Genomic DNA, 551,994 nt, shown 5'->3' on the forward strand with positions numbered 1-551,994 from the left:
GATTTTTCTCAAAAAACCCCACCAAACTTCAGAGCCATAAGCAGAAGTGAGAATCAATGCAGAAACACTGAACGTCCTCAAGTTACGCTCAGGCCCTAACCGAACATCTTTAGTAGGAATATAAGCCTTTTCTCTCTAGCTGAATTTTTCAAATTCTTTCCCAGATCACCTGCCCCCACTGACACTGCCAGTTCCACCTGGAATCCTGAAAATTCCTTTCCCATCATGAGGCTACTATACCTTCTCTTTCTCTTACTTGTATGTCTTATCCAGACAACATCAGGTAAGCTGTGGATCCAACTGGTGGGATGATATATGGTGGATGACCTCGGAGCCTGGAGTAGGGAAGGTCAAGTTGATTCGTCATCCAGGAATGCGCTGATCTATGTAGCCACTGGATAATATCATACCTGAAAGAAGCATAGCATAGACAACATGCTCTATTTTACAAATAAGGAAAGAGAAGCTTAAAGAAATGCAAAATATTCTCCTGTGATTGCCCTTAATTAGTTGGTAGCGAACCTATAAGTAGTCATGGTGATAGACAACAGTCTCAGGGGACTTTACAGCTTACAAATCATTTCCACGTGAATAACTAATAGCAAATACGATTGACCACTTCCTCTTTATCAACACAAAACTTTTCATGTGTTGCCCCAAATGTATTCCTCATAACAATATTTATGGGGTAGGTATTTTTAGCCCCATTCTACCGATGAGATTAAGAAATGAAGTAACTTGTTCAAAGTCGTGCAGGTTGTATGTAAGGAAGACCTTAACTCAAGCCCGAGTGGGTTTGATTCCAAAGCCCATGTTTTTATTAAATATTCAACAATCCCAGAAAACAGATTTACTTACTGGATTATATATAAACAACAACTGTTTTTAGCTTGAGTATGATCCATGCAGCACGTGGGTCATACTTAGACTAAAAGATTAATTGTTGTTCATCTGAAATTCACATTAAACTGAGTGTCCTGCGTCTTACCTGGCAAACCTACGCATGTCAGCACGTGCCAGGCTATGCTGTGGTGACAGCAGCCTCCAAATCTTAGCATCTTGAAGGAGCAGAAGTTTAATTCTCGCTCAAATGATACCAACCCGTGACGGCCACGGGGTGCTCTACTCACCGTAGCCGCTCCGACCCTCCTGACGGAGCAGCTCCCATCATCAAGGCTGCTGGTCTCTGCGTCAAAGGAAAGAGCTCTGAGGACTCTCATGATGGCAATTGAGGGCTCCCGCCCTGTAGGGAAACATCAGTTCTGTTCAAAATTCATTAACCAAGCAAGTCCTAGACCCCCTTAATCACATAAAAGGTGAATCCCACTTTGTGCCAAGAAAAGAGAGACTCAGACCTAGTTGGTGAATAGCGTAATGAAGTTAAACAACAGAGAGATACAGATGTGGATGTGCGTGTGCTTATGGATATAAATATAGATATAGATGAAGATGGAGATGTCGGTATTGACATGATATATTCATATTTATATAATATGAATAATAAGGTTAAATATATGGATATAACATATTCATTCATTCATATTTACAATAGGAATATAAATCTATATGAATTACATTTATAATAGCATTTATATCATTATTTTTACCTTGCCTTCTTAAGAAAAATTAGGAGAATCTGCAGCTCCTGAAAGAAAACTCTCGTTACTTGTGGTGAAGCAGGACTCAGAGGCCAGGTCTCCCAGTTCCTGGTTGCGGACGCTTTTCCCATCACAACATAGTTCCCCTAAAATCTATAACCTCGGATGGAAACTCTTCTTATTCATTGTTTCCTCATGACTCTCTGTCGTTTGCTCTCTTGACTTAAGACATTATTTAGGTTCTCTCTCCTCTCGCCCTGCTTTCTGCTCACTACACGCCACGGCGGCAACATTTACAATATCCGTGCAGCCCTCATTGCAGCGACATAGGAGGCACAGTATTTAGGAGTGAGAATTCTCACCACAACACTTATTGTCTAATTTGTGCTGTGTGCTTGTAAGATTTTGCCCTTTTGGGAAAGAGGAAGGCCCTTGAGGAAACTTTTATGAAGGACATGTGAAATGAAGTATGTCCCTAATTTGTGGCCCAATTAAGTTACTTGCTTTCTCTGACCTAAAGTTTCTTCATCTAAAGAGGAAAGACACTATACCACAGAGGTCAATACGTTTTTTCTGTAAAGGGCGGGGCAGGTAATACATATCTTAGGCTCGGTGGACTATGAGGTCTCTGTCATGAGGATTCATCTCTGTTGCAGAGTGAAAGTGACCACAGACACATAAGACCTCAGAACGGTCTTATGGCCCCTTCTGAGATTTTTTTCCACAATTAAAGAAAAAGTAAAAAACACTCTAAGCTTGTAAGTCACACCAAAACAAGGAGAGGGCCAGTTGTGTCCCTGTGGACTGCAGTTTGGAGTTCCTTGCTATATAAGATGAATTTTGGTAGCTTTGGTTAAACATGCCTTTATTTCTTTGTTTTGTTTTGTTTTGTTTTTTCACCTCCACTTCCTTTTCAGGGAATGAAAAAAAGATGAAAAACTCTGAATGTGGAAAAATGGGTGGTGTCTGCAAACATCAAACAACCCACGGGTGCACCATCCTGCCTGCAGAATGCAGAAGTCGGAAGAAACACTGCTGCAGAGCCTAGTTTCAGCACCCAAGCATCCCCAGAGCAGCACGAGACGCTCACCGCCACTGATTTCTGCTTAATAAAAGCATCACCACTCCCATGGACCCTGCGTGGGTGTTTCTGTGGGCACGGGAGGTCCTGAATCGGATGGGAGAGATTTAAGTTCTAAGTCTGGTCACACCACTCATTAGCTGATTAACATTAGACAGGCCTTTCCTTTTCTAGGTCTCAGTCTCTGCACCTGTAACTACTGAAATGGATGTTCTCCAAGCCACCTATAACCTGTTAATATATGTCTATAAATGTATGGATTGGGGATAGGAGCTTTGAGTGTGTGTGTGAGTGTGTGTGTGTGTGTGTGTGTGTGTGTGTGAGATTATAGTATGAAAAGTCACTGAGGCTTTGTTCTCACTTCGTTCTCATTTTCATACCCTTAATGACTCTTGGGTATCAAGCAATGGCTCCCAATTGATTACTGAAGAGCCAGGACATAAGTTGATCCGAAGGGCTTGAAGGTGCAGAAAGATTTAAGCTGGTACTTAGGCAACAACCCGTAGAACTGGAACTCAGACAACAGAAACCAACCCACTGTTTTTTCAGAAAACCAAGATTTAGTGAGGTAATGGCTATTTTCTTCTCTCCAAAGGTGCCTTTCCAAATAGTGAGATTCCTTTAGAACCACTTTCTTAGAACACAAGGGATTGTCTTCAGAACAGATAAGACTTGAGTTGTATAGCAGAAGCCTGCCGATTAGGCTGGGAAATTCAATCTTCAGCAATAATTTAGTATCTCCTGTTCTGAAACAGTCAGGATACAATTTCTTGGTCATCTTTTTTCTTATCAACCTTTTTTTTTTTGGAAACAAATCCAACTTTCATACACTGCCGCTGGGGATGCAAAATGCTAAGGCTCCTTTGGAAAATCGTTCGGCTGTCTCTTGTAAAGTTAAGCGTGTGCTTACCATATGACTTGAGAGAAGAAAAATGTATGTTCCTGTCAAAACCCTGTATGCGCATGTGTATAGCAGCTTAATTTATAATTGCCCCAAATGGTAAACACAGAGGTCCTTCAACGAGTGAGTTAATTTTGATACATCAGACCATAGAATATTATGTAGCCATAAAGAAATGACTGACTCATGAATATCATGTAGCCATAAAGAAATGACTGACTCATGAATATCACAGAGGGATCTTAAAGGCCTTCTGCTGAGCTAAAGAAGCCAGATGGACGGCTACAGATTGTTTGATTCCTTTTACACGACCCCCTTGAAGAGCAAACCTGTAGAGTTAGAAGCCAGACCAGTGGCTGCTCAGGGTTAGGGGGTCCCAGGAGGGGTGGTCTGTGAAGAGTAACCTGTAGAGAAGTATGGTAGTGCGTACACAGCTCTCTGCATTTGCAAATACCTGAGAACTCTACACCACAAAATTTGAATTTGACTATATGTAAATCAAAAAAAAAAAAAAAAGAATCAACTCGATGTGGACAGAAAAACAGAATGCAGACCGTGACAAACATACTTATAACCCTGGTCTAATCATGAGAAAAATATCAAACACAAACTGAGGGGTATTCTACAAAGTATCCCAATGGTACTCCTCAAAACTGCCAAAGTCATCCAAAAAATTGTCTGAGAAATTGTCACAGCCCAGAAACTATGGAAAGATGGTAACTGAATGTGGTATCCTGGATGGGATCTTGGAACAGAAATAGAGATTCAAGTTACACATGATTGTTGAAATAGGCAATTAGGGTCGGAGCTGTAATCAGAATGGTTTTTACCCCAGAGATCATTGGCAATTTTGAATTGCTCACCGTGATGCCAGATGGGAAACAGAAGGGCCATTTACCGGCATGGCTGCAGTTGAAGCTGCCACAGGTCACATCTCAACCTGCCTGCTCCTTCGGTACCTCCAGCTTCTGCTTCTCAGCTCTATTACTCTCAGTCTCTGCTGGACACCTGGCCTGTGAGGTTTCATTTATCACCCGGAAGAATCCTCATGTCTCAGAAATCATTATCTCCATTCTCCTTCTTATTTATTTATTTAGTTAGTTAGTTAGTTATTGCGGCATGCGGGCTTCTCTCTAGTTGTGGCTCCGGAGTGCATGGGCTCAGTAGTTACGGCGCGCAGGCTTATTAAGTTGCCCTGTGGCGTGCGGGATCTTAGTTCCCCGACCAGGGATTGAACCCAACTCCCCTGGATTGGAAGGCAGATTCTTAACCACTGGACCACCAGGGAAGTCCCCATTATCTCCAGTCTTGATCCCTCCTTTAAACTCTAGGCTAGGGACTCAACTCCTGGAAACTCCATCCCCCAGCGAGCCAGACTTAACAGAAATCGTCTTTCTCACTTCCCGCCCTCAATGACCAAACCCTCATGCTTCTACTCCCCAGGTACCTTTTAAATAACCAACCTTCAATGCCGGTCTCTGTGGAAACGTCTTAATTCACATCCTTTAACCTCAAACATTTACACTTCAGTCACTGCATCATACCCTAACTGGCCTCTGGGTTTCCATCTCTCCAGCTTCCAACCCCTCCTCACCTCCATGTAAAATTCTTCAATGTTTCCCTGTAGCTTAAAGGGATGAAGCAAAATTTCTCTAGTGTCTCAAGTCCTCCATCCTTTGGCCATACTTCCTCTAGTTTCATCTCTTACCACATCCCGATTCTCAAACTAACCCCTAACATAATGGCAGTCATGTTTCTGGCATATTTTGTTCTCCTCACATTGGAACACACTTAGCCCACTTTCCCTCAACTTTCTCTGCCTAATTCTTACTCATTTTTTAAGGACTCAACTCATACATGGCCTTCACTGGGAAGACATCCTTGATTCACCCAACTTGGATAAGAGAAGAAGTATTGAATCCATATCCTTAGCTACCAGTACAGTTCCTAGCACACAGTAGGTGTTCAATAGATGTTGACAAAATAAATGAGTGAGTGAAAAAAGAAAACGATATGAGGTCTCAGCTTTCCAATTTAATTCAGGGCTGATCCCTTAAACGTGAATTCTTCAGTTCACTTCATTCTTACAACAGAAGCTCCTACCAGGGCACATCCCTGGCATGGGAAGAATACGATTTCTTTTCCTCTTCAGGCATACACTTGTACGTGTCACATAAATTAAGCATTTTACTGTGTCCACAACCCGTAGAAAGAACAAAAATATCTGTTTTTGGAAGAAAGTCTTGAGATCGCTCTACAGGGGAAGGAATAATACAGTCCAACCAGGAACCTCCAAAATGTACTGGTCAGGAAAGTATTCTGTCTCACGCACCTCCTTGTCCTCACGTCGTCCCTCCTACTTGCTTGTTGACAGGACAAGGCCAGTCTTCAAGAGCTTGTCATGAACCGAAATTTTATGCTGTAATTTGGAAGCTGGGATCAGAGACTTTAAACACTTCTCTTGGGTTGACACATACAGCCTCACGACAGTGAGAGGCCCGCGTACTGCAAACAAAAAAACAAAAAAAAAACAAGTTCTCTTCTCAAGTCAGGCCCTGTCTTGAGGCAGGGGCTTCAGTGCCCCTGTTGGAGGCTGAAAGGAATGAAATTTGCCCACCAAACTGAAAAGGCATCTTGAGACCAAAACACGAGGCAGGCCGCTCGGTATAATCAGTGGATCACTTTGTTGCGGAGGGTACCTTACTTACAGGGTGAGATCCTGGAGTTTTCACAGCTCACTCCGCCCTCCAAGGGGCCATGGACCAACTTATAGCTAACCTGGAATATGCGGGTCGGTGGTTGGAAATAGGATGTGCTTTCCCAAGTTAAGATTTGTGAAAGGGTAGCTAGTCTCATGGGAATACGTCAGGGAAGGTTTTCACCATTGTTTGGGGGCTCCCACAGCATAGAGGCTACCTGGTCCTAATGATTATTAACAATATCTATTAACTACAAGGCCCTTGACGACAGAGAAGTGATTCACTGCACAGTCCGGTCCTGGGTAGGATCGGCAGAAGGACAGGAGGAGCTGTTCGGGCCCAAGATGGCGTGAGTGATGCTAACGGCCATGCAGCTGCCCACGCCTTAGTTTTCCTTAACCTGTTGTTTCTTGCCTCTGTCACAGGGCTTTGGCTGCGCCGACCCTCACATAGAATCCCAGGAGCTGGGCTGAGATTTCCATTTTTTTCTCACCCAGAAAATCTTGGGCCCCTCATAAAATATGATCCCCCTTATTCTGGGTTTTGTTTTTTAACTGGAGTATAATTGCTTTACACGATTGTGTTAGTCTCTGCTGTACAGTGAAGTGAATCAGTTATATGTACACATATATCGCCTCCCTCTTGAACCTCCCTCCCCACACCCATCCCACCCATCCGGGTCACCACAGAGCGCCGAGCTGAGCTCCCTGTGCTATACAGCAGGTTCCCATTCGCTATAGCTATTTTGCATATGGTGGTGTATTTATATCAGACCTAATCTCCATTTTCTGTGAAGTCAAGTGTCTTCAGAGTGACCGGCTCAAGGAGTTTTGTGCTTCCCCTCTTATCCCAAGATGATGACTGATGACTCATCCCACATTTATGTAATCCAGCCAAGAGGAACGTGTTGAAGGTGATTACGACAGGCTTCCTACAAGCAAAAGAAAACCAGCCTTACCTTATGCAGGTACTAATATTATCCCTAAAGGCATGCATGAGGAAAAATAAGACTAGAGGTATTCAGCATGGTGATAAAGTTTGTATGTGGTAAGATAAAAATTGGAATCAGGAATCTGATTCCAGATCCTGAATTCTTTACTACTGCAGGATGTTCGTTTTTTTAAAAAAATAATTTAATAAACTTTATTCTGGTCAGGGGAAGAGGGAGGGGAAAAAAGCCGCCTATTCCACTCCTCTCAGTAAATTAAATAACATGGCCGATTCCCATGCCCTCAGCAAACTTTGGGCACTTGAGCCAGTCCTGCTGTTCCCTTACGGCCCAGTCTGCTTCCCCTTCACAGAAGGGAGTGTTTCCTACCGCCGCCGGGTTATGTCACGCTCACGGGCCACATCTCCTCCGTGGTGAGGGTCTGGAGAGGATGCAGGCTGCAGCAGCAGTGACCAGGGAAGGAGGAAGGGGATCCTCTCCCTCGAAGCTTGGGGCAGGGAGGCTAGGCCTGGAAGACAGCTGTGGCTCACCCTTCCTCAGCTGTCCCCAGATGTGGGTGCTGGAAGAATAGGACGGGAAGGCTTCCTCCTCTGGGAGAGTCAAGAGCCCAAAGGACCCCTGGAGCTAATGAAGCCCCCAAGGCCCCGAGTCAAAGGCAACAGGCCGCGGGGGCTGGAGACGGTGTCCCCGGGTGGGGAGGGAAACCTCAGCAGCCTTGGCCCACCCAGGACCTCCAACCCGACCCACAGGCGCCCCTGGGAAGCCAGCAGCTACCTGCCTTCTCTCAGCCTCCCTGGGCCTCTGTGGAACATATGGTGCCGCCCAACTGCTCTTTTGGGGCTAGTAAGGAGTGTCCTGGTGCCTCTCCCGACCCCCGGAATGTTGAGAACCAAGGACCCCGGGCTCTACGGTGCTCAGGAAATGGAAGCTCTTTGATCAGTCCCAGCATCAGAGGCTGGTCCCCCGGAGGGACCACTGCAGGGTGTTCTACTGGTCTCCTTCCATAAGGACTGGCTATTAGAATCAAGTGAAAGTTACTATAGCATCTTAAAAGAATGATAAATTGGCTCATAACTTTCCATAGACTAGTGACAATTTAGAAATTAGGATGTAAAACTAAAGATTTTTTACATTAACCAGCTGATTTTAAAATTCACTGTAAAGGGAAAACGTGCAGGAATAAACAAGGTTATTTTCATAAAGAGCAACATGGTGCCTTTCACTACCAGTTATAATTTATGATGATGCTGCGGCTTGAAATATGTGGCATTGACCAAAGAACAAAAACAATCCGAGACAAAACACAGAAGCCACCGACAGACCACGCAGACGCTGACAGCTAGTTATTGATAAAAGCAGCCTTTACACGAGTGGGGAGGCAGCGAGGTGGACTATTTCTTTAATAAATCATGCAGAGTTGATTGATTATCCATCTGGAGAAAAACTAATTTATATTCTAAAGGAAGCATGAAATGGATTATAATGGGTTTTTTTCTACATAATTTTTAGATTCTTGATGTTTTGCAAAAGGCCAGTATCATTACTTGTGTAATGGAAAAATTAAAAGACCATTCCACTCATGGACAGATAAACTATTCTGACGGGGCACACTGCGGACTTACGTTGCAGACACCAGGAATATTCAAAGTCCTACGACGATCCCTGTAGGCAGAACATACAGGAAATCAGTGCCGAGTAAGAACAAGTGCAGAAACTACATTAGGAACTGTATCTGGATATCTTTACAGACGCTGACGTACACTGATCCTAGCCCACTGTTCAGCTGTAAACCTGCTCTGAATTTTCTTTAATTATTCATTGATTGGGACCCAACTATAGTGTTGGTCTTCCTTGTTACATCACCACAATGCCGAGCACACGCTTTTCTTTCCCATGTGATTGTTTAGGTTTTGGAAGAACGTTAGTGTATCTTGTCGTTCTTCCTTTTGTCCTCCAAGTTCCTGGGCACTTGGCACTATTCCTGCTCTCCTCTCCTTTCCTAGATGTGCTTTGTAAACTGCAGAAAGCCCGTCGTGTCAAGGCTTGTTCCCTCACCAGAGGGAGGGACAGTGACACCTGTAGTGGAGAGGCGACCTACTCAGCAAAGTACAGCGGACGCCATGCCCTAGACAAGAAAGGTGAACAAGCAAGACACAAAGTTATCACCCCTCCCTGAGGACTCCAGCCTTGGGCAGAAGCCTTCTGACCTGCCATTGCAAATCCCGGCTTCCAGCAGGCTTCTTCGCGCATCTCCACGCGGACTGATGCTTCTGGGTAGTCTCTGTACCCACGTGCTTCCAGCCTGCACGTCCCCAATGCCACAACGCCCCTTAGCACGTGCCCCTTCCCACCCTGCACTCTACTCAGTATAGCCGGGGGTGGGAGTGTCCCAGGACCAAGACCCGACCCCTCCCCGCCTCCCCTTACGCCACCGTAGTGATTCTCTCATATCCAGCCTCCCTGAGATTGTTAAGGAAACCATAACTCCCCTCTCCTGTCCAACAGACTCCTGTCCGACAGCCAAAAGAAAACTCTCAGATTATGTTCCTTCCTTTGTTGTCCTCTTGGGTGAGTTATTTATTAACCATTCCAAGCTTCGTTTTCTGCATCGGTGAAATGGGATTGGTAAACCGAAACGGGATTGGTAAACCGAAACGGGATTGGTAAACCGAAACGGGATTGGTAAACCGAAATGGTTGAAGGATTACATATGTTATGAGAACGCTTGGCAAAATTTAAAGCATAATGTAAATTTAATTCTTATAATTGTCTCCCTCCCACTGCCTACCCTTCCATGGGAAACCGCGGTGCCTTTAGTCGATCCTAATGATAAAATAGTCGATTGTGCGCCTTGAGAATCGTTCGCTCTTATTTGGACCCAAGGAGCCTTGCTTCGGCTCTCTTGCCGGGATTCCTTTTCCCCCCATGTCTCTTCACGCTCTTGTTCCGACGTAAGATGGGAATGACTGGGCCTTAACCGCGGGGTCAGTGACCACGCCCACTGTGCCTCACTGATCACCCCACCTCCTCGCCATACAAAACCCCGCCAGCTCTCACAGGCTCATCAGACAGAACCCTCGCCCAGCGAGACTCAAGGTCACCACCGTGGCATGCGTGGCAAGAGGTCTCCAGTCTAGGCCGGAATAAAGGGACTTTGGCTCCACACTGGGTTGTACCAACCAAGTGATTCAACTGATTTGGTTCTCAAATCCCCCAGGTCATTGGAAGGAAAGGGGAGTGGGCAGAAGTTTACCATCAAACAAGACTCTTAACGTCATGAAGACACAACAACCGGTTTATTCTCTAATTTTTCAATAGCTGATTTTGGGCGTGGAGGTGACCTATGAGTAGCTCCCTAATGCTTTACTTTCTGACGATGGTTGACTTAGGGAAGGAAAAAACAAAATAATGATAAGACAAGGCATCGTCGTGGTTGGTATTTACCTGGAAGATGACCAAGAAGGTGGCAAGGAGGGCGTGGAGAAGCCTCACTGTTCTGGAGCTGAGGTCCCGGAAGGCCGGGAAGAATCAGGAGGTCGAAGCCAGAAGCCCGAGGAACTCGTGGCATCCCGGGATTCGTGCAGAGACGCACTCCTCAACCCCCGGGGCCCCGCGCTCCCCTCGGCAGGAGCCGCCACTGCACTGCGTTTTCTTGCTCCCTGAGTCCCAGCTGTCGCTCGCCTTGTGTTCCTTTCAAATCCGGGGCTGAGGCGCTCCTGTGACCAGGAGACGGTGTCCAGGTGAGGCAGGGGCCGGAGCCTCCAAGGCGAGCGGCAGGGCCGGGAGTCACGCTGCTGCCAACAGAGAATGAGGACGGTCGCTCACGGGGGAGGAAGTTCATTAGAAAAGACCTTGTGGCAGGTTGATCGGATCTTCCAGGGCTCCTTGAAAGGAAGATCCAGAATAGCGGTGGGGGGCTTCCCTGGTGGCGCAGTGGTTGAGAGTCCGCCTGCCGTTGCAGGGGACGCAGGTTCGTGCCCCGGTCCGGGAAGATCCCACATGCCGCGAAGCGGCTGGGCCCGTGAGCCATGGCCACTGAGCCTGCGCGTCCGGAGCCTGTGCTCCGCAACGGGAGAGGCCACAACAGTGAGAGGCCCGCGTACCGCAAAAAATAAAACAAAACAAAATAATGTCATGGGGTAATCCTGTGGTGGATGTCTTCTATTTTGCAAACTCTTTCTCAGTTACCACAATGCAAAAATTAGCTTATTTCTACTCATTTCCCCTGTTTTCTCCATTCTCATTTCTCTTATTCCTCCTTTCTCATGCCACAGATCAACTTCCTCAATATCTAAAAATGAAACAAGGTTTTTCAAAAATAGTTTTTAAAGAAAGTTTTTTCTGTTTTGTTTGTTTTTTTAAATAGATGCTTCCATCTTTTTTCTTTCCATGTGATTTCTTCCGTAAAAACCTTTGCTTTTTCTCCCAGGACTTGATTAGAAATTTCATCTCACGCATTAAGCACAAGTTGTAGTTTCAGCCCAGATGTCCTTGGGGGTCAGAAACGAGTCTGTGTCCAGTGAAGGAATTGAGGGAGTTTTTATGACAACACCAACACCCAGTGCTTCTATGATGCTGGGATTGAGTCTACCACTCTTGTGGGATCCAAAATTGAGATGATTTAGTTCATGTCAAGATTTCTCTTTGACAAGTTAGAGCAAGAGAAAACCCACTTCGGGTCTAGGAATGTGGGCTACCACCGCTGTTTATGAGTCCTGAGAGAAATCTCTGGAGGATGTAGGGGAAGTGAGGAAAATCGTCCAGGGCAAGGATAGTTAACATTTTTAAGGAGAGAAAATAGGAATGAAAGGAGGGAGGGAAGCAGGGGAAGAAAAGGAGAAAAAGAGGCAGATGGAGAGGTCCCAAGAGTCTCTTGTAAAATCCTCCTCCAGCTTTGGAGCCATAAAGCCCCCAGTCTGCTCCCCGGCGGGGCACCCTAACGCAGGGCGGGCCACGAAGCAGATGGCCCTGGGATGGCACGTCTATTCTCTTTGATGAGAAAACCAGATGCTGGCAGCTCCGTTCTCACCGGCTCTGATCTGACGCGTTTACTAACTCCATCCTGACAGGACAGGTCTGCCCGACTGAACTCTTGTTCTCTCACCAGAAAGACAGAATGATGTCCTTGCTGTTCCGGACCAGCTGGATGTCTGGTTACCTGTTGACCCAGATTTCACCCACGAGGTCTTGAAACCCCAAGACTGGGTCTGTTTACTCTCCGTCTCCTCAGGCCCTTAGGAGCCCTGAGATGTGAACCAGATAGAGAGTAACTCAAGCCTAGAAACAGGAAACGCTTTGACAGAACCGGAGGAAGGTGGAATTCCTCTCCCTTGTCTCTGCTGCCCCTTCTCGCCTCTGAAGACCTCGAGGGTGCTCCCCGGGCCTTCCCCGCTCTGCTCCGAGCAGCCTCAGGACATCGATCCTGACGCGGGGCCTCGGCACCCCCTCCGGCCTGGTTGCCGGCCTGGCGGGGAGGAGAAAGTGGTACCCTGTCTCCACCCGATGGGCAGATGTAGCCAGAGGTGACGACAGCCCGGATGGAGCAGGAAGCAGGTGCAGGAGCCCCAGCAGGGAGGTTTCCCAGCCTTCTCCTGAGCCAGACGCACCTGATAAACAGAGCCCTGCACTCTCCCCAGGGTGCCTTCTCGCCAAGACTCAGCCTCTTGTCCGCCGATGCTTTCGTGTGCCTGGACCGGGCAGTGAGCAAACAGAGGAGACCGTCTCCAAGGAAGGGGGGGGTGACTGCAATACTATAGGTCGCAATCTAACATACGGCTTAAAAGCGCTCTCCTACGTACTCCCTCATTTCCTTCTCTACACAAACCCGCGAGAGGAACATAACGATTCCTGGTCCACAGAGGAGGCTTGTGAAACTGAAATGCTTTCCTGATGTGACAAAGCCTCCGAGTATGAAATAGGTGTCCGGACTCAAGACCAGAGCCTCCAGGACTGCCCCAGGGCATGGCCAACATTTCTGAGGGGCCTCAAATGCCATCCGACTCAAAGCTTCTGACAGCTGGAAACCCACACCGTAAGGAAGAGGGAGACCGATGACAGAGAACGGCACCCCTGAGAAACTCCCTGCAACGGTCTGTTTTATGTGTCCACTTGGCTGGGCCCTGCTGGCCCAGGCGTCTGGCCAAACGTTATTCTGGATGTACCTATGAGGGTGTTTGGGGATAAGATTTACATTTAAATGGGTGGACTTTGATAAAGCAGGTTATTATTACTCCTTCCTGACGTGGGTGGGCCTCATCCAATCAGTTGAAGTCCCGGACAGAACAGAGACGGACCTCCCCCCAGAAAGAAGGAATTCTGCCCGCGGCCGGCCTTTAGCCTTGAACTCCAGCGTCGGCTCTTCCCTGGGTCCTGCTGGTCTACCCCACTGGATGTCTTTTGTGATGGCGAGGGACTTGCCAAACCTCCATGATGGCGCGAGCCAATTCTGTAAACTAAAGAAATGGGCTGTTTCTCTGGAGAACCTGACGGAGGCACATCCAAGTCCAAACGAGTGATGGGGAAGAAGCTGGGAGGCACCCCCAGAGAGCCCCACAGGGAGGGGCTGTGGTTGTCGAGGCCCTGGAGTAACTTTACCTGGGTTCCAGAACCTTCTGGAACCTTCCCGCCCCCCCCCACACATGAGACAGTCCTGGAAAATTTCTAAGCCTCCTCCCCGAAATGTGGCCCCAGGCTGCAGCTGAGGTTGGGTGAGCGTGAAGTGGACCACAGGGGCCTGCAGCCCCGCGTGAAACTGACTAAACCACAGAGACAAGCCGCTCAGAGAAACGTGCAGAAGAAGCTCGGAAAGCGCACAGCGAGAAGGGTGACCCAGAAGTCGAGGCCGGGGAAGCTGGGGTGCCTAGGGAGTGAGCAGAGGAGCTGGGGAAGCTCGGGGAGCAGCCACTCCTGGGAACGGCAGGGAGTCGGGAAGAGCTTCTGCGGAGCCGGTGGGTGACGGGTGTCAGGGTCCCTCTGAAGCCACAGCACGGGACGCGTGGTCTCCATTACTTCCCTCCCTCTCAGGGTCCACGGGAAGAAACCCCACCTCCGGAGCCCACCCGAGCAGAGTGGACACACCGCCCATCGCTAAGCTCTTACCGCAGACCCGAGGCTGTACGGGTGAAATAAACGACTTAACACAGCTAACTCGCCGGGAAGCAGCGTCCACGCATGCTGGGGGCTGGGTTTCCACTCCTATTAGCGGTTTTCCCTCCGCAAGACAAGACAGGCTAAGGATATAGGAAGAGAGGTGAGAAGGGGGAGGGAGGGAAGCCAAAGGAGCCAGAGCGATGGAAACCTGTTTCACAGAACCTCCATCACCGTCCCTAAAACATGCAATTTAAAGTAATAGGAAAACTTGAAGGAATGGGGATGTTCAGCACGACCTGAAGCATGGCTCGTCATTCAGGAATGTGTGGCCCTGTAAGAGATGAGAATCTTGCCGAGGTGAGGCTGTTTATGTAAGTATATTCAAGGTTACAGTATTATCTTTAATTGATATATGGGGGGAACCTTTAATTTTTTTTACAAGCTTCAAGAAAGATGGGATCAAACCTTAGCTGACGAAGACATGCAGCAAGTTGAGTGAATTCCAGGCAGGCATCCCTAAGAATCTCTGGGACAAGAAGGGAGGATGTAAGTGTAGGGTTTTCATGTTAATCCAAAGAGACGGGAGTTTATCCTCTTCGATTTCTTCAGTGATCTCTTGGTTATTTAGTAGTGTGTTGTTTAGCCTCCATGTTTGTGGGTTTTTTTTACCGATTTTTTCCTGTAATTGATCTCTAGTCTCATAGCGTTGTGGTTGGAAAAGATACTTGATACAATTTCAATTTTCTTAAATTTACCAAGGCTTGATTTGTGACCCAAGATACGATCTATCCTGGAGAATGTTCCATGAGCACTTGAGAAGAATGTGTATTCTGTTGTTTTTGGATGGAATGTCCTATAAATATCAATTAAGTCCATCTTGTTTAATGTATCATTTAAAGCTTGTGTTTCCTTATTTATTTTCATTTTGGATGATCTGTCCATACAATGGAATATTACTCAGCCATAAAAAGAAACAAAATTGAGTTATTTGTAGTGAGGTGGATGGACCTAGAGTGGGTCATACAGAGTGAAGTAAGTCACAAAGAGAAAAACAAATACCATATGGTAACACATATATATGGAATCTAAAAAAAAAAAAAAAAAGAATTGGTTCTGAAGAACCTAGGGGCAGGACAGGAATAAAGACACAGACATAGAGAATGGACTTGAGGACACAGGGAGGGGGAACAGTAAGCTGGGATGAAGTGAGAGAGTGGCATGGACATACATACACTACCAAATGTAAAATAGATGGCTAGTGGGAAGCAGCCACATAGCACAGGGAGATCAGCTCGGTGCTTTGTGACCACCTAGGCGGGTGGGATAGGGAGGGTGGGAGGGAGACGCAAAAGGGAGGGGATATGGGGATATATGTATATGTATAGGTGATTCACTTTGTTATACAGCAGAAACTAATACACCATTGTAAAGCAATTATACTCCAATAAAGATGTTAAAAAAAAAAAAAAAGGGACAGGAGTTTTTTTAAGGCTCCAGAGTACAAGAGAGCGGAAGGCGATCCCCAGGAGGTGGAGTGTGTGCAGGTCTCCGTCCGACCACTAGAGGGCGACAGCATGCCCCATCCTGCGCCAGGACCGTCAGCCAGCGCAGCTTGTTTGCTTGTGGAAATGGTCCTTCTAGGCACCCCGCCAGGGATTCCAGGTTTCTACCACCACAACCTTTTTAAAGAGAAAGCAATTTCAGAGAAAACAAAGAAATCCAAATCCCAGAAAGAAAGCTAAGTTGGCCAAAATGTGCCCACGGAGCTGGCAGCCCCGCTCCATCTGCCTAGCCATCAGAACCCGGGTTCTGCCCATCACCTCCCCTCCGGATCATCACATCCTTAAGAGCTGTGCTTCCCAAACGCTCCCTGGAGAAAACTTCTATTGTTTGTGTATGTCGACTGTCATTTTTTAAAAGGCGTACAAATAATTAGTCTTATTTTTATTGTTCGATTCAACAAACATAAAATTGCATTCCAATAAGGATAATCAGAACAAACATCACCCAGAAAAAAAGGAAAATGATCTCCGCACGCATTGTCCATTGGAAGTGTGCCTACAGGCACTGAACACAGACAGTCACTGTTCTGTTTGTGTGTTCTGTCCTTCCTTAATTGAGATTCAACAAAAATTACGTGTGAAATGCTGATTACCCATAGTGAAGGCCTATGAACATTCTGAAAGAACACTGTCTCCCTCCAGGGTTAAAGTCTGCTTTGTGCTTGTTAGTGTATCCAAGTCAGGGTGAGGACTGTGCTACCTGCAGGGAATACTAGGTACTTAAACTATGTCTGTGCTTTGCTTCGAGAACACCTATAAGGCAACACAGTCTCACCAGGATATCCACAGAAATGAAAGAAGAAAGGTTACAAACAAACTCGTCAACAAACTCAGAATCTTCTTTTTTAGCTTTTATACAAAATGAAGAAAGTAACTCTATATTTTTAGATTTTGTCTTCATCACTTCCTCAGTTCCATCAAGCAGTGGTTTCATGGGAATTACCCTTCCATGAAAGAAACAGACTCTGGATCTGCATTTCCTATGCACGGATTGTATTTGAAGGAATTTAAAATTCGAACAGTCTACCCACGACAGAAGCTGTTCAGTGATCACTTTTTGCTGCTGTGCAGTTAATTTAGGAAACATGCTGTCAGGGTCTGCAGAACTCTGTCTTCCAAGTGTTTAACTGCCCTTTGTTCTCATGACTGTATCGCCGGAAAGTATGAAGATCATTAAGAACATGGCCTGTAGCAGGAATAAGCAGTTCTGGCTGGTCAGTGGCAGTTTTAGAATACTGTGACTAACCTTGTTTTTTAACTTACAGAAAAGTGAAGCGTTTTGTTGGTTAAACATTTTTGACAGAACTTTTCCTGTGGTTCACATGCAGTGACAGCTGTTTATGATCTTTGAGATTCTCACATTGTAAAAATAACCATTTCAAATTTACCTCATTAGTCTTGACATAGCTGCATCTCTAGTGAAATAATGTAAATTTTCCTGAAGGGAGAGGGGATTCCACTTCCCTTCAGAGAGGCGGAACGAACAGGTCCTTCTGCCGCTTCAGATGGGACAGCATCACGTCCCAGGGAATGGAAAGAGAGACTGTGACTCAGGTCCATTGAGAAAAAAAAGAACCGTTAATTTTTTTTTTTTTTTTTTTTTTGCGGTAAGCGGGCCTCTCACCGCTGTGGCCTCTCCCTTTGCGGAGCACAGGCTCCGGACGGGCAGGCTCAGCAGCCACGGCTGACGGGCCCAGCTGCTCCGCGGCATGTGGGATCTTCCCAGACCGGGGCACGAACCCGTGTCCCCTGCATCGGCAGGCGGACTCTCAACCACCGCGTCACCAGGGAAGCCCAAGAATCGTTAATTTAATGCAAGAAAAATGACATTATTAACTTTGGAAAGTGACGTCAGGTTGACTTGCTTCTCTGATTGGACTGATATGAGAACGATACACAAAAACAAACACACACGATTCCAGAGCACGAGGCAGATTTCTTCACTAAATAACCTTTCTTGGAAGTTTCTAGGCTCTGTCTTTTTTCGTTCTTTAACAAGAAAATTTTAAACTATATCATCATTTTGCTTTTGCACCAGCCTGCATAAGATCCATAAGACGGGTCTTTTGTTTGTTTGCTAAGCAAAGTTTTCTCAATCACTGAGTTTATTTGACCTTGATGTGGCCTTTAAGCCATCGGCGAGTCTGAAGTCTGCTGGAAAGTCCTTCACATGTTGAAGGTGAAGAAGGTGGCAGAGTTGCTTCTGAAACCGTGTCCCTGCCCCGAGACACCTACGCTCTGTGACCAACTCTCAGGCGTGTCATAGGAGTTTAGAAAACACCATTCAACGTCTACCAGAGGGCTTCCCTGGTGGCTCAGTGGTTAAGAATCCGCCTGCCGATGCAGGGGACACGGGTTCGAGCCCCGGTCCGGGAAGATCCCACATGCCACAGAGCAACTAAGCCCGTGCGCCACAACTACTGAGCCTACGCTCTAGAGCCCGCGAGCCACAACTACTGAGCCCACGTGCCACAACTACTGAGCTCTCGTGCCATAACTACTGAAGCCTGTGCACCTAGAGCCCGTGCTCTGCTACAAGAGAAGCCATTGCAATGAGAAGCCCGTGCACCACAACGAAGAGTAGCCCCGCTCGCCGCAACTAGAGAAAGCCCGCGCACAGCAATGAAGACACAACACAGCCAAAAATAAATTAATTAATTAATTAAAAAACAAAAAAACAAAGTCTACCAGAAATATTCACATAGTAACAGTCTTGACAATTTTATTTCTACCTGTCATGAAATCGTATGTATGTGTGGTATATGTCTGTGTGGCGTGCACACGTGTGCACATGCATGTAGCTGTGTGCACACAGGAGCAGGTTTGGGAAGCAGCAGTGAGACGACTCTCGCTCCAAAGCCCGCACAGAGCTCGCGCCCTCGTCCTGTCCACAACTCAGCTCACAGGCTCCCTCCTCAGAGATGCTTGCCCTGACCCACCCTCGAAACTACCTCCGTCATGCTTTCTGCTGCCTCGGTTTTCTCACACACTGATTCTTTCCTACACACGCGCACACACACACACACACACACACACACACACACACACACAGGTGTGCACCATTTGTGTCTGCTGTCCATCTCTCCCTCTAGGTTAATCTCATCCACTACAGTAAATGTTCCAGTATCAAGGGGCCCTGGTTGTCCTCGAATTGTCTGAGTCGGATCAGAGACAGAGCCACCACTTGTCCAAACAGGGGGGCCCTGCAGGAGTATCGCCGGCTGGGCTGCAGCCCTTGACCACAGCCTCGTGCCCCCTGCAGCCTGGACCCCGGGGGAGCAGTGAGAGGCCTCGCTCGTGGGCGTCTGAGAAACCTCTCCAGTCTCGCCAGTCACGGCCTCCAGACCGAGGATCCCGAATCTCACAGCAGTTCCCCATGTTGGCAAATGGACCCAGGCCCACGCGTGAAGCGGACGGCGTGATGGTGCCCGGGCAGCCCCGCACCCCTGCTCGTGACCGACCCTGGGGCAAGCAGGGTCCCAGACACACAGCATATGGTCAACGGACGTCGTGGGATGAATGGACCAACCAGTGATACTTCGATTCAAAGGAAATGGTTGACGTCCAAGAACGAAAAATTGTATTGGCTGTTTAAGAGTAATTCACGCACATTTATTCGATCAGAAAGGCTCCTTGTTAATGCTGTTTGTGCCCCCCGCCCTGGTTTCCGTAGCTGTGACCCACCCCCAGGATTGTTTGTAAAGCCCGGTGATGGCTCAGAACCTCAGAGCAGGGCGGGGACATCTCCCACCTCACCTCCCCGGCCCTTATGTCACACGCTCCTGCCCAGCCCCTGTTTCCTGTGCCCGCTGCCCGCGGGTCCCGGCTGGTGAGAGGGCAGGCCTGGGCCACAGCACGGCCGCCGTGGGCTAGGAGCTCCGCAGCTGTTTGCCCGTGAGTAAAGGGAAACAGATCCGTGCGTGGCTGGCTCTCCTGCTAATTATCTTGGATAAGATCAAGCCCACAACATCCAGGTTGTTTCCACTGACCTCACAATGAATCCTCGTTCCTGGAACCCAGGCACGCCGTGGCACCGTGGCAGGCGACATGGGCACAGCATGAATCGGAACAGGATAATAAGAGGTAGAGCTGAAAGATGTGACCTGTCTTTCACCTGGGGCTTCTCAACCTCAGCACTGTTGTCACTCTGAGCAGATGGTCCTTGGTCCCGAGGGCTGTTCCCTGCACCGTACGATGCTTAGACGCTTAACAGTATCCTCGGCCTCGTGCACCAGATGCTACTAACACCTCCCCCTGGGTTATGACAAAAATGTCTCCAGAAATTTCCAAATGTCCCCTGGGAGGCGAAGTCAGCCCGCGTTGAAAACTCCTCTTCTAACTCAGTCTTAGAAGTAAGGGTTAATGTATTAAAAATGGGAAATTTGCATTATTTCACTAGAGGTGCAGCTCTACAAAGACTAATGAGGTACATTTGAGATGATGATTTTTACCATCCGAGAACCTCGGCGATCGTAAACAACTGTCACTGCACGTGAATCACACTGTCATCAAGAGGAAAAGTTCCGTCAAAAACAAACTACTGCGCCGCCATTCGGCCCGTCTTTCCACTGCTCCACGGGCCACGGGGGAGGATGGGCACATCCAGAAAAACCGAGGTCCGCGTTCTGACTAGGTGTCCAACAGCTGTTGACGACTAATAATGTATTTTCACACCTTGACCCGAAACAGGACCCGTTGCTTCTTCTGCCAACACGTGCTGCACCCACTTCGCGATGCACAACGGTGGTTGTGAGCGCTAGGGGCCTCCTGCCTCAGTTACCCGGACAGCATATGTCTTGAAGCTCCTTCTAGCCCAGGGCCCTTGAGGAACGCTTTCTTTTCCAGAGCCTGAGTGCCACACAGATGGCCCAGAACCAATGTATACTGTCATCTCTGAGACGTCACTTCTCAGAAAACACCCTCCCTCCCTAACCGCTAGTAAAGTCTTGGGTTTCTTAGAGGCTGACAAAGGTCTTTCCTTCAGAACAAAGGAGCAAGAAAGATCTGGACCAAGGGGAAACAAGGGAACAAAACAAAGCCCATTTTAGATAAGGGGACAGATAGCCTTCAAGCTTTGGCTTGAATACCTCCTCGAAAGGAGGTCTCACTACCCTCTGAATGGCCACCCGAGTGTTGAAACATTTTACTTACTAGAGCTTATGTCTCACTAAAATCTGCCCCTTGCTTCAAGTCTGGCCACCCACAATAGTAAGGAACGCGTTCCATTTACCTTCTGATAATAATGGTGACTTACATGCGTGGAGCAGTGCCATAGCATCTCATTTATCCTACACTATCCTGTGAGCTGGACTTTGTCACTCTCCACAGCCTTGAACGGTGGGAAACTGAGGCTCAGAACATTTGAATGACCGCCTTGTCCAGGATCTCACAGCTGGTGGGCGGCCAGGCAAGGACTTAAACCCAATCCTAGACTTTACTGAGGACACCACGCAGCCTCCTTCACTCAGCAAACCCTCCCAGCACTGGACGGATGTCTGCGTGCACCTCCTGAGCAGCTGCTCCCCTGGGACAAGCACCCCCCAACCCAGGAACTTCAGATCCTCCTGCGAGCTGCGGTCTCAACCAGGAGAGATTCTGTCTTTCACTCCCCCTGTCTCTGAAGACATCGAACAACGTCTGGAGACATTTTCGACTTCCACGATGGAGGGTGCGACCGGCAACCAGGGGGTCGGGGCCAGACGTGCCCTGAACACCTCCTGCTACAAGGCACAGGGCATCTCCCGCAGCAAAGAACTACCCAGTCCATCTAGCTTTTTCTGGAAGCAGAAACGCTGAGGGCAAAGAAGAAACATGAGGGCTGCCTGGAGAAAAGCCACAGCACACTCAGCCTGCCTTAATCTGGGGGAAAACGCCGGGGCTTCTCCCAGGGGAAGGCTGAATAGTGGCTCTCCACGCGCATGGCTGTCCCTCCAGCCCTCCACACTCTCGTTCAGAAAGTGGATTTTGTACGAGACTGCGTCCTTTCTGCGGCACAGGTACGGCAGTCGATCTAGAAGGCCCTTGGAACATTGCGACGAGCTCTGTAAGCTTATGAGCACACCTGCCTTTCCAGCCCCTCCCAAACCCTGCCACAGCCAATTCCCTCCAGAGACCCGGGTCCTTCCTGTGCCGCCGTGGGCTGGGTCAGGGGCCGTAGAGACGCTTATTACCACCATTTTACAAATGGGGAAACGGAGGCATGGAAAGTTACTTGCCCGAGGCCACCTGGTTCCTCTGGGAGGATAACCAGGACAGCAGGTCCACCATGCTATACCGGACTGCCTGGTCCCGTAACCCAGCCTGGATGCAACGAAGGCTTCCTCGGCGCATAAACTCCACGCGAAGGAGAGGCTTCATCCCACGTTACAGACGAAAACGCAAAAAGATAAAGGACCTTAGAGATTGTATGGGCCAAACTCATTCTTTAAAAAAAAAATTTTTTTATTGAAGTATAGTTGATTTAACATGTTGTGTTAGTTTCAGGTGTACAGCAAAGTGATTCAGTTATATATGTATGTATATATATTCTTTTTCAGATTCTTTTCCATTATAGATTATTACAAGATACTGAATAGTTCCCTGTGCTATACAAAAGGTCCTTGTTGTTTATCTATTTTATAAACTCTTTTTTTTTTTTTTGGCAGTACGTGGGGCTCTCACTGTTGTGGCCTCTCCCGTTGCGGAGCACAGGCTCCGGACGCGCAGGCTCAGCGGCCATGGCTCACGGGCCCAGCCGCTCTGCGGCATGTGGGATCTTCCCGGACCGGGACACGAACCCGCGTCCCCTGCATCGGCAGGCGGACTCTCAACCACTGCGCCACCAGGGAAGCCCTATAAACTCATTAAAAAAAATTTTTTTTAATTGAAATATAGCTGATTTACAATGTTGTGTTAGTTTCAGGTGTATGGTAAAGTGATTCTGTTATATATACATATATATATTCTTTTTTTACATTCTCTTCCATTATAGGTTATTACAAGATATTGAGTATAGTTCCCTGTGCTATACAGTAGGTCCTCGTTGGTTATCTATTTTATATATAGTAGTTTGTATACATTAATCCCCAAATCCTACTTTATTCCTCCCCCACTCCCCTTTGGTAACCATAAGTTTGTTTTCTGTTTTGTAAACTCATTCCTTATTTTTTAATAAATTTATTTATTTATTCATTCATTTTTGGCTGCATTGGGTCTTCGTTGCTGCGCGTGGGCTTTCTCCAGTTGCGGCGAGCGGGGGCTACTCTTCGTTGCGGTGCGCGGGCTTCTCACTGCGGTGGCTTCTCTTGTTGCGGAGCACGGGCTCTACGCACGCAGCCTTCAGAAGTTGTGGCACGCGGGCTCAGTAGTTGTGTCTCACGGGCTCTAGAGCGCAGGCTCAGTAGTTGTGGCGCACGGGCTTAGTTGCCCTGCGGCATGCGGGATCTTCCCGGACCAGGGCTCGAACCCGAGTGCCCTGCATCGGCAGGCAGATTCTTAACCCCTGCGCCACCAGGGAAGCCCTATAAACTCATTCTTAATAAGCAGGAAACCAGGGCCCAGGGAGGGACTTGCTGAGGATTCTGGTTGCACCCTTGTTGGAGAATCTGGCTTGGTTTTCTACGATGTGAGTAAGCGCCCAGCAGCACCTGTCTGGAGACAGTACAAGCAGTTTCCCACGATGAGAAAGCCTGGCTCGTGGATAACAAGCAGGTGGTGTGCAAGGGGTTTGGAAAAATAGATCCAAATGGCAAGAATTGTGTAGTTTTTCCAGCTCTGCCTACAAATGACCAACACGTAACATGATCGCTGTTAGGAGTGTTCCCAGAAAGGTGTTGTTTATTCTCAGACATAATGTCTGGCACAAATATTTGTCTGCGATAAATATTTGTTAAATAACAAGAAAAAAAAAAACAAAAAACAACCCAAAGTCTGGCTCAGAGCCAGTGTGTTTACTGCAGGCATGTAATAATTTACTGGGGACCCAGCACCCAGCATTCAGCACTGGCCAGGGTCACCAAGGGGACGCTTCACCAAGGGGACGCAGCTCTGGGGGGAGGAGGGGAAGGCAGGGGTGCCGGGTAGGCAGCGCCTCCCCTTTTGTCCTGCTAAGAAGCTGCTCCAGGACTGTTCGGACACACTCCGCTCTCAACACTGTTAAAAAATCATACCTGCTTTAGTGCCGGACACGTTGCAAGGAAGTTGGATTTTCAAGTCCACAGGTGGTGGCGGAGTGGGACTGTGTAGACCCGGGCCAGGACGACCTGTCTCCTGCCTGGTCCTGATGCCCAGCACAGGGGGGCTCACCTGCCCAGTAGCCAACCTGCGGCGCTCTGAGCTCCATGGCTTGAGAGCAAATGCCGCCTTCACCTTGCCAGCCTGGTGGGAACTCCAGAAGCCACGTGGCCTGCGGGGAGATCTTGGATTCTTTCTTCTCTCCCCAGTGTTCCCGGACACCTCTTTCAGACTGCCATGTCCTGGCCCTGCCCTACTTAGGCCTTCACCTTGTCCTCCTATCCTTCCTGCCCTCGTGGGACTATACCTGGAGCAAATACCAGAAGAGGTCAGCACCCTTCCGACCGAGGAACCGTGAGGTCTGACAGCTCATCGGAAGCATTACACACCATGCAAACGTGCCAGCCGTTAAGCGGCACCCAGAAGAAACAAGTGGCTATTTGATGGGACATTTCTTCCAAGCCAGAGTCAGTGAAATATCGTATTCATTGTTGTAACGTTACCCCTAGCATGAGACCTTGCACAGACCCTAACAATCAGGTACTGGATGGATGAGTGCACACACAAGCCCGAGACCAGTTAAGGATGGATGCGTTTCAAGCAGCCGCTGAGCCTCCGTTATGTGCCAGCTATCGTCACGGGCTCAGCGTGTAGGACATTCAAAGACTCACTGTTCTAATACGAAGGTGGTAAACAGACAGATGACGCTCGCTCAAGGCAGACAAACATAAAACCCTGAGAGTAGTATGAAATACAGTAAAGACCCCGAAGGAGGAAAATGTCACAGCTATTAGGAGATCAAGAAAGGGTCACGGGCCTTGACGGATGGACAGAATTTCAACTGTGTGTGTCCCGAGAAAAGGGTCTCCCAGGCCCAAGTAAGTAGCCCAAAGGTCTAAAAAGCAGGAAAAGCAGGATCCAGAGGGGGTCAGTGAGACTAGAGCAGAGAAATAATGGGATTCGGGGGAGAAATGGAATATAAACCAGGAAATTTGATTACATCAAGGAATGGGTGTCTCTGAATATCAGGTTAGATTTACTTCCAAGACAGGAGAGAATATTGGGGGTTCCTGCAGGCAGCGGCCTACTCCACTGATTCCTTTTGCAGGAGAAGCAAGTGGTCCCTTATGGCTTAAAGTCATGATTCCTGCCCAAACATACCTTACGGCCGCCTGGAACAAACGTTGTCTCTCCTGCTTGGGCAAGTCATTGGCCGCTGAGACTTAGGTATCATCCTCTCTTCAATGGGACTAACGGTACCCAGATCACAGAGTTGTTTTGGAAGTTAACTGTGACTATAGCTAGGCACGTACTTGGCTTTTTGCAGAAGCATCTTTTCGTCCAAGGGAGCACAACAACCTTCTCTGGTAGGGACCTCTTTGTAATACAAACACACCAGCAGTGAGGAATGCATTCCAGAATTTTCTAGCTGGCGAAGCCTCCATCTCACAGGTAAGAACTCTGCAGGTGGAGAGCAGTGGCATGCCAAGGTCGCACGGCCAGTAACCCCCAGAGCTCAGACCAAAGCCCGGTCTCCTTTCTCCTCCACTGGCTTCCCAGAAACCAAACACCAGAGATATTTGTCTGCAGCAGAAGAGGCTGGCCCTCTATGTTCACTCCCAATCCCCCATCCCTTTAAAGACCCGAGTACAGGTGTTGAGAACGACACTCGCCAACTCCTCAAGATGCCTCTTTTGTTGTCTTGCTATGGATCGGGGAAAGGGGGGAGTCAGCCACCAGGTCAAGGTCACCTGCTGCTCCTGGGACCCTGCCTCAGCTTGGGAGGTAGCGACATCCCCTCAACCAACCTCCGGTAGGTAGGGTCCCTACCACCCCGGAGTGCACGGCTGTAATGAGTTGTTGGGAGTCTTTTGAGCATCCACTACTCACCATTTTGCAGATTCAGAAATAAAGGCTCAGAGAGGTTGAACAACTAGACCAAGGACACACAGCTGGTAACCTCCCTTGTATCAGTGTCCTTGGTTTCTCCATCCACCCCTGTCTGGTGTGTGTCGTAAGTTGCCTTCACCCACGTAACCAATTACTTCTGTGCTGCTGAAATCAATGGACATGTCTGGTCTTCCCTTAACTAACTTCCTTCTTCCTGGAAGCCCTTCTTCTTCCCCGGCTTTCATGACAGCACCCTCCTCTGGTTCTGTACCCTCTGAATGTTCTAGCTCACCATTCTTGGTCAGATGGTCCAACTCAACTAGACCTTAAACGTCACAGTCGCCCAGGGATATCCCCCTGGACCTCTCTGCTTTCACTCTGCGCCCTCGCCCTGGGGAATGACATGCACCCCTCGGCTTCGATGGCTACTTTGACTGTGATCTCGACTGCTGACGACTTTCCCATCTGAGCCTCCCGCTTAGACTGAACTCCAGATCTATAAATCCGCGCTCGGGTGGCCCCGTGCTTCCGAAACGCCACGTACCCACAGCTCAACCCCTCACCTGCACCTCCTCCTTGAAAATGGCAGCCCCGTCCCCTAGGGGTAATACGCGCTTGACTCTCCCTCGCTCCCCACACCCAAATAAACCTTTTGATGAATCTTCTGATTCCCCCTCCTAGCTGGGAGACCTAAATGGGACTGTTACTTTCTGCCTTAAAACCTTGTAATAGGTGTCCACCAACCAATGACTGGATAAGCAAAATGTGGTCTATACATGTGATGGAATGCTGTGAAGGCTTAAAGAGGAAGGAAACTCTGATGACGCTACGATACGGATGAACCTGCCAACACTGTGCTCTGTGAAATAAGCCGGACACAATAGGGCGACTGCTGTGTGACGCCTCTTACAGGAAGGACCTGAGGCAGTCAAATTCATGGAGGCAGGTCACAGGGCCGGGAAGGGGGAGGTTGGGGCGTCACTGTTTAATTTCACTTCGGGACGATGACGTTCTGGAGATGGAGGGCGGTGATGGCCGCACAACGGTATGGATGTACCTAAAGCCACTGAACTGTGCACTTAAACATGGTTAAAATGCTGACATTTATGTGACGTATATTTTACCACAGTAAGTACTTTTAAAAGACACAAACCTTTCGCTGGTTTCCCATTGTCCTGGAGGGAGGTCCCAAATTCTCAGCAGGCCTCTAAGCCCTTCCCCCTGCCGCCCTCACCCCTTCCCGTCACCCTGTCACCTCCCAGCTCTTGCTGTAAGGCACCTCTGTCGCCTCCTAAATGCAATAATGCCGGTCTGTCCCGTTCCCTATTCCCGCTCTTCCCCTCTCTCTCCCTGTACCACTCCTTCTGCCTGGACAACCTCTGCTCATCTTTTCAATCTCAGCCTCAAAATCCCAAGCTCTAAAGGGACTAACCTCACACCCAAATGAGGCCCGAGACCCTGATCTCCCATGGATGCTACAATATGTTCCTCTTGCAGAGAATTTAATACGTGCAAAATTATTTAATATTTGTGTGTCAGGCTAAGAAAGAAGGCTCGTGTCTGTCTTGTCCATCTTTTTTTTTTTTTTTTTGGTGCTGGGCTCCACATTGATAAAAAAGCCTTCCAAGCATTTGTTGGATGAATAAAGTGGTAACATGCAGATTATAACCAGAGTCCAAGCTCTTTCCTCCACATGGCGTTGACTCTGATAAGTCCCTTGGGTGCGTGAGGGCCGTAGAGCGAAAGTGGGAAGGAGGGGAAGTGGGTCCACTACTAACCCCCAGGTCAGAGCTAATCACTCTTTCCCCACGGCTCCCATGGGCCCTTCTGGCGCCGCTATTTGAACCAGCCATGGGTACAGCTATGTCCCCACGAGCCTCTGAGCTCCTTGAGATGGAAACCAGTTCCTTGTTCATCTCTGCACCCCCAAACCTAACCCAGCACCTCTCATGGGGAAGATGCTTATTATTAATACTGACTGAATCAATACATCAATATCCTGCCCAACCTACTCGAGTCTGCTTCTACTGGGAAGAGGGGATAAATACTTCCCCAACACCTGCTTTGTAAGGTTGCTGTAAACATAGAAATGAGATGAGGTGGTGTTGCCTTAATTTAGAAATACCACTGAATGCAACATTCACAATTCTTTAACCACTTTTTTTTGATGGGGGGAGGGAAGAGTCATTACATTCATTGCTATCATTATTATATTATAATTTATTATATTTATGTTGTTATTAATTATCAATTGTAAGATTCACCCCAACTTCAAAATGTTAAATGGAAAACTGTGCATTGGTGAGTCTAAGGACTATGGCAGGTGTGTGAGAGCACAGAGCACGTGGTATTGCCTGAGCCTCGGTTATCTGGGGAGCGTGTTAAAAAGATAGACTCTAGAGTCTCACTGTGGGCAATTCTCATTCAGGAGCTATTTTGTGAAGGTGTCCCAGGTGATTCTGATGGGCTGCCTAGTTTGGAAACTGGTCCCTAAAAAAAAAACCCCATATAATTCACCCTCTTCTTTTACCAGATGGGAAACCGAGGATGGCGGATGGCCTGTAACATATGAGATCCTCCACGCCCAGATGTACCTGAGCCCTGATTCAGGAGGGTCCCCGCCTCTTCATCCAGGGGGGCCTCCCCCCAGAACACCCTGCCTCCTTACGGCTCCAGCACAGGCTTTCCCAGATCCTGATGACTTTGGCAGCTCCAGATTTCTGACGTCATTAAGCATTCTTATGTCTGGAAGGTCAGCGCACCAATTACCCGTGGGAAGAGCTGGTTACAGCAGGAAATGATTTGGGGGGAACGTCTGATGGGAATGGATAGTTGCACACACAAAACTGGTTCTACTTCATTTATGGTCTGGCAGGTCTTTTCCTCCACACCCAGAATAAACTGGATGGACCAATCAGCCCCCGCAGTTTCTGGGATGTTTCCAACAGCCTTTGTTCTCAACAATGGTAACGCTAAAAATCAACCTGGCAGGTGTTCGGCAACCGGCAGGTATTGTTCGCTGTCGTGTGAAACAAAAGCAGGTCCCATAAATCAAGGACCTTGGCGAGCCCTGTGGGCTCACCTTCAAGGGTGAAAAGACTGTATGGCCTCCCTGGGCAGCACGGCCCTCCCTAGCTAGACCGGAGAGCCAGACCCGAGTGCCAGGCGGACACACACATGGTCAGCGAAACCCTCCTACCCCCCAAAAATCCCCATTTCCACGGGATGCAGAAATTCTCCAGAGTCAGCGCTGGAGTCCCTTCCAGCTCAGGTATCGGGAGGCTACAGCTGTAACTGGTAGCAAGCGGCCGTTCCGGGCTTCCTCGTGGAAAGGTGATACCTGTGACTGACCAGCAGGCTCTGCCCTCAGTCCCACGTGTCAGAGCACGTCTGCCCCTGCCTGAGGGGAGCACGAGGGTTATGACCTTAAATGGTACCTTTATCGTGTTTATATCCAGTGAGGGACACTGTCCGACACTCAATTCTGGAAAAGAAGCCAGAGGCATTGTAGCACATCCCAGGAGGATTACTAGGCAGGTGGGGTGGGAGTCAAGAGCATCTATTCACGACACCGCCATCTCTGAGGTTTGCCCTACTCAGTAGAGGAAGAGGGTGTGAGTGCAGAAAAGACAGGAGGCCGTTTACTAGAGATTTTTCTGGATTGTAGCATCACTCCCAGGGAACTCTACTCAATATCCTACGATAAACCATAAAGGAAAAGACTATTTTAAAAAAAGAACGTATATATGTACAACTGAGTCACCTTGCTGCACAGCAGTCATTAAAACAACATTGTAAATCAACTCTACTGCAATTTTTAAAAATGCCTTAAACAAAAAAGAATTACTACCCGTCTTGTGTTTCTTCAAAGTGCTCCGAAATATTATTCAGCCTTCAAAAGGGGGGAAATTATGACACATGCTACAACGCGAGTGAACCTTGAAGAATTACGTTAAGTGAAATAAGCCAGTTGCAAAAGGACAACTACTGTACGATTCCACCTACATGAAGTCACTCATAGGAAGTACTTAGAGTCCTCACAGAGTAACCAGATTCACAGAGACGGAAAGTGGAAGGGTGGTTACCCGAGGCGAAGGGCAAGGAGGAGGCGGCGTTCCTGTTTCCTGGGCACAGAGTTTCCCTTTGGAGGGATGAGCCGTTCTGGAGATGGACTGTGGGGACGTTTGCACTACAGTGTGGATGTACTTAAGGGCCCTGAGCTGGGCACTTAAAAACGGCTACATCGGTCAACTTTATCTTATGTATGTCTTACCAGAACTTTCAAACGTAAGTCAATTTTCCAGAAGTATTCCACTGTCCGTGGAATTCACACATATTGTACATGTGTTATAAAAATGAAGTTGATCCAATGATATAGAAAGAGGTCCAAATGAAAAGTGGGAATCAAGCATGCTGCAGACCTGGGTTACAGTATGTTCCCTTTAAGATATATACGTATGCATAGAGGCCTGGTGGAGAGGTACCTCCGTGTGTACACAGGACACTGGCATGGACTGAGAGAAACCAAATTGTTAGCCATCCTTCCTTCTGAGGGAGGTAGAATTCCAGGCCACTTTCAGTTTCTGTTGATACGCGTCAGTGTTGTTTTAGCTTTTTGCCACGTGTGTATTGTTTTTGTAAATAAAACCAACATCGGGGATGACCTCCAAGAAAACACTCTCAGCTTCTGCCTGGGGCCTGAGTTCAGTCAGGACGGCTGTGCTACACCGATGCTCTGGGTTCGATCCAGGACCTACTGCCCATGAGCTGTTTCTTACTCTCTGCCCGTCCAGGTGTGTCATCCAGGCAAGTGGGGATAACGATGCTTCATTATGTTAGAAAGAACAGAAACAGGAGCTGTAAGAACAGCACTTACTAAACCCTCCCGCCTGTCAACTACTTTCCAGGCACAAACGTGTTAAAGCCACACAGCCCTCTGGTCTATCTTTCCTGCGGCGCAGAAGGGCAGCTAAATGCCATGTCCGGTTGGCCCGGCCTCTAGGTGGAGGTACAGAACTGAAATCCAGTCCGTCTGACTCGGGGTCTGATCCAGCTCCCCTCCAGACCCCTCGTGGTTCGCTGCAGGCGCAAGGGTGGGGGGCCCCGCGGCGAACCTGGCCTGGGGTCGGGGGCTCCGTCCGGCTCTGCCCATCAGGCTAGCCAGCTCTAGCATCCACAGCTGAGACCGACTCCAGAAGGGTCCCCAAGGTGGGCCTGAAACGACCTCAGCCCCACGGAGTCGGGTTCGATCTTCAGCAGGTAGGGCCCAAGGCAGGTGCTACCATCAGGCCCCTGTCCCACCGCCCCCCGACCAGGTCTCATGCTCCGAAGGTGTGGTCAACACCTGACACAGGCAGCTCCTGCCTCTGGGGAGCGGCGGGCCACGCAGCCTGCGAGGAGACGTGTCCTAGAGACCAGCCAGCCAAGGACGACGACCCCGCCAGCTGTCATCAAGGTCAGGTGACAGCTAGAGAACAGGGGCAAGTGCTGGAAATTCTGGGCCACATGCAGCCTCAAAGCAAAACGTGACATCCATCAGTGGAGTAATCGGAATGGAAATGTACAGCGGGAATACAGGCAGGAACCCCCTTTCCTTTCCCAGAAGCAAATACTGGTAACGTTTGGTGATTTTCTTCTTAGGCTCTGGACTTTTCTCCCTGCATTTACAACTGCGAACGTGCACACACACACACATAGCGTTTCTTTTTCTTTTACCCCACACAAATGTGCTTAAATCTCAAGTTTCTCCCTGAAAAGAGCCTGACACGTGCCTTTTATGGTAAAGTGTGTTGATGATCGCCTTGCCCCAGAAGCAGTAAGGAACGCAGGCCCTTCAGAGGTGGCCTCAAACTGGAAACAGAGAACTTGAGTCTGTTTTCAGACACAGGAGAACAGTATGAAAATAGCTATCACGGACCCACAAAAAGAGGTGAACCAAGGCAAGCTCAAAACTGTCAAAAAGGTGAGTTTATTCGGGAATAGCAGAGGAATTGCAATTCAGGACACGTGAACTGTAGCGAGCCATAAGCGAGTCCATTAAGGCTGTGGAGCAGGCTGTATTTACGGGCAGGAAACGTAAACAGGGGAGAGTCCAGTTAGCGTCTATTAAAATAAAAACAATTTTTAAAAAAGGGACCAGTCCTGAAAGTCCCCTGAGCAGACCAAACCAGTCCAGGCAGGCAAAGCTCAGTTCGGCCCAACCCAGGTCATTTCTTTTCCAGACCTCCGGAAATCATAAGCAAACTTTCCAAGGCTGATATGAGGCAGCCCTTGACCAAGTCCCTGCTCCAATACTGTCGCTTTTCTGTAAACGGGGCATTTACGGGAGCTCTGTTTCTCAGTCCTTCAGTTTTCTTTTTCTGAGGACACATGCGTGAGCTTTTCCGTTTTATATCCTCTGGTTCCATCTTAGATTGAAATCCTGGCACGCTATTAGGATGCAAACAAATGCGGGCTGTGACGTTTAGAGAGGGAACATCATCTGGGTGCCGGGACGTTGGGGTGCTGCCAGGAGTGAGGTCCTAGGAAACGAAGGGTTAACCAAAGTGCGGACACTTGTATCAGTCAGCTATGGCTGCTGTAACAAAACACACAGGCTGGGTGCTCGAACAACAGAAGCTTATGCCTCACAGTTCTGGAGGCGGCCTTCTCCCCGTGCGCTCATGTGGCAGAGAGACGTGGTGCTCTTCCCTTCTTGCAAGACCACCCATCCGACGGGATCAGGCCTTGTGACTTCATTTAACCGTAATTTCCCCCTTAAAGGCCCCGTCTCCAAAGACAGGGCCTGAGCACAGGAATTCTGGGGGACACCTCTCAGTCCACAGCAGCACTCGTTTCATTCATTTCCTCTGGCGACTGGTTATCTATGCCGGACACCAGAGCCTGGGGGGTGGAGATGATGGGGATCCCCACTCAGCCCCTCCCTCAAACCTCACAGCAAGCATGCAGAGGACATGACAGTCACTGTGACAGGGAAGGAAGGTGAGATGGGGCAGCTCGGAAGTACCAGGCGCTTCTAGGACAAGGGGTGGAGGTCAGGGAGGGCTTCTCAGAGGAGGTGGCAGGGGACAAGGGCATGGCTCACCCACAGGAGCGACCAGCCCCCCAAGAGCAAAGCACGTTCTTCACTCCTGCTGTGCTCAGGAGTTGTTGTTGTGATGTCATAAATATTGTTGAAATGCAATCAAGTGTGACTCTGATAAGGAGTGATCCAGGTTGAATATTCATGCAGGGCATGTGGGCTGGCCTGGCTCCCGTGAGCCGTCAGAATGCACCTGTTTTTATTCTCACGAGCTCAACGCAACGCAAGGTCACTGCCAGTCCCTCCAGCGATCTGTGCAAACACCACAAACGCCAGCTGCTCCGACCTGGGGGGCGCTGTCTGAATCTCCCTACTTCACAAATGGGGCAACTCGAGCCAAGAGGTTGTCCCGGCCTGTGTGGGCCAGGCCCAGCCGGCTCTGAACGGAGAACAGCAGGGAGGGAAACGAGGAGGGCCGGGCCTCCCCAGGAACCGTGATCTCGAACGTGGAAGCCTGGAGCTTCCTGATGCTGATGAGAACAGGGAGACCGAAGGTTAGAGGCTCGCGTGCAAACACAGACTCTGTGCCGTAATCCCTTTAATCCAGCCTCCTACACCCCCATTCGACCACACGCTCCGCCCCCAGCACACCCCCAAATACACAGCCAAGGGCCCAGGTTTCCGCCGTATTCTGCGGCTGAGACGTCTCATCCCCTTCAAATACATGGAACGGTCACTTTTCTTGTGGCTCCTTTGCAGCCTAGGCAGAGGGCCGGCGCTGGGCGGCCCCTCCCCTGACCTCAGGCTCCCTGGAGCGGCGTCCCCTCATCACATCCACTTTGGACCCGGCCGCCGGAGCTTCCGGCCGCTGCTGGACGCGGGGACACGGCCACGCAGACCTGCCACCCAGACACACCGTCCTAACCGCATAGAAGGACTGCGGAAAATACCGAAAGCAAATGTTACGACAGGACCAAGAGTGAAAGAGTGGAGATGAAGTCCTCCGGTGTCAGCAGTAAAGGACAAACCCAGAGCTGGAGTGGAAACAGAGAAGCAGGCGCTTTTTTGCATGAGAAGTTTTCTGCCTCTGACAGAGGTTGCCCCTCCCTCCTCTAAAGATGTTCCCTCCCCTGACTGCTACCCCCTCGTCCATGGTTTTCTCCCCTCCTTCCTCGAAAGTCAGTGTTCTCTGGGATTTTTAAACAACTTTATTTTCCTAAGGATTTCATTCACTACCAGGGCTTCAAGTGACCCACAGAAGCTGATAAGTTCGGAACCAGGTGTACCTTCCGACTCTGTCGGCAGAGAGCCAAGCCCATAGGTGTGATGCCAGCAAGACCCCCATGCGGATACCCACGCATCTCGTAGCAACAGACCCTTCTGGGGCTCCCGTTCCCCCCAAACTCCACGCAAATCACTGCCTTCCAAAAGCCAGCCCCTGCCTCTTGGCCCCAGGCAGCTCGCCCCTTATCCTTCTGAATGTTGGGGCCACGACGCCTAGGAATTAGCATCCCGCTAAGAGCAGTTTTAACCACGGAGTAAGAGGCATTGGGGGTACAAAGCTCCTGTGGTCAACGGTGGCCTTAATAACACACTTCTATCTGCTTCCTCTTCTTCACACCGACTCTCCCCTCACCTTATTCTTTACGTCTCCCAAGTCCCCATGTTCACTCAAATTCTCGGTTCACACTCTTCTAGGGGAGCCCAACGTGAGGCACTCTTTCCGTGCAAACGTATATGCAACTCACCATCATTTCCCTGAATCACCTCCTCTTCCTGTTTATCCTGCCTCAGTCCGTGACACCACCTTTTACCTACACCGGGCCAGAACTCGCTCATTCTGTCTCCTTCCGTGTCTGCTGGACTTTTGCTTCTTAACGTCCCCTGAATCCACGTGTCCTTTCATCTCCCCTTCACGACCTTAGCTAAGACCCCGCACCAGCTCTTCCCTTGCCTTGCAGAGTCCAATCCTGCCCCTCTCCATCCACTTCCACACTTCCCTGAGACGCTTTCTAAACCAGCAACTGCTTCATGTGTTTCCTCTGATTCAGGTCGTCCGTGGCCTCCCTACTGCTTAAGGAGAAAACCAAAACTGTTCAGATGACACTGAAAGCCTCAACTCACATACACTGCCTCAGATACTGGCCTTGGCCCGTGGTCCCCACAGGCCACCCATCAGAGCACCTAGCAAGCGTCATGGCAACCGTCTGTCCCCTCATCTGTCTCCCCAACTAGACTTTTGCAGGAAACCACTAGAAAGCTTGTTCCTCACTGCACCCCAAGCCCCTAAAGATCGCCTGGTACGTAATGGGAACCGAATACATACACTTGAATCAGTGAGTGAAAGAATGAATGAGTTTGAGTGTGATGAACGCTTGCATTTCTTTTGTCCACGTGACTGCTTCACCCCTTTGAGTGTTTGGGGAATTCTTCACTGTCGGAGCTTAGCGGGAGGCTGAAAGGACCCTCCGAAGATGCTGAACATGCCACATTCTTGCCTTCCCAGGCTCTCCTGCCTGGTCCTATGACCAAGGTTCTGCCAACCAGACCCGGCAAGTGGGGTTCAGACCCAGGCAGGTGGTACAGTGGCGTCAAAGGTGGGGCTCAAGGTGAAAAGGGCGGGGAAGAGACCTGATCCTGCGCTTCCTTCTCTCTGTCTCTGTACGTGTGCTTCTCTATTTCTTTATTTCTCTCATTTTATTTCTCTGCCTCTGTCTTTGTTATCTCTTGTTATTTCTCTCTCTTTTTAGTTCCCTCTAACTTTCTCCATTTCTCTCTGCCTTGATCTCTCTTTTTCTCTTTCCTTTTCTTTCTTTCTCTATCTCTCTCTGTTTCTCTCCCCCCAGCCTCCCTCCCTCCCTCCGTCTCTGTCTCTCACTGGTAGGGGTGCAGTGGAAGTGTCCGCAAGGTGCGTGGCGTTGTGGTACAGATGGCGCTCTGCTCGCGGCAGCAGCAGCTGCAAAGTCAAGCTCCTCTGTCTCACGCGCAGTGGCTGCAGCACAGTGTCCTCCTCGGACCAGTCCCTTGCAGGAGGTTGGACACTGTTTCTGGAAGCAGAGCTTATAAGCCAGGTTCTTCAGGCACCCAGTGATTCTGTGAGCCACCCCATACCCTCTTTTTTTTTTTTTTTTGTGGTACGCGGGCCTCTCACTGTTGTGGCCTCTCCCGTTGCGGAGCACAGGTTCCGGACGTGCAGGCTCAGTGGCCATGGCTCACGGGCCCAGCCACTCCGCGGCATGTGAGATCTTCCCGGACCGGGCACGAACCCGTGTCCCCTGCATCGGCAGGCGGACTCTCAACCACTGCGCCACCAGGGAAGCCCTACCCCACATCCTCTTAACAAACTCCTCTCTTGCTCAGTCAGCCAGAGCTGCTTCTCATGCCTGCAAATAAGAACCCTGACAGAGACATCAGGAAAGTTGCCGACAGAATTACAATGAAAATTAACGATAAAGAAAATATTTTTTAAATCTTTAGAATTGATGAGAACTTGAGAGCTGCTTAGAGATTAGCTAACACAACATCCCAGTTTGACAGTTGAAAGAATAAGTTTCAATCCAGGCAGCTCAGGAAGACTCAGCCCAGTCTGGACCCCGGACCTCCTGACTCCAAGGGGCCACATTAGGGATTCGCCTTCTGGGAGAAGCCACAGTTGGAAGCTTCCTGGAAACACATTTCTTGGGAGAAAGAAAGGCTGGATATGAAAAGATGCTCCGTTTCATATGTCATCAGGGAAATGCAGATTAGAACAATGAGATACCACTACACATGTTTCTGAATGGCCAAGGTACAGACCACAGACAACACCAAATGCCAGTGAGGGGCTTCCCTGGTGGCGCAGTGGTTGAGAGTCCGCCTGCCGATGCAGGGGACGCGGGTTCGTGCCCCGGTCTGGGAAGATCCCACATGCCGCGGAGCGGCTGGGCCCGTGAGCCATGGCCGCTGAGCCTGCGCGTCCGGAGCCTGTGCTCCGCAACGGGAGAGGCCACAACAGTGAGAGGCCCGCGTACCGCGAAAAAAAAAAAAAAAAAATGCCAGTGAGGATGTCGAACAACAGGAACTCTCGTCACTGCCGCTGAGAATGCAAAATGGTGCAGCCACTTCGAAAGACAGACAGTTTCTTACAAAACTAAACATACCCTTACCATACGATCTAGCCATCGCACTCCTTGGTAGTTATCCAAAGGAACCGAAAACTTATGCCCAGACAAAAACTTGCACACAAATGTTTATAGCAGCTGGATTCATAACTGCCCAAACTTGGAAGCCACCAAGATGTCCCTATGTAGGTGACTTGATAAATAAACTATATTACATCTACAATGGAATAGTAAAAGACATGAGTTATCGAGCCATGAAAAGACCTCGAGGAAATGTAAATGCATGTTTATGTGAAGGAGGCCAATCTGAAAAGGCTACATGCTGTGTGCTTCCAACTATATGACGCTCTGGAAAAGGCAAAACAGGAGAGACAGTAAAAGGATCAGTGGTTGTCAGCAGTTGAGCACACACGGGAGGAATGAAGGACAGCACGGAGGGTGTTTAGGCCAGCGGAGCTATTCTGTAGGAAGCTATAATGATGGCTACCTGTCACTGTCCATTTGTCCAAACCCACAGGATGTATAACACCAAGAGTGAACCCGAATGTCAACTCCAGACTTCGGGTGACAATGACGGGTCAGCGGAGGTTCGTTACTGTAATACACATACCATCTGGTGAGGGCTGTAGCTAGCGGGGGAGTCTGTGCATGGGCAGGGCTGGGGGTTTATGGAACCTCTCTGTACCTTCCCCTCAATTTTGCTGTGCACTTAAAACTGCTCTAAAAAAATTGTCTTGATAAAAAAAAAATAAATTTCAGTGATATAAGAGGCCCATAGATTAAAAAGGATTTCAGAGATATCTTAATTTTAAAAACAACAGAAGCTCAAAAGGCTAGTATTAGTCAACCTTGGGCCTGAGGAAAATTCCATCCCTAAAGGTTAAAAGGACGGGCTCGGCTTTTATAAGGGAAGAGGGTGAAGTCTGGGGTCTCATCAGCTAAAGGGCCTGACACCGGATGGCAGCCGGGCAGCCACCAGGCTCAGTGCCTCCCCGGGGCCGCCTCTCGGGGCTCCCTGAGCCATCCCAGAGACAGGGGTTCTAGCAGGAGCTCCTGTTCTGGGAACGGCAGCTGAACTGCCCAGCTGAGACTCAAAACAGAACCGGAGGACTGCCTCCACGCCTGCAGGCCGAGAGCTGGGTCCAGCTGCAGCCAGACAGAGAAAAGTGTGTCCACGTGACTCCCGGCTGACTCAGGGCTTGCCGTGAAGGGTTATTTCTTAGCGTTTCACTCTAAGGATTGCGACGCCACCCTTCATCAGTATGTGCGATTGTGCAATCCTCTAGCCCTATAAATACAGTGACACTGCAGCCGCTGGAAGCCTCTGAGAGCTCAGCCTCCAAGAAGCCTCTGCCCTCCCCGGGGATCCGGGCCACCTGCCACCACCATGAGGGTCCTCTACCTGCTGCTGCTGACTCTCGGCCTCCTCTTTTCACAGCTGGCCACAGGTGAGCTGGGGACCTGCTGCAGCGCCCGCCCCGGGGCTGGGACTTGGGGCTGAGTCTAAGAACAGCGGCCTCTGTGTCCCCAGGACAGATCAGCAGGAAGGCATCCTCGAGGCTGAGCGGCCTGCTGGGGGCAGAAGGCCGTGGGCAGAAGCCTACCCAGCCTGCAGGGTCTGGGCCATCCCGGCCGCTAGGGGCAAGCGCGCCTGCCTGGAGCATCCCCAGGCCGATTCTCCCCGGTGCCTGAGGGCAGCCGAGCTGCAGGAGGGCCAGACTCCCGTCTCTCTGTCTGTCCCTTAGGGCTCCCTTCCCTCTGCACTTGGCAAGGATGTGAGGCCCACGCCAGGCAGCTCCCAGCACCTCCCAGCCCTGTCTTTGTCTCGGGCATCCTGAAAGTATCCTATGGGGAAGGGGATCACCTATTCCCTCTGCAGAACGTCTCCTCACCCTGAGAGGTCAGGGTCCGAGGCAGCCGAGAGGTGCAGGCTGCCACGCCATCTCTCTCCAGGTCCCGGGGTGGGCTCTCCCAGGTGGCCTGCTGCAAGCAGATGCTTCCCGCCCCGCCCACAAGACCAGCTCAGCTGGAATCCTTGACTCACCTGTGTGCAGGCAGTCAGATCCACCTTCCTTGAGAAATCGGTTCACATCCTCCAGGGTGGGCCATTCCCCAGTGCAGAGCAGGGGAGCTCTGTGGCAGGCCCAGCTCCCCTGGGTCAAGGCAGCAGTGCCCCTGACGTAAGAGAAGGTGAGACTCTTCTGGCAGAATCGGGATACACTTTACCCCAGCCCCGTCGCTCACTCACTAAGTGATCTTGAGCGAGTCTCACATTCTGGGTTTTAGTTTCCGCATCTGCGAGTTGAGCGCGCTGTGGCAGGTGGCTCTAAAAGTGTTAGAGCTCTGGAATTCTCTGAAAGACCCACTTGTGCTTTTCTCCAGGCCATCATTTTAGTGTGCAGACGTGCCTAATTTGCTCCAGGGGTGCCTCAGTGTTCCCCTCGGACAACTGGGTTCAGAGGTATTCCAATGCAGAGTTTTAAGGTTTCCAGGTGGAATGCATAAGAGAGGTGGAGAAATTAATTTAGTGAGTTGCAACCTTGTTTTCTCAAAAGAATAGAAAATACCAGTGCACGCCACGCAGTCAGCGTCTCCTCTGTTTTATCACACTCATCTCATTGCATGTGTGTTCGTACTGAGTAGCCGTGCAAAATCTCTTACTGCAGCTCAGGTACACTCAAAATGTTTGAAAGTCACTCTGTTAACGTGAAGAGCTCTTTTCAGTCTATGACATGTAAATATGATTATGAGCATCTCATGCAGAGTTCAGAAAATGAAAGTGTCCCCAAGGGTATGTGCAGGAGCAGATAAACTTACTAATCACTCCTGAATCATCAGCTAACATCGTGCAGCACTCAGTGCACGCGGGATCAGCTCAGACGCTGTCCTCCGACGCCAGGCAGGCCCTGTCTGGACAGAACTATCAGTGAATGGATTCCCAGGATGGGGACCGGGGCCCTCAGGACCAGTTGCTGACCCCAGCTCGTCTTCTAGAAAGGCAAGATTAGCACCCACCCTCCACCTCCCAGCTCATGCTGGGAGGCTGCGAGCGGCCGAGGTCCTTGCACGGCAAGCACCACCTCTGCAGTGCCTCTACTGTCCCAAGACGTTTGCATCTTAAAAGAGGGCCACAGGCAAGGGCAAACTCGACACGAGTGTTTTCTGGGGGATGTCGTGCTGTCTGGATGCTGTTATCTGGGTGGAAAGAGCCCCAGGTGTCTTCCGCGTTGGAACACACAGGTGCCCCCAGCCTGAGTCCCCCGGGGCCACAGCGCAGGTCTCTGCTTTACCCTCAGGCACCGGTTGCGCTTCTGGTCATTGCGTCCTCACTGCTGTGCAGGGGTTGTCGCAGCTGCTGCAGCTGCCCCTACCATACCCACCCTGCCCGTGGGCCGCACAGTTGCGGGGTCACTGCAGGGAGGGAGCGGGGGCTGCTCAGCAACGCTGAGCCCCCGCGCGGGTCAGTTCACTCCTTTTCTGGAAGAGCCCTTAGACCTGGTCATTTCACAGGTGGGGAAATCGAGGCCCACGTGACCCGGGGGAACCAGTGTTCTGTGGTCACTACAGGAGATCCTAAGACTTGACGTTCCCTTTAGCAGTTTTCATCTCTGTCAGAAAAAAAAAAAAAAAATACGGGTTGCCCACTTGTATCTTATTCAAATGGTCTTTCTGTGAATGCAGAATGATGTCACAATGACAAGGCGACCCAGGTCCCTGCATCTACTGGATGGGACCCCAGCCGAGGTGTTGAGAAATCAAGACAGGTTGACGTTGTTCCCTCACTGATTCAAGGAGTGTTTGGTTAAGAGCTGCTGTGGGCAGGTGTTGCCCAGGAACAGGGGATGCGCCAGGAAACACAGCCCTGGGTCTCATCTCTACACATTCCAGAAACAGAGTGGGACGAGAAAACCGATTACATAATTACTTAACTAATGGCAACCATGTTGTGAAATGCTGTTAAGTGCAGGACGCTAGGAGAACACATGACAGTGAGAGCTGACCTGGCCTTGAGGAAGCTAAGGGACGGAAAATTGTAAGTCATTTTGGTGTTCATGATACTTTCAAAGAAATATTTCTTTTAATTTCCTCCCAACATTTAAAAGTCAGGATATGCCACCAAAAAAAAAAAACAAAAAAGAAAAGAAAATCTGATTTTTATCTTCTCTTTTTTAAAATTTAGAAAAGTTTTAAAACTTTTAATTTTATATTGGAATATAGTTGATTAACAATGTTGTGTTAGTTTCAGGTGTACAGCAAGGTGATTCAGTTATACATATACATGTATCTATTCTTTTTCAAATTCTTTTCCCATTTAGGTTGTTACATAATATTGAGCAGAGTTCCCTGTACTACAGAGTAGGTCCTTGTTGGTTACCCAGTTTAAATACAGAACCGTGTAAATGTTATCTTCTCTTAAAAACACAAAAGATGTGGCAACATTCCTACATGGCAACAGTGAGCTGCAACTAAACAGCGGCTGTGCCTCCAGACGGGACTCCCTCCCCATGTCACTGCAGACCCCACCGGTCCCTAATGCCTCACCTCAGCCCACGTCACAGATCTGTGTTACCCGCCTGGCTGCAGTGGGCAGCTGGATTTGCAGCCCTGAATTAACTAAACCAGTGAAAGGAGAGAAGTCAAGGCCAAAGCAGACGGAAAGGATAGCTGGTGTGAAAGCCTAGAGATGAAGAGAAATAGAAAACCATAGCTCTCGCTTTTAGTTTAGTCCTCCCAGTGGCCCCGTGGGGGAGGAAGAATCATTATTCCCATTTTCTGGGTAAATAACAATAATGAAGTCACATGACTGGTAGCAGAGCAGGGACTCCCAGGCCCTCAGCTGCAACACTGCAGGCCGCTCAAGGCACAGAGCGTGCCAGGGAGCAGAGAGGAGCCAGGATGGTGATGCGGGGGCAGATCCAGTGAGGGCTGAGGCAGCAGGAAACGCATCTGGGTGCAAGTGAGCCCCAGGGGGTTTTAAACCCACGAGTGACAGAATCAGAAACGGCTTTTTTAAGAGACCGGTTTGCTGGGCTTCCCTGGTGGTTAAGAATCCGCCTGCCAATGCAGGGGATACGGGTTTGAGCCCTGGTCCGGGAAGATCCCACATGTCACAGAGCAACTAAGCCTGTGCGCCACAACTACTGAGCCTGTGCTCCAGAGCCTGTGAGCCACAACTACTGAGCCTAAACTCTAGAACCCGCAAGCCACAGCTACTGAGCCTGCGCTCTAGAGCCTGCGAGCCACAGCTACTGGGCCTGTGCTCTAGAGCCCACGAGCCACAACTACTGAGCCTGTGTTCCAGAGCCTGAGCTCTACAGCCCGTGCACCACAACTACTGAGCCTGCACTCTAGAGCCCACGAGCCACAACTACTGAGCCTGCATGCCACAGCTACTGAGCCTGTGCACCTACAGCCCGTGCTCCACAAGAAGAGAAGCCACCACAGTAAGAAGCCCACGCACCGCAATGAAGAGTAGCTCCGCTCGCCGCAACTAGAGAAAGCCCGCGCACAGCAACGAAGACCCAACGCAGCCGAAAATAAATAAATAATTTAAAAAAAAAAGAGACTGGTTTGCTGTCGTGTGGAGGTTGATCAGAGGAGAGGACAGTAGATACAGGGGGACAGTGAGGACGGTCTTCCTGTAAACAGGGCCCACGGCTGCGCTTTTGCCAGGTGATCAGCAAGTTAACCAAAATTAATGCCACTGATAGAGTCATGGCCCAATCCTCAGTTCTCTTCTTTCCTTTCCCTCTGGACACGGATACCATGTGCATTCCCGGGAGTCTGGGCCTCCGTTTCCTCACCTTTAAAGTGACGGATGAGGCAAAACAAGTCCCAGCCCAACGTCCTGTGACCCTGGATCTCCACCTGGCCCTGCTCACACCTGAGTGTCGCAGAGTGTGTCACTCTGACCTGCTGGCCCGAATTCCTTCCACCTCGCAGAACTCTGGCAACAGCACCAGGAATGTGCCTGCTACGGCCTCGGATCCCGTCCGGAAAAACACGCTCCCCGGTGCCTCAGACACAAGCCCCGATTCCTACGAAGCAGACCCGACAGAGGCACCCCATTAGCAATGCAGGGGAAACAGAGTCATCCTCAGAAACGCCGGTCACACGGCACCGGCTGTGGTACTTCATAGTGCCACGAGCAACTCCGAAAACATCTCACTAAGTGTCCCCAGCATCTGCATCCGTCATGCAGGGACGACTCTCCCCACGTTAGAGATGGTTTTTGCAGGGAATCTCAGAGAGGCTGACTTTTCAAATACTCAGCCCGCGAATACCAAGGACTTGAATCCAGCTCTGACTCGAACTCCTATATTCTTTTCCCACACCTCCCAGAGACCTCTGGATATGTCACCAGCAAATCAATTTATCCTAAGGATAATCTAGATGGAAGTGACTTAAAGCTTTCATGACCTTAATAGGAGGCACTGCTGGTTATCAGTGGCCGGCAAGCGTTTCTAGGAACAGGGACGTCATGGCTGACCCGTCTGTGGAAGAGGGGCCCTGAGTTTTCACTTGGTTTGGAGTTCTGTTATTTGTTTTGCAGGAGTGCCTTGTATATATTTGATTTCTTCCCCAGATATCTTGAAAAGATCCACAGAGGTGAAGTCCGACCCCCTCTGGCCTCCACTGACCGCCTGAGCCACCAGCACGTCTCCTAAGTGGACAAGCGACCTCTATTGTGATGTCCGCAATGGGAGGGAACCCACTCACTCGTGGGCAACCCTTCCCCTGGCCCACTGCCAACCAGCCACCTTGTCCTGACTGGGGAAAGAGCCCAGCTGACTGGCCCAGGCCCACATTCCGAGACGACCAGTCTCACGTCGCTTCCCACGGACAAGTCCCTGTATGCGTCACCACAGGTGTGGGACCCCACGGCCAGCGCTGGCAAATCTTCATTGCACCCTACGGATTCTCAGACCTGTGTCTGTGTCTGCTCCTCTCACATCTCAGATCCATGGGTGCCGCCAACCCTGTTCTGGCTCCTGACTTTCTCCACGCCTGTGCGTTTCTGCTGCTTATGCGGTGCAGTCCTCCAGGGCAGGGGGTAGGGGTCCCGGCAGGGGTAGAGCTCAGGCCTCTTCTTCTCCAAAACCCTTGTCATTTCGGCACCTCACTCCGCTTTAGCCTGGTGGTCTTTTAGGACAAGAAATTTATATTTTAGTCAAAAGCTCCCCAATTTTCCCTTCTGACATTGTTCCAAAACTTCACTTGCACCTCCAACTGTATACTGTCAATCCAACTTCAGAGGAGAGTGCCGGGGAACAGGGTCCGCTGCCCGTGGCCTGAGGACCACACGCCCAATCTCAGAGCTCCCCGCTCCTGTCTCTCTGAAAGGCTCTTTAAGAAATTTTATTTTCGTGGCTCTTTTATATAAAGTCCAAAGATCCCCCCATGTTTCCAATGTATCTTCTTCTCTGTAGACTTTTTCACCTGCCCTTTTCCTTGAACCTCCACCATCTGACCTGCACAGGCTGTGTCCCGTCTCCGCAGCACTGACAGCTGTCCATGCCCCTCAGGCAGATATATTTCCTGATGACTCTGTAACAGTCAAGCCTCTGCTGTGTTCACTGCCGTGAACATTCTTCCTCTCATTTTCTTCTGGGACTGACCCACTGGTACTTATTTTCTAGTTAATTTCCTGCTACTTAATCACAACAGCCCTTCATTCAGCCAACACCTATTATTACAGTTGACTTAAAAAACAGCTGGTGTTGTAGTTGCACTTGGGTGGGATTATTAAGAGTCCAGCTATAATTGGCCTAATAACTGTGTAGTATTTGAGAGTCTCTCTTTTCACGGCAAGCATAGAAGCTGGTACAAGCCTGCTTTCCTAACAGGCCTGCTCCCTTCACCCCTCCTCATCCTTCATTCTTACCTATAAGCGCGCTCCCTCTTTTCCATGTTCCTCTGGTTCACGGCGCTCCAGAGGCCGCCACATGATGTGTTGGACTGTATTTCTCAGACCAGCTGAATAAGGACCAAGATAAGAATGAGCGCAAGTCTAGAGACGTACTATCATTCTTGGGAAAGGGGAGGAGAAGAGCGGGGCTGTGAGTTATCCAAGGAGCTTGCATGCCCGGGGAGTGGACGGAAACGGACCAAGGCATGATGGGAGAGGGTGTACACAGCACATAGCCCAGGAGGCCCACAGTGCTAGGAATACACGGAAGACCTTTTCAAAAGCAACTCTTATTGTTTTAATTTTTAATTGTAAAATATAACATGTATCCAGAAAAGTACCTAAAACTCGAATGTATAATTTAATGAATTATTATAAAACAAGCACTCCTGTAACCACAGTGTGAGCCAAGAACTAGAACTTGGCCAGCACCTAAGAGGCTCTCCTCCAGGCTTCTCAGTAACAAATCCCTCCTTCCCCCAAAAGCAACCATCACTTGACTTTTATGGTCATAACTTCCCATATTTCTTATAGTTTTACCATGTTAACATTCATGCTGAATAATATAGCTTGGTTTGTGTATACATTTCAACTGACTACGTGTCAAGAGGTGGTGGCATTGCTGGGTCGTAGCATGTGCTTATACTACTGAATTTTAATGAATAATGCCAAACTGTTCTCCAAAAGCATATATATCAACTTACGCTCCTACAACCAATGAATGAAAGTGCCTGTTCTTCCATATCTATGTCAATGCTTGATAATGTCAATCACTTTAAAATTTTAGCCATCTGGTGAGGGGAGTGGCATAGCATTGGCGATTTAATTTGCATTTCCCTGATAAATAATAAGTTGAGTACTTTTGTGTATAATTACTGGCCACTTGGATATCTTTTGTGAAGTACCTGTTTGTCTTCTGCCCATATGTTCTATCAGATTATCTGTCTTTTCTTAATGATTTGTAGTAGCTCTTTATATATTCTGCACAGAAGCTCTTTGTTGGTTGTAAGTATTAGAAATATCTTCTCCTACCTTGTGCCTTAATTTTTCACTCTCTGAATGGAAACTTTCCTTAAGCAGAGGTTTTCCACATTATTTTAATGTGGTTAAACGTGTCATATCTTTTCCTTTAGGGTTAGCGTTTTTGTACCTTAAGAAATCTTTTTTTACCCCAAAGGCACAAAGAAAGTGTTCAGTGGCGTTTTCTGGGGGCTTTTACTGTTTTTCCTTTTACATTTAGGCTTATAACCATCTGGCAGTGGTTTTTAGTGTGCACGTATGGTCCGAGCTAAGAGTAAAGGGTTTTTTTTTCCACTATGAATATCCAATTGTCCCAGAACCACCCACTGAGAAGACCATTTTTCTCCACTGTTCTGCGGAGCCACTGTTGTTCTACTTCAACTCTCCACATATGCATGTATCTCCTTCTGCTGTCCTGCTTCTGTATTTGTCTGCCCTCGTATCCTCACCACACTGTCCAATTACAGTGGCTCTGTAATTAGTCTCAAAATCCAGTAAAGCAAATTCTCCCGCCTTCTCTTCTATGAGCGTCTTGGCTATTCTTGGTCCTTGGAATTTCCATATATGTTTTAGAATCAGCTCATCAAGTTTCACTGAAAGAAATCTCTTGGGATTTTATGGTATTGGGTTAAATCTGCAGCTTACTTTGGGGAAAATTAACATTTTAAAAATAATTAATCCTCCAATGCTTAAACATAGTATTTCTACTTATTTAGGGCCTCTTTAAATTCAAAAAATACTGTATTCTTTATAGATAGAGGTATTGCACATAATTTCTTAGATTTATAACTAGGCATATTTTATGCTCTTCTATATGGTGTTTTTATTTTATCTCCTTTTTTCTGTTGGTTGCTAATATACAGAAGTAAAATTCATTTTTTTCTTTTTTGTATGTTGATCTCAGCAAATTTGCTAAATGTGCCTGTTCATTCCTTTTGGATTGCCTACATATAATCATAATGTCTGCAAATAGAGACAATTTTATTTCTTCCTTTCCAACCCTTGTACCTTTTTTTTTTTTTTTTCTCTTATCCCCCTGGCCAGTACTTCAAGTACAATGTGGAATGGTAATGACAATAGCAGTTATGCTGGTCTGATTGCCAATCTCATGGAATGTTTTCAATACTTGACCATTAAGTGTACTATATGTTGTAGGCTTCTGTAGGTACTCTTTATCAGATTAGGGAAGTTTCCTCCAGTTTCTTATTTGCTAGCAGCTTTTTTTTTTTTATCATGAATCAATGTTGATTTTTTTTCCAATATCTCTCTGCATCTATTAAGATAATATAATCATTGGCTGATTAGATTATGGGAACATTGAATCTCCCTGGGCCTCAGTTTCCCTGTCTGTAAGTTAGGAAAAAGTGATACATTCCTTGGAGGATTAAATGCAACCATAAACGTGTTAGTTCCCCACCAAAGGAAAGATGACCAGCTTCAGAATCTTAGAAATGGATGAGATCACATAATCTAGTCTCCTCAATTTTAAATTTGAGAAGCTGGGGCTCAGAAAGTTTGAGTGCTTTGCTAAAAATCACACAAATTCATTCTAGAACAAGGAATGTAACCAAAGTACCCTGACATGAAATATGTTGTTATTTCTTTGGGGTCCAATAATGTACTAGATCCTGAAAGATAACGCCAGAAATGAGTTCCCGCTGAGCGCGGTGGCACCACAATTCACTAGCAGAGAGGTGGCGTAAGAACTGGTGGGGGTCATGGGAGCTACCTCTGGTCCTGGCTCCGCCTGTGGCCAACTGCATGCCCTGGGGGGCATAGCCAGACCTCAGCGTCTTCATCTAGGGAGAGAGTCACAGAGAGGTGGAAGTAGTTGAGCTCTGAGGTCCATCTGGGCTCTAAAAAGCCACAGTTGGTTGTATTTGGGTCTCCTCTGTTTACCCAACAAAAGGAAGGGTAAATATAACATTAAATATACATATATTTAAATGTTGGTATAAATACACACACACACACACACACATACCAACAACAACAAGAAAAAGAAAGTGCAGACCTTCTGATTTCAAAGGGCTTTCACATTCATTAGCTTGATCCATCTTCCTAATAACGATCACTTGGAGGACGTACTGAAGGAAGGATTCAATCTTGCAGCAGGGGTTGGACTGAGTATCTTTCCAGCTCTGACATCTTCCAATGAAGAGCAACAAAAGCTGGAACTGGAGATTGAGAGAGTCTAGTTGACTATGATCTTACTGGAGGTCGATATTGTGGTGAGGCTTTTAAAACCTGGAACAATCTTGAACAGCCTTGGCGGGAACCAATACAATGTACAGAAAGAATACAGGCTGGAGGTCAGGAGACTGTGTTTTGTGTGAGCAACTGTGTGGCCTTGGCCTAAGATGCTTCCCTCGGACGGTGGGACCAGCGTGTCTCTCAGTGCCCTTCCATCTCCATGGCAACACAGTCCAATGAGATGTTCTGTGATGATGGAAATATTCTACCACTGCATGGCCCAGTGCAGTAACCACTAGCCACACGTGGCCATCAAGCACTTGCAGTGTGGGTGATGTAGTTTCAATTAATTAAAATATGTGACCGCACGTAGCTGGTGGCCACCACATTGCACAGCACAGCTCTGTAGTGAAGAAAATGAGATGAAGCCTCTTTTTGCTCTTGGTAGACGGGACACGTCTAAAGTATTTTGTGTTTATTCCAGGCCTCAAACTTAAGGAAGTCTATCCATGAACTGAACACATCCAGAGGAGAATGAACAGGGTTGTGAAGTGTCTGGAAACTAGACACTGAGAAAAATGAGAAAAAGAAGACTTTTAAGGCAGCAGAATGACTGAAAATGGGACAGCCTTCTGAAAGAGTGCTTAGACTTGTCTGTATAAAGCAGGAAAAGCGCCACTAGCTGGAAGTTACTGAGAGGACAGTTTCCATCAGTATGAAAACCAAGTGTCCGGCAGGCAGAGATTAGAAGCCTGTCTCCCAGGGTGTCTGCTCCAGGGTGGGCGGCGTAAACAACAGACGCTCGCTTCTCGTAGTTCTGGGCGGTAAAAGTTCAAGATCAAGGTGTTGGTTTGGTTTCTCCTGACGCCTCCCTCCTCGGCTGACAGAGGGCCGCCTTCTGTCCTCACACGGCCTTTCCTCTTTGTGCTGACACATCACTTGTGTCCCTTTGTGTGTCCAAATTTCCTCGTCTTACAAGGACACTATTGATTAGTGATCACCCATATACCTCCTTTAACCGCAATCAGTTCTTTGAAGGCCCCATCTCCAAATACAGTCACATTCTGAGGTCCTCGGGGGCTTAGGGCTTCAACTATGAATGGGGGGGGGAACATTGTGGGGGGGTTTCAGGCCATAACACCTGGCAACAGAGAGACACAAAATAATGGCTAGATAGCTGCTTGCCAGGGGTATTAGAGGGCAGCTTTTTCTGCTGGATACAGTGGAAGACGAGTCTAGAGGTCTTCAAATTATGAGATTCTGTGACGGGGAGGAAGACAAAATAAATTCCAACTGGGAAAATGATGAAAGCTTTATAGAGTAGCTATAATTTTAACCTGACATTAAAGGATCATAGATTGCAGCAGACACGGTGATGGGGGTGGGGGTGGGGGGTGGGCAGGGATTCAAGCTGGAGGGAATGATGTAACTAAACAGCACAGGAGTAAAAGGAAAGTTCAGGAATGCTCCTGGAATTCGAAAGATGCTTCTGCATTTCTGAAACAGAGGATGGCAACAGTACAAAGTGGTCGAATACCTATCTGGGGACTAACGTGAATTCCCTGTACACCAAAGCTCCCTGGGCAGGAGAAAGCCCGCTCAGAACCCTGCTGTTCATCTCTGGCTGCCCACTGTTTGGCCACAGCTGGCACAGACCTCGGACGGAGGGGTCTCTTTAGATGCCTTATTTCATGAGCAGCCTCACAGATCAACTGAGTGCAAAGCTCTTGGAAGGGAAACCCCTGTGACGTGCTCTGCAAAGGGTTGTCTGTTCTGCTTTCACCGAGTGTTCTGAAGTCCCTGTGGCTGCAAGCCCGGAGTCTGAAGTGCTCTCTTTCCCTTCTCATAGGTGTTAACCTGCTTACGGGTTTCGGCCAGAGGTCCGACCACTACATATGTGTCAAGAAAGGGGGGACCTGCAACTTCTCCTCCTGCCCGCTCTTCCAAAAGATTGAAGGCACCTGTTACGGCAAAAAAGCCAAGTGCTGCATCCGTTGACTTTGGGCTGGAGCATGGGCAGAGGGGACCCAGAAGCCAAGTGAAGTACTTGTAACTGTTGATTGAATAAAAGAAGGTTTTTTCGAGGCGTACGTCCTTCAGACCAATATGAGTCTTGTGTCTCCTTTTAGAAGAAGTTCAGAAAGTATGAAGGTCAGAAGGGCAGACAGGCTGAGCCACAAAGCCTGTCCAGGATGGGACTGGGGGATGCTGACTAGGCTGTGACCTGTTTCACTGCCACTTTGTTTCATCAGCAGATCTACACAGGAGGGATGCAGGGGGTCCACGTGAGACTAAGGACACCTGATGACGAGATGACACAGCTTCAGGCCTCCCTCTGTCCCAGCAGAAGTTCACCCCTGATTCAGCGGTCTCAGCTGCCTGCCCATCTGCAGAGGCCAGAACCGCTGCCCTTTCTCCTCCCTGGGCCGGGGGCAGTGGGTTGTGGGTTGGATAACCTCAGCATTTGAGAACCTTCGCTGGGACCATAAAGCTATTCCTATTTCACTCTGTAGGCCTAATAGTAGGGCTCCCGGGTGTCCATTCTTCACTCCAGCACAATCACGTGGTCTATTTACATGTCACTTAGAAAAGCATCCTCTACGACCACTGCCCCGCCTTTCATCATTTCTGCACCTTTAGGCCTGTAGACACCCACTGATGGGGAAGAGGGAGCTGCCTTCCCTTTTTTCCAATAAATTTCTTACAACTCCTGATGATCCGTGTGCTTCTGTCCTCTCCTTCATCAGGCAACAGCAATTCCACATTCCACTTCGATAAATTGCAAGCACAAATAAAAATCAAACATTAGAAAAACTTTGGGGGAATTCCCTGGCGGTCCAGTGGTTAGGACTCCTCGTTTTCACTGCCCCGGACCCAGGTTCAATCCCTGGTTAAGGAACTAAGATCCTGCAAGCCACGTGGCACAGCCCCCCCCCAAAAAAATTTGCCCCCATCCCCCAGTGATGGATTTAGACGCCACACCCCTCTTTTGTGAGGGAAAGGCAGAGGAGATGCCATTATGCTGTGCACACTAACCGCTACTCGGGCGTTCTCTGTAACAGGAACATGGCAAGTGTTCATTACACTGCGTCCAGGCCTCCCCCGACTCCTGAAAGGCTAAGAAATCATCTGTTGACTTAAAAAAATATTCACACCCTAAAAGTTGAGAGTTATGTTTTGTTTGGCGGGAAAGTTTAGGACTTCAAGCCCGGGAGGCAGCATCTCAGGTAACCCTGAGAGAACTTCTCCCAGGAAGCGAGGGGGGAGCCAGGTTATACAGAAGTTTTGCAACAAAGGGCAGGTAGTCAGGAACGTCAAAAGATTATTGTTAATTAAAGAAAACCAGATATCCCAAGTTAAGGAATTTAACTTAGCTCTTTTCTGTGTATGGGAAGATGCAAGAGTCTGGGCTCCCTGAAATCATTCCTTTGATATGCACCTCAGCTATCTGGGGCCAGTATCCTGTGTGTTCCCATCCTGAGTTTCCTCAGGGCTCATGGTAGGGAGTGGCAGCAGTCTGATGGCGGCTAGATGGCAGGCATTCTTTCCTTCCTGAGTTCCCTCAGGGCTCAGCAGCTCCCCCGTTGGCTGTGGTTGCAATCGCTGATGACTGTGACATCCTTTGTTTACTGACATGGTAGGCGATATTCCACTTATCCCCAGCCACAAAGAGGTCACTGACCATCTCGGGAAGGTGGCGGCGTCACATCAATAGCCCTGTTGCCAGAGACTACAGGCTCAGACCAGAATGACGAGCAGGGTTCTTACAGCCCTTCCCAGCCCAACAGCATTTGGCCCCAGGACTTACATTCCTCAGGGGGTAGCAAGTTTTAAAGGAGATGTCCCATCTCCTCTCCGCCTTCTCTCCTCCACCCAAATCTCCTCGGACCTTTTGCATTCACCTACACCTGTGTGCCAGTGTCACCCTCCTTTGGTGAAACTGGAACGCAAAAGATATCGCCTGAACCAGCCTGGAGGGAAGATGGCTTTGAAGTTAAGCGGGGGGGGGGGGGGGGGGGGGGGGGGGGGGGGGGGGGTGGGGGTGGGGGGGGGAGGCGGGGGCGGTGCATGGGGCTGCCTACGAGGCACCTCACTCCCGAATGACTGAAAGGCCCAATTTCATGGTTCCTATTACAGCATCTGTCTAGATGAAGGGCAAGTATGGATTTGAGTAAGCTGTACACACAGACCCAGATCCAACCCTTTATCACCGTGGCTGTCATTAAGGAATTGCTGAATCACGTACCTTCACAGTCATTAAACACGCTGACAGCTCTGAGTGGGAAAAGTGTCCACTGGAGGAGACCGGTGTTGCCTGAATGCGTTTGAAGGACGCCCTCCCCTCTTAACTACTGTTGCCTTTTAGCGTGCTATGGTGGATGGAAGCCTAGTTTACATTAGTGAGCGAGTCCGCACTTGCCTATCATGAGCGATACGCTGGGTACTCCGGTCAAGAATTACTTGAATGCCAACATAAATTGATTAGTGAGGACCTCTCCCATCACTGCAGTTGTGTCAGCAAAGCTGGACATGGCCGCCCAGATCTCTGGGAAAGGATGCAACGCATAATCACCGCTAAGGCACACTATCTACCTGCACAGACAGGCACGGGAGCTGCAGAGTCATCCTGCCAATCCCCACCTCAGTCACCGAGGTACTTCCCAGGAAGGCGGCGTCACGCACAAGGCAAAACGCACCCTCGCTTTGCTTCAAACCAGCGTTTGATAGTGAATTCGTCTAGCTCCACATTGGGAACAATGTGGCATCCTGGCTTCCATGGCTCGTGGGCCTATAAGGCACGTCACCCAATCAAGCAGAGAGACCTGCCATGGCATTCCACGCGTTCTTGTTTTCACGGGCACTAGCGAGTCTCAGCCATTCAAGGTTTCGTCACAAGTTTCCCCAAAAGGGGGAACTTTCTCCGATAAAAAAGAATGAACAAGGGGAGAACTGGAGCTACTCACATACATGTTAGCCTTCAGAGTAGAGGCATCTGTGTTAGTCAGGGTTCTCTGCAGAAGCAGAACCAACAGGATGTGTGTGTATACACAGAAGGAGATTTACTTTAAGGAATTGACTCATAGGACTGTGGAGACTTAGTGAGCCCAGAATCTAATGGGGAGGCCTACAGGCTAGAGATACAGAAAAGAGCTGCAGTTTGAGTCCAAAGGCAGGCTGCTGGAAGAACTCCTTTCTTCTTGGGGGAGGTCCGTCTTTCTTCTATCAAGGGCTTCCACTAATCAGATGAGGCCCACCCACATTACGGAGGGCAGTCTGCTGCACTCAGAGTCCCCTGATTTCAAGGTTGTGTTGTATACATTTTATTTTCTGTATATTATGATGGTTTGGTATCTTTTTAAAAAAGCAACAAACAAACAAAAAACCCAAAACAAAAAAACACCTTTTCTGGCTGGGAAGAAACTGGATTTCCTGGTGCTAATCGATGCTTAGAGCAAAGGGTCCAGCTGGGAGCATGCGTTTGCTATGCCAGCTACGCAGTCCGGAGCCAGGCCCCCTCTATGTGGCTCCCACTTTACAGGAGATGACATTCTTCTGCCTGCATCATGCCAGGGCAACTAGAGAAAGCTAGTTGCCTGTGACTTAAAGCTCACCAAAATTATTCACACTAGCCGATCCTCACCTAATTCCCTATCCTGCCTTGTTTTCCCATGGAAACCCTAATAAAGGTTCTGGACTCTGTCTCCTGCCCACACTACTGTTTCCCCATGTGGCCCTGCGGAGTGTGCTCTCCTCCCATCTCTAGGACCTGTGAGGATAATAAACTTTTTCTTCCTGAGCCTCTCCTCTGGCTCCTCTTGTGGCCTCACCTGACTGACCATCTCATAAAAGAACACAAAACAAATGTTAATCTCACCCCGAAATCACCTTCATGGAAGCACTCCCATTAATGTTCAACCAAATACCTGGGCACCGTGTTCCAGCCCAGTTGGCACAGAAAATCAAACATCAAGGCATCTTTTTTTTTTTTTTTTTTTTTGCGGTACGCGGGCCTCTCACTGTTGTGGCCTCTCCCGTTGTGGAGCACAGGCTCCGGACGCGCAGGCTCAGCGGCCATGGCTCATGGGCCCAGCTGCTCCGCGGCATGTGGGATCTTCCCGGACCGCGGCACAAACCCGTGTCCCCTGCATCAGCAGGCGGACTCTCAACCACTGCGCCGCCAGGGAAGCCCAAGGCATCTTTAATGGCACCTTAGAGGAGTTCTCATTCTGCTGGGCAGACATCCCATATTTGTGCTTGAAAACAAAGATCTCTTATCAGCATGACCTATCCATGTCAAGGTTCCCACTTGGTTTTGTCTGTCAAAGAAAAAGCTTATGAGGAAACAGGTCTTCCAACAGAATACCTTAGGAAATACACCCTTCCTACCTAGAACACAACGCAGATCTTTATCCTTAACTGGGAACACACAACCAAGAAAAAAGAAGACAGGTGAGGCCAACCACAGGCACGATGGAGAAAGCCACCTTAAACAAATGCAAATTGCCTCTGAGAAAGTACTGTTAGTCCTGGAACAAAAGAGAACTTGTAAAAATTGTTATTAGTATCATCAAATGGATGAAAGGAGATATTGTAGTCATACAGTGCTAATAAAATGCCCTGGGGAAACCTCAGAGAATGCAAAGAAGACAGCCACTTATGGATTGTTGACAAGATAAAGTTGTTTGGTTCAGTGCAATATTTAATAAAGCGGAGAAATGCTGTGATGTCTTTAAGAAACATTTCCATCCCAAATGGTCAACAACAAAAAAGAAAATTTGACATGTAGATGAAGGTCCCCTAAGTTCCCTGCTGTGATGCCTTTAAGAAACATTTCCATCCCAAATGGTTAACAACAAAAAAGAAAATCTGACATGTAGATGAAGGTCCCCTAAGTTCCCCAAGTTCCCAGAGACCACAGGAGCTGGTGGAGCCACCAGAGGGACAAAAAGTCCTAAATGGTGACGTGGAGAAAGTCCCCTCCGAAGCAGGAACAGCCACGGTATGTTCTCACATGCGCCAGGAAAGCACTTCTAGGGTGTTAAGTCACTAAACTTTGAAAGTTTATGTGTTATTGGAGCCAAAGTGGCCCCGACTATTAGACACGGGTCCATACACAGCCTCTAACCCAAGGCTGATGGAAAGTGAAATCCCCAGGCGGTAACTCCACGGACCTAAGGACCAAGCAGGACAACCTGAGAAAGGAGATTTGAGTTCTAGGATGCTGTGGGTGGAAGGGACGCCATGTATCGGATTGTAGGCTAAACAGCTGAGTAAATTTCACAAGATAATAATGTAATACACACACATACGCACAATATTTAATAGCTTCTGGAAAACATCTCCGTGACATAACTGTGGTCCAAATATACAATTATTTCTTCCTTTTCAACCCTTAGAATCAACTACGGACAATGCGGCAAAGATTTCTTTAAGGTTACAGGTTAGAATACAGTTGGTAACGACATGGCTGCATCAATGGATAACTGAGAGCAGTTGGAAGGTAGATGGGGAAGGAGAGACAGGGAGAGGCGTCTTGTTGTACATGGTGGGTAATCAGGGACGTTGTCTAAAGTTGTTGCATGAGAAATAGATGTAGAAGTGCTATGTCCTCCCCAAATGTACACGTGGAAGCCTAATCCCCAATGTAGTAGAACTCGGAGGTGAGGGCTTTAAGAAGGGATTAGATCACGAGGTAGAGCCTCATGAATGGAATTCTCATAAGAAGGGACAGGAGAGATGGTCTCTTTCTCTCTGCCCTCGAAGGGAACAAGGAGAAGGCAGCTGCCCACAGGCCAGGAAGCAGCTCTCGCCGGAACCTAAGCATGCTGGCACCCTGATCTCCAACTTCCAGCCTCCGGAACTGTGAGAAATAAATGTTTCTTGTCTAAGTCACCCAGCCTACGGTATCTTGCTATAGCAACCCAGACTATGACAATGAGCATGTTATATAAAGGCATAAACTAAACCAATAAAATAACTAGAAATAATAACATGCGCTCTTATTTGGACGTAAGAGGGGGAGGGGGTTGGGTAGTATCAACTAAATCCTCGTGGTTTATGGGATAACAGACGGTGTTTAAAGTTAATAAGTGAAAACAAGAGGTGCGAGCATGTCGTTCGGAAAAGGAGCAGAGCTGAACGTGAAAAACGGTGAAAGGTCGTTGCTTCCTGTGGTACTTTTTAAGAACTTAGTTTTCATAAAATACATGTACAATTTCTGTAAAATGTATGCAGAGTGTCAAATGTCTATTTTGAAGATGGAAGACATTATTGTTGTCCAATGGAAAAACCAAAGCCGTGTGAACCCGCGCCCCTCCTCAGAGCAACTTCTACAAGAACTGCGTCAGTGTTGGTTTCCCGCATTGCCATTCTGTGGAAGAATGGCGGCTCCTAGGAGGTATGTGCTGAAGTATTTAGGGCTGAAATGTCACGGTGCTGGCAACTTCCTCTGTAATAGCTCAAAGCCAATACAAGTTGCAACGCGATTACAGCTGGTGGATCCAGAGGGAGGGTGTACCGGTACGCTCTGTACTATGCTTGCCTGTGTGTGTCCGTCTGAAGCTTTTCAAAACGAAAGTTGGGGGGGATGAAAAAAATCAGAACCAAGATTTTCGATGTAAGAGAAGATTCATATAAAGTTAAAAGGTTATATTAAAATCCCGTAGTCTTAAATTCGAATTGGGATTATCACTCTAAAACCCTGGCTTTTTTCCCTCTTAACAGAAGTGTGTATTTCTCAGCCCCTGCACCTAAAAGTGCAGTGACAATGAGTACCCCGAGCACACAGGCCATGGGTCACTACTCTTTCCCACGAGGAAGAACCAGGATGTCTTACAGAAACAGAAGAGTCCAGGTCTGGAGCAGAAGATGTACAAGATGAGCCAGGGGTATGTTGTTGTGCTCGAAAGTAGGGAAGCTACAAAGGCTGATGGGTCGCGGCCGTAGAACACTGGCTGCAAATTGACGGGGGCTCACTGGGCAAAAGGATGGAACATTTTTCATCACAGCAGAGAATCATGACTACAATTGATTAAGTATTTAAAATATATAAACACATTAAATATATAAAAGTATAATATTAAATTATATTTTAAACACATCAAATACATGAGGTCAGAATGATACTTAAGAAACAATATTATTTATAATTGGAGTTTGTTAAGGTGCCAACTTCACTCTGGAAATTGGTACATAGGAGAGAAGATCAAGCATTTTTTCTGCCCTTCCAGTACAAACTGCATTTTAGGATAAGCAAGAATTATATGAAGGAAATATCTTATTTATAGAAAATTTCCAGCTAATAAATGAAGAAGGGATTGAGCAATGGAATATTTCCTGCCGTATCAGTAAACAAAGGATGTCACAGTCATCAGCTATTGCAGCCCTCCAACGTGAGCCCGGAGGAAACTCAGGAAGGAAAGAATGCCTGCCATCTAGCCGCCATCAGACTGCAGCCACTCCCTACCATGAGCCCTGAGGAAACTCAGGATGTAAAAACACAGGATACTGGCCCCAGATAGCTGAGGTGCATATCAAAGGAATGATTTCAGGGGGCCCAGATTCCTGTATTTTCCCATACATAGAAAAGCGCTAAATTCCTTAACTGGAGATATCTGGTTTTCCTTAATTAACAATAATTCTTTGACATTCAGACTACCTGCCTTTCGTTGCAAAGCTCCTATATAACCTGGCTCCCCGCCCTGGCCTCCTCTGAGCAGTTCTCTCAGGGTTACTTGAGATGCTCCCTCCCGGGCTTGAAGTCCTAAAAATTTCTGCCAAATAAAACACAGCTCTCCATTTTTAGGTTGTGCGTATTTTTTTTAAGTCGACAGGATGGTAGAATTGGAAAATCACTGTTTTGCACCCCTGAATGAAATCATAGATCTAAAACAATTGTCAATGGATGGCTTTAAAACCATTTGTTGGAAAGCTTGGTGGGGAATTTGATAACAGAGGGTTCAGGCTAACTCAACTAAACTCAATGACTCACCTGGTCCCCTCACTAAAAGTGGCAGGACCAGAGGTTCAGGGACCTCCTGTTGTGATGTAAAGGAAGCACACACCACCACCTGTGAAATATTCTGGCCAAAAGCATGAAAAAAAAGGCACAACCTAAAAGTTGAGTGTTATGTTTTATTCGGCAGACGTTCTTAGGACTTCAAGCCCGGGAGGCAGCCTCTCAGTTTCTCTGAGAAAACTGTTCCAAAGAGGAAATGGGGAACCCAGGATATATGCCAGGATATATAGGAGTTTTTAATAGGACCAGGTAATCAGAACAAAAAGCTACTGATAATAAAAAGAAACTAGACATCTGAAGTTAAGTGCTTTTCTATGTATGGGAAGACACAAGAGTCGGGGCTCCCTTCTGAAATCGTTCCCTTGCTACGCACCTCAGCTGTCTGGGGCCAGTACCCCATGTTTTCTCATCCTGAGCTTTCTCAGGGCTCACCGTCAGGGGTGGCTGCAGTCACTGATGACTGCAGGCAATATTTTATTTCTCAAGCAGCTGAACCTACAACTAATCAACTTGCCACATATAACCAATAATTCACAGGAAATACAAAAGTTAGAGAAACGAGTAAAACGACAGCTCGGGGGAACAATCAGTCAAACCCAGAGCATGAGACGTTATACGGGAAAAGCGACCTGGTTTCTCCAACAAACTCAAAGGCATGAGGAAAAATAAGAATTACCATTACAGAAAAAGAGAGGAAAGAAGCAACCAATGGGTGGGCCTTGTTTGGATCCTGTATTGAACAGACCAATCGCAAGAAAACATTTCTGAGCTGGTCAGGTAAATTTGAATATGGCCTGGGTAATATCAAAGGCTTCTTATGGATTTAATTAGGGGCGGCAGTTATGTTGGAAGAGAAAGGGCCTCATCAGTTAAAGATGCTGACTGAAGTACTGATAGGTGAAATGACATGATATCTTGGATTTGCTTTAAAACACTCCAGCAAAAAGAAATGAAATAAAGAAATGAAGACATGAAAAGTATGGACCTGAAAAAGGATCTGGAAAATGTTGAGAAATACTGAAGCTAGGAAGTAAGAATATTGGGATTCATTATATATTTGATATGTCGTAAGTGAGAATTTTAAAAAGAAAGAAAGGAAGAAGAAAGAGAAAGAAAGAAAGGAAGGGAGGGAGGGAGGGAGGGAGGGAGAGAGAGAAAGAAAGAAAGAAAAAGAAAGAAAGAAAAAAGAAAAAGAAAGAAAGAAAGGGAGGGAGGGAGGGAGAGAGAGAGAGGGAGAAAGAAAGAAAGAAAGAAAGAAAGGAAGGAAGGAAGGAAGGAAGGAACGGGAAGGGAGGGAGGGAGGCAGGGAAGAAAGAGCAGGGAGAAAGGAAATGTCAGGGCTTATCATTATAACTGCCCCTCTCCCATTTTGGCCAGCACCGTTTTTCTCTCTTGAAGCCTTGGTTTGAAAGTCATCAAAATGGTTATTGTTGGTTTTTACATTTAGTTTGTTAAGTGAAAAGAAAGGATGAGAGTGGAGGTATAATGTAATATGATGGGGGGAAAGTACGCTTTGTCTTAGTAAGAATTTCTTTTGCTGGAACTTGCAGGGAGTTAGACTCTGGTGAACTGGACTGTCCGTGGGCACAGCCCTCCCACTGCAGCTCTGTTAAAGAATGTTTCCACAAACATAAGTCCCAGACCTTCTGCATCAGTGGACCCTGGTGACACTTCTATTCAATGACTCGCCGGTTGTCACCATGTAGGATTAGATCGTGATGTCAGTGGTTTAGCACATGGGTCTGCAAACATTTTCTCTAAAGGGACAGATAATAAATATCTTCAATTTTGCCAGTCATGTGGTAACTGTCACCACAGAACTCTGCCACTGTAAAGAGAAAGCCATGGATAATACATAAACAAATGGGAGTGGCTGTGTTTCAATAAAACTTTATTTACAAAAACAGACAGCATGGCAGATTCGGTCCAAGGGCCATAGTTTTCCAACCTCTGGTGTAGGAGACTATGCTGATTCTGTCCAATGTTTAGACTGAGAACTACTATGGAAATGGGTGTTTCTAACAAATATATATCTATTATTACATATGTATATAAATTTACATATATATATGCTTTTTCAATGAATACTTTAGAAGTACTTCCCAAAATATAGAAGTATCCAAAAATATTGAAAAATAATAATTTGTAAAATCATAGTATTATGAAGGCTTAGGAGAAATACCTAACTCCCCAGCTTTTATTTCCTCTGATAGATCACAGGCTAAACACAACTTACAGACAAAAGCCACCTAAGGTCTTTATTACTGTAAGTCCCAAAGCTTGGACAACAACAGGTCTTGATGGGAATTAGGTCCCCTTTCAGTGGGGGGCACGACCGTCCTGCTTGGGCAGGTCTGAGAAAGCGCGCTCTCCACTGACGAAGTTCTTGTACCATTACTATTTTGATCAAGGCTGTCTTACCCCAACCAAACCCTGAAAATTCACAAACATGAGTAGAAAAATATTTTCCTGTCACAATCAAACAAATTACAAAACAGTAATGAGAAAAAAAATTGCTTAAAATACCACTCTTCCAATCAAATCTGCTGTTGACCTATCTTTCCCTCATACTTCTCCAGTCTTGGATGGCCCGTGTACTTTATTTCAGAATCGCACTCATGGCATATGTGCCATTCTGACTCCCGAGTACAGTTTAGGTCCACAGCCCACCTGCCTCACCCCTGTGGCCTCATCAGAACCACCATTCTACCCCTCCTCAGTGAGTACAGAACACCCCCAATCATCCTGGGGGCAGATTTACATCCTCTCCCTCTCCTTAGATTAAGGAGCAACATATCCCCCCTCCTAAGGGAGAGAAGGGAGGGGTCCTTTAAGATCCAGAGAGGGGGTTTCTTGGAGTAACTTTAGGAGATGCTGGGCTCAGAGGTGACCTGTCTAAGGAAAGGCTGCTGAGTTCTGCAGATGCTTGAGGGATGTAAAGGGAAATGTTTTCATCTAGAGCAGCCCTTGCCTGGAGCACACCCAACCTGAAGGCTGATTGCAATCCAGCTATTTCTAACCAACCAGAACTGATCAATGACTAAGAACCGGGAGTGACCCAGTGTGACAGCACCTCACACACCTAAATTCAGACTCTTCTGACCGATGAACAGTGTGGCTTGTTTCAACCAACCGAGTGCAGACTGACAGCCTCATGGCGCCGGTCCAGAGTGCAGACCTCAATCACTCATTAGCAGAGTCTCTGCGAGCTCACACCTGCCTTTGGACATATTAGACCTCCAAATCTTCCCTCTTTCAACATCCCAGGGACCTGATTCATTGGTGTGAATTCCCTTATCGACAAGCAAACAGACTCGGGGGCCCCTGCAGTGGTCACTGTGTACAGGAACTCAAAGAAGAGAAGGAGATTCCAGGACAGGACAGGAGACAGGCTCTCCTCGAGAGGCAGAGCACCATGGTTCCGTCCAGAGCTCACCAGCTGCGGATGGGACCAGATGGGACCACAGACCCACCACAGGGCTGGGAAGTTGCCCCCTCACTGTCAGCCTCCCTCCCGGGTTCGCCCATCACTCCCTGGCCCTGGGGGCAGCCGAACAGACCATGACAGGATGGCTGTGGGGGCGGCAGGAGCTACCCGTGCAGTCCACTCGAGATGTCGTGTTTTTGTCACTTGTCAGAGAAAGAGCCGTCGGGTCAGACATGTGCGCCCTGGAAGCAGAGCGAGCGCCTCCCCTCCAGCCCTGCGGGCTCACCTGGTGGCCCCGTGGGTGGTGAGAGGGGCAGGCTGCCCGGTCCCACGCCTGCATCACCAAAGTTGGTGCAGAGCAGAATGTGGGCTTTGGGGCTTTAGTACCGGCCCAGTGACTCTGCCTATGGAAACCGGGGTACAGTGTGGTTAGAGACTCCCTGTCACCCAGGACATTGGTGATCCATCCTGGGACAGCACTCATGCAGTGGCCGCCGCACCACCACATTCACCCTTCACCCCCGAAGTATTCCTGCCTCTGCCTTACCCGGAGTTTGGGTTCCATTTGTCCTCTGTGCCCAGGTCGGTTTCTTTCACCGTCTCCTTACACTTTGCACTTGCTGAGTCCATCTCCCTTAGATGCACTGGGGAACGCCTGGCCCCAGCATCCAGGACCCACCACCAAAGTAGTTCACACAGAAATCCAGGTGGTGTTAGAACCACACGCTGATTTCCAAGTCGCAGAGACCTGGGTCTCTGGACAAGCAACGTCCCTGATGCTTGGCTTTCTTGAGAATATAAAAAGGACCAGGATAGATTTACCCGCAGGGTTGATGTGAGGACTCGGTGGGCTACCTCACGTGTAGACTGGTATAGCCCAATCCCTGACACACAGGGACTCCCGGGACTCGCTGGTGCAGCTCTCTGCCCTGTGCGAGGCCTTATTCTTGGAGGTGTAGCAGTTGCAGGGAGATGTGTCATCCTCTTGTCCAGCAGGTCAGAGCTAAGGAGCCCGGCCAGCCCAGCTTCTCACGGCTCCTCCTGTCACTAACAAACCGGTTCTTCCGCTTCTGTGGGTTGAAGAGCTTCCCTCCGTGGCACAGTCTGACTCAGGGCTGAATCAGAATGCGTGTGCAATCAGAGACTCAGAAGATCTCAGAGCTACAGAAAGCCATTGTACAGTTCACGCTGAGAAAAACCTCAGAAACCATTCACGGTGCAGGACGGGGAGGGCACCTGGGCTAAACCCCTCGTCCACCACCTCCCAGCCGTGCCTCCTTGGAGAGAAAGAAGGAAGGAGGGGAGGGAGGAAGGAAAGAAAGAAAGGAGAGAGGGAGGGAGGGAGGGAAGGAAGGAACAGAAAGAAAGGAAGGAAGCAAGAAAGAGAAAGGGAGAAAGAGAAAGAGAGAAATAAAGGAAAAGCGGGGGGAGAGAGAGAAAAGGCATGAGTTTTAGTCTTGTTGCAATGATTATTCTTTTCTCTTTTTTTATAAGCAACGTCTTGGCTGGCCATTTGCCATAACAAAGGACACAGTCACAGAGGACTTTCCACGTCCCTTAATCTACGGGGTCACTTACACTCCTACAAGCCCCGTCCCTCAGGAGCTGTCCTGCTTCACCCTCCCAGGTCCAGATCCGGGTCCAGGTCCGGGCGCGCTGGCATTTCACGCGAGCGAGTGCACGTCTGCACGTGGTGGCACTGGCCTCTCCTGCTGTCATCGGAATGGCCGCTTTGACTTGGGCTCTTACAATATTTGCACTTGAACCTGCCCCACAGGATCGAACTGTCCCCCTGTGTTTTGGTATGAACCTCTCAGGGTCCTCTCCCGCTCTCTACACTTGCCAGTGAACAGCCCTGGTAGCTGCCATTGGACCAAGGGAAGAAGCAGAAGCTGAACACTCTGCAAGGAGCCGGGGGTTTCTGAACTGCCCTCGGTGGCTGTCCCTCTCCATGGCTCTGCGTCCACACCGCCCACCAGGCCCTTCCTATGTCAGTGTTGACAGTAACGGCCCACTCGCAATTCTTTTTCACGGCACGTTTTTTTTTTTTTTTAAAGGAGGAGCCACAGGTCTGAAATTCTGCCTGTTACTAACTCTGCAGTTTCGAGCGAGCACCTGGGTTTCACTGGCTCACGGGTCCGTCTGTCCAGGCTCTTTGCAGAGGCTCAGAGTCCATTTCCACCTGGTCCCAAGGGCAAGTGGTCCAGGCTTTCCCTTCTCTGGCGCCATCTAGAGACAAATAAGTGTAACCTGGGTGCCACCTGCCAACAGCACCCTTTGGCTTTCTCAGTAAGCTGAAAGGCAAAGAGCTCTGAACGATCAAGTCTCCATCTTCTAATTTTCTAAAACCAACTCCCTGCTGCTTCCAGTTCAGGACCTTGAGGAAGACATATTTCAGACCACTGAGGGACTTGATGGATTCCCAGCAGTCAAGTCGGAATAGCTTTGTCTGAAGAACACACGGTGGTTCTGCAGCCAGGAAGGTCTTGCCGGCTCCCTCCAGCTCCAGTGCCTCGATGGGGCTGGCCGTGCGGAACTCTCTGGAGTTCCGTGGGCTCCCCTCGTGGTCTCCCCCCAGGGGCCGCTGCCTTGGAACAAGAGCTCAGGGCTGGAGCTGCTTTGGGTGCCAGTGCCCTGCCTCTCTGCTATCTGGGTCGAGTCCAGAGATTAGATAAACCATGAGAAACGCAGTGGCACTGCATGGGGACAGTCAGAAACACGTCCTTCTCCGGCCCTTGGCAGCTGGCCGCAGGGAGAAGCAGAGAGATGCTGTAGGAGAAGCAACGAGGGCCCTGAGATTCAGAGCCTCACGAAACGCCCATGATTTTACGAGAGCTGCATCCCAGCATCGATGCGGGCCGGAAGCCTAGTCCTGACCCAGCTGGAGGTGGGTCACTTTCCCTGGAGGCAACCCAGTGCCGCCCAAATATTCCTGGGCTCTGGGAGGAGCCCACACAGAGGCTCATGTGACAAGTGACTCACAGTTAACGTTTATAAATCAGATTGCTGAATAAGTTCCTACCTCCTACCCCTCCCACGGAACAGATACACGTCCACAGCAACCTGGCCGGCCAGGTGAAACCAGGATCCTCGGACTCCTGAAAGCCCTCAGGATGAGCCGGGGGCCTTGGCCAGCAGCCCCTCCCTTTCTTCCTACACTCCAGACCACCCCTCACCCCAGGGGTCTCCTGCGCTCCCACAAGGAGGCGGCGTGCTCTCCTGCTGGCAGTCAGTAATTCTGGGGTCACCAGAACCCAGAGGATGATTTACAGGGGAGAAGGGACATGAGAGGAGAGGAGAGGAGAGGAGACCCCCTTAAAGCCGAGCCCCGGGGAGGAACCCCCTTGCCTGGGTCTTCTGCTGGTACTGAGACGGGCAAGCCCGAAGGAGAGAGTTTCCAGTTGGCCCTAAAGGTTGTGTCCTGAAAGCTCCCCAGGTGGAGAGGTGGGCAAGGAACTGGACCAACTCTAATCCAGCTGGGTTGAAACAGACTCCCGTGAGCGATGCCTCGGCCCTGCTACTGTAAACAGAAAAATCTAAGCTCAGGGCGTGTGCACGTGTACGTGAGTGTGTGTGCGTGTCCGCGCACGCGCGCGCGTGTGATTTCCCCCTCCCAACACCAGGCTTGTGTTAGCAGCTAGACTCTGAGCTCTGCGGCCCAGGGGACGCTCAGCGCTGACCTCTGCGTGGGCCTGCAGGCTGGCTCTGCGTGTGGCCTTCATCAAGGCCACCTGCAGACTCTCAGAGGGGGAGGTTGACAGACACTTCGGCCTATTTTCTGGACGCTGCTGCCTGCGGTCTCTAAAGCAGGTTGAAAAGCCTGTTAAACTGGACCCGTGGGCCTCCCGCCGCAGAATTCCATTTTCCTGGGTCCCTTTCTTCCTATAGAAGCACTTTATAAGGATTTTTCACCCCTCGCATTTGCTGGTTTAATTTCCAAACCACGCTCTGATATAAACCTCGTGTCCAGCTGCTTTGGCCAGACGTGGGAGCGGAGGCCTCGGAGCTCGGAGCTTTGGGACAGGTCTGGGGGCCGTCCCAGCCCCCCTGCAGCCACGCCCTGCTGTGTGCCTCTCCTCGGGCAGACATTAGCACCCGATCAGAGACACGCTGTGCTGCTTAGAGGAAAATTATCTACAGGCTCACCACGGGACTTTCTAGAAGATACCAGACCTGCCCAGACTTCTCCCTCCTGCAGTGACGCTTCACCCTCATACAGGCGACTCGTTCCTCTCCGGGTCTAGGAGCACCTGCTTCCCCCACACGTCGAGATACGTCACCTGAGCCAGGTGAGGACGCACGGACACGCCGGCAGGAAGTGTCTCCGGCACCTTGCCTGCTGCAGCAGATTTGAGCGCTCTCTTGGTGGGGAAAAGTGGGCCCATTCTTGCCGTGGTGGAAGACTTTGGAGCAGAAACCCCAGCAGTGAGGATGACTGTCATTCCACTCAGCAAACCTGCGGCACGGCTTTACCGTAGGAAACGTGAGATTGTAAAGAAAGTAAAGCACAGCCCTTGCCTTTGGTGACCTTGCTCTGCCCTTGATGATATCATCCTCCTCTGTGTGCCTGGACTGAGAACGCCGCTTTTCACTTCACTTTAAAACTCGTGCAACCATAATCACCCATCCAAGAAACAGACCTCTCATTCACACATGGTAAAAGGGGGAAGAAATAGAGCTCCTGGCGTTCCTGGGGGCTTCTTAACAATGAAAGGAATAGAAGGCTCGCCTTCCTCCAGCTCTCTGGAACTAATAGATCTATCTGGCCGTTTGACCGTGGGATCAGCCGACTGCCGGCTCGAACACCACGATAAACGTCAGTCACATTCTCCTCTGCCAGCCATTGCTTGTGCAGCCTTGGGAAGTGTGTTCTCCTGGGAAGGAGAGTCCAGTGAGAGCCAGAGCATTCAAAGCAGGGCCCAGTCTCCCAGTTTGAGCTTCAAAATCGAAGCGGACCCTCCGCTTCCTGATGCTTTCCCTGGAGTCACCAAGCAAGAGGCCATGGTGTCCCGGCCGGGGGTTTGTATTCTCCAGAGCTCCCACCTTCCCGGCCTGGGGCAAGAGGCAGCTCCAGAGGCTTCTCTGGGTGTAGCTGCCGCTCTGGTGGGTGATACTTTGCTGCTACCGCCTGGGGCAGATGCACCGCTGTGACCACCAAGCCTTGCTTCCCGGACTCCTTTGCCAACAGAACGGCCATTATCTGAAAGTCTGTGGAGCAGGCTAAGAGCCACCCACGGTGCCAGGCCCTAACCTCTGGGTCCTGCGAGTGTGACCTTATTTGGAAAAAGCATCTTCGCAGATGTGATTCAGGTAAGGATCTTGAGATGGGGAGATGATCCTGGATTCTCTCTGGTTGTGCCCTGAATGCCAGTGCATTTGGCATAAGAACGTGGCATAGCAGGTGAGACCCACGCGAGAGGAGGGGCAACGGGACCACGGCGGCCAGGATGGGAGCGACGCGGCCACACGTGACGGATGCCAACGGCCTCCAGAAGATGGAAGCAGTGAAGAAAGATCCTCCCCTAGAGCCTCTGGGGGCAGCGTGGCCCCGCCCACACCTTGATTTCAGCCCCAAGCTGATGGCAGATTTCTGGCCTCCTGGGCTCTGAGAGAATAAATTCCTGTGGTTTTAAACCACCAAGTTTGAGGGGAGTTATTTACCTCACCATCAGGAGATGAAGACAGCCTCCAAACCCAGAAAGAAGTGACTTCACATCCTGGTTCAGAAGGATCCCATCTTGTCCCGACTGGCTTATCAGAGCAACTGGTAACAAGGAAGGCATGCATCCACTTTCTAGAGACCACCGTTACATGACAAACCTGCTTATACTCCAGACTGGAAAGACAGAGGCACCTCACATAAATGTGCAAGAGAATATGCAGCTGGGATACCTTCCCCAAGCATTTCCAGGGTCCCCCCAATTTCCAAAGGGAATCTAGAACACACACACCAGCCCCGTTGCAAATGCTGAAAGTGTTACTACAGCTATCGGTACAAAAGCAAGCTCTATCCCCAGGGGCCTCAACAACCCTCCCAGTGCCCCCATCGTGGCCAGGCCGCACCGGGGCATGGAGACGGCGCCCTGGCTTGGAGCCCCAGATCACGCACTGTGCCAGCCAACACGCCTGCAGTTGCAAACAACCGGAAACTCGGTTCAGATTGGATTAACCAAACAAGGGCTGCTGTCTGAAAGATCCAGAGTAGGAAGGCCAGGCTCCAGGGTCTCTGGATCCAGTGCAGACCCAGTGTCACCAGGAACCTAGTGTATTTTCACCAGGGTCTGATTTATTCTCAGACCCACTTCCTTACAGTAGCGAGATGGCAGCTAAAATCCTGGGTGACATTGGTTTTATTTGTATCCTTGCAGAGAAAAAGAGCTTTTCCTTCTCCACCAACTGAACAAACACAACGGACTTCACGGTAATGGATGTCTCCACCGCAGCCCATGCCCAGTAATCATTGTGACCCAGGGAATGTGCTGTCCAGTTTGCTGAGACCTAGGTTAGGGGTCCAGTCTGGAACACCTCTGCAGTCAGGTGGGTGTGTCGAGCATCCAGCCTTGGAGCAGGGAGGGAGACTCTGCCCACCTGTCCCACCCAGTGTGGGACATGGCGCAGGAGTGGGGCAGCTCCGTTGGCATGCGTCTCATGGACAGACAGGGATCCTTCTGATATAATTAGGATCATCACGTTTCTGGACCACGTGCCTCTTGCGCAAGCGCCTGGAGACCCGCAAACAGAGGCTGCTCCGGCCCCGGTAGCTCGTGGACCTCGGCCGCCGGCTCCCCCTCTTTCTTCCTCACCACCCAGGACCCTCCGCGAGGCGCCTCTGCTTTCTGCTGCTGGCCTCCTGCACCCCCTTCGCTCAGTCTGCCTCAGGTAAGCCCTGGAGCCAGGCTTACGGGGGCCATGGGGGTCTCATGCCCAGGGAATAGGGACCAAGCTGTACTGGGGAGTGGGTCAGGGTCTAGAAACAAGAAATAAATCTGGACGTCAGCCAAAGAGAATGTCTCGGGGGAAACGCTCATCGCTTTCTTAACTGCCTGGCACACCGCCCCTCAGCATCTCCACAGACTGAGAGGGAGGGTCGTTTCCCGGGAACGACGGGTGGCAGGGAGAGAGTGAACTGAGTGTCCCTGCCGTGCTCTCGGGACAGCAGACGTGGTTGGAGCTGGAGCGGGCCTTGGGGAGAAGCCCCAGGTCGGAGGGCGTCCCTGGGGCTCCTGGGCTGTCTGCCGCGCCCGGAGCGAGGCCGGGTGTGGGAGGAAGCTGGACCGAGCAGACACCAGCGTCCTCCCCGGCCCCACGCCTCCTGGCAATGTGCCTTCAGGTGGGCGTCCTAACACTCAGTCGTGTCCCCTGCAGAGCCCGGAGGGGCCCAGAGGCTCTGCTGAGGACCAGTGAGGTGAAGCAGCCCAGACATTTAGGGGGTGGTTGCTGCCTCTTATTTCTGCCCTTTTTCATCCCTTGTGTCCTCTGACTCCCCACCACGCCAGCCCTTCCTGAGCCCCCGGATGCAGGGGCGAGGGCCCCTGACCCCGCTGCTTCTTCTGCCCAGCGCCTCTGGCCACACGTCCCCGCGCTTTCGTGTCCGGGGGCGTGCAGTGCACAGCGTGCTGAGCTTCTCATCAGACGGCCCGAGGTTGCAGATCCCCCTGTGCCCCTCGAGCAAGGTGGACCCAGGCCGGGGCGCTCAGCATCCGCGTTCGGGGCAGACACTTCAGTATCTGGCCTTTTTGGAGTCAAGCCTGTCCTGCCAGCCAGGAGGCACGGGCAGCAGAGGCAGAAGGGAACACGGGTTCCGAGAGAGCCACCTGCAGAAGGGGCCACCTGGCCGGCCGCTCAGGGCACATACGTGGCCCAGCCTTCACAGGGAACATTCTTCCCTACTGAGCAGCTGACGTATATTTTCCTCTCCACAGCCTATGTCCAGGCCAGACAGAAAATCTCTTAATGCTTCCAGAATGGGGCCCATGTTATTGCGCGATACACCGGACACCCGCCAGTTCCTGTTTCGGTGGAAGAAAGAAATGCTGCAAGGGCCGATGAGGGCCCGGAGGACAGGGGCCCGGAGAATGAAATAGGGCAACTACTTTAACTCTGTGAGTTCTATTGTATAATTTCCTGAAAATAAAGAAATGACCTGGTGCTGTATATACAAATGGTAATTACTGTGCATAAGAATATTTGGGAGAGACGTGCGTGTTGAAGCCGAGACGGAACGATGTGTGCACAGCCGGGCGTGTGTGTCGGGCGCGGGCCTGGTGCACCTGAAATGGGGGATGCCTTTATGTCGAAATGGCAGGGTTTCCGTTATGTGCTATAAGAGAGGTTTCTATGAACATAATGCTGGGGAAGGTAGTTTTATGTGGCCTGTGGTGTGCTTATACCAGGCAGACGTGTGTGCAGGGGAGAAAGCCAGGATATTTAATTAGGAATTTACCTTGTTCTGTTTTCCATATATGCTGAGCCATTTTCTGGGTCATTTAAAAGTTTATCAGTTGACTCTGTAAGACCCCATCCCCCAAAACTTAATGGTTTAATACAACCACCACCTGCTTAGCTCATGATGCCAGATTGGCAAGTGGGCTGAGCTCAGCTGACAGATTCTTCTGGTCTTATCTGGCTGCCGCAATCACTTTCCATTCCCTCCATGTAGGACTCCCCAGGTGCCCTGGAGGTGACTGTGCACCTGACGAGGGGGAGTCACAAAGACCAGCTGTTCCTGGAGAAGCAGCGATTCCGCACCCCTGCTGGGTGAACGGTGCTGGAAACCCAGACAAGCCTCAGCGACACACACGTGCACGCACTGCACCTTCTCCTGATGGAACTACAGCCACCTGTCAAACGGTGCTTATCACGCTGGAATGGCGAGTCGTTTGTCAGTCTGAATCTATTTTAAGTACCTGAGGCAAATTCCAGGAGTAACTTTTAACTATTGTGTAAATAGGAAGCTGTGGTAGTAATCTGCATTTGGTGCAAATGTCTGAACTTTTGGAACCTGGCTAAAGGGCCCAACGCTGTGCTTTGCAGAAGGTTAGCAGTGCCCTGTCCTGAGATGAGACTCGTGGACTCTGTGGAGTCTTTCACTGTAAATCACGGTGGGGACACTCCCACGGCTCTGCTTCTTATGTTTCATTAAATGTTACTATAAAGCTTTGTTTTCAAATTTTCTTTCAATTTTAATAAAGTTCTACCGTATAAGACATGCTGTACGTGGTTTTTATCTCTAAGCCTTGAAGATCATCTTAACGTTTATTTTTACTGATCAAAGCTCATGTAACTGAGAAGAAAGAGAAGCTTGGGGGGAACCTAAGACTTATTAAAAATATAGCATCTCAGGCCCTCACAGGTCCACTGATCAATAGATACACATCGCGCCTTCAACCAGCTGCTCTTTGCCCTTGAGGTACACAGTTCTGCAGTCTCTCACTTTGCTTCTTGAGCACAGGTCTGATTGGATTAGGGACCCACCCTAAAGGGCTCACCTTAATCTCATCACAGTTTTAACTCTGTGTCCATATACATTCACGTTCTGATGAATTAAATGTTAGAGCTTCAACATATGAACTTGGGGGAAGGGAACAAAATTCAGTTTATACAAGTTGGTTCATTCTGTTTGTATTTTTATGTTGTAAAAAACTTACTTTTTTTTAACATCTTTATTGGAGTATAATTGCTTTACAATGGTGTGTCAGTTTCTGCTTTATAACAAAGTGAATTAGTTATACATATACATATATCCCCATATCCCCTCCCTCTTGCATCTCCCTCCCTCCCACCCTCCCTATCCCACCCTTCTAGGTAGTCACAAAACACGGAGCTGTGCTATGTGGCTGCTTCCCACTAGCCATCTATTTTACGTTTGGTAGTGTATATATGTCCATGCCACTCTCTCACTTTGTCCCAGCTTACCCTTCCCCCTCCCCGTATCCTCAAGTCCATTCTCTAATAGGTCTGCATCTTTATTCCCGTCTTGCCCCTACGTTCTTCTGACCATTTTCTTTATTATTTTTTTGGAAAAAACTTACTTTTTTTTAAATAAAAGAATAATATCCATGAATTAATGGAGACAAAAAATAAGATTGTTTGAGGTGAGGAGAAATGTAAATTGATGGACTCTGCCCTCAAATTGGATTTTAAAAGTGAGAGGGCAGCTATTGGGAATAAAAGGACTTCAAAATTTTACCTTTTTTTTTTAAATTCAAATTTAAGGTTGAGTGATACCACAGCATATTTAAATGGTAAGACGAGGGTTCAAAGAGAGGGAGTGGTTTAAAATAAGGTGTACATGTTGTTTTACAGCTCATACAACTCAGTATCAAAAAAACGAACAGCCCAACCGAAAAGTGGGCACAGGACCTGAACAGATATTTTCACAAAGAAGAAATTCACATGGCCACACGCACATGAAAAGATGCTCAACATCGTTAATCATTAGAGACATGCATATCAAACCCACAGTGAGCTATGACCTCACACTTGTCTGAATGCCCTCATAAAAAATTCTTCAGCCAGAAAAGGTTGTCCAGGATACGGAGCAAAGGGAATCCTAGGACACTGTTGGTGGGAATACAAATTGGCCTAGTACTATGGAAAAGAGTATGGAGGTTCCTAAAAGAACTAAAAAATAGAACTACTATATGATCCAACAATTCCATTCCCGGGTATACATCTCAAGAAAACGAAAACACTATTTTGAAAAGATATATACACCCCAATGTTCACAGCTGCATTATTTACAATAGCTAAGATATGGAAACAACTTGCGTGTCCATCAGCAGATGAATGGATAAATAACAAGTGTTGTATATATACAAAGGAATATTACCCTACCATAAAAAGAATGAAATTTTGCCATTTGTGACAACATGGATGGACTTGGAGGGTCTTATGATTAGAAAAATACGACAAACAAAAAAAGACAAATACTGCACGTTATCACTTGTATGTGAAATCTGAAAAACAAAATGAAATAAGAAACCAGAGACAGACTCACAGATATAGAGAACAAACTAGTGTTTACCAAAGGGGAGAGGGAAGGGGGAGAGGAAATTAAAAACATGAGATTAAGGGATACTAACTACTATGTATAAAAATAAAAAAAACATAGCTACAAAAATAAATTGTACCACACGGGAAATATTTCATTATAACTTTAAATGAAGTATATATGTCATGAAGTATAATGTTTAAAATAATTAAGTCACTATGTTGTACACCTGAAACTGTAAGGCCAATTGGCCCGAGGCAGGGGAACACAATCAGATTCACAGGTTGCATCAGACCGAAATTCTCCGGACCACCCAGTTCCAGGAACTGCCCTGGAGACATTCCGGACCACCCAGTTCCGGAAACTGACCTGGGGACTTTGAACCCAGCCCAGCCTTCCCGCCTTTCGAGGGGCGGGACTAACGTCCCCCACGATACCCGAAAAGATCACCAAATAAGGAATACCCTGCGCCCTCCCAGATTCACCACACCCCTTTCCCGTCTTCCCCTATAAAATCTTGCCCAACCCTCGCCCGGGTGCGACTTCTCTGACCCCTTTCTCTCGGGCCAGTGAACCTCGCCCGTTTCGCGATCCGGCAGAAAACGGGGTAAGTCCCCTCCCTTGTTCCCTCCGACCCTCAGAGTCCCTGCCCACCGGACTCCCTGTCCTTAATCGCGGCCGCGTCAGGGACTCCTCCGTCCTCTCTCCGGGCCTCCGGCAACTGTGGAGACGTCCCAACCGCCTGACCGCCCTCCGACCTGCCGTGAATTGGAGACTGAGACCAGGGACGCCTCTCTCCCTCTCCATTCACTCAGGGACAGACTGGGGTCATGGGAACCTCACAATCGAAACCAGATTCTAAGATGCCCCTGGGGTGCCTCCTAGCCAATTTTACAGCCCTCGGCTTCTCCCAAGATCTCCGTCGCCGACGGCTTCTTTTCTATTCCACTGTGGCCTGGCCACAATATCCTCTAGACAATCAATCCAAATGGCCTCCTGAAGGGACTTTCGATTTTAACATCCTCCGTGATCTAGATAATTACTGCCGCAGGACGGGCAAATGGTCTGAGGTCCCCTATGTTCAGGCCTTCTGGTATTTGCGCTCCCGCCCTTCCCTCGGCGTCGATTGTTCCACTTCCCAGATCCTTCTTGCCAAACAGACATCTCCTACATTCAAGCCCTTAATTTACTTTGACGATGACCCCTCTCCACTAGCCGACCCACCCGAATCTCTCGCCTCTCCCCGCTCCAGAGCTCCTCTCCAACCTCCACCCTACCCTGAAGCGGTCTCTCCTCCTCCCGAACGTGCTCCGGCCCCTCCAACCGCTCCCCCGCCTCCCTCAACGGTTTCTCCTCCCACGCCCCTTGCTTCGCCAATTAGTGAACATACAGGCTCTCACGACTCCCAAGATTCAAATCTTTTCTGCCCTCTGACGGAGGTAGCAGGAGCGGAAGGATTAGTTAGAGTTCATGTTCCCTTTTCTCTCCAAGATCTCTCTGATAGAAAAGCGATTAGGCTCCTTTTCTGCCGACTCTTCCCGCTACATCAAAGAATTTCGCTATCTCTCTCAAGCTTACGATCTAACCTGGCACGATATCTTTGTGATCCTATCTTCTACTCTGACCCCTGACGAGAGGGAAAGAATTCAAACTGCTGCCCGAAACCATGCAGATCAGGTTCACCTTCCCGACAACTCCATGCCTGTCGGAGCGACTGCCGTACCTGGCACCGATCCAGGCTGGACTTCTCAGGATGGCCAAGATGGCCACCGTAAACGCGACCTCATGATCCAATGCCTCCTGGCTGGCATGCAGGCTGCCGCTCATAAGGTAGTCAATTTTGAAAAAACTAAAAGAGATAGCCCAAGAACCTAATGAAAATCTAGCTATCTTTCTCAATCGCCTTACAGAGGCCTTAACTCTCTACACCCGGCTGGATCCCGACACCCCGGCAGGGGCAGCGGTCCTGGCCACCCATTTCATCACCCAATCAGCCCCGGACATCCAAAAGAAATTAAAACGGGCAGAAGACGGCCCTCAAACCCCTATTTGAGATCTGGTAAAGATGGCCTTTAAAGTCTATAATGGCCGTGAGGATTTGGCAGAATCCAGCCGACAGGCTCGGATGCACCAGAAGGTGGCCCTCCAAACCCAAGCTCTTGTAGCCGCCCTAAGGCCGGCCATCTCCCATGGATCACAGCATCCACGGGGTCCGCAAAAGGCAACCCCGCCAGGGGCCTGCTTCAAATGCGGAAAAGAAGGCCACTGGGCTCGCCAATGTCCCAATCCCCGACCTCCTTCTAAGCCCTGTCCCAGCTGCGGGCTAATGGGCCACTGGAAGAGTGACTGCCCTACGACTGGCCCTCCCTCAGCGTCTCCACACGGGGGGCAGGCCGACCCACTCGAACTGCTGGGATTGGCTGACGACTGACGGCGCCCAGACTCGAAGACCCCCATCACCCTCGCCGAGCCCAGGGTAACGCTACAGGTAGCGGGTAAGTCCATCTCATTTCTGGTGGACACGGGGGCTACCTATTCGGTCCTGCCTACTTATTCCGGGCCAGTTTCTCCTTCCCAGATCTCGGTCATGGGTATTGATGGCAAACCATCCTTGCCGCTCCAGACCGGTCCACTCCCATGTCATATTGAAGGACTTCCTTTTACTCATTCCTTCTTAGTCATACCATCCTGCCCAGTTCCCTTGCTAGGCCGAGATGTCCTTTTCCACTTAGGGGCCTCCCTCCAGCTGGTTAAACTTGACCCTAAGGTCCCCTTCTCCCAACTCCTGCTTCCTCTCCTCGGCCTGTCTCTAGAACCCTCCCCCTCCTATCCCCCTCTTCCAATCACACCGAACCCAATCAATCCCCAAGTCTGGGATACTTCTAAGCCCATAATAGCAACACACCATTTTCCCGCCCTCATCCACCTAAAGGACCCCTCCAAATTTCCATCAAGGCCCCAATTTCCCATCTCTGAGACTCACCTTAGGGGCCTACAACCTATTATCACCAGACTCCTAAACCAGGGACTCCTTATCCCCACTGACTCTCTCTGCAACACCCCCATCCTGCCTGCCCGCAAGGCCTCTGGGGATTATCGCCTGGTCCAGACCTCCGACTAATCAATGAGGCCATAATTCCTCTCCACCCAGTAGTACCAAACCCATACCCCTTGCTCTCCCATATCCCCCCATCCACAACCCACTTTACGGTTCTGGATCTCAAAGATGCCTTTTTCACTATCCCCCTACATCCCGACTCCTATTTCCTCTTCGCCTTTACCTGGACGGATCCGGATACTCATACTTCCAGTCAGCTCACCTGGACAGTTCTTCCCCAGGGCTTCCGCGACAGTCCTCACCTCTTCGGTCAGGCGCTGGCATGGGACCTCACTTCCTGCTCCCTTACCCCCAGCACACTCCTTCAATATGTAGATGACCTCCTCCTTCGTAGCCCATCTCTCAGCCTCTCAAGACAACACACTGCAGGTCTCCTCAATTACCTTGGCTCTCGTGGTTATCGGGTCTCCCCAGCCAAGGCTCAGTTATCTGTATCTTCTGTAACCTACCTGGGGCTCCACCTTACCCCTACCACAAAAGGTCTAACAGCCGATCGCACCTGGATTATCCATGAACTCCAGCCTTCGGAAACAGCGGAACAAATTCTCTCCTTTTTGGGCCTTATAGGATTTTTCCGACACTGGATCCCTAACTTTGCTCTCCTCACTAAACCCTTATATCTAGCCGCTAAAGAAACCCCTCAAGGACCCCTCACCTCTCCTTCCGCCGTTCGACAGGCCTTTCTCACCCTCCGTAACGCTCTGATATCTTCTCCTCCCCTTTCTCTGCCCAACCCAAACCGACCTTTTCACCTTTTTGTGGATGAACGGGCCGGAATAGCCACTGGGCTCCTTGCCCAGCCTGTAGGGCCTTCCTACCGCCCCGTGGCATACCTCTCCAAACAGCTAGACCCAACCATTCGGGGATGGCAGCCATGCCTTTGGGCCCTAGCAGCGGCAGCCGAACTGACCAAACACTCAAACTGACCCTGGCCCACCCACTAACCGTGTTTTCCTCCCACCGGCTGGTCAACCTCCTAGGCCACAAGTCTCTCTCCCTCCTGGGCCCCTCCCGCATCCAGGAGTTCCACCTACTGTTCATTGAAAACCCTGCTATCTCCCTCGACCTCTCCCCTGGCCTAAACCCGGCCTCCCTCTTGCCTATCTCTGGCACCGGTGGTTTTCCATCCCATTCCTGCCCTCATGTCATAGAAGCCTTCAAACCAAGAGAGGGACTCTCTGACACCCCTCTTTCAAATCCGGACCGCACTCTCTTTGTGGACGGTAGTTCGATACTCGGTCCTGACGGGCGCCGACGGGCAGCCTACGCGGTGGTAACTATCTCAACTATTATCGAGGCTAACAGCCTCCCAGAAGGAACGACCTCCCAAAAGGCTGAACTAATCGCACTTACACGAGCCCTTAACCTTTCCAAAGACCAAAGGGTTAACATCTACACAGACTCTAAATATGCCTTTGTCATTGCACACAGCCACTCAGCACTATGGAGGGAACGCGGATTTCTGACCACTAAGGGATCCCCAGTGGTCAACGCTTCCCTCATTGCAAAACTCCTGGAGGCCCTCCAGCTTCCTAAAGAAGTAGCAATTATCCATTGCAGGGGTCATCAACTCCCATCCAACCCAATAGCACAAGGTAACTCGAAGGCCGATTCCGTGGCCCGAGAGCTTACAAAAGGGGATCCTCCAGCTCACTCCTATTTTTTACTAGTCCTACCCAACCCACATATACCCCGCACGAGGAACTGCCTTACTATCCAAAGGGGGACACAAAGACAACAAAGGATGGATTTTTATAGACAACAAAATTGCCCTACCTCTGGCCCAAGCAGCCAGCCTCCTATCAGACAACCATAAATCCTTACACATTGGTCCAAAAGCAATGTTCCTTTTTTTGGACCCCCTCTTTCATCTGCCAGGACTTAGAGAGGCCATCTCAAAGACTCACATGGCCTGCCAAACCTGTGCATCCGTCTCCCCACAAGGAGGCCTACGGCCCCGAATTCCTACACACCAGATGCGTGGACATAGGCCTGGTGAAGACTGGCAGATCGACTTTACCCATATGCCCCGCTGCAAACGCTTCCGATATCTGCTCACTCTCATTGACACCTTTTCAGGTTGGATCGAGGATCGAGAAACGTCAGACACAGTCGCCACCATCCTGTTTCAACACATCATCCCCCGATTTGGTCTGCCGGTCTCCATTCAGTAGGAAAACGGACCCGCCTTTGTCTCTCAGGTGGTTCAACAGGTATCAGAGGCTCTCCAGATCACCTGGAAACTCCACATCCCCTACCATCTCCAATCATCTGGTAAGGTTGAACGCGCCAATGGGATCTTAAAAGACCACCTCACCAAACTGTCCCTTGAGGTCCGTGTCTCATGGCCCGACCTGCTTCCTCTAGCCCTTACCCGAATCCGAGCCTCACCTCGGACTCCTACTGGCCTCAGTCCATTTGAACTACTTTACGGCTGCCCTTTCCTCCTTCACGACCTACCAACCCAGAGTCCACCCCTAGCCTCCTACCTTCCCTACCTCTCCCTGCTTCGCCGTCTTCTCCGCGAACACGCTGACCGTCATCTATTGACAGTGACTGTCTCTGAAACTTCCTCTCTCCCTCTACAACCTGGCGATAGCATCCTCCTCAAAGAATTACACCCTCAATCTCTCAAGCCACGGTGGACAGGCCCACATACGGTGATCCTCACCACTCCCACGGCCGCTAAACTCTTGGGACACCCCTCCTGGCACCATGTTTCCCGCCTTAAAATGGCCCCAACTCCAGAGACTTGGACGGCCCTACCTATTCGGTCCTGCCTACTTATTCCGGGCCAGTTTCTCCTTCCCAGATCTCGGTCATGGGTATTGATGGCAAACCATCCTTCCCACTCCAGACCGGAGTCTACAAGACTACGGCTTGTCCGTCACCCTGTCTCTCCTCCTGCTGCTCCTCCTGCCACCCAGGACTCATCAGATGTCCCTATGGTGCTTCCATGTCCACGGGACATGGCAAGCTAAAGGTCGGACCCACACCCGAGTCCTGGGCACGGGAGACTGCCAACCAGAAGGGTGCCAGGCCTTGGTAACAGTCCAGATCCCCATCTCTAACACAGAAGGTGTTCCCCTGGGATGGTCCACCCCCGCTGTCTGCTTCACTTACGATCAGACCCGAGACTACTGTCAATGGTGGAATAAGACCTATGGGGGGTGCCCCTATCACTCATGTAACATCCATGTGGCAAAACTAGGTACCAGGAGCTCGCTCCGACAATCCCACCTGCTCACCACAAATGGCAAGGGTCAATTATTCATCAACATCAAAGATCCCTGGGACACAAGGTGGGTAAAAGGGGTACAAGGAAAAATCTACCGATGGGCAACTGATGCCTACCCCGTGGGCTCTATCGGGGTCTTTCGCTCATATATCAGTTTGATTCCCAAAGTTATCCAACAGTTGAGCGAACAAGCCACTGCCATCCAGGAAACAGAACAAGCCCTAAGACACCAACTACCTCACCCCGAACACAAAGAGGATCCTTTTTCTTTGTTGACCCTCGTCCGTCAAGCAGTACAGATACTCAACCACACAGGAATAGGTAACATCTCCGACTGCTTTCTATGTGCCTCGCTTGGCCGGCCACCCTTGGCTGCTGTCCCACTCGACCAGCCCTTCAATTCTACTTCCCACACCTCCCCAAACCCACCTTTTTCCCCGTTAAAAGTCCCCATATTCCTTGATTCAAAAAATCTCACCATCTGTTACGGCAGCCGCCCAAATCTAGCTGATACTGGGTTTCTTTGCAACTCATCCCTCACGGTAAGCACATCAATTGAAGCACCACCAGGCATGTTTTTGTGGTGCAATGGTTCCCTCACAAAAGAGATCAATTCTTCCTCCCCCTTCCCATGTATCCCCGTTACTCTCGTCCCACAACTCGCACTGTATAGCCAAGCCGAATTTTCCTCGCTAATCACGCCGCCCTTTACCCGACGGAAAAGAGCTATCTTTCTTCCTCTGGTCGCAGGCATCTCTCTCGCCTCCTCCCTGGTCGCTGCAGGCCTCGGGGGCGGGGTGGGGGGAAGCTCTAACACATAGTGTTTCAACATCCCACAACTTAGAACATAAACTCCAGCTAGCCATTGAAGCCTCCGCCGGCTCCATCTCCTCTCTCCAGCACCAAATCACCTCCATAGCCCAAGTCGCTCTCCAGAATCGACGACGCCTGGATCTCCTGACGGCCGACAAAGGAGGTACCTGCCTCTTCCTACAGGAGTAATGCTGCTATTACATCAATGAAACAGGACTCATCGAAACGTAAAAGCCCTCCATCGCTTAAGAGAAGAACTCCAACGCAAACACCAACAGTCCGCCTCCCCAATTCCCGACTGGTGGCGATCCACCCTCTATACCTGGCTAACACCAATCTTAGGCCCCTTAATTCTCATCTGTATCTTGTTCATGCTTGCTCCCTGTTTTCTTAGGTTCCTTCGCAGGCGCATGGAGGAAGTCTCTCGGGTGGCCACAACCCAAATGCTCCTCGGTCCTTACACCTTGCTTCCTACAGAACCCCCCACTGGTCGCCCCTAAGCCTCGGACCTCTGGTCGCCCGACTCCCCTTTTGATGCCCCCATTGAGCATGAAGTAGCCAGAGATCAGAACGCCGCCCCATTACACCAAAGATGTCGGGATGTAAGGCCAACTGGCCCGAGGAAGGGGAACACAATCAGATTCACAGGTTGTAACAGACCGAATTCTCCAGACCACCCAGTTCCAGGAACTGACCTGGGGACTTTGAACCCAGCCCAGCCTTCCCGCCTTTCGAGGGGCAGGGCTAACGGTCCCCCAGGATACCCGAAAAGACCACCAAATAAGGAATACCCTCCGCCCTCCCAGATTCACCACACCCCTTTCCCGTCTTCCCCTATAAAATCTTGCCCAACCCTCGCCCGGGTGCGACTTCTCTGGCCCCCTTTCTCTCGGACCAGTGAACCTCGCCCGGGAGCGCTCCCTAATAAAGCTCACTTGAAGCTTTCCTCTGTTTCGCGGTGCCGTTTGTTAAGATCCGACCTTACAGAAACTATTATAATATTTTAAATCAACCAATGTGAAAAATAAAGTGAATTCAATTTAAATTATAACATACATTCTGACGTGGCAGGAGAGAATAGGAAAGAACACGAAGGTAGAAGTAAATTTCCGAGCTGAGAGGAAAGGCAATTCCCTTCCTTTTAGGTGGAAGATGGCGTAAGTAGTGAATGACAGTAACAGAGTACTTTAAATCTTGTGGTGGACAGTATCTACATCCAAAATATCAGTTTCATTTGGGAAATAGGTTACACATAATCTGATGACTGTAAGAGAAAAGGATGAGTCCTTGGAGATTGAGGGGTAATGGCGAAGGTTTAAAATATTTTTTTTTAAAAAATTGAAGTATAGTTCATTTACCTTAATATATTTGTTTCAGGTGAAATACTCTTTAATGTGTATGGGAGATGGAATTGAAATACATGAGATAATAGGATTGCCAGGCATTGTATGATACAAGCAAAATGTCCTCGGATACAATGAAATACTCACCATGTCCCCTGGTTTAATTTTTCCATTTAGGAACCAGGAATTTTAAGCTTAAACAGCCATCTCCACAACCGTAAGATTTCCACTAAAATGTATAAATAGATTCCGAATGACATGGAAGGAAAATTATTTACAGTAGTTTACTATGCAGGAACATTTGTATGGATTTCCCCACTAACCAAGAACTAAAGTATAAGATTGTCTTCCCTTTTTCTTTGCATAGTTAATAGATTCTTAACATGTTCTTCAAAGTACTATGTGGCCAGTGCCTTAAGAGTCATGTTCTGCATCCCAGCAATGTATCTTATTTTGCCACCTCATTATTTCACGTTTTCACAGTTCCTCATCTTGCATTTTATTTTTAATTCCAGATTTCTCCCAGGGAATCCCAGCTTCATTTCCACAGATTCCCAGTGTGTCTGATGCCCCGTTATTTTGAAGACATAGAATGGTTCCCAGTATAGAGAATGCACTCGACAGTGTTTACGGATGAAGAAGGGAATGAATGGATCTTCTCACTATCCCTGGACATGACCTTACATCTTTGCTCTCCAACACTGTGTGAGGATTACAATTTCCGATTAGTCTGGAAAATCCAATCAAATTGAACAGGGTGTGGCTCACAGACTGAAACCTATTAGGGTCGGTAACCTTCTGAGAGGGTGGATCCTGGAATGTAGCCCAGATTGGGTTATAAACTGTTATCCAGGTATAAAGGAAAGTCAGACAGGCAAAGGGATGCATTTGTCCAGAGAAGAAGAAGCTGGACAGTTTGGGGCTTTGGAGGAAGAGAAATTGGCTGCTTGCTGTGGAACTTAGCTCAGAATCTATCTGGCTTCACCAGCTCCTGCAACTGGGGTTTTGGTGAGTCCTACAAACTGTGAGATGTGAGTTTGTTTCATCCCATGAAAACGTTGTTAAGTCCTATCTGTCTCTAGACAATTGTCCTATCAAAGTAGCTTCTTGTAGTCTCTGAATCATATTGTGTCAACATGTATTTTGCCACCATCATTTCCTACTCTTGACTGTACATGTCCCTTTTTCCCACTCCAACACAGTTGTCTTGAATCTATTTAGTTATTTCATCTGCCTAACCTAAGATCCTAAACTTGTGCTCTCCCAATACAGTGACGACCAGCTGCATGAACATTTAAATTAATGAAATTAAATAGCTAAACTTCATATCCTTGGTAGTGCCAGCCAGATTTCCAAGTGTTCTGTCACCACATGTGTGTGGCAGTTTCTGTATCATACATTGCATATGTAGAGCATGTTCTTCATCTTGGAAAGTTCTATTGGCTGTTGATCTACATCTGATATTTTTACTAATTTGTTTCTAAATACTTCATTTTCTGCTTCTCTGGATTAATTTCCTTTTATGGGTTTCATCAAGTGATTTTCATTTCATTTCTTATGTGTCTTGGGATAGATTTTTATGTTGAAATAATTATCTCAAGGTAAAATAAATCTCTTGAGATATTTAATTCTTCCCCTAAATTAACAGATGTTAACCTCCTTTGATTCCTATAACTTGTAATCTGGACATGGCCAGGGTCGCCTAGGTTCCACCTTCTAGATGCAAGGCGGCTCTTTTGCATATGCCTGGGGTTTCCCTGGATATCATAGGGATTTACGTATTCCTATTATCAATAGAAGAAATATTCTAAGAGTGAAAGAGAAAGTTTCATTTCCCTCTGAAATTTGTCTTGAAGTCAAAACCAAAGGTATAACCCATGGCCAAGTCTTGATTGGTTTTCCTAGATAGTCCCTCCCGCCTTGCATTTTCCTAGGTGCTGTGGATAATACAATCACTAAACGCTTTTTCTTGAGTGTGTTTATCCACAGTTAGCAGATGCTGGCATTAATCCAGGGCTTCTCTTTTTTTCGATAGAAAAATGCACTTTCACTTTGATTGTGGAGGGAGGACAGGAGAGAAGGAACTTGAGAGCAAATATCTTTAGAAGAGATTTCTGTTTCAAGATAGGATGTAATGAGGGGATTGAGTGTGGCTATATGGAGAGGTTTCCCCTATATCTGGGTGATAAACATGAAGAGAGAAATAACAGGGAGCTTCTTCTGATAACTAATATTAGAGGTCGTATTACAGGTAAAATCTAGGTGATCTTTGTTACCCTAAAGGAATTTGAGCACAGGACACAGGCTGAGCAAAATTAAATGACAGCTGATCCTTCTTCTAGATGTGTAACTCTGTCATATACTCAAGTTTTTGGAACCTTTGTGTGTCACTTGTAAATTGGTAAATAAACCAATTTCCTCCAAAACCTCAGTCATTTTATATTTCTGAGCAACCTTGACACAGAGGGTTGAGACAGTCCACGACCGGAACACTATGACTCGTGTACCCCTGCTTCCTTCTGGAGCAGCGGATGTTAAGGACGAGACCGGAAGGGTGGGTGCCACGGTTCCTCCAAGTGGAATAAGCCCTTGGTTTAACCGCATCCTGAAATAGGTCCTCGGCTGATTAATATCCACGTAGATGGGGGACAGAACTAAAAGTCAGGGTTGAGGGAGAGCTGGAAGGCAGTGAGGTTCCAGCGGGCTGCCAGGGGTGTTGGAGGACCACTGTGGGTGCATAAGGGAAAAGAATGATCTGGGGATTTCCAGTGTTTCCTACAGGAGGAAACCAAACTGTACTCCGGCATGAGTCAGGGTTCCCGAGGGTTTGAATCAAGGAGGACACTGAATGCTTCTGGATGCCCTAGGCTGCTGAACACACAAAGTCAATGCTTAGCACATTCTTATTTGCAAACTCTCTGAACTTTGACTTTCTGTCTTAGCAACCACAGCTCTAGCTTCTTACATGGGATCTGGGAGAGAAGAGACTGCACCGTGTTCTTAGGATGCACCACTGGTTTCCGTTTGCTGGGCTGGGGTCACAGCCAGGTGGAGGTGCAGGGCTCCATTTCAGGTGGGTCTGGAAGTTGTGCACAGGACTGGAGTCTCATGGCTTCTTCTCCATCCTCAGATTTGCGTGTTCAGTGCTTGGATTGGCTGTGAGTGAAATTCCGAGAAAGACTCCTGGCGACTGAGTTGTTGACAATGGAGCCTCTGGTGAGTAGCGACGCCTCCTTCTCCTGAAGCTACACCCCAAGTGCCATTAGCAATCGTTCCCTCATTCACACCTTCCACCTCTTAGTAATTAAGCTTTTATTCATATTCGATAACTGGGAGGAATGTGTAGGGAGGAGTATTTTCTTAACTGTGCTGCACAGAAAGGAGAAACAGTACAGTAGGTAGAATAAAATTAGGTTCTCTAATAGATTTTTGAAAAATTGGAGAAAAACCAATCACTAGGCTTCTTTCATCCCTCAGCATGGAGATGAGACTAGATTACAAGAGAAACAGTGATAACTAAGGTCAAGGTCCCTGAGAAGATCAAGAATGGGAATCCTTATGCTGTGCAGTGATGGTCAGGCTAGGTCTGTCCTTCACTCCAGCCACCTGAGTCCCCGGCTTATGCTTCTGAACCATCTGACCTCAGAGTTTGTTATGAACACCTGCGACCTGTAGTGTTGAGAAAGAGAGCACGTACTGGTACCAAGTTCTGTATGAATGTTGTTCAGTTCTGAGGAACATGAAGGATCCCTTCATGGTTCTGTGACATTGGCATGATTAGCAGAATAATGTTTTGTATTTAACCCAGGTTTGCTAGACAGCAAACCCCTCATACAATAATATATTGGATGATTCAACACTCATAAGAAGTAATGAAAGCAGTTTCTATCTGGAGAGTCAAAGGTTCCTCTAGTGACATAATTTAAACCAATAGTCATGTTTTCAAGGTAGCCCATCATGGTTATTGTTTGTCTTGTCATGAATCTGTAGAGTTCCTTGAAATTAATAGGGAAGAGAGATTGAGTTATGAATACGCAAGTGAATATTTCACTATCAACTGTATGGAAGTCCTAATTTCCAGGTTATTGAAAAACTTCACTGTTGTATTATAACACACTTCAAGTGATATTTCTGTGAAATAAAGCTTCATGATGTCAGAGTGTGTAGGTTTCTGTGAATGTACCTGAAAGGCAGACACCAGCTCAGCGCTGGCAGAGAACCAAGGGGAACCCCACACAGAGCGTGATCCTTTATCCACCCAGACCCCATCACCTCCTCATCTCAACCCTCCCACCCTGGACAGTGGTAGGGACTGCTCTGTCTAAACCAGAACATCCCTGATGTTTTAGGAATCAGTGACGTTTGAAGATGTAGCGATCAACTTCACCCAGGAAGAGTGGGCCCTGCTGGACACATCCCAGAAAACCCTGTTCAGAAACGTGATGCTGGAAAATATCACCCACCTGGTCTCCGTAGGTGAGTCTGTCAACACGGATGTACGTGCACGTGTGTTCACTGCATTCATTCACTCACCGAACAGGCATTTAGATCAGCTTCCCCGTGTCCCACTCCAAGTCCTTCCTGCTTCTTTGATAGTCCTCATAACTACTTAAAACGAAGACGTTTCTTTTCACGGCACTTTTCATTACTGCACTGGAAAGTAATCTTGGCCACATTTCATATCTCTGTGGCTACTCAGTGTTTACACTCAGAACAGAACTGGGGATTCAATGGATATTTTAATGCATAAGTAAATGGATCAAATATTTTTAAAATGATTCTTCTGTTCTAGTCACTCCATGAAGGCTTGAGACCAGAGTCATGTATATGACATAATTTTGATGATTCCTGTAAGGCGTATCCTTACTGGCTACTGTTTGAAAGTAATATTCAGCCCACTGTAGAGTCCTTCAATCTTTCCCATTTGGAAAACACTGAGGATTCTGTAATCTCTCTTTGAACTTGTGCACAGGCATCAGACACTAGAGGGTCTCACTGTGTTTGCTGCTGCTCTGGATTTCCTCCTGGTCTGCTGAAGGACCTTCACTGTTTTGTCTGTTGAAGACGTTGTTGCCTGCACTGACCTTCAATTATCTCTGTATTTTCCTCTTTCCCTTACCCTGGACTTGAGCACAGCAAAGGGTAATTAGCCCAGACTCAAAATCCAACACTTTTTTTCTTTTTCGTATCAAACAGGGTATCAGATCAGCAAATCAGATGTGATTTCCCAGCTCGAACAAGGAAAAGAGCTGTGGAGTGAAGCAACAGGATGCCTCCAAGGCCAGAGTCCAGGTAAGAATCAGGGGCCTGTGCTTCACTGAAAAAGAGTTTCAGTCAGTGTGTTAAGTCCTTGGAAACACCAAATGAAAGTTTTATGAAGTGAGCAATATGTTCTAAACTGGAAGTGAGGACATTGGGCTGAAATTCTTCATGTTGTTATCATTCTTTGCATCTACCAATCACAATTCATATTACTTCCTGCCATTTTCAATTCTTTAGGGAAAAGTGTGCTTGTGGACTCACTGCAGTTAAACTTTCACATAGTGATTCTTGTCCTGATCGCCCCATTTAATGTGTTTACCATCATTTGCTGACCCAATGTCTTTCCACCACATTACATTTTTACATTTTAATCGTGTTTTTTTCTAATAGACAATGACTTTTAAAATATTTCTACTACCTTGAGTACTTCTTTATTATACATTGTTTCTCCAACTAAGTGCCAACTTTTGAAAGATACTCACATGGACCTTGATGTTTGTTTACATTTCTATTTCCCTAATGCCATTCTAAAATCTATATTTTTTCCATTTCTTTAGATGGTGAAAGTCCGCTTAGACAACAAGAAATGATATTCACGCAAAGTGTCTACAGGAAGCACATATCTGCCACCATGCCAATGGTAAGTTTCATGGGTGGAACACCAGTCATCCAAATGAAGGACCTGGCAGTGAGGTAAGTTGGTAATTGAGCACAATTGCTGGTATGTAATTAAGCTGAATTGAGTTCTTTCTGGGAAAATTTTTGGATAGGCTAAAATCAGTTAAGAAATTAATATGAGCTCAAAACCGCAGCATGAAACCTAAGAAAAAAAGTCAGTTGCACTAACATTGCTCATCTCATAGTCTCTAAAACACACTGAAATCTTCCAAATTAATCTGATATCTGGGTTGGAAAACAATAAAAGAGAATGTTTGTGCCTGCAGGGGAGTAACACAACATTTGTATGCAACTGACACTGGAAACATTTTAACAGGAGACTATTAACAACTGATGCTCTAGGGTGTAAATATAGAGGCATGAGTGTCTGCATGGATGTGGGTGAACCAGTAACAGCCTCATATCTCCTTCCCATAACAGGTTTCTCACACGCAATGGGATCCTGTTGGATGGACTGATTTGAGTGATGAATTTACTCCTAGATCTTCACCTAAACATTTATCAATTCACTTAAGAAGGAAACGTAATGTCAGCAAACAGTGTGGAAATTCACTTAGTCAAGGGTCATTCCTTGACGGACAGGGTCACATTCACACTAGAGGTAAATCATGTGAATGTCCTTTCTGTGGGAAAGCCTTTAGTAATTCCTCTAGCCTCAGACGACACAAGATGATTCATACTGGAGAGAAACCATATAAATGTCATCTCTGTGGAAGTGGCTTTTTTCAAAGTTCTAACCTTAGAAATCACAAGCGGATCCACACTGGAGAGAAACCATATAAATGTCATGTGTGTGGGAAAGTCTTCAGTCAAAGTTCCTACCTGAAAGAACATGAGAAAATTCACACAGGAGAGAAGCCATATAAATGCCATCTATGTGAGAAAACTTTTAATCAAATCTCTTACCTTAGAAAACATAAGAAAATCCATTCCAGAGAGAAGCACTATGAATGTCATCAGTGTGGGAAAGCCTTTAGTCAGAGCTCTGGACTTAGTCAGCACAAGAGAATCCACACTGGAGAGAAACCACACATATGTCTTCTGTGTGGGAAGGCCTTCAGTCACAGTTCTGAATTGACTCGGCACAAAAGGACCCACACAGGAGAGAAACCCTATAAATGTCAGCAGTGTGGGAATGCTTTCAGTCAATGTACAAACCTGAGAAGACATGAGAGAACCCACACTGGAGAGCAGCCCCATGAATGTCAGTGGTGTGGGAAATGCTTCAGTCACGACTCTTCCCTTAGACGACATGAGGGAACTCAGCACTGGAGAGAAAGTCAGGAGGGCTCTCAGTAGACGTTCTGACCTGAGATGACATGGTGTCATACATGTGAGGAATGTGGGTGGAACACCAGCATAGCTTTAGCATTTAACCACACCAAGGTTCACACCCAGTAAAGAAACTCTGTCTGTAATCAATATGGACACTTGTTCAGGCATCACACTCCTCAGTCCAGACAGGCATCACCTGTGGATGTGGATCCATATGTGCCCTGTCTCCGTGGCAAAGCCTTTAGTCATTGGCCTGACCTCAGGTAACTTAGCAGAACTCACTCTGTAAATACAATATGGGTATTTTTAGCAACAGCTCCCAACTCTAAAGACCCTAGAGCAGTGGTCCCCAGCCTTTCTGGCACCAGGAACCACTTTTGTGGAAGACAATTTTTCCACGGATGGGGGGCCACGGGGATGGTTCAGGTGGTGATGCAAGCTATGGGGGGCAGCAGATGAACCTTTGCTTGCTTGCCCGCTGCTCACCTCCTGCTGTGCGGCCTAGTTCCTAACAGGCCACAGACCAGTACTGGTCCATGGTCTGGGGGTTGGGGACCCCTGTCCCAGAGGGCTTGAGCAGAGGATAACCAACCCCTAGTTCTTCTTTGATAATTATGGTCAACATGAGCCAACTCCCAGTGGAGAACCACTAAGACTATAATAACTGTAAATAAACATTCAGCCAAGCACCAGGTTTGATGTGCACAAGAAACTCAGTGAAAGAATAAACACTAAATCAAGAACAAAGATGAAGACTCTTGAGAAATACGAAAGTTTCCTGAGCAACACCAGAGCATACTTATAAATAATTCATACTGGAGAAGTTATTCAAAGTAAGGTCATGAGAAATTCTTTATTCATAGAGCAACCTCTCTGGTACATGTTTGCTCAGACTGTACATCACACCTTCAGTGTTCTGAAGGAAGGGAAATTTTCAGTGGTCACTTATTTCTTAGTCAACATTAAATTCTCACATTGAGGATGCAGCAATCCTAAAAATCAAAATGGAGCTATAGCTAGATTTTACATCAGAAAAAAAATGACTTGAGTATGTGGAAGAAGGAGCCTCTAAAAGAATCCTTTAACACACATTCAGGCAAATTGTGATTTGGTGAAATACCTCTTCATGAAAATGTGGCATAAAAAGGAGAGTAAAGTGATCTAGCAATATAGAATGTAGACTTTGGAAGAAATTAAAATTTGTGTATAGAATAATAGTTGCAACTATTCAAACAATAAAGTCTGTGGCTAAAGGAGCTAAGTGTTGGTGTCTGGTCTTCTTTATGCCCCTGTAAACACAGGGATTCAGGTCTGCACCCTCGGAAAGTGGGCAGAGACTCAGCCCCACTCTCTGAGTGTCCCCTTTCTCCACAGCTCTTTCCACACAACTCAGCTCCACTTCTTCCAACGTCCCTCAACCCCATCTACCCTTTCAGGCCCTGGTGGTGACACAGCTCTGATCTTCAGCTCCACTGGTCATGTTTCCCAGAATGTCACGACCCTGGTCAGGCAAGGTCATGGGGAAGTCTCAAAGATATCTATCTAGTCCTACACTTTTGAGGCCCCTCAACCTATGTCTGCAGATGGAAACCACCTGGGGCTAGAGAGACAGGCATGTCTGCCCTCCCAGACCTCAGAAATCTCTTTGTTATTTTGTCCCAAAACCTCTGAATTGATCTAAGTGGATGAAGAGTTCCTTCCACGATCATACTCTCTATCTTATTTCACCGAGCTGTGTAAAGAGGGCTTCCCGGGAAGAGGAAACCATGTTCCACACAGAACAACTGTTTGGGGAGAGCATCTTCACTCCGCAGAAGCCTGTACGTCAAGGGCAGCTGCTGGTTGAAGGCACAAGGTTGTTAAAATATCGGGAAAGCAGAGCCGGCACACTCGGGGCCGTGCCCACACCTACGGGAACTTCTGGAATGACCCTTCTCTTTGTGATCCGGGTCTGACCTTATTCCTTATATTCCCTTATCTCATGACCTCAGTCCTGTCCCAGCACTTCCTTACAGATTCTCACAAAACAAAACACCACTGATCCTTACTTCTGGCATTTCAAAGCGTCTGAATAGGCCCTGACACATGTTCTATTTTATGGAATCCTCTGATCACAGGATTAAAGAAGAGGAGTCTGTCATCGTAGCCATCTGGGATTGGAATTGTTAGGGATGGGCTCGGTTTTCTTGGACCTGAAAATACAGGGGACAGGGTTTCAGGACACAGGATGGGTTTAGTGAGACAACATTGATCTGGGGCTCAATAGAAACACGTGCTGTCACTTTTGAGATGGTGGGGTACCTTCCATCTACCCAGGTGATGCCACACAGCTCATTATCCATACTCGACCCCAAATATTCAGAGTAAGTATGTCCACACCACCAGACTTCTTTTGACAACTGCCAAGTATGTGCAACACCGAATCCCCTAGAAAAATTGGCGCTAATACCATTCTCCATCTCTGACTAATGCACTCCAAGTGCAATACTGGAAAGTCATTCAACTGATTCATAAGAATTCCATAGTGCAAAAATTCAGACATCCTGCACCCCGTCAACAAATGAGTCTTCAAACGCAGAACAAGTGGAAAGTCCTCAGACCCAGTAATCAACCCCACCTGCTCCAGTAGCTTTGCGGCGTACACCACACTCCTGAGAAGGAGGCACAAGTTGCCACTGAATATCGCATCCTGTGAACACTGCAGACACGCAGTCCTTTCACGAGACTAGATTATTCACACCTGCAACACGATTTCCTATACACGACTGGGTTTGTGTGTGTGTGACTGTGGGTGTTGGGCGTGTGTGTTTGCAGATGTGCAGCAGAGCTTACTGCAGTGCATCCAGAGACCTCAGCTTCTTCTCGTTCTTCTTCTTGGAAGTCCTTCCCTCTGAGACAAGGGATGTGGCCGATGTTTACTGGTCCCTGAGGCGGGGTGCCTCTGGTTGGATTGTTGAGCCGGCAGTTTTCCTGTTCAGGAAGTTTCATTTTCATCCCATCTCCATATTTCGACGGGTGAATCACGACAGCGTGGGCAGGCAGGGGAGACTCGATCTTCCTGAGGTTGGGTTCAGGCTGAGGTCGGTTGTGTTTTCGGCGGCATCTCCACTGCTCTAAGGTGATTTCTTGAACATCTGTTTCCTCCAGGTGTTCCCAGGAACTCTGACGCTGGCGTCTCTTCCAGGTTCCCCGTGGGCTGCATCCATGCCTGCGGGGTCAGCCCCAGGGATGTCAGTGCCCCTCCCGGCGACGGTCCCCCACCGTCTCCTTCCAATGAGGTCTTCTGGACGTAAAAGAGGACATAGGCACTTTGGCTCAGGGCAGAAGCCACGTCACAGGCGGTGACCTTGGTATCGTCCATTTTATACCGCTGGCCGTCCCCAGCTTTGACGTAACAGAAGTAGGGTTGTCGGTGATAACTGCCCCCAGAGGGCACCAGCACCGCATAGAACACATAATGCAGTGGTCCTGCCTTCTGCTCCGACATGTATGGTTGCAAGTCGAAGCACCCGGGATACAGAACTTCATTATCCATTTTGTCACCTGTGAAATCCGAAGAACTGCTTCAGCACAAGGATCAGGACCTTGGGGTGCTGTGCAAAGTCAACCTCTTGGTGGCGGGCACCTTCTTGAGACAAACACTACAATGATGGGCATCTTCCCCATCTAGCTTTTTGGGCTTCTCCAACTCTCTCAAAGCGTGGTTCACACTCTGAGCTGCCATGATATCCAGGGTGCTGTCCAGATAAGGGTCAGAAGGGTCTATTTGTAGACGACCTAAAATATGTTTACTTGTCAGCATCATGCATAAATATGCTGAGAGAGGAAAACAGCGTTCGGGTAATGAGGATACATTTTGCTTAGCCCCTCCAAAAGAAATAAAAGGAAGACCGTGGGAATAAGTGGGGTGTGTGTGTGTGTGTGTATTTATAAGTACCTTTAGGCATGCACATTTTCAAAGTACTAATATTCTTAATGTATTATGGTTTGTACTTAACAAAGAGATTTCTGCCATTTGGGACACTTCTTAAATGAAAAGCAAACTTCTGATCACTTTCTTAATTCCCTGAATATCCTTGGCAATCTTTCCCAACAGATTCCCTTGATGGTTTAGAATTCAGAAGGAAGTCGTTCATGAATGTATCCACCTTGCAATGGAGTGAATTAACAGTGAATTAATAGTGTCATTTACCTGAATTAACAGTGAATTAACAGTGTCATTTACATTAAGTTTTCCATTATGTGGAAGAAAATTTTCTGTACAACGCTCACACTTTATGTAGACAGAACTCCCTTCTCAAATGCCAGTATTTACGAAGGGCCCAAAAATACTGAACAAAAAGATTATCATCCTGTGGTTTTGTTTCTACACTTTTGCTCCTCCTCTATTTTAACTCATCAATATAATGATCACGAGGGTAATTAGAAATACATTAGTCTACCTATGTTGGTCACTTAAACTGTGACAATGTAAATCCTTGTCAATCACTTGGGGGAATCTGTTTCCTAATCTCCATTTCCTTAAGTTGATTATTATTATTATTAACAGCCATCGTAGCATTAATATCATTAACATCATCATCACTATCATCATTATCATTATTTTTATTATTACACTACTTATTATAGAGGACTTTTGCATACTGCTCTATTCAAAAGTGTTTTGGATTTGCTGAAGATGATTCCTGAAGTTTCTCCCCACAGACACACACACAGCAGCCCTTTGTCAACAGCTTTATTGCCGGCACCTGTTGGCTGGACGAGGCTCATGAAATCCTGCACGTTCCCCTCAGGGAACAGTGAGCAGCCCAGGCTGGAAGGGGAGCTTCGAAGAGCATGTCCATGGGCCACCTGAGCCTATAGGACAAATGACGAGTCCTCTTGAGGGCCCAGAAACAGCTGTGTCTCCCAGGAAGTCAGAGAGGGTATGCTTGCCCACCATAGCCGCATTGTCAAGGTTACTCTGGGGGCCCAGGAACCACTCTTGCCCTCCTTGAGAGGCTGGAGGTGGCATCCCTGCCCCCAGCATCTTCAGAATTTTCTTCTCAGATCAGGAACCCAGGAACCACCATAGCTGGAAACGGAGGTGCACAGAGGTCATCTTATCCCCCCCCGAGTCTCTAGATTGTTCTCAGTTCCCACGGGTGCCCAGGAAAGGCCGATGCCAACACTGAAGGCATGGAGAATGTGGTTCGCTCACCCAAGCAACTGCAGAAAGTTTTCAGTCCACCTGGCAACTGGGAAACTGGTGCTGCCAGTCCCTTTTGCCCTTGCTGGCCAGGAAGCATATAGATGATGACCTTGGACAGTGTAGGTGCAAATGGAGGGGCCTGGACTTCAAGGTGCCCAGAATGAGAAGGACTGACAGCAGGCGAGGTCTGGGCGGTGCCGGGGGCTTCATGTCTGATGGCTGAACGCTGACTGTGGATGTGCATTCTTGTCTTCTTTGCCTGGAGAAGCTGAAAAAAGTTCTGGAGACGAATGGTGGTGATGGTTGCACAACAATGTAAATGTACCTGATGTCTCTGAACTGTATGACCATAAATGATTAAAATGGTAAGTTTATGTACATTTTACCATGATGAAAAATCATAACTCCAAAGAGATGGACAGTAGAACACACATTGCCTTAAGGGGATGAGGAAATACAGATGGCATAGTACGGAGAAGAAAGTGTAATCTGCTGTTTTCTGATGGAATGTCCTATAAATATCAATTAAATCTATCTGGTCTATTGCGTCATTTAAAGCTTGTGTTTCCTTATTAGTTTTCTGTCTGGATGATCTGTCCGTTGGTATAAGTGAGGTGTTAAAGTCCCCCACTACTATTGTGTTACTGTCGATTTCCTCTTTTATAGCTGTTAGCAGTCTCCTTGGATTGATCCCTTGATCATTATGTAGTGTCCTTCCCTGTCTCTTGCAACAGTCCTTATTTTAAAGTCTATTTTATCTGATATGAGTGTTGAACCTCCAGCTTTCTTCTGATTTCCATTTGCATGGAATATCTTTTTCCATCCCCTCACTTTCAGTCTGTATGTGTCCCTAGATCTGAAGTGGGTCTCTTGTACACAGCATATATATGGGTCTTGTTTTTGTATCTGTTCGGTGAGCCTGTGACTTTTGGCTGGAGCATTTAATCCATTCATGTTTAAGGTAACTATTGGTACGTATGTTCCTATGACCATTTTCTTAATTGTTTTGGGTTTGTTTTTGTGGGCCCTTTTCTCCTCTTGTGTTTCCCACTTAGAGAAGGTCCTGTAGCATCAGTTGTAGAGCTGGTTTGGTGATGCTGAATTCTCTTAGCTTTTGCTTGTCTGTAAAGCTTTTGATTTCTCCGTCAATTCTGAATGAGATCCTTGCGGGGTAGAGAAATCTTGGTTGTAGGTTCTTCCCTTTCATCACTTTAAGTATATCATGCCACTCCCTTCTGGACTGTAGAGTTTCTGCTGAGAAATCAGCTGTTAACCTTATGGGAGTTCCCTTGTATGTTATCTGTTGTTTTTCCCTTGTTGCTTTTAATAATTTTTCTTTGTCTTTAATTTCTGTCAGTTTGATTTCTGTCAGTGTGTTTCTCCTTGGGTTTATCCTGCCTGAGACTCTCTGTGCTTCCTGGACTTGGGTGGCTACTTCCCTTCCCATGTTAGGGAATTTTTCGACTATAATTTTGTCAAATATTTTCTCGGGTCCTTTCTTTCTTCTCCTTCTGGGACCCCTATAATGTGAATGTTGGTGTGTTTAATGTTGTCCCAGAAGTCTCTTAGGCTGTCTTCATTTCTTTTCATTCTTTTTTCTTTATTCTGTTCTGTGGCAGTGAATTCCACCATTCTGTCTTCCAAGTCACTTATCCGTTCTTCTGCCTCAGTTATTCCGCTATTGATTCCTTCTTGTATATTTTTCATTCCAGTTATTGTATTGTTCATCTCTGTTTGTTTGTTCTTTAATTCTTCTAGGTCTTTGTTAATCATTTCTTGCATCTTCTCGATCTTTGCCTCCATTCTTTTTCCAAGGTCCAGGATCATCTTCACCATCATTATTCTGAATTCTTTTTCTGGAATGTTGCCTATCTCCACTTCATTTAGTTGTTTTTCTGGGGTTTTATCTTGTTCCTTCATCTGGTACATAGTCCTCTGACTTTTCATTTTGTCTGTCTTTCTATGAATGTGGTTTTTGTTCCACAGGCTGCTGGATGGTAGTTCTTCTTGCTTCTGCTGTCTGCCCTCTGGTGGATGAGGCTATCTAAGAGGCTTGTGCAAGCTTCCTGATGGGAGGGACTAGTGGTGGGTAGAGCTGGGTGTTGCTCTGGTGGGTGGAGCTCAGTAAAACTTTAATCTGCTTGTCTGCTGATGGGTGGGGCTGAGTTCCCTCCCTGTTGGTTGTTTGGCCTGAGGCGACCCAGCACTGGAGACTACAGGTTCTTTGGTGCAGCTAATGGCGAACTCCGGGAGGGCTCACACCAAGGAGTACTTCCCAGAACTTCTGCTGCCAGTGTCCTTGTCCCTTGGTGAGCCACAGCTGCCCCCTGCCTCTGCAGGAGACCCTCCAACACTAGCAGGTAGGTCTGGTTCAGTTTCCTATGGGGTCACTGCTCCTTTCCCTGGGTCCCGATGCACACACTACTTTGTGTGTGCCCTCCAAGAGTGGAGTCTCTGTTTCCCCCAGTCCTGTCGAAGTCCTGCAATCAAATCCCACTAGCCTTCAAAGTCTAATTCTCTAGGAATTCCTCCTCCCGTTGCCAGACCCCCAGGTTGGGAAGCCTGACATGGGGCTCACTTCAGTGGACTTCACTCCAGTGGGTGGACTTCTGTGGTATAAGTGTTCTCCAGTTTGTGAGTCACCCACCCAGCAGTTATGGGATTTGATTTTACTGTGAGTGTGCCCCTCTACTGTCTCATTGTGGCTTCTCCTTTGTCTTTGGATGTGGGGTATCATTTTTGGTGAGTTCCAGTGTCTTCCTGTTGATGATTGTTCAGCAGGTAGTTGTGATTCTGGTGCTCTTGCACGAGGGAGTGAGAGCACATCCTTCTACTCCGCCATCTTGAACTAATCCTCTATACATTTTTTCTAAGTCCACTAGGGGGCAATACTGCTCTTGGCTTTCTAGAAAGTGTCACCACCTGTCCCTGCAGGTATTTTCTATCCCAGCTCAGAACCAGAAAGCCAACACTGCCAAAAATTGAGGTGCAGTTAGGGCACTCTAGGACCACCTGCGCCTCTGGAAACATTCTCAGTCCCCTCATTGGCCCCAGAAATTCTGTTACTAAACTGGACGGCACAGAGGTGCCGACATGCCTGTCCACCACCCGCGGATTTGTCTAAGTGCTGCAAGAAGCCCTCATATTCTATAAATCGACCACAAAATCATCCATAATAAGAAAAAAAAAATGAATAATGTTACTAACAAATACTAATAAAATAATGATGAATGTTACTAATAAAATACTAATAAATAATGACTAACAATGACAATAAAAATTGAGGGCCATCATAAAGATAATAATAATACCACCACTATTAATGAGAATCAAAATAAACCTTAAGGTAATGGGAGATTAGAGTACAGACTCTCCTGTATGACTGACCAGGTACTAATTTCTGGCCTCATGGGATATTTTGGCTTCAGAGTCCAAGGTCTGCACAAAGAGAAAAGAAAGTAAGGCAGAATGTAGCAGGAAAAGAGAATACAAAAACAAGGACGAGGAGGACACAGGTGACCTTGGGAACTCTGGCACAAACCTCAGAGGACAAATCTACAGGGATGTCCTAAGGGACAGAGATAGAGGGACTTCGGTCCTGAGCCTGCCCACCCCTCCACACCCATTGATTTCAGAAGTTCTACCCCGGCAACTGCAGGCGAGGAACGCAGGACCACAGACCCACAGTCGGAGCGCAAGTCCCAGCTACACCCACCGGAAGCCCCAGCCTCGCCTCAGCCCTCACACCTGCATGCCCTCTGCCAGCTCTTCCTCCAGAACCCTGGGGTCCAGACAGCTGGCTGCCGTGTATCTCAGAGGCGGGGTATAGGACGGTGTCAGTGACAGCTGTTTCTGGACCAGCAGGGGGCAGCATAGGCCAACAAGTGGTTCTAGAACTCCCGGAGCAGCTGGCTTGCTCAGGCTGAGGGTCACCACCCGCCGCGCCTCTCAGTCCAGCACCATTTCCAGGTAAGTGCTGTTACCATTTACTTAGGCACTCAGGTTAAACTTACTGGATGACTCACATGTGCCCACTTTCATTAGAAACGTCATCATGGCCCTACACTTCGTCTCTCAAACATTCTCCATCCTCTCTCTGTACACTCACATTGTCTGGAGCCTCATCTAGGGTCTATTACCGCAACAGCCTTCTTCCAGGTAGATTGCTCTGTCAATTTAGTTACTCTTCCTGGCCAATTCCGGAGTTGTTTTTATAAAATTGGAATCTAATTTTGCACAGATTAAGGTGTGTGCTTCACCTTTCTGTGCTGCACACAGGCAGGTGTGCGCGTGCGCACACACACAAAATGTTGTTGTCAGTGATAAAAGCCAAGCCTGAGTTTTATTCTAAGACAAGAACACTTAGGATACTCTAATATAAGAGCTAGAAAGAAGCTGAGAGGTGATCTAAGTTGATATTTTCCACTGAGTATTCCAGAATCCATTTCAGAATTGGTTCCTGGGAAATTCGTTAAAAATGCAGACTTCTAGGCATTAGAAGGTGTACCTAGCCTTGTAGGCACCCTACCAAACTAACATTGCCTGGAGTGGGTAGACGTGTCCGCATTTTGAAGCAATTTTCCCAGTTGTTTTTATGCGTAATGATTGAGAGTCTCCTGATTGCGACCCAACAGATCTAGGTCTGAACGGGCGCTACTGAGATTCAAGGGGAACGGCCCTCCTGCCGATGTCTGGACCTCCGGGGAGAAGCAGGCCTAGAGACCCCCTGCCTTCATGTTCAGAGGCATCTGACTGCCCTGCCAGTGTTGTATGCACTTGATGCGCTATTGAGAGTAAATGACCACCGGATTCAACTTCCTCCTCAGCCCTGAGGGGCGATGTCTGGTCTTAACAACAGGGAGCTCACGCCTTATTGGGAGGTAAGCATCTGTTAAGCAAACTAACATACGTGTGGTCAGTATATCCTGAGCAGAGCACTGTGGGCTTTCGGACCAGGAGTGAGTGGGGCGATTAATCACGGGGAGGGCTAGCAAAGCCTGGGAAGTGCTCACTAACACAATGTCTAGTCACTAACTAAACCAGCAGGTGTCTGTACACAGCCTGACTCCTTGTAACTGAATATAGATAGCTCTTCGCTCGCACACCTTACCTGGAGCCAAAGTGTCTGTAGCTTATGTTCCCATTTAACAGGGTTTTCTGGTCAAAAGTGTGCGCCCACATCTCCCTAATGAACTGAGCGTCCAACAAAACAAGGATTCTCAGCCTTCTTGCAAAGGCCATTCTGTGCGCATAGAACGCTTCTGTCCACAAGTACCCTAATGAGGTACAGGAGGGCACTTGATATCCGGCCAAAGACATTCCGCTGGTGCCAGGGAGCCGCAGACGGAAGTTTTCTCTGCCTCTTGGAAATGAAGCCAAGCTTTCTCCTCTCTGCAGCCATGAGGACTGCGGTTCCCCGGCTTACCATTCTCTTCTTTATGGGCCAAGTCCCACCAGGTAACAAACTCTGCTGAAGCTCTGGTAAGAGTAGGGTGCCTGAGGCCTTACAGGGGTCCAGTGTTCGCAGCAACATCTGCATCACCTCTGCCCTGAGCAGGGGTCTCGTGGGAAACCTGAGAAGTCCTGCAGCCACCGACTCAGTAGTTCTCCACAGCAGCTCTCAGCTAGATGACATGAAGCCAAGAGCATTTCAAGCGCTTGAAACCCTCTTTGTTCCAGCACTGAAGATGAATTATTTAGGCAAATTTACTAGCAGTTTCTAGATCTAGGTAACAAAAAAATGAGGCATTTTTCTACTAAAACTTGGTCTCCAAAACTCCTCTACTTTCAGCAAAAATTAGCATCCTAAGATACTGATATAAGAGCTATGCCAAAGTTATAGGGGCAGAGGGATTGGTCGGGGTGGGGGGGTCTCCTTGAAAGGCTTGCCCTGAGTCCGAGAGACCTCCAACCCGCTGCCCCGCCCAGCCTTGATGATGCCCCTGAAGGCTCCATGCCAACCTCGGGCTATCCTCTTCCTTTTCAACATCTGTTCTCCTAAAGTAGAACTTTAAACACAGGGGTCAAGTTGGCACTGCAGTGAGTGCACCCCCTGCATTCTGCATGCGAACGTGGGTCACAGGTACAGGCACAGACGTCTATCTCCGGGACATGTAGATCTAAAGAGGGATGAGCAACTTACTGCTCTACATCAAGAGGATTGTCTTACCTTTTCCTGAGAATTCAGGGTCTCAAGGGTTGGAAAGGAGCAGGAAAGTAGACAGATGCGTGATTGGGGACAGTCCTCATATAAGGAGCGGTAGTCTACTTAATTCCAGCCCTGTTATTCCTCTCAAATTCCTTGCGGAGTGTGGGATAGTGGATATATTTCACTATATTCTGCGCTCACACACTCAGAATATTACTATTCTGGTTACAGGTAAAAACGCAGATGAAAACCTTGAATAGACAGCCTCAAACACTTAGGACTAATGTGATCCCATGATTTTCCTTCCAAAGCCTGCTCTGACCATCAGATCCTTCAAGGCTTAGTTAGTGCCTTAAGCTTTCAAGCCCTGCGATACTTCTTTTGTCTTTCTTTCAGTCGTGCTTTCTCTCTGGCTCTCACTTACGAAGCCTCTCCCTCATCCTTGTGCCAGTACTCTATTTTGAGGGCTAGTTGACTCTTCCCCGGACTATCTAGCAGCCAAGGTTACTGGCCTATGATGTCTCGGAAGTCGAAGGCCATCGTATCTTTTTTTCTTTGTATGCCTGCTTCCCAGTAAGGGCCTCACATTCAGTGGATGCTTAACAAATATCCATTAATGATTGCCTTGTGAACAGTAAAGAGTTAAATTCAAGTTAATGCATTTGATTTTCGGCTGAATTCAATGGACTTTTGTTGAATGTCCATGAATGCCCTATACTGATTTGAAGCTATTCAAGAATTGGCTTTTATGTTCCAGAATAGGAAAATCTAGAAGTGTTGGTTTGGAGACCTCTCTTAATGTCAGCAAAGAGCTTAAGAAGCTGTCAGGGAAAAGGTGCACTTTGTAACATACAGGGATGGCTCAGAATCAAGCCACTTTCGAAACTGAGCCCCTCATTGTGTATGACCCCACCCCTGAACACTAATACATTAGGAAAGAAGTCAAATACTAGTCAATGCTTTTAACAAGGATGCTTGTTTAGCCTTTAAGAATCTTAATGTATGCAGTGATTCCTGCAGCAGATTGCAACCTCAAAGACCAGAGCCAGGGAGAGAGGCAGTGAGCGCAGCTCCAGGATGCAAGAGATACTGACATGGGCACTGTTTGCATGTTACATATGTAGGAATATTGTTCCCTTCCCCCGGAAACATATCCTCTCTAATAATTTCCTTGATGTATATTATCCTTTGGATCTGTATTTCAGTTCCGCTTTTGAAAGACACACACATACACACACACATATAGAAAGAGAGATATCTCTAAAAAGTTTCTTCTACTCTAGGAAAACCAGCAGTAGAAGACTAATATTAAATAAAAACTGACCTCTGTCATCGGTGTTAGCAGATAATAAGGATCGAGAAAGACCCAGAAGAGCTGGGGTGTGTGTGCCCTGGCGTGGGGGCAGGGCTGCCCACGGCTAGCCTTTCGTTACTCAGATGCACTCAATATTGTCCGATTTTACAGCAATGCCCCAAATCCAAATTTTTGTGTGAAAGCAGATTTTTAAGAAATCAAGTAACAATGAAAAATCCACACAAGACTGTTTGCAGATACTCCCTCCTCCCATGTAATTCAATAAAAATCCAGGGACACCAGGAAATAGCTACCACAACTCTCTTCTCTGTGCAGGCAGGGCCGGTTTCAAGGAAGTCTGTGAGCGTTCCAAACGGCTCCTGCCAGGAATTCTGCATCGACTCAGAAATCCAGGCTGGGAGGTGTGTGGACGGCCGACCATGCCGTCTGCCCACGGTGCACGTGCCTGAAGTCGACCCTGCTATACCCAGGGAGCACTGACGCCCTTCTCAAGCTGTTTGTTTGTTTGGATGTTTTATCCTCACTCCCTCGCTCGCTTTTGCTCTCGCCTCTCTTTCTGTCTTTGTTCTCACAGGGATTCTTAGTGAGTTCTCAATAAATAAAAAAACAAAACTTGCAAACACAAAACCTAGTTTAGGAATTCGTACGATGTATTTTCACTTGGTCGTGGTTTGGTCTCCATCTCTCTATATGGCCTGGATGAGCTCCAGGTTGGGTGGGGGGCCTTTTTTCTTACCTACGGTTTTTGCCTGGCCCGGGCAGCCCTCCACCCTTCATCTGGGGACACTACTCTCCTTCCCCACTTGGAAAATGCATGACTTCATTCCATGCAGGCTTGTGGGGTCTCCCTCCCTCTCAAAAGGGCCGATCACAGGAAACCTGCATAATCGGATTTCCCAGATTTCGCCAGCAAGCTGAGTGTGGACAGAGCAACACCCCGATAAAAGACAATTCTCACACCCTTTTCAAAGTCAGTCCTCCGGGTTCCCTTTTTTCCACATTCTCACCAACACTTCTTCTCTTTTATCTTTTGACAACAGCCATCCTAACAGGTGTGGGATGGTATCTCACTGTGGTTTTGACTTGCATTTCCCTGATGAATAGTAATGTTGAGCAATTTTTCACATACGGATTAGCCTTTTGTATGACTTCTTTGGAAAAACGTCTATTCTGGTCCTTTGCCCGATTTTTTAATATACATATTTATCACAAAATGGTTACCACAATAAAGTTATCTAACACTTCCATCACCTCAGATAGTTAGAATTTTTGTGTGTGTGGTGCAAACTTTTTTTTTTTTTTGCGGTACGTGGGCCTCTCACTGCTGTGGCCTCTCCCATTGCGGAGCACAGGCTCCGGACGCACAGGCTCAGCGGCCATGGCTCACAGGCCCAGCCACTCCGCGGCATGTGGGATCTTCCCGGACTGGGGCACGAACCCATGTCCCCTGCATCGGCAGGCGGACTCTCAACCACTGAGCCACCAGGGAAGCCTGGTGCAAACTTTTAAGATCTACTCTCTTATCAACTTTCAGTTACACAATAAATTACTTACTGTTAACTATATATACCAGGCTGTATATTAGATCTCCAGAACTTATTCATCTTACAGCTGGAAGCTTGTACCTTTTGACCACCTTCACCCATTCACCCCAACCTCACTCCCTGCAACCACCAATCTACCTGCGGTTTCTACGAGTTTGGATTTTTTTTAGATTCCACATATAAATGAGATCATATGGTATTTGTCTTTCTCTGTCTGACTTACTTCAGTTAGCATATGTTCTCAAAGTTCGTCTACGTTGCTGCAAATGATAGGATTTCCTTCTTTTTTTCATAACTGAACAATATTCCATTCTGTGTGTATGTATATGCCCAATGCATGTTTCCCAACACCATTTATTAAAGAGACTACCATTTCCCCATTGAGGAGTCTTGACTCTCTTGTCAAATATTAGTTGACCATATATATGCGGGTTCATTTCTAGGCTCTTGATTCTATTCTATCGGTCTACGTGTTTGTTTTATGCCAATAACATGCTGTTTTGATTAATATAGCTTTGTAATACAGTTTAAAATTAGGAAGTTGTGATGCTCCAGCTTTGTTCTTCTAGCTGATGGCTTTGGCTATTCAGGTTCTGCTGTGGTTCTATATGAACTTTAGAATTTGTTTTTTCTTTTTCTGTGAAAAATGCCATTGGAATTTTGACGGGAATTGCACAAAATTTGTAGATTGCTTTCAGTAGCATGGATATTTTAAGAATATTAATTATTCTGGGACATCTTTTCATTTATTTGTATCTTCTTCAATTTCTTTCATTGTTGTCTTATATTTTCAGTGTATAGGTGTTTCAATTCTTTGGTTAAATTTACTTATAAGTCTTTTATTGTTTTTGATGTTATCACAAATAAAATTGTTTTCTTAATTTTTCAGATAGTTCATTTTTAACATATAGAAATGCAACTAAGTTTTGTATGTTGATTTTGTATCCTGAAACTTTACTTAATTCATTTATTAGTTCTAACATTTATTCATGGAGTCTTTTAGGGTTTTCTATATATAAGGTTATTTCATGTGCAAAGACTATTTTAAAAATAAAACTACCATATGATACAATAATTCTGCTTCTGGGGTTTATTTTAAGGAAACAGAAACACTAACTCAGAAATATATTTGTTGTGACAGCCTGGAGGGGTGGGATAGGGAGGGTGGGAGGGAGGGAGACGCAAGAGGGAAGACATATGGGAACATATGTTTATGTATGACTGATTCACTTTGTTATAAAGCAGAAACTAACACACCATTGTAAAGCAATTATACCCCAATAAAGATGTTAAAAAAAAAAAAGAAATATATTTGCACCCCCATGTTCATTGCATTATTCACAATAATCAAGACATGGAAAAAACCTTTGTCCACTTATAGATGAATGAATAAGGAAAATGTGATACACATTATATATGATGAAATATTATTAAGCCATAGAAAAGAATGAAATCCTGCCATTTGTGGCAACATGGATGGACCTTGATGGCATTATGCTACGTGCAATAAGTTAAATACTGTATGATCTCATTTATATGTGGAATCCAAAAGAAAAATCAAACCAAAAAAACAACAAACTCATAGATACAAAGAACAGACTGGTTGTCACTAGAGTCAAGGGGTTGGGGGTGGGTAAAAAGGGTGAAACGGTCAAAAGATACAAACTTCCAGTTATAAAATAAATAAGTCCTAGGGCTTCCCTGGTGGCGCAGTGGTTGAGAGTCCGCCTGCCGATGCAGGGGACATGGGTTCGTGCCCCGGTCCGGGAGGATCCCACATGCCGCGGAGCGGCTGGGCCCGCGGGCCATGGCCCCTGAGCCTGTGCCTCCAGAGCCTGTGCTCTGCAACGGGAGAGGCCACAACAGTGAGAGGCCTGCGTAACGCAAAAATAAATAAATAAATAAGTCCTAGGGACGTAACGTACAGCATGGGTGACTATAGCTAATAATACTGTACTGCATGCTTGATAAGAGAGTAGATAAGTTGATAAGAGAGTAGATCTTAAAGTTCTCATCACAAGGAAAAAGTTTGTAGCCATGCACTGTGATGGATGTTAATTAGACTTATTGTGGTGATCACTTCCCAATATATACTTCCCAATATATACAACATATATTGAATCATTATGTTGTATACCTGAAATATAATGTTGTATGTCACTTACATCTCAATAAAAATCATTTCTTTTTCAGTAATCAATAAAATAAGAGGACAAAAATTCAGTAAGTATATAAAAGACCTGGACAATACTAACAACAAACAATCTAATTAATATTGTTTAAAAACTTCCCACAACAACAGCAGAATAAACATTCTTTCTAAGTGTGCACTTACCAATATAAACTGTATTCTGGGCCACAAAACAAGTCTTGATAGACATAAAATTATCCAAATCATATAAAATATGCTCTGTGACCTTATTAGAATTAAACCAGAAATCAACACTCAGTACCTAGAAAATTCCCATATATTTGGAAATTAAACAACACACTTCTGGATAAAAATGAATAAGCATTTGAATTGAGTAAAAATACAACATAACAAACTGTGTGGAATAAAGCTCCAGTAGCATTTTGAAATAAATGTATAGTATCCAAATGCTTATATCATTAAAGAAGAGCAAATTAGATCTAAAACAAGAAAAGGAGATTAATGTAAATAATAAAAGAAGTTAAACAGAAAATCAATAGAGAACAAAAAAGAAATCAAAAATCGGTTCTTTGAAAAGATGAATAAAATTTATAAATGTCTTACCATTCTGATCTGAGAGAGATAGACAAAAAGAAAACAGATTACCAATGCCAGCCATGAAAGAAAGGACATCATATCCTACAGATATAAGATGAATAACCAGGCATTATTAGGCATAACCATATGTCCATAAATCCAACAAGATCAATGAAAATAGGCAAATTCTTTTAAAGAAACAAACTAACAAAACTCACTTAAGAAGAAATAAATAAGAAAGAAGAAAAGACAAACTACAGGGACAGAAAGATAAGACATTGTCAGGGGCTAGGAACAGGAGACGTTGACCACAAAAGGATGTGAGGGGAATTTTGTAGGTAATAGAACTGTTCTATGTATTGACTGTGGTGTTGGTTATACAACTATATGGATTTTTTTAAATCTCATAGAATTGAGCTAATTTTTAAGGAATAAAATTCAGATGTCTGTTGTGTGAGACATCTCAATAAATCTGACTTAAAAGACAGTACAAATATCAATTCTGTTCCTGTCTTCTGCTTTTATTGCTCCCTTTATCTGACTTCTAATAGCTTGTGTCTTCTTTTCGTTAAGCTTGAATGTCAGGATAGAGTTCACTTACAAGAACCTGCTATATTTCTCCACCCAGAACACGGCCTTCCAGAGTAACCACAGCTTCCACCCCCATACCTTTCCTGTACCTTTGAGGCCTGGCACCACTACAGGGACAGGTAAAAATCTGGAGGAGGTCCAGTCATGCAGAAAAGCCTACATCACCCTCTCTTATAGTTCAAAGTATAAAACAGTGGGCACTGATACTGGGCGATGGAAAAAAATCCCCTCTGGCTCTGCTCCTGATGTATTCACATAACCCAAACTGTTTCCTGGGTTCATTCAATGTCAGCTACCACCTGATGACCCTACAGCCAAAACTTAGCCCTAAGGATTGGTCCAAATGGCTAGAAGAAAAACAAACCCTGCATGAGGATACAGATGCTATAAGCCAGAGTTCTCAACTGGAGATGCTTTTGCCCCCGGCACATAATTGGCAATGTCTAGAGATACTTTCAGTTGTGACAACCAGAAATATGCTACTGGCACCTAGTGGATAGAGACCAAGGATGTTACTAAACATCCTACAATGACAGAAATGACCTTCAAGACAAAGAATTATCTGACCCAAAATGTCAGTAGTGCTGAGATTGAAAAAACTCTGCTATAGGCTTTGACAAAATGGTAAGAACCAAAACCCAGAAGAGGGTAAATATCTTGTCTCAAGAGCATGTTGTAGCATTCCTAGGAAAGCCCTAAATAGGTGTGAGGCATCCACCCACTCCCATAACTATCCTTCAGAATGGTGTGCGTTTAATTCATGGACATGCAGCATGTGAAAGTAATTCTCAGACACTCCAGCATAATTGGTGATATTTTTCATTCTTACATATTGTTTCTCTCCTGTTTTTGCTTCTCCATCTTTTTCAGTGCCTAACCACCTTCTCACCCAATTAGCATCAGATCCCATTGCCTGAACGAATCTGACTTAATTCATCCCCAGTTCCATACTTCTCTTTGTATTTTGCCCTAGAACATTGTTTTCCTAGACGACTTAAAATCTGTTGAGGAGGGACTTCCCTGGTGGGGAGGTGGATAAGACTCCTGCAGTGGATAAGACTCTGCACTCCCAATGCAGGGGGCCAGGGTTCGATCCCTGGTCAGGGAACTAGAACCCACATGCATGCCACAACTAAGAGTTTGCATGCTACAACTAAGGAGTCTGCATGCCACAACTAAGGAGCCTGGCTGCTACAACTAAGGAGCCCGCCTGCTGCAACTAAGGAGCATGCCTGCTGCAACTAAAAACAAGTGCAACCAAATAAATAAATAAATATTTTAAAAGTAGGAATCTAAACTATGTATACTTCAAAAAAAATCTGTCAAGGAAATTACAAATGCGTTTACAACATAATCACTTGAAATATCTGCACATCAAAGAAAATCTGACTGCTCAACCTTTATAACATTGCACCCACTGTGGCATCACTTCCCTCAATGTCTCTTTGTTCCAATTTCCTTGATACTATGCTCTCCAGTGATGCTGGGACCAGGACTGTGCAAATCACATTTCCCAGACTCCTTTGCCAATTGGCTTCAATGACAGGCACTACAGGGGGATGTAGAGCTTGGAGAAGGGGGAGGGACTTCCTTCCTCATTTTTGTTCCTGTCACTGCTGCTACGGCAATGACAGGTTGCATCCAGGAGAAACGGTCGGCCCCAGGGCCCACCTTCTCATGGCACTCCAGGACCAATTTCATCATGTCCTCAAACAGATGCCAGCAACAGCTAGTTGATGCCCCTTCCTCATAGATCTGAGGGCTGACCCTGAAAAGCCTCCCCTTAGAGCTGCAGAGGCACCAGGCACAGCTGCACAGCATGCCCCTCCTCCGAGGCCTGACGGTCACAGGACTCCTTCCCAGGCTCCTGGTTGCTTCCGTTTTGTTGTCCCACTGAGTGGTGTTATCTACTTCCTGCAGTTATTTCTGGGTTCCCTCAGCATTCTCTTTGAACAAATCCTGACATAAATCCCCTTTTTCCAAAATACTAGCATATTCTAATTGACTGGATCCTGACTGATAGAACTGCTACTACTATTGTTTCTCCTGTCATTGCTACGGTTACTGCTGCTATTATCATCCTAGATAACACATCTAGGTAACACGTCTAGTTACCCAACCATAAATTGACAAAGAGTAATACAGACGACATCTGCTCACTCACAATTGACAGATCAAGCAGTAAAAATACAGTAAGACTATAGCGCACCTAAAACAGCAATTTTTAAGGTAAAATCTACAAACGCTTAATTTATGACTGTAATTTAATAACAAATGAAAATTGAAATAAGCATAAAGTAATTCAAAAACATTTTAATAACTAGAAAGGAAATAATGAAAATACTCCTTATACTGGTTTACTGATCAGATAAGCTAACATTACTCTTATATAACGTGGAATTATTATGTAAGACAATGTAAAATGTAAAAATGTTTTTCCCAAATAAAAATAGATAATTCTTTTCTTATATCTTAAAGTTAAAAGAGTAGCAAATGATAGGGAAAAGTTCTGTATTACTTAATATTATGGCTAATTACAGACATGAATTTTAGAGCCATTTCTATCAAGTCTTTAGATTTTGACAGCATATTTATATATTTTATTTCAAGTTACGTTGTTCTTAAAACTGTAATAGTACTTGCCCTCCAGTTTTTTTTTTTTCAACATCTTTATTGGAGTAAAATTGCTTTACAGTGTTGTGTTAGTTTCTGCTGTATAACAAAGTGAATCAGCTATACGTATACATATATCCCCATATCTCTTCCCTCTTGCGTGTCCCTCCCACCCTCCCTATCCCACCCCTCTAGGTGGTCACAAAGCACCAGGCTGATCTCCCTGTGCTATGCGGCTGCTTCCCACTAGCTATCTATTTTATGTTTGGGAGTGTATGTATGTCCATGCCACTCTCTCACTTCGTCCCAGCTTACCCTTCCCCCTCCCCGTGTCCTAACCTCTTTCTCAGAGCTCCTCCCTGGTCAGGGGGCATGGAGACGCCCACATAGGTCTGACTTGTTAATGGCCCGTTCTGTCAAGAGGAAATGAATCCACGCCACTTGAGTCAGTCTGTCCTTAGAGTGCAAGTAAATTGAGTAGAGGTTAAAGAATACCAGCATGTGAACAACATAAAGGTTAGCATTGGAAGCACCATTCAAGCAGGAGAGTTTTCTCTGTTCTAGTCATAGTCTTCATTGAAATCATACGATAGCCGATAGGAAATTTAGAGCAGAGCCTGACAGTTAGTATACTCTAAACAAATTCCTCTTTAATGAAAAAAGAAGTGCAGAGATCACTGTGTCCAATATGTGTCTTCTTAATATGTTTGCTCCCACTGCTATCAGCTAGTCTTACATGACCTACAAACTATTTAAACTCTTTCTACAGAATTGACTATCAACCTCCTCAACCGTGACATATTGTTTTCAGATGCAGGTATGAATACTTAAATTATAGATTGTGAAGTACTTCTGTGGACCTCAGTCATCTTATCTAAAACTGACGAGTTTGAGCCTGATAGCTTTTAATTGACAGTCTTAGCCCTAAGCGTCCATGATCACAGAGTATCCCATTTTGTGTTGCTGTCTCCATTTCCCAGCCCAGTCATTTTCTTCCTACAGAACTCATGCGTCAGTATTCCAAAATGTGTTTTCCTCCTTCTTGCCTCCTTTTGCGAGGCTAGATTTATGTTGGGGTACCTATGCCGTGCGACTGCTATTTAACGTGAGAATCCCTTCCTAGACTGTGGACCAGCACTTGATCTCCTTGGTAACCCCTCCCTGGGAACCGTAATCCTCTTTCTGAAACCCCATTCTGGGTCTGTGCCATTTACATAGAGTGCCCCAGTGGCCAGTTTAGATGAGACAGTTCTGGTTTATGCCTTAGTTCTGATACAGTTATAAGACTGCTTCTTTGGGCTTCCCTGGTGGCGCAGTGGTTGAGTCTGCCTGCCGATGCAGGGGACACAGGTTGGTGCCCCGGTCCGGAAGGATCCCACATGCCGTGGAGCGGCTGGGCCCGTGAGCCATGGCCGCTGGGCCTGTGCATCCGGAGCCTGTGCTCCGCAGCAGGAGAGGCCACAACAGTGAGAGGCCCGCGTACCGCAAAAACAACAACAACAAAAAAGACTGCTTCTTTCACTTTCCAAAAGTGTCTAGTTTGGATTTTTAAAATGCTCACCCTACTCCTACAGTTATGGACATGCCTCTCCCATAGAGAGAGTTGTACTCGTTATGCTGATGTCTCCATTCCTTAAGGAGACAAACACCTACAGGACAGAGTTCCCCAGGACACCCCTTAGCACTAACCCCTGTTGATAAGACTCTGTCCATCTCTTTTTCCGACCCACTGAATAGATAAAATGATAGATGCTGATGAAATCCAATCCTTTCAGATCTACCTGCCTACAAATAAATTGCTGTGCCTCACATAGGCACCCCAAGACACAAAGTAAGGATAAAGCGGAATGTGACCTCATCAGGCAATTTGGTTAATGGCAAAGGAAAGGTCTCTTTCCTATCCTCCCCCATTGTAATCCCAGGGAAGCTGTTGATACTAGGTTTACGAATCTGTAAGACTGATTCCAGGGTCTTGTCTGACCTGCCCAATAGCCTTCTAAACTGCAGACCTAGGTAATCAGCCACCACCTTACCTGGGGATAAGAGAGTCAAAAAGAGGAGCATGGAGAGAAGCACATGGAGTCTCATGGATGAACGGCAGCTGAAGGGAAGCGTCATCAACATGGTCGGGGCCTGGGGTCACTGAGCATAGCAGGTCCATGGCCTTTTATGATGCTCCCTGGACCTGTGGTTTGTTCATGATTAGTGGAGCCTAACAGAAAGAGAATAACTCAGTCTTCCACAGGAAATCTCCAGGGACAAAAGTATGCAATGTGGTGGTAACTCAATGGATGAGAAAGCAGGAGTTAGTGTTATACGTTTCCCACAGATTTAGGATATCCGCATGGTCTGCTGGGTTCCTTTATGGGAAGACCCATGTGGCAGGGGACTGACGACGTTAGCAATTGGCCAGTGAAGACGTGAAGCCTGTGAACAACTGCATGAGTGAGTGAGTGAGCTTGGAAGCAGATTCCTTTGCACCCCAGCCTTCAGGATGAACCTCCAGTCAGGCCCCCAATTTTACAGCAACCTTGTAAGAGCTCTCGAGCCAGAGACACTTATCTGTTTCACCATATAAATTACATTAGTAACTGCTTACTGTTTTAAGCTACTGACTCTTGGTAATACACTATATAGCAACAGATAGCGAATAATACAAGTATGCATCTGTCCTCTAGCAAACATGCTTTAATAGGGCACAAGTTCAGGTGGGAGGATCATGAGGGTGTTACAATTGTATTTCAGGTCTTTTCCAGCCATATGTTAAAAAGATAAATGTATAACAACATTTAAAGTAGCCGTGGAAGTGACCCTATCTACCTTGCATACAATTATGTGTGCGAGTTTGTGTGTGTGTAAGAGAGAGAGATGGGGTTGGGAGACCGGGGGAGGGGATGGGCGGGAGAGAGAATGAATGAGAGAACAGAATGGGAGAATGAGGGAAAGAGAAAGAATAAAGAAATAAGAAGCAATCATTAGTTCAAGAGTATTCCCTGTGATAAACAAACACATGATGGTTCTTTTTCAACTTTATGCTGATTGTTGGAAGAAGGAAAAACAATGAATACTCCATGAGAAATGTCTCTGTAAGAGACATTTCAGTTCCTATATATCTGTATCTATCTATCTGTATCCACCTATCTATCTATATCTATCATTTATCTATCTATTATTTATTATCTATTGTATCTATCAATCATCTATAATCTATCTATATCTATTGAGCTCTGAGACTCAAGCAGTCCAGAGGCGACCTTCTTCCTCCTTCTCTTCTGCTGGTTCCAGCCCATGGCCCACCTATTCCTTTTCTTTGCTTATATGTCTTCATCTTTTACTTTGATCCCTCCTTCTGAGTCCTCTGTGGAAGAGATTCCCAATTTGCAGTTTCACCTCTAACTTTTCAACTCCAAATGGTCATTTGAAAATATCTGCTTATTCAGTTTTCAATAAAGTTATTTGTCAGTCATCTTATATCTGAATATACTATCTTCCAGTCACTTTTCTGAGTTTCAGGTCTAAAACACACATAAGCCACATAACTACTCACAAGGATCTTAAAGTTTTATGGGAAGAGACAAACATAGGAAAAATGATTATACCAAAATAAGTGAAAAGTTAAAGCATGACTATTTGGAAACATGGGGTTACAGAGAAAGAGGACTAATTCTTTTTGTGAAATTAGTCAAAGTATAAACAAAAAACCCACAACATAACACCAACTTTACAAAAGAAATCATGATTGTATATATTTATAAATGAAAAATGATTTGTGAGGTGAATCTGAGGACTAGAGTGGAGGGGAATTCAGACAAATGAAATAACATGAGGAAAGACGCCAAGATGTGATGACCACGGTATACTGATGGTGGTGGGTTAAAGCACAGTGATGTTAGCTGAAGCGATCACGCCCGCAGTCTGGTGAGGAGAATCAGAGGCGCCCATGAGTGCCCTGACGGCACATGCTAAGGTAGGAGGGGCTGTATGCACTGGCTTGTCCTCATAATGGAATGGACAAACTCGTCTGAGTTTAGACACCTGTCTTTGGGCAACGAAGAAGACAGACAGGAAGGGGCGGCCTGGAAGGGAATGATCACTGGGACTGAGCTGAGACAGAACAACTGGACGGCAAACTCTGGGTTAAGAGAAGGTGACAAGTGAAAGGAATATGGAAGAGCTATAACTGACTATACTTAATGAACAAATGGATGCACTGGGTTCCTGAATAAAGTAAAAGGGCATTCACCAAGAAAGGAAACACAGTGATGAGAATGTTTGGTTTTGTGTTTCTTTGTTTGAGATTTGGACAGGAACAAAATGAGGTCCCCTTTCAACATCGTAATGTTGTGACTAAAATCAGGTCATAAGGTTTTTTGCATTTTTTTTAACAAGTTTTTTCCAGCCTTATTGTCAAATAAACTTTGTATGTATTTAGGGTGTACAACATGATGATTTGATATACATATATATTTGCAACAAGGTGGATGAACGTGGAGACATTATGCTAAGTGAAATGAGAAAGATAAATACTGCATGATTTCACTTACATGTGGACTCTAAAACAGTTAAACTCAATAGAAATATTGAGTAGAATCATGGTGACCAAGAGCTGAGGAGTGAAGGAAATGGGAGATATACATATATGTGTGTGTGTGTGTGTGTGTGCGCGTGTGTGTGTGTGTGTAAATACACCTCCATGGAAACTTTACTGCATTTACCATTTTCACTGCCTACAATCATCAGTCCCCTATGTGTGATAGTATGCTGGAGTGACCCCAAATCATTATTTTGAAGGTCAAGTTTATTGGCGAGAAAATGAATCCTTATCTGGAAGAAAACGTGGTTCACACTAGCAGGCAATGCTTCCATCTCCGATCCAGTGACACAGTGTCTGGTCAAGTGTATATATGCTAAGTATTTGTAGCAAGCAAGAGTGCAAATGGCTCTTTTTTTCCATTTGTGTTATTTCACGTGAGGACAATATGAGCTGTGACTCGTTTTGTCATTTTCCAGAATCCTTTAGAGAGAAGAGTCTGTGAAACTTCAGAAGAAGTTGAAGATAGTCTGGAAACGGAAGCTAGCATGTTCTAAGAATAAAGATAAGACCTTTGAGAGGTGCCCGAAAGACATACACCGTTCCCTTTGTGATGTCACGCCCCCTCCATTTTAGTAGGACCTTATGACTTTGGATTTTAGTTAACTAGCTTTCTTTGAGAACCCAGATCTCTGAGGGGCTCTTAAAAACTGTGATCTACAAATTACCCAGCTTGCTCTCTTTGTCAGGGCAGGAACATAATTCTTTGCTCACATGGGCGACTCCAATAGTCCCTGAGGATCCAAGTATGTTATTTATTCCATTAACTTGTACTCAACGGTGTCTGGCCTTCCTGATCTTCTTTCATAATGAATTCATTGCTTATACTCAGCCTGCCATTTTCTTACAGTCTCATTTGACAATGTGTCTCTGCTACCAACCAAAGCTACTGCTCTGAAACCTCTTCCCTTTTTGTCTCAGTTCCTGGGTTCCAGTCTTAACCAACTGGTAATGTGGCAAGCCCGAGTCAGTCTCCCATTAGGACGGGTGACGATAGCACTGACCTTCCGGAAAGCCCTGCACTCACCAAGCTGACCAATACAGAGGGCCTACTGCTCAAGCTTCAGTTCACAGACTTTTCTCCTTGAAGAAGGGAGTATTTCAGGAAATTGCCCTACCATTTTCAAGAACAGAAAAATTTCAAAGATATTCTCTAGGGTCTATTTTTTCTATAACAGCAGTCATTTGAGAGCATTGAACCTGTAATCTTGGCAAAGTTTAAATCTTTCTTTCAACCTGATCATGTTTAGTTTGCACCTTTCAGTTATTTCTCAGTTTCTGATGCATTGATGGTACCCGGGGATTTCTGGCACCCCTATAGATTCTCTCAAAATGCTACCTACACCATTCCAATGGCGTCTGGGGAGTTACAGAAGGAGAGGAAACACAGCAGGCTCAAGCCCTCACTGACTTTCCTCCTTATGACTTTTGGCGTGGTTCAAACATGTCAGAGCTATGTTCATGTAGTGCCGACCGTGGACGTTCTTCTTTTCTTTCTGACCTTCGTGAGATCGAGGTTGATATTGTACTACGAGACACTACATGGATTTTGTGTTCAGACAAACTTTAACTTGGTTAAGGCAATACCGTTCTCTTCCTAGTTAAAAAATAATGTTTCTCAGGTGTCAATGTTGATTTTCTTTTCCATTCTCCCCTTCAGATACACATTTAAGTTACTTGATTAAGTGGGTATATTGTCTACGTCATTCTGTCACAGTGAACAGGAACATCATCACCAAATTTTAATCTAAAAATATTGACTTATTATTCTTAGCTAGGAATGGCCTCGATAGGCAAATATAAATAAAACTAATGTGATGACACCAAAAATTATCTTATTTAATAGACCCCATAATTATTAAATGGACCTTGAGTTATTTCTTGAGTGGTAAAACCTTGACACTATGCAAATTCTCAACACACGGATGAGTCCAAAGTGAAGCTATTAACTGTCTGTTTCCTAACTCTTGTTTTAGGCGGATTTTCTACTGGAAGGCCAGTTTATGTTGAGGACTGTGGCATCAGCTCTACCACTAGAGAGTTATTTATTAAATTAGCTTTTCTACCATACAAGTCATCTGGAGGATAAAATGGTCTGGACACAATGACCAATTTTCAGCTTTCTAATACCCTTTACTTTTTAGATACAATTGAAAGGATTATTTAGAATGTCCACAAACTTACTTTTCCTCTGATACACTCCATGATGAAAACTTCTCCGTCCTTTGAGTTAGGTAGATCACATCTACATTTGGAAAGGAAAAATAACTTCTTCTTTCTGAGCTCATTGAAGCATGAAGAGATTGAGAGGTTTTCTATTTGTTTAGAATAAACCTGTACCACGACTGAGTACCCACAGGCTCTTTTTTCCTGAAACCCTCCCCTACCCCTTATCTAAAGGAAAGAGGAGGTGAAATGTTAAACTTTTCTCTTTTTTTTAAAGATTTATTATTTATTTATTTTTGGCTGCATCAGGTCTTAGTTGTGCAGGCGGGATCTTCGTTGAGGCAGGCGGGATCTTTTGTTGAGGCACGTGGGCTTCTCTCTCGTTGTCGCGTGCAGGTTTTCTCTTCTCTAGTTGTGGCACGCAGGATCCAGGGCGCGTGGGCTCTGTAGTTGTGGCGCATGGGCTCAGCTGCCCCACGGCATGTGGGATCTTCGTTCTCTGACCAGGGATCGAACCCGCGTCCCCTGCATTGGAAGGCATATTCTTTACCACTGGACCACCAGGGAAGTCCGGAAATGCTAAACATTTTAAGAAAAGAATGAGCACATAGAAGCTGACGGAAGGCAGCTACAATGATAGCTGTATGGATCTGCAAGCTTCCTGTGACCTACAAGTGCAAAATGATCTTGATCCTGTTTAACCAAAGTCACCTCATTTCTCATCAAACTTATTTTTTTCCCAATATGCTCCATCCACACAGGTCTTTCTGTCCTTCAAGTAAACTAAGCAAGGGACCTTGCTCCTGCTATTCTACATGCCTGTCATACCCTCACGTGGGTATTTGCTTGTCTATCTCATTTTCAGCATTCACATCTCAGCTCAAATGCTGTACCCTCAGAAAGCCTTTCTCGGTCCATTTTATCAACTCCACCCTCCAGACTATATCTGGCCCATTATTGTATTATTGTGTTCTGACCACTTATTACTTTCTGCAATTACCTTATCATTCTATTTTTGTATGGTCAGATTTTCCTCACTGAATATAAGTGCTGTGAGAATATTTCTGCCATTTCCGCTGTTCTATTGCTAGTACAAAGAAAAATGCCTGGTGAATAGAAGACATCTGGCAAATATTGGTTGAAGATCCATATAAAGGATTAAAATAATAAAGACACTGGTGTATTTAGAACATATATTTTGTCCATCCCCTCGTTGTTTCACTTTGACATTTACCAAAGTTATGTTTGAAGACTAAATTAACAAAATGCCAAAAACATATAAGAAAAGGAGGGAGGGGTTTGTTAATATTTTGGCTGTTGGGTAAAAAGGAGTCAGTGAATGTGACGAAGCAACTGAATGGACCCTTTGTCCAGCTTCTTTTCTCCACGTAGAAATGCTCTTCCTAGAACTCTTCTACTCTCATGCTTAAGTTTACAGGTTTATATTCCATTCATGGACTAATGATCTCACTGACTCTTCTTCTGCAGTAAGAAGTGGTTTGGCTTCTGCTGAAAACCACTGTTTCAATCTCTCTGGCCTTTGCAGAAGAGACACCTGCAAGATAACAGGATATAATTGGTGCCTACCGAAGACGGTGGAAATGCTGTCGCCAGTGGTGGATTCTTCTGCCAATTCCAACGTCCATTATCTATTCAGATTATCAACCACCCATTAAGCATAAATTGAAATGAAACTTGGAAAAACATCAAAAGGGAACGTCTTTGTATCTAAAAATTTAAAATACACATATTAAACACTGCTAGCTTTATTATCAACTTCTATTATCCCTTGTCAAGAAAAATAAATAAATACATATTGATTTAAAATCTACCCAGACACTACTTCTTTGTGACTCATTTTCAGATCCAAACAATCTCTTTAGAGGTAAGAAAGCCCATTTATTTGACAAATTTTTAAAAAATTTGTCACAGAAAGATCAAAAGATTAACCAAGTTGCAAAGATGAAAATATAGTTATATGCAACATAATTAAATAGACATACAGAGAGTACAAAGGAAATGCAAAGGTCAAATATAGAAGAAATCTAGAAAATATCAGGGAGGGGAGGAGATGTAAACAGGGAAAGGGGAGAAAATTGGAATCAGGCAAGAGGAAATAATCTGGGATGATATGTAAGGATTGTAACTGCATGGCAGATAACTGGAAAGAGATGAAAACAAGGAGAATGAAAGGTTGAAGACCAACAGAAGTAAGTACCCTAACAAATAAAACCTCAATTAACAACAACAACAAAAAAGATTTTGATATTCTACTGCTATGAGGAAACATTGTGATCATTTAGAGATTCTCAATATTTTACTCCTCAACACAAATAATTCCCTTTTATAGAACCTAAACATTTTACTGTAAAAAACATAGTAACCTCTTCCAAGGGTACGCTGTCAATACCCCTTTTAAATAGATTTTTGATACTTCACAACTTCCGCTACAACTTCATCTTCCTCCCTAGTGTCATAAGGTCTCACTTTCCTTTCCTGAATGTCCTTAGGACTTGAGTAAACTATATACCTCAAAGCAGTTCTTAGAAGGAGTCTTACTTTTCAGTCATATATAAAACCTCGATGATTAAGGAAATGTGCTCTGGTAGTGAAGACTCCCTTTCTCTCTTCCTATAATGCAGTATTTATGAAGTCTTTATGGTTTTTTTTTTAATTCTCAGAGTATGGACATTTCCCATAATAATTTGGTATAATCTTTACTCAATTTAGGGCAAAATTGACCTTAAAACAGCAGAGGTATACTGTAGGTAAGGAACTAAGTGTGTAAGTGGTGAGACAGCTTGATGGTTTGCTTTCATTTCTCCCTCCCTACCTCATCTCCACCATCTGGCGAGAATATGGATATAAGCACCTCACCTGAGTTGCGTTTAGTTTACAAAGACTATGTCCTTTTTGGATACAGGTGGGAAACCGGGACTCTCTACCAAGTCAATCTCACCCCTATATTACTGATCTATACCTGGACTCCGCAGAATTGGGCGCCTCAGCTTAGACTAGCTGCCTGTGAGCGCTCGTGAGTCTCAGAGCTCAGAAGAGGTCCTCCATCTGGCTTTAGCTCATTTAAAACACCATGGCACCTGTTATCTAGAATTCGGAATTTGCTGGCAAGTCCGCTTGTTTTCCTGATTTATCATGGAAACATGATGTCTTAAATAACTAAGGAAAAAATACCTGAAAGACTGTTATCCTAATGAGATGCAATCACAGTTCTGGGGTGCGGATGGGGGATTATAAGAGAATAGCAAAACCCTTACAGGTACGTAGGAAAGATTTCAAAACCTTGAAAGAACAGCAGGCTTCGACTACATTACAAGTGCTATCAAAACAGGATGAGCAGACTCTCTAGTCCCTAGAAGAAGCAACCTCATGGTGTGTTCCAAAAGACTCTGGAAACACTGATGTATTCATCATAGTTTTTCTCTTGCCAAATATAGAATAATCTCCTGACTTGTGTCTGTCTCCCTACAAATACCTTTTAGTTAGTCATGTACAGTAATAAAGTCTTGTCTCTGGCATTTTTTTATCCTTTTTAATAAAAATATCCTTCTTATACTTAATTTACATCAGTCCTTAGCATCCTGTCTAAATCCTTTTGATGGTTGGACATGCCACACTTGCTTTAATAATTCAACATGTTGGCTAACTTCTGTGGGAGACACTGTGTGTGTGTGTGTGTGTGTGTGTGTGTGTGTGTGTGTGTGTGTTTCACACTTCCAATTCTTTTGTTCAGACTTTAAACACTAGAATAGGAATATCTGAATAGAGAGGATCGTCATAAATATTCCAGGAAGCAAACCTGCAGAACAGCAGGTCCCAGACCCCCTCTTCTCACACAAAGGCTAATTTAACAACTATACACGGATGGAAAGACCTTTATGAGAGTCTGGAGTCCAGTCAAGAGATCCAGGCGTAGGTCCCATTCTCCAGACACTCCTGGGCAGGGCTGGGGCCTCCGAGGCTCCAAGCAGCCCCGCCCCCACAGCTCCCTGCATTGAGGGGTACACGGGCCGCTCTCCTGAGCTATAATTGCATGCCTGGAGTTTGGGGGAACCATGCGCATATGGCTCCACTGGGCTTTGCCCTAAAGGGGGGCTGTCAGTGGTGATCACACCTCAGCAGCAGTTCTCTGCCTGGGACCCACAGCTCTCTAGAGCATCTTCTGAAATCTAGGCAGAGGCAGCCATGCACCCACAGCTTTGCTGTGCACAGCACACACCACATCAAGGACTTCTGGAGCTGTACCTGGGGCTGCTGAGGACCACAGCTGCAGGGAGAGAGTCCGTAATGTGAGGTGGCACCAGGCAGCAGGTGGCCCCTCTTTTGAAATCATTCTAACCCCCAGACCTTTGTACTCTGGGATGCAAAGCGATTGGAGGGGCAGCCTATGGTCTCTGAAAGTAATTTTTCCATTAGACAGTAGGTCCTGCCTTCTGACATCAGTATCCTATTTTTGGTTATTGAGATGGTTATATAAGTCGTTCCTGACTTCAGTCTCCCTCACAAGAAGACAAACTAGCAAATATCCACAGATTAGACACCACTGTGAAAATCCCAGAACAGGGGGTGAGTCTGAAGAAATTCTTTGGACCGTGAACACTGAGAAGGATGGTATTAGAAGGTAAATGGATCGCTACACTCTAACCTCATCACCCCTCCCCAAGGCTGGCACAGAACCAGACCAAGAAAGCCCCCGTGGACCTGTGATTCTCCAGTGGGAAAAAGAGAGCCTGATGTGGACATCTAGCTTCCCAAGCATCATGGCCACTTCCCAGGAGGCCCTCAACAGAAGGGCAGAATTCTCAACAGAAACTTTTCAGACCAGGAGAGGATGAAATGATATATTTACCCCACTCTCAACAATGGATAGATAGGTGCACATGTAGCATTTTCTCAACTAGATAACATGTTAGGCCACACAACAAGTCTTGGCAAATTCAAGAAGACTGAAGTCCTACGTATATTCTCTGACCACAGTGGTATGAAAGTAGAAATCAGTAACAGGAGGAAAACTGGAAAATTCATGAATACATGAAAATTAAACAATACTCTCCTGAACCACCAATGTATCAAAGAAGAAATTAAAGGGGAAATTATACATATATCTTGAGAGAAAAAAATGGAAACACAATATACGAAAACTTATTGGATGCGGCAAAAGCTGTTCTAAGAGGGAAGTTCATAGCAGTAAATGCCTGTATTAAGAAACAAGAAAAAAGCTCGAATAAACAACCTAACTCCATGCTTCAAGGAACTAGGAAAAGAAGAATAAACCAAGACCAAAGTTAGCAGAAGGAAGGAAATAATAAAGACTAAGGCAGAAATAAATGAAATAGAGAACAGGAACATAACAGAAATGATTAACAAAACTAAGAGTTGGTTCTTTGAAAAGATAAACAAAACTGGCAAACCTTTAGCTAGGCTAAACAAGGAAAAAAAGAGAGAGGATCCATATCAACAAAATTATGAATGAAAAGTAAACATTACAACCAAGACCACCAAAATCCAAAGGATCATAAGAGGCTACTATGATAACTCTATGCCAAGAAACTAGACCTAGAAGAAATGGATAAATTCTTAGAAATATACAACCTACCAAGACTGAATGAAGAAGAAATAGAAAATCTTAACAGACCAATTACTAGAAGGGATATTAATTCAGTAATCAAAAACCAGATGGCTTCACTGGTGAATTTTACCAAACATTTAAGGAAGAATTAATGCCAGTCCTTTTCAAACTCCTCCCCAAAACTGAAGAGGTGAAAACACTCCCAAACTCATTTTATGAGGTCAGCATTATCCTCATACCAAAGCCAGAAAAGGACACTAGAAGAAAACTACAGACAAATCTACCTAAAGATACAAAAATCCCAATAAAATACTAGTACTAAATTGAATTCAGCAGCACATTAAAAGAATCATTCACCATGATCACATGGGATTTATCATTGGGATGCAAAGATGGTTAATAACATGCAAATCAATAAATGTGATACATCAAGTTAATAGAATGAAAGATAAAAATCATGCAATCATCTAAATAGATGCAGAAAAAGCATTTGACAAAATTTAACATTCATTCATGATAAAATCTTGTAACACCTTAGGTATAGATGGAAAGTATTTCAATATAATAAAGGCCATATATGACAAACCCACAGCCAAAATCATACTCAATGGTGAAAGGTTACAAGTTTTCACTCTAAGATCAGGCACAAGACAAGGGTGCCCACTCTCACCACTCTTATTCAACATAGTACTGGAATTCCTAACCAGAGAAATCAAGCAAGAAAAAGAAATTAAAAGCTTTTAGAATTGGAAACCAACAAGTAAAATTGTCTCTATTTTCAGATGACATTTTATATATAGGAAATCCTAAAGAGTCCACCAAAAAACTGTAAGACCTACTCAATGAATTCAGTAAAGTTGCAGGATACAAAATCAACATGTGAAAATCAGTAGTGTTTCTATACACTAACAAATAAATATCTGAAAAGAAAATATAAAAAGAAATTCTACTTAAAATAGCATCAAAAATTAAAATAATAAAATGCTTTTGGCATAGAAACAGATGCAGAGACCAAAGGAAGAGAATAGAGAGTCCAAAAATAAATCTCTGCATATACAGTCAACTAATGCTTGACGAGGGAGCCAAGAATACTCAGTAAGGAAATGACAGTCTCTCCAGCAAGTGGTATTGGGAAAACTGGATAATCACATGCAGAACACTGAAATTGTGCCCCTACCTTACACCACTCACAAAAAATTAACTTGAAATGAATTAAAGACTTAAACATAAGGCCTTATACCATAAAACTCCTAGAAGAAAACAGGGAAAAATCTCCTTGACATTTTCTTGGCAACGATTTTTTGGATATGACACCAAAAACACAATCAACAAAAGCAAAAATTAACAAGCAGGATTACATCAAACTAAAAAGCTCTGCACAGCAAAAGAAACACTCTACAAAAATGAAAAGGCAATCTACACAATGGGAGAAAATATTTGCAAATGATATATCAGATAAGGGTTAATATTTATAAATATATAAAGAACTCATACAACTCAATAACAAAATCCAAATAACCCCGTTTTAAAAAAATGAACAGAGGAACTAAACAGAGATTTTCCCAAACATACAAATGACCAACAGGTACATGAAAAGAGTCTCAGCATCACTAATCATCAGGAAATGCAGATCAAAACCACAGTGAAAGATTACTTCACACCTATTACAATGGCTGTCATCAAGAAGACAAGAAATAACAAGTGCTGGTGAGGATGTGGAGAAAAGAGAACCTTTGTGCACTGTTGGTGGGATGTGAAATGGTGCAGCCACTATGGAAAAGCGTGGAGGTTCCTCAAAAAAGTAAAAATAGTGTTACCCTATGATCCAGCAATCCCACTTTGCAGCATATATACAAAGGAAATGAAATCAGGATCTTGAAGAATTATCTGCATTCCCGTGATCTTTCCAGCATTATTCACAATAGCCAAGATATGACAACAACCCAAGTGTCCATCAGCAGATGAAGAAGTGTGTGTGTGTGTGTGTGTGTGTGTGTGTATATACACAATGAAATATTATTCACCCATGAGAAAAAAAATGAAATCCTGCCATTTGCAACAGCATGGAAGTACCTGGAGGGCATTATGCTAAGTGAGATGAGTCTGACAGAGAAAGACAAATAGTGTGTGATCTCACTTTGATGTGGAATCTAAAAAGCCAAACTCATCACAACAGAGGGTAGAATGGTGGCTACCAGGGGCCAGGAGTGGGGGAATTGGGGAGATGCTGTTTCAGGGTACAAACTTACAACCAGTAGATAAGTAAGTTCTGGAGATCTAATGGGCAACATAGTGATTATAGTCAACAACACTGTACGATAAACCTCAAAGTCATAGGAAACCACATCTTAATTGTTCTCGTTACACAGAAGAAATGATAATTATGTGACCTAATAGAGGTGTCAGCTAACACTGTGGTGGCAATCACACCGCAATACATAAATGTATCACATCAAAATGTCGTACACCTTAAAGTTACACAATGTTATATGTCAACTGTATCTCAAGTTTTCAAAATAGATAAACTCATTAGTTAATAAACATGTAAGTGATCAAAAGTAGTCATAATAGAAGACATAAAAGTATATAAAATTTTTCTGTAAAAAGCTGATATCACATATAAAAGTTTATAAATGAAAAAATAAGTAAATTTAGATAAATGTGTCATTAAGCCATTGATCATAGGTCAATTAACTTTAGATAAACTGGTTTTAGGTCAATTGGTTATTGGCCAAAGGCATATACTTAGGCTTTCTATACTTTGTTTCTATATGGTAGGGTAGGGGGAAAGGTTAGGGATCTCTTTAAGCTTTTGTTTTTTTCCCCCAAAATTTATTCTCTTATTTATTTAAAAAAAAATTTTTTTTGGTCATACCATGCATGTGGGATCTTAGTTTCCTGACCAAGGATTGAACCCACACCCTCTGCATTGGAAGCACGGAGTCTTAACCACTGGACCACCAGGGAAGTCCCTCTTTAAGCTTTCGGCATATAGTGTTTAGACAATACACAGCTATTGAGGAAATACTGTGCTCTTTATTTGACTCTCCTGATCTCATCAATCTTGTCATATGGGACAGTTATACAAAGGATTAATAACAAGTGAGAAAATTTTAGTTTTCAATGTGAACTAAGTGTATTTACCTTTCAGATGCTACTAAGAACATAGTACATATGTGATACCGGCCTCTCTTTTAAAGGAATACCTTAAAAATATCGCTTCTTTTTTTTTCAGAAATGGTCCATAGGCAATTATTTTATCCGTCTTGTGGAAAAGAGTTTGCTGCGGAAGAGCTCCCTTGCAATTCAGAGGACTTTGGTGACAAGGACTATTACACTCAGTGACCCTTTAAAAGATGACTGGCCAAAGATACTGACCTCTGAGAAACTTGAGAGCCCCTAGAAAAAGTAAAGGATTAGCCATCTGGTCTCCAGCAGTTAGGTTAATTTGTCACCAAATTAGGGAGTTCAGGGCTTGGAAATATTCCAGCGGAAGCTGTTTTATTTTCTTACTTGTTAGGCTTCACTGACTAAAAGGAACCTCAGTCTCCAGAAGTAAATAAAAGGCCCTGAATCCCGCTATTCCTGATTATTCACTTCTCTACCGGGCATTCAACCATGAGACTCCATTTACTGCTTTCTGTTCTCCTCCTCTCTTTGACTATAATACCAAAAGGTAAGACGGTGAATAACTGTAGAGACAGATTTCTTAGGAGACCTACTCGGATGCGTCATTATACTGTGGCCATGTCAGACCCTAATGCACAGTCTTAGGGATGCGAAAGTCCAACATGATCATCTTCCTTAGAACTGATGAGGCCAAAACTGTGAAGCGGGACAAGGATTTCCACCAACAGAAAATGAGTTCCAAGCTCCATGACTAGAAAAGGGGGCTCAAAGCGATGTGGAAGCGGAGCAGCTCTGACATGTGACAGCAGGCTCAGCATACAAATCGAGCAGCTTTTACAAGGGCCCCCACCTCCAAAAAGGGGAGTGAAAATGGCGGCTACTGGGTCAGACTTGGTTAGTGAATGGAAGTGATGCAGTCTGTTGGTGAGGGAACATTTGTGAATGGTAGAAATTAGGCGCATAATACAGAGCTCAACAAAAGAGAATTATATCAAGTTATTAATAGGGAGCAGAGGAATTTGGAAAAAGCATGGATTTGGGACGGCGCGTCAATGGCAAAATTTTAAGCAGAACGCAAAACAGGAAGGGAGCATTTTAACAACCTGAGTTACATCCTTGGTGCTCATGATGGAGAAGTTGGAATATTAAAGTGTAGACTTACAGGGAAAAGGGAACATGGCCATTTTCAGGCTGATTCATTCAGATCCTTGTAAAAACTAAGATTGCTTTCTCCACTGTTGATGTCAGGATGTTCACATCCCTCAAAATAACATCTGTGTTCACTGAACATAGATTAAGTCTGGGTAACTCTCCCTCTTCCTTGATTCATCTATAAGATTCTTTCAAATACAATCAAAGATATTTATGTATGTTGGAATGTTTGATCTTTGCCTAATCTATGAATATCTTGGGATCTATCTGATGTATAGCTGCCCCCTCTTAAAGGAGTTCACGTACTTCTCACCTGGCTCTCAATTCTGTCAGAAGAAGACACACTTGTAGCGACAGCTAATATAAAAGTATATGATGTTAATGACTTAAAATTAGAAGGCAATTTAATGGTTAATTCTTTAGTTTTACAGATAAGGGAATCCATGTCCACATAAAGAATATGATTTCACTAAGGTCACATAGGTAGTGGCAACACTGCAGCTGGAACCAAGTATTTTTAATCTGGGTCATCATTGTTTCCAACGATCTAAGGGTGTAGGTATGCCCATAAAGTGGTAACCCTAATTTCTGTCAGGCTGTTTACCTCAAAGTCCCCTAATTAGACATTGAAGACCCTAAGGAGATTTTCAAGTTCCCTCTTTGGGAAGCTACAATGTCTTTGAAACATGTTACTTCACTTACCTCTAAATCCTTTTTCTTCAGTGTCTGTGGTAGGCATGTTGAACCGGCTTAACATTCTGGCATTATTATTGGGATGACTTACACTAGTCTTTAGATTTTCCTGATCTTTGTTCTTAAAATCATATAATGGTGATAATCAGACTGCTGAAAGCACTTGCTTCAAGATAATTATGTGTGCATGGTTGTTGAGTGAATTTTTTTTTTTGCTCATGCTTGCTTTCCACCACCTAAGCTAAATTCAACTCAACATAAATGACTGTCTCCATCCAGAGTCATGCACCATGTTATGGGCCTTTTTTTTTCAAGGTTAAGGAGGGATACTTCTGGAAGTAAAGATCAAGCCAAAAGTCACCATTATAGTGAGAAAGTGATATGGCAGTGGTTCATTCTCAGAGTGGAAAACAATTCAAGAAAAAGGTTGTCCTAGAGCAAAGGCCAGAAATAACTGACAGGAAAACAGGACTCCAAGAAATCTAGGCCTAAGGTTTAGAGAAGTTCCTATGGTAATAACAAGACTGGACACCCATAAATACAATTGTACATCCAGGAGTGGGTGGCCAAATAGTTAAAAATAGGCTGGAGCCAAGAAGTTCTAGAAGGAATAAGAGACAGAAAATGTGCGTGCGGTCAAAGAATACTTAACTGCATTCAATGGTAAGAACTGTGTACTGAGCATCTGCCACTTTCCATGGGCTACGTGAGATACCCAAGATACAATGGGAAATGAAAGGAAGACTGTCTTCCCTCAGTAGAGAAGACAGACATTAGGCAAATGATTACAAATGCGTCTATAAGTTATACATTTTAATAAGTACAATGAAAAGGAACAGAGTATTCTGAGTGCCTGAAACATGCGGTCATCGTCAATCTGCAACATCCGGGAAAAGTTCATTGAGGTGTGCCTTTTGAGCTGAAAACGGGAAGATAAGTGTTCATTGATGAACGCCTTGCAAGGAGACCTCAACACTCCTGGCAGAGGAAGAAGCCGGTGCAATGCCCCTGATGCAGAAGAAACCACAGTGTGTTTAAGGAACTGCAAGAAGGCCGCGGCAGGAGAGCACTAGTTCATACCAGAAAATGTGCCCAGCATCCCATGGAATTAGGCCACAGTGAGAGCTGCATGGCACCAAGGCTCAATCTGCAGGGACACTTCGGGAACAGCGAGGGCAAGGCTACCAGCTTTGCGCCGGGAGTGGTGACCACGAGTACCTCCATCACCAGGGCTGGGTCTCGGTTTATGCCTAAAGTAGGAACATCTACGGGTTCTAGGCAGCCTACGAGCCCGATAGGTCTTTCCTTTTGTTTCACTACCTCCACTATTCTTTCTTCAGAGTTTCTCTTCCTCGTTCTGCCACAGAAGGAGCTTCAAGTTCAGAGGAGCTTCCTTCTTTTCTAATCTTGAGACAATCACTATTTGAGGTACACACATAGAATGAAGCCTGGGAAACCACCAGCAACTGTGTGGAAACAGATAAACGGTATCAGTAACAATCATGAGAAATTAGGAAATCAAAATTCCTAACCTTTCAATCTGATCATTTCTGTGGTCCAAAGGTAAGTAAGTCTGATCTATCTAGGTGGATTCTCTAAGTCATGATCATGTTTAGACTTGAAAATATGCACTGGCTGAAATCTCTGTCGTCCTTTGGATGAGGTCCCTTCTTCAGTATTCCAAAGGAAGTTCCTACCCTCTAGGCACCATGATTCATACTCCATTAAAGTAGGATACCAAAGTATAACACAAAACCAGCAAAGGTGGTGAGGAAAGTGCATCACTGATGGTATGAAGGACTCACAATTCACAGGCAAAACCCGCCAGGGTCCAGGATGATAGATGTGGGGCAGGTAGACAAGGAGGCACAACAAACTCTACTTCAAGACTAATCTGGAAGGTGAATCTGGAGGACATGATGCTAAGTGAAATAAGCCAGTCCAAGAAGATAAAGACTGCATGATTGCCCTTACCTGAGGCATCTAAAAATAGTCAGACTCGTAGAAACCTGGAACAGAACAGCAGTTTCCAGGGGCTGGGGGAGGGGAGAAATGGGGAGTTGTCGTCTGATGGGCTTAAAGTTTCACTTCTACAAGATGAAGGAATTCTCGAGATCTGCTGGGCAGACTTGTGCCTCTGGATAATGGTACCATGCTGTGTACTTAGAAATGTCAGAGTGGAGATCTCACGTTTAGTGTTCTTACCACAGTTAAAAAAAAAAAGAAAGAAAGAAAGAACAAGTGAAGAGCAGGAGGTTACTGGGGCTGGTAACAGCGTCGGGCTCCCCACGAGTCTGACAAGAACGCTTTGGAGGCGTCATGCCGACCCCTTCCTCCAGATCAGTCCTCCTTGGTTTCTCCCAAATCAGTTATGCCAAGAAGATGGATTAAACAAAGATCCTATAATCTTTCACAGGAGGGAAGAACTCTCAATGGCCAGGTGTTTTCGGAAGAGAATATATTGCAGCCACATGGAAAGGTCACGATACCTTACTTTGGCATGTGGAGATGCACCGCGTGGGACGCCTCTATGTTTATACCCAGATGCGTCCTTGAAACATACTCTGCCTCTCACTCTGCCTTGCCCGATATTAAAAACCCTTGATTTTAGCTTCGTTAGAAAACCTGAAAGTCTCACCAAATGTTACACGAAGTGCGTGGCTGAGGTTATCGGGGGAGAGACCGACAGCTGGTAAGAGGACTGCTGCACTGCTGGGTACGGAGCCTGCACTCTGTGTAGACAGGCGTGGGGTGGGGTCACCCTCGGCTCCCTCCCCGAGAGCAGTGAGACCCTCAGCCCTGTCCCCGAGAGCGGCGGGACCCTCGGCGCTCTCCCTGAAAGACAGACGCTCCAGCCTCCAGAGCCGGCAGAGCAGAGGCGGCACCACAGGATGCTAACCAACTCCCCATCATGCCATTCTCTTGCCGCACGAGGCTCCGAGCCCACGGACGGCTAGCCTGAGAGTCAGATCCTGCAGCAGGCGGAGAACACAGACTCGCACAGGTTCTGAAAATTCAGTTACAAGAGGCTGCATTGGTGTATATGGCTGCGGGTATTTTTCTACGGGACGGTGAGATAACAATGAGGGCCTGGTTTAAATACCGCCCCCCCCCAAACAAAGATTCAGAGCCCCAGAGCGCTCAAACTCTCAGTTACGCGGTAGAAGTTAGGGACCAAAGAAGCCAGCCAGTCAGGGTTAGTACATTATTGGACAGTAAAGACAAAACGGGACACAGGTGAGTTAACAGGACGGTTCAGGAGCCAGCTAATCCCCGTTGCTGGCCGCAAACAGAAGTGTCCTGTTACGTATCAGCCACCATGACCCACGGGGAAAAGGACCCTTGGCTGCGCTGGCAACGCTAGAGGAGGGATGCTGGGGTGCGAGGGAACGGTGCTGAGGCACACCTCAGTTACGTGCTTTTCAGCAGCCCAATGCATGGGGAAAACATATGGGAGTGTTTAAGGAAAAGCACCTTTCAGCTCTGAGAGAAAATCTCTCCATGCATCTGCATATACCGGGCACTGAAGAACACAGAAAATCCGGTTCCTGCACAGTCCTGACATGGGGCGATTAGGCAAGGTGAAAGCTGGAGCACGGCTAGACTTTCCACAAGAGGAGATGAGATGAGGACAGGTGCCATACGATAAGGATGCTGTAAATGGGGATGCGGAGGTTAGCACGGGCGAGGCGGTAGAGGGTGGATACTTCGCCTGAAGTAGTCTGTCTCAGAGCAGGTGTTACTGGCATTTGGAGCAGGACAGCTCACTAGGAGGGAAATCTACCAACCCTGAGCCTTACCCACCAACGCCAAGGACATCTCCCCAGTCATGGTGACAACAAAGCACCCCACACGGTTCAACCTGTACCGCCCTTGATAAGGACAACTCTCTAAAAGCTTCTAGAAACCAGCCTGCCCCCTCCAAGGTGTGTATAGTCCCACGCTCTTAGCACCCCTCCTCCAAAAAGCCACTTCTTTTGCCTAAGGGATTTTTTCATATAGGTAATATCATGTATTCTATCTCAAAGCCATTCTTCTCTAGATGTATTGCTTTACATACATTACCGATAATTTGATGGTGAATTAACGAGGCTGTTAAATCTCTTTCTGTGCAGCAAGTACTGGCCTTATTCCAGGACAGAAACAATGCATTCTTCTGCGAGGGGTGTGCAAGGATGGAGGATGCACCAGCACGGATGATACCATTGGTATATGTAATGATCAAAAAAAATGTTGTAGAAGGTGGTGGGTACTTCTTCCCTATCCAACGCCAGTTCCCAAATCAAAATCTCCTTGATGACAGCAAACTGAGCCCTTCGAACTCTAGAACACATGGATGAACTTCACAGACTCCTGTTTGACTCAGAACTCCAGAACCCGAGGATAAATCATACAGACTCCTCTTAAACTTGCTTTTCTCCCTTGACTGGAAATAAATGTCCTAATTCTACACATACTCATCCCTGGGGAACTTCTTCTTGATGCACGTGCAAACCTCTTAAGAACTACAAGACTAAACTAAATAACAGAGGCACCTCACACCTTAAAGATGTTTAAACAGAATACGACTTTCTTAAAAAAGAAAAAGATAAAATTTTAAAATGTGAAAAAAAAATCATAAGGGTATGAAATAGCAGTAGGTAGTGTTTGATTATCTAAAGGGGGATATCAACCTTTTTCCTCATCTGACTCTGACCAAAAATTATTTCTGTTATTAAGAGAGACCTACTTGGGTGGCGTGAGTCAAGGTCTGTTCATCACATGGTCCTGCTATGTGACCTCAGCAGTAGGCTGGCTGCCAACCCAGTCCTGCCAGCACTGGCTGAGGCTGGTCTCCCCCACCCACTTCACCCGGGCCCTGGGGGGATGAAATGCAAGAATTGCTCCCTGCAAGGAGGCCCACAGGGAGACAACAGAGCGCTGAGGACTCAGCGTGCCCTGCTAGTTCTTTCCAAATTCGCCACGAGATAATTCCACTTTCTGGCTGGAATCATTTCCACCAGAATAATAATTCTGGATCATCTGTACTTTATGGCTAAGAAAATGAAAGGGCAAGAAAGAGGGCAAGAACATTACAGGACACGAGTTTCACAAGGATGGAAAAAATCTTTTGAATGAGGCCAAATGACTCCACAAACAAAGTTCGAGGCTTTTTGTTTCCTCAACCGTAAAGCTGGTCTTCTGTGGTCCATCAGAAGAAGGTGGGTTATCTCACCTTCTAATAGTCTTAGGATTTATGTTTCTATTTTTTACGTGGCTATCAGGTGTCCACAAGACCATAAGTTTCTTGAGTACAAAATCCGCCTTTATTCACAGCCGCGTGTTCCATGCACCACACGGTCTCACAGAACACACAGTGTTGACGTGTGCAGTTCTTGATGAAACGGTAGTTGCTTTGCTTACCAGTCATGTGACTTTGAACTATTTATTTACCTTCATTTTCCTTAAAATTCTTCTCCAATAAATGAGTGAAATAAGTCTAACTACTGGGCTTGTTGTAAGGATGAAATGAGATCATGTACACAAAGCGCTTGGTATACACATGGCGAAACCCAGAAAAGCTTGCCGCTAATATTATTACTGTTCTCTTGTTGCTAAAATACCTTAAGGAAATAAATCATGGTACTTAGATAGGCCTGTTATTATACGATGCATAGATTACCAGTTTAAAATAAATAAAATGGAACTAAATAGATTTCATATTGAAAGAATATATGGATAAACAACTATTTCTTGGTATTTCAGAAGAAACCACAGCAAACTGTTAAAATTTTACAGTTTCTATGATAAATACCATTGTTTTCTGATATTTAAAGCTTCATTTCTTTAATTAATATGTCTCGTGACCTCCTATGAAAACTGAAATTAAAAAAGCATGTTAGGAAAAATATTAAAGGAGATTTTCATCAGGATTGATAATGAAGCTTAAATACTGACATTTCATTAGCATTAGACAATCCTTTCTAATGACATAATTGATTAAAATAAGTAACAATATCAAGGGAAGGACTTTTTTTAGATGACAAAGGGCGTTAGAATTGTTATTTTATTAATGGTGTGATGGATGGCTAGCATCTCTGAGAAACAACTTCTCCCAAAGCCTCAGATCTCTACTCTTTCTGACCTAGAGATTGTATAAAGATTTTAAAGGTTTCCTTTAGGCTTTTTATTTATTATTACTTAAAATGTTGCTAGACATATACTCACCGAATGCACATAAGAACTGTTGGTTTCACACCTAGAAACACTTAGAAAATACAATTCGAAGTTATTAACCATAGAAAAATATAACTGCAGTGAAGCAAGCCATAATTGAAGCGAGTGTGCTTTCTCAACAAGATATTAGCTGGAACATTAATAATACTTCAAGGCGTCTCTTCTCTTTCAATTTAAAGGCGCTAATCTGAAGGCATATGTCCTTGTCTAGGTGAGACCTAGACATGGGCCATCATTTGAAATGTCAGATTGCTCAAATGAGCAATAACGTAACATCACAACTTGATCCCACTTACAGGCCTAGCCAGGTGCACAACCAGAGTAGGAAGCAATCCCTGTTAGTTATTTTATGGGTAAGATGTTAACATTTTTATCATAATTCAAATATGTTTTCTGGAAGAGGTAACATAATAGGTCATTATCCTTCACTAATATGTTCCTATATTTTAAGCTATTATTTAACACGCGTTGGAGGGAGTATTAAAGAAAAACAGTCAATTTAAACCCAAAGATCTGAAATGTGGCTAGTGTGCCTGAGAAAATGACGCCTTATTTTATTTTAATTAATTTTAATTTAAATAGCCACATGTGACTAGTGACTTATACAGCACAGCATAGCTTCAGAGCTCTGGGCCGGCGCAGGGTGACACAGCGATGAAGCACGTGGCCTTCAGGCCGGGCAGCTTGTGTGCAAATCTCAACTCCATGGCCTGCCAGTTCCGGAAAATGAGGATAACCATACTCACTTCATTGATTATTATGAGGATTAAATGAATTTGCATATAGAAATCCCTTACGGCGGTATCTGCCCTTATCATGAGAGCAAAGCTCGGCCATCCTGGGTTCTTGGGAGTGATGAGGAAAGAGGGAGAGAGCATCGTGAGAACACTGGGTAAGGAGCTCTAGCCACTTTCTAGATTCATCCTAGACTAGCTTTTCCATCCCTAATGCCATCACTTTGTTCTTCTTGCGAGTATAAAGAGCTCTCTCAGAACAGGCACTGAGAATCGCAATTTAGGACACGGTTTTCCACAACTAAACTTATGCTGGATAAATGTGTCGTCACACGATGAGGAAAAGTTTAAGAGTTAAAAGAATCACAAGCCAAACGCTGTCAGCTCTCTGGTGAATCCTCTGGAGACGTTTTATTCCTAGGCTGGCGAGGGAAGGTACAAAAGAAAAGGGTCCTGTGTTGGCTACAAGGATACAATCTCTGGGGTAGCTTCAGCCCTCCATCCGACAAAAACAAACCCCTCCTCTCAGCAGGGTTTTCTCCACGGAGAATGCAATACCACAGATTAGAAATTCAGTTGTGTTGACATGAGTCCTGTTTCCGAATTTGACTAGCCTTGGAGGATAGGAGGGTGCCTTTAAATAACTCCTCTTTTGCTGTGAATCAGTTTTATGACATCGTTTTCTCCTCAGCCCTACCCGTGATCAAGCTACCAGGAAGAGGGAGGTGTTGTGGGCACCGGAGAAGAGACTGAGAAATCGTTTGGCCGGGGGTGTCTTTCAGGCAGGGGAGACACCTGCCTGTCTTAGTGTTGGTGTGTGGAGCTGTGAGACCTCTGAAATAAGGCGGGATGGTGACTTTGGAAAGAGAGAGTCACACTTGGAAATGAAGCGTCATATCTGGAGAACAACCAAGCGAGAAGATGTTGCTCTGGTAAAGCCCACTAAAGGCTGAGAGAACAGTTTAGTGAAATGTTGGAATGACTGGCAGTAACAACATCATGAATTGCCTTTTCTTATCACCCCCTAACTTTTCACCTGGTAAAATCCCACACGTGCCTCAAGGGATCGTTCAATCGTCATGCCCCTGCTTAGCCTCCCCCAGATGCCCTCCAAACCCATCTCACGAGGCAAATCAATCTCTCCCTCCTTTGTGTTCTCCGCACATGAACATACCTCTGTGGACGTCTTCACTCATTTTAACTTAGTTCCAGAAGTGTCTCAATTCATGGAACTCTTAATGCCTCATAATTATTTCTAGGGAACCCTGGACCAAAAGAAATGCCTAATAGTTTCGGTTATTAGGTCTTAATAACTTAAGTTATCTCTGCCCTAACAACATAGTAACCATGTGAAAAATAACACGCACAAATCGAAAGAAAAAGTAATACTTTTTAACTTTTAAATAACCCAATTACTGACTAATGGTAGGTATGTGCCCACTGGGCACTGAACAACTTCTCAAATCTTGGAATCAGATGGGACACAGCCACCCTCGCTTTCTGCTCCACAGCGATTCCCTGTGTGGCGCTTGACGTCGCAGCTGAGCAAGGTCTGACGTCACTGGGAGGAACGTAGCAGGTCTAATGCTGAAGGTGAGAAGTACTTAGAGGTAGCAGTTTCGGCAGAGTCCAAAAAAAAAAGTTCAGCATCTGCCTTTCCCTTGAATTTTTAAAATATTTCATGGTGCCCTTGGAACTGGCCGAGGAGCGCAGGGGTGCCTGGTCGCACAGCTGCAGACCTGAACTTCAGGCACTTATAGGAATGTCTTCCGTTCACCGTAGATTGTGAGCCTCCTGAGGACACCACTGTGTCTGGCTGGCGCTTGTAGTTGCAGCTCACCACCTCATGAGTTATGGAAGACTGTTGAATCTATGGGTGAGATGAGCAGAAACCGGCCATGATTTTCGGGTTTTATTGCTGCGATCGATGCTCCGTGAGAACTTATCTATTGCACTTCGCCGATGACGCAGAGAAGGCTGTTACTGCTTTGGTGCGGAGAGGCTGGAAGCTAACACAGCAGGAATGTGGCCCAAGGGAGCAGAGGGGGCTTCCGAGTGACCAGCCTGGGAAGAAACACAGACCACCGGAGACTGAGTATTACGGTCACTTCCTACCAGGTTTGGCCTGGACAGACAGGGTACTTCCTCTGACGCTGTAAGGATTGTGCCCTCAGTGGCAGAAAATATTTCACAAGCGACACCATGTGTTTTGCACAGAGTGATGTTCCCAGCTGAACGCTGAGTGCGGGACGGCCGGGAGCCTTCGGCCCAGGGGCCCAGCCTGACCCTCACCAGTAGGTTTCTTGCTAGCTGCTGGAAGATGGCGACTTATCTTCATGGTGATCACTTGCAGTCTATTGCTTACATTCCTGATTCACACTTTAAACAGCATTTTCTAAGTTTCTTCTAGAAATATTATGTTCTAGGAGAAGTTAATAAGCATGCCACGAAACATAGATTAATACATTTGAGAACCTCGTGGTACCAAAATCCACAATAAAAATCAGCCTATTAAAAGCTTGGAATTGAATTAATTCAGGATTTCTCAAAGCTTCTGATATATTTTAATGTATATAAAATATATAATAAATATAATAATTATTATTATAAATGATTATTGAATGCTCAGTAGGTGTTGGGCTTGGAAATACTTTTTTCTGTAAAAGGTCAGATGACAAATATTTTAGGCTTTGTCAGTCACATACACCCTCTGTCATGAATCCTGAATCTTGTTTTTGTTTGCTTGTTTGTTTGACACAACACTAAAAAATGTAAAATCCATTTTTAACTCTTAGGTTTGAAACAGTTTGTTGTCCCCTGAGAAATTTCAAACACCACCAATTTGTGGTTTCAATTTATAATATACTTTGAAGCTGGAGGAATGAAATCTTCCAATGAACTGGAAGTAAATTGTAAGAGAAAGGGAGGCCTCGAGGATGCCTCTCAAGTGTGTTGGCCTGAGCAATCCAGCGGCGGGATGGAGGGGACCGAAACTGAAACTGGTTTGCGGGTCAGAACTCCATGTCAGGTGAGTTAAGCTTGAGACACCCAGTGACAGGCAAGTGGAAAGATGAGGTGGGTCAATATACACACAAGTTTGGAACTGGGGTGACGTCAGCACTGAGATATATATTTGGGAGGGAGCAGGTATTCAAAGATATGGCACTGAGTGAGTTTACTTAGAGGGCAAGGATAGACACACCAGAAGCCTGCGGAATGAATCCTGGGACACCACCCTGTTTAAGGGTAAGGAAGAGAGAGGATTCAGCAACTGGTGACTGGGGAAAAGGAAACCCAGAGAGGGTGAGAAACCAAGAAAGATGTTTCAGGAAAAAGGCAGTGACTCTAGAATTTTTTTTACAAATTCCTCCGTGAAACACCTATTAACACCTAGTTACTAGTTGTATTCATTTGCTAGGGCTGCAGTAACCGAATATCACAAGCTGGGTGGCCTAAACAACAGACATTTATTGTCTCACGGTTCTGGAGAATAGAGGTCTGAGATCAGGGTGTCAGCAGGGTTGCTTCCGTCCGGGGCGTGAGGGAGAATCTGTTCCGGGCCTCTCTCCCTGCTTCCACTGGTTTGCTGGCCATCTTTGCCATTCCTTGGCTTGCAGAAGCAGCACCCCGGTCTCTGTCTTCCTGTTCACGCGGCGTTATCCCTGTGTGTGTGTCTGTGTCCAAATTTCCCCCATGTACAAGTATGCCAATCATACCAGAATGGGGGTCTACCCTACTCCAGTATGCTCTCTTCTCAACTGATTACATCTGCAATGACCCTATTTCCAAATAAAGCCACGTTCTGAAGGACTGGAGGTTAGGACTTCAGCATATGAACTTTGGAGAGATGCTACTTAACCCATAACACTACGTTTGCGTGAAACACCATTTGGGAATAGATGGTTTGGACATATTTAATAAAGCCAACACTTGGCAAATGTAGGAGTAAAAAAATGTTTGCCGGGATATTATAATTTATATATAACTTTATAAATAGAATCTACTTAGATATCAATGTTCTATTTTCTTTGTTAATTGAGGATACTAACAAGCTGACTCGGCATTTTAACTGAATGCCCAACCTTGTTTAGCTTTAGATTAAGTCAAGTTTGGTTTAATTCGGTTACACTGAAATTTCCTGAGATAACAAAACTATCAGATGTTGATATTTTAATAATAAATTATCTAGAACGTTCTGGATTTTTTTTCCTTATGAGGATAAATGTTTTGATAAAACTCTGATTACCCATAATTGTTAAGATATCCTTTGTAACTGAAGAGTTCTATAACTGTAATGCTGTCTGTTCTAGGAGGACTAGAGATAAATGTCAAAGGTTGAAAAGACAAATTGGTTTTTATACAGATCTCTAGAATGGCATTTTGAAATAAATCCTTCATTTCTATCTAGTTTATTACCATCTCTCTTTCCCTTACAAGTCTAATGCACTCAAAATAAAACAATTCATTAAAGAATCAATTTGGTTACTGAAGTTCCTATTAGATTTGAATAATTCAAACGGATACGTTCCTTTTAAGTTATATTTAATGAACACTTTGTCAGTTTATTACATTTTTAAAAACCTAAAAGATTAAAAAAAACTTTTCAATATGACACAGTTTGCTGTAGGAGATACTGTATTATTTTACACTCGTACGCCCAATAAACCGAGAACTGGCATACACCGTGGGAAACTGTACCTGATACAGAATAGGAGGCGATAAGACTGAAGGAATAAAGTAGCGGGGCTCAGCCAGGCGGACTCCGCCTCCTAACCCTATGTGCCTCGACAGAACTCAAGAAAAGGCAAACTATGACATCTTGTGGTTAAAAGCCTTTTTCCATTTTTGACAATTTTCAGTTTCCAAGACAGCTAAGAAGCTGCAGCTTTTCTAGCAGAGTACAGAGCATTAGGTAAAAGAACTGGAAATACATAATAAAATTGAAAATACAGGCTCAGCTTGCATGCTAATGGAAGTGAGAGATTTTAAAATAAGACTCATTAAGATGATTCTGGTTCCCTTTTTCTAGAAACCTAACATTTAACGTGATTCAAAATTGACCACCTAAAGTAAAATAACGAAAATAAATTGAAAATGGGTAGTTTAAGTGATGCACATGTAATCTAATATATTTATATGTGGTAAACCGACAGCCCCAGGCGCCTCCCACAGCTTCATGATTCAGCTAATAGAAATCATTAGCACAACGCCCACATGCGAAGCAGCCAAAAAAAGCCATTTCTAAGCCGCAGTTCTTTGGCTAAGATTCAAAACAACAAAAGAAGAGGAAAATTGTCATTGCTAACTCCACCTAAAACAGCTGTGCCATTCTGTCATAAATACATATAAGCCCATCACATTTACTCAAAATACTAAAGAAACAGAAAGGCTTACATTTGCCCCATCCCCTCATGAATTTCTCAGCCTGGATTAAAGCACTTTTATATTCCAAATCATTATTTAGGAGAACTACTAAAGACCATCATTTTCTTATAGGAGGAATGAAACCCTCCCTCCGGGTGGTGGGAGGGATAAATTGGGAGATTGGGATTGACACAGACACACTACTATGCATAAAAGAGATAACTAATAAGGACCTGCTGTATAGCACAGGGAACTCTATTCAATGCTCTGTAATGGCCTATATGGGAAAAGAATCTGAAAAAAGAGTGGATATAGGTATATGAAGAACTGATTCACTTTGCTGTACACCTGCAACTAACACAACATTGTAAATCAACTACACTGCAATAAAAATTAAAAAAAGAGGAAGTAGGAAGTTCCAAAAAATATTTATTGTATTTTGTAGATAGAAGAAATTGAGGAATCAATGAGAATCATGTAATTTTTCTCATGCTTACCTAGATCCAATTTTAGTCTTCTGAGAAATGCTTCCAATTTAAATCACATGAAGTCCTCCTGGGACCCCCTGACTTTAAAAAGGATCCCCTCACCCTTATTCTATTTGAACTGTTTCTTAGTCCAGCACATCTGTGAACTTACTGAAAACCCCCTCAAATCACTGGTGGAGCAAACAGGTTAGGGGGAAAAACATAATGAACAAATGGTAGCATGAGTAATTACAAGTTTTCCTTGTGGAAAACTTACTGCATGGAAGGCACTGTTCCAAGTACTTTATATGATTTTAACTTTTTGCTTTTTCCTTCAAAAGACTATATGTGGTAGATACTACCCTTGTAGAACAATATATTGTTCTACAATATATGTAGAGACAAATACCATAAGGTATCCCTTATACATGGAATCTAAAATATGACACAAATGAACCTGTCTACAAAACAGAAACAGAATCACAGACACAGAGAACAGACTGGTGGTTGCCAAGGGGTGGGGTGGGCGAGGGATGGAGTGGGAGGTTGGGATTAGCAGATGCAAACTCATATATATAGGATGGATAAACAACAAGGTCCTACTGTATAGCACAGAGAACTACATTCAATATCCTGTGATAAACCATAAAGGAAAAGAATATAAAAAGAAGAATGTATACGTATGTATAACTGAATCACTTTGCTGTACAGCAGTAATTAACACAACACTGTAAATCAACTATACTTCAATAAAATTTTAAAAAAACAAATTTAACAAAAAATAGTAATAATTAGTATCAAGGCTGCAAAGAACGAGTTTATTTGGGGTCTTAGGAAGTGCAATTTGGGAGACAGATTCAGGTAAAACAGAGTGCTCTGGGGAAGAGGAAGAGGCAGGGGCTCACAAAGGCAAGAGCACAAGGTTGTTAACGTTGTTGGGTAAGAATTATGATTGAGTCTGACGCAAGAGAGGGAGCATCTGTCCTTAAGGGGTGAGGCTGACATGAGTCCTTTTAGGGTGGAGGTCTGATGAGCATCTTGAGGCTCTGGGACTTTGGGCAGATTGGTTCTGTGTTAAGACAGCACGTGGTCGGAGGTCAGATCCCATCTGGGCCGACACATGCGTAAGTCACACGTTCTCCACGGCCTCCAGCTCCGGCTCAGAGAGCTCTCTCAGCCACACCGGCTCCATCTTGATTTTCCTTTCACACCCTCATTTCACAGATGAGAAAACGGAGGCACAGAGTAAGCATCTCCACCACGGTTGCAGGGCTACTAAGTGGCGGTGCTGGGATTCAAATCGAGCCAGTTTTCTAAAGACGGCTACCCTGACTCAATAGTAGAGGGAAATACCAGTGGTTTTGAAACCACGCAGGAGCGTGTGGGGCTTGTGAGCACAGAAACCTTGCAAACAGCTGCTACTCAGGGAAGGGAGGGGATGCAGAGACGAGGGGGGCGCATCCAGGAGACACCAGTGCAGCCCGGGGCAGGGCCCTGCTCCGCCCAAAGGGATACACGTGAAGGTATCTTTGAGCTCCTTACAGAACTAAAACCCCCGCCCCGTGGAAGATGTCAGCATCCTTCATTCCAGAGAAGACCACCTGAGGCCAGACTAAAGGAACCAGAGAAGCTCATCGAGATATCACCTGAGGTCAGATTAAAGCAGTGCAGGCCCTGCACACACCCTAATCTTATCAGCAACCCCGCCCTTGAACCACGGCTATAAAACTCACCAGATCCTCCTGGGTTGGGACACATAGTTTTTCAGGGCCAGAGCCCACTGTGTCCCTCTTTGCCTGCCTGGCAAAGCAATAAAGCTATTCTTTTCTACTTCACCCAAAACTCTGTCTCTGAGACTCGATCTGGCACCAGTGCACAGAGGCTGAGTTTTCAGCATCAGTTTCCCAACCTGGAGACAGTTCAGAGACAGACAGCAGTCGTAGCTCAAAGAGGAAACCACAGACCAGCTCTCAGTCCCTTCACGTCCCCACAGGCTTCATGTGGCATTCAGTATGTACCTCAAGTATCCTGGAGATTCGATGAGCTCTTTCTCTTAAAGTATTTGCCTGAAGACCACCACCCCATTGCTAATAAAATGTCTGGTGAGATAAAGTAAAATTAAATTGCATCAGTCCCAATATTTCACTTGAAACCCTGAAGTTTTTAAGGAACAACCATGTTTGATGGTTTGTTTTCCCAAACATTGTGATCATTTAACAAATAAACTATGACCTCTGAGAAAGATGAAACAGAAAGTCACATCTTACGTTTTTGTTTTTGTTTTTGTTTTTGTTTTAGCATGCCAGGATGTCTTTTACTGTTCCAAGGCCTGTCACTCAATGCCCAAAATATCCTTTAAGGAACTTTCATTTCAATTGATTGATTTTTTTTAAAAAACAAATGTAAGTTTGTTGTTGTTGTTTTGCGGTATGCGGGCCTCTCACTGTTGTGGCCTCTCCCGTTGCGGAGCACAGGCTCCGGACGCGCAGGCTCAGCGGCCATGGCTCACGGGCCCAGCCGCTCCACGGCATGTGGGATCTTCCTGGACCGGGGCACGAACCCGCGTCCCCTGCATCGGCAGGCAGACTCTCAACCACTGTGCCACCAGGGAAGCCCCAAATGTAAGTTTTGAAGGAGTCACAGATCCCACAGATTAGTGTGTTTACTCTATGGAGTCTGAGGAATTTAGGGTTAACTGAGCAGTCTGCAGTTTTCGGGCGGAGGTGGTAGGCGGGTGGGGAGACTGTGAAACTAAAAATGAAATGCTTCAACGTGTTTTCCAAAGTTCTTCAGCATAAGGATGCAGGATTTAGTACTTTAACTAATGGGATTAAATGGCTCAGCTTGGAAATGGGCAAACTGGAATTTTTCACAGCAAAGCAGACAATTCAGATTCCACTTTCCTTCAGGGTAGAAAAGTTACATGAACTCATCCCTATGTCCAGCAATGACACAAAGTGGATTTTGTTTACAGTAATTAGAATGGAGAGAAATAATTTTCAAAGACTGGGCAGGGATCAAGTGGCAATCAAAATCACCAATGCTTGAAACACTCAAGTGCTACCAGGGGAAGTGCCTTTTAATTTCCAGCTTAAATGGGAAAACTGCCTAAGGGAGAACAGATGACATTCTTGTCAGGGCCAGAAAGGAGCTTCATTGTGAAGCAAGTCAAGCCCTTCCTCTCTGGCTGTCATCTGTACCCCTTCTTGTGCCGAAGTCCTCAGTCTCACCCTTAGAAACCCTCCCCCACCACTCCTCACCCACCTGGACCCCACCCCAGACCCTGCTGTTCTTTCCCAAAGTTTCTCGCAGTTACTCTCAGAAAAACCTGGCCTCCAGGCCTGCAGAATTAGACGTCCAATCATTTTACTAGTCCAAGTTCATGTTCTGAGGGGACTGAGTAGTTGCCTCCCACTGATGCTTCTCTGCTTGAATGTTACACGTGCCAGTAACCCAAAGCGGCATCCTGGGTTCTGGAGTCCAGGGTGGCCTTTGGGAGCGGGGAAGGGGTGGGGACTGTCAGATCCAGCAGATACAAATACAGGATGCCCCAGGTAGGCTGGATATTAGATAAACAATAAGCAATCTTTTAATATAAGAATGTCCCATGCATACGTATGCCCCATGCAATATTTAGGACACAGTTATACTAAAAAAATTATTCATTGTTTATCTGAAATTCAAATTTAACTGTGCATCCTGCCACAGTTTTGTTTGGCAAGGTGGTGGGGGGGTGTCCTTCAGGGCTCTTCAATTCCCCAAACAGACAAAACTACTGTACTTGTTCTGCCAGCTCTTGTTGCTAGAGGTGCAAGTCAGTGAAGTGGTTTCGTTACAAAAGTTCATGGCACGCAGAACTCAGAATGCACACTTCTTTCCAAGTAAAGATGGAACATCACGCTCATCAACAGAAGAGGCCCCTGTTCCAAGTGATTTACTTAGCGCTACAGTAAATTTGCATTCATTCAAGTACATGTTCCCACTGGGCTCCATTTAGAACGTATGACAGGCATTTGCAGCTCAGTTACCAAATTCCGAAGTCATAAGACGTAAGTGTGCTTAGAATTTGAGGTTTCTGAGTACTATCAGTTAAGAGCTGTGTTAGTTTCGTGGTGGTCCTGTACCGAGTTACCACCGACCCCGTAGCTTACAACAGCAAAGTGTATTGTCATAGAGTCCTGTTGAAGTCCAAAATGAGTCTGGCCAGGCTAAACTCAAGGTTGTCGCCAAGGCTGCATCCCTTCTGGAGGCTCCTCGCTCTGTCTGGCTTCTAGATGCCCCGCACGCCTTCTCACGCTGCATCATCTGAACTCTGTCCATAGTTTCATCTCCCTCCGGCTCTCTTCTGCTTCCATATCCCATTTCCCACTTAAAAGGACCCTTGTCATCACACTGGACCCATCAGGATAATCTATTTTAAGGTCATCTGGTTAGTACCCTTAATTTCATCTGCAACCTTAATTCCTCTTTCCATGAAACCTAACATATTCACCGTTTCCAGAGACAGGGACATGGGCATCTCTGATGGGCCGCTCTTCTGCCTCATCAGAGCTTTGACTTACGCCTCACTCTACAGAGACAAGGAAGTCCAGTGTGGTGGTACACTCTTATCACACATGTAGTTAACATAAAGGCCTTTAATCGCTGCCTCATTACTGAGCGTATCTTTATTGGCAATCAATGGTAGGTGCTGTCAGAATATAAAACCCTTGAACAGATCACAGTCCCTGACCTCAGAGGGCTTACAAGCTATGTGTTCATCATGCATGGACCCGGTATATGAGGGAAGAGCTTCAAAGCCAAACAAGAATATTTCTCAAACCTTTAGTTGGCAACCCAGCAGGAGACAATAAAATGTAATAATTACCACTGTAATACAAGACAATAAGAGCAAACCAGCAAATCATGACTGTATAAATAAAGCACAATCATGTATTTTGGAGGCATGATTATACAGCTATTAAGAGAAAGGTGTTTAGGCTTCAGGTAGAGCTGGTTTCAAATCCTGACTAGCAGTCTGGAATCAAGTAGTTATAAAATCAAGTGGTATAAAAGTCTCAGTTTCCTCTTCAATGAGATGTGAACAGTACCTACTACGATGAGGTTTGCATGAAGAATATGTATAGAGCTTAGAGCGTAATGTGGCTCCTAGAAAGTGTTCAATAATTACAGTAATTATAATCAATAAAAGCTGAAATTAAATGAAGATTATACACCACAGAAACTTATCACTGAACTTGTAGCATAAAAAGAAAATGTAATAAAGGAATGAATCATTTTTAAAATGTCTCAAGAACCTAAACTCACCAACCTAAAGAGAACCCAGCTGAAAACTGAATTGCCTGATATTTACATCGATTGCATTAAAGACCGTGGGAATAAAAGGGAACTTCTTTTTCCCCCACTGTCTACAAAAGAAAACGATAAAAATGATTTTATCAAGCAGAAGCAGATCTTTCCAGGCACTGATGGAGTACATCCTGGCATATACAGAGTGGCCTTAGCTGGTAAATCATATTAATATAAGAGTCCTAAGAATGGAAGTTCTCCAAGTAATTTCCCATTCAAACTTGTAAACTCGTATCTGACCCAAGAGAGTGTGTGTATGTGTGTGTGTCTATCAAGAAACAAAGTTTCGTGATAAGTAATAATAGAAAATTAGGATTTTTGTCCCCACTGTCACCTTGTTCTAATTCTTTCTTCATAAAAGGTTCATATCTGTAAAACTGTTGCTTACATTTTATATGCCCATCCTCATGAAATTATGCAATGCAAGGATTCCACAGTACATGGTTAAGAAAATGATGTTTAGAGAATAAACAAAGTCGTTTGGTGTTGGCAGTTGGAGCTTTTCCCCGCTGACATTTTTGTACTGTGTTGCACTGCTTTCTTCTAAACACGCTCGAGTAGAATGTCTGATCTCTCCGACAAGCACAGTCTGCTTTCTTTGCATCCTATAGAAAATGAATCTAACTAGCCAATTAAAAGCGTAGAATGTCTGACTTACTTCTGCAGAATCCAGAAAAAAAATGATGCAAGTAAACTTATTTACAGAACAGAAACAGACTCACAGACTTAGAGAATGAACTTACAGTTACCAGGGGGAAGGGTGGGGAAGGGATAGTTAGGGAGTTTGGGATTGACATGTACACACCACTGTATTTAACATGGGTAACCAACAAGGACCGACTGTAGAGCACAGGGAACTCTGCTCAGCGTTATGTAACAACCTAAATGGGAAAAGAATTTGAAAAAGAGAAGATACATGTGTATGTATAATTGAATCACTTTGTTACACACCTGAAACTAACACAACACTGTTCATCAACTGTACTCCAATATAAAATAAAAAGTTAAAAAAAAATAAAGATGTGCTTTTGGGCACCAAAACAAACAAACAAACAAACAAGAGTAGAATGTCAGGCCACTCGAGATAAGGCAGCTTTAAAATTACTGTCTCAGTCAACGCAGATATGCCTTAAAGACTGTGGTAGGCGGGTCAGGAGAAGAGAGTGCAAGGGAAATGGGCGTGTGGAAGACGGTCAGACCCACCCGATGCGAAAAGGACGTGGCCCGTCACGCTCCGTCCAGGAGGCAGAGAAAGGGAGCCTCAAGCCAAGGAGCACGGGGGACTCTAGAAACGGAAAAGGGAAGGAGGTGGATTTTCTGCCAGAGTTTCCAGAAGGAACGCAGCCCAGGCGATACCTTGATTTTAGCCCAGTGGGACCCACGTTGGACTTCTAACCTACAGAACGCTTAGATAACAAATGTGTGTGGCTGTTAAGCCCCTAAATTTGCGGTCATTTGGGACGGCAGCAATAGAAAACCAAAACGAATATTGACTGAGAGACTTTAATATACTGAGGTGAACCCTAGAGACAGGAAGGTTCAATCCAGTTTATCCAAGCCTCTCGGTGAAGATTCATTTCTAGTGAGGGCTGCCAGATAAAATACACGACTTGCAGTTAAATATAAAGTTCAGGTAACCAATGAATATTTTTTAGCATGAGAATATGCAATATTTGGCCCACTTTTACAATAAATTTTCCATTGTATCTGAAATTCAAATTTAACTGTGTCCTGTTTTTTTACTTGTTAAATCTGGCAACCTTATTTTTAATACACATATGTGGGACATTCCAGGGATTACCTCTGCTCAACAGAACTGCTTCCTGCCAACCATGCTGAAACCCGCTTAACGATTCTCCCCCTGTATTTTGGGTCTAATTTATCATGCACAGACTGTCTTTCTCCATGATGAGACAGTTGCCTGGTTTCCATCTCTACTCGTGGTATTACTGTCATAAATTGCAAATGAAGGTCAGTGGATTTTTGCTAAATGTGACAGTCCTAGAATCATCGGGAGCCTCAAACGCTTTGTCCTCCTTGGATTTCACCCAATTTGCATTTCTCCTCTGCCAAAATACATCAGAACTATCTGAGCACTACTCAGAGAGCAATATTCAGGCTCCGAACCTGGGCATAAATATGCTCCCTCTGCTTGTTTGAAATAATCTCATTCCCACAGCAGCTGTTGATTCTGCTTTGCGGAACTGATCAGCAGGTTGTGTGGCAATGCCGTAAATTTGAACAAACTAGCCTGCCTTTTCCCACAGCACTTTCCTCTGCCTGTTAACTTACACTTAAGAAAATCATGATTCATGCATAACTGTACATGTAATAGTTTAATATTTTCCAAAAGAATTACACAGTTCCTTTCAGTGGGTTCTTATATGGCCAAGGAGTGGGTGAGGATAGAACTTCTGTTTCTGTTGTCAGAAAGTATAACGTGGTACATGCCCACTTATTACAAATTGACAAGCTTCTATTCTCATAGTATAGAGGCTATTGGTGGAAATAATTTGTTCCTCTTTCAGCAGGATATAAAGAGGAAGGTAGGATGTTAGTTCTAGACAAGACTTAGGGGTATAATAGTAAATTTATGTTAGAGTTACATCTTTCCATTAATACACTTGGGGTTTATTCCAAGAAGTATGGGGTTTTTTTTAATGATATGAGATTTTTAATACAGATTCTTCAGGTAGCCTTATCATTTGTAATGAAATAATTTTTTTAAATACATGAATAATGTCCATTTCTGTTCACTGAGTTTTTGAATGATACCAGTGTTGTTGCCTCTTTAGAGTTTTGGGAGAGATTCTAAACCATACTAGATAAAATTTTCATTCAACACAGTATAATTTTTTTACTATATTGCATATGTGAGAAATACCATAGGCAGCATAATTATAATCCTTACTATATTATTATCTTTTCCTTTTGAACAATACTAAGGTAGATGGTGGCAGTTCTGATATTACCGTAAAAGATAAATCTCTTGCAAACATAAAACGTTCTAAATGTCATTTTTACAAGTGAAAAAAAAAAGATCCTAAGAAGATAAAGATCTTGCCTAAGGATTTATGGTGGGTGATAAGGTTAAGGTTTTATTATAGATAATAAGGATTTAAGGTGTATGATAAAATACAAAATAAAAATAGAAAGAGTGCAGATTGTACAGCAAGAGAAGAATCATAAAAGGTTGAGAACTGAGGGTAAAGACTTCAATACTGTAAAGATAAGTATCTTGTTTGAAGTGGTCCACAGCTTTGGCATTATGCTTTCTAGAAGCCAAATAACAAAGTGAAATATTGCCACTTGCACTTTTTAAAGAATCAACTGAACCGCTTGCTTAGGAGAAGCACAGATATTACTGGTACTAATACGAGACACGAATTCCTGCTTGGGTTCTCTTCATAAAGGGAACACCATGTAACATATAAGCCAAACATCTTAGAAACTCCAGACAAGAACCGAGTCCAAAACCCAGATCTATAGATTTTCAACCTCATTATGCAGAGATGTTGCTTTACGATTCTTCTCAGCAAGACTGTAGATTCCCCATTATGTCATGAGTTTCTTCCACCCTTCAATCAAGATGATATATATGGTTTTTCTAAGGATGACAATTCTCTCTGATCATAACTCAAGGAAACTTTTTATTATCTGTCTTAAATTTGTTTAATGTTCATCTAGACTGAAAGCTCCCAAATGATGAGTCCCAAGCCTGGACTATAATACAGACAGAGGGCAGACACTTTTGAGTGATGAATTACAGACTACTGTCTTAGCTTTAGTATAAATGGGAAGATCTATACTGAGATGCGGGTCTCAGCGTTTTGCCCAGATACATACAAAAAGCCGCTGCCATTTGGCAGGTGTGCGCATTAAGTTTTGGTAAGCATTGAATTTTTAGGGAAAAGTGAAGCTGGACCGGTAGTAGCGGGTAACCTTCTGTGAACCAGCTTTCCTCGGCGTCCTCAAAGCTGCCTTGAACGGAGTCCTGCAGCTCTGCACCAGCAGCCTGGTTATCGATCTACCGCACATCCAGGTTAGCGCTGAATACAGTAGGAAGACACTTCACTCCAAAATTTAGATAAAGTGCTTATTATCTTGATCCCATTCAAGTCATTTTAAACGCAAAAATTAAATACTTGAAGAAACAGGATTCCTTCCAAGGCCAAGTTACTGGTTGAAATAAAAATCCAGTGTCTCGCATTAACCTAGGGTTTTCCTCTGCTGTTCCACATAATTTTTCTGCTTTGTACCAAGTAGAAGTTAACCTACATTCACGCACAGAGTTAAAATTGGGTTCACGCTCTGAGGTATGAAGCTGCCGAACAAGGATAAGACTAAATCTTACATTCGCAAGAACATCTCTTGTATTCACCCTGTCAGAAGGAAGGGGATATATTTTAATATCTACAGCCTTTTATTATTGTTTTTCATTTTGAAAAGCATCACATCTCCACGAAACTATGGGGAATAGTACAATGAAACTCCACGCATCCCTCATCAAGTGACAGCCGTCAGCAACCTGTGGCCACGTTTGTCTCGGCTAAGTCTTCACCTGCTCTCTTTCCTCCACACAATTATTGTGAAGCAAATCTCAGAGATTATGTTATTCCACTGATAAACATTTCAGTATATTTTCTCTAAAAGGTAAGCACTCTTTCATTAAACACCACCACAATCAATCCTGTTATCACACTAAAACACTTCACAGTGATTCCTTATACCATCAGATACCCTGTCGGACGCCAACCATCACACCACTAGATGATCTCATTAACGATTTTCTACACGTGCTTTGTTTCAGGGCTTTTGACAAATATTTACTGCAAGCCAGTTTGGTTCCAGGTGGTGTGCAGCACATCTGACATATTTTATTCATTCATTCAATGTAATGATCTAACAAGTGCCTAATATATGTCCTTGGAATACATCCGTGAATAAAATAGACAAAGTCCCCGCCTTCTTGGAGCTCATACTGTAGGAGGGTGAGATAGGAAATAATGAATAAAAATAATAAAAGTAAATGTGCCCATTTGTTATAAGGTGACAAGTGCTTTTGGGAAAAAATAATATTACAGCTGTCTAAGGGTTATTTGGACATCGTGGGCAGGGATACAATTTTAAAAAGGTAATCGGAGGAGGCCTGATTGCAAAGGTGTTATTTGAGCAAAGACTTAGAGGAGGAAAGAAAATTAACCCTGCAGATACCTGGAGGAAAAGTGTCTAAATCAGAGGCCAGCTCAAAATCTCTAAGACAAGATACGATTGGCACGTTCCAGAAACAACAAGAAGGCTAAAATCTGTGATATCATTTAATAAAAATAAGTGAAAACTTGAGGAAAAGGAAACAGCCACAGGAAAGCATAAGTAGAATAAATGACCCAGTCTGCTCAGTGACCATGACGAGCTATATTTAGGAAAACAGAAAAAGTATCATATTACCTTTTATAGAAAGGTTGAATTATGGACATTTTGAGATGTTTAACCTGTTGGGTGTTAAACACCCAATGTTTAACCTGTTCAATCTATCAAATCTCTAAAAATGTCTAGAGTTATTTAAAAAAAAGAGTGGTCTCAATTTTATATATATTTATAATTTATATCACCATATTTATTGCTGCCTATGTGGCATTTTCCTGAACAATCGCATTCGCTTGGATGGCTTCACCTACTTTTTACACGCAGTGACCACCAAACGTCTATTTTCAGAAGCCCAGACCTCACTGTGCTGTTCGCTCACGTGCACACCATGTACTGAATATCTCCCTTTGCACATATTTCATATCAGTGAATGTCAACATGACCTTCCCCAATATCAAAGGCAGAAACCTGGCCTTCACCCGGTTTCCTTCCTTTCAGCCTCTCCCCAAGTCCAGGCGGTCCTCAAACCCTGGCGACTCCAAGTCCACACTCTTCCAGGATACTTGAATCACCATTTCCGATGGCACTCCCTCATCATCTCTCTCACCCGGACCACGGAAACGGCCGAAGCGCCCTGCCTAGCTGCGCACTTGACCACTGCAGTTCCTCCACCTTCCTCAGAATGGCCATCCACCCCTACAAAGAGAGATCCCAGAACCACAGCCTCATTTGGGCGGGAAGAGAGAGGAGGGATCCTAGCGGTCACAGATAATCATGATGGGCCCGTTCCCCCATGCCCGTCCCACTAGGCATGGGGCGGTCACACAGTCCAACCAGTGAGACCCATGGGGAAGCACAGTAAGGACTTCTAATGATGGCTTCCTTCAACGACGAAAGGACACATATGGTAAACATTCTGATTATGCTATTCCTTATTGAAATATCAAAAGGTGGACCTCCTCATACATTGCTGGTAGAAGTCTAAATTGTTTCAATTTTGCCAAAAGAAAATTAAGTGATACCACTAAAAGAATACTAATAAGAATTTTCATCGTAAATACTATAATACTTAGAGGTAAATTTCATCTCTTCCAATATATCAGGCCCTATGCAATGTGCCTTACATTCATTGTCTCATTTAGTCTTTAACCCGACGAGTGAGATATTATTGTCCTGCGAAATGAGGAAACTGTGTCTTAAGGTAATTAACGCTTTCCTCAATTTCACATAGTGCGCTAGAAGACATTTTGAAATTCATAATAATTATTCTAATGAAATGATAAAAATAGACATAAAGGAATGTGCACAAAGCTATTTGCCAATTGTTTGTTATCATGTGGAATTTTGAGAGAAGAAAATTTAAACCCAACAGCATTGAGGAACTATTTAACTAAATCAGGTCACAGCTGAATAGAGGGCTAGCTGTAGACTTAAAGATACCAGAGCAAAATTATGTTCAGGGAAAAGATACCTGGGTGATGTCTTCTTTTTTTCTTCTCTCCTCCTTTCTCTCTTTTTCCCCAGTCCTCTCAGACCAGGCGTCCATCACTCAGATGGCGGCTGTCATGGCAACGGGCCCCAGGTGAGTCGGGGCTGGAGCAGGGCTCACCATCCCCGCTCCTTTCCGCCACCTGCGGGCCACAGCATCCAGGCCGGGGCAATCCGCCCCGTGGTTTCCAGGAGGAAGGTCGGCCTGCACCTCTCCTCTCCACCACTGGGAGCAGCACTGAGCCCCCAGCCTGAGACTCTTCAGAGCGCACTGCCCTCTCTTAACATGGGGGGATGGATATTTCATGGCTGACCACGAGGAGGTAGGTTGGCCAAAGACCTCACTAGAGTGGAGCGAGAGACCCCGGGGGAGCAGACAGGACAGCTAGTCCCAGAGCTCTCCCCGCACGGGGCAGACACATGAGCACCCAGGCGGGGGGCTCGGGCCAACGAAGCTTTCGTGGGAGCCCTCTCCACGCCCGGCGCACGGAGGCTGGGGGCACACTCCAGATGACATGCCAGCCTACACCATGCTCAGACGCCCAGTTGAGAAGAGCAGAGGCCAGCAGTGAGGAAGGAAGAGAGTGTGTCAAACATCTGCCGGCTGCCTGGGGTCCTTCCACACGCTGGACCCAGGTTTCTGGTGGGAAGCGGGTGAGTAGGTAGAAACCCCATGAGATTCCCAGCCTTAAGTCAGAGATCTGCTTGACAATGATGGCCCATCTTTCTGCTTTAAACGTCGGGGCTTGGGCTTCCCTGGTGGCTCAGTGGTTGAGAGTCCGCCTGCCGGTGCAGGGGACACGGCTTCGAGCCCTGGTCTGGGACGATCCCACATGCCGCGGAGCAACTGGGCCCGTGCGCCACAACTACTGAGCCTGCGCGTCTGGAGCGTGTGCTCCGCAACAAGAGAGGCCACGATAGTGAGAGGCCAGCGCACCGCGATAAAGAGTGGTCCCCGCTTGCCACAACTGGAGAAAGCCCTCACACAGAAACAAAGACCCAACACAGCCAATCAATCAATCAATCAATAGAAATGCTGTAGAATTATTAAACACAAAAAAACAAAAAACCTCGGGGGTTAGTTCTGTGAAACACTTCATAAAATTATGTCACACATGACCCGTATGATCAATTATGTATGTGTAATATATAATTGTATTTAAATATATAAACACAAATATATAAATGTAATACATGTATATTTGTATGTAATAATATATTAAATATATTATAGAAAGTATAAAATTATAAAAATGCACATATGAAATTTATATAGGTATATATACATAATATATGTGATAATATATAGATGATATATAAATATCTATATAAATTATACGTATGGTGATGATGTTAATTAGACTGATATTAAATCGAAAACACATTGATGTATAATATATACACATCATACCAAACTTATATAATTTAATTTACATACAATTTAGTGATACTTATGTAGTATGTATATAGATAATTACATATTATAAAATGTTAGATGTGTGTATATATTTATATTATTATATAATGTATTACTATGTTGAATATTTATAGATAATATATGTATAAAAATGCTTATATGAGGTACGCACATGCTGTAAGTGTATATATGCAGTATTTCATATATTGTGCCCAAATATATCAGCATCAGGAAGGCTGCCCCACGTGTGTAACAGCACGTGCTGCACACTCACACTGAATATGCCTCTGGACCGCTCGCGGACGAGGCGCTTCCCGCTGTGAGGTCGGTCAAAGGCCCTGGTGGGCCCTGCCCAGTGCCGGGCGGCGCACCGCTCACCTGCACGTGCCGGGCACACCTGCTCACCTGGGACGCCGCAGGCCCGGATGCTGACCCCGGGCCCGTCTACCTGACGCCCACCTGCCCTCTGCTTCCGCGTCCCCAGCCCGCCCGGCTCTGAGGACACTTTAACCCAGGTCCCCAGAAGTGAGTGGCTGCCGCAGCGGGTCCCCTCATCCTCGAGGGCTGCCAGGCGACCTGCGCAAGGACGGGTGCCGAGGCAGAGGCTGCGGGGACCTGTCTGGAGCTGCGACCCATGCCCGGGGCCGGGGGACGGCGAAGGGCCTACCTGGAGAGCCGGGCCGGCTCCGCGGACGCGTCTCCGCCGTGTCCTCCTCCGGGGGCGGCCGGGGGCCCATAGCGCGGGAGGAGCTGGGCGCCGACCTGGGCCGACTGGGCCGGCCTTGGGCCCGGCTGGCTGCGCTGGACCGGTCCCCGGCCTGTGGAGGCCGCACTGCCCCTCGACGGATGGAGCGAGACCACTCTGAGGCCCGAGGAAGGGGCCTCCCGGGCCCAGCGGAGGGCTGCTCCTGGAGGCCCCGGGAACCACTGACGCCCCAGGCGCCCGACTGGGCCTGCGCATCCCCATCGCCGAGCGGCCTGTGCCGCGGCGCCACCTCGCGGCCGATCCCGGGGCTGCACCTTCAGCACCTGGCGTTAGGGCCCTCTGGCCAGAACCCACGCCCTGCCCCTTCCCCTTCGTCCCGCGGTAACTGTAGCAACTAAAATGATATCCCTTGTCCGAAAAAGAAAAAGGAAAAAAAAAAAAAAAGACTGGGTGGCTTCAAACAACACAACATACATTTATTTCTCACAGTTCTGGAAGCTGGGAAACCTAAGATCAAGGCGCAGGCAGATCCTGTGTCTGGTGAGAGCCCACTTCCTGGTTTGTAGAGGGCCATCTTCTCCGCGTACCCTCACCTGGTGGAGACGGAGTGCGCTGGCTCTCTGCGGATTCCTAGCAGGCTCCATCCTCATGAAAGAATCACCTCCCCAAAGCCCCACCTCCAAATGCCATTACATTAGGGATTAGGTTTCAACATAGGAACTTTGGGGGCGCACAAACTTTCAGCCCATAACCATACGGAAGGAAGAATAATACTGTGAAATGTCCGTATTTAGGCACTGAGGGGAAGAAGGAAAACGTCAGAGAAGTTGTAGCACACGCCATTAATTTGGTGGACCACGGTGGACCAGGCGAGGAGTGGTGACAATGAGTTGGACAAAACAAGCAAGTTTATCGAGTCAAGGAGGACAGACTTACCACTGCCTTTGAAAAGTAGGAGACCGTGAAGAGGTCTTTAAGAATGAAGAGTTCAGTTAGTTTCCAAAGGCAGATTTCAAGATGTAATCAAAGGAAGTTGAAGCTAGCATTTCAAGACATTTTGTGGTAAGTAAATGCAAGACAGAAAATGATAGTTTGACCCCTGACTCTACGAATATCTACAGAGATGCTAAGGCACTGTGGCTGCAGTCCCAGATGAGACTTGAACCAAGTGTGCTTTCCAAGCGTTGCCTCCGTCTGCGTCCTCCTCTCTTGAAATCTGGCTTTTGCCTTCACCACACGAATGAAATTGTTCTGGAAAAGATGACTCTTGATTTCTGTGCCGGAGCACTGTTCAATCTTTTGGGCTATCTTTGTATGCCAGATATGAGTGAAAACTGTAGGTATCAAAAATTGAAAGCATAACTAAGACGTTCCACCATTTTTATGTAAACTTTGTGTCTCTAAATAGATGCGTGCACAGGGAACTCTGCTCAATATTATGTAACAACCTAAACGGGAAAAGAATTTGAAAAAGAATAGATATATGTATAACTGAATCTCTTTGCTATCACAACATTGTTAATCAACTATACTCCAATATAGAATACAAAGTTAAAAAATATATATAGGCACATACATAATCTGGCTAACAAATTCCACAGAAAGAAGCTTAAATGTATTATACAGATGATTACTTAGTGATGATGGGTATGATCTTACGGATTCTTTAGGAGATCTGTGATACTCATATCTGACAGATTTTTGATAAGGAAAAAAACTATTTACTAAATAATACATTTGCTTGCCTGACGTGTTTGAGGAGCACACCTTTCATTACATAAGTATATATCTTTATCTTAACACCAATTATGACTTACTAGTTTTGACAGAAATTAAGCATCTAACTAGGAAATACTGTCACTCCTAGTGATGTCACCTTGAGCTCCAGCTCTCTAAGTCAGCCATGCATTTAAAAAGCAAAATAAGTAAGACTAAATAACACTCTGGCTTCTGTGCATGAAAATCAGGCAAATCTTCCAAGCAATGTTTACTGGTATCCCATTTAACTAAGCCACTTCTATCACTCACAGCAGAGTAATTATTTTCAACATTTTAAATCTGAGAACTGAAGCTGTTATTAGGTGCATGAACATTTCGGGATGCTGTGTCTTCCTACTGAATCGATCATTTTACTATTATAAAACATCCTTGTTTTCCCTGAATAAAACTGTTTGCCTTAAAATCTACTTTGTCTGATATTTAAATAATCATGACAGCCTTCTTTTGTTTAGGTTTCTGTGGCATATCTTGTTTGATCATTTTGCTTTTGATTTATCTGTGGCCATATGTGTGTGTCTTCAAAAATAGTCTATGGTTGTGTCTTGCTGTTCTTTTATTTTTTTAATCCACCCTGAGAACTGTATTCTTTTATTCAGTATCTATTCTATGTATATTCAATTCAATTGCTGATGTGATTTGGATTTAACCAACCATCTTCCTCTTTGTTCTCTATTTGTTTCATCTATTCTTTGTTCTTTAATTCCCTTTTCTTGCTTTCTTTTGGATTAGTCCATTTTTTTTTTTTGCTATTCCATTTAATATGTTCTTTTAGATCTTTTATTTTAACTTTTATATTATTATTTTAGTGATTATGCATCCATGACTTATAAGAGTACCTTAAATTAGAATTTTATCACTTTCCATAAAATACAAAATCTTACCACAGTTTAACTATATTTACTCCCCTGCCTTTTCTTTTATTGTTCTTATATAGTTAACTCTATATCTTGTAAAACTACAAGCATAGTTTTAAACATAGCAATTATTGTTACTTTAAGTGGTTACTACTTTTTTCATATTTTCCCACATAGTTTCCCTTTCCAGTATTCTTTATCTCTGCCTGTAGTTTTGTACTTCTACTTGGAATCATTTAAGTTCTACCTAAATCATTTAATGTTTCATACAGTGCAGTTCTAATGGAAACAAATTCTCTCAGCTTGTGGCTATCTAGAAGAATAATCTTCATTTTGCCCTCATTTTTGAAAGATATATTGCTGAGTTAAAATTCTAGGTTGACCCGTTTTCTAAGACTAGTAAACTGCTGTATCCTAGTTTCCATTTTTAGTGCAAAGGCAGCTGGAAATCTTACTGTTGGTCCCTTATTAGGCCTCTGCACCCCAACCCTTGGTTTTAAAGTTTACTCTTTGTTTCGGGTTTTCAGCAGTTTGGCTATATGCCTAGATGTGGGGTTCTTTTTGTTGTTTGTTTTTATCCTACCAACAGGGTGCCGGAGTCCTTCAATCTATGTGTTGTTATCTCTCATCATTTTGGAGAAATTCATGCTGTCTATCTTTTCAATATTGTTTCTGTCCCTTTTTCTCTCTTCTTTCCTGCTGTCCCTCCAGTTACACCAAATTAGGCAGTGTGGCTGTCCTACATGTTTTCTACATTCTGCAATACTTTAGAAAGAAGCAAATAACTGCTACCAGTTTTGATCCGTAGCTAAAATAAGTAATCCTCCTTTACCCTGTGTGGTATCTTACAACACAGCATAGATTAGAAGACACTTTTTGTAAATGCAGAAATAACATTTGAAAGTGTCATGTATTTTCAACATTTCAATCCAAGGCAAAACGTTTAGAGACACAATCTTGCTGTACAATTCCTTTATAGACAGCTATAAAGTGGATGTTTTTATTTTCTAATAGTGTTATACCTAATGTTAAATGCATATTAAGGGACCAGTAGGCCGTAGTACCATAGACTGCGGTTGACTTTATGTGGAATAGCTAGCTCTCTGGGTGTGTTTTTTCTCCATCCCACAAGCCCAACCTCGGATCAGGGACAATTTTACTCTCAAGTTTTGAAGTCATGAGAGGAGGCCGCCCACATCTGTAACTCTATAGAGGATTCATTATCTAACGCTCCTGAATCCCCATTTCTGTAACTTCTTTCTTTCCTAGTCCTGTATCCAAGTTACAGTGCCCTCAGAATCCTTATTCCTTCCTTCCTTTATCAAAGCCCAGAGAGAGGAAAATCATAAACGCTCCCTGACTCTAGTAGAAATCTGCAGTTCTCAAACATTTTGGTCTTGGAAACTCACGGCACTCCTAAAAATTATTGGGGACCCCAAAGAGCTTTTGTTTGTGTGGGTTAAATATATTGATACTTACCATATCAGAAATTTAAGCTGAGAGATTTGTTTAAAGTCTTTATTTCACAGTTAATTTAAAACACCAGGGGGGGAAAGCGAGGGGCTGGAGTGGTGGGATGAATCAGGAGATTGGGATTGACATGTATACACTAATATGTATAAAATAGATAACTAATAAGAAGCTGCTGTATAAAAATAAAATCATATAAATTTTAAAAATTTTTAAATAAAACAGTAATGATAAACTATTGCATGTTAACATAAGTAACACTTTTATGAAGAATAATTGAATTTTCTAAAGTTAGAAAAAAGTGACAAGAGTGACACCGTTGTCCATTTTTAGCAAATCTCTTTAATGTCTGGCTTAATAGAAGAGAGCGGTATTTTTAGATCTGTGTCTACATTCAGTCTCTTGTGAGTTTACATCTTGTTACCTCTGGCAGACTCCTCTCAGAGAATGGGAATCTTAAAAGGCAAATAATATCTTGGTATTATTATGAAAATTGTTTTGACCTTATAGACCTCTGAAAGGGCGTCATCAACCCTTCAAAGGTCCCTAGTCCATGGTTTGAAAACTGCTGATGTAGATATTAAGATTTGTATGGCCAGAAGAATTTAACTCACAAGAGGCTTATTTCAGATTACAGAAGGTCTAAACCAGGGGGTAACAAGAAACCATTTATAAAGAGGTTCTCCTACATAATAAATAATGTAGTAAAGGAAAAGGGGAGCTTTCTTCAGCTTTAGGCAGAATGTGGAGTAAAACTGATCCCAAAATGTCTGTTTCGCTTCAGTTTTTCATTCTGTCTAAATATCATCAGAAGTTTAACATATAAAGGACCACGATAGGTCATCAAAATAAAATACATCCATGGGTCACAGGTGTGCATTTTAACTTGGAGGCACAGGGCATGTAAATGGAAAGTAATGTACTATTGTTGAACGTGTTCTATCGCGATGGTGCTGAGAGCCACCAGGTGTCAGCCTCTGATAATTCTCTGAAAGAGGCTCACGCTGCGAGCGACTTTCTGTTCAGCCATTTTCTCCATCCATAGAAAGAGTGAATGAGAAACCGTATGCCATTTAAAATAATACATATAAAAACGTAAGAAGATCAGCAATTCATTGGAAATGACTACTTTTCCAATCACAAGTTTTATGATATGTTAAGCAGAGGTCTTAATAAAAATATCAGCGTGCGCACGCGCGAGCGTGTATGTAATACACATTGCCATGGTATGAGAAGGAATCGCGTCAAACATATTCTTAACCCCTTAAGCTCTTAACAAGTGTTCCCCATCCGCTGGATCATGGGAAAAATGCAGATGTCTGATGATTTCTTTCCTGTTTTTACTCTATTGTAAATTTAGCCCTTTCAACATTTTGTGAGTCTTTTTGGATCTCTCAACACTTCTGCGGGACTATTACTGCCTTGAGGGCTAGAAGAGTCTCTTGTCCATTACGTGTGCAAGGTAAAATCAGTGAATTTGTGAGTGAATCAATGTACGGATTAATTAATTCATCATAGGGAAATAATTTCAAGAGTAAGTCATGTCTCTTTAGCCAGATCATGCATTTTGAAGAAGGTGTGTTGGAGAATACATATCATTAAATTTCCTTCGACTACAGATATTACGAATCTGCAGCTAACAACTAAGGAATTACGGTTTGCCTTTTCCCTTAGGTCACTTTCTCTCAACACCTGACTCTGGAGAGAGGAGAGCCAGAGAGGATTTTCTGTCTTTCCCAACTGTGAACAACACAATCAAGTGAGACCTACCAAAGTCCTCTCCTTACAGCTGACAAAGGAATATTATACAAACTCTGTGTATGTGTAGGCAGCAGTTTGGGGGAAAAGGGCACGGAACTGGGGAATTTTGACACTTACAAAGGTCTTAAAGATTAGTTATGCAGTGATTTCCTGTTGTGAACGGGCTACAGTTTGGGTGTATTTATCCTTCAGTTCACTGGGTGAGATCACTCTTTCAATCCCAATTCTAAAACAAGGTCTCCCCTTTTCTCTGAGAAACTGTAGCTACAGACTGAGATTGTAGAATCTATTCATTTAGCAAATGTCTATTCAGCCCAGCTCTCTGTGAAGCACTGTGCTAGGTTCCATGGGGGGATACAAAGATGTATTCAAAACGGTCCCTGTTCCAAGAAGCTTAAAATGAATCATCTAACTAAACTACAACATATTACAGTCTTAATGTTCCAGAATTCATTAATACTTGAAACTCACATAGCACAATTAGGCAGAGGATATTGACTCATCTTGCAAAAAATTCTCTACATTTAACATATAGAGAAATCAAATCTTACCAGCTGACTTTTTTAGATAAGGTAATTGAAACTTTTAGAAGAAAATGGCTTGCTTCAGGCTATGGAATAAGCTGAGGTTATATGACTGTTCTCACTAGCAGGCTGCTGGCACTCTGTTCTAACTCATAAAATCCTGATTGAAAACAATTTGTAAAGCAACAGGTACAACAGAAAATGCAAATTCTTTGGTGTGTCTACATTCAGTATGACTGTTAATATAATAATTCTGTAGTTGGGCTCCTGGGCACTAAATATTTGGTGGTGGCGAATTTATTTCAGCTTATCTCAGAAGGATATGTAGGATTTACGTCTCCTTTTACTTCAAATCTATGAAACTGGAGCATTTCCCCACTGTTAGCTGTTTCCTCACTTAATCTATTCGCTTTTTAGTAAATACACTAAAGGATGGTGCGGAAAGAGCTCAGGTGTGTCCGTGTGCACCTGGAAATATTTTCTCCCTCTTGCTGGTGAACGGAGGGCTGGCGGGAACAGACCTGTCACTCAGACAAGAGAACAGATTCCACAGCCATTTAGTTTTCAATCCGCCTTCACATCATGTTTATGATTTCGTGAAAAAGTATCTAGTTTCTTTAACTGACGGTTGAATTGAATTACCTCACAAACTTTCATCCTAATCAGCCGATAACTCTTCGTGTACCACAAGGAAACAAAAATCACAGATTCACAGGGCTTGTATGTGAAAGCCTTGAGTAGGCTTGTAGCTTGTCGTTTATTCTTTATTTGTGAACATTTTTGAACATGATATTGACAAGATGTTGGATAAGACTCATTAATGCTAGTATATGACAAGTGTATGTGTGCGTGTGCATGTGTGTGCATCCATTACTTAATAAAATAGAGATGAAAGACTGGTGAAAATAAGCAAAAGAAAATGTTTGGAAAAATAACCAGCTATCAGTTTGCAGATAAGTAACTAACCAATTAGTTACTGAGCCTGGAAAACCAACCATATTGAGCAAAGGATTCATCTGAAAGTGGTCAAGCTTGTGACACTATTCATTTTATCTATGCGCTTCAAATATTCTCAGACATTTGAAAAAAAGTATCTAAAGGAAGCACTGATAATTTTATTTGTAGAGGAAATGCTTTGAGATGTAGAAATAATATTTTTTTAAGTTGATTATTCAATGAAAGTAAAAAACCTTTCACACACCAGTTTAACTAACTCACGGACATCCAGTTTTATAGCTCCTGTAGGGCCCCCGCAGAACCAGGCCAGGACAATTCAAAGGAATAAGCCCACCAAATTTCTGTACTTTCCTCTCAATTTCACTGTGAACCTGAACTGCCCTAAAAAAATAAAGTAAGGTACATTGGGTGGGACTTCTACTAAAATGTTGAAGAGAAATGGTAATAAAGACATTCTAGCTTTTTCCTGATCTTTGTGCAAAACATTTATCTGTCACTATGGTGTGATCACTGTTATGGATTTTTGTAAATCCTCCTTACCAACTTTTATTCCTTTTTATATATTGCTGGATTCATTTTTGCTAAAATTGTGTTAAGTATTTTTTCATCTATATTTCATGAGAAATGTTTGTCTTTTTTTGTTTTGCTCTGTTCTGTTTCGTTTTCTAACTGACTGTGGTATCAGAACAATGCTGGCCTCTTCTTCTATCAGCTGGAAAAGTTTGCTCAAAATTGGCATTACTTCTTTTTTAAAACAACTGCAGTCTTCCATTTTCTTTGTGGGACAGTTTTTAACCACAAATTTAATTGCCTCAATTGACATAGGACTATTTAGGTTACCCGTTTCTTCCTAAGTAGTTTCTCAGTAGCTTCTTAGTACCTGTGTCTTTCAAGGAATTTGTACATTTCATGTTAATTATCAAATTTATTGATACGTAGTTTTAAAAAATATTATCATTTTAACTAGAGGATCTATTGCATTGTCCTCATTTTCTTTCCTGATATTGGTAATTTATACCCTTTTGGGGGGGGATTTCCGGATAATATTTATCAATTTTGTTGATCTACTCAAAGAACCAACGTTTGAGCTCATTGACTTTTCTCTATTTCTACTGTTCTCTACTTCATTGATTTTTGTTTTATCATTATTGCTTCCTTTTGCTTACTCAAGGTTTGATTTGTTCTTACCTTTATAGTTTCTCAACACAGAAGATTAGAGCTTTAAGACCTTTCATGTCTTCTAATATGAAGATTTAATGCTATAAGCTCTGTTTCACCTGAATTCCACAAGTTTTGATATGCTGTATCTTCATTTGCATTCAGTGCAAAATATGTTCAAAGTTCTGTTTTGATTTTTCTTTGACCTATAAATTATATAATAGTATGCTATTTTATTTCCGAATTTTGAAATACTTTGTCAGATACCTTTCTATTATTGACTTCTAGGTCAATTTGTTGTGGTTACAGATCACATTCTGATTGATTTCACTGCTTTTAAATTTATGGCAATGTGTTCTACCGCCCAGTATATAGTTTATCCTTTTGAATGATCTGCATGATCTTGATAAGATTCGTGTATTCTGTTGCTGACTCAGGCTTGCTTTTAAGCTTTGTTCAGGGTCGATTCAAAGCAGCCCTTGGTCCAGGGCTAGTTGATGCCCACTATGGAGCTGGTGCTTTTCTAAGGACTGCACCCAATGTTTGTTTATTATAAAGTCTTCTATTTTGGCAGGTGGAAACACAAATGGTTCTAAGGTCTGCACTGCATGTGCCTCAGGCAATGTTTGTCCCATTGCTTTCTGGTGTTTCCCCATCTTCAGGTGATGCCTTCGTACACGTTTGCGGATCAGTAGTTGAAGACTTAACGTGCATCCCTCTGCTGAGGGATGAAGCTTTTCTTTTGTGAAGCTCGCTCCTCTCAGATAACCTGCCTCACAAATTAAAGCCATGTTGGTTGACTCAAATACCAGTCTCTGTCTCCTCAACCGATAACTACTGCTTGGCTTTCCCAAACCTGTGCAATGGCTTCCAGATAGTCAGCTGAGGCCTCATCTGCTTCCTTTATGTCAGGGATCACAGCACTCTGCTGCCTGTGGTCCAGTGTTGGAAAACTATTGTTTCATGTTTTGTCTAGTTTTCTAGTTGTTAATGGCAGGACAAAAACCCCCGTCCCGTGTACTCCATCATGGTGCTCAATCTATTTGCAACCTTGTGTTTTTGAATTACATTTGTTTTGAATTCACATTTCTCAGTTACACCTCGGTTTTGAAAGAATGACTATTAATTTTCCTTTTTACAGAAGAGAAAATAAAGTTTAGAGAGATCAATAAATGGGCCAGGGAAGATCCCACATGCTGCGGAGCGGCTGGGCCCGTGAGCCATGGCCGCTGAGCCTGCGCGTCCAGAGCCTGTGCTCCGCAACGGGAGAGGCCACAACAGTGAGAGGCCCGTGTACCGCTAAAAAAAAAAAAAAAAAAAAAAGAGTAAAAATAAATAAATAAATAAATAAATGGGCCAGAGCATAATATTTTCTTTCTCTTAGGCTGTACCCCACACTTTAGCGTTCCACTGATTCTCTTCAACCAGTGTTCTTACTAGGAATTTGGAATCACGTATTTGTGGTTTTGAATACAGTACCATCATTTAACAGGACCTGGAACAAGTTAATATCTCTAAGTCTGTTTTCTCATATGCAAAATGGAAATAATAACGAAATAAAATCTCAGCAGTGCCTTGTAATAGTAAGCATCAATATATAGAGCTACAATTTGGATGATAAAGATGACTAAAGTATCAGTGCTCCCATAACTGGCCCTCATATCAACACTTTGTACTTATTCTGTATTTGTCCTCTCACAGTATTAAAATTAGTTGTAAGGAAAGGGTTGAACTCTTACGTCCTCGTTGCTCATTTAAGGCTCAATTTAATACATACCTCATTTTTTTTTTTTTTTTTTTTTTTTTGCAGTACGTGGGCCTCTCACTGCTGCGACCTCGTCCTGTTGCGGGGCACAGGCTCCGGGCGCGCAGGCTCAGCGGCCATGACTCACGGGCCCAGCCGCTTCGCGGCATGTGGGATCTTCCCGGACCGGGGCACGAACCCGCGTCCCCTGCATCAGCAGGCAGACTCTCAACCACTGCGCCACCAGGGAAGCCCTCATTTTATGTTTTATCACCAATTTCATGAGCTGTCCAATCTATCACATGAGTGTGTGGTAACGACTTTCGTCTACCATTAATGAACATTACCATCAATTTTGATATTCTTGCTTATTCACCTTAAAGTATCGTCGGCTTTAAATTAGCTCTTGCTTGTAGCTAGAGGATAATCATTTTAGGATTATACACTTCGACAAAGCCTGATGTAGTCACCATCATCGTTTTCTGTTCATTAAAGGGGATCTTATCCTTTCACAACTAAACTATACAGCAGTTTTGACATAACGTCATTTAAGATAAGAAAACAAGCCCAGATGCCTGTGTGGATGTGGAGCGTTTAGCTTTTGCACATACATCACCCAGAGCCAAAACCAAGATTTTCATGTTTTTAAAAAGGCTTGAACAATCTGTTGGTAAACATTTTGTGCCTATTCAATCCTCGTGTAATCCTCGTATAATCCAATTTCTTGAGTTAATTTGTTCGTTTATAATGTTTCAACAGCCTTTCAAATGAATATCGCCAAATAAATATAGTTCTAAAATAAAAACTGCATCCTTCATAAATGTAAAATGAATTTTTGGTGAACGTATATTTATATATTGCGTTTCAAGATTTTTCTGGTTTTAACGTAAGCAGGCAGCATTCCAAACTACCTACACGGAACTGGGACCGGCTGAGACCTGAGTCCGTCCCATAGTGAGTTTTGGAGTCTCTGGTGATTCATCATAAATCTCTTTACGGTGAGACCCACAGGTGTGCACCTCGGGAGGAGCCTAGAAGCTCACGACGACTTCATAGGTCACTTTCCCCACACACCCCCCTTCTCTTTCTCTACACAGTACTCACCAGTTTCCCCAGGGCTCTCCTTGGTCCTCCAGCCAGAAGCTGGGGATTCTGCTACCTCGTTCTGTCCGACACGTTTCTGTCACTGCACCTGCATCTGAGGCCAAGCGGCAGGAGAACAGGAAGTTGTTAAAAGTGCAAAGACGATCACACCATCCTCTAGAGACAACAGTTCCTTCACTCTGAAAAAGGGACGCTGCTGTCATGGCTGTCACTGTCTCTATCCTAGGCTTGCTAGGGAGCTGGGGCATGAGAAAGCAGAGAAAATGAAAACAAATGGGATATTTCCCCCACCCTCTCTGAATGTTAGAGACCCATTTCATGCTCCTCAAACCAGAGTTGGAGGGCTCCTCCTGGAGCTTTTTCTCGGTCCACACTGATGCTATTTCCTAACATGGGGCTGCCTTGAGCCAAGGCCGAGGGTAATGAATGGAAAAAAATTAGGTAAAACTACCACTAATTTAGGAGTACTTCAACGTCTAGTTACTTCTCTAATCAGCTTATTACTGTTTACTTTTTTTTTTTTTACTATTTACTTTTAAAAAAATAGGCTTTATTTTTTACAGTAGTTTTGGCTTCACAGCAGTATTGTTTCTCATATACCCCCCAACACACACACACAGTCTCCTCCATTATGGACAGTCCCACCAGATGCCACATTTGTTCCAGCTGATGAACATACGCTGACACATTATTATCACCCAAACTCTACAGTTCATGGTAAGGTTCACTTTCAGTGTTGTACATTCCGTGGGTTTGGATAAATTGATAGTGATATGCATCTTCCATTTTAATAGCATATGGAGTAGTTTTACTGCCCTAAAAATCCTCTCCGTTTAGTCACCCCACCCCACCCCCCACTAACCACTGGTCACCACTGATACTGTTACTCTCTCTCTCTCTGTATTGGGTTGGCCAAAAGGTTGGTTTGGAACCTTTGGCCAATCCAATATGTATATGCCTGCACCAGAGGACCCTCTCCCCTTCACAAAGATTTTCATTAACATAATGAGAGCTGAAAGTTGTCACTGAATTCTTCCAGTTCGAAATGTTTTTCCAAAGTTATAAAGCAAAAATCGAGACGTATACAAACCGAACAACAGTTTTTATAGAACTTACCTCTTATTAAACCAGCAAACTGTTAACGTGTTTTAGAGCAAAATAGGGAAAAGCCAACACATTTTCAGAAAAAGCTAGTGGACAAATACTCCCTCGTGGCATGTTGTTCTCGGCCAAAACAAAACTCTACCAAATAGCAGACGCAGTCAAATATCTCTGTTATAGGCGACTTATTTACCGTCCCAGGGATCAATACTTCATATCAGAGGGTGAGCTTACCCTGACAGCATGACATTAGCGTTGGTTCTCATTCTTCAAATGCTATCAAGTACACTAAAGAAAATTAACAAGCCACAGTAAGCATTCTCTCAAGCACAATTTTAACTGAATATGATGAGACAAAAATAGAAATATAATAAAACGGTATATGAACTTGGTACCCCAGGTTTGCATTCCCAAATCAGTTACAAAACTATGCTAAGGCAGGTCATTTAAAGTCAGTTTCCTAGGTATGAATTCTACAAAATAATGATTCCACAGAAAAGTGATGAAAAATGCCTAAGTACCTTTAAACTGAAAAGCGTTCTAAAAGTGATAGATTTGATGACAATACAGAAACACACATATATTATTGATCACAGAGGTTGAGCCACTGTAATAAAATGACCAGGAGAGAGCATGAGTTTATTTCAAAATACAGGAGAGTCACAGACCTACTCTGCTTATCGAGTTCTGACAGTGATTCTATAGTGCCATTTTAAAGTATGAGAATAAAAAAGGTTAAAAAAATAAGCTTCCATTCAAAAGTAGCTTACATGGACATCATCTTCATATTTTAATTCACTCATCACTGGAAATCTTTGTTTTGAGGTTTAAACTATTTCTTTATCACGAAAAATCTGAGATTATGAGACCACTAAGTACACAAGGGTTTTCAATCCGAGACATGCGATTTTCCCAATGCCTTCGTAATGTTTTTGAAACTAAGGGCTAAAATACAAGATACTATTTATGCAAAACAAAAATGAAGACATACCCTTTGGTATATGCAGTCACGTGTACATTGATCAACTACAATTGATTATAATCATTTGTAAACCCCTTCGCAGAATATTATTGTTGAAAGGACCACATGGTGAGGGAATTCTTTCCTTCAAAAACTAATATTTTATTTTTTTATGTAAAATAATTTCCATTTCGAATATGACTAATTTCTAAACTCTGATTTTACAAAAAAGACGGCAACGGAAGGCCAACTCTTTTGCCTTTTATCGTAAATTCCCCTTTTTTTTCATGAACAAGATGGGAAAATGGTAAATTGCTAAAATAGTCACTTGGGCAGATGTCCGTGAAATAGTTGTAATAAGAAACAAGCTGTCATCAGTTTAATATAGTTGGTTATATTGTTCCTTTAACTTTTTTACAGACGGCTACATATTCACTGTGAAACACTCAGCCCAAGGTCCTGTCGAAGTCAAAGAAGCAAAGAAAAGACAGTATGATGTTACCCACTCCAGTTATTCCTCAACTCATGTGAATCATAAGGACAGAAAACCCGAGATACAACACAAGGTTGTTTAATAAATTATTGTATATTCTTGGGCAATTCTCTTAATGTCTCTGAGTTTACTTATAAATGAGAAATTAAAAAATGACCTCTAAAGTCCTTTTCAACCCCCAAATCCAATGATCATAGTGACATAATTAACTGTTTAAGACAAATATAATGATCTCATCATCTATCAGCTACTTCACACAAATTATTTTGCAAAACTTTCTGAAGTAGGTATATTTTATTCTGATTTCAGTTTCACAGATATGGACACTGAGACAAAAAGAGACGAATACCTTCTCCAAGATCACAAGGGCAGAAACAAGATATGAACCCAGAGAGACGTCCTCAAAGGTCTGCATTTTCCTTCTTACTTTTCATTCGGCTTAATTTGATTTTTAATGGAAGGAAGTCATCATGCATCATGTACATGAAATGAAGTTCATAGATTTCAGTGTAGAGGTTCATTACTTTGGACAAACCCAAATAACCCCCATCCCAGTAAAGATCTGGGATACTTCCATCACCTCAGGAAGTTCCCTCAATAGCTTTAGAAGGAAGTGAGGTGTCAGAGCACAGCCCACAAAGAACTGAATCCTGACAACAACGCTGTCAGTGAGAGAGAGAGAAAGCTACGAAGGAGCTCCATCCCAGGTGAGGCTTGAGATGAGTGTGGTGTTCTAAGAGGATCCAGAACCACATAATCTAGATAAGCTAGACAAACCGTGCCTGGATTGCTGACCCACAGAAACACAATAATGTTGCTTTAAGCCACTACATTTGGGATAATTTGTTGGGCAGCAATAGAGAACGACACAGCGACAACAGGCTTGTAGTAGGATTTGCATTGCATTGGGAGATTCAGTGCAGTGTTCAAAGATGCATCCTCCGGATTGGAGGCTGTCAGAAAGTGAGGACAATTCTATGATTGGGCGTCTTAATAATTTTTATCTAAAAGGCAGGAAGAACATGGTGACCTTAGAGGTCAGGTGGTAAAGGAACAGCAGTCATTTGCATTAGCAATGCGAGGGAGAAGTAGACTTTTGGTGAGGTTGGTCTGGACAGTTTTTGTTTCGTATTTTGCCCAAATAATTCTGGAATGGTCTTGGTTTTGTCTTGCTCCTTCATGGTCATTGATTGTTTTTGATTTGCTGTTTTTTAAAATTGTGTATGTTCATCTAGAGAAAATCTCTAAGACCCAGACCAGCTACCTCCCAGTTGATAGCAGTCAGGGTTTTTTTCTCTTTTTCTCAAGGTACCTGATGATCAAGGTACCTGATGATTCTTGAATATTAGGTAGTGAAAATTAAGAAATCGGGGAAAAAATCTTAAAATTAATTGTGTTGACTTATATACACACCATCACTATATGTTCAAAATGTGATTTTTACATCGTTTGCATTGATTACATTGTTATCTCTAATCTACTATGTGTACTTCCTACTAGGTACAATCTAGGAGGGTTGGAAAGTACAATTAGTTTAAAACCATGAAGGTATCATTCAGGAAAATTATTATCTTGTAAGCTTCACTCACATGTCAAGAACACTCAATTCTCATTCTGCATGTTGTATTTTCTAAGACCTGATCCCATGCTCAGAAATAAAGTAGTAAGAAAGACGACAAACACAATAATCATTGTGAACACTGCATACACAGAGAAAAGCAAATGTAGTTTCTAACCTCAAAGGCTGGAGAACTTGGCCTTGTATTGCTGGTTCAGGGTGGAGGTGAATGGCAAGCTGAGAAGGAGGTGGTATTTCCAGCTTGTGTTAATCTGCTGAGCTATTCAAGTTTTCCTTTAAATGACGTCAATATCCTTAAAATCCACTTCTCGTTTCTGGAAATCCTCTCCCTTTGTATATGGAAGGGCTAGGTTGGCATCGTATCTTTCTCAATATAGCAACTAGATTACACTATATATATGCTATATAAGATTTCAAGTACAGATTAACAGATTTCATACAGAGATTAATTGATGCCAGAGATAAAAAATAAAAAAGATCCAAAAAACGAGAAATATGCTCATTCCAAATGCTCATTTATTAGAAAGCACAAAGTTACGTCACATGTATTTTTGTTGGATCATATGGGTGAAACCTCACTGGCATGTCCACTAACACATGAATCAGTCAAAAGGGGAATGTTAATATTTAAACAACTTGCGTTAACCTTTTTAAGAAAAAAGTATCAGTACCTTCTGGACATACCAAAAAAATTAATAAAACAAAATCTGGTGTTTACATACACTTAATCAGTATCCTAAATAACGCACACAGCAGCACCTCTGCTCCGTCTTTCAGTGCGTTCCTTTGATTACTGCTCCTTTTCAATCTACATGATATGGTTCGGAGGGGCTGACTCATGGAGTTGAATCTGTGGTGGGAAAAACCACATTCCCATCAAGGTGGCCCCAAGAGACAAAAACAGTTGCTCAATCAAATAAAAAAAGCAAATAGATCGCAACACCACTCTAAAAGTCAAAACATGTTCCCATTTTCTGGTCGGCAGCAATGCTGGGGAACTAAATGGAATCAGCTCCTCTACTGTCCTGTCCCCAACTCTTACGGGATGAGAGTGTTCTATTCTGCACAACCCGGGGTTGTGCACAACCCTGGGTTGTGCAGAATTCAAGTACCTTGAATAGAGGGCAATAAATGCTGAAGAAAATAACACCTGTGGTCTCAATTGTTTTTTACAGTTTTTTTTTTTTTTTCATTTTGTAGGCTGTTATTTCTTGGTCTAAGTTTTGATTTTTGTATTTTGACTTTCTTTTTAAAATGATCTCCCCATGCAATAGATATCTTCCAATAACACGCTCTTTTCTTTCTCCTTCTTATTGAAAGAATAATAGCAGAATTACTTGGATCTCTTCTCTTTCCTATTTTTCATTCCTGCATTGTTTGTTTATCTGTTTTATTTTGTTTGGTGTTTCCACTTTTAAGAGTTTCCGCAGGTTAGAAATAGTCAAGAAAATTTCGATTTCATTTTAATATTATTTCACTTATTATTTTATTTATTTCACTAATTCACTTATTAATGAATTAAATAATAGAACTTATTTCATTTTCTAAGTTCTTTTCAGTTTCCAAGCATGATGGATTTTTATGGAAAAGAGCAAAAGAACCTAAAATGATCAAACAGGCAAAATTCACTTTTGAGAGAAGAAAACTCAAGGTCCCGGGCTTATTTAAGCTAGGCGAAAGGTGTTTACATTTGAGCTAGCAGCATTTTATACAGACTTGCCTCCACTGAATTCATATGATCTGTCATCTAAAAACCTTGCAGAAAATGCAATAGAATGTTTCTTCAAGGTATGATAGTTTAATTCAAATTTTATCCTGTCCAGCATATCTCAGCTATCAGGTAGCTTAAATGAAATATACTTTAAAATGATTGTTTCTGTTTTGTCTAAAAGGCAAAAATAAGACAAATAAAACAAAAAGTCAAGTTTACTTGATCTTTGAGTGACTAAATCAGAATCTGTTAATACCTAAGTTTTAACATGAAGAAGTAAACTGACTAACCCCAAGTTGCGGCGGGCCAAGACACGTTTATGCTCAAAATGAGTAATTTCCTTAGCTTCAACATCAGCTTTACAATTCTCAAAAGGATTATATGTCAATTATATCCCAATAAAGCTAGGGGGAAAAGAGTTCCCAAAAGGAAATTACTCACTTTAAAGATAAATGTGTATTTTTACAAAGAGAAATGGATTTCTAAGTTGTCAAAGATTACAGTTATCTTATGATGATCAGTTTTGGAAAAGCACATATTCTGAAATTCTTGTTCATGTTGATATTCTTTAACATATCATTCTTTATTCTCTCGTTGCTATGCTAAGAATTTCATAAACACTGGAAGGAATAAGAATTATCATTTCATAAGATTTGGCTAGGGGTAATTTTTGTGTCGTCTTCAAAGTGACTTTTTAAAACATAAGACATTTTCCTCAGATCTACTTATAATTATTGTAGATATCAGCAACCTAAGTCTATGAAATTTCCAAGTCGTCATTTATAATAATACAAAAATAACTGAAGGCTAATATAATTCCTTAGGCCTTATAAAAATTAAGTTTTTTTAGATAATTATTTTATTATTTTAAAATTGCCATTACTTCTGGTTTGGCCAGAAGGAATTACATCCAAAACAAACAAAAACTCTGGAAAAAAAATTTTTTTTTCATTCCATTGCTCTCACCTTGAAATTTTGAAGCCAACCAAGAATCATTTTTCTTTCTGAATTGCACTAGTCTTTTTAGTTTCTCTGTTAGTTTACGAAGCACTAAAGAAAACACAAAACAGTAAACATTAGGCAAGGAAATAGCATAAACTGGGAATCGTTACCATCTGCTAAATGAAATGACCTCCACAGTCTCCATTCCACCCTCTCCCCACTCAGCATCCCCATGGTATGGTCCATGCACAGAATTTTCATTGCATTTTGAAGTATCAGGTCAGCTCAACCGAGGCAATAAGCATCTGAAAGAAATAGCGTCTACTGCATTGGAAAGAATGCACACACATAAGAAAGAGGAATAAACAAAACAAGAAAGAAAAAAAACAAAAAAGAAACACTGCAGAAACTAATAATAAGTACACAAAGTACACAAGTGTATTTATTACATTTTGCAAGCACTTTGTTCTACATTTCAAAAACGCCACCATCAAGCTGTTGGCACATTTATGTACAAAACAGATTAATTGTAATGCCTGCTACAAAGCACTCTTTGTGAAAATACAAACTCTAATACCAGAAAAAAAAAAAGCGCCAAAAACATCAACATCATTACATAAGTTTAAAAGACAGTTTTAAAAATCATCACAAACTATTAAGACACAGAACCGAAACACTACAATATAGAATTTAAAGAAGCCCATTAATACTTTTGCTGAATATCTGTAATACTGCATGTATCAGAAAAATGTTGAACCAGTAAGATAATCTAAGTGTAAAAAAAAAAAGAAGCAAAACCCCAAATTAATTAAATAATACTACAGAATGCATAATCATGCCACAGATAAGCTAGTAATACCCCCCTTCCTACTACAAGAACTTGTAAAATTATGGATGATGCATGACTAGTCATTGTACAAAGATTGTTTCACTCAATAAATTTTATTAGAAATGCACTTACACTGAGAAAAGATTTCACAATGGTCAAATCAGTGCACAATACTACCTAGTTTTTACACTGACAGCAAAGTCTCGTCAGGCTATATCATTTTAAAAGACACTTTACAGCATTCTTGTAGCATTAGAAATAACCGAAAGAAGAGTTAAGGTTAAAACAAACACCAAATTTGGTCCAATAATACTGATTGCTTTTTTTTTATTCTTTTGATATAGGTACGTCTTATAAATGAATACGAATGAACATTTGGTTAAAATGACTTACTGGAAATAAAAACACAAATATATCACTACACTTCAAAAGGATACATTGTATAGTGGCCTCTGACCACACTTTAAAAAACACTACAGGTAAACCGACATAGATTGGAAGGCTGCAAGCAAAGCTACTGTATTAATGGAAACCTTTTCAAATATATCATACACAATTTGAGGGATAGTTTACAGAGGTGCAATCCATTAAAATTTTTTAAAGTAGGTAAAACAACTTCAGAGGGGTTAGTGTGCTTATTTTTAATACACCATCTTCATAAAGGTAATTAATGTCCCACATTAACATATTAAAAGTTCCAATCCAGCCACTGCTTAAATCACAAAGAGATCATTTGCCAATAGTCCACAGTAGTTATTTCTGTTAAAACAGTCTCTATACTAAACTTTAAAAGGTAAGCCTGGTGTCACAATCTTAAAAAGGTAAGTAGCCATGCATAAGCATCATTGTTTCTACATGCTCACGACAGAAACATGAGTCATCAGAGAGTAATGCCTTTTAAGTACATCAAGAAAAAATACAATGTTAACAAAGATAAGAAGCACTTTTTTTTTTAAACCTACTCTTACAAATTTAGAAATTGCACCTTAGATTGATGAAAACATTAACCAGGGCCTATAGCAACGTGGCCACTGATCTTCAGACAAGATTTGCATGTTTCGGGTCATCATGATATCATCTCTGTCTATCGTTCATAATGTACAATGGTCCCTTTGAAGGTTACCTGTAGTTAAACTAGTTACCGAAATCAAAACTAAAAAGTATAAAAAGCTATTTTTCTTTTCAAAACATAAGAAATAATGCAAAAGGTATAATGTATAACACATGGAAGTGGTTAAAAATCAAAGAAATCTCTGCATTTGACAATGTTAGTCTCTTTGATCTTACAGAATTATTAAATGAGTTTGAGAAATTTAAAAAAGAAAAAAAAAGGCTGGATAGGAGCTTGTAGGAGAGCTCTGATTACACCAATTTAACAAATTAGGAAATTAAGTGCTAAACAACAAAGAACTGTATTCAGGTGATTCATAAGTCACCCTCCATATCATTGATGAGAAGCACTTTCATTTTCTTTTTCAAAAGGTTGGATGGTTGGATGGCCCTTAGATAATCACCAATGCATTTGAATGGTGGAAAGGAGGGGAAGGCGCTGTTTATGTGTATGCGTTGAGCCGCTCTTTGGAGCGAGTAGAGTGGATGTCATGAAGTTCCTGTTCCTCCTTCGACTTGATGTCCTCATACTTCTGCATCCGGCAGGCATCTTTCACATAAGCCCAGTTGGCAGACAGAACCATAAGGTAGTGGACCTAATCAAAGACAAAGATAATTTATACTGAAGTCTGTTCTGTGTCTTCATTACACCTTGCTATCAGGAAAGAAATATTCTAATTATATACTTATATAGAATATGTTCATTAACAAAATGGAATGAAGATTTCTGCTGTAACACAAAGAATATAAATACAATATATTCCTTCCTCAATCCTCCAACTATGACACTGTCTTCTCAGCTCCCTTTTTTCAGTATCTTTCTTCTCTTTCAACTCCGAAGTACCCAAGGGTCTTAATTCAATATTTTTAATCTTTATGTGATGTTTCCTGTCCTTCTGTCCTCATTTACTCAAACCCAGACTATACATTTCATGTTTATGTATTTATGTTTTCTAATCCACTGTGGGAAACAGTCTCACATACAGTGGAGTCCAGTGAACTTGAATTAATGAGATGATATATTGCCCACAGTGCAACGGGAAGAGGGCTCATGGAAACCCCAAAATAAACCTGTAGATTTAATTAACAAGTTACTTTTCCATACAGTGAATTTTGCACAATGAATTTTATGTTGCCAACTGCAAGAAAGCAAGCACTGTGTCATACGAATCATGAATATTTATACACGTTCATAATAGCTAGAATAGTGCCCTGTTCAAAAAGGAAGCTCCTGATTTTTCCTGAATAGACTGACCAATGAGATCACTTATTTGTTTTTCTTTCTTTCCCTTCCTCGTAGTCTATGAGAGAGAAAAAGTAGTTTTCGAAATGGTGAATTTTGATGGACGAATAGGAAAAAGAAACTAAGTTGTCAGGTATATACTTTCTCTGAGCTTTAAAGGGTACGCTTTTTTTTTTTTTTTCGGTACACGGGCCTCTCACGGTTGTGGCCTCTCCCATTGCGGAGCACAGGCTCCGGACGCGCAGGCTCAATGGCCATGGCTCACGGGCCCAGCCATTCCGCGGCATGTGGGATCTTCCTGGACCGGGGCATGAACCCGTGTCCCCTGCATCATCGGCAGGCGGACTCTCAACCACTGCACCACCAGGGAAACCCCTAAAGGGTAGGCATTATTTTTATCCATAATTTAGTAAAATAGAACACTAAAATTTTTTATGGAAGTATACTTCATATTCTATATTATGTACAGTATAGTGATCCACAATTGTTAAAGGTTTTATTCCATTTATAGTTATTATAAATTTGGCTATATTCCCTGTGTTATACAATATATCCTTGTAGCTTATTTTATACATAATAGTTTGTACCTCTATTTTTTTTTTTTTTTTTTGCGGTATGCGGGCCTCTCACTGTTGTGGCCTCTCCCGTTGCAGAGCACAGGCTCCAGACGCGCAGGCTCAGCGGCTATGGCTCACGGGCCCAGCCACTCCGCGGCATGTGGGATCTTCCTGGACCGGGGCACGAACGGGTGTCCCCTGCATCGGCAGGCGGACTCTCAACCACTGCGCCACCAGGGAAGCCCAGTTTGTACCTCTTAATCTCCTACCCCTATGTTTCCCCTCCTCCCTTCCCTCTCCCCACTGGTAACTGCTGGTTTGTTTTCTATATCTGTGAGTCTGTTTCTTTTTTGCTATATTCACTAGTTTGTTGTACTTTTTAGATTCCACATATAAGTGATATCATTCAGTGGTTGTCTTTCTCTGACTGACTTATTTCACTTAGCATAATGCCCTTCAGGTCCATCCATGTTGCTGCAAATGGCAAGATTTCCTTCTTTTTCATGGCTGAGTAGTATTCCATTATATATATATATGTATCACATCTTCTTTAACCACTCATCTGTTGATGGACCCTTAGGTTTCTTCCATGTCTTGGCAATTGTAAATAATTCTTCTATGAACACTGGGGTATGTATCTTTTTGAACTAGTGTTGTTTTTTTTTCTGGATATATACCCAGGAGTAGAGCTCCGGGGTCATATGGTAGTTCTATTTTTGAAGAACGTTAAAGTTTTGATTAGTCAAAACAGGAGGTAGGCTGGTTCTAGAAAAGTAGGGATGGACATAAAGAATCCAAGGTCAATTCTAAATGGTGACTACTGTAGTATGTTAAGGCAGTCAATGGACAGCAGAAAGAAATTAACAAAACAATTTTGACACAATGATACAGGAAAGAGATGTATACCAATAAGAAAATGAATAAGAATTAACTCATCATTTTTGCGTATTGAACTGGCTATACCATGGGTGAGTTTACTGGGCACCTTCTAGAGCTCTATGCTACTTATATTCTAGGACACAAGGACTGAGGACCTGGGCTGCAAAAGCTCTGACTGATGTGCAGAGTACATTGTTCATTGTTGCCACTTGGCATTCCCTTGAACAAACCGGAATTCACGGTGAGTTACAAAGAAGGGACGGTGTCTAGCACATTGTAGGTCCTCAAAACTCAGTAAAAGCCTGACTTTCAGGACTCGTTCTTAATATTTCTGAAGAAAGTTAGATACAGAAGACACGACACGAGACTACCAAGGTTTATGTGGGGAGAAATAAATGAATCCTTTTTTCCTAAGTGACTCAGTGTGGCTTTTATATGTTCTGATTTAAGGAGGAAAAAAGGATAATATAAGTCAAGGAATTGATTAAATTACTTGACTATCCCACTGATACATACTTATATGCTAAAGAAATGATTTTTTATGTTAATAGTAGACTCGTATCTAAAATGCTACTTATTTTGGTTAGTGTTACCAATATTATGGAGTGTCTGAATTCTTCAACTGATTACCAAATATTAGCTCTATTGTAATGATAGTCCTTCTTTAGGTTAAGCCTTGTTTTTCACTTATTTATTTGCCCATTCTCCTCCACCCTTTTTTTTACTTATATTAAAATACATATGATTTGTATAGACTTCAGACATTAGAGGTAAATTATCGTCTCTACAGGCAAAGTGCAACACCAAGCTTGAGGTCTTACCATAGCGATGACTGCAGCCCCAGCTCCGGCAAGGGCCACGATGAACAAGTGGAAGGTCATGTTCAGCTGCAAAGGAAACCACAGAGAAACAGAATGAACATCAGGGTTACAACAGAAGAGAGATAAGGATGCCTGCTGCCTTACAAATAAGAACTCTGTTCACCTTTAACAGAAGTGCACCTGTGACAAATCACTTCACCAAAAACATTATTACAGTATCTTTTCTCCTGCAAGTTATTTAAATCTTTGCAACTGCACCATTTTAATGTAATTTCATTTTAAAGATGAAATCATGATTAATAATGATGGTTTCCAGTAACAGTATAACCACAGAAGGCTATGTTATATCCTTTAAAATATAACTTTATGATTTTTCAACTTTCATTAAAATGACAGTTTCTAGAAAAAAAATTATAATTTTTATCGAAATATGCAGAGTATCTCATATTTATTTTCTAGTCCCTCTGCACAATATCACTGGATGTGACCTTGCCTCTGAAAGAAAGAGGGGGAAACTCAATGTCGATTTAATTATATATTCCTCAAATAACGAAATGAACCTCAAATTCTGACAAAATTAAAGGCTGTGAAAACACTCACCTCAGTGGATTCACACATCCTCAGGAAATTCTCCGAGACAGTGCAAATTTTCTTTTCCTCTCCAATTGTCACAATCCCTGCAACATGGAGAAAATTACAGTTTAACATTATAAATGTCTTCAAGATCCCAGAGAGAGAAAAAGAAACTTGAGCTGATAAAATCTAAGCAAGTTTCATTTTGTTATATTGTAACAAAAATTGTTACAAGCTTTCATTGCTTGACAATAATTATGAAAAAACTGAATGAAAGATCAAGACTATTTAGGCCTCAAGCAATTAAAAACATTTTCAATCTGAATTCAATGGAATCTAGCCACCAGAATCTTCATATTCAATTGTAGCTACTTCATTGGTTTGGTCCATTAATGTCATGGTGTAGGCATCAGGGCTTCCCTGGTGGCGCAGTGGCAGGGAGTCAGCCTGCCGATGCAGGGGACATGGGTTCGTGCCCCCGTCCGGGAGGACCCCACATGCCGCGGAGCGGCTGGGCCCGTGAGCCATGGCCGCTGAGCCTGCGCGTCCGGAGCCTGTGCTCCGCAACGGGAGAGGCCACAACAGTGAGAGGCCCGCGTACCGCAAATAAATAAATAAAAGTGTTCTGCTGGTACAAAGCCTCTGTTAGTCTATAAAACGTATTGCCCAAAGGAGCAGTTTTTCTCTGCTAATTCTGAAAACAGCGCTATTAGTAAGGGGACATAAAAAGCTGCCATTTCACTACTATTTACCCTTGCTCCAGTTGGTTTATGGACCGACTGCATCAGCATCTCCTGGGGAGCGATCACAGATCTGTATCTCTGGACTCCACCACAGGACTGTTAAATCAGAATCTGTGACTGTTTGCCAGGAGTACTGCATTTTTAACAAGCACACAGGTGATACGCTGCCACAGTCCTCATGTTAGAGAAGGGATCAAGTTCATCCTAAAATGGGTCTTTGATTTTGTTTGGAGAACTACTGAAGTGTTAAACACAGATATACATGAGCAGAAAAATTCACCAGTTCTGGGCAAACTAATACCTAAGCGTTGAGCACTTGCTGCATAATAATATATGCACATATTATTGAGTTTTAATATGTACGTATATACACACCTTCTTAGCTTTGAGGTGCACCATCCCCTGTCCATCTCTGTGGAGCTGCTACCGTCCTGCTTTGCCAAGAGTTTGGGCAATTATTTCACTTAAAAAAAAACCTACCTGCAGTACCTCGAATGTAGAGATCCCTCTCTGCGACCTTCCCTTTTTGCCAAGACAGCTCTAAGAGGGGGTAAAAAAGAACCTCCAGAAGATGTGACTAGTGAACCATCATTAGTGAGAAAGCTTCCCAGGAAAGGCCATCTTCCTCCATGTTGATCTATTACAGATTTCATTCATTCACGTGGAATACCTTGGCTGCGCGTACATTTCCTCACCCGTTTCTTTATTCACATTCACAGCAAAACTTCCAGGAAGTGTTGCCTTTGCTCAGTCTGCAATTTCTTTCTTTCCATTTCTGCTTAAACCCTTTCTAGTCAAATTCACCCCAATCCTCCATGGAAATTTTTCTTATAGAGCTCACCCATACCCTCCAAATGGTGAAAGCGGAAGACGAATTCTCGGTTCTCCTTGTACTTGCCAGTCCGCAGAACTGGAGGCAGGTGATGACTTCCGCGTCCTTCATGGTGTCTTCTCTTGGGTTCAAACTCTACAGTCTCTTGTTTTTGCCTTTCTGCTCTCATCGGCTTCTCCCTCTCAGCATCTCTGTCTGGTTCCTCCTCTCCGCTAGGACCCCTTTCATTGGTGCTTCCCAGTGTTCAGTCCTCAGTCATCTGTCTCCTTTGCTGATCTCATCCTGTCTCAGAGCTTTTAAAGACTTCAAACATTATCAAGACTCCTAAATCCATATAGCCAGGCCCATACTACTCTCCTGAAATTGACACCCATATATCCAATTTCCTACTTGACAACTCTGTTGAGATGTCTAATAAGCATCTAAAAATTAACATTGTCAAAACTGAACTTTTGATCTTCTCCCTCACCTGCCCCACTCCTGAGTAAGCTCTTCTGGTTGGCTTTCCCATCTCATCTCATAGCTAATCCATCTTGCCAGTTGCTCAATCAAAAAATGAATTCTTTCTTGAATCTTCTTTTTCTCTCAACCCCACATACAATCTATCAGGACATTCTGTTGTCTCTGTCTGTACCCATCATAATCCACATTTTGGGGAGTGAACGTTCTTTTCTATTCTGATGCCCCTTGTTTATAACTTGATTGTATATGAACATTCAGCATTCCTGTTAAGGACCTATTATCTGGAGGGTAAATAAGTGCTATCCAGGCGGTAGATTCTGTGTTAAGAGCAAACAGAAAGCCTTTAAGGCTGATGTAAAAGGTTTCATGACATCTGAAAAGTGCCTTCCCTTCCATGTCACAAAGAAAAGCTAAACTTGCGTAAATCCTGGTAACTGTGTTGTAAACAGTGCTAAGGTTCAAAGAGCAGCTTTAATCATAGTCATGCTTTACACTTACTGGAATTAGGTCCCGTATAATATCTGAGACATACTGGACTAAAAAAAATATTGCTTGTTTATTTCAAACTCAAACTTAACTGGGAGTCCTGTAATCTACCTGGCAACCCTCTCTGTGACACTAGTCACATCTTTTCCAATCTTAAGTTTTCAGATCAGCAGAATTAAAGGAAGACATTGGAGTATGTGGGGTGGTGGTTACTGAAGTCAGGGCCGTGGTTTTCCAAGCAGGTATTTTCCAGTGACCTGCATCCAGCAGCTGGGGCCGACGTTTCCTTTTCCTGTGTTTACGTGGGACGTGATTCTGAAGTTAAAACCTCCCCAGTGGAAGAGCTGTCCACATTCCCTCCATCATCTTCTTGCCAAGAACCTCATGCACAGAGCAGATCATCCTGCTTTTCATTCGGGCCAGACAATGGGGGCTGGGGACTCCTTCTGACAAGAGGGTGGGCAGGCCACACTTTTGGAACACACGGCTAGCTGGGGATAGACTAGTTCTATCTGTACCCTACAATCTGTCTACAGTATAACCTTAGAGCCACAGGCTGGCACATACCATCTACTGAAATGTTTCCCACTTGCCTGAAGTATGAGGAAACCCCCATTAGAGAAAAACATTTAGAATGTTCTTTAGACTTTAATAGCTGTGTTGTGAAAAAAAGTCCCTTTGAGCCTGTGAATTTGCATATCTTTTATAAATTCTGTAGCCCCCATGTTTTTACAAATGATGGGATAGAATTCTAAACAGGTTAGGTGAGATTAGACTCTATACATTCATAGTTCAGTACTTGTTTTGACAGGAGAGGCAGTTAACTTCTAGCTAAGAACAGACTGAAGCTAGTTGGGGGTGAATCCTGGCTCTGTCACTTACTAGCTGTATCGCCTTGGGCAGGTAATTGAATCTCCTGGTTCCTCAATTTTGTCATTTATAAAGAGGATAACAGTGTCTGCCATATTTAATTATTGTAAGAATGAAAACATGTCAACATATACAAAACATTCAGAATAGGGTCTACACGTTGTAAGTCCCTATCTACATAAGAAAGTATTATTATGATGTGAGGTTTTAGGCCTAAATAAAAATAACCAAAGAGGACTACTGATTTATTTAACATTTTTTGATTTTGTTATTATGAAATGCTCAGGTGTTTTGTTTTGTTTTTTGCCCTATTTCAGAAGACGAGGAAGTACATATTTCTTAGATGACCTTCATAGCAGACTTCACAGATTGTATAGTTTATCATGAGAGAATGAAAATACTATGCAAACATCACACTGAGTAGGAAAAGTTCACAGGAATCACGACAGGAAAATCAAAATGATAACTTGCCAACACCAGGAAACACAACCTGACAGCCTGTTCACATACACATGCTTGCGGGTTCATGTTGTGAAATCAACTTCCAGTCACTCTGAAATGCCTACTTGTTTCCGAAAGAATGACTTAAACGTGAAGACTCTGATACATCTGTCTCTTTGATAGAAGAGGCAATGATGGCTCCACAGTGATTTACACTATTTTAGAGGCAGTTATTTGGGAGAAACCACATGAGCCAGAGATCCACCTACCAAACTGACGAAGGTCCAGGCAGAGATTCGCTCCCTCCACTAAGGTGGTGTTTCGGCAGATGGTCCACAGGTTGAAGTACATGTAAACTGGCAGCGAGGTGAACGCCGTGACTCCGAGCCAGGCCAGCATGAAAAGGTATGTCAGCATAATAAACTGCAAGAGAGAAGTCGAGACAGAAAACACATCATCTACCGGAAAAGAAGAATTTTATGCTTAACTTACACAGCTCAATATCAAAGGTCTGAATGATTACAACCCAGGTAGGCACTGCAACCTGGGAAGCTGAGAGATGGTGAATATCATGGGGAATGGGAAGAAACCTGCCAGAAAACTGAGCTTCTGATGTGCAAAGGAAGAGACCATCGAGCTGCATCTTGATGCCTGTTTCGTTCATGTATTTATCTTAAAGATCTCACCGCACATTTTTTAAACTTTAGAAAACATTAACTGGTAAATTCACAGGGGATTCTGCACAGTGAGTTAAAACCTTGTCAATAACTTTATGTTACAACTAAATGGGCACGATTTTATATCATAAATATTTAAGCTACTTAATTGTGTTTACATTTAACATTCTAGATATGATGATTCACAAGTCATTTTAGTATATAATATTAGTGTGTATTTCTATTCCTTTTTAATGGCTTCTGTAAACTTTAAATCTCAGTCTTCTTTCATGCATATTAATTTTACCTCTGATTGACTGATTGATTGACTGACCAAACATTGATTGATATGCCACTCACTTACAGTGTCCCCAGCCTAACTGTCACATTTATTTAGCAATAACAGGGGCCTTAGAGCACATTGATTAAAGGCACAGACTCCTGGGCTGGAACGAGTCTAGGCTGCTCTTTATGTCTCTGTGTCTGCCTCTGCAAGAGAATACCTCCTAAATTGATCTACAATTACAATCACAATTGTAATCTACAATTACAATCACTGCAGGATTGTAGAGAGGCTGGAATGAGATGATATGGGAAAGGCATTCAGCATCGAATCTGGCACATAAGAAGCCCAGACAAAGTATTAGCTAGTTTTTATTCTAGATAGTATTACTGTGGTTACTATTACTACCATCAAATATATATATCTGCCTGAATGATAGGACTCTACGCAATAAGGAAATTAGGCTTCGTTTCACGTTTGGAGAAAATAAAAAGAATGAGGACTTCTTCAGTCTGGGAAAGTTATTCAAAGAGGGCTCCCACTCAAGGAGAAAGACTCTAGAAAGTTTGGAAACCACCCCAAAACTGAAGAAATCTTGTTAATGGAACGCCTTGGAGTGGAAAAAGCCCTGTTTATTAACATTTTCATTATTCACAATTGTAGCTCTCCAGGCTAATCGACAGTCTCGGGAACAATGAACATGATATGGCCACTCCAGACCCAGTTCTCTGGAGGGAGCTAGTAACTCGGAACCCACGGGACAGTAATCAGTGTGCTTTTGGCTTCGTCCTCTCTATCTTGTTTTTCTTTCTGTCCCACGGGATTTTTCAAAAGCTTCTTTTGAAGGTGCTATTCACTGCAGGATGGGACTTAGCATTCAATAGGTTTAGACTCAAAGCGGCGTGGAGCCCTCTGAAACATGGTGCTGCTGCTACTCGACAAGGCAATGAAAGGAGTGACTCTTAAACCACAGTTCTGACTCCTATTTGCCATAATGTTATGGCACGGCAGTAAAGCTGAACGTTACAGAGTAAATCTTTGCTGTGAGAAAATGTTTTTCATGACGACTAGTGCATAACTTTTGTTCTAAGACACAGCAGACTTTACTTTTGAATTGGAGTACCTAGCAGTTACATTTCAGGGGGCAGCAGTTCACGGTCACTAAAGTATCCAAATTAAAGATGCTAAAAATATAAGTCTATCTTCCTATTTTATGTTTCGCTTAGAGTCTGATACTTACTGACGAATTACTTAAATTGATCAAGTGTGATTCCAGGTAAAAATTTTCTGTATGTAATAAAATATCTCATGATTATCATAAATTATTTCTAGCTTTGCACTAGAAATGTGACAGATATGCATTCTGCTGTCTGAGCATTAAATAAATAAATAAGCTACTTTGTTTAAAAAATGAGGTATAATTGATACATAATATTATATTAGTTTCAGGTGTATGACATAATGATTGGATATTTGTATATATTGTGAAACGATCACCTCAATAAGTCTAGTTAACATCTGTCACCAGACATAGTTATGAATTTTTGTGGGTGTGTGATGAGAATTTTTAAGATCTCCTCTTTTAGCAACTTTCAAATATATAATACTGCATTATTAACTATAACCACCATGCTGTACATGACATCCCCAGGACTTACTTATTTCATCACTGGAAGTTTGTACCTTTTGACCCCCTTCACCCATTTTGACCACTACCTCTGGCCACCATCAGTCTGTTCTCTGTATCTTCAATAAGCTACTCTTATTAGAACAATCTCTGAGCATTTGAAAAATTCTTCTGATTTTGAAAATCTTATTTTTTCCTTTATTAACATCTATTCAGATGAAACACTTTCTGAAATTTAACTCTGCAATATCTGTTTGGGGAGTTTAGTGAAAACAAACAAATAAAAACTGGAAGAAATAAAATAACCCTGGACTTGACATCAGAGGACTGGATCACTGACATCTCACTTAAGGCTCAGAGTCACCTCCTCATTCACAAACTGGAAATTAGCAGACCTCTCTCACAGGGCTCAGATATGAAATCACTTAACAGTAAACACGGTCCACGGTAAATCTTACTTAGGAAGAAATCCCAAGAGAGGAAGTTGTTTGATTCAGCAAAAAATTATTTTTCATTTCTAAAGGTGAGGTATGGACAGACTAACCTACTTACGTTGCATTTGGTGTTTATTGCCTTGAACAGCAAGGAATTTTACTTTCTAAATTCAACAGCTGTGGCCCTGTTTATAAGAAAGGAGGGAGGGATGGGTCTTGTGGAAGTTTGACATATAAAGTAGACTCAGTGGCTTTTCTTATTTCAGCCATTGTTTAATATATCACTCACATATTAAAATGCTGACCATTTCCTCCTAATTCACAAAGAAAAAAAATCTCAGTAAAATTTCCTTGGTTTGGTTTAGATTAGTTAACTTGTTGATCTGCGATGGTAAAAAAAGCCACCATTAAATGATAGGGACTGAGTGCCAGATTCATAATTAGTATCCAGCAATCTCATTATCACATCATTATTTGAGTACCGTTTCATCAGAACATGCAAATGACTTTCACAATAGCATCTTCTTGTTATCCTATTTCTTGTTTTGTTTTTGTTTTTACTCAAAATACATTTGTTGATGGTTAGTATTAAATTCAACAAAATTGCTGCGAATTACTTCTTAGTGGCTTAAAATTTTAAAAGAAACATGTAATTATTGCTTTGATCTCAACCTGGATATTCTAATCATTGTTAGAAATTTAGACGGGAGGTTGAAACATAGAACTGCGGCAGACAAGGTTTTTATAACCTTTGAAAGAAGGCTAAAATAGATGATTAATCCTTGCTTACGTAGCTATTGAGATTACAGTGTATTTAACTGGAGAATGACTTGTAAAAGGTAATTCGTTTTTCGTCTGAACTCCTATGAACTTAGGCTTGATGTCTAAGAAAATCAGACTTTGTTGAGCTACAGGCTTTCTGGGCAACTTTAGCAGATGTGCACCAATCAGGGTAAAAATAACATCTTAGAATTTAGCAGCCCTGATGGAAAAGAGCCAGCTGACCCTGACTCCCAAGTCTCTGAGTCTATGAACTATGTAAACACTGAAAAAATAAGCCACATACCAAATGGAATGTTATGATATAATGAACAAATTCAGGCATGAGGCAGACCCAACCTTTAGTGAACAAAATGGATCTATGCAAACATATACCAAACGTATACTGTTGGGTTCCACTCAGGTTACTGTCTATAAGGTCCCTTTCTCATTAATGTTTCGAGACACAGGATATAAAAGGACTTAGCTAAATCTTAACTCAGAGCCCCCTCATTTCACAATAATATGTTTTCAATGACATTTCCTCATTGTGAATGGATTTAAAGAGTATCGACTCAATCATGTCCCCACTTGAACAGCAAAAGGAAAGAGTGTAAAAAAAAAAAAAAAAGGAAACAGCTTTAGATTTCATCAAAGGCAGAAACAGCTCCAGGCTTAGAGATACTGTCCTCAAGCAGTCTCACTGGATGGACATGCACTGAGGGTGCACAGCCTCTGATAGTGCTTTCCACCTGTGGCCACACGTTAGGATCATCTGGCAAATCTGAGAAAGAGATGCTCAGGCCTTGCTCTTGCCAACTATATCTGTATGTACAATAGTGGGTGTCCAGTGTGAGGAACTACTGCTCTACTGGAATCAGTAAAGCCCTCGTGAGGCCATTTGATGTGAAAACATCTTTGCTATTTATCTTTAGGCTCTTCAGGGTACCACACCTGAAGGAGAAAAAAAAAAAAAAAGTACAATTGGGATGATTTGCCAATGTCAACAAAACAGCCAAATGCACGGATGAGTGAGGGACTGGACGTGAACCAAATTTCAAAATCAAGACTTCCCAAATTCAGCACGATGGAAATTTTCAGCCAGAAAATTCTTTCTTATGGGGAATGTCCTATGCGTTGCAGCATGTTTAACGGCATCCCTGGCCTCTACCCAATAGATGCCAGTGGTGTAACCAAAGTTTCTCAATGTCCCCTGGGGGTGGGGTAGGGAACTAGCCCCTGGTTGAGAACCACAGTTCTAATATGAGAAAATACCAAGTCAGAAAAAAAAGCAAATGGACACCTGAATATACTATCACTAAGAATGCAAAATGGGACAGCATTAACAATACTGAACTCAGTAGGCTCTGAAAAGTATACAGTGTGAAGTGAGCTGCAGAAAAAATTTTTACGTTATTATGTAAATTACTTGAAAATATGCAAGCATCATCATTGTCAACATCATGGCCCAAAACTATCTTAGCGCAAGTAGTGATCAGAAGCTTTCTTTAAAAAATTATTTGCTTAGTTATAGCCACTTTATCCACAATTGCCAAGACTTGGAAGCAACTAAGATGTCCTTCAGTAGGTGAATGGAGAAATAAACTGTGCTACATCCAGACAATAGAATATTATTCAGCACTAAAAGAAATGGGCTAGTAAGCCATGGAAAGACATGGAGGAAACGTAAATGCATATGACGAAGTGCAAGAAACCAGTCTGAAAAGACTACATAATGTATGAGTCCCACTATATGACATTCTGACAAAGGCAAAACTATGGAGCCAGTAGAAGGATCACCGGTTGCCAGGGGTTGCAGGAGAGGGAAGGATGAATAGGTGGAACACAGAGGATTGTTAGGGCAGTAAAACTCTTCTGTATGACGCTATAAGGATGGATACATGTCATACACTTGTCTAAACCCACAGAAGTTACAACATCAAGAGTGAACTCTAGGGCTTCCCTGGTGGCGCAGCGGTTGAGTCCGCCTGCCGATGCAGGGGACGCGGGTTCGTGCCCCGGTCCGGGAAAATCCCACATGCCGCGGAGCGGCTGGGCGCGTGAGCCATGGCCGCTGAGCCTGCGCTCCCGGAGCCTGTGCTCCGCAACGGGAGGGGCCACAGCAGTGAGAGGCCCGCGTACCGCAAAAAAAAAAAAAAGAGTGAACTCTAAGGTAAACTATGGACTTTGGGTGATTATCATGCATCAGAGTAGGATCATTAATTGTAGCAAATATACCATCTGGTGCAGAATTTTGATAGTGAGGGAGGCTGTACATATGTTGGGGTGGGGGGGGATATAGGAAATTTCTGTACTTTCTGCTCAATTTTGCTGTAAACCTAAAATTGCTCTAAAAAATAAAATCTATTTTAAAATATATTAATTGTAATGCTTTCTTCTTTTTACCTTGCATTGGTCTCATTCATTCAACAAATCAAATTAAAATACTTCAGAACACAGGATCCATCACGAGTTTCCACCTGCCTTATTTAACACTTGGATTACCGCAGTATCCTGAAAAGTTCTGAAAAGTTCATTCTAATTAGCACCCTGAAGGTTACTCATAGAACTTCTTTCTATCTTCCGAACCCCAGATGAAAGTCACTTACTCATTAATAATGAAAATATCTCATGTGTCAACAACATGTACTGTATGAGGCCTTAGGTATTATACTGGTCAACAACATCTATCACAGACTTTGACTGCTCCCTGTGCAAACACTGGAAGTCACCCACGTCCATCAACGTGCTCAGCATGTATGTGCTTACGTAGAGCTTACGTTTTCAAGTGAAAACAGAATTCAAACAAAATCAAATTATATTAAAGGTAAAAGCATCAGTGGCACCTTTTCCAGCAAATATTACTACAGAGGAAACTTCCTCTTAGTGAATACTATTTTAGTAGCAATTACATTGTAAATATCTGAGAAATGTATTTTTGACCAAGAATCCCAATATAATAATACTAGGCTTAGTCACTCCTCAGTGAACTTTTGAGTTTTATATCCTTAATATACCATTTCCCCATAAGGTAATTTAAAAACATAAACTATTGTAGTTAATCTCAAAATGAGAAAAAGATAAAGAAATTGAGTCTCAAAAATATGGGGAAACATCATATGTTTTGTAAAATGTTACTGATGTAAAGGCAAAGTCAGAAAAATATATAACCCTTGCTTTTTTTTAAAGAAAATATAAAAATAAAGATCTTTTGTGTGGAGATTATTCCCAGTACAGTGGGCGTGAAGTTCCTGACTGAAAAAGAGAAGTATCTATTAATCAATGTTTTAAAAGGCCATTTGTAATCCAGAGTTATTATTTCATCCCCAATCTAGTGGTCTATTTATAACTCTTACACGTATGGAAATATTTGAACCAATTTAAATATTTGAACCCATTTTAAAAATTAGATTTCTATTTGCAGTGTCACCCGAACATATAAAATCAAGGTTACTCACAGTACAAGCAGCTACTGTGAGTGAATGTATTCAGGATGTTACACTGGGATTCATAAAATCTATGAATTTGAGGACATTTTCTATCTATCCTTAAGATGAATTTCTAGCTTTATTATAAAATTTGCTTCAACAGTCTATACCTGCAAATGACTTCATTTAAACTAGAATATCTTTATAAGCAGAAATGGAAAATTCATTAGTTATGGAGATATTCCCTTAGAAATTTTCAGTGGGTATCAAAGTCTAAGATTTAATTTTATATTAATTAAATAAGAAACTGAGGGTTTTGAGGATTCTGCAGAAATGAAAATAGAGGTCCATAGAGTATTATCCTGCTATGTACAGTTTATTTACGATAAATTGTATTTTAGCATTTTTTTTTTTTTCGGTACGCGGGCCTCTCACTGTGTGGCCTCTCCCGTTGAGGAGCACAGGCTCCGGACCCACAGGCTCAGCGGTCATGGCTCACGGGCCCAGCCGCTCCGCGGCACGCGGGATCCTCCCAGACCGGGGCACGAACCCATGTCCCCTGCATTGGCAGGCAGACTCTCAATCACTGCGCCACCAGGGAAGCCCAGCATGATTATTTTGAATAGATCTATTTTGTTTAGGAAAACATGGATCAGAGAATGTGTTAATGTCTTTAGTTTTCTTTTTCAATTAATAGTACTTTAGATGTATATGAAATAATGTGATGAGAAAGATACTTCATCTCTGAGTCTTCCTCTCCAAAGTCCAAAGCCCCAGTCTAATCATGAGAAAAATATCAGACAATTTTCAACTGAGGTACATTCTACAAAATGCCTAACTACTCCTCCTCAAAACTTTCAAGATCATCAAAAAACAAGGAAAGTTTAGAAAAAGTCACAGATCAGAGTAGCCTAAGGAGAAATGGCTAAACTGTAGTATGGTATCTGTATCCCCTGAGTGGGATACTAGACGAGAAAAAGAACATTTGATTTGGTAAAAACTAAGGAAGTCTGAATAAAGTATGGACTTTGGTTAATAATAGTGTTTCTATATTGGTTCATTAAATGTGACAAATGTACTATGCTAATGTAAGGTGTTAATAGGGAAAATTGAGTTTTATATACATGGAAACTCTCTGTACCATCTTCATCTTTCTGTAAATCTGAAACTATTGTAAAACTATAAGTTTATTTTTGAAAAAATACTTTAGGATTTTAAAAATATAAGGAGTCATAAATGCTATGAAATTATATCCTAGGATGATCTGATGGACAATCTGATACATAGAGAAGTCTAAAAATGCCACTTGAATATACAAATTTAAAAAAGAAAGGCTCAGCACAAGACTGTATTTCATGACTTGAGTGATCAAAAGAACAAAAAAAAAAAAAACAGAAAACAAAACCTTGGCTCAATATTTCGAGAAGTTATTTTTATTTGACTAGAATTCCAATGATGACTTATGGTGACTGGAGAGGAATCAGGATGATTCAAACTTTTTCTTCCATTTTTCATTTCCAGCAGTTTTAAGTCTCTTGCATGAAAAATTCTAAAACCAGAAGATTTACTTTTTTACAAGAGATGTTCCCATTTTGTCAATGTCATCTTCTAAGGCTAACTGAAATTTTTTGTCAAGTTTTACGCCCTAAATCTGAAAAGAATGACAGCCACGTTTTCTTTTTTGGCTATAATTTAGGTACCAGCAGAGTTAACGTCTGCATGGTCACACGGAGATTGGTGTACTGTCCTGTATTTACAGACCAGTTCTGAAATTGTAAGTGCAGGCAGGAGATCCACCTCAGATACCTGTGGCAAACAAGCTCCTCGTGCCATCTTCCACATGAACTGCTTTTTGAAACATTATTTCTAAATAGTACCACTACGCCTGAAGCAGTTTATGGTCCCCCTAACCTCCCCCTTTTTTCTCTACTGAGAAAGTGTTAAAGTGCATTGTTGTAACCTGAAACAAATCATGTTGCCTTCTTCAGGTTAGAGCTGGAATATCCTAGAGAGAAACGAAGCCTTATTCTAGGAACTTGGCAGTCTTGGATGAAAACTGTTACTATCTTTTTAATTTACTTTGGAAGATACTGGATTTTAGAGACAGACTAGAATGCAGAGTTCCTTGATGACACTTTAGTTAGGAAGTTACCTTAGAACTCTTTATCGGCAGAGTCATCAAAATAGAAAAGTACCTTTGATGACTGAGTTATTTCATATCCCACAGAGCATCCCTGTCTTGTAAAAAGAGATAATTCATGATTGTGGATAAATGTTAAAATGAGGACATCTCTGCAACGAAGGAACTTTCCAACCATCAATGAATGATCTCACCAAAGGGCAAAACAAAAGTGACTGGTGAATTACTAACAACTCTCACAACCAGATAATTCTCCTATAAAACATAAAATGACAAGGCAAATCCTGACCGTGAGTTTAGTGACATGGGCTCTGGGCCAGATGCTCAAATCCAAATCTGGCTCCACTGCCCACTATGTACTCATCTCTTGCTAGCAGATTCCTCATCTGCGAAATGAAGGTAACTAATATTGGTATCTACTTCACATAGTTTGGAGGATCAAATGCCCTAGTGTTTCATAAAGTCCCATGCATAGCAACTGGCATATGTAAGCACCTAACAACCATTTCCTATTATTAATACTGGATTTATTATTAAAACTTAACTTTAAGCTATGAAAATGAGCCAGGAGTCATTACATAGTGAATAGATGTAAACGGAGTTCTATAGAGTATGTCTTACGGACACTAGTCTAATATGCTGTAGTCAAAATCTATAAACATCTGAGGCTAACAGGAAGGATTAAAATAAATACAGTTGGCCTTCCTTTTTGACGTCCTTGGATTTAACCACGACAAATGGAAAATATTCTTTAAAAACATCCCAAGGCTTCCCTGGTGGCGCAGTGGTTGAGAGTCCGCCTGCCGATGCAGGGGACGCGGGTTCATGCCCCGGTCCAGGAAGATCCCACATGCCGCGGAGCGGCTGGGCCCGTGAGCCATGGCCGCTGAGCCTGCGCGTCCGGAGCCTGTGCTCGGCAACGGGAGAGGCCACAACAGTGAGAAGCCCGCGTACCGCAAAAAAAAAAAAAAAAAAAAAAAAATCCCAGAAAGTTCCGAAAAGCAAAACTTGAATTTGCCACACACCAGCAACTATTTCACAGCATTTACATTGTATCTACAATCCATTACAGAGTGTACTTTGTATTAGGTATTATAAGTAATCTAGAGACGATTGAAAGTATACGGGAAGATGCGTGTAGGTTATATACAAATACTACACCTTTTTATACAAGGGACTTGAGCATCTGTGGATTTTGGTATCCATGGGGGTCCCGGGACCCATCCCCTTGGATACTGAAGGGCTATAAATAGAATACGTTTCTTCATCTGTAAAACGGGGGTAACAAAGGTAACTGCTTATTTTTGTTGCTTTAAACATTGTGTGTGGCATACTGTTGCTGTTATAAGCCACATTGTTATGAGTTGAACTGTGTTCCTCCAAAATTCATATGATGAATTCCTCACCCCCGTACCTCAGAATGCAACCTTATCGGGAGATAGGGCTTTTACAGAGGTAAGCAAATTTAAAAGGAGAGCCCTAATCCAATGTCACTGGTGTCCTTGAGAGAGGGAAATTTGAGCACAGACATGCAGACAGGGAGAACACCAGGTGCAGATGAGGGCGATGACTGAGGTGATGCTTCTGTCAGCTGGGATCTCCAAAGATTACCAGCAACCCACCAGAGGCTAGAGGAGCAGACCTTCCGCAGAGCCCTCAGAAGGAACCAACCTTGCTGACGCCTTGATCTTGGACTTCACGCCTCCAGAAACGTGAGACAATAAATTCTGTTGCTTAGCCATTCAGTTTGTTGTACGTTGTTAGGGCAGCTCTAGCAAATGAATACATATACTTTCAAAATTTTTACTGCTTTATGTAACACTTAGAGCAGGTGGATTTATGCAAAGTAAATGTATTAATTTCCACAGAGAGGAGCACATTCAAGAACTCTTTTACTTCAAAAGTGTTGGGCTTAAAAACCTGAAGTGTCAGAACAAGCACAGATAAATTCTGAGATCCATATTGCTATCATAATACTAATGGGAAATTGTCAGAAATAAGAAAAGAGTGATGGATGTAACAACTGTCCCATGATTTCAAAATGTGAGCCACTGAATGCCTCTCGTTACAACCAAATGAATATATATATTTTTGGTTTAAAAAGTTAATGGGGAAGAAATTCAAAGAAAATAAATATTTCCATATTCTTTAAACTGAAGTTCACGTTTAATGTATTTAGTGACATGTTTGACGTGTATGCAACTTACGGCCATTTGCCATTTAATTTAAATATAATCTGTTACTTAAAATATTTTAGTAACTTTTGACATGATCTTAATAAGCTAGCTAATGGTTCTTACCCCCCAAAGGTTAATACTGTGCTGTTGTGTTTTATGTGCCTCACATTAAGGATTTCGAATGACAGCATTAAAAATTTGAAATGAACTTGAAGTGGTCTTGATACTGCATGAGAAGAAATGCATAATGCAGATCGTTATGCTTTCAAGAGTATTCATTAGGAAAAGAGAATATTGATCAGCGTCTTGGATTCAGTGATCTAAAGCTGCCTTAAAATGAACTGCATTTGTGCACTGTGCACAACTGCATTTTTTGAGTAGAATCATTTACTGGTAACCATTTTACATTTTATACAGCACAGAAAAACGGATATAAAAATAAGCTTCTTTCAGTACTAATTCTGGAAGCTTACCGTACAATAATATGGTTGTTCCAAAAAAATTGATTCCACCTGTTAATATTCCTCAGAATTCCAAATAGAAATTCATTAATATATTCAGCTTCAAAAAGATATTTTTTTAAACATCTTTATTGGAGTATAATTGCTTTACAATGGTGTGTTGGTTTCTGCTGTATAACAAAGTGAATCAGCTATATGTATACATATATCCCCATATCCCCTCCCTCTTGCGTCTCCCTCCCACCCTCCAAATCCCACCCCTCTAGATGGTCACAAAGCACCGAACTGATCTCCCCTTGCGATGCAGCTGCTTCCCACTAGCTATCTATTTTACATTTGGTAGTGTATATATGTCCATGCCACTCTCTCACTTCGTCTAAGCTTACCTTTCCCCCTTCCCGTGTCCTCAAGTCCATCCTCTACGCCTGCATCTTTATTCCTGTGCTGCCCCTAGGTTCTTCTGACCATTTTTTTTTTTTGATTCCATATATATATGTGTTAGCATACGGTATTTGTTTTTCTCTTTCTGACTTACTTTCACTCTGTATGACAGTCTCTAGGTCCATCCACCTCACTACAAATAACCCAATTTCGTTTCTTTTTATGGCTGAGTAATATTCCATTGTATGTATGTGCCACATCTTCTTTATCCATTCATCTGTTGATGGACACCTAGGTTGCTTCCATGTCCTGGCTATTGTAAATAGAGCTGCAATGAACATTGTGGTACATGACTCTTTTTGAATTATGGTTTTCTCTAGGGTACATGCCCAGTAGTGGGATTGCTGGGTTGTATGGTAGTTCTATTTTTAGTTTTTTAAGGAACCTCCATACTGTTCTCCATAGTGGCTGTATCAATTTACATTCCCACCAACAGTGCAAGAGTGTTCCCTTTTCTCCACACCCTCTCCAGCATTTATTGTTTCTAGATTTTTTGATGATGGCCATTCTGACCGGTGTGAGGTGATACCTCATTGTAGTTTTTTTTTTTTTTTTTTTTTTTGCGGTATGCGGGCCTCTCACTGTTGCGGCCTCTCCCGTTGCGGAGCACAGGCTCCGGACACACAGGCTCAGCAGCCATGGCTCATGGGCCCAGCCACTCCGCAGCACGTGGGATCCTCCCGGACCGGGGCACGAACCCGTGTCCTCTGCATCGGCAGGCGGACTCTCAACCACTGCACCACCAGGAAGCCCCTCACTGTAGTTTTGATTTGCATTTCTCTAATGATTAATGATGTTGAGCATCCTTTCATGTGTTTGTTGGCAATCTGTATGTCTTCTTTGGAGAAATGTCTCTTTAGGTCTTCTGCCCATTTTTGGATTGGGCTGTTTGTTTTTTTGATATTGAGCTGAATGAGCTGCTTGTATATTTTGGAGATTAATCCTTTGTCAATTGCTTCACTTGCAAATATTCTCTCCCATTCTGAGGGTTGTCTTTTCATCTTGTTTATGGTTTCCTTTGCTGTGCAAAAGCTTTGAAGTTTCATTAGGTCCCATTTGTTTATTTTTGTTTTTATTTCCATTTCTCTAGGAGGTGGGTCAAAAAGGATCTTGCTGTGAATATGTCATAGAGTGTGCTGCCTATATTTTCGTCTAAGAGTTTTATAGTATCTGGCCTTACATTTAGGTCTTTAATCCATTTTGAATTTATTTTTGTGTACGGTGTTAGGGAGTGTTCTAACTTCATTCTCTTACATGTAGCGGTCCAGTTTTCCCAGCACCACTTATTGAAGGTCTGTCTTTTCTCCATCGTATATTCTTGCCTCCTTTATCAAAGATAAGGTGACCATATGTGCATGGGTTTATCTCTGAGCTTTCTAAAAAAGGACATTTTTAAAGCTAAGGAACTCATAGAACAAAAAGTAGACTGTAAGATACAATTTACCTACAAATTGGAAAAAGAAAAAAGGCAGCAGAATGGAAATAGGGAAGCAAGGAAGACTAAGTAGCAGGAGAGAATGACCGATAAAACATTTTTTTTTAACATTTTTATTGGAGTATAATTGCTTTACAATAGTGTGTTACTTTCTGCTTTATAACAAAGTGAATCCGCTATACGTAAACATATATCCTCATATGTCCTCCCTCTTGCATCTCCCTCCTACCCTCCCTATCCCACCCCCCTAGGTGGTCACAAAGCACCGAGCTGATCTCCCTGTGCTATGCGGCTGCTTCCCACTAGCTATCCATTTTACATTTGGTAGTGTATATATGTCCATGCCACTCTCTCACTTCGTCCCAGCTTACCCTTCCCCCTCCCCACGTCCTCAAGTCCATTCTCTACGTCTGTGTCTTTATTCCTGTCCTGCCCCTAGGTTCTTCAGAACCATTTTTTGTTTTTTTTAGATTCCATATATATGTGTTAGCATAGGGTATTTGTCTTTCTCTTTCTGACTTACTTCACTCCGTATAACAGTCTCTAGGTCCATCCACCCCACCTCAAATAACTCAATTTCATTTCTTTTTATGGCTGAGTAACATTCCATTGTATATACCTGCCACATCTTCTTTATCCATTCATCTGTCGATGGACACTTAGGTTGCTTCCATGTCCTGGCTATTGTAAATAGAGCTGCAATGAACATTGTGGTACATGAATCTTTTTGAATTATGGTTTTCTCAGGGTATATGCCCAGTAGTGGGATTGCTGGGTCATATGGTAGTTCTATTTTTAGTTTTTTAAGGAATCTCCATGGTGTTCTCCATAGTGGCTTTTATCAATTTACATTCCCACCAACAGTGCAAGAGGGTTCCTTTTTCTCTGCACCCTCTCCAGCATTTATTGTTTCTGATTTTTTGATGATTGCCATTCTGACTGGTGTGAGGTGATACCTCACTGCAGTTTTGATTTGCATTTCTCTAATGATTAATGATGTTGAGCATTCTTTCCTGTGTTTGTTGGCCATCTCCGAAAAAACATTATTATTATTTTTTCCTCTGGTTCCATGGAGCCCTAAATCCTGCATGAGACGGTTGCAGGGCTGTGCACTGTGCAGGGCACTTCCAGGCAGTGCAGCCAGTCCCCTTTTTGCAGGGGCTGGTCCCCTTCATGGAGGCCATGTTGGGACAGCCTGCGCCGGACTCAAAGGCCTCGCCCGTGCGCTGCATTGCTGCTTTTGTAAGACACACAAGAGTGCAGCTCTGCTTCTCCCTCAATTGTGCTCATTCCTGGGTGCGGAGGGGTGCTAAAGGCGTGGGTGGGGTGTTTTAGGGGGCTGACTCCCTGCTGCCTCGCCTCTGGAGGGACCCACGCAGCTGCTGCCACCCTTCTGGGCTGTTGGGTGGGACTGGTGACACAACTGTAACTATTATAGAAAAAAATGTGGCTCATTTTTGCTTTAAAAATTCTTATTTGAGACGGCTGTGAAGTGTCAATGGCAAGCGGATAATTAGTAACAGCACATAGCTAGGTGTTTTCTTCCATGACTTTTTGCTTCTGCATACAATCTTTTGCAGAAATTTCACAATCTCAATGAAACGACCTAATCTACTGCACTCTTCCTGGCGAAAGGTCACTCCCAATGGTAAAAGAGACCCCTTTTCTCTATGATTTCACTCGTGTTTTAGAATTATGGACTCTTGGAGCTAGAATGAGCTTTAGAGATGATCTAATGCCTTTGTGATGTAAGAGAGTAAACTGGGATCCGGAGAAGTTAAGTGACTTGCTAAGACATACGAGTGGTGTTATAATGATACTGTCCTAACTATAAGAAAAAGCCCATCATTAACTGAATTCACCATAGTCTACTGGCAGAGTATAAGTGAATCTAAAATCAAACGTGCCTTCTTAATAGAGAAATCCCTTAGGTATCACTGAAAATTAGCCCACTGAATATTCATATTTTACTTATTAAATTAATTCAAGATCTTTAAACTTCCTTTGGGTCTGTAATTTGATATTACTGATCCTAAACAATTAGATTATACAACAAACATTGTTCCCAAGAAATTACTGCAGCAACAACTACAAATACCCACAACACAGGCTATTTTATAAGATTATTATCATTATTGACACTGAGAGAATATTAGAACTTGTTACAAGCTGGTGGAAAAAATGGTTGGTGGTTAACAGGTATTTTTGAACTTTTCTGTAAGACTGAAATAAATTGCACCATTCCTTATTAGAGACATCTTACTTAATAGGAAATATATGCTGTAATTAAGTAGATATTCTCATATAACATTGGGAAATAATAAAAATACATTGGTCAAGGATGGAAGCTCCAAAGTTCATTTTATGAAAATTATTCTGCATAAAAACGTGAATGTATTTTTAACATATTACTCTTAATTTTCATCAGTCTTGTGCTGTAATAGATATACATGCATTTTCTGCGTTGCATTAGCTCTAGACCATAAGTTTGAGTTACCGTTAAATATCATATCAATAACGATTTAAAATCTAAATTAGTATAATAGAGTAATTCTTACCTTATGTCAATATTAAACAGAAATTGCATAATATAGTTCCCACCCAAGTTTACAGTAAAATACATGTAACATGTATTTAAGGAAGAGAGACCTGCACTGTTATAAGTTGCAGATGGATTTTTCTGTTATCTTAAATATTGTATGGGAAGCCCAGAGCCATTCGGGAAACATAGATCATAAATCAATCAACAGTTTGCTGCCTCTAGAAGCAAGATGAGTTGTGTTGCACATGATTTGAGAATCTGAACCTGAATTTTCACATGGAATCGTTATTTTGAAAATACTATTAAGATTTAAAATAGCCACCAGAGCAGGGAATGTTACTGTGTTAAAAAAAAAAAACAACCCTCCAGTTATTGGCAGATGAACACAAACACCTGTGGGCTCCTGAGATAAGCCCACATTAACTCCTGAGGAAAGACAGGTAACGTACCCACGCACTCACGCATCTGCCACACGTGGTGATTTTGAAATCCCCATAGAGATCCTTGATGGCCCCAGTCGTGAAGAAACCTTCCACCATCAGCAGAATGCCGTACACAAAGAATGCAGCTGCAATGCCATAGATCACGTACTTGAAGATGTCAATCCTGGGAAGAAAAGATGAAGGGGTTTAGTTTAATAACTCTTCATGGCGGATCTGCAGCAACTGATGTCCACCTGCTCAGGGTTCCTTTGGAAGGAAACCTATGGAGTTTTTATGTTCATAATGGAGGCTGGATTTTAAAACACTTTTGCTTTATATGTCTAACGTGTGTACACTTTGTTCTGCCACTTCTAGTATCTGTTGACAAGGGTTTTTCATGCCTGTAAGTTTCTTCCTCTTCCCCTGCACCATCCCCCATTCCCTGAATAAGAAATGCTCAAAGGGTACATGAACGAAACTGTAAAACACCCCTGAAAGACACATTGATTTTTTTTTGTAGTGACATGTTTTTACTTCTTTCTTATGTTCGTTTGTGTATCTTCGACAGGTATTTTCGTTGTGGTTTTTACCATGGGGCTTACATGAAACATAGTTAACCATCTATTTTAAACTGATAAATTCAATCATATACGCGTACTTGAAACTTTGGCTTCTCTCCTACACACACTTTGTTATTGATATCACGAATCACATCATGTTATATTATGAACCCATTAACATATTTTATAGATTTTTCTTATACTTTTGTCTTTTAACTTCTATGCGAGAACTCAAAGCGATTTATGCGTCACTATTACAGTATTAACCGTATTCTGTATTTGTATATATATTTACCTTTACCAGTGAGCGTTATACTTTCACAGACTTTTGTGTTGCTATTTAAAATCCTTTCATTTCAACTTGAAGGACTCCCTTTGGCATTTCTTGTAAGGCAAGTCTAGTGGTGATAAATTCCCTCTGCTTAGTTTTATCTGGAAAATTCTTCATTTCACCTTCATATCTGAAGGATAGTTTTGGCAGATATAGTATTTATTCTTGGTTGAAATTTCTTTCTTTCAGCAATTTGACTATATCATCCTACTCCCTTTGACCCGCAAGGCTTCTGCCAAAAAATCCGTTGAGAGTTTTATGGAGTTTCTCTCGTAGGGGACAAGTTCTCTTGCTGCTTTCAAAATTCTTTCATATTTGACAATTTGATTATCATATGCCTTGGTGTGGATTTGTTTCAATTTATATCAGTTAGAGTCTACAGAGGTTCTTAAATCTAGACATTCATTTCCTTACCCAGATTTGGGAAGTTTTCTGTTGTTATTACTTTAAATAAGTTTTTTGCCCTTTCTCTCTTCTTCTGTGAGACTCCCATAATGTATACATTGGTCCACCTGACGGTGTCCCAAAGTCCATTTGGCTTGCTTCACTCGTTTCCATTCTTTTTTCGTGTGGTTCCTCTGAATGGGTAATTTCAAATGACCTGGCTTTGAACTTGCTGATTTTTTCTTCTGCTTTATCAACCTGATTTTGAACCCCTTTAGTGAATTTTTCAGTTCATTTATTCAATCTCCCAATTTTTAAAAATATTTTCTATCTTTCTGTTGATATTCTCATTTTGTTCATGCATTGTTTTCTTGAGCTCATAGAGCATCGTTATGACAATTTTTAAAATTCTCTGTCGGGTAATTCATACAGCTCTATTTCCTTACAACTGGGTTCTGGAGATTAATTTTGTTCCTTTGTTCTGGTCGTGTTTCCCTGTTTCTTCATGTGTCTTATAACTTAGTGTCGGGGTCCATGCATTTGAAAAAGCAGCTACCTCCGCCAGTCTTTAAGGAACTGGCTTTGTACAGAAGAAGACCCTCCCTAATCAACCTGCCTAGACATCATGCGGGAGGGAATGTGACTTCTGAAGGCCTTTGAGTGCAATTTTCTCAACTGGAGAGGCTCACTGGTATCTTTTTCAGGATCTCATAATCTTGCTTCTTTTGTGCCTGCGACACTACAAGTTCTGGTTCTACAGTAGCAAGCTGCCCTGATCTCTCTTGTTCTCAGTGGCCAACCAGCATGCAAAGTACGCCAGGCCCCCATCAGTGCCCTGAGTTAGACACCTGCTCTGTCAGCGCTCTGAGTGAGGCCAAACAGAAACCTGTTCCTTGGGCAGCCCTCAGGAAAGCCAGAACGTTGGATGAAAGCTCCAATCTTCTCTTTCCCCACAAAGGAGAAGTCACGATCCAGGGCATTCTCACCTGGCCCTGGTTTGGGGTTAGGGACTGAGGCAGGTAAAGTGAAATTGGCCATCTTACCCAATTCAACATGACTGTTCTCGCTTTGTGTTTGTCTGGGGGTACTGCAACTTCTTAATAAAGGAATGAAAGTATTTCGGTCTGTATATCACTGATAAGTCGGTGTTTCTCTGTGGGAACATGCATTGGGACTTCCTATCACCACCTTGATGCCATTACTCCTTCCAAATTCATGTTTAATTCAATTAAAGTTCATGTGTACATCATCCGGTTATTTACACTAAAGTATAACTGCAAATTATTGATGGCAATTACATAGCAATCACAAACCCTTTGCTTTTATCTTTCTGAAATTGAGCTCAAACACCGTGTAAGAATACCTGGTAGTAAGTACTGGCGTAAAGCGGTGTAGCTGTTGATTCATTTCCTATGGTCTCTCTAAGAGATTACCACAAACTTGGTGGCTTGACGCACGTTTCTTTCCTTACAGTTCTGGAGGTCAGAAGTCTGAGATCACTTTCACTGGGCTGAAATCGAGGGGCTGGCAGAGCCTCACTTCTTCCAGAGACTCTAGGGCACAGCGTCCTTAAACTTTTCAGCTTCTAGAGCTGCAGCTGCATCCTTGCCTAGTGAAGCCAGTAAATAGCGCCTTGTTTCTGCAGTTACAATGCCTTCTTCTCTGGACAAATATTTCTCTACTGCCTTCTTATGAGGATTACTTGTGCTTAGATTTAGGGCCCAGCTGGATAATCCAGGAGGATCACCGCACTTCAAGATCCTCAATCACAACTTCAAAATCTCTTGCATATAAAGTAAATCTCAGATTCCAGGGACTAGGTTCTGGATATCTTTGGGGGTCATTATTTCAGCCTGCCACAAGCTATACTTTCTTGAAGCTGAATGTTAATTTCTTGACATTCAAAAACTCTTACATAAAGTTTTTCTTCCAACAATCTGAGGATGGACATTTTCTAATGTTACATTCCAAAATGGATTTCAAAATTAAATCATCAAAATATTTAAATTATAATATAATTTAAATTGTCATGATCTTATTGGCTTGAATCCCTCTGTTTTATCACAAAAAGTACTCTTTCTTGTCAACATGCAATATATGAATTTAACAAAGAATTTCAAATATGATATTGGGAAAATTAAACTCTTATTCTCTGTAAAGATGAGTTTCCTGTCAATGATACGTCAACAGAATGCAGTAATAAAAACCCTCTGGTAATGAAGTCACTGATTATGTGTCCACTGTAGGATCAAATAGCAGAGAATCAGAAGAAGCCTTACCTTCACTGTACTACTTTTGCTTTGCAAAGTAAGAATCCATATTATCTTACTTCTAAAGGAAAAAATGAAAGCACTTAACCTCCTTTCTAAATGCAAACTTTCAAATTTGACGATGTTTCTGTAAACCACTGTTTTACTGATTTTAAAAGCAATCTATATTCATTGCAGAGAAAAATGAAAAAAAAACCGGAAAAACAGACTCTTCACGGTTTCTTCTCCCAATTTTTTTATATGAATTACAATTAACTACATGATGCTATTACACCGTTCTATCAGGATATTTTTTTTGTACAGTCTATTATTTGAAGGTTTGACATGTTTTACCACTTCTCTACTTTTGCTCAGTGGTAGGAACAATAACACCGCTCCCAAAGATGTCTGCCTGTAACCTCCGGAACCTATGAATATGCTATCTTGTTGAATGGGACGTGGCAAATGTGATTGAATTAATGATTTTGATATTCAGAGATTATCCTGTGTTATATAATCACAGGGTCCTAATAATTAGTGAAAGAGAGGTGTAGGAAAGTCAGGGTCAGATTCAGAGAGAAGTCTGAAGATGCTCCACTGCTGGTTTTGAAGAAGAAAGGGGCCCACGAGCCAAGGAGTGCAGGTGGCTCCTGGAAGCTGCAACAAGTAAAACTACGGATTCTCCCCTAGAGCCTCCAGATGGAGTGCAGTCCTGCCAACACCTTGATCTGACCCCATTTCAATAAGCCCAGTAAGACCCATTTCAGACCTCTGACCTCCAGAACTGTAAAAAATTAATAAATGTGTTTTTCTCATGCACTAAGTCTGTTGTAATTTGTTACAGCAGTAATAGGAAGCTACGCATCATTATTACAAACATCACTTAGGATAAATCTTTGGGCGGTGTAGGTTGCTTCCCTGGCATAAATTCCTAGAAATTTTTAAGGCGTGTATTGTGAAAATGGTGTCCAGAAAGTTTGTGCCAAAACAAAGATGCACTGATAATGAGGAAGAGGGCTTATCGTCTGTTTCCCAATACTGAGTGTTACCATTCAATTCTTCTAATAAATAGTTAAAAAGCAATGGTATTATCATTTTAATTAATTTTCTTGGTTTAGCAGTGTGGATGAACATATGTTTACAAGCTATTAATCATCTGTATTCTCTAAGAAATATGTCTTTATATTTTGCCAATTTTTTTACTAGAATATTTATCTTTTTGTTGAATTTATTGTTTATTAAAATTAGGAAATCTTGTTATATAAGTGGTAAATATATTGCTCAGTTTTTGCACACCTTTTAATTTTTTATAATACTTTAATGAGTAAAATTTAATTTACATTATGTCAAATCTATATATTTTTTCTCTTGTGATTTCTTATATTGCTTATATACTTCTTGCCCCATAGTAAGTAAAATCTTAAATCTGTATTTTCTTCTAGCTTTCACAAATTAGTTTACTCTTAAATTTTAACTTTAAATCCACCTGAAAAAATTTTGGTAAAAACTGGAGTAGGAACATACTTTTATATGTACTTATAAGTGCATATAAGTACTTTACAAGTACTTATATGTATGTCTGTGCCAATGTCATGTAGTATTAATCACTGTAGCTCCTCAACTGTCTCTACTTCATTAACCTGATGCATCCTAGAAATCAGCTCAAGTACTAACTACCACTACCTGATTCATATCTGCTGAGTCTAATGTGGATGGTACTTTGCTGACATATCTTTCCTATGTCAGTACGAGAGGAAAAATAATTTGTCTTGTTTTACTTTTTATCCCTAAAGATTAGCACAGTGATTGATTGGCACATAGTATAACCCTGTATTTTTTGCTGAGTAAATGATTTCATTAAAAAACAAACCAGACAGAAGATTGACCTGAAAAAAATCTGAATATTTGAAAACAAGAACACCGTAGAAATGTTCTGTATTCTGAGACAAAAACTCTTTCCCTACAAATTGAAATCCCTTCACCCAAATCTCTCTCTTTGAACCACAAAGAACAAAGCAAATTTCCTTTTCCTTGATAGCCCTTCAAATATTCATAGAATGAAATCATCATGTTCTTATTTGTAAATATTTTTTCTAGAGTTGCCGTATTCCTAGGTTTTAGAAAAGAGAACAGAAATCAGGTCTTTGAATTCTAATCCAGTCTGACACTACAGGTGCTCACCAACTCTAGTCAAAGAGTAAGTCAGTAAGAGTGTTATGGTAAGTAGGGTGTGTCCAGGGACAAACAGACTTTTGGAAGCATGACACTGGACATTAAAATTGTGATACAGGGCTTCCCTGGTGGCGCAGTGGTTGAGAGTCCGCCTGCCGATGCAGGGGACATGGGTTCGTGCCCCGGTCCGGGAAGATCCCACATGCCGCGGAGCGGCTGGGCCCATGAGCCATGGCCGCTGAGCCTGCGCATCCGGAGCCTGTGCTCCGCAACGGGAGAGGCCGCAACAGTGAGAGGCCTGTGTACCGAAAAAAAAATAATAATAAAATAAAATATAGATCACATGAGAACAGAGATTATTTGCAAACTTATTCATGAGAAGTAAGTTTTACACGCTGGAAAGATGATTAATGAAATGGAGTAGGCATATTCCAGTGTGTCTGCCCTTCCTATGTCCCCCTGTAGACTTGGATATTGACCACGTGGAGACAGGTGTGTGTATATATTTACGAGGAGAGATGCAGTGGAGAGACAGAGAGAGAAGCTGAGACAAAGAAGGGAGTCCTGAGGACCTTGGGTGGAAGACGGGGGCTTAGGCAATTCGTTTTATCTCTTCGTTCACACACCCAGAGAACAGGTTTCTTTTCCTTTATAAGTATATGAGGTAGGAGGGCTTAATTTGGTTGAATCAAGCCCGAGAACTATGGAGACAAGACATAGACCCTGTAAATTACTAAAGTTGGCCAACAAGTCCTTTCTTCAGAATCATTCTCTTACACATTCTTCTCCAAACTTACCTTAGCTTATTTTCAAGGAAGCTGTATTGCCTGCAATCGCGTCTCTCACTCACTTCTGCGTCCCAAGTCCTGATTTTACTGCCCCTTTGCCCCTCACCGTATGGAGTCCGCTAACAGCCCTGTAAGGCAGCCCCCATAGAGTAAACGCTACCTTCCTCTCAACTGCTACGTGACTGGAAGGTACCGCTTGGTACTAATCAGACCCGGTAGTTATCTGTACACACCTTCCCTGTGTGTTTTCACGAACCGTTTGCCCACAGGGAGTCTTAAGTCATTTGGTAGCTCCACGGGGTCTAGGATAAGGAATTTTAGTTATTTGAAATACGAAAAGAGAGATAATTTGAGCACTTGCTTTCATTCCAATGAAAATGGTATGCTTCCCATGCCAAAGACGCATTACTGATTTCACATTTAACTCCCAATATAAGAGACCAAAAGTTCCAAATTAAGTATATGATCTCTGATTTCTCTGCTGAACTCCCACATTCACTACCCTTCAGAGCTGTAGTCGAGGTCTGTGATCTATTCAGGCTGCTTGTCTAAATGTTAAATAAACATCCTGACAATTGGTTTCTGATCGATTTATACAATCACCCCATGCCAGTTACTAGGCTTATGATTTCTTATAAACTTCTATAACTAAAGGTAGCAATTTGGATGTAGCCTAAATATAGAGAATCAGTAGATTTTAAGGACATCTGTGGTAGCTTAAAATAGTGCACAGTGAAACGTGTTTTGTCCAGTGTAGGCTGGGATAAAACTGAAAAGAAAATGCCAGCATCAGCACATTAAAGTATATTCATGCAGTCATTGTCTACAGGCTCTCTGCAAACTAACCTGCAACAATCCAAAGCATTTTCAGATAGTTTAATTATATTCCAAATGATGACTATCACTCAGAAACTCTCAAGGATCAATTCATGCTAGAAACTGATTCAATGGAAACTGGTGAACTGTCTACTATGGGTTTAAAAAAATTTCATTTAATGAATAACGCTAAATTTTTGGAACTAATTTGTAAAATAAAGTTACATTGGGAAATATAAGTGATATCATTCCCTCATCTCTTTTTTTTCCCATGATTTTGCAAATTTGCTATTAATTCTTCATTTCCATTTATCAGTGATATCGATGAAATAAACTGATGCTTCCAAGTTAGGGACTATGTTTAAATAATTTAACTTCTTATCTGAGTGGCTAATCAACGTCCACCTCCTCTTAATCACTGTGTGTGTGTGTGATACACTTGGTTTGCTATATTTCTTTGTTTGTTTGTTTTTTGCGGTGCGCGGGCCTCTCACTGTTGTGGCCTCTCCCGTTGCGGAGCACAGGCTCCGGACCCGCAGACTCAGCGGCCATGGCTCATGGGCCCAGCCGCTCCGCGGCATGTGGGATCTTCCCGGACCGGGGCACGAACCCATGTCCCCTGCATCGGCAGGCGGACTCTCAACCACTGCGCCACCAGGGAAGCCCTATATTTCTTATTTTACAACCAATATCGCTCAAATTTTAAGTGCCAACATATTTTAGATAAACATAAAATTTTTCAACTCTCTTTTTCCTAAAAATTTTGCTATCTCTATGTCCCTGGGAACGTGCCCTCCAGCCCCCAAGGAGGGAATTCTTGCTCTATTTCTTGATAGAAACGTGCATCTCTTTTCACTTCTCATTTTCATGGAACTCAGCAACATTAATGAATAAAATAACAAATACAGTGTATGAGCAATACTGTGTTCAAGACGATCTGACTGCAGCTGATGGATTATTTAAAAAATTTAGAAATATGATGTATCTTCTGATACTGGAGTTGGAGAAAAGCTATCTTCCATCTAGAATGGTGTCCAGGGTGACCAAGGGTTGTCTTAGATTAGGGTCTTAGCTTATAGTTTACCCTGTCAGAAGGAATTGCCCCGGGTGAATAAGAAGTGTGATTAACCTCTTTTCGTGGAAGTGGTAAGAGCAAAAAAGCACCACCATCCTAACCAGCCATACGACCGTTCCGGTTTGTAACTCTAGAAGCATCTTATGCCAGAAAGAAGTATGTATAAATTAAGAAGTGTTGAATTTATTGAGAATAACAAAATAAAGCAACGTGAAAAACATTATAATCACATAGTATCCAGAAGCATGAAATAGATTTAAGAAGTTGTACGGGCAACACACAATACGATAAAAAGTTTACTATCAGCTGAGATTATAAAATAAAGTGAGTAAATAATTTATTTTCTTTTTGTGGGCAAGAAATCACTGAATAAATGACTTGAATTCGGAATTTATTTGGAAAAAAAATTCCTCTGTAATTCAATCTTAAAATTTTGCTCTCTGGAAACTTAGGCAATATGGGACTGAAACTTGAACACTAAACTCTTTTCTACTTCCAGACTATGTTTGAATTATGTTTTTTTAAAAAAATATTAACATCACCATAGTTTAGTGATCCCAGGAGTTTACATTTATGGGTAAAATGTATATTTTAGGCATAATTGGTGCTTGTAAAAAGGTGCTCAATATTTCTTATGTTTATCATTTTACAGAAGTCGATAAGACCCTTTCAAAATGTTCACTTAGGTAGTCACATCATTTCTAGGAGGCAGGAAATAATGATGATATCACACCCATGGTTGAGTTAAAATTTTTTAAAAGCTGGGAGTAGCCACAGAGTTTGGGTGATTTTCCTAGAATCAGCAGCAGAGTACACACTTATACCTGGCTCTGATTCTATATCCTGTTCTATTCTGCTAGAACAGCCTCTGCTCAAATTAGAAGAGCGAGAGAAATGCAAGTATTCCACTTAATGGTAACTGAATGTTGGATAAAACTTTACAGGCAAATTAAAACACAAATTAAGTCCAGATTAAGTTGGCCTCTGATCTTCTGCTGTGTACCTTCCTGTTTTCATGGTAAGGGTCAGTGTCCTTTTGACTCACGTATATACCCTAAGAGTACTTTTTCTTCTATGTAACACTGCCTCGCTTAACTCTAGATCCCTATTTATTCAACACACAGCAATGTGCACATACATTCTCAAAATAACAAGCGATACCAGAATGACCTACATGGTAAAGACGTCCAGCGTATCTCCCGCAGTTCTGGCCATCTCAAAGTAGGTTTGCAGGATGTTAACAGTTCCAGAAAGAGCTTCATGACCACAGCCGCAGAATAGGGCAACTCCAGCATAGAGCAGGATGGTGGCAATCAGAGAGGCATAAGGAATGCCTCCCAGGCATTTAATACAGCACTCAAAACACCCTGCAAAAGTCCAACAGGAAGAAAGTTAGAAATTCATATTTTTATTAATCTTACTGAACTTTTTTCCAAACTTAAGCATTATGGAAAACATATTTGCATTTATAGATGACATCAGGTCAACCATGTAAATCAAGTCCGAGAGTGTCCTGGAAGGTATAAAAATCAAGTTTCTTAATGACAATCCCATGCTCCACAGACAGGAGAATGATTACTTCTGCTGAGGGCTTCCTCTTCTACCCCCAAACCAGAGCAGTCCTTCCTTCCCAACTCAGTAAGATACTGTCAGAGTAGAAAAGAGAGACCTGGAAAGGGTTAGAATCTTGACTCCACCACTGTGTGTTTTGGGGCAAGTTTATTCTTTTGAATTCATCATTTGAAGGTGACAGTAAAGAAGGTTACAGTAAAGCTTTCCCTCAAATGTTCTTGTGAGCATTAAATGAGTTAATACAGAAAACAGTGCATGATTGGATAAAGAAGATGTGGTACATATATGCAATGGAATATTACTCAGCCATAAAAAATAACGTCATTTGCAGTGACATGGATGGACCTAGACATCGTCATACTGAGCGAAGGAAGTCAGATAGAGAAAGACAAATATCATATGATATTGCTTATTTGTGGAATCTTAAAAAATGGTAAAAATAAACCTATTTACAAAGAAATAGTCACAGATGTGGAAAACAAACTTATGGTTACCAAGGGGGAAAGGGTGGTGGAAGGGATAAATTGGGAGATTGGGATTGACATATACACTTTACTATATATAAAATAGATAACTAATAAGAACCTGCTATATAGCACAGGGAACTCTATTCAATACTCTGTAGTGACCTATACGGGAATAGAATCTAAAAAAGACTGGATATATGTATATGTATAACCGACTCACTTTGCTGTACACCCAAAACTAACACAACATTGTAAATCAACTATACTCCAATAACAATTAATAAAAAAAAAAATAGTGCATGACACAGAGTCACTACTCAGTAAATGTTACATCTACCATCATTGCATGTAATTTTAACTATTATTAATATTAAGTATTACTGTGTTGTAATATGGTTTCCAAAAATTGGCCACAGTAATTACTTTTGCTTTTTGAAGTTTTATCATTTTAGTCCTTCATTTTCAAAAGATGGCTTGAAACTAGTCTGAAACATCAGATAACCTTGGTTGTTAATATTCAAAATAAGGATCCGAATTTTCTAGTCAGTCAGCTGTTAGGTATCTTCTTCTAAGGGATTAACTAGAAATGTTTGAGCATATGTGTTTTGCAGTAAGAAATACGAGATACTATTTGCCAGACACTGGTGAGAAAGGAACGTTTAGATTAGAGGCTGACAACTAAGAGGAACGCCTATGTGATCTGTTTTACTTCTGTCCACCTCTGTCCTTCGCTGCTTCCCCACACACATCCTATTCCAAAGATTTCCTCCTACTTCTCTCCTTTTGCAAATTTTTGATCAAACTTTCTTTTATAATGCTGAGACTTCTCAAGCTCTCTCCGTGTGATTGATCCCAATCTCCCAGTTCATCCCACCATCCCCACCTCCACCCCCGCCACTTTCCCCCTTGGTGTCCATACTTTTGTTCTCTACATCTATGCCTCTATTTCTGCCTTGCCAACCAGTCCGTCTGTACCATTTTTCTAGATTCCACATATAAGCGTTAATATATGATATTTATTTTTCTCTTTCTGACTTACCTTACTCTGTATGACAGTCTCTAGTGTGTTTTATCAATAATGCATATATGTTTATAGCAATATCTGAAACATGCAGTGACTGCAAAGTTCCTGTGTGAAGTAACTCTACATTCGGAAGATGGGCTAGTCTGCTATTGTAATATTGATCATTTAACTAACTTTCTTAAAAGGATCATGGATCATCTCGTCTGTCCCAGGAGAGGTTAAAAAGAAGTCTGAACACCTCCCCACTTCCGTAGCTCTTGCTTGCATAGGAAGAATCATTTCCTGAACTTTCTGCCCCCGACACACATAACACACACACACAATGTGGGGAAGTAGAAAAGGTTAGAACAGCTTGACACTTCACGTGATAGGAAGAAATCTCACTGGCAGATGGGTGAGACACTGTGTGTAGTATCTGAATGTCACTGAACACAGTTTCGAGTGGAGATTAACAGGGTAGCAGAAAAATCTTTGGACTAGTCTCTGTCTCACCATGCTGTAAAATTTTCATCTTACTGATCATTTAAAAATAAAGAGAAAAACTAAAATTGGTACCGACCCAAAGAAGAGTTACTCCTAACTTTGGCAAGTGCCCCAAACAGCCCCATGATCTCAAATCCCAGTCCTTTGTGATTTCCTCCCTATTTTTCAAGAATCTAAGAGTGAGGACTTTCGACTGCAGACACTGAGGTGTCAAAACCAGATGAAAGTATCCAACAAAACCCTTAAGAGTAGGAGTCAAATATACAGGGGAAGAGTCCAAACACCAAATTCGTAGATAGGAATTACCTTTGCTGATCCTACACTTAAAGCTTTTAACAGACTAAAGATAAAATCAGAACGAGAATGGCTCAGGAGCAAATGAAGTGGTAAGCCCACTGGTGGTCACCAAACTGCTATCAAGGATTTCTGACTAATTTTGTTACTAATTCAGAGTCACTTTCTGCTTATTCCATGTTTTCTCTACTGTGGTTTAGCTGGACCAATACTAGCCTCCATGCAAGCAAGCTTAGTTACTTAGACTATATATGTGCGGTGGGAGGGGACACTATATATTCGTGTTGTATTCTATAGCATTAAGTATAGCTTTAACTGAATACTGCTTTTTAAATTTAGAAAAACATGAGATAAATTTCAATACTGAGAAAACCCAAATTGACAAGCCTGAGTTAATAGGCATTTCTAAATGAGTTTAAGATCTCTAAATTATGATGACCTTTTTTTATATACAAATTTATTTATTTTATTTATTTTTGGCTGCGTTGGGTCTTCGTTGCTGCACGCGCGCTTTCTCTAGTTGCGGCGAGCAGGGGCTGCTCTTTGTTGCGGTGCGTGGGTTTCTCATTGCCGTGGCTTCTCTTGTTGCGGAGCACGGGCTCTAGGCGTGCGGGTTTCAGTAGTTGTGGCTCGCGGGCTCAGTAGTTGTGGCTCGCGGGCTCAGTAGTTGTGGCTCGCGGGCTCTAGAGCTCAGGCTCAGTAGTTGTGGCACACGGGCTTAGTTGCTCCGCGGCATGTGGGAATCTTCCCGGACCAGGGCTCGAACCCGTGTCCCCTGCATCGGCAGGCGGATTCTCAACCACCAAGCCACCAGGGAAGCCCCAAGATCTCCAAATTAAATAGAAATGTTTCTTTTACTTTCTATTTAAATGCTGTCCCTTAAATCCCTCAGGATTATATTACCCCTACGGAGAAGCACAAATTCCTCTAAGGCCCCATTACTGCCGGGTCAGGCTAGAATCTTTCCATTTCAGTCCTGATCCTCTGCAAAACTTTTACTCAAAGTAAGAAACGTCAAGCACCTCATCAGGCACATTTTGCACCAGAATGGGCTGGATCCTAACTGCCCTCACTCTTCCGCGGTCCCGAGTTGCTGTTGGATTTTAAAGAAGGCTCTCAGAACTCCCATCGGGGGAAGCAGCGCACCATTTCACAGTACTCCCTCCAGCTGCCAGAATCCCACGTAGCTGCTGGCAGGGGAGCTTCTTTCCGCCCACAGTGAGGACCAGCCTTGGCAGAGCTGCACAGTTACCATAGCAACCGAGCTCCGGGGTCCAGGATATGCTCTCAACAATAATCTTTTAAGGCTGAGGGCTCTGCTGCCACCCATCACCATGTTTTTACTGCACCTCAAATGAGAAACCACTCCATTAAATGAATATCAGTGAAAGTATAAGAAGTGGAATGCTGGCACTGGAGAAAATACCTTGCTTGAGAAAACTCTCTATTAAAAACAATACAATTACTTTGCACAGGAAACATTTTCAATATTAGGTATGATGATTGATTCTCAAATAGAGCTGGTGGTTGAAATACTAAACCCAGAATTTACATGCCATAGACCTACCTGTATACACAAAGAAGCATTTCTCAAATCCAGTTCCTGTATTTTCTCACAATGAATTAATACTATGCCTTTACTTTCATGTAAAAAAAGGAAATTACGAGACTTTCTTTTCAACACACTCTGCAACGTGTCTGAAAATTTCAAAGAAAATAAAAGCTCTTGAGATAGTCTACATTTTTTTAAAATGAGATATGTGCTTAATTTGCTTTCATTTAAACGTTCTGAAATAAACACAAGCCTTGTTCACTCCACAAAGTGCACCAAAATAAATAAAGGAAAAAGCCCTTAAATAACAAGAAAGAGAGCCTGAGAGACAGAGAACTGAGAAGAGAGGCCAACACAATGGCAGGTCCTGGAAGAGAGACTGACAAGAGCCTGACAATGTATTCACTGATAAATTTTTCCCAACATCGTTTACCAATGAGTTGATTCTTTCTCTTCCAACCTACCCTATCACCTTTGTCATTATCAAGTATGCACAGAGGTCTGAGTCTGTTTGTGGGCTCTCTATTCTGTTCCATTGGTCTATTGTCTATCGGTCTATCCCCAGGCCTTGGAATCTGTCTTGGTTTGTGGTGGAAAAAATTCCCCAAACTTGGTCATCTTCTCATGTGTATCATGCTATTCGCGGATGGCTCTATTGCATTAACATAGACATTTTAGAAACAGTTTGTCTGATTCCACAATTTATTGGGGTTCTGATTTTTTTTTTTTTTTTTTTTTTTTTGCGGTACGCGGGCCTCTCACTGTTGTAGCCTCTCCCGTTGCGGAGCACAGGCTCCGGACGCGCAGGCTCAGCGGCCACGGCTCACGGGCGCAGCCGCTCCGCGGCATGTGGGATCTTCCCGGACCGGGGCACAAACCCGCGTCCCCTGCATCGGCAGGCGGACTCTCAACCACTGCGCCACCAGGGAAGCCCCGATTGGTATTTTTATACTGATTTTGCATCTAGAAATTTTGCAAAATTCTTTTTTTGATCCTATGAATTATTTTGATTCTGGGAATTAGGTTAAGTTTGTGTTGATAATCATCCCATCTGTGAAAATTTTGAGCTTTGTCTCTTACTGTTCATTATTTATACGTTTTTACTGACCTTTCTCTTCACTTCACTCTGTTCCTTTGCCATTATGTGTGATGTTCGCTATTGGTTTCTTGGTTATAGAAGGTCTCTTCAATTTTGAATTCCATAACAGGCTTTTCCCCATCTGCTGAAATAATTTTATGTTTTTTCTTTTTACCTGCCATTTCAATGTTTTTTTCAATTTTCAACTAAATGTATTCCTGAGAAAATTCCAACTGAGTCATACTGTATTTTTTAATACATTGCTGAATTTGTCATGCTAACATTCTGCTCAATGCTTTTGTATGTATCGATTCATTCCACAAATAGTTATCAGGGCCTCAGCAGGTGCCAGGAACTTCACTAATTGCTGGAACTGTGGAATTAATAAAAAAAAATTGCTGCTCTCGTTCTAGAGGTGGGAAACAGACAATAAACAAGATGCAGAAGTAATATATGTGAGAATGTGAAAAGTGCAAAGAAAAGCAAAACATGAAAGAGGGGTAAGGAATATCGGAATAATTCAGGGAAGGAATAACTGAGATGACTTTTTTTTTTTTTTTTTTTTTTTTGCGGTACGGGGGCCTTTCACTGTTGTGGCCCCTCCCGTTGCGGAGCACAGGCTCCGGACGCGCAGGCTCAGCGGCCGTGGCTCACGGGCCCAGCTGCTCTGCGGCATGTGGGATCTTCCCAGACCGGAGCACGAACCCGTATCCCCTGCATCGGCAGGCGGACTCAACCACTGCGCCACCAGGGAAGCCCTGAGACGACGTTTTTTAAAAGGTGGGAAGGAGGTAAAGGAGGCAGGCAGGAGACTCTCTGGGAGCAGAGGGTTTCCAACAGAGGAAAAGTGCATGTGAATGTCCTGAAGCAGGTGTGTGTGTAGCTTATTTGAGGAAAATCTAAGAAGTCAGGGGCGGTACAATAGATTGAAGCTGAAACAAAAGAACATGAGATGAGATGATGAGATGAAAAATGCAGTGGGTTAGGACAGGGATGTTAATGAATGTGACTGGCATCTAATTTTTGCTTTCTTGCTTTGAAATCAAGTTTATACTAAGCCTGGTAAGGTGAGCTCCTTTTTCTACACCCTGGAGTTGTTTCCATCAGGTTTAGCTGCATAAGAAATATTTGGTAGAACCAGCCGGTAAAACCATCCAGGCCACTTGTGTACTTTACGGGAAGAAGTTCACTGATCTAATTAGTTACAGAACTAATCAAATTTTCTATTTCTTCTTAAGTCTGTTGTTTGCTAGTAAGTTCAGTGTTGTAGGCATTTGTAAACTTATTATAAGATTTAAAATTTATGATGAAGTTTTATGTAACTTTTATAGTATTTTTAACTTATTCATCACCTGCATATATTTCCTTTTGTTTTCCCTGATGATTTCAATTCGCTCCCTTCTTTCCTTCTTTCCTTCTTTCCTTCCTTCCATCCCCTCTGACCCCACCTCTCTTTCCTCCTCTTTCTCTCTTTTCTTTCTCTATTCTTAAAGTGCATCAGTCAGCATAGCATGGGTTTTGTTCTATGTTTGCTACCCCAAAAAATCAGTGACTTCAAATGTCACATTTTATTTTTCAATCAGATGATAATATTTCCATCCAAGGTTAGTAGTGGGGTTCTCTGACCATTCAGAAACTCAGGCTGATGAAGGGGATGTTACTTTGAGCACTGCCAGTCGTCACATCAGAATTAAAAACATCAGGAAAGTCTCACTCTGACAAATACCCAGGGCTGCAATGATAGTGCTATTTCTACTCGCAATCCAATGCCTAGAAAGTCACATGCCTCCCCTCAACCGCACAGAACAAAAAGTGCAATTCTACCATGTTTGCACAGGACAGGGGTCCATAAATGCTTAGGCAATAGCCTTAATGGCTATTGTAATAAGTAATGCCAATGGGTTTTCAATATTATTATTCTTTTCAAATAACTCATTTTGCATGATTACCTTATGCTTCCTTAATTTCTGTTCTTTTTTTTTTTTTTTAAGTTACTCTTTTACTTATTTATTGGCTGCATTGGGTCGTCATTGCTGCGTGTGGGCTTTCTCTAGTTGTGGCGAATGGGGGCTGCTCTTCGTTGCGGTGCATGGGCTTCTCATTGCGGTGGCTTTTCTTGTTGCGGAGCATGGGAAAGCTAGGCGTGTGGGCTTCAGCAGTTGTGGCACGTGGGCTCAGTAGTTGTGGCTCACGGGCTCTAGAGCACAGGCTTAGTAGCTGTGGCGCACGGGCTTAGTTGTTCCGCGGCAGGTGGGATCTTCCCAGACCAGGGCTCGAACCCGCGTCCCCTGCATTGGCAGGCGGATTCTTAACCACTGCGCCACCAGGGAAGTCCTTTAATTTCTGTTCTTAAATTACCTCTTTTGTTTTCACTTTCTATGGGTGTATTTTGCTCTACATTTCATCATGTCTTGAGATGGATGCTGAGCTATTAATCTTTAGTCTTTCTTCTTTTCTAATACAAACATTTAAAGAGATAAGATTCCGTTCTAAGTTTGCTTGAGTGAGTTCCACAAGTTCTAATTTGCAAACTGTTCATTGTTGTCCAGTTATAAGAATTTTCTAAAGCCTATTGTGATTTGTTTCTGAAACATAATTTATTTATATATTTGTTTTCTTTGAATTTTTTTTTTTTTTTAGTTTCCAAATACATGAGGCTTTTTTTCTATTTTTTTGGCGTGTTTTGTGTCTGTATCTTAATTGCACGGTTGTTATGCAGAGAAAATGGCTTACGGGGCAGCAATCTTTTGGAATTTATGATGATTTCCTTTAGGTCAAAACTTAGACTTGAGTTTCTCAGTCTCTAAAGGTAGCAGAAATTAAGGTCACAAACTCACAGGAAACCTGGCCTGTGAGCTGTTTCAGATTCTGAGGCAACATTTGCCCCCCTCAACCCACCCAAGGTAAAGGACAGGTCACTTTTTTCTGTCCTACACAGAAATTTTGTCATCATTGCTATTCTGTTTATTTTTTGTTTCATCTCATTTTTTTTCATGGTTTAGCCTCCTGCAAAAGACTTTTAGAGTCCTGGATGTTGTACTGTATATCTCAAGTTGATTCCCTGCCTAGGAACTCGGCTGTTCCCTAATCCCTGCTTCCAGGACATCACATGTAAAGCCAAGAAGACCAGAACATCAAGGTGACCACAGAGCCTGCCGTTAGCGCAAAGCTACCTTGCTTATCCCTTTGAACTCCTCTTTAACTTTATTTTTGGCTTCTGAGGACTCTGCTTACTCTCTTGCAAGTGTACCAATGTATACTTACATAAGTAAATATATTTTAGCTATATCTACATGTTAAATATGTATATTTTAAATACACATACATATTAATTCCACAATTTAAACTGCTTTACAAAAGCAAAGTTTTCTATGTTTTTTAGTCGACCATACTGCTGCGAGTTCACTCTTTATTACAAAAGGACAACAAAAGATCCCTAGGTATTTGAGGAACACCTCCAACTTGAAAGAAGGAAACAAAAATAAATAAACGCAAAGGGAGCTCAGAGATACGAGAGGCAAAGCAGGCAGCATGCACGCATGTGCGCGTGCGCACACACACACACACGTTCCTATATTCCCCTAGGATATAATTAAACACACTGTATTCTTGAAGTAAGAGTGGATGCTAAACATAGGTAACTGCAAAAAATTCAAAGCTCTTATTAAGTAAGAATATGATGGCAGAAGTTTAAGATTTAATGGATGGGCTAAAAGACAAAGAAAAGGAAATCTATGTCAAAGAACAAAAAGATGGAGATGGAAATTGGACAGAAACGATGAGCAGCTGAGAAGATCAGATGAAGTCCAATTTCGACCTTCAAAGAGAATGACGTCCAACAAGAAAACCAGAGAAAATGAAGACTACCCAGCCAGTCATCAAATACCATGAAACAGTACATCAACTCTAGAATTGAAGATCGCGCACCTCTAGATGGACAGGACTTTTCTTCATGGGCTGGTTACCTGGTCCTTACACACACACACACACACACCACTGCTTCCCCTACAGCCATGCGATACCAAGAAGAAGAGAGGCCTGGGACTGGATGTGTGGCTCTTCCCATTACAGCAAGTGGGGTCATGGAAACAAGTGTCTTAGACAAAGCCATCGTCAGACGAGGGAGATGGGAAGTTATCCACTAAAGGGAAAGCAGATGACTTTTCAGAGGACTATTTCTGAAGACTTGTAACAATGCCATTTGGCCTTAGGGTCCTTAAGTGTCTGTGGAAATCTTAGTGGCATGAAGACAACCTCACTTTCTCTTATCCTATTATACAAGGAAACATGTCCCGTGCGTGGAAACAGTATAGCCACCATTAAGTCAAGACTTGACTGTACTAGGTTTATCTCACATGCTCATTCCATTGTTCCATGTCTTGCTGGCAACACGGGCACCGAATCACTATATCAATATACAGTGAATGTTTTTAAGCACCTACTAGTTCTACATCCTGAGTCTACAGGAGTGACAAAAAATATGATCTCTACCTACTAGTAGTGAGAAACAAATAAGCCTACATACTAGTGGGAAATAAAATCAGAAATTTCTTGCACCTTTTCACAAAGTTTTCCAAGAATATTCTACCTGAATATTTAGTATTGTTGTGATGTCGTGCGTGTTCAGTCAGCACAGTCAGAATCAAAATATTCATCAACAAACCAGAAAGAGTGGCAGTGGCCTTGGAGTTCAAAGTTATTCAGCGAATGGAAAATGCCCTTGGTGGGAAGTGTAGCATACTAGAAAGATGAGCAATAAGGTAAGAGTTCAAAATTGTGCTTGTGAAGAGTTTTTTATACTGTAAAGTTTATAGCAAAAAGAATTTCTAACACTAACCCTCTGATTAATGACATCATCATCTAAACTTTTTTTTTTTTGTGGTACGCGGGCCTCTCACTGCTGTGGCCTCTCCCGTTGCGGAGCACAGGCTCCGGACGCGCAGGCTCAGCGGCCATGGCTCACAGGCCCAGCCGCTCCGCGGCATGTGCGATCTTCCCGGACCGGGGCACGAACCCGTGTCCCCTGCATCGGCAGGCGGACTCTCAACCACTGCGCCAGCAGGGAAGCCCCATCATCTAAACTTTTAAAGCCTCTTAGAATATAGCTCAAATAATCCCCCAATATTATTGAAATGCTATTAACATTTATTTAAATATAGTCCTGGCCTAAACAAAGTACAGAGTTAAATATTTGAATAATGCAGGACCAAGTGGGATTATCAAGAATACTAATGCACATAACAGGTTTTAAATTTAAATATTTTAGTCATTGCTACAGTACTACGCTTAAACAAATCAGTTCCTAATTTTAAAAGGAACATCTTGGTGAAGGGAAAGAATACGCAGAGTTTGGAGATATTCTTTATACCCTCCTAAATTTGTGGGATTTTCTCAAAAACAGAGATCCTAGGATCCCCTCCATTGAAACCTTTGCTGTTTTTATCAAGTACCTCAGCTGATTCTGATGTACAGATGTAACAGCATACAGAAACCACGCAGTATTATATAAAATCATATTAAATATCTAACCTACTTTAAAACAAGTTGATAAACCAGATATACATGTAATACAGGGATTAAGAACGATTCACTCTAGGAATTTTGTACAAATTATTAAACAAAGTATGCAGTTTATAACTAAATGACATCAATAAGAATTTTTTTTGAACGGTTCCAATGCATCAGAAACAGTGCCAAGACTTTTAATGTACTGATGGGTGTCATCTCCACAGTAACCCTACGAAGGGGGTATAATTCCATACGGGTAATTTCTCAAATGATTATTGAGGGCTGGTATTGAAAAGTATGTGAAAGCCTGTGTCTAGTGAATTTTCCAGAAGAATGATGACATTTTCCTTTAAAAAATGTTTTTATTATGGAGATTTTTATATTATTATTTACAACTGAGAGTTTAAAAAAATATATCGCTAATTACAGAACAATCTGTACTGGTCAACATGACTTAGCAAGAATGTTTTGATTAATTAAACTCACTTCCCTAGGGCAGAAAAGTTAATTGTTTCAGTAATGATTAGAACCATACTCTTCCGACTGTGATAAATAAGCCCTTAGGATGAGGGAGCCGTCAGGTGGAGAAAGGTTTCTGAGGTGCAATCAGAGCAATCCCTGGAAGGTAAAAAAGTGGGGCCCCCAAACTGGTCTGAGCTGCAGACCCCTGGGAGGTGTTTGCAGAAGACATCTTCCTTGTTCAGATGATGTTCCGAGATCCAGTTAAAACCCTCACGTTCCCCTGTAAGGACTGAGCCAGTCACCACAGATACCAGCATGGCTGCGTCCTCACAACACTCGGACCTATGTTCAAACAAATGCCGTTTGTTTATTTTGGGGGTTATGCTGTCTAATGAGCCATCCCAAAGATGTGTTAGCTTAAGACGAAAATATATTACAGTTTCTCATAGTTGCATGGGTTTACTGGACCCCGATGGACAGTTTTCACGTGGGATCATTCAAGCTCTTGCAGCCAAAAGATGAATGGGGTCAGGAGTCATCTGATTCTTTGATTGAGCTGGTTCCTCCACCGGCATGTGTCGTCAAGCACCCCAGCTAGCACGCCTGCAACAGCGGAGGACTTCCTAGGAATATCTCATTTCCGGTGGCCTCTCCCAGAGGCTACTTACGCTGTCTCACAGCAAGGGGAGGCATGATGGATGGCTTCTATCAAAGCAGGAGCTCCCAGACAGAGAAAGCAAACATTTCCAGTCTTCTTAAAGGCTGAGCTCAGAAATGGGCCACGCTGTGCTGTCAGAGTAGTTACAGGAAGCGCAGATTCTCCAGTGCAGGGAAACTGACTCCAAGCCAGGATGGGAGGAGTGCTAAAGAATGCGCAGCCATCTGCAATCTGCCACAAGATCATCCAGTTTAAAACTAAACCTTCGGGCTTCCCTGGTGGCGCAGCGGTTGAGAGTCCGCCTGTCGAGGCAGGGGACGCGAGTTCGTGCCCCGCTCCGGGAAGATCCCACATGCCGCGGAGCGGCTGGGCCCGCGAGCCACGGCCGCTGAGCCTGCGCGTCCGGAGCCTGTGCTCCGCAACGGGAGAGGCCACAACACTGAGGGGCCCGCGTACCGCAAAAAAACAAAACAAAACAAAAACTGAACCTTCTACCCCAAGGATCACGTTGTTTTTGTCCAGGACACCACTCATTGACATTTGACAAACTTTTAATCTAATTTGTTGACTTTATTGAACCTCTTCGCCAAAATGAAAAGCCGTGAAGTCAAAAATTTCTGGGTTGTGTTCATTTTGTATACCTACTTCCTAGAACAGAATCACACATGGTAGATGCTCAATTCACAGGTGTTGCATAAATGAATTAATTGGAACATCTGTCCCCAAAAACCAGTTAGGACAGGTGATAAAGAGGTCATTAGCTCCAAACCTTCCACCATGTCTACCCTGCAGACAAACGTCAGAATCATGAAAATTTCCTACTTTGTGACCAAGAAGAGAAACTTGGGGAATACAAATTGGTTGCAACATTGTTTTTCCTTTTTTTTTGTCCCATATCTTAAAAAAAAAAAAGTTTATTTTCCTTTTGAAATAATTGGTAAAGAGTTATTTATGCAGGTTTGCAGGGGAGATAATTAACAAGCCTTCCTGTAATGTATTATCATAATTTTGTAGAAGAAAAAACTGGGATTAGGATACTCATCATACAGTATCATATGCGTAAGTACCTGCCAGTGCTTGGATTTGTACTAAATATATTTGTCTGTAAAATATATTTGCTTTAATAATACACCACACTAAGGACTATCAATATGACTCTCCACCAAACAAAATAAAAACACATACTTCTAGATCAAGAACAACAAAGTCAAATCAAAACTACAATGAGATATCATCTCACACCAGTCAGAATGGTCATCATCAAAAAGTCTACAAACAATAAATGCTGGAGAGGGTGTGGAGAAAAGGGAACCCTCTTGCCCTGTTGGTGGGAATGTAAGTTGATACAGCCACTCTGGAGAACACCATGGAGGTTCCTTAAAAAACTAAAAATAGAACTACCATATGACCCAGCAATCCCACTACTGGGCATGTACCCTGAGAAAACCATCATTCAAAAAGAGTCATGTACCAAAATGTTCATTGCAGCTCTATTTACAATAGCTAGGACATGGAAACAACCTAAGTGTCCATTGACAGATGAATGGATAAAGAAGATGTGGCACATATATACAATGGAATATTACTCAGCCATAAAAAGAGACGAAATTGAGTTATTTGTGGGGAGGTGGATGGACCTAGAGTCTGTCATTCAGAGTGAAGTAAGTCAGAAAGAGAAAAAAAAATACCGTATGCTAACACATATATATGGAATCTAAGAAAAAAAAAATGTCAAAGAACCTAGGGGTAAGACAGGAATAAAGACACAAACCTACTAGAGAATGGACTTGAGCATATATGAGGGGGAAGGGTAAGCTGTGACAAAGTGAGAGAGTGGCATGGACATATATACACTACCAAATGTAAAATAGATAGCTAGTGGGAAGCAGCCGCATAGCACAGGGAGATCAGCTCAGTGCTTTGTGACCACCTAGAGGGGCTGGGTAGGGAGGGTGGGAGGGAGGGAGACACAAGAGGGAAGAGATATGGGAACATATGGATATGTATAACTGATTCACCTTGTTGTAAAGCAGAAACTAACACACCATTGTATAGCAATTATACTCCAATAAAGATGTTAAAAAAAAAAAAAAAGGAACAACAAAGAAAGAGTCCAAGGAGGATTCTGAGCGCTTACATCTTAAACAGATGAAAATTAAATTCCAAACAGAAGAAGCTGATGATATTGACAATAAAGGTAAAAGTCACCAGCCTCCTAAGCAAACTAATTCAGGAAAAGAGAATAGTGTTTTTCTTAAAGTAATTTAAGATATTTACTCGTGCTCAGGAAAATTTTACATGATTTTGAAAATATCTGTTAAGTACTGCTGCAAAATATTGTGGTGCCTGGATATGTTTTTTCTGAAGCAGCTTTGCCTTCCTAATAATGGGTGTATTCTCTGTCTCACCTCACATAACACTAATTCAAAAGCTGGAGGAAGTATTTCAAAACGTAAGTGGAGCTGTAGCACCCTCCTGCTTGAAATCCTTCCCTGACTTTCTATCAGGTGTACTCACCAGTACACCTTCCATCAGTACACCTTCCATCACCGGAGTGCCACTTGTGATCTCTGCAGCATCACTTCCCACCCGGCGTGGCCGGCGCTGCACACCAGCCGCAATGGCCACCTTTCAGTGCCTTGAAGACAAGCCTTTGCACCCATGCTGCCCCTCCGCCTGCTTCCGACGCTCTCCCCGTGTTAGGCTCCTTCCTCTCCCAAGTCTCCACGTCTCCTCCTTAGTGAGAATCCCCTTTATCATTCATGAAAGAGGATCCTATTTTCAATACTAAACAAGTCTAGTGGAAATGGTGTATTCACTGATGATAGGGCAGAATTCCTTTAAGCACAGCGTATCTTCAAGCTCATCATTCATTAACAGACATTTATTTTTTAATGATGTATTTTTCTACATCAGTACTTATCACTTGGTCACTAATGATGAGACCGCCCCAACTGTCAACATTTTGCTTTTGTTGGAATTTTATACTACAGCAGAGTATCAGTGGTATTAACTGTCATTTCCACATATGTACATATACATGAGCAATAAAATAAAAAATAATCTTTACTTAAGTTTCTTTAGATAAACAAACTTGTCAAGACAACTAGAAAAAGGAAGGACCTGGTGATGAAATGGATCCTCTGGGAAAAATTGGGGATGTGCTGTTTTAACGGAAAATACTTCATACTTCAATACTTACGTGAATTACACAATTAAGCCTGCACTTTTCATTCTTGGCTAATATGGTGAACCACGTATTATAAAAAATTTTTTAAATGTCTTCTGCACATCACGAAGGAGCTGCTATAATTGCCCAGAATTTTCAGTGTGATAAGGTGTTCTGTGTTGTGAAATAAACATTATGCGTTACATAATGAAGCAATATGGCATTAGGTTATTTTTAAACTTTAAACAGTATATACGGTTTTATGAAATTGCACCAATTAAATATAGCAGTCTGGATTCTAGATCAAGTAACCTAATATTCTACGATTATATTGCTACTTTAAAAATAACAAAAGAATAAGGAAATTTTAAAAATTAATCTTAAAAAATAATAACATTTACATTTTAAAAATTAAATTGGTCAAAAAAATTAAAAAATATATTGCTCCATGTTTAAACCCTACGACAATTTTTTTAAAAAAGTATTGATCAGTGTTTTCTTTGAAACTCCAGTGAAAAAAGGCAAAATGGGATCATCATCTACTATCATAATCCAAGTAAATGATCAAATACATATTTTATATCCAACTGGAGTATACTTAAAATATAATTGAGTAACAGAGGATCTGTGTCCTTAACCCCTAACTTGTTTAAGGGTCAACTATATATATATATATATATATATATATATATATATATATATATATAAATAAATTTGCATTTCCTGCATAGTTTTTCTTTGCTTCCATGTCTTTCTTTAGATAACTTCTTCCATCAGAACTACATGTTACAAACAGATCTATATCTCTATAAAAACCTCATGTAATATTCCATGGGTAAGAGACATTAAAGTATACTCCCAATTGCTGAATATAAAAAAAAATATATATATATAATTGAGTAATTTGAAGACATTCTTGAAAATAAAAGTATAATGTTAGAAGTTAGTGACTAAAAGAACTATGTAGGGCTTCCCTGGTGGCGCAGTGGTTGAGAGTCCGCCTGCCAATGCAGGGGACACGGGTTCGTGCCCCGGTCCGGGAAGATCCCGCAGGCCGCGGAGCGGCTGGGCCCGTGAGCCATGGCCGCTGAGCCTGCGCGTCCGGAGCCTGTGCTCCGCAACGGGAGAGGCCACAACAGTGAGAGGCCCGCGTACTGCAAAAAAAAAAAAAGAACTATGTAATAATCCCAAATTATGAATTAAAGTTGTGGAAGAAAAATTAGAAAATAAAAATATATAAATTCTCTTTTTAAACATAGTGTGAATTACTTATGGAAAGTTTATTTCTTTAATTTAGTTTGTAGAAATTCACTATGGCATTTGCAGGTACAACCGTATTTCTCTAAACACAATGGTAGGTTTTTTAATGCAATCTGGTATTTTAGGATTTACGTATTTATTCTACATTTAAAAATAGTTTTTTCAGAAAGGCAGGTACTAACATTTTCTATTTCATAGTTACTACAAGTATACAAAAATTTGGTATGAGACAAAATGTAAAGTCATCATCTGAAACATGAACATGATAAGAATATTTTGAAGTAGAGTTTCTTACATCAAAATGTTATTTCAGAATCTGTATGGAATAGAGAAAAAAGCAAATCATCTCCTGATAATCATATTAAGATGTTTTCCCATGAACATTAGCGGAACTTTCAAAGTGAGTATATTTTTTCACACTTAGTTTCACAGTCAGTTGGTTTTTGACCGTTAGTCGCAAGCCGTCATAATCTGTTAGAAGGAAAAGTCTCCTCCCTAGTCCTGAAGTGCTGTTAAGGGCGTCGGAATTGTCTAATGTATATTTGGAAGTAGGCAAAATGGCACCATTGCAAAGTAGAAATGTCACTGCTGCAAGCGCTATCTTTTCTCAAGTGCCAGAGACTTTAAAAAGCGAAAATAGATTTTTTTAACCAACAGGATATTTTTCTTTTCTCTCCCTCTCCCTCTCTCATCAGAGGAGCTATGGTGCTATGCTCGGCTCCCTAAAGGCCAGGGAAGCACTAGCTCAAAGTCTCTAGTAAATCTTTTTAAATGTTGTAGAGGAAATGTTGATTTTATCTGAGCCAAGCAGAGGCCTGCCATTTTGTTGCTTCTGTTACAATCTGAATGAGCATTGTAATCACAAAATACAGACGCACAGTTTTTTAATTAACAGCGATTTTCATTCCCGACTAATTTGTCCCATACTCCACATATTTCATGTCCCTTGCTCCTTTTGATCAGATCCCATATGACTCCTAGATAGTGGTGGTTGAGAAATCAAGGTTTAGAGAGAGATAAAACGACAACAAAGCAGCCTGTGAACATGTTACACGGGAATCCGCCTTTTAGCTGTTTTTGTATTCTGCTCACCACGGGGCACATCTTTAAGAGAGCTCAGCCTGTGTGTGAGAACCTGTACTTCCCATAAATCTTTTTATTTCGTGTTACTAATCCCCAGAATTCTGCGAAAACACACAAAGCTCATTTCCAGTTCCTGCCAGTCACTTCGAGCGGCTGTCGAGTTACAGTAAGAATTGCTGCAAAAGTAATAGAAGAATGTCCATGGAAAACTGCAGAGACAGATACATTACATAAAGCATTAGGTTTTTACAATCTCTAGGATATACTCTACGCTTGGGTATAGCATTCCTGTGTTGCAGTTTGCATGTGAGCTAACAATCAGCTTCTGAGATCATGCATCTTTACACATCCAGGATTTCCTATACTTTGGTTCAAGAACACAGCAAGCATGGAATAACCCCTGGGATGTACCTTCTACCTCTATTTGGTGTGTTTTTTTCTTCTTTTAGTTACCTATGTACAGGAAGGATAAGTAAACTTCAATTTCCACATGTTGCCCATTCAAATTATATTGGAAAAAAATATTACAGTCACAGCAATAGAATCAAAGGATGGAGCTGAACTCGAGGAAACCTTAGAAGTATGTTTCACAATGTAAAGAAAAATAGTAATTTCTGCCTTTGGCCAGGACTGGTCACTGCTGAGGGTACGATGGAAAAGAACCCTGAAGACAGTAGCACCAGAAATGTTATATTTCTGCTTTTTTCAATAAGTAGCAGTTAGTTAAACTTACCTAGTGTTTGTTTTTTTCTATTTTTAAATAAGCAAAATCTAATTTTAAAAAGCTCCATTGAGGGACTGTGTGGGGTATAGAACTGGCTTTATTACCCTTAAAGCTGCTGTATAAACTCATTAGCTTAATGTTTTTCTCAAATCATTGGAAAGTCTAAGTTGATCATCCTTAAAGACTCTGCTTACTAAATAAACACGTTGGCATTGAAACATGGAGGACAGTGTTTTGTATTCATGATAAAAACTGTTGACACTTCCTGCAGTTTTGACAGGTATATATGGTCAAATTTAGATAACTGAAAGGATTATTTTTATCCAACACATCTGACAATGTTCATGTTAAGACTGAACTTGGAAGTGAGTGAAAGGAATTGTAGTGAAGGACATTTAAAATTAATTAGTGACAGTGACAAATGTATTCCAATGATATGGTAATTTTTGCTACTTCCTTTGAGCTCTCAAATGTGACCAATCCCCCTACAATAATTTATAAAATTATATTATGGATAATGTATCATATGTAAAGATTTCTCTCTACTGGTAAAAATAACATTTTCTAAAAAATCCTATTAAGTTTTAGATAATATTCTGAGAGAAGAGTTTACAGTAACTCCAGGGGTTTACTCTCATAATCAGACTGTAAATGAGATGTATACGTCCTGCTGTTTAGCTACACAAAGATGATACACATGCCTGAGATTATTTTCCTTTCACTTAAGAAACCACCACACTTGAAGTATTTCACAAACAGAACTGAATGAGGAAAATCCAGGGGACATACGCTACAAAAGGCACCTTGACCATCTCGTGACTAGGAAGCAAATGTCCCCAAGGGACTTGGGCTCTATTTATGTTTGATCCCAAACGTTCAATGAAAGCAAAGTCACTGTCTGTTGGGATTTTCTCCCTCTTTTTCAGCATTATCATGACTCCCATTTCAACCATGTATTTGGTTTGTAAACTATATAGATGTAGCTAACTAATCAGGAAGTCTGTCCATTTAAAAATTGAGCAGGTGCTATAGTTCTAAAGAACAACCGAAAAGGATATTTCTGGAGGAGTTTGGCCAGAATACTGCATTTTTCCAAAGAGTCCCAGAGTCTGAGCAGGTAGACTTATTATATTTACATCAGTTATAACCTAAATTAAGAGAAAATATGAAACATTCATCTAATAGCCTGGTTGCTTTTGAAAAAGAAGACAGAGCTGAACTTTTATTTGTAAAGACATAAGTTACTAAATGTTGACTCTACTGCTAGACAAATAATAGATAAATGAACAATATCTAGGAGTCCAGACATTAACATCAATATATTTGGAATTCTAATATTGAAAAAAGCATATTACAATGTACTGTGCATTATATTCTATGTGTGACTTGTTAGTGAATAATGAACATGCGTGACTACGGCAATGAGAGAGCTCAAGGGTCAGGTGAGAACAGAAAGACAGGCCTTGCGGGTGGGTACAGCTCATAACCTGCACAGCACTTCATTTCCCTTGGAGCAAAGCCAAAGGCCTTACAAGGGCTTCCGAGCCCCTGCCTGAGGTTCTCCCTCATCATCTCTCCCACCTCCTTGCTGTGATGAATACCCAGCCTTGGGCATTGCTAGAAGCTATGCTCTCTCTCACAAATATTCCTCCCTCGGATATCTGGGGACCCGACTTCTTCACGTCCTCCAAGTTTTCGCTCAATTTCTATCCTGCCTATCCAGTTCACGAATTGTGTCCTGCTCTCCCCATCCTCACGGCTGAAGACTCCAATTCCTGTGACTCTGCTCTGCTTTGTCTTATTTCCACATTCCTTTCCCACATGATACGAAGTTTACTCCCCCTGTACTATCTCTTGCTTATCTGTCTTCTCCAGTGGAGTGTAAGCTCATACACAGTTGGTCCTCAATTAACATTTGTTGACTGAATATTACCTTTTATATACATATAAGTTTATGCTTATGACTGCCAGGTAAAAACCTAGAATTCACAGTCAACAAGGAAAATAACAAAAAGAAGTTGCTTAAAAGATACAGAGTTTATATCCAATATCCTACATGCATGTGTATTTGGAAGTAATGCATTTCTATTTAGCAATAAAAAACTATATTTAATATATTACATATTCCTAGTCAAAATATAAATTAAAATTAAAAAAAATCAAATCCGTAGCCAGAAAGATACACGATAACCTCATATTAAAAACTGCACTATATATTCCATAACCTCAAAGAAAAGAGTGCACAGCCATTTGACTGGATCCTGGTTTCCCACAACACCGCAAGAGCTCCTACAAAACTCCTGGGAAGTAAAACTGTAGCGTTAGTTGGAGACTTTAGAAATTTCCCATAGAGTCCATACATAAAGATGTCATTTCCCGATGACTGCAACCACCAATCTGATAAAAATGACAGGTATTCCCAGAAACGGAAGGAACATAAGGTTTCGCTACCACTCGTCTCACTCTGTGGAACATTTCTCCTCTTAGCTTAAAAAACAAAGAAACACATCAAAACAGAAAGTCTACTTGTACTGTAGCCATAAATATTGCACTGTGTTACAAAGAAAATGGTACAGATAGAGTTACTATCTAGGACAACAAATTTTAAGCATATGTTCTAAATTATTCTATGGTAGACAAGACAAGAGCTAGTTAAGATTCAGTGGCAAAGAGCCTAGAGCAGGGAGCCAGCAACTTGGCTGCTAAGGGCAAGTCTCTTAACCTTCCTTCATTGTTAAAGGATCCAATGACTGAATGGTCTCTAAGGTCTCTTTCTGCTTATAAAACGTTTTTAACAATCTTTCAAAAGATTCAGCGGGTTTGATTTTCTTCCTCCAATGCTCAGGAGATCATAACAATGTATTCCGGACACAGGGAGAAAGAGAGTCTTTTTATTACTCCAGAAAGCTTTAACCCAGTTATGACTGAGCATCACGTGACAAGAAGGGGCTTCCCAGACTCATCGCCACATTCAGGGGGACACGGGGAGAAAGTGCCTCTGGAGGACAGAGTACTGGGCTGCCCCTCATGTCTACCTATGACCTGTCTTCAAGAAGCGCCCATGGCTCCTTGAGTCTCCCTTTCTCCAGGAGGCTTTTGGGAGGATAAGGGGTACTCATGACCTGGTCCACTGCTGTCACTGGTTCACCCACCAGATTCTATACAGGAAGTGTATAATATTATAGCCGAGTGTGATGTTTTGAACGTTAGAGGTCTTTCAAAGGGTAGGGTTCGAAAATGTGCTACACTAGTATATTTTCTCACTTTGCAAGTATTTGATAATACATTTAAAAATACAAGAAATATGGGCTTCCCTGGTGGTGCAGTGGTTGAGAGTCTGCCTGCCAATGCAGGGGACGCGGGTTCGAGCCCTGGTCTGGGAGGATCACACGTGCCGTGGAGCAACTAAGCCTGTGCGCCACAACTACTGAGCCTGCAAGCCACAACTACTGAGCCCGCGCGCCTAGAGCCCGTGCTCCACAAGAGAAGCCACCGCAATGAGAAGCCCGCGCACCGCAACGAAGAGTAGCCCTCATTTGCCGCAACTAGAGAAAGCCCACGCGCAGCAACAAAGACCCAAAGCAGCCAAAAATAAACAAATAATAAATAAATTTCTTTAAAAAAAAGAAATGAGGAAGAGCCAATAATCTTCTAAAGTTGCAAATGAAGAAAAAAATGCTCATTATATTTAATGGAGAAAGCAACACAGCAAAGAACAAAGTTACCTCATCTGTAGTCATTCAGTATCATAAACTTTTGGTCACAAATCTATGAGAAAGATAAGAAATAGGGCAATTTCTGTCTTTTTAATTAAATAACTCATTTGCCAAGTATTATGAGTAAGTTCCATGGGGAAAACTGTAAACCAATGTGGCCTGGTTTGCTGTGCATGTGTCTAACAGTAGATTAGAAAACCTATCCCCCAGTGATACACTGCCACCTCGTCACCAATTATCCACTCATTTCTTCCACTAACGTCATTATACAATTACAGAAACTTCTAACAGGGTGTGTCTAGAAAATATTCAAAATAACTTCAGATAATCTCATTTCTTACATATTTCTCACAGGAATGGAGCAACTCTGCACTCATTTAATTGATTTATTACTATTAATCATCAGAAGGAATATTATCATATCAAATTATAGGTAAGTATTTAGAAATACTATTGGGTAGAGTTAAACATAAAACATGTGAATCCATGCAAATGGATTACAGTCATTTTCCTGTGAGAATCTAAGAGAACAAGGAAGTCTTTCCCATTAAAAACACAGATTAAAAGTGAGCCATCACCAGTCGAACCAAACTACATAAAACATATTAAAAAACTTCAGTGAACAGATCTTTGACAGGTGCTCTTTTGAAAAGAACCTAGAGCATCGCATCTGAAGCCAGAGTGCATGCTTTGGTTTTCCAGGCTTTTTATTCATGGTCCTTGTGACTTATTATATATTTACTTTTCCATGGTGCAGTTCTGTCTGACAAACACAGATAAAGATGAAAATAAAAGCCACAATCACTACCATCTCAACCATGGCTAAAATTTTCCTAGCTGTTGTGTAGAGACCTATAGCATCCACAATAGTAATAGTCATATTTCCTCATATCATTGTTTATATTTGCTCTATGCTCCTTCCAACTTCTCATCCATCTCCTAACTCTCAAGAGCTCCCCTGAACTTGCACTTAACTCAGTATCATGAGAGCCTTTGGTGCCCTCTCCGTATTACATCTCCTCTTAGTTACGTGATACCTCAACTTCCAGCCTTTAGCGTTTGCATTTTTTTCCCCACAGGTGTCTTTCGTCCCACAAACGTTTTGTCTGCCAGTTGGGTGAGCGTAGTAGGGAAATTAATGTCCACCTGAGAACAACCCCCATCTAATGATTGACAGAGTTGAGTATAAATATCCCAGCTTCTCTCCTAGGGTGAGACAGCTCTAGAGATGTGTGATCTGCATTGGCCCTCAATGTTTCCCCAGCTGGATGAGGTCCCGACTCTTCTAAGTGATAGCTGGCTTGATAATGCATGCTTTATCAGTGTCCTTCTTTCCCCAAACTTCATTAGCTGCCTCAGTTTCCCACTCTTCTAGTGGTATTTCCTTTGCATTTCAAATAAATAACAAACCTCAAATCTCTGCATCAGGGGCAGTTTCTAGGGGAACTCAAAGACTGGGACAATAATTCCAGTTGCCAAAACAATCCCAGCTTAATTATTACTAGTACCTACATTTATTCTTCAAAGTGTGCTAGTTTGGATAACAAACTGTATGGTCATCCCATTGTCGGGAATATAGAAACCACGGGATTAGAACGCTCTCTTCCTCCTGGCGCCAATCACGTCGATCTGCCAATGCCTTCACTCTTGACTCTGTTCTAATTTTCTCCTATTTCAGAAATGGAAATCCCTTCACAGGTGACAAGTGAGAAGATCTCCGTACTTATTTAAAGCTAATTCCTCCCCTCCTGATATCTACAGACTCTTGTATAATCAGTTTATGCTTTCATGCATATTGAACTTCTTCTCCACTGGATTTTCCCATTGGCTTCCAAAAGTCCTTAAATATTTTTTAGTTTGAAAACAAAATTTTTAAAAGCTCTCCCGTATTTCTACATATCCTGGCACATAACATGTGGCTCTTGACCTAGTTTCCTTCTCCCTTTCATAGAGAAATGGTTTCTAGCTGCTGCTGACATATTTGCCTCTTGCCGTCATCTCCATCTGGCTCTGCAAGCCATCCCTCCGGTTTAGCTTCCCGATCCATCACTACACTGAAACCATTTCCCATGGTTTCCTACATTCACCAATGTACAGGATTCACTTCTTCCCTAAACTGGCCACCGATCACCCCTCCCGCTTTCTTGACATTGCTTTTACTTGGGTTTCATGACCCAACAGTTGTCTGGCTTCTTGGTTTTCTCCCTGCCTCTCTGGCATCTCCTCCTCTACTTCTTTGCCTCTATCTTCTTCTACCAAGGTTCTAAATCCTGACCATCCTTCCTGCCACCCTCTCTCTTTCAGACACTGAAAGTGCCCTTAATGGGTCTTGCATCATCTCCACTGGCCCATCTCAATCAGAATACTTTGAATATAAATTTTATGTCCTTTCTTTGCTTTATAATACATGAATGACTTTTGTCTTAGAAGAGCTTATAATGTTCCTGATCTCTGAATAAGGACAAACCCTTAGCCTGGCTTTCAAAACTCTTCATCCTCAGGTCTCTGCTTACCGGATCTTTATCTCTTGTGGCAGCTGACACTGGGCTCCTGGAGTTGCTCTCTGATACAGGACTATATGCTGCCCTGCCCCAGGGTCTGGAATGCACTCCCAAACGTACACACACACACACACACACACACACACACACACACACACACACACGCTGCACATTTATTTTCACCTACTTAACTTCTATACCTCTTTTGATCTCCCCACTTAATGGTTACTTCATGAGACAACCTTCCCTGATCCCCTGATAAGGTCACTTCACTGAGACCGTGGCCTCAAGCATGTGTTTGACTCTTAAGCAATGTTGCTCTGCACAAGGGTAAAGTATAAGGTTTTGCTCAATGTCATATATTTAGTGCTCAGCACAAGGCCTGGAAGATATCTGCATGGTTTTTCCCTTTATCTCCTCATCTCTGCTCAAGTGTTTGTTTGTTTGTTTGTTTTGCGGTACGCGGGCCTCTCACTGTTGTGGCCTCTCCTGTTGCGGAGCACAGGCTCTGGACGCGCAGGCCCAGCGGCCATGGCTCACGGGCCCAGCCACTCTGCGGCATGTGGGATCTTCCCGGACCGGGGCACGAACCCGTGTCCCCTGCATCGGCAGGCGGACTCTCAACCACTGCACCACCAGGGAAGCCCTCAAGTGTTATTTTTACAGTAGGGCCCATCTTTTAAAATCTTATCTAAAACTCTGATATTCCCCATTCTTCAGTATTTTTCCCATAGTAATTACTTCAATTGCCTTCTAGTATACCTCTAGCATACTATTTAAATTCAATATGTGTATGCTCTTAGCATGTAAGATCTGTAAGAACTTCTTGCCTGCTTTGTTCATTGCTGTATCTTCAGCACCTAGGACAGTGTCTGGGATATCCATACAATAGAACATGCTCAATACATATTTGTTGATTAAATAAAAAATCATGACCATCAGATTAATCTCTCTTACCAACTAAAGTGGGAATAGGAGTCTTAACCAGTAAATGCCATGTAGATTAAATATATATTCTTAGAAAAATAATATATATATATACATTTTTTTTTACTAATTGTCATTGTAAGCCTGTCATTATACTACAGTTAATAAAATCAAATGTTTATCTGCCCTTCATGACAATGAGAAATGAAAGTCAGAACCCAGAGAAAAGGCTTTATCTACACGTGGAACAGATTTTCATATGAACTTAAAGAAATAAAGGCACGAGAATCAATAGGCACATCTGTAGGACAAACAAAATGCATGGAGACCCTGAGCAGAATGTGTAGACTGCGGGCATGGAAGCTAAACTTTGATATTTCACTTGGCACTCTTCCACAATCTTGGCAAATCGTAGACAGGCACCTCAAACTGTCTTAGTTTTATTTTCAGATATAATAACAAATGATGCTGAATATCTGTGGGACTGGACTAGGCATCAGAAGTGAGAAAGCCGAGCAGGTGTGGAAACTAATAGACCTGGCTGAAAATTCTAGGCCAGCCACTTCCTAGGGGTTTGGGTTTAAAACCAGCTCAGTAATTTTTTTCTTTTACAAAACACCCACCTCTGAGGGTTTTTTTTTACAAGTATGAAATGTGAGAATAAAATTAACTCCCAATTCAGGATACTTTTGAGAATAAGAGAGGGTGCTCTCGATAATTAAGCCTGGACAACAATAATTGAGATTGTTCTGGATAAACTGAGACGATCCTGAAAAACTGTAATACAGGGTAACCCCCGTTAAAGGAGACTATGCATCTGGAAACGTCTGGCATCGAGCATGTGTTCAACAAATACTTGTTTTTAAAAAAGACTCAAATTACATGTTACAATTGGTATAAATTAATTATCTAATTTTGAGTAGGTCACTTAATTCTCAAATGCCGTAATGCCCCTATCTTTTTTTTTTTTTTTTTTTTTTTTTGCGTTATGTGGGCCTCTCACTGTTGTGGCCTCTCCCGTTGCGGAGCACAGGCTCCGGATGCGCAGGCTCAGCGGCCATGGCTCACGGGCCCAGCTGCTCCGCGGCATGTGGGATCTTCCCGGACCGGGGCACGAACCCGTGTCCCCTGCATCGGCAGGCGGACTCTCAACCACTGCGCCACCAGGGAAGCCCGCCCCTATCTTTTTAAAGAGGGGGACAGATTTCTCCATGAGAACATGTGTGTACATGTGTGTGTATATCTACATGTACCTTTTTCTCATTAAGCTTATCCATCTAATCTCAAGCAGCAAGGGATGTTGGAGGATTTACATTAGTTTCAGTAAATGACACATTTATGTTACAACAGATGAGACATATTCCATCCTGTATCTTAAAAACATATACAGATAGAGAGAATCCTTCGACATGAAAACATTACCCTTATGTAACTAACTCAAAGACTTAATGCTCCAGTTTAAGGTTGCTTTGCAGTAGCTGATACCACGAGACCTTACTGATGTCTCTGTATAATATACCTTTATATAATTGAAGGTTTTCATTAACTTGTCACTTGTCTCAGAAATGTTATGAAATAATACTGGGATGTACATATATAGGGAAGTTTGAATTTTGCAGAGATTTCCCATCTGTTAAGCCAATGGTTACTCAATGGTTCTATGTTATTATCTGTATTTTATATCCTGAGGAAACTCAGCCATGGAGATGTGAATTGCTTTGTCTAAGGCCACGCAGATTGCAGGAGCAGAGCTAAACTATAAGTCAGATCTACTGAGTGTCAGAACCACGTTAGGTTCAGGCAATGTAATGGTGAGTGAAACTGACGTGCTACTTCCCTCTTGAAGATTTTAGCGCAGTGGTGAAACGGTTTATTACTGTATAACTTTACCTCTCTATGAAAAACATGCTACTTGTGAAAAACATAAAAACACTGAGAAATCAAGCTATCTACACAGTTCAAGCTATTTTTTGAAAGTAAACTCAATTATCCTTTGTCTTTGCTTTTGTTTAACCTACAAGGGGAGAAGTATCTCTTGGAGATTTAACAATATTAATAGCTTTCCCCCATGAAGCAGATGTTTCTCACAAGTCAGCATGTGCTTTTAACTTTACTCACCCAATATCTAAACTCAGTCGTTCTATCTCTGAGAGACCAGGAGAAGAATAGGATACAAATACCCAGGTTAAAGACTAAGTCTTCTATCTGCCTAGTTTCTTAACCTGACTGCATGTTTAAAGAGTAGTGGGTACATAGTACAGACACTTAATTTTGCTTAAAAAGTAACCTTAAACTATCTCTAAAATAGTACTTTAATTCCTGTTTGAGAACTTGTTTCATTTAGATTAAAATGTTGTCATTCATTATAATCATATTAATAGCATTCCTATTTAATCCTTCAGCCTGAACATCTAAATTCCTATAGAGTGTGCCAAGCTTGATGTTTTGTCATATTCAAAATTTTCAAAATTGAACTTTTAGCATCTCTTTCAAATTGACTTCCATTATTCCAAGCTAGAAAAATTAAAGTGTGTTTTTTTTTTTTTTTTTGCGGTACGCGGGCCTCTCACCGCTGTGGCCTCTCCCGTTGCGGAGCACAGGCTCAGGACGCTCAGGCTCAGCGGCCATGGCTCACGGGCCCAACCACTCCGCGGCATGTGGGATCTTCCTGGACCGGGGCACGAACCCGTGTCCCCTGCATCGGCAGGCGGACTCTCAACCGCTGCGCCACCAGGGAAGCCCTAAAGTGTGTTTTGATTAAGTCCCTCTCTTTGGTTGCCTATATTATTTTCTGCCAAATACATATTCTTTTTCTTTAGTTCAACATTTCCTTGCAATTTCCAGTGCTGTCACTGTAACCTGTAATTCTTCAATTCTTACTTAGATTTATGGCTCAGAATCCTGTTCTGCTCCCTTGCTTCTAGTTGTTCTTTTTTCTAATATACATCCAAAGGGTCATCAATTAACATGCTTCACCACCTTCCATTCATCATTTCCCTATTCAAAAATGTGCAGTGGTCTTGTTTGATGTATAGTTGTCAATCTTTGCTAGTTTTCAAGGTTCCTCAACTTACATCAAATTATTTCAAACGCAGCCAGTCCCTCACTTTAAAAAAATGCTTTAATATTTACCTTAGGTAAACTATTCCTTAATCTGTTTTTGTGTTTGGAATCTCAACTTTTTCTGGAGTTACATTGTACCTTTGAGAATGACCTATTTATAAGAACTTTGTCATACTACATATGCTTTCCAATACACCAATAAGCAATTGCTGAATGCTTGTTTTAAAAATGTCACGAAACAGTATTTATCTTTGTTCAGAATGATGCTTTCTATTCTATATTTTACGTGGGTCACTTAGCACAACCTAAACTGTTTTCAAAGTACATCCTTCTGGATTGTTCCATTGCTTCAGTGTATTTTGAGTTTCTAAAATCTAGAATAGCAACACTTATTCTTTCTGAAAAAATATCTTCCACAAATTTACACTGTGAAGAGTGAGTGTGGGCATTAAACAGGAAAACTAAAAACAACTGAGTCTAGATTTTAAGAGTTTAAGATCTTCAAAGTCATATAAAGATAAAATTGACTATAGTCATATTCAGATTTGGTCCTTAATTCTGTCTGATTTGGGAAACAAGAAGAAGCTGTTATTCCAAATGATTGCTATTAAGTGGTCCATTCTTAGTCTCCAAGAAGGACAAATATTGTCATCAAGCTGTAAATGTAGTGAAGGCACATATGTTACCACTGTAAGTTTTTCACAAATAAAAATCATTAACCCAAAGAATACAAATTTGGGGCCTATATTACAAATAACCATATTTATGATTCTGAGAGCACAAATGGGCCTGGAAAATAAATAGAGTCATTTAAAAATACATCTGCATAAAAATACAAAGGCGATCACATCCCTTTCCAAACTCAATCTGGTGGATTTCACCCAAGAGTTCCCTGAGACTAAAAGAATGGCCTCTTATAGAAAGGACTCTTAGCAGGAGGAACCTATAAAATGTAAATAAACCAACCTGAGGTCTTGACACATGAGGCTCCACCCTGCTTACTGTCTTAGACTGACCATCTCACTACCAAATGATTGTCTCCTGGGGAACCAAATAGCATAAACAATACCAAGCTGTTCTTTTTTTTAAAAGTTTCTCTTTGAAAATGATTTAAATGCTCTAATAAAGAAGATAATTTTTTCTCTATAAAAGCAGCTTTATGTTGTTGAAATAAAAATAGATCTTAAATAATATCCCCAAACAGCTAAATTCACCAAGTGAAAACTTGTAGCAAAACACAGCCATAAGACTTATTTCGGCAAGTATGCTTACTCGTATAAAACAACTTTTTAAAGACAGTCAGAGGCTAGTGGTAATAAGATAAAAACAAGCAAAAATAAGCAACCTGTATTAATTACAAGATAAATTTGCATGCTGTTTTTATAGGAGACAGTTCTGACATACATGGATTTTCGGGTCAAAAGAATTTTCATGAAATGAAATGTGTTTCCCTTAAAATAAAATTATTATCCTAGTCCTAGCTCTATGAAAAAATAGTTACAAATATTAATCAAAATGACAGTATCCAGAAACTGACTTCAGGAAATTAAAAAACTTACTACTATTTCTATTTAGCTGAAGGCATGTTGTTAATTCCTTTTGCATTTTTGGTATAAATGTGAAAAGAGAGAAAGTGTCATTTGAAGGAGATATTTTAATAGCTGATGAGATATGTGCCTGGTAAAAGCTTATTTATTGCAAATGATGTCTTGATTGGTAAATTGTCGGCCAAGAAAAGTAAAGCATGGGAGGAAAGTTTTAGTCAATGTTGAACAGCATTTACTGAGTACCTGCGGTATACGGAACACTCAGTTTTGTGTCAGGAAGACTTTATCTTATTTTCGAGATGTTCCTAATCCAGCAAGACAAACAGACATATGACATATGACAGACCCTGAAAACTTCTGCCACTGTCTCACTGACCTCATGCCCTCACTCTCAGCTCCAGCCAAGCTGACCCCCAAGGCATGGGATTCCACCCCACCTCCTGCCTTTTCACCCTGTGTTCCTCTGCCTCGAATACCCCAATTTCTACCAATGCAACATCCCAATTTCTACCCGCCTCAGTCCCTTACATTCTTCAAGCTCTTGTTCAAATGTGCTCTGTGGGAGTGTCCCCAACACCTCCCCCAAATTAAAATTGTCATCCTCCTGGGGACAACTTACTCTCCTTCCATTCTTAATTATTTTTTAACTTTCTGGTGATCTTTTTTTAATTGTCTACTTCGTTGTCACTTGCCGGTCTCCTCCCACCTCAATGTAAATTGAGTGAAGCAGGGATTTTGTCTCCTTTGTTCACTGCTCTCCCCCAGCAGTACGTGGTTCACAAAACGGAACAGTTCAATCTAACAGCTGAAGGAAGGCCGGGAGGGTTTTAGATAAGGTGATGTTTTCACTGAGCCTCCGAGGAAACCCATCCTGGCAGGTTGCCTGAGATCATGTCTTCTAGGGAGGAAATTATGTGGAATTCAACCTACTTCCCCAGCCATGAGACTGCCTAAAGCAAACGAAAAAAGCCTTCTATTGACTATTTTTAACCACATCCACTAAATATTCTCGAGTTATCAATGACACTGCTTTCTGAAAAGCCTAACTGTGGGATGGGAGTCTGTTGCCAATGCCCCAAATAAAAATCATTCTAATATCCTTGCACTCACTTAGTGGCATTTTCCTAATCGTTTCGATTACATGGGTGAACATCCCCAAGATCTCTGCCCCCATGGGTCTTACATCCTGGAGAGTGGCAAAGAGACAATAAACAATAGGCAAGAAAACAATTAAAAACCATTAAGTAGGTGAAAATGTGACAAGAGCAACGGCACAAAGAAAAGGCAGAGCAGGAAAAGGGGTGATGCAAAGATTTGGGGGGGGGCGGAGATGGGCAGGGGGCAGTATTAATAGGGTGGCCAGAGCAGGACGGCAGGCTTCATCGTAAGGGTGAGAGTTGAACAAAAACGTGACTCTTGATGGGGGTGGGAGAGAGTCGAGTGTGGGTATTTGGGGAAGAATGTCCAGGGCAGAGGGAGCAGCTCCAGCAACGTTTTTACCATCACATTCCTAACTGTGCTAATCTTTCAGAACGAACCAGTTTGTAAGCCTCTGCTATTGGTAATTGGTGTTAACCTCTGCCGTAGTTGATGAGACTAGCTAGAAATAGGTAATCACTGATGATCAGGAAGATAATATTCTTTGCCTAAATCAAAAAATTTCATTTGGAGAAACATCCTATTTTGACAGGCTTCAAAAATACTTTGGAAATTTGTCACTATGGAATCAATAATGCCATTTTAGTCTGGATAAATTCAAATGGAAAGATTCTTTCTGCCCCTTTGGAGGAGGAGAAGAGTATAACCTTACAGGGAAGGGCCGGCTCAGCCTTTGGACTTGGGCTAGGTTACCAGGCCTTTGCAATACTGAGCTAACGATGAAAGCTTATTTAATTTAAAAGCTGCTACATGGGGGACAAACTTGATACACGGAAGTCCTCACCACTGAACCTGGTATACAGGAAATGTTCAATAAATATGATCATTATTTACGTTTTACAGGGTTCAGAGGAGGCTTGTAGAAATCCACAGCAGCTGGGAATGCTCACCGCTCTGGTGCGCTCCCATCCCAAAGCACCTCTTGGTCACCCACCTTCAAACACTAACAACTCCTGAAAACGCCAGTATGTCTTATGGCCGGTACTACCATCTTGCTTTTGTGGGTGGCACTCACTTGAGAAAATCTCCTCCCTACCGTTTGTTGAAACCATGCCAAACAAACTAAATGCAGACACTGAATCAGCAGGCAAAGGCCTCAGCAAGGCTGTACTCTGCACTGTGTCTCTGAAGGTATTCACAAGGAGGGAGTGAAATGGCAAAGTGGGGCCAAAAGAAATGGGAAGACGAAGGGTTCAGAGATGGAATGGAGAGTAACCTGAGGTTATTTTAAAACTTTTTTCTATCCTAGACAAGGAGTGCATAAGTACGCTGGTAAATAAACAAAATGCAAAGATAATTTTTAAGTGCAATTCTGAATTTAAAACGGAGCAGTGTGTTCATGTTGTAAAGAATTAAATGTGCAGATAATTTGATTAAGTCAACGGAATTCCATGACTTTTCATTTCAGATGCATTCTACACTCCAACCCACCCCACACACCATCTGCTATTTGTTTTAGATACACAAAGTTATAGGTGGGGTGGAAATCAGGTTGATTTTTAAAACCTTAATTCTAAAAACTCATGGCTTGTTTTTGAAGGCTAGTAGCCTTTGCTTTCATGAAAAAGAAATTTAACTACGAAACTGACATAATTTGTGGAGGTGGTCTTATTCTAAAAAACTAGAGAACATTTGGTAAGTCTAAAGCAAGCGCTAAAGAAAACCACAGCTGTGGCTGACAAGGTGTTGAATAGAAGTTATTTTCTTTTAGTTTTTTTCATTTGACAGCATCAGCTCCCAATTACTCTCCCTAAGTTTGTTGCCTGAATTTAAAAATTGGTATATGTGTTTCTGTTTACCTTATTCTCCTCTCAAAATTTAATGTCATGTCATGTAGTCAACTAGGGAATGTATTTCTGCTAAGGAAATGCAAATTCAATTATAAATAGTAATAGATGAGATGCATTTTGTCAAGTATCTATGGACAGAGGTTTCTTTTACAAGGTCTCAGGCACAAAAATCTACCGTATTTTCTAGACACACACACACACACCCCGTCTATTCCTAGAAACAAATGTTCTCTCTAAGCTTCCATATCACAAATGCCTGTAGTTTAATTCTGGCAATTTCCAATTTGAGAACGAGTAATAATTAAGAACCAAGTGTTATTGAAAGGTACTAACTACATGCATGGGGAAAAATTCTTTATACACGAAATGTAAAGTTTGGCAGACTGCCTAAGTTGTTCTGAAAACACAGAGAATTTTTTTCTTAATGAATGTCATTCATGAGTCACATTTTTATAAGTAAATGACCCTATAATATTAAACCTCTAATTCGTAAGGTAGTAAAACAGGACAATTTAAAAATACTTTGATGAGGGAATTCCCTGCTGGTCCAGTGGTTAGGACTCTGAGCTTTCATTGCTGAGGGCACGGGTTCAATCCCAGGTTGGGGAACTAAGAACCTGCAAGCTGCATGGTGCGGCAAAAAAATAAATAAATAGAACAAAAAATTTTTTAAATAAAAATACTTTGATGAGCCATCAGAAGCCAGAGACACTTGGCTTCTCCCAGTGTGTTAAGCCACCATTTAAGACTTTCCTTTTAACACAGTAATCCAGCTCTAAGTATGAAGAAGTGAAGTTTTAGAAATTATCGAACCATATTTTCTTTTTGCAAAAAGCGTTTTGTTACTGATCATTTTATTCCTCAGACAAATGTGAGAATTATCTAAAACTATTACAGAAAATAGAAGATATAAAGCAAAGTACTCCAAAAATACCTTAAAAAGTAGTAAAGAATATTTGACCAATGGCTTGCTAAAATAAATATACAGAAAAAATTGTCTCTAAAACACAGAGTTTATTTTTCCTTTTGGTTAATTTAGTTAAATTTTAGGGAGTTCAGAAGGAACAGGTTAATAAATTTAGGTTATCATATCAAACATATTTTGATTCACCTGATCTGAACAAACACTCAAAAATTACCAAATGGCTGCTGGAACCACATTCTGTTGGGTAATATATTTAATTTAAGGTAGAAATCCTACTAAAATCACTAGTTGTATAATAAAAATAACGCACGTGGGGACAGGAGTCTTAAAACACTCTGCCACTACACATTTTTAGATGATACTTTGTGTCCACTTAAATTTGTGAAGAATGAGCAGTACATGCAAATTACGGATAGAATTAAATTTAGAAATTTCAGTTAAAACCATTAAAATGAATTCCTTTGTGGAACCTAGTGTCAAAGACTGGCAAATGTTATTACAAACTTCTTCAGCAGAAAAAAAATCTCTAATTCTGTTTTCTTGAAAATTTTCCTATGAATGCCTCTAAATATGAAGAAAAAACTAAATGAATACACCTCCGTAGTGATACAGTTCGAGCCCTGGAAACATTTCGGAGGTGGATGACTTTTGCTTTATGTATATATCTATGCAGAGAGATAAGCAGCTGTTAGATTAGAAAAACGTTTCGTTTTTATTTTATTATAATTGATTTTACTGTTTTAGCTTTGAGAAGTTTATTTCATGTTCGTGTTTCTTTCAAAAACTGTCAAATGTAAAGGGCTACCAAAATAAGGTTTTGAAAGGGTGGCATTTTAAGTAGCGCTACAGAAACCGATGAAAGGCGTTTTAGAAGCAGCCCCCTAAATGTCACCAGCAAATAGGAAAGTATGAAAAGAATGAAAGTATGATATGCAGATAATATGCAGATAAATGCATAAGTATGCAGATAAATGCATAAAGACCCAGACTGTACGTTTATCCTAGTTCTAACGTTCAAGAGCGCAACTGCCTAATAAATACTACTGAAATGTCACTCGCTGTTTCTACTCCCTTTCTTCCCCCAGTCCTCAGATTTGACTCGACAATTTTAACTCTACAGTTTGAGGTCACCTGATCATTCCATTGAAATGGCTCTCAGTGAGGCCACTAGCAGTCCCCTACATTCCAGATCTAAGTAAAGCTTTTCAGTTCCCTCATTTGAAGATTTCCACAGCATCTGGCATCACTAACTTTGCTGTCCTGAAGATCTGTCCTCTTTAACACCATTCCTTCCCAGTTCTCCATTCTCTCCAACTTCTTCATCTCCCTCCGGGCTCCCTTCCCTGTTCCATATTATAAATACTGCTGGCTCCCAGGAGTCTATCATCTTTCCACAATGCACCCCTTTCCTTCATGATCTCACCTGTTATCACAATTTCAAAAATTACCTCTTTAGTCTCAAATTTCTCTCTGTAGTACAAATGGTCTCCTATGCATCAGAACTGTCTAATTGCTTCTCCAACATATACACAGGTACCTTAAACTCAACATAATCCAGGATCAATTATCTGTGCATTACCTTGTAAACGCTGATAGGGCTCAAAACCACTCAAATCAGAAACACAAAACCACACGTTAGAAACGTGAGAAATTTCCTTTTGTCCCTGCATACCTCCTTTCCCCACAGTCACCAGACTCCTCGCTATCTGAATTTCCTAAATTGATTCTAAAACCACATCTAGTCTGCTTCTTCATCATTACCATCTTAGTTCAGACTACCAAGAATTGTATGCATTACACAGTGCCGCTATTCTTAGCTTTTGAAGTATGTATTTGCGGATATAATTGCTAATTAAAGCCATCCTAACTTTCTCCACAGGAAATTCATGACCCTTCATTATTGGAATATGACTAACAGCCTCGTCTTCTACCAGGCTCCCATGGGACCTTCAGACATAACAAGTCAATGGACTTATCAGATTGTTATACTTATGGATTTGCATTGCTAATGCCTAGCTAGGTTTCGGACTCGTTCAACCTAAAATGTTTCATCTACTTCTCTTCACTGATCACCACAGTAACCAGCATTTAGTTGGCGATAATATATTCCATAACTTCTCAAATTCATAATATGTCTGTTTCACATTTTAATATTTTGGGGATCTGTCTTACAATTATTGTATAATTTAAAGCAAAAATTCATTTTTTTCCCCTGAAAAGTTCTTAGTAAATTAACAATCGATGGTAACTTAGAATCAGGGCAATGGCATTCATGGAAGGAAGAGTAAGAATCAGAGAGAGTTAGAGGTAAGAAGTAAATTATCCTAACTAAAGCCCACATGTGCTCCGTGGAACCAACTGATAATGTAATATTTATAGTCATTATTTTATAAAAAATATTCTGAATAGTTTTTGAAAATAAAATCTGTCGGGGCAAAACACGTATAAAAAATTTCGCCTGAACTAGGCTAAATTGAAAGAGTATTTACCCAAGTAAGTACCAGATACTCATAATTTCCTTGGAGTACTTATTTTATGAAGTGGGGCAGGATGTGGGTTCTGATGTCTGAACCATGTACATCCACAATATAAAAGAATTCCCTCTACTCCTTCAGGGCAGGTTGGTTTGTTCCAAAGTGGCTGCAAATGCTCTATTGTATCATGGAGTAGATAAAATTGCACAATGTCTCACTTGCTTAAAATGTAAATTAAATTCCCAAAAGCACTTATGAAACTGATATGCAGATATACGGCTACATCAATAATACACTGGGCTTCCCTGGTGGCGCAGTGGTTGGGAGTCCGCCTGCCGATGTGGGGAACACGGGTTCTTGTCCCGGTCCCGGAAGATCCCACATGCCGCGGAGCGTTTGGGCCCGTGAGCCATGGCCGCTAAGCCTGTGCGTCTGGAGCCTGTGCTCCACAACGGGAAAGGCCACAACAGTAAGAGGCCCGTGTACCGCAAAAAAAAAAAAAAAAAAAAGAATGCATGTTGCAATTTCTAGGGGAACCAATAAAAGAATTCTTAAAAGGAATTAATATTAACACACTAATAAGGAGGAAAATTTTAAAAATATGATTAATATAAGGTAAAAGGAGAAAAGAATGAACAAACAGCAGTAAAGACAAAGAGAAGAAAGAAAAATGGTAGATTTGGACAAAAATATATTATTAATTCAAATAAATGTAAATGGACTAAATACTGCAATTAAAAGACAAAGGTCAGAAAAGAAAATGATACGCTTCTTACAATTAAAAAAAACCCTTTAAATATAAGGACACAGAAAGATGAAAAATAAAAGGGCAGGAAAAAAGGTATAACACACAAATACTGAACAAAAAAGGTCATACATCAATCCTAATATCAGACAAAATAAATGTTAAGGAGACAATTATCACTGAAGAAAAAGAGGGACATTTCACACAATTAAAGATTTAATTCAAAGGGAATATAAAATAATTGTAAATTTCTAGATACCTAATTAAACAGCATCAAACATTGAATTCAATAACAGAATTAAAAGGAGAAAGAAAGAAGTACAAAATCATAGTTGAAGCGTTTAGCAGGTATATGTTAGTAACTGAATGAACAATAAAGCATAAAGTCAAGACCAGTACACAAGCGATAAAATGATTAATAATTGACTGAACTGACACTTAATAGCACAACCACAAGCTGCAGTATATACATTATTATCATACGCACATGGAACATTTACCAAAATAGGCCACAGAGTAAGCAATAAAATAAGTTTCATCAAATGTCAAAAAATTTGAAATATATTGTATTCTCTCACCAAAGTGGAATTGTTACAAATGAATAGTTTTTAAACTAGGGAAACTTCCAAATATGTCAAATTTGAGCAATATATTTCCAATATCACCCGTGGAGAAATTTTAAGAATTAGAATGTATTTTGAAATAAATAATAATGAAAAGAGGGCATATCTCAAAACCTCTGGTATGCACTAAATCTCTGTTACAGAGAATTTATGATCATAAATACATAAGTTTTTTTCATAAATACGTAAGTTTTAAAGTAAGAAAGACTGCAAGCCCATGACTGTATTTTTACTGCACAGAACTCTAAGTTGTTCAGCATAATGAAAAAGACAGAAAAATAAGAAATTTTGCCAAGGCCTCAATTTCTCTTTTCACTATTCCTTTCGCTAAAGTAAAGCCAAAAAAGTTTTTCCTTTCTGCCTGATCTACTGCCCACGCTACAAAGAGGAAGACAAGAAATTGACTACTCATGAGAGCATTCTGATGAAAAGTCAGAAAAGGCACAAAACACCAGATTCTTTACCACTTACAGAAAGTCTTTATGTGCTAAATCTGTTATCCCGACATACGTTAAGTGTCTGCCTTTTAAACAGCGTAACTGGAGACGACAGGCAAAAGGTTCATCTTAGAGACCCATGACAATTATCCATTACTCAGCTAATGAACTTCATTGAAAAATTAAGCAGGTGAAGAGTGTTTTCTTGGGACAATTCCTCCCTACTGTGAGTCAGCTGCAGGTGCCATTGTCCCGGGCGTGTTTAATGTGCAAATTAGCAAATGACAAAGAGCAAAAACATGAGCTTTGTTTGATTCCATTCAACACGTGTCTGTTGCCTATTACGTGCCAAGCACTGAGCTAGGTGCTGGAAGTACCGCCACAAACAAAGGAAACCCCTGCCTCAAGGGACCTGGCAGGGACACTGCAGAGTCTTCCCTCTAAGAGGGTATGTTGTGTAGTTCACAAAATCCTCTTAAAGAGGGGACGCCTGCATTACTGTTATTCCATGATACACAGGAATTATTCAAGCAAAGGAAGATGAGATTGGCCGAGAGCACAGAATGACCGAATACACAAACTAGTCAAGGAACATCACAGTATGTGCAGACAGCTACAGTCACTGTCGACATAACCAAGGTATGCACTGCATGCAAAGTGAGGGAAGATGTAATCTGAGGCTGGGGCATGTGAGCCATGTGAGGGCTGGGGAGGGCTTCTTCATGCTAACCAGGGCGAGTTTCATTTATCCAGAGAGTGACACAGTGAGATTTACATTTGAGACAGATAACACTGTTTGCCCTGTGCATGGTGGATTTAAGCGGGGACAAGACCCGAGGCTAAGAAATCTGGCGTCAGTTTTAATAGCCCAAATGAGAGATGACTAGGGTTCTTGTTAGGACAGTAGAAACAGTAGGAGGAATAAAGAAAGGGGAGTGGATTCATCATCTGCTGAACTAAAAGTGTACATCTTGAGCAGTTCCAGAGAGACACGCTAAAATTTCCATATAATTAATGTAAACATCAGTATCAGTTTCCCCTCCAGAAGCACTTACTCAGGTTCAGACACAGACAAGATGTAGATTGATAAAAGAGAGAAAACTAGTACCTGACGGGGGAACCACTAAGAAAAACAAGGAAGAGGATCTAAACAGGACCATTGTAGAAACACATTCTGTAACCATCTTTGACTGGGGTTTTATGAATTCCTTAGTGAGAAAATATTGAGTTATTTTGTTAATTTCTTATGTACATCTTCTTAAGTTGCCTGTGTATTAACCTGTATGTAAGTCAGACATTACTATGATCTTAATCATTCTCAATCAACCTTGTGTGGTCTCTTGAAAGACCAGAATTAAAGATCAAAATCTGAAGCAAAGGGGCTTCCCTGGTGGCGCAGTGGTTAAGAATCCGCCTGACAATGGATGGGACACGGGTTCGAGCCCAATCCGGGAAGATCCCACATGCCGCGGAGCAACTAAGCCTGTGCGCCACAACTACTGAGCCTGCGCGCCTAGAGCCCGTGCTCTGCAACAAGAGAAGCCACCGCAGTGAGAAGCCCGCGCACCACAACGAAGAGTAGCCCCCGCTTGCCGCAACTAGAGAAAGCCCACGCACAGCAATGAAGACCCAACGCAGCCAAAAATAAATAAATTTTAAAAAATCTGAAGCAAATATGTTATTTAATATTCTTATAGGCAAGTTTCTTTAATGTGAAACCCATCATAATTAGAACCAAGCTTCGGATGCTCAAAACGGACACATCAGAAATGTGATACCATTTGGAGCACTGACCCTTTACATACTCTTTTTTTTTTTTTTTTTTTTTTTTTTTTTGCGGTACGCGGGCCTCTCACTGTTGTGGCCTCTCCCATTGCGGAGCACAGGCTCCAGACGCGCAGGCTCAGCGGCCATGGCTCACGGGCCCAGCCGCTCCGCGGCATGTGAGATCTTCCCGGACCGGGGCACGAACCTGCGTCCCCTGCATCGGCAGGCGGACTCTCAACCACTGCGCCACCAGGGGAGCCGTATATACTCATTTTTTTCCCAGCAACTTTATTTTTATATTCCTAAACCCATGCCAGATTATATTACGTCTAAAAGGTAAAGTTTCCAAGATTAGCTAGGTGATAACTAAGTATATCTTTTGAAAACCTTAAATATTATACATCAGAGGATTTGAATCTTTATAAACTGATGTAAGGCTAGATCTATAAATTATCAATGAATACATATCGATTATACACACATATCTATAGATATCTAGATTATCAATACACTACTGAAACAAAATGAGAAAGCCAATCTTACTGCTTTGCCTGCTACCAAGTAAGTCACGTGGCAAACTGTAACTCATTGAAATAGTCTGGATGATCTCTTGTCATGCAGACTGCAATACTTAAATGCATTTTTAAAAAAGAAACCTAGAACACACTGCCTTTGTCATGCCTTTTATAATAAGTATTAGACTGAATTCACTATTAAATCACCAAACGAGGGAAGATGAAGTGTAAGGGCGATCATTGTGTTAAGCCATATACTGGTATGTTCTTTAGACCCTTTATATAATAACTTATGTTTAGAAAAAGTTTCCTTCCTCTGCTCAAATGATGAACCCAGAGCAGAGCACTGTACCTTGACTCTGATAACAGCAGAGTTCTTCATGACACTACTTACGACAAACGTATAGGTAAAAACTGATGAGTATCGCCAAATCACTCTTAGTTTTTTTTCATATTTAAGTATAATGTCATGGTCATCTGGATGTGAGTTCCTCTTTTTAAGACATTCTTCTGATAACTATTGGACAATTTCCCCCAACTAATGGGCAGCATGAGTTATCAGAGAAGCAAAGAGTTGCTCCAGCATCATTTATTCCCTGTGCCTCCTCCTGGTCTAACGATTCTCTGGGACCTGCCATTTAGCACTTGGCTGACAGGCGAAGTTTTCACAGCCTTAGCCGTTTTGGTATGTGCATAAAGGTCAGATTCCATAACTACACTCCTGTTAAAAATATCTCCTGATGTTTATCCAAAGTACACCTGTTTCTAAACCAAAGCATGGGCCTTGAAGTTCATGTGAGCTATAACTTCTAGAAGGCTAGGCTTTCATGAGTACAGGAGCGCTCTTAGACGGAACAGTGACGCTCTTGAGAAACGCGAGAGACAAAATCCGCATGATAACACACAGGAAGTTGTAAAAGTGTATGCACAGTGAGTTTCCCTGTCTCAATTTCAGCTTTTTTTTTTTTTTTTTGCGGTACGCGGGCTTCTCACTGCTGTGGCCTCTCCCGCTGCGGAGCACAGGCTCCCGACACGCACGCTCAGCAGCCATGACTCACGGGCCCAGCCGCTCCGCGGCATGTGGGATCTTCCCGGACCGGGACATGAACCTGTGTCCCCTGCCTCGGCAGGCGGACTCTCAACCACTGCGCCACCAGGGAAGCCCCTTCAGCTTCTACTTAACTAGAGCTCTTTAAGCAGTTCCAGATGAAATCTAGAAAGGAATATAATTATGATTACAATCTTCAGGGAAGTTCATCTATGATCCACAAATAAAGCAGACATACTGCATCCTCAGTAGTAGCAACGGCATATTAAACGGTAATAAGTTGGAAATGTGAGACTTCAGGTGATGTGACTGGAAGGGGGAACAAAGAAAGATCTATTTCTACAGTCTTGTAAACTATGTCAATTCTAAATGCGTGAATGCATTAACAATAATTTAAATCCAGGGAAAAAAGAGAAGTGTCTGAAGAGTCAGAAAGATGAAGACTAGGGTAAGATAGTATTCAACGTCATCGGGAACGTGAATGACGTGTATTGTCATAAAACCCAGAATATAATGATGTAAAATCATTATATTTTAGGAAATATGGGAGGATAGTCATATGAAAATTGTATTCAATCAATAACATAAGTTAATTTTTCAAATCTCTCCTTAAAACCTAGAAATGGCATTTTACTGTCCCAAGCATACTGCAACAACAAAAAAAAAGTTGTTTTGGGTTTTTCTAGTCACTACTCTTACTATAATCCAACCAAGGTAACTCTACTATACTGGATATAAACAGGTTTACCTTTAGCAAATTTCTTACACTCTACAGAGTTAAGTGATACTGTCTATAGTAAGGACGCTGGTATTAATTGGAGGAGGTGCAGACCTTTGTGGAGAAATTAGAACTCACATAATTTTACTCGTGGTCACACCACGGACGACAAACAGAAGGTGGCCCAGGGTGACAGAAGGCAATATGCTTATGTTTCACAATTCAGACGAAACGGATATATGTTTTATAAGGGGACAGGCAGGAGACTATTTAGAAACCATGGAGAAAGAAGGGAGAATTGAGGAAGCAGACCCGGAATTTAGTGAATGTCGGACATAAAAGGCATGAATGAATGTTAGCCTTAGCAATGATGGCAGGCGGCGCTTTCTCTGCGCTTAGAGGGTATTGTAAGAGTACGCAGGGATCAATTTTCCCTGGCCCATTTTATTCAGGATTCAGTCTCTTTAGTGGCACCAGCATATACTCAGCTGCTAAAACCTATGGAATCTTCCATTTTTTCCTTTCTTCGAACGCTCCCACGAGCCACATCCAGTCCGTTCTACCCAGTAATACTTTCCAATTTGTCCTTGCCTCTCTGTCCCTTTACCATTTACACAGATCTTTTCTTGCTTAGGAAGATTATTTATTTTCTCCTCATTTCTTGCCTAGTTTGTTAGCGTCTAACCAGTCCAGGATGACGGTTTAAAATGCAAAGTTATCAAATCCCTGCTCTTTGTGAAGCTCTCCAGTGCTCTTCTTGGCCTTCTCAGAATCTAAACTCTTCCGTGGACAGAATACTGAAGAGTTCCCCAGTTTAGATGAGCTTATTTACAATCCTGTGGTTTCACACCTGTGTCCTCTCCACTTGGAACTCTCCCATGTTTGCCTGAAACCCCGTCACACTCGGTCCTTCTGTCCTCATCAAGGAGAACAGGGTGATCCTTCCGTAGCCTCTAACAAAGTCTGTTCCAAGAAGGAAGGATTGGGCCAAAGAAACAGCCTTGGCAGAAGACATGCTTCCCAAGAGTTCGAAGGTTGGTTGTTAGCCCTCAACTGCGAGGAATATCCACTTTTGACCCATTATAATTAAGGATTTGTCTCCCTCTATTTGCTTACATTTCTCTTACGTGAAAATAAAGCTTAAGAGACAAAGATCTCTTCCTGTTTTATAAACTGTGTCCTGCAGCATCTCCCTCTTGGTTATAATGTCTCTTTCCTTAAAAGGGACTTGGGTACCTCACCTAGACCGTGAGATGAGAAATAGCTTCCTCCACGGGGCTGTGGTAAGGTTCCATCTGTGTAGGGTAAATGCCTCCTGCCAATCCAGTGGTTAGAAAGGCAAGCTTCATGGTTGGCAGTGTGCTAAGATCTAAAAGACAGAATGCTCTCCAGTTTTGGAAGGTGTCATTTCAGAAATTTCATTCGTGTTCCCATGGACTGAAATGTACTGTCTACATTTCCCATATGGGACACAAAGTTAAAACCCACACGTATTAGCTCACTTCCAGAGGTACATCCACAACCGTATCCCTGTTATGCTACATAAAACAATCGCAGACATTTTCGACATCGTTAATATTTGATGTGTTACGTTCAACATCCTTCAGTTGTTCTTAACCATAAAGAAGAAATTAATTTTAACATGAAATCTATATTTACATATATCCTAAAAATAATATCCAGGGACGTTTTATGTTTATTAGGAGAAAGCTGTTCGAAACAATTAGAAAGCAATTTATGAACAAATCAACAGAGCTGAGTTACTAAAATTCGTATAGGAGCAGAGAAACAGCTTTTACCTCAGGTTTCAAATGAAAACTATCAAAGTGAAATAGACTGGAGATAATTACGTTTCAGAGATAAAAATAGGAATGTCATTTTAAAAGGAAATCTCACTAGTAAATAGTTTTAACTGAATTAATAAGCCCTGAAACAATTTGTGTTTACCTTCATACACTATCTTATTCAAAGCTCCAATTTTCCTATTCCCGTCACTAAATTAAGATATTTCACTCTTTGGCATTTAAATCTTAATTCTTCGTTATCTTCTAGCAAACTCTTTGTCCCCTCACGTCTAAACCAACAACCTCCTAAATGATCTTCCAAATTCCGGTTTCTCTACTTTCCAACTCACTATGCATACAATTTTGAGACCTTTTTTCCCCTTGAAAATTCTATTTCCATTTTAAGTGTTTGATTCCATTTAAATACATATTACTAGGCTTCCCTGGTGGCGCAGTGGTTGAGAGTCCGCCTGCCGATGCCGGGGACACGGGTTCGTGCCCCGGTCCGGGAAGATCCCACATGCCGCGGAGCGGCTGGGCCCGTGAGCCATGGCCGCTGAGCCTGCGCGTCCGGAGCCTGTGCTCCGCAACGGGAGAGGCCACAGCGGTGAGAGGCCTGCGTACCGCAAAAATAAATACATTCGTACATACATATTACTTTGCAAGGACCTATGTCATGTCCAACATTTGATTGTGTTTGCCTTCTGCATCCAGGATCATCACCACCTTTTAAGGACTCCAGCATCTACTGTTCCCTGAGCTATGCAATTGTGCCCAAACCCATATCAAAACACCAGGCAGGTCCAGCCTTCATAGAGAAGTGTGCTCTCTCCTCAGTGCTTTGCTTCCACCCATCACTCTCCCTAGAAGGCTCTAGGCTCCGCTCCATCATGTCATATGTCTCCAAACTCCCCATTAAAAGCATTGCCTACTCCCTATTTCTCAATTCATCTTAATAAGCAGATATGTCAACTACTTCTTTTCATCTGGATCCCTGACCCACCCAAAGCTAATTCCAAGTAGAACATTAGTATTGAATAATACCACGTATTGGCTAGATGCATGCATTCGTGCCTGGTGTGCTAAATAAAAAATCTTCTTGATGTGCTCAAGTTAGCTGATTAAAGAGACAACAATAACAACAACAATTACAAGGTCCTTGGTTTAGAAGGTAGGGATTAATTGAAAGGTATAGGTTAGCCCCGTGAAAAGTGCCGCACGCAATCCTTTCAATCACAAAAGTAGTTTCTAAACAAAAATATAAAGGAACATCTGAGGATGACAAACACCCCCAAGCTTCTGACTTTCTGTATACCAGTGGTTTAACCTTAAATTCGGATTTCGATTTCATAATTTAAACACGTTTTGTTCAATTCAAAGCAACAACCTAAGCAGAAATAAAAACAATCCCCAAATTCTCAATGTTAAATTTTAGAGCTCAGATTCTTAAGTAATTATGTTTTTATTTTTTATTTAATTAATTTATTTATTTGGAAAAAGAAATCTTTGTTCTGTGCTTCTGATGAGAACCATTTCTTTTGTACAAATGGAAGTGCCTGTGGATCCCCCCTGCAGATTGGTGAGCTGAGCTGCATATACTTCCCACCTAGGTTTTAGGCTCTGAGTGTCACACTCCCCATATCCATTCCCCCTAATATGTTTTTTTTTTAACTATGTTTTTAAATGTACTTCCTTTCAAGGTGTTGGTTATTTACTTCAAAGCACAATAACAGCCTTCAAACTGAAGAAGAGATTATACGCAAAGCCAGTGTCTAGAAAGATGTTCACATTTGTTTTACCTACATACAGAATCTATACGCCAGTGACAAAGAAAAGGCAAAAAGAATGGTAAACTATTTATTTAATTAAAATAGAGAAAATATGCAGTTAATTATTCTGCCTTCAGTTTATTCCAGATGTCGGTGTCCAACAATTTTATTACAGCAACAAAGTGAAATAGTCATTGATTCCATTTTCTTATTGCTCTAAATCAAATAAACATTTTTTTTTGTATATATCACATACACACATATATATACACAGAAACACACACACAGTTTTTTTCTCTTAGGCACTTTTCAATTGTTTCTAAAGACAAAGAGACAGAGAGAAAATCTTTAAAAAAAACTTTTGTGTAATTTGAACACTATAATATTGTAAGGGCAAAAGAAAACGTTTAACATTTTTATAATTTAAAATTCTCTCTTGTATTATAAAAACATAAAGACTCAGAAATGTAATTTGTTGTAGTTATGAGGGAAAAAGAATCTTAATACTGTAAAAAACAGCATGGCATTTCTGGTTACCACTGTGATAAATGTACTGAAAGGTGTTTTAAATGAAAAAAATATATATGGCATTCTTAGCTATAGCTAAAATAAATTCTTATTTTCTTCTCTGTAATTACAAGAATAACACAATCAAAATTTGGGGTTTCAAATGCAGTCAAGAAGACCAGACACAGAATTTATCTTATAGTTTTCAAGAAGAAAGTGATTTTCGGTTCTAGAATAAAACTTTGGAACCATATAACCAATAGTAACATTCTCAATTGCTGAGGTTCAGAGTAACTAAAAACGTTTATTTTCAAACACTTTTAATATGTTTGAAATAAAATTAAATCATGTTTTCCTTAAGTTCAATCTGATAATAAAGAAACTATGAATTGCTTCCATATAAAACTGTATGTGTAAGTGGTAGTAGTACTTCCTTCTCTGCCAGCCCAATAAACAATTTCTTGGAAATACCATAGACACACACAACCGACTGTATTATAGGTGATTCTGTAGCGTTCCTGAATGAGCCAAGAAGTCTAGTAATCCATCTACCCAGGTCACATGAATGAATTTCTGTTTTCATTCATTAGCATTTTACTTGATGACTTCCGTGTTTCAGTCACTACAATGAGCCCAGGAGATTAGGAAAGAAGAATTAGTCATAATCCTTGACACCAACTAGTTTGCAGGGAGACAGGGAGGTATCGGCTATAAGGTGAGACGAAGGAAAGCTTTCCTAGAACAGGTAACCTTTGCACTGAGCCTTGAAAGATAAGCAGGTATTCTATAGGTGAAAGACAATAAGAGAAGAGGCTTCAGGGTTGAGCGTGTCACCATGGGACCCAAGGTCAGATGCATAAGGAATTTCAAGTTATTCAGATGATGAGGGTTCTAGTATGTTCTGGAAGGTACAGGAGTTAGCGGTGGTGATAAAGGGAGCAGTAAACGTTAAAGAAAGAACAGAGTGTAGAGTTATGTTACAAGATGACGAGGAGGTACTGAAGGATGCTTTTTTTTTGCGGTACGCGGGCCTCTCACTGTTGTGGCCTCTCCCGTTGTGGAGCACAGGCTCCGGATGCGCAGGCTCAGCGGCCACGGCTCACGGGCCCAACCAATCCGCGGCATGTGGGATCTTCCCGGACCGTGGCACGAACCCGCGTCCCCTGCATCGCCAGGCGGACTCTCAACCACTGCGCCACCAGGGAAACCCTGAAGGATGCTTTGCAAGAACTCTGATGGATGGATTTTTGGTGGAGAGATAGAAACAAGGTGGACGTTTAGGAGATTAATGACATAGTCCAGTCAGAGATGACAAGATTTGAGTTAAGGCCATAGCAATGGGGACGGGAAACATGTTCATGCTGAGTCTGAAAACAAGAATTTCAAATAACTGACAATGTTTGGCTTGTGCGACTGGGATATGGTAGAACCATCCACTGAATTGGAAAGGATAAGAATTGCAAATGCATGATATAATCTTCCACTTCAAACCACGGCAAAAGCATGGGAAAATGAACAGTGCAGACTGTCCATGGAAGGAGGGCGGTCCTCGGGTGGCGGGGGGGAGGTCTCAGTCTAATTGAGGCCGTGCTCACTTCCAGCCGGTGGAGTGACCCCAGGAGATACATCTGACCTCTCCAAGCCCCCCGTGTCCTACATTGTTAGACCAGGATAGTATCCAAGAGCTACTGTCAGGTTTAAAATATATGTTACGTAGTTTAAAACAGTCAGCACAAGCCTGAGACATACGAACGAAGCGCTCAGCAAATATTATTCCCCCTTGTTTACCTCATTTCCTTTTTAAAAATTGGAAACATTAGATAAAGACATAAGAAAACAGAGGCATTTTGCTTTCTCAACAGTAACATATTTTTCTGAAAATGAATAAATTTTCGAGAAGTCAATCCAGAGTAACACATTCTATGAAAAAAGCCTTAAATGTGGCTAGAATCAGTCAAACCCGCTGGCTTCACCAGTTAATTCCAAGCACGTGATTATATACCTGAAATATCTCTCTAACTGTACAGCACTGCATAAATGTGACTTGTTACTTAGGAGAAACTGGCAGAGAGCCGCCAGGGAGAAAACAGCAAATTAAATCTAGAAATGGCCATTTTTGTAGAGGCTAAAAGGAACACTGAGAAGACTTCTTTAGACTTATAAAAACAAGGAGTGCTTTTCAGTGATTGCTCCCGGGGTTGTAACAGTATGAAATTCCTGGTATATAAAAATAAATACAAGATAATGAGCACATCTTCTGGTCCTCTCCTGGGGCCCAGCAGGATATACAAAATCTCCACACACGAAACCACGTACTAGCAGCCAGCAGGAGGCAGCCGGCTTTCTAGTTAGCCCTTCAAAAGCTACCGGGATATCAAATTTTTTTTCCAAGTCCACGTGAATTTATACAAGGCGCTCTGTCTCTTCCATTTATAAGCAAATCAAAGTCACAAAAATCGCTAGACTCTACACTCCCTGACAGTATGGACTGGGTTTTGTTTGTAACACAGGGCACACCCCAAACGAGTTATACGATGAAAACAATACCGTCGGTGTCTGACGAAAATCTCCAGTTATTAGATGGTTGTAGCTACGTAGATTATCTGCCTTATGATGGTGATTTCCTCTAGAAAAGGAAGTGACTTTTGTGACTTTGATGCATGGAACCAAACAAAACAGAAGTTAAAGGACTACGAGATGAGAAGAAGACAAGATAATGACCTTATTTACACATAGATAATTCTTCAAGACAACTTAGCATTGAAGATAGAAGATCAAGATGATAAGGAATTGAATCTTTTTATAGAAAGTTTGTAAAATGCTCTCTTTCTGTACCCACTTTCTCCCTTTTGAAGATAGCTGGCTAAATAATTTTTGTGAATTTTGAGGGTCTTTTTCTAGAAAAAGACTTCAAAACTATCCTGGAAGTCTACCGATGGCACTTAAAAAGACAACTCAGTTTACTTACTGACAGATTATGTGTATAAACTGATATTCTGTGTTTGAATTGAAAATTTATAGACATACATGAATCTATTAATGATTGTTAGCCCAGAAATGAATCTTGGGTTTTGGGGAGGACTAAAATGGGGCTGTTAATTTTTGTCTTATATCTTCCTATAGCTTTTGATATTTTACCATGATTGTGCATTACTTTGTAATAAAAAATTTAGTATCTAAAATATGAAGAATTTTATTTTAACAAAGGAAGATAACAGTTCTCTCTTCCAGAGGAAGGAATTTTCTTTGGAATATAACCACAAAGAATATAAGAATGCTCTTTTTTTCACCTAAATCTAAAACATTTTCTCCTCAAATCAAACTGACCCACGTGTACATTTTTTTTAACTTTTGACAGTTCCCAAGTAATTCCCAAGAACAGGTTATTGATATTGAATTGCACGCCGATGATATTCAAAATGGATAGATCTATAGGAAGGCATCTGAGAAAAGCACAACCAAGTAATACAACATTTCCCGGAGCATTATTTTTATGTTTTATACCTTTTCATGTTATAGAATTCTAGGGTATTTTACAAAAATATATTCAAAAGACTCTGTGATTGATGAAATACAGTAAAAGTTTTAAGATTAAAGTCAAGATTCAAAGGCAGATTATAAATTAGAGGAAAATTATAGGAAAAGGATGGATATTCTCTATATAAATTGAACATCTAAGGAATATTTATAAAACTATAGCTCCAGGAGTAGTTAATTGTTCAGTCATTAAATAAAGGCAGATAGATAGGAAGGAAGGGAGGGAGGGAGGGAGGGAAGAAGGAAGGATGAAAGGTACAAAGATAGATAGAGATACATGTCAAGATCTTTGCTTGGGGATAAAAATATAGAAAAGTAGTACTTTTAAAATGGGAGATGCTCATCTGGGTATGTCTGAAATGTAAACAGTAATGACGGAAGATCAAAAGACACAGGAATACTAGCTAAAGATATTCAAAGCTTATTTTATACCAGGGTCCTGTATTAAGGTATCTTATTTCATTTAACCCTCATAAAAACTTATGAGGAAGGTGCTATTATCATCCTGAATTTACTGACGCAGAATCTCATGGAAAGAAGTAAAGACCCATTCGAAAATTCAAGAGGTGAAGTTGCACACTGCATTTTCTTAGAAACTAAAATCATGGACCTCACTTTAGAGTCTAGGATTTCAACCACTACTCTGCTACAGACAATAGGATCTCCAATAATTATGTGTTGAATGAATGAAATGATGATTATGTTATTATAATTTAACATTGTATTTGTATTAAAATATAAGATCCTTCTACCGATATTTCAGGTAGACACTGATCCACAGTGTCTAAAAGTGTAGGTCCACACTGATCTACACTTTTGTTCAGTGTAGACACTGAACAAAAGTTACACACTTTTGTTCAATTTTTGTATCTATGTTGGATAATTAAATAGGTAACACATTTCAAATTTTGGATTAAATAATTTGGAAATGTATAATTTAACTATTAATAACATACTGAGGGCTTCCCTGGTGGCACAGTGGTTGAGAGTCCGCCTGCTGATGAAGGGGACACGGGTTCGTGCCCTGGTCCGGGAAGATCCCACATGCCGCGGAGCGGCTGGGCCCGTGAGCCATGGCTGCTGAGCCTGTGCGTCCGGAGCCTGTGCTCCGCAACGGGAGAGGCCACAACAGTGAGAGGCCCGCGTACCGCAAAAAAAAAAAAAAAAAAAAAAAAAAAAAAAAAAAAAAAGAATATAAAACTTGGGGGACAATTTTTTCTCTCTAAAGAGGAAAACTTTTTGTCCATTAAAGAGCTCATCCTTCACACACCAAAGACAACATGCATACCTTCAGTGGAGAATGAAACTTGTTGAATTTCAAGGAAAAAATAAAAGGCCGACACTGATAGCCAATAACCCACTTTTTATATCAACTGGGCATCTTGTGCACACCTCCCACTTAGTGTGTGTGAATTCTCTCCAGCTCCACACTAAAGTTTCTCTGGCCTCCTTCATTTTTATGAAATGGCAACTCCATTCAGCTAGTGACTCAGCCCAAAGCCTGGTAGCCGTCCTTAGCACACTCTTCTCTCATTACCAGTGTACATTCCACCTCCAAATGCTACATATTCGATGTGCAAAATGCCTTGAACTCTTCTGCTTTTCTTTATGTCCACTGCCATTAACTAGAACAGGTCACCATCACCTGTTACCTGGGCTGTTCCCTCTTGTCTTGACCATCTCAAATTTATTCTCCACTGAAAAGACCAGAGAGATGCTTTTAAGAATTTACATAAATTACATCACTCCCTTGCCTTAAACCCTTCGGAAACTGTTACCTCTAAAATAAAACCCAATCTTCAATACAACTTATCAATCGCTATTACCCAGACTCCGACTTGCACCACAAATTCATCTAATAGTTCTCCCCTTTCCGTATTATACCCCATCAACACCAGGCCTGTCAGCATCCTCCCTCCACCGCACTGTTCTAGAACTTTACCTAATGCTGTTTTAATTCCCCTGCTGTCACCAAATCACTCTTCACCTAAACAATTTCCCAATCATCTTGTAGCCTCTACTCATATGTCATGTTCTCCAAACCACCTTTCAATTCCCCCGACCAAAATTAGGGGGTCCCAATGCTTTTCCTTCGAAATGAACTTAATTTTTTTCTTAGCGCTTAACGTAGTTCATTACACATTCATTTGGCGGCGTATTTGTTCAATCTCCCATTCCCACAGTAGACTGTAAACTTCTTGGGGCTTTTTACAGTAAGAAAAAATATCCCTCTTGTGAGTAAAATGATCATACATCAATTAAGTATACGTTATTCTTTGGTCTCTAAAATAGGTCATTTAATTCAGATGTTTCAAAAAGTGTGAGAAATGAGGGACAGTGTTTTCATTAACTTGATTTTACCCCTTTTTACAGATTTATAGATGAAGAAAATATAACCCTTGCCAAGGTAAGGATTCGGAAGAGCAGCAGGTCAGTTAGAAAAACAGTGTTCAGTAAAATAAGCCTTTATCTGGAGAAAAATATCTGAAGGGATTCAACTCAAATTACATGAATGACTTCAATTTACACTAATCAGTTGACTTTTGGTCACTAGTTTCATTTTTCTTTTTTTTTCCCCCCTTTTTCCCCCAACTCAGTTGTATTTGATCGTCTTTAACATATCAATTCATAAGTTTAATAGAGTTAAATTCATCAGATACACCTATCGCTGAGGCAGTTCTCACCTTGCATTATGATTTCCAGAGGAGCGTTAGAATACCAGTGCGTCCACTCACGCTTTACCTCTGAGTTTGCCCCTCTAATCGTAACCTTTCTCTGCACTTAATGGACCAAACCGGTTGGCTTTCAGCCATTGCCTTCCAGGGCATGTAGAGAACATGCAGTCAGAGGTAAAGACTGCTATTCTCCTTTCTTTCTTTTTATAATGAATGAGTCCAACACAGCTTCTTGAAATAAAATCTATCAGAACTGTTTCAACATTCTGCAGGCACATCAGTTCTCCTGAAGACACATACCATTCTTCTAAAAGAAGTTAGAGAATTTATAGAAATGATCAAGAGCTGCAGATGGAACAGGGTTTTGAAAGCCAAGATTCAAAATCTGCCCCCTTTTTGGCAACAGAAAGCTACATATGTTGTGTCGAGGTGACACTCCTGTGGGGGACAGGAAGAGGACTTCTCTATACTTGAAAACTACTTGTAATCCAGCCAAAGAAAATGTGTTTGCGCTACGTACAGCAAACCTCTACCCAAGCCAGAAACCCCTGACTGGGCTGCTTCACCATTAAAACCTGAAAAGACCATTTTTACCAATTCACCGTCTGGTCTTACCAACCAGAAGACGAACACATTTTAGAAACGACATTTTCTCAGAGAAAATACTTTTTGATCTCTGTTCATTTCTTTTTTTATAGGAGATTTTTCATATTGTGCACCATCAAGTCAAAGAGAGGGCTGCCGTCATGGCTTCAGCCACTGTACAACACATCTGAGGAGTTTTTAAATTTTCTTTCTATTTTGTTCATGACGTGGACCATCTAGAAAGTCTGAGTCTGCTGAGGTATATTCATGAGACACAGGCTTAGCACGCATGAATCCAGATGTGATACTGATATAGAGGGAATGGTTCACTCCAGGACATTCAAAGGCCTCCAGGTTCCTACCACTGGGAGAAAATCTAAGCCCATGGGTGATGTCTGAGAAGCCACATACTAGAGATACAGAAAAATCAAGGAGTCTGCTTGGGAGGTTCAAGTGGATATCACAATTTTCAGGAGCTTAAGGGTTACAGCATTTGGCATTTTCCAAAATGAACGGTATTTTTATATTCAACCCTACAATCAAGGTAAAAACACAACTAAATAGGAACTTCCATTAAGAACAACAGTATGCTTCATGTTTATCTAGAAAGTGAAAGAATTTCTATTTTAATTATCATCTGATTTTGAATGACTGCTTGATTACATGATGGTGCTCAAGTTGACAAGTATAATTCTAAGAAAAAGCTTTTACGCGATTAAGAAATGACATGAAATGCTTACAAGTGCTTTTCAAAAAGATGCTATTTTTAGACTGTGAATGTCCTATAAAAGAGGACAAAGTATTTTAAAAAGGAAGTATCATATCAGTTTTGTGTCACTGATTAAACAGATTGTGCCTTCCAGATTTCTTCTCCTGGAAGAATATATAAACTGTGTAGATGTCCTAGACGCCATATATTACAAATACAGGAAAAAGAGGCACCCTTTGGGGGAGATTCAAGTGTCTACTATATTTCTTGGGGATTTAGGAGTTGCCAGAGAAAATGGGAAGGAAAAGAAACCAAAAAATTAGTTCTGTACAGTGACCAGACTCAAAGAAGATGGAGAAGATATAGTGACGGTAAAGTTAAAAAAAAGAAAAAAAGGAACAATGATCCATTGCCTACAAACTTAATTTGTGACCCAATAAAAGTAGTTTGTGGATTTTTAATTTTTATTATACAATATACTGAACTTTACATTTATTACAAAAGTTGAGTTTAAATATGTGGGCATCATTTATCATTTTGAACATAAACATTCAGAGGTAAAAAATAGACATTTATGTGTAATGCAAAAGAAGAAAGTAAGGTACTATTTGAAAGGTAGTTTTTAGAAATATTATATTCCTAACTAATAGAATGTTAACTGAAAGGTGGTTTACTAACTGGGATGGTGCATTATTTTCGAAAACCTTAGGTTTAAACCCCACCTTTCCAATGAAAGCGTTCAAATGCGTAATGGTGTGACTTCGGACAAACCACACCATCTTTCTAAGCCTCATCTAAAAAAACTGGGATAATTTTCCTGACCTTATAGAGTTCAATGAGATAATGCACAAAAACTCTTCTTCGAGTGTTTACTTGAATGAAACATAAAGGCCAGCCTGGGCTTGACGTTGACAGACAATGATGACACAGACCAGCAAATAAGATGTGCAAAAGACAAAGGTTAAGTTCATGGCTACAAGTGAATGGAAACTTCTCCCCAGCACCTCTCTGTGCGTCCTGAGAGTTCACTCCACGCAGGCGATTCAAATGGCTCAGAGTACAGTCTCAGCCAGGTCTGGGGAGCCCAGGGCTGCGCACTGGCCAACTTTTAGACCATTAGAGATAAGTGAGGCCAGGGCAGCACTTGAGGGTCCACCATGTACCAAATAAATTATATATTCCCTTATCCTATTTCATACTTTGTCACTGAACCCAAAGAAAGCCAGGCCACGGACCACGATACTTAGAGTAAATGCTAAATTTGCCTGCTAATTATTTCATTCTGTGATATTTTATATTTTTAGTTTTTCTTCCAGTGTAAAATTAATGTCGAGGAAAAAATTAAATTTATATATTAAAAGTTAAGAAAAATCTGACATCGTCTGAACAGATTAGCAGTCTCAGTAAATGGCTGAATTTTATTTCTAAGTGACATTCTGCTAGAATATTCAAAAAGAAGAATGGGATGGTAAATGTTATAAGATTTTAGGACCTGTTACCCTAAATGGCCTATTATCTTGACTTCTAGGCATTGTGAATGAGATACCAGGATGCTTTTCACAGCCCTACGGCCACCACTGTTGCTGGCCTTTAATCTCTTACCTCTTAATCTCATCTCTCTGCAGCCAGAGTGATATTTCCAACATGCTAACTTCAACACATCACTTACATTATGAAGGCATTTGCTAAGAGGTTTTCCACACCTCAGAATGAATTTCAAGCTCCTTGGAGTGGCTTATAACTTCCATTCTGATGGGGCACTTGCTTAGCTGTCCAGTCTCACCTCTGAAACTTGCTTCTTTACACTTGATAATCTTGAATTACTCTAAACTCTCTTTCCTCAGGATTTCACACGTGCTATGTTGGTGCTAGGAAAACCTTCCCCTTCAAGGTTTTCTTGTGTGGGTTTTGACATCCCTGCCAAGTCTCAATCCTTCCCACCTCATCTGTGAGCTCCCATCACCATTCCTGCATCTTTACCACCTCTCCCACTACTAGTTCCTTAGCCATAATCTCTCTACATGCTCAGGCATTACCTGTGTAGATTGTTTTTCATCTCTGCATAGGAATCGCCTCTTCTATTATTCTTGTGCTCAGTGCACATGGGTTGATTTTCCCCAGTCAACCATCAGAGGAAGGGAAAGGATATTCTACTCATGAACACTTCCACCACGCACCTTTCTGGGGCTGCAGATACGACCCCCTCCATACGGGGTCAGCGTATCTGTCAGTCACAACTTCTCAGTTACTTCAAGTAGGACACTGCTCCTGGGCTTATCCCAGTAAATGGCAGGTTTTAATTGGGAACAGAGGGATGAATGCTGAGCAGCAGCCACTTTGAGCGAGAGAGGCTCTGGCTGAAATAAAAGCTCCAGGAAAGGCTAAAGCCCTAGGGGGTGTACAGGATGAAGAGCAAGAATGTTGTGAGCTTACAATGGTATATCCGTGGCAAATGCTCCTTTGTATCCTGTCACCAGTGTTTGATCCAGAAACGCCACAAGGAGGCTGCAGAAGAAGGAACTTCAGCCCATCCCAATCCAAATCACCCCATTTAGACGGCCAACTTGCCTTCCTATCTTTGTGCTGAGTTTGAGCCTCAGGGCTTCCTAACTGGCTTCTATCCACTCCCTCTGGGAGAAAGAGGGAAAAGGAAAACAAAAACAGAGACAAAGGGAAGAGAAATCACACAGAACAGACTCTAGTCCACGTTTCACATTATCTTGGGGTTAGCATCCATCTTGCTTTCCTACTGTTATATACTGAAAGAGAGAGAGTGAGAGAGAGAGAAAGATATTCATCATATAGGAGAAAACATAATTATCTAGTATTCGGAAATCAAATGGAAGCCGGGAAAGTCCAATTACTATAAAGTAATGTGCTTACAGATGGAGGTATCTTGAATTTCTCTGAACCCCCTTGGTCAATAATTCATCCTAGGTCTTGACTAGGTCACTGGAATAAATCAGCATACTAAAAGCCCTTTATATGATTATTTAATCCGCCAATGCCCTTCTGTTTGTACATCTTCATTCAAAGCCCCTTGTCATTTTGGCGGAGATTCCATACATCCCTACAGATTTGCACCATCAGCTCATATAAGCAAAGGTTTACCAGCCATCTCACATATCGAAAAATAGTTGAGTGGGCTTTCAAGAGATCAATTTTCTACATTAAAGGTTTATTAATCACTACCATCATTGCATACGCCATTCAGGAGCAGTGGCAAAAAAAATCTCTATTCTCATACACTCCAAGCCTTAGAGAACAAATGCCTTGCACTGAAATTAGTACCAGACTCAATATTGCATCTTCACAATAAATATAGAAAATAGGAGAGCCTGTTTGGAATAGACTGGTTGCTAATTAGAAAAGAAACAAAATCTTAACATTCAAATTTAAGAAAATATTTTTATTTGATACTAGAAAGGACAACTCTCAAGGTAAAAACTGATTTTGTGTTTATAAAATTACCTTTTCAAATAATAGTAACACTAATCCTAAGTAAAACTAATCTGATACAAAATGCCATAGGCAGATTATGACACTTGTGGGAAAAATGAATGCAATTGTATTTGGATTCTATACGGAACAACTGAAACCACAATTGTGAGTTAATAAATTGAATAGGGAAAGAAACTCTGATTGGCTATCACTGTGCATCGTTGGACAAAAACCTCTATACCTCAGAGTCCTGCGGTTTCCATAGAAACAGGGCAATGGCTAGTGTAAAAGCAATAGTTATCTCCAGACAAAAGGCTTGCCTCAGCGTTCATTTCACTGCACCAAAATCTTAGGGAAAAAAGCCTTTATCCTTAAAAACAGAAAGGAAAAATTTTAATATGCTAAATGGCAAAACCAAAATGATATTTCATAAATACCTTTAAAAATAAATCAATACAAATTAACTGGAATGGAGTAAACAGAATCCCCTTAATTTTTTTCTTTAATCCACATATCAAAATAATGAAACCCAGTTCTATCAAGTTTGTTGCCAACACGTCTTGAAGTTCAGCAGCAAAATTGAAAATCCCAGTTGTTTCATGTTCATCAAGGACAATCAACGATTGTAGACTGAGTTCTGTCAATACCACTGTTTTTAATTTAGATATTTGCTTAGTAAATTACGATCCCATTAGTGTGGATAAAGCCAAGTGAGGGGGAAATTTGCATTTGAGCCTGTCTTTTGTTTGTCTCTTCTGCTGTACCAAAAGTCCCAGAAAAGGTCAGCAATTAACCACTGGGTTAATAACACAGTATCTACTATAACTCACCATGGTAATTAATTAAAAGTATTAATAAACATTAAGTTTTTTCATATGAAATCTAAATGCTTCAAATAGTATGTCATTAGATTCCCCTCCCCACCCAATCTCTAATACTGGCACTGAAGTATTTAAAATACATGTTTACAAAATGGGGATATTAACACAGTCAAATAATAAAGCCAATCTAATTAACTTGGAAAAAACCTAACATATTTTATTTTGACATACAGAATCCAGCAATACATAAGTTCCAAAGAGAAAGTGAAAGCAATCAGACACTGAGCTTTTTAGATAAAGTAATTTGTCATGAGTGAACGTCACAAATATTTTACACAATGAAGAGTATCATAAATAATGATAGATCCTTGTAACAACTGAACAACAGAGCAAAGAATAATTGTCTGTATCAACACTGGATCATCAAACTACAATAAATCAGTAAAAAAAAAATCTCATGTTACAACCATGACTGTCTAATAAAGGGCATTTTTAAGAGGCAATAACTGACAAATCACTAAAAGAAATATGTAAAATACAGCTATTTTCTATCTCTGAAATTACAATATAAAACTGGTGATATATAAACAATTATATTCTCAAATAGGTTGAATTAATAATAGGTGGAATTTTGTTCATTTATCCAGTTTTAATGAAGAATGTCCATAAAATAAATTTTAAGTTAACCTGATGATCCCAAAATTGTGACCACACCATACTTCGACGTAGATATAAAATAAAATCATGATATAAAGTGAGCAGATTTATATAGTGCTAACATTTTTATTGTCTGTCTTGTATGTGAATGTGTAAAACCTACCAGGGCTGAGAAGGCTCGCACTCATATCAGTTTAGATGTTAGGCTAAAACCTTTGGAAGTACTTACAGTTGGTCTAGAAATCTACAAGGCCATATAAAATTAGTATCGCCAAAATATCTGCAGTTGAGAGAAATATCTCCGCGTCAAACTCAATATTAACCTCACAAAATTTCAGAAAGTTGAGGAATCTAGACTGAATCATGTGTAAAGCACACATCTGAGTAGGACCCCCAGGTATTTTGTAGCCACTAAAAAACACAAATGGGAAAAGACAAAGTGTTTTCTCTGTTTCTAAGATTCCTACTTAAAAATCAACGTAAAAAAACCAAATATTTCTCTACTGGCGTTTCTCCAAAGTCATGGCCCAAAAAAAGAAAGTGAGGAACTCTGATGTTTAGAATTTTATTCAAAATTTTATTAATATCTCGAGATTTTTTCCATTAACCTAAATGTTATTTCAGCCTGCTAGTAATTTTCAGTCCTCTCCTATCCTTTACCAAATATTTTATATTTCAAACTCAAGTGTAAAAAATTTGACAGAGCAGAGGAAATAAATGATTGCTTCCTTCCCAAATGCCTTGCCTTCATAGCCACTTAAAGGACGTGGAGAGGACTATCTGGTGAAATTCAAAACAACTAAATTAAAAGACAGAAATCAGGAACACTTCTGATGATTAAAAAAGTACACAAATTATTATAAAGCAAGTCATGTGTGAAACACACACCAAAACACAACCTACAGCCTTCAGAAAAGCCAATTAAAACTTCATGAGTATAGAGCTGTTTTTTTCTGCCACCTTGGATCAACGTGCTGTGAAAATCTAAGTTATAAATCTATAAATCAGCTCATTGGGATGAAAGCACAAAAAAGAGAGGTTATATTTTATCCTTTATAGACTGACATTGAAGTAGAACACGAAAGAGGAAACCTTGAGAAAGAATAAAAACGTCAAGAGACACTCCTGACGCTAAATGAGAGGAAAATCTTCAGATTATAAAAAACCAAGGACACAATATGCCTGGCCTCACTATTAATTTGTGGTGTGAGAATTACCATAAGAATGGCAAGAGGCTGAAGCAGGAGATGTTTTTAAAGGGGCAAAGCAATAACACTGATGAGAAACGCTTTTTCAAAAAGAGATCCACGGCAAGAACCTCAATAAAACTTTCTTAGATAAAAATTTCAGTTCAATATTATATGAATCATTAGACTACAGAGTCTATCCTACAAGTGTCCCGTTTTGAACTGACTTACCCAGTGTGTTAAGTCAATTTATATGTAAATTCCATGGAGAATTAGGTTAATGCGCCTTTTTTCACTTAACTGACAGCTAAGAGCCAATATATCTTTCCACTTGGCTTCCAAACAAAGACCCAGCCAAGCCTCGGAGTGAGGAAGGGAATCTAGAAGAGTAACAGAAGCTCTGACTGAAAGAGCAAACTGTGCTGATTCATGATGTCAAAACTTGAGCTGCTGCCGAAAGAGTCAGGTGTGTACGGGACCTCTGAGCATCTTCTAGCTTAGTCCCTAACATATTCAAGCACTGATCGTGGAAGCATGACGAGAAGTCTAAGTCTTAGCAAGGCGGAGAAGCTGCCCTGGGAAATCAATTCCATGAATAGGCGGAGTAAGAATCCCCACCTAAACAATAGTTAGTTTCACTGTATATTTATTTCATTTCTAACAAAGTTTAATTTTCTGTATTGAAGGTGACCGTTCAATTTCACACTTACATATGACGGATGCATTCCCCACCGTGGTTTTGAAAACCCCGAACACATTTACATGTACACATAAAGGAATAGGTATGGAAAATAAGTGGAGGTCCTGGGAACCATGGGAAACTAAGAATCTATGCACTGGAATAATGACTCCAATAGTGATACACGTCTGCAAACCACATGCCCGTCCAGCTCAAATTCTAACAGCAAGCCCTATAGAGAAATTCTATCCTTCCCCAAAGCAAAGAACAAAGACTATATATATTGAATAGCAATATAAATTCGCAATTTAATTTTAGACTTTCCAGACAATTATGGAGGCATGGGTGGGAGGAGCTACTGGCAGGGCACAGGATAAGTAAACACAAGATATGAGGCCAGCTGTTGTTATGGAAACATAGTCTTTGGAGGTAAACAGGCTTGGATGTGAATTCCAGTCCTAGCAATTACTAACTGTGAGACCATATTCAATAACTGGCCTACTATATTAGCTAGAGATCATGAAGACCATAGGTTTTATTTGTCTTTAAGAAAAATAGTAGTCAGCCTTGCAGAGTCTTTGCAAATGGGTGCAATTTTACCTAACACTGAATACATAATTAATAAATTGATATATCTTAGTTCCTATCATATAGTAGGAACTCAGTAAATTATACGAGGAATATATATTTTATCGATATACCCTACACATGAAGTTATTTCTCTGTGTAGCATGCAATCACGAGAGGGAACGTTCTCTTTCTTATTTTCTCTACAAGACTCCGTAAGTGAGTGTGTTATATCCACTTGTAAGTTACAGGGTTAGACTTCATATTTTATAATTAGTAACAAAGTCAATTTTTAAGTAGAAAACATCAAAACATTGCAAATCTTCAACATACTTTTCCAACAGTATATTACATTAGCATAAATCAATGTGTTAAACTATAATCTTAAGCCTTTGCTTCAGTGTTATTAAAATTCAGTAATGTGTTCAATATACTACCTATAGATGATGAACTAATCAATCAATCACACAGGAACTAATCAACCACAGGAACGAATCAATTTTCTTAGAGAAGAACAGATCTCATTCTGACGTAGGGAAATTGTGAAGAATAACTAATGAATCACTTAATTTTTTTAATTCTTCAAATATACCAGAGCAATTATCTTTGCTTTATACATTTTACTTATCAACTAGAACTACCCCAAAAAGGACAGTGTGACACTTTAGAAGAATGTCTTTAATTAATCCATTTGGTATTTATAGAGCAGCAATCGCATAAATGACTTTCTTTAGCGTTTACTTATCTCATTTCTTTAACTGAATGGGCGAGAAAGGAGCAAAGACTGGCATCTCACCTTTCACTGCTTCCCAACTCCAACCCTGCTTTAACCCTTATTCATGAACATCGGCGTGTAACCAGCGGACTAGCAGGGCAGGCCCACCAGTGTTCTCTTTTCTTACGGGATCAAGGTTTCCTGGGGGAAAATTTACTAAAGTAATGTGAAGCATTTAATCTAGGCTATAAATGTTACACTGATGGTAAGGGACTTGGGGTAATTAATATTTCAAATGCAAGTTGGGTACCTGTCACTGACATCTATCTAATAGTCCAGATCTACTGAGCTTCTCCAGTGAAATATTTAAGATGATGACAAAGAAAACTCTGTAGTTTAGGTGAAAATCAAGCACCATAGAGATTTCCTGAGTAAACATTCCTCTGTTTTCTTCCACTTAACATGACATAGGTGACTATAACTACCTAATAATTCTTTCTCATTATTAACATATAATCCATTATCTGTATAAAATATAGTACAATTATATATAATAAATACATCATTTAATATAATTATAATATATAAATATATCAATAATATAATTGTTATATATTAATAGCATATACATTACTATATAATTATGCATATAATTATAACATAAATATTGTTACATTAATTATATGACTGGAATAAAATTCACTAATTCTTTATTTACAAATTTGTTATATAACATTAGTCAGTAATTGAGGTAAAATCTGCCTTAAAAAATGATATTCCAGCAAAAGAAAAACTTACTGGTAAGATATCAAGTTCTCATAAATGTCTGTGAAAATGATGGGGGGCGTGTCTTCACACTAGCACCCACACTGGCTTTTATCCCTGGGAACAATTCTGTTTCTCATGATATTTCCAGTATAATCTTCCCAAGCTTGATGCAATCACTGCTGACTATTGGATGTATAAGTCTGTAAATATTCCCTTACCAAAAAATATTTGAAAGCTGTCACACAAATGGAGAATGATTTCTATTTTGTTTGGGTTTTGTAATGTATACTGGACATGCTTCCACGTCTTTCTGTGTGGATACTTCATTCTTTCCAAAAGCACAGTATGTTCCACGGCAGTGCTTAGGATATTCGATAGCATTCCAGTGGTTCCCAGTTTAGCTGGTGGGTTTCACGTGGAGCAACATGTATGTGGCTTTGCCCTGAGGTACTGTTTCAACACAGATGCTCAGCTTTCCTGACCCTCCTCTAGAAGCAAACACTGAAGATCAGTCAAAAAATTTAAAATTTAAAAGACTCTTCTAATAAACAGAATAAAAATGAACAAGTCTATGGGCTTTTTTCCCTCTCTGGCAACAAATACACCAGGCTGGCAGCGGTGTGATTATGTGACCTAACAGGCTAGTTCTACATATATTCTAAGTGAGGAAATATGAGGGTGAAAGTGTTAAAAGGAAATAAGAGGAAAACTATGAGTTGAAAATTATGAAAAGTATAACTTCTTTCAAAGAAGACAATACATTTGTATTCATTTTGAAAAACAAAATAAAACTGTCATCACATACAATAACTTAGAGGTGGCAGTACGCTCAATAGAAAGACCGTTTTGAAGTCAGAAAAAAAACAGTATTTTAATCCACGCTCTAACTTCTGAAAGATGACCTGCAGGGGCTTCAAGGTTCTTCCTCTGCAAAAAGAAGGACATATGTGCAAGAGTGCAGCTTCCTGTCACTTTTGTCCATCCCAAGTGTCTGGCTCAGAGCGGGCACTCAACAAATACCCGCTGAATGAGTGAACAGCTATCATGCAGGTACGGTGAGAATTAAAAACTAAAGTGAATATACAAATGTCACATTCAACCCATGCATATTCAAACCTATGCTGACTTGCTTACTTTTTATGGTTTTTGCTTAATAATTTAGTATTTCTCAATAAGAACAAAATTTATTTTAAAAATGATCTTAAAGTTTACGACAATTTGCATTTCTTCAACACAAATTAGCTAATGTTTTCTGAATAATGCCTAGAATACCTGGATCCTACAAAGCTTTAGAGAAGCAAGAAAACCAGTTTCACAATCAGTTCCAAATGTGTTCCCCACCTCCGAAATCAGTGAATTTGTAATCACCATTTACGGTAAGGTTGTATTTTATTGGATGGCTATAGATACCTTTCTATGGTAGGACTAAGCCAGAGCTTCAGTTCTAACTACTCAGACTAGTCAGATTAAGTGATAACACGTGCACAAAAGACCAGCGTGACGAGGAAGAATTTAGAGACCTTAGTAAGTATATGTTCAATCAACTGGAAGGGTAAGATGTCGGAGACACAAGAAATGACATATGTAACTCATCACCGGCAACACCAAATGACTAAAACAGTCTCTAAATGAAGCAAAGAGACTCAGGCACAGGAATAAAAAAATAAAACAAAAATGACAATTGTCACATTATTTAGTTTTAATGACACCACCAACAGTGGAAAATAAGATCATATAAGGACCTACAATTTTATAATCAGAGACCCAAGTGGCATCAAGAAACTCAAGCAGTGTGTTTGGATGCCCTGAACAAAGGAAGGGACTGGATGGAGGATAGGGAATCCATAGGTCCTCTGTGGTTGTGTTGATAAAAAACCGTGAAGCCAGAACAGGAAACACATTTTTAATATAGTTAACATCTTAATTTCTGGATCTGAAATTACTTCATTCTCAACCTCCACCGTATCAAGCTTCTTCAAATGCCTTCCTTTTTAAACTCCTACCTCACCACACTAACTAATTTCCAGTACAATTCTCTGATAGCTTTGCTATCTCTTTTTCCTCCTTTGTCTTCTAAATACCAGTATTCACTGAATTCTGTCCCTCCCTCGATCCCTTTCTTCCCATCTCTTGTATCCTCCAATCCAAACCTTTAATGACTGTCTCAAGGCAGATTATTCAAATTTTTTTTCATTCATAATCTTGACCTTTCACGTGAGACCCATTTTCACATTTCCAAATGCCTTGGACTTTCCTTATGCGGTATAAATGGTCATGTGGATGACTCTCCAGGGCAAACTCCCTGCCTAAAATTAAACTCACCTTTCAATTTACAGTGATAGATGCATCATTCACCCGGTTACCAAAACTCAAAACCATCTCGTGATTTTGGTCCTTCTCGTTCTGATTCCCTCTACATCAGATCGGTCATCTATCAAGTTCTGCCAGCCAGCGCTGCTAGAGCCCACGTCTGTCCAATCTCATCACATCCCTATCATTCCATTAACATTTTGATTCTAAAGTAGATACGTAGAGAGCTGCAACCACTTCCTCACCGACCTCAGATCTCCTCCCCACTATGCATTTCTGAATCCTTCTTTTTAAAATCATGGTTTTACACTATGACTGCCACTTTTATAAAGATGCAAAGGTGGTGTCAGATAATGAACTCGAGCAGAGGGGCAAGTAATGACATAGCTAAACCTCAAATCTCTCAACTGTAATATATTAAATAACGGTGACATCTACCTCCTTGGATTGTTGCAAGGCCTGGAAAACAGGAAGGCTCAAAAAGTGCGGGGAATAATAAGCCCCATCATTTTTATCACCAAGTTCTGCTGCCTAGAGGCTAAAATGTTTAGGCTAACATCATCCCATCATCTGGCCCCACCTTTATTTCCCAGACCATTCTTCCATACACCCTAGGACAACAAAGACAACATTACAAGTTTCTCAAAACTCTTTCTCCTTACCCACCTTGAGCTTTTGTTAAGACTGCTTCTCTTTATGGAATATCATCTCACCCATGTCCACCTTTCAAAATCTTAACCGTCCTTAAAGGTTCACAAAAAACAATCACCTTTCATGGAAACTCCCTGAAGTTCCAATTGAAAGGGCATAAGGAAAGTCATATCCAGTCTTGTAAGGTAACAGTTCACATGTATGCCCCCTCCCCTACTAAAGTACATGTTCTTTGGAGACAGAAATAATGTTTTTGTTTATTGCTGTATTCTTGATGATCCTTCGCTAAACAACTTAGCAAATTAATACAACTCAAGTGCAGTTATATTCTCCAGTCTCCATAAATTCATTAGGTTTGATTAACCAGCAGAACAAGCCAAACAAGAAACAGCACTTTATTATCCCAAAATATTTGCAATTATGGAAATCATAGGTAAGTTGTATAAATTACATTATACAATTTAATAATTTGTATTCCATTAATACTATAATTACATTATTTGCATATACCTTAAGGAATAGAGTCGATTAAGAAATCATTTTCAAAGTTAAGTAGAGAAAATAATCATATTTTTCTCCTTTCCCCTTTTAAGATATGGTGTTATCCTTTGAACTACTAAAATACTATTTACATTCAGAAAGGAAGGTTCAATGATTATCATTCTAAAATATACATTTATTTTGTTCTGAATACACCGAGTAAAATCAGTGCATAGGGGGCTTCCCTGGTGGCGCAGTGGTTGAGAATCTGCCTGCTAATGCAGGGGACACGGGTTCGAGCCCTGGTCTGGGAGGATCCCACATGCCGCGGAGCAACTAAGCCCGTGAGCCACAACTACTGAGACTGTGCGTCTGGAGCCTGTGCTCCGCAACAAGAGAGGCCGCGATAGTGAGAGGCCTGCGCACTGCGATGAAGAGTGGCCCCCGCTTGCCACAACTAGAGAAAGCCCTCGCACAGAAATGAAGACCCAACACAGCCCAAAATAAATAAATTATTAAAAAAAAATAATCAGTGCATAACTGGTAATACCAATGTCTGTAATGTACATTTGAAAAAAATACACTGCCCTACATTGCCAGCAACAATGAAACAAAACTCAAAAAAAATTACTAATTCTAAATTATTTTCAATATTTTCCTATTTTAAAAAGTTTATTAAACTTGATTGTGCCCTTTTTACTTATTAAAATGAAAATTGCTTTGAATTAACTTTGCCTCCTTAGAAAGTAATACTTGTTTCCTTCCTTTGCTATAAAAGTAACGTAAAACAGAAAAACAAATTATAAAATAATTAGGCACTGCCTTGACATCCCCATTTTTACCTGCATAAGAAACCTTACTCAAAGTAGAATTTGCTTTAGATTAAGTAGTATCAATTTCACTGGTGAAAAAAAAATTTTAAGAGTTGATAAAGGAATTGAACAATTATGAATTATTCATGGTAAGTGTACATTTCTCTGTTTTCATCAAAAATTTAAAAATGCTTGCTGATTTCAATATTCCATAAATTCTTTCAGAAATTTGATATTTGTAAAAGACCAAATTTAATAATACAGAAAGAAAACTTAATTAATGGCTTAAAACAATCTATTAAAGCACAACACTAAGGTCTAAGATTTATTTGTACCAGATTATATGCTTTGATATAATTACATAAGATGAATGCCTATTTTGATCGTTAAGGCAGAGCTAGTAAACAAAATATGTGGATATGGATAAAATTTTGTGAACTATATATTTTGAATATGTTTTATATTTTAACTGGTAAGTAGATTATATTAGGAATTACGTACATTGATAAGAATTATTTGCACTATATTACGGTCCCGCATTTTGTCACATTATACCATAAGATGTACAGACAAAATTATTAAATAATTATAAAAATGAATTTTGTGACTAAAAGTTCAAATTTGAGGAGAAAAATCAGGATCGATCTGGAGAGGTTCAAATTCATTCTGAGTAGAAACAAATTTGCATAGCCTCACAGGACCGCTCTGAAATATTTAGTAATGTTGGTCGGTGGTTTTAACATGTTCACACATTTTTTGACAGCACTTCTTCCAGGAGGAGGAGGCTAAGTGAAGCTCCTTAAGGATAGGATGGACTCGATGACTCACTTCCAACAAAAACAGTGTGAAAGAGAAGTGGTAGACAGTGCAGTACCTTAACCAAGTGACCAGTGATACCACTTGGTATACCAAGAATACCATCTCTTTGGTTTTATTCCTCAAAATCCATCACCCAGGCCAATCTTAAAACATCAGGCAAACACAAAATGAGAGAAAACTTTCAAAGTACTTGACCAGTACTGTTCAAAAACGTCAAGGTCACATAAAACAAGGCAAGATGGAGAAACATTCACCCATTGGACGAACCTAAGGAGACGGTACTAAATGCAATTTAGTACGATGGATTGGATCGTAGAACATTAAATGACAATTGTCAATAACACTTGAAAATCCAAATAAAGTCTGTAGTTGGCTAGTGTTGTATCAATGTTAGAATTTCTAAGTTTTGATAAATGTGCCATGGCTATGTAAGCATTCAGGGAAGCTGGGTGAAGTTACACTGGAACTTTCTGCACTCTCTCTGCAATGCTTTTGTAAATTTAAAATTATGTCAAAATTAAACTACTGAACAAAAAATGCATTCTATGAATAAATAAAATAATCAATGTGAACCCTAATAAACTATGCAAAAACAAAGAATTATATGACTATAGCCATTATCATTACCACCATGACCTCTAAATATACTGAATGTGTGTGTGTGTGTGTGTGTGTGTAATCATGTATGAGAATGAACAATATTGCTAGAGGTGAGGCAGTAACAGGTTGTGTGTGTGTGTGTGTGTGTGTGTGTGCGTAATCATATATGAATGAACAATATTGCTAGGGGTGAGGCAGTAACAGGTTGTGATTAAGAGCAGAGACTCTGGGAGCAAAGTCCAGAGTTTGAGTCCTGGATGTTGCATTTATCAGCTATGAATCTCAGTTACCAAGCTCTCCATGAATTCATCTCCTCATTTCTAAAATAAGAAAGATAATAGCACTACACGTAGTAGATGGTCAACGATGGCCACTCTTGACTCATCCCCTCTCTTTTTATGCATGCTGCCTCTTACATTGAAAAGAAGGGTCTAATTCCCCTCCCCTCCCATCTGGGTAAGCTTTAGCAACTTGCCTTTCCAAATACAATGTGGCAGAGGAGAAGTTCTCAGACTTCTGAGGCTAGATCCTGAGAATCCTTGCTACTATTGCCTGGATGTCTAAGAGCGCTTGCTCTGGGGATGCTCCCTCTCAGGATCCAGGCTCCATGCTGTGAGACGTCCAAGCCACAGGCAGAGGACACACGTGGGCGTAGTGGCGCAGAGTCTCAGCTAAGCTTGCGACCCACAGCCAACATCTACTGAACGCTCTGGGACATTCCTGCTCCATCAAACCCCAGGTGACTGCAAATGTCCCAGTGTCTTGTAGCCAGTACCACACGAAGCAGCAGAATAAATCAAACACCCCATACAACTGTGAGAAAGAAAAGAAATCCATATTGTCTTAAACCAGTAACTCGGTGGACGGTTTGTTACGCATTGTGCTTCCTACAGTTGTGTGAAGAGTTGAGTGAGTTAGGTGCATTCTGTGACTTCTAACGATGGTTAGAGTTCTCATTCTCATGTCTACCGCAATTCCCTTAAAAGTGTGCCCAAACTGGTACATCTAATTCATTTAATTCACCTTCTCTTATGCAGAACCAAAGACGTATTTCTTTTTTTTGGCACTCGCATTCAGTCTACTCAGATATCGTTAACAGATTTCACATAGACTGTTAAGATGACTCCACTAAAAGAAATATGCCAGAAACTAACTTAGAGTTTGAAAAATACACGCAGTCCAATTAGCATTGTATATAATTAACCCACTCATAATTTGGATTAATTCAACAACTATTTATTTAAGACCCACCACAAGCCAGTGCTGGTTGGGAAGGAGTCAACTATGAACAAGATAAACGTGGTCCTCTCCTCGTGTAGTTTGCAGTCCGGCAAGGAGGATGGAAAAATCACGTAAGCAATTATGGTAGAGTGCAGTATATATTCCAACACAACAAGAAGAACAAGATAGGAGAAAGCGGAGCATCAACCTATGGATTCCAGCCTGTGACCCAAGGCACCTACAGGATACTCACAGGATACCACTGGATATTTAAAATCTTCAACTGAAAATACAGTGACATCTGTCAGACACTGTTAGACTACAATTATTAAGATCATTATTTAATAGATAATGTGCTAGGTATTGCTTTTGGCCTAGAGACACGAGGTATCTCATCAATTTTCCCTCACATTGTTCCCTGGAATCAATTCAATTGAATCCTTCCAATGTTTATAGCCTTTATCTTAGTCTAGCCTCTATGACCACCAAGCTATAGCCTCTTATCCTCCAATCCATCCATCCTGCACAATTCCAGACTCATTTCACCACAACCTCAAACTAATTTCACCACAACTGTGCTTTTCCATCAGAAATGTGTAACACACAAAATACGAGACAGATACATCTTCCGTCCTTGTGTTAAGAAACAAAACTAAACTTTATTCTTTTAATAGGGGTGGGAAAAAAAAATCTGTGGTCATCTTTCAGAGTGTTTATTAACCTTTCCAGCTACATTCTGGATTTCAGCACCTCTCACAACTGACCGCCCTCTTTTGTTTTCTTTTATTTTCTCTTTCTCCTTCTATCCTGATTCTTTGCTCTTCACATAAATGCACATTCACATCCCTATCATGTGAAACATCAAACAACACAGGAAAAAAATATCATCCTTCTCATAAGATGTGACATACTAGGTATTAAAATATATCTTAAGTACTTCCATGGTGACGCAGTGGTTAAGAATCCACCTGCCAGTGCAGGAGACACGGGTTCGATCCCTGGTCCGGGAAGATCCCACATGCCTCGGAGCAACTAAGCCCGTGTGCCGCAACTACTGAGCCCGTGTGCCACAACTACTGAAGCCCACGCACCTAGAGCCCGTGCTCCGCGACAAGAGAAGCCACCGTGATGAGAAGCCCGCGCACCGCAACGAAGAGTAGCCCCCGCTCACCGCAGCTAGAGAAAGCCCGTGCACGGCAACGAAGACCCAATGCAGCCAAAAATAAACAAACAAAGAAATTTATTTTAAAAATAAAATAAATAAAATACACCTTAATATAGTTAACACGGTATGAGCTACAGAAATAGAGCAGTAAAGGTTCACTCAAAGGTTTGACTGACACTGTACTAAGGTCAACATAGTTACTGTTGACCTTATCTTATCGGTCTTCACAAGCATCGGATACTGCTGGCCACTTCTTCGTGACCTGTCTTTGGCTTTCTTCAAGGACCCAACACACACTTTTGCGCAACTTAACGTTCTCTTTCCTATTCTCAGCTTCTTTCCACAATGTTTGCTCTGAGTCTCTATTCCGGTCCCTTCTAGGTCTACAAACACCTTTAGGTTGATTTAATCAATACTGCTGTCATCAAGGATCACATACTTGTTGATAACTTACAGGCGCAGACTTTCAATGCAGGTTTTTCTCCCAAATCCTGAACTCATGCATCGAACTGCTTACTGGACATCACTGTGCACCAACAAATTTAATCTATGAAAGACAATTTTCTGCAAAAAATCTTTTCCTTTTGCTCTCACTTCTGAAAGAAGGATACTCATTAACAACATAAAGCACCATTTTCTAAGCTCAGTTTTTATCCCCTGGAACACAGGCTCCGGGAAGACGAGGACTTTGTGTCTTGTGTGTGTGTGTCTGTGTCTGTGCGTGTGTGTTTTAACTCCTACATCCCAAACGATTCAATTAGAGCTGGCAAAAAGTAGGTGCTCATTATACGTTTATTAAGTGATGAATCAATGAATGAAAGAATCCAACCAATAAAGGATGAAAAAACAGAAATACACGCTGTGAAGTTTTAACTTGCTGATAACACTCCTGTCCACTGTTTTATCTTTTCCCCCCATTTTATAAAATTCACACTCTTCTCATCTTTCACTTCAGCTTTTACTTTCCTGCTCATCGCTTTTCCATCTCACCCACCTCCTCCACCCTTCCGAAGATGCTCATTAAAGTGTGCTGATCTAGTCAAAGCAATGGGAAGGGGGGAGAGTGGGGATGGATCTGAAAGGGAAGGACAAGGCGGGGAAGAGACTTTAAAAAGGAAGGAAGATGAGAAAGGTCTGCGCACAGACTGAAAAGAGGAAACAAAGGAGAATGAAAACAAAGATTTTCAACTGATAGGTCAGAAACAAACAAAAGGAAAGGGAGGCAAGAGACGCGTATTTTCAATCCTGAAATCAAGGAAAATGGCCAATTTTTTTCTCAAAGAAATATCTTGAATTTGGTTAAGATATATTCAGTTCATATTTGTTTACAGAAATAACAAATGTAAAATAGAAATATACAGATCACTGTTGTTTTTTTTTTAAATGTAACATTTTTTTAGTCCCAACACTTGAAAGCTTTAACCAAAACCTCATGAGGATAATACAAGAAAGACAAAACATTTGTCCTCAAATCTGGAAAATTTAATGAGTGCCAGTTCTAAAACAAACTGAAGCTACATTTTATTATTAATCATTTGCATAGCAGACAATGAAAATTTTACAGAAGTGTGTGTCTATCAGGGTAATTTCAAAGGTTGATTTTGTTTTTCAGAGTTAATATTTAAATACCAGTCAATGATAGATAATATTTACCCCTGTCCATCCTTCAATAATTCTTCATGAGCAAATCAGACATTTAGATATAGTGAAAACATTAATATGCCTCTCTCAAAATTAAAAAGAAGCAAAAACGAACACATAAAGTAATCAGTTAGAGCTCACAGCTCCAGAAAAGGAACATGACAAAGAAAGAAAAGGAATTTCAAAATAAAACAGTGTTGGTTTCACTTGCACTCAATGGACATCTCATGTCTCCGGGAAGTTATGTTTGACCACAACATGGATGGGGAGGGAGATTAGCAGGCATCACGGTGCTATGAAAAGAACCTGGGATTCCCTGGTGGCGCAGTGGTTGAGAGTCTGCCTGCCGATGCAGGGGACACGGGTTTGTGCCCCGGTCCGGGAAGATCCCACATGCCGCGGAGCAGCTGGGCCCCTGAGCCATGGCCGCTGAGCCTGCGCGTCCGGAGCCTGTGCTCCGCAACGGGAGAGGCCACAACAGTGAGAGGCTCGCGTACCGCAAAAAAAAAAAAAAAGAAAAGAGCCTGCAATTGAAAGAGGCCAGCAGGGCTTTCAGTTCTATCACTAGTTAGCTCCTTAATCCTATACAGTTCATTTTCTTTTGTACAGTGAAGACGATCTGTAATATCTCATCCTCTCAAAAGTGTTATAATGGATACTGACTTTTTAAATTGATTTTGACAATGGATTTTTGGAATGATCTTAGCCTATGTAAAAGTACTTATTTTTATAGTTGATATTCATATTTTTTCATTGATTAATTAAAACATCCGTACTTGAATTTTCATACGGGCATACTAATAAAAAAGAATCGAATTAAAATATGCCACCTTCCTTACCTAAGATATCAATTGCTTAAACTGAGTTACAGAAACAGTTCAAAGCTCTGATGTCCATTTTATCTTGTCTTTTTAATTTTATTAGCCAGATCAGAACAAACTAACTTTAAAAGAATCTTGCTAGACAGTCAATCCCTTCTCCTAACCCCCAAATGTTGTCTGTATTAGAAATAAAATAATGGCAAAAACTATGAAATGTCCTGTAAAGCATAACTTGCTTTCACTGACTACCTCCAAATTTGTCTTAGGTTAATAGCTATGTACCAGCCAAAGGGGTGGAGCTGAAAAATAGAAAAAGAAAAAGATAGTGAACCGTACCATCCCGTCTTTGTCCAACGCTCTGTCTCTGTCGTTAATGATTTATCCTTTCACCATCTCCCTGGTCCCTAAATCTGGCTATGGCTATACTGGCCAGCAAAGGCAGTGCCAATCTACACCATCTGTGTATGTCATCTGCCATGCACTTCACGGAACGACTTAAAAGGGAACTAGCTGGATAGAAATGATCATTTATAGCAAGTATATTTGTTACAAAGAATACTAAGCATTTTCTCTAGAAGAGGGCTTCATAGTTTAAGGCTATTTCAACCTTTGAAAAATCCATATAAAATCAAAACTATATTTGGTAATCCAAATGAATTTTTAAACATCTAGCTTTTTGTACATATTAGCAGTTTATCTTATCAATACCACACAAATAAATATGGGATAGCACATCCAAGGCAGTTCTTAGAAGTCTCTGTCCATTTTGCCTTCCTCTGGACGGTGCTCTTATTCCCCATCCAGTTAACCTGAGCAGCACAGTTTCTCAGTTTCTGAGCATGTTTAATTGACCGCTATGGTTGTCACGCCAACCAACACAGAGAATTCTGAGCTTACAATGGACATTTCAATACAGTGACCTAATTACTATCTGTCAACAAATTCACCAGCAAAATAAAGGGACGAACTCAGGAAATAAATAAATAAGATTTATTTCCTGAGTCTGAACTATAGAGATGTCTGCAATAAGACCATCATCATTTTTAAAAATAATCAGAATGCTTTAAGCATCACAAATACGATGCTTTTAATCCTTTGCCTTGGTTATTTCCTTTAAGAGTTCCTTTTCTATAAAAAAAAAAGCCTGAAGTCAATATATATTTAGCTCCTCTTTTACTACAAAAGCAAGTTCCTTTTGGCATTTACTAATCCCTGGTGTGAAGACACCATATTCGACAAATAGGAAATCACCGAATAGCAAAATTGTCTCAATTCTGTATCATAAAATGAAAACTTATGAAGGCCTGGGTTAAGTTGTTATAATCCTGTTAACTATTGTTTAAGGAAGTCTTTAGTTCAAAGGCAAGAACAACAAATGCTAAAGATTTAAGGACTTTGCAACACAGTGAAGTCACTTATTAATTGGAAAAAAAGACGTATTGTTCCTTCTTGTAGAGGAAAAGGCCAGCATAAATACCAAACCTGGATTGAAAGAAATGTTTACACTAATCCTTTAGATGTAAAACATATAAAATCTTCTGCCTTCACCTGACAATTTCTTTCTTATATTTATAATAATTTGCTTTTGTTATGTGTGTGTTTGTGTGTGTGTCTGTCTGTATCTGTGTCTGAGAGAGAGAAAGAAAAAGGAAGAGAGAATAAATTATTAAATTGTGAATGTTCCTATTTTCTGGTAAATACTTCTGTGTGTTTTGGACTAGAAATTCCACTTTAATATAATTATTCTATGTGTAGGCTCTATCTATTAGCTAACAGAATATTGACACTCAGATGAGTTTCTTCTGTATATAACATCAGATGACAAATGAGCTTATTTTATAAGAAATAAGTAAAGATAAATACAATGTATGAATAGAAAACATATATATATTTTAGTGGGAATGTAAATTGGTACAGTCACTATGGAGAACAGTATGGCGGTTCCTCAAAAAACTAAAAATAGAACTACCATATGATCCAGCAATCCCACTTCTGGGCATATACCTGGAGAAAACCATAATTCAAAAAGATACATGCACCTCAATGTTCAATGCAGCACTACTGACAATAGCCAGGACATGGAAGCAACCTAAGTGTCCATCGACAGGTGAATGGATAAAGAAGATGTAGTACATATATACAATGGAATATTACTCAGCCATAGAAAAGGAACAAAATAGTGCCATTTGCAGAGAGGCATGGACACACCTTAGACTGTCATACAGAGTGAAGTAAGTCAGAAAGAGAAAACCAAATATCGTATAATATTGCTTATATGTGGAATCTAGAAAAATGGTACAGATGAACTTATTTGCAAAGCAGAAATAGAGACACCGATGTAGAGAACAAACTTACAGTTGCCAAGGAGGGAAGCGGGGGTGGGATGAATTGGGGGACTGGGACTGACATATATACACTACTATGCATAAAATACATAACTAATGAGAACCTACTGTACAGAACATGGAACTCTACTCAATGCTCTGTGATGACCTAAATGGGAAGGAGATCTAGAAAAGAGGGGATATATGTATACATATAACTGATTCACTTTGCTGTACAGCAGAAACTAACACAACATTGTAAAGCGACTATACTACAATAAAAATTTTTTAAAAAATAAAATATATTCTAGTCCTAGTAAGGTGACAAGAATGTAATAATGTTCTTATATTACCTTCGAAAATACCGGGCTTAAAGAGCATGTCTAAAATTCATAGATATGGATATATTCATAGATACGGAATTCTAGCACATTTCCTTAATATTGCAAATAGGAGATTTAAGGTCACAGCGGCTAAATGGTTTGCCATAGGCCACCCATCCAGCCATTGGCAGCCACAGAATTTGGAGCTAACTTTATTACTCCACATGAATCTGTCAAGTTCTTGGATGTGCTGTTATAAATGCTTTCATATGTAAAGAAAAACTAGTTTATAAAAGGCTAAGTTTACTTGTGTGAAACTGAACTCAGGAATTGATTGCAATCATCTTAATCCATTAAAGGAGAGAAGCATCAATTATCTCTTACCTAATAGGTGACTCAGAGAATGATTCTATTAAAAGGGACGCGCTAGTCTAAAACACACGGAATATTTAGCACCTTTGTACTATACTCTCACACACACACACTTCCACAAGAACAATTACTTTCCAAATGGTTTTGGTTTTGACCACCTCTCTGCATATTAACATATTGTTCCCTACACCTTCCAAAAAGGTTTTAATATATTAACATCTTAATGGGAAGCATATCTTTTTTTTTTTTTTTTTTTGCGGTACGCGGGCCTCTCACTGCTGGGGCCTCTCCCATTGCGGAGTACAGGCTCCGGACGCGCAGGCTCAGCGGCCATGGCTCACGGGCCCAGCCGCTCCGCGGCATGTGGGATCTTCCCGGACCGGGGCATGAACCCGTGTCCCCTGCATCGGCAGGCGGACTCTCAACCACTGCGCCACCAGGGAAGCCCGGGAAGCATATCTTTTAATCAAATTAATGCCTTGACACCAGAGCCTGTGATCATGTTTACTTATTATATAATCTGAGGAGTCTTCACACAACCTAAGAAGTCTTCATTAAAATCAGCATAGACACAAAAGGATGTATTCAGGGAGGTAATAATGTTACAAATAAATGATTGTATTTGTTTTGCTTAAAGTATGACCTTGACCCTGGATGAATAATTCGATCTTACTACAAAAATGCATTTTAGTCTTTTTCATTTTCATTTGGGATTTCAAACCTCAGATGTGCACTTTCAATCCCTGTGTTTCCTGGTAGTAACATATAGCATTTATTTCTTCGGGGTTTGCATTGAATTACAATTGCAATAAAAAGCCAAGTCAAACTTGTGGGAAACATTCAGCTCAGAGTACAGGTTGTACCAAATTTTCTTTTTAGTCCAGAATTTTACATAGGATAGTTGGTGTCTACTCTTAAAAGTGCACTTAAAAATAAAAAATCAGACTAAGAAATAATTAAAGGAAGAAAATAACCAAAAAGAAGAGGTAATCTCATACAGTCTTTTTACTGCTGTTATAATACATTTAGCTTTAATGTACTTGGGAAATACAACTTTTCTTATAAAAATAGTCTACAAAGTTGGAAATGGCATTAGCTTTTAAAATAGCAACCAAGTTTACTTAGTGCACAGCAGTTGATAATGATAACTGATGAATATTAATAAAATTGGGGGTATTCAATTCCATTGTGCTTATTAATTCATTCATGTGTTTTAAAATACAATATAAGACTATCTTGGAATTTAACTTCTAAGTTTTAATAAAAATTATACAATTATAAACAATTTATGTTTAATAAAAAATATTTTTAACATATGCCTATTTCAAGGGAAAAACTGAAATCAAAGGTAAAAGTATACGTACTATTTCCATTTTATTGTATTGATGTCTTTACTTTTTAATTTTTTTAATTATGAGATTTCAAACACAAAACAAATAATATAGCAAGCAAGTATAAACCATATAATGTATGTGCATATAAATAGTACTTGTGTTGGCTTTAAATACGGTTTTCAGTTAATACTGTATTTTAGAAACGTACCCATACTGATAATATTCTTTGAACTAGTAAAGATGAATCCACTGTTATGGACTGTATTACGGACTTTGGGTAGCCTGCTTCCCAAACTATTACTAATTTCCATTCTGCAGTGTGTTCTACGGCTCCATACAATGGGAATGTGCTTCTTCTAAGATAGGTAGGACCCTGTTGGTAAACTCTTAGAAACACCTTGAATACTCACCTTTCCCGCCTCGCAACAATTAAGAATGCGCTGTCACGTTCTATAAAGTATCCATGAATTCATCCTGACATCAGAAACTACTTACACTCTTTACTCATAGCACCTAACGCCTTGATAACTAAAGTCATTTCCCACTGTGTATGGTAACAGTAATTCTTTTCTTCCTTAAATTCTTTTAAGATGCTCAAGTCCTTCCAATGTTCTAAAATTCTGGGGTTTAGAGAGAAAAAAGTTGGACAATACTTTTTATGATAATATAAACTTGATTCTATTCGTTCACAATTTTCATCCTTTTGTCATAATTAGCCTTCACCTTTTAGTTTTTATTTTTTAACCCTATTCAATTTATGTTTTCTCGATTTGGGTATCTTTGGAAACCAATTTCTTTCTGGAATAAGAGTATTTGGAGCTAGACCACCACAGTTGAAGACCCAGCTTCACCACTTACTAGCTGCGTGACCTTGGGAAAATTACTAAAAATCTCTGTGCCTGAACCTAGGGGCAAGACGGGAATAAAGATGCAGACATACTAGAGAATGGACTTGAGGATACAGGGAGGGGGAAGGGTAAGCTGGGACGAAGCGAGAGAGTTGCATGGACATATATACACTAACAAACGTAAAACAGACAGCTAGTGGGAAGCAGACACATAGCACAGGGAGATCAGCTCTGTGCTTTGTGACCACCTAGAGGGGTGGGAGGGAGACGCAAGAGGGAGGGGATATGGGGATACATGTGTATGCATAGTTGATTCACTTTGTTATACAGCAGAAACTAACACACCATTGTAAAGCTATTATACTCCAATAAAGATGTTAAAAAAAAAATCTCTGTGCCTTGGTTCCCTTATCTATAAAGTGAGAATCAAAAAAGTACCTAATTGGTAGAGTTGACAGGATTGGGTAAATTAAACATAAAGCACTGGAAATGGTGCCTAGCAAATAGTGTGATCTTAACAAATATTAAATATTATAATTTCTTTTAGATTTACATGTTCTAAGTCCCCAGTAGGAACTAAAATCAAACATTTATTTTGATCATAGCCCTGGAACCTCTTTGGAACTTCTATAGTTCAACTATTTTCTTTTTGAAACACCTACATACAATAACTTGAAGGAGGACTTGTTTATTCAATCTATATTTATTGAGCATCAATTGTTACACCATTGTACTCAGAACTTTGAATTCAGAATTAATAATTCTTGGATTTTGTTTGAAAGGGAAGTTTAGGAAGGATAACTCAATGAGCTGAGTGACTCGAATGGTGAATGACATTAGCAGGTAAGAAAGAGGATAAAAAGGGAAATCAGGATGGGGCAGTACACATCATAAGAGGCTGCACCATGCTAAGAGAGTAAGGAGTCCTACGTTGTGTGAAGGATGATCTCAGAAAATAGGGCTAGAGAGTTCACTTTGCCCATATTGTAAAGGGCCTGATATGCCAACATAAGTATAATGGATTTAATCTTACATACAGGGAGTGAAAATAATGGAAGGCTTTAAACCACAGAATTTGTGAATATGTTTAGTTTGAGAAAAATAACTAAAGCAGGTAGAGATTAGATGAAGAGACGCATAGTGAAGACAACTGCAATAGCTTAAGACAAGAACTAAGTCTCAAGGCTACGACTGAACAGATGGAGATGAGACACCAGAATTAAAAGATGTTTCTGAGGTAAAAAGCATATGGTAACCAATTAGATGTGGATGAAAATGTGGAAGGCGTTAGCAATGACCCCTCAGCTTTCAGGCTCTGACACACCACACATACATGGTGACAGAGTGATGGGAGTCAAGAACACAGATGCAGAGTAGATTCAGAAGTAAATTGATACGTTTCATTAAGGACATGTTGCACCTGAGGCACCACCTACGGAGCAGCCTCTTAGATGGTACTCAGTGATCCTGCCTCATAGCATTCATGCCTTTCGGCCTTTCTGAAATCTCTTCCACTTGAGTAAGGGCTACATTCATTCATTCACTCATTTACTCATTTATTGGCTACATTTACTGACTTGCTTCTAATGAAGAGAATATGGTACAAGTGATAAAATGTTGTGTCCAAGCTTACATCGTAAAAGCACTGTGGCTCTCACCTGGCATGCTCTCCTCCCACCTCTTTTAGATTCTACGTTCAGAAGCCAGCTACCACGTCGTGAGGCAACCCTGGAGTAAGAAGCCTGCCAGCAAGATGGCATATGAGCTATTGAGCAAATGTGCTCCAACCAGTTGAGCCTTCAGATGAGGCTGCAGCCACGGCCAACAGCTTGATTGCAATCCTGTCACTTTCTAACCTGTCACTCCGTTGTTCTCGTAAGCATATCCCTGATATTTTCATATCTATCTGTGTGTGGATGCTGTTTCAGTTATCGTCTGCCTCCACTTCCACGTCAAAAGTTCCATAATCGGGCTTCCCTGGTGGCGCAGTGGTTGAGAGTCCGCCTGCCGATGCAGGGGACACGGGTTCGTGCCCTGGTCCGGGAGGATCCCACATGCCGCGGAGCGGCTGGGCCCGTGAGCCATGGCCGCTGCACCTGCGCGTCCGGAGCCTGTGCTCCGGACAGTGAGAGGCCACAACAGTGAGAGGCCCGCGTACCGCAAAAAAAAAAAAAAAAGCCCCATAATCTAGCCTTGTTCAGTGACACTTAGCAGAGTGGCTGGCACATAGTCATACTAAAATAATTATCTACGAATAATCACAAAGTTTTCAGATTTGAGATGTCTTTTAGCATGGACAGGGAGACCCTATAGCATGATGGAACGAAAACAGTAAAATATTCTAAAAGATGAATAAAAATCCAGTTTGATCCTCTACAATTTACCAAGTAGTGCCGATGATTCAGATGATTTACAAACATTATCTCATTTAACGATATATCAATCCCAACATATGGATGATAAAATTAAGTCTGTTGATCAGAAGCTAAGTTACAGGACCAAAAGCAAGGTCAGTATATGGAAGAGTTAGGATCCACGTCTGAATGGTTCTGGTTATTTCCACCACCTTCCCTCTGGCAGTTGAGGGTTTTTCATTATGAATATGTAAAAGCTAGAATATAAGTCATTTGCCCCATGCTGTTGCATTAACAAAGCTTTTGGGTTGTGTTTACCAAAACCAGATCATAATTCAGCAGTGATGTTTACATCTGGGAATTCTGGAAGAGAAGAGGTGTAATTCCTAGGGGTAGTACTGATGGAAGACACAGTCTTCAAGCTCTTCCATCTATGCAAGCTGTTTGCTGGTTTATTTTTAAGCTAATGAACATGTAATAAGTTCCCATAGGCACTTCCTTCCCCAGAGCATACTGAATTCACCCTGAAAGTTGTTCTCATCCAAAACAATAATTTCAAGAATTTCTATAAAGTCCTCAGCTATGTTTCGTGTGTGTGTTAAGCTTATGTCTTCATTTTTTATAGTAAAACAATTACCTTAGATTCTTAAGCATTCTGTTCTCCAGAAAAAGTAGCTAATTTGATATTATATTCCATAGCAACATGTAAAAAACTGCTAGTTATTTCACTTCCTCAAGATAATTTATGTACATTTAAAAAGAGAATGCAAAAAAAAAACCAAGTAAATAACTCTATAATACATGGTGATAATTGGTATGTTGACAGTTACAGTTTTTGCTTCCATTTTATTTAACTTGCCAGTAAAAAGATGCCTTGTGATCTTAGTCATAACCAACTATTTACCAAGAGTGATCACCAACTATTTCAACTTAGTTTAGAGCTGGTCTTCATGGGATCTTTCATGATCTCTGACATGAAATTTCTTTATTTATAATATTTGTTAATTAGCTAATGAGATCAACAATAGTATTAATACCAGCAACAGGTCTTGGCAGTCAGGTGTGACACAGAGTTGATCCCCCTAAGATAACTGAGCTCCCATGTATACTGAATACATGATAACTGTTTCCTTGGTGCACGCATTATTAACATTTTCCATAACTGTAGGTCTTCTAACTCGGTCAATTTCCCCCATCATCCCATGATTGTAATTTTCTCCTACAGCTACTGAATAATCCAGATGAAGGACTCTATACCATTGCACATTTCACAAAACTTTTTGAAGTAATCAAGAACTTATGATCACAGATTTCAAAAATCCTTTTGATTTTCAAAAGCAAAATGTTTGAGTTATTTACCCAGAAGGTTCTTATTTTAAATGACTGCCATTTCTATGTTTTCCTCTCAGGCTTTCGGGTTTCAAATCCATACTATCTTTATTTGGATATATATAAATTATAAACCTCAGTTGGGAAATTCACCGTGAGTTTTACCCAGTGGAAGCAATATACTAGACCAATGGTTCTCTATATGTGGTCCCAGGATTAGCCACTACAGCATCATTTGGGAAAGTATTAGAAATGCAGACTCTTGGACCCCACCGCAGGCTTACTATATCAGAAACTTGAGGTGAGGGGAGGAGGGGCAGCAACCTGTGTTTTAACACACCCCAAAACTGGTGAGCATCCAGCAAACCAAAGGCAGAACTACTCTGTTAGACTCCGGTACTGCTACCCTTGTGCAACTTACAAAGACACATAAATCCCAGAGGCACAAAAATAGCCCATCCATTGCAAAGTACAGTTAATAATCATTCTTCTCTTACAAGTTATTCATGTCTAATAAATTAAGGCAAAATCATCACCTTATCTCCCCCAAAGGCTGCCTGTGTATCATTTAACAGTTTTTACGGAAGCTCAGTTTTTCAACTTGATATTGAGATTTTCTTTAAACCAAATGTTCTATAATAGTGCTCAATTCACCATTTTAAGGTGAATAAAACTCCATTAGTGACATTTATAATCTAGTTAGTGGGGTGGATAAACATTTCCTTTTAGTGCCACTGCATCTAACTAGCAAGACAGAAGCTCTTGGTTATGGAATGAAGGAAACTTGAGGATCAACAATGGATTAACAATCAATGGGTTTCCTCGGGAAAGCAATTTTACCAAGGTGTAAAATGCAATTTTTACACCGCTCCGAAAGAGGTATTCAATTTTTGTCTGGCATATTTCGTCTGGCAAAGCCTCAGCTGTAGTTCACATAAAAGAAAATGAAGCAAATTGGAAATCATTGCCAGAGGCTACTTAGGAGCTAAGAGTACAAAGATTTCAGTGGCTGGATACACAGTAACATCCTTTTTTTTTTTCTTCTCATTTTGCAAAATGGGAAACAACATTATTCTTTCCCAACCATACCCTCTAAATAGCTCTACCAGGCTCACTGCCGGCCCCTGGAGACCTTAGGCAAAGCCCACACTTTTCTGTCCTCAGCTCCCGGAAGCTCCAGCCAGATCTCTTCTCTAGACTCTCAGAGGCATCAGCCCTCTTCTGAAATACGCATCATTTCTGTTTTGGCGCAAACATACACCCATTTCTCTAATGACTGACTCTGAACCACTGTCATTTCTGGAGTGTAGCATTCAATGACCTCTTTCAATGCATCAGACACTGAGCTGATGTTCCCCTGTCACTCCATGAACTACTAGAAAATTCCATGAACCTAAAAATCAACTGAAAACAACTGTGGAAACTCAACTTATAATAAAGACTGATATTCGTGCAACAAAGTTAAAGCATATAGGGCACAGAGACAATACTGACACTTTTATATACAAAAGTAGAAATTTAATAACGTAGTGAGAGACAGAGCGGGCACAGGTACAACGGACACCTCCGAAAGGCGTCTAGTTGTCACCCTAGAAATAGAACATATTTTCAAAAACACACGAGCGACCCTTAGCCAAAAGGCATACTGCAAAGCCCTTTTCATAAGGATAAGATTCAAATGTTTTTCCAGGTAAGTTCTTTTTTCGTTCAACTTGTTACGGTCTCTTAAGTGGGACAGATTTTTGATAATAAATTTTAAAGAAATTAGAACAATTTTTGTTTCAAATAATACAATCCTGAGAGTACAGAATTTTCTTTTAAACTATATGGATTTCTACGTGGTCAGGAAGTCATTAAGTAACTCCAGTAGCTCCACAATTTGGAGTGGGTGATTAAACACTGTCACAGAGATTGAAGAGGGATCTTATTTCAGATTTTACAACATGGAAACATAAAGAGCTAAAAAGAATATTCAAAATATAACAAAGATAAAATTATACGTGTACCAAAACCTGCGTTTGAGACATAAATTGCTTTACTTAATCAATGTATGCAAACCCTGTATACATAAATCCAATTTCATAATGTGATTTTTATATTTATTGTACTAAATGTAAATCATCTAACTTAGGGATGGGACTCCCCAGCCTCTGGGTCAGAACTGGTCTAAAACTATTTAGACCCCCCTATAGTAAGATCAGGGGCACCCAAGTCTTTCCCATCCATTCCCACTTTTTCTCACACCCACGCTTAAAAATTAACGGATAAAATTATGCATCTACATAAACTAAAGGGCACTCCATTGTTCACCAGTGCTGTCCTGCATTACTGTGCAACTGACGCCCAATTTTTAAAAATTATTATTTAAAATGACTGCTTTATTACATTTCTAAAACATAGATTGTAAGACCCTTTCAATGAGGGCTTCCGTTTCTTGCACAATAAAACTTCAAAATAACCAGCGATAATAATTAAATTATTATTATCTCTGAGTCTGAGTTACATTCAATATTGAAATGGTACATAATTCTTTGTACCTCAAGGACCACAGACAGCCTTGTAAACGTATCGTAGATGATATAAAAAAAGAACCACTCATGACAGAATGGAATCTCAGCTTGTGGGAGCTGAGATTCCACTGAGTCATGCCACATGTACGGAAAACGATCTTTGGAGTGTTACTCAATCCAAGGAAAAACAAAGCAGATATTCCACTCTCTACACCATCTTCTCTGAGGCAGGCAGAGTAAATCATAGACACGAGAGTAGTACTGTTGAACAGGCCACCAAAGTACCAAACTCGTACAACTTCAAAAATGACAAAAATGTTAGCTTTGTCACTACATACGAATACATCAATCAAGTTTCCAAACATTTGGCCAATTTTTGCTAAAAAGGTAAAATAGCACAACAAATTAATGAGCTCACAATGATCTGGGGAAAATATTCGATAAATTTACTATAAACTCCATGTAAATATGATTTGCAAATCTTAATCATGTCATAGCATATATTATTCCTCTATTTCCTATGTAGGAACTATGAACTCATTACATTTTTTCATTAAAAGTACCACACTGACAGTACAGACATACTGAAATGTCATCTTTGTAGAACAAATTGTTTGGTATTAGAAATTTGAGATGGTCAAAACTAACACATCTACAATACAGTCAAGTAAGTCACAAATCACCCAGGAGACACTTAAAAATAATTCTGTTAATACTTAAAGACTGAAGCAAAATGAACATATGTCAATAAACAGGAGGAACTGTGCCCACAATCTGACACAGATGGAATGGAGTGGCCAGTGGATTTGATTTTTTTTAATTGAGCATACTAGATGAAGAAATACACTCTATTTTTAATATTTTAAAAACTGTGCAATGCTTGGTGGGACAGAGGCATGGGAATCCAGCTGCCTGAAGAGACCTCAGAATCATTAGGTTATAATGATGTTGCTTTTGCATTATTGCAGAATTTGAAAGAATAAATAAAGTACTAGAGTTGAGGCCAGATATTGTAATGATGACCCTTCTGTGAATGTGACATAAACTTTCCTCCAACTTTACCAGAAACAACGGGTAAAAATACTTTTAATATGGGCTTCCCTGGTGGCGCAGTGGTTGAGAGTCCGCCTGCCCGATGCAAGGGACATGGGTTCGTGCCCCGGTCCGGGAAGATCCCACATGCCGCGGAGCGGCTGGGCCCGTGAGCCATGGCCGCTGAGCCTGCACGTCCGGAGCCTGTGCTCCGCAGCGGGAGAGGCCACAACTGTGAGAGGCCCGCGTACCACAAAAAAAAAAAAAAAAAAAAATTTAATATTCATGTTAAAGTGGTATCCACATATGATATACAGATAATATTCCAAACATCATTATGAAAGAATCATATATGTCATATATTAGCGGATTCCCTCACTCTTTTGTGGAGTAGAGATCAGTAACAGTAGTAAGTGTCTGTCACCTCTTTGATGACTAAGTTTTTATCTAGGGTTGCAACAAATCACTGTATAAAAAGAACATATAAATAAATAAGTTTATCTTCTCCCAAGATTTTACTTTTTTGACCTCACTATATAACTGGCATAAAAAACGTTACATAACTTTAGATGTTCAAGAAGAACTCCCCCTCGATTTCACCAGATAATGCATCATACGTTGATTCCAAGCATAAATCAGTGATGATATACCAAAAAATTAGTACATCAAACTGCAGGGAGAAAGACATAAACATGCAAATATTGTATGGAAATCCTCCCCACATACCACTGACCAGAGCTTAAATGCCCTTTTTTTCAGACTCTGCCTTGTTCACGGCCACAATGCTGGGCAACCGGTACAGACTACATACTGATAAGAATATGAGAATGGAAAGCATAAAAGAAGGTAAAAAGAAATTCTGTTCCTTATTGACGTGTTAGTCATTGAATTTATCATCTTGAAAACTAACTAGATGGAGCCTCAGGAAGACCTCATCTTATTAAATTGTCCTCAGTAATTTAAAACTGTTACTTCCTCTTGCACTTTTTTCTTTGTTCAACTCCAATGAACAGTGAGCCTAGTGTCGGCAAATTTATAAACCATTATGTTACGTTTTCTTTCTCAGCATCTTATAAAAAGTTCTAAGACATAACTTTCAAAGTTTCAGTAACCATCCGCTAAACTTGACAGTTCAATGAATTTCACTGAATTGTTAAAACTGGAATGTGAATAATATGTGGGTTCTTTCATAATAAAACGAAAGTCTACTCACTTTCACGAAGGTTGCTGTCAAACTACGGAATGTACTGCAGGTCAGAAGAAAAAAGAACTTTTAAAAATTCAAATCTAATGGCATAAAACGGAGTCATGGCAGCATTCTTCCAAGCTAGGTTTAGCTGCTCTGTAAGGTCTGTCTTTATTTAGGAAGGAAACGTGGTTCATCCTTTTAGCCTGTATGGTTGACCCCATCTTTTCCTTCTTCTCTTCACCCTCCTCTTTCTCTTCCTCTCCTCTGAGTTTCCATCATCATCATCACAAGACATGAACGAGACTTTGCAGACTGGGTTCAAGAACAAACGGTAAAATCTACACTACACCCCTAAGACCCCTAAGAAGGGACATAACATTTATATAAAAAGATAATACGAGAGGTCATTTATTAAATGCTAAACCAACATTTAGAAAATGACTGTCACAACAATTCAAGCAAGTGATTAAATCTAGTATTGTTTAATTTGCAGTTCTGGCTCTCTGTCTCAAGGAAAGTTGCCCGGTTATTGTGTAAATGGTCACAATGTGTTATGATGAGAGGGAAGAGACATGGAGAATGAACCTGAACTGACTACACTCCTACTCTGCTGGAGATTCTGTGATACGCACGTTCACCTATTCACTATTCCATCGAATACTCACGATAAACCCATCAATCCTAGAGATAATGGTAGAGAAAACGAATTCTCAAAAAAAATAAAAAATGGGTTTTGAGAAAACTAGGATTGAATAGTGCCGATGAAGTTATACAGAAATCAAGTTATGCTGCAGGAAAAGACAGCTGTAGCAAAAGTCACCTGATCTGGAAACCCACAAGTTAATGGGCCACTCAGTATGAGAGCCGACTACAAAAATGTCTGCGTCTTCTACACGGTTATGGTTTATGGAGAGAATCCAGTACATGGTTTCTGAATTCCAGATCTTATCGCTTAATTACCACTTTCTATTATGGGCGGTGGAGTGAAGAGATTTAAAATGTTTTAAGTTCAGTTATTGTATGAGTAGCATTCAAAGTCATCTTTCCTGTAAAAGGATGAGATTTTTTAAATTGATGCAAAATTATAATAATATTTCTGAAGTATTAAGTGAATCTGGGTTTAATGATATATGGGCTCTGCTTAAGACCTTCAGAACTTCTCAAAGCCTAAGGTTGGTTTTAATGGACAAACCTTATTCAATGTCATATCTGAGCGTTCCATTGCTCAAACAGTGCTCAATCCTATCTTTTTAAAAACTGATTCTAGTGGCAAAATACTGAAAGGTGTTTCATCAAAAATATATACAGTTCTTTACTAGCACTGAAAAAGAAATTTCCAGTCTAAAATTCCAAAATTTGTATTTGAATGTTTTTATTATGGGAAAGAATGGTTTTTCGAACTAGACACATTTTATTTTCTTTGAAATGAAGACCATCTCATTTCATTAAGTTAAAACCCTGTTTGTTCTCTGGATATTTGTATAAGGTTTTCTTCTAGTTCTCTGTAGAGTTAACTTTGAACTAAAGAGCCATTGACTAGATAGTGTCCTCGAAAATCAAAGAACCTTTGAAACTGATAAGAAAACTATAATCAATACAGTTTTATTATGAATTCATGTTAACATATATATTTGACATTAGACACTTAACATGAAATGCTAAGGACAGTGCCTAGATTATCAAATATTTGCTATTATATTTACTATTTTTCCATGAAAAATAAATCGTGTTAGTACAGGCAGTTAGCTATGTTTCAGATGGTCAGTCACTAAGTTGAAGTGTAAAATTGATATGGTATAGATTATTGCCAATGAAAGTGTACATCCGCTGATACAGGAAATGTGGAGAGGTGTCCCCAAAATTGAAAAAACTGGCTAAGTTTTCAGGGAAAGGGATTTGATCATGTACTATTTCTTTATTTGAATAATTTACTAGAACTTTTTCTCATCAAATAACAATAAAGGAATATAAACAATTATGAAGTTTTTCTTCCACATTCTATTATAGTAAGAAAAAATAGCTAATTCATCCAAAGGACCTTTCTAATGGAGAAAATAAATTGCATTGAAAGAGAGAAAATATTTGCCAAAACAATGAAATTTCTATTACTAGTGGAAAATGGTAATTAGCAAAAATTTTTAATTCTCTCACCTTTACTTGTGAACATAATAAAAGCACACATGCCCCATGACAGGAGGCAAATGTGGACAATATGTTTTACGTTCCTGAAGTCATTCTCAGGGACTGATTCCACCAAATCACTCTTTTGTAGAAGTAGGTGTACTAAAAGATTATTATTTCTCATATGATAGAAATGTAAGTCCAAACACATTAAGTGATTTAAACAATGTGCCAAAAATGTCTTTCTCTCTTTTGGAAACTCTTCTGGTTACACACAGCAGTGATGCTCTGGCAGGTTGATGTGTCCTAATACTTTAGGAACACAAATCATTTAAAACCCAACAGGCCTCCTTCTTTTGTTTTCTCTGATCTCAGATTTGCTCACATTGTAACTTATTCCCCAGTGAACTCTATAAACGGGCCCCAGAAAACAGAATTTCACCTGTGACCGAAGTTAAATTTCCCACTTGCAAGCTGAGAGAAACAGTCAGCTATCTTTTGTTTTTCTTTCCCTTTATTTTCTCAGCGCAAAAGAGGAAGTTTCTTTCAGATTAAGAATATCTAAGACAATGGTCCCCATTTGAATAGCGAACACATGGGAAAACGTGAATTATTTTTACAATGTCAGCTAATCCACAGCTGTGCCACCTGTTAGCATGGATGCTATCCAAAAGGATTCTGAAAATAAGCCAGGCAGTCTGTCTTCGATGTATGAAAAAGAAAACTGTCAAACATTTTGCATGGGGAGGAGGGGGTTGGGAGGAGTGTGTGTGTAGAGGAAAATGGAGGCCAAAATTGACAAACTAGGAGTCATCTCCTGTATCCTGTGAACCCCACACGCACCACTGCCTTTGAGATTAAAGAATAATTAATTTCCAAGAACCATTTTGAAGTCATCACTCTACCTTCATTCTGTATCAGTATGTCAGTCCACCATACTGTTCTTCTCAGTTTCCTTAAATGTTTAAGACGAAGTTTCAGTTCAAGGAGTTAATGAAGTAACTATATTAAGCGCTTTCACTTTAAAAGGTGAATACACTCATTCTAATGATACGGTAAAAAAAAAACCTGACATCTATCCTTTATCCTAACAAGATGGTAGAACTTGTGTTATTGAGCATGTGGGTCTCAGAGACAAACAGCACCCACAGTTTTAAAAAACATAATCAGCAACAGATCCAATGGAAACATAAGATGACAATATTCTAAAACATGAAATCTAAACTACACTGACATATATACACTGGTATGTATAAAATGAATAACTAATAAGAACCTGCTGTATAAAAAAATAAATAAAATAAAATTCAGAAATTCCAAAAAAAAAATCTAAACTACAGAAGTCGTAAAAACCAGGGCAATGCAGAAGTTCTGGGAATATTTACCAAATTTTATGAAAAATACACCTAATTTTCCCTGCTGACAGGTGTCTTAGAACATCTGATAACAACATGAAGTTAATTTCTTAAAGTGCAGCAAACACTAGTGAAAGCACGGCTGTCAAATCACGGGACAGAGTTTTCCTATGTGCTTTATAAAATCTCAATCTCTAAGCTTCTTCTAGCTTTGTTGTCCAAATGCTGATGACATCTGACAATGCTTGTTGAGATGAAGTTTGTCCACTTGGAGCTACTGTCTAGACAAGACAAATTCCCTTTTTCATGAGTCCACAAGTAGCTAACATCCAAAAAGCAAAAGGACGCTAATTAATTTCTTCCATTTCCATGACTGTTCGAAGGTTTTTGATGTTGTTGTTATTTTCCTAGTCACAGGCCTATGGATTTCAATGGCACACTATTAAAGATTCTAATTCTATTAATAAAGCAGACATTTTGACTCATTCTGGTTCTTTCATTTCTCTTGCAATGGTTCTCAAAATATTTTACTACCAATGCTTACTCGGTAAGTTTTAGGGTGAATTAATTATTCAAATTATAAAAATAAAATATAGGTGAGGGAAAAATTCAGCATCACCTAGGATGTGTTCAAGAGCAGTGTGTCAAGTTGACATTTAAGTATACAATAAGTGTACATTTGGTTCAGTTGCCACTTAGCAGGTTAAACTTGGGTAAAAGTTCTTAACATTAAGTCCCTTCATATCAGCTTCCTAACAGGATCTGGGCATCTGTTTTATTTAGAGGTCTTTTGATTGCCAAGAACTGAGACTCACTCAGATTAGCGGGGGGATGGGCAGCACAGTCACTAGAAAGATACATGGAGGGATAAAGAGACCCTCCCAACACACCAAGAAGCATCTTCTCCCAACCTCAACAGAGGAGTCCCATTGACCAAGCCCATCTTTTTGGAGTCAAGACTTACAGGTCATAGATTGCTGCCTCACCTACGGATTGGCTGCCCTTGGTGAAGCTGTTCACATCTGGCCAAACAAGCCAGAGTTGGTGATAAAGAACACAGCCGTGAGTTACCAAGAACAGCTGACCAGTGCAGTGTTAGTCTGTGGCTGGAGCTGAGTCACGACGAAGGGGGTGTGGCAGGCAGGCCACGTTGACACCTAGCGCAACGCAGGGTGTAGTTGAAAGTCAGACCATGGCCACCGTCTGACTGTATCGAACCCCGGCTCTGCTACTTGCTACTATGAGACTTTGGTCCAGTTAATTAACGTATCTGATTTTTAGTCTTCTCAATATTAGTACCACCAAAGGTCACTGTGAAGAGTCAATGAGTTAATTTATGTAAAGTCCCTAGGCCACTGTCTGGCACCGAAATCCCAGGGTAATTTACACTGACCAACATCATCTAGAGATGATGAGCTGAAGCCGCCTCTCTTCTCAGTTACTACAGTGGTGTCTCTTCTTCAGGGATGACATCTGTTTAAGGAAGAGTTAGGCTCCCAAGTCATCTGGCAAGGCAGAAACAACCCTAGTCAAAAAAAGCTTTGAAAAGACTTTGTCAGCCCACAAATATGATATATATGCTTTTGTCCTGTGTGTGTATACTTGTCGAATGTAAAGTATATAATTATGAGCAGGCATAAATATAATCATACGGTGTTGTTAATTATGAGATAGACATGACAACTGACCGGGAAAAGACAGATCTGTGCACTGTCCCTTCATTGAGATATTCTTGCTGGTTTTAACACGTTAAGGATGCTGACACGACACCTATGTTAGTGGTGCCGCGCTGAGGCTGAGTGAGCACCATTAAGCAGGGGCCACGTGATGGCTTGGAGGTGAGGAAGCTGGGCTGTTCCCACCAAGCGTGACCTTCTATGTCCTGCAGCGACCCAGTCCTTCAGGGTCACCAAGGAGTGATTCTCAGAGGAAGCCAGCGGTGGACTCTGTGCAGCTGGAGAAGTTGACAGCGTAGACGCATATGCTGCTAGTTAATTATGCTAGAAAAACATGGTGAGTAACACCGAGGCAATCTTCTGAGCTGATCCAACATTTCCGGTACACAGCTTGTAATTTTGAGGCTTTTTTCATATACGATGTTCCTATTCAGAAATGAAATCCATCAGGTTTTTGGCTGTTTGGAAGAGTTCAGCCAGTTTATGAAGATTCCCACTTGCTCACTCTTCTGTCCATTGTTGTTTTCTTTTCGTCTCTATAGAATCACTTCTTTAAATCACTTCTTCTGATCATTGATTCATCAGTGACCTTCTCTGTGACCTCTCCTAATTCAGTAATGTGTTCAGTGAGGTTATCTACAAAGTCATGGCTACCCACTTGGCTGGCCATGTGAGCACACATTCACTAATTCTCTAATGATCAGACACCCCCAAATCATTTACATCTCTTCCCAGAGGACTGGGCCAAATGTTCCAGATATAGTTGCATATCTACAAGTCATAAACGTATACCTTTTAAATCTTTGTAAAAAATCTCTTCATGCACATAGCCCAACTCTCTATGACAACTGAAGCCCTTGTTGCTGGAGTTGGTGACCATGTATCTCGCTTTTTCATGACAGTGATGCTGGGTTTATTATGGCTGAACCCAAGGGCTAAGTTCAAAACAGCCTCTTTTCTTTTCTTTTTTCCTCCAATACCAGAACACGGTTGCTTTGGTTGAACTCGAGAGAAAATAATTGGCTTTCATTTACAGGGCATGTTTTACAAAAAACATGTTTCCTTAAAACACTGTACTCCCACTCAGCACAATGAGATATACTCACCTTTGGGAAGGGTGGCACACGCGGATGGAATAACAGACTAATGACCCCATTTCCGTTTCACACCAAGGCATGGGTTCACCGAGCAGAACGGCCGGTGAAGTTACCCCATTATTATCGTCTCTCCCGAACTGAACACATAGAGTTAAATTAGTGCAAATGTCACAGGACTGCTTTCGGTTGCCTTTCAGAGTAAGTGGGGAAGGGAGAACTCATTTTGAAGAAAAATACATTTCCTATGGAAGATCTTTTTAAGTCCTTAAATATCAACTCTATTGCATTTTTCCAAATATGTTTATGAAACCACTGCCTTCCATTTTACGTGCTAGCTGAACCTGGAAGGTGACATGAGTAAACACTGACATGAATTGAAGTCCTTTAAATTTGTAACAGGGAAGAATCGATTTAAATTGTTATGAAGGGACAGGACAGCATCTTTCAAACGTCAGAGAATTCTGTGCTATCTGAAATATTACTTAAGAAAGTCCTATGCAATTTAAGAAAAACAGGATAAGGGTTGATGCAAAGTGTTGCCTTCCTTTAAGTGGATGGATCATCAGATCTGTCCACCTAAACTCTGTAAAAACCTCTAATGATTTTTATCTGCTTGTCAAGTAACTCCTCCAACTTAGATCCCATCACATTGTTTCCTGCCTCCACTCAAGCAGAGAGAGCATTTACATTCAAATATAACTTTCTAACAACAAACATATAGAAAAGGTGTCATAGGCATAGCTGAAAGGAATAGAAGACCAGGAATGAAGAAAATTAAACCTTCTCTTTCTCCATTAAGGAAAAAAAAGCTTAATCACAGATATTTTACTTATATATCTCGATATACTTAGAGATCATTATACAAATTTTAAGTTTTAAAAATTGTTTTCCACTGCTGTTCCTGAACTAAGTATGCACATCTATGAGAAAAAGAACCCGGTGAGACAGGTGGAGGTGATCATCACATCACCGCTACCCCGACCCCAATGAAGGAAAGATTTTCAGTGTTACTGGAGAAAAAAAACATCACAACTAATTACATCATTTTTCTTGGCATCATTTTTCTTGCATCTACCAAGGCACGCTCAGACATACTCAACCTGTTACCACAATCCGTGCTTTATCTCAAGGTTTTATTTAGTGTAAGGAATACCATTTTTCTATTTAAAATGATAAACTTCTATTTCCTTAAACAGGTTGACTGGCCGAGAAGCGATCTTCTTATGTGCTATAAAAAGATATTAAAATAAGGTATTTTATTCCTAAAATAAAACAGTCAATAGAGATGCCTTTTAAGGATGAAAATTACCATGAAAATTTGCCATTTTATATCACTGATGAACACTTCAGCTGTCTGTTCACATAGTAAAGGCAGTTGAGGTTTTCTTTTCATTTAAAATAGATCACATCCTATCGAGGTAGATTATTGTGTTTCTGTTACAGAGTATCATTAACAAGTGTGCTAATGTCTAAAATCTGGGCACTGGTTTATCTACTGCCTTCCTCTATTGCTTCTATAAAACCTTTATGTATTTAATGTCTCTTATTATGTATATGTGAGTGTGTGTACGTGTGTGTTGAGGTGAAAGACCCAGCAAAGCCGAATGGTTCAAAATAATGTAAAAACTATGCTATACTTCCAACCTACCTATTTTATCACGTAAAATATAATTTTCTAAAATAATGCATTTACGTACATTTGAAATCAAATTTGATAGCTGAATCTTTTCCGTACTACTCTTAAATGTAACCTTTAAGTAGCATTACCTGTGTTAATGCTTCTTTCCATCCTAAGAACACAAGAGTGTTTTCTGTACCATTACATAAGCCTTGAACAGACATGAGAGAAAATGCAGCTGATTCTGGGGTGAAAGCTACCGTTCCCTTCAAAGCTACCACTTGACACACACACAAATTCTACAGTATTGGAATCATTTAAAATTGCCAATATCTGGCCATTTTCAACCTATAAAAATGACAATTTCACTTTAACTTATACAGCCAGATATACCTCACCCGCTTAGAAAATGCATCAGAGAATATCCTTGACATTTATTATGCAGAAGTTGATGACAATCAACTCTATAGAAAGGGAAACCTTCATGTCACCGTACATACACTCTGAAAATTTATGAACCTTTGCTCCATCTCTATTAAAACTCAACTGCATCCACTCAAAGAAAAAAGGATTTTTAAAAAAGGCGCACCAAGGAAAATATAATAAATACACTCTCGGTCTTTGTTCTATCAGATGTCCATTCAGAGGTATTGATAATGGTTACATCACCAGATTTTTAACTACAACCAGCTCCCAATATTGCATTTATGGCTCACACCAGGAATCCCTTGACCCAGCTCGACAAGCGTGAAAACATGAAATAAATGACGATGAACAAAGGTCCAAGGGACAGCTCGCAACAATACCGCAATGCTCTCATCACTAACACTCAACTCTGCGTCTGGATACTTATATCTCAAAGATTTGCAAATAGTGGCAACATTCACGCCAGATATGAACGCAAGTGGGGAACAGACTAAAGGCGAAACAAAAAACGCCTTCCAAGACAGAAACATTCATTAGCCTTCCTGGCAAGTGTCTAAAGCAAACAAGGAAACTGCAAAATAATGACTTAGTTACAAATAACCCCTTTCTAGCACAGTACCTTTTTGTGTCTGTCCCTCTTCCATATTCTCTTCCATGGCTACCTTTCTTCAGTAGAATCTGGTACAAGGAATTAATCAAAAGCTCAATTAGATGGAGGAGAAGCGAGCGATTTTTTTTTTTTTTTTTTTTTTGGTCCCTGGGAAGCTCCCCCAGCAGTGGCTTGGGTAAGTCCTCGGAGCTTAGCTCAGGCTCCCTCGCGTTTCTTGTTTGCTTGGAGACAGGCTGTCAAGTGCAATTTCATTCAAATTACTCTTCCGTGAAGATTATTAATTTTTCTTCTCAATGCTGTCCATTGTGCACCACTGTAAGCAGGTATTCAAGCAAAGAGCCTGAGAATTTTGGGGGGAAATTTGGTCTGAATCCCAGTGGCAGAGGCTCTAGGACGTGAAAGGCTTGCTTTGCATTTCAAATGGGGAAAAGAAATTGAGGTTTGTATTGAAATCTGGGCTTTAAATTGGAAACAGGCTGAGCTGGGAACAGATGGAGGGGTGTTCTCCTAACAGGAAGCAGACCACCAACCCGTAATTCCCCCTCCCTGCCACCAGAGTGGGAAAGCCCAGACTCCCGGCGGTTCTTTATGCTGCGGTCTTACTGCTCACCCAGTCAGATACCTTTCAAAACTGCGTTCCCCTGTTCTCTCCTCCCCACGTATCTGGCTAATTTGATTTAAAAGTGCCAAGAAAGGATGCAATTATACCATCTCAGGGTCTATCTGTAAAAGATGATCATTGAGAGAGGACTTGTAAGCTCACACCTCTCAGGTTTAAAAAGATAGAGAAGGATGGTTTTCAAAAGGATGAGTATAAACCTTTAAGCCTGAAAGATATGTTTTAAGTCATTAGTTCACTTCAGCGCCACGACACTCTTGAAAGAAAGGGAGAGAAACACTGCAATTTCTGTAAAAAGAATCTCTGGATGTCTTTGTGATATACTGTTGTGATTTTCGGCCATGAAAACTGATTTTAAATGGGAATGTCTTGAAAGAGAATTGTTTCAAGGGTCATTCTTGGGGAAGCAGAAAGAACAAATGCTAGATGAGGAACGACAGGATAAGCGATTTATAATGGGATTCTGCAGTCTGATTTGGAATGCAAATCACAACGTTGCAGTATGGCAACAAATTAGCATTTGCACTTCAGCCTACTGAGTGACAGGGCGCGATCCAAGGGTCTCCATGCTTCACAAAAGGTACGGGAAGAAAAATAAACAGTATCCCTTCCCAGGGGGGCATAAACCTTGCCTAGAGTATAAAGAAAGGAAGAATCCCTGTCTCCGTCTCCATCTCTAAAGAAGCAAGCACACAGAGAAACACACATGTGTGCACACACACAGAACTGTAATTCCTTACCTTTAATAAAAAAGACTTCGCCTCCTCCTCACCCACAGTATACGTTTCTTGCATCAGAGCATATACTTCACATACGTTTTTTAAAGTGGGTCAGCAGCAAATTCCATATCACCCTCAAAACCATCACAAAAGCAACTATTGGGGAGAAAGGCAATTCTTGTACAACAGTCCTCTGTATTTCCCAAGATTTCTCCTAAAAGAATGCCTAGCCTTCTCACATCTACGATTGTTTGCTATTTATTTTCTCTCCTCAAAAGAATTTAACCCAAAGGTAAATATAATAATCAAATAAATCAAACGCCTATCTCCTCTGAATATATTTCAATCTGTATTCAAGGGTTCATGAGAGAGCTGCTTGCTCCGGGCATGGATTGAAATAAGGAAACCAAGGGGGAAATCAGAGAGTCAAATCATAGCAGCATCTCTGCTGCCACTTCTCCCCAGGCTGACATCACCTGGGATCCAGTCAACACAGAATGCAGCATTACTTCTCAGTGATATTCTCTATTCATTTAATACCACAGGAATCATCAGTGAAACAAGTCATTAATAGTTCATAGCAGTAGAAAGAATAAGGCCATTTGAAGCCTTTAGAGCACTTTACAATCTACAAGACACAGGCACATGCATTAACCCCTTCGCAAAACAAAGAGGGAAAGTGTGATTTTTTCCCCCCATTTTATGTTGGAAAAAACTGAGACTCAGGGAGACCCTGGACTGGGCCAGTAAACCACCAAGTAAGTCTAAGATTCCACGTCAGCGGTTCCTGGACTGATGCTCTGAACCTGAGGCTGCTTCTCCCGCCTGCATTATCCCATTAGGAGTGTCCCCAGCACCCGCACAAATCAGACGCAGTCCACAGCCTCCTGCTACACCATGTGAACCATGGGAACGAGTGAAAGGAAGACGAAAAGGAAATGGTAAAACATATTCATTGGGCAAAAGATGAGTGGAAAAGTCACGATAACTTCTTTTTTTTCTGGAAACTTTCCAGCAGAGCAACAACTTCCTATAATGATTATTATTCTTTTTTGTCTCAATAGACGTTTTCACGCACACATTTTTAAAGAAGACAATAGCAACTTATACCGATTTTTCAAACATGCAAAGAACCACCTAAAATCCAGGCTGAAGAGACTCTTAACGAGGAGAAACAAGCATGCATACAGCTTCCTTACGGCAATCACCTCTCAGTAAGTGGAGATTATTTTTTTTCTTGTGGTAAAATAGAACATAAAATGTACCGTCTGAACCAGGTTTAAGTGGACAGTTCTGTGGCATTAAGTACATGCAACCATTGTACAACCATGATCAACTTCCACCTCCAGAACTTCTTCACCTCCCCAAAGAGCAACTCTGACCCATTAAACGCCAGTTCCTTACGTCCTTCTCTCCCACTGGAGGGCAGCTGAGTTCCTGGGGCTGATTGTTGTGTTTAGAATGGTTTTTTAAAGTCTTGATCTCATTTAAATTAAAAATATTTTGAACTACCAAGTAATTCAAAACTAGTTCAAAAAGAAAAATGGTTGCTATCACTGCAGATTAACTTTATGAATTCGTAAATATGCTTACATGAACCCTAAGAACTGGCAATGCTCTATTTTCTAGATTGTTTTCAAGACCTTCAAGTTGAGGTGACGAGATGCCTCATCTAACATTCTTTCCATCGCATCACGTTATGTTTGCCACACTCTGTTTTCAGTCATCGATTTAAAACGTATGATGGTCCATCAGTAGGAGTTTAAAAATATACTAAATGTTAAGTATGATTTTTCCCTTTTAAATACCACCTAAGAAATATTTGTGAAATATATGACAATTTTCTTGTGTAAACCAGAAGACACATTGCTCACTAAACTTAAACCCGCTGTGAGAAGATGTCTGCAAATAATACATAAGAGGTTAACATTCAAAATATATAAAAACTCATACAACTGAACAACAACAAAAACCCAGTTAAAAAAAAAGGGCAGAGGAGCTGAATACACATTTCTCCAAAGAAGACACACAGATGGCCAACAGGCACATGACAAGATGCTCAACATCACTAACCATCAGGCAAATGCAAACCAAAACCACAATGAGCTGTCACCTCACACCTGTCAGACTGGCTATTATCAAAAAGGCAAGAGGGCTTCCCTGGTGGCGCAGTGGTTGAGAGTCCGCCTGCCGATGCAGGGGACGTGGGTTCGTGCCCCGGTCCGGGAAGATCCCACATGCCGCGGAGCGGCTGCGCCCATGAGCGATGGCCGCTGAGCCTGCGCATCTGGAGCATCTCAACACTGTGACAAGTGATACCCACTAAGGACAAAATACCCAGGCTGCTACATGAGCCCACAGCAAGGATGCCTACCCACTCTTTAGTTTTGATGGTTGGGAAAGTTTTCCTGTTTTCTGAGAGGGTGAGGTTGATCTGACCTGATACCCAAAGTAAGTGATATTCTCTAGGAAGAAGGGAGCGGATAGAATAGCGGAGAAGGGAAAGGTTTTCAAGACGGTCGACACTGAATACTCAAAAGCTCATATTCTTCGGACAACGTGTAAGAGACCAACACCTAGCCACGTGGAGGGGACCCTCTTTTACTGTTTCTGAGGCAAGGTGTCCAGGAGCCCTGGGCTGGAAAATCCAGTTCTGAGTCAGGGCCCTCAGTTTCCTTGGAGTAACTGGAGAGGCAGGGAGACACTCCAGAGACATGTCCTGTGCCTTAAGGTTGGAGTCTTAACAAGGAAAAGATGAGAAACCTGTTATATTTTCATCAAGAAATCATCTCCAGGAATTTCAGGCTCTTTCACACAAAGACTCGTCTTCTGCAATCTAGCAGTACTGTGTTTTCAGAGTCAGCCAAGCCACCTGTCATGTCAGTTTCGTGGCCCGTATACAACCAGTCGATGGTTTGCCCGTGTTCTTAGGATAACGTTCAACCTCCTGAGATTGGCTGGAAAGATGGGGCAGACATGGCAGGAACCTCCCCTCCTATCCTTCACTCACTCACCCCTTCTCATTTCTCAAAACTGTCCACTTTTAAATGTTGTTCCTTCTGCCTGAAACACTTTTCCCTCCATCCTTAGATAGCTGGATCTACTCATTTATCAGACCTCAGCATAAATGAATGTCCCCTGGCAAATCTTCCCTGACCCACAGAATAAGCATCCTTTAGTACTGATGACACATGTCATTACAGTTATTCTCTGGTGTTTGCATTTTCCATTATTGTCCCCACTGACCTGCAGCCGCCAAGCCCCGGGAGGTCAGGTGCCCTCTGTCTCCACCTCCCACAAGACAAGCACATAGTAAGCTTTCCATAGATAATTACTGAATGCATGCACGCGTGAATGAAATAATAGTGACGAATAACAAAAAAATCCAGTGGCTTAAAATATACTTTATCATAAGTTTAGCAACTTCCACAAAATACTTTGGAGTGTGAACATCATTTACAATAGTTCCAGGAGACACATGTCATATTCATATATAACAAATGCCATGACTGAGGAGTTGATGACAGAATGATACAGAGATATTTCGAAAAGCAAATTGTAAAACAAAAAGGCAGGTGGAAAATCATTCACTGTGTGCCATGCCTCCTAAGGGAGGCCTTTATTGCCATAAGCACTGATTATGGTAAGGACAGACAGAAATATTCAAGAGAACACCCTTTAGACCAAATTTGCCCTTTCAAAATAGGAAGAATCAATTGTAAGGATTTATTGTAAATCAAAGCTGAGGCTTTCAAACCTTAAGCGACTTTCTCCGGGTGACACAACTGGTAAATGAAGGAATTGGGATCTGAATGTTCGTCTTCCTAATTCTAAACTCACCCCCCATAAGAAGGTAAGTCATTCAGTCCTTAATTAACACAGTCATAAGGCACGTTATGCTAACATTTCTTCATTTTTGAGTAAAGTCTTGGTGTTACATTAATGACAACAGACATAAGTTATACCTTAGCTGACAGATGATTTGTTTTGCTCCATTCATTTGAATCAAAGGTCAACACTTTGGAAATCTCAAGTAAGCCCAACCTTACACATCACACTGGATATTGCAAATGACAAGCCGGTAAAAGTAAATAAAGAACAGAATGAGAGTGACAGAGACAGAGAGAGAGAGAACAAGAAAGAGAGGGAGGTAAACATGATGCTTGTAAAGCTTGTCCGGAGTTCTGAGTTTTGATTTTAAATCGGGCTTTGAATGTTCCTGCAGACACAGATGACAGGAAAAATCCTTTGAAAGAGCTGATTACACAAGATGGTGCAAAAAGCAATGATGAGGAAAAATCAGATTCAAGCCTTCTCAGCTTTATAATGAGCATTCTGGTCTTTTTGGTTATACATTAGATTGCAAGTCCTTTCACGGCAGAAAAATATATACTGGAGTCTACTCTTACATTTCCAGAGATCATCTCGGGTAACCTAAACATTCTCTTATCCTGAAAGGAAACTGGTCACAGACTGACAACTTGTCTGCAAAATGCCTTCTACCAACACATTTGAACTCATGTCTCATGCAGGGCACCACGGGCTTCTCCCAATGGGCAGATCAAAACGAAAGTCACTTCCTTTCCTACCTCTATGAGGGGTGTGTGACTTTATGCACCGTTCCTTCCTGGGGAGTTGGATATCTGAAGATATTTGGGTGGGTTACTAATCTTCAGCAAGAGGCCTTTGATTGTGATCTACTCTCCATGAATTAAGGAGAAGACAGATATGCCCAAGTCCTTCATGTACCAGAAACAGCCAGAAAACATTCTCCCAAGAAAGTTTTATCGGCAATGACGCAGGGTCCATTTGGATGAGACCGTGGCTCCAGGAAGGTGGACACACTCAAGCCTTCAAACAACACAAGAAATTTCCGTCCTAACAGTCCCTCTGCTCCCTGTACACAGTGTTAGGTTCCATGAACCCTGGAGAATATCCCTTGGTTTCAGTCACACAAGCCATCCATTTGCAACTGTTCTTTAGGTCTCCTGCGGGATGCTCAGGTCACCCACAGCACCCCACTGCAGTTGTCCGAGATAAATGCAAAGCTGTTTTTAGGCTCTGACATTGCAAATATTAAGGGAAACCTGATTTATTTGCTCCCTCCATCGCACTGCCTGAATTTCAATATCATTTGTCTACAACACGTATTTGCCAAGTATCACACATCTTTTTCATTTTTAACATCTCAATACAGATGCTATTTCAATATATATTTCCTCTGCCTGTCACTGAGAGCAGAAACCATAAGTTGCACTTGTCTTCTTTCTAACCTTTCATGCAGTGAGACTGAGGATAGAGCTACTTTGAAGTGACAGGCTTCCCAGGCCCAGATTTAACTCTTCTTTTTTTTTTTTTTTTTTTCTTGCGCGGTACGCGGGCCTCTCACTGCTGTGGCCTCTCCCGTTGCGGAGCACAGGCTCCGGACGCGCAGGCTCAGCGGCCATGGCTCACGTGCCCAGCCGCTCCGCGGCATGTGGGATCTTCCCGGACCGGGGCACGAACCCGTGTCCCCTGCATCGGCAGGCGGACTCTCAACCACTGCGCCCCCAGGGAAGCCCTTCATCAACTATATATTGAGTGCTTATCTTCCTCCAGATACAAATCTAACTTCTAGGGCAAGTTCAGTGGAAACATATAGTAGGTCCCTGTTCTCTTGGCATTTACACTCTAGAAGAAGAAAGTAAGAGGCTAAATAAACAAGCACATAAAGAAAGGCAGTATCAGGTTCTGATATGTGCAATGATGAAAATAAATCAGGGAAACACACTAAAGAGTGCTCAAAAGGGTCCTGTAGCTTGTGCTGCCAATATATGAGGTTCTTAAACATTATCCACAGCCATAATAATAAGTGCATATCCAAAAATCTCTAGTAGAATTTTATTATTTATTAGCTAGGAAGGAAAACAATGAAAGAGAGGCTTGAGCAATCAGCAGTGCTCATAAATGTTATGTTTTCTGTCCCAATTGGATCTTTTGTCATTGTTTGGACGTGGTGCAACATTTTTTTTTAAGTGGAACATTTTCAAGTCAGGTTGAAATCAAGGCTGTCGTTTAAAAGAAAAAGTGGCTTGTATTCAATCTCAAACACCATTTGTCATCCATCTGTATCCTGAGGCTTAGAACACCCTAAAACATTACCTAATGCTTGAATCCATTCTGTGTGTGCGCGTGTGTCCTGCATCAGGATCAGTGTTGAGACACAAGTCTGTGACACCCGGGCTATCATAATTTTCACTATAAAGCTCTGCTCTTTAAATAGAACAACCAGGTGGCCATTCAGCATTTCTGAGTTGTTAATAGAGTAGTTTTCAACATGATGTTGACTTTTGATTACATTCACCGAAAGGAGGTAGATGTTGACATATATAAAACAGAAACAGTGCACAAAACTTGGTCCTAGAAGCAAGTGGTAAGAAGCAGCTTCTCTGGACGGTCGAGAGAGAAGGGAATGCAAAAATGTCCGATCTGTGCAGTGAAATCTAAAACACCTTTTGTTAGTCAACGAGTTTCTCGGGTCTCAAAAAATAGAGCTTACTGAGATTCTCATTAATGAACTCATAACCCCCAGGTCCAAATATGTCAAATCAGGCAATACAATCAAATGAGGAGCTTTGGTGAAAAAACGAGTTCTATGGGTGATTTACTTGGTCAACAGGCATCCTGTCAGGTAGTACTCTGCTGTGTGCTAACTGTACCACTATCCACTATATGATTTTAGGCTAGGATGGTCTCTCTCCATTTCCTCAAATACGAAATGAAGGTACTAATACTTGCCCTGCTGTCTTCGCAAGGCGACTGCACCAGGTGCCAGATACCGTGCTAAGTGTTTTATATACATCATCTCATTCTACCCCTCCAACATCTTCACGAGACAGGCATCGTTAATTAAAGCCATTTAGCAGGTGAGGGAAAGAAGGCTCCAGATGAAAGCAGATGAAACACTTCTTCCAGAAATATAAAATGCTGTACAAAATAGTGTGATTATAACCATTGTTAAAAATACATATAATTATAACCATGGCTATAATTAAATGGGAAGAAGGAAATCATGCTGAATGAAAAATATTAACGCTAGAGTATCCTGGAAATTGCAAGTTGACAGCAGCACAGCCGTCCACCTGATACAATTCAGAAAAACAGTGCAAAACATTTAGGGCTTATTATATGCCAGTCCCAGTTCTTGGCACTTTTGTCCATACTTTTACTCAAGAATCTTGAAAATAACTCCCTGAGGCACACACTATTGTTACCCCCATTATACAGATGTGGAAACAGAGGAAGAGAAAGAACTTGCTCCGGGGAACAGCTTGTGAATGGCAGAGCTGGGATGAGAGACCAGACAGTCTGGTTCCTAAGCCTGTGCTCCTACTTGTAGGACTAAACCACTCCTGTGAAGTGGGCTCTGAGGGATGCAAACCAACTAGCTATTTATCCACAGCTTACGGAACACATGGCAGGATTATCTTTCCTCTCGTAGAAGCCTTTTGGCCATTCTCTGGGCTCAGTGAGGTCAGCACCGTGCCCTGGAAGGGGCTCAGCTTAGCAATCGGTCTCCAAGGGCAGCTCTGCCAACTCTATACATCCTCTGTGACCTCTTTACGGGTCTGTTTCTCATTTGTAAGCGAAGAAAAAGAAAGCCTCTTCATTAGGGATTTTGCAGGATCAAGTGCATTCGGTACAAATCTTGGCACAGGGCACGGCTGGCTGGCACTCAGTGCGTATGAGACCCCTCCCTCTGACCTCTCAAATGTGACATCACTTCAGATAATTTACTTTCCCATAAACTGCTCAGAAAAGATGAGAGAAAGGCTTCAGGTCATGAAGTGTTAGGCTTGAAATGAACTATTACTGTCTTGAGTCATAAGGTAATCCACTTTGTAAAAACAATGTTATCCTGAGTATCTATAAATAGAATTGTTTTTTCTTCCTAAAACAGTGCGTATTGATTTTCTCAGGGGTCAGTAGATTCCCTCTGATACACTGGGGGACTGGTCCAGCTTAGCAAACCCTGGGTCAATTCCATACCTGCCCAAGCCATAGGTCTGCCTAAACAAACTGACCACAAAGCAGAATTGTCCTGTAACTGTTATCCGGTTGGGTAGGAAGCATGATACCTACAGCCTGCTCATAAGCCGCTATGATAGAACTGAGAGCATGTGACTTTTCATACTATAAACTGTCCAAGGCTTAGTAAAAGGTGTAATGTTGACATAACCGCATTTTAAAACTTTAAGAGTTCCTGAAGTAGAAAAAATTAGGCAGGTGACCACCTCACCATGTGGTCTCAAGACAACAGTTGTTCTTTGCAAAGTGGTTCTACTGTTTACAGACCAAATAGAATCCCTAACAATGGTCATGACAATAATAATAAGAGCTAATGCTAGATGAGCCTTTTTGACGTGCCAGGCACTGTTCTAAGAACATGACACGTATTTCCCCATTTAATCTTCTCAGCAACTCTATGGGGTAGGTACTGTTATTATTCCCATTTTGCAGAGAGCAAAACTGAAGCATAGACTGGCAGAGTTGAGACTCAAAGCAGACAGTCTGCCTGCAGAGGCCACAGACTTCCATCTATTTTAAGAAAATAAGGGAGCACATAAAACAGAGGGTTCTTATTCTGCTTGTGAGGGACGCATGCCACCGCTCTGTGTTCATTTATTTTCCTTATTTTATCTGTTCAGCTTCATATGCAGACTCCATTATTCTGATTTATTTCTCCACTGATGCACTGACTTACATTTCCTGACTTATTTTTGTCTGTAGTCCCATACAGGTCCTTGGCTAACTGGGCTAAGAAAAAAATAAGTGGACTGAACAACTTTATATTTAATTTGGCGATTTTTACTCAATCCCTGAACTTAAATAAATCCAAATCCTGATCACACTTGATTCACTTATCTCATTTATTTATTTTTAAAAAACTTATACAAAAATTCCTTTTAATTGGAAGTAACATAGAATCTATTTCTTCTTGCGCTTTTATTGTCAACTAGTAATTAAAGCTAGAGTTTTATCAAAACAGTAGTTGAGAGAAATGCCCTTTATTTAATTACTGTGAATCCCTGTAGAGCTACAATCTGGATAAATTAAACCCATTAGATGGAAACAAAATGATATTTGAATCTAACAGATTACATACTTAAATCTGAAGACAACAAGAAAGGACAAGAAAAAATTATTAGTCACCCGAAGGTGCTTTTGAGAGGCTGCTCTATTTATTATAATAACATTACCTCCTTTGGCACACTTTTTTAAACAAAAGCTTAAAGCACTTGGCTTACATTCCCAGAGTCTCAATTACTTTATGACTTGACTGTAGAGAGTAATTTATTTTGAACAGACCAGTGCCCCAGGGAATCAAATACAAATTCCTCAACATGAAATGGGAAATATTCCACTGATGGGCTCTATGTCAGGAACATAACATCTTCTTTCTCTGTTTTGCAAAGCAAATCCACGCTTTAATTAGATTAATTGACAGGCTTCTCCAACCCCTCTCCACCTCCTTGAAGGGCCCCTGCAATTTGATTTCCATTCACTTCATCCCCTACTATTGCTCTCAAAAGTCAGGAATGGAACTTGTGATTCTGACTTTAAGGGCCAGTTTACCATTTTCATTCTAGATGACTTCTCAACGCTGTAAGCGCCTCACTGATGCTGCGTTGTCTAGATCAGCACCCTGTTCATCTTTCCTCTGACTGCCAATTCCCTGTCTCCTTGTCTTGTTTGTTTCTTAAAATGCTGGCTCTCTAATCGCTTAGAGAATCCAGCAATTCATTTAATAACCAGCAAACAAACAAAAACACTATTATTCTTAGGCCGACTGACTCTAAAAATATTTTCAATCTTGACCTCTCCCAAGTAGTTGAGATATAAGCCTTCACCTCAACTAAATATGTTAATAAATTACAACTAATAAGTTAATAAATTACTAGGTAAGATAGTTTTCCCTTTTATAAATTAATAGACAGTAAAAGGGGAAGCTAAATATTTTTTTCTTTATAAATACAAGGAGTATAAAACAAAATAGTGTAGTAGATAAAGTAATGGACATCTAAGAAATATCCCGGCTGTTCCAAGGATTTTGTTTCAGGACAATATATTATTATGTTATATTATAACTAGTTAATACTAATATTAATATATTATTTCAATTCAAAATTACTAGCGTAGTTCTTATTATGCATCAGAAATTGTGCAAGGTACCAACAACACGGAAATTAATTAAGCCTATCTGCCCACCAAGAACTTAACATCTGCTTAGGGTCTGGCAGAAGGAACCAACAGCAGCTGAAGCAAAAGGAAGGATTAACTTGTGTATTATTTTATTTTTTTAGAAAATTTTAACATAGATGACAGAAATTAGATGATTTTATACCTTGATCTCTATTTTCCCATTTCCAAAAACCATACAAACTTTTTGAATTTATTAAAGTATAAATAGTACATTTATCTGGTATATTATTCAAGGCTCTTTGGGTGCAAGAGATAGAAAGCAAACTCCTACAACCTTAAACCAAAGGACAGTTTCACGTGTACATCCACAAAGTGGGCCTGTCATGACAGAGGAGTGTCTGGTCACAAGAACACCTGCCTACACCCAAAAAGATGAGAAAGGGTTTCCAGCCTCTACTACTTCTGTCATGTGACACCACCATCTCTGTTCCAGGCTTTCCCCGCCAAGCAGGGAATATAGTTAACACCACCTAGCCTCAATGTTCAATGTTCACCTCAAAGCAACAACAGAAGGGTCATTCCTCACTCCATCTGGCGGAAAATTTACTGGGAGAACCATTTCCACCAAAACATGAAAAGGTTCTGTTCCCAGGAGATAAGAGGAGCCGGGCAGGCGATGGGAAATGTCTTCTCTGGATAGGCTTTTGAAAAAAAGGCAAAAACATCATCAGCGAGAAATTCTGGTTAAAACTATTAAAAGACACCTAGCGAGGAAAGTAAAGAAAGGAGACAAAATGTTTAAGCATGTGAGCCAGTGAAAAGGGCAGAGAGTCGAGAGTTGGTAGGAAAAATGATCGAAAGTGAAACAAAACAGCATGTCAGGCAGGTTTAGAGAGGACCCTTCCTCCCAGCCCCCTACTCCCAACCACAGCAGAATCACTCCATAACATAGGAAAACTGGTAGACCCTTGGAGAAAGGCATTAAAATTGATAATGAGTTAAATTCTTTCAATCCGTAGTAACAAAATACCTGGTGCAAGGCATTCTCCTGGGAACTGCAAATATTAAAGAAAGAAAAAAGTTGACTAAGAAACAGATGCCAACCTCAAAAACCTGATCTGGAGGAAGCTAACATACATGGTACATTACCTCATATGGTTATTAAGCACCGCTAGACTGGTATCAACAAGAAACCACTGGAGACGGAAGAGAGGGTGGAGTAGATCAGCTCATCTGGGATAAGATCAAGGAAGAGGCAACACCTACAGTGGACTTAGGAATCTCTACCAAGGCACGAGGTTGCACGGAGATTCTCAGTGTGATAGAGGAAACGAAACGGTAAATCTAGCACTGAAGTTAAAAGGCCAGAGTATACACAAGCCTAGCGTAACTCTCCAACCCGGAAGTCAAAACTGGACGCGTGCCTGATCAGCGTCCTTCTTTCTTCTACTCACAGCCAAGGGCTTATCTTTGCTCTCCTGGCGTGTGGGCTCCTTTGGGCTTTCTGAAGATGTGCAGTGTCGAAGAGAAATGCAGAGACTCAATATAATGCTGGTCTGTTTCACCTGGCTTACTGTGAAGTCTCTTTACCACATCCCTAATCCAGCTTATAAAGCAGTCTTCAGTCCCTCAGGTTTATGTCTTCCTAGCCAACTGGTATCTTGAGGGGCATCAGGCAAGGTATGAACATGCAAACGGATAAATACCTTTAGTCAGGTCTAATTCCGCTTCGCATTGTGCCCAGTAGAGAAATTAAGGTATATTATTTTCCCATTTGACAGATAAGGAAAGTAAGGGGCGGAGAATTGAAGGAGCAAGCTCCGAAGGTAGAATGGGTCACAGCAGAAACCAGGAATCAGCCTGACGCTCTGAACTTGTCTCCCTAACCGCCAGCCTCAGATGACTTGGCGTGGCGCCTCAAATCACCAATACCCAGTACATAAAACCAACAAACAGTTGCCAGGCCTGAGTGAGTGGAGAACAGAGAGAAAAATCTGTCTTATTAAGCCCTTACTTGGGCCAGTAAGATTTAGGTCACCGTTTCTTGAATGATAAGTGGAGAAACTGGGCTAGAAGCCTCCCAGGTCCTTCAGGGAAATGCTGCAGGGCCAAGTCTCCGAGGCAGCGTGCTTGAAGAAAGCCAGTGTCCTGGGCTCCCTGTAGCCAGGGTGTGAGGTAAATGAGGGACTGACACCACAGCAACTTCAAAGGCCAGCGGACACTTGGAGCCACCCGGGTGGCTTCTGACGACCCAACCGAGAGAGATGCGTTAAGATTTACTCAAATATTTGTCAGGCCTTTCATCTGAAAGTGATGGTTTGGTGTTCCCAAGGCAAAGTGCAATCTCCTATATAGAATGTTCCCCTCACACCTCCCTCTGGCTCCCAGCCCGGCCTGGGGGAGGGGCAAGTACACACATCAGCAAAAGGACAAAAGGCTCCCCCCTCCCACAGAATTGTTCAGCTACTTTTTTGAGTTTTTTCTGTTCTTGGCCTGTTTGTTTGCTCCGGTGGTTACGAAATCTTTAAAAAGTGAGAAATGGGGCCGAATTCTCAGTCCTTCCTACTCAAGGATGCAGTCAGCTGGCGTGTTCACAGTGGAGGGTTGCATCTCTGACCTTCATAGACTGTTTTCCCTTCCTGACTTCCTTTTGTACTGAATGTGTGTTGTAAGCTCACGATGCTGGAGTATGTACACAGGGGCCCCATCACACTTCTAATCCTGAATGGAATGGATTACACTATCACATTCTCTCATCCGTGCACTTTTTCCTTAACAGGAGTTAAAAAAAAAAAAGAAGAAGAAAAACCAACCCTGTTTATAAGTTGACACTGACGAGAGCTGAGAGTGTCTGAATCACGAAGACAATAATTATAATAAATATCAGAATTATGATGACCATCACTACATAATAAGAAAAGGCACAGCCCTTCTTCATTCTATTGAAGCTCTCACGACTCCTCTGCCTCATGTATCACCCTCACCCACGCAAAGAGCGAGAAGAATAAAGAAGCATGAAGGTCATTTGGGTGATTACTTGTCAATTTAATTCTTTTGGTACCTGAATCCCCCAGACTGGATCAGAAGCCCCATGACTGCGCCACACAGCACCTGCTCTCTCCTCTGTTCTAGCACTTTCTATACCATGCTGTTCTTCCTTTCCTTTATTTGTCTCTCCTGGTCGGCCTGCCCTCACCATGGGATCCCACCATGTGTTCATGTGTTGGCATTGAGAAGAGGGTACTGTAAACTAGATCTTCTTTTCCTGGGTGCTTGTTGCAAACTGCCAATTCCTGGGAGCTTAGGAAAACCCACTAGGACTACATCTCCCAGGTCCTTTTATCCTGGAAAACCACTGCTATCATGTTTCTCCTTAGGAACATGTGAATACATCAATAACATGAAAATATGGTTGACTAGAACACATTTAAGTGATGAGGAAACATAAATTTATCACATGATGGAAAAAGAGAAAGAAACTGAGGAAGAGAGAGTTGAAATAACTTGCCGAGACCACACAGCTGGTTAGGAGGAGAATCAAAATTCAGCCCCAGCAAATCTCTCTGTAGTAATGAATCTTCACTGTTAAGCGGCTGCTGAGTCATGAAGGAAAATGGAGGCCCAGGTTAGGAACTTGGACCAATAACATGAGTCGTGACAGGATTCTGTTCACTTTTCAATTTTTTTTCCCATGTAAACTGTACTTAAACAACTGACAATAATGTGAGATGTTCATTTTGAAAGCTTGACATTGGAGCTGGATCCTGCTTTTTCGTTTGCCATGTGTATATGTAATGTACACTCCTGAAAAATCTACACTCCCTTACTCCTAGGTTTTTAAGAAATCTTATTGGAGAAAACATTGAAAGTTGGTCGATGGGTGTTTTTATTTAAAGGATAAAGATGCTTGTCTAAAACCAACTTAAAATGATCTGGAATCTATAAAAAGCAAAGCACTGCAGATAAACCTACTTGAAAATCTTATTTCCATGACAACAGAAACAGCATTAAAGGGCCAGCACACCTCTGCACTGCTTCCTTGCCGACGCATTCAATCATCTGACATATTTTCGAGAAGAGTAAGAATCTTTCACATACATGCTAAAATATGTGTATGAACATATAAAAAAATGCTATCCCTTTTTAAAAACAGAGATAAAAAGCTGACGTTCTTAATAGTTATATACAAGATCAGCAGGTTCTCTGATTCTAGAAAATGTGGAAATAAAAGGCAAGATATAAACTAACATTGCATACAAAATGAGTTTTGTAGTTTCCATATTTGTCATTCCATTTATCATTTTAAAAAAATCCAGTTAATCTATTTTGTTTTAAGATAACATAGAGAGTGCTTGCTCATGAATACACAAGTAGCTAAAATAAATTTTTATTCAGAAGAAAATACTATATTATAATATAAGACATACATGGTCATTTCTACTCAGTTCTTCTGAAAATTAGAGATTCGTTCTTTTTGGTTTTGCATATATAAAAATTTGAGAAAATCCTGGAAAAATAGCTTTGTTTCTCTAAAGTAATAACAATATTTTGTACAGAATTCCTTTTTAAGATGTTTCCAAGGTTAAAAATATTCTCCAAAGGCAAATTTAGCATTAAATTATGTAAGACAGGTTTGACTGTGCAATGTAAAATTATATATATGAGATTATAGATTTTAAAGGCATTATGTGATTAAATTTGGTCTTCACAGAAACTCTCAATGTGAAGTAGAAAGGGCAGATACTGTTATCAACTTTTTTTCCATCGGTGAAGTATATGACACCCACAAGCATTACATGCTAAGTGGCCATAAGAAGACTAAACATAGTTCTTCATATTTCTATGCTCAGCTTTTTTCTTCTATGATGCTACATCTCCCACTTAACTTAAAAGATTAAGAACTATCGGGCTTCCCTGGTGGCTCAGTGGTTGAGAATCCGCCTGCCAATGCAGGGTACACAGGTTTGTGCCCCAGTCCGGGAAGATCCCACATGCCACGCAGTGGCTGGGCCCGTGAGCCATGGCCGCTGAGCCTGCGCGTGCAGAGCCTGTGCTCTGCACCGGGAGAGGCCACAACAGTGAGAGGCCCACATACCCCAAAAAAAAAAAAAAAGATTAAGAACTATCATCATAGTTCATTTTAATTATACTTTAGTAAGAATGTCAGTTAATAGTTTTATGCAAAAAAGAAAAAGAGGACATTTTTAATTACCAATATTTGCTAACTTAATTATAATAAGAATGATAATTAGCAACAATTGATGCAAAATTTGTCTTTGATTTGAGGCTTATCAAAATTATTAGCTATGTGCCTATTCTTTATACCATCTGCAGATATAGATCAATGATAGATAGATAGATCTCAATCTTCAAATAGGAAACTTTCCATCTCTAACTCTACAAAGTTAACAGGTCCATCTCTCTACACCCAGGAATTCTAGGAAAATTATTTTTGTGCCAAAAATTAAATGCAGAATTTCCAAGATGAAAGCCATGTAACAAAATACAGGGCATAAAAATTACTTCACCTAAAAGCAGAGACGAATTAACAAACACCACCTTTAGTTTCTCCACATGTCTTTTCTTTGCACATACTTTCTTCCTGCCACAGAAAGTGCTGAAGCTGAATCTGGACCTGGACCCCTACTGAGAAGAGGTTCCCCCGGATGCCGCCTCCCTCCCCCTATCCGTGATCATTCAGATCATGAAATGGAAGTTAAAGAAGTCTTGTAGCACAAGAGCTAAATTATCTTAAATTAACTAAGGATTCATTAAATTCCACTTAATTTTCTTTTAAATACTTCTGTCTCATTTTCTTATCACTGTCAAGACTTTATAAGTGTCTTGGGCTCATGGTATTGAGTCTGTTTTTTATTATTTTATTTTTAATTGAATTTATTTTTTTAAATTTTTTGCTACAAATTGCTATTTCTTATGAAGATAGGTATAGGTGAAAATCATCTTACGCTCTTTCGTCTTTTCCAGATAGACTTGCTGAGAAAAGGCTCTTATTGTATAGTATTTGCATTTATTCTTGCTCTACATCAGCTTTAGTCAATCCTCTTCTTTTTGTAAAGTCAACTGACACCTTGCCAGTATCTTGAATGATTCCCTTATACTCAATAACAACACCAGAAAAGAAACAGATATTTGTGTGTGTCTGTGTGACAAAGTCAATTGAGAACATTTTCTTAGTTATGTGGAAAACATGAGTGTGTCCTCAAAAGGCTCTTACCTCCTCGTGGGTCTATGCAGAAGAGATATAGGATTATATTTTCAAGGGCTTCCCAGCAAAGAGTTTTTAATTACAATGAACACACACACATTCCTATTGTAGAGGAGAGGGTGGACCACATTATTCATTTCTAATGTAAACATGTGACTTACAGGAGTAACATGACATTCCCAAATTTACTTCACTGTTTTACCAACAGCAATGGAATCCAATGTTACATTATTTTAACTTCTTGAATAAATGATACCTTGATTAGTAACTTCTCGTTCACACTAAATGTCCACTTTAACAATATAAACATCTACGTGTGCATAGCTGCCCTTCTACATAGAACGCGTATTCACCACTGAGTGAGTGGAACTACATTTAATCCCCTCAAAACAAAGAACCTGAAACTAAATACCCACGTTCCAGTTCAGATTGCTCTTTCCTTCTCCCTCATCCAGTCTGGTGGTGATTCCTTTTTCTGAAATTTCTATAATAATCTAGACCTTTCTATTCCCCACAATTTCAACTTCTAGTAATCTTTATCTGGATCATTACAATAACATCCCAATTAATTTCTATGGTTCCAAAGCTCCCCTTTCTAATGTTAAGACAACCCTCATAGCAGGGATTTTTATCACATTATTCTTATTCTGAAACATTTTTGGCTTCTCTCCATCATTCAAATGATTGAATTCATGAAGCTGGCTCCAAGCTATCTGCCCAAATGTATACTGCACTGCACCCTTTCTTGTACTTAATAGTAGGAACAAATCAATAATTTGCTGTCCCCCAAATACACCCCATATGGTCTCAACCTCTTCTCTTGGCCTGGATCACCTTCTTTCCACTTTACTTTTCCAAATATTGGTCAACTTCAAGTTCATAGCATACTTCCTATATGAAATAGTTAGTGACGTACCACAATGGACTGAATGTTTGTGTTTCTGCCCCTCTCAAATTCATGTTAAAACCTAACCCCCTCAATGTGATGGTATTTGAGGTGGGGGGCGGTCTCTGGGAGGTGATTAGGTCATGAGGATGGAGCCCTCATGATTGGGATTGGTGCCCTGATAAAAGAGACCCCAGAGAGCTCCCTTGCCTTCCACCCTGTGAGGACACAGCGAGAAGACGGCCATCTATGAACCAGTAAGTGGTCTCTCACTAAACCCAAATCTGCCAGGACCTTGATCTTGGACTTCCCAGCCTCCGGAACTGTGAGAAACATATGTTTGTTGTTCAAGCAACCAGTCTATGGTAATTTGTTATAGCAGCCTGCACGGACTGAGACAAGTACCCTTTTCAAATCCTAATATTCCACAACACTGCATCTCTGTTCTCAACTTTGTTCTTAAGTCACTTATTCCAGTTTACATTATATTTAACAACGAAGGAAAGAAATTATCTTTTCAATGATTCTCAACTGCGTGTGCATCATGGGCCTTTTTGATAATTTGATAAAAGCTTTGGATCTTCTATCCCGCCCCCCTACAAATGAATATATGAAAACCTATCAAGTCCTGTGTACATTTCTGGTGTTTTATGAGGCCCAATATGAAACCATGCTTTACAGTCCTATAAACTTCAGTTTAAAAAACTCTGCAGTATTGGAAGGAAAATTCAAACACTGGTTCTTCTCTCAAGAAATGCAGAGGGAGCAGTAATCACAGGCAGTGTGGCTAGTTTATCCTTGTAGCCCAAGTCACTACGCTCTTTGCACATGTTGTAAGGTCTTTAACCCAAGAGGCACTTGGATACAAGTGGCAATTAGATACCGAGTAGATCATTAATTTTTTTTCCAAAAGAAAACTATTACACAGCAAATAATTACTCAAAATGTACAACTTTTAATATTCAGAAACTATAATTTTTTCTTAGTGATTACAGGAATGAAGGTATGGAAGCACAAAGTCTCCTACTCCATGTGACTGGTCCTGCCATATTGCACGACAATTCAAGAGCCCAGAAAATAGAATATTACACCCAGTATCAAGAAACTGAGGTACAGGATATTAAATCAAATCATCTCAGACATGTAGCCATTATATCAAGTACTTTCATACAAGCACACAAAGCCTCTAGATGTTTCTTCAACTTCCTAACTGTATGATATGGGCCTCCATGTGGCTTAGTCTACATATGAAGAAATGAAGGGGAGTTCATTACATCTGTTTTACACAGCTTCATTTTGAGCTCAAAAACAAATGATATTCTTGGAATATTTTTGTTGCCAATGTAAGCTATATAAACAAAAGCCAGAAATCAATGAATTTCCCTTTTTGGTTTAAAGCATACTAGAATATATAGAAAAAAGATATAGCCCAGATAGAGAGTTACCAAATCAAAATAGTAAGCCAGTAGGAGGCAGTTACTTGGCCTAATAGAGAACAAGGAATAGAATCCTCCATCCAGGACATATTCTAATCCATGAACTCAAGAATTATGCACTGGAATACAAATTTTCACTTGAAACTATCCACTGGATGACCCTCGTTTCTTTTGATCTACAAACAAGGTTTCCACATATATATAAGCCCATAAAGACAAACTCCTTTCCTGAGGGAGCTCACAGTGATTTTTTCCAACCAAGAGCAGTATTCTGTAAAAGAAACAATAAAGTCTTTAATTCTCTCTCAAGATCATATCTTCATTTCCCTTCTGCCTACTCCCCAATTCCTAGCTGTTTTTAGTTGTTTGTTGGCAAGAAAGCTCATATCTCTTCTTGAATAGTTGTCAAAACACCAAGGCTGTAATCTACCGGGCTAGGCAGCCTCGTGCTGAAACAGTGTTTTCTTGAACATTTTCAGTTATGTATAATGTTGATGACAGCTTGTTTTGTAGTTGTCTTGCCTTTCTAGTTTCAAAGACAGCAGCCCCTAATGAAAAGAAAAGCCTTTTCTCACATGAATACATTTCCATTTTTGCCTCTGAAAAATCAATGAATTAAAACTATCAGATGCCTTTGAGGACCCATCAGATGAATGAGTTCTTAATTGGAAGGTCTTAAACCTTCTTTCTTGTTTTATATTTAAGTTCTAAAACTATCTAACTGTCTTACAGACTTTAAAATCAAATATAATATTCTGGAGATTAAGAGGCAAACTAAGTTATGATTAGGACTTTTAGTAGTCTACCTGAGAACACATTACAGCTTAGAGACTAGAGTCAGACATAATGGGTATCAAATTCTAGCCTTACCTTGCACTAACTGTGGTATTTTTGGAAATATCCTATCTTAACTTCAATTTCCTTACATATAAAATGAGAATAATAGTAATTTACCTACCAAAGGGGAATGTTCTGAAAATTTCAGATTACGAACACAAAATTTTTGGCAATGTGTTTCTATTGATAGTTCACAGAAGTATTGTTATTTATTAACTAATAAACATAAAACCTAATAAGTATTGTTATTGCTTTTGTTATTGTTGTCATTATTAAGCTAAGGAGATATTACAATAATTTTAGAGCAAGTAAGAAACTAATAAGAAAATAAATATTTCAGATTCATATTAGGAAAAGTGATAAGAGACTCAGTTTTAATTTTGGATTTGTTGTTGTTCAACTGATAATATTAAATGGTATGAAATATTGTTCTCTATATAAAATTCATTAACTTCAAAATTGGTAATTAATTTTATGAATATTTATAGTTTCATAGTGTAAAGAACTTTCCTATTCAGAAGTGATGGTTGGGACTTCCCTGGTGGCGCAGTGGTTAAGAATCTGCCTGCCAATGCAGGGGATACAGGTTCGAGCCCCGGTCCGGGAAGATCCCACATGCCGCGGAGCAACTAAGCCCGTGTGCCACAGCTACTGAGCCTGAGCTCTCCGAGCCACAACTACTGAACCTGCGAGCCACAATTACTGAAGCCTGCGTGCCTAGAGCCCGTGCTCTGCAGCAAGAGAAGCCATTGCAATGAGAAGCCCACGCACCACAACGAAGAGTAGCCCCCGCCCGCTGCAACTAGAGAAAGCCCGTGCGCAGCAAAGACCCAACACAGCCAAAAATAATTAAAACACACACACACACACACAGAAGAGCTATATATATATATAAAAAAAAAGACACAAGGATTACAGGAAAGCAAGCTCTCAGGAGAGGGTGTTGACCTCCCCATAATTAGAATGGGACCTGTAGTCATCTTATTAGAAGTTAAATAAAGGGATGAAATCAGAAGGTAGAATCAATATCCCTAGCATTTGGTATTATTCCTGGAACAAAATAGATAATCAGTTTGGAATGAATGTATAAATAAGTAGAAATGCATGAGATCCTGATGGAGAAAATTGAGAGAGAAAAGATAATGGAAAAAAGAAACTTTTGGGGGCTTCCCTGGTGGCACAGTGGTTGAGAGTCCACCTGCCGATGCAGGGGACACGGCTTCGTGCCCCGGTCCGGGAAGATCCCACATGTCGCGGAGTGGCTGGGCCCGTGAGCCATGGCTGCTGGGCCTGTGAGTCCGGAGCGCAACGGGAGAGGCCACAACAGTGAGAGGCCCGCGTACCGCAAAAAAAAAAAAAAAAAGAAAGAAACTTTTTGGAAGACCTATATTATTAAAAGGTAGTAATAAGAAAAGAGATGGATAGGAAGGAAGGGATAGTTATAGAGACAGGCAGACCACTGGAAAGCACTGTGGTAGAGAGGCCAACGCAATGAGACTAAATATAGACTGGTGTTTAAAAATTAAAGTGTTCTTTCAGGGCAAAGACTCATCTTCATTCTTGCTCTAATTTGCACTTTATTAGAGATGACAAAGAAAAATGGAAACACCCCCCCATTGCGTCCTGTCATAGCTTCATCCCAAACCCTTCCAGTCTGATAGCTCTTAGAGCTCATGTTAATAACAAGTGTTTCTGCTCCCGAATTCGAAAATGCACTTAGCTTTTTAAAAAAAACTTAAGGAATGGAGTGTGGAAAATAATTTCAGAGCACTAATTATATAACATTCAAGTTTCTTTCCTACTCGTTTAATATTCTGCTGCCTTTAACATAGAAAAAGGAAACTCTTTTTTTGCTCTCAGAAAAAAACATGAAGGAAGAAAACCTTGAAGCTTTCATGAAAATGCGGAAACACTAATCAAATATTTCACATTCTTACAGCACATTTTTTAAAAATTTATTTATCTTATTTATTTATTTTTGGCTGCATCGGGTCTTCATTGCTGTGCACGGGCTTTCTCTAGTAGTGGTGAGCAGGCGTACTCTTTGTTGCGGTGCGTCGGCTTCTCATTGCGGTGGCTTAGGCTCTAGGCACTTGGACTTCAGTAGTTGCGGCACGCAGGCTTCAGTAGTTGTGGCTCGTGGGCTCTAGAGCGCAGGCTCAGTAGTTGTGGTGCATGGGCTTAGTTGCTCTACGGCATGTGGGATCTTCCTGGACCAGGGCTCGAACCCGTGTCCCCTGCACTGGCAGGCGGATTCTTAAGCGCTGCACCACCAGGGAAGTCCCTCTTACAGCACACTGAACATCAGAAAAGATATACAGCCTTGTTTAAAACAAGGGACAGATTATGTAAACTCTAGCAAAGACTTTGCATCAACAATGATAAACATTGTTTTCCTTCTGTTAACGTTGTACCCAAATGGGCCATCCGGTTACAGCTGCCATCACTTTTCTTCTCAGATCTAACTCTAATCCTACAAAAATCAAGTTGTAGAAAATTACAGAGATAATTGAGTGCTACAGTTAACTTGCCTTATTTTTCCCCATTATTTATAATTTAAGGAAAAATTTTCAAATCACTTTGGTTCAAAGAGATCACTTCTATTGTTAATAACTAATACATATTTACAGTGATTACTTCAACTGCACTCTTGAATATTACTGACATGAGGTTTTTTGGGCACTGTATCAAAAAGGATTATTTAATTAAAAAAAACCCAAAAAAACCCTGGAGCTAAGTTTACAAGAAAGTATTAACAAAAGAAGCTTTTCTTTTTCTTTCCCCCTTTTTACCTGATCTTAACTAAAAACTTGAGATGAAGCTTATCACAATATAAAGGAAGTATTAAATAACAGTGCAGCACAAATCAGACAATAATTGGGAAATCAAACAAGTTCTTGTTTTGTTTGTTTTTCTTCGCTTTGCAAAGCCTCAGAAACAATGAGATCAAGAAGTAAGAAAATCAGGAAATCTTCATTGCTCTTCACAAACAGTTAACATGATCACAAGCAGAATCATTCGCTTTCATGTAAGGGTTAGGTTTTTTCTTTTTAAGGGAAAGGACAAGCCCAATACATATGAGTGGTGGCAACCTGAGAACTCACATGACTCTCTGAGACTTTATTTCTCAGCAGTACTTTTGTGTGAGGATATTATGATATTAATATCACTCAGTTACCAAACATAAAAACTTTAAGCCTTCTTAGCAAGTTTGAACAATTGTTGTAAGCCTAAACACTCTTAACTATTTCACTATCAGAGTCTTTATGCAATATATTTTATAACTGGTCCATGTTCATTTGAACTCTAGGTACCCATGTTACCTTGACACTCAAAGCAAGCTGCTAATTGCCTTAAGCCAATAAATTAGAAGGAAAAAGGGACTCCCGTGAAAGGAAAAAAGGATGAACAAGGGAAGCATATTTCTGACTTGGCCAGGTCAACTGAAAATGTTGCTAAACAAAGTTCTGAGGACCTAATTTTAATTACGAAAGAAGCACGTATTTTGGAAATAGGTGTGTATCAGCACAACTTAGCAGAAGGTAAATATCTCCAGGAGAAAGACCCTGAGATCATCAGTTTCTTAGAAACAATTCAAAGGCAAACCAAGAAAGGAAGCAGCAGAAGGGAAGAAAGTAGAAGGCCATGAAGACAGAGTGGAAGGCGTCATCCGAAACTTACCCGAAGCCTCTTGCACTTAAAGATGACTGAGGTCAGAGCCTACGTTTCATAAAGAACTGTGTTAATCTGATACCACTGAGAGCTCAGACAGGTAGAAATCCCAGGATTTACGAAAGAGGCAAGTTCTAATGAATGACTCGTGGGCAGACGATTGCTTCAGGCCAAGATTGAGTAACTAGGATTGGATTTACCCTCACACCTGAGACAACCAAAGATTGAACATGAGATCTGAAACAATGGCTTTCAAGATAAAAGACCCCATGCAACAATAGACAGAGAGATGGGACATAAATGAGGTGAGCCCTGTAACTGCCCCAGTACCACCCTGAAAGAATTTCCGCGGCTCATCTCATGTGCTGGGAAGGGAAACCCAGCCAGTGCCTGCTGAACTCCCTGGGCTGAGGGCACAGAGAGACCTAGAAGGCCAACGGCTGGAGATCCAGAGAGGAGAGAGCTGAACAGAGAGAGAGCTCTGGGGCCCACGCAGGGTCTGCCTGGAGTTTCAGGCAGGAAAAGACCATCTGCAAAGATCAGGAAGAACATCACCATGACTCACACAGAGCTGGAAACGGTAACCCTTCCACCCTCCAGGATGTTGAACCAGGAGTCTTTGGAGAAATGGCCAATTCTAGAACTGGCAGGAAAGATACAGGATGAGCCTGGAGTATCTTACAGTGCTAGAAAGCAAGGAACTGCTCAAAAAGCAAAAATATATAGCTAAACACGCTGATGATGCAATGTGGTTTCCTGGAACCGAAAAAAGGACACTAGGTAAGAAGTAAGGAAATCAGAATAACGTATAGACTTTGATTAATAATAATGTATCGGTATTCGTTCATTAATTCTAACAAATATGGCATACTGATGTAAGAGGAAATTAATCAAAGACACTGTGTGTAAGCAGTATATGGGAATTCTCTGCACTATCTTTTCAATTCTTCTGTAAACCTAAAATTAACAGCTAAATTTTAAAGAGTATAATTGGTTAAACAAAAATAATATCAATGTAGAATGTGACTTTCAGTATACAAAGACAGGTGACAAGAATCCAGACGGTGTGCTCTGGGATTTTCCTGAAGAATACCCTGTATCTATCACAAAACATCAAACTGGTAGGAGCCTGATGTCCAGAAACAAAACCAGCCATGCTGTGTCTCCATGAATTTACCACAGCTCTTGGTAATGTATGAAGAGCTCTAATGTAAAGAACGGAAAACATAAAGATAGCTGGAAAATCCCAAATATCTGGAAATTAAGCAAATATATATCTCCTCCAGATATTCCCAAAGAGATCACAGATCATTTCATTACTAAAGCTTAACTAACACTCTTTTTGTCCCTGACATGTGCTTTCAGAGAAAATGTCTGACACATTCCACAGGGAATTTACAATTATGACTTGTAAAGGATAATCTCTCTCTGTTTTGTTTTTGCTGTTGTTCTCTTATTCACCGAGATTTCACATATTCATTCATTTCCCCTCAACTGGCCTTTCCTTTTTCTCCTGGTTAACTAGTCAAGCTTATATGTTAAATCAATATTAAAAGTAACTTTAAAAAAAGCTCCTCTCTTCTCATTTTTACAGATTACAGGTGTGCATATTCATCAGGTTCGGGACTTGCGGTCTTCAGCTCTGTGCACCTCTGTGGCGTCTCTGGTCCTTATTCTGCACCGTGGTGCACCCCACCCCCCAGTCCCGCTCTAGTCTCCACCTCCCCCCCACTACTCCCCTCCAGACTTATACTCTTCTCCTTTATTCCCAGGCACTTCCTGAAATTGCTTCGAAAGTTTCTTTCTTTCTTTCTCTCTGAGGCATCAGTCATCTTGGGTTTTGCCCAAGAAGCATTAAAATATTCCTAAAAAGTAGGTATGCTGAATTGCCATACAAATTATACATAAAACTGAGGCAAAGAGAGAGACTGAAATATTTCCAAAATTCATATAATAGGATTCTCTCCAGTTGACTTTGAGAATTAGAAGCAGCATATTAAATGTGTTCTATCATAGTGAATACTCTTGTCTTTAAAGTTGCTTTATTATTAGGAGCATGTACATTAAAAGTGATTCTGTTCTAATTTAGGACTACAAGAGTTAATAAGTAAGCAATGCCAACATTTATGTGACACAAGGTGCAAAAAAATTAATGCATGTGAAGCAATAAATTAACATGGAGACAGATGGTATAACCTTCCTGTGAAAGTAAGATTCTAAAATTTACACTTCTCTGAAACCAAAATGTGATCACTAGAGTTCTCTCTAACAAGTCTTATTAGGACTGATTGAATTATATTCCTCTGGGTTTAGAATTAATGTTAATTAACCTTCATAGAGGGCTAAAAATAAATGGCATGTGTACTGGACAAACATACCAACTGATTTTACTTAAGGTATTTTGGGGAAGAAGAAGGATAAAATATGAAGCCATATTTAAAAAATTTTTGTTTTTCTGTGCATATGTGCATGTACTGCTTGCATTGTAGCTATTTCAATTACCTGTATATATGTGTACACACACACACACACACACACACACACACACACAATATGTTGATTTTCAGATGAAAGGGAAATGTGTGTACCTTCCTCAGCTTAATGAGTTAACAATAGCAGGTCTTTTTTTTTTTTTTTAAAGACAATCACTTACCTACTACTCATAATTAAACGTCACATTAAGATATTTTTTATTAAATTAATTACTTTATCATTTGTAATTTTATATGTACTGAAAACTTATCCACAAGTCAGCAAATTGCTTAGTAAAGAAAAGAAGAAAATGATCACCATAAACATTTTGTACGAGATGTTTAAATTACAATTAAGAATATAATCACATTTTCTGCTATAATAGGTGGCCGTTTACCTTTGAAAATATATATAGCCACTACCTTTTTTTGCTATTCAGTTATGTTATTATAATTTCCACAATAAGAAAATATATTCTAATAAAATTAATGAAAAATATTCTAATGAAAACATGATAAAGTTACGAAGTAATTAATGTAATAAATCAAAGATTTGAAAGATCAACACTGATTTTTCTCATAGATGATTAATAATTGTCAGTGAATTAATTACATTTTTTCCCAAAACACACTTTCTAAAACGAATCTTGGGACTTCCCTGGTGGTGCAGTGGTTGGGAATCTGCCTGCCAGTGCAGGGGACACGGGTTCGATCCCTGGTCCGGGAAGATCCCACATGCCGCGGAGTAGCTAAGCCCGTGCGCCACAACAACTGAGCCTGCGCTCTAGAGCACAACAGCCACAACTACTGAGCCCGCGTGCCTAGAGCCCGTGCTCCGCAACAAGGGAAGCCACCACCACGAGAAGCCCGCGCACCGCAACGAAGAGTAGCCCCCGCTCACCGCAACTAGAGAAAGCCCGCAACCAGCAAGGAAGACCCAATGCAGCCAAAAATAAATAAATAGAAAAATAAAAATAAAAAATAGAACATAACGCTGTGAATCAAAGGAGGAGAAATTTTTCAAGAAAAGACAAGTGGTCCATTTTGTTCTGAGAGTTCAGAGAGAGTGAGGATAGATAAGAGACCTTTAGCATCGGGTCAGGTCTCTGACCCAAAAAAACAGTTTCAGAAGAAAGAGAAGAGGAGATACTGAAGGAGCAAAGCTAGCGGGGATGACTTCGACTTGAAACTTGCAGAGAAACTGGAGAGATTTGATGGTACTTCAAGACAAGAAAAATGTCAAAGGCAACATTTTAAAAATAATTTGGAAACAGATCTCTTAAAAGTCAAGAGGGAAGAGACAGTGACAATGAGATTGAATATGAGAGAGAAGGTACAGGTGACAACAGAAACTTCCAGAAAAGGTAGATGGGATTGAAAATAAGAGATTCTTGCTTTGAAATAAGTGGGAAATGGGAGAAGAGGGAAATCTGTACAGCTCTCTTCAGTGGGCATTCGTCATTTCGATTAATCCAGAAGCCCAGCCGTCTGCCAAGAATTAGAAGGGAAGCATGCAGGACCACTGAACAATTGCTGCTCTCCACACTGTGTTCCTTCCCACTTCTTAATACCTCTTTCCTACTTTGATTTCCTTTCGTGGCATTGCCTACGCCCCAACCTTTGTGGACGTGCTGCAACATGAAACCCTGGTGCCTGCTTCCGCTAAAAAAAGCTGAAGAAGCAGATCTTACTTCTCACCACCCCCTACAGCCAAGAGGAGGACATGGGGCCTAAGCTTAGCCAGATTCACTCCTGGGACTTTGAACCATGATGCAAGACTGGAGAAAGGGTGGGAGTACGTACTGCCCAGCAGCTGTGCCGACACGTGCCTGCCAAATGACCGTTCTCAGAGATCCTGCTTTCTGGCTTCCAAGCTGCCTCGGTCTTGTCCCCTCCAAAGCTGCTTCTCCAGCCTTCCTGCAATTCCATGAGCTTTGGATATCAAGCCAGTAGGTGTCATCTGGCTTAAGTTATCCATAAGCAGTTGTATTTCACGCAACCGCTCCCCTCCCGCAACACACACACAGATGTAACTGGCACAGGAGTTGAAGATCAAAGGAGGGAAGAAAGCAGCTATAATTGTGATCATGAGATAATTAACAGAGAGACAATTCAAGGTGAAAGGGAATCATCGATAGCCCTGAAAACCCAGTTAAAATGAAAGAACATAAACTTACAGTTTTATCGTGGCCAAGTGTATGTAATGACCTACATGGTAACTCTTTCCCACACCTGACAATCTGTATAACAAATCATGCGACGTACTCCAAGAGTTAGACGGTCAAGAGGCTGGTTACCGGTCAAAGCATTGTACATTGCTTCCCTAAATACACCACTGCATTTGCCAAACAAAAATGCAGAGATATCCGCAGCCAAATGATTTATAGCTCAGCGACCTGTAGAGAAGCAGTAGATGGTCATTCAAGACCATTCCAAGGTCCCTTAAACCCTTTAAACAATGGATGTCTTGGAAGCAGAAATAGCTCACTGCTTCTCAAGGGCAGACTCTAAGGAGGAGGACCTGTCATTAAGAAATATGACTCCCCTGCGGTAGACTAACCCTTGATGTCTTGTCATGACAAAACAAGCAGTAGAAACCTACGAGCCAGTGCAAGAAAAGGAACCCGAGATCTAACAGCAAGGGCTGGTTTTATTCCTAATCATCTGCTTGACTACAAAAGTCTGATACCTTTTTTCGTCTTTTATTTTCCTCATCTGTAAAATTGAGGGTTTTTGTCAAAAATTTTCACCCAGCTCAAGTCTTCCAGAATCTGTGCTGTGATTTCTCTATGTAGTTTGATTCCCATATGGTACATAACCCTAAAAATAGTATTAATGTGGGAAGAAACCTAGGAGGAGTGTGGTGACAGTCCCATGAGCTTCAGATGAGCCGTTTCATGAAGTGCCTTGACTCTCCTGCCACAATGAGCTACAGGGGTAATAACATGACTCACGCAAGGGCCAACGGCATAATTAAAATTCAGGGACTTCCCTGGTGGCGCGGTGGTTAAGAATCCGCCTGCCAATGCAGGGGACACGGGTTCGTGCCCCGGTCCGGGAAGATCCCACATGCCGCGGAGCAACTAAGCCCGTGCGCCACAACTACTGAGCCTGCGAGCCACAACTACTGAAGCCCATGTGCCTAGAGCCCGTGCTCCGCAACGAGAAGCCACCGCAATCAGAAGCCCACGCACCACAATGGAGAGTAGCCCCAGCTCAATGCAACCGGAGAAAGCCTGTGCCCAGAGATGAAAACCCAACGCAGCCTAAATAAATAAATAGTTTTTTTTTTAAATTCATAAAATAGATTAGATTTCAATAAGGACATTTTAAAAACTAAAATTACACTTTGCATTTCACTAATGTACACTGTACTTTATGTCCTCAATTTCGGGGTAGGAAACACGCTAATCTATTTTCAGGCTTTGCTTCTGTTTGTGGAGAAGATACATTTCTCTCTGAAAGCTGTTTTCTGAGTATCATGGTAACCACATCCTTGCTGTTAAGTCTGTCCTGTCAGATGCGCAATTTAAGACATTTGCAAATGCCACCTAAGATCACACTAAACAGACCAGAAAGGGCGTGCTTTCATACGAACGTGGGACCATCGCTAGTTTAGCCAAAATGAAATGCCAAGAACGGGGAAGAGGAATGGGGTTCAACCAGTACCACTTTTGTCACTGCTCTGAACAATCCAGTTCTCCTTTTCTTTTTCTTTCTTTCTTTTTCTTTTTCTTCTGTCTATCCTCAACTGTTGTTTGCACCTCTCCTGGTTCTGTGCACCAGGGTTGAAGCCCATCCTTAGAAAAGAGAAGGACCAGAAATGATAAGATGCCAGCTAAGGGGTATGAAAGGTAAAAAAAAGACCAGTGACACTGTCCCCATGGGATTCTGCACAAGCAGAGTGTGTCTCAAGGTCCAGTTCTGGAGGCTCTAGAAGTATTACTAGAAAGAGTACCCCTTGATGAGTCCCGGCCATCAGGGAAATGAAAGTCAGTGGATGGCAAAGAGCAAATCCAGCCGGAGGTGACATCTGCCCTGAGGTGAAGGCAGCAGCAGATTCATCTGTGGGCACATGGAAGGCACAGGCCACTGTGGTCTCCTCTGGGGAAGAAGTTTGCTTCCTGCTTCAGCTCCAGGAGAAGAGTGGGGACAGTAAATCAGAGTCGTTTTAATGTGGCAGTCAAAACACATGACTCTAGGGCTTCCCTGGTGGCGCAGTGGTTGACGGTCCGCCTGCCGATGCAGGCGATGCGCGTTCGTGCCCCGGTCCGGGAAGATCCCACATGCCGCGGAGCGGCTGGGCCCGTGAGCCATGGCCGCTGAGCCTGCGCGTCCGGAGCCTGTGCTCCACAGCGGGAGAGGTCACAGCAGTGAGAGGCCCGCGTACCGCAAAAAAAAAAAACAAATGACTCTAGATGTGGCAGGACAACAATCTAGCTGCAGTGTTCTATACCTTTATAACAAAAAAGTCAGTAATGTCATAGAGGAACCTCAAAATAGTGGAGGAAATGGCTTTCTTTCCTCTGCTAAATGTTATGTATAGGAAGTTCATGTTATTTCTGATAAATAGTTTTGGTTAAAAAATAATGCTATTTATTATTGAATGTTTGAGAAAATCAAAATAATAAGGATAATAATCATATTGAAACAGCTTTTTCTAAACACCCGCTATGTCAAGCAACAATCAACGTATAACTTGGAGTCAACAGAGTTAAAAAAATATTTAGTGGAGTAGTTGATTAAACTCATTTAGACCTAATTTTTTTAGATTAATAGTTATACATTTATAAAGAAATATATATTTATCCTTATAAACAGATGTATAATTTTCATTTTTTACTTTAACGTGAATATATTAGTAATTTATTATCATTCTAATCAATTAAAATTAGAAACCCTATCACTCATGTCGTCCATTTCCAGTTAATATAAGGCAAAAAAGAATATACATTTTCCATTTTGTCTAAGATAGTGTGCTTCTCTAATAATACCTATTATTATTTTAGTGACATAATTTGTCTGTAATATTTTCCATGAGGTCTGCTGTATACTTATCAAAATATTTAGAGGTAGCTGACACAACTAGTAATTTAATGCATGAGTGAGCACTGAAATTATTTTATGCTACTGAATGGTTAATAAAACTATCAGTAAAGAATGGTAAGGATTCAATATTAATATCTTGAATTTATATAATGGTGAATTTCACATTAAATAAAAACTGAAGGGCTTCCCTGGTGGCGCGGTGGTTGAGAGTCCGCCTGCCGATGCAGGCGGGTACGCGGGTTTGTGCCCTGGTCCGGGAAGATCCCACATGCTGCGGAGTGGCTGGGCCCATGAGCCATGGCTGCTGGGCCTGCGCGTCCGGAGCCTGTGCTCCACAACGGGAGAGGCCACAACAGTGAAAGGCCCGCGTATCGCAAAAAAAAAAAAACTGAAAAGCTCATCCTTTTTCATATTATTTACCCTCAGAGTTCTGACATAGTTAAAATTATTCTTCCACATATTTCAAAAGATTGCCATAGAAACTCAGCCTACCATTTTTATAAACTTTGAAATTTAAAATTTTCCCTTTATCCATTTCATCCTCTCTTTGGAATCTGATGGTTTGCTTTACTTTATTTTCCTCAGTCATACATTTAAAAAACATTAGTATATATACTATGATCTAGGTATTATGCCTGTAATGAACACCTAGCTCACAGTATATATATTAATATTTGTACTGTGTAAGGAACGAGGCTAAAAAGAATTCGCAGTCTGGCAGGGAAATAGATTTGTAAAATAAAAATATCATGAAAAAGGGTAATGACAGAGGTGTCAGGAACTTACAATGGTTACACAGAGGAAGATTAAACTTCCACTGGGAGAAGTCAAGGAACATACCAAACAAGAAAAAACAAGGGGAGGGTCCTGGAGAAACGAGGAGGAATTCACCAAGCAGTCAAGGTGATAAGCAGCGGCAACAATGTATGCAAATTTTAAAAACTCATGAAACTGCATGACATGATCAACGATATTTAAAAGGCTCATGTTTTAATGCACACGGAAGTGCAAGGGGGAGAGATGAGATCACATTGCTCAACAGTAGCCAGATGCTAATCGTGGAACACGTACCCTCTTAGAGAACTTGTATTACTTCCTGAAGCCAATGGAAACCCACAGGATCAAAACATGAGATGATAGTCCACCCAATTTCTTCTGCAGCATACTGGTTTGGGACTCTTTGTTCTGAAAATATGCACAGGTAAGCTACTACTCCAGATTATCACTCTAGCGCAACAGAAATATAAAGGGAGCCACACATGTAATTTTAAACTGTCTAGTAGCCAAACTTTTAAAAAGTAAAAATAAGAGGAAATTAATTTTAATAATAAAATGTATTTAACCAGCGATCCAAAGGATTCAAATATTACTGCTGCAAATCTAATCAATATTGAAAATTATTAAGAAGATATTTCACGTTGTTCTTTTTTCTTACTCGGTCTTCATCATCCACTATGTATTTTTCTGCTTACAGCGCATCTCAACGTGGATGCTGAATTTTCATCAGAAATTGATGTATTTCATCATCAGAATTTCATCAGAAATACATTGATCTGTATTTATACTTCACAGAATTTACAGTAGGAACAGTAGATTCACACTTCCAAGTTATTCCAAACATAGTTAAAAGTTTCCTAATAACTGAATTCCTAATAACCTAATAAAATCATTTTCTTTGATTTCTGCAATAATATTAATAAAACTGATTCACGTTTGTTAGAATAATAGATTTGGATGTCAACAAAAGCTTATCAGTTTCAAAACCATGTTTCAAAGGTACATCTGTCCAAGCTAAGTAAATTAACTAACTTTTGTGTTAACTCAGTATTAATACCAAATTTAGAGATATCGTATGAATTGAAAAGCAACTCTAAATTTATCAATAGCAAGAACGTATGGCTCAAATTTTTCTTGTTGGCTTTATAGCCAATTTATATAATTCTGTTAACTACAATTAAAATGTTCTACACACTGACTCCTATTAGAAAACTGTAAAAAAATCATTACTGATTTGTATTATGAAGTTTTTATTTCAAAATAAATCCTCATTGCTATCTAGTTACATCAAAAAATAAAATTTTACTTTCCTTGGAGTTTCAAATTTGGCTTACGTGTATGCAGTGTGATATTGACGACAAAATGTAAATCACATTGCCGTTTTTGTCTCTGATTTTTAAATATTTGGCAAGCATTATTTCTGTTTCAAGAAATTTTGAATGGAGTTAACAGAACTGTAGATTTTATAAAGAATCTTCCATGACTCAACTAGCAAGCACTGGCAAAGAACACAAGATGATTGAATTCATTGTCTTCTACTTCTTTCAACATTTCCATCCACTAGTGATGATTCAGATCATTTACACATACATTCTGAACCATTTTAACAACTGCATCTATGACTCTTCCATAGAGTCTGCTTTAGGAAACTGAGCACAAAAATTTTCAAAATGTATCAAGCAATGGAACAGAGCAGTGAGGCAAAGGTCAGTCTCTTGTTTGAAAATTCCAATAAATCTGATATTTGACCTAACATACCGGGAGCACCATTTATTGTTAGAGGTTTTTTTCATATCAAGATGAAACGCTTCTTTGACATATGTCAAATACTCAAAAATACCTACTATGGAATTCAAATGTTTTTGTAAATTTGGAAGTCCTTTGAGATGAAATGGTAACATGAAAGAGGCGAAAACTAAGTGCTGGTGAGAATACTGAGCAACTGGAACTCTCATACACCTGCTGGAAACAATGTCAACTGGAAAACTCTTTGATATTAGATACTAACTCTGAGCATATCTAAAGCATGACTCAACAATTTCACTCCTCAGGAATACACCTTTTGGGAATGTATACATGTATGCACAGCAAAAGATGTATACGACGTGTTCAAAGTAGCCCTTTTCACAGTATCCAAAGCCTGGAAACACCCCAAATATCCATTCATGTCAGAAAAAAAAAATGTGGTGTAATGATACACTGAAATACTATAAAGCAATGAAAATGAGTGAACTACTACTGTATGCGACAAAAAGGAACAGTCTCACGAGAAGAAAATTAGGTGATGGAAGCTAGACACTGCAGAGTTCATACCTAGTGAGGACTCATAAGTACAAACAAACCACTGGCGAGTTTCACAAAGAACAAAAGAGCAAAGGCAAAGAGTTCTCGATGGAATAGAGTATAACTGTGAGAAAACTTCTGAAACAAGAAAACACTAAAAACAATTTCTTTAAGTATATTCAAAAATGTGGATGAAATGGACATTTTAAATGTTTCAAAGGGAAGAGCAAACTTGAATATCATTATAACAACTTAAATAACAAATCAGTAGTTTAAAATTTACCCACTGATGAATACCAAGAGGCAAACCGTTATTAAATGAAAACCCCACGAAAACTTTAAGGAAAGATAATCCCATTTTAAACAAATTGTTTCGCAGAAGAGAAAGCAAGCAAAGTTTGCAATTAAATGTGATGATACCAGATCAATCTTAATGCCAACAGTAGATAAGGACATCATCAAAAACAAATTTTAAGATGGATTTTACTTATGAATAGAAATTCAAAAAATCTAATTTAAAATGTAAAAATAATACATAATAACTAAGTAGAATTCAAGGATGGCTTAACGTATGAACACAAAGATGGCTGAACGTTAGAAAATCTTACGCTAATACACACAGATATTATACCATGCTCCCTAGTAAAAAGTCTCAGTTTTTAAAGGTGGGTATCTTCCCCATAATTCTATAAACGAATGCAATTCATACTGAATTCCCAAAGGCACCTCAAGAACATAACACTGTGAATCTGAGATAATACAGAAACAAAAAGAGCCAAAAATAGGTGAAGTAGCTTTAAAGAAATAGAAGAAGAAAGAATAACAAAAACATGGTGATATTGCCGTTCACCAATTGAAGAACGTAAGAAAACATAGAGCCCTGGATATAGATCCTTGCTTATACGGAAACTAGACTTAGGAATGAGGTAACACCATCAATTAGAAGGGAAAGATGTGCTGGATAATAGACTAACCATATGGTTAAAAAGGAAAAACAGACACCTACCTCAAACTACCCCACCCATACAAACAAAACAGGTGAGCAAAAGACCTAATGTAAGAAATAACACTTTAAAACTTTCAGAAGAAAATTAAAGAGATTCACTTCATGCCACCAGGATGGAGGAGGACTTTTTTTAAAGAAACGAATAACACAAACCATAAGAAAACATTACTACATTTGATCACATTAAAATTAAAAACTTCTGCGTGAAAAAGTATCATAAAAAAGGGAAAAGATAAGTCACAGACTGTACAAATGATTAGTGTCCAAAATATGTAAAAATATACTACAAATCAATAAACAAAAGACCCAAAATTCAGTGGGGAAAATGACCAAATAATATTAATAAGTCATACACAAAATTGGAAAACCAAATGGCCAAAAAGCACATAAAAATATGCAGGCTCATTAATAATTAGAGAAAAGCATACTAAAATAGCAATGAGATTCTACTGCACATCCAGAAGACTGGCAAAATTTAAGTTTGATAACAAGAGGCATTGGAAGATGCAGGGAAACAGAAACTCATACAGTACAAAGTACAAATGTTTACAAATAATTTTTGGAGACCAACTTAACAACACCTAGTACATTTGAGATGGTAGTTTTGTTTTACAATAAATACCTATGTAACAGATATTTATACTTATGTTTTGACAGTACTACTGCAGTAATTATAATAGGAAACCCACGTAATTAAACTGTCCACCTGTAGAAGATTCAATATGGCTTATTCATACGAAACACCATATGCACCGTTGAAAGCAAGGAACCGGATGCATCAAGAATGAGAAGTTTAGGGGGCTTCCCTGGTGGCGCAGTAGTTGAGAGTCCGCCTGCCGACGCAGGGGACACGGGTTCGTGCCCCGGTCCGGGAAGACCCCACATGCCGGGGAGCAGCTGGGCCCGTGAGCCATGGCCGCTCAGCCTGCGCGTCCGGAGCCTGTGCTCCGCCGCAACGGGAGAGGCCACAACAGTGAGAGGCCCGCGTACCGCAAAAAAAAAAAAAGAATGAGAAGTTTAAAAAGCAAATTAATAAAGATCACACGCATAGCATGATGTCATTTGTGTAAAGTTTAAAGAAAAATATCAAAAGTATAATAAATTATATACATGGATACTTATATGTATACAGATATCTGAAAAAAGCAGCCCTTGACATCTGTGAGTGGACCTGGTTCCGTCAACTAGGACCTGGCCTGGTACTTCCCTCTATGAGTTTCACAGCACATGGCCTTTATGTTCTTCTGTTGAACATAAATAACTTCACAGAACGTCAACATCAAACAAGACCACACTGTGACCATGATGGATCAAGAGAAAAAAATAAGACCACTAGGAATTCATGCTGAACAAAGGAAAACCAGGAGTATTGACCAAGCATCCCCTATCCTGGCTAATACAATTGACTGTTGCTTCTTTACCAATTACAGCTTTATTCTCATCACATCCTTCCCTCCTTTTAGGTAAGATTTATTAAGATACTCAATAATAGAATTACTCCTGCTTCCTAACAGTAAACAATTCAGAGCAGAGCCCCATTTCCTTAAATCCTACCCCCTTATCACCTAACCCAAGTCCAACTACAAGTCCTTTCTAAGATTCCACACACTTCCCTATATGTCCATTCTCCATCACTGAAATACACCCAACTTATTCAAATACAGGCATGTTCCTGGTGGTCTCTGGGGGACTGACACTTATAATAAGTAATTAACACAAAAGCATACAAAGAAAAATATCGCCCTAGTTTCAGGACAGTGGTTATTCCTTGGGAGAGAATAAGGGAGAAGGGCAGGTGGTGAGAACTTGAGCTATCTCTTAAAAATTACTTTGCTCTCTTCTCTTTTCAAAAAACATAAAGTACTGAACCAAATTCAGATGGGAAAAGCAGAGTCAGAGACTAGTCTGAAGCGTCAACTCATAATTTCAAAGCTCATTTAGATAATGATAGTACTAAATAAAGAATAAAATAAGAAGGCAAGGCTATGATTCATAGTACGGCAAGCTGTGATGCTGCAGCGTTGCCAAGAGCACAGATCAACACAAGGGACTGAAAGCTTCTGTGTGGCTTTTCCCCATTGTTTTGCTGCATGTTGTCTGTGCGTTGCCACTGAGACTGAAAGGACTCAGAAGGCTCCGTCGGGAAGCAAGCTACTGTTTAAACCCACTGAGCATGTAACTTTGCCACCTTTCGGTAACTCAAGCAAACTACAGCCTCCACTCAAGAAGGACAAAATTCACAAAATGGCATCTTGTTAATAGGAATCGTCACCTGTGAGAGATGATGTCACAGATATCCAGCATTTGAATAATTAAAATCCTTGGATAGGAATTCAGTGTATCCTCTCGTCCCATTCCAATTTACTTTATTAGCCTTAAAAAAAAATTTAGGCCTAGAAAAATAATGTGCTACTCATTGTTTTCCGTCCCTTCCCTAGTTTTTCTCAGGTCTCAAGCATCATTTATACTCTCTTCTCTCTGCCATGTTCTACTCTCTTCTCCCATGTTCCAAACTCTCTAACCTTCAGTATGTAATTCATGTGCTATTTCATAAATATTCCTGAACAGTCTTACTGGAAGTAGTACTTTTTTCTCGCTTTGTAAGAGGTGCTGAAGGAACTCATCATTTTCCACAGTGGGTCTCGCATGTCCTCGAGCCGCACAGCTGTGTCCCAGCCCCATACTCTCTTGCACGTGGCCTTCACTCTAATGGTTCCTTCACCTCCTCTTGATAGAACTGAAATTGTGCAAACGATGGAAGTGGATGCACCAGAACCATCTTGGACCAACTATTCCTACTATTAGGTGAATATCAACTGTGCCCTTTTGGTAAACTTCATTAAAAATTCCAACTTTCTTCTGAGCTGTCCCTGCTGGCATTTTAAATAAAGGTTTTATTCCTGTTCTGGTTGATTTCCTTCTGCAGTTTTGATGCCGAGACTCAGGTCGGGGCTGGGTAGGCAGGCACCCCGTGGATGTCCCAGGAGTCCTCGTGACCGTGGATGGGCCAGCAGCCTCCTCCTGACCAGCACTCTGCCGCCTGGCTTGGAAACACTGCCTAAACTTTTATTCTTTCATCTTTGTCGTCCTTGGTAGAAGGCTTTTGTCTCATTTTGTTTCACTACTGAGAGAGACAAATGGGATTGGAGGACAGTGGTGGCAGACCCAAGTTTCAAAGGGTCTGATTCTCAGATTCTCTTCTTTTCAACCAACTGCCTGGTCATTTCAATGAACCCGTGGGCTGTTGTCCAGCTTCTTAAACTGTGGCCGGGTTTCATCATAGACAATATTGACTCTGATGGACCATGCTAGGGGAACTTGGTGTATGAATGAAATAATCATTTGTGAGATGTCCTAGAAAAAAGGGGGTTAAAAATTCCAAATATTCAATGAGCTACATTTTTTATTGTTATGAAGAGGCCTCTAACACTTCAAATTGCTTCTGTTAAGAACTCCTTAGAAAAGGTAATAAATACAGGCAATGCTAACATCCAAACTTAAACACTGTGCTCTCTCTCTCTCTCCTGGTCCAACTCCAATCTGCCCCCTTCCTGACCCCCTGTAGATTGACGTCTCCCTCCCCCTTGGTCTGTTCTTTTTTCCTGTTCCTCCAGCACATTCACGGTACTCTCTTTCCTTTTAACCACATCCCCTTGAATGCATGAGATTCCTTCCGAATGTCTTATAATACAGGTGGGGGTGAGGAACAGCCTTATGGGTCTTATATCTTCAAATCTTAGTTTAAGTCAAATTTGCCTAATCTAGTTAAGAAATTCCCTAATCCTCCTAAGAAGAGACAGAAGTTCACTAAAGAATTTAAGTTTACCCTAGGAATTTATAGTCTAGGATGCCGGATATCTATCAATTCACTCACCTCCTTGTGAAACCTGGAGATGCTAAAACTTGGTAAGTAAAAGCAGTGTGAAGTTATTTATTAGCAAAATGATACCAAATACAATGATAAAAATTTGACCCCAGATAACTCCAAACTTCATGTTATATTTCTGAGATCTTACCTGTCAAAATTGGTTAGTCAAAAATCTAGTCCTAAAAAAGGATGAGTTCATCTCTGATTTCAGCAACCATTTAACTCCCACCTTCCAAGAATACTCTGGTCTCAACGACGGTGACAATTTCACCTTCTCACCTTCTTTGCTGGCAGTCTTAAGACTGAGGTGGCAGATCTAGCTGGAGAACAGAAGATAGGGTGGCAGACCATCCCCGTCTCTGAATTGGAAGACTTGTGTGATTTCTTTGAAGATATACTTTCACTCAAAAAAGTCACAGACCTAATTAAATGCTCTCAGATTAAGTGATTAGTTAAATCCAAAAATGAGAAATCATCTATATCTAATCTACAGAAAGTATACTGCAAAGAAAAGGACCTCTAGAAAAGAAGCAGCTGCCCTGCCTTAGCCCAAAAGATAGTCTCACAAAATAAAGACTAATTTTGTCTGATAGAATAAGACCTCTCTGAGGAAGTATTTGCTCCATTCTGCCCACAACTTTTTTTTCACAAAAAGGAAGAGATTTCCATGCAATTGCAAAAGGAGAATGTTCTATTTCTAGTTGATAATGGAGCTTCATTCTCTATCATAAACCCTTCCACCTTGTCATCATTGCTTCTTCAGAGTAACGTGCTCAAACAACCAGACATGAGGGTTTTCATGTTAGGGTAGTAAAATACTAGAAACCACTCAAAAGTTCATCAGGACGGGGTTGGTTAAGTCATTTTGGCTGAGTTCATTTTAAGGATATTCTGCAGCAGTCAGAAGAGGTTAGCTGTGCATATAATGATATGTAAAGATCTCCAACACAAAATAAGTAGAAAAAAAAAGCTTCAGAACAATCATATCATTTAGGGGGAAAACCTATACATAAAAAAATATACAGGGGATATATGATCCCCTTTTCTCACATGAGGGGTCTTTGAAGTTCAGAGACTGAGTATCATCATGTGTAAGGTCATTCAGCCAATAAGTAGCAGATCCAAGTTCTAGGCCAGTCTCTGTTTCCAAGACCTAAGTCAGTGTTGCTACAACACTCTGCTTCCTTGGTCAGTACTGAGTACTGATGAGACCTGCTGTGATGGGTTCCTTGCTTCATTTCATTGTGTCACCTAGTATTTCAGGGGACCTAGAATGGGATGGAGTCAGCTTCAAAGCAAACTCAAATACAACTTAAATACAAAACAAAATCTTACTTTATCCTTAAAAGAAGATCACCTTATGATCCGGAATGTCAATGAATGCCGTGAGATTACTACTGGTGAAGCCAACTTGTCTGTATTTTGCTCTCTTTGGTGAGTTTTCTTTATGGGATGGAATAAAGGCCAAAGGACTCCATTTGGTCAATATAAAGAACTCAAAATTCTATTTAAATTTCTCCTCTCAAAATAAATTTACGTTAATCTCAATAAAAGTGATATTAATATAAAGAATGCATTGGTTTTTTTATCTTTTTTGCAGTACGCGGGCCTCTCACTGTTGTGGCCTCTCCCGTTGCAGAGCACAGGCTCCGGACATGCAGGCTCAGCGGCCATGGCTCACGGGCCCAGCCGCTCCGCGGCATGTGGGATCTTCCCAGACCGGGGCACAAACCCGTGTCCCCTGCATCGGCAGGCGGACTCTCAACCCCTGCGCCACCAGGGAAGCCCCTGCACTGTTTTTTTTAAATAGCGAATAAATTAATCCTTTCTAATGCCAATTTGCAGTAACCAAAGACTTTAAAAGTAAATATTTTATGATTATTTCGAAAGCGACAGATGTACTTTGTAGAAAATTTAGAAAACACAGATGAGGAAAAAGGATATCGACATATAAATGTATCACCAAGATATATACAGCTATTAATAAATTTAAACAGATGAAAACATATTATGAAGGCTTCCCTGGTGGCGCAGTGGTTAGGAATACCACCTGCCAATGCAGGGGACACGGGTTCAAGCCCTGGTCTGGGAAGATCCCACATGCCGTGGAGCAACTAAGCCCGTGCGCCACAACTCCTGAGCCCGTGCGCCACAACTACTGAAGCTCGTGCACATAGAGCCCGTGCTCCGCAACAAGAGAAGTCACCGCAATGAGAAGCCCACGCACCGCAACAAAGAATAGCCCCCGCTCGCCGCAGCTAGAGAAAGCCCGCGCGCAGCAACGAAGACCCAACGCAGCCAAAAATAAATAAATAAACAAATTAAATTAAAAAGAAAACATATTATGAGCAGGTTAAAAGTTCCAGGCCAGCCTATTCATACAGTAACACATAGCCATATTCTCAATAATCGTTTCTGGTGCTTAATAATATAGAAAAGATTTGAAAAACTAATATTTATGGGATTTGTAATATTTGCTAAACTGTGTTAAGTACGTTGGCATTAATCTATCATATACAAGCATAGCGGCCTTTTTTGCAGTTACTTCTTCAAATTAAAACATGTTTTAACATCTTTTAAAATAACTATTCCTAATAGTACCTTAGCATAAACTCTTACCCCCAAATCTCTGATCTACCTTGCATTTGATTTTATTCTGATTTATCCTGTTTTGGCTTCAATTGGTCCTGAGTCCCTCCATTTGTGGCCTTTTACACTTGGCTTTATTAAGCAGATATGATGTTAACATCTGGTACTTAAAATATGATTTGCAGTAGCTTTGCCAATTAAAAAGCATAATGTAAGTATGATTACTTTTGCAATGGGTATATATCTGAGTCAGCAGATCTAGATATAATTTAGTATTACTTTTATTTATTTTCTTAAAATCAACTTAATTCTGACTTCTAGTTTCCATCTAGAAGTATGGAAATTCAACTTTCATCTTTTTAGAGAGCTCCAACTTTCAGGCTGAAAAAGGCTCAGAGCTTTTCTGGACTCAAGGAGCGCCAAGGTAGATGGCAAGGCTGCCCCCATCTGTCTGCTCCGGTCCCTCAGGTCAGAAACCTCTGCAGAGTCTGTGGTAGGCTTAGGACACTAAAGTCACAATTACCTGGGACTCCGCCACCGATAATGTTCTCTCATTGACCAAACCTTACTCAGATGCTTCTGAGCTCCTTTTCAACTGACTTTCAGGCTTCTGTGTTCATATCGACATTGTTCAATTTTAACGAGAATCCTGGGTTTCCCTGGTGGTGCAGTGGTTGAGAGTCCACCTGCCGATGCAGGGGACACGGGTTCGTGCCCCGGTCCGGGAGGATCCCACATGCCGCACAGCGGCTGGGCCCGTGAGCCGTGGTCGCAGGTTCCTTACCCCTTTCCACCTCCCAGGTGATGTGTCACCTCCCTGGCCTGCCTTCAGCGAGAATCCGTTAGGTCGGTTTACTCAGCATCCCTCCTCCCCCTGAAGTTTGCTCTTAGGAATTTTCCATCCACTGATCCCCACCCTGCTCCGTGGCCGTGAACCCTCCACCTGTCCACCCTGTGCTCAGAGTTGACCCCAATCTCTCTCCCAGTCAGTGGTCCCCATGCCTGTCTTGACAGCACCCCCTTGAATAAAGTCTATCTCACTGTGCCTTAACAAGTGTCATGAATAAATTTTTCCTTTATCACCTCTTGAATGTACCAGATAATAATCCTCTGAGACCCTTCATTCTGCTCGGGGAGGTGCCCAGGAGCTGGATGTGAGGCCCACTGAGTTCCAGAGATCTCTGTCCTCTTCTGAGCCTCAGGCTTCCTGCAGCTCCTCCAAAGCTTTCTCATTCCAACTGCTGTCCTCATTCCACCTTAGTCGTGGACCCGGCATTACTGCTTAAAGAGCTGAACAGAATTCAAAGTGCTGTTGCAGGAGCCCTCTACTTCTGCTTCCTGCCTTGCAAAAAAAAACCCCAGTTAGATACGCACAAAAGGACATGCCTATCTTCTTGGGTTGGGGTCAGCGGCGGGAAGAGTAGGTGGGCACAGTGGAATGTGAGAAGAAATGCAAAAAGATAATATTTCAGTAAAGCAGCTTGCTACAGTATTTATTACTCAAGGCCAAGTTCTGTACTTGTCAATGAAAAGAGGATGAAGTTTGACAAGATTTTTGGTGCGTCTATTTGTGTTTCTATCACCCAGAAATCCTCTTTTCTGGAGTGGCGTCTTTCGTCCAAACGGTGTATCAGGGATAATGATTATATTCACTGAAAATGTTCAGTTTGAGATGATCAACTCGAGCCCTTAAAAGAACTCGTTTGCCTCATGCATCAGTCAGGGCTCAACCTGGAAAACAAAAAACCACTGTGAGAACTGAAATGAGAGATGCCAGTACAGGGCAGAGGTCGCCCAGGTCAGGGAACTGCTGAGAAGTCAGAGGGCAGTGAAGGGTCCTCGGGCTAGTAAGAGCAAGAGGCTGATGTGGTCCCACAGCTGCAGTTCCTGGAGTCCAGGGCTGGTGGAAGTAGCTGAATCCACAATGGGCTTAAATGGCAGGAGCTGCAGCAGCCACTGGAGTGCTGAGAGGCAGCCCTGGAGTCGGAGAAAGAAGAGGATAAGCAGCCTGCTTTCTGCAGAGGTCGGCATCCCCCACATACCGAGCACGGGAGGGTGAGGCCTGGGCCTTGGCGTCAGCAGTCCAGAGACTGGACTGTCCGGGAACTTCCAGCATAACTCGGGGCAGAACTACCCTCAGATACCGAACAACATTTCTAGCCACCACTGGGTTCTTCTAGTGAATTTGCTTCTTGCCTAGACTGGAAACGTACTGTAGAGCCATTCTAGGAAACAGAAGATGGTTTAAGATCAGGGAGGCATGCAAGGGAGGACCCAAGAGAAAAATGTAGGGATTGGATTCTGCGTTTCCTCTCATGCTAGAATCTCTTCCAAAATCTCTAAAGTGTATGCGCACAGGCATTGTCATTTGAGTCAACTGAGTTACTCTGATTAAAGAATAAAATCAGCCCAGGTTTCAGAACGGCAGAATGAGGTCCTCTCCACCAGCTATTGAATCCGAACAGTGACTGTACTTAAATTAGAATCCATTTTATTTTTGCTATATTAGTGATACTATACTTTACTGAAATATTATATCATATTACGTTTTACCGAATATATTTTACCGAAGTTGGCAAGTAACACAGTTCTAAGCATTTCTTTTCAATTTCAAGCTGTGAATAATTAGTGATTAGCAAAGTACAACTATCTTAAACCAGAATCATATCAAGTTTCTTTGATATTGTTGGTGAATCTTGATAAATGAAAGCTATCATTCTGAGTGGAAATCCTCTGGCTTCCTTAATCATTTCTGTCTTCAATTAATGCAGCTGGTTTTGCCGTATCAATCTTGTCTTCTTTCAATCCATTCTTCACACACCGTTTGAAAGTGACCTATCTAAAATGTAAATCTGACCATGTCATTTCTCTCCCTATATCACTTCAGTAATTCCTCATTAATGACTTCCATAGCTCATGCTGCTTCTACGGTGTTGTGCAACTTGGTATTTACGTGCCTTATCCTGGAGCACTCCACTAGTCCTGGAAAACCAGAGACAAAGAACTTGCGTCAAGACTCTATAAAATATTCCTACAACTCGATAACATAAAGACAAACAGTTAATTTTAAAAATGAGCAAAAGGACATGAAGAGATACTTCACAAAGAACGATATACAAACAGATGGTAAAACACGTGAAAAGTGCTCAATCTCATCAGTAATCAGGAAACTGCAAATAAAAATTATAAAAAAATGGAACTGGACTATATCCATTAGAATGGCCAGGGTTAAAAAGAATGACACCACCAGATGTTGGCTAGAATATGCAGCTACCAGACTCTCAGGTATTTCTGATGGGAACTTAATATGGTACAACTATTTTAGAAAAAAAATTGAAGACCCAAAGAAGCAGTTAGTGCCAGGGGTTTATATACCATTTTAACCAAGAGAAATAAACTGTGGAAACAACAGAAAGAAAAAAAGTGTTAAGGCTTTAAGGTTGGTAAATTGTAAGGGAAATGTATAGGGGAAACTAATTAAAGATAAGGTTTGTTCCGTAAGGTTTGTTATACAGATTCCTCTCCTTGTTGTCTCTGGGCTAATCCCATTCTGCCCTCCCTGGTGCACGAGACAGAGTGGGCTTGGGTTCATACACAGGGAAATGGATGCCCTGCTGTTAGGCAAATGGGGAGGGTAAAGAACGTTTCTGTCTGTTCCTTCTCCACTTCCTTCAGCTCAAAATAATCTTTCTGCCACAGCGGCATATTTGGGGGTGTTGTACTTTGATCCCCTTCAGAATATATCCTCTCACGTTAAGGAAACATCTTCTAAAGGAACTGGTCTTCACATTACATAAGAATGCTAATGTGAGGAAAAAAACTGTCAACTGCTAGGCGTACATTAAATTGTGAAAACGCAATGCCCTTTTGTCTTTTCATCATTATGAAAAGAAGAGCATTTTAGTGGGGCTTTACTGAATATGGGCACTTCATTTCTCTCTAAATTAGCCTGTAACAGCTGGTGTGGACTGAATTTCCTTGTATCTCTGCTTACAAGAAGCATTCGGGAAGTAGAAAGAATAACATTCCAGCAGGGACTTCTCTAGGTAATGAAAATTGCAGAACGGTTTCGATAACAGTAAACATTTAAGACCCATTAAGTCATCTCCCTTATTGTGCTTAACACCATCAGATTCAATGAGTGAATCAATGGCCACAGCTGGATGCAAGAAGCATTGAAATTCAAGCAACTCTCTCCCTGCATCAGTGATAGTAAGTCTAAGAAGTAGTGGGTGAAAGATACAAAGTCATCACTGAGTTTTGATTGTAGATCTGCAGTCAGAGTAGAGGGAGACTTGATAGTTCACAATGATTTGTTAAACATAACATTCGTGGTGTCTAGAGGAGGGATAGAGAGCACAGACATTCTTGAATATTTAGCAATGAGCATTTGAAGAGACAGCTATAATCTGCTTTTGGTTTTTGATTTAGGTACGATCATGCAAATCACAGGATCTTTTCATTTGATCAGACAAGTAGATAAAAACCAATCTTAGAAAAAAAAAATTCTCAAACTCCTGCGCTGTTATTTTTCTCTTCCAGTTTTATTATTTTTATAGACCGTAACCATGGTGCTGTTCAGAAACACAGCTCTGTTCCTTGCACAGCTTCTTAGCTTGCAGATCTGCTTTTCATCACCTCCGTGACAGCAGCCCAACCCAGACTCCTTTGAAACCCAGGTTTACCTTTCCTTACTTCATTTCCTTATAATTCTCATGAGTTCACGTTGATGCTGCCCACTTGGGGAGACCATCAAACACATCTTTTCCTTCTCAGAGCTACAGGCACAGATGCTGCCACTGACTTGGATGGAAATTTACTCTGATGAGAACCAAATTAAGTTGGGAAATCTCAGCTACAGATGTTTAGGAACATTTTCAGCCACTGAAGTAGGTCAAAGTGAAGGGCATTTATGGCATTTTTGAAAGCAAATACTGTCTACCAGATTCTGCCAATCTGTAAGAGGACCTTTAGAACCACAGCAGAACCACCACCCACCACAAAAGACAAACGACCTGTGATGGTTTCAGTTAAATATGTTTCTCCTTAACCGTCCTAGACACAACTTGCTTCCCAGTCATTACAGCTGACGGGCTCAGCGGGCACCTCAAGAGTGCCGTGGCCCCCCAGCTCGCTGCGTAGCTTCCGGCCTGTCATGCCACCTCCTCCTGGTCTGTCTTAGAGAGCACCTGCTGCCTATGATCTGGTCTTCCTCATCTACATACCACTTGGCTATGTCCCTCCAAAATCTGTAGTTTGAAATCCTAACCTCCAATGTGATGGTGTCAGGAGGCGGGGTCTTTGGTGGGTGATTAGGTCACGAGGGCAGAGCCCTTGTGAATGGGATTAGTGCCCTTATCAAAGAGACCCAGAGAGCCCCTGCCCCTTCCACCCTGTGAGGATGGAGTGAGAGGATGGCTGCCAATGGAGAAGCGGGTCCTCACCAGACACCCAATCTTCCAGCACCTTGATTTTCGATTTACCAGCCTCCAGAACTGTAGGGAATAAATTTCTGTTGTTTATAGGACACTGAGTCTAAGGTATTTTGTTACAGCAGCACAAACAGACTAAGATGCTACTCTTCCACCTCTAAGCGTGTGTGCACACACACTCATGCCTGAAAGGACCACGCACTTCCATGAATCCTCTAATTCCATTCTTGCTCTTTTCCAATCTCCATCCTGATCAAATCTCCTTTGTTCCTTGCTTCCCCTTGCCTTTTATTAAATATCTAATCTCAAAACCTCATTTGTGGGCTTCCATGGTGGCGCAGTGGTTGAGAGCCCACCTGCCGATGCAGGGGACGCGGGTTCATGCCCCGGTCCGGGAAGATCCCACATGCCGCGGAGAGGCTGGGCCCGTGAGCCATGGCCGCTGAGCCTGCGCGTCCGGAGCCTGTGCTCCGCAACGGGAGAGGCCACAGCAGTGAGAGGCCCGCGTACCGCAAAAAAAAACACCTCATTTGTTTGAAGCAGCAGACCTTCTAGACACGGTCCAAATGAACTTGCATCTACATCTATGTCCTCTGAGATTCCATGAATCCTAAATCTACACACTATTCATGCTCAGTCAGTCCCATCCTCAGAACGAAAGATCCAAACCGCTGAAGAGGAAAGGCTTTTTGACGTCAACAGGAAGCAGGGAAGAAGTGAATGTTAAGAGCAAATGTAAGAATACAAGAAAGTAAATATAGGGGAAAAAAAAGACTGTATTAACTAAATAACATATTTATGACATCATAAATTGAAACTCCATTTGTTTAGTGATCATTTTTAACATGCAATCTATTATAGTCAAAATAATTTGTGCCCAGCTGCCACTCTATTCCACCTGAAGGGGTTCAGAACAAGCCTCCCCCAAGCGTGCCACTTTACCGGGACGATTATTTTGCGCTAAAGGCAATCGAGATCCTGTAGATTCAAGAGAAACTTTTGTCCCTCCCTTAACAATCCAGAAGAGCTTAAACTGGAGGTCTTTCCCAGAATAAGAGTTATTACGAGAGAGAAAAATTTATCTGAGTGGCCCACCTGTATGTCAGGGCAAACATCTAATTACCCAACATCGATCAAAGGAGTTCATATGCCTTATCTAATTGGATCATCCCAACGATCTAGGAAGGTAGATATTATTAAATTCAGCTCACAGATAAAAAGCAGATGTTCAGAGAGTAAATTCACTGTCTAAACTGATATGGAAGGGAACATAGTTAAGCTTTCTAATTTTTTGCTGTAATGGTCTTCTTTTTCTACATAGGTACAGCCATCTGCTGGCGAAATTTCCAAGACCCTCAATCTACCATAATACCATAGTGAAAGTAACTAAATGTAGAGTATTTTAATATATCCATTCATGAGTAAATTTTTATTAATATGTTTATTAGAAATAAGTTTACATAATGCTAACTATGAACATGGGATTGATACATGAATGTATCAATGATTCATGATTTCTACTTTCCATTAGAAAGCCATGATTTCTACTTTCCATTAGCCTACAGTAAAAGCGAGGGAAGAAAAAACATGAAAGACACAAATTTAAAAGCCACGCAGCACATTACATTACATATTTATACACTGAAACACAAATACAAAAGGAAGAGCAATAAAGAGAAATTCAATATCAAATGGAGTCATATGGGAAAGATTTAAGAAAGAGGCAGAGTCTATAGTGAGTTTTAAAAATTGATAAGGTTTGGATAGGACGACCTGAGAGAGAGAAACATTACTTTGAATAACATAGGTTAAACAACATATTTAATGAGCAACAGCCATAGTATGTTTAGGGAACAGTGAAAATGACAACAAGATATTTATGAATCAAAGGGAAAGGAATCAAGTACAACCATTACATTAAACATGAATAACTCACAGGGTATAATGAAAAGCATGAGCATTTCGTCTCCCACTGCACTTTCAAAGTCGTCAGTGTGGCTTGTGACCATCCAATGGTGTGCTAAGAAATTGACATTCTGGGGAAAAAAGCCCTGATCTATAGCGTTTACCAATTTCTGCGGTGTACATACTCCCACTGCGGCCAATTTCAAGCAACTAATGCTTTACCCACAGGCTCACAGAGTTTCTGAATATTGAACAACCAACCCTCATAAACCATTGGGGCCTGACCCCACATGCCCCTGGCTTCCCCTTCCCCTTGATGAAAATCTGCGTTTTCCACGTGTCCTCTCTGGTTACTCTGAAGAGCATAAAAACTGCACGATTTCTTTAGGTTGTAAAACAGTCTAATTTTAAGAATTAAAATGGTGAAAACTACGTAATAATAAAAGCTTTGAACCTGATTTAAAGCTGGGCAAGGGGGCAGGTGCCTTCTCTTTTCCCTTTCAGTGTTACCACTCCTCTGGTCGATAATCCAGTTTCTCAGCCCTCCTGTGCTGGCGAATGGAGAAGCAAAAAGGAAAGCAGCAGACACTTACTCAGATGAGACTCTCATAAGCCTCCGTCATCACAGGATGGAAGATGCAAAAAGCAGGTAGCTTTTTTCCACACTTGCTGAAATCTCTCTATCTTTGGCGTCGCTCAACTAGACCACAATGGGTATCAGGTTGATCGCCCTCACAGTCTAGTTACTGGCTTTTTTCTCTCTCTGGACTTAGGAGTCAAGCAACAATTCCAGGCTTCTTCTGCTGAAACTGCTTACCTCTGTCAACAAGGGTTAACAAACTTCTTCCGTAAGGGACAGTAAGCATTTTAGGCTTTGTGGGCCAGCTGATCTTCGCAGCAGCTACTCAGCTCTGTCACTGTAGCCCAAAGCAGCCACAGACAATAGATAAAATAAATGACTGTGACTATATTCAAATTTTTCCTTTTCCGAAAGAGGCAGTGAAATTTGGCCGGAGAGCTGGAATTTGCCTACACCTGCTTTAGAGCCTGAGGTATCATGTACCTTGACCTTTGCTGCCTCACTGTCACACACGGTCCATAGTAAACACTCGTATATCCTACACCCTGCTTACCCGGGACGGTGAAATAATTCTCTGAAGCTTAGACGTTTAGATTTCTCAGGTGTCTTAGACACTCATCTACCCTGTCCGCCAAATGGCAAGGGCTATATTCACCTACCCAAGTGCTCGCCTTTAGAACCCTTCTTTTTTGAAGGGGAGGTAAGTGAGGAGAACGAGACTCATAGTACAGAGGCTGCCCTTTTAAAAAATCAAGTCGTTCTAACGCTTTTTATGTTCTAACTGTTGTCAAGAGGGTTTTTCCCCCTTAATCTGATCGTACTACATAAGGCCTAATACTTCCCTGTACTTTAGATGAAACGTCCATTTTAGCATCATGTTGTAAAGGTTTAATACGAGTATTGGCACAGATCGTATCAGGCCATATACCCCAAACATAAAGTGACTTTAACTCTATTCACTGCGGAACACTGAAGTACTTAAGGGTTGAGAGTTGATGAATGATATAAGGAAACTACTGTTTAATAAATATAAATTTGGCAATGAATTGGATGGATTAAAGATCAGTAGAGGGCTTCCCTGGTGGCGCAGTGGTTGAGAGTCTGCCTGCCGATGCAGGGGACACGGGTTCGTGCCCCGGTCCGGGAAGATCCCACATGCCGCGCAGCGGCTGGGCCCGTGAGCCGTGGCCGCTGAGCCTGCACATCCGGAGCCTGTGCTCCACAACAGGAGAGGCCACAACGGTGAGAGGCCCGCGTACCGCAAAAAAAAAAAACCAAAAAACAGTAGATATTCTAACAGCAGGGAAATAATTTGAAGGTTCATACAAATAATATGATAATTCAAACTAGGATTATACGCATGAAAATGGTACCAAAAAAAGGAGTGCTTGAAAGAGATAAAAAATCTGAAGATGACTGATTGCATCAAATGAAAAGAGTGAGTGAACTTTTTTCTTCAAGATAAGATGCCAGAAAAATGACAGAGGGAAACTGAAAAGTCAAGAAGGGGATAAAAAGGAGCAAAGAGGAAGATGATTACTCCCTTCCAGGACAGGCACGGCTTAGGTGATGTCCACACACCAAACTGGGACTGTCCAGGAGGCAGCGTCAGATGTGTCATTAGAATTGATGCTGAGATGTGGCTACAGGTATAGAGTTCCTGAAACCTAAACAAGTAGATGACACTGAGTAGAAACAGGATTCGTTCAGAGCAAAAGAATAGAGAGACAGAAGAGGGGAGGGCAGGGGAAGGGACGGCAAGGGAGGGAAGAGAGAGGAGAAATGTTGGAAATGCTCCCAGCCAAGGACAGGAGGACATGAATATAAAACAGCAAACGAGAAAGTAGATACATGCAACACTGCACTCCTCAGAACGCCCGGAGACCCAGGGCCTGAGGTCCCCCCGGTGGAAACCACACTTCCCATCCCTCCCCACATGGTTCTCCTTCCCTGTTTCCTGTGAGCTGCAAGACACAGCGAGGAGTATGCGTTTAAAACTCACAACTAGGGACCTCCCTGGCGGTCCAGTGGTTAAGACTTGGCCTTCCAATGCAGAGGGTGTGGGTTTGATCCCTGGCCAGGGAGCTAAGATCCCACATGCCTCGGGGCCAAAAAACCAAAACATAAAGCAAAGCAATACTGTAACAAATTCAATAAAGACTATAAAAATGGTCCACACCAAAAAATCTTAAAAAAATCCACAACCATCCGTACAGATACAGAAAATCTAATTTTCTGTTTATTGCATTCCCTGACTCTCTTTTCCACAAAACAGACAGCGGAAAGGGTGGCTCCAGGGATGTAACATATACAGGCCACTTAATCCCATCAGCTTTGGAAGTAAACCAAAACTACCCCATTTTCTGGCAAATTTTAAAGTTTTTTTTTCAAATCATTTAGAACATTGTCTTTTTCCTGTGCCTGCCATTTTAGAGGAAAGTTATAAGAGCCTGAGAAAGCCATAGATCATATCACCCAGGGGCCCTGAGCATCACTCCCTTGACTCCGGTACTGATCTTGTGTTTTATTTTGCTTCCCTCATTTGATATCACATCAGGAGCAGCCCTGAGACAGAAAATAACCCAGGAAGGTGGTCTAGAAAGTGTACACACCATGAGGGAAAAAGTAATCATCTAAAGTAGCCCACACTTTCAAACTGTCAAATCAGACTCCCTAAATCAGAGTTCTTTCCCAGTATCAAGTTTTACTAATAATTTTAAGGATAAGAGCAATCAAGGGGCTCAGATAAAGAAGACTGGGACATCCCATGTGGCTCCCCAGGTCCCGCCTTCCTGCACTGGACGTGTTTTCTCTGGCCCAGAATAACGGGTGAGTGGAGGAGACGTGTTACAGGTTGTTACACACATTGAAGGGAATTTCTAAGTTATGAAATATCTTTATTCTATACTCCAAAGTGTTTGGTGGTTGACAGACTTTTTCCTGCCTCGTGAATCCACAGACCTAGGGTTTACTTCCTATTGCAATACAGGCAATCCTTTAGCCAAGGACATCCTGCTAAAAGCATTCCTGCTGAAGAGATAACAGTCTCTTTCTCCTGGCAAATATCACTAGTCTGCAGGAGTCCACTAAGCCAGGAAATTAGACAGGATCACCTGACTGTTTACCTTTCCCTGGGCAGGGGGCGTGGAGGGAGTCATCTCCCAGCTAAAACAAGTGAACGGATCACAGGCAGCTTCTTACAGGCTGCCCTCCACAAGATCGATCACATTTATCTGTAGGGGTCCTAACATTTAAGATGCCCTCCTCAGTTTAATCCCCCCATAGATGAGTCACCTCCTCCCCTCAGCACTGCCCTTAGGGCCCTGCACTGTAAGGCCCTGCTAGAAGCAGCTGTTGTTGATTGCATGTTGTAAGAAATGAAACATCAGCTCTAAATACGCAAAACAATGAAATGGCAGGGCTTGAGACAGCAAACGAATACCGACCAAAGAAAGGTAGCATACATGTAATTCTAACAAGAACAAAGAAATACAAAAAAGGCTGACAAGACTTTATCTGTCCCCGTATGAGATCATAATAGTGTGGGCAGCTATTAAAAATCTGCTGATCAGATGTTTCTTTTTCATTCATCCTCCTTGATACAAAATTTATAAAGTGCACAAGGGGGGAAGAATCATGATATATATAATTCAGGGACAACAGGTTAAAACCTGTGACTTTTTAATATTATATTAGAGTTAATATTGTATTAGACTTTATATCTAATAATATTAGAGTTAAAAACTCTAATATGTGGGAGAAATGAGTTGGTACAAAAAACACAGGGAAAAAAAGCAATGGAAGAATAATACCAAATAGTTCAAGATACCTCAACCCAAGGAGAGGAAAGCTTTCTAAACAACACAACACAGAAAGACGACAAAGTAGCCTTACAAGTGGGTAATTTGTAAGGAATTATATACTGTTATTGTAATTTTTAAAAAATTGGATCCTTTTTCCCCTAGTTCTTTATTTCATGAAACTCAAAACAGCTATCTCATTTTAAACTTCACTGAAAAGAAAATGCTTTAGTAATAAATCTCACCAGATAAAAAAGTAAATTATAATAATTCTAACATATTATATTCTCACAATGAAGAGTTTATGGGGGCATATTTTGCATATGCAATTTAAAACCCTGACACTGAAAATGGAAAAAAGAAAAAGAGAAACTTTACAATGAAGAGATATTTCACACAAACTTGATGATAATCATATGTGCAAGCTCTGAATTTTCTCTAAAAACACTGGACAAACTATATGGATGTAAGCTGGGAATCTGTCAGTTTTTAAGAAAGGCAAAGTTTTGCTTAGGTAATGAAACTGGTGCTGGGAGCAGCAGCTGTTGAGTTACGTGTGGAAGAAGTTTTTTTTAAAAAAAACCAGAATCAAGAAGAAAAATGTTTAAATAGGGGGAAAAAGGGAGATAATACTTCAACGGTTTCTGAAGAAACGTTAGTGTATATCAAGAAGGTATAGGCATGGCTCCTGTCTTTAACCAAAAATGCTGATGTTAGACAAATTCTGAAAAAACTGTCTTAAATTACTGTTGACCATTTCCACAGGGAAGAAAGTTTAGCAAGAGTTAACAGAATGCTTGTAACTAAAGACAGCATTTCCTTAACCTAAGAGTTTGGACTGAAAGATTCTTAACTTGGTTTCCCAGAGTTTACTGAGAAAGATGCCTACCGTGTTTCCTAATTTTTTTCAAAAAATACGTCTATAATGCAATATGTGGAATATACAGAAATGTATATTTTTAAATCATCAGCAATTTGTTAAGCTCCAGCACATCATTTATCTAGTATAGCTTTGAAATTAACAAGAAAGAATTATTCCACGTCTATCCCCATTCTTTTTTGAATTGTCTATTTATGTCCTTTGTTAGTTTTTACTTGAGATGTATCTGTCTTACTATTTCATAAGCTATCTTAGAATAATAAGGCAAAGACCTGTTTCATATCTGTTGATTTTATAGCCTCATGTTCTGAAGCAAAACTGAGCATACTAATAAACTGATCTGAAACTGGGGAAGGTGGAAAGATCACCTTTTATACTTAGGATATGGTGGGGTACACTTGTAGTACATCTAAAAATAACTGTATAATTAATTAAAATATCTGCTTAGGACTGTTGCCCACCACTTATTTTAAAAATTCAACTCTTCTAGTGATCTGTCTTGTAAGAATGAGGTCTCTGGCAGTCTAATTGCATGTAATGGCTCTCTGCTGAGGAACTTCTAAACATTTTGTGCATCATAAAAGTTACTTATGATGTCTACGTGATCCTCAAATCTAGGCTTCACCTTCGTGACAGAGTAAGACCCACGTACAAAAAGAGACTGAGTCAGAATAAGCTATAAATAGCAATTGACACTTTCACCCAAACATTTCTAACTTAAAAACAGCAGGTCTTTTTATTTTTTTAACTACCAACAAAACTCACCCTAATTAGAAGCATCAGTGAAGTCTGCCTGAGACTTCTGAGCGGGCTTCTACTTAACAGTACACAAGGGTAAATAAAGAAGAATTGGGCCCAAGTTTTCATCTTTGATAAAAAGGCATAATCAGGGGCTTCCCTGGTGGCGCAGTGCTTGAGAGTCCGCCTGCCGGTGCAGGGGACGCGGGTTCGTGTCCCGGTCCGGGAGGATCCCACATGCTGCGGAGCGGCTGGGCCCGTGAGCCATGGCCGCTGAGCCTGTGCTCCGCAACGGGAGAGGCCACAACAGTGAGAGGCCCGCGTACCGCAAAAAAAAAAAAAAAAAAAAAAAAAGGCATAATCAATAGATGAGCCCATGACTGCTAATTGCTACCAGACACACATTCTCTCCTTTTCTTTCAAATGATGAGAACGCCCACTTAGAATCAGCACACTACTAAAAGACCACATTTCCCAGCCTATGTGGCACTGGTTACACTGCCAGACCAGTTAAGGATGGTGAGCTGCTCCGTGTAGCTGAGCAGAGATCCAGTTTGGAACCTTGCTGTTACCTCAGAACTTCCCTGTAAGGGAAGGGATAGCTACCCAGTTCCAGGAATCTCCTCGTGTATCCAGATTACGGCGCGTCCTCTGTGTAAAAGAGCGCACACCCCCTCTGGTTCAGACCTCTCTCTCGTCCAGACCCCTCTGAAGGATGCCGTGTAGCAGAGACAGGCTTCTTTCACAGATTCTCCTTTTGTCTTCTCACATCTGGCCATCTCTGGTCATGAGTTAAAGTCTCATTGAAAGTGAAGTAAACTTTAAAGGTTTACTGTTTACCAGACAGAGCCTGGTCTCCGCTCATAGTATGTTCACGTGAGTAACAGGTGAGGTTATGGGTGTGTTAATTAACTAGACGGAGGGAATCCCTTCACAGTATGGACACAGAGTAAACCACCATGATCTACACTGTAACTATCTTACAACTTTATCCGTCAATTATACCTCAATAAAGCTGAAAACATAGTTAAGAAATGATAGGTGGACACATCAAGAGAAGGAATTAAAAGGCTACAAGTACATGCATGACGTCTATCAATTAGACACACACTGGGAAGTTGAGGAAAGGAGTTTCTTAGAGAGACTTCTGTTTGGTGTAGAGTCTTGGGTAGAGCCGTTGCGATGATGAGGTTCAAAGCATATTATCGGCATCAAACAGATGCAGGATGGACCAATCTAGTTTGCAGCTTTTATGCTTTAACAATTGGCTTTTCTTGTCAAACAACCTTCCCTCATGCGGGCCCTTGTGGTTATTCATGCTTAATAAAAATATAAAAATTCAGCCGCACGGCACTACGGTAGTACTTCCGTCACACGTCTACAACAAAATAGCTTTTGTAGTTTAATCATGAAATGCCCGAAAACATTTCATAGCTACTGTATCAAAAATCATCTCTCCATAAATATCCCCAGGAAGGTTCTCCTTAAGGGCCACGTGAGTATCCTGGGAGAAGATGGTAAGATAAGGCAGGGATAATTGGAAATTATTACTAATTCTGAGATGAGTGTCTGTTTCCTAGTTGAGATGCACTAGTTAATTTATGTGAAAATGGTTCTGCAATACTGCTAAAGCAAGAGTTGTAAAAGATAAAGCAATTACTCTGCAAATGCCATGAGATAGCAAAACTACGTATTAGGAAAAAAATCTTAAGATTAAACACACACTGCAAATCATCCAAGATATGCAGGCACAGATTCCATTCAGACTATGCTAACTTTATATCATAAACATGGTTAAATTAAAACCATCCTTTAAAAAGAACACTTACAATACACAACCATGACTAATTTCTTTCCTTAAAAAAAAAGAAGAAAGGAATGTGCAAACAGATCATAGATTCATTTGGTTAACTAGCCAGGCAATGTGCTAGGATTTTAATCTGCATTCCACGGGTTCACAGATGCCTTCCAAAACCTGTAAACTGCCTATGGTTAAAATGAAATTTTGTTCACACGTGGAGAGGAGAACTTCAATATTTTAATCAGATTCTCCCAGGACGTCCACGCTCTATCCTACCAAAAAGTCAAGGACTGCTGTTCCTAATGAAAAAATGGGATACAAAGAAGATGAAATATTCCATAACCTGTTAAAGACCAGGAAATACCTAAATCATCAAGGAACTCCTGAGAAAGTACCATGTGGACCTAATTTGGGGTATGCAGTGAGTTTCACACCTTCTGGAAATTCATTTTTTTTATGGAAGAATAGAAGGGAACAGATTTTACTCTACAGAACATATTCATATCTGATCATGACCTATCATTGTTTGCTACATCAGGTTTCTTACCCTTCGTTTTGTGTTGCTGTTGAGGTGGGATTTTGCATTTACCTACTGGAGTGTCCGCAACAGTAATACTTACATCATACAATTTTTGTAAACCCTTAAGCAAAATCCCTAATTACTAGTAATTTTAAATCAACCTAACATAAAATCTAACTGATTATAACCATCCTTTTAATTTTCTTTTGCTCTATTTTATTCATTTTTTGGATGGAAAGGGATACTGATTTAGCAATTATAAATGGAAAGCATATCACTGTTCCCCAAAATACTGCTGCCCTATAATTTAATCAGTGCACTTTTGAGCTCATCTTTATCTCAATATTGTTGAATTACAATGCAGTCCACACTAGTCATTTATCTAAGATATTATAATAATAGCATCAGTTCCTAGATACTCTGTTATTATCCATATCACCACTGATTTATAAATATCTTTCTGTAGAAAAATGTGTTGAATCTCTAGCAATACCTGAGCTAAACAGATCTTACACATGTTGTCAAAGGCAGTCTTTAGAGTTCCTGACATTTGGTAGTGTGAATAATTTATATACACCATACAACTGAAAAGATTAATAATGTGAGAACGTTCTTTCTTTAGAAGAACACTTTACTCCAAAGGAAGAGAGCTGTGGGCATGTGTACGGGGAAGAACACTGCAGTTTAGCATCCAAGTTCCGGCCATGAGCTGCCTCAGAGAGGAACACACGTTCAACAGTGAGAAGGGAGCGGACACCTGCCGCCTGAACAGAGGAGTGTGCTGGGCGTGAGGAAGGTTCCAAGGAAGGTACTTCCTATACGTCCCTGTCTCCCTCCCCACACCCCGCTCACCTTGCTGCTTCTGAATGGAGTCCATGGCCGTCAGCGCAGCAGCCATCCTGCTGCCACAAGATGACGAGCACGAGGGTGAACAAGGGTCATAACTCCCAGTCTGTGGGAGCCATCTAGGTTCGCCTGGTATGCTCTACTTCCATCTCTGCCCTGGCATTTTTCTTTTCAAATCAACTGTCACTATTAGTAACTGCACTCAAATAAGCCAGGATGGATCGGGTAGTCCTCTACTGTGCACTTCCTGCTTCTGGTCCTGCCGTATGCAGCAGCATAGGGCGCGCTGTGCAGCAAACAGCTCTCTCATTTCAAAACATGGTTACATCTAAAGAAAACTAGTACCTCCTTCAGACACTGTCTCTACCGATGATCCTCTCCAAATGAAATACGACTGAATCCTCCTGACAAAGACAGCATGCAGTACGACCAAAGATCAAATGCAGCACACCCAATGCCAGGGGTAGGGGCAGACCGAGTCGCGGGGAGGGTGGGGTGGAAGTAATCTGATGCAGCTGCCACTTGGGTCGCGTGCTGTCCTGACCAGACGTGCGGTGGCCCTTGTTAAAGACTGTGAGAGGGACCGAGCTATCGGGCCACCAGCCAGACGGATTTCTGAGAAGTTGTAGGTTAGATGGATGGGAAAGGGAGGAGGAAGCAGAGCCTGAGCAGTTTCTCCTGAGAACACACCAAGAGGCGTCCCAACACTCGGACTACAGTGGTTAAGTCATTAAACCTACAGTTATTTATATAGCTTATTCTGGTAAAGCTTTTCCTTTTGCAATGAACCATCTTGCCATTAATTAGCTAAAGGCCACGTTCAATGAAAATACTAAGTACCAAATTTCCATTTCTCGAAGAAGTTGAGGATAACTGTGTAACTTTTCAAAATGTTTGTCCACTGAGAGTCACGGTAATATGTCTGACCACGTGAAAATCAGAAGACACCAATCTGCTGAGGAAGAGTAACTGTTTAAAAGGCAGCAGTTATGTTAAGAAGCCTGGACCTGAACACAATGATTTAGGATGAGAAGCTGCAGAGGAGGTGTTTACACTTCACTCCGTGAAGCATGACTGCAAGTACATCAGATGCCTGATGTCTAGATTAATTTTGTGTATTATCTTGTGCACATAGGAAAAGCGATTAGTATGTTGTTCATTTAGCAAATGAACTTCACAGTTAAATTATCCTGTGTCATAAATGCTTCAAAAAGAAAAGCACAAAAATGAAACTCAGTTAAATTTAATTCCCAGACTGATTTTAATTTTAAAATCTAATTTAATATATTTGGGACAAAGCTTTTAGCAGCTCATTCTGTTGAAACCGAAACATGTAACATTATGGTAAATACTACTGTAGTTAGAAAGTTCACTGCTGACAAAAAAGAATTGTTTTTATGGTAATAATGTGAATACAAGTTTTGTTGGAGCACAGCTTTTGAATGAAAACAGTATTCCTAAGAAATGTATTTGCAATTGGTTGAAATGAATTATAATTCATAATTACATCCAACCTAGTTTCTAGTTCAATATTGTACTAATGAAAATACAGCTGTAGTTGTCAAAAGTTACGTGTGTTTATGTATATTTGTGTGCGTTTATAAAGTTCCCTAAATTTTGAATGTATATCTCTAAATTCTGAATGCTTTTTCAAAATATTCAGAAAATGGAGTGCCAAAAATGTTGGCTTTTGAAGCTTCAGGTCAATTGCAGTTACTGAGAATAAAATGGAACAGAAAAAAATAGACAAGAGCAAGACAAGAAGTGAACAAGTTGGACAATGCGAGATCAAAATGGACGGCAAGATTTAATTTTTAAATTCTCTGTGTTTAGGAATAGCTTGGCTTCTGGAAGAATCTTTTAATAAAGCCCCTATATTTTACTGGATAACTCTGTATTGTGTATGAGATCAAAATAAAATTGAGACGACCTACAATTACATGGTATCTAAATTTGATAAAACATTTGAAAGAATCAACTTATTTGACAAATTTTTATATATTTGTCCAAGAAAATTACTCTGAATGGAGGCACAAAGACAGTATTTGTGAAAATAGCTGACCTGACATGTTTATTATTTTATAATATGAGAATATTTAATTAAGAATATTTTTCATTTAGCCAAATTTTCTCTGAGTTTATGAGAACCTCATTTATAGAGAGGATACCAACAATTCAAAATATTATGGTTTACAGAGAAATGCCAATTGAAGGAGTACTAATTTCAAATTTAATAACCATACAATAAACTGTACTGGGGGCTTCCCTGGTGGCGCAGTGGTTGAGAGTCCGCCTGCCGATGCAGGGGACACGGGTTCGTGCCCCGGTCCAGGAGGATCCCACATGCCGCGAAGCGGCTGGGCCCGTGAGCCACGGCCGCTGAGCCTGCGCGTCCGGAGCCTGTGCTCCGCAACCGGAAAGGCCACAACAGTGAGAGGACTGCGTACCGCAAAAAAACAAAACAAACGAACAAAAAAACTGTACTTAAAATCAGAGCTCTAAATCGCTGCCTTAACCCATATTCATATATATGGGAGTTTATTTAGTCACACTGCTTACAATAAAAATATTATCATTTACAACAGTATTTTAGTAAAACCAAATAGCTGTCTATGCCGTGAACAAAGTATTATTTAAAATACTGTTGACTTTATCTCATTATTCTAATATTTTCATCATCCACATATTTATAAATGCAATGGTATATGTATAGAATCTACAAGTATACACCTATTGGGTACAAATATGGAAACTGTTTCTACTGTAGAGTGCACAGAATATAAAATCTGGAAACCAACACAAGAGAGGGAGAGCTTCTCTTCTGAAACCACCTACTGGGACAGAAGAAGGTGGCTTTTTTGAGGGGATGATTCCTTTTACTGAGAAATGTCTAATCATTTCTGGAAGCACTGTGCTGTTCACAGACCGCCGTTCAAAAACAGAGAAGGAATGTGGTGTCCACAGCCTGTGGGAACTCTGCTCTCACTCCAGACAGAACCCCAAGAATCACTCATACTTGGTGAATACAACCTACAGCATTTAGCTGGAAGAGACGCGTGAACCCCTGAAAGAGAAGACTGAAGCCTGTGGATCTGCCCAAGTCAGATCCAGATCTCCCGATCCTTATTCTTGTGCTTCTTCATTAGCTGCACTGCTTGTTTTGTTCACAGGTAGCTCTATTTAAGAGAGCACTGGGCTTCCCTGGTGGCGCAGTGGTTGAGAGTCCGCCTGCCGATGCAGGGGACGCGGGTTCGTGCCCCGGTCCGGGAAGATCCCACATGCCGCGGAGCGGCTGGGCCCGTGAGCCATGGCTGCTGAGCCTGCGCGTCCGGAGCCTGTGCTCCGCAACGGGAGAGGCCACAACAGTGAGAGGCCCGCATACCGCAAAAAAAAAAAAAAAAAAAAAAAAGTCAGGGTTTTTCCCTGTTTGAGTTATCGTATGCAAAAGAGAATATGAATAAGCATATTTAACTCCCATTCATCACATTTCAATATACTCATTGTTATAGAGCAGTCTGACCAAAGAACTCCGATTTAGAATAGCAATTTCTATTTAACATCAAACTCTCAAAATTAAAATAACGAAGCTCTAAGGGAAACACCAATTAATTAGTTACGTCCTTGGTTCATTCTGTTGGGTGGGGCTGTCTGACAATACATTTTATCACGCATCTCTACAATAGACATTTCCCAGGAGCACCTTCTTTACTACGGGGCCAATGCAGAAGTGAGTCATGAATAGGGCTTCCTCACGCTGGAAGTCGAAGGCTTATGTGGAATAAATAAACATACATTAGCTCTCAATAGTTTCAGGCCTGTGATTAAGTAAAATAAATAAACAAAACTTTCAAAGCAACAGCCTTCCCAGAAATAGCCACGAAAACCAAAGATGACAGCTCTATGACACGCGGCACAAGAGCAGGCTTCAATTCCTAAACACCAAGGATTTCTTTTCTGTATTTAGAACGCTTTCATAAACAAAAAGGAACATTTTTATATGCCTGAAATCATCTATCTCGGTCAAAATATTTTGGAAGCTCAGTCTCATCATGAAACCTCATTAGCTCATGCCTCCAGAAGCCAGGAGGACTTAGAAGCCAAGTGGGCTCCCGTGGGCTCTTCTAAGAGGTCCACTGCACTGTAGCTATTTTCTGAAATGCATGTCCCTATTGGTAGGACTCTGGGTTAAACAAAGATAAATTCAGTTACTAAAATACAATAAAATAGTACTCTTCTGCATTTGTACAGTTGTCCTGGAACACATCCGTTGGTGGGGCATGTATCAGTGTAAGAGCTGGGGTGCAGGTTTCTGGGACTGCGGGACGTGGTATTAACTGCAGGCAGGTAGTGCCAGAGCGGCTTGGTTTAGGGGGAACCCACACACGTGGAGTACGGAGTATTCAGGAGTCAACATAGTTGTTTATTTTTCCCCTTTCAGCTATCATGACCCATCAATTCTCAAAAAAATATGTACAGAGCCTTGGGCATGTGTACATCACCTTATTAGTTCATGCAACAGATGTAAATACAGACAAAACTAGGCTACTCACGTCTTGTGCATCCACTTTAGCCGGAGACAGAAGTATTTAAACCATTAAATTATAAAGCAGAATGTGATCACTGTGCCTGGGAGGTAGACACACTGAGTGGGGAGTATAACGGAGCTCTCACATCACGTAGGAAGGCGTGTGCTCCCCTGGAAATGTCAGGGCCGTGTACCTGTCTGTCTCACCCCTGTTCCCAAGGAACGTACCTACTCCCTATGGATAAAGGCAAACCTACAAGTCATTTCATCTCAACTTCCTTCCTCTTTCCGATTTCCAGACAAACCGCGCCCCCCCTCCCCCGCCAGCAGCTGTTTTATTTTGCTGGACATGCAGTGGGCACTCCAGAGATGAACGGTGTCCCCGTCATGGACACAGAGACAACACTCGGTCACTCTCCGCTGAGGCAAGATTCTCTCGTTAATAAAAGCACCCTGTAAAAACGGTGCCTTTTTTTTGCCTCTGATTGAAAACAGCACCAGGAGTTTCAAAATAAAAAAAAAACCAGAACAGAAGCTCATCGTGAAGATTACCTCCATGTAAACAGTCTTCTTTTTAAGGAGGTTTTCAGACAAGCCACAGCGTAGCAACGACAAAAAGGATAAATCTAAACTTAAAAAAAAAACTTTATAAACCTGTCTTCTGTTATTTTTGAAAAAAGGTTGCAACATGAAGTCATCTTCCTAAGGAGCATTCTGGGTATTATACAGCTTATTTTATGCACTTCACAAGCTAAATTTAGACAATTATACTCAGCTCTGAATTAAATTTTAAAAGAATCTTTTTTTGGGGGGGGGGGCTTGGTGAGGTTCTTTTGAGTCTCTAACGCTGAACTTCATTTTACTCCCTTTGAATTCTTCAGAATAAAAACTATTCAAATAATTTGAAACTTCTATCAAGAATCCTGGCACTTGTCCTGCAGATAAAATGGGCATTCCAGTCCTCCCACATACCAAAGAGCGAAGCCAGTACAACTATTTCCCAAACATAGATCTTTTTCTTCTCAGTTAATATTACATAATTCTGGTAGGATGTATTATTAGACAGTTGGTACTCTGATAAATAACTATGTGGTTTAACATTTGAGATTTGGACAATGCATGGCACAGAATTTTATAAATGAATTATCCATTATTGTGATGGTATTTACTCTTCCTAGCTAAATTGACAGATTCTTGAAACAGAAAATCATATCTAATTTTAAGACCATCAAAAACAACAATGAAAACAAACAGTAAGAGTAGTAATCACTGTCTTGGTATAATCGTCATTATTATAGTCATTGACATCAGAGTGAATATTTACTGGGCACTTAGATTGAGACAGGCACAGACTAACCACTTATTTCTCCTATCTCAATCCACACAGCCATCCTATGCAGTAATCACTATTCTTGTGCCCATTTTACAGAGGAGGAACTTGAGGCAGAGAGAAACATTGAATAAATATTATCTAATGTAACCCCTATTGAAGCCTGAGTTTAGGTTGGTCTAAAGGTTAAGAGTGCTTTCATCCTTCCTCTGCTCATGGATAGCAGTTACAGATGCCAGATAAAACACAAGATGCCTAGCTAAATTTTAATTGTACATAAATAACAAATGATTTTGTTATTTATGTACAAAATAACGGCCGCTGAGCCTGCGCGTCCGGAGCCCGTGCTCCGCAACGGGAGAGGCCACAACAGTGAGAGGCCCGCGTACCGCAAAAAAAAAAAAAGATCCGAATCTCAGTGACTTCTGGGACAGTTTAATATACATGTAATTGGAGTCTAAGAAAGAAAAAAGAGAGTGTAAGACAGTAAAACATTTTGAACAAATAATGGCTAAAATTTCTCCAAATTTAATAGAATTCTAAATCCTCACATCCAATAAATTTAACAAGTCTCAAGATGTATAAACCCAAAGAAAATCATACCAAGGCATATAATCAAATTTTGAAAACAGATGATAAAAAGAAAATCTTAAAAACAACCAGAGACGAAGACATATTTCATGTAAAGGAACAAAGATGTGATCTCAGACTTCTCATCAGACACTATGCAATCCAAAAGACAATAGAACATCATTTTTAAAGTGCTGAGAAAAAAAACTGTCAACCTCAAACTCTACGTTCAGGGAAACATATACTTTAAGAATAAAGGTGAAATAAGGACCTTTTCAAACAAACAAAATCTTAGAGAATTTACTTCTAGTAGGGGCACTACAATAAAATAGTAAAGGAAACCCTTCAGCAAAAAGAAAATGATACTAGATAGAACCCAGGTCTACATAAAGGACTGAAGACCACCAGAAATGATAAACAGGTAAGTATACCTTAAAGGCACTTTCTCCTCTTTAAAACATTTCTTGATTAGATAATTGTTTAAAACAAAAATAATAGCGAAGTATTCTGGATTTATAATACATGCAAAAGTAAAATGTATGACAACAATAAGACAAAGAAAGGAAGGTAGAAATGGTACACTGTTTTAAGATTATTACATTATACATGAAGATATGTATTATATCAAGCTATACCGTAGAAGTTAAAGAGCAAATTGTGAACCACAGAGCAACTGCTAAAAATTAAAAATATGATATAGTTGATAAACAAAATAGAAGAATAGGAAAAATACTCAACCCAAAAGAAGTCAGGAAAAATCAAATAATGAACAAACAATAGATGAAACTTATAGAAAATAAATAACAAGGAGGACTTCAACCCACTTATACTATCAATTACAATAATAGTCAAGCTCTAAGTACTGCAAATAAAATGTGGAATGTCAGACTGTTAAAAAAAAGCGATGCTCAACTATATGCTCTCTGTAAGACATACACTTTAAATATAAAGGAAGAAATAGGGTTAAAAGTAAAGGATTAGAAAAGCTATTCCATGCAAATCCCAATTACCAGCAAACCACCAAATCCATGAAAAATGGGCAAAGGATAGGATACTTCAAAAAATAATAATAAGCTAATAAGCTAATAATAAGCTAATAATAATAAGCTAATAATAAGCTATAATAATAATAAAAAACAAATGATCAATAAGCTCATGAAGATTCTCAGAATCTGTTTTCAGAGAAATTCCAATTAAAACTATAATGAGGTACCAGTGCACACGTTCTGAACGACTGAAAACGAAAGGTTGACAATGTCTGGTATCAGCGATGACGTGGAGTCACACTGTCTCCTGCACAGCTGGTGGGAATGTAAAATGGCAGAGCCCCGGAAAACAGTTTCACCGTTTCTTACAAAGCTAACGTATACTTGCCATACGACCCAGCAATCCTGCTGCTAGGTAGTTAATGAAGGAAAATGAATACGTATGTCCACACCAAGACTCGCACATAGTGTTCTTAAAAGTTTTTTTTTTTTTTTTTAATACACCCCTACTGGAAATAACGCAAATGTCTATCAATGGGTGAGTGGAAAAACTGTAATTCCACGCAATGGGTTCCTAGTCAGCATATAAAAGAAATGGACTTTTAATATCTACAACGACATGTACAGATCTCAAAAGCTTTACGCCGAGTGAAAGCAGCCAGACAGAAAAAGCTACGTTCATTTACAGTAAATTCTACAGCAGGCAAAACTAATCGACAGTGGCAAAAGCAGATCAGTGATTGCCCGGGGACAAGGGAGCAGGCGATAACCAGCAGAGGACACAAGTGATCTTTCTGAGGACTGGTAGGGGTGACACAGTTGACATTTGCCAGAAGTCATGCTACCCTTGAAATGGGTGCATTTTAACAGGTAAATTTTTCCTCCGTGAAGTTATTTTAAATGTTAATTTTACAGCATTTATTCTCTTTTGTGAGCCAGCGATTCCCAAACTCTCATCAATTAACACCTAGGAGGAAAAGCGTCATACCCATGAATCTAGGGAACCACAGATATGCCAAATTTTGGCTATAGATCAAATAACTAATCTATGACAGTAAAAACTAAATTGTTTACTTAAGCTGTTAACTTGAAGTTGTAGTGACTGGACTGCCCTAAAATATCACCCAAATCTGAAGATACAGGAGAAATTACATAGACTGTATTCCTCTCAATAAATGTTGGCACCAGAATATTCAGAAGATACTGCTTGAACACCAAAATGTATATTGTTCGAGGGCATATACATTTGGTTCCAAAACGTATGGGGGTTTGCTCAAAATTAACTAGCTCAATAAAAGTAAATACAAAAAAAGGAAATTACCTTTGCATAAATGCTTTCAGATACTCCTTCCCATAACAGCAGGGCAGTAAAACCCTCACATTTATTTTCTTTCTGTTGATAACTTTGAAGCTATCATTTATGCCTCCAGGAATATTTACAAACTGTATAACAAACTTCTTCATAATGCCTATGTTAGCCATAAAGCATAGTCCCCTAAGCTAGCTAACCCTCTGTGTATATTTTTAAAACAATAATGATAAAGTTCAATTATTGTTCAAATCCCCATCTCATGCTCAGGGGTCACAACCAGGCACAAATTTCCAAAGCGGATATTAAGACCTGTTTATTTTAAAAAGGAATGATAATCTCTCAGTCCCATTTAATTCCACGTGGATTTCGTGATTAGTTTAACACTGATGCTATGATTGCTAACCTACCCGCTGTGTGGGGCTCTGCGCTGAGCACTGACACCGCAGAGGGAATAATGTGCCTTTACCGTGAGGCCCAACAGCAATGGGGCATTAATCCACTGTCTGTACCGCTACGTAAGAGCCTGCAGTTCACCTCCCCGACACCGCTGGCCTCTTAGGTGGCAGATCCCTTCCAACCACGGTTGTTTATCACAACTCTCAGGAATTACTCATTCAAAGGTACAACCCATCACTGCACAGAAAGGAAGTTTCCCTCCAATATTAAAGAAAGCCTGCCCAGGCGTACATCTTCTGTATTCCCTGCAGCCACCCCAAAGCCATTGGAAGACTCGGATTTCTAAAACCACTGCCAGAAGAAAAGAAATACTCACTGAGAGAAATAAAGAATTTTCTAGATCCCCATTTAAATACCAACAAAGTAGAAATATATACATATATACGTATTACTTATGAAGAAAAATACAAAACATTAAATATACTAAATACAAGGAATGAAACATGACTTGAATAAATTCATATTCCCTGAATTCAAAGACTCAAAATCAAATAAACTTAAATTAAAAGACATCTTTTACTATACACCTATCATTAAGATTTGATGACTTCCAGCTCCACCAAGAGTACAGGACAACAAAACCATCATCTGCTTTTAGAGGAATTTAAAATGGAAATAAATGTGGCAGGAGGCAACTTACCAAAATATCAAAGTTATAAATGTGCCTCTTCTTTGACTTAGCAGTTCTACTCTTAGAAGTCTAATCTACAGAAATCCTGACTTGCACGCAAGGACAAACTTTTCATTACAGCATTTTTGGGAAATAACAAACAAAAAGGAATGAATTCATATGCCCGTCCATTAAGTACATTACTTTGCACACCTAGTATGGGTCTATGTAGCCTTTAAAGAAAATGAGTTGTGTCTATATGTACCTCTGTGGAAAAAGTTACTGAAAATAAGAAGGAAAAAAACAAGTTATAGAACAGCTTGTAGAGTGTGACCAAATTCATGTTATAAAAAATACGAATGTGCCCAACACAAATGGATATGACACTCTGCATGACAGTACTTAAAATGTTGGCTTATTGAATGAACAAGTCACTGAATAAATACTTAGAAAGAAATCCGAAAGCATGTTGATAACAGTGATTACCTATGGACCGGAGAGCAAAATGGGGGAGGAAAACACTGTGGGGCTATGAAGGGGACTATCACATTTTATATTACATATTTACTTGAATTTTTTAAACAAGTTATTTTTGAAGAGTTGAATTTAATTTCAGTGAAAATCTAAAGAAAGTAACCTATCAGAAAACTGCTCACATAAAAGCATTAAGTTCAGAACAAAGCCAAAGGCTAAACGAATGGGCCAATTTTCACAATGAAAAACAGCATTTAAATTGACAAGTGCCACTGAGATCACAAGCTGAAATCAAATAATGTAACTGGTTTGATCAATAAGGTGACTCTCAATCAACCAATTTAATTTAAAAATTGTTAACCAATTATTTATATAGATGTGAGTGACCTCAAGTGAATGAATGGATAACAAAGAGTCTGGGTTTCATCTTACTATACCTCTGGCTTACTCTCAAATCATTTTATATTAAAAGAGTAAGTGATTTAATATGCAAATTTTCTAAATTTGTTCATTAAAATTGTTTTGAAAATGCTTGTACCCCAAAAGGTCAACCCTGTTTATTATGATTGCAAATTGACAGTACACTGCATAGAAGTCTAAATTATGTCTGTCACATATGGATTACGGTTTGAATTCAGAATACATTCTGAGAAGACCCAATATGGCTCTGGCAAATACAGCTAATGGCACTCAACTGCTGCAGTCCAAAGGAATATCAAATAATCCTTTAAAAAAAAACAGACAAGCTCGTGTAGTAATCTTCACGTCTACAATTTCATTTCCGAGTATTTAGAATTGTGAATAACTTAATAATCTGTATTCTTCCTGATGGAAAACCTGTTATCCACATTAAGAGACTTTTGTCTCTCCTAAATCAGTTCAGCTAATTAATAGACTTATGCTTTCCCAACTGAGTTACATTTGCTGCCAGACAAGTTAAAAATACCGAATTAAAAAGCCAATAAATATGTCTTCCCCAATTAAAGAGAGGCCACTCTACCAGTTTAACTGGCAAATCAAATAGTGCACTGATTTTAAAGCTATTTCAGTTAATAACATAATATACGCATTATATGTGTCCATTAACAGTAATACAAGTCCACCAGATGGAAAAAGTCAGAAAAAATTCAATCGGAAATTAACATTTATTTTGTAATAAACTACGAGTGGATACATATCTTGACGTAGAACTAGAGTATGATGAATTTAAACAGAAGCAGCAAGAAAAAGAATCTAGTCTTTGTAGCAGAAAAGCTTTCCTGTTTTTATTTTACATTTATCTGCTTCAGTCTTAACCAGCAGAAAAACATTTATAGTTTGGCAGTCAGAGGTTTTCCTGTAAGCACAAATGGAACCCTAGGGCCTGGTTCCAGGCTATATACGCTATTTCTGGGAAGATGCACGCATGCTTTAAAGATCCCATGCTAGTCAAGGTAGGAACACAGCAGCAAAAGATCGCCAAACAAGGTTAGATCAATGATGGTGCACTAGTCCCTTCATTGTTTTAAGATAGAAATGTTGTTTGTGAGACTGTGAACGGTTTTATCTGTGAAACTGAACATGCCTGGTGGACTACCAGTTATGAAATACAGAAGAGGTTTTAGAACCAGAGCAGTCATGAAAGCACCATATGTTGATTGCTTTAGAAAATGTACGTATCAACCAATGTAAATATGATTCGAATACATTTGGGAGCATAATAACAACCTGTTTAAAAAATTACTTTGAGCAAAAATCAAATAGAAAACATTTACCTGTAAGTTTGGGGAAAAGATATATTGTAATTTTGTGAGAGAAAATAATGCCCTTTTGGTTCATCAAACATTTTACTAAGGCAGAAAAGATGGGTAATACATTTGAGTTAAGAATAACAGCATTTTCACATTAACAAGAAAAATGTCCATAAAAGTAATTATATTCTAAAATCTCTATTATTGATACTAATTTATTGATATTTTAAAACTGCTACTCAGCTGCAAAATAATAATGAAAGTGAATAGAAATGCCTATAAAATTTTTGTGGTATCTGCTCCAACTAGATTGATATAATTAGGATAACTGCAAGAGGAGCTAGGAGGGAATTTTGAGGTAAATCGCCCATTTTTTAGAAAATATGAATGCTCAAATAGTGGTATCTGCCTCAACTGCTTAGTCACACAATCTAATAATTTTAGTTTCTAAACGATGAACATCCTTTCAGTAATATTTTCTGATGGGAAAAGAACGTTAAATATGTATTAATTGCTACTAACTAATATTTTAGGGATAATATTGATGATGTCTCACTTGTAATAAACCGTCCTCTCTTCCAAACCTTCTGCGTCACTTGTTCTAACATCAATCCACTTGAGAGGCTTATTTTCATCTTAATAACAAATAGCAGAAAAGAACAGTTTTAAAATGATGTACAAATGTCTGTTTCAGAATATATGGTAATAAAGTGCCAAAAAGCGAGCTACATACAAGCTGTTTGTGGCCTAAGATATGCGAAGAATTAATTTTTGTGCTGGCATCTACTGTAATTAGAAATGGTTCTGTGCATCATGATTAAGCCAGTAACTATGGTAACGAAAGCAGGAAAGCATAAGTGCAAAAAGAGAGAGGCTGAATAAGCCAATGATAAGTTGCACTTCATCTGTTTATTTTTAGAGCCTTTGTAATAAGCAGAGCTATCTATAAAATGCATATTAACTTTATTCTACTTCCTATCATTCATGGCCAATAGATTAAAACATATCACCTTAAACATACACACACTACCAGGCAAGCACTAATACAACCTCGTGCACATCGCCCTTGTGTTCACGGGGCTGCATGGAGACAGTGACAGAGCAGAAAATTTAAGTAAGAATTTCATAGTTTCTGGTGTCTTAGCCTTTTTGCTACTAATTTATAGCAAAACCACCTGTTTCTTAGTTGCATGTGGCAACAGGCTCACGTGAGCAGGACACAAACATGAATAGAAGGCAACCACCAGATCCATGTCTAGTGCCGGGTCTCAGAGGCTCTCCCAGGGCAGTCCACTGAGAGACAGCAGTACGGACACCCCAGTCTCCCAGACCTGGAATCCTTGGCCTTCAGTGTACATTTTTAGCCTCAAAACCATGCAGGAATAGGAGGAATATTTAAAGCAGTTTCAGAAGAGAACATCAATCAAAACTGATGACGGGTATAAAAAACAAGCCATTTTTGAAGAGGTTTTGTTTTGATTTGTTTTTTATCATTTATTGAGGCTGGAAAAGATTCTGAGGAAGCCAACCATGTGAGCGCGAACAGCAATTATCTCTTTACGGAAGACGGAGCAAGACGGAATAACGTGAGTTTCAGAAAAACGACTTCAATTTATGAAATGACTTCTTATTGTACAGATATAAGAAACAACATATCACTAAACAAGCTGTCAGAATCAAGCTGAATTTAATAACAGACAGAAATAAAAGCATCATGTTCTTATTCAGCACAAACAGAGCTCACTAAACATTTCTCCCCCCATGTTTCAATTTTGTAATTCTGGAATAGAGCTTCTGAGTAAAGAATTGCAAACGTTTTACAACGCTTATTTCAATGTGAAGTAAGTTAGGAAGTTAAATGGTTTCAAAGGCGGAAAAATTAGTGTCAACTAAGACCGGGCACCGAAGACTAATGTTTCAGAAAAAGCTTTATGCATTGACTCCAATGAGTTAATGTTAATATCATTTCCCATTCATTTATGCATTGTGTCAACCCATAACAGGCATCTGCTCTCGGTTCTGGGATACAATTGTGAATAAGAGAGACAAATCTCCGGCCTCACATAGCTTCCATTCTGGGCAGGGATGTAGACAGGAAATTAGTAAGTAAACAGATTGTGGTAAGAGCTCTGGGTGAATAAATGGGGGGGGGGGGTGACAAAGATTAATTGTCAAAAGCCTACTTTGTTAGGTGGGTCAGGGAAAACCTTTTTGAGGTAGGTGAGGTTTCAGTCTATAGGAGCCAGTGATGTGATAACGAGCATCCCAAGAATAGGGAATGGCACGTCCAAACGTGCAGTGTCTGAGGGACATAAGATGACAGCACAGGGATTTCCCTGGTGGCGCAGTGGTTAAGAATCCACCTGCCAGTGCAGGGGACACGGGTTCAATCCCTGGTCTGGGAAGATCCCTTATGCCACGGAGCAACTAAGGCCATGTGCCACAACCACTGAGCCTGCGCTCTAGAGCCTGTGAGCCACAACTACTGAAGCCTGTGCACCTAGAGCCTGTGCTCTGCAACAAGAGAAGCCACCGCAATGAGAAGCCCGCGCACCGCAACGAAGAGTAGCCCTTGCTCGCTGCAACTAGAGAAAGCCTGCGTGCAGCAATGGAGACCCAACGCAGCCATAAATTAATTAATTATTAGATGACTGCACAGTCAGAAAACGGGGACAGGGGGCAAAGAGGAGAACAGGACGGTGCACAGCTGCAGAGGCCGGCAAGGGAGAGATAACGGGTGACCTGGTAGGCCATGTTAGAGGTTGGATTTTTTTTAATGTATCAATCTTCCCAACAAATGAAATTTTTTTTTTTACCTTTTGGAATCATTTCTTTAAAAGTACCTGTTAGAAAGACCAAATATGCTTACTCACCCAGAACTTCTGTTCAGCTTCCTGCGAGGAAGCCAAGATTGGAGATCACTGCTGTACTGGAAGCAGATCAGAACCTGTAGTCCCAAGTCTTCATGCACATTACAAGGTGGAGAGGGCAGCCTTCTTTATTGCTTCTTCCAAACCAAAGATGACTTAACCACCATCTCCATTCAAATCAACCAGGCACCAGGAAAGGAGCAAAGATTGTTCTTCCTCATTTTCGAAAACTGAATGTCATGTAACTTTAAAAGTCCAAGTGGAGAGCCTTTAAAAAACAGTTAACATCTTCTCAATAATTCAGAGTATGTTTTTTTGTTTCGTTTTCTTTTCTTTTCAGTTCTCTTTAGTTTGATTGTTTTCTTTTCCATTTTGATGTGTACCAACAGAAACTCCTCATGTGATTTCCACAGCAACCACTAGAGGGAAAACTTCTACTGAAGAAAATCATTTAAAAATATTCAGTATTATCTTCATATGTTTCCTAAACCTGAAGAACTCAAAAATAATGATGTCTCCAAGATGAAAGATTATATATACAAGCATCTCGCAAATCTCATAGGTATTTTCAAATGAGTCCCAATAATAATTAGCATTTGTGCTATAATACATATTCTGCAAAGGCTTGTACATTCATTACCTCATTTGCTTCTCCAAATGAACGGCTAAGAGAGCAGGTATGATGACCACTCAGGTGAAATTTTAAAATGTTGATTTAACCAGACAGCCAAGATTTTAATTGCACAATCAATAGCAGAACGAAGGTCTGAGTACTTTTTTCAAGTATGTTATATGGTCTCCCCACCAGGTTTTTTAGGAAAATAGAAAGTTTATAGTCTCAGTTTTCTCATCATATTCTAGATTTTTAGCAAGATATCTGGAAACACAGTAGACACTTGAATAATCACTGAATGTATGGATGAATTAACATATGAATAATATGAGTGAATAAATGAAGTTCCCCTCTTGTTTCTCTGCAGCGGTGTGTGCCACCACAGCACCTAGCAAAAGGATACCTGGTTTTTTTCCAACCACATCTCATTTCCAAGTTAGTAATTGCAAGGAAGCCTAAGGATATTACTTGCAGCTTAATAAGCCCTATGAAGAACAGAACTTTGTAATCCTTTCTCCAATATCATGGAATCCTTATGTCATGGACTGAACGTTTGTGTGTCCCCCCCAAAATTCCTGTGTTGAAATCCTAAGCCCCAGTGTGATGATGTTAGAAGGTAGGGCCCGTGGAAGGAGATTAGGTCCTGAGGGTGGAGCCCTCATGACTGGATTAGTGCCCTTAAAAGAAGAGTGAAGGTTTGTTTCTCTTTGCCATGTGAGAATAGAAGAAGATGGCCATCCGTTGGCACCCTGACCTGGGACCTCCAATCTGCAGAACTGCAAGAAATAAATACCTGTTATTTACGCCACCCAGTTTATGGTATTTTGTTATGGCAGCTCAAACTGACTAATATACTTCATCTTGTTCCACCTTCTCTATACTGTTTGTTTGACTTTAGAAAATTAAACTAGGAAATTCTGATTATTCCACTAAATCTTATATAAAGCATTATTATAACAAATATAGAACTAAATCACATGGGTTAACCTCAGAGGAAAGCAGATACAATTAAATAGAAGAAAGGAGAATTATAATTGTGACGCTACCCCTTCCTTTTGCTGGAATCTTGAAACATTTGCTACAAAGTTATATTATGGGCCTATGCCCCATCAAGTGAAATAAAAATATTGATACTATAATAATAATTACCACCAATTAATTGCTATTAAAGTAAGTAAAGGGCAATAATTGAAATTAACTAAAGATCCTTGAAAACAAGTGATAATTTCCTGAGAAAGACCAGATACTTTTCCTATTCTAGCAAGAAGGCTGCACTTGGTGGTATGTATATATGTGGGGATCGGGGTGGGGAGAGGAAACCAGCTACGTTTTCTCCCTCAGTTAAACTTCTTCCATGCAACTAAGGAATCAAGAAACAGCTCCTAAAATGAACAGCTAACCCAAAGTTTCATATATTCCCAGATATCATAAAATATTTTCAAAAGAAATACCCAGAAATTTGAAAGTCCTTATCAATGAGTGATGTTATTACAAGTGATACTGATTTTTTTTAGTGCTTTCCTATCATTTCAATTTGCTCACAATGAAAAATGAATTACTTTTTGAACCAGGGGGAGATTTTTTTAATTCCAGTAGTATAAATTTCATATCTGATCTTAAAATTATCTCTGTTTGGCACATATTTTGTGTTAAAAAAAAAAAGGTGAAGGGCTTCCCTGGTGGCACAGTGGTTGAGAATCTGCCTGCCAATGCAGGGGACACAGGTTCGAGCCCTGGTCTGGGAAGATCCCACATGCCGCGGAGCAACCAGGCCCGTGAGCCACAACTACTGAGCCTGCGCGTCTGGAGCCTGTGCTCCACAACAAGAGAGGCCTCAATAGTGAGAGGCCCGTGCACCGCGATGAAGAGTGGCCCCCGCTCGCCACAACTGGAGAAAGCCCTCGCACAGAAACGAAGACCCAACACAGCCATAAATAAATAAATAATTTTTTTGTAAAAAAAGGTTAAGCTGTTTTTTTTGTTGTTGTTCAATCTAAGAAGCTAAATAGTCAAGTGCTATTAGATTGAGTCGTACCTAGTACTCCCTGTTTCTTCTTATCAAGAGCTGACCTTAGTAGAGATTCCTTGGAACTGGCAAAGAAACACGGGCATCTGCTCTGGCCGATCCTTCCAGAGTCCTTCCCCGTTTGATTTCAAGCGCACTTAGAAGATAAAGTCAAGCTGGCGGGCTTCCCCGTATCTGTTCATTTAGTACATTCCTTGAGGAGGTGGTTTTGCAAACAGCTTATTTAAATTCTTCTATTTAGGCAACATGAAACTAGGAATATTTAGAAAGCATTAGTTCATTCACCTATTCCACAAATGTTTCTGAGTGTCTCTTTTGTGAAAAGTTTTACGCGAGTGCCTTTCCAGAGCCCATGAAATCATACAGTAATGTGGAGAGTGACCCGTCTCTTCCACTAATGAGTCCTGTCCTGCTGTAGTACAATGCCCAAAGAGAACAGAAATCCCCTCACCATGACAGTTAAATAATGGGAAGGTTCTGCTTTGACCATGGAAGATGGCATGCATTCTAAGTATCTACAATCCTAATTTCCATCAAATAAGGAAGAATATCAAGGGCGGGGAGATTTTATTCTACATCAAACTGTTCCCAGAATTCTATCGTTTTTGTACCTGAAAAACCTATAAATAGACTGTGTTGGAACCTCTACTGTACCATGACAATTTTCCACAGAGAAGTATTCTAGGAGAATAATAATTTGTGCGCTAGATGTGAAAATGGCTCAGGAAATAGCATTTTCAGAAACCTAAATTTACATCCACTTTAAGATACGTAGTACAAAGGGTTGAGGAGAAAGAACTTTCTAACCACAACAAGGGCAGCCAAATGCCTGCAAAGCAGAAACATGGCAGAAATTTAATTGATGCTTCCCTTAATTGCCATTATTCTTAGTTAATACAGTAATATCGCCTTCTTGATTACAACACACCACACAACTTCGAAGCCTGCTGGACGCATGGCAGACGTACAGTGTGTGCTACCACGGTTACTGTTAAAAGGGAGTTAGTAATGTTAACCCAGTTGGTTTATAATCATCTTTTTTCACAGTTGGACTCAACACTGGCAGCGATGAAAGCTGGGTAACAGAAACGTGTCCAATTAACTCTCCTTGGCTCTCCTTGCCAACCTAGGATGTACCTCGCTCCTCCCAGAGAGGTAGCCTGGTCTAGAGCTTCACTAATAAGGTAGACTCCAGTCACACGTAGCTACTTACCTTTAAACTTTGTAATGGAATATAGTTGACATACAGTAGTATGTCAGTTTCAGTGCACAACACAGTGATTCGATATTTGCATACATGACACAATGATCACAATGATAAGTCCAGTAACTACCTGTCCTCATACAAAGTTATTAGATTATTATTAACAACATTCCTTTTGCTGTACATCACATCCCTGTAGCTTATTTATTTTATAACTACAAGTTTGCACCTCTTACACCCTTCACCCTCTTTCCTCTGGCAATCATCAATCTGTTCTCTGTATCTATGATTCTGCTTTTGTTTTGTTTTGTTTTTTAGATTCCACATATAAGTGAAATCATACAGTGTTTGCCTTTCTCTGACTTATTTCACTTAGAATAATACTCTCTAGGTTCATCCATGTTGCCACAAATGGCAAGATTTCATTTTTTATGGCTGAGTAATATTCCACTATATATATGTGTATATATAATATATATGTGTGTATATATGTATGTGTGTATATATATAAATATGTGTGTATATATATACACATTCCACTACATACATACATATATATATATATATGTATAATCTTTCCCCATTCATCTGTTGATGGGCACTTAAGTTGCTTCCATATCTGGCTATTGTAAATAATACTACAATGAACATGGTGGTGCATGTATCTTCTCAAATTCGTATTTTTGTTTCCCTCAAGTAAATACCCAGAAATATCTATTATCTTCGCACTAAAAAAGTCAAGTAAAACCCAAGAGGCTAAAGACTAGTGAATCTGAAATGATGAGTCAGGTTGTCATCTCCTCAGAAGGACAGAAGTCATCATTTCCATTCTTCCTTCAATCATTAAAGAAGGTGATACATTTCTGTTTTCTGAGAGCAAGGACAGCTTGAAAAGTAAGCTTATTAGGTGTCTACGGTTGTACGGCTGTAGTTCAGCCTTCATAGCCCAGCTATATTTCTGTCCCCATTACTCACAGGGTCTCATATCTCTCTATTGTTTTGGGTCTCAAACATAGTTTAGACTTCAGGCATTTTCTACTTAACCAGGGTAAGAGTAAACCCTTACCTCTGCTCTCTGAGCAACAGCAAGGCACGCAGTTCCAACCAAAGACAGAATCAGGAACTAAACCAAACACCGGTAGCACAGAGGAGGCAGTGCAGGGGGCTGGGAGAGTCTAATAAACATTTAAGTCAAGAGCGTCAGACAGTGACCTTTAACAGGTAAAACACTCTCTGTCTTTTAGGAGTCCAAGATAAACCACAACTTTTGTTAGACGGCGTCCTAAGGAGAGACAAATCGTCCATCGTCTGGAAGAGTGGCTGGGCTTTTGCCACAACAGATAATCCACGACTAGGCAAAGCCCACGCTTGACATCTCACCTTTTCAAGATAGCTCGAGGGACTGCCTCTCTACTTGTACCAACACTTACACACCGTTCCTAATCCTGGGTTCCCAGGGGAGAGAGCAAACATCTCCTAAGCCCATTTTAAAGAACAGCTTATTTCAATGCCGTTGTATCCTTTGCTTTATTCAACAAATATTCAATAGCAAACAGAGAATATGTTTTCAAAAATTCAAATATGCTGGACTAATGGAACCAGGCAACGTGAGATCAGATCCCAAAGGCACAACTCACTAGGTCTGACCTTGTGGTAAAAGGGAAAATAATAATAGTAGCCAACTCACAGGATTTTGACAGTAGTAAAACCCGCTAATATATGTAAAGCAACAAAAACTGTGTCTGGCCCAAAACAAGTGCTCAAATATAAATGTTAGTTATCATGTATCTTGACCAGTACAGAGGTAAAGTAAAATCTTCTCAGGCAGAGGTCATTTTCAGGGTTCTCAGTTTTACTGATGGGCATCCAGTCTACCTCTGGTTCACCCGATTGTTAAATCATTTGGCTGTGCTCTTAACCAGTATTAAGGAATAACTTCATTGTAAGTAATTATTAAGTAGTATAATTCAAAATCACTGCAACTTGATAGTAACAACAACAACAAAAATTGGTTTAGTAAAAAAATAAGTACTGATAGAGCCTGATGAATAAACCATCCATTTCTAAAAGTCTCTATCCAGTCTGGGATAAAGCCAAGATCCGGGGAGAGCTGTGAGGACGCCACCCAGGGGGTTACTGGGGCTCGTTGGTGCGGCCTCTAGAGGGCCAAGTGCGCAGTCTCTCCAGCTCCCCCTTCAGTGACACTGAACTTTGTGGAAATACACCGTGAAAGTGGTCAAACACTTCAGATAAGGGTTTACCCCACCCTCACCAGAGAACTGGCTGTTAAACACTTAGCACCATACCACTGGGGCCACAGACCTGCACGGGAGGGAGCGCCATCAGCCGGAGTGGACGTGAGTCACACAAAGTCTAACGCTGTACCAGATATATGAGAAGGATCTTGTTGACGATACTGGCATCCAATTTTTAAAATTCCTGTTCTTCGAGGACCCACTGGACAAATTTCTCCCTTACATACCAGAAAGACACGTGTTCTGGCTTGGTTTTTATCCTGCAGAAAATGGTGTTCACGTAACTGTATCCCTTTCGTGTCGGATGTTAGAAAAACTAGACATAATTTATAGGTTACAAATGTATAGAATTTAATGATATATATACTCTGTGTAAGAAGCTCACCCAGCTTCACCTCATTTTTCTAAATTAAATTCCCTTTGCCCTCTTCCCCCTTCACCATTTTTTAACCTCATCTTTCTACTTCTTTGTTTACATGTAGGAATTTATACACCTCTGCAAGGTACTAACACGTTTTAAATAATGTTTTAAATAAATAATTAGGCTGTATAATTTAACTGTCAGATCCTAAATTATTTCTTATTCAAATAAAACTTTTTTAATTACTCAGGCACAGATTCCGTGAGATAGGAAGCTATTCCCCAGTTAATCCGCACACAGAGGTGTTCAGTGAACTAGGCTTGGCTGGAAAGTTGATCCATTCATCCTCTGACTCTAATTTTTAAATGTTTAAGTACTCATTTCAACTGAATACTATATTCCTAAGCAATGTAATGCAATTTTAATCCCATTTTATGACAGCAAAATACATACTAAAAGGAGGTGATGGGGGGAATGAGGACCATTTGGTACAAGTAACAATGTGATGGTATTTATTATTCTCTATTATAAATAAATATGAGAATAAGACAAATCATGTATGCTAGTGTGCATATGGTCAGGGATTACCTCAAAATATTTTAGTGGAGAAAATACACAGAAATGACTCAATGGTCCAGACTAAAATAATGCCTAGCGAAATATATTTAACAATTGTTCATACAAACATTGGAGAAAAGGGAAACGGAAAAAAAACATATTTGCCACCTGAAAGGCTTGCAGAGAAGACTAGCTCTTACAGAGCATGCAGCTTTGAAATGTCCAGAATTGAACCATCAGGATTGAAAGGAAGCTGACAAATGAAGATGTAACACACTGAATAGATGCACTTTACCCATCACTACAGCCTCTGATCTCTCCGTCTGTTTCCATTAGTTCTTCCCCACCCCATACTCCCATTTACACCACACACTGAGCAAAAATTCTGTGCTTCCCAATAAGCTAAGCGGAAGGTAGATATCAAAGACGCACGACAGGGCACCTGCCCTCAAGGAACTTCATTTATTTTCATTTTCATTGAACATACCCGTCGATCAACCCCGACTTTACACCTATGTACCTGACATTCTGCAAGACGCGGAAGGTGCTCAGGAGAAATACTTAATTCCCCAACCAGAAATGACCCATAGCCTGGTTGAAACCCCAAATGAAAGAATTTTTACGACAAATCGAAAACTGTGTGGTATAGAAGGAACGAGAAGGCTGGACAAGAAAACCAAACCAAATTAGGACAGGGATCCGAGGGAAGCCGATGTGTGCCGATCACCGTAATGACAGAGCTACTCTGCCGTCATTCACTTTGGATCAGGCATGAGGGTCAGAGTTAAGTTTTAGGCTGACTACTTACGTGCGGGCCCACGGGAACTGTCTAGTTGTACAAAGAGGCAAGGCAGACAGAGATATCTTTTGCAGGGTTCTGCAGGATTCAAAAATCCTGTGAAAGTGTGTGTGTATATGTGTGTTGTGCATGGGATGTAGAAGAAGTTCAAAGACCTTTAGGACGACAGTAAGCTAAGAGGCAAACGCTGCGCGAAGTTCCAGATCAAAGCAGAGAGCTGTTGAGCAGGTCTATTCTGTGATTATCTGTATGAAAAAAAAATGTAATGAACATCACAAAGTAGAATGAAAATCACCAAGGGGAAGAGAAATCTCTATAGCATTTCTACTGCACGGTCTGAAGCAGGAAAATATTTTGAACAAAACATTGAGGAAAGCTTGAATCGAAGTACAGAATCCCTTTTGGAGTTAAGTCTCGGGGTAACCAGAAATACAGGACGTCCGCTCACGCTTACAAGTAACTATCACTAATCCAAAGCAAATTCTGTGTGTCAGGGTGCCCGTTTCCCTAACGCCACGTGAAAATGGAAATCCACATCAAATAGCATCCCCATTAAAAATGCAGAAGAACAAAATCAAAAACAAGATTGTTACATGGTGTTACGTAAATTTTCCAGATTTGCAAAATTTCAAGCAGTGGGTTACATCTGTGTGTTAATTCTCTGCAAAGCCAAAGCAATGTATTTGCCCCGTGTTGATCTGCGCTCAAAAGACATGAAACACACACGTAGCCTAATTTTTGTTTGTGCCTACAGCAATGAGAACAGCAATGTAACTTGTGATCCTGGCCTGTCACTACTGACTCTGAATGCTAGATCACTATGTATTTTTTTTTTATATTTCCTGTAAAAAGTTATTTGGGCCAAACAAAATACTTGAATGGCATCATTCACCTTCAAAGTACTTTTCGCACGATGGTCCCTCAAAGAAAGGAGTGCCGCAGAGTCTAGGAAACCGTTGTTTATCCAGAGGCAAGTTTACTATTCTACTTTGTAGTACTGGGTTTTGGGTGTAGGAACTGCAGTTGTATTTGAAATGCATTTTCAAAGCCATTGCCATTGAGAACTATAAAGCAGCTTTCAAACCCTGTTTCCAAATTCATTTGCTAAGCGATAGGGCAAAGTGTAAAAAACCGGCCGAAACTGTATTCTAAACAGAGATGTTGTCTTTTTCTTTTTCTTTGTTTTTTTTTTTTTTTTTTTGTCCTGACCAGAAAGACAGGTTTCCACAGATCTCTGGAGATCTCGGGAGAACTTTGCCCCTGGTCACTCTGAGTATACATCAGCAGTCCATTAAAAGCCTGAATCTAGATCGTATCTTAAAATGCACTGTGGTGTTATCTGCCTAGACCCACGATGTCTGCCAGAGCACTAGGGTTCCCAGAAGGAGGCAGGTTTCCACTAAAGGAACCCTCTCTGGTTTCACCCTCCAGAGTCACGGGAGCCCTCTGACTGCTCCGTCACCATGGCCTTCACTTTGGAATGAAATTCAACTTCGATCCATTTGCCTCGTCATTTGTAAAGACCAGGATTTCTTGGCTTCAGATTGAGGCCTAATATCACAAGGCTGCACGTGAGGTAAATGAATGAAGAGTGCCACTGGTGTCTGAATACATACTACATCTGCTTGGAATTCCAGCTCAAAAAAAGGCTTCCACTTAATCGACTGTCAGCAGAACCGGACAGTTGCAGTGTAGGCTGGCAGAACCACCAAATCATTCTACAAAATCAATTCAAGAAGCAGGGACAGAAAACAGAGACACTCTGCCAAAATGAAACATAAAAACAAACAAAATTAACTGCTTTCAAAACGTCCGGATAGGTGGGGACTGGAAGTCCTGGGGAACTCTATATTCACTTTTTTTTTTTTTTTTTTGCGGTACGCGGGCCTCTCACTGTTGCGGCCCCTCCCGCTGCGGAGCACTGGCTCCGGACGCGCAGGCTCAGTGGCCATGGCTCACGGGCCCAGCCGCTCCGCGGCGTGTGGGATCTTCCCAGACCGGGGCATGAACCCGCGTCCCCTGCATTGGCAGGCGGACTCCCAACCACTGCGCCACCAGGGAGGCCCCTATATTCACATTTCATAAACAGCAATGTCCCTATCTTCATAATACATAGTGTAACGGTCTATACGTGATGAGAGCTCACAGCACAGCCAGGCTCACACGTCACGATTGGATGCGTGGCTCATTACCTTTGCACGATTGCCATTTCATAACCTCTCATGCACCTAGAATTGATCCTCGACACACACACACACACACACACACACACACACACACACGTCACATGCATACAATTCAGTGACTGCTGTAATTACACTGGTTTACTTAACGTTATGCAAAAAGATGCTAACAGAAAAGACGAACATCAGAATGTTAGCAGAACTGGCGATTTGGGGGGTAGTTCAGTCCCTACAGACACATGGGTGTGTGCAATGCATTTTAAGACTGGACTTTGCTGCCCTGCGTGACCACAGAATCAGTGACCAAAACTCAGATACACTTCTGCCTCACGGCCACTCCCCACAGATATCCACACAGAATGGGTGAATGAAAGGAACTGTTTCGGAGATAACCCAGAAATGGCCAGTCATCCATCCAGGACGGTTTCAGAAAGAGTTTTAAATGGAAGAGGACCAAAAATGCAAAACCCGAGAGCCTGATTCACTGTTCTCTTTAATTATAATAGCTAACGTTAATTAGGAAACTACTGCCAGACATTCTTCTAAGTAATGTATACATTTAATTTGTTGAATTATTATAACACTATGAGATAGAAACTATTATCCTATTTTAGAGAGGAGAAAACTGAGGTGCCCACAGGTTAAGTGGCATCCCTACTGAACACCACAAAATCATTGCCAAATACTCTACTCTGGAAGTCAACACCACTCTGGTTAATTTTCTTAAATAAGCTCCTATTAGATCACACAGGTTGGCACCAATGTGTTCCAACTAAACCTCTTTTTTTCATTTTTAAACCACCTGGCCAAACTTGGGGTAAATTTTCAAATAGTTTGAATATAATAAAATTAAACATTTTAAAAGTAGAATCGAATTCTAGGCATAGAATTTAGCCATTTTGCGATGAGTCAGATATGGCTTTGAAATCTTTCAGGGTTGCAGGGTCAACACTATAAATTCTACTCTCCACCAGTCCCCTAATCAAGTAAATAAGAACAAAGTGATCTAAGTCTGTCTCGGGACCAAGACTGAAAAATCCCATTAAGAAGTCTAGAATAGGGCTTCCCTGGTGGCGCAGTGGTTGGGAGTCCGCCTGCCGATGCAGGGGACGCGGGTTCGTGCCCCAGTCCGGGAAGATCCCACACGCCGCGGAGCGGCTGGGCCCGTGAGCCATGGCCGCTGAGCCTGCACGTCCGGAGCCTGTGCTCCGCAACGGGAGAGGCCGCAGCAGTGGGAGGCCCGCGTACCGCAAGTCCAGAATAAGTCATTCCACATCCTAGCTTTCTGATCCTAGACGAGAAACGTTAACTTTTATACATTTGATCTGTACAACATGAGAAACGCTAAGTGATTTTAAAGATCCCTTCAAATTCTAAATGTCTGTGGTGTCAAAAGACAAATCCCAGAGCACTGCCGCATTAGGGTGCACAAGTTTCATGCTATCTTAACTACAAAGTTGTTTCAATTTTGGAAAAATGACAGTTAATTGTAAGATTAGCTACCTTTCTATTGAAAATTAGGGATAAAGGTAAATATGGACAGTTCCTGACTTGCATAGGTTTCGACTGAACGATTTTTCGACTTTACAGTGGTGTGAAAGTGATACACATTCAGCAGAAACTATGCTTCGAATTTGGAATTTTGATCTTTTCTCAGGCTAGAGATATGTGGTCTGATCCTCTCTTGTGATGCAGGGCAGGGCTGCAGCCTAAGCTCCCGGTCAGCCCTGTGATCACGAGAATCAACAAGGGACATACTTACAACTATTCAATCACGAGAATCAACAAGGGATGTACTTACAACTATCCTGGACCCAGAAAACCACTCTGCTCTTCACTTTCAGTACAGTATTCAATCAATTACATGAGATATTCAATACTTTATTATAAAAGTCTTCGTACTAGATGATTTTGCCCAACTGTAGGCTAATGTGGGTGTTTCGAGTATGTTTAAGGTAGGCGAGCCTAAGCTAATAAGTTCCGTAGGGTAGGTATATTGAATGCATTTTCAACTTAGGATATTTTCAGCTTCTGACGGGTTTATCGGGACATAACCCATCATGAGTTGAGGAAGATCTGTAATGTAGTTTGACACATGCATACTGTGTAATGTATGAATATGTATACCTTATAAGCATTATTATTGGCTTCTGCATTCCAAAGCCTGGGTGAGCCAGTGTGCTAATTTCTGAAGTTTTATTAACCCAAACATCCTTTAAATATAGCTAATCCTATAAAGCACATTTCGAGCTGATGGACTGTCATTTGGTTACTTCTCATGATACTGTCATGACACTATCATTTGATTACTTCTTACGATATTCACACAAACTCCTTTATTGGAAATACCATGCAACTGAAAAACAACTTTTTACAGTGCTTGCAGATTACTTTTAAGCAGGAGTGTTCATTCAACAAAAATCACAATACCATGGAATGGACTTCCATTTGTGGTCTGGCATGTAAGGAGCTTAGAAGTCACCACGCCGTTCTAACAAGAGCTGAAAAGAGTGAAGATGAACGACTCTTCTATGATTCACCAGAACTGAAGTCCCAGGACGAACCTGTGTTCCCCAAACTGGAGAGACAGAGAGGCAGATACAGACAACCACAGTTTGCAGAAGCAGAGACCCTGCTGGAACCAGCGCCACGGGAAGAAAACCTCAACTGTCTGTACTTGATGGCTTGCTGGAAGCTCAGTTTGAGTTTTAACGAGAGTTTAAAACTCCAGGAGGCGCCAGTCTTAGGGAGGCCCCTGCACTTTTGTGAGCTTCACCAGCCAGAGCCCTGCTAGGTTCTCACAGAGAAGATCAGAGAAAAATTCCTCGGTGCTTCCACGGAGCGGGGGGGGGGGGGGGGGGGGGGGGGGGGGGGGGGGGGGGGGTGGGGTGGGGGTGGGGGGTGGAATATAGCCTTTCTGAAATACACCCAGAGCATCCTGTTCTTCTAAACAAGACCTGCCCTCAAGCAAAATATTTTACCAAGGCTAAACTGATCTGGAAGAAGGGAAATATTCCAGCCCACTTCTGAGTTTCAGTTTCACCTAGGGGTGGTGTTAGAAACAGAGAGGCCCTGGGAAAGGTCACAGCCCAAGGGCAGAGGCTCACTAAAACACTAATACCTAATCGGAGGACCACAGATGCTTCTCTCCCTCCCACCTTACCACATTAAAGGACTCCTGGGTAACAGCAGGGGAGCAAAACTGAGAGAGCTACAAGTCTCAGACCTTATTTAAGAAGGAACTTCCAGGGAAACATTCATTGCTGGTGGAAATGCAAAATGACATAGACACTCTGGAAGACAATTTAACAGTTTCTTATGAAATAAACATACAATTGGCCTTCTGTATTCATGGGTTTTGCATCTGTGAATTCAACCTATCTTGGATCAAAAATATTACAAAAAATAATTCCAGAAAGTTTCAAAAAGGAAAACTTGAATTTGCAGCTCACAGACAACTATTTACACAGCATTTACATTGCATTAGGTATTAGAAGTAATCTAGAGATGATTTAGAGTATATGGGAGGACGTGTGTAGGTTATACACAAATGCTACATCATTTTATATAAAGAACTGGGGCATATAAAGAACTGGGGCATTTTATATAAAGGATTTTGGTACATGCGGAAAGATCCCGGAAACCATCCCCCGTGGATCCTGAGGGATGAGTCTTCTTACCACATGATCCAGCAATCACACGTCTTGGTAATTGTGCAAAGGAACTGAAAACTTATGCCCACACAAAAAGCTACACACAAATGTTTATGGCAGCTTCATTCAAAGCTGCAAAAATTGGAAGCAATCAAGATGTCCTTCAAAAGGTGAACAGATAAATTGTGGTACACTCAGACAATGAAATACTACACAGCACTAAAAAGCAGCAAGTTATCAAGCCATGAAAAGACAAGGAGGAACTGTTCTCTTAAATGCCTATTACTAAGTTAAAGAAGTCCATCTGAAAAGACTACATACTGAATGGTTTCAATTATATGACATTCTGGAAAAGGCACAAGTGTGGAGACAGTAAAAAGATCAGTGGTTGCCTGGGATCTGGGGTGATGGAGGGGGAGATGTGTCTGTGGAGCCCAGAGGACTTTGACTGTCTGAAACTATTCTGTACGATACTATAATGGTAGACACATATCTTTATACATTTGACAAAACCCATAGGACATATAATGCAAAGAATGAACTCTAATGTATACTCTGGACTTTAGTTGATACTAACGCATCAATATTGGCTCATCAATTGTAATAAATGTACTACACTAATGGAAAACGTTAATAACACCAGAAATTGTGTTTCTGAGGAGGGATGATGGGGTAAGTGTGAATTCTGTACTTTCTGCTCAATTTTTATGTAATCCTAAAACTGCTCTAAAAAATATGCTTATGAATTTTTTCAGTAAATGCCACAGAACAGCACACAGTGACAGTTTGAAGATGAGTGATCATTAAGTATGAAAAATAAAGTTATTAAATTCTTTTTACTTTCAAGGCCAATTCAGCAATAGCTTTCAGATATTATTGTTCTTCAAAACACAGTGATGCTGAAATATTCCACTGTGTCCTTCCTTTCTCCTTTTTTTTTTTTTCCCTTTTCATCAAATAGAACGTTTCCTACCAAAAAATATTTGGCAGATTCTCTGGAAATAAAACTCTTTTGCCCACGCACTTTGCCACCTCTCAATAAACAAGTTTGTTTTCACCGGAAATCTGCTTTGGGGGGCTTTTACAAAAACACACCAGACTTGTGCTTTACAACAGAGAAGGAAATGAAGGTTGAAGGTCACATTCTAGTTGCAGTGAACACATGGGCCACTTGACTGCCAGAAGATGGCAGTCTTCAGAGCTACAATAAGGAGACTCTCAACGGAAAAGAAAAAATAGAGAAATCAAGGATAATGAAGAAAAAGTACTAGTAAACAGTAATGACAGGCTGCAATATAGCTCTTGGTTAGTTTATATGTGTTTGTGGATGTGTGTGTGTGTGGGCATGTGTGTGTTTTCACATATGTATCCACTGAGAAATGTTTATTGAAGAGGGAGCTATAAGGAATACATACAAAAGAAGTTGGACGTGGCTCCTTCCCTCTTTGAAAGAACAAAACAAATTCGTTCTAAGCTTATTGCTTTCCTTATTCAAATTAGATTTAAAGGGTCATACGCAGGGTTGTGTAGCTTAATACCATCACAAGTGAAAAAGGAAAAAGGAGAAAGGAGTCCAGGAAAGCCTTATCTTCAAAGCCACAACAAACTCCCTTGTTCTGAAATAAAAGGTCACATTAAAAGGCAGGAATAGCAACTGTAAGAAAAACAAGATTCTATGTCCTCTGTCACCCCTTTATTCAAATGAGCAAACTGCTGGAAGAACGTGTCTTCCGAATGGCAGATCCACTGTGCTCCCCTGGTCGTCAGCATCATCTGATACTCACAGCCCACTACTTTCCAATGGAAGAGCACGGTCTCAGGACAAAGGAGTCAGCCAGGGCCTGAAGCCACATCCTGCCACTGACCAGCGCGGGGCACTCCTGGGGGATTCAGCAAAAGTCGCAAATACAATGCTGCCTTAGTTAGGAAAGTCAAGGATACAGACCTCAGCAAGATACCACTTGCTGGAGAAAGCCCACTTGTCCGCGGCATCCATCACCTTCAGGCATTTATCTTCGGCCCAATTTTAAAATAGAGAACATGTTTAGATTTTCTATAGCCCTAGTATCTTAGCAGCTCGGATCAAAACTGGCCCACCCCTGCTGCCATCTCCTGTGAAACCTGTCCTTCAGGGCGGCACTGACACACGCTTTGCCTTGATCTGCTATGAAAACACGGGCTCTTTAAAGGAGCTTGTACTTGCCTTTAGGTTACTACTCATCCAAACCTAGGTAAGCCTATTCTCTGAGCCACAAGTCCAAGTCCATTTCCTTGGACTCCACCAAGGAAATAGAGTAGATGCTTATATGCCTAAAGAATGTGTCAACGTATTTTTAAAAATTCATCTCTTCCATATAAAAATGAAGACCAAACACACTCATAAAGACATCCCACAACTCCTCTCCCCAAATCCATTTCCTCTCCCCTTTATACTTCTGCCCAACTCTACTATTGATATATTCCCGTTAAAAAAAAAATTTTTTTTATGGGAGTATAATTGCTTTACAATGTTGTGTTAGTTTCTGCTGTACAACGAAGTGAATCAGTTATATGTACACACATATCCCCTCCCTCTTGAGCCTCCCTCCCCACACCCATCCCACCCATCCAGGTCACCACAGAGCATCGAGTGGAGCTCCCTGCGCTATACAGGAGGTTCCCACTAGCTAACTATTTTACACGTGGTAGTGTATTTTCCCATCTTAAGACAGAAAGCAGAACAGGATGGAACTAACAAGAGAACCAAACAAAAAAAGAGCAGAAGATGGGCAAGGTAATAAAAGAGATGCTACAGGGAAGATACAGCCCAGAAGCCTCTGATTGATGCTGTCTTTCCCTTTTTAAAGTAAAGATTTTGAAATAGAGTACTTATGTATTTTTCCAAAAAAATGAAAGTAGGATAGTGATGGTGTTGAAATCGGCAGTACAGTATGGCTACAATGTACATAATGTGTGGCTCTGGGGTTTCAGAAAGAGAAACAAATAGAGATAAAAAGTACATCTTGGGGAAGTCAGTTATGGGTTCTCCGTACTTTGGGCGGTGGAAACAGTTATTTCCTGGGCAGGACAAGCCGGCCACACTGCTGGGGGTAGGGGAGGAGCTGAGTACATTGTTCCCTACTTGAAAACTATTTTCAGTCACAAGAGAATCACGTGCAGTGTAACTGACCTAAATTCTCCCATGCGGCTACTATTCATTCCCCCCTTCACATTAAGATTCTCTGCATATACTTTATTCTCCATCAGTTTGTTCAAAGGACCCTAGCTTAGCTCTAAAATGTATTTTAAAAAAGCAAAATGTTTTTAGATTTGTATCAGATGCAGCTACTAAGCACTAGATATTTTGTTTTAAATTTTCTTGTGCTGGAAATAAATTCACAAACAATACAATGTTCCAGAGTATCTTACTACTACTAACAATAAAACATATAGACATTTTGCTAAAAAATTATTTTATTTGCAATAAAATGCAAAATCTTTGATGGCTGTTCAATTCATGCCAATTATTATTTCTAGCAAGACTGACAGAAGTAACAACAAAAATTCCTGAACATGAAATTTTAAAATATGGACATTTTCACTTGCAAACTGTTTTACTTTACCAATAATCCTTTTAAACTTTCTGTGAAATCTTTGCTATTGAAAACTGTTAGCTGACGTCTTTTTAAAAATGACATGGGATTTGTTAAAGATAAATTTGTAATCCATACTGCCTGGGCAGATAAAAGGAAAAGAAAAAAAAACTCCCTAAAACCTTTTATAATTTAAGAAAGTAGAGTTGGTATATATCTATATATTCTAAGAAATATGGCAGTTGCATTGTAGATACTCAGCGTAATCCCTGTGCCCTACAACTGTTGAACTGGTAGCTGTGAAAATGTAAACCTCTTGAGGAGAATGGATGCCTCTGCTATTCCCCTTGCTCATCTGAAAGATGAGTGTAAATGTTTCTACACAGCTTTCCTTTATTTATTAGAAGTCTATGGGGACCTGAATCTCAGACTCAAAACCTCTCTCACACTGTAATTTTATTTCCTTCATAACATATTTTTGTCCACACTAGAAAAAAAAGTAGAACAGATCATCATTCTTCCCAAGAGCTTTTATCTTGATCCGAGACTAAAACCACCTTCAGCTAACTATAAACACTTCTCTGGATGCTCTGGATATAAGCCTCCACTCAAAATTATCTTCAGTGGCAAGTATATGGTAGAGTGAACAGTGCCGATCAAAGATGCAGTGGAACACCTCAAACAAAACTGTGGCTTACATCAACGCTGATAACATCCCTGTTTTCACAAGAGCTGAGCTTCAAACTTCAGAGCCTTTCCTAAGGATTCACAAACAAGAGACAGAAAATAAGGTATCAAAGATAACAACCAAGAGGCTTCTGATTTCACTGGGGATGTCAGTGTGGTTAGAGCTGCTGACTGACAGTGGGGAGACCCCGCTCTGCCTTTGATCAGCCACGTCACCTCTGGCAAGTCTCTTGGTTTTTCTGGGTCTCAAGTTCTACGCTATAAAGCAAGTGGTTTGGGCTAGGATCTCCAAACATAATTTATAGCTCTCACAGCTCCAAGACCTACATATACATACTCTATAATCTAAAATTTAGGGAGACTCTGCCTTGATAACACAGTGGAAAATAAAAATACAGGGCACTTCCATTGTCTTTGTTTCTGGGCTTTTTTTTACATATGCTAATACCTCTACTTGGCATATGCTCACTTTTTTTGTAGTTTGACACACTCCTTTCCATTCCTCAAACCCTTATCCAAAGTTTCCTTCTTAGATAATGAAAGGAAAATGAGTCATTCCCTTCTCTATGCTGTGAGAGCCAGGTACCTCTGTTAACATTTATCATGAGCAGTTATAGCTACACTCGTTACATTTTATTATCTTTGGGTGTACAGAGCAGTAAACAGTGCCAGGCACGACAGGAGTGCACACTGAGTGGTAGTGGAATGAATGGACGATCACATGACTATCATCTCTGACTCTTAATGATACACGTACAGTGCTAGGTCAGTGAAGACAAAAATGTGTACACAACAGTGAATACGCATCTCAAAAAGATGGTGAAGCGCAGAAGCAGACGGTTACAGAAATGACACAGCAAAATTAAGAGGACTTAACTTTGTAGATACAGAAGCTTCTAAAGTTAGGTCAAGGATTAGATAACATTGGGACTGTTGAGCCTTTAGGCATGCAGTGTCCACTCTAGGTCTTCAAACCAAAAGCAATCCAACTTCAACGAGGAAAGGTTTAATCTTAAACAAACAGCATGGTCCAAGAATGATTTTGCTTTTCATCTAATCCCAAAATGAACTTCACAGAACTTTAGAACATGGCTTTGCTGCTTGTGTTGCTGTTGTTTTCAGGACCCATCTTACTGAAGCTGCGACTCCTCTGATGTGATCAATTAAAAATATGCAGAAAGCTTACAAAGTATCACAGGAAAAATGAGGCAATTAAAAGGGTCAAGTAAATAATTAAAATCATTTCCAACTCAATCACACATACTAATGAGATCTTGGGACAGGATGAATAAATGAAATTTTCAGTTAATCCCAAACCACTCTGTGACTATTCATTGCAATTAAAAAAATGACTACTCAATTCCTCAGAATGGTGGTTCTGCAAGAACACCGGGAAGGTCCGATTCAGCTCCTCTGCGCCCCCTCTTGGTGGAGGTGCTAAAGAGCAGTGAAATGGCTACAAGAGGCTAGAAAGATGAAACGGCAAATGTCTTCCAACCTCTCCACTCAGACTCTTACTACTCCTGTTCACATTGTGTGGCCTCTGTTTTCTAGTATGAAAACAGCCTGTAGAGTAGGTGCTCATTCTCTTTTGTCCTTTTCAGATCCACCCTGAGCAATATGACATTAAAAAAATAATGTGGGGCTTCCCTGGTGGCGCAGTGGTTGAGAGTCCGCCTGCCGATGCAGGGGACGCGGGTTTGTGCCCCCCGTCCGGGAAGATCCCACATGCCGCGGAGCGGCTGGGCCCGTGAGCCACGGCCGCTGAGCCTGCGCGTCCGGAGCCTGTTGCTCCGCAACCGGAGAGGCCTCAACAGTGAGAGGCCCGCGTACCGCAAAAAATAATAATAATAATAATAATAATGTGACCTTGTCAACCATCTATTTAAAACCTATGGCTCCATGCTGCTCTTAGGATAAAATCGAAACTGGCCAACATGACCCCAAGGCCCTGTGCCATACGGATCCCCCCTCTTCCTGCAGACATCTCTCCTATCTTTATACACCAATCTGAACTACAGTGAGTTCCCTAAAGTCCACGATCTCGCACGTCTCCACCTTCAGCCTTCATACTTGTCTATAATTCTCTGCCCCTCCACGCCGCACATCAGTAGAAGGGCAGGCTCTGAGAGGTGGCCACTGGTCCACGATGCTTGCATCTGAGCGAGTCTGTCCAACTCAGAGCTGACGTACTAAAAAGCCCCCTTGGAGAGACTAGCTAAAATCCTGTTCTCTAAGCTCACTATCAGTAATAAAAGAGCTATAACACTTCAAGCTCCTTCTGCAAGAGCATTTGTCTTCAATCCAAACTTGGGTGAGTAATAAGGGTTTTGTTGTTTTTTTGGTTTTTTTTTACTGGATCTTTTCAAATACCAATGCCTGCGTAGCAATTATCTACTTGTGCTTCTCCCCTATTAGTTTATGAATATCTGTGATGTCACTAACCATGTTTATTTCCATCGCTGTTATATTTTGAGCACCTAGCAAAGTGCCTGGCACACAGTAGGCCTTCAATCAATATTTATTTAGTGAGTAAATGAATGGACAAACAACAACACAACCCAAACTCCTTGGCATTGCATTAATGCCACCAGAGTTTCAGTTCTCACCAGTTTCTAGCTAACTCCTCAGAAATATTTAAACTCTTATACTGTAAACAAAAACATTAATAATTTTTATTCAGTTAATTTATTATTTGATCACAGGTAATGTTCACTTTTATTCAACGAAAAATATTAATCAAAGATAAAGTAATATAATTAGACTCACAGTCTTAGTACTTTGTTAGTTATCTATCTGGAAAACAAACTATACTAAAATCATACTAAATTAATTTCTATATAAAAGGTGCTGAGGTAATTTAAAATGATTCTGATTCATTCACTGAGGTAGAAATAGAAGCTGTTTCTTTCCAAAACCATGGTAACAGTTGCTTTGAAGGCCTCATATGTGCTAGGAATTAAAAACATGCTATTGGCATTTGAAAATTCAGTGATTTAGACTTTCTTCTAATTCAGACTTGTCTTATCCAATTTTAATAAATCATCTTAAAATACTTTACACTGATGTTTTTCACCAGTTTGGGTTTTTTGTACTTCAGTTTTTAACTCATTGTCTGTGGTTTAAAATATGTTGTCTCTCAACTTTTGAAAACAACTGTCAAATTGAAGACTACAGGAGGCTTAATTAGCTGATGCTTGCAAAATACTTTGAAAATGAAACCCATGATGTTCCTGCTAAGTATGATGAATACCATTTATTCTTGGATAAGTAAAAAAGTCACATATTTTGAGACATTCGAATTTGTGTGCACTCTTTACAAAATGCAGATTGTTATTTTTGCGGAAAGAGCAAATAAAACTCTATATGAAAAATGCAAAATAAATAAATAAATAAAATATGTTGTCTCTCAAACTGGTTTCTTATGTTAAAACTGTCCTTTTGGTCACTGGTAGGCAATTCAATACACCAGACGTTATAGTGCGACACTGTGATTCAGAACAAGTGGTATGTACCACGCATATTCATTAAGTGAAGGTTTACAACAAGGAGGGCCAACTATTGTAGAGGCTTGTCTGTGTAACAGGCATAGATGACTGGTAATCCGGCAGGAAGCTCCACTGACTGAATCCTGCCCTGAGTCAGGGACTAGGCGTTCACGTAGAACCCACTGCTTCGGATCATCATTAAGACCCTATGAGTAAGCTAGAACTGCCACAAAGAGAAGCTGCAACTCAGAGAATTCCAACAAATTACACAAACGGCGTAACCAACAAGTAGAAGTGCCCAGATTTAAACCAAAAAAAAAAACCAGAATTGAATAAATCTAGAAAAATAAAAAAAAAATGAAATCCTGCATTCCCTAATACGGTGGGATATGAGACGTGTAGGTACATTTACATAATTAAGCCACTGGAGACTGTTTCTTTAAAAATCATCTAAATATTCTGCAGACTAACAGACTAATATGTAATATACTCACTGAAATTGGTTTTCAATACTAAAATAATATTTTATTCTTTGGAGAAATGATTAATAGACAAATCAAAGAAATAGATTTTAGAAAGCTTGAATAATTAGTGACCAAAATTAATCACAACCGAGACAGAAGAATTCATCGAAGTCAGACTTTAGAATATGATACGACTATAAGATAATCAGAATGATTTTTGACGTACTAATAATAGAAATTCCTATCATGAATTGGAAAACAATTTTCATATCTTTACCATTCCTACAGCTGTTCAAAATATCCATGTAAAACCAAGTGTTTGCAGTATTTTATTCAGCATTCTCTCTTGAGAGTGCTGTCAAATATTATTAAAATAAGCAACTTATTTCAATGTCTTGAGTTTAGAATAAAGGAGAACAAAAGTCTTATCGCTCTTTAATAATATCTTGGAATGTGGAGTTTAATTTACCTAAAGTCTACATAACTGTTGGAAGAACCTAGACATTCCTGGTGAATGGAAATACACCATGTTCCTCCCCATATCTGAAAACAGCGATAAAGTAACCCTGTTTTAAATAGAAGCCCTACAGAAACAGCCTTGTGATTCAAAACCTACATTTATGCAACACAATATTCATATAAAAGGTTAAAGACAATCTCAATAATTCTCTCTTTCCCATACGAGCAGCGTTACAGTGAGATTATCAACAAGGGACTGGAAAGTAGAGTGTGTGAAACCAAACTGAGTATCTGCACGGTGCACTGATATTAACACCGAAACAGAAGTCAGGATCTCTGGTCCTACTTAACAGGTGATCTTTGATAACCAAAGGGTGGGAAAATGTGACTCTGCTTTCTCTTCTACCTCCCTGAATTCCTAAACACTTCAAGTGCACACTTGGACAGTCCTCCACATACTGACTGTACGCTCCTCCCCTGCATGGCTCTCGGCTTCAAAAGCCATTAATCCAAGCCCTGTGACCACGTAAAAATAAATACGTACATGCTTTTTCAAGATACTACACAAAAGTTTAAGGAATAAAGCAGTTTTTGACGAGCTATCATTTACTATTGTCTTTGAGAGTATCTCTGTGCTTGTTTTCATCAAAATCGGTTTTAGGTAGAGGTGGCCCCGTATTCACCAAACCCAGTTTCCTTTCCTCCAGGGCACAAACTGAGACTAGAATTCCAGACTTCCTTGAACTTAAGTGGAGACCTTAAGCCTGCATCTGGCTAAGGTAATAGGGATAGAAGTGTATCTACCAATTCAGGGCTGAACAGAAAACCTCCCACTCATCTCCCTTGTTCTCTCTTCCCTCATTTACCATGTGAAAAATTCTGAGACTCTTACAGGAGGATGGCGTTACCAGAATAAAAGGGTGGGTCCCCTCCCCACTAGCCTCCACACCCACAGTCACTGGGCTGTGACTTAGGGAGAAATAAATCTTTATTTTGCAAGCCACTGAGATGCAGGTTTTGTTTTTTTGTTGTTGTTTTTTTAACAGCAATTAGTCTATCAAGAATAAGTGAATAATATAGAAATAAAAGACCCTAGTGTTCAATTCAGGTGCTCTCAATCTTGGCTGCATATTGGATTCAAGTACTGAGCTCTTGAAAAATACCAGTGTCGGGCTTCCCCGGTGGCGCAGTGGTTGAGAGTCCGCCTGCCGATGCAGGGGACACGGGTTCGTGCCCCGGTCCGGGAAGATCCCACATGCCGCGGAGCGGCTGGGCCTGTGAGCCATGGCCGCTGAGCCTGCGCGTCCGGAGCCTGTACTCCGCACCGGGAGAGGCCACAGCAGTGAGAGGCCCACGTACCGCAAACAAAACAAAAAAAACAAAAAAAAACAGTGTCTGGGCTATAATGTGAATTAATTGAAACTGTATTTCTATGAGTGGGCCAAATACCACTAGTTTTAAAAAGCTCTCCAGTAATTCTGAAGCACACTAAAGGATGAGAACCACTGCTGACCAGAGCTAAATTTACACTGAATTATAATAAAGGTGGTATCTTAATATCTTAATTATACAATTATAATAAAGGTGGTATCTTAATAAAGGTGGTATAATAAAGGTGGTATCTTAATACAGTATTTTATCCATTTCATCATGGCTCATGTAAAGCCTAAAGCTATCAATTTAAGGCAAAATTTCTGCATACTACAAATCTGGAACTCTTACAGAAAAAACACCCAATAGATATTTTACAATATGCCAATAAATTTGTCCTTCAAGTTCAGGCAAACATTAGCCTTCCCTTAATTAAATACTCATATGACAAGAAGCAAGTGTTTGAAGAAAAACTTAGTCTCCACCAAGAAACAGCTGACACAATAATGTAAAAACGAACTACAGTTTCATGAGGTATAAGTTTACAAACACCATAGACTACCTCGATTCTATTTCTTTTTTTTAACTTTGTTGAAGTATAGTTTATTTACAGTATATTAGTTTCAGGTATACAACACAGGGATTCAAGATTCCTATAGATTATACTCCATTTAAAGTTATTATAAAATATTGACTATGGGGCTTCCCTGGTGGCGCAGTGGCTGACAGTCTGCCTGCCAATGCAGGGGACACGGGTTCGAACCCTGGTCTGGGAAGATCCCACATGCCACAGAGCAACTAGGCCCGTGAGCCACAACTACCCAGCCTGCGTGTCTGGAACGTGTGCTCCACAACAAGAGAGGCCGCGATAGTGAGAGGCCCACGCACCGCGATGAAGAGTGGCCCCCGCTTGCCGCAACTGGAGAAAGCCCTCGCACAGAAATGAAGACCCAACACAGCCAAAAATAAATTAATTAATTTAAAATATATATATATATTGACTATATTCCCTATGCTGTACAGTATATCCTTGTAGCTTATTTATTTTATATATAGTTGTACCTCTTACTCCCCTCCCCCTATCTTGCCCTCCCTGGCTTCCTTGCCCCACTGGTAACCACTAGTTTGTTCTCTGTATCTATGAGTCTGTTTCTGTTTTGTTACATACATTCCATTGTTTCAACTTTATGAACTTTATAATTTTAAGACAGCTTTTCACAATTAGATCATTATTTTCATGTATGGAGTGAGGTATTAGGTAATGTGTGAGGCGTTAAAATAACTTGTTTTCTATATGCAAACCACTTGTCCCAACGCCATTTGCTGAATAATCCTACAAGGATTAGTAATCCTCCTCTTAACACACATCAAGGACACACAGAAATCTGAATCTGGTTTTGGTATCTTTATTGAGTCCCAATGAAGATACCACTTTATTGTGTTTACTCTGTTAAACCACAGTTATAATTATTATAGTTTAAGAAATAAATCTAGATATTTCGAAGGCCTAGTCCCCACCTCCTTCTTTTTCTTTTTCAGAATTTTGTGAACAATTTGTAGAACACCACTTTTCCATACAGAGTTTTAGAATCCCAAAAACTTATTTGGGAGTGTTACTGGAATTATTATATTGAGTATATAAACTAATTTGAAAGGGAATTGGAATATTTCTGATGATACTTCACAGACACTAACCAGATATATCTTGTCATGTTTCATATTTTCTTTTTGCCAGTAAAATCCCATATATTTGGGGGTATGTTTATTTATAGGATTCTTTTAGAATTTTTGCTACTGTTAATTGGATTTTTAATTAACCTTGCTTTGGTATTACTGACATATAGCAATACTCTTAATCATATGTGGTGACCTTATGCCAAGTGTCCTTGCTGGTATCTCTTATTATTTCTAGTTGTCTGTAGTATCTCTTCAATCTACTACGGAGACAAGTATATCATCCTGAGTAACGACAAATTTGCCTTTCTTTCCAATTGTTCCTCTTTAATTTATTTTTCTTTTCTGATTGCATTGGTTAGGACATCTAAGACAGTGCTGAATAGTAAAAGTGAGAGTAAGAATCCTTGTCCTGCTATTGACTGTACTGGGAATGCTTTTAATGTTTCACCATTAAATATAATGATACTTGTAGGTTTCTGTAGGATAGCCTAGATCTGCTTATTGACGTTCTACTCTGTTCCTAATTTGCTTACAATTTTTACCATAAATTACTATTGAATTTTATTAAATATATATCTATTGATGAGATGATCATATGGCTTTTCCCCTTTAAACATAAAAAATTAACTTCCAGATCTTGAACCATCCTTCCATTCCAATACATGTTATTTGGACATAACTATTTTTAAGACACTTCTAGGTTAGATCTTTTAGTCTTTTATTTGATATTTTTACCTCTATTCTGAAAAATGATCTTTTGTATTCTTTCCTGTTTTTTCTACTCTCCCACTTATAATATTTTTTATCTCCAATGCTGCTAGAATAATCTTAATAAAATAAAAATCTAAGTATCTTATCCCCGTACGGAATACCCGGCAGTGGCTCCCCGTGCTTCCTAAATGCCAACAGTATGTCGACCAAGACCCCCTAGTCTGCCTCCTTTTTACCTCTTCAGTCCTCCCGATCAATGCAGACCACCCGCATCTCTGTACTCCCGTCAGCTGATGTGCTTCAAATTCACTGAACAACTTCATGCTTTCACCTCAATGCTTTATTCGTACTACTCCCCTGGCTAGAACGCCTTTATCCTGATCCATGTGTCAGGAAAACCATCTTCAGGTTTTATGGCTCAGCCCCAGACTGTCTCTAGGAATTCATTACTGACATTTGGGGAGAAATTTTAACTATTCTCTTCTGTCCATACGCACCCTATAGAGTTCCACTGCAGCATCTGTTATAGCTTATAACTCCAACTGCTTTGCCACTGTATCAAGTATCACATTTTTTTCATCTTTGTACTGCCAATATCTAGCACTAAGTATGCTGTCTAGCAAATAACAAGTTTAAAATTGCTTGATGAATGGATTATACAGACAGACTGTACAAGTTCTGATTTTTAAGACCATTCCTAGACATCTTTTGAGCAACCTTGCTCTTAATTCTAGCCTATTCCTGATAATATCTTCTAACCATAAAAGCCACAGCTAATCAGTTTATTCCTAAGAAAACATATGACTACATTGTGCATTGGTTTTGAAAAATAAGCACTGATTTGATCGAAGTTTGCATTATACTCACAAATCTACAGTTTCCTGCATGATAGACTTAAAAAAAATTAAGACTAAAGATTTGGTAAGACAAACTAACTTTCATAGTTGTGTGTGTGTGTGTGTGTGCGCGCGCACGTGCACACACGTGCTCACGTGTGTTTATATGTATTGAGTATCATCTCTTCGTCTGACATGTTGTTATACTATTTTAATATATTCCATCATTTATTCTTCAACAACTCCAGGTAGTACACAGTGTTATTATCAGCATTATTGCTGTGCCTACAGATAACAAAAGAGAATCACTGAAGCTCAGGGAGTTTAGATCACCTTTCCAAAGGAGTGAGTCTAGGAACTGAAAACAGACTTTTCTAAATCAAAAAATGCAAACAAAGTGCCATGACTTTGCCAGGGAAGGTTGATTTGTTCAGATTCACCTGGAAATCAATGAATTGGAGAATACAAAATTCTTTTCAAGTTGATTTAAAAAGTAAAAGAACTTAACCTTTTTTTCCACCATTAACCCATCTGGGAAAAGTCTAAACTTTGTAATTCTATGCCTCCAAAGAGGCATGCTACTATATCATAGTAGAATTTAATACCAAAAAATTAATTACTCCCCAAATCTACCTTTTCCCTAGAAAAATAAAATAACTATAGCTCCTCTCAAGATAACACTGTCAAGTTCAACATGTCCTGAGTCTTCGTTGAAAATTAAACCTGAGTATTTGCTGTTACTGTAGCAAGTTCAATGAACTTCTTGTTATCGCCGGGTATGTTTATCTTTGTAACCCAAGCAATGGTACCCAACAACTTGGCAATTAATCATTTTAAAATTAAAAGATTAAGTCCACTGAAAGCCTAATTATGAAAACTAGAAAAAAAAAAAAAGGAGGGCAAATAATTTCTAGCTTAGTTCACAAATAAACCTTTGAAAGGAATGCTTAATTAACTCTATGGTGTTGTTCTCCAAGAAAAGAACATATTCATTTTCCCTAGGAAATTAAACTTTTTGTCGTTAGATATTCGAAGACTAAAGAAACTTAATTGAGATTCTTAAAAGATAGTAAGTAGGACTTGTTACTATGACTCCAAAAACCAGCAGGCAGCTTAATCAGCCTCCACTGCAATCACTGGGAGGAAATGGCTATTTTAGTTCTTAGTTTTACTTCTAAAGATGCAGGGATCAAAACTGAAATTTGACCTAGAAGCTGTCATGGTTCTAAAGATGCCTGACAAAAGGTTTGGCAAGTGTTAATAAGAATAGGGAAACAACAACCAACAAAGCAGTCAGATTTCTCAAACTTTCAGGACAGTAAAGTGCAGCAAACCAGCCAAGAGCCTAACAGCCAAAGATTATACCCAATGTACCGTGATGGGCATGCTCATTGCTCTCACTTGTTGTCAATGATCAAAGACTAGATGTTTTCTCATACTAAACACCCAAAAAATAAACAGTGAGCTACAGCCACTGGGACAGAAGAAGAAAGCCAGTGACCGAGAAAACAGAAGGACTGGCTGGACTCGAGAGCAAACAGCTACTTGCACCTCGATTCTGCAGTCCGTGCAGGAACTGGAAGACCAGAGGCATGCCTGCTGGACCTATTGAGCAATCAGGGATAGAGAGACACTCCCTGTACACATCGGAATCTAGAGATTCACCTGCCTGTAGCAGCACATATTAATTTAAGAAACCTTCAGTGGAAAATGAAAAGACATCATTACAGATATCCAATTAGTGTTTTTTTTTTAATTCACCTATCCAGAATGCATTGTTTTAATTATACGGTGTTTTATTTTAATTACGTTGCTTTGGGTCAGTCCCTTACATAGAAGACGGTGCGGGGGAACTGAATGAGTCTTTCAACCCCAAGGATATAGCCTTCTTCAAATATTCATCATTTGGAACTTTAAAAGCCAAGCAAAAGCAAGAAACAGAAAAAAAACCAGAGTGGCAAAAAAGAAGGGAAACAGAAGGGAGCCCCAAAATTAGGGAGACCTACAAGTAAGAATGTGAAATCTAAAGTGTTAAGAAAAAGGGTCTTTCTTCTTTGCCCTTCATCTCAAATCATGCATATTAAATATAAAAAATAGGAAAAAGGAGAGAATATTGCATAATGCTAAATAATTGGGGATAAAAAAACTGTCGGTAATCTGTCATTATCAATACTTAACTATATCGCATTCTTTGATACCTAAAGTTTCAAATTTCTAATTTTTCAACTTAGCTTGAACAGTATAATTGTCCATTGTTATAATCTGTAATTAAATATGTAGAATTAAGTTATTTCATTTGTAATTAAGTGGATGGCTTTACATCTGAGTCAAATTTTATAAATTTCTGATTATATCACACAGTCAATAGGAAATTTGATCTTAAGAGCTTGTTTGAAGGTTCTATTTAGATAGCGAGCGAAGCCAATTGCATAACCTTAGTAAAATATACTCTTTCATCCGGAAAGTTTGTCATCTTGCACAGTTTCCAGGGAGGACCACGTAGGTAGCAGGACGTAACAGAACATCCCTCTGGACAAGTAGATCAACACAGCAATCCTGAATCCCTGGGTTGACAGGAGTCATACCAGATCACCCTCTTATTTAGTAACTTGGGATCTGATATATACAGTTAATTGGCAACTGCCTGAACTGTGAATATTTTCAGTCTGTTTATGCTCATCCTTGATGGCTTCTTCCTCTCTTTCATCAGAACACAATTTCTTCTGGTTGGTATTTCAACAGACAAAAAGATAGTTTTTCTTTTCATTATCTCTCACATTTCCTTCCTTTCTGCTTCATCTGTAACAAAATCTGCTAATTTCTTTATCACTCCCTGGCTGAGACGCTACAACTGCATGATCATGCACTAGCACCGTTTTCTCAGTCCTTGCATGAAGGCTTCCTCCCATCTGTGCTGCAATAATCCAGGTTCCGGGACAAAAGATCAAGGGAGTTAAGAAGATTTGCAACAGAGTGGTCGGGGCTCTGGGCCATGCCTGAGAGAAGGGAAATAACGATGGGCTGGAGCAGAGGGAAAGCAAATGAGGCTGTCAGGGCTCTAGGAGGCCAGTGAGAAGGGTCAGAGTTGGAGAAACAGAGTGAGAGCACAAAGGTTGATGCTGTGACTAGCAGACCCTACTCTGCCCACCGCCGGGCACCATTCCCACGTGTTCTACCCAACAGGAAGCCCTCGGGGCACATAGAGTGCGATGGGAATCACACCCTCTGGTGTTGTGCAATGTTACTGATGCTCTAAGCATGACACTGGTTTTAATTGACATAGTCAGTAAATCCCACTTAAGGACAGAATCCAGGGGTGAGTTGGGAGAGCCAGGGTTGAGGGCGGTATGGGGATGGAAATGACTAGTCTTGAAAGGGATGCCCACGTGGGCCAACACGCTGGTAAGATCTGGGGGAACAGAGTAAGAGGACAAAAGAGCTGAGGGTGTAGTCTATACATGAACAGGACTGGCAGGAATAATGCATGCAGAGGCCAACTAGAAACTGAAGTACACAGATAGCCTGAACGGCAGAGGCAGACTTCTACCAGGGTGGCACCCCACGGCCCAGTCCAGAGGTCACGGAGCGTGGAAAGGTCAGGAGCCTTCATGCAAGGCAGCTGGAGGGGAAGCAGATTCAGGTGGGCCCCAGGGCACACTCACCCCACCTCCACGGCTTTGCACCTCTGCTCCTCCTGGGTTACGCCGACCTACTCCCACCCTACCTTTTGACAGATTCACAGAAAGTCCAGGTTCTCTTCAAGGTCCCTCCCTTATTCAGAAAACCTCCCTGATGACTGCAGCTTCCACTGGTCTCTTCCATTCTGGACCAATAGCTTTTTTTAGCAATTATTATTTAGTCTAGATCTCCATTATCTAATTTTATCAAATAGTTTTCTGTGTGTGGGTGAGTTTTTTATCTCCCAATTAATACATAAATCCTTTTGGAGCAGAAATTATAGTCTGCGTCCTTCACTGTCATTATGTGTAGAAGGGCAGGCATGTGGTTGATCCTTAAGAAATACTTGTTCAGGGCTTCCCTGGTGGCGCAGTGGTTGAGAATCCGCCTGCCAGTGCAGGGGACATGGGTTCGAGCCCTAGTCCGGGAAGATCCCACATGCCGCGGAGCAACTAAGCCCGTGCGTCACAACGACTGAGCCTGCGCTCTAGAGCCCGTGAGCCACAGCTACTGAGCCCACGAGCCACAACTACTGAAGCCCACGTGCCCAGAGCCCACGCTCCGCAGCAAGAGAAGCTACCACAGTGAGAAGCCTGCGCATGGCAACGAGTGGCCCCCGTTGGCCGCAACTAGAGAAAGCCCACACGCAGCAACAAAGACCCAATGCAGCCAAAAATAAATTAATTAAATAAATTAAAAAAAAAAAAAAGAAATACTTGTTCAGTCAAATCAATATTAAAATATACTTAAGGGACTTCCCTGGCGGTCCAGTAGATAAGCAGGGGGCACGGGTTCAATCGCTGGTCGGACAACTAAGACTCTGCATTCTGAGCAGCGGAGCCAAAGAAAAGAAAAGAAAATACATCGAAGAGTCTGCTTGTTTTGGGAGGAGTACTCTTTTCTAATTTAGTTTTTCACTTTCTTACATTTTTTCAGCTTTAATGAGGTATAACTGACAAACAAAATTGTATATATGTAAAGTACACAACATGATGACATGTGCATACGTTGTGAACAATGACCACAATTAAGTTCATTAACACATCCATCACCTCACATAGTTAGCTCTCTATTATGGTGAGAAGCTTCAGATCTACTCTCTAATAACTTCAAGTATATAATACACCGTATTATTTTACTATGGAAGTGTTGGTGGCCTTAGGTACAATGATTCTGCCACAACGATGACTTTAATATGATTCAATGAGATATATGAGCTATCACTGGTATTTTTAATTCTTTTTACCTCCTTTGAGAGTATCACTCTACCTCCCAGTTTATTTAAACAGGATGTATTTATCATGTTACGTAAAGGGACGTTTATTAAGGTAATTGCTGTGAAATGACTGAAACTAATAACACTAATTTTTCTAGTGATCACTACTTCATTTATACCTAAGGAACCAATTACTTACAAATGATGCACTTATATTAATAGTTGCTCTGGATTTTTCTTCTCTAGAGACTTGTCACCCTGAGTTTACTCTCTCATCTATAATTAAACAAAATTGTACTCTTCTTTGTAAATCTTCCTTTAGGAAGGAAAGAATGTGTAAAACAGTGACAATAATGGGTCTTTGTCACACATATATGTAGCACCTCATAATGAATTTTTGTCCTTGTTGTACTATCTAGTAGAAAAACTGACACAGGGCTGCAGAAAACTCCCTTCATACCCGATGTCTGTTACCTGTGCTTCAAATCTAGGCTGAAGTAGATAGCTGACTTATCTCAATAGAAAATGTCTACTGAAATAAATATTACTGCGTATTTAGCATTCAGCATTTTTTGAAAATGCAATTCCATTTCAGCATTTCCCTTTTACATAGTTTTTCTACTAAAAGAAAATATTACACCCAGATGGAATTAGCCAGCAGTGAATTATATTTTATCTTTATATTTTATACTTTATTTTATATTCTCATATGTCACCTCCTTCTTTATGCCCCAATATTTCTTTTTTAAATAGTGTCTGTTTGGGACTCATAGACTAGGACATAACCATGGTGCTACTTCTCACCAGCAGAGAACGTTGCTGATGGTTAAAAAACCAGTTCTAACACTTGCAAAATGATTCCTTTTTAATTATAACAACCTCACAGGACACTACTGTGTACTCACACACATAAAAATTAAACAAATCAAAGAAAATGCAGGAACAAGAACCGCCCCCCACCACACACACACACACACACACACACACACACACACACACACACACACACACACACACACACATAGCCACATACTTCAAAAGTTCAGGATCCTACCAGGATAAGGAATACAAACCTACATGTTAAAATAGATCAACCAGTTCTCTCACTTATTAATGATATATTAATAATGATATATAATGAATTCCATGTGAGCAATGTAGCCTAACGAAGCCTGAGGTAATTTCTGGAAATACGAAATCCTGGGCTTCCCTGGTGGCACAGTGGTTAAGAATGCACCTGCCAATGCAGGGGACACGGGTTCAAGCCCTGGTCCGGGAAGATTCCACATGCCGCGGAGCAACTAAGCCCGTGCGCCACAACTACTGAGCCCATGCATCTAGAGCCTGCGAGCCACAACTACAGAGCCTGCAAGCCACAACTACTGAAGCCCGCGCACCTAGAGCCCATGCTCCGCAACAAGAGAAGCCACCGCAAGGAGAAGCCCGCGCACCACAACGAAGAGTAGCCCCCGCTCACCGCAACTAAAGAAAGCCCGTGCGCAGCAATGAAGACCCAATGAAGCCAAAAATAAAGTTTAAAAAGAATCCTCAAATGGCATCATTTTTATAGACAAAATATATATAATTTTTTACTTTAAAAACCCTGTTTAAGTAGTACCAAATAGTTCCTGTGATTAATCGCTCTGTACGACGTTGCCCAGGGATCCTGACATTCCAAGGCATCAGTGGTTTATGCCTCTCCCTGAGGTCACTCCCCTTTTCTTAAAATATGAAGGAATTCTTGCAGTTCTTTTCTACCTGATAAAAATCTTCTTTGACCCTGGATCCACCCAAATCCTTTCTTTCTCTCTCTCTCCTTCCTCTTCCCCCTTCTTCCTTCTGTCCTCTCTCTTCTTTTTAGTCCTTGAAATCTGCTCCATGAGAGCAGGTTTGTATCTTCACCCCTTTATTAAAAGTACTGTAACTTCAATGGGCTTTGCATCGACGGATTTTTCCGTCGATGCAAAAGGAATGTCATTCCTCTATTCTTCCTTCTGTTGGGCTAGATGAGGCAGGTTCCTGGTTTCTCAAAACGCTGTCCTCCTTGGACTCTCCTGCAGTCGAACTAACTCTGTCTCGTCTGTTTTCAGAGGATTCTTCTAGGGCTGTTTGCCTTCATGTTTCCCATCTCATTGAGGCCTTTGGCCCGGTGCTGAAACCCTCCCAGGACCACAGCCCTAACCCTGTCATTCCACAGTTCTGCCTTCTTTCCTGTCTCCTGCCATGACTAATTCTAAATACAGTTTTCATCAGTAAGAGTCAAATGCTGTATTTCTGTAACTTTCTACTAAGTTAGTGAGGTAAACAGTGTTAGACAAACAGCTTAAGGGTGAGAGTGTTTGCTGTGTTTATGCCAATTAACTGGAAGGTGCCGTCTTCAGAATCTGGACGTGGCCTCAAATAATGGGGGAGAAAATACACATTCACAATTAAGCGTCACAGATGTAGAAGTAAGGCACTGAGAGTGCACAGAAAAGGCAGACTTTCATTAGATGCAGTGCTTACCAAATTCCAGCCATTTGTGCCCCATAGTCATGGTTTTTACCATACCAGATTCTCCTAGCAATGTGTAAAAATAGAATACTTTACTCAGCATTTATTACATTCAAAGTTTTTTCAAATACCCATCTTTTTTTCTAGAAGCATCCCTGTAAGATAAATATTGTTGGTTTTATCCCCACCAATTATAAATTGAAGCCCCGCCAATTATAAATTGAGTGACAAAAGTGCCCAAGTTCCGTGGCTAATTAGTGGATAAATTAGGATAAAAATTTCCTGAAATACTTATATTTTAACTACTTCTACAGACCAAAATTGCCTCCAGGTATATGGTTTGTCCCATATTTAAGTATCATCATTATTCTCCTTTACTTGGTATTTTAAAACACAATTTACATTTTTACTAAAATATATTTTAAATGAAACTTTAAATCTCTACCTTAAATAGAAAGTCAGTATTTCTTATTTTAAAAACAATGATTACCAAAGGCTCGAAGTCTAGGTCCTGCCCTCTCTTTATTAAAAAGGGGAACTCTCTGAAATATCATCGATACTCTTTAAGTATCGACCTTTTTTTGACTTGAGTACCATTTCACCTCTCAGTTTATTTAAACCTGGATGCCTGTATTATGTAAAGGGAGATCTGTTAAGGTATTGCTGCGAAATGAATATAACCAGTAACACTAAACTAGGATTTCTTTTTGACTTAATCAAAAGAATTGAAAGAATATTGAGAAGAGCATAACTTTATCACTGTAACATTCAACTTTATTTAATGCCATGTCCTTGAACCACCGAAAATGGGAAGGTGGTATAACATAGAGCCTCTGGAGCCAGAGGGCCTCAGTGCAGAATCCCTCTTGACTGTTTACTAGCTAGGTTACCTTGAGCAAACTATTTAAACCTCTCTGTGTAAAAATGAAGATGATGATAATAACACACATCATAGGATTGTTTGGAAGGTTAAACTACTAAGTACTTATAAAGCATTGTAAATAGTGCACGGCACATGTTAAATAGTGTAGAAGTATTTGTGAAGTATATAAAATAAAAATACCGCGGACTTCCCTGGTGGCGCAGTGGTTCAGACTCTGCGCTTCCAGTGCGGGGGGCCCAGGTTCGATCCCTGCTCAGGGAAGTAGATCCCACATGCATGCCGCAATTAAGAGTTTGCATGCCACAACTAAGGAGCCCGCCTGCCGCAACTAAGACCCGGCACAACCAAAGAAATAAATAAATATTAAAAAATAAAAAGAAGCATTATCATAACTCATTTGTCGAACATTTAAAAAAGAATACTTTGCATTTCACTAGCATATATCCCACGCTTTGGAAAACACTAAGCTGGGCAGATAGTGGACATTTTTCATGCAGGAAATATATTTAAGCTGAGAATAGTTTTGTATTTCCACTGGGAAATAAAGGACCTGCCACAGAGTAATAAAAACGAGCATGATCAAATAGTTGGAGGTAAGAAAAGGCTGAGGGTGAGTAGATGAAATTAATTTGTAGTTTCTTTCGGTTAAGGGATAAAATGCATGAGCGCTAAGAGCAGGAAATGAAGTTGGGGAGGACAGCGACGCGATTAAGAGCTGTGCTTGAGTGGGGTGTCTTGATCATCACATGGGGGTGACTAGGAGGAGACCAAAGCGGGGAAGTAACTGGCACTGAAAAGACCACTAAGGTCCAGGCTGGAGCGGGTGAGGGGCTGGCGGAAAGCAACTGCAATGACACGGGACAAGAGAGTGTGGACGGCCAGAGGGCTAATGACGTTTGCTCAACAAGGCCAGGTCTATTCGAGTCATCAAGAAAAAGAAAGAGGAGGAAGAGGGCAAAGGAAGAGAAGACGGAACCAGTCAGATCCTGGCAGGAGGAACTCCGTTTTGCAGGCGTTGAGGCTGAAGCACTAGAGGGACGGCTGGGGGGAGACAGCCGACACTGGAGCCCAGGGACACGGCTTCGGGAGTTATGCGCACATAAGTTACACTTGGAACCATGAGACGGGAAATCATTAGTAATTTTCAGAGGGAGAGTTTCAGTAAACTCTGGAGAGCATCACCCCATCCTAAGGCTAAGAAGTGACTGGTAAGGAAGGAAAGGGCAACTAGACAGAGGCTTCATCAGGTTAAGTCTCGACAGGACACAAGTGATGAGTAGCAGCTGTCCCGGCGCTCAGCCAGCTTGATGGGGGACAGCGGCTTTCTGGAAGAGCCAATTCCCGAAGCGTGTCCGAGGCTTCATCCTCAACACTGGCTGAACCACGTTAGAACTGAAGGCCCACCGGTCAAGCCCAAACCTTCTGAATTTGAATCCTGGCAGTGGGACCCAGCAATTAGTACTGAACGTATTCTCTAAGTTATTCTATGTGGACAATAAACGTGGAGGTTCTAGAAAAAGAAGTCTTACAGAAACGGCAAGAGATATTTATTGTGCTATCATTATACAGTTTGGGTAGATCTCGTACCTTGTAGAGGAGGTAGTGAGTGACTATTCTGACAGGTCATCTTAACAAACTAAAGAAGAATTTAACTCCATGCCATAGTGCCTTCTGAACTCCTCAGGCATTATTCCGGTTCCACTGGTTATATAGGTCAGGCCTTTATTTCTCGTTGAGATGTGGGCTTTGTGTGTCTGCCACATCATGACTACTGTGCACGAAGTATGTGGCTTCATATCATCTACCCTCATTTCCTCACCTCTTGTCAAACAGTTGAAAATAGAATGACCTCAAATCAGTCAGGTTGAAACAGAATCTAATTCTTTTTTAAGGCCTCTAAGTTTCTAGGTTGAAACTAATTCCGTCCCTGACTTTAAACCCATCTCATTTACCCTAATTTTTCTTTGTTTTTCGACTGTCTAGGAGAAAGACCTATATTTTTGTATCATAAATGACAGCTCTGACTCTTTCCCGTTAAAAATAACAAAATGAGATTTACATTTCAAGATTTAATAAACAATCTTACATGTTTAATTTAGAAACATATCTTTCAAAAAGTAAGTACAGTTAAGACTACACTTACTTTTAGTTGCACCATACCAATTCCAATTACGTATTTTGTACAGTTAACACGTTTTTGAAAAATAAAGCAAGCTTCTGAACAGTTAGTTCACTACAAAACATTTAGTTTATTGTGACAAGAGGATATTGAATAAAGGATTTATGCTAATTGACCTACCTTCCAATTTATAACATAAACTCAAATTTAAGTAAAAGAAACAGTAATTTACAATAGCCTTAGAAACTTCAAATTTAAATGAAAATAAGAAATATTAGTTGATCGTATTTGAAATTATTCTGAGTAGAGCTTATCCCGGCATTTTACTAACACATTTCCACCCAGGCATGAATTTCCACTCAAATGTTTCACTGTGAAACTTTAGTGTGACTATCTGGACTTCTTCATAGTTCTAACTAAAGTTTCAATGCTTTACCATATGTGTTTCAGAGAACTTGTATCAGATTTTCAGTTGCAAGCCTGAGGATGTCTCTACTGTGAAACACACTTACATCTCTTCTAGGAACGAGATCAAGCAGCTGCCTACCTCAGTTCCTTCCCTCCTTCTCTCCTGGAATCAGGAGGAAGGGGGTCTAATGCCCCTCCTCTTGAACTTGACTGTCCTGAATGATTTTTGTGACCATGAGAATACAGCTGAAGTGACGTATGGGGACCTAAGATGCTCTAGGTTATAAGAGGCCTTGCAGCGTCTGCCGGATTTTTTCTTGGAACACTTTTCTAGGGCTGTTCCCTCTTGGAACCCAGTCACCATGTTGTGAAAAGTCCAAGCCACTTGGAGGCAACCCCACCTGAAGTCCCAGCCGACAGCCAGCATGCTGTCAGCTACAGGTGGGAGCTACGTTAGACGACCAGCCCAATCACGTCTTCAGATGCCTGAACCCCCAGCAGGTACACAACTGCAAGGCAGGAGACCTCAAATGAGAACCGCTCAGCAGTCAGTCCACAGAGCCATGAGAGATAGTAACAAACTGTTGTTTGAATTAACTAGTTATGGAGACAGTTATTATGCAGTGAAGATAACCAGAACATTAATCTTTCTCTGCTCAGGTTCAGACTATCAGACGTTTATAATTTTCTAGGGAATATAACGTACTAGAGGCCAACTGACCCTTAAAAAGTTTTGCCCAGTAGTCCAGCATCTTTAACATGTTCTTGATTTGTTTAATGGAAAGAGCTCGCGCTTATCTTTTTCCATGTTTTTTCCTCTAAGTCTTACTGAATCAAGATCTGAGCTACATAAACGTACAGAATCATGCCCAACCTCTCATCAAACAGAAGAGGAAACGGGATCCCCAGGATTTGCATAATCACCCAAAGACCATCATTTGCTTCTCCTACTTCATATCCTGGCTCTCTGTCCCTTGTTGCCAACTGCCTCTAGGGGTCATATTTTCCTGAAAAAACGAAGTTGAGTTCAAGACAATACCACGTCTCATTATTCTTGGCCTAAGTTTGCAAATAATTTTACAGATCCTTAACTAAGTCCATTTTGACTGAAATTGAATGACAGCAAAATATTTCTGTCTGATGTTCTCCTCTTGTCAAAATTTCCCGACTCCTAGATCTAACACGGAATGTTAAAGATGTCACATTTCACTGTTCTAATTTTAGGGCATTGATACACATTATGTAGTTGATGTTTCTCTTCCAGCGAACAGTGTTTATCCTCCTTCCCCTTCCCTCGACCCACCTCCCTATACTCCTGCCTCCGAACAGATAATTCATATATTATATGGATATACCTCTTACCAAAACAAAGATTGGTGACCTTCTAACTTTTATTTTCCTTCTTGCTCTTGCCCTCTGATTAATTTCTCACTGTATGTTTCCAATCTACTAACATTCGTCTTTAGATGTCTAGCCATCATTTTTGAACTAACACTTCAAAAATGAAATTAATCTTCTGTCCAAAGCATCCCGAAAAGAAACCATCTGTTTTATCCTTTAAATAATCTATCAAGGGACCTACTATATCCCCAATCCTCAAGGTTTCAAATCTCCAGAAAATACCTCTTATTCGTTCTCTTCTTTATTAATTTCCTAATTTTATAGACTTTTCATTAGAAATATCATTCATCTATCTTTTTTCCCCTCCATTTCCACTATCGCCACTCTTCCACTAGGACTGAACTACACATGTACCATGTCATTTCAGGATTACTGTGACAACTGGTTCTGTCCTCTCCAATTTATCCTGTGTCTTAAACAACATTGCTCAATTTATCTTCCTTAAACACCAAGTTCATTACAATTCTTCTTTGCTCAAGAACATTCCATGATTCTCTATTTCCTCTTACATAAATTCTAAATTCCTCTGGTTGCTTTTGAAGGCTCTCCAAAATCAAGTCCCATCTGGTCAACCCAGGTCCATGTCTTACTGCTCCGCTCCCCCAAATTCCTTCCTGCTTTGGGTTAGGGGCCCATTATTCTACCTAGAACACCTCTTCCCGAATCCTTCACATCCATCCAAATATCACCAGGTTCAATACCACTCCCTCCATGAAACTTTCCATGATAATATCTAAATAATGAACTAAATAATGTCCAACATCACCTTTTAGATAAAACAAGGAACTACGTAAGTGACATGGTTAGAGGAGAAATATAAAATATCCCCCCACCCATCTCACACTGGAGCCTGGAATTACATAATTAGAGACCATGTGGGTTAAAGTTAACCTTGCAGCTAAAATATAAATATTCTTAGCAAGGAGTCAGTCCTGCATTTTTTCAGTATGAAATGCTTCATCACATCCTTTCTCGAGAGCAAAATTTAGGTGCAGAGGGAAAGCCTGTTGCATACCTAGATTAGCTGAAGGCATCACTGAGGAAAGAAAATACATGAAAGGAAGGAAGCAAGGGATCCCAAAATCTCAATTTGCCTACTTCGCAAATAACTTCTTTTTTTTGAGGATTAGCCTTGTGCATTATAAATAACTATCAATTATTCAGAATATTTGATTAACCAATTACTCTCATTCTTCCACGATGCTAGAGTATGGATTTCTTCTTCTGAGTCAAGCAAGAATTGATTGCTATATTCACTCCCATAGCACCATCTTCCTTTTTTCAAATGATAAATTTCAGTTGTCATGACACCAGAAAAAGATGGATTCAGCTTGCTGGCATAGTCAGGCATTCTGCTACACTGCTTTCCCCTTTATCCTAGCAATTTGGACTCCAATGCTAAACCCTCACCCCCCTACTACCTCTAAATAAAAGAAGTTCTAAGTAATGTGTTTTTCACAAGTAAATGAAAAGAAGAAGAGAGAGAGGACCTTAAGTGACCAAGTGTTTTCTCTCTAGTTTCTGGACAGATTTCCTTCCTTCTTTCTCTCATCGGCCCCCCTCGGCTCCTTCCTTGGCTTTCCTATTTGTGGACCGCGTGTCTGGGTCACTGTCCTGAGTGCTGGCCTCATGCTCTCACCCTAGAGCCACCCACTTGTTCCTTTCTCTACTTCCCTGACCTCTGGGTTCTCACCTGCTTCCTCTACCCACTCTCTCCTACTAGCCATCTGACCCCTACACGAGTTTTTAGTGACCTTGATTACAGTAGGAAAAGGTAGTCCACTCCCGGCAGAAAAAGGAAGAGACAAATTTTAGGTATCTGTCCGTTTACAGGTAGGACAGAGAAGTCTTCAAGCTCAGGATTAGCAGAAGAGCTCAGGTGCTGACTCCACCCCCTGTCCGGAGAACACTCTCCTGTAACCTGGGATCGTGTGTAATTCACCCGAGGACATTGAGGTAAAAGCCAAGACCAACTGTTTTCATTATAGTTTGGAAATGCAACCTAGAGAAATAATTAACTGCAAAATTATGTGTACTTTACCCCTTGATAGATAGTCCACTCAAGCTTACGGTTACAAGGCAAAAATGTCATTCTTTCTAGAGACTTTATGTTGGATCCAAATAGCATCTTAAAAGTTTTTAGTAAAATGAATGGGTTATGTAAGTCAATTACTTTGGTTTTCCATTTATGAGAGCTTTTTCCCTCTATGTGCTAGTCTAACAGGAGTTTATATGCCCCTGTATTTAGAAAGAAAGGCAAGAAAGAAGGGAGAGAGGGAGGGAGGGAGGGAGAGAGAGGGAGGGAGGGAGGGAGGAAGGAAGGAAGGAAGGAAGGAAGAGCCTGAAACTCATTCTGCCATACTTGGGAAAATGTTTTATCTTTCCTTTTTAACTTGAAAATATTCCTTCCGTTTCAGAAAACTTTTAAAGACAGTTCTTCCTGCAGATCATCTGCAACACTATTTTATTCAAAGGCCCTAAAAATGGGTCTTTCTAAAACTTCTCCAGAATCACGCAAGAGACTATACATGTCTTGACCACAATTAACATTCACAGGCAAAAATGTCCTCGGCTCTCTCTTTTTTCCTTTCTTCCAAGTTGGCCAGCGTCTATGAACTGCACCGATTAGCAGTCAAAGCGTCCCCTAACCCTCGAGCCTGTGGGAACTTAGGAATTTCCACCCGAGCACGTCAATCCCAAAGGCCTCCTGTACCCTGGAAGAAATCCCTGACAACAAAGGACAAGCGAGAGGCCGGGGGAGGGGCGTAACGCGCTGGGACGCGAAGAAACGAGAACGCTGGCGTCGACTAGCCAGCCGGGCTGCCGGGGGGTCGCTGATCCGTAACCGTGAGCGGCGGCACGGCCGGGCTCTCTCCGGCCTCCGGGACGGGCCGCGCCGCCTCTGCAGGGCGCGTGACGCCTGCTCTCCGGACCCCGCGCCCTGCTCGGCTCCCAAGCCTTCTCGTGGGACGCCGCCTCCTCGGGCTCCGCTCGGTCCGACGGGTTCACACCCGGTCCCCCTCCGCCCACCCACATTCCCCGGGCCATTGCAGCCGCAGCAGCTCAGCTCTGAAGCGGGCGGACCCCGTCTAGAAACTTGAGCGGAGCGGCGCGCGCCCCAGCGCCCGGGGACCCGGGCCGGGACGGACAGCCCGCGTCCCTCGCCACCGGCCCAGCTCTGCTGGAGGCAGGTTGGCCTTCAGCCTCCACGTCAAGCCTTTTGTGCCGCGGTGGCGGCCCGCTGAGGCGCGGGCTGGAAAGGGTCCCCAACTCGCCTCGTCCCAGCGCCTTCCCGCACGCAAACCTGGGCGAATGGAAAGTGCACGACGTCGCCACTCCTCGAGCCCCGTCTCAACTTGCTCGCCGAACCGCACACTGAAACGTGGCACACGTGGGGACAGCCACCCCGCCCCCCGACTCTCCTTATCCGACCCCGGGCCGCTCACGCGCGGCGACCCCCGGGCCGCGCCCGTCCCCCCCCCCCGGCGCCCGGGAAAAGTCCACAGACGGACGGGGGAGGCGAGGAGGGACGCAGTCCGGGGCCGACCGACACCCACTTTCTTCCCGCCACACCCGCCCCCGAGGCCGAGCCTCACTCACCCATGGCGCCGCGTCCGCCTTCGCTGCGGCCCCTCCGGAGCGCAAGCGGCCGGCGCAGCCCGGGGCCAAGGGCTCCGCGCGCCTCCCCTGCTCCGCGCGCCGCGGCGAGTGACGGCCTCGCCCCTCCCAGCCTCGCCGGCTCCCGGGGCTCCCGGCTCCGCGGCTGCCGCGCAGACCCCTCCCTCTTCCCACCTGCGCCGCGGGTGACTGGCTGTGGCCTCGCGGTTCCCGCCGCGCCCCCCTCCACGGGCCCCCTCCCCTCCCCTCCCCTCCCTGCTCAGGCCCGGGCGAGCCACGTGCAAACGCCCTTCCCCGCCCCCCATACGTTAAACACACATTACACACCCGCACCGTCTCAGCGCCCCACGGACAACCGGGTAGACGAGATAATCATCCCCAATGTGGAGACCAGGAAAGATTCTTCCAGAAGAGTTTGATGGGATGATTTCTACATTCCCTAAAATCTTCTCTTGTTTTCAGTATTCCAGTTTTTCCCTTAACAACAACATTAAGGCAATAGGAAGAGAAAATTCTCCCTTGAATTTGTCTCTCTTCTTTCTTCTCTGTTGAATAAATTTGTTTCTGTAACCTGGTAAAGCTATAAAGTCCTAAAAGACACACACACACACACACACACACACACACACACACACACACACACATCATCATCATCATTATCATCATCATCATCATCATCATCATCATATGCAGAAGTCACCTGGAAAATAAATGACTCAGTGCAAGAAGCAGTAGGTAGTGCTGAAAAAGCGCTGGGCTTGCCAGGTGGGAGGAATCGGTTGTGATTCTGGCTCTACTACTAACATACCGGGACTCAGTTTCTTAATTTGTAACATGAAAGATCTGGAAAAAGTGATCTCTAAGGTCCCTTCAAGCTAAAAAAAAAAAAAAAATTATATAATTCCTTGGGCTATTGGCCTAGTTCTTTCAGGATTCATAGTGGAGAAGTTATTTCAGTACGTCAGTCCCCAAAGTATCGCAAGCTCCTTTTTCGTACAGGACACACCCTAAAGTATACAGATCTATGCCATGACCAAGCAGAAGAATGAAGTGAAGTGCATGGTTACCAACCTTGAGGAACACTGCTAAATAATGGAGAAGACACGGTACGAAAAATAATTCAGAGCACGTTTGGCAGAAAAACATGAAGAAATGCTGAGCATATCATTAAAACGGCACAGAAACGTTTGCACAGCCATTTCTCACGTAATAGAGGAGGCACACTCCTGGAAGGATGCCGTGAATGCCTTTCAGTTAAACGGAAATAGAAAGTTGTTCTTGTGGGTGGGGAAGGGAAGTAGTCGATAAAAGTTAAAAGGGTTCAACGTACCATTGAGAAAGGCATCACCGTTCTGGAAACTGACGAACGTGAGCCGTGATTGCAGCAAAGCGTTAATACTTACACCTGGGTCCAAGAAAGATAAATGATGAATGTTTGGAGATTAATTCATAAGCACAGCTTTTGGATCGCCACAGACAACTTACTTCTTATTTCCTGAGGCTCTATTTCAAGATATTATAATTCTAAAATTAGAACTATTCTTTTTCCAGTGGAATTATACCATGATTCTGAAATACAAAGTAATAATTATAAATTAAGTGTGGTTTATTGTGTCAGGCACTGTTCTAAAGGCTTTATGTTAACGCATATAGTTTTCACAACAAACTTATAAGGGAGATACAGTTATTCCCACTCTACTGATAAGGAAACTGAGCCACAAAGAAATAAATCACTTACCCAAATTCATACAGATCATAAACAGAAACGTGAGATTCAAACCCAAGCAGAAATGCTCCAGAGTCCACGAGCTTAATCAGTTCACCACACTCTCTCTCAATAGTTATGTGGATAGCCACATGCTCGAGAAAGATGGTGGTATCATCTTCCAATATTAAGAATAATTCATAAATATTTTAGATACTCCCAGTAGGAATTCTGAAATACAATAGAGATAGATCTCATTATATACTGCTATGTAATAATCAAGATCTTGATGCTGTCTCTCTTTTGGCTGATTATAAATTAATGTGTCGAAATTTAACGTTTAAGTAATCTCCCTTACAGTGACCATACAAATGGGCATCGATATTCTGGATCTCAGATACAAAGAAGCCATTGTTTCACCTGAGCTTTAATAAATTACATAATTTTATATGGGAATTCAATTAACTCATTGCCTCAATATATTCTATTCATAACGCCAATTCTCCAGTATGTCTGTTTTCTCATTCCTCTCACCTAATTGTCCATCAGTCCCTACGATTGATTCTGCCTCCAAACCATCTCCCCACTCGTCCTTCTTCTCCAACCCCACTGCCTGGGCCACCTCTTCACAAGTCCTGTGCGGATGAGACTAGCACTTCTTTTTTAGAATATGGAGGTTCTAATCCACCACCGAACTCAAAATTGAGGATTTAGCTAAATCCTGAGATGGGTGGAGGCGTTTCATTCCACATTCTATTGCAAACTTCAGGGGTTTGACCTAGGCACAGAGTGACTGGAGTTTGCGTGAGCCTTTTCTGGCTCTGTCAGATGTCATTCCAACATCGCCACAGTTTTGATTCATCTTGGGAGAATGTAGAATGAAAAGGAGGAACACCATCAGTGGGAGATCGGAACACACAGACGTTAATTAGTGTGGGCCACAGGAGTCCATGAATAGGAGTGCAAGAGTAGCATCTCAGTCTAGGGAAAGAACCCAGAGGAAGTCCTGCGAGGGGAGTGTCGGGAAGAAAGAGTAGTGTCACCTGGATTAGATTCACAGACAGAGCCAATAAGATGAGGGCTGAGAAGTTCCCTCTGGATGTAGCAGTTATCAAGTCACTGGTGAAACAAGAGTGCCGGTTCAATACGTCAAGGGTTCCTGGGTGAAATCTGAAACTGGCCCCCGTACATGGGGGACAAAGAGAGACCAAAAAGAAGAGGCAGCCACTCCAGGTTGGGAGGTAGCAGGTGTAATAAGGGAGTGGATTGATTTAGGAGGCTTGTCTTGGGGGCCACAAGACCAGCAGATGTCCACCCCTGCCCGCCAGACTCTTCAGAGTTTATAGAGAGAGCCCTTAAGCGGGTTTAGCAATGCAGACCATCCAGAGGGTCTCAATAACGCACTGCTCTCTCAAGGCTGCGTCCTTGAAAATGACTCCGAGTGTGGGAACAGTGGGCAGAAAGTACAGTCCAAGGACAGGGAGGGGGTGAGGAGCCTCCACTGCCTGGGTTCAACTCTCCAGTCACGTCCGTCCTCACGATGACCTCCTCCAACAATTAGCAAGAGTATTGTCAAAGTTGAGGAGCAGATAACTTTGAAGGACAATAGGTAATGAGGAAGTGGGGGGCAGGAAGGGAACGGAGACACCCTATTTGTAGCTCAGCAGGGAAGGGAAGTAGATTGGGACTCGGGGAACAGAAGCGGTAAAGTTTCTAAAAGTGTGAATGAAGTTTAAAAGCCAATTTAGTGGAAATAAAGCTGAAAGATGGGGACAGACAGCACCTTATGTTCAAATTTTGCTGAATTAGACCTCAAGATCTCAGAAGTTGAACAACTGGGAGTAAGGCCCAGGGTAAGACCAAAGGAGTGGATTTTTCGAAGTGCAGTGGAGGTGATGGTAATTGGTATGGAGGGGAGGGACTTTGAGGACAGGTGTTGGGAAGGTCATCCACAGGGATTCTGAAGTCTACTGCAGTGATGTTAGGAGTAGGAAGGAAAGAAAAAAAAAGTCTGAGTCAAATTTAAATGAGATAATGCATTTGAAAAAGACCTTGAAAATGTTAAAGAGCTATACAAATGTTAGTTGCAAATGCAAATATTCATAGAGAACATGAATGGAAATAGTTTATGGATGGCCATAAAAGCCAATCAAAATAATTTATATATGAAAGAGTCAAGAAGAAGCCGTGGATCCTCGAGCAGGATAATGAATGATGAAAGGGAGGTTTCTGGAGAGCAAGCTGGTTTTTCAGGGAGTGGAAATGCCATCCACAAGACTCATATCGTTTCTGCTGATTAGTTTAATTTTCTGTTTGTTTCTTTTAGGCTTAAAATATTGGAATGGTCTTTTCATAGCAATATTCATCATATAGATGTGACCCTCAAGCCTTGTTTTCCCTCAAGCAAGAAAAAACAACACCACACCTCCCAAATATAGTCCCCTTTCCAGTCCATTGACATGAGTCCTGTTCTTAGGATAGTCTCACCAGGCTTTCGTTCACCTTGAAGGGAAGGGTTTGGTGTTTTTGGTGTTGTTTTTGGTTTGGGGGTTTTTTTTCGGTTGGATCACAAGAGAATTTTGAAGGAGTCAAGACCTTCTCTTGCAAAGTTGTGGACAAGTGTCTTGTGACAGCTGTAACAATAAAGCAGGGCATTATTGTTTGTTTTTAACTATTGTATTTAAACACAATATATAAGTTAGAATATGTGTGTGTGTGTGTGTGTGTGTGTGTGTGTGTGTGTTTGTATTTCTATAGAGCCATCCTTCCTCTTCCACAAACATGGCTTCCCCTCTTGTCCCAGACTGCTCCTGGCAGACTTTTAAGCTTAGCAGTTATGCTTTTGAAGGCCATGGAGGTGCTGGGTACCCTCTTAGTTTGAGCCCTGTGGAGGGGACACCAGGGCAGTTTGCACACCTGCACGCTCCACTGCACGAAGTCTTCCTGGCTGGTGTACGATGCACACACAGAGCGTGCACTTCTTGCTCTGCTCCCCCCCGCAGCCATTCTCGTCCACACCTGCCTCATCTCCAGCAGCGCCCTGTGGGGCTCCGTGGAGTTCATGACCTTCTGGCTGCATGTGAAGGGCAGAGACCATAATGACCTCCTGACACTTTTGATTTGATCACTGCCTCGCCTGCCTCTGCTGCCCACCACGTGATGTTTGATCTACTGCAGTCTGCTTTCAACTTGATGCTCGTTGTTTTTCTGGCCGACTTGAAACGCGAGCGTCTGCAGAGGAGATGAAAAACCTCCCAGTGGCCCCTTGCTAGCCCCGGATATCACCTGAAGAAGGGCCTGGGTCACACCTCACACCATCAGGCAAATTCCACTGGATCTGCGCCTGCACCAGCTGCCCACAGGGGAGGGAGTGTCCTTTGGAGGATAGGCCCTGGGGGGAGATGGTACTGTCTGGGGTTCCTACATGGCTGCTGGTGCCGTGGAGGAGAGGCAGGCAGAGGGCCACCCTGGGGGGATGCGCTAGGGAGGTTGTCTTCGTCTCCGCGCAGGAGAAAAGGCTGGAAGGCACTTTTTTTTTTTTTTTTTTCCCGCGGTACGGGGGCCTCTCACTGCTGTGGCCTCTCCCGTTGCGGAGCACAGGCTCCGGACGCGCAGGCTCAGCGGCCATGGCTCACGGGCCCAGCCGCTCCGCGGCATGTGGGATCTTCCCGGACCGGGGCTCGAACCCGCGTCCCCTGAATCGGCAGGTGGACTCCCAACCACTGCACCACCAGGGAAGCCCTGGAAGGCGCTTTAGATGCGCTGCTGGCCTCTGTCCTGACTTCCACTCCTCATCAGCTACTGATTTTCTGAGTTGCTTCTACTCTGACTCTTCTTCGAGTAAGAATTAAAGGTGAGAATGACACGTTGGCTGAAACTCCGCTGCTTTGGGTTGGCAGAAACCCTGCGCTGTACCTTGCAGGATGGGGAAGAAGTGCAGGTGTTGGTGGGACCAGCTGAAGTTGGGGGCTTCAGAGTGATGGCGCAGCCCCCCTGCTTGGATCTCATGTAGCCCAGGAGCAGACAGGTGGTCATGACTTTGTCTTACTTCTGCTCCATTAAGGAGTCCTGGACCTCTTCCCGTGTCTAACCCACGGACACCATTACTCCATCTCTCAGGGATCCTTGCGGTCAGGAAGTGGCTCGGCGCAAGGCCTGACTGTCCTCAAGGCCCACGTTCATCCATGGTTGCTCATGGTTTCTGCTAAAGTGCCTCTCTTGCTGGGGGTGAGGGTAAGGCATCTCATGAGCGGGTCTCACACTCCGTGGACACGTGGGATACTGTCTGCTCTACTCCGTACCTGCTTCTACATCTCCTGTCGTCTGTCCATCAAAAGGCAGGGACCCGCTGACCGGCCTGTAGAGGATGGCTCCCAGGCCATACACATGCACTGCAGGGCTGTGGTAACTTTTCGCCCTGGAAGAGTTCCGGGCAGCATGTGGGGCAGTGCCACAGAAGGTGCCCAGCTTGCTGCCCTGGGGGAATTCATTGCTGGGGCCAAAACCTGCACCATCAGCCTCCAAAAATAGGTTTTCTGCTTTGGATCTCTCACTCAGTTTGAGCTCCTGTAACAACATACCACGGCCTGGGTGGCTTCAACCACAGATATTTCTTTCTCACCGTTCTGGAAGCTGTGAGGTCCAAGGTCAACGTACAGTGGATCTGGTTCCTGGAGAGAACTCTCCTCCTGGCTGGCAGATGGCTGCCTCTCTCTGTGTCCTCACATGGTGGCGAGAGAAAGCTCTGGTTTCACTTCCTGTTCCTGTAATCATGGGGCCGCACCCTTATCACCTCCTCTGACCCCAATCACCTCCCAACGGCCCCCCTCCAAATACCGCCACGTTAGGATATCCATGGGGGATCTGTTGGGGATCCAAATGCATCAACATATGGATTCGGCGGGACACAGACAATCAGGCCACGACAGTCCCTGAGGACGAGCCACCCCTGAGGACAGGACGGTACAGCAGACAAGATCTGGTGGAGGTTGCCTCAGGCCTCTCTCTCTCTCTCTCTTGCTGCCATGGGCCACGAGGTAATGGGACAAGTCTCCTCCACTGGTTCGCTGCACGGCAAGGGCTTCAAGGCCTTCGTGCTTTGGACTTTGTGTGACCGTCCCCGGAGCTTGGTGCAGCTCTGCTGAACCAGGTTACTGATCTGCACGGCCACTGCGTTCCCAGGCAGGATGTGCACCCACCATCGCCAACAGGCTTGAGGAGATGGTGGCTGCCTTTCTGGGTCGAACTCGAGGTGGCCGAGAGGCCCCGCAGTGCGTGGGGCTGACTGCTCCATTTTCTAAAAGGTCAGTTTAAAAGGGTGAGAAGCTGGTCCAAACCCCTCAAAGTAAGGCCGGGCCCAAAGTCCACATGATGGCTGATTTTGTGTGTCAACTCGACTGGCCCAGGGGACCCAGATTACACATTATTTCTGGGTGTGTCTGTGAGAGCAGTTCTGGAGAAGGTGAGCATTTGAACCAGCGGACTCAGCAAAGCAGCTCCGCTGCCCCAGTGTGGGTGGGCAGCCTCCCCTCCACTGAGGGTCTGCGAAGGCAACAGAAAGGGGAGGCCGGAGGAATGTTTTCCGCCTTCTTCCTGTCTCGTTGTTGAGCTGGGACAGCTCATCACGTCTTCTTCTGTCCTGTGACTGGGATTTATACCATCAGCTCTTCTAGTTCACAGGACTTTGCTCAGACTGGACTGAATTCCACCACTGGCTTTCCTGGGGCTCTGGCTCACAGATGGCAGATGGTGGGATGGGACTTCTCAGCCTCCATAATCCTGTGAGCTAGTTCCTTATTATACATATATGCATATAATCTATAATAAATCCATACTATAATATAAAATTATAAATAACAATTACATTATTATATAATAGCAATACATCATTATATAATCTATAATAAAATATATACGATACATAGCATATATAATATGTATACATTATATATATAAAATACATATATACATGTTATATATATGTATATATAAAATACATATATTATATATCCTATTGGTTTTATTCTCTGTTGAGCCCTGACTAATACAGTTCACCCAATTAACTGGTCATTATAAAGGTATCAAACCACAATAACAGACAAAAATAATAGTAAACAAAAAAAACCCTACAAACTAAATTAAAAAGTAAAAGTAAGAAAATATGAATAAAGGAAAAAGAAAACTGAGAAAAAGAAAAACGAACAACGTGAGAAAAGTAAAAGAATAAAAAGAAAACTGAAAAAAGGCACAAAGAATTTTAAAACGAGAAAAATTAAAAGAGTAAAAGAATTAAGAAAAAGAAAATAGAAAGGCAAACATGAGAAAAAGAAAAAATACAAAAATGCAAAAAAATATAAAATGAGAAAAGAAAAAATTAAAAAAATAAAAATAGTGAGAAGATGGGCTTCCCTGGTGGTGCAGTGGTTGAGAGTCCGCCTGCTGATGCAGGGGACATGGGCTCATGCCCTGGTCTGGGAGGATCCCCCATGCCACCAAGCGGCTAGGTCCGTGGGCCATGGCCTGTGCTCCACAACGGGAGGGGCCGTGGCAGTGAGAGGCCTGCGTACCGCAAAAAAAAAAAAAGAAGAAAAAAACGGGGTGAGGGGATAACAAGCAAAATAGACGAGGAAGTCAAAGAGCAAAATAGCTAACTTTGGTCAGATCCCCCAGGTCACCAGAACCCCCGGATGGTGACGTGATTCCTCTCTTCTGTTTGTTCTCGTTATTACTTCTGTTCTCAGCTCTTTAATGTTTGGTCTGTATCCATACTTATTTTGTAAACACACCAGATTCGTATTTAGAGCCCATAGACTTAAGGGTGTGGAAAGTATCAGGCCTCAGCGCCCTTTATATTCTATGGCCTTGGTTTGTATTCACACACTTTTAAAGAATGTGGCATGTTTCTTGCACTGTCCTCTACGCAATTGACGTTTATAATCACGTTAGCATCTCTCTTGAGTTAGGCTCATTGGTGTATCTTTTAAAAAACCTCCGTTGGAAACGCCTCATAGAGTAACTGCGTGGTTTCCTTTACTCATAGAATTACCTGTTAGATCTGTGGGAAAGAGCTACAAGACAGAGCGGCCAAGTAAACTATGAAAAACCTAACAGTCAAACTTTTTTTATCTTAGGTATTGGCATATCCTGATCATCTGTACTGTTCTAGGGTGTGATGGCTTAGGAGTGAATATGATTTGAACCTAATACATTTTTAGAGGGTGTCAAATTCAGAACCAGGCAGATCCATCCCCTGACCCTAAACATGGTCCTAAAGTAAATCACTTGAGGAAATTGGATCCCAAAGATTCCAGGTGGGGCATTCTGAAGTGTGTCCATATTCCACTGGAGATCGAAGAAGCCCAACTAAAAGAACTGTGGGTTGATTCACATGACAGTTTCTTTCTGAGAGCGCTACTTTATCTTGAAGATTATGAGTTTGGAGGAACTAAGGTGATTGGTCTTGGAAAGAATCAGAACATGAAATTCCTTAAAAATTGACTTAAATAATTTTGTCTGTGTTACACATAATTTAAAAAAAAAACCCTTTACACTTTGTGTGGAAAGTCAGCATATATTTTTGGCTCGAAGTTTCTCTAGTGTTTTCTGTGGAGGTCCCTCAATTTATCAGTTATAGTTCTGATGTGCCTTAGACATGAAAAATTGTGAGGCTCGCTGTTCACCTTACGAAATTCTTTTGCCCTTGCTCTGTTTTGGGCATCTGCATCTTGCTTTGCTTTCTCTTCCTTTTGCTTTTTCACTTCAGCTAACTGATGGTATAATCAGTAAGAAATTTATATGGAATTAAAGACAAACACTTCAGATATGTGAAAAAAAAAAAAACTATGCTAGGTGACCCTTCAGTATACATTTTAGTCCTTATTTTATTTCATGTATTGTTCACATGTTTAACCCACAAGAGATATTTTCTAACTGCACTTGCCCCATCACCACCCTATTTTTAGGGAAAAAAGGGAGTTTTCTAGTTAATATCCTCTCACCATTAAATGCTTATAGTTTGAGCAAGCACCCACTGCTGCCACTAAATACTCCTCAGAAGCTTTATAATAAAACCTCAGAATTACAAGAGCTCTCAGAATTCACTTCGTTTGGAGCAGAGCTTCTAAAACCATCACATGCATAAATAACATTGGGTCGACTTGAAGTATATATTCTAGTTTGGTAGGCTTAGGATGTTAGAAGGAATCTGATGCAATGGTTTGGAGTCTAGAGTCTGAGTTTTGTAATCACCAGCTGCTACAAACCACCTGCGTTCATATCCTGTCTCTGCCACTGACTAAACAGGTAAACGTGGGCAAGTGGCTTAACTTCTCTCCTCTACTTCTGCCCCCGGAAAACAGCATAATTATAGCACCAACTTCTAGGTTATTTTGAAGATTAAATGAACTTATATAATAAATAATTTATATTATATATAATAAATAATACATTTATAATTTTAATATATATTTATTATACTATATATAATTAATATATGGCTTGAAGTATAAATATATAATACATAAACCTATATTTAAATACATTATGTACATAAATAATAAATAGATACATGTTTTGAAATCACCTGGCATATTGTAAAGGCTCAATGAATTTTAGTTTTATTGCTACTATTAGTTTTTTGTTTTGTTTTGTTTTAATTTATTTATTTTATTTATTTTTATTTTTGGCTGTGTTGTGTCTTCACTGCTGTGGGCGGGCTTTCTCTAGTTGCAGCGAGCGGGGGTTATACTTCATTGCTGTGCACGGGCTTCTCATTGCAGTGGCTTCTCTTGCTGTGGAGCACAGGCTCTGGGCGCGTGGCCTTCAGTAGTTGTGGCACGCGGGCTCAGTAGTTGTGGCTCGTGGGCTCTAGAGTGCAGACTCTAGAGCGCAGTCTCAGTAGTTGTGGTGCACAGGCTTAGTTGCTCCGAGACATGTGAGATCTTCCCAGACCAGGGCTCAAACCCATGTCCCCTGCATTGGCAGGCAGATTCTTAACCACTGTGCCACCAGGGAAGCCCCTACTATTAGTTTTATTAACGCTATTATTATAATTAGCATCTTCCATAATTTATGTCCAAAGAACCTTTACTTCTGTTTGTCATTTACTTCTCCTTCACCTGTGGAAATACCTATTTTTTGAGACAGAACTTTCGCGTCTTTTGCCCTCTTATAATCCACCATCTCCAAATCAATTGTTCTTCCACATCCTTTTAAATGGATCCCATTTTCCCTGGAGTGACTAGCTTACTTACCTTATCCTTCAGTCAGAGCATCACTCCTCTCTGGGTAGAGTGCCTTATTCTCTTGTCATTACCTACGTTCCTCCCTGTAGTTTTTACACTAAGTGGATGGCCAATAGATATCATCTATAGGATAAATAGAAAAGTGAATTGAAGCTTTGGTTGTCAATCTAGGCCCTTGCAACTGAAAGAGTAGCGTTCATATCACCTGGTAGTTTGTTAGAAATGTAGATTTCAGGTCCCACTTCAGATTTACTTTATGAGGAAAAGAGTTTACCTTGTTCCAGAAGCTGACGTGGGCCAGTATGGCTGGTGAGGAGTGATGGAGAGGGGATGTAGGGTTAGAGAGACAGCAAGGAGTCCTACCACATTAGACATTATAAGCCATTGTAGAGAGTCTGCAAATCAGGTTCACTACAATGGGAAAATGTTAATGTATATTAAGTAGTAGAGTAACTTGAGCTGATTCCTACTTTTAAAGGATTATTTTGTTTGCATTGTGAAAAGGGGAATGGAAGAGAAAGGAACAGAAAAACCAGGCCAGTTGAGAGATGATGTTGATTGGAATTGAAGCAATGGGAGAGATGGAGAAAACTGGACAGACAATTTGGACATAAAACTGACATGATGGGATGTTTGATTGATGTGAGTTGAAGAAGGGAAAGGGGTCAAGAATGCCTCCTGGGTTTCCCATTCAGGCTCCATTTATTAAAATGAAGGAGTTGTAGGGAGGAAATAGAGGTCCTGGACAGACCTCATTTGTACATGTTAAGTGTTGAGATGCCTATAAAACATCCCAGTAGAAATGTCAAGTTGCCAGTTGGACAACTGAGGACTGAACTGAGCTGCAGATGGACTTGTATGTCTTCACAGCACAGAGATGTTATTAAAAGCCACAGAAATAGAAGGACTTACTTAGGGGGGAGGGTAAAAGAGAGATTCCAGGAAGGAACCTGAGGATTATCCTTGGATGTACTGCAGAAGAGTAGGAATCAGTGAAGTAGAGAAGTGGCTGATGTGATTGGAAACAGTGAGAGAAGGGGCGGGAAGAGATTGTTCCAAAGAAGGGGTGGTACAGGGACAAGTCAGGGAAGGCTCGAAGAAGTACTCTTTAAATCTGGCAAATTGAAGATTCCTAGTGACCTTGATAAGGGTAATATCTGAAGAGTTGTGGGAATGGAAGCAAACAGATTGCGCTGAAGAAAGAAAAGGGAAAGTGAAAACGTTGCATCTTGTTAGAAAATTTGCTCTGAGAGAAAGAAGAGAAACAGGGCAAGGATGTTGGGAATAGAAAGGCATGATGAGAGGAAGGTGGATTCCAGAGCATGCTTATATGCTTATGTGACTAAATCAGGGGGGCAGGAGAAATCGCAGCTGCGAGAGGGAAGGTAAACAGGGGCAGGATGCCCGTCCATAGCGGGGAGGAGGGGGCGGACAGCTACAGACAAGGATGTTGCAGTGGGCTTTGTCAGAGGAACAGTTTCCCCCTCGTAGCATTCTTTTTTTTTTTTTTTTTTGCTGTACGCTGGCCTCTCACTGTTGTGGCCTCTCCCGTTGCGGAGCACAGGCTCCGGACGCGCAGGCTCAGCGGCCATGGCTCACGGGCGCAGCCGCTCCGCTGCATGTGCGATCTTCCCGGACCGGGGCACGAACCAGTGTCCCCTGCATCGGCAGGCGGACTCTCAACCACTGCGCCACCAGGGAAGCCCCTCGTAGCAATTTTTGTTCCATTTGGTTGTTGTTTTTCAGCTAAGTATTAAATGAGTTCCTCTTTTACGAATTATAAAAGGAAGGGTTGTGTAAGGCATGAAGAAAGGAGAAGAGTATGAGACGTCACCTAAGAGAGTGATAACAGCAAACCTCTGAGTGCTGAGTGGTCATTTGAGTTTACTCAATTGAAGTTAATCATTACAGGGAAATTAGAATGTGATGTATCAAGACCCTGAGACTCAAATGATTATTATTAATTTTTTTTTTTTTTTTTTTTTTTTTTTTTTTTGCGGTACGCGGGCCTCTCACTGTTGTGGCCTCTCCCGTTGCGGAGCACAGGCTCCGGACGCGCAGGCTCAGCGGCCATGGCTCACGGGTCCAGCCGCTCCGCGGCATGTGGGATCTTCCCGGACCGGGGCACGAACCCGTGTTCCCGGCATCGGCAGGCGGACTCTCAACCACTGCGCCACCAGGGAAGCCCGATTATTATTAATTTTAATGTGTCCTTCAAAGCATCGATCGTTGACAGAGAAGGGGCTACGAGTCTCCTAATTCCATCCAATGCTCTTTTCTCTCACCTCACATTTCACTGGATCAGGGAAAATACTTTATGCTTCATTATAGATGTCTTTATCTCCCCGCCCCCCTCCATCTATTGGGAGATGTCAGGCTTAGCTCACTCTCTTGAAGACATTTGGGCAATGGTCACTCTCGTGTTAAATCTTCAGCTACCTTACCCTCCTCCCAGCTACTGCCTAACCAGTGCAGGAGCTCAGGGACACAGCCAGGGAAGAAGCTATCCATGCTTAGCCTGCGGACAAGCAGAACTAAATAACACCTACGAGAGGTGCGATGGCTCTGATCGGCGCGTCTCCTCCAGGCAGACCTGCAGGCTGTGAACACACCTCCCTAGCAGGTTCTACGAAGTCTCCACAGCGTCCTCCAGACACACCAGGCTGCCCACAGTGTACTCCTATCAACAGTTCTCTATTCTCAAACCAGGGGGGCCCAACTCCACCACACCTTGAAAGGGGTCATAGGTCAGAAGACTGAACCGAGTGACGCCCTGACATCTGGTGGCTCTGGCCAGTGACCCTACTCAACATTGACAGCTGACTGTCCCTGGGCTTGCCTTTCACTGTCGTCGGAGGCCCTTCCTCTACGGATGACAAATAAGGGGCATCTTTTGTGATGGGTGCCTATGAGCTTAGAACTTCACGTGGATGTTGCTTCGGGAATATCTCCACCCTTTCCTTTCTCTCTACAGAACAATTCATTCTTGTAACGTTGTCTTAACACATTTCAATACCAATTACACTTCTCCTCCGCCCTGGGTAGGCACTTTGTGCCTCTCAGATGTAAAATCCCTCAGAAGGTGTCTCTGTTTTCTACATGTGACGTGGAAGATGGCACTAACCTTCTGTGATTACCTTTTCCCAGCATAGAAGCCCTACAGCAAAGGACCTTTCTCAGTCCGGACACTGTACCACAGTCTACGGAGGAGTCTGATTGGCTCTGCTGGAGGTCTTGTGACCACCTGTGGGCTGCTCGCTTTTGTCAAGAGGTTGACACACTACCATCAGTCTGCATGGCTCATGTACCAGCCCTGAGCTACCACTTGAGAGACAGAGGGAACGCTGAACATAAAATTTTGGGTTTGATAGCTCCATCAGGACAAAATGGAATAAGAGACAGTTCCTCTTTAAAACTAGCCATGTTGGGAAGACGTACACTATGGCTCATTGATAATAATTTAGAAAAAATGTTGCCAAAGACCAATAAATATTTATGGATAACATTAGTATATTTTGATTGTCCTCAAAATTAAAAAAAAAAAACTTTTCAAATTTAGTGTCTTTCTTCCCAGACTTGCAGAAAAAAATTTTTTAAAAATAGTTTAAGAGTGTTTGACATTGATCTAAATGAAAAATCAGGAAGTATGACCATGATCTGTAATTTTATCCAAAAGTGTTAGGTGATGTGGTACACTGTAAATTATCACATGTGTGCTATATTATGTAAATAAGCACAACCAACACCTTTTTTCAAAGTCACATAAAAATGTTTAAGAGATCGCAGATGCCCTTTAGATAGTAAAAGTAAAGTGTGACAGGCAGAAGTTAGAATAATTTATGTAAGAAGAAATGTAGATTCTGCATGTAAAATAAGCTCATTGAAGGGTATGCCATTCTACATGCCCCAAAGGATAGGGGGGAAAGTTAAGAAACTTCACCTTCAGTCTATTGTGAAATGTGGTCCAACTACCAGAAGCAAATGAGACATCATTTTTTTCCACCACTAAAGCAGTTTTAAATGTTGTTCAATTTACTTTAGATATAGTAAGGATAAAAATGATTTGATAGTTCTTTTCCAGTATGAACCAATCTATATTTCTCTTCCAAACTCATACTTTGTCGTAGTTGTTGTAGTTTTTAGATTCTTTGCCCATAGAGGTCGTTACGGAGGATTGAGTACAGCTCTCTGTGCTCTATGACAGGTTCTTATTAGTTATCTATTTTATACATAGTAGGGTGTATACATCACTTCCAATCTCCCAGTTTATCCCTCCCCCCCCATCCCCTGGTAACCTTAAGTTTGTTTTCTACATCCATGACTCTACATCTCTACTTCTGTTTCATAAATACAAAAATTGTCCAGAATTCCCAGAAAAAAAAATGAGCATATTTGTAGCATAATAAATTATTTCAGGACATCAGAAACACAATAGTGAAAATGCAATTCAGATGAGATCTACACTTAATGTAGAAGTACCAGACATCCCTTATCTATCTAGTACTCCTGCTGTCAACTGTAAAATAAGGAGGTTCATTGTTTGTGTGGCTGTGGAGCTATAACCTTCACAGTCCCATTTAAGCCACATCACTTCAGTCACACCTCATATATTTCTTTAATGAAGATAATCACTTTCAAATTTCTTTATTCCTTTGCGTCTTTGGAGATGCCAGGTATTATGTTTTTGCTGCAACATTTGAGGTATGATACTATCTCTTGTGCTGATAGACCTAAATATGGTATAAATTTATCCTGATTCCTTTCATATATTTACTCTAGGTAATCAGGGCAAGGAGGATGGAATTGCTCGAAAGATCAGATCAACTATAAATAATAGTCATGTACTGTAGTGCCTGCTATGCGCTAGGTCCTTTGCATAAACATCACATATGCAGCTCTTCCAACAACTCTGAATTCAGTGGATTATTACTATTAATTTATAATGATGCTGCTATACGTTGGGGCAGAGTCAGAGGAGTTCCCCAACAGCAGAGTGAGGCTCAGATCCTGCAGTGACTTATCCGTCTGTGTGAGACTAGTTAGTGGCATTGTTAGCAGAGCTCTGAGGACAAGAGCTGATGGGCAAAGCTGAATAGGGAAAGAAATGAGCTGTCCTGAGACCACCAAAGAGCGCTCGTAGATTTTGATTCTGTAAATTGGACGGGGAACATCTGGGCCAGAGTTGGAAATGACAGCCTGGAAGTGACAACAGCATTTCAGAGCAGGCGTGGCCTGCCAGAAACCATTCGATTTACAGCATACAATTCCCCCCATCATTTTATCCTCTCCTCAGCAGCCCAATTGATCATCCTAAGAATGTGAATCTGGTTATGTAATTTCCTGGTTTAAAATTCTTCACCTAAACATCAAAATAAGACAAACATTTTTTTAAAATAAATTTATTTATTTATTTTATTTATTTATTTTTGGCTGCGTTGGGTCCTCGTTGCTGCACGTGGGCTTCCTCTAGTTGCAGTGAGCGGTGGCTTCTCTTGTTGCGGAGCACAGGCTCCGGACGCGCAGGCTCAGCGGTCATGGCTCACGGGCCCAGCCACTCCGCAGCATGTGGGATCTTCCCAGACCAGCGCTCGAACCCGTGTCCCCTGCATTGGCAGGCAGATTCTTAACTTCTGCACCACCAGGGAAGCCCCAAGACAAACATTTTGTAGTTAATTTTTATTGGAGTAGAGTTGATTTACAATGTTGTGTTTGTTTCTGCTGTACAGCAAAGTGAGTCAGTTATACGTATACATATATGCCCTCTTTTTTAGATTCTATTCCCATATAGCTCATTGCAGAGTACTGAGCAGAGTTCCCTGTGCTATACTGTAGCTCTTATTATCGATTTTATGCATAGTAGTGTGTATATGTCAATCCCAATGAAGCAATTTACAAAACAGAAAGAGAGTCACAGATGTAGAAAACAAACTTATGGTTACCAGGGGGGAAACGGCAGGTGAGGGTAGGGATAAATTGGTAAATTAAGACAACATTGTTTTTTTTTTTTTCTTGCTGTACGCGGGCCTCTCACTGTTGTGGCCTCTCCCGCTGCGGAGCACAGGCTCCGGACGCGCAAGCTGAGCGGCCATGGCTCACGGGCCCAGCCTCTCTGCGGCATGTGGGATGTTCCTGGACCGGGGCACGAACCCGTGTCCCCTGCATCGGCAGGCGGACTCTCAACCACTGCGCCACCAGGGAAGCCCAAGACAAACATTTTAAGCAGCATAGAAGGGACTTGGTGCCATGGCTGCCGTCCGCTCAGCCCTCCAGCCTTACCTCTCATGGCTGTCATTCACCACATCAATCTTTATGTTCAGCCTGTGCATCACCGTTCAGGATCCTGTAATTTGCCATGCTTTCTCTCCACTCTGACCTTTGAACATGTTGTTCCTTCGGCTTAAAACAACTCTTGCCCCCAACAAACCTCCTTTCCCACTTTGCTCTGTAAAGATCTGCTGTCTTTATTTTCCAACTTGGATTCAGTGGCTCTCCATGACCTGCAGACTTGGACAGGCACAACCACCGTCTAAATGCCCCAAACACAGCCTGTCCTCCCATCGTAGCGACTGCACTGTGGTTCCATCTCTAACTGTCTGCGTCTCTATTAAACTACAGGCTCTGGGAGGGCAGGAACCAGGCTTATTCTTCTCAGCACTGTGTCCCCAGCATCCGGCATAGTGCTTGACACACAGTAGGTGCTCAATATTTTCACTGAAATTTTCCACACACATAATCTCCAGTTATCATAGGCGTACAAGATATTTTGATTTCGTGATCCCTCATCTTCCAGCTTGTGTATGGGAGAACACTCCTGCCCAGAAATGTTAAACAATTTGCTTTAATTCACGTATTTTATTAGTGCTTAATAAGCATAAATCCCAGTCTACAAATTCCAATGTACACAAAGTCATTGTTTTATTTTCTAAAAGTGATTTTGACATCAACTTGAATCTGAACTCCCTCAGGATGGAAGGCCACTCGACCTTGAGGGTCCCAAGGTCGCTCCTCGCGAGGATATTGCAGAACCCCTGGGGCTCAGTGTGCTATTTTCAGAGCCTGCTCTCAAGCTGTCACCGTCCCATTCTCCGTGAGTCCTTCAAGCCAGCCGGCTCTGCAGCATCCGTGCCACGCTTCGCTGGGGTTTCTCTGGAAAAGTGAGTGCGCTGGAGCCTAGGGTGCTGTCTCACAATGTGCCCTGTCAACTCTCCTGAGGCCTGGCCGCCCCCTGAGGGCGCATGGCAATGTCAGACCCTAAGTGATGTCTCCTCCACCCACTCCCAAGCTCAAGTTGACAAAACCTCTTTTTTAATATTGGAAAAACCCTTCCTTCTTTCTTCATATTTCTAACAGAGGAATTCTTTCTCCTCACTCCCTTCTCTTCAAGGCGTTTAAACTTTGGGCTACAGAGGCCAAGAAGGGAACGGAATTGCAGACAATTTTAACTTTCTGCTTTTATGAGTTGGAACTCTTCCCATCCAGTGAACTCACAGGCGTTATACACAGAGAGAAATGTATTGCATTACAACACTGAGAAAACCAAGGTGGGGTTCTGGCCTCAGCAAGCTAGATCCAGGACTCAATTATGTCATCAGGGTCTGTTTTTCCTCTCTCCAGCTTAGGGCTCTACTTCTTGCTTGAATCTGTTCTCTGATGATTTTTCTGTTATCTCTTGTTACCATCACCATTTTAGCTTCAAGACCACTAGGGAAGGGAATGTGGCTCTCTATCCCACAATGACCAGGGAAACAAACTTTATTGCACTCACTTGACTTTGATGAGATCACATTTCACTCCTGACCTCGGTGGTTAATGTAATACGATGCACTGAATGACCTAAACCCAAGTCCCATACGTTATACTTGAGCTGGGGATGGGACTTAACCCAAAGCACGTGGATTGAGAGGAGGAAGAATAATTTCCTGAGGGAAAATGGATATGACTACTGAAAAAAATGGGAGAAATTAATCTGGGCAGCATTAAAAAATAACGTACCTTTCTTATAGATAGTCTCAAAAATGAGTTGCCAACAATTCCTCCCCTCCCTGTGTGCGCATGACACTAATTCTATCCAGAGGTGGAATATCCCCTCCCCTTGAAGCAGGCTGGCCTTGTCCAGTAGAATTTGACCTGCCCAATAACTTCAGCAGAAGTAGCCACTCTGCTGGTTTGGGGACTAGCCCTGAATAGGCCCGGAAGCTTTGACGTTTGCTCTCTTAGATCCTTGAGCTTCTGGGTAAAAAGTCCAGGACGTCCTGATAGAAAGAGGGACCGCGTGGAATTGGGCAGCAAGTGGGGAGAGAATGAGATGCCTCCGCCGATGGCTGGCACCGAAGCCCCAGACACTTGAGAGAGACCTTCTCGGACAAACACAACTCAACACAGTTATACTAGTGAGTCCAGCCAACTCCTTGTGGAGAGAAGAACCAACGACACAATCAGTCATGAGAAATTGTCAATCATGGTTGTTTCAAGCTACTGCATTTTGGGGTGATTGGCTGGTTACACATCAAAAGGGAACTGATGTACCCATACACCTCCTTTACCCGCTACAGGAAAATTCCACCGAGACAAGGAAGCGCTAAGTTGTCACCTGCGTGAAGGGTAAGGAGAGACTGGAAAGGACTTTGTCATTTATCAGCCTACCGTACTTGGAAGCACTCTGGCCTCTGGCTCTGAATTCAGTGTTCTTCTCATTGGGATTCACTTCCACCCTTAGGATGTTCCCTGCTATTCAGACAGGCATCTACTGTTGCTGAGCGTGGATCCGTTTGGACAAAAAGGTGCCTGAGCAATGTAGAGTCTGGCGAGAGAATAGATTGGAGAGCTAGCAGGAAAAAGAAATCACTCCAGGAAAAAAAAATGACTCTAGTGTAAGAAACACTGTAAAAATGATCTGATTGTTTGTACTGACTGCAGCAAACTGCAACAATCATAAGCTAGTTAGTCTTACAGCAAAAAAATAGGATCAGAACACAGTCGTGAGGCTATAGAGCTCTCTCGTCATCATTATTTTTCTGTTGCTTCATTGATCTTTAAATTATATGAAAATAGAGACAAGCTGTATAACGAATCATTTCATCAGAATTAGAGACGTCTTATTAATCTGTCGGCTGCAGTCTTGTTAAAAATTGCATTGGCTGAAGAATAACAGTTAATTAATTAATTTATATATATATATATGTTTATTTCACTGCCAACAGTATAGTTTAAGACTGAGTGTTTTAAATTTCTAAAATATAATTTTAAAAATAGAATATTTTGAATCCTTGTATTCCCATAAATTTGAGAGTTTTTTGTTCAATTCGAAAAGTTCTTGATGGTTAGAATAAAGCTTCCACTTCGGCTCCATAAATATACTTAATCTGTGAAGACTACGTGTTATAAACACCCATCTCTGAACATAAAAACTAGTTCAAGTTAAGCTATAAGAGAAGTAGGTCAAGAGGGGTTAGGGGATGAGAAAAGGGATGGGAATGGAGGGGATGAGGAGGTGAGGTGGGATTGGGCAGAGAAAATTATAAAGTTATTATAAAGCTATAAAGGAAGAGAGAGAAAAGGTGTACGTGGTCTCTAGCCTCACAAAATTATGATACCTTTGTCTCCCTTGCTATCGATACAAAGTGTATTACTTCACTGCAGTGTCACCAACAAGGCTCATCTTGGATAAAAGTGAGTGCTAACATCCTTTCAATCAACTTATTTCCTCAACTTTTGCCAACCCAAAGTAAAAGAAACAACAACAAAAATAAGTAAGTTAAATTTGAATTTTCAAGAATCATGGACTGAATATATTAAGGTGCTATTAATTTAAACAATTTACCCAATGAACAAATATGAAGGACACATCTATGGTAACAACAAGTTATACATCCAAAAGTATTCATTGAGCCTTCCTACAGGCATGATTTGATGATGGTGTTGATAATAGAGTGGAAGTTATACATGATTATCAGCAAACCACCAACAAATGCTCTTTTGGCAGCATCTAGAGTTCCATGCTAGAAATTTTCCCATTTTATCACAAAATAATTTTCAAATTTTCTTGGTACTATCACTACTTTATATATATATTTTAAAAGATGAAGACCTACTCCATTCCTCTTAACAGGGTCATTAAACTTTAGCAATTATGACATTTTAATATCCAGAGATAAAGTGTGTATAAACTTAGAGGTAGTGTTTGTAGATAGGTAAATATTATGTTCACCCTTCATATCCTCATACTATATGTATATATAGAAATACATATATAGAGAGAAAAATTTCTAGTATAGGAGCAGAGTCTAGTTTATTTAGCTAGTCAGGTTAGTAAATTTTTTAAATGCCATTGCAAAGACTACCCAATGATATATAATTTTAAAAACTTCTTTGCCCAGTAGTGTTGGTTTTAAAGTGTCCTTAACTGAGTCATAACATAAAAGTTATAGGAAACTCTTTGCTATATCATGTAATATTTACCACACGGTGTCATATAGTTAAGAAAAAGAAAGAAATTAAGGTGAATGCCACTTGTGACCAAAAAAAAAAAATTATTTCGACAGCTCGTGCGCCCTGCTGCTAATATCAGAGTCTTAGCAAAAAAAATCAACCCATGCCCGGTAAATTTAAGCTTTAGTGAAGGAACCTAACCCCAAGATAGTGAGTAGGGCTAAGATATCGCTTTACATATAAAAAAGTTGCTCTCTTAAAACAGACAGCATCTATACTTTTTAAAATATTAAAATAATATGGCTAATGCAAACAATTACTTATTATAAGAAGGAAATGATCTATAAAATCAGTAGCTTTTTACAAAATGACCTAGGCAATTTTTACGGATCCCTTAGATAGCAGTGGGGAAAAAATGAGAGCATACAAATCCATTAAGAAAATAATTAAACTATGAACAGATAAAAAACTATTATATAATAACTTATTTCTGATTAAAGCAGCACTGTTATGGAATTAGATAACCACCGTTTGGTAACCATCATAGTAATAATTGATTTCAAAAGAATCATTAACAGATGCTAAAACTAGTGGATAAAAAGTAAGTTTGATGAGTCACAGGGATTTTATATTCTTTACTGACTAATTATTTCCCATAATATGCTTATTTATTACAATGAAAAAATATAACTTTCCATGGGGAAAACGGGCAGACACCACTGTAATGAAATGATCAAAGTCAATATCACTAGCAATAGGACACATGCCATCTTGTGCTTCTGCAATATTCCTGCCAAAAATGCAGACACTGAACCCAATCACACGGCTGTGTCCCATAAAAGCAAGTGTAAGGACAGTCTACAAAATGACTGGCCTATATTCTCCAAATTTATCAAGGTTATGAAAACAAAGACACACTGAGGAGTGTTCAGACTAAAGCAGACCAAGAAGACAGAACAGCAGGGGGCAAAGTGTGAACCAGGATTTTCTTCTGCTAGAAAGGATATTATTGGAACAACTGGCAACATGTGAATAATGTCTGTAGTTTAGATCATAATATCAATATTAATTTTTAATTTGGCAATTGTACTTTGATTAGAAAGAGAATATCTTTGCTTTTATGAAATATTTACTGAAGTATTTAAGAGTAAAGGGGCATCATGTCTGATGCTTACTTTCAAAAAAATGAAGAAAAAAACATATACAAAGAGAAGATTAAACTCCGGGGGTGTGCGTGTGTAACATATTTGAGAAGAAAAGAGCAATAGAGCAAAACAAAGGTAGCAAATGTTAACATGGGAACCCGGATAAAAGGCTTAGAGAGGGGCTTCCCTGGTGGCCCAGTGGTTAAGAATCCGCCTGCCAAGGCAGGGGACACAGGTTCGAGCCCTGGTCCAGGAAGATCCCACATGCCACGAAGCAACTAAGTCCCTGCGCCACAACTACTGAGCCTGAGGTCTAGAGCCCGCGAGCCACAACTACTGAGCCCACGTGCTGTAACTATTGAAGCCCACGTGCCTAGAGCCCGTGCTCCGCAACAAGAGAAGCCACCGCAATGAGAAGCCCGTGCACTGCAACGAAGTGCAGTAGCCCCCGCTCGCCACAACTAAAGTCCGTGCACAGCAACGAAGACCCAACGCAGCCAAAAGTAAATAAATAAAATAAATAAATTTATAAGAAACAAAAAGGCTTAGAGAAATTCTTTTCAATATTCTTGCAACTTTCCTACAAGTCTGAAATTATGTCAGAATAAGAAGTTGAATAGAAGTTTAAAGCACTGCTTTTTACCACTTTTCTCAAGCACTGTCAGCTGTTACGATCTTCTTAGATGTATTTTCAGTTAAAAGTCCAAAAATGTTTATCTAAGTCCTATTTAATCAAGGAATATTAACAAGAAAAATAGTTCTTATTCTCTGTCCGGTGTTGAAATGTGTGGCATGGTTTCCTCTGTCCGTGCGGCCTCAGGTATAAGCACTAGATAGTTTTTTAATACGCCCAGTGGCAACTTGGCTAGACTATAATAAGGACAACACCATGAGTAATCTATATGCAGTAAACATATCTTGAAGGGCATAATATATATACCTAATAATATTTTAGGCTATTAAAAAGTCTTAGTATTGATTTAACGTCAACAGATAAATGAGAGAAGAATCACTGCCCTGAATTTACAGTTCAGTTTGATAAAGGAAAAATAGCAAGAACAAGAACAAGAGCAAAGTCTGTTTATGAACAAAGTTGCATTCAGAGACCTGTGAGTGACACATGCTGCCACTACCACTCTGTTTCCACTTTGTGAAATTAGGTAACTAGGCCATTAACTTGTGGAAAGACAATCTGCTGTGTGATTCTTTTAATGACCACTTTCCTTTGCAAGGACTGAGGCATTGTTTTTGGCCGCTAGTGTCTTTAAGATGATTGGCTTTATGTTAATGAAACACTGACCATTCGTTCACTCATTCATTCAAGAAATATATATTGTGCATCTACTGGTCCCCTCAGGCGTCCTGTCTGAGATGCTATAGATACAGCGGTAACCAATATAGGAAAAGCCCCTGCCTTTTTCTAGTGGGAATAGTGATGGATGAATAGATAGATAGATAGGTAGAGAGAGAGAGACGAGCAGATTTCAGCTGTGGTTGACTGGTCGAAAGAGGACTAAAGTAGGCGAAGGATAATAGAAAGTATCAGGGAAAGAGATGCCGTTGATACAATGTAGTCAAGAAGGGCTGTCTAATAAGGCAACATTTAATCAGAGATCTGAAGGAAGCAAAGGAGAAACACACATAGAAATCTGGGATAACAGTATGTCAAGGCCGAGGACACACCAGATGCAAAGACGAGCACTTAGAGATCCAATTTCAAATTAACTATCTTGTTGGGTTCTCCCTGCTAATAACTAAGAATAACACGGGGACCAAAGGCCTGATCTTCGCCACTCTGCGGTTCCACGGCAGGCCCACAAAACACGTCAGCAGCACGACTGCAGAGAGCTTCCTCCGTGTGTTTGACGTCAGAGGAGAAACTTTATGGGAGGCGTATTTCATTCTGAATAGAAAAGGAAATAAAAAACTTTAAAAGAAAAAGGCAGCTCGCTGATCACCTCTCAAGTGACTGTGGTTGAGAGCCCATCCCCAACAAGGGTCAGCCTAACCACATGGATGGATTGTCGATCTTCAAACAGAACCGGCCTTGATACTTCACAAAAAAAGCATTTTAGTGAAATTATGACTCAAATCTCTCCTTTCCTTCTCGTTTTCCAAAAGCTTAATTGGAATGCTGAGGCTTTGCAACCATTGTGCTGTTTTTGTTATCGTAGCTAGTTCTTGGTGATAAATTCCACTAACCATCTTGGTTTGCCTGGGACTAAGGGAATTCTCAGGCCACTGATACTAACGATACTAATGGGACATGAAATTTAGGCTGAGTTAAAAGGGAAGTGAAAGTAGCAGATGGTGGGTCGGATGACTGAAAAATAAATAAACAAACAAATCAAAAAGTGAATTAGATATCTTAAAGAAGGCAAGAATTAGAGTCTGTTAGAGTCTGGGTACTGGAATAAGTGAGCTAGAAAAACACGAGCAGGTAGTCAGAAACTGAGATGTTCGGTGTGGAGATTTTAGAGGTCGTGTAGGTATAGATTGCAAGAAGACAATCCTTCCTGAATTTCTACATGTTCCTACATGGCCAGGATTTTCTGAACAATGGAAGTTGACATACTATAAAGATACAGAATGTCTCCTCTTCCCCAGAGACAACTGTTCACATTTTATGAATAATAAAATTTAAAGATAGCTTTCTTGCTTCCCCCAGAGTCAATTTCCTACATTCCAGTAAAGACCTTCCCATCCTCCCCCAAGAGAGGATCTGTTTATATTCCAGAGTGAAAAACAAAGTGTCTTTCTCTCTCTCTCTCTCTGTCTCCAGAGGGGAGGTTGGGAAGATATGCCAGCAGTTCCAATATAAACTCTGGGTTTCATGATTTCAGTTTCTCTGCTGTGATACAAACCCCTGCAGACACAGATAAGTCTGCCTCTTGCCTTGTCTCGCCATGGGGAATTGGGGTGTGGGGGACAGATGTTCTGTGAGTACATGAAAGTTCTGTTCCCTGATCCAGAGTTTCATGTTTCTGTACACACACACACACACACACACACACACACACACACACACACACACACACGATGGATTAGGAGTCTCCAGAGAAACAGGACTAATGGGATATATATAGATACATATGTAGAAAAAGATTTGCTTTGAGGGATTGGCTCACATGATGCAGGAGCTGAACGGCCCACAATCTGCTGTCTGCAAGCTGGGGGCCTAGGAAAGCTGGTCATGCGTTTCAGTCCAAGCCTGAGGCCCTGACAATCAGAGGAACCAACAGTGCCCATCCCAGAGCCCACAGGCCTGAGAACCTGCACTAATGTACGAGGGCAGGAGAAGACAGGCTTCCCAGCTCGATCAGAGAGATAGAATTCGCCCCTCCTCTGTCTTTTTGGTGTATTAGGTGCCTCAGTGGACTGGATGATGTCCACCCATATTGGGGAGGGAGGATCTTCTTTATTCAGTTTACTGAATCAAATGCTAATTTCTTCCAGGAGCCCCACCACAGACACACTCAGAAATGATGTTTCACCAGCTCTCCAGTCACACCCTTGCCCAGCCAAGTTAACACAGACAATGAAACATCACATGTACGGACATAAGACTGGCGGGCCAGCTGGTTAGCTTAGACCCTTCAGAGTTCCAGTCTTAACGCTGATGACCCAAAGATGCATTGAGTGCAGAGCTGAGGGCACTAGAGCAAAAGGTCGGAGGTGAATGTGACGGGCTGAGAGTCCTGACTGCTGCACAGGCCACCCGAAAGGATGTTGAGCTCCCTGATTTTAGAAGGACTAGAGGGGAAGACCTTGTGCTGGGAGCTAAAGTATTCAACACATCAGCGAATGGAAAGGAAGACTGACATATAAAACCCAGACAGTCATATAAATAGAGAGCAAAGGCTTCAAAAAATGCTGGCATTTTTATGCATGTCACCGTCTCCTCTGAGTGAAAAAGAACTCCAGAAAGTCAGGGACACCAATATATTCATTTTTCCCTCTACAACACTCAGATTCTCAGGATAGGGGTGGGGAGAGGGAAAGAAAAGGGAAAGGGAGGACACCCTCAGGTGAAGACAGCAAGGCTGCTAAGTGTGTTGTGCTGATATACCTGGGAGCAGAGGGTCAGTGGAGAACTTTTAATCCTTTTAATGACATGAAATAAATTAGACCTGCATTTTTGTTTTGTTAAAAACCAGGGAGATAGAATGAAAGCATTTAATGCTTCAGGTTATTCTTAGATGCCCTTTTATTTCATTAAAACATCTATGAAACGATAAAATTTTTGACTTGACGGTCCCAGTACATACGTGGAAACCCAACCTCAAAGGAGCGGCGTTTAAATCTCAGGCAGTGAAAACGTTTGGAATAGCTTGTTTATGCTGCTATGCTATGCTTGTTCACAACAGTAATCGAGCTTGTTTCTTTTCATGTTTCACGGCTCTGTGAACTGAGCTTTTTTCTTTTTAAGTTAAGGAAAGCACAGGAGAAGAGGGATAGAGAGGCAGCTCTTCAGTTGTGGCTTCAAGGCTTATAGAAATGAGTTCACAGGTGGAATTGTAAATTTCCAGTAAACATACATGTCCAAACGGAGAGTGGAGTTTCAACATGGGGAATGAGCATATAGACAAAAAGTTATTTTTACGAAAAATCACTAGAATTCGAATTCAGTTGTAAAGATAACATTTTTCTGGGAATTACAGTTTAGGAAGCTATCATTAAAACCGCCCTCTTTTCCATGTTTTGCACTTCTAGGTCTTTGCCTTCTCCAGCGTCTTAGGGTTGCAGCTGCTGGTCCCCTCCTTGGGCTTTTTCCCCATTCAAATACCAAACCAATCCTCCCTCAAGAAAAGAGGCTCTCACGGTCCTACCTTCCCTTCCTCAGGCCAATCTCTTCTGATCTTCGGGCTTATCCAGAGTCTCTGAGCCTGGTTCCTCATGATGTCGGTCCTAGGCTGTAGGACTGATTCCTATCTTGGTCTACCTCTCACTCTCCCCTGAGGACTTAGACAGCACCGTACTCAATCAGTTAGGGCCCTGCTCCGCGTAGCAAATCTCCCATGTTGCTTTTCCTTGGAACCATTTTGCACCCATCTTTGGCACACCTGGCGCCACCCCCTGCTGAAGCAGACCTGCAGATTTCCAAGCCCTCATTGATGGACACTGCACACGGCTTGCCCCCTGGAGTCTCAGCTGACGGTTAGCTTTCCCATCCCCCTCACTCCGCCCCTCCTACCCTTCACAGGCTCCCTGGAGGAATACGGCCTCAAGGCACAGGGGAATCATGTGCTATGAAGCCTGAATCTTCAAGAGGCTATATTTAATTTTGCTTCTGTAAACTGAGGAAAAATAAATTCAGCATGTGTCTTAGGATTCCTTCCATTGCTAATTATATACATCCAATTATACTAGCTGAAGCTAAAAAGTAATGTATTGGCTTGTAGGGTTTAAAGCCTAGAAATGGGTCCAGCTTTAGGCATGACTTGACGCAGGAGCTCAAATAAATAAATCAAGTCTTGGGTTTCTTGGCTCTGGGTAAACCCTCTTGCCTCCATTCTTCATGCAATGATTTTTTTTCTTTTCTTTTCATGTGAATCAAGATAGCTCCTTCTCTATCCTCCTGATTTAGCAACGCTATCAGAAGAAAGCCTTTCTCTCACCGTCTCCATCTCACCATCTCCAAGTACCCGTCTCAAGTCTTGTTTGGGTCCCCTGACCCTGCTTGCACCAATCGCTGTGGGCAGGAAGCGAAGTGCTCTTATTAACAAGGACTGGGTCCAAGCATGGTGGGGAGAGGTCAGGGCACTCTAGGTGGACAGCTGAACTCATGTGCCCACGCTGAGGCAGGGGAGAGGGCGGAGATCACATACCAAAAAAGCAGGATGTAATTGCTATCGTAATAGGGAAGGGATGCTAGGCAGAATTTTTAGGATCCCTCTTCCTAAACGATATTAACCCCTGTCCTATCTGTGCTTCTCAAAGTCACATATAAGGTAGGCAACCATCCCCGTTTGCCCAGAACTGCTCTGGTTTTAGCCCTGAAAGTTTTGTGTCGCAGGAAACACTGTAGTTCCAGGCAAACCAGGATAGCTGGTTTTTCACCTTAGGGGTACATTCAAGGTCCCAGAAAAAAAGCGAGAATCGTCTTCCTGAAACCTCAGTTTTAGTGAATAGTAAATTTTTATTAAAAACGTATTTCATAAATTAAAAATATTTGTCAATTAAAAATATGGAGACATTTTTTTGGCATAGAACGTGAAATTCTCATTAATTTCTAATATACTTTGAAACTTCCAAAAAGTGTTATAGTCACAGAACCCCCTGATTCATGCTCCTTTTTTTTTCTTAGGTGAAAATCTTGAAAAGCACGGATCTAACTGATACGTGGTTTCAAAGATGCTTAGCTATTGTAAACCACTTGGACACCATTAAAAAGTGGCTGCGTTAGAGCTGTGCCACTCTCACACACAGACTTGCAAGGAAATCATTTTTTTTCAATTTTCACGCGGGTTTTAGGAAGTAGTCAGTACTGAGGAAGGAGCGTCAAGGTCAGGAGCTTCAGTGTGCCCATCACTCAAAACCCTAACCCTGCAAAAGTTGTAACTTAAGATCTTGGGCAATTTTCCTCTGGGTGGTGAGAAAAGGCACCTTTAGCGTGTTGTCTGAAGTTGCTCTCCTCCTGCATGACAGCTCCTGGGTTAGTTACCCCAGCCCTTCAGAAAGTCTGCTCTACGTTTCAGCATTGGGCGCTGCTGATGGGGAGTGTGAAGGGATGGAAAGATCAGAGGAACTGAGGGTGCTGAGTATTCACCCTCCTGCTGCCGCGTTCAGAGGAGGAGGGCATCCCGTCAGGGAACCATGCCTGTGCATCTCAGTGACCACGGTGCAGCGGCAGGCGGTGGGAGGAGAGCTGCCAGGTGGGCGACGTAGCAGGGACGTAGGTATGACCCACTGCTTTACAGATACACACAACGCCGAGCCAGTTGGCCCCTGGGAGAGAGGAAGACGAATGCTTAGCTTACATTGCTTTGTCCTCAAGTAACTAAGTAGGATCACAGTTATCAGCATCAATATATCATCTCAGGGCTGAACAAGCAACAAGTTGTATCTGATTGTTGCTTCGAGTGGAACTTAACGAGCAAGCAAACAGAAGCGAGAGAAGGGACTAGAAGTCGAGCCCGGCCTCACAGAACTTGCACGGCCTTCGGGGTGGAAGAGGAATCAACCGCTACATTGACTAAGGATGCAGCAGTGCCACCTAGTGGCAACTCAAAATTGTCACAAAAATCATCAGAAAAATTAGGATTGTCCTGTTAAGACAATACGTATACTCTTTCAGATAATGTCAGAAGCTTTATTTTTAAACTCCATACCTTAACCAAGCAAAAAATCACCAAGATTTTTCAGTATTCAGAGATTAATACTTTTCACATTATATATAATCATAATACACTCCCTCTGTTCCCATCACCAAAAAAATCTCAGCTATGAACCGCTGTAAATTTGACAATAAAGATTTGGGAAAAGCGGTGGTGACTTGATAGACTAAAAACCTCTTTTAATGATATCTATTAGATAATTCTAGTTTATAATCATGCCGATGCGTATGCTATTTTAAGCTAAGCATTATTTCAGTTCTCTTATAACCAGAGATTATCTTTTTTTCCCCCAGTGAACCTACATGTGATGTTAGGAATCAATCACGTTGATTAAGTTTAAAGTCTACATATCTGTCATCTCAATGAGTGTATTATGTACACAAAGCTAGGTCCCTAAATATCACCCGCACAACTGTTGAAAAGCCAGTGGAAATTCGTGCGTTGACTATCGCCCCTCCTTCTGGCTGCCCAATTCCAACCCTATTCATGGTCTGTGCGCTGTTTTGCACTTCTCTTTTAAATTGTAAGTAACTGATAGATATGTAAATTCTGTCCTATCTGGCAAAGATTCAGTTGACTTCTTCCTCTTTCCCAGAAACACAATTTATGCTTCCATTTGAAAGTCATTTCAATATTCCTTTACTCACCATATACATTAATTCTGAATTTTTTTTGAACTGGTTATAACATCTGCCTGGTTCCCTTCTATACTAGTAAAATGCTTGTAACTGGGGAAACGGCATATGATTGAACAACACGCTTCTCAAAATTTAATTGTGTTTTCATGAACTAGAGGGGGAAATCCATTTGTACACCAAAAGCAATGATACTAAAACACTCTGGCAATTAGAGAGTTCGAGAATACCTACAAATTAATCCCTAAGGATCTTGCCTCAAGTTTCAACATAAAAATAAAGCATTATGCAATGCAAAGGTTTGAAAAGCTAAATATAACCGTCTTTAAAAATATTACTTTATCAACCATAAATTAAAAATTTTTAACATTCATTTAACAGAACAATTTATGTAAGTGGTAATCACCGACATGCTTAATAGACATTCCAGATTGACTTGCTTATTTACTTAATTACTTTGTCCACACTCTCCTTCTGAGAAAAAAGTTTTTCAATATTAACATCTCCAGAAGAGAATTTGGATCCATTGCTTTCTTATTCCTCTTTCATCTCTAAAAAACCTAAAACTATAATGTAGTTGTGGAATCAGAGTGGCATAGGGACAAGGGAGTGTGGAAAAACAACATGCAAAAAAAAAAAAATAGGACATACTCTTTATTAAACTGTTGTGCTCCTTAGAAAAATTTTTTTAGGCCATAAAATCAACCAGTTTATAAGTTTTCCCTCTGGAAAATCACAATGTAACATATTATTTTCATATTTCATAAAATATATATACAGAGATTTTTCTTTTCTCTTTTTTTTTTTTCCTTTTGGCAAGATGGCTAGGATTAAAAATACAGTAACACAGAAGAAATCCTCTAAGGTTTAATTTTACGACTGCTCTCAAAAAGCATAGCCAAAGGAAATTTGGCCACGCACTGAACAAGATTTTATAAATGCTAGATTTTCACGTATTATTGTAGATGATCTTAAGAATTTTAAAAACATGTGAAAAATGATTAAGTGCTCTTCATCCTGGTGTCACTAAAAGATTAAAATTGTGGATTAAAGATAAGTTTTTGGCAGTCATCCCCAGAACAAAAAGCTTTGTTTTAGGGGCCCAAAGTCTTCTGAGATATTTTTGGCAAATTGCATCATGTGGGACTCCCACTCATAGCAACAACATCTTGTCTTGTTTTCACAGCAAGATGATCTAAGGCATATTTTCCATAACCAGAAGTCTCAACCTTGCTTTATTTTGTCTCAGCTTTGTCTGTTGCACTGTGTCAGTCTCATATGTACGCTTCTTCAGTGCTCTTTATAAAGCTTTGATACATTTTATTTAGATACATAGTTATGTATATGCAACGCACACACAGGAATGGAATGCCCATATTAAGGAAATTTTAGATTTAGAGAGTTATAGTATCTCAGATAACATTTGCCTGTATCTTATACCAAAAAAGATTTCCATTTGGGATACAATAAGCCAAAAACATATTATTTAAGAGGATCATGGTAAAATTAAGGGTATAAGCTCATGGCAACATTAAGGATATAAGCTAAGCTGTCCAAGCAAACAAGAATTATTTTGCCTAGTTTCTATTAACTCCCAATACTCACTGCAAATATATGTTCAAAAAGCATCTTCCATTTAAAATAAAAAATGTATTCACCTAATTTTCTTTCAGTCTGATGGGCCAATTGTACACTATGGGGATATTTTAATGTTAACTGGAGGCAGTCATTTGCCAAGATGAAACAGTCATTATTGAGAGACAATGTACATATGGTAAAGTGCAGCTTTGGCCAGACCCAGTGGTGCTGGATTCAGAGCACAACACCTGAGGTCATCTATCTTTGATGTTTCCTACAGCTGGAGATGAGTGGCACATTTTCAAGGTTATGATAGGTAAACAGAAATAAAGACAAATCAATGGATAGATAGATTGATGGCTTTAGAAACACCAAGAATCATAATGCACCCTGTGTCACATTTTTAGACACATTTAAGTACTTCTTAGTGGTGTGCTAATGAATGTTTAACAACCAGTGCTCTGAATAAAACAATGTGTACATATATGTACACAAGTTTATTACAGATTTTGCTGAGATAAAGGTTGTGTTGCATGTTTACATATAATAATGCAATATTGTATTTTATATTCCATATAGCTAATTGATTTTCACAGAATTCTTTCTGAATTTTTGCCAAACTCTTCTATTTGTAGCTGAATGACAGTTGCAATAGACAAATGAACATAGTGCTTTGATGCTGATTGATATTTTTGTTTATGCTAATGAGTCAACAGGGCAACAATGAAGGCTTTTTATTTAGTTGTTACCTTACCAACGTCTTTGCATAATAGGTTTTGAATATTAGAAGCAGTGTCCCTCGAATTTTTTTGCTATTTATATTGTAATAACTATAGGCATATCACACTTTACAGTTGAATTGCGTTATTAATATTTTCTCCATCATTTCCTTAAGTTTATACCAGGGATTGGCAAATAACTTGTTTGGTCAAATACAGCTTGTTTTCGTAAATAAGTTTTTTGGGGACACAGCACACCTATTTATTTATGTCTTGTCGTCTGCTTTCAAGCTACAACAGCAGAACTGAGGAGTTGAGATGGAGGCTGTATGGTTTGCAAAGCCTAAAATATTGATGTTTACTCTCTGGCTCTTTCCAGGAACAGTTTTCTGACTCTGGAAATAAACCAGCACTTACCAACAGAACTTTCTGTGATAATGAAAATGTTCTTTACCCGTGCTGTTTAATACAGAAGCCACTTAACCACACTCACTGTTGAGCACTTGAAATGTGTCTACTGCAACTGAGGAGCTAAACTTTTCATTCTTTTTAATTTTAATTAATTAAAAAAACCCACATGCTGCTAGTAGCTACTTTATTAGACAGTGTAGGTCTAGACAGTCAACAAAACCATGAATCACGGCCTGATTTGCAGCATTTGCTGATTTGGGGATTGTAAATACACTGATTTTGGCTAGTTTCAAGCATCCAATATCACATCATGGAATGACGAGTTGGGAAGAAATATACAATATTATATAGTATTTCCACCATGCAGACTTAGACATAAATAGACATAATAGACATAAATAACATCAATAACATAGATACAGATAAAATACTAAAAATAATTAGAAAGTGATGAGCTTTGAGTATTTGTTTTTAATAACATTTTAAAATTATAAGTTTATATCACTTAATTTTAATAAGGGCTCTTACAGCAATGGGTTGCTAAAACCCTGAAAACTATGACAGCTGTCTCTCTCAAGCCAGTGCAATCTGGTTTCAGCCAGTGTTTTTATACACAGTAAGTCTCTAAGTGTTTAGTTCTCTACGTGTTTACTGCATATCAGTTTGATCGCTTTTTTTTGTCATGCTTATTTCTGTTCTCTTACCATTTTTACATTAAAAATAGTGTGAGAAAGCTTTTCACTTAGGTGAATCTAAAGCCCTTTTAGCTAAATTTTCCTAAAATTTAAGTTCAAGAATTTCTACCTGGTTGCTTTTTTTTTTTTTTTAGACTATCCACAAAAAATGCACCTGTCACATTAAATGGCCTGGAACACCTTTTCAAAGCCACTGCTCTCACAGAACATGTCTACCCTTGAAGACTGATTGACTAGAATCAATTGATTCCCCTAATCCCTCTTCTAGCTAAGAACTAATGATTGCCCTGAAACTGTCAGCCTGAGTGTCTGACTTTTTTGGTTGTGAGATGAGAGCATCACATTAAATATTTGTTGAATAAAAGAATGAAAATCTCAGTAAAAAGATGTTTTCCTTAGAAATTAGGTTATCCTATTTCTTTGGGTTCTGGATCTAACTATATCTGTGATTGTTTAAACCTCCCTTTCAAAACTTGTGAACCAAATCATGGTAAAGGGAGGAGGGTACTGAATTGGGAGTCTGGGATCATGATATCAATCCTGCTGCTAATATAGCTGTAGGATCTTGACAAATTCTAGAACTTTCCAGGCCTCAAGACCTTCATCTTTCAATTGTGAATGCATAACCAGGTATTTTCTAATGTGTCATTTGGTTTTCTGATTCTTAACTGGAGAGTTGAAACAATTATGAACCAATTAGTTGTAAAAGACTTTGATGGAACAAGCTAGACATTGGGTCTTTGACAACCTTTTCTCTTCATGTTTATTGTTGACACTGTACCGAATAAATATCTGATCATAAATGAAAATGACAGTCTATTTTCCCAGAAATGTTTCTTTCCATCTCCCCTCCATCATTCTTATTTTCATCATCTTAATTCAGGCCATCAGCATCTTTCCCTACTCCATCATGCTTTTCATTTCTCTGCACCCTTATGTACCCCCAACATTTGTAAGGTATCTTTTCTCAAGAAAAAGCTCTGGTTTTAGGGGTTAAGGTCTAAGGGCTAACCTAATCAGGGAGTCCAATGTCTTCTTAAATCTGGTTTTATTATTTTTTCAGTTTAATCTTTTGCCAATTTCTTTCCCTCCTCTTCTCTTTAGATACTGACCTTCACCTCCTCCAGAGAATGCAAACAAGTCAAAATTAGTTAAATCAATCATGCATTTTCCCCATTTTGTGCTTTTGGCCATGCTGTTCCTGATGCATAGTATGTCCAGTCCTTTTTTCCAACAGGTGAAATCTATTTGTTTCTTAAGTTCCTGTCCAAATATCACCCTTCTTGAGAGTTACTCTGAAAACAAAGAAAATTTTCTCCTTCCCTCATCTGAAATTATCTCGCAGAACTTTTATATAACCCTACTTTAGGACTTAACACACCACATATATTTAGGTGTTGTCCTCTATACTTTCTCTGGTAGATTACGTGCTTAATTTTTTATTTATCCATCCATTCATCCAACATTTATTGAAGATCTGCTATTCATCAGCCACTTTATTAGAATGCAGAGAACAGACCTGTAAGAACTGATTCTAGCTTTTGACAAGTTTGTCTATGTGGAGAGGTAACTTTTAAGTCAATTTTAATTTGCAAAACAGAATGCTAAGTGCCGTGATAGGGAACAGTCTGCACAGAATACTTTGTAAGAAAAAAGTGTATGAAAAAAAAAAGTGTATGGCATAGGAGGGTCAGAATTACGTCCAGGGAGTTTCGCTGGTTGGCCGGTTGGGGCAAACCATAATTTACTAACTATTCAGGGGCTTCCCTGGTGGCAAAGTGGTTAAGAATCCTCCTGCCGATGCAGGGGACACGGGTTCGAGCCCTGGTCCGGGAAGATCCCATATGCCGCCAAACAACTAAGCCCGTGCGCCACAACTACGGAGCCTGCGCTCTAGAGCCCAAGAGCCACAACTACTGAAGGCCAGCGCGCCTAGAGCCCGTGCTCCGCAACAAGAGAAGCCACCACAACGAGAAACCCGCGCACCGCAACGAAGAGTAGCGCCTGCTCACCGCAACTAAAGAAAGCCCGCGCGCAGCAACGAAGACCCAAGGCAGCCAAAAATGAAGAAATTAATTAATTAATTAATTTTTTAAAAGATCTGAAAAATGCTATTAAAAAACCAAAAAATTTATTAACTATTCAGAGTCTGACATATAATTAGAGCTCAGTAAATGTTATTAAACACATATTCCGAGTATATGAAGGTTTATTTTCTCCTGGGTGTTTGATAAAGGTCATTGGTAGTGAAGATATTTCAGAGATACGAAGAAGGAAATATGAATGACAGTGCCATTTCCATTCAACCAGATTCCACAAGGAAAATGTCAGTTTGCACACTTTGAGGGCAGGTGTATTAACTACATACAAATCCACCAACAGAGACAAATCGCATTCATAGGAGTTTTGCACAGAGCTTCTTGAGCCCAATCAGACGATAACGAAGTGCAGAAGAGACCGCATTCTGTACTCACCTTCCAGGTGAGCATCAAGGCTAGTGTAGCCTAGACTCTGAAGGAGGCTCAACTCCCTCCCTCAGGCTCCTCAAGAAGATGGGGTGATTTATTTATTGTATACTTGACTCATTTTCCTAGAAAGTGCAAACCCGGTGTGCGGAATCTGTTAGGTGGTGAGAACGCTGGCGGTTCACTGTTCTTTCCTCCACTTTCAGCCTCCCTGTAAACTCTGCTGAAGCCTAACCCAGGGCCTGGGAACCACAACTTCAGAGCCGACTCCCGGTTGCCAGGTAACCACCTGGGCGCGCACAGTCTCCGGGGGTCAGGGGCCGCCCCCGCCTCTCCCCAGGCACTCCAATCAGCGGCCAGTGTGGCTGTCACGTGGGGCTCGGAGCGGGACCCGGAGTGCCGCGCGCGCTGCCAGGCTTGCGGAGCCCGCCTCCGCGCCCTTCAGACCCCGCGGCCCGGCAGCGCAGCCTCGGAGCCTGCGGCGCAGGAGGAGAGGGCGGTGCGGGTCGGGTCCGGCCGCCGCGCCCGCTTCAGCACCTTCCGCTGTCCGCCGCTGCGGTCGCCTCGTCCTGCAGGTAGGGGCCTGCGGGCCGCAGGGCGAGAGACGCAGGCGGACGCGGGCTGGAGGAGGGCGATCTTCGAGCGATGGGGCGTCGCGGGGCTGGTGGGGGTCCGCCCGCCCCCGCGACGGTCGCGGACCCGCGTGCGCGCGTCCTGTGGGGCTTGGCGGGCGATGAGGCCCCGAGCGCCCGCGCCGCTCACCGGCCGACGACGGGACGCAGCAGAAGCAGCAGCAGCCCTTGCGCCTCTGAACTGCCCCTGGAGTGTCACCTGCGACCCTGACCGGGGACACTGCCTTATGTTTTAAGCTTATTCAGCCTCAGTGCGTACAGAGTCTAGATTGTCGCTCTCGTTACTGTGCCCACGGGCGCTTCTGTAAGGACCCCCGCCCCCCTGAAGGTGGCCTTCGTACTCAGGCTGCGGCAAGAAACCCTGGGGTCAAAGGGAAGCGCGTCCCAGAAAAAAGACAGTATTGAATCTCAGAGGCGCACTGTGTGCTAAGCGAATCTTAAAAATATAATCTTTCCTATTTTTCAGAAGCTAACAAACCCAGACTTACTTTTTTGCATGCAGATATTAAAAGGAGCAAGCATTGGAGCTGACTTTTTTTTTTTTTTTTTTACTATATTAAGTAAAAGCAGTTGATTTGAATGAAGTTTAGTGATGCCTTGGATCATGTATCAGAAGTAAAGCACCCTTGTTTTGTAACTTCCATGTCCATTTGTATATGTATTTGTTGACTTTTTTTATTTAAAAGTCTCCAACAATGGTTTGAAGAGAGAGATTGCATTTCTTTCATTGTCTGAGTATTTCAGAAATAGATACCCTTCGGAGAAACTCATTTCCCTTCCAATTTTCATAACCGAAATTACGAGTCCTCGAACATTTTAAGTCACCTCAAGTGAGAAGAAGCTTTCCCTTTAGGGTTTGTTTCTCTAACAGTAAATTCTTTGGGGAATTTCAAAGATTCTCTCCAGGTTTTCATATCTGATTTCTTGCTCACAAATCTCCTAGGCTCATCAACAGTGAGAGGATAGTCTTGGTGAGATTATCATAGAACACAGCATGGCCTTGGGTGTTATGTTGTCTCCCTCTTATTGGCATTAGTGGAGCTGATTCTGGGCTTGTGGTGTGGACAGCCCCTGCAGAAAAGCTCTCTTACATCCTGTTGAGATTCTGCCTCACTGGCCTAAGTGTGCAAGAAAGTGAGCATGGTCACATCTTACCTGTGTGAAGGCAGAGATCTGAGAAATAAGTCTGACAGTCTTTCCTGTTCTGTGATCTAAAATTAAATACAGTAATTAAATGCCTTTGAAAAGTTGTCAGTTAATTCATCAGAGTTTGGGGAACCGTGCTTTAGGTGATAGTTTAGAGATTAATGTTACAAATGCTAGGTTTAGGTCATTGCATTGAGAGTTCCTGGGAAGTTTGCTCCACTGGAATAAACCAAGGCTTGTTTGAAAGGGCCCAATGGAAAGAAAACTCATATACTTCTTAAGTGAGCTCCACAAACTTACTCTATATTAAAATGGCTAGTTGAATTTTGCTACTTATATTGAGCTGATTTTCCCTATGTTGATAGTAATAGGAATACTTAAAGAACTGTGGGTATCTCTGAAAAAAAAAAGATATATTTACTTAAAAGTTTGAAATTCTTCATTCTTTTTATCTTTAATGATTAAATATTGCTGTACTAAAAACTTTTGTTACTACTCACACAATAATCCTATATATTCGAAAGCTGCAAATCAATTTAGCTTAGAAAATAATGTTTTTAAATTCCTCTGCTCCCAGTAGACGGACTTCTAGGGCTAGAGTGTTTTTTGTTGTGTTCTGTGGACTCTACCCTGCAGCCCTTAGCCTGAGCATGGGTGAGCTGCAGCAGCTTTTATATTGCTCAGAGAAGAGTAAGAGTATGTTTGTTTGTTTCTTTTGCCCCAGTAGATACTGGAAGTCCAACATGACTGATTAGATGTCCCTGTCAATAAAATATGTACAAATTCTCCATACTACGTAATTTTGCTTGCCTAAACTCTGTAATGAAGACTAAAATGAAATTCAAACAATTTGGAAGGATTCACATGTCCTTCCTGTATTCCAGAATTTATTCAAAATCAGATCTAATATGCAAGAAAGGTAATGGTTTACCAGATTACTGAATAACGTGTTTACCCAGCCATTCATGGTAATGATGAGTATACAAACATTACTACTACTTTCTGCAATTGCTGAATTATCTCATCTTGTATTTTGTATCTATTCCATGTAGCAGATTGAAATATTAAAGTGAAATTATGTATGTAGCTTCCAGTGTGTCTTCAGGAACAGAGATCTTACTGAGAATATTATAATCCATAGAAATCATATTAGGAGATTGGGAGGCATTTCTTACCAACTGACACCTCCTTTTCTTTCATGTGAGAAACATATATTAGACCAAGAGTGGCTGGCATTTTTCAGCATCCAAGACCATGCTGTGTTCTATGATAATCACGTGGAGATGATTCTCTCACTGTTGATGAGACTGTTCCTTGGAGATTGATGAGCAAGAAATTAGATATGGATACCCGGAGAGAATCTTAGAAATTCCCCAAAGAATTTACTCTGTAGAGAAACAGATCCTAAAGGAAAAGCTTCCTCTTGCTTGAGGTTACTGTTACTGTTCAAGAAGGACTTGTAACTTCGGTTATAAAAATTGGTAGAGAAATACACTAAAATGATCAACTTTGACCTTTGCCTTTGTGTATTGAAAGGGAAAAAAATCCCATCATGACTGACTAGAAGAATTTCAAAACTTCTCATGGTAAAACATGGGCTGTCACATGAGGAGACAAGTTTCAGGTTGTTTTTACTTGATCTCAATGACTAAACAAATATAACTTGAAATAGGCTAGACTTTGTTAAAAAAAAAAAAAGCAACCTGGAATTGGAGCCACAGGTGGCACGTGCATCTAGATATCACATTATCAGCTACTTGAGTGAGATAATTTTTTTTAATAATGATAAAGGCTTACTTTTTTATTACTTTACAGGTACTTACAACATTGATTTAGTAGCCTAATTATCTCCTAAAATTCTGGAAGTCTGTATTCTAGTTTAGGAAATATATGTGTCACAGAAACAGGCAAATCTTGCACAGTAAGATCATAGGAGATAATTCAGCAATGTTATTTGCTATTAAAGGGATAATTGATAACTGTCATGTTCAGGAAAGCTCTTATCAAAAGATGCAAGAAATAATTTTCCATGCTTCGGTGAGGATGTTACACCATTTAAAATTTGGTTTATAAATTTGAATGCTCAGATGTGGAGAACTCATAGTGGAGGTTGTTAAGTAATTTACCTTATGTTCAGACTTGTTGTTCTCTTCCAGTTGTTGACACTTTAAGTTATGAGCATGTACCAGTATCTCAGGTGGGCTCATTTGCAATTATGTATAATAAGCTCAATTTCATTATCTCATACACAAAAAAAGTTTCCAATTGGAAAGCAGAAAATAGTTCTCATTACACAGAGCAGTCGTGTATGATGTGCTGTTGGAAAAACTTCATTTTTCAATACAATACAGCGCCACATGGAGCCCTGAAAATTGAATAGTTGGTTAATAAAAAGTAGGTAATACTTAATTTTGGCCCATTAAGATAAAACTTTTTGAATGAGTCTTAATGAAAAGAGTTATGCAAATTTTATTTTTAAGATAAACATGGTAGCAGGTTTGAAGGAGTCATTTCAGAATTTAAGCTAGAAGGATTCTTAGAGACCAGTCAATCTAACACCATTAACACTAAACACACAAAAATTAAGTTGCTCAAAATTGGGAAAATTTCAATGGGAAAGCTGGTCTGGAACCTCAGGCTCTAACACTCAGCATTGTGCTGCTCCCTAAAGAGGTGTAAAAATATATCACCTTTCTCTTTTATTATATTTCTTCAAGTGACTAATTCAAAAGTTTGAGTAGTTAAGATTTAGATCACTTTTGTATTTTTTAAGTAACTATTGTACATAATGAACAAATTGCATGTGTTTGGTCTCATCATATGGAAAGTTTGCTTAAAATATTAATTAAAAAGTGTTTTCCCACAATTTGTAAAATTTTTTGATTCGCTCATTAATATGATTTAAGTTTTTCTGCAAAGTCTTCTGTGATTTGGGGGGGATCCAGTTATCTTATAAATTCTTTATCCTAATGCACCTCAATGGTACTTAAGTGTACATAGCCATCACATCTACAATTGAATGTTAGAAATAAGAAGCTTTTGGAAGTTACATCTGAAGCCTGGATTATGGTTACCATTGGGTAAAATTTTGAAGTTGGACGCATTTATTTTCTAGACTTTCTGACCCTTTGGTACTAGACGCCATCTAGAATGGTGTTATTCGACATGTATCTTAGACCAGCATCCCCTGGGAGCATGTCAGAAGTGCACACTTCCAGGCCACAGCCCTGCCAAATCAGAATATCTGAGGGAGCACCTGGAATCAGTGTTTTCAGGAGGCTCGAGTGATTCTAACGCAAGGTCACGCTTTAGAGGTACTGATAGAAGGTACATTGTGCCACTGGACCTAGTCCTCTCTTGAACTGGTAGTGTTCGTATACAACTCCACCTTTGAAACTTTACTTAAACTACTAAATAAATGAACTCATTCCTGAAGATATTGAATACAATTGTGGATACATTTAAATTTCAATAGTAGCTTTTTGGACACAATATCTCACTTGCATTATTAATTACATTAGTTCATCTTTGTGGGAATTTTATGGTGGCTAAGGGAATAATTTTTGACAGGTGGCCCGTTGACTAGATTAGTAACCTGTCTCATATATGCACTGGTCCTGCCTTAGCTGATACAACTCCTTACTTATCAAACTTTAGGATTTATTTCCGGCCTCCTATCAATGTATGGATGCATATATAAAAGAAATTTTGGATGTAGTGACTTGGTGTGAGCTGTTTCTTAAAGCTTTCAAGCTTTAAATCCATTTGATTTCCTTTGCTGGTTTTTCTCAGCATTTGACAAAAAAATTTTTTTTTTTTTTGGTACGTGGGTCTCTCACTGTTGTGGCCTCTCCCATTGCAGAGCACAGGCTCCGGACGCGCAGGCTCAGCGGCCATGGCTCACGGGCCCAGCCGCTCCATGGCATGTGGGATCTTCCCGGACCAGGGCACGAACCCGTGTCCCCTGCATCGGCAGGCAGACTCTCAACCACTGCGCCACCAGGGAAGCCCTTGACAAAAATAAATTTTAACACCCTTGGCCCAGAACATGAAAATGCCAGTCTAACTGACTGTTTCTGCCAAATGAGAATCCTGATTTTCAGACACAGATAACATAAAGACCCACCCTACTTTAAAAACTCATATACAATGTCCAACTTACAGAACAGATGAATTCAAAGGGGGACAGGCATCCTCAGGTTTACAGAACAATTCATGCCATAGCTTCTCAAGTCCTCCTTCATGAGGAATGATCCTATTTATAAAAATAAAGCTACTTATTTTTGCTTTAATCCTACATCTTTTTTATGACAATGTTTACGTGTTTACTTTCATAATGTCTCTTTCAGTGGAATATTTACCTCTTCTTAGTTTATGGGTGAAAAATACGTGATCTCACTCTTCTATTTCTCTTTGGCTGAGTCTCTCAGAATGGTTAATTGAAGGTATATGAATGGCCCTATTGTTCAAGAAAAGTGTATTACATCTTTGATCAAATTAAAAATCTTTTCCACATTGCAGGTCAAGAGATTCTGTAATCCTTCAAGCGCCTTGAAAATCTAATTTCGTAATTCAAATCCATATAATTTTCACTTTGGTGGTTAAAATGTAGGAAGTATAAAAATAAATATCTAGATGAATGATAGATTAAGTATATAGATGGATGATGAAATAACTACATTCACTTTGCCACATCTTTGAATTAGTGTTCTGGTCTTCTCCGTCTTACCTATAATCCTTTGTTTTGCTGATCAAATTGGAATTCATACTGGTATAAGTGGTCATTCTGTGAGTCCAAACTAGAACAACCATAATGACCTTATTCTTTTCTATTTGCTATCTAATCCAGGATTTTAACATAGGTTAATACTGTACTTTGTGACCTATTTTATCATCTAAGCTTTTAAGAACATTAGGATTTGACATATGTTGGGGATGCTGAGATATAATGTCCTGCCAAGCACATGAAAGGTAAATTTAGGAATGATTGAAATTTAAGAGATTAATCTGGTCAGTAGAAGTTACCAGAGGCAGTTTATCTGATAAACATCTTTGCTATTGTTGAACTGAGTAAGTAGTTCTCAAGCTTTACTCTGCTATATAAATCATCTGGAAATGATGTTAAAAAGCAGGTTTCCAGACTCCACCCCAAGATCCACTGGCCCTAGATTGTGATCCAGGAATCTTCATTTTTAGCAAGTTTCTCAGTTAATTCTGATGCAAGAGACCCGAGAACCACACTTTGAGATGCACCGATTTAGAGATTTTTTTAAATTATATTTATCCTTGATAACCTATGGCTGTACATATCAGTGAAAATAGTGGTCATTTAGAATTATGGATACTAGACAGAGGAAGAAGATCTCAAGTCAGTGGGCTAGTGGCTGCTTAAAAAAAAACCTTCCACTTTTTTTTTTTTTTGGCAATTTCCAAATGCTTTCTAATGAGCACGTATAGTAAATACTAACATATTAACTATATGTGCTCACTAGAATTTTTTGCATCACTCTGAGCATATAGTGTATTCAAATTTTAAACACTGATTTTCAACATGATATTTTTAGGTTTTTAAAAAAATTACTGTAGGCAATAGATTTCTATTAAGAAAATTAACAAACTTCTGAATAGGACAAAGAGGAGTTCAAGAAAACTACCCTGACTCTCTGCATGGTGATATGTTTGTGACCCTGACCTTTGAATACACATCTTTATATACTTTGATCGATTTTTCTCTTTCTCAAGCCTCCCCGGAGTGCTTCCTGGTCAGAGTCTCTGCTTTTGCTGCTCCCTCTGTTTAGTGCGCTTTCACGTAGTACCTATGACATGACTATAGTACCTTTTAAAATTTTATTGTTTATTTATTTTTGGCTGTGTTGGGTCTTCGTTTCTGTGCGAGGGCTTTCTCTAGTTGTGGTGAGCGGGAGCCACTGTCTTCATCGCGGTGCATGTGGGATCTTCCCAGACCAGGGCTTGAACCCGTCTACCCTGCACTGGCAGGCAGATTCTCAACCACTGCACCACCAGGGAAGCCCTATTTTTACTTTTCATATAGTCAGATTTTCTGGTAAAAATACTTCATTTTCAACTATTTTTGTTCTTACATATTAAAAATATCATGTGACCTAAGCTAAAGAGAAGTATACTGTATCGATTGTCACTTTGTTACCAGTGGTTAGAATCACCAGTAACTGGAGGGTGTTGTCAGCTATATTGATTTGTTGTTTTCCAAGGGTGAGCTTTCAAATTGTTCTTAGGATGTAGCTGTTTAATATTTTTGGAAGGTCATCGCTGCCAGCGTTTAGGCACGTGCTGGTGGAGATTGCTCTGGGGCACACCCCTGTGGAATAGTACCGACTGAGGAGTCCGAGGATCTGCTATGGGCGTGGCATTAGCAGGCATCCACTGTGAACCATCACGCTGAGTCATCAGACTCTGTGGGTGTTTCTGTGGACCCCCAAATGCATATCCTTAATCTAGCCCATCTCAGTCCCCTGCTGCTTGCTTTGCAGACTTTGGTTTTTACCCGTTTCCTGTTGTGAGATTATTTATTCCTTGTGTCCACCTTCCTCATCCGCTTGTCCCTGACCTTGCTTCTAAAAATACTTGTGGGTTAAAGCAGCATTAGTGCATATCTCAGAGAAAGACTTAACATGTTGCAAAATATGATGGCTGGGGGTGGTAAATGGGGCAGGAAACTCTAGGGGCAAAATAAAAAGATAAATGAAAGTGTCCAAGTGAAGTTAGAAAATATAATCCAATTATACAACACCTACTTATATGTGGACAAGTCATTTCAGTTTATTTTCCCCTCTTAATTTTGTTAGTATTAGAAAGCACTGCTGTGGATTCTTAGTGTATAATTTCTTTTTATTTAGATTATATACCTGACAGCAGAAATGTGCAATTTACTGTTTTGTACCAGCAAATTTCCACATCAGCATAATTAGCATAAAAGAAACATTGTGAGCTTCCTAGAAATCTCCCTCATGGCTCCTGTCTGTCACTACTTCCTTTTCCCTGAAGAAAACTCTCTCATAACTTCTAGTAGCATAGATTAACTTTGCTGGTCTTTAAACTTTTATAAATATTAGAATCCTATGATATTCATGTGTGACTTTCGGTCATCATTACATTGTATGGTTCATCCGTTTCGCTGTGTATGGTTCATTTTAATTATTGTATAGTACCCCAGTGTACGACTGTCCTATCATCTGAACTCCCAGATTGCGGGAATCTGGTTTTTAGGGGAGACTTGTGTGTCTCCCTCTCCTCAACCCCGCTCTGAGGCAGCCAAACTCCACTTTATATCTGGGGTGGGTGCTGAGTAAGAGAGAAAGCACCTCTTCAGTGGCAGATCTGGGCTTCGTTCTGGTTCAGGATGGGAGCCCAAGATGTTTTCCTGCCCACCCCCCAGGGGCTGGTAGCTTTTGCTTCTTCCCTTCTCCCAGTTCTGTGGGCAGGAAGGAGGGTTATCTGTCCCTCCCTAGAAGCAGATGGGCTTTGCTTTTACTCCCTCCCCATTGTCCCTGGGAGTGAGGGTATGTATTTCCTCTCTCCGAGTAGCTGAAGGCTTGTGCTCCTTTGGGAGAAGGATTCAGGGGCCTATACAGAGTTGCATGCCTGTCAGCTCTCAGTAGCCAAGTGCCTCCTATGTGCCTGAGCCACTACGGGGGACTATGTCTGATTTGCCCCCCTCTTTCTCCTAAGCCCCCGATTGAGGCCTGAGGAGAAGATCTGACAGGTGAGTGCAACCCAGCTTGCACCGGGGACCTCCAGTTATTCTGAACTGATGCTCTAGCTCATACCGGCCTTTAGGACTTCCGCAGATTTTATCTGACTTTCTCCTCCCCGCTTTGATGGCAGTCGCCTCTTTCTCCCACTCCCCGTCAAAGGCGAAGCCGTTAGTCTGTTTGTCTCCCCATCTCCCCCGACTGGTCTCCTCACTCTTTGGAATTCCCTTGATCGCTTTGCAGCCTGACGATTTAATATTCTCTTTCTCCAGAGAGAATATGCTTTTGCTTTTGGAAAGTATGAGGGTAGGGAAGACCCCCTCAATGCAATCATCGAATGAATCTATTTGAAGCTGAACTTCAGTCTTTGTAAAGGAGAGTCTATTTCACGCTAGTGTTAAGGTGTGGACCCACGTGGTTCTCACTGAAAGGGCACCATTATTAGGCCGTTTTCTTCCTTGGCAGCATATGGACGCCAGTTTTTTTCCCTCCAGTCCCATGAGATTATGAAAAGCTCTCCATAGCGTCTTAGTATTTCAGCCACTACTTTTAGAGAGTCAGATCCTGTTGGGGGGCAAGTAGCATTCCCCCCTCCCCAGCCCCACCCTGTTCCCTACAGGAGGGTAGCTGTGGAATGTCCTCCTCATGTTGATGGGTGTGAAAGGAAGCAAGCCTTACAGCCAGAGCTTGGAGCTGGAACATTCTGACCTCTGCCCACATATCGCTGGGGAAAGCAAGTCATACGGCAAGTCCAAAGGCAACAGGCCAGGGTATATAGTCGGCCCGTGATGAGCTCATAAAAAGGTATAGGTGCAGAGAGGGATATAAAAAGGTCATGACCCGCAGTCAGACCACAGGTTACTTGTGTGTTGTATGAATCCCTGCAGTAAGTTTTCTGACGTTGCAAGCCATTTTACTTTATTTATTTATTTTCTTTAACACAATGACATCTAGCCTTTGGCTCTTTTCATTTCCTTCCATCACTAATCTTAAAAGGCAGGAAAAATTTTCTGACTACGAATTAAGTTAAATTTGTGATTTTAACAATAAATTAGTCAGTTAGACCCGTGGAGGAATACACAGATGTAAAGATGTGGAGTAGATGTCACCATGACTTTCTCCTTCCTGTTTCAGTTACTGCTAAGTGATTGTGACATGCTTCCGCTCTGAGATCAGCTAAAGGTTTCAACCCTGCGCTCCAGACCATCAAGGAGATGTGAGAGTTGAACACTATTGGCCATTCTTATACTAAATGAACCAGATTCTATGCACTCTCAGATAATCAAAATACCTGAAATACAATCAAAAATATGTATTTTTATGCAAGATAATATTCATCTGAGATTCCATGATGTGAAATATTTTACTTTTCTTAGTTCTTGCAAATATGGTAAATAGTGCTCATGGAAAAAGGTCAGGAAGTATGACATGAGAACTGTAACGTGCCCTACAAACAAGGTATTCCTTTTAACTATATTGTATTTATAGTGACATAGTAAATACTTGGTACCTTATATGATTATAAACTAATTTTACCAATTCAAGTTTGCATTTTATTTTCCCTTTAAAAATTAATTTCTGAAATAATTTGATTAGCCATTTCTCTGCAAGGAATTGAATGGTAATCCCATTTCCCTTGTTGATGAGTATATTACCTGTAATTTGGATACATTTCTTTAGCCCCTTTCCAAGTTGCAGTTATGTGTACACACACACACACACACACACACACACACACACACACACACACACACACACCCCTTGGTTCATGTGAACTACCACTAGTTGACAAACTCTTCTAGCATGTGTCAATTCACGCAACAAACATTTTGTACCTTCTATGCAAATATGAATAAAACATGTTCCTTTGTCTTGGGCAACTCACAGTTTTTGTCTCTGCAAATAATCACTATCCAGTGCACACAAATATAGACTTAGAGGCATACAGATGAGGGATTTGGTGCATTTGTGAAAGGCTTCAAAGAAAAGGGACATTAAGTTGGGTCTTGATAAATATGATACAGCGTATTAGTCACAAAAAAAGGGGAAGAGGTAAGACAGCTCAGGAAAAAGCATTTCACAACTTAAAGGCATAAAACCATGCTGGTATAGAACATGTTTAGGAATTGCAGTGAAAGCAGGGAGGTTAGTAAGTAAAGTATTTCATTAGTTTGCACAAGACAGTGGCGTTAGGGATGGAGGGAAGGGGCTTTTGAAGAGACATGTTAAAGGTAGTTGTTAAGACTTGGTGATCAAATGTAGCAGGAGGTGGAGGGGAAAGTGGTGAAAGAATCAAAGATGGCTCGCTGTTCTTATTTCGGGTTACCGTCGAGTATAGTTTTGGTCACTGGAACAGGGAATGCAGGGCAAATGAAAGACTATTGGGGGGCAGTAGAAAGGGATTCTTATCACTGGAAAGGGATAAGCTTGGCTTTACCGATGTTCATATTGAGATTACCAGATACAAGGCTGCGGGATCTAGGTACAGTAGGTACTTTAAAATGGAGTTTAAGGGCTTGGCATGAGAGACTGCAACCACTGAAATGGTGGCAAGATAGTTAGATATACCCTGGGTAGGCGCTAGATATAGATCCAGGGCGGGGTAAAAAAGCGTAAGGCAGGACACAGACACAGATCTCTAACTCAGAATAGGATAGGCAATGACAAGAGAGACAGCAAGGAAGGACCACCAGTCCAGAGGGTGGGACTCTGCAGGAGATGCAAATTCTGAGCAGTTAGCCAGGAACCAGGGGCTCTGTGGGAACCCAAGGGCAGGACAGAAAGCATGGTCCAGATTCGGGGAAGTCAGCAAGATGGAAACAAAATGAGCACCAGAGTGTACGAGTCCTGGAGCTTCCTGTGGAAGCCTATTCCCAACTATTTTGACCTGGGGCTTCAAGCAGATATTATTGAAAATATTTCTAGAGAATAAGGAAGAAGAGGAATTCTGAAGGGTGCCATGTCCCATTTGGTATATTTTTAGAGTGAGATAAAGATGTTCTCAACTAGCTGCAGTGATGTTTACGTGTCATACATGTGTTTCTACGCCAGAACAATGAAAAGTGAAGGGCTAATGAAGTATTTGACATAGCATTGTCTAGTACAACAACATAATTATCATTTGATTTATTTCTTATTTGACTATAGGCTTACCTTTCTGCTTTAGCATTATTTTTACAGACACCGTTATTTATAAATTATTAAAACTGTTTCAGCTGAAATGTGTATGTACTTCTAGTGTCTTGTACTGAACAACATTTCATAAGGCAGAGTTTGGTAAACCCCTTTGGTTGAAACACATTGTTATTACTTTAGGTGCTGACTGTTCTGAAGCCGGTTTCCAATTGCCTTGATTAAAGTAGGAACATTCTATGGCTTGGATGACTTACCTTTCGCATTGGTTTGAGCAAGATGATTGCTATGAAGGACTACAAAGAGTAAGATATATTTACGTTGTAATTCTAATTTTCTGTGATTTTTATCTGCTTTATTTCTCATGCAGCTGTATTTCTGTGTCATTTATATTGCGGACATTTTTGCATTGCAGGATTCTGAGGGTAAATAGGATACTTATCTGATAGACTTAAAAGCAGAGGTAAGAAAAAATATAAGGATAGTCATTTATTGAAGAAAAGGTGTTTTTTTTTTTTCTATCCTGATTTCAGATGAATTCTTAACGTGTTCAGATTGTCTTTAGGCTTTAAAGATAAAATAGGATTCTTTCTAATGTGATTAATGTATGAAAATAGCAATAATTTCAAGAAAGTAATTTTACATAATTTTATGATAGAAATATGTATGATAATACCACGTATTATAATAATATTGTAAAAGAAAATGAAAAAACGTTCTGAAGAAGAGTGCCATGTTCCATCTGGTAAATTTTTAGGCGATTAATTATGCTTCAAAGGGATTTGCATTGTTACTATGGCAACTGTTGCGCAGCACAGCTATTCTGATCTATTTCTACTGCAACAGCAGAAAACTGCCATCTTTAAATGCACCTTATCAAAATGGATTTAGTTTAGAATAACATAAGATTTCTCTTTGATTATGGTCACCTTTTCAATGAAGGATTTCTTAATTACCTAAATGAAGGAGATTTGTGGACTTTTCTTTTCATTAATGAGTGGAACAAAAGAGCCAGAATATCTTGATGGAGTTTTACCAGCTTTATCCCCATTGTTGTTTGAGGGCGTGTACTACTAAAGACAGGCAGCGCTGAATTCTTCTTCCTTCCTCCTTACTTCTTCAGGGTACTGTTCTAATCACATCAATCAAAGATATTTTCTCAGCACTTTACTTCGTTTAGATTATCTTTTTAGTTGTCAATCCTCAGCAGTTTAAGCCTCTTGGGTTTTCTTCTTCAGATTTTTTTTTTTTTTTTCCAGCTGTGAAACAGGCTGGTAAACATCTCAGGAGCCAGTAAATATCTAACTCTGGAGAATAACCCTCATGGTATGGATCCTAAAGCGTTCTTCAGAAGGGAGGTTGAGAATTACTGGGTAGCTCACCGTCCCGAATTCCAGCCTTAACCATAATGATAGAAATGTTTCAGCTTATGCGTTTAATAGCAGTATTTGAAGTTGCGCTGGACGGACACACACACACACACACACACACACACACACACACACACACACACACACAGACACGCGTGCACGCACTGTAATGCCAGCATCCTTTTTTATATTGTGTGAGTGCATTTAAAATGTAATAACAGTGCATTTCTGATGTTCAGACAGAAGGCTTTTTGTTTTCACGTGTAGTGCATATATTCCTCTACGGGAAAGGAAAGGGATGACAATCTAATTTGGAGGGAGCGGGTGACTGATTTTAAGAAAATGCGTTTTGCTAAAATTGTATGTCTCTTTTTAGTGATTTTGAGGCAGCTCATGGAGATTTTGAGGATTCAAAATCCTTCCCTCCACCATAAGCCCAATCTGCCCTTTAATAAGCTATGGCCTTTATAAGTGAATTCCTTGTTCTGAGACATATTAAAAGAATAACTATTCTCATATATAGATATAGTCCAACCCTAAAATTACCATATCCTCTTCATGAGTTTAAGCTTTTCTTGGCTCAAGTATTTATCAGTTCTTATACAGACTTAGATGACAATGAAACAGCTTATTCTAAATAATGAAAATTGAAACATGATTATTTAATTTCTTCTAAAATTCCAGCTTAAAATTCTTCAGATGATATATATGTGCACATATACCCTATATAGTCAGCATTCAGAACACCAGATTTTTCCATTGTTATATTTTTAATGCTTACTGGAAAAGATAAGTTGGTTTTTGAGCTAAAAAAAACTTTATCTTTAGATCACTGAAGCGGCCTTTATACTTTAATTAATATTTATGGCATATGTATATATTTCTACACACACAGCACATGTATATGAACTTGATTTTTTTTTTTCTTTTATGAACTTGATTTTAACTTAGTTTTATAATTTTATTTTTGGCAGTATTATAACTCTAGCTATATTTAAATTTCATGCTTATGTCATATAATCTTGCATATTCAGAGGTGAGCTTTATTGTTATACAAATCTAATGCAAATATACTCTTATAACTTGCTTTTTTACATTTCATACACTTACACTTCAGTGTAATTATAATGTATGTATTGTGTATTTCATATAATATAAGATTGAAACCAAGAGTAGAATTTAGGTTAAAAAAATGAAAATAATATCTCTGTAGGGCTGTAGTTGTCAGGCTACTGACACTGTCAGTTGCACGTGAGGTGACACAGTGCTCAGACTTTCTTCCTGAATCCTTTGTAAATCTGCATTATTCAGTGAACTGCAAGGTTTAGTACTTTATCTTTAAAGTGTGTATATTGTTTCTGGGCCAGAAAGATGATGTTTTCTGAAATAGCAGATCTTTAGAATGGACATGGAAATTCTTAGGTGGTTCACATAAGAAGGAAACGTATTCTTAACTAAAGATAAAAGGGTACGTAATATTTACCTGAAATATAAAACTACCTGTCACATACAGTTAAAATATATTTGATTTCCTATATATGTGACATATTTGTAGGATTTATATTTAAAATATAAACATATATTTTGAAATGGACCTTCGGTTGAACGTTTTCTATTTTTAGTAATGCAGAATCACTAATTGTGTAACATTCATGCTGACCACAATGATATCAAAAGCTTCTGGACATTTCTTTTTATCTCCTCGGTAACTGAAGATATCGCTTAATAAAGGCTACATAATATTATATATATATATTTTATGATACTTTTGAGAAAAATAATATAGAAGTTTCAAATACTAGCAGTTTAAATACATAATTCAGAATTATAGATGCAATAGTAGTCATATGTTTAATGATGCATGATTTTTTAATACCTCATTCAAAATCCTAATTTTTTTAAGAAGCTGCCATTTTGTTTTTTCCTGTTTATTATTATTATTATTATTTTATTTATTTATTTTTTTTGCGGTACACGGGCCTCTCACTGTTGTGGCCTCTCCCGCTGCGGAGCACAGGCTCCGGACGCGCAGGCTCAGCGACCATGGCTCACGGCCCCAGCCGCCCCACAGCATGTGGGATCTTCCCGGCTCGGGGCACGAACCCACGTCCCCTGCATCAGCAGGCGGACTCTTAACCACTGCGCCACCAGGGAAGCCCTCCTGTTTATTATTTTAATGGCTGGTTTAGACAAGTTATTCAACTCTGAATTATGAAGGATTTAAGTTGTTGGACTATGAAACTTATAAAAGCTGCTTAGGGACATACGAAGGCATGCCAAATTGTATGACCGTATTGAAATGTTTATATTATCTGAAGTTAGAAACTAAAAAGAAGTAAATCAGGATAAACTGATAAAATAAAAAGTATTGGCATGGATTTAGAAGTAATTTATTTGTTTTCAATAAATAAAGAGTTAGCAGAGGGACTTTTAGTTTCCAGTTTGTCATGTAGGAGCTCAGAAGTCTTTACTCTGGCCTAAAACAAATCAACAACTTTTCTTAGATTCATAAGAGAAGTGAGGTCACAAGGCAAACCGCTGCCCCAGATTGGAGAGACAGACAGGCAGATACGGAGAATCACAATGCACCAGAGCAGAAACCCACCAGCAGAAACCTCTGTGGAAACCAGAGCCACAGTGGAAAACCTGAACTGTAATTGATGAATTGCTGGAGGCCCATATATCAAGTCCGAGAGTTAAAAACTCAGGACGGCGGGGGGAGTAATAAGGAGGCCTCCAGGCTTTTCTGAGTTTTACCTCCAGGACCTTTACCAAGTTTTCACAGTAAATACCAGAGAAAGGTCCCTCCCTGCTTCTGGCAAAGGGAGAGGAAAAGGGATTGTTTAGAAATATGTCAGAGCACTCTCCTTCTTAACAAGGCTGCCCGTGAGGAGAGCCTGATCTGCAGAGATTATATCAGCACCTAACCTATCTGGGGGAAGGGAAATACCCAGTCCCTGCTCACTAGCTATCCTGTCCCACCTAGGGGAGAAAGATCCCTGAGAAAACTGGTGAAATTCCCATTCCACAGCCACAGGCTCCTCAGAAGACAGAGACTTAATCATAGGACCGCAGAATGCTTTCTCTTCTCCCACAACTTAACATTACATTACTAAAGGTCTGCTTACCAGTTCCTTTTAGCCAGTAACATCATGTTCTCCTTTCAACAAAAAATCACAAGGCACACTAAAAAGCAAAAAACACAGTTTAAAGAGATTAAACAGGCATCAGCTCCAAAGTCAGATACGGCAGGGATGTTGGAATTTATCCGACCAATAATTTTTTTTAAAGTATGATTAGTATGCTAAGGGCTTTAATGAAAAAAGTAGACAACATGGAAAAAAGATGGATAATTTAAACAGAGAGATGGAAATTCTAAGAAAGAATCAACAAGAAATACAGGAGATCAGAAATACTGTAACAGAAATGAAGAATACCTTTAATAGATTCATTAGTAGACTGGACATGACTGAGAAAAGAATCTCTGAGCTTGAGAATATGACAATAGAAACTTCCAAAACTAAGAAGAAAAGAGAAAAAAATAACAGAACAGAATGTCCAAGAACTGTGGGACAACTACAAATGTACAACTACATTTCCATACACATAATGGAAATACCAGAAGAAGAAAGACAGGGACAGAAGCAATAATTGAAACAATAATGACTTAGAATTTCCTAAAATTAACATCAGACACCAAACCACAGGTCCACAAAGTTTGGAGAACACTAAGCAGGATAAATGCCCCCCAAAAAAATACGCCTAGGAAAATCATATCCAAACTTCAGAAAATCAAAGACAAAGAGAAATCTTAAAAGAAGCCAGAGCAAGGGTCAGAATTATATCCACTTCTCAGAAACCATGCAATCAAGAAGAGAGTGGAATGAAACGTTTAAAGTGTTGGGAGAACTAAAACACCAACCTAGAATTCTGTACCTTGTGAAACTATCCTTCAAAAGTGAAAGAGAAATAAAGACTTTCTTAGACAAACAAAAACTGGGGCATTTGTTGCCAGTAGACCTGCCTTGCAAGAAATGTTAAAAAAAAAAAAAAAAGTTCTTCAGAGAGAAAGAAAATTAAATAGGTAGAAATTCAGATCTACATAAACAAAGGAAGAACAGTGGAGAATGACTAAGTGATGGTAAAATAAAAACTTTCATTTTCTTATTCTTAATTGACCTAACAAATAACAGTTTGTTCAAAATGAAATTAGTGACAGTGTCTTTAATTATATAAGCTTATGTGTGTACACACACACACTTACACATACATACATATATATGTGTCAGGTATGCTTATGTGTGAGTGAAATGAATGACATCAATGATACAAGAGATGAGAAAGAGGAATTAGGATTATTTTGTTTTTATAAGGTACTGAGAAGTGGAATAGTATTATTTGAAAGTAGACTTGGATTAGTTGTCAATGTATATTGCAAAATCTAGGACAAGAACTTAAAATGTTTTGTTTTTCTTTTTGCGGTACGTGGGCCTCTCACTGTTGTGGCCTCTCCCGTTGCGGAGCGCAGGCTCAGCTGCCATGGCTCACGGGCCCAGCCGCTCCGTGGCAAGTGGGATCTTCCCGGACCAGGGCACGAACCCGTGTCCCCTGCATCGGCAGGCGGACTCTCAACCACTGTGCCACCAGGGAAGCCCTAAAATGTTTTTAAATGAGGTATAATTGATATGCTAAGAAAGGAGAAAAAATTGAGTCGTACAAAGTACTCAGTTGAAACCACAAAAGAAAGAGAAAGTGTGGGAGACAAAAACAGGGCCAAAGATCAAGGGCAACAAAATGAAACAGTAAATATATAGTAGATATTAATCCAACTATATCAATAATCACCTTGAATGTTGATGATCTACATGCACCAATTAAAAGACAGAGTTTGTCAAAGTGGATCAAAAAACAAGGCCCAACTATATGTTTTCTGCAAGAAATTCACATTAAATATAAAGGCACATATAGATTAAAAGTAAAGGGATGGAGAATATACCATGCTAACCCTGATCAAAAGAAGTAGGCATGTCTGTCTTAATTTCAGATGGAGCAGACTTCAGAGCAAGGAAAGATATCAGGGATAAAGAGGTACATTACATAATAATCAAGGGGTCCGTATTCCAAGAAGATATAACAATCTGTAATGTGTATTCACCTAATAACAGAGTATCATAATGCATGAGGCAAAGCTGATAGAAGTGCAAGGAGAAATAGATGAACCCACTATTATAGTTGGGGACTTTAATATCCCTTTATAAGAATTTAACAGATCTAGCAGACAGAAAGTTAGTAGGGACATAGCTGAACTCAAGAGCATCTTCAATCAACTGGATATAATTGACTTCTATAGGCTACTTCAGCCAACAACAGCAGATTACACATTCTTCTCAAGCTCACAAGGAACATTCACAGACTAGACCATATTCTGGACCAAAAAACACACCTTAACAAATTTTAAAAGTATAGAAATAATACAGGTCTGCTCTGAGACAATGGAACTAAACTAGATATCAGTAGCAGAAACATAGCTGGAAAACCCCCAAATACTTAGAGATTAAACAACACTTTTCTAAACAACACATGGATCAAAGAAGAACTCTCAAGAGAAATTAAAAATTATTTTGAACTAAATGAAATTGAAAATACAACTTAATGAAGTAAAAGCCCACAAAAGCAGGGCTTGGAGGGAAATTTATAGCATTTAGTGCATTTCTTAGAAAAAAAGGAAGATCTAAAATCAGTCGTCTAAGCTTCTGCCTTAGGACACTAGAAAAAGAAGAGCAAATGGAATTCAAAGTAAGCAGAATAAAAGAAATAATAAAAATTAGAGCAGAAATTAATGAAATTGAAAATAGAAAATCAATAGACAAAACAAAACTAAAAGCTGCTTCTTTGAAAAGATCAATAAAGTTTATAAGCCTTTAGCCAGGCTACTTAAGAAGAAAAAAGAGAAGAAATATATTACTAATATTAGTAGTGAAAGAAGAGGTATCACTACAGATCCTATGGACATTAAAAGGATAATAAAGGAGTACTATCAATAATTCTATGCCCACAAATTTGATAACCTAGGTGAAATGGACCTATTTTTTGAAGACACAGTTTGCCAAAACTCACACAAGTATAAATAGACAATCTGTGTAGACGTGTATCTAGACCTGAATAGACCTATGTATCAACAGATGCTGAAAATCATTTGACAAAATCCAGTACTTCTTCATGATGAAAACTCTCAGCAACCTAGGAATAAAGGGTAACTTCCTCAACTTGACAAAGAACATATTTATTCCTCATCTTGATAAAGAACAAAAACCCTGTAACTAACATCATACTTAATGGTGAGAAACTTGAAGTTCTCCTGCTATGATCAGGAACAAGGCAGGGATGTCTGCTCTCACCACTGCTTTTCAACACTGTACTGAAGTCCTAAGTAATGTAACTGGACAAGAAAAGGAAATAAAAGGTATACAGATTGGCATGGAAGAAATCAAACTGTCTTTGTTCACAGATGACTTTAGTGTCTGCGTAGAAAAAAACCTCCTGGTACCAATATAGTGATTTTAGCAAGATTTTAGAATACAAGATGAATATACAAAAGTCAATCACTTTCCTATGTACCAGCAATGAACAAGTGTAATTTGAAATTTAAAACACATTACCATTTACAATAGCACCCCAACAATGAAATACTGAGGTTCAAGTCTAACAAAATATGTACAAGATCAATATGAGAAAAACAATGAAACTCAGACAACAGATATCAAAGAACTAAATAAATGGAGAGATATTCCATGTTCAGGGATAGAAAGAATCAATAGTGTCAAGATGTCACTTATTGCTAAAACTTGATCTATAGATGTGATAAAATCCCAACCAGAATCTCAGGAAGTTATTTTTTTGGATATTGACAAACTGATTCTGAAGTTTATATGGAAAGGCAAAAGACCCAAAACAGCTAACACAGTGTTGAACGAGAGCAACAGTCAGCGGCCTGACACTACCCAACTTCAAGGCTTACTGTAAAGCTACAGGAATAAGACGGTGTAGTATTGATAAAAGAATAGACAAATAGATCTGTGTAACAGAATAGAGAGCCCGTAAATACACCCACATAAATATAATCAACTGATCTTCAACAAAGGATCAAAGGCAATACAATGGAGAAAAGGTAGTCTTTTCAACAAATGGTACTAGAACTGGACATCCACATGCAAAAAAATTAATCTAGACTAGACCTTACGTCTTTCATAAATGGATTTTAGACCCTAAAGGTAAAACACAAAACTATTAAACTCCTAGAAGATAACATAAGAGAAACCTAGATGACCTTGGGTATGGCCATGAATTTTTAGATTCAACACCAAAGGCATGATCCATGAAATAAAAAATTGAATGCTAAACTTTATTAAATTAAAATATTCTCCTCTGTGAAAGACAGTGTCAAGAGAAAAAGAAGACAAGCCACAGACTCGGAGAAAATATTTGCCAAAGACCATCTAATAACTGTTACCCAGAATATGTGGAGAACTCTTAAAATTCAACAAGAAAAGACAAACACCCCAATTAAAAAAAACCAAGGACCTACTGTATAGCACAGGGAACTATAGTCAATATCCTGTAATAGCCTAAAATGGAAAAGAATCTGAAAAGTAATACATATATATATATATATATATATATGAACCACTTTTCTGTACGTCTGAAGCTAACACAACATTGTAAATCAACTATACTTCAATAAAAATAAAAGGGAAAAAGACTTGAAAAGACACATCACTGAAGAAGATGACATGTAAGCTATGGAAAGATGTCCAGCATCATAAGTTATTAGGGAATTGCAAATTAAAACGACAGGGAGGTACTACTACGTGCCTATTCGAATGGCCCATCTAAAACACTGACAGCACCGAAGGATGGTGAGGATGTACAGCAGCAGGAACTCTCACTCATTGCTGGTGGGAATGCAAAATGGGGCAGACACTTTGGAAGACAGTTCCATAGTTTGTTACAAAATAAACATACCCTTACCAGGATCCAGCAATCTCTTCCTTTTCCACTCTTTCTTATTTACCTAAATGAATTGAAAAGTTACGTCCAGACAAAAACCTGCATACAGATGTTTATAGTGGCTTTATTCATAATTGCCCAAACTTGCAAACAACCACATGTCCTTCAATAGGTGAATGGATCAACAAACCACGGTACATCAAAACAATGGACTGTTATTCAGTGCTAAGAAGAAATGAGCTATCAAGCCATGAAAAGACATTGAATACATATTACTAAGTGTAAGAAACCGATCTGGAAAAAACACCATACTCTATGATTTCCAGCTATATTCTGGAAAAGGCAAAGCTATGGAGACAGTAAAAAGATCAATGGTTACGTGAAACTACTTTGTATGATGCTACAATGGTGATGCATGTCGTTATGCATTTGTCAAAACCCGTAGAAGGTACAACTCCAAGAGTGAACCCTAATGTAAACTCTGGACTTTGGATGGTAATGATGTGTCAGGGTAGGTTCATCGTTATAACAAATGTACCATCTGGTAGGGATGTTGATAGTGGCGGAGCTTGTGCGTGTAGGGGAACCGGGGGGCGAATGAAAATCTCTAATTTCTACTCAGTTTTGCTGTAAACCTCAAACTGCTCTAAAAATAAAGTTTATTAATTTTTTAAAAAGTAAAACAGAGTTAGAAGAAAGTGAAAATTAAATGACTCCATTTTGCCTGTATATTTAAATATCTTTCCCTTATGTTTCTTTTCCAAATATAAACTCAAAATTTGTTTACACACGAACATTAATAGTAATCATACATACCAAGGATAAACTATAACAGCCTATTTAATTCACATGTGGTTGAGATAATGTATATTTTCAATGAAAAGTAATATTGTCATAACATTACTAATTGAAAAAAAGTGTATTTTTAAAATTTATCCAGAATGCTAGGTGTCATTAGAGGAGGAAGAAAGCAGGTATTTGTAGCAGTTTCTTATACTTGTAAGCACCGAAAGGTTGGTAGCACCGCTTTTTTATCCTGCCAGTTTTCACTGCAAATTATTTACTTTTTTGGGGAAATATATCACTAGTTCCACCCAGATAAAGGAATTTAATGGGATGAAGATAGAAATTGGAGAAGAAAGAGAAGAGGAAAAAAGAAGAGATTTTTTCAGGAAGTGGAAATATGAACTAGAAAAGATATAAAGAGGAAAGTAGCTTTATAAATAAATGAGATATAACGTAACTGACTCTGGGCTCTTTTACTCTAAAATCCTCTGCCCTGCCACATAAACGATTTATATTCTGTAATTTCCAGCTTCCTCTGTCCTCTCTTCACAATGAACACCACCGTTAAGCCAGTTTGTATTCCTGCCTTGTGTACCTCGAATAGTTTCTGTGAGGACGTAGCGTCAATGTGAAGACTGAAGTTCTGAGACAGAGGTCACAATCCTCCCAATATTGTATTGGCTCACAGTGTTTAACATCTGAATTTGCTGCCTTGAAGGAATTGCCAGTGTTTAAAATTGGTACGTTTACATAAACATCTGGATATTTCCATTTCCTTGGGAAGTTCCAGAAATCTGGCAACATGGAGTAACCTTCTCCAGTGGTACCAGACCCTTTAGATAGGATATACACTTTCTATTTCACTCTGGTCCTTGTCACTCCTGGTAGGATTACCAACCCTTGGTCAAGTGTCAGCCGTCATTTATTTTATAATCTCTCGCTTCCTTAACTGAAGTGACCTGCCTTGATGTTCGTTGACATTTGGAGATTTCAACTCCTGTTCTTTGAAAGTAGACGCTGAGATTGATGGCGCTAGTAGAAAATGTTTTCAGGGCGTAAAGATAAGGATTGAAGAAAACAGATGTAAAACAAAGAAGAGGAAGTTTATTGAATAATGGAATTGACTGATATGCCTCTGAATTTGTTCCTCAAGGCAAACATGTCCCAGGTAAGACAAGTGGGACTGCTGGCTGCTGGATGTCAGCCATGGAACAAAGATGTGTGCGTTGCCAATGGAGACAGGTTTGCGTACTGCGCTACCCTGGCCATCTATGTTTATCAGGTAAAAGAATGCTGATTCTTTCCAAGTTTTCCTTTTATCAGGTAAAATTACTATTTAATTAATACTTGAAAAGCTTAATGCTGTAACTTTATTGATATTGGTATTTTATTGTATATTTTGTTACTATTTATACTCTGTTAGTTTTCCAAGTCAAGCTTTTAGAAAATGCCCATATCATAATATTAAATTATTAGCAAATTCTTAATTGATTTAGTAATCCTATTTTGGTGCTATTCATCAAAAAGAATTTCTTCAAGAATTAAAGATCCTGTTTTATGAATGGTGAACAAGTAGTTCTTAATTCTTTTAAACTATATTCCCATATAATTAAATGGAATTCATGTGTCCATTTATTTCAAACCTTACTCAGTAACATGTGATACGAGAAAATAGTCTTATCAGTTGAAGAAGTGAGTAGTCCTTTAGAGAGCCTTCTATTAAAAATAGTGCAGTTGTAACATATTTTGAGATAGTCTTGGGACTATCACCTTTATCACTTGGGACTATCACCTTTATCACTACCTTTTTTCATGTGCTGACTCCATGCAGACGTCTCTTATCAGTTCCCAATCTACACAGCCAACGGCCTTCTGAATTTTTTCATATAGAGGTGACATGAGCATCATAAATCCAAGTCCAGTTTTTCTTCTTAAACCTGGAGCCAGTATTTCAGTGTCACCCACTAACCATTAGTCTAAACCACAGATGTGAGAGTTATCACCGACTCCCTCTTCTACTCACGTCCTGCACCCTAGGTAACCAGGACTGATTCTGGTACTTTCTACCTTTTACTCCCTTCTTCATATCCTTCTCACCTAAACTACTATAACAGTTTCTTAATATTCTCTTTGCCTCTATCTTGACTCCCTCTAATTTATCCTTCAGTGTAACCAGTCATCTATAATGCAAATCTAAACTTTTCAGTCTTCAGTCACTCCTCATTCCTTAATATTAACATCCAACCTCATGGTATGACATCCTTTCATGATCTTCCTGTCTCCGTCTCCCTGTCACCTTGTGCTCCAGACCCTGAGATCATTGCCTTTTCCAAAACTACTCAGACTCTTCTGTATCTTGCCTGTGCTTGCACTAATTTTTCAGTTTGCCCACATTGCCTGTCCAGATACGTTTTCTCATCTTTCAAATGTCAGCTCAAATGTATAAGCTCTTTTCTACATTCTGCTTTTTCCTCGTTCTTAGTGAAGGACCTTATGGAATGGATTGCGTCTCTACATGCTTCCATTGACCAGAATGGGTCTTTCTCATCTTTGAATTCTCAAGTTACTGCACACTCTCTGGCACTTAGTAAGCACTTAGTAAATGTTTCTTGAATTTTTTTTATCTTGAAATACCAACTCACTTCAGTTAAGAGTGAAAAAAAATTATTGCTTTATTCTGGAGTAAAAATTCCTTTAAATTGCTAACAGTGTTGTAGTTTATTGAAAATTTAAGAAATAATAGCATTCATCTATAAACCAATTAAGTTTCCACAATGCTAAGATTTTATGTAGTCCATTTCTCAAGATTGAGGAAATATCTAGCAATCAAAATGCAATTTCAATGTAACTCACATCTTTTTGTCACTTCCCGTTCCCCAGAAGACAGGAGCAAGCCTTCTAAATGCCCCTTTTGTTTTGCCATCTACCTCATTACCACCCTATGTGTGTTGCTAAGCTTCCTCTTCAGAAATTTCTCCCTTAATCTTTGGTCCCTATTGTCTTGTCTTTTACTTCCTCCTAAAGAAGAAGAATTTATCAGGCAGGGAAAACTATTCCTCTGAGGAGTCAGGAAGGTAAGAAAGTGGATGAAGGCGAAACTTAATTTTTTTAATGTTTGCATATATCTTGTTTAATGATGACATTTTATGACTTGAATACTTAGGAAGATTAAGCTAAAAGATTAATCTAAAAAACCTATGAAGAAAGTTTGCGTGTTATTAAAGACTAAAACAAACTAAAAATTACCCTGATTTAGAAGTTAATACAAATAAACTTGGGTGACAGTTAGCAGTTAGGATTTTACGGCAAGTATACGGTTAAAGAAAGGTTGGTGTAGTTAATAGTTAATAGGATAATGGTTTGAGTAACTCTTACGTAACACTGTGAAAGGTTTGTTATGTGTTAAAGGGAAAAACCAGGTTCAACAAAATGACATATACAGTATATACATCTCAAACATGGTAAAACTGATAGAAAGATGAATTGATCCACTAATTAATGGCACATTTACAAAGAAAATAGGAAAACTAGGCTATTCCTTTTGTCCACTTACGTATAAAAACACAACATAATGCCCCTTCCAAAAAGCAATAACATAAAACAGGTCCAAATGATACCGTTGCTCTGCAAACTTTGGACATCTTAATAATGTAGTAATGAGCAGCTGGCTTATTTAACCTACATTTTTTTGACTCAAATATAAGTTAAAAATTTGCAGAATATATTTTAATATTTTAAGAACAAGGTGTTTTTCCCTCATAAATAGAGCTATGGAAAATAAGTCTCTGAATTATTATGCATATTTAAATGTACATTTATTGTTACTTCTTTTTAAAATTGGTATGTTTAATTCAATTCTCTTTTATTTTTTTGGAAAATGATTTCTTTCAAATTGAATACATTTGAATTCACTTGAAAGTAGACCAAGGCTTGAATTATGTTCATATCTTGTTATTAGGTGTACTAATTTTCATGTATGTAGTTTTTTAAAAATAATGTGATTATTAATGGAAAGTGTATTACATAGAAAGAAGCACTGACATGTTTTATTTATATATTTTTTAGTTGGATCACCGTTATAATGAATTCAAACTTCACGCAATTATGTCTGAACATAAAAAAACAATCACAGCTATCTCTTGGTGTCCACATAACCCTGATCTGTTTGCAAGTGGCAGTACCGATAATTTAGTGATCATTTGGAATGTTGCAGAACAAAAAGTCATTGCTAAACTCGACAATACGAAAGGTATACCTATAACTGGGATTTATTTTATTGAATGAAAATAAATAGAATGTTACATGTGAATTATACCTCAGTTTTTTTCCTATTATTTCAATAAGCAAAATATTTTATTTCAATTAGCTCAAGTTTTAAAGTAGTGTTTTTCAAGCTTTCTAATGGTAATCTATATAAGAAACACATTTCACATCATGACTCATTATTGTGTATGTGCATGTGTACAAAACTGAAACAAAATTTCATGAAATGATCAGACTTAGTACACTGATCAATTAAAAAACATAGTCAACACCAAATAACTTTATTAATATTTAAATATAATATTAAAAATTCCAAAATAAATATAAAAATAATAATTAGATACTATTTTCTCAATGAGACAATTGGCCTTGCTTGAAACATACAAAGACAGTATGACGCATGTAGTCACTGCTCTGCTGAGTTGACTTTTTCCTATATTTTTAGGTCAAAGTAGAAAGTTCTAGTTTATGCAAATAGATCTTTGTGAATGGCGTAATATCATTACTTTCTTTCTACCTAGCATCTTACCCCATAATGATGATGAAGTTAAATAATCATTTTTCTGTGTTAAATGTCATAATAGTTCAGTTCTCTTTTTGAGTGCTGAGTGTGGCTCAATTACCGATTGTGTTTTTGAAAGCTCCTGCTGGATATATTTTCCATATTCAGCCTTTTCTCTAAAAAATACTGGTTGTAACTTTGAGATAGTAAACTGAGATGTGACAGTGTCACAAACTTTACTTTTCACAGAGTTTCTTTATAATATTCTTTTCAGTGTGTAACAACAATATTGAGGAGTCATAGGCAATTGTATTTAAATCTTGCTTCCAATATAACAATAATGATGCCTTTTGGAACCTTTGGGTATGTTCGACATAGGTTGAGTATGGCTTTTCCCTTGTCTTTTCAAATTTAGGTCGTTAGGAATGCTGAAAACACCCGAAAAACACACCAATTTTGTTATGTAACTTTTGTCCTAAAAAATATTTACCAGATATTTTCAGCTAGGAAAATGAGCATCTCCTTCCCAAGTTCACATACGCTGCTTATTATTTTCACTTGCAGCGACCAATGAATTTCAGTATTAGACAGTGAGTAGTTTGCTTCAATCTCTGAGCAAAATCTTTTTAAAAGTCATCTATTCAGTGAGCTCCCATTAACGTAAGTAACAGTTTTCCTTAAGGTTTTCACTACTCCAATGAGAAAAAGCCAAATTAGGTTTGGTACAAAGCTTTGTGGTGTATAAACAGTGATAGCCTCGATCAAGATTTCATGTTTTTCTGGTCATAGCCCTTTCTCCACCAATCACAGATCCTACGGTTTTACCAGTATTGTTTATATTGATCAACAGTGCACTTTCCCACTACTTGAAATACAGCTTTGTGTGAGATTAATTTTAAATAACACAATAAATACTCCTTAAAATTCTTTCCATATTTTATGCGACATAAACTAAAAATGTTATACAATGCCATTGTGCTTATAAAGTTGTCCCACAAAATCTATACTAGACTGTAACTGCATAGTAACACTTTCTAAATGTTATGCATAAGGACAGATTAGACAGCATATTATGATACCATTACCTAGTGATTTGTCATCAAACACCATATGCATCACATCCATTCATTGTGGAAGAGATTTCTGTTCATCAGCTGTGTGCACCATAGCTTCCTTTGCCACTGAATATGCAATTAAATAAGACTTTTTCATTAACATGTGTAGAATGATTAAATAATTGTGGTAACAGTTTTGATCAATTTTATATATTTTTCCTTTTTCTGAAAAATTTCAGGGTAAATTCCTTATGTTTTCAAAGATCTTAATTTAAAGATTGAAAGTTTTGATATTTTATTTGGAAAAATTATGAATATTTTTGGTCATTTTCATTTAAAATAATCCCCTTTGAAAAGGCTTAGACTCCTTTTTTCTTTTCAGAATCCAGTTTAAACAAAGTAGAAGTTTGCATTGTCAACTTTAAAAAAAATAAATATTAGAACTTCCACATCCGGCTGTTGAACTTGAACATGCCTCTGTATTCTTTTTACTTCATCATTCTTTTTTCTTAATATTAAAAAAGTCACTTAAAAGAAAATGAGTATTACTTTGTTTAAATGTAAAAGGTTAAAAAATTGTCACCAACCTGAAAAATGTCACACTTAATAATACACTTTCAGAAAAAAAAAAAAAACTGTTAACAGTGGAGAATACTACTACCTGCCTATCTCAGAATATTGTTGAGAGAATTAAATGAGTGGATTATTTGTAGAGCTCTTAGAAGTGCTTGCGTGTGACAAGCCAGTATAGCAGTTTTCTATTATAACTACAGGACATCGTTTCTGGTCCTTTCTCTTCCTTGCTGTGCTTCTCAAAACACACATTCCGAGAGCCATCATTCCAGTGGCTTCCTTCAAGTGGGCTGTGGTGGTTTGACCCATACAGCATGTCTTATCCCTTATTGGGGAAATTCTACTTCTGTTAATGTATCCGAAAACCAAACAGCTTTTTTATTGGCCTTATTTGTGTACTCATTCGTTCATTCAGTGAGTATTTATGGAGTTCCCATTGTATGTCAAGCCCTGAAACAGTTTCTTTTCTCTCCCTTTTTTTTTAACATCTTTATTGGAGTATAACTGCTTTACAGTGGGGTGTTCGTTTCCGCTTTATAACCAAGTGAATCAGCTTTAGCTTCTGCCTCTTGGCACATTGTAGGCTGCTGACACAAACTGAATTTACGGTCAATGAACAACTTTCAACCCTGTGTCTTTGTTCGTAGCGTTTCCTCTTCCTGGGAAATACGTCTTGACCCACGTATCGAAACTCTGCTGTTCCTTCAAGGTGTAATTCAAATCCAGTTTCTTTCCAGGGCAGTAGCCCAAACGGTCACAAACCCTTATACACATAAAAATCATTTGGAGAACCTTGTTAAAAATAGATTCCTGGGCCCTAACTCCGCACGATCTGATATGCATATTCAGTTTGATGATTCCGATTCTATGTCGGGAGATTCACAGTCTGTCTCCTGAGTCATAAATTTACCATAACATTTATTTCATCTATTATTTATTTGATCACAATAACAGGAGACTAACAGTTAACTTTCGTATTTTGTCTTTTAGTTTAAAAAGGATTTTTACATACATCATTATTTTTTCTTGCCCTAACTTTCATGTGAAACAGGTGGTCAGCTATTTTTAGTCATGTCTCTTTTATGTGAGGAAACAGGTTTACAGAGGTAAAGTGGCTTGTTTAGATCATCCGAGGCAAAACCAAGACTTAAATCCAACTCCTGATAAGAAGTAGTTTGTAGTGTTAATTTTGTTGTTATTAAATCCTTATAGGGGCTTCCCTGGTGGCGCAGTGGTTGAGAGTCCGCCTGCCGATGCAGGAGACACAGGTTCGTGCCCCAGTCCGGGAAGATCCCACATGCCGCGGAGCGGCTGGGCCCGTGAGCCATGGCCGCTGAGCCTGCGCGTCTGGAGCCTGTGCTCCGCAGCGGGAGAGGCCACAACAATGAGAGGCCCGCGTACCGCAAAAATAAATAAATAAATAAATAAATCCTTATAGTAGCATGCAACTTTTCATAAATGTAATCATCTCCCCAATTTATACTTAAGATCCTTTAAAGCAGGAATTGTCTCCTATATTAACTTGTATACCTAGAACGCCTAAAGCAGGTCTTATACACAAAAACTCAGTAAGAATTTATTGCTTTAATATATAGTTTTCTGAAAGAAAGAAAGAACTCTATACATTTCTTTGAGTATGTGAAGCATATGATCATATTAGTAGTTTCAAACCAGAAACTAGGTACTTTTTCATCATAGAAGCACCCTGCATATGTTCCCTGCAGCCTTTAGGGTTACTTTATAAATCAAATTTCCGAGTAAGAAGGTAATATTTTTTAATAATGAACACAGTCTTGTATTTTAGTTGTTGTAGAAAGGTAGGATGCAAATCACATTTAACGGTACGATCTTATGCCATGTTTCTCTACTGTGTATCTGTATCTAATTTATTCCAGGGACGCCTGCCTCTCTCAGCTGGTGCTGGAATGCAGATGACGCAGTGGCGTTTGCTTCCCAGAGAGGCCCACTGTTCATCTGGACCATCTCAGGACCGGACAGTGGCGTGACCGTGCACAGAGAAGCCCATAGCTTCCTGTCTGATATCTGTATATTCAGATGGCATACCCAGAAAAAGGGGAAAGTTGTCTTCGGTCATATTGATGGAAGTCTATCAATTTTTCAACCAGGTAAGAATTTTACTAGTCAGGTCTCTTAAATATTATTTTTCTCAGCATATATAATTTCTTATTTACACAGCATAGAAAGTTAACAGTATTTTAATTTTTAAATAATAGTTGTGCAAATATTATCCAGCACTATGCCAATTCCAAATAACCATTGGAAGTAAATCTTACTTGTGAGGCGTCGTGGTACATTTAACTCAGCTCTCTGGATTTTACTTCGAGTTAACCCCTGTCAGGCATTTGTCCTGCATTTTTACTTTTTAAAGTCAGTTGTTTCATTCTGCGTATTTACTAAGAAAATGGCCTGAATGACAAAGGACCTACAGCTGGATTATATAATAACTTACTAATACTACTCAAAAATATTTTCGCACCTGCTTGTAAAATACCATTTAGTTGTCACAGCTCCTTAGCAAAGAGTTTGAACTTAGGATAAAAAGGAACAATAACTCTGTGTAGCTCTATTAGTTAATTAACATGGCTCAGTGGAAAGGTCTGAGAAATTAGTTTATGTGTATTTTTAAAATTTAAACAATAACAAAATATATAATAAAAAATTGAAAAATTAGATGAACAGTTCTCCACTTGTAAGTCAGCACTGCTGACATTTGAAAAACGTGCTTTTCGCCATTGGTATCTGTTGATGGATGTGACTCCTGGTTCACTAGGTAGATGGATGAAAGTGCTGCTTCAGGATTAGAATAACTACTTTCACAAGGCGTATTACATTCAATTTATCTGAAATTAATAGAAGAAAGAAGAAATTGAAATTGAACAGAACAGTGAACATCCAAATAAATCTTTTCTTTCCTTAGGGAATGATCTTTCTAATGTTAAAAAAAAAGCTATATAAATTATTGATAAGGTCAGGCCATTTTATTTTATTTTTTAATTTTTTAACACTATTTTTTATTTTTATTTTATTTTTTTAACATCTTTATTGGAGTATAATTGCTTTACAATGGTGTGTTAATTTCTGCTTTATAACAAAGTGAATCAGTTATACATATACATATGTTCCCATATCTCTTCCCTCTTGCGTCTCCCTCCCTCCCACCCTCCCTGTCCCACCCCTCTAGGTGGTCACAAGGCACCGAGCTGATCTCCCTGTGCTGTGCGGCTGCTTAGTGGGAACTAGCTATCTATTTTACGCTTGGTAGTGAATATACGTCCATGCCACTCTCTTGCTTTGTCACAGCTTACCCTTCCCCCTCCCCATATCCTCAAATCCATGCTCTAGTAGGCCTGTGTCTTTATTCCCATCTTACCCCTAGGTTCTTCATGACCGTTATTTTTTTCTTTTAGATTCCATATATATGTGTTAGCATACGGTATTTGTTTTTCTCTTTCTGACTTACTTCACTCTGTATGACAGACTCTAGGTCCATCCACCTCACTACAAATAACTCAATTTCATTTCTTTTTATGGCTGAGTAATATTCCATTGTATATGTGTGCCACATCTTCTTTATCCATCGGACCATTTTATTTTATTTATTTATTTTTTAACATCTTTATTGGTGTATAATTGCTTTACAATGGTGTGTTCATTTTATTTTAAATACATTTTTTTTTTTTTGCGGTACGCAGGCCTCTCACTGCTGTGGCCTCTCTCACTGCGGAGCACAGGCTCCGGACGCGCAGGCTCAGCGGCCATGGCTCACGGGCCCAGCTGCTCCGCGGCATGTGGGATCTTCCCGGACCAGGGCACGAACCTGTGTCCCCTGCATCGGCAGGCGGACTGTCAACCACTGCGCCACCAGGGAAGCCCTGGAATATTTTTAATAACCATAGATACTAACGGGCACATTCAAATACCTAATAATTACTTAAATAGCTGATTAACTTAGGTTAATCATTTTTCTACCTCTCTGTGGTTTGTAATGATCAACTATATTAATATTCATTACTGTTTATTTTATCAAATAGCAACTTTAAAGATGCTTATTTTGGGAAAGAAGAAGCAAGCAAACTTTTCTTGATGGTTATTGCAAAAGTTTGATAAAGTCCAATAAGAGAAGCTTCACATGCACCTTCTATGATTATATCTGCAAAATATCTAAATAAAATACTCCCTACCTAAGAATACCATTATATTGAAAGAATATGTTCTGACGAATTAACCTCAAGCCAGAAACTATAAGATTTTTCAGTTAACTTTACAAATATCTTATATATACAAGGAGATCTATTTTTTCTGCTTTTATAATCTGATACATTGAAAAACAGTATGTAACGAAGACATTGCAGGAAGAGCTATGGTATCTTTCAATAGTGTTATTTTAAAAATAGACACTTCTTCAACGTTTACAGTACTTAGGAATAATTGGTACTTCTGTTAAGGTTGTAATCTGTAAACTTAGTGTTTCACTGCCTTTCTTTTGTGAACGAGAGAACTGTTTAATTGGAGTCCCCATTGGTGCGTTAGCAAAGGCCTTTTTTTCCCCGTATCGCCAGCGTGTATATATTTTGGAAGAAATAAGAGGATTGTTTGCTGATCCTTTTCTTCACTTAATCTCACTGTTTCATCTCCCTGTTTTTCTGGCTGCCTCTTTGTTCTGGTAGCCAGGAGCGAATTATGATATGACAAGTGATAGGATGAATGAGGACGGATGACAACAAACATTGGTATGCTGTTTATCGTATGCCCCACTGTTTGAAGCACTTCAAGCAACTAACTCGTTTACTCTTGAACAAACAAACAAACTCTGGTATCGTTATGTTCTCCACTGTAAAATAAAAAACTGAGCACACAGAGATTAAGTATCTTGGGACTAGGATCTGGACCCAGGCAGCCCTCCAAAGTCTGTGCTTTTAGTCAGAACACGTTGTTCTTCCCTTCGGTAAACACTTCCCTATTCCTATGCTGTTGTAACTCAGTGAAATTGTAGTTGATGACAAGATGATGTATATTATTTTCCTACGTCTTTTTCTTACAGCTTTTCAGTAACAAATAGAAAAACATGCAGGGTACTGGGGATTGCCAAGGCAAAGCAGTCCAGTACGACTTTCATCCTTAGGGCAAACTCTAATTCCCCTGCATTCCCTTGTCAGTTATGACTTCTGCATAGAAATGCCAGACTTGTATTCCCAGGACCCTCAGAGATCAGTGGTATGCAAGGAGAAAGTTCATGTGATCTCAGTGATTAATCTTATTTTGGAAATTTTGTTTAAAATCATGCTCTTTACATTTTAATAGGTAGTAAAAGTCAGAAACATGTTCTGAGACCTGAATCTCTTGAAGGGACCGACGAAGAGGATCCCGTTACAGCCCTGGAATGGGACCCACTGTCTACTGATTACCTCCTAGTGGCTAATTTGCATCGTGGAATTCGCCTGGTAGATTCGGAATCACTTTGTTGCATAACAACATTTAATTTTCCCAGTGCAGTAGCTTCTGTGCAGTGCTTGGCCTGGGTTCCCGGTGCTCCTGGCATGTTTATAACTGGAGGTAACTTTACCCTACTCCCAGAGGTTTAAATATGTGTATATTCTTTAACTGAATCAGGAAGATTGTACTTTTATTGGTTAATTTTGTGTAAAACTTATTAATATCTCAAACATTATTATTATAGTAAATAGCTCGTTTACATTTATTTATGCAGTGCATCATTAATACAATGACAAATAAAAATGAAAAGAAGGCCCGGTTTTCCAGGTTTCTGGTAACATTGGGATATGTTATATATGTACACACATGTGTGCATGTCTGTGTTTGTGTGTATACAAAAGACAAAGGCAGTTCAATTTCAGCCATGGCAGGGTGACAGTAAAAATACTGGCTAGAAAAACAGTCTGTCTGGATGAGGAGTCTGTTAGCCTCACTGAGGATTTTGACAGTCATGATTTCCTAATCATAAGAGAATTAGCAAAACTAAGAAGTGATGGGGGATGGGAAGGTGGGGAATTTAAAATAGAAATTAGGAATTAAATGACTCTTACCGTTTACTTAGCTTCAGAGAGAGAGAGGTCTCTGAAGAGACAGCACTTTCAGCTACTGTATAAATACTTCCCATATTTGCTAAGTGTAAAATGAAAGACAAAGAGTCTTTACCTTTTCAACATTTTTAAAGAAGTCTTTACTTCTTTAAGCACTTAAACTGCACATAGAAGTAGACGGATTCTTATTGATGTATCTTCATTGCCTTTAATTTCACAGGATATAATTAATGATAGATATATATTAATAATAATATACCTATTATTATTATTATCATCATTATTGAGCTGAGATTCACATACCATAAAAACTCACCGTGTACACTTAAAGTGTACAGTGTAGTGGTCTCTGTGTTCACAGAGTTCTACGACCATTAGCATCATTTAACTCCAGAGCGTTTCCTCATCCCCCTTATAAACCCTGGACCCATCCGCAAGTCACTCTTCATTACGCCCTCCACACCCCTTAGTCACTCCTGTGTGTACGTAAACCACGAATCTACTTTCTCTTTTGGTGGATTTGCCTGTTCCGGACGTTTCATAGAAGCAGTCATTCAACATGTGGCCTTTTATGTCTGGCTTCTTTCACTTAACGTAGAGTTTTCAAGGTTCATCCGTGATGTAGCATGGATGAGTACTTCATTCCTTTTTATAGGTGAATAATATTCCATGGTATGGATATGCCAGGTTTTGTTTATCCATTTATCAGCTGATAGACATTATCTTGTTTCCGGTTTTGTGTGGTTATCAATGCTGCTGGGAACATTTGTGCGCAGGCTTTATGGGGACACATGTCTGTAATTCGGTTGGGTGTATATGCAGGAGTGCAATTTTTGGGTCACATGGTGACTCTGCGTTTAATCATTTGAGGAACTGCCAGACTCTTTCCAGAGCAGCTTATTAAGGTAGGATTTTTCGAAGGAGGGGGCTTTCTAATTAATCTTCAGGTATATCAGGCAGTCCTTGTTTGGCTGCAAGTGAGCAAGGAAGCAGTGTACAAGCATTTCGAAAGGTGAAGGGTTACTTAATGGTAGAGGTGGAAAGTTTTCTGTGGCTGGCTTTCCTAGAGCAAGTGTGTCCCTGGGGTGCTTTTTTGTGGTCACATTGTCATAATGATCTTTGTCGGGGAAGCTCCCAAGGCAGGCAGTCTCTCACCCGAGAAGGGGATTTGGAACAGGAAAAAAAAGACAAAACGTGCCAAAAATTGAAAGGATGAATATCACTTCGGCTGTTTCTTTGTATTATGATATAATATTACTGTGTGAAGAATGTCAGTAAGTGGTGCTAAAAATCTGGCAAGTTGAAATTTTGTTATTACTTTTATATCTAGGCATTTTATGTTTCAAATAAAATTTGTTAATATAATGCTTTTTTCTGGATCTGGCTAGATTCTCAAGTGGGTGTTTTGCGCGTTTGGAATGTTTCTAGAGCAACACCTGTTGATAATTTTAAATTAAAGAAAACAGGGTTTCACTGCTTACACGTACTGAATTCTCCTCCAAGGAAGAAATGTAAGTAAAATTATCAAAATTGGATATTTTAAAATATCGTACTTGCTGCTATCCAATAAAATGAGTGATATAATGATATAAACATATCAAATACTGCTACTGAAAAGTAAATTTAAAAAAATAGCCTTTGACAATATACGTGCTAAAGGTACCATCAAAACCACACAATATCTAATATTGCTAAATTGAAAATATTTAGAGCAAAGTTACATTTAAAAATGCTATTCAGTGAGGATATTAAGATAATCTCAAATCTACGTGGGGAAAATGAGACAATGATATTGGTGAAAATAAAAAATATCAAGAGTGATGGGATTAAATAAAATTGGTCTGAACTAGGGGACTTTGTTTTAAACGTGGCTCTTTTACAATCTATATGGTTTATAACAAAATTAAAATAACCTAAACATTGGAAATGTAGGATCTAGAATATATATTCCGTGTTTGAACGTATTGCATGTTTGTTGCAGGATTAGTAGTTAGTATTATAGATGTTCTTCATTTATTTTTGTGTTTTTTTCTAATTACCTTTTATTACTTCTATGATTAAGAAAAAATTATAAAATACATTTAAGGTATAAAAGAAAAATCTGGAGTATGGGGGGGAGGTTTAGAATTAGAATTTTTCCTAAATATGAGGGAAAAGAAATTGACTTCCTATTGAAGTCAACTGTGGTTACTCTGCATGGTTGGTAGTGTTTCTTTTATTTCTGTGTGGATCATAAAAAAACTTGGGGAAAAGAGTAGTGATTGAACAACCTAGAGTTATTGATTCCTCCTTACTCACTGCTGTCTATGATATACTAAATAATTAGTGAGGCCTGTTCAAAATAATGCTGTTTTGGTTAGCAAATTTAGTATCTGATTTTGTGGGCAATGGCAAGTAGTAGAAACTCTCTGTATTTGAACCTCCAGTCTTTTCACAAATTTAAGCTTTTCCTGATACTTCTAAATCCTGGAAACTGGAGGGTCTAGAAGCATTAGGACTGGAGAAGTATTGATAGTATGCTGGGGACTGGCATATGTTTACGTATCCTGCATTTTTTGGAACTATTTTTTTCTTTGTTTATTTGCTGTGAACACCCATCTCGTAAGATGACTGAAATATCATAGGTTCTTTACTTCCTTATATTTTTCTTATTGCAAAAGTGGTCCAGGCCCATTAGAGAAAAGTCAGGAAATATAAAGAAGCACATACTGATCTTGTCATTTTTGAGTCATTCCTTTCAGGTTGTTGATAGTTTTTTCTCCCAATTTTTTAATGTAACAGAAAGAGTGGAGTAAGAAAATTTATGTAAAAATGAAAAACTTTAAATGTAGACATAATCATCAAATTCTGAAAAAAAGATGAATTATGGATAGATAGGAGCATAAAGGGTATCAAAACCACCTATAATATCAACAAATTAAAATATTAGAAAACAGTCATGGATTATATTAATTTTAACCAAACTCTCAGCAAAATTTCATTGCACCAAATGCTTCTTTTGTTATTAATGGTTCATTCTAGTTTGGACTGCCTGTCGTTCTCCGATTCTAAGAAATGAGTATTATCCTAATGAATGCAATAAGAAAGACTTTATTATATTTGAGTCAAAAAAGACAATATACTGGGAAATATTTATATTCCAGTGTGTAATTAATCTAGATTGGTCTGATAATTTATGGTGGTATCATTATTTTGAATTATATTTACAAGAGTATATTTATGTTCTAAGGAAAAGCTTTTTGAAAGAAGACAAAATATGTGATAAAGAATACAAAGAAAATAACTGAACAAGGAGACATTTATGTAATTGAAAGTGTATGAACAGTAAAAATTGAGGAAGAAGAAATTAAGATGCAAATGTATATCAGTTGTAATTCTTAATTTAGGTGCTAAATTAAAGTGAATTATAAATAATCTCAAAAATAATTATTTTCGGGCTTCCCTGGTGGCGCAGTGGTTGAGAGTCCGCCTGCCGATGGAGGGAACACGGGTTCGTGTCCCGGTCCGGGAAGATCCCACATGCCGCGGAGCGGCTGGGCCCGTGAGCCATGGCCGCTGAGCCTGCGCGTCCGGAGCCTGTTGCTCCGCAACGGGAGGGCATAGCAGTGAGAGGCCCGCGTACCGCAAAAAAAAGAAAAAACAAAATTATTTTCATTGGATTGAAAATTAGTGGAAGAGAGTTATTAGTTTTAAAAGAAAAAAGTTCAGGTGCGTGTGTGTTTGCTTGTATAGAGGAAGAAGTAAGCTATTACATCAGCACTTTGAAAGAAACTTTTAATTCAGAAATAATCGTGCTGTGCTTTAATTTATGGGGCAATAAGAAACCAAATACTCACCACATATTGTGATTCCTCAGAAACTAATTTTCATTCATTTTGCACCACCTGCACTTCTATACACCTCTTTTCAAAATAATATCCCATTTTGTATATATAAATATATAAATATGGGCAATGCTGCTGAAGTACTCCTGTGGCAGAAAATCTGATCATTGCTTAAGAGTTTACTGATATAAATTCTGGATAAAAGAAAACAAAGAGCGTCTTTGTAAATTAAGTCCTGTGGCTTCATTCCAGCCTATGGGAAGATACTGGCATAAATGTTTACTTGTTTATTTATTTTTTTCTTTTCTAGTTTCAGTCCAGTCCCCAACCAAAAATCATTATACATCCTCAACGAGTGAAGCAGTACCACCCCCAACTTTGACACAGAATCAAGCATTTTCTGTTCCTCCTGGTCACGCAGTGTGCTGTTTCTTGGATGGTGGAGTTGGACTTTATGATATGGGAGCTAAGAAGTGGGATTTTCTTAGGGACTTGGTATGTCTGTGGTCATTCTTTTATACACAATACTTATTTTGTGTATAAAATGATGTTTACTTTTGTATTATTGATGATATTCTAAAATTATTTTCATAGAGAATCATATATTAGGACTTTATCTTGGTTGATTGAAACATTTTAGAAAAATGTATAGAACTATTAAAATTATTTAATTGTAAACATTATAAACATTAAACTTCTTTAAATATTAATGTCTGTTTAGCTTATCAGAATTACTCTGCATTTGGTAGTTTTCCCATTATTGTGTGGGCTACGTTACTCCTTTGTGTAGTGGAAAATCACATAGTTGTAGTATATTTTGGAAGCAAAATGAGAAATAGAATATTCTTTCAGAAGGAAGGAGAAGTCCACCTCTGCCAGTTACTCTGAGCTTTCTTGTTCTCATTCATGAAATGAGCAAGCTTGGATTAAGTGTTTTCTAAGATTTATTTCTATTATGGAGTCATAATAATTCTGTGAGTCTACGAACTTCTGTTCTCATGATCCTTAAGCCTCTGTGTGAAATAGAATACCGCCCTGCTGAGGACTCACATTTTGTCTGGGTTTGTTCTATGTTTTTTTATGCTGCATCCCTAGGGTCACGTGGAAACTATCTTTGACTGCAAATTCAAACCTGATGATCCCAATCTTTTAGCAACAGCTTCCTTTGACGGCACAATAAAAGTCTGGGATATAAACACACTGACGGCAGTGTACACTTCCCCAGGGAATGAAGGGGTTATTTATTCCCTTTCATGGGCTCCAGGTAAGAAGTATTTTATTAAAATCAGGAATACAATTAAATGACTTTCCTAACTTTTTTTTTTTTTTTTTTTTGTGGTACGCGGGCCTCTCACCGTTGTGGCCTCTCCCGCTGCGGAGCACAGGCTCCGGACACGCAGGCTCAGCGGCCGTGGCTCACGGGCCCAGCCGCTCCGCGGCATGTGGGATCTTCCCGGACCGGGACACGAACCCGTGTCCCCTGCATCGGCAGGCGGACTCTCAACCACTGCGCCACCAGGGAAGCCCGACTTTCCTAACTTTTATTTTCATTTGTATTATCTTCTTCCTCACAGTGTCATCTTACTCCAAATGATTGTGGAGGCAGATTAGTACCAACATAGTTGTTGGTGCAGTTTTTGTGGGTTGTAGAATAGACTGCTTGCCCAAGCACGTTGATTTCTCGGCCCTTCTATATGACATAGTCATAAAGAAAAGCCACAGTAAATCAGGATGATACTGACGCATCTAGTTTTAGCTGCATTTGTATAGATGTGCCTATGAAGGTGCAGTGTATTTTACATTATAGAAGCTTTCCTTAAAATTTTCATGTGAATCAAATATATGAAAATAAAACATGTATTTTCTAAAAATTATAATACCTGTCTTTCTCTGATACATCTGTTTTGTGAATATGAATGACTATATTATCATCACAGTTTAATTGTGAGCATGTGATTCTATATAAACTCCGCTTCTGTAATATTGAAGAACTTTTATGCTATAATAGGGTCTTTTCTTTGATCTCAGAATGATGCTACCTTTATACCTTCCTGTACGTAAAAAAGAGATGTCCTATGAAACCTCTGACATTTTCTTCCCAAATATTTTCTTCCTGTAATAAATAATTTTACACACCTAAAATGAATTTTTCACTTTATAAACTATGTAGAATGCTTTACTTATTTGTCCTAATACTAACATATTAATTTAAAACCCACTTATAACCAAGATGTAGCTTATTTTTTAGCTTATCTCCTTGTGCACAGAGATTTTTAGCCCTGAATATATGGGCTGTCAGGGTTTTGATGTCTTCAGAGAATTTGGGATTCTCTTGGAATTTTATGCATAATTTTTAGCATATGTGTGCATGTTCCTATATCTGTCAAAGATTATCATAGCTATCAGATTTTCAGAGAAGTCCATGACACAAAAAAGGTAAAGAACTACTATTTTTGTATCCCTTATCTCCTACCATGAGAAGATCTAGAAGAAGGTTTTACTTCCAAGTCTTAATGACAGCAGCTGTTCTCTGAAGCAGAAAATACTTAGTGCCGTTATAGATCCAAAGCTAATTGGAAAAAAATGTTACTTCACTAATTAATAAGTAAGGAACAGGGCTTCCCTGGTGGCGCAGTGGTTGAGGGTCCGCCTGCTGATGCAGGGGACACGGGTTCGTGTCCCAGTCCGGGAGGATCCCACATGCCGCGGAGCGGCTGGGCCCGTGAGCCATGGCCGCTGAGCCTGTGCGTCCGAAGCCTGTGCTCTGCGACGGGGGAGGCTGCAGCGGTGAGAGGCCCGCATACAGCAAAAGAAAAAAAAAAAAAAGATGTAAGGAACAAAAAGAACTAGCACTCTTTTCTGCTCCCTTCTTTACCTCCATCTTCACTTTACTTTCGATTGTGAGAGCCAACATTTATTAAAGAGGACCTGAGGTCAGAAAGGTTGAGTAACTTACCCAAGATTATATACAGAGGGAGTAGTGGTGGAGTCAAGATTTGAACCCTTATCAATTTGATGTTTAAGCCTGTGCTCTTAGTCATGGTAGTTTGCATCGTCACAGCAGGGCCTGCTGGGTTGAGATACAGGAATTGGGCCACCAGTGCGGTGACACTGTAACAGCAACGAGCTGATCATTCTTTCTTCTACAAAACGTGTTCAAGTCTCAAACCTAAAGCTTGAATAGAAATTGTGACTGTGAAAACCATTGTTTCAAATCATAACACAGAAGGCCCAATCTTACTTCAAGCTTATTTCGCTCTCTACATTGAGAATTTGCCTTAAGAAAATAAAAATGTTGTAAAATGGAAATTCTGCCACTTTTTGCAAAGTGATTACTGATGAATCACTATTGTTAGGTAAATATGGATGAAACTTAAAAGATTAGCAAAGGTTGACACTGGATGGAAGTAGAGTAGGTTATAGATGATTGCAGAATTTCCTTTATTTTTAGAGTAGATATCACTGGGAAATTTTTAGAAGTGCATATAAATATGGAAACTTACCCCCAATAATTTTAGAGCACTAAAAGGGTAGCAGAATGAAAACCCTAGAAAAAACTGGTGAGGGCTTTTCTTTTAGTATTCATAGTCATTTATCACAAAATAATTCCTCCATATTTTTACTCTTAGGAGACAGATAACAGCTATTTCTTTCTTCAAATGGAGCAAACCTCTTCTTTGACTGCCTTGCAATAAATTCAAGACCAGCTACTAACTTAGCTGCAGTTCAATTTTAACAGATTTTTTTAACTTCTTAAAAACAAAGAGCATTGTTTATATCTTTGATGGAGAAAATGAATTTTTTCATGTGTCCTGCTTAGAGAAATACTTTCCTAACCATTAAAAAAATTACTAGATGGTCAGAAAAATGTAAATACCGAATGGATATGTCATAATATTGAGGAATTTTTGATAATTTTTCTATTTGTGATTGTAGTAGTTTGGTCATGTTAATAAAAGAGTTCCTGTATTTTAGACATCCATCCTCAAGTATTTATTGATGAAAGGATACAATGTTAGAGATTTGCTCCAAAGAAATCCAGTAGGGGGCTATAGACAAAATAAGATTGACCATATTTTGATAATTGTTGAAATTGTATGATGGATTCATGCATTATACTGTTCTTTCTATATTTGCATACATTTGATAATTTTCATTATTTAAAAAAAAGAGCCACTTTGCAAACTCAAGTCTTACTTTTTCAAAAATTACATTTTTGAAAAGAATTAACATTTGTGGCAAACATTTCGTATAATGTCTAACAAATTGTTTCCTAAGGTGATTTAAATTGTATTGCTGGAGCAACTTCTCGAAATGGTGCTTTTATTTGGGATATTAAAAAGGGCAAAATCGTACAACGATTTAATGAGGTAAGATGTATTTATTGCTAGTCGAATAACATAATGCCTTATATGGCTTCACGTTTTTTAAATGCTTTCCTCTCTTAATTTATTAGTGAGTCACCAGGTGGCATTGTAGTCTTTTAATTAGAAGAAAATCCAAGAGGACATGCACGTGCTAAAATGAATTCTGAAAAATGTAGCTGAGCCTAAGATACAAAAATTCACCTAGAGTTGCATGAGAGGTTCAAAGGAATTTTGGGTCGCCTTCCACAGAATTGTCTAGGCAAATATTCAAAAGTTGGAAAAAGACTAAACTCAGAACAAGACCCAAATTATAGTCCCAATTTTGTCACTGATTAGCTCTTGACATAGGATAATTTTATTGCCTTGAAGCTGATTGTTCATTTATTTATTTATCTTTTAACATCTTTATTGGAGTATAATTGCTTTACAATGGTGTGTTAGTTTCTGCTTTATAACAAAGTGAATCAGTTATACATGTACATATGTTCCCATATCTCTTCTGATTGTTCATTTTATAAGATGGTGAAGTTGGATTATATAATTTCTTAGGTTTCCTTCCAAGTCTCAAATTCCATTTTTCCATGACAAGTTCCAAAAGCTCCTCTCTTCCTATTTGTAGTGTCACAGATTGTACTTTTCCTTCTGCTTGGAGTTAAATTGTCATCTCATATTTCCCTGAGTTCTGTTAATATTTTGTAAATACGTATGCTCTCGTTACAGTATGTTCGTTGTGAATGGAGGGAAATGTGAACAGCATCTAGGATTGTCTGTCACTTTCTTGAAATTTCATTCATTTCAAATGATTACTGTTGAAGTTTATCAAACATATAACTTACTTGATAATTATTTATATTTCGAGGCTTTAAAACCATTTATACAAAAGACTGTTCTCTCTCTGAAAATCAAGTAGCGTTGATCTTCCAGGGGTTACGGAAGTTATGTGACAAATGCAGAGCCGTAGGGAAACTTCAACAACCACCAGTGTGCAATTCTGCTCTCAAAAGAGGAAACTTTGGCAAAGGACTACAGGTCATCCTTCCCTTTCTCTACTTAACAACAATGTTCTCAGTTCAGCACTCCCCCAGCCCGCCTTCTGCCCTCCCCGTCACCAGAACGATGCATATCCCATAATAAGTAAGGATATAAGAAGAAAAGATGAATCTGGAAAAGCAACTTTGGACCTAATTCAAGAATCTTATCCTTGGATGTCAAATCTGTCGATTTCTTCTTCTAGCATCTTGGCGTCCTGTCAACTAAGTATCTTCCTATTAGCACTCGGCAGGTGCAGCCTGATTCCAGCAGCCCAGCCCTGAGCATCAGGGACATCTCTTACGTCCATTTATGTCTTTCCCAGCTCCAATAGCATAGTTAAGACCAATATCGAAACCGCTTACATCTAGGATAATAAATGTGGGGAAAATGAAGAGTGCCAGCTTCAGTTAACTAAGTTACACATGCCTCACCAAATAAAATGCAGGGCGTGAGGGAGCCATGAGTGCCCCGTTCATGGGGACGAGCACAGCTGATGGAGGACCTCCCCTCCTTAACTGAGTGAGTATAGAGACTACCTCCATTCCTGTGTTCATCTTTATAAAGCTACCCACCTGGATCCCCCAAGAAAGGTAAAAATAGCAAACTGGAGACCACCTTAGTAAAACAGCCTTAAAGCTCCGGATAAAAAAGTCACTTTAGTCTTCCCTTAAGAGCAGCCACGATTGAAGTGCTATATAAAACGGAAATGATTTAAACGAAATTCGGAAATGGACTGGTTGCAACCTTTATTCACCCATTACCTAGTTGATGAATGACATTCCTATGTATAAAATACATTCTTTGTGTTTTTAAAAATTCTCATCCTACCAGCTGTGACTGTATTCCTTTACCCTTTCCCAGTCCAAGAATACAGATAAACGTAGAGTACAGGTAAATACAGGGTGATTTGTTATAATAATAACCTTAAACCTTCTTTGTTTCATAAAAATAAAATTTTGAAATTTAGAAGAACAATCAGTAATAACAGCTGCTTGCAGCATCTCTTATACTGTAGTTTTAGGAGCCTAACTGGGTTAGAAAGCAGATAGATAAATATCTTCATCTCCAGAAGGGCTTTTACAGAAAAAGGTATTAAGCTATTAAGCAGAGCTTAATTCTACAGATGGCTGAGGAAGCAGATTCTGGGTGTTTACCAGTGTCCACAAAAAGGAAATAGAGCCACCCATTTATGTCTTAAAACAATGGTTTTGTTTCTTAAGTGTTGACAGCATTACACATTCTTTAAAGTATGTATTCAGCCTTCTGCTGTTGACAGTAGTGTCTCTGTAGCATCATCTAGAGCAAGTTCCTAATAGCAAAGTAATATTAGAAGAAATAAATAAATAAGAGGAAAAAGGGGTGAATTATTTCTTATTGATAGGTATTTTACATTTTTTGAAGCATGGAAAAAATGGAATATTCTGCATTGCCTGGAGTCATAAAGATTCCAAAAGAATAGCAACCTGCAGTGGTGATGGTTACTGGTAAGTACTATGTATGAAATTACACTGTTTATAAAAGATACATTTGATAATATCAATTGTATCATGTTAGCACATACATTAAAATGTTCGATGAGATTCCATTCGTACAGCTCTACCTACTATCATAAATATTATTTATAAGCCCGCATAGGCACATGCTACATTGCTATGATATATCAGTAATAAATAACAATGCAATGATGTTTAAAAATAAACAAACCACTAATTCTTTCTAAATGAAAATGCTACTCGAATTTTAACTAGAATACCGTTACTTACCTCAAAGAAACTTAAAGGACTTTCACAGAGTCTAATTTTCATCACATTTTGAGGGAGTGGTATTTCAGTTTCACAAGTGGTTGAAGAGGTATCAAGTGCTCTAGAAACTTGTTCACAGTAGGTGTTATTATTTTTAAAAGGATAAAAAAGGCTTTGTAAGGAGCAATAAGACCATGCCTGAGGGAAATGCCTATTTTTAGAAAGTGACTAACTTCTCAGAAATATGTGCTTTCTTAATTCTGTTGAGTCCCAGGAAAAAGGAGGCTTCCAAGAAATATATGTAAGGGAAGAATTGCCTTTGAGTTAAAAAAAATGTTTTTAATCCAGTGGTGCTACCCTATAGCTATAGGTATTGTCATCTTTGACGGGTAGTATAAGCACTTATGGTTGTTGAGAAGGAGTAAAGTTTATCTCCTCTTAGGTTTTGCTATACCCAGCCCAAAACCTTCTCATCCTCACTTTTTAATTTCAGTGGAAAATACAGTAGTTATGGAAACCAAAGATCTTTACCAAGAAGTTAAAATTTTCAGAAACGACAGTTAGTGATTTTTTTCCCTTGAAAATGACTGTTTGCTCATTGATACATACCAAAATACGAAAGATGTACGTAAGAGTTTTTTGACTAGGTGATACATGACTAGCTTTACCATATATTCTCAGGGCATTACTTATTTGATAAACACCACAGTCAATGACTAAATATTTGGAAGCGTAGATCACCACCACTCTCCAGTAACCTTAAAGTTTTGGTGGGCCTAGTGATGTTTTAAAAGGGTCTTTTCCAAAGACTTTTAAAACTTTGCAATACGTTAATTTATACACAGCTTTGTGTCCCTATGGAATCAGTAGCCCTTGCACTATGGCGATATAATAGAAGGGTATTAGAGCTGCTTTTGTTTTTGCAGTGAAAGTATATAGGATCTGTTTTGGGAGAAGGGGTCCTCTGAAGTTCTAGTTGTATCACTTAAAATATGCCATGAAAATATTATATGTCTTGCAGTTGGTGTAATAGTGCATGCACCCAACACTATAAATGAGTTGTTTTAAACATACATTTTGAACTGTTAAATTTTGAAGCTGAAATCTAATGCATATATTTTAAAATATATGTATTAAACTATGTATTTCCCTAATTAAAACTATAAGAAATAGTTTCTAAATAAAAATGTATCTCCTTTAAATTGGTTTCAGTGGGTTACCATAATTAATACTATGTGATATAAATATCCGTACTCATAATTGGTAATATTTACACAGTACTTTTAAATGTTCCTTGTGCTTTGCAGACAAGGTCTCTTTCCTAAAACACTTATGTTCAAATTTTACAGTTCTGGCTTTCTTCCCTTGAATGATGTATTTAGACTGTTGTAATTTTCTATTAATATATTATACTTAATTTCAGTATTATTCGAACAGTTGATGGTAAAGTACTACACAAATACAAACATCCAGCTGCAGTGTTTGGTTGTGATTGGAGCCAAAACAACAGGTAAGTATTTTTTCCGGAAATAAGTAATAATTACATTTCAGAGATTTTGAATAGCCATAAAGTTTAAGGTTATTTCCATAGGTAATATTCATGACTCTTTTTAGGTAATATTCCCTTTGCCTAGCCTTGTAATTGCATGTGTAACCGTCTGTTTTTATTCCGTGAGGTTTTTATATGATTTAGAAATACTGATTTCCTACTTTCAAGCTATTTCCTGCTGCTTTAAGGAAAAGCATATGACTAACTAATGAAACATGGAAATCAGTCCAATCTGTGTGTGTCTTCTGAGGAACGTGGCCCTTTCTCTGAACCCTTTTTAGGAATCTGTGCAATGGTATTTTGTTCCCCGTGACTTTCCATTGCCTCCACCTAACGCAAATGCCACGGCCTTGGGTGATTTCCCATGACACAGAACTTAGAATGGTTTTGAAAGGTCAACCTTGCTTAAGAGCCTGGCATTAAAGATCAGCTTAGATTTAAAAATTAATCCAAGTCAAACCTCCACTAAAATTGATCCTTTAAGCCCCTGCACTTCCAAGAATCTTGTGTTTCAAACCTCTCTTTGATGGGATATAAATTATCTTTAAAAATTCAAACTTTCTTTAAATATTGTGAAAACAATGTGAATTATGCTTTTCCATATTAGAGTCGTAAAATATACATACTAAAATATTAAACCCTTATTACACTGTGTTCTGAGTCAAATCACATATTATACAAAATGATGGATCTATGAGTTTCTTCCAGTAAATACAGAAGCATTTATTACACAGTTACAGGTACTTTAAAAAAAAATTTTTTTATGTGGACCATTTTAAAAATCTTTATTGAATTTATTACAATATTGCTTCTGCTTTATGTTTTGGTTTTTTTGGCCCCGAGGCATGTGGGATCTTAGCTCCCCGACTGGGGATCGAACCCATACCCACTGCGTTGGAAGGCAAAGTCTTAACCGTGGACTGCCAGGGAGGTCCCCGGTTAGAGGCTCTAAAATGAGCTCGTGACCAGCTCTTCTGCAGTATTTCCCACCTCAGTGGCCTGAAAATGCAAACAACAAACTGCTAAAGCCCAAATCCTTGACCTCTTCTTTTTTTTTTTTTGCGGTACGCGGGCCTCTCACTGTTGCGGCCTCTCCCGTTGCGGAGCACAGGCTCCGGACACGCAGGCTCCGGACACGCAGGCTCAGCGGCCATGGCTCACGGGCCCAGCCACTCCGCGGCATGTGGGATCTTCCCGGACCGGGGCACAAACCCACGTCCCCTGCATCAGCAGGCGGACTCTCAACCACTGCGCCACCAGGGAAGCCCTCTTCTTTTAGACCTTATTAGCTCTCAATTTTCACTTGCAGCCAGCCATCAATTCCTGTCATATCCTCCATCTAAATATCCTTCTTTACCCAACCATCCCTCCAGCGACTAAACTAATGACATTTGTTTTGGGACTTCTGCAAAAGTCTTCTAAATCAATTCCAGAATTCACACCTTTCGTCACCACTTCCTCTCTCTGTGTTCTCTAGGTTGCTGTCAGAGTGAGCGTTTAAAACCGCAGATGTGAGCACGGCATTCTCCTGCTTAAATCCTTCAACAGTTTCCCATTGATCTTGGGATAATGTGCAGAATCTTAGCCAGTCCTACAAGGGAGTCCCTGTATAATCCCATTCCTTTGTATTTTAGTATCACATTACAAGCCTTGCTTCCCTTTTTCCTTATATCCAGCCACAGTGGCTTTCGATTTCTTGAACCAGCCAGCTCATTTTCACCCCAAGGCTTTCACTCCTGTTTCCCCTTCCATCTAGGATTCTACTTCCCATCCCACCGCATACAACTCCTCCCAACCTGGGCCGGATATAAGTAACTTCTCCCTATCCTTCAGCTCTCAGCTCAAAAAACCACTTTTGGAGAAAAGTCTTCCCTGACCCCCATATTAGGTAAATTTCCCCTATGGTATAATAAGCCTTGGGTGCACTTAACATCATAAAATTAAGTTTTATTTGTGAATTGGCTGCTTCACCCTGTAGAATGTAAGCTCCATGAGATCAGTAGTGGTTATCTGTTTTTAGCAGTATATTATCAGCAAGACACTGTACTTCTGACCCTCACTATGCCTTGAAAAAACCAGATGTTTAATAAATATTTGTTGAATATAAAAATGAGTAGAATTACCTTGCATATGATCAACAGAACAGTTCCACATTCTTATTTCTCTGTTTTATAGGGTTAATAAGAATTTGACCGGTAGGAATAAAAATTAGAAATTAATGCAGTATGCCTTGTTGGTTAAGAAAATTTTTTTTTAAAAAAAAGTCCTTTATACTTAACTATTGTGTTTACTACCAAGCCTACCTAATAAATTTCATTTTTTATTTTTTTAAAATTTCACTATTATTTTTAAAAATCTTTTCTAAATGTTCTAATTTCTGTATTTATATTCCACTTAGCATCCTAGGAGATAAGTGAAAAACACCTTGAACTTATAAAAGTTTATTCATAAGATATTTCTGAATTTATGATTTGGATATCTGTATGTACCTTCTTTGAATATTTTTTCACTTCTAAGATTTTATCTTTATGTATCTGCATAGACATATATACAGAAATATGCTCGTGTATACGTGTAAATATTTGTATTATGCAAAATATATTTTCCCACATGGAGGAACGGGCTGTTTATCAGTGGGCCTTGGGCACATGTAATCGACACATTTATAGATTGGCATGCAGTTTACCAACTGGTGTATTTATGCATGTAAGGTTAAATAAATACAGGTATTACAACCCATGCGACAAAAATCAACAATTTGAAGTTTGGAGAAGGTTTTGATAACAGCTGGGTCCAAAACGTGTAACTTCCCCTCTTTACCTTTAAAGTCTGGGGACTGTTTATACGGTTGTTAATGTTCCTCGGGGAGACTGTTCTGACTGGTACCTGATGCCACAGGTCTGCCTAGTACTCGAATTCCGTTGGGAACAGTATTCCAGGCATGACGGCTAGGGTACAAATAGTTGCTTAGCTCTCTCACTCTCTTAGAGATAGAGCCAAGATCGTTAAAAGATCAGATCCACGTATTGTATTCCCAGAGGATTCTGTTGGATCAAACAGTTAAGCATCTCACCAGAGAGAATTGGAAAACCAATTCTCTTGTGACTTACTGTCAGATGAGACGACCCTGGCTCTGCGGGGAGCTTTCCTAGCACACTTCTGGGGGAAGCATTGCTATTTATATCCCTACCACAACAAAATTTACCAACGGTCAGGGCATGTAGTAATTAATAACGTGCCTACCAGCAGTTAAGCAAATCTCAGTCACTGACCATTCAAGACCCTTCTTAAGACCCAGTAGTTGCAAAATATAAAGGTCTGAGAAATACTAAAGTTATGAATCTAGACATCTTGAAAAAGAATGTATAGAAATGACTGTGCCATTATCTCTCATAAATAAAAAACACAACTGATTGAAAGGAAACATTGAGAAACTCTGTACTAGAGCAGTTGCTGTAAATGATGTTTTTACTTTTGTAAGTTTTCAGTGTAACTTCATTAAGGAAGCAAAAAATTCTCGTTTTAGAAGTTAGAACTGTGTGCATTTAAAAGCTATCAGTAACAAATAATATCAAACTTTTTATTTTTTTATGTGCCGTGGGTGATATTTCAGAGACATGATAGCCACTGGCTGTGAAGACAAAAATGTTCGTGTCTATTATGTGGCCACCAGTTCGGATCAACCATTGAAAGTGTTTAGTGGGCATACAGAGAAGGTGTTCCATGTTAGGTGGTCTCCTCTGAGGGAGGGAATTCTTTGCAGTGGCTCTGATGATGGGTATGTATTTTTGGATTCTAATTTTCTAGTCCTAAAATTCATAAGCTTGTAATTTTCTAGAAGTGTACTTATTTATATGATCCAACGTGTATGTGGAACTATTTTAAACATGTACTTAACAAGTAGGCAGTTAACAAGTATCTAGTTGCATCCAACTAAAAGTAAATTAAATTTTCCCATACTTAGCATCTTATTCATGATTTCTATTTCCTTATTTATTGTACTTGCAATAGATGCTTATTTCTCTCTTATTAGGAACAAAGTTAACAGAAATCTGTTGGGAAAGGGAAAAACGTCTGAAACAATAAACCTTTGTAACATGTAGAGACGAGTTGATTTTTAATAATGTTCCCATATTTAATGTGGAAAACAGCTGTACTCTGTTTTCATTAAGAATGGAATAAAAGAAGATGATTATGTATGTTAGCATGAAAAGATATTTTAGAAATGAGAGTGACATAACATTTTTTTCTGGGTTTATGAAAGTTTCTGAAATCTTGTCTATATTTTATATCCAGACAAGATACATTTGCATGGTACAGTTTGGGCTGTTTGAATATGAGATAAATTTAGGTAAGAAAAATCTTACTTGGTGCAAGTAAAAGTTGTGGTATATAGTAACCACATTACTTTTATATATAGCAGACTATATATAGTCTTTTATATAAAGCAGACTATATATAGTCTTTTATATATAGCAGAAAGAGATATGCCTTAAGAAATAAAATATGTGGTATGTCTCCTAATTGTGTAATATAACCTTTGGAATATTAATATTTTGATATTTTTCAGGTTTATATAAATCTTTAACTAAAAGATTATTATGAATTGTCCAAGCAGAGTTGACATTTGGAGGTCTTAAATTGATTTTGAGTTCAAATTGTCCTTCAGTAACATTTGTACTCTACACAGTCAGTAGATTCAAGTAATATTATGAACCCATTTATATTTAAATTTTGTACTTGATCTGAGAGTGATTCCACAGACTAAGAAACTTATTTAACTGACAAAAACATGAAGTGTTTCCTGTATTGATAAAAGCAGAGATACGAATTGATTTTTCAAATAATACCTGTCACCATACATGCTGTATTTTCAAGTTACACAAATAATTTGAGTGCTCTTAAGTTATCGTATACATGTTGTTAGTCATATTTTTCTTTGGCTTTACCTGTTCTGGATATTTTATTTTAAGAAAGCAATTTTTTAAACACATAAACTGCGAAATCATATATTTAGTATTGGGGTTAATGACCAGTAAAAGTAAGGAAAAAATATTGGAATAGGATGGCTCTAGCCTAGTTAGTTATTCATTTTAAAATAAATAAAATTCATTATTATTTGCTAAAAAGAAGAGAATCATAACATATAGTGAAACATAAAATGTTTTTTCAATATACTGAGAAATAATCATTGTGTTCCATTAAGAACATGCTGATACTCCAGATAAATTATAACTTGTATTATATACATAATATTCTGTTTTCAGTTCTGTTCGAATCTGGGATTATACTAAAGATGCATGCGTAAACGTTCTTAGAGGACACACGGCACCTGTGCGGGGATTAATGTGGAATACTGAGATCCCATACCTACTAATATCTGGCAGCTGGGACTATACTATAAAAGTGTGGGACACTCGGGAAGGAGCTTGTTTGGATACCGTGTACGATCATGGCGCAGATGTATACGGTAAAGTGTTTTTCGTGTACTTTTAAATTTTGCTATATTCATGATTATAATTTCTGAGCAAGACAGTATTTTTGAAGAAGTCTTACAGGGTTTCATTTTGAAATAACATTTATCTTAGTAGAAAGTATACATGCTTACTATTTAAATATCAGGGTACACAGACTATAATAGAAAATGTCATCAAAAATAATCAGAAACTAACTCTTGTTAGCACCGTGGTGTCTTTCTCTCTATCCCTGTACAGAAACATACACACACACATGCACGCACGCATGCACGCACGCACACATATACCCTTGCACATATTCTCATGTATGGCTTGGATTTTTCTCCGTTACCTTACCATCACCCCAAAGGTAAGTTGTAAAACAGGAAGTCCTTAATAACTTAGGTATGACGTAGTTAGCCATTCCTTTACCTCTATTTTTGGATATTTGGGGCAATGTTTTGTTTCTTAGTATAGTACAAAGTTTTTTACTATAAATGAGTTGGGAATGGAAAATCAGATTCCTTACCTTTTGCACATGATTTTACCCTCATTTGTAGCACCCAAACCTTGATGGGGTTGAGTAGGTAAATTAAGAATGCAAAAATGATTATTGAGAGCAGTTAACCCTAACCTAGTCATTGTATCCATATGCTTTACGCCAATGGCCTTTTAGTTACTGCAGTGTGGGACTGAGTGTGGGAGAGAATCCCATTTCTGGACATTCTAAAATGAAAGGTCCTCAAGCCTTTCTTTATCGTGTAATGAGAACATCCACCCACCCATGGATCACTGTGTATTCCATGGGTATGACAGTCAGCTCACTGACATACCAACTGAAATGTAATTCCAACACTTTCATCCAGGACCATCTGCTTCCTAATAATTATTCAACTCTGTATTCATATCTACAGAAGATGCTAAATACTTTTTTTACATCTGTGTATTGTTTTCAGCCAGGACAGAAATGTTATTTAAAACACTTCTCCACAACTTCAGTTCTGTGGAAGGGTTAGGAGGTACACATCAATAAAACATATTTTTCAGTGCTTCCTTTAGTAAACGGCTTTATTTCTTCCATCAGGTTTAACATGCCACCCACGTCGCCCCTTCACTATGGCCTCGTGCTCCCGGGACTCTACGGTGAGACTCTGGTCATTAACGCCGTTAATCACTCCTTTACAAATAAATATTCTGGCAGATAGATCCTGGGAAGAAATTATCGGGAACACTGGTATGGAAACTCTGCATGTATTAGATCTTCTTTCTAAATACGATTTTATAAGCGCTGTTTTCTCACTGAGTTGTGTCTCTTCTCCAGATTGTGCTGTAGAACAAGGCATGCCCCCTCTGCTGTGTGGCAAAGTGTCAAGAGACATCAAACAGGAGATAGAGAAACTAAGTGGCAACCCTCGTGTGAAAAAACTAAGATGGTTTTCAGAATGTTTATCAGTAAGTATTAGAGGAATTAAATGTGAAAATTTCCCCTTTGCCAAAGTGAATCATGACAACTTTTTGTCATTAAGTTATCACATATTTACATGTGTCATCCCAGTGTAAGAAAGCAAATGGTCCATAAGTTGTGAGGGCAATGAGACATTAAAAAAGAGACAGAAGAAGGCAATTTGCTGTTTCCACCCTACTAACACTGATAAAATCGATCATTGACTAATCAGTAGCATTTCTGACAGCCTTTAGGGTACTTCAGCTACCGATCTACCTCCTAACTTGTCAGCTGCGGCTGTGTGGTCTCCATGTCTGCTTTTATAGCAGCATGCTTCCTTACCTTCTATTCTGGCCCTCGCCTTGATATTACTATCTTTTATTATTGGCAATAAATCAACTTTTCCTTCTTAATTGTTACTTGCACTTCAGAACCGCGTGTTTTGTTTTGAAGACCCTTTTCACCTCAAGAACTATTCGTGATCTTCCACATGGTAATAGACAGCTGAGATTATTTCTGAGCTAACAAAATATGTAATCAAAAAAGTTTGCCACCGACCTTAAATGATTTTAAATTTAGTGTTATTTTATAAATTATAACAGTTTCTACTATATACATTTGAAAATATCCAAAATTTTCATATTATGCCACACACGCTTATACACACACATTTGTGTATATAGAGGCTATTTGTTGGGACTGTGGGTGATTCAAGGATCTTTTGCAACGAACAAAGCTTTTCCCCTCTGGTCCTCAGTAGACAATTTGGGTGCATGCATTAATCCAACAAGGATCTCAGAGGGCCTAACAAGCAAAAAAAGCAAATGGAAACCAGAAACAATAAATAAGATAGAGTACAGTTATTATCCTGGTAATTTTTCAAGTTAGATATGCCTGCATTATATTTTTAAAGGTGCAAAATGCTGTGGGGTTTTTAATTCATTATTCTATCTTTGGATGTTCTGTATCAACTTTTTAGCCTCCAGGTGGCAGTGACAATTTATGGGACTTAGTTGCTGTGATAAAAGGGCAAGATGATAGCTTACTTCCTCAGAACTACTGTAAAGGAATAATGCATTTGAAACATCTGATTACATTCCGAACAGTAAGTAAAGTATGCAGATGTGATGTACTCAAACACAAAATTGTTTTGCCTTTTCACTATTAAAATAGGAAAATTATTTTTTGCATATATAATTAGAGTTGGTAGACTGAAGTAAGTGAACACTGAGGACATAAACCTTCAGTAAAAACTGATCACGAGAGTATCAGTTATTTGGGGAACAGATTAAGGCAGCCATGGTTTTCATAGGTTGAATCTCGTGAAATTCTTCAAAGGTCACCTGGAAAGCCCTTGAAATGCTTTACCTTTACACTCTTACCAGATGATTGTATGTATGGGCTACTCTGATTTTTGTCTCAGAGTCCTACTAGGCTGTATTCTGGGATATATTTTATTAAAACTGTTCATATTTTATCCCTTAATGAATTTCAGTACAAAACTACTAGTCACCTTATACATGAAGCGATATGCAGTTCCAGCAGTAAACCAGTCCTGAGACCAGAAAGAAGAAAAAGCTTTTATATTTGCAATGAAGTATCAGCGGGTGACTATTTAATTGTCAGACCATGGAGAGAATCATGCCAGGGATGTGGATTTGATGGTGATAGGAAGCAGCTATTTTCATAAAGAAGTACGCTTTTAAGTCACAAACTAAACACCTAATGACTGTAACAGTTACCTATTGATAGTATAGAAACCAATTAGAATAATTTTTAGTTTTTATTTTTATTTATTTATTTATTATATATTTTTTCACCAGTTATATACCACTTTATCACTCACTACCTTTTGGCCTCTGGACTTCTGGTGAGTTTTAAGGAAAATGGGATTTAGCTTCTTCCCACCCACACCAGGCATACCCGAGCCCTACTCTTCACCACACCAAAATATTGTGTTTAAAGAGGTGTTATATTTTATAGATAAAAAGCATTGATTTAAAAAAATATTTAATTTCCAGTGCTATATGCTTATAAAATATGTGTCTGTATAATGCTTTTATAATGATCTGTTATCACGAACTGTTGCATAACAAAATTTAGATCATTTCATTTTCTTCTTAACCAGTCTGAAGCCCAAGAACTAACCACAGTCAAGATGTCTAAATTTGGTGGTGGTATTGGTGTCCCTACTAAAGAGGAAAGACTGAAGGAAGCTGCTGAAATACACTTGCGATTAGGACAGATCCGGAGATACTGTGAGCTGATGGTGGAACTTGGAGAGGTAAAATGTGCTGTTACAGCAAAACCAAGGAGTCTCACACAGTGTTCCGAGTCTCAGTTAGATACTAAATATCAAGCTTGTCTTCTTCCAGGCCTGGTTGGTTCCCTGCCAATCTGATACCAGGGGTATACCTCAGAGCGGTAGCTATCCAAGTGAGATCCCGGCTAGCAGTATCAGCATGCCTGGGAACTCCTCAGACGTGCATTTCCCACCCAAACCTACCGGATCAGGAACTCGGGGGATGGAGCCCAATGACAGGTGCCTTTCTAAGCCCCCCAGCTTCTCTTCCCAACAAGCTAACCTGTGAGAACCACTGTCCTCGACTCTAGTCTTTGATTCCTAAAACAATCTATGTTGGCTAATCTGCTCCCAGTGAATTCCCCTTGCTAATACTGTTTGTCAGTCCCACACTGACCCCCTCTGAGGGTCAGCTGGTGAAGGCGCATTCTGATCTTTAGAGAGCACGGAATCAACAAAACAGTTTTCCAAAAAGGTTTGGATGAATCCATTCTATTAAAATTCAGGATGGTGGTTTCCTTTGGGAAATGGCTGGTGACTAAAATAGAGCAGAAGAGAGGAGGGGCTTCTGTTCCTTGATCTGGGAGCTCGTTACATTAGTATTCAGTTTGGGAAGATTTATTGAGCCTTTCATTTTTTGGCATGTGTACTTTTAGGTCAACAGAAATTCTCCTACCCATGAAAAATAAAAGATTAGAAGGACACGGACTCATTCCATGGTTGATAATTTCTGAAAAGCTCTTGGTTAATTAATTTTATAATTACAAAGCATGATATTAGGGCTCTAAAAGAAAAATGGTACTGACAAACCTAGTGGCAGGGCAAGAATAAAGACATAGAAGATGGACTTGAGGACACGGGGGTGGGATGTGGAAGCTGGGGCGAAGTGAGAGTAGCATTGACGTATATACACCACCAGATGTAAAATAGCTAGTGGGAAGCAGCCGCAGAGCACAGGGAGATCAGCTCAGTGCTTTGTGACCACCTAGAGGGTGGGAGGGAGACTCAAAAGGGAGAGGATATAGGGATATATGTATGCAAATGGCTGATTCACTTTGTTGTACAACAGAGACTAATACAGTATTGTGAAGCAATTATACTCCAATAAAGATCTATTAAAAAAACTAACTTAAAAAAAAAGAATACTTATAAATAATATGAAGTAAAACTAAGCAGTAACATTACATTAAACTGTATCAAAATTAAATTTAGCTCACCTTTGTATTTCCCCATACATTAGAGAAAAACAATGAATTACTCCTTGATCTAAGATAATAAAGTGTACCATTTAAAAATGTTATTTAAAAGGAATTGCAAACTAAAAAAATGTTTAACTTAGGAGCAGTGTGAAATTTTTCTTATGAAGGAATAAAGGTATGACTTAAAAGTAACTTCTTTAACAGGGCACTTCTAGAAAGAATATCAAAAGTGAAGGAGAAAAAGAATAAATAAATTTGGTAGAACAGTGTAATTCTTTATCTTTCTGAGTTATATATTTGGGTGTATATAATTTTAAATTATATTTAATTCCAATTTAATTCAAGATAATTTAATCAGGCATTTACTTATGGAGCTAATAATTTTGTTGTTGTGCAGTTTCATCAATGGACTTAATGATCCAAAAAACTGTGCTTCCAACCCTTTAGAAATATAGGTGTCCTTATAATTGTTCATGATCACCGCCTTACAAATAGCTTCTATTTCTGTAAAATTGATAGTATGAGATTAGGAAAACATTTATTCTTTTCACTTGCAACACATGTTTTTATTGAAAGAGCTTGGTGATTTTAAAGTTAATTTAATCTACATTTCAATTTCTTTCTTCCATTCATCCCTACTATAATAAAGATGAATTTCCCCCAAAAAACATGATCATAAATAATGTAGTGTTAAAAATTCCCTAACCTGTTATTTTCAGGCTAATTACCAATTTTCTAGCTTTATTTGCAGTAGAACTTGCCTGTCTCGGAGAGCCTTAATTAAAATGAAGTTTTGATTTTTGTAGTGATATTGCAGAATATTTTCTCCTCAGTTCCCTTCTAGACTTGAATTCAGTGAAATCTGTGTCTTCAAACAACAGTCACAATCAGCCTTAATTGAACAGCGAGCTTCTTTTAGTAGTAGTCTCATTTTTAAAATATGAAGACAGGAATATCAATTATAAAGGGACAGATGACAATAAATAAAATTTATGACAATGAGTAGGGAAAAAATAAAAATAGAAATAAATGCCGTGTTTGTTAACTATAAGTAACAGTGAAATAAAAATTTCAGTGTATATATGACTTTGAAAATAGAACATAGAATACCATAGACCAGATTACTCTGGTGTTGTGTGGGAAGGTGAGTTAGTATATTTTTCAAACTCCATACTTTATGTACTACCCCTTCCCCCAACCTCCTTTCTTTTTCTCTCTCTGCTCCCCGCTTCCCCCCACCTCTCTTTCTTTCTCTGTAGGCTTGGGATTTTCCCTGCTAAATCAGGGAATTTATATATCTTATTTTATTTTAAACTATGGTAATACTTATACCCTAGGGAATGCATGAGATAGTATACAAAAAATATGCCTGGAAATCCAAACGCTCTAATAAGAACTTGTGTTATAAATATGAGTTCATTTTTAAAAAAGTCTGTTAAGAGTTAGCCCGTACAATCAAAATGGGTATGTTTCTGCTCTTCTCTTCTCCTGTTCTAGTGGGACAAAGCCTTGTCAGTTGCGCCAGGGGTGTCTGTGAAGTACTGGAAGAAGTTGATGCAGAGGTGAGGCAGAGAGTCTGTCCAAACAGATGTTTTACATTTTGTTAAAATAGAAGCAATATATAAGTATGCTAGTAGCCTTTGAGATTTTTTACTTTTATGTTGTTTTAAATGATAACTGAATTTTATATCTCCTGATACAGTAAATTAAATGAATCGGTTATAAGTCATTTGGCGTTCCTATATTTGAGCTGACATCTGATAAGAACAGTGGTAGAAGGCAAATTCCCCCATGTTGATGGAGGAAATGACAGATCAGTCAACATACTCACTGGTTAATGTATTGCTATTGAAATATAAGTGGTAAGATTTCTTGAAGGTTAGCAAAGTTCGTGAAATAGTCATTCTATAAATAATCTCAGAAATTCTCTCTGTGGACACTAATTCCTGCCATGTCCTCTGCATGTATACAAGGTAGTTCTGATGATGAAGAAGGGTTTTACCACTGAACAAGGTTAACCGGATGTCCTTGTTCTAGAATGTAATAAACAAACAAGATTTCTTCTGAGGTGTATTGGTCTCCTAGGGCTGCCATAAGAAAGGACCACAAACCGAGTGCTTAGAACAACAGAAATGTATTCTCTCCCGGCTATCAAGTTGTCAGCAGTGTTGCTTCCTGCTGGAGGTTCTGAGAAGGAATCAGGTCCGTGCTCTCCCCCTGGCTTCTGGTGGTTACCGACAGCCCTTGGCACTGCAGGCTCTGCTAAGTCTTCACGTGGCATTATCCTCCGTGCGTTTCTGGGTCCAAATTCCCCCTTTTTAATAAGGATACCAGTCATATCAGATTTAGAGTTTACCCTAATCCAGTACAACCCCGTCTTAACTAATTATATCAGCAAATGAAGTCACACTCACAGGTACTGTGGATTAGGGCTTCCACCACGTATCTCCTGAGGGGGAAACATAGACTGCTCTCTGTTCTGTTCTATTCATTCGTTCCACAGATATTTAGCGCTCACTACGTGCCAGTTACCGTAGAGGACTATTTAATGAGTAATTACCTTGCTTCTGGCATTAAAAATGAAGTTTGGTTTTCATTTCACGGGACAGGGTTTAGAAAAAAATTCAACTGTAACTCACGTGTACCCATAAAATCAATCAGAGACTAAGCATGAAATACAGAAGGATTAACGCATTAGCCGTGGGAAAGTGGACCATTCCCCAGCACCTACTCTCCCCAAATAAGTTAAGCATTAGCTAGCTCCAGCCCTCAGACTGCAGGCTCCTTAGACTAAGCTCTGAGAATCCAAAGTAATTCTAAGTTCATGTGTCTTCTGTTGTGTGTACAATTACTACACGATGGTAAATGTCACTGCTCCCACTGAAACCTTAATAAAGTCAGGTTAGCAGAGGGTATTTATTTCACAAAACAATTTTGTTTCAACCTAAGAAACAACAGTCTTTTTCATTTATCTTTGAAAACCAACACGTGATTTTCTCTGCTCCTTAGTTCACATGGTGGCCAGAAAATCGTCTCCCTGCAACTCCTAAGTTCATGTTTTATGCATGCAGCCATTCAGAAAGATCATCGGCAGTCTCTCAGTCCTATTTCTAAATGCCCAGGAAGAGAATATTGTTTCTAAACAGCTATAACAGGGAAATCAGGGTCAGATGGTAAAAGCCTGGTTGTTAGGGAAGACTCCAGTGACCCCATGAACTGGAGACTGTTACCAGTGATCTAGGCAAACAACAATAAAATTGTTGTTTTATTATTAAATAAAAAAGTGTCTACTGCACCCACCCAAAGGTTGGCAATTGAAATGGAGTTTAATGCAGGTGCCAGCGTAAATTAAATATACCAGATTAGTTCTCAGTAAAACTGAGATTGAACGTTAAGAGTGGCATTAACGAGGTTGGTCACTGAGAAAGTAATGGGGACATAAAACAGGAAAAGAGAAACAGAGACAGACAGACAGACAGTGATGGATGTAGAGAGACAGAGACAGACACATGTATATCCTTCATAATCTTCAAGATCAGGCCCCCGCTCCCCCCTCACATATTGGGAACATTATTTTTCTTTAAGCTACCTTGCTTGGGGCAAAGCTCCTTAACCCTTTCCAGCATATGAGCACAGCAAAAACATAGCCAGTTATGACAGTGAGTAGGGAAAAAATCAAAACAAATAAATTTCATGTCTGTTAAATATAAGTAACAGTGAAATAAAATTTTCTTGAATTATCCTTTTTTTTTTTTCTTGAATTATCCTTTTTAATGATTCTTAGGCTACTTGCATTTAGAGGCTCGCCAATCGTGCTCACTAAAACGCTTAAAATTCTCTGTCTTTAGTGAAGTAGACACCCACATATGCATTAATCCAATTGAGAGTAGATGTCCCGTCACACATATCTAGGTAACAACTTATCAGAAAGATATAGTCCTTATTTTAACAGCTAAGCTACATTAATTTTAAGACCTGAAATGTTCATTGCATTTAAAATATGAAAATTTGTAGTTTCCTAAGGGAAAACAAGTACTAACAGTGTTTACTATTTCAGGAAACTTCTGTCCTCCTTATGTGATATGATTATAAATCTAAGTCTTTGTGGATTCTGATGCAAAGTTTAGAGACTTCAGAGAATCTCAGTCAAACTGAGAACCTTGAAATTACTATGTTATATAAAAAAAAGCTTTGTTGTTATTTTATTAGGAGAGCTGATCAGCTGATCCAGGAAGATAAGGATGATGTCATTCCATACTGCATAGCCACTGGCGATGTGAAAAAATTAGTCCATTTTTTTATGTCACGAGGTCAGCTTAAAGAAGCTCTGCTTGTTGCACAGGTACAAACACGTAACGACACGGGCTGGACACGCTGGGAGGGGCGTGTGGGAGGGGGAAGGTCATGTTCACGTGATGGACAGAGTTGTAGATGGCTTGGCTTCTGCCCACCTCCTGACCTTCTTTCTTGGACATTTCAGTCACCGTCTCTTTGCTCTGGCCACACTGAACCTATTTTAGATCTTTAAACATGCAGGCGTCTCTGAACTCTGGCCTTTTCTACGCTGCTGAATGTCGTATACACTTGAACAACTCTAGTAATCATTCACTTGAAGCTTCCTGTTGATACAACAGAGTTCATGGGTTGGTTTTTTGGTTTTTTTTTAATTCTAAGCCTATCTCCAAATCGTAGTATAAATTTCAAACATCATTTAAATATACTTTGTTCAAAAGAATATTCTGAAATCGGTCCATTATCAGCAGTTAGCTACAGATTAACTAAAGATTGCATTAAATTCCAGGCTGCTTGTGAGGGAAATATGCAAACCTTCCATGTTTCAACACCTAAAGGATCTTCTTATTCTGATGATATCTACAAGGAAGACTTTAACGAGTGAGCGATTCATTCTTTGTTGGGGATCAATACTTTTTTGTGGCTGGTTTCCCTTTAAGGCAGTTCATCCTTCTTGGCACACAGAGGACTTGTCTGTCTCGTGTCCTCAACTGCATTTCTCACCACAGTCATGTTCCATCACAGCATCCGTCCCTAGACGAGGAGGGAAATGTCAGGCACATAGACACAGCCGCCACACGTCTTATGTAGCTTCCAGAAAAGCAAACTGCATTTCAGTACAGAAATTGCATATAAAGCACCTAAATCCTTAAAATCTGATCAAACCTGCTGGGGAGGAGAGGCAGTAAAAGTAAGATGTGCTGTTTATTAATGTTTCAGCCTAGACTCAGTGTGGATAACATCTCCCTGACATCACTCAAAATCCATGACACCCTGGTATTAGCATCTGGAACAACATCTAGGTCTCTTGACATATACACACTACTATATATAAAATAGGTAACTAATAAAGACCTGCTGTAGAGCACAGGGAACTCTACTCAATACTCTGTAATAACCTCTATGGGAAAAGAATCTAAAAAAGAGTGAATATATGTATATGTGTAATTGATTCACTTTGCTGTACAGCAGAAAGTAACACAACATTGTAAACCAACTGTACTCCAATACCAATGTTTTTAAAAATTAAAAAAAAATGAAATCCAAATACTAACATTTTTAAAAGAAATAGAAATTAGGATTCTCCAGCCTTTTGACCTTTTTCAAGTCTAGTAATCTACCTTCCTCTGCATCTTCTCTTAGCTCCTATCATGGCCCTAGGAAATAGGATATTTAAACTTTTAGGACACTTGACAAGTAAAAATGATCACAAAATGTTAGGCAAATAATGTGTTGGAACTAACGCATTTCTTCCTGGTTTTTTGCTGTCATTCTCTGCCATTTCTAAACTTGGCATTTTAAAGATCTAACATTACACCACCCCTGTTCCAGTCATCACCTAAATCTTGAAAAGTTTCTGTTCAACCTGTAATTCTTCTAAGGTTAACTGTCCCTATAGCTGAGGCATAAATTATTCGATGTAGGATGGGAAATTCTGAAAATTTGGCTTTTCTTCTGAAAAGAAGAAAAATTGCAGGGGAGAGCAGGTAGCCTTATCAGCTCATCTGCTAAGAAAGACTGCTTTCCTGATTTTCCCCCCAAATCAGGCTTTCTACCTATACCAAGGATATAAAATTAAATCTTGTTGGATCCCTTAAGCAGCTTGTTATAAAAAGGCATCAGTTCACTTTTATGATGGAGTCCTTGTGTTTATATCCAGTACGTACACTTTTTCTTCCTAGACTCCTGCAGGAAGCCTGCAGAGAGCTGGCGGAATGGTATTTTCAGGATGGCCGGGCAGTCCTAGCCGCGTGTTGCCACCTCGCTGTGGATAATATCGAGGTACATTTCAAAGTGGCTCATGTGAATGAAAAGCTCTTAAGATACGTCATGATGTTTGAGGGGGAATAATACGGTGACTTTCTATGTAAGATCTGGTTTTTGCATGCTTTCCAAGCCTGAGCGATTACATGCCCAATAAACACAGATAAACTGTACAGACTATGAGATCTTTTTATTTACCTGTTTATTTATTTTTATTACAAGAGACATATTTGTCAAAACCTTACTTTAAGTATTTCATCATATATGAGAAGCAGGAGTGTGGTAAAGGGAAGAGTCACTGGACTTGGACTCAGAATACCTGACTTTTGAAAGCAGTTATTTTTATAAATACTTTAGTATATTCTTCGCAAGTTATGTTTTTGAGGTATTTTTCATTTGAGCCTCTAATGTAATAGGAAACCATTAAGTAAAGATGTGGGTTCTATTTTGCATGTATCCTTAGCTATGTTGGCCTTAAGGGATAATTGATAGTCATTGTACAGTATCAAGGAAGATTTTACGAATTTACTTTTTTTTCTGATAGAGGGACTGAAGGACATGTTGAGGATACTGCAGAGAGACTGTTATTAATTACAAAAATGTGAGCAAAGGCTCGAAACTCTTAAATTCTGACCTTATAAAATGTGCTCTGTGTCCCTTTATCAGCTTTTCCATCTGAAAACTGTAGTTGCCCTGACATAAGTACTGTAGACAAATGTTACACTCGGTATTTTATAAGAATAATCGATTATAGGTTAATACAACTTTATCTGCTTCACGAGATGAAGTAGGGGAATGATGAGGCTGCCCAGCATCTATGAAACTGAAGGAATTCTTTTCTCATTGAGCAAGCTGGCTATGGCGTACCTGATTCGCGGAAACGAGCTGGAGTTGGCAGTCTCTGTGGGCACAGTGCTTGGAGAGCTGGCAGGACCCGCAACCCACTATGCCCTCGAGCTGCTGGCGAGAAAGTGCATGATGATTCCAATGTGGTGAGCATTTCTAAAGTCAAAGAATAGTTTCCTAGTGATGGAAGCATTTTTTGAATGTGGTAAGTTGCTCTTGATAAGATGTGTGTTGGGAGAATATAGGAGCTCCCTTTTAGATAAAGATAAGATGTGAGCACGAATTAAGAGTGAGAACTACCGTGGCTATGTAGCGAAATCTGCCATCACTTATTCTAAAGTAGCCCAGTTGTAACGTGTAATATTTCAAACACATAAAGCACCATGAGATAGTAAATGTGCACTTCTTAAGATTATCAGGACCACGCATTCCCACTTCCCATTGCGGAGCACAGTCTCCGGACGCGCAGGCTCAGTGGCCATGGCTCACAGGCCCAGCTGCTCCGCGGCATGTGGGATCTTCCCGGACCGGGGCATGAACCCGCGTCCCCTGCATCGGCAGGCAGACTCTCAACCACTGTACCACCAGGGAAGCCCAACATTCCCACTTTTTAAATTCTGCATGTCTACACTCAATCTTGTCAGATCTTGGGTCTTAGTTTGAGGTTTAGAAAATAAAGTCACTTTTCTAATGGAGAGTAATAATAAAGATGATATAGCCGGACACTTGGAACAAACTTGGGCTGTGCTGTAAGAGGCAGACCCGGGAGAGTCCCTGGGGGACCTGGAGCTCCAGCTCACAGCAATTCTCCCTCACTTCTCAGGGCAGACAGTCCTTCATCGTGGAGGAAGGAGATGGTGCTGTCACTCACATGTTTGTTGAATAAAGATGATTTTAGACCTCTGTCTTCTCACGTAGAACCTTGGGAAATTTCTACATAAGCTTGTTTATGAGGACTTTCACGTCTCCCCACTCTACACTCCCTGCACACAGGCCCCCACTCTTACGATGGAGCTATACAGACTCCACTGTTGAACACTACAGATGAGAATCATCGTCATCGCTAGCTAACACTTCCTTACCGCTCACTGTGCGCCATGCACCGTCGTAAGCACTTACGTGCCACATGCGACAGTTCACTCAGAACTATGCGGTAGATGTTGATTTGCCTCTGGTCTCAGTAATTGGTCGTGCCAGGACTCAAAGCTACATAAACTGGCTCCAGTGTTTGCACTCCTAGCTACTGTCTTAGTCAGCTGGGGCTGCTGTAACAAAATGCTACAGCCTGGGTGACCGATACACAGGAGAAATTTATTTTTCATGGTTCTGGAGAGTGGGAAGTTCAAGATAAACTGGCACATTCGGTGTCTGATGGGAGCTGGCTTCCTGTTTCGTAACTGGCTGCGTTTTTGCTGTGCTCACGTGGTGGAAGGGGTGAGGGAGCTCCCTGTGACCCCTTTTATCGGGGTACTAAATCCCATTCATCGCAGCTCTTCCCTCATGTCCCTATAACCTCCCAAAGACCCCACCTCCTAATACCATCCCGCTGGGGGTTAGATGTCAACATAGGGCTTTTGGGGGACACAAACATTCAGTCTATGGCAGCTGTCACACTACACCGCCCCCTCATCCAGGGCTGAGTCAGAAAAAGAGCAGTGCTTCCCGGCCTCCTTTCCTGTTGGATCTGGGGGCTTCAGAGAGATTCGGGAATCTCAGAGTTATTCTAATTTTTACCCATATCTTACAGTGATGTAAGAGCTCCCTCCCCCATCAGAATGGAGTGGTGCCCCACCATCAGTCTCAGACTTAAGTGTACCTAACGCAGGCCATCCCTCGAGAGGACCCAGTTCCGTCTCTCGAGAACTATGGTCCTTGGCTCAGACCCAACCGAAAGCACGAGGTCTAACTCACACTACTTAACCCACAAAGGTGACTGACTGACGCTGTGCTAAAAGTCATCATCTAATTCAAATACAATGTGATTACTAAAGTAAAGGTAAAAAAGTAGCGAAACATGGATATTAAATTTTAAAGAGGTTTCAAAATCTTCCACCTGACTCTATGTCATATTGCTTTTAATATAAAACAAACTTCTCCTTCCTTTTAACTCCCTCCAAGAGTCCTTTCTTAATATAGCCATAGGTTTGTGCACCAGAAACCAGGATAAAGTTCAAACGCTGAAATACATGCATCTGGCTTTTTTTTCCCGAGTGAAATCTAATCCTAATGTTATTTTATAAACCGAGAACACTTCGTGTTTTTTTTTACAGTCACTGGTAAAAGTTTGCTTTTTCTTGGTTGTCATTGCCTATTCACGGTATTCAAATTTATTTTCTTTTTAGCTTTCCATCCACTGGATACAGGTATTATCGAGTTTTATTAAAATCTTCAATTAAAAATTCACATATTTTGTTTTTAGAATACCAACTCTTTACTAAGAAATGATCACTAACTGTTTTTGGTTTATTGCTTTGCAGAATGCCAGTTCATTTATATAGTTTATATAAAACCTAACTACAAAGTAATGAGAACAGTTCCTATAACCTAGGTACAAAATCACTCATGATTTTATACTTTAAACCTGTGTAAAAAATGAACTGTGGCTTTCTACAATAAAACAATGATTAACTCAACTAAGCAAATTAAGATGCCTGTTCTATAGTGAAATTTAAGAGTTTGGATCATTTCGCTGGTCTATATCAGTATATAGAAATATAGACACATATTTTCCCCTACTGGCATACTGAATTTTCAATAAATAGTGAACTAGCCTAAAAAGTAAATAAAATTAGGTAGAATTGCTGTAAATTTCTCTGTGTCAGGATATGATTCTAGGATAAGAAAGTCAGACTTTTGTCTGTAGTTCATAGAAGTTAAAGTAGAATTTTAGCACAGCTTTTTAAAACACTATAAAAGCAAATGATAATTTCTATATTCTCATGGACATTATTAAAAACTGCTATTAAATGTTAGTATCAGAAAACATAAAGTCATACTTTTTATCAAGAACAGATGAATTACTCTAATTTGGAACCTGTAAGAACACTCAAAGATTTACTTGCCCAATGATGATAGAGAATTTGACACGTACAAATTATCCCTATTCCTGTTCTTTACTCAGTGTATTCTGATGAAACATCTCCCTAATATTTTCTAAAATAATTTATTCACTTGAATGACCAATTTAGATTTTACTGAAGGCTGCACAGAGAAGGTGGAGGGGGCTTTACTCAGAGTCCACAGCACAGCCGTGGTAACTTCACATTTGGAATACTGTCTATTCTAAAGTCATGCGGAATGTCTATCCTTTTCTTGAAAATTGAATGATAATATCGTAAGCTATTAAAAATTAGTGATTTCTCTCTTACGAGGCGTGAAACCAAAACCTCCTCACTTCCTGATTTTTAAGAATGATTTTATACAAAATATTTTAATGTAAAGCTGTGAAAGTCCAGACATTTTTTAAATGTCTGATTTCAAGATGATCTATTCCATTGATTAAATCTTTAGAAAGCAAATCGGGAAACCGCATTTCTGTCTTTGATTTCCACCTAAAGTTTAAGAAATATGCAGAATACCCATACATCTAAACTTAAAATATCTAAATATCCATTAGTTTTAATGCGCTGGAAAATACAGTTGTCCATTGTTGGCAAGTGTAGCAAAAGTTGATGAGAATTAGCTTTCACAGTCTGTCTTATAATTCGCTCCAAAGAACACGTCTCATACTACTTAGTTTTGTTAGAGAATTATTCTATAATAACAAAATTAATTGTAAATATATAAGGGCTCAGTATTTAGGAATTTCATAATACGTTTTTTCTTCACGTCCTCTGGTTTCTGTAATCTACATTTAGAGGAGTTTCATCACTAAGTAGGAAATTAGTACTGTTTATGTAAATAGAAAAGCAAGGGAGGTGTAATGAGCCTTCTTCCTTTGAAATAGTTCTAAAATGTTATTTTTAGGCTTTTTCTTCCTCATGGAAGTTTCCCCTTTTGTTATGTGAATAGGAATTTGGCCGTTGATCTTCTCCTGATGACTCCTGACAGCGAACTACAGTTAGTAAAACTCTGTGCTTTCTACCCGGGGTGTATCGAAGAGATAAATGATCTTCATGAGAAGGTATGCTGACGATATTAAGTATTCTACTTTGGAATGCAGTGCTGTGATTTCATTAGCTTTAGGTTTGGTCAAATAGTGATGCACACAGAGAAATGAATATATGGTCCCGTCAGAATCCCCTCATAAATACAACAAAAATTATAACAATAAGGAAGAACGTTTATTGAGTTTCTACTATACGTTTGGAACTGTTCTAAATTTTCACATCTGTTATCTATCTGTTACTTAATTCTCATGAAACCCTGAAAAGCAGGGGATACTGTTCCTAATTTATAAAGAAAGTGAACTCAGAGAAGGTAAGGAACTTTTTTTTTTTTTTTTTTTTTGCGGTACGCGGGCCTCTCACTGTTGTGGCCTCTCCCGTTGTGGAGCACAGCCTCCGGACGCGCAGGCTCGGCGGCCATGGCCCACGGCCCAGCCGCTCCGCGGCATATGGGATCCTCCCGGACCGGGGCATGAACCTGTGTCCCCTGCATCGGTAGGCGGACTCTCAACCACTGCGCCACCAGGGAAGCCCGGAACTTTTAACTAGTTAACGGTGGGGTGAGAACTTCAACGTTTGTAACTTCACATCCCAAGCCCTTTCCACTTTGCATCTTAAGGTACATGTATGCTAACTTTAAAAATAGGCAGTTTAAGATCTTTAAAAGAATCAGTGAAGTATAATAAAATTGGCATGCTTATTCTAAAGTGCTTTTTAAAAATGCTCCATTACGAATACAGGAATTTATATACCAAGATTACATACAAAAGCAATCAAAATGTTCAACAATAGGGAGATTGTATTAATTACAGTATATTTTGGCTGTGCCACGTGGCTTGCAGGACCTCAGCTCACCAACCAGGGACTGAACCCGGGCCATGGTAGTGAAAGCCCAGAATCCTAACCACTAGGCCATCAGGGAACTCCCCTAAAAATTATATTTAAATATTAAGTCATATAGCTTTTGGAATTTTAAGATAGGATAAGAATTACAGGAATGATCAACCTACTCTTCTTATCATATTATGTGTCAGAATGAAATTTCAGTGGGAACCATTTGCTAATTCTCTCTACTCTCAGAGCATATAGCAAAGTGAAGAAACTTTTTTCTTTCTAACCAGGCACAGTTCCTAGCACATAGTAGTTGCTCAGTAAATAACTGGCATTCAGTGAATAAAGATGGGGAAACAATATGAAATGTCACATACATGAGAGCTCTTTTAGTTTAGTTTGTTGTAATTTTTTTGAGAGAGTTTGAGGGATCTAAAATACTCAGTTTACTTAAATTTTAAACAACGGAAAATATGAAGCTGTGGAATAAACAAATTGAATAAACCATTTTAGTAACTTACGGGGGTGTAAAAAATAGTGAGAAGGAAATAGAGTGACAAATCTCCAAGGAGAGGAGACAGATGACCTAACTGTGGATGAACCACATCATCTGCGGTCACAGCACAAAATATTTTTTGCGGCGGAAGCTCTGTCTCAGTGGTTGCCAAAGACTAGTAAGACAGCAGTAAACTATGCCTGTGTTGCTTAGAAACAAACCAACAAACTTTAACACCTAAACTGCAAATATCATGAACAAGTCAGAATTTTATCTAAAATTAATTCATAACTTAAGTTAAAATATTGATTTGAGTTATTAAGTTACTAATTTATAACTTAATTCCTGTCTACGTAATGAAAGCAGAAAAACTTACATGAAGGTGGAGTAGACTCTCAGTTTTAACAGAAAAAAACATTATTTGAAAAGATTGGGAGTGTTGCTTTTCATTTTACAGTAATGAATTCATAGACTCAGATCTCCACTTTGTGGCATTTCGGAATGTCAAAGCTAAAAACGTTGAGAGCTTGTCCTACTCGAAATAAAGTTGCTTTGTCTCAAGGCCAAGTGAAAGTAAATCACTGTGTAGAGAACACGTAAGCATGCACCTTTTATGTTTTCTACATTTAATGTAGTTTTTGAGACTGGTCAGTATATTTGTTCTAAAGTAACTAATTTCAGCGTTTCCTGCTCAATTACATTTGCAGGTACTAATTCTAGTATCACAATCAGGACAAATTTACTTCCACCTCTTTGGGGTTTTTTTTTTTTTTTTTTGTAGCTTTTTTTTTTTTTTTTTTTTTGCGATATGCGGGCCTCTCACTGCTGTGGCCTCTCCCGTTGCGGAGCACAGGCTCCGGACGCGCAGGCTCAGCGGCCGTGGCTCATGGGCCCAGCCACTCCGCAGCATGTGGGATCTTCCCGGACCGGGGCACAAACCCGCGTCCCCTGCATCGGCAGGCGGACTCTCAACCACTGCGCCACCAGGGAAGCCCTACTTTCACCTCTTTTATTAGGTATTTGTGTGATTAAAACTACTGACTCATTAGGTAATACCCTATTTATTGTTATTAGATCTTAAAGATATTCCCATAAGTGTATGCTTTTAGTACAAATTGTTTCATTTACATCTGTTCTCAGCAACTTTAATAAGGAGGCATATTGGAAACATTTAGCACTTAATACTATTGCTTTTATCCCTATAAATTTTAGTAACAGTGTCATCAAACTAATTATTTTCTAGTGCAAGCTACCCACAGTAGAAGAATGTATGCAATTAGCTGAGACAGCCCATGCTGATGGCAATATATTTGAAACTATAAAGTATTACTTGTTAAGTCAAGAACCTGAGAAAGCCCTTCCTATTGGTATTGACTTCATCAAAGGTACGTGTTCAGTTGGTAGTATAGTTTAAAATCTACTCTTTTATTTGGTATTTTCATTCATATCGATAAAAAGGCTTAAAACCAAGCACTAGCTGTCCTGAATTTAAAGAGGAAAGAGATTGCTGCGTGTTTGGTATCGGGACCTGATTGTGATCTAGAAAATAAAGAAGTAGATAGCGTTGACCAGAAAAGAATCAATTACATAAGTTAAAAATTGGATGAACAAGGTTTAATCCTATTATTTAGAGAATCTTTTATTTGGTTTTATTTTGCCAGGATCCATCAGTAGTTCCAATTGGACTTTGGATACCATTTACCCCGTTCTTGACCTACTGAGTTATGTTCGTACTGAAAAATTACTCCTTCATACATGTACTGAGTGAGTACTTTTTCTCCAAAATGCGTAACTGAGCTTACGTAATGTTTCGGAATGGCTGTATTGTTTTTTTGTTTTTTTTTAATTAATTTATTTTTGGCTGCGTTGGGTCTTTCTCGCTGCGCGCGGGCTTTCTCTAGTTGGCGGCGAGCGCAGGCTACTCTTCGTTGCGGTGCGTGGGCTTCTCATTGCAGTGGCTTCTCTTGTAGCGGAGCACGGGCTGTGGGTGCAGGGGCTTCAGTAGTTGTGGCACGCGGTTTCAGCAGTTGTGGCACACAGGCTTAGTTCCTCCGCGGCATGTGGGATCTTCCTGGACCAGGGATCGAACCCATGTCCCCTGCATTGGCAGGTGAATTCTTAACCACTGTGCCACCAGGGAAGGTCCCGGCTGTATTGTTTTTGGTGTTCAGATCAGGAAATAAGATCATCTTGGACAGATAGGTGCATGTGTAGAAAAATTACATTTTAATTTGTGTTATCCTTAAGTAAAAATACAGAGGTCAGTTTGAAACAAATAGTAAACCTTAGTGGTCCCGTTTCCTAATACCTAGTGTGTTATGTGTATGTACACACAGACACACACATACACGCCTGGTTCAAATAGGGCCAATTCGGAGCTTTGGGGTGGTTCTGGACCTCATGTCCTCGGTGGTCTGTCTAGTGGTCATATCTCTTAAATCTCCGTGTGTGCAAAGCATACTAGGTTGGGGAAAGAAGTGAAAATGCTAGAAATTAAAAAATAGACACTATCCTTGAATTCAAGTATCATTTAAGGACATTGTTATCCATGTAACTAAAATCCCGAGACCACATATATTTATACTAGAGGCTTTGGGCTATTTTTGTGGCAATGCTGTGTGGAAAAGATGGTGCAGAGCCTGTGAAACTTTGGCAAACTTCCGCAGCTGGGTGTGCAGGAGGTGTTCTCTGCCGTCCCCTGCAGTCTGTACAGTATGCCAGGAATCCGTCAGTCCGACCCAGTGCATCACTCGGGGAGAAATTACATGAAGGAAGAGAGAAAAACAAGAAGGCAGAGTTAAATATTACTTAAAGACTTTTATTTCAAAATACAATTTATGTTATTGTGTACGTGTCTGAATAGGAGTTAGCTGATGAATAAAACATCTTCAAGTTTAGAAAATTTTCTAAGCATATTTTGCTATAAATGTCACCCATCCAAATATAGAGCCACAAGTAGAATAACTGTATATGAGAGCAATGTTCTTACCTCAAGTTACGGAATCTTTCAAAATAAATATATTCTCTTTTAGAGCTCGAAATGAACTGCTGATACTATGTGGGTACGTTGGTGCTTTGCTGGCTATCAGAAGACAGTACCAAAGCATCGTCCCGGCACTTTATGAGTACACGAGGTAAGAGCAGGTTCTCTTCTACTGTGAAATTAGAGAAGTACCTTTCACTGAGATGGTTAGTGTCTAAGTGCATCATAGAAGCAACGAATACATTTTGCACTCATCCATGTATTTATTTACTAAGCATGTGCTTCATAATAAAGCAGCAGTAAACGATATGAATTAGCAGTGAACTGGGGTGTAAATAATAGAAATCCTAATTCTAGCTCAAACACTAAGGGTTCCTGGTCTTACGTCAAGACACTCGAGGTAGGCATTCTCAGGCAGATTCCATCAAGGATCTGGATTCTTCGCTGCTTTCAACTCCGACATTCTTGGCTTCCTTCCTCTTGCCTGAGTGACCCAAGGTTACCAGGTAGTTCCCAGCCCTCTGGGTATTAGGTCTACATTCGAAGCAGAAGGAGTGGTAAGGGTGAAAGGATGGAGACCACAGAGGGCAGGACCCTTGGATTCAGGAAGGAAAGTCTTCCTTAGGGCTGTGCATCTGCAACCCACTGGCCAGGACGGTGTAACCCTACTTTCAAAAGAAGATGAAAAACTGTGTCTTTTAGCTTTCCCATCTCTACAGTACAAAAGTGCGAAGCATATTGTATTCAGGTATAACCTACCTGCCAAACTCCTGTGTTTTCTCACAGCTTGCTGACCATCGGCCATTGCGCTTAAAGCTTGTCGTACTCGAAAATAAAATCCATTGCCCCTGGGGGGAGGTCTGGTGTAGCTGTGGGCCTGACCAGGGGGCAGCAGACATTCCTGCTGTCAGGGCGCTCAAGGAGAGATCTACGCAGGCAGCATGACCACAATTCGAAAGCAACTTTTAACAATATTTAGAAAATATATTGTAAAAACACTGGGATGTATCACATGGAATTAATATTATTTAATGAGCTATGTTCAGCTCTGTATGACTTTGGTAATGAAAAAGAGAAAATGGTCCCTTGAAAACATATCACCAATGCAAGGAAGGCATTTTATTCCTAAGGCAGGAGAGACTTGCGACAGTGTGGCTGGGTTAGAAACGTGTTATCCCAGAGAGAGGAACGTGAGCTCCGGGACCTGCCTGTACTCTGTCCCTCAGAACCCACCCTCTCACCTCTGTGCAGACGACTCACCCTTCTGTAGGCAGGTACAGCGCCTGGCTGGATGCCCCGCAGCTCGCTAACCTCAGTGCGCTCAGAATTAAAGCCATCTTCCTTCTCACATCTATTCCTCCTGGGTTCGCTCTTTCTTCTGATGATGTCATTATACTTCTGTCGTCCAGAATTAAACGCTCAGGTTCAGGGTTAGGTGTTCTTCCTCGCTGTCAACATCCAATTATGCAGTAAGTTCCCACACCCGCACGTTTCTCATTCTCTGGGACCCGCACTTACCGTCTTCACTAACTGTCCCCTGTGGTAGCCCTTCCTCTAGTCACCCTACCCCCGCTCCTCCTGTCACCCCTACAACAGTTGCATTAGCCTCCCTGATGGTGAGACTCCCCACTAGTGAACAGATAACATTTTAGATCCTTAGTCTTACTTTGAAATTCCACAGAAGTCACATTCCATCCTTATCACCCACTGTGTCCTTCTACGTGTTCTCTGCTCCAGCCAGAGTGAAACCCTTGTGATTCCCCGTGTACACATGTAAGCTTTTCTCTGGTATTTTCACAGTGCTCTGTCCACCTAGTTACCTGGGTTTTTCTCCTCACTCTTTAACAGTGCTCTATCTACAGTAGATCATCAAAACCTACTGGGCAGACAAAGTACTACCAAGTGCAGAACTGTAGACAGGGAAACCATATGATTTAAAGAATTTGTTTTGGAGCCAAGCTACATTATCAATAAAAAATTTTTAAGTCAATAATTTGAGGTTGAAAAAAAAACAAGCTACCAACTGATTTGAGATAATATTACTGAAATGTTAGGGGTATGTGTGTGGGGGGAGTGTGTTTATATATTTTTTCTCACCAATTCTGATCATGTCCCAGCAGAATGATGACAAACCAGCAAGAGTTAACCACAAGATATAAAGTATAGAAATGCTTACTTTTAGTCTTATATCACCTGTAAGGTCTTATGTTCTTTTTCTTTTTATCTCCTAAACAGCTTTTACTTTTAAATTTCAACCAACTAGTTCCTTGAAAAACATACTGAGTTTGTAACTTATGGAAACTAGGACTAGTAATTCCTTACCTACAGCCTCATAATTAACAACATTGTATCTGTTTTCCAGTTTTCTATACACAGATGTGATGGATCACTGCTGTCACTGTCTCACTGCTTTTTTTCACACATCCTTGTCTTTAAAGAATTGAAATCAGCATTTCCATTGCTTTCCGCTAATTGACATTCTTTTCTTACTGTTCCACTTGCTTTCTAAGAGTCGTTTTTAATACGGAGACACACTGGACCGCACCGTAGCTGGCCATGGCTGTTACTCAGCAATACCCGGCCTGTCATCCAACCAATATTTATTGGATATCTTTGACCTGCCAGGGACTTGCACGCACACACACCCCCCTACATGTATATATTTACATATACACATAGATTTGTGAACAACAGTTGTTAAATCTGAAATTGCAGTTATTTAAAGTTCATTTGCTCTTTTGCTGTCTTTGTCTTGGATGGTAGATGTTAATGTCTTTTTCACATGTTTCAGTCAGCTATTGAAACGTCGGAAGGTGTCAGTGCCTATAAAAATCGAACACCTTTCTGAGGAATTGGATGCGTGGAGAGCTTGCTCACGATCCATCAACCGGTGAGTGAAGCTGATATAAAAATTGGGATACAGAAAGTATCACTTAATATTACAGACAGACTTATTGACAGTTTGGTTGTCTCATTATTTATCTTGGCAGGATAATGAATCTTGTGTCGTTGAGCCTATATTCAGTAATAATTTACAACGCTCTTTCCTGCCTTTTTTAAGTCCTTCATTTTACTATACTTTGAGTCTAAAGTTGATTTGCCATGTTTCATAAAGGAGAACTAAATAATCATCAGGGACTGTTTTCTAATCTAAACCTTAACAACCCTGTGATTCTGCAAAACTAAAAATGGAATATCTGTTGAAAATACAGATCATCAGAAGAAGCTCCACATACACCCCCTTCTGATTCACAAAGAATGGTTTATGCAACTTTACTGAGGAGACTAAAAGAAGAACCGCTCAGAGGAATTATTGGACCAGATTATGTGACCGGGTCAAACCTACCGAGTCATTCTGATATTCACATCTCTTGTTTTACAGGATTAAAAATCCAGGTACAGCATGATGTCAGGCATAAATTGTGCATGTTCATCATTTTTATGTGTTTCATTATTTTTTGAAATGTGATCTTAAAATAAGCACAACCTGAATAAAATTAGGTACCTATAAAGAGACCGGAGGCCCAGTGAGAAAGTATTGCCCTCAATGCTTCCATATTTGGTATAAATGTTTTCTCTCTCCTTGAAATAAATTCAGAGACATAGTCATGGTACTGTTATCATAAAAGCAATTCATATAATAGATATACTTAGTAACAAATGTTTTAAAATACATATAGATCATATCCTTAGGGAAATTAAATAAGAAAGACAAAGCAATAGTCAACACAGTTACAAATTATTATACCTCAGTAGATTAAATTTAACTTTATAGTCTCCATTTGTATTTTATAAACACAAAGAAAGCAATTAACAACTGTTAGATGTATAATATATCATTGATATATTATGCATATTCTTACATTGATTTACGGAACTTTTCAGCAGTTAAAAATTACGGGGATCAATCATGAGGGATGGCTAATTCCCAAGGAATGGTCCCTCATGCCCAATCAAAGTAATGATGGTGAACGATGCCAGAGCCTCCCAGTGTGACCCAGGGGTGCCATTATCTCCAGAAAATAGAGGAGCCTTCATCATCCCAGAGCCAGGACCGGTTGTAGGTGTCCCCAAGAAGTAAACCAAGCTGAATCCCAATGAAATGCTAATGGAGACCAGGTGGGACTAAAAGAACGCCACCTCTTGGGCACATTCACATTTTACTAAGCGGACTCTTGTATTTCTAATGTAACGTAGCTAATTACATTTCTAACACTGACATGCCAGGTCAATGGAGAAAGGTACGTGGGGGGATAATCACTCCAATTAAATATCTTGCTGCTCATGTAAACTCTATCTATAGCTTGACTTGACACCAGAAACAAACTAAGTCTTCAGACACAGCAATATATTCCAAACCACAGACAGAACACTTAGTTGTATACGTGCTTATCCACTTATGTTCAGAGATAAAGAACCAAAGCAGTAAATTCAAGAACTTATGATTAAGAGCAAAAACCATTATGCAGTTTTCAGAATGCAGTTTTGCAGTTTTCAGAATACATTTTCAGTGCCACTCACTGCCCTGCATGTACTTCTAGTGGACACTTTCCTGTTTCTTTCTCCTCTTCAGGACTTTTTCTCCATCTGAGACAGACAGATGACCTACTCCACAGGCTAACCTCTCTGCACTCACACACACATTAGGAAAGGATCTATTCATTATCTTACATACACTAGGGCGCAAATGACTTATTCAGAGGTGCGGGAGGGGGGCTACCCTCCTAGGATATTTCTGTTCCTACAGAAAATCAATGTGTTCTGCTTAAAACTAAAATTTCAAGTCCCTGTGAATAGGAAGCTGCCTACTTCATATAATAGATTTCCTAATATCTAGAAATAATTTACTAACAACAAGCTGTTATCATTTGAAATCATGATAAAAAACCTGATAACTTTAGAAAGTAATGAAGAAAGTAAGTTTTTATTGCATTCTGTGTTTGTAAAATCATGCTTTTCCTTCTAAGAGCTGGGGATACACATTGAAAGGTTTTTTTGGATTTAGTTCTTCAGAACTACCCTTGACATACAAAATAGCTGATATAACTAAATTATAGATATGCTAGTAAATCACAGGGTTGACAGGACTTTGAATTATATATACACATATATAGCAGTGTATTTTTCATCTTCTGGAGAGCAGGTTGAATTTCTGGCTTAAATAATTTTCCCAGTTGTATTGATGTAGGCTGTATGATTAAAAGAGTGAAGTATATTAAAGTCTATTATTAGGCATATATGCCTTTATAAATGTTAACTTTGTAGTAATTAATAGGTTAGCAATACCTATTGCCACTGACAGCGCCATTGTAATTAACGAATTCAAATTATAAAACTAAATTCTATTTTGAAAGACATCAGGGCATAATGTTAAGATATTTTAAAATGTTTCTCTATTTGGTGGCAATTCAAATAATCTAATTTTTCTCTTATTTATAAATTTCCTATCAGTGTTGCTTAAATATCACCAGTGCTTTTTATCTGTGTGAGTCTGTTTCTGGAAGTTTAAAAACATATTGCAAATTCATAATCTCATCTTCTCTTCCCTTAACTGTCACTGTGCAGGGCCCTGTATTTTTCCTTGAAGATGGGAAATCCACCATCTCCTTGAATGACGCTCTGATGTGGGCAAAGGTGAACCCATTCTCACCTTTGGGGACTGGAATACGACTCAACCCATTTTGACAGAAGGTTTTTCTCACACTTAATTGTTTTTTTAAAGACCTTTTTCCGGTTAGTATTACCTTTAACCTTTGTTGTCCAAGAGCCAAAGGTCTGGAGGAGGAGGTGGGAAGTGGGGACTCACAGTTGATTTTATTCGTTAACTTCAACAAATAAAATATTTATATAATTTCAAGGAAAAATAGGTGTCTCCTTATTTGGGAGGAAGGTAATATTTAAATTATGAAGGACTGACAAATCTAAAAGAGCATATCAACTTTTCACAAAGCACGAAAGGTACCAAATATTCTGTTGTTGAAACACTGAAACATAAAATAGTGCAACACCTGGAATCGTGCTTGACGTGCAGTAGGCGCTTAGAGTGTTTGGGTGACTGAATATCTTGAAGTGTCGAAATGTAAGGTGTGTACAACTGATCTTCAAGTGAACAAACACTGGTATTGTCCTCTATAAAATGTATAGTAAACCACTAGTTTTAGCTCATATTTAATCGAAGTTTTCAGTTATAAGTTTAATATATATCAATAAATGGGTATGCAAAGTACTTTTGAGTTTTATTTTTTTAAAGAGAAAACATTCCCAAGTTCTGTAGCTGAAACTCAAATGTCTAATTATAAAGGAATAGACTATATATAAGCATGAAAAAAATTGGAGGCGAAAAACACAAAATGCAGTGAAATCTATGTGAAAATTTGCATTTGATGATAATTCACTATTTAAAAAGATATTTGGTATTTATGAATATTAATTTTGATTAATGTATTTAATAGTCACATAATCGCTAATCAAGTTACATTATAATATAGTTATAATAAACAATTTATTTGATGAAAATTAGTTTCAAATAAATTTCTGTAAGTAAATAGGATGTTAGTTGAAATTTGGGATATATTATGTAAATTCAAGTTTTAAAAATATTTATTAAAATAGTGCATCTGTCGATATTTTTAAAAAGCCTGAGGCGTGACGACAAGTATTTCAATTGTACTAGAATTCTGACTTCAAAATTTACGAAATGAATCCACACTAGGAGGAATAGTACTTTGACACTCAAGCTGTTTTACAAGATTTATAATATAGGTGTTTTGTCTAATTAGGGAGTGAGCTCATAGAACTAGAATAATGGTGGTTTTTATTATCTTTAAACTTGTTGCATTTAAAATACTTTAAAATTTTTCTTAAGCTTCTTAAAACAGAAAACAATATGTATTATGTACCTGTCTATCACACTGACCTACTTCTAACTCCACAAAAAAAGCATTTTAGCCTTAAATTCCATTTTATAAAGAAAATAGTTAATGTTATAGGAGAGAATGTATACAACTCAGAGATGCAATGGGTAATGTAAATCGTATCTGAGAAGTACTTTTAACCCTTAGTGATACGTGTAATTCAGATTTCTTTTTTTTTTAGGTGAGAGGTATTATTAATTGGCATATATGCACTGAAATCTCCTCACTTAAAAAGTGGCAGTCTAAATCCTGCTATCATTCTCTGTTTTGTTTTAAAATAGATTAAAAACCCTAATCTGTGCTTTAAATACTTCAAAGGTATTAAGTTATACATATATAAACAATTGTTACATTCTTCTGTATTTTTAATGAATGCAAGAAATAATATTTTAATGTATAAAGTATGAAAAAGACCTTACAACTCTTTAGCACATGAAGACCATTGAGGTATAACCCAGTATTTGTCTAAAGCCTAAATTAGATTGATTCAAATGCAATTCTATTATTCCTTGACTTCAACAATGTTCTATACCTTAATATTATGACTATTAATTCTTCATAAAATGTCATTGACTGTGTTGATCTGTATGTGTCTTAATATGAAAAACAAAAGTTTTACAAATTTATAAAGTTAAATTTCATTGTTATATTTAGTATGCATGAAAACCCAAACAAAGAACATGAACTTGTTTTTATTTGAAGGTGTCTGATAAGGTGGACATTACTGATAATGTGGACCAATTATTTTGCAAGTTTAAGTATGCTTTTATGAAAGAAGTCTCATTAGACAATGATTTTAATAAATACCGCAGTTAAAGCCAGATACGACACAGTTAACTGCTAAGATGAACATCAGTCTTGTCCCTAGAACCACCAGTGAGAGGACACCATCTCTCGCTAAATTCTGGGTTAAAGTCATCAGAGGTATGAAGGGCTGCGCTGTCCATCTGGGTTATGACCTTGCTTAGAAACATAGAAAAATCATGTGATTGGGCTGTTCAGGAGGGTGATTCTCCACTTGTAAGAAACACTGACTACAGTGTTTAGTATACAAGAGAGAATTAGTATAAAAGAGAGACAAAAGAGGCTTACTAATTAATAGAAACAGCATATCACAGAAGCTTCCATTCCCGTGATAAGCATTCTGCCAGTTGATTGAAAGGTTCTGTTCCTATAGGGGCAGCTGTAGCTCCGAGAATAGTTCACTGCTTCCTTCTGTCAAAGATCTTTGTGAAGAAAATGACCTTCCTGAGATTTGCCTGAAGTGTTGGCTTCTGTTGACACAACTCATCTTAAGAAGCTCTTGATGTTACCTACTTTCACCATATCCCCACTTCCTTCATGTCCTTAGTAACCATGATATGAAGCTTCCAGACTCTCCTGTATTTTCAAAACTCTCCGTAGGTCCCACAGGGGTCTTGGGAACTTAACCAGGGTCAGGCCATGAGTGAGTAGCTTTTTCAGGAGATTGAACAGAGTCAAGAGAATAAAGAAACCTATTATTTGACTGTTTATCCAAATCTAATCCTTTTCTCTGGACGTTTCTCTAGCTGAGCTTCAGAAGACTTGTTTCTAAAATCCTTTCCTAAGGAACTATATTTTATGGTTTAAAAATTATTCTCATAATTTTCTAAACCTTTCCCAAGAAGTCATCGATTTCATCAGGGCTCTCGTTAATTTCTTTTACTAAATGTTACCTATCCAGAAGGGTAAGATTAAACAAGGAAGTCTCTGGAGGTAGAAATCCGAATTAAACTCTCTAAGGCTTCAAAAATGCAGAAAGACGAATAGAGTTTTGTTGGAAATTGACAAGCATATCATGGGATTCAGCATTAGTAATACTCATCTTGGAAGTCAAATGACACTATTAATGAGATAGCATAAAAATGTGAATAATTCCACTTGAAGGAAATTTTCCAAATATGAATTTTAAATTACCGAGAATATATGAACGATCATCAGTCTGTCAGTATATCACTGCTTCTGTCTCCCTTCAGTAAAAATATGGGGCATGGCAGCAAGCAGGAGGCATTTTTTAAAATCAAACTGAATTGTTTGCTAAACACCAAGTAAACCATGATTTTCCTTCCCCACAACTCAGTATCAACAGGAAAGATGACTATTTTTTTTTTTTTGATGGCTTAAGTAAAGTTATTTATGGAAGTGGGCAAGATTTTCTATGGGCCTATGTATAACAGTAATAATCATTCAGAATAAATTTTGTTGATGAACATGACCTGTAAATAAATACTATCAGGCATATTCGTAGCATGACTCTTCTCTTTCTAGTGAGGAAAACATATTACAAAGTAGATTCGCCATTCCTACAAAATTTATGAGAAAGAATTCTCACCCGTCTTGGTGAATTATGTTTAACTGTACCTTTAAAATTATTTTTGTTCATTCTATACTAATTAAACTGATTTTGTATTTTCAACACTACTAGGTGCAGGTGTTGAATAAATGGTTGTTGAATTGAATTAAAAAATACATTCTTCAGCCCAACTATAGATAAGACACCCCTTTAATTTACTTATTATTGACATATATCCAAGACTAGGTGACGGTATCCCTTTAGAGTGGCAAGAGGTGGTGGCATCACTTCTTCAAAGCCCATCAGACAGGTGCTCTTCTGGGTCCCCTTTCCATGCTTCTGATCTGATAGGTTTCATAGAGTCAGAAGAATGTTTTCCAGCTCGCTTCATGTGAATTTCTTTAAGTGGATTGCCACCATTACCTGTATTTGGTGTAATATTTAAATAAACAACATTAAAATCCATTTGTGGTTACTAACTATTGTATACGACCATCTGTGTTTCTAACATACCAGACATATGCAGAACGATTGGCAACAGGCTGAGCACAGGTTAGTCTAAATGCCTGGTAAACAGAATATTTAAAGCATGCATGACAGTAGTCGGAAATACAAAACCTGAATGCCACCATCTCCAAAAGTCATCGGTGGAGCCTAAAAATACCCAGGGCTTATTTTGGTGCCTCTGATACTGAATATGACTCAACTATTTTTAGATGTTGCTTCAGAAAGCAGGTGAGGCAACAGTGCCGCGATTTTAATAGTGCTTAGATTTGGCAACTATGCAGAATTCAGAATTCGGTTTCTAGAATTCTGCACTGAGGCATCCAAGCCGGCCACTCAGACTCTTTAGGTGACTCAGTTCTAACATGAGGGGCCAGTGGCAACTAGGAAATCCACATTCCCTTGGCGCACTATTTTGCTAGATGCTAGATTTAGGTAAACAAAGAGAGGAACTTAAGTGTTAAAAAAAAAGGTAACCTTTCTTACAATTAATTGTTCCCACTCTATTTGATAATTAGAAGCTTCTCAGATGAACAGGCTGTGATTTCAGTACCATTATGTGCAATTTTGGTGTATGTTGTCAACCATGTAAACCTGTAAGAACCATTCTTAACTTGCAGGCTGTACCAAAAAGTCAGGCAGAGGCTGACTTCGGCCCTCGTTTGGCTACAGTTTGCTTTGGTGTTAAGTGCTTTCTGAATTAACAGGATTTAAATTCGTGGCTTCTTGTAAAACAAGTGATGGGGACGTCTAGGTGTGCAGGTTGTCTGTATCTGCCTTAGGACTGATTCATCATCCAGCTGCTACAGGATTGAGTTTTGAGCTCTGCCAAAGAGCTTCCCCTGTTTCAGGCGCACTTTTTTAAGCTGAAATCGGAATTGAAATGGCTCCTATAGTAGCAGGCGGGGCAGCGCTGGCCTGGGATTTTCCCCCATTGTGACTGGTTCTTAGCGGACAGCATGCTCCCGCCACCTATCCAAAAGCACACACACCAACCTACCGCACCGTCCTAGACTGAATGCCTAGACCAACATTTTAACTATTTTGAAATTTTAAACAAACAATAAAACCCCAAAACATCATTTTTAACAAGTGGAAAAACTTTTAAAAAACTTACACACAGGAGCAACTCTTTCCTTCGAAACGACTGAATTACATTTGCACCCACAGGCTTGGGCAGGACCATGACTGAAAGTCGATTCTCCCAGTGTTGGTTTGACCTCAAACCATTCTATAAAATGTAAACAAAAATTCTTTCTTAAAAATTCACTATGGCCATGGTCAAAGTACGACACCACAATTTGAAATTAAGCAAATTATTTAGACATCTGTTGTATCATATTCCTGAGAGCAGTGTGGATATGTAGGTTAATAACCCTCTCCACCATGGTTCACATCTCTGATGCACAAAATAGTTGCTTTAAAAAAGTTACTTTAGGGCTTCCCTGGTGGCGCAGTGGTTGAGAGTCCGCCTGCTGATGCAGGGTACACGGGTTCGTGCCCCGGTCTGGGAAGATCCCACATGCCGCAGAATGGCTGGGCCCGTGAGCCATGGCCGCTGAGCCTGCACGTCCGGAGCCTGTGCTCCGCAACGGGAGAGGCCACAACAGTGAGAGGCCCGCGTACCGCAAAAAAAAGAAAAAAAAAAAGTTACTTTAAAGACAGTATCCCTATGTTCCTATTAGTCTTTTGTTAAGCTTTTTTTTTTTTAATTCAGCCAATTTATTTTTAATTTTATTTTTAAAAAATATTTTGGCCACACAGCATGTGGGATCTTATTTCCCTCACCAGGGATTGAACCCACGCCCCTGCATTGGAAGCACGGAGTCTTAACCACTGGAAGTCCCAATAAGCTTTCATTCAATAGTAATATATGTACAGAAAAATGAACAAATCGTATGTTTACAGTTGAATTTTGTTTATGTTTACAGATGAATTTTTGGAGTGAATACATACCTGGGATGCCATCACCCAGATCCAGAAAGAGTATAGTGCTAGCACCCCAAAATCGCTTCCTGTCTCTCCCATACAGTACCCTAAAACTAAAACTCTGTCTTGACTTCTATCATCATAGGTTAGCTTTACATGTTTGTATATTTCATATAAGTAAAACCATACAGTATCTATTTCATTTTGCAAACATTTTTATACTGTAAAAATAGTGACAAAATTATTTTCCATGTTTCCCGTATGTCTTATTAACTAATTCTGTCAACTGCAGCACTTGGGCATCAGCTTCACTGTGCTTCTAAAGATCACCTACGCCTCAGCAGCTCACCCTCACCGAGGCTGGAAGACGTGTCTAAGGTCATTTCTGCTCATCAGCCATGCCCTGTTTATGCTTAAACACCACCCTGGTCATTCCCAGAACTGTGATTATCACAATTAATTATTTGCCAGCTTGAAATCAGCATTCTCAAAAATCAACACCGGTGATAACAGAATTCTGTTCAAGAATCGAAAGTGTTGAGGTATGTCCGTGGCTAAAGAGAACATGTGTTCCAAAGAAGACAGCAGAGAGAGAGGTTAGCTCTGTACTAAGATGGACAATTAACTGATGACTAAATGGAATGGTTGTGTTTCGATCCAGGAATTCCGACAAGACCCAGTGAGTGGAAGTAATAGTGAGACAGATTAAATGTAAACAAGTATTCGGTATAAAAAATAATGATACCTGATTTTGCAGTGTTAAAAAAATAACTTGACAAAACGAAAATGCTGAACAAAAGAACTGAAGTGGGGAGGGGGCTGGTAGGGATTGGTCAGTGTCCTAGTGTTGTAAGGTCCTTACAGTTTGAGGAAGAGAATAAAGATATTACTCTTAGACTAAGATAAATAGGCATGTTAAAGTTTCTAGCGTAGCACTAAAGAGAATAGAAATTTATAATTTTCCAAATTAGTAGGGAGGAAAAACGTCTTTGGATAAAAGTTCAGTCCAAAAGAAGAAGAAAAATAGGTAAGACAAAAACAAGAAACAGAGAACAAATTAAAAGCACAAAATAATATGATAGATATGAATACATATATGGTAATAAGTATGACTGAATTAATAACAATAAAAGTCACAGTAGATGAAATTACAACAAGTCTACGAATCAGGGCACAGTGGCAGGCTTTTCTTTCATCTGTGCTCAAGAAGAGCCTTTTAAGCTTGGAAGAACCCAGTTGCCTATTTCCAAGAAAACTTACTTGGATTCAGTTTTCTGCTCAATTTTCTTTGCAACATTTGTAAAAGGAGGAGGAACTCTACTTTACGTTCATTATTGAGCTTGTTCGGATTGCCTATTAATTCTGATAACCTAATGTTATCTTTAATAGACTTTGAAGCTGTCGATCTGGAGACCAGGGGCAACTGCATCTGGTAACTGTAGTCTGTGAAATTCACAAGGTCATCCTGGATACTTTTAATTCTGGAAATAAAAAAATAAATATTGTTGACAAGCCCCATTTTAGTAATAAGATTTATATTATCAAAAGTTTCACATTACTAGAAAATTCCAAATAACTCACTCTCGATGTGTTAACAAGGTGTACACCTCCTGTATCAGTATTTCAGGTACTCCGGCTTTACAATGAATTGTTCCGTGGATTAGTTCTTTAGGTAATCTAAGTTTTTTTCTCGCCAGGAACTGTAATAGTAGAAAGAGAATACTTTCACCATAAGAAGTTCTATAAAAATCTCCAATTACTGTGAATTCACTTTAATCCCCCTTTAATCCTCAACTAATATTTTGAGGTTTAACATGTTAATTAAGTTATTATTACTCAGCAAGAGAATCAACCATTATATCCCGCTCCAATTTGAAATGAGTATGCTCAGTTTCACAGGTGACTCATGACATAAACTTTAATAACCTTCTTTTCAATACAAGGAAACAAGCTGCCTACCCAGCTGCATTGCGTCCTAAAACACGGCCACACACGCATATACAGAGAAATCCACGACCTCAAGAATACACCTCTTCAAACATAAACTTTTCAACAGTTAAAAGTGTCATTGGTTGCTAATTTACCTTTTCCAACTGCGCCCAGTTATCCAACTTGACTTTTAAAGACGTTCCGTTTTTAAAGGATGACAATTTAAGGTCCCAGGGGTAGTGTACAGTGAATATTTCTGCTATCAGGAAGCCATTTGAAAAATCCCTGATCCATAAAAATAAGGAAATAAAATGCAGTTACTTACACAGTTTGTGGTTATGGTTCATTAACACCAATTTAATATACTATACTGGCAGCAACTTACAGAATGTTGTTGTACCCTTGCTCCAAGGAGGACCTGCTATGGAATAACCTTTGGGTAAGATGACACACACCGAAGGCCATGGTGTTCTTTTTATGAACCCCAAACTATTCATTTGTATCGAACCTGAATTTTAACAAGATGCCCATGTGATACCTAGGTACACTGAAATTTTCAGGCGTGTCTTTCTTGAGGAATACCGAAATTAGTAAACCAGAGTCCTTGCCTGCAACAAAGTCATTATTTTTATGGAATTTAGTTTGCACGCCCAGAGCAAATATTAACTGCCACTAGTATTAATGTCCAGTGTCTCTGAAGAAAGAGCCTGGACTCTTTTACTTTTTTTGTAGTCACCAAAGCAGTCTGTATTAGCTCAAGTCTATGTAATGCTTGATTGACTGATTGACCGATTGAGTGAAATGCTCCATCCTATTTTTTTTAGGTCAGCTCCCTAAGAAAGCAAGGTGTGTGTGTGTGTGTGTGTGTGTGTGTGTGTGTGTGTGTGTGTGTGTGTGATGAGTGGGCGGGGGCAATCCCAGGAGAAAGCCCCTGCGCGGACCCCGGGGCTGCTCTGCTCCGACCGAGGCTCCCGCCAGGCGGCGGGGGCCGGCCCTGCTCCAGCACCTGTTGATGTTTCTGGGGAAGAAGCTGAGATCCAGGCCCTGGAGCCAGCGCAGAACCGACGGAGACACGCGGGACCTCTTCGGGGGATGCGGATAGACCAGACACTTCTTAGGCCTCCCTCGCATGGGAGCGGCTGGACGTGGCGCAAGTGACGGTGACTTGGGTACCGTCTGCAGTGTCAAAAGCTCTCCTCCCAGACCGGCGGCAGCCATGGCGCTTTCTGGGTTTCTATGGCAGCACCGGGGGCGGGGCCTCGGCGGGGCGGGGCTTCGGTGGGGCTGGGGCTTCGGCGCGGGCGCCCTGGGCCTCGCGGGTCCTCCAGTTTGGGGTCCTGCGGCTCCGGGTTGGCGGACGCGCTTCCCTGGCCTCACTGAGGACTCGGTTCCGGGAGCTTAAGCCTTGGGCGGAGCTTTCAATCTCCGTTTTAATTGGTGTGAAGAATAACCGATTAGGGCCCTCCCTTAGAAATGGACATTTTGAATATCGTGGTTTCTGCCCCATCGAAGGCCTAGTTTCAGTCAAGCATTTGGAGGAGGTTGTGAGGACCTTTCAGAGGACAAAGACAGTTTTTGTTTGGAAATTGGAAACGATAGGGTTTTGTTCCAAAATGCCAATGAAAAAAATCTTCAAAATTACAATGAATAGATGCTTAATGGCTACAAAATTTAACGTACCTATTTCCTTAATTATTACGCTGCGTTCATAAAAATTACATATTCGAAAGCGATTTGTAAATTCGATTTTCACACTTCACAAAGATGCCCCAGTAGGCATGATTCATTCATTCATTCGAAAAATATTTATTGAGTCCCTACTAGACCCTGAGCTAGTCACTTGGGATTTATCAGTGAACAGTACAGAGGGGAAAAAAAAGGATTGCAGAGCAGGGACAGACAATTATAAATTAAATATTTACACAGCAGAGTTGTTAACATCCTTTAAAAAGTCTTACAGTAAAAAAAAAAGATGTGGTTCGTAATACACATTATTGTGCAAGATAAAATATGGGATAGGTCTTGAGAGTGGAGCTATATAATATTTTGTTGAATGTGTATTCATAGAGATGTTTATTAATCAAGTAAACCAATGTGAGTCTGTATATGGTGAAAAAGAAAAACAAAAACGGAGCTATACAAGTGTTTTTCCTTTGCCCAATGTGTCTTTCACGGATGATTCATTCACTTGGTGACCTTTTTTTTTGAGGAATTATTATTCGGTGCTTTGCTAGGCACTAGGTCTTCACTATTCAGTATGGCAGCCACTAGCCCCACGTGGCTGTTCCAATTGAATTTTAAATAAATTTCAATAAAATAAAGTGAGTAACTGTGTACATTTCAACTGCTCAGTAGCCACATGGGGCTTGTGGCCACCACACTGTACAACACAGATACCACAGTATCACTGCAGGAAGATCTATTGGGCAACTGTGCACTAGATTATTTATAGAAGGTACAGAGATATAAATACCTGAAAAAAGATCACGCACCCTGAAAAGCTCTGCCATGGTAAAAATATATTAGTATCAGGGAGGAAGCAAATAATTTGGCCTGAGGGAGTGTAGGAGTCCTCTCAGAGGAGGTGACCTTTGATGTGAATCTTATAAGGCGGTATTTTGAACGGGTGAAGTCAGAGGCTTTGGAGCAGCAGGTCTATTTTTTATTAGTTATGTGACTTTGGGCAAGTTATTTAACCACATTTATTTGTAAAAGATGGAAATAAATAGGATATACCTCACAGGGTTGTGTTGAAGGGTTAAATTAACAAGTTAAATGAGTGAAGAGCCTGGAACAGTGTACACACACAGGGCTCAGTAAGTTTAAATGATATTTCTAAGACGATCATGGAAATCTGTGGAATGAAGATGGGAGGGGACACTTCCACACAGAGTTACTAGTGTGAGCAGAAGCAGACATGATCTATGATATGATAGTTTTTATGAGTTTTAAGGAATAACAAATAACCCATTAAGGTCAGAGAAAGTGTTTAGGCTTTGGCATGTGGGGCTACCCTAAGATTTCGGTGATGATGGCTAGAGAGGTAAGTTAAGGCTATAGATTGGGGCTTGACTGAGAACAGTCTTGCTGAGGAGTTAGAATTTTTTCCTGTAGCAAATGTGCCAATTGTGAAGCAAATAGGTCTCTGTTTCAAATACACCCTTCTAGGTTCTGCCCCATGGAGCTGGAACTCGGCACTGTAGTTTCTCCTTTGCTGAGTTGTATTAAATCCCGCCACTAGGGGGAACTAGAGAGGAACCAGGAGACCAGAGGAAAGGAGAAGGGCTGTTTGGATGACGGTTGCCATGGCAACAAGACTCCAGCGGGCAGGGGCAGTTGGTGCCACCGTCCAGGTTGGGTTTTTTGTTTGTTTGTTTTGTTTTTTTGCTTTTTGTTTTTTGTTTTCCATTCCCGGAGCAGGTTTCATCGTACTCCCTCAGAGGTTTCAGCGACCACTGAGAAGCGCTCAGAACTCCAAGCCCCAGGTTTTACTCTAGGACCGCTCCTCTGAGCTCCTTAGGCATCAGCATCTGCTGTATACGCTGCCCCTGCAAAGGTCTGTAGGGCTTTCCCTTCAAGTTCTAGACTCTCAGAATCTCCAGCCCTAGGGGTCTATCTCTGTTCATTTGATGGTCTCATTTTTGTTCCGTTTGACCGTTTCCTTACCTTAAATTCTTGTTGAATTCGTGGAGTTACTCTGTTTTCCTGCTGAATCATACATTGCTTCATACTCGGAGTAGCTCATCTACATGTTACCAGGGCAGCTAAAGAACCTGCTACTCCCGTTCACTGGATCCACGGTATCACGAATAGAGTGGACCAGCCGGGTATTCTGTGGGATGATACGACACTCAAAAGCCTCTGCTGATCTCGTGGCAGAGAGCCAGAAAATTGATTTGACCTGCGGCAGGAGGATGAACGTGCACTATTGTCCTGCTCAAAAAAAGCAGGCGGCTTTCTGTGGTTCTTGCAGGCTGTTAGAGAGGAGAAAAAGCACTTTGCAGATCAGTAGCAGCATAACAGCTGCTAGGGGTTGTGCCGATTTATTCCGGTAAAGATACTGAAACAGAGCAGCACCCTATGGTCCTTGTCCCCCAGGTCCTCCGCCTGCCCTTTGTCTGTGGAAAAACTATAGCCAAAGAATAAGTTTAATCAGAGAAGTGAGAAAATGCAGAAACAATGGCAAAGGAGACCAAATAATACTAGTTTAGTCATTAAGCATAATGAAGGACCTTTAGTTCCTTCTTAAGGGCTATAGATCATATTCTGAGCCGTGCCCTGTGAGCTGTCTTACAGATACCGAAACCCACACCAGGTGGGGAAGTTAACTACGTGGTGACCAGGCTGTAGCCATGACATAAGCTGCCGCATTCCGAGAACTGGCCTCAAGAAACGGAAACAAACCAACTCTGGAACCGAAGATTAACTGTACTTAAAACAATCAAGATGACCAATTTCAAGATGACCGTCAGAGCTGCCTGTGCTGTTTCTGCAGGCAGCCCCCTCTCTCTGCCCATAAAGGCACTTGCCCACTGGTTGCCACTGGGGGGAGCTGGCCTTTGGACACGAGTCCGCCCTCCCCTCCCCGCCTTGGTTACCGGCACCCAAAATAAAGCAAACTTTCCACCAGCCTGGCGTCTTCACTGGCTTTGGAGCGGCGAGCAGCCGGACCCCGCTTTCAGTTACAATACCTCAAATGGAAAAGCAGCTATAACCGAAGTTACCTCCTGAACAAGTTCACTAATCCACAGTCATCCTCTAAGACCCAGCCAACTTTTGCGCAAGCCAAACAGCCCTTGCAGTCAGTAACTGTTGTTGCCCTATGTCAACATGAGAAAATTCAGAAGAGCTTTACTTGATATGAGTATTTTGTTGATTGAGAAGCCAATGTCAGACAGGGAGACTTCCCACAGAAAGTGCCTAGAAGCTGGCTTTCGGCAATTACAGCGCAGTTTATAAAGTGTAAACGTGTGAGGACCTTCAGCCCTCTGGCCCCGTGGGTTCCACATCTGTGGATCTAACCTATCTCAGATAGAAAATATTAGAAAAAATCATTCCAGAAAGTTCCAAAAGGCAAAACTTGAATTTACCTCCTGCCAGCACCTGTTTACATAGCATTTACGTGGTGTTAGGAATTATAAGTAATCTAGAGTTAAAGTATACAGTAGGGTGTCCATCGGTTATAAGCAAGTACCACGCCATTTTTTATAAGGAACTCGAGCATCCCGGGATTTTGGCATCCTCAGGCATTCCAGGGGGACTGGAACCAGATCCGCCACAGCTACTAAGGGGCGACGGTGCACTCTTTTCTATTGTGATTGGTTACTGGAAACGTACACTCCTTCTCATTGTATAAGCTCACTCACAGGTAGCCAACTAGCTAGGAAGCTGTAAGGTCACACCGACAGGGAGCAAGCTTAAAGTTTATTTCAGGTCAGCATCAGCATTTGGGCAAGTCTGGAGAGTTCAAGTTTTAGTTAAGTGGCTACGGGTACTTGGTCTAGGGGCATTTTCAAACTGTGGCCTCGGTTTTGATTTCTCAACACCACACCTCTCTTCCACGCTGGAGTTGGGGGGATGCAGAGGGTGAGCACCTACTGTGCTCTGCTCAACCAGGGACATCTGTGCTGTTATGGACGTAACCTGCCCCCGCCTGCTTCTGCCCACGGGGAGGTGGGGAGGTCTCCCTGATTCTGGAATCAGACAGAAAGTTCACTCCGGCCTCCTACTGAGCCACGTCCCTCTACTTAGACTATGTCCATATTGAGGTGGTATTTGAAAAGAGACCTCAAGTTCTCCCTCTAGTTCTTTTAATGGGGCAAAGGAATTACCTGAGAAAGCTCCGTGTGACTTACCCAAAGAGGAGGAATCCCCTCCAGATGGATGGTACTCACTGGTGTGTTTAGAGGGTCACAGCAGAATCGGAACAGGTACATGATTTTCAGGGCACAGTGCGAAATAAAAATGCGCCCGTTGTTCAAAACTTAAGCATTTCAAGACCACCATGAAGTCAAGCATGGGGCCCTCTGAGTGTAGGGCTCTGAGCGGAGCTCAACTCAGTGTTACTAGAACTAGCATATGTGGCTGTGGTGACCATGTAACTTTCCTCTGCATACACAAATCAAGAAGAAATCTTGTGAGGTCCCTTTTTTAAAAAAAATTTTTATTTATTTATTTTTGCGGTACGCGGGCCTCTCACTGCTGTGGCCTCTCCCGCTGCGGAACACAGGCTCCGGACGCGCAGGCTCAGCGGCCATGGCTCACGGGCCCAGCCGCTCCGCGGCACGTGGAATCTTCCCGGACCGGGGGCACGAACCCGTGTCCCCTGCATCGGCAGGCGGACTCTCAACCGCTGCGCCACCAGGGAAGCCCCTAGCTTGCCCATTTTGAGGAAAGGGCAAAAACTAAGGATCCTGCCTCGGGCACAAGAATAATACACGGAGAGATGAAGTCATGGCTCCTTCCATGTCCACAGCACGCTTCTACTCTGAAAACCACCGCCCACAAAACCCCAAACTTTTCTTTTTAAAAGTCTGGTGTAAGGTGCTAATTCTCTCTTGTCTATGGTAAGGGAAGATCGGAAACAGGGTTTTCTCCACATCTTTATCCCTTTGTTGATGTTGTTTTTTTTCACATCTTTATTGGAGTATAATTGCTTTACAATGGTGTGTTAGTTTCTGCTTTATAACAAAATGAATCAGCTATACGTATACATATATCCCCATATCCCTTTGGTCTAATGCAGGAGGCAGGCACCAGGATAAAGGAAGTTCGAGGGCCTATCCTGCCCTCCAGCCCAGCTATTCCTGCAGGGAAGTAACCCTGTTCTTTCTTCCTCACGTTTCATAGATTCTCCGCCTACAGTCCTCACGTGGGAGGAGTTTGCAGAGTCCTGCGGAAGGGGAACATTCTTCCCGTGGTGGGAGCTGTCCTGACCGTGAGCATGCGGACTCACTTCTCCTCCCCCGCATCCGGCGGATCCTCTCCTGGTTGATACCAAGTCCTGTGCCCCCCAGAACCCCAGCCTTTCCTTCCTTGAGCCTTTGGGAACCTTCATTGTCTGGCGGATGATTCGCCAGCCTGATCTGTTCGTGTTTGGGCTCAGAAACACTAAAATCTCCTATTTCTAGCAACCGGACCTAATCAGTTGTGCTTGTATGACACAGAGTGAATGTTTCCGTTTAGCATAGCAATTCCAGGAGATGTTTTGTTTTATGTACTTAGGTCGTTTATATTCTCTGGAGTGCACCCCTTTTTGTTGAAATCCTAGAGCAGATGGAAAGGTAGCAAGGCCTGAATTTTCTGAATAAATTTTCCTCCTGAAAAAGACTGAGAATGATTATTAAGGTTTTTAAGAGAGAGGGCAAACCTTAAAATAAACCAATTATAAAGAATAGGAAAGTAGAGAAATTAGAGTGAAAAAGTGGGAATAACCCAAGGGAGAGGATACTGTTTTAAGTTGTTTGTAAATGGAGAACCAGTCATCTGGGTTCAGGGCCATCCAGGGAAACACCATGGATACATTTAGACCTTTTCAGAAGAGGCCATCCTTTTACATTGTGTTTCCGTTTACTGACTCAGAAACATCAAATATACTCTGTGGTTACAACAATCATAGAAATTAAATACGTTTTCCTACAAAATAAATGTGTTCAACAGTGCTTTACTCCAGTATTTTATTTCACTATATTTCTTTAATCTCATATCAAATACAGGCGGTCCTCGACCTAACAGTTTTTTGACTTTACCATCGTGGGCCAGGCTGAGCTCTGATGTTCTGTGGGGAAGGTGTATTAAATGCATTTTCAACAAACGGTATTTTCAACTTAAGGTGGGTTGATCAGGAGGTAACCTCATACTAAGTATAGGAAGATCTGTAGTATTCTTTTCTTTTGTCTTTGTCTTTGTGGAATGTTATCCTTGCACCTTTACAGACATATATATTATAAGATTTGGATTAGAGGACCTTCCAGGTATAATTTTCAATCTGCACCATCCTACTCTCACTGCCTGTGATACAGTGATTTGAAAACCAGTGGTAAACAAAGCTAGGGCAATTGAGTCATATTCTCCCATTATCTTCCATTATAAAATCAAATACTAGGGCTTCCCTGGTGGCGCAGTGGTTGGGAGTCCGCCTGCCGATGCAGGGGACGCGGGTTCGTGCCCCGCTCCGGGAGGATCCCACATGCCGCGGAGCGTCTGGGCCTATGAGCCATGGCCGCTGAGCCTGCGCGTCCGGAGCCTGTGCTCCGCGGCGGGAGAGGCCACAACAGTGAGAGGCCCGCGTACCGCAAAAAAAAAAAAAAATCAAATACTAATTAGAAGAGGAAAAAAAAGTGCTTTATTCCAGGGATAAACATCCCACTTTAATATATTAACAAATATGATATATTTAAATTAGAACACATCTTTGATAAGACAATTGTACTCAAGCTAAGATACAAGGTACCAGCATACTAAAATTTTCAAGTGTCAATTTTTATTTTAATATTTGATATTTACTTCTCTTATTGGCACAAGATCAATTAAGAGGGATGCCTGCATTACTCTTATACTCCAAGATGACCTCTAGCTCAGGAAAATTCTAGTAGAAAACTGTTTTATAAAAGCAGTTTTAATACATAATTATACTTAATAGGGTTACTCTATAATAAAACAACAGTTAAATGCATATTCTTCTGAGGATACTACAAATTTATTAAACTGAGATATTTTGTAAAACAGACTAAGTTAAAAGTCTCTACCCACATAGAAGACATTTTTTAAACAAACATGCT

The 551,994-nt window shown here is 41.0% G+C and overlaps 6 protein-coding genes and 2 long non-coding RNA genes across 23 annotated transcripts; 4 read left to right on the plus strand and 4 right to left on the minus strand.

Moving 5' to 3' along the window:
- Positions 1–225: 225 nt before the first annotated feature.
- LOC307179842 (beta-defensin 33-like) lies at positions 226–2,646 on the plus strand (the record flags this gene model as incomplete). Its single annotated transcript, XM_079909497.1, has 2 exons — positions 226–283; positions 2,516–2,646. 2 exons carry the CDS (start codon positions 226–228, stop codon positions 2,644–2,646), a joined length of 189 nt encoding a protein of 62 aa, XP_079765623.1.
- A 3,278-nt stretch (positions 2,647–5,924) lies between these two features.
- On the minus strand, positions 5,925–153,712 carry LOC307179751. The gene is made up of 4 exons (XR_013825544.1): positions 152,906–153,712; positions 8,851–8,890; positions 7,054–7,210; positions 5,925–6,085 (listed from the first exon to the last, which is right to left on the minus strand). It is a non-coding gene; the product is annotated as an uncharacterized lncRNA (long non-coding RNA).
- LOC307179810 (zinc finger protein 705A-like) lies at positions 73,250–91,827 on the plus strand. 6 transcript variants are annotated; one of them, XM_079909462.1, is made up of 8 exons: positions 73,250–73,268; positions 77,859–78,053; positions 81,689–82,181; positions 84,304–84,389; positions 85,523–85,649; positions 86,370–86,465; positions 86,993–87,075; positions 91,536–91,827. In XM_079909462.1, exons 4-8 carry the CDS (start codon positions 84,378–84,380, stop codon positions 91,731–91,733), a joined length of 516 nt encoding a protein of 171 aa, XP_079765588.1. In that variant the 5' UTR covers positions 73,250–73,268; positions 77,859–78,053; positions 81,689–82,181; positions 84,304–84,377; the 3' UTR covers positions 91,734–91,827. The 6 variants fall into 6 exon arrangements, with proteins under 6 accessions (XP_079765588.1, XP_079765589.1, XP_079765590.1 ...); XM_079909463.1 differs by lacking the exon at positions 91,536–91,827 and adding an exon at positions 87,534–90,834; XM_079909464.1 differs by lacking the exon at positions 91,536–91,827 and adding an exon at positions 87,534–90,834 and having other exon boundaries at positions 81,689–81,878.
- LOC307179818 (uncharacterized protein) lies at positions 123,790–130,133 on the plus strand (the record flags this gene model as incomplete). The annotated part of the gene is made up of 4 exons (XM_079909472.1): positions 123,790–124,629; positions 128,448–128,528; positions 128,622–128,788; positions 129,952–130,133. Exons 1-4 carry the CDS (start codon positions 124,481–124,483, stop codon positions 130,131–130,133), a joined length of 579 nt encoding a protein of 192 aa, XP_079765598.1. The 5' UTR covers positions 123,790–124,480.
- Positions 153,713–164,239: 10,527 nt separating the features above from the next.
- Positions 164,240–168,745, minus strand: LOC307179723. The gene is made up of 3 exons (XR_013825525.1): positions 168,587–168,745; positions 165,631–165,684; positions 164,240–164,389 (listed from the first exon to the last, which is right to left on the minus strand). It is a non-coding gene; the product is annotated as an uncharacterized lncRNA (long non-coding RNA).
- Positions 168,746–170,610: 1,865 nt separating this feature from the next.
- On the minus strand, positions 170,611–419,711 carry GPM6A (glycoprotein M6A). Of its 2 annotated transcripts, none has more exons than XM_079908933.1 (7): positions 419,536–419,711; positions 207,283–207,475; positions 197,761–197,917; positions 181,198–181,351; positions 177,122–177,198; positions 176,522–176,587; positions 170,611–173,617 (listed from the first exon to the last, which is right to left on the minus strand). In XM_079908933.1, the coding sequence occupies exons 1-7, from the start codon at positions 419,537–419,539 to the stop codon at positions 173,465–173,467; spliced, it is 804 nt and encodes a 267-aa protein (XP_079765059.1). In that variant the 5' UTR covers positions 419,540–419,711; the 3' UTR covers positions 170,611–173,464. The 2 variants fall into 2 exon arrangements, with proteins under 2 accessions (XP_079765059.1, XP_079765060.1); XM_079908934.1 differs by lacking the exon at positions 419,536–419,711 and adding an exon at positions 315,505–318,391.
- Positions 419,712–456,032: 36,321 nt separating this feature from the next.
- Positions 456,033–535,420, plus strand: WDR17 (WD repeat domain 17). Of its 10 annotated transcripts, XM_079908930.1 has the most exons (32): positions 456,033–456,488; positions 466,556–466,637; positions 468,737–468,858; positions 479,246–479,456; positions 479,870–479,998; positions 482,782–482,965; positions 487,005–487,235; positions 490,432–490,683; positions 492,560–492,682; positions 495,306–495,490; positions 496,091–496,259; positions 499,274–499,365; positions 501,796–501,878; positions 503,560–503,646; positions 507,299–507,463; positions 508,953–509,155; positions 510,226–510,375; positions 510,463–510,593; positions 511,565–511,690; positions 512,714–512,869; positions 515,584–515,648; positions 518,296–518,428; positions 518,888–518,979; positions 520,281–520,380; positions 521,215–521,354; positions 525,220–525,331; positions 527,885–528,026; positions 528,303–528,405; positions 529,674–529,775; positions 532,416–532,514; positions 532,837–533,020; positions 535,190–535,420. In XM_079908930.1, the coding sequence occupies exons 5-32, from the start codon at positions 479,876–479,878 to the stop codon at positions 535,307–535,309; spliced, it is 3,852 nt and encodes a 1,283-aa protein (XP_079765056.1). In that variant the 5' UTR covers positions 456,033–456,488; positions 466,556–466,637; positions 468,737–468,858; positions 479,246–479,456; positions 479,870–479,875; the 3' UTR covers positions 535,310–535,420. The 10 variants fall into 10 exon arrangements, 9 of the variants coding, with proteins under 9 accessions (XP_079765056.1, XP_079765054.1, XP_079765055.1 ...); XM_079908928.1 differs by lacking the exon at positions 479,246–479,456; XM_079908929.1 differs by lacking the exon at positions 479,246–479,456 and having other exon boundaries at positions 490,477–490,683.
- A 1,725-nt stretch (positions 535,421–537,145) lies between these two features.
- SPATA4 (spermatogenesis associated 4) lies at positions 537,146–544,624 on the minus strand. The gene is made up of 6 exons (XM_079909386.1): positions 544,221–544,624; positions 543,370–543,499; positions 542,867–542,985; positions 542,546–542,766; positions 540,474–540,587; positions 537,146–539,275 (listed from the first exon to the last, which is right to left on the minus strand). The coding sequence occupies exons 1-6, from the start codon at positions 544,430–544,432 to the stop codon at positions 539,145–539,147; spliced, it is 927 nt and encodes a 308-aa protein (XP_079765512.1). The 5' UTR covers positions 544,433–544,624; the 3' UTR covers positions 537,146–539,144.
- Positions 544,625–551,994: the final 7,370 nt, after the last annotated feature.

This window comes from Stenella coeruleoalba (assembly GCF_951394435.1).
Source record: "Stenella coeruleoalba genome assembly, chromosome: 21".
Taxonomy (NCBI): Eukaryota; Metazoa; Chordata; class Mammalia; order Artiodactyla; family Delphinidae; genus Stenella; species Stenella coeruleoalba.

Bases quoted from the DNA above. Each gene is read 5' to 3' on its own strand.
- LOC307179810 (XM_079909463.1), top strand. The intron at 86,466-86,992 runs GTAAGAATCAGG...CCATTTCTTTAG, and splicing joins CCTCCAAGGCCAGAGTCCAG to ATGGTGAAAGTCCGCTTAGA. The intron at 87,076-87,533 runs GTAAGTTTCATG...TTCCCATAACAG, and splicing joins TATCTGCCACCATGCCAATG to GTTTCTCACACGCAATGGGA.
- GPM6A (XM_079908933.1), bottom strand. The intron at 177,199-181,197 runs GTAGGTGGATCT...TCCATGTTGCAG, and splicing joins CCTGGACCTTCGTCAGTTTG to GGATTGTGACAATTGGAGAG. The intron at 176,588-177,121 runs GTGAGTGTTTTC...TTTCCTTTGCAG, and splicing joins GGATGTGTGAATCCACTGAG to CTGAACATGACCTTCCACTT.
- WDR17 (XM_079908924.1), top strand. From the start codon at position 468,793: ATGGCTTGGATGACTTACCTTTCGCATTGGTTTGAGCAAGATGATTGC. The intron at 479,999-482,781 runs GTAAAAGAATGC...TATATTTTTTAG, and splicing joins TGGCCATCTATGTTTATCAG to TTGGATCACCGTTATAATGA. The intron at 487,236-490,431 runs GTAAGAATTTTA...ACATTTTAATAG, and splicing joins TCTATCAATTTTTCAACCAG to GTAGTAAAAGTCAGAAACAT.
- SPATA4 (XM_079909386.1), bottom strand. From the start codon at position 544,432: ATGGCTGCCGCCGGTCTGGGAGGAGAGCTTTTGACACTGCAGACGGTA. The intron at 543,500-544,220 runs GTGCTGGAGCAG...TTTATGGATCAG, and splicing joins TTCCCCAGAAACATCAACAG to GGATTTTTCAAATGGCTTCC. The intron at 540,588-542,545 runs GTAAGTTTTCTT...TACATTTTATAG, and splicing joins GAGCAGAAAACTGAATCCAA to AATGGTTTGAGGTCAAACCA.